This window comes from Dermacentor andersoni, chromosome 1 (genome assembly GCF_023375885.2).
Source record: "Dermacentor andersoni chromosome 1, qqDerAnde1_hic_scaffold, whole genome shotgun sequence".
Taxonomy (NCBI): Eukaryota; Metazoa; Arthropoda; class Arachnida; order Ixodida; family Ixodidae; genus Dermacentor; species Dermacentor andersoni.
The window spans coordinates 409,758,663-410,335,378 of record NC_092814.1 but is presented as its reverse complement, the minus strand read 5'-3'; the positions used below and the strand labels follow the sequence as shown (position 1 = coordinate 410,335,378).

Below are 576,716 nucleotides of genomic sequence, written 5' to 3'. Positions count from 1 at the left end.
AGCTGCCTGGGGGAAAGCGTTGGATATATTATTCAGTACTTTGCAACAGATGGAGCAGCGCGGACACGTACGTTACAATGCAAAGTACTAATGTATTAGGACGAGTGTTTGCGGCATATATTTTGGCTGTCTAATGTTAAGACCTAAAAAAGTAAATAGTATGATTTTGTGACAGTTATTGCTGGCATATGTAGAGTCACGTGAAATATGAGCTCCGACACAGTGCCCGTGATGGAACTGAACCCTGGACTACAGGGCTACATTGACACGCGAAATACTGGTTGAATTACTAGTAATCTGAAAGTGTTTAGCTCTGGAACTTTTCGTATGTCTGCGCCACTGTGCAGTCTTGGGGGCCGGCCCCTTTTACCACGCGCATTATATTTCAGCTAATAGTTGGAGCAACAGTACATTATTTTTGTACGGGTGAGTTTACTTTAGCGTCTCACCACTGTTCCAAAGTTATCGCTTAGTTCAAGACGCGCTTGCATGTATTTCAAGTACAGAGAATGTCGTCACGGGTTCAATAGCGAGAGTTCTCTAATCAGATTGCGCGCGTGAAGCGAATACTGGCGTATACATTCTCGTTCACATTTCAGCGCCCGCGATCGCGCTGCAATGTACGACCATTCCAATATGATGAACCGATGCCTTGATTCGTAGATCAGATTCAGAGGAAACACTATTTTGCGCACAGCCTGTGGAGCCATTTTCCGCGCAGCCATCAATTTTTGATGGTTTGCTGACGCATTCCAGGCCCTTCCTTTTAATGTGGAAGGCTTCCTTCAGCTCACGGGCATCGCTGTCTCGACTTCTGTCCAGAACAATAGTATCTCGTAGGCGACGCTTGCACCCGCACTCTTTGCAATGGATGGCCATCGTAATTATAGCAACTCTTGAAGATTGTAGCAAATTAAGGAATTATTCTAAAACACTTCCGTTTTGCACGGAAGCCTTAAACAATGCTAGCTGACCCTTCTTTACGTCTAGGTTTTTAGAAACAAGAATGTATTCTTTGTAGCTCTAACATGTTGTATTTCACATCGTTGTGCATTTGTGAAAATGCCTTGTGCATTAAATAGGCACCTCCACACTGAAGAATCCGGTTATTTTTTCTTCCTAAATTATTCATTTGGAAAAGAAGCCACGTTCACTTTAGTGCTACCGCATAAAATATAAAATATTCAATGCAATCTAAAATATGAAATTTTTGACCCGTGTTGATCTCTCGTGGAATCACCCATCTGTGATGGATGCCTTATTCCCATAGAGGGGATGAGGCCGTAGAATTCCTGCGTGACCCCTGTGCCCCGGAACTGGATGCAATCACTCACCAGATTTCTAACCCACCTGAGGAGTGGAAGAATCATCTCTTGTCGTTCTTTAACTGTATTTCGATAAATGGAGATGTACCGTCACCTCGGAAGTGGAATGGGTTGTACCAACACCTAAGCCTGGAAAGGACAGAATAGCCTAGAGCTCATATCGACCAGTTTCCCTAACGTCCTGCGTAGGGAAACTAATGGAAAAGTTTGTGTGTGTTAGGCTGGCATGGTGGCTTGATCATAAGCTTCTTCCAACGTGTATAACTGTCTTCTGGCAATGTCTGAGTGCGCAGGACGACATCCTTGATTTGACAAGCCACATCAAACATCAACAAAATAACGGATTCTCCAGACTTGCAACCTTCCTGGACGTATCGAAGGGCTACGACAGCGTCCTCCAGAGCTCTATAGTTTGTCGAATAGTGGCCATCGGAGTCATAGGCCATCTATTACGTTTCATAAGTACTTTAATCAGTGACCGGCAAATGAAGCAGAAACTGGGGTGGCACTGAGTACAGTGGGAATAACGTCATGAGGGCTATCAATGGGAAGTGTATTGTCGCATGCATTTAGTTTGTAGCGCGGAGGGACACAGAGAAACGTAGAACCAGACAGGATAAGCGCGATCATATTAAAAGATTAGGAGGAACTTGCATTAGTCAGGCATCAGCATCACAGTTAGACAGTAAATTTCAATATTTTCTCCGCACGTGCGTGCATCCCAAGTAGTGCGTTTTCTTGTTTAGCTTTTATGGCTTCCCCACTTTCGGATATGTTTATCTCATTACTACTATCCTTTAGATCATGTCCTTGCTTAGATTTTTGCAATAGCGCTCGTCCTCTCTGCTTCTAGTCTTCGTCTGTGTCCCTTCGTGCTATAAACTAAAGATATGTTACCCTACCAACTCGCCCTACAGTCTTAGCCCAGTCCTGGATAACAGCCTGGCTAGAAATGGCACGCTTCGACGTACTGCTCAACATAACGGCTATGGCCAGCCCGACAAAGGGAGATATACGTGACACTCTTCAAGCGGCCTCCAAACCAGCTAGTACTGCCTATATGGACTCGCTGATACGCGGCCCATGTCCGTATACGGCCCTGCATACCGATGTTGCTGCGCGATACGCGTCCCAATGCGCCGAAACCGAAACTGCCGAACCGCCATATATATATATATAAACAAACTCACCACGCATGCGCGAATGAAAAGAGAAAAGTATGTACAAGAGAAATGAAGTTCAGGATTGACATCGGAGGAGCCGTGCGGACGCGCCTTGTCGAAGCTCCCGCAGGCTCCCGTTCAGCGGGCTATTTGTGAATACGGGTTGCAAAGCTTTGTAACTGTGTTGGCGGTGCCCTTCGCGCGCGCAGCAGGGCGATATGTTTTCACCAGCGGACATGAAAGGTGCGTTGCGATGCCAATGCAATGCCCCGCAATGTGAGTGCGACGGATTTTGCCGTTCCGCCAACAATGAACCTGCTGGACCATTCCAGGCCGGTTGGCGCCCATACTGTGGACACAGCCCAGTACAACAGGCAAAAATTGGTGAGTGGCACTTCTGTTTTTGTTTTCTGTTTCTATGTCGTGAGGTTTACTTACGCGCATATAGGTGCAGTGCCACGCAGTATGGCTAACAAAAAGGGGGGGGGGGGGGGGCGGTGGCAGGTATACGTAGCTCCCTGTACACGACACAGGGCAAAGGAAATCCGCGTTCAGCAACTATATTAAATGCCATGTACGTAAATTTTACAACGCTACTCATTCGAAGCGCGCACAGGTGCGTCTTGAAGAAAAGTTTTGCAGGGTACATAATTTAGTGCGTAATTTACACTAATTACTCTCTAACCACGACACACATAATAATTTGACTATATTGTTACGGTAAAGGGCGCGAAGAAGTTGAATTGGACTAGACGAAGACGAAGTCTGGCAGTTGCCTGAACGCCATATACGCCAGTTGTAAATATCCGTTATTTTACACTGGTGGGCCTGCTTTCTTTCTGCAACATTTTGGTGGGAGGTGCGGGGTACAATAACGGAACTTCGCAGCGGACGTCATCTACCTGCCGCCACAATGGCAAATCAACCGACACAAGCGACAACGCCTCAGCAGCCTATGCCAACGGTTATCCTCACTCATCCGCGGGACCCAGGGACATTTTGTGGCACGGACAATGCCGACGTCGAGGACTGGCTTACGATGTACGAACGAGTGTGCAACAACAACAGGTGGGATCCAACAATGATGCTAGCAAACGTGATATTTTACCTAAGAGAAACTGCGAGGCAATGGTACGACACACACGAAGCTGACCTAACGAGCTGGGATGTCTGCAAAGAAAAAATGCGAGACCTTTTTGGCAGACCAGTCGATCGTCAGCTGGCGGCAAAAAGAGAACTTGCGTGTCGCGCTCAAACGTCCACAGAATCCTATGTCGTCTACGTACAGGATGTGCTGGCCCTCTGTCGCAAGGCTGATAACAACATGACCGAGGTAGACAAGACTGGTCATATATTGAACGGTATTGCAGACGTGCCTTCAATCTCCTGATGTGCAAGGATTGTGCCACTGTGGATGCAATTATAAAGGAGTGCCGGCGCTTCCAACAAGCGAAGGGCCGCCGCGTCGCTCAAACTTTCGACCGATTGCCCAATACCGCCGCGACATCTTTTTGCGAAGACCCGCCGCGCTTCGTTCAGCCCACAGGACCGGAAGAGATCACGCGCATCGTTCGCCGTGAGCTTGAGGCCATGGCTCCGGCTCCAGTTCGTCCCGACTGTCGGGAAAGCGTGCCCGCTATCTCCCTTATACAACCGGTCGTTCGGGAGCAAATAGCAAGTTTGGGCATTCCATCTCTCTGCTCGGTCCGCCATACATCGCTCCCAGACGCAAAGCTTTCCGCCCCCTCGTCGCAACCCAGCTGACTGGCGCATAGCAGATGATAAACCTATCTGTTTTAATTGTTCCGGTATTGGACACATCGCCCGTCATTGCCGCAACCATTGGTCGTCGCCCCCTCGGTGGTCCTCTCCGAGTCACTACCGCCAAGTACCAGACAATCGTACTTTCTCGCCCTATACGCCGACTAGGAACATCAACGCCGACAGTGCTCCACCAAGATCTAGCCGCTCCCCGTCTCCGCAAGGTCGTAGGTCCCGTTCGCCTCTCGTTCACCGCTCTTCGTCCCCTTCTGCAACCGGTCGCTTCGCTACGGGAAACTAGGCGGTGCAGCTCCCGGAGGTGAAGCTGCAACTCCGACGCGGCCCGCGAATCCTCTGTTGACCCTGACTACATGTGGAAACCTACTGGACATTGAAGTTGATGGCGTTCCTGTCAGATCTCTCGTTGACACAGGAGCGCAGCTTTCAGTTATGAGCGCTGCTCTCCGCCGAAGGCTCAAAAAGGTTCTGACGCCGGCCGTACCGCGCGCTGTGCGAGTCGCCGATGGGAGTACGTCACCGGTCCTTGGAATGTGCACAGCACGTGTGACCATTGGGGGCCATTATACCATTGTTATATTTATCGTCCTTGAACACTGTCCACACAACCTAATTCTCGGCCACTACTTCCTTTCGAAACACTCTGCCCAAAATGACTGCTCCGCAGCTGTTGTACAGTTGGATCTGCCGCTTCCTGCCGACGCAACAACTTGTGCTTCACACCGCTTATGTTCTGCTGAGTTTGTAAGGCTGTCTCCATAGGCGGCTACAAATGTCCTCCTGACGCCCTGTCCTTCCGTACCTGATGGCGAGTACGTCGTGTCGCCGCTTACTGACGTGGTTTTGTCGCGCAATATTGCCCTACTGAGCACCTTAATCCAGATCCGCGAAAACTGCACTCGCGTGCCCATCCTCAATTTTGGATTTTCGTCGCATGTGCTGCCACACGGTATCGCCATAGCGCACATCACTCCTTTGGATGAATTTGAGATTTCTTCTTTGACCTCTGAATCCTTCGTCAGTACCAACGGACCTTTGTCACCCACTCCTCCGTACTCGACGCCTGCGGACGATGTTTCTAAGATGATCGCCCCTGACCTTCCTTCCGAGCAAACAACAGCTCTTCGTCACCTCCTGTCATCTTATCGGGACATCTTTGATTTGGACGACTGTCCACTTGGCCAGACATCTGTTGTCACGCATCGCATGAACACCGGTGACGCCAGCCCAATTCATAGGCGGCCATATCGTGTCTCCGCAACAGAAAGGGCCTGTCATCCAGAAAGAAGTAGACAGGGTGATGGACAAGGACATCATTGAACCTTCCAGTAGCCCATGGGCATCACCCGTTGTCTTAGTAAAGAAAAAAGACAACTCGTGGCGCTTCTGCGTTGACTACCGTCACCTCAACAGGATAACAAAGAAGGATGTTTATCCCCTGCCAGCGCATTGATGATGCTCTTGACTGCCTTCACGGATCCCAATACTTTTCATCAATTGACCTCCGCTCCGGCTATTGGCAGATTAGCGTCGATGAGATGGACCGCGAGAAAACCGCTTTCGTCACACCGGACGGTCTGTACCAACTTAAGGTCATGCCGTTTGGATAAAGCAATGCGCCAGCTACATTCGAACACATGATGGACTCTTTCTCGCGCGGCTTGTAGTGGTCTACATGCCTCTGTTACCTCGACGATGTGATTGTGTTTTCGCCAAACTTTGAGAGCCACCTGAGGCGCCTCACAACCATACTCTCCGTGTTTCGCTGGGCTGGCCTTCAGTTAAACTCATGCAAGTGCTATTTCGGTCGCCGTGAAATTAACGTGCTCGGCCATCTCGTGAACGCCGCCGGAATCCAACCTGATCCACAGAAAGTTCACGCCGTGCGAAATTTTCCTGTACCTTGTTCAACAAACAATGTCCGTAGTTTTCTGGGCTTATGCTCTTATTTCCGGCGATTTGTGAAAAATTTTGCCGGCATCGCTCACCCTCTCACTGACCTTAAGAAAGACGTCTCTTTCTCTTGGGGACCACTGCAGGAGAAAGCCTTTTCTACCCTGATTGAGCGGCTTACAACATCCCCAATTCTCTCACACTTCGACCCGTCTGCGCCCACTGAAGTACGAACTGACGCGAGTGGTCATGGCATCAGCGCTGTCCTCGCTCAGCGTCAACAGGGCCAAGACCGTGTCATCGCTTACACTAGCCGCCTTCTTTGCACGCCCGAGCGAAATCATTCCATTACTGAGAGAGAATGTCTCGCGCTCGTATGGTCGGTCGCGAAACTCCGGCCGTACCTTTTCGGTCGGAGCTTCTGCGTCGTAACCGATCATCACGCCCTCTGCTGGCTCTCCTCTTTGAAGGAACCAACTGGACGACTTGCACGTTGGGCATTGCGTCTGCAGGAATATACATGTTTTATTATGTAGAAGTCAGGGCGCCTGCATAAAGACGCTGACTGCCTGTCCCGCAATCCCGTGGATCAACCGGACGATACCGATGCAGACTTGGACATGAGTGTTCTATCCATCTCCGGCTTCCTCCATATTGGCGACGAGCAGCGCAAGGATCCTGTTATTGGAACACTTATGGAACGCCGAAGCTCCTCGCCCAATAACCCGTCCCTCCGGATGTTCACCTTGCGCTATGGAACTTTATACCGTTGTAGCGTTCGTCCTGACGGGCCGGAGCTCCTCCTAGTCGTTCCCAAGCACCTTCGGCTAGCCGTGCACCAGCACCTTCACGACGCTCCTACTGCTGGACATCTTGGCATCACTCGTACATACGACCGCCTGTGGCGCCGCTTCTTTTGGCCCGGCATTTATCGCTCTGTGCGCCGTTATGTCGCTTCTTGCGACCTGTGTCAGCGCCGGAAGACGCCTGCCACGCCTGCCGCTGGTTTGCTTCAACCAATTGATATCCCCACAGAGCCTGTATTTCGTGTGGGCCTAGACCTCCTTGTCCCCTTTCCAATTTCTATCAAACGCAACGAATGGATTGCTGTAGCAACCGATTATGCCACGAGATATGCCATCGCACGAGCGCTACCAACCAGCTGCGCTACAGATGTCGCCGACTTCTTACTATACGACGTCATCCTGCACCATGGCGCCCCTCACCAGTTGCTGACGGATCGCGGCCGCTACTTTTTATCGAAAGTTGTCGATGACCTGCTCCGCTCCTGCTCTACAGAACACCAGATTGCTACAGCGTACCACCCTCAAACGAACGGCCTCACCGAGCGACTCAACCGCACGCTGACTGAAATGCTGGCCATGTACGTTTCCGACTATCACCGTGACTGGGACGTCGCTTTACCATACATCACTTTCGCATACAACTCGTCCCGTCACGACACTGCCGGATTTTCACCATTTTACATTTTGTATGGCCGCGACCCCACCTTGCCCTTTGACACGTTGCTACCTTCCGCAGTACAATCAACCAGCACTGGTTACGCTCGCGATGCTATCAACTTAGCCGCCCAGGCCCGAGATGTCGCCCGTCATCGCCTCACAGTCTCGCAAGCTTCTCAAAAGCGACGCTACGACCTTCGGCACCGAGACTACCATTTTTCACCTGGTTCCCTTGTCCTTCTCTGGACGCCTTCACGTCGCGTCGGCTTGTCGGAAAAGCTACTTTCCCGGTATTCTGGTCCGTACCAGACCTTACGCCAACTGTCCGACGTTACATACGAGATCGCCCCAGTCGTTCAGCCTTCAGTGCATCGCAACTGCACCAGCGATGTTCACGTCACCAGGCTTAAGCCCTATTTCCCCCCATTAAGTGAGGCTCTATAACTCCACCGGGAGGGTGATGTTACGGTGAAGGGAACGAAGAAGTTGAATTGGACTAGACGAAGACGAATTCTGGCAGTTGCCTGAACGCCATATAAATATACGTTATTTTACACTCGTGGGCCTGCTTTCTTCCTGCAACAATATTATATTCCACGTAAAAACCTAGAGCGAATTAAATTGTGTGTCAGCTTCGTGCGTATACATATAGTATTTCCTATGCATTAGGTTTTTAGCGGAATGCATTACCATTTGGCAGCCTATCTTATGATGTGTACTTTGTTTGCATCACATTTGTTTACCGGTTGACTCGCTTGTTTTGCGACCTAATTATGAATTGCCGGCGTATATACATTCTCAACAGTTGACATAACCCTGTATGCTTTGTAGGGACAACCCAGGACGTGTATTTCTCAGCACCCAGTGAGCTGCCAGAAGTGACTGAAACACAGGGCACCAGTAAGTAGACATCAGTTGCAATTTCACATTATCCAGTGGGCTGCTGGCTTGTACTGAGGTTGTTTTTTTTGTTTTTGTTTTTAATGAGGTGGTGATGACGTTCTAACGTGAATTTTCCCCAAAAAGGCTCGATCATGTCTCACAGAGGTATATATGATTGCCATTGTCTGCGAGGGACATGTGCTGATGTTCGTGAAGCATTTGTGTTAGGCAGTATAGTCATCCAATGAGTCAGATATCAACACTGTAATTTGCCAGTGCCAGCAAGTAGTTGTGAGAAACACGATATATTATGACGCTGTACTGATTTCATTAATTCGAAGAAAGGTTTTCCAGCACGAAAAAGGTTGCTATTCCAAGTAAACATGTCTTTTTCTCACAAGTTACATAACCAAACTGTGGATGTGTGAAATTCGTAACATATGAATGGACTTTAATTCATCCCTTAGGAATGCTTCTAAAAGAGACTAGAAATGGCATGTGACTACCTATCCAATCACCAGATCATACACATACAGTCAAAAGTGGTAGTTTCATGCAGTGCCGCACCCTATCCAACCTTTCCTTTCAGCAAAATTCGAACTAGTGGCTGTGTTTTCAGAAGGATAAGTGCACTTGACACTTCATATGTATGTGTGAATTCTGTTTTCTTTGTATGTTGGCTCACTGACACAAACAGTGCAAAAATCAGTTGTACCATGAGGCTGACGACGACTTCTGCTGCTAAGAATGCTGCACTTCATCTTTTATAGTACTGCATGGCATTTAAAGCAAAGCTAGCACATAAAATGACCAAGAAAACTAACCGCTGTTATAGCTTTTTTCCTCAAAAAAGCTTGTCCTTTATAGGCTGTGTTATTCTGACCTCTCCACTGATGTTTCAGTAGTATTGACCCTTCGTAAGAGAGATTGGGGGCAATTAATCATGTTAGTAGTTTAAATGGTGTTCTAATTATGTGCATTTGTTCCAACAAAGTTCTCTAGATTACGTTATTCTGCAGTGTACAGCTTACGAAAGCATCAGCTACTACTGAGTTGCTAAAATGCATATGCATTTCTCACTATGCAGGTGGCATTCAGCTGTACCACTGCAGTGCTGCGGAAATTGCCAGCACCAGCGCCGTTGCAACAGCTGTTTCACAGCATGTCGGTATGTGCTAAATTACAGTTAAGTTAGGATGGCCTCGTAATATGGACCACTGCTACTCTGTATTGTGACAGATCCACATGATATGTGATGTAGTGCGTACAGCGAAAATCTTTCAATGTTTGACTATGGTACATAGAAAGGCTCTCCTTTTCGTCTCTAGAGCAGGGGAAAAGAGCATGCAGGCACTCCTGAATGTACATACATTGCAAAACATGACACGCGCACACACACACACACACACACACACACACACACACACACATATATATATATATATACATACAATTAAAGGCAGGGACGTTCCATTTCTCATCTTAAATTGACATGTACCGCTCAAATACACAACACCGACCACAGGGCAGCACACGTAACGGATTTGATACACACGTTAATTCAACAGATTTGATACTTCAGGTGTGCTATCTTACACAAGGCGAAGGGAAAGGGGAGTAAGTCAGAAAAAAGAGTGGAGTGGTAAAGAAAGCAATCATGCCAAAAAGCATGAGAACCACCGTGCAGCCAGGATCACCAGCAGGTTATCTTAAAAGCACTCTGATAAAATTACATACAGGACATCCTTACGTATTCTTTGTTTCAATCAACCCAGATCACATGCAGCCATTACTGCAATCAAGTTCTTTCCTTATGTCATATGAGGGGGTGATATCGGCCGAAAAACTGTTTAGAGCTGAAAGATTATGTTCCAAGCTAGTCTCTTTTCCCGCTTTTTAATCATATTGTTATCAGCCGCTTATGTCAGGGACAAAAAGTAAGAGTACGAGCTGTTTCCTGATTCGCCATTCCACGCAACATGTCTTTCTGACTATATGTACATGCAGATGATCCATAGATGAAAAATATTCAGTACAACAGAATCTCGTTACAGGAGACACTTGGCTATAACAGACATTTGAAATTGGTTTGGTTGGTTTTTCGATGCTTGCCACGTTAAGAACACTGTATAAAGAGACACCTTTGTTACTAAGGATGACTTTTTAAGTATTCTTTACTATTTGGAAGGGACACAAACCACACACATTCACTTCGTGCACCTTGTGTGCTCCGGAAGGCGTAAAGATCACGGAATCCTCACACAAGTCAATTGCGCTTGTCTCGTTAAGCATGAACTAGAAAAGGAGGGCAACGAGGACAGTGCAGGGCAGAAAGTGTCGGCAGTTGAAGCTGACGAGCGTCTAAGAGCACCTCAAAGGTACTGCGAGCAACAAGGATGCTTGCAAAGTGAAGTGTATAACTTCCAGAAGTTGGGAAGAAAGCTAACACAATCTACAGTCACTAAAAAACTGTGAATTTCTTCTTTAAAGCGCCCCTAAACAACCGAGGTTGAAGTTTAGTTGCGGTGTTGCAGTTGTACATGATAAGGCAACGAACACGTAGCCACAAGAATTTTTTGAGACGGTGCAGTAATAGTGGAGTTACGTGTGTTTGATTATCGAAAAGTAGTCCCCGCTCATTTCACTCTTTCATCTGGTACGCGCCATCTAGATGGTGTCGTCTTTTCCTCGCCGAGTGCGCCTCCAAATGTTACGTGACAGGCCATCACCAATCAGATCTGTTGCTGCCGTGCTGGCCCATCGTCCTGCGAGGGGTGCCGCTAATGACCTCGCCAATACAATGGAACCGTGTGGTGACTCGCTGTGTTGAAGAGCCTCATAGGGAGACCCTTCTGTCAGCGTTTCTGTTCTTTGCCCCCATTGGCTGCCCACAATAGCATCGCGAGCAACGCGACGAGGAAGAGGGAGTGCGTGTAATTACTTGCAGACCTTACCGGCAGTCGTACACTGTCGTTCAACCAATCGACAGCACCAGAAGCTGGTGACATCATCAGAGATATCCTGGTGATGTCAGGACGAATTGAGGGGTGCAGGATAAGTCTGGAGAGGCGCACGCTGTCGTTTTCTTCATTTTGTGGCGCACCCGCGGTGCGTAGCACTGTGGCGTTTGGCATCGTCGATTGTGACGGCATTCTGATTTCGATGCGCATGTTTACTTGTAATGTTCAAAAAATGTCGAGAGGTGGTTTAGCGGCCCTTTAAGCCACCCTGAGCAATTATTCCTTCAGATATATCTAAACATACTTTAGTGTTGATGCATAAAAAAGTGATCTAGTCTGGCTCCTCAGTGTTCTAAAATTTTTGGTTTCAAGAGACATGTTTCCCGTGCCTCTTGAGTATCTCTTCTAATGAGGCTTTACTGTAATGTGCACACACAATTGTGTAACTCGTGCTGCAAGTATTATTCATTAAGCCTGGTCACTGACGTGCAAAGCTTGTGGTTAGGTTTCGATGTCCGTATTTTTAGAGCTATGTTTATTAATTCAGTCTGTTCTTATAGGTTATTCGATGCAGGAGACAATGCCTACGAAATTATTGGCCCTGATGACGAGAGCCGTCAAGGGGCAAGCGACATCTCTGTTGCAGAAGTGAGCCCGATACCACCTGAAGTTACCATGACAGGTGACGCGGCAGCAATAGATACAGAGACTGTCGTGTGTACTGCATCTGTAACAGTGTACGAGGCAAGCAGCAGCAGTGTCAGAAGGAACCGCACCAGGCCTGGTAGGTCAACATGTGCGCTATCACTGTGACTTTTTTGTTGTGTATACAACTCATTTGCTCAACATACAAAAGCTTTTTACCACGACTGTGTGCCAGTGTTCTTGTACAGCAAGTGCAAGACTACGTTTGGTGTTATAACACAGTACAAGCTGCACTTTAAAATATGCAAACATATTACTGTTGTTGCCTCCCCGGCCAGCCCACATAGCGACAACAAATTGGAACGCATGGTGAGACAGACCTCTCCCCCATTAGAAGATAGTAGAGACTGTCAGTGTTGTTGCTAGATTAACTTGTCTTTGTAGGCAACTAGAACGACAACACAGGTGTTATCAGATTGTTGTTGATGTTGTTAAAGAGGTAAAAATGAAGCTTGATGCAGCCGAAGTGCCAACTGATAATGAGCAAATCAAAAGCAACCACCTGAGAAAGTAACACTATCGAAATTTGGGTATTTATGTGCCGCGAACTCTGGTAAAGCTCACAGGGAATTTAAAGACTTATGTTGTGAAGTTAGCAGACCTCCTTCAAAATGTGCTAAGGCACCGAAACATTGTTTACTATGTAAGGAAGCCCTGCAGAATGCAGAGTGACTCTGGACTTAGTGACTTCTGGGATAGAACAAGGTTTTACTCACATCCAATTTTTAACAAACACAAAGAAAATATTCTCAACCTGTATTATGGTGACATAGAACTTGCCAACCCGATTGGTGCAAAAAGAGGCAAATTGGGCAAGCTCAGTGTATTTTATTTAACAACCTTAAAACATGCCACCTTCTCAGCATTCTAAACTGTCCAGCATCTTTTTGATGGGGGTTGGTTACACAGCTGAACTCATGTTTTTTTTTTTTTTTTTTACTCTAGGCGGTTCAAGTGGCCGTTGGACAAGCTCACCCTTTTGACAAGGACATGCTCATTCTGTTGCTACGAGCCTGACTAAACGAACGAAAAACGAACCCTCCAACTTGCTTGCCTTGCTACTTCCTAAATGAGAACATTGTAAATATCAAGTTAAGGCTCAGCTACAGAGGCTCTCTCCCTTTGTTTTGCTTTTTTGTATATGGCCAATTCCATAAATACAAATCTTATTAATAACTGATGCCGGAGAAATATATGTGCATCAGTATCCATGAGTGACATACCTGTACAATCTGTAGAAACATACGCCTTATTATATAACAGCAAACGGAAGTCCTCGTGAAAGTGACTATCTTGTGATATGACTCCCATCAGCCGCATCAGTTAGTCGCAAGGAGGTTGTGGGGAACAGAATCGCCAATGTAGTGGTGGCAAGTGACATTTTGTTGATGGTGGTGTGAGAGTGCGACTGGAGATCTCAACGGGGGTGCCTCAGTCAGTCTTACTGAAGTCGCGGGAATGCACCTCATAGTGGCCATCTTTGAAGCCCTCACTCTTGGTGTGGGCGGTAGTGTCTCCCATTTTGTTGGAGAATGTGCCAGATAGCACATGAGTGATGTACATCTGTTGCTCTTGGATCTAGGAGCATGGTTAAGGCTTGTTGAATCGGAGGTGCTGAAGCGTCGCCTCATTGCACTATTTCGTACCTGCGTCTGCTATTTGTGAATTGTGGCTGCAAACATTTATAAGCTCAAAGCGACTGTCGTAAGTCACTTTATGCTCTCTCTAGTTTCACCGAGACCAAGAAGTGACTCAAGGGAACACTCTTGAGTTCTCATTGGTGGCACACATAAGTGATGCATTCTCCCTAGACATGACCGAGCTCAATTAACTACATATTGTACAGGTGAAACCAGGGCATCAGTGCAGACACATTGTATTTGCCGCTGTATTGACATTCTTCAGGCACTTTGGCATAATCCATACTTCCAGGGTCTCAAATTTGCAACCATGCGATTTGAAATCAGGATATTGAGCTTTTGCAAAGCAAGAAAACTGTTGACACCTTCATCAATGCCGTTTAAGTAATACCCCTCCTTCTGTTTATAAGACGTGCCAGCAAGGATATTCTGCAGAGCTTCAAAACTGCCTTAATGTAAATCATGCAAGCTTCCTAGGTCAGCACACAGAACTCATAGCTGAACATGGTATGCCTCCTTTTGTAGTTCTTCAGTTAATCTTTAAAGATCACCCAACCAGTCAAACGACATCCTTACTTTTATCAAACCAGAGGAGTGCAGTTTTGGCAAGGTAAATAGACTACATTATCTAGCTGAGCTAAATGTTCCAGTGGTAATAATGGCTTACTCTGGTAGTGCTTGGGCCTGTCAATGACATCTGCATTCAACATTGCTTGAAAATTTTCATAGGTCTCTTGCGGCGTCCTGTCGGTTAGGCTTAATGAGAGGTTCAGTATTAGTAGGGTCTTCATTTCTATCTTATGCAACAACCATTTTTGTTACTTGATGTGGGTGGCCAGCTGAATGTTTCATCAGAAAGTAGATAAGGCTGGTCCATTCAGAGTGCAGCTTCACAAAAATGTTACAGGCAACAGGTTTATAGGTGAAAGGTGGTAATATTTGTGCAGTGTTAAAGAGGTAAAAGAGGAATGGGTTTGTTTATAGATGCAACTTTTTAATATTAGCATAAGACACACAGGCAGGCAATTGCTTATCTTATGCCACCATCCTTCACCATATCCTTAATCCACATAAGCAACCGCAGCTTAGCAACATTACTGTTTCAACTTGCATGTAATCCCAAGACATCACTAAAATTTCTTGAAGTGCTCAGTGTCGCTCTCTGGCTGCTACAGATGCTGTACATACCTGCCAAGCTGCTTACAGGGCTATTTGTGTAACAAAAAGTAAACGAGTGGTACTGTTTCATGTCAGATATGCAAATTAAGAACAGACAATAAAGTGAAAAGTGGTTGTATGCTAATTTTCATTGTGCCAGGCACCACCAAACTGCCTCTTGCTTCCTAGCAGGCTGATTTAGATTTAAACTGAATTACAAGGCTGAGTAAGCTTGGCTTCCTAAAACACTGGTGAATGTGTGTTCAAGTGGGGTCGGCAGAGTAGGATTCTCAGAGTATGAGTCTGAGTGAGCCCTAGAAATATATTTTGTGAGTGAGCTTCAAACTTATTTTGTCAGTCGACCTATGGGGTGGATACAGACAGTGTGTCTGTGTCTCATAGCATCAACAGTTAATAGTATAGTCAATACTGTTGATGCTTTTGTAAAATCTATTGTTTTATGCTTTCAGATCACTGTGGAGGCAGAGCTTCGATTCAAGAATAAAATGTCCAAAATGTTGGAGCGGCTACACATGGCAAAGGAGCTTGTGTCCAAAATGTGTGATCGTGAAATGGACTTTCCTGATATTGATGACTACCTGAGGGGCAAACATGCCAAACATGCACTGATAACGTTGGTAAGGCTTTCAGTTTTCTGTTATTCACATTTTTTCGTCCTGGACTTGCAAATAGGGTTGCAACCTTTGCCGGGAAAGAAACTGGCCCTTCGAAAGGAGGCGGCGGGGTATTTATACAGAAGGTTAAATTTACGCTGGAAAAATGACAAATCAACATACCGTATATGTTTACAAATACACAATGCTGAGCTAACCAACTACTAGGCTGGTTGGCATAAAAATACCAGCGAATGTGTGCACTAAGGCTGACAGGTTTTGGTTATTGCTCTGAACTAATGTGCTGCACTGAAAGTAATTGTACATGCTTAGCCCATAAAAAGCTCTTCTTTGTGTCTGACTCTACCAGACCAGTGACATCACATACACAAAGAATGTTTGTGTTGGCCGAAAAACCAGTCACTGACGGCCGGTCTTATGTGCCAACTGGCAACCGGCTCGCTATCAAACAACTGGCCAGACCGGTTGAAAATTGTGCAGGTGGCAACCCTAACTTGCAAGCATGCTTCAAAAGATATGTTGGGAAATCTTGTAGTATACAGAAGATGAGGTACTTATGCATTTTTAACAAAGCAATTTTTGTAACAGCCACTGGTATCAGAAAATGGGCCTGGGTAGTGTAGTACACAGAACATCAAGGTAAACTATGACATTTTATTCAGTGCACAGGAATGAAGCGAGAGTGCATCATTGCAACAAAAATTCGTGCCCGTTTTAGGGTTATAGTAGCTGCTGCTACTGATTTGTATGGAGAGATAGAGTCTGGCTAATTTTACATGGGAAACAGGAACTGAAGTGTCACAGTGATGTCGCAGTGAGTGATTACCAAAAACGTGTTGATGCACTCTTTGGTAATGCCATGTGCGACTGCCTTCCCTTCCATTTCTGGATGAGGATGTACAAGCTATTTTGGCAAGTGCAACAGACACAGCAACAAAACAAGAAAGGTCAGCACTTGACGATAACAATTCTGCTCCCCCTTGCCTGAGAAGGCAAGAGCAGCAGTGATGTTGCGCTTAGCATTGCAAAAAGGCGCAGCCAGTGCCCCTTAGTTTAGGTTTTCCGTGTGAAATTAGCAAACGTCATCACACCATACAAATTACCAACATCATTTTCTTGCTAATCTTAAAATGAATATAGATTTGCTGCCGTATGACGGGCTCCTATAATTGGACAATGTTCAGTTGTGTCTGTTATGGTTAGAAAGATGTCCGTGTGGTTACTTACTGTTCTAGTTGCAAAGCCAACTCATTCTACCGTGCCTCCAGCCATTGCTGAAGTAGTTTTGCAAAGAGATGTATATATCTCGAATCAAATTTCTTGATACACACTTTACATGTATTGCACCAAAATGCATGGCTTACCAGGACATACAGAACATGTCAATGAAATTCTAACGGCTGTCCTCTCAAACAAATGTCCATTAAATAAAGTTGTGGCTCAGTGTATAATAAAGTAACAAGTTTCATGTGTGTAGAGTATGCTCAATGCTCATTTGATATCTATTTCAGGAAGACTTTTCTGACAAACATGCAGTAGTTCCTGGTCCAAGTGTTTTCTGGTGATTGTCTACAAACGCAAGCTGTTGTGGGAGACCAGATGAGATTATTGAGATCCAGGATTCGTCCTTGGCAAAGACTCTCCTTTTGTGCCTCACGGTGTATTACATGAAAGACCGGACATATCCCTCTGCATATGAACAAACTCTGGGACTAGTTGAGAGTGTTGTACTCAAGGAAGAAAAATTTCCTCACTGCTGGGCAAACAGCAAGCTACTGAAAATTTTGCACACGCTATAATGGTGATGAATGGAACATTTGTGACATTCTTGGTCATTTTTTCATAGTGTTAAAGCATTGAACAATGTAGATAAGTATTTTTTTTTAATTTGGGGTGTATCATTGATTTATTTAAAGACACCTTCCTACAAAGGTGTCAAGCTAGAATCCAGTTTTAAAGATGACAGTTATGAGACAAGGACAGAAAAATTAGATGTAGTGCAGATGGCATAGGACAGAAGTGTGGTGAAAATCACACAGACACTGCTCCTGCATCACTGGCCACAATGAGCAGCGACTTGTAGGGCAAGAGAGTCAATTGAAAGGAACATTATGACATACTGTCATGCTCCCATGTGACCACTTTCCATGTTATTTTGCATGATACAGCTCGACCTCCAGAAACAACACTGCAACTTCTCTGTAAAAAAGCTCTCACAAAAAATATTCATAACACTATTAACACAGCACTTTCTTTTTTTGTGGGTTCGAGATTCCCGGATGTTCATTAATGCAAAAAGTGAGAAAAAAAACGTGTCGTACTTACACCTTTTTAACAAGTACGAGGGGGACAGAATTTTTCTACTCATGCATCTTCATCACACTATCAAGTTTTTAAGCGCCTTTTATAATTATTAGTACCAGTTCGTTATATCTTGGTACATTGTATGCATGTAGCAGCTGTACAATCAGGTCAGTTTCATCAGATGCCTTATCTGCAAGAGAGCCCTATATTCAAGAAATTTGAATTAAAATAGGTACGTTAGACGCAGTCTCTTAGCACATTACTGCGTGTGGTTTAAGCATTGCTCAATACTTTTGTGGATGGCAGTGTCAACTGGCACAGCACTGCGCTTTGCCACAGTCACATGTGTCTTCAATGCGGTGTTTACCAGTTGCGTTGATCTGTTTCTGTATGCATGAGCACGTTCTTAATTTATTTTTTTCAGCATTTTTGTGCTTTCACTAAGCTTGTATAAGGAAGGCAGTTACAAAATGTGTGTCCCTATAACGAACTTGCATACTGAAAAGATTTTGCGCCAAAAAACAACACACACAAAAAAGGCGACGACACCACGGGCGCTACTTCAACTGTTTAATGAGAGTGAAGGCACTCGACATATATAGCCCTCCACAACACCGCGATGCGTACAAGGCAACATGGAGTACAAGGTTTTATCAGAGTAGGCGCGACAGAAACTTCAGCTCAGCATCGTAAAGAAAAACCGATGGATCACTAACACAGTTCGGACCCGCTTTCTTGATGTAGAAGGCTTCCAATGTTACACGCGATGTCTGATGCCTGCCTCTACCCAAAATCCTCGCATCGCGGAACCGTGGAAAACAATCGCTGCAAGCCCTGCAGTGAGCCACAAGTCGCTCACCTTCATTATTCTTTATACCTTTTGCATGTTCCCAAAGTCGGTCGTTGACACAACGCCCCGTCTGTCCAATGTAGGATTTCCCGCAGGACACAGGAATGTCATATACGACATTTGTGGCACACTTTACGAAACGCTGGCCATGCTTCTTCTGGCAGCCAGGCATTTGGCTTTCGCAAGTTATGCGACGGCTTAGCTGGGCAAGCTTTTGGGGAGCGGAGAACACCACCGGTACATTATACCGGTTAGCCACTTTTTTCACATTATGCGTGACTATGGATGTATGGGACCACTATAGGCCACTCTTTTTTCTTCGGCTCTACCCTGCTTACTCCAGCCTTCAACTTCTTAAAAAGCGTTTCTGCCACAGGGACCAAGACCGACTCAGGGAAGCCAGCTGCACCGAGCCTGCCCAATTGGTTGTCAAAACTTGTTTGCATCTCATGGACACACGACTTCCGGAGCGATGACTCCAGGCAGAGGTTGGTGATGGCTCTTTTCACTACCTTTGAGTGGACCGAATTGTACGGCAAGAGCCCTTTTTGCGCACGAGGGGAGTAAGCCCAACAAATGTGCCCATCTGAAAACTTTAACTGTAAATCTAAAAACTGAAGCAAACCATTATCCAGTAGCTCATAAGTAAAACATAACCCTTTCCCCATGTTTCTAAAATCATCTAAAACACTGCTAACTGTAGCCTCATTCGAAACGGAACACTGCTTGTTTAAAACCACTAAAAAGTCGTCCATGTAACGAAACATTTTAAGGACTTTGTCATTAATAAAATGGTTAAAACGATCGTGTAGAGAGCGATCGATAGATGATAAAAAGATATTGCAAAGTATAGGGGCTATGCAAGAGCCTATGCATATGGCTTGCTTCTGCAGGTGACGTTGCTCATCAAACAAGATAAAAGTACTTCGGAGATAAAATTCTAAAAGGTCTAAAAAGTTATCGACAGTGATACCAGCAGCGTTTTTGAAAGCCACCGGGCCACTCTCGTCTATGCAATCTTTAACAGAGGAAAACAGGTCCGGATAGGGCACTGAATAAAAAAGGTCTTCTACATCAACAGAAAAGGCATAATCTATGTCATTCATTTTTTTGAAAAAAATGGGCTACTTCCCCTGAACTTTTTGTAAGAGTGGGATCAGGTATTACTAGGCTATTCAAACTTTTCTGAAGGAACTTACTCACGCAATGTTGCCAGGTACCAGCTTCACTCACAATGGTACGGAAGGACGCTTTGGGTTTATGCGTTTTAACGGAAAAGAAAACATTTAACGCCTCCCTCTTAGTTATATCTTTAGCTAGTCCTTGCAGATCTAGGCGCTTACAAAGTTCAATCGATTTGCTCTTAATTCTCGTTTGAGCTTTTTTCACAACCACGAAGTTTTTGTTCCCCGCCTGTGCTGCTTTCTCTCGATACGTGGTTCTAGGCAATACTACGAAGCCGCCTATCTTATCTGCTTGCAAAAGGCTGAGATCATTATCCTTGAAGAAATTAACTAGAAAATGGAAAGGGTCTTTAGAGCAGTTCTGTTCAGTCCGCGTGACACTCTTGGCAAGGCAGTTCACTCCGTCCAAAAGGCAGCGCTCCCGATCTTCTTGTGGGGCCTTTTTCGCCATAGCCCTGTTTAAGGCCATCAGTTCGTGGGGTGGGACCAATGGCTCAAATCCAAACTTAGGGCCTTTCTGAAGAACATTTGAAATGTTGGAGGGAATGGAGGCACTTCTATAACTGTAAGATTTCCACTTACACGGTCCTGCGCTTTTGGTTTTCCCATGGCTCTAAGGATGAATTTCAAATTCGAATTCCACCATATCTCAGTCAATTCACGCACAGCCTGAAAAAAGTGGCTAACCGGTATAATGTAGCGGTGGTTTTCTCCGCTCCTTAAAAGCTTGCCCAGCTAAGCCGTCGCATAACTTGCGAAAGCCAAATGCCTGGCTGTCAGAAGAAGCATGGCCAGCGTTTCGTAAAGTGTGCCACAAACGTCGTATATGACATTCCTCTGTCCTGCGGGAAATCCTACATCGGAGAGACGGGGCGTGGTGTCAACGACCGACTTAGGGAACATGCAAAAGGTATAAACAATAATGAAGGTGAGCGACTTGTGGATCACTGCAGGGCTTGCACCAATTGTTTTCCACGGTTCCGCGATGCGAGGATGTTGGGTAGAGGCAGGCATCAGACATCGCGTGAAACATTGGAAGCCTTCAACATCAAGAAAGCGGGTCCGAACTGTGTTAGTGATACATCGGTTTTTCTTTACGATGCTGAGCTGAAGTTTCTGTCGCGCCTACTGTGATAAAACCTCGTACTCCATGTTGCCTTGTACGCATGCGCGGTGTTGTGGAGGGCTATATACGTCGAGTGCTTTCGCCCTCATTAAACAGTTCAAGTAGCGCCCGTGGTGTCGTCGTCTTTCTTGTGTGTGTTGTTTTTTGGCGCAATATCTTTTCAGAATGCAAGATCACCAACTAGCCCAGCAGCTAACTCTTCTAAAGTATAACGAACTGTTCTGTTGAGCTTACATCTGCAAATAATAGTGTTCAGATGGCCGCACTTCTATGCAGGTACACCACTAGCTTTGTGTATGTTCTCATGTTTGTATAAAGCTTATATAAGCCAGTTGCAACATGTATGTCACTAAGCACTGTGATATTCTTGAAATACCTCCTTTGTTGGTTTTACACTTGTGAATTAGTACTGAGGCGGTGGTATTGCCATGTAGGCCCACTGCTAGATTTCTGTGTGTTCATGAGTTTGTATTAAGCTTTTACAAGGGAGTTGCAACCTGTACGTCACTAAGCGCTCTGGTATTTTTAAAGAACTGCTTTGCTGGTTTTACACCTGTGAGTAATAGTACTCGGGTGGCACTAGTCATGTGTAGGTACACAGGGACCATTTGTATATATTATGCTCATGTAAAGCAGTTACAAAGTGTATGTCACTAATCACTGTGATATTTGTTGAAGAATTGCTGTGATGGTTTTACATATGAGAATAATAGTAGTGAGGACACAGTGCTTGTGATGTATAGTTGAGTTTATACAGTGCCAAGACATGGGCTGTATGCTTACCAAAAGAAATGCATGCCATTATCGTTGTGATGATTATTACTGTTTGGATTTAAATAAACTGTAATAAAATTGTTTCCTGTATCAGTTGAGGTATGGCAATTTGTCATGCAACCAAACTGAGGACCTGAAATTGTGCCTACAAATAAACAGCTAATTTAAGAGTATACTGCTCATATTTTGCTAAACCAGTTTAGAAAATCATGTACTACAATGCTGGAAAAATGACAGAGCTGACTGGGATGTACAGAAAGAGTTCTGCACTAGCTGAAAGACTGCCCCACACAGGAGTTGGTAATGTTGCGTTTATTGGAGTAGAACAGAAAGTGCACTTCTATTAAAAATGCTACAGTCAGTGCAGAAACATAAGGCAGACGAGCAGATGTGGCACATTTATTTCAGGGCTCTCCATGCCTACTACTGCATTTCTAGTCTTCCTGTGCTCTGCGTATATGTCCCTGTTCAGCCGAGGTTTTTACATAAGCGGCTGATAACAATATGATAAAAAAGCAGGAAAAGAGACTAGCTTGGAACATAATCTTTCAGCTCTAAACAGTTTTTCGGGCCCACATCACACCCTCATATGACATAAGGAAACACCTTGATTGCAGTAATGGCTGCATGTGATCTAAGTTGATTAAAACAGAGTGGACTTGGTGGCACCGGCCAGACGACCATGCTTATTCTTGCTCTTTTCGTTGTGCAGATTGCGCTGTGGCCAAGCGGCCTCACCACCGGACAGGCCACACATATGCACGCAAACGGAACAATGCCAGTGGCTTCAGATGACAGAGCACGGGACAACAAATCTGCGCAGACTCCGATCACGATCGACGCCCTTCAACTACGCAGCGACCACGTCACGGATGCGGTCACGTCAACCTTATCAGGCACTCGGCAGTATATAAACCCGACCCATGACCCCATCCGCTTCAGTGGACTTGGTGGCACCGACCAGACGACCATGCTTATTCCTGCTCTTTTCGTTGTACAGGTCAGTAACTATTCTGTACCCTCTTTACGGGACAATGATGTAACGCTGACGGTGCTTCCAAGTCCACACTTTCTTGCTGTACTGATTGTTGAGTGCTATGATGTATTTAAGCTATTGTTACTAACATCGGGCGATGTCGAGCTTAACCCCGGTCCAACGTCAGACTCAGAATCGGATACTCGTCCTAATAACGACCTTCTGAAACAAATTCTGAAAGAACAATCTAAAACCAACAAAACGTTAAAAGAACTAGTAACTAACTTGAAGAAGGTTGAGCGAACAGTTGATAACATGGAAACTAGGCTTGCCGCAATTGAAAACGACATGGAACGACTGAAGTATTGCCAAGAGAGGTTGACCGAATGTGAAAATTATTATGACGCTAAGAAAAATCAAATCCAAGATCTGGCATTGAAATTGGACGATTTAGAAAATAGAAGTCGACGGAACAACTTGATTATTTACGGCGTAACGGAAAAACCTAACGAAGATATAGTTGCACTCGAAAAGATAGTGAGAGAAAACATTTTAAAAGAAACGCTAGGCATTGAAGTGAAAACCCTTGAAAGGACTCACAGGATAGGTACCCGCACAAGTAACCGAGACCGCCCGATCATCCTTAGATTGTTTGATTACGCCGAAAAAACCAAAATCTTATATTGCTGCTACAAACTGAAAGGCACACCATAAACTGTTTCCGAAGATTTTTCTAAGAGAGTAAAGGAAATGCGCACGCACTTGTGGCATTCAGAGGTAAATGAAAGGGCAAACGGAGCAAAAGTTAGGCTAACATTCGACAAACTGAGAATCGATGAAAAAGTGTATACTTGGGACCCAGTGAAGAATATTAGGACTGAATTACCGCAGAAAGCAAGTCTTTCAAAACAGCCCCTTTCCACTTCGACTTCGCTGAAATCCTCTCTTATCAATCTCACATTTTATTAATAACAGAAACATGGCTTAACCCTGGTGTACGTGATTCTGAAGTTATTCCTCCTTCATACAAACTGTTCCGTAACGACAGAGCATCAAGAGGCGGCGGTGTCGCGATAGCAATTAAAAATAATATAAAGTCCTTAGAACTTGATGGTATTCCCGACCATGAAAGTTTATGGTGCAAAATAGCATATTGTAACAAAAACATAACTGTAGGGGGCGTTTATCGGCCCCCAAATGCAGCTCCGGACTTCATCGATACCCGCCGCGGTTGCTCAGTGGCTATGGTGTTGGGCTGCTGAGCACGAGGTCGCGGGATCGAATCCCGGCCACGGCGGCCGCATTTCGATGGGGGCGAAATGCGAAAACACCCGTGTACTTAGATTTAGGTGCACGTTAAAGAACCCCAGGCGGTCGAAATTACCGGAGTCCTCCACTACGGCGTGCCTCATAATCAGAAAGTGGTTTTGGCACGTAAAACCCCATATATTATTATTATTCATCGATCAGATTCATGATTACCTTTCAAAACATACTAATTCTAGACCAAACTTTTTTTGCCGGGGATTTCAACCTTCCCGGAATATACTGGAACAACCGCTCGCATGACGGCCGTGATGTGGCAAGTTCAGAATCACTACTAGACGTTTTACTACTAGACTATTTACGTTTTCACTGAGCCAAATGGTAACTGATAAGACCCGTATCACTTCAACATCATCATCTTTACTTGACTTAGTTCTTATAAGTAATACATTAGAAGGATCTTCCATGTCCATCGAGAATGGCATTTCAGACCACAAAGCGCTTATTCTAACCTGTCCCATTTCAACGACGCGAAAATACAAAAAACCACAACCTACATACTTTAAGGATTACACACGCGCAAATGATCCTGCTGTACTACGTTTCCTAGAATTCCAATTTCATTCATTCAATGAACTAACAAATGTACAAGAACTTTGGACGCGTTTTATTTATTTATTTATTTATTTATTTATTTATTTATTTATTTATTTATTTAAGATACTTTCAGGGCCCGAAGGCATTACAGAAAGGAGTGGGTGAACATAACAAAACATTTGTGCAATATACAAAGACAGATTCAACGTGGCGTTTCATGAATGCTGGTTTTGAAGGTGTCGGTATCCAGGATGGCTGCAACGGTGGCGGTGGTGGGAAATATTGTTAGATTAGAAATATTGTTAAGTATTCTGAAAACACCTTCATTCCTAATAAAAAGAAACGCGTTAACCGAGAATACCCGTGGATAACACGTGAAATCATCCAACTAAATACAAAAATAAGACGACGGCGGAAAAAGGGAACCAAGTGCTCATTAGACGATCTTATCGGTACATTCAAACAAAGAATATCGGAAGCAAAAGCCCGTTTCTTTGACACTACATTACCTTCGTTCATGGCGCGTGACCCTCACAAATTCTGGCGATATTTGTCAGATGAACGAGAAAAAATAACGCAAATCAAAATCTCGGATCATGTTATTCAGGACCCTGAACACATTGCTAAAGAGATGAATAACTTCTTTCAGACAGTTTTTACGAAACATGCTACAAATGCAGCTTTAACACCTTACAATGTCAAAATACGAATGGAAGAATTAACTGTAAGTGAGGAGGGCATACTGTCTCTATTGCATAAGCTCGAGCTTAAAAAATCTACCGGCCCCGATCAGATTTCTAACTCATTCTTAAGTCGATACGCAAGTTGGACATCAAAGTATCTATTTAAAATATTCACTCTTTCTCTTCAAACATGAGTGCTACCGGACGATTGGCGCAAGGCTGCAATAATTCCAATACATAAATCGGGCTCGAAATTAGATTTAAATAACTACCGCCCAGTGTCATTAACAACCTCATGATGCAAAATAATGGAACACGTAATATTTAAGGCCATAATAACTCACCTAGAAACAAACGAACTCCTATATGCACAAAAACATGGGTTCAGATCAAGCCTGTCAACCATAACCCAACTAGCACAGTTAACTCATGACATAGCTAACGTACTTAATAATGATGGCCAATTAGATGCAGTTTTTTTAGACTTTTCTAAAGCGTTTCACGTAGTTCCGCACCAGGATTTAATCACAAAATTATCGGCTTTCGGTATTAGTAATAAAATAATATCCTGGATAAACAGTTTTCTAACCAATCGTAAACAGAGCGTTTCAATCGATAATAATCTATCACAACCACTCGATGTCTACTCCGGAGTACCTCAAGGATCAGTTCTGGCACCACTTTTGTTCTTGATGTACATTAATGACATCCAGTTTTGCGTTAAAAACTCAATTCAGATGCGCCTGTTTGCTGATGACTGTGTAGTGTACACAGTCGTACACAACCAGAAAGACCAGATAGAACTTCATAATTCACTTCAAACAACTTACTCTTGGTGCAACACTTGGGTCATGAAACTGAACACATCAAAAACACATTACATGTCTTTCACAAATAAGAAACTCCCGCTTAAATTTTCATATTCGATCGGAAGGTCAACAATCAACAAAAGCAACCAGGTAAAATACCTAGGCATTAAACTCACGCCTAACCTTAACTGGGAGCCTCATATTTCGACCATGTGTCAAAAAGCCATAGGCAAACTATCCTTTTTAAAAAGGAAACTGCGCGCAGCACCACCTCACCTCAAACTAAATGCGTACAAAACACTAATAAGACCATGCCTAGAATACGCTGATCTAATCTGGAGCCCTCATCAAAAATGCCTTATAAATAAAATAGAACGCATACATACAAAAATTAGCAACTAGGTTTGTATATTCGGACTACAAAAGGCAGTCCAGTATCTCAGGTCTGCTAGCAAGGGCAAACCTAAAACTCCTCTCGCAGAGAAGAGTAATTTCGCGACTAAAATTCATCTGTCAATTATACCATGGTCATTTCCAAATAGCACGTTCTCATTACCTCCAAGATCCTCCAAAACGCTCAACCAGACTAAATCACTCCAAAACAATCTATCTTCCCCCAAGTCGTGTTCACAAGCATTCCCTTTTTCCGTCGGCCATTTCCCAGTGGAACAAGTTAACTAACGATATTGTGTGTTCCAATAACATCGACTCTTTTATTAACTGCATTCAGTGTATTGACTTGTCATCATGATTTTTTTTCATTGCATCTCTGTACCACTCCTGCACGGGCCGTGAAGGGCCTGCAGTATATTCAAATAAAAAAAAAACAATACGTAAGGTTGTCCTGTATGTATTTTATCAGAGTGCTTTTTAGATGTCCTGCTGGTGATCTTGGCTGCACGATGCTTCTCATGATTTTTGGCATGATTGCTTTCTTTTCCACTCCACTCATTTTTCTGACTCTCTCACCTTTCCCTAATCCTTGTGTAAAATAGCACACCTGAAGTATCAAATCTGTCGAATTAACGTGCGTATCCAATCAGTTAACATGTGTGCTTCTGTGTGGTCGGTGTTGTATGTTTGTGCTGTACAAGTGAATTTAACATGAAAGATGGAACGTCCGTGTCTTTAGTTTCTTTGTATGTGTGTGTATATATATAAACATATATATATATATATGTGTGTGTGTGTGTGTGTGTGTGTGTGTGTGTGTGTGTGTGTGTGTGTGTGTGTGTGTCATGTTTTGAAATATATGTACATTCAGGTGTGCCTGCATGCTCTTCTCCCCTGCTCCAGTGACAAAAAGGAGAGCCTTTCTATGTACTATAGTAAAATATTGAAAGGTTTTAGCTGTACCCACTACATCACATATCATGTGGATCTGTCGCAATACAGAGTAGCAGTGGTCCATAATACTTGCCCATCCTAACATAACTGTAAATTAGCACATACCGACATGCTGTGAAACAGCTGCTGCAAAGCCGCTGATGCTGGCAATTTCCGCAGCACTGCAGTGGTACAGCTGAATGCCACCTGCATAGTGAGAAATGCATATGCATTTTAGCAACTCAGTAGTTGCTGACGCTTTCATAAGCTGTACACTGAACAATAAAGTAATCTAGACAATTTTGTTGGAACAAATGCATATAATTAGAAGACCATTTAAACACAAACACGATTAATTGCCCCAATCTCTGACTCACTAAGGGATAGTACTACGGAAGCACCAGTGGAGAGCTCAGAATAACACAGCCTATAAAGGACAAGCTTACTTTGAGGAAAACAGCTGTAACAGCGGTTAGTTTTCTTGATCATTTTATGTGCTAGCTTTGCTTCAAATTCCATGCAGTACTATAAAAGATGAAGTGCAGCATTTCTAGCAGCAGACATCGTCGTCAGCATCATGGTACAACTGATTTTTACACTGTTTGTGTCAGTGAGCCAACACATACAAGGAAAACCGAATTCGCACATACATATACAGTGTCAAGTGCACTTCTCCTTCTGAAAATACAGCCACCAGTTCGAACGCTGCTGAAAGGAAAGAGAGTGCGGCACTGCATGGAACTACCACTCATGACTGTATGTGCATGATATGTTGATTGGAGAGGTAGTCACATGCCATTTCTACTCTCTTTTAGAAGCATTACTAAAGGATGAATTAAAATCCATTCATATGTTACGAATTTCACACATCCACAGTTTGATTATATAACTTGCGAGAAAAAAAACACGTTTACCTGGAATAGCAACCCTTTTACTGCTGCAAAACCTTCCTTCGAATTAATGAAATAACTTTAGAGCTTCATAATATATCGTGTTTCTCGCCACTACTTGCTGGCACTGGCTAATTACAGTGTTGATATCTGACTCATTGGGTGACAATACTGCCTAATGCTTCACTAACACGAGCACATGTCCCTCGCAGAGAATGGCGACCATGTGTACCTCTGTGAGACATGATCGCGCCTTTTTGGTCAAAATTCACGTTAGAACATCACCGCCTCATTAAAAACAAAAACAAAAACACCCTTAGTACAAGCCAGCAGCCGACTGGGTAATGTGAAATTGCAACTGATGTTCACTTACTGGTGGCCTGTGTTTGAGCCACTTCTGGCAGTTCACTGGGCGCAGATAAATACACTTCCTGGGTTGTTCCTACAAAAGTTACGGAATTATGTCGACTGTTGAAAATGTATATACGCCGGCATTTCATAATTAAGTCGCAAAACAAGCGAGTAAACCAGTAAACAAATGTGATGTAAACAGAGTACACATCATAAGACAGGCTGTCAACTGGTAATGCATTCCGCGAAAGACCTAATGCATAGGAAAGACTATATGTGTACACACGAAGCTGACACATAATCTAATTCGCTGTAGGTTTTTCCGTACAATATAATATAGTCAAATTATTATGTGTCTCATGGTTAGAGCGTAATTAGTAAAAAACTAGATTATGTACCCTGCAATACATTTCTTCAAGACGCACCTTTGCGCGCTTCGAATAAGTAGCGATGTAAAATTTACGTACATGGCATTTAATATAGTTGCTGAACACGGATTTCCTTTGCCCTGTGTCGTGTACAGGGAGCTACATATACCTGCCCCCCCCCCCTTGTTTTAGCCATACTGTGTGGCACTGCACCTATACACGCGTCAGTAAACCTCACGACATAGAACTAGAAAAAAAAACAGAAGTGCCACTCATCAATTCGTGCCTGTTGTACTGGGCTGTGCCCACAGTATGGGCGCCAACTGGGCTGGAATGGTCCAGCAGGTTCATTGTTCGCGGAACGGCAAAATCCGTCGTACTCACATTGCGGGGCATTGCATTGGCCTCGCAACGCACCTTTCATGTCCGCTGGTGAAAACATATCGCCCTGCTGCGCGCGCGAAGGGCACCGCCAACACAGTTACAAAGCTTTGCAACCAGTTTGCACAAATAGTCCGCAGAACGGGAGCTTCGACAAGGCGCGTCCGCACGGCTCCTCCGATGTCAATCCGAAACTTCTCCTGGGGCCATTGCATTGGCCTCGCAACTCACCTTTCATGTCCACTGGTGAAAACATACCGCTCTGATGCGCGCGCGAAGGGCGCCGCCAACGCAGTTACAAAACTTTGCAACCGGTATGCACAAATACTCCGCAGAACGGGAGCTTCGACAAGGCGCGTCCGCACGGCTCATCCGATGTCAATTCGAAACTTCTCCTCTCTTGTATATATTCATCGCTTTTCATTCGCGCATGCGCGGTGAGTTTGTTTATATATGGCGCTTCGGCAGTTTCGGTTTCGGCGCATTCGGTCGCGTATCGCGCACAAACATCGGTGTGCGGGGCCGTATACGGACATGGGCCGCGTATCAGCGAGTACATATAGGCAGTACTACTTGGTTTGGAGGCCGCTTGAAGAGTGTCACGTATATCTCCCTTTGTCGGGCTGGCCATAGCCGTTATGTTAAGCAGTACGTCGAAGGCTGCCGTTTCTAGCCAGGCTGTTATCTAGGACCGGGCTAAGAGTGTAGTGTGCACCCATTGACTTATTCTTGATACGTCGGCAACAGAATGGGCGTAAGTCTGCGTGCCAGTTAGGGTAGTGTGTTTAAATATCGTGCGCGAAACTTGCTATGACGGTAAGCGGCGCTACTCCCTTTGTCATTGCTTAACGAGCGGTATTACTTTTTCGTGCCGATGTTCCTGGGCTGACATTATTTGGAGGTTAGCGATACAACGCTGACGGATGAGCAAATTTCTGTATCCTCCAGGAAAGCCGTACATCTCGAAGTGCCGGTAACACAGACAGTTTTAGCAGTAGTCCGCGTACTTGGCCACACAGATTCATTCCATTCCTCAATATGCCAGTCACTGTTTTTGCAGCAGACTACTGCACACGTTTTCAAGACACCACTCCGCAATTTGCTGCATGAATGGAGCACAGTGCGTCAGCTACAACTCAGTTGCATTTCCAACAGCTGATCGCACAGAAGCAAGATATACAAGCGGTAATGGTTTAGCATTCGTGCGCTGTCGCTGAGGCCACGTAAGGCGCCACCGAAAGCGCCATCTCATTTCTCTAGAACAAAGTGCTTCGCGAAAAGGGTCAATAGATTGAAGTCGCTACATCGGGAATGCCTCAGGACAGCTCTTGCTGTGTCAACGACAGCTGCTAGCAACAAGGTTTTGTACGAGTCACAGTCGTCCTCTGTCAGCCTCCTTGAGTTTCAACGTCTGCTCTTCAACTGTTCCGCCTCAGCGAGACTCAGCAGGAAGAGCGCTTCTCCAGAGACTTCGGAGGCGGACGGAACTTCGCGTCGTTGTAGCACTCAACACACTTTGTGAACTTGACCTGCAATTTACTAAGAAATTAGACCACCAGAAATCACCGAGGTCGTATGAGAGTGTGGAATGTGAACTTACCATTCCGCATATTCGCACCAAGCGCCTTGCACCTGTGGCCGAAGCAAACTCTTTCATGGTAGAACACCTCAGCAGAATGTGTGACAGTTATCTCCAGCTGTACACCGACGGCTCTGTTGACGTAGAGAATGGAGCTAGTGCAGCAGCATGCGTGATACCGACTCTCAGTGCCTCATGGGCTGCCCGGCTTGACCACGTCATGTCTTCCGGAGCATGCTAAAGTATCACCATTGCGGCAGCCTTGCAGAAACTGGATTCCTCTCAGCCTCAGCCTGCAGTTCTATTTTCAGGCAGCAAAGCCGCGCTGTAACTATTACTGCGCGGGATTTCCCTTGACAAGTACATTAAGCGTGCCTTACACACACTCACAAATAATTACAGAAAGTCTCATTTACTATCGTGTTCCAGTGGGTACCTTCCCATATCGGCGTAGCACGCAACAAGGTCAATGTCAGTCTGGTGCACAAACCGCTGCAGCTCAAGCCAACGAAGAAGATTCCCAAGGACGCAAAAGAGACAAGAAGGAGGCCATCTTAAGCCATTTCTATTCGTTGTGGTTTCCACCTCAACAACCTCGTGTGATTAAAGAACAGATGCCGCTATCTCATGTCGTATCCGTACAGGATCAGCGCAAACTCCAGCTTGGCGGTGCAAGACAGGACTTGGCCCATCATTGTCGCGTGTGCATTGTCAAACTATTGGTCACATTTGACAATGCATACAAAAGTGCCCTCTATTTGAAGCAGAACTTAAGGTATTAATAGATTAACTCGAGCGCAAGATGGCATTCACTCAAACGCGAGTGATATTTTGATCTCACGAGGGCATTGTATATATAGGAGATATGTGCTTCGGCTTGTCCTAAAATTTCTCCGTGATACATGGTTGGGAAGTGAATAGGGAGCCGTGTTGGTCGTCGTGGTTCGGAAAACGAGCAAGGTATTGGGCTTCGAGTCACCTTGTTTTTGATATCAGGTGTCGCTGGCTGGAAGTGTTTCAGGCCGAATAGTTGTTGAGCGGTGACCTTCAGGTGGAGCCGGCAACTTTTGCAACGCTAGGTCCGCTGTAGCAACACCCCTCCTCCTCCTTTGTTGATAATGAGAAGGGTGCTTTTCTCATACATGCGACACCATAGATGTCTGTAAGTTGTGCTTCAACGATTAGGCTAGTCAAGATGGTCACGCTTTTGAGGAATTAAGACCCTGTGTGGAAAGTTAGCACCGCGTGTGGATCTTGTGTTGCTCTTCCTGTGTCTGGTGCGCTACGTCTAGGGGCGTATTCATCATCAGGGGCGTATTCATACAACTTTTCGTTCGTAAATGCTGCCTCGCTCGCATGCGGCGACTAAGGTCCTTTAGCAGCGACGCTCCAACAACGCTCCCTCGCCTATTGTTAGAACACCGTCCGAGCAACTCGATAGCAACCTTGCTATCGCCGTGAATGCTTCGCCTTCAAGTGACAGTGCTTATTTTCTCGTTCGCAGGCAGTGCTTGGCATGGCGAACGGCGCAGACGATGGCAAAATGGATATCCAAACATGGCAGATGCCCTGCGTGCTTCTTTTATACATTTTGTCCTGTCGTCTGTGCATTTCGGCAAGTTGAAAGACATTCAACTAGCCCGGCTTCGTATTTTCGTACCTTTTGACATTTAGAGTATGCAGGTTAATAATGAACATGTTGCCATTGGCCAAGGTGCATAAACATCTGCGACAAGGTGATGCAGGATGAGCTTCAACTGGCAACTTGAAATGTGCAACATATACTAAGGCAAATGTTTCACACTGCAAAAAACAATAACACGAACATCTGGAACGCGTAGAGACGAGCGCGGGCAGGCTGAACCATTGACAAAAAAGCCCGAGTCCTTAGCCCAGCTTGACATTTCTTTGTTTTGTTCCATAAACAGCTGCTCGAAATTATAAAGCAACAAACAGGCATCCACTTGCTGTCGCACTTAGTTAATTAAAAAACTGTCTTATAGGCAAAGCTTGGTTCCATAGTCTTTGACGTCTTTTCCTTGTACCAAAAATAACATCGCCACCAAGTCAACTCTCTCCCCTGGCTTCATGCGCGATCAAACAGCAGCGCCTTGGCCTACTAGCGAATGAATTCGCCTGCTACTACCTTTCCATGTTCGGGCGGAACATTTTTAGCCGCACCTTCCTCTTTCCCGATTGGGTCATCGCGAAACAAACGTTACGACATGCTGGAGGGCTGTCTGGCGAATGGCTGAGAATAAGGCACTTATCCAAGAGGGCGGGTAGTTTCGAGGGCTGGCCCGTCTACATGAAACATTTTTCAAGGCCATCTGCCGTTTTAGCTCCCCGCAAGAGACGCAACTGCTTCGGGAACTCGTCTTTCTTTTTTCCTTTGTACAGACTACTTGAAGACGTACTCGTATGATTGAACAATGCTGTACGGCACATATACTATAGCAAGGCGTAGCCGTTTGTTAGGTGCAGCGGGCTTTACTGATATAGTTCTCGCTACCTGGAGCGTTGCTGCTCCTTTCTTTGAAGTCATTGCTCAGTCAAAAAGAAAGAAAGAAAAAAAGTTCTGGTAGAAGCTGGGGGCGCCCGCGAATAAATAATGTGACTATTTATCTAAGCCATAAGACTGCAGCTGAATTCTTGAAACCTTAGCTTATAGTTGCGACGCGTAACCGATCCGTGATAATCTCTGGTTGGCGAGTCGTCACCGACTGGCAGCGACGTGTGGCGAAACCGAGCGGCGCTGTTTCGTCGCGGTGGCCGCCGCGCGGGGCAAGGCGCCGCGAGTCACGAAGAATAATAATTTACGCAGAATTTCCTTCCTCAGTCCCCGGTCGTCGCCCCACTAAAGCTTCGAAAGGTGCTCATTAACCCCGAAGGCCTGCGGGCTGCTAACGTAACGAAGGAAGGAGAAACCGGCCGGAACATTGCACCGAAGGTTCACAAGAGTTATCTCCCCCGGCTGCAAGTGTCGCGCCGGCTTCGGTCAGCTCCCTCCACTGCAACCCACTGTTCCAGGCTGCGCCCGCCCTCCGCGCACATTGGCGCACGTCCGGAAGAAGAAAAGCGTGCCGCGCTCTTGCCAGGTGAGAGAGGAGACCAGACACGCCGCCCTCGTATCGCCAGGTCGGCGTGCACTGAACAAGACGACGACGCCTTGGACCCAAAGTGCTTGCGGTTCCAGGAACGAACCCTCATGCATTCGGTTATTCCCGCCACCGCTTCGCTTCCCTGCTGAGCGATGCGCACACGGCGACGGGTCTACAATTCCGCGCCGGGGCAGCGCGCTCGCCACCTGTGCGGTCGGGCTTGCCTATTCTGTGCAGCATAGCGCAGGTTGCCACGCTACCGACGCCGGTCGTGGACGCCGAACGAAGACTTTGTGGCCGCCGCTGTTTCATACTCCTCTCTCCAGAGTCTGTCAGTTTAGCGCAAAGAATGCAAATGCTAAGGTTGTGAGACCACCCGCCGTTGTCACGGGCAGTACCGTCTCACGAGCAGACGAAACGTGCGCCGGCAGGAATGTCGCTAGAGCCCTCTACGCAGTGCCACGTGACTACATTGCGTCATAAGCGCCATTCCCACGCACGTCTCCATTTCCGGCGCCAAAGCCAACGCGAGATTCACGCGCAACTTCGTGGAACCGGTCGTAGCTATACCGCTGACAGTGACCCCGATACGCACCGACCGCATAACCGAGAGAGCTTTCGTGCTACTCGTCACTCGAGATCAGGCAGGGCCCTCGACAAGCTTACTCTCTAAATACACGACAGGAGGCACTCCGCGCCAGTGGCCGCGTGGATTCTGTGGCTTTACATTCTGTAGCAGCGCAACTTGTCGTAACTGACATGCTCGCCAGCCCTTTGGCGAGCAGCCACGAATGCTTCCAAACCCAGGCTCAGAAGCTTTGGGCCGACGATTCTGCCCGCGGGCCACCATACACCGCTGACGCTTCGAAGGAACGCAACTGCGTGGGCAAGCGTCGTCTGCACGGCCCCGGAAATTCCGCGCAAGTTATCAGCCTCGACGCTTTGCGCGCCGAGTGACCTTCGCCGCTCCTTCCGAAAGGTGCACCGAGGGCGTGTTGCACAGTTGCGCTCGGACGATGCGCACCGGATGAGTCAGTGAGCAGAGCCCGGACTCACGACGCCGCAAGAATGCTTCGTAAGAACGGCTACACCAGCCAATCGCGGGACAACGATATGACATGGGCGCCCTCAAATGCCTAACCCGGCTTATGGAAGAAAACATTCTACGTTTGGCCCAAGGACCCGTATTCGCAAAGCTTTTCTGTCACAGCGCCTACCTCGAGCCGGACTCCCTCGTCGCGAGGCAACTCTCCACGGGTATAGGCTGTGGCTCGGAGTTCCGTTTGTGCAAGTCTGCACCACCCTCATCGGAATGACTCACAGTTATGCCTGTGTGCACCCTCAGTGGTTGCGCCGAGACTATCGACCATGTGTTCTGTTGCGGTTCTCAATTTGATGGTTATAGAAAACCGATTTAGCACGAATTGGCACAATTGGACGACAGGCTTTTAGCTACAATGTTCTAGAGCACAAAATGGGCCCTTCACGGGCGCACAGAGCTCGGAAAGCGCGATTGCGCTCTTTAATATGAATGGCCCTTGTTTGGTTGCTCTTGACCTTACTACTCCTTCCTCCCGTTCCTCTGTGTAAGAAAGCCAAGACACTTCTCTCGTTAACTTTCCACTCTTCATATTCTCTCGCGCTCTCTCTATCATAGTAACAGCTTCTTGTGACGAATTCAGTTTTGGGTTCGTGATAACAATTTTGTTATTACACCGACTGCTTCCGCTAATAATGTCTTAGCGATCGTAATTATGCTCCGTCTAACAAGACACGTATGATACGTTACAGCGATGTGTCTTAGCTCCTTTGCGCCATGCACGTCGTATAGCGCGTGTTAGAGCGGCGGTGAGCAGACGACCGAGATGAACACATCTCGAAGGGCATCTTGGTCCTGCAGCTTCCACAGTGCTGCAAATGACTTGTGAAATCTCATAGGCAGGTAGCGCCCCCTCTTGCGTGCTTCTTCTTAGGTATCACCATAGTGATGAGGAGCACTTGCTGCCTCTCCCAGGGCTAGCGTTACTACACATACGCGAACACCCAAGAAATAGAGCGTGAGGACAAGCGATGCCGTAGCTCATTTCGTAGAACATGTAAGTGGTGGGCTCGGCTCCCACCTACGGCAAGTTGTCTTCCCCCTCATTTCTTTTTTCATTACTATTCATACATTTCAATTAAACAACACTCATATTTGCCCTATGCTTTCCTTGTATATATTATATGTTGACTTAAATTGGTTGTTGCTAACCGGGTTTAAAGGGACTGACAACCAATTTTAATGGTACTCATTTTTTTTTAGTGCGATGGAAAGCTTACCGGTCAGAGTGTCTAATCATGAAGTGCTAACGTGGAATACGCCGTGAGACATTCTTATCATACTTTTCCATCTACAGTGAGGATGTCGTCGTTCATTGGAAACATGCTGAAAATGGTGATAGGTGAGCGCAGTAGCGACTATACGCCAGCATTAGTCAGAGGCAGACGACAGGTGCCACCGTAGCTGTGAGAAAGTAATATTTTGTTTAGCAAGTCGATGTTCCTGCGTTTCATGTTTTCCGAAGTGTTTAATTATTTCTGCGACAATATTTCGTGGTTTCCTGCCCGATTGCTTTGTTATTTAATCAGTCAAAACAAAATCAGTTTGATCGAAAACGAAACGACGATATTACACTGATGATTCTGGCAGCGGTTGTGGCAACAGGAACACACACTGACCAACGTTCTTTGCATCCGCAGGCTTGTGTCGTCGTCTTCCACTCCCAGTGACCAACGTCCCGCTATCTGCTTCCACGTGTGTCCCGGCCTACAGCAGCTGCGCCGTTCAAGAATCTTCGGTGCTATCAGAGCCAGCGTTGCGCTTGCGCCACCAGCCCACCGTGAGATGAGGATAAAAGGAGGCGCAGCGGTACCTTATTCTGGCAGCGGTTGTGGCAACAGGAACACACACTGACCAACGTTCTTTGCATCCGCAGGCTTGTGTCGTCGTCTTCCACTCCCCGTGACCAATGTCCCGCTATCTGCTTCCACGTGTGTCCCGGCCTACAGCAGCTGCGCCGTTCAAGAATCTTCGGTGCTATCGGAGCCAGCGTTGCGCTTGCGCCACCAGCCCACCGTGAGATGAGGATAAAAGGAGGCGCAGCGGTACCTTATTCTGGCAGCGGTTGTGGCAACAGGAACACACACTGACCAACGTTCTTTGCATCCGCAGGCTTGTGTCGTCGTCTTCCACTCCCCGTGACCAATGTCCCGCTATCTGCTTCCACGTGTGTCCCGGCCTACAGCAGCTGCGCCGTTCAAGAATCTTCGGTGCTATCAGAGCCAGCGTTGCGCTTGCGCCACCAGCCCACCGTGAGATGAGGATAAAAGGAGGCGCAGCGGTACCTTATTCTGGCAGCGGTTGTGGCAACAGGAACACACACTGACCAACGTTCTTTGCATCCGCAGGCTTGTGTCGTCGTCTTCCACTCCCCGTGACCAATGTCCCGCTATCTGCTTCCACGTGTGTCCCGGCCTACAGCAGCTGCGCCGTTCAAGAATCTTCGGTGCTATCGGAGCCAGCGTTGCGCTTGCGCCACCAGCCCACCGTGAGATGAGGATAAAAGGAGGCGCAGCGGTACCTTATTCTGGCAGCGGTTGTGGCAACAGGAACACACACTGACCAACGTTCTTTGCATCCGCAGGTTAGTCATATGCGTATGTATAGTTGCCATTTGTGATCCTAATATTGCTGCAGCCGCTGCCAAACATTGCTGCTGAACTTGTGTTAACTTTTACTGCCAAGTTTGCGTCGTCTCGTGCGGCCTTCCACGTCTGGTCGGTGAACAATGCCTACGAATGCGGAGCTCGCCAAAAGAATTGATGACATTGAATCCAAGCTTGAAACGTAAGCGAAAAACTTCTTGATGACATTTTTGGGAAATTTCTGCTGAGGGCGAGCAATTCGGGCATAGACGTCGTAGAACTTAAGAAAAGAAGTGATAGTTTGCAAACTAGCGTGGAATTTCTAAGCAAACTCGTCGAAAAGCTGAGTTCCGAAAACAGAGCTAAAAGCCGAAAACAAAGCTTTACAAGCCAACAACAACACTCTCACAAAGAAAGTTGGCGAACTGGAGCAATATTCTCGGTTAAACAACGTCGAGATTAAGGGCATTCCTTGCACACAAGGAGAGGACTGTGCGACAGTCATACAAACTATTGGCAACAAAATTGGTTTCCCAGTAACGGCCACTGACCTCGACGTTGTTCATCGTGTTCCTACTGAAACAGAACATAATAATATCATCGCTCGCTTCTGCTCGAGAACGAAGAAAGCTGAGTTCGTCGCGCAAGCACTGAACGCTAGACTCTGCCTGAGTGATATTGGCCTCGCAACAGCAAAAGAGAGAACCCTGTATTCGTTAATGAACATTTAACACTTGAAAACAAAGCTCTCTTTTCCAAAGCCTTGGGTCTGAAAAAAACCAAGAACTGGAGATTTCTGTGGACAGAAAGCTGTCAAATCAAGGTCCGGAAAACAATTGAAAGCCGCGTCTTTCGCATCGCAACCGAATCCGACCTTTCAGTGATAACCTAACTCTAATCCACCTTTGCGCCACGCCTGTCACCTAGGCAAGTCTCACAATTTCGTCCTATCTAACAGCTAACCAGTTAAACAATCTACTTTCAAATCATCAGCGATCTGTCTTGCACTTGAATGAGCGCAGTTTGCGCAAGCACTTCGATGAATTCTCTGATCTCGTTTCTTCATTCACCTTCCCATTTTCAGTCATCGGAGTATCTGAAACTTGGTTGAGCGACCACGGTAAACGCCTTTTCTGTTTTTCTAGTTTTGTTCCTGAATACTCCAATCGTCCGTTCAGCAACCATGGCGGCGTAGCGCTGTATATCTATTCAAATATTACTTACAAACGAAGGAATGATCTTGAACTTAATGTAACTAATTGTGAAGACGTTTGGATTGAACTTAAAAAGACTTCCTCAACATAGACAACAAAGACCTAATAATTGGTTGCATACATCGTTCACCCTCGTCATCAGCAATAGATTTCTGTACTGCTCTCCATAAAGTCATGGCACTGCTAGCAGATGATAACAAAAATGTAATAATTATAGGCGACATCAACATTAACCTCGCTGATAGTACGTTTACTACTGCTTTACATTATTCTGATTGTTTCTTTACATTTCTGATTGTTCAGTGATTGATTCTAATGTTTAATTAAGATACCAACACGATGTGCCAACCACCCCATAGATACATTAAATGGCCATGCATTATCGAATTTGGCATACCCACCAGACGCAGGTGTTATAATGACCGACATAACTGATCACTATCCTATATTTTTAAACTTTCACTACACTCATGGCTCCGAAAAAATCACGTACACGAAGCTTATACTAGACAAACAATCATTCCTTGACGCCGTGTCGAACCTTGACTGGTCCCCCATCTTTTCTACAAATGATCCACAAAAAGCATTTGCACTGTTTATCTCTATGCTTAAGTCATGTGTTGATCGCCATTCCGTTCAAGCTAAATGCAAAAAGAAGTACGCGTCGCCTCAAAATCCATGGATAACAGACAAGCTCTTAGCTTTAATGCGCCAAAAGGATAATCTTTAGAAGGAAACCAAACGACAACCATTTCACAAGAATTTAGCCAATCGGTACAAAAAGTTTTCTAACCAGCTTTCTGCCACATTGAAGAAAGCTAAAAAAACATGGTACGAAAGAAAAATTTTGGAATGCGGTAAAAACACAAAAAAGAAATGGGAAATTGCTAACTCGTTAAACAGGGCCTATAATCGCGAAGCTATAACAGAAATTGCATATCAGGGTGTGGTATACAAGACCGCCAAAAAAATAGCTGATCCGTTTGCTGATTTCTTTTTTAGCAGCGAGCTACAGTCACCTACGCATGACAATCTCGTGCCCCAGCGCCTGCCACATTCTTTCTTTTTATTTCCAACTACATCCCAGGAAGTTCTGAACGTTATAAACAACATGAAAATAACCGGCGCCGGCATCGATAAATTACACCCTTCCCATATAAAATTAATTGCACCCTTAATAAGTGATGTCCTTGCAGACATAATCAACTTCATGTTTAAATCAGGCAGTTTCCCACAAGAACTAAAACAAGGCAAGGTCACCCCAATTTTTAAGAAAGGTGACCGCTCTTTAATTTCCGATTATCGCCCCATCTGTGTATGACCTTTCTTTAGTAAGGTAATCGAAAAGCTAATAGAAAAACGTTTAACTAATTACCTTACAAAATTTAACATTCTCTCACCATTCCAATACGGCTTTCGCTCAGGTTACTCGACCGAACTGGCTCTCGTTGCTCTAACCGATCAACTAAAACTAGCTATCGATGAAGGGAATTATGCAGCGTCAGCATTTGTAGATTTAAGCAAAGCGTTTGAGAAAATAAACCACCGCACCTTATTTCGTAAGCTTGAATCATTGGGAATTACCGGCCCAGCACTCTTGTAACTACAAAATTACTTGACAGAATGCAGGTAAAAAAAAAAATTATGGGGTTTTACGTGCCAAAACCACTTTCTGATTATGAGGCACGTCGTAGTGAGGACTCCGGAAATTTCGACCACCTGGGGTTCTTCAACGTGCACCTAAATCTAAGTACACGGGTGTTTTCGCATTTCGCCCCCATCGAAATGCGGCCGTCGTGGCCGGGATTCGACCCCGCAACCTCGTGCTCAGCAGCCCAACACCATAGCCACTGAGCAACCATGGCGGGTCAATAAAAACCGATTCTCATTCTGATACACAGTTCAGCGTGTCGAAGTAGCCATGCGTGCGCCTTTGATTTCCGAAGCTTACAATAAAGCCCAAGTATATAATAATATACTACGTGCAATTTTAGGCAATAATTATACTGTACTTAATAACTGGACTTACTGGTTTTTGAGACTTTCTTTGCCAACCTAAAATTATAATTCCCACTTGAATCGCGCACAGCGTGCTGGATTATATCACTATTAATCACGGTCCTTTCATTTCTATAAACGCCTCACAACACATTCTGGCCAATTCTCAGTCCCTTTAAGACAGAGCGGTTCTAGCAGTGAGCTGAACACCATATTTGACTCTGTTAAAGAATTGCATTGATCTGCAATAAGGCGCGAGGGCCATCACATTCTACTTGCTTGATCTGGAGTCACTGTGTCTCTGGCGTCACTTGTTAATCGTTTTCTGCAAGCTAAACACGCATGCTGAAGGAAAGCAACAAACGTGGGCTAACCACACGCCTGTTCTAGCAAGTGACGTTGTTGTTGCCACTTATATGATTGATGCAATGAGAAACGGTTGCTAGGACTATCCGAAACTGTAATACATATGCCTTAACTCTGGGGTTGTAGTGTTGAAGACGAAGGTGCATAGTGTTCGAAAAGTCGCAATTTCGCCCGAAAGTATTGCACGAATTTCGCCAGAAAGAGGATTTCAGATGTATATTTAGTCGCCCGCTCGCTTCGTACACTGCTGCCGGACTGCACAGGAGACCAGAATTCCAGTTCTAATAAAGCCAGCCGGGGATCAGCAGCCAGCCTTCTGCGCCGACTCCGGGATATCTCATCCGGCGATCAATCGAGCTGTGACGAGGCGCCAGTTGCCGCTGCAATGCAGGCCATGCGTCCACGAAGAGCGGTTTCGCTGTAGATTCCCACCAAGGGGCACTTTTTGAATTTCCTCGTGCTTACCTGCACAGGATTGCAGATGTACATTTAGTCGCCCACTCTCTTCGTACACTAATGCCGGACTGCACAGGAGACTAGAATTCCAGTTCGTCTAAAGCCAGCCGGGGATCAGCTACCAGCCTTCTGCGCCGACTCCGCGATATCTCGTTCCGGCGACCAATCGAGATGTGACGAGGCGCCAGTTGCCGCTGCAATGCAGGCCATGCGTCCACGAAGAGCGGTTTCGCTGTAGATTCCCACCAAGGGGCACTTTTTGAATTTCCTCGTGCTTACCTGCACAGGATTGCAGATGTACATTTAGTCGCCCACTCTCTTCGTACACTAATGCCGGACTGCACAGGAGACTAGAATTCCAGTTCGTCTAAAGCCAGCCGGGGATCAGCTACCAGCCTTCTGCGCCGACTCCGCGATATCTCGTTCCGGCGACCAATCGAGATGTGACGAGGCGCCAGTTGCCGCTGCAATGCAGGCCATGCGTCCACGAAGAGCGGTTTCGCTGTAGATTCCCACCAAGGGGCACTTTTTGAATTTCCTCGTGCTTACCTGCACAGGATTGCAGATGTACATTTAGTCGCCCACTCTCTTCGTACACTAATGCCGGACTGCACAGGAGACTAGAATTCCAGTTCGTCTAAAGCCAGCCGGGGATCAGCTACCAGCCTTCTGCGCCGACTCCGCGATATCTCATCCGGCGACCAATCGAGATGTGACGAGGCACCAGTTGCCGCTGCAATGCAGGCCATGCGTCCACGAAGAGCAGTTTCGCTGTAGATTCCCACCAAGGGGTACTTTTTGAATTTCCTCGTGCTTACCTGCAGAGGGTTGCAGATGCACATTTAGTCGCCCACTCGCTTCCTAAACTGCTGCCGCACAGATCTGGAGACCACAATTCCAGTTCTTAAAAAGCCAGCCGGGGATCAGGAGCCAGCCTTCACCGCCGACTCCGGGTTATCTCGTTCCGGCGATCAATCGAGCTGTGACGATGCGCCAGCTGCCGGTGCAATGCAGGCCATGCGTCCACGAAGAGCGGTTTCGTTGTAGATTCCCGCCAAGGGCAGTTGAATTTCCTTGTGCTGACTTGCAGAGGATTGCAGATGTACATTTATTCGCCCACTCGCTTCGTACACTGTTGCCGGACTGCACAGGAGGCCAGAATTGCAGTTCTTAAGCCAGCCGGGGATCAGCTACCAGCCTTCTGCGCCGACTCCGGGATATCTCGTTCCGGCGATCAATCGAGCTGTGACGAGGCTCAGTTGCCGGTGCAATGCAGGCCATGCGTCCACGAAGAGCGGTTTCGCTGTAGATTCGCACGAAGGGGCACTTGTTCAATTTTCTCGTGATTACCTGCAGAGGATCGCAGATGTATATTTAGTCGCCCACTCGCTTCCTACACTGCTGCCGGACTTCACATGACGCCAGAATTCTAGTTCTTATAAAGCCAGTCGGGGATCAGCAGCCAGGCTTCTGCGCCGACTCCGGGATATCTCGTTCCATCGATCAATCGAGCTGTGACGAGGCGCCAGTTGCCGGTGCAATACAGGCCATGCGTCCACGAAGAGCGCTTTCGCTGTAGGTTCCCACGAAGAGGCACTTGTGGATTTTCGTCGTGCTTACCTGCAGAGGATTGCAGATGTATATTTAGTTGCCCACTCGCTTCGTAGACTGCTGCCGGACTGCACAGGAGACCGAAATTCCAGTTCTTATAAAGCCAGCCGGGGATCAGCAGCGAGCCTTCTGCGCCGACTCCGGGATGTCTCGTTCCAGCGATCAGTCGAGCTGTGACGATGCGGCAGCTGCCGCTGCAATTTAGGCCATGCGGCCACGAAGAGTGGCTTCGCTGTAGATTCGCACCAAGGGGCACTTGTTGAATTTCCTCGTGATTACTTGCAGAGGATCGGAGATGTATATTTAGTCGCCCACTCCCTTCGTACACTGCTGCCGGACTGCACAGGAGACCAAAATTCAATTTGTTATAAAGCCAGCCGGAAATCAGCAACCAGTCTTCTGCCCCGACTCCGGGATATCTCGTTCCGGCGATCAATCGAGCTTTGACGAGGCGCCAGTTGCCGGTGCAATGCAGGCCATGCGTCGGCGATGAGTGGTTTCGCTGTAGATTCCAACCAAGAGGCACTTCTTGAATTTCCTCGTGCTTACCTGCAGAGGACTGCAGATGCACATTTAGTGGCCCACTTTTTCGTACACTGCTGCCGGACTGCACAGGAGACCAGAATTCCAGTTCTTATAAAGCCAGCCGGGGATCAACAGCCAGGCTTCTGCAACGACTCCGGGATATCTCGTTCCGGCATTCAATCGAGCTGTGACGACGCGCCAGTTGCCGCTGCAATGCACGCCATGCGTCCACAAAGAGCGGGTTCGCTGTAGATTCCCACCAAGGCGCACTTGTGGAATTTCCTCGTGCTTACCTGCAGAGGATTGCAGATGCACATTTAGTCGCCCATTCGCTTCGTACACTGCTGCCGGACTTCACAGGACGCCAGAATTCTAGTTCTTATAAAGTCAGTCGGGGATCAGCAGCCAGGCTTCTGCGCCGACTCCGGGATATCTCGTTCCATCGATCAATCGAGCTGTGACGAGGCGCCAGTTGCCGGTGCAATACAGGCCATGCGTCCACGAAGAGCGGTTTCGCTGTAGGTTCCCACGAAGAGGCACTTGTGGATTTTCGTCGTGCTTACCTGCAGAGGATTGCAGATGTATATCTAGTTGCCCACTCGCTTCGTAGACTGCTGCCGGACTGCACAGAAGACCGAAATTCCAGTTCTTATAAAGCCAGCCGGGGATCAGCAGCGAGCCTTCTGCGCCGACTCCGGGATGTCTCGTTCCAGCGATCAGTCGAGCTTTGACGAGGCGCCAGTTGCCGGTGCAATGCAGGCCATGCGTCCACGAAGAGCGGTTTCGCTGTAGGTTCCCACGAAGAGGCACTTGTGGATTTTCGTCGTACTTACCTGCAGAGGATTGCAGATGTACTTTTAGCCGCCCACGCGCTTCGTACACTGCTGCCGGAGTGCGCTAAGCACCGGTAGCACAGGTCGTGCCAGCTTTTAGCACTCTATATGCTTCTTTCACCCTCCTAACTTATATATCTTATCCCATATTATATCCCATTTACTGCCCTCGAATTCTTCCAATAGCACTGCTAGACTGGCCTCACTAGATAACGTTGTAGCGTTAAACGTTGCCAGGTTCAGATTCCAATGGCGGCCTTTGCCATTATATATATATATATATATATATATATATATATATATATATATATATATATATATATATATATATATATATATATATATACGTAGGGAGAGAGTGAGCGAGAGAGATGGGGGGATTAGATCGTTTGCAGAAGTTTCGGTGACAAGAGATAGCCGGTACAACTATCCATAACATTTGAGAAACTTCATATACATGCACTTTATGTTATACACGACATTAACGATAAATCTGACAGCACGAAATAACATATACAAAACAAGTAAAGCTATACACAAGGCAATAAATTTACGCACCAATCTCTTAAACCAGTCATCATCTTTCTCTTGTTGCTTGCAAGACATAGATCATCAGGAATTTCATTAAACATTGCTGGTACATAGTAATTCCGCATCTTCTTACCGTAAATATTATAGACCCGTGGTTTAACAAAATTTACTCAATGTAACACGTTTTTTACAGGAGTTTTATATTCATTTGAATAATAATACCCCGTCAACACAACAAACTAAAACAGCTCAGGGGTCTGTAGAATGCCTAACTCATCGTATTTCTTTTTCATGTCAATCGAGTGTAGTTTGGTGCCGTAAGATATACTGTTCCCGATTCGTTGTAGTGTGACATGTAATGGTTGCTTCTTATATTTCGAGCTGTTTCCATATAATGTAATACCATATTTGAAAGAGGTTCCACTAATGCTGTGTAGATTACTCGTCTAAGGTGAAGCCGAGATTTCCCCCGAAGGTGATACAACACGGCCGCAATGGCCCTAATCTTTCTAAAGAGGTAAACGATGTGCTCGTTCCAAGTGAGATGTCCGTCGAAATAGATACCCAGATATTGAACTGTTCGCTCTATTTGCATGGCTTCGCAATCACATGGGTGAGAACGGGATGAGTGCAGGTTCAGTGGTTGGATTGAAGCAACTTTTTTGTGGGGTTTTTAAAACATATCAGTTTTGTTTTGTGAAGGTTTAAGAAAATAAAATTCTGCGAGAACCAATCAATTACTTCAGTTATATCTGCCTGAAACGTTTTAACGTAAGTCCAATAGTCAGTGACTTCAAGTGCGAGCGTTGTATCGTCAGCGTATGGAAGAATGTTTGACTTATTCTGCAATAGACCGAAATCAGACACATAAACGTTAAATAGCAGTGGGCAGAGTGTACTTCCTTGAGGTACATCGAAAGTAACATTCTTCAAATGTCCGTACGTAATATCAAGCTTGACACACTGCAACCTGTTCGTAAAATGACTGTTAAAACTTTTTTGAACGACCGCGAAAACCAAGTGAGCTTAATTTTTCGAGTAGTAACGCATGATCTATCGTGTCCAATGCCTTGGGTAAATCCAGGAATAGGGCTAGCACAACGTAATTATTTTCTTTTGCATTGTAAACATGATCAGAAAATTCTTCGAGAAGTGTTGTCGGATTTCTATTCTTTGTAAAGCCAAATTGCACAGCATTGTTCAAAGAGTGTTTTTCATATAATGCTTACATAACGTATGCAACATGCTTTTCCATAATATGTGCTATCGACGACAGTATTGCAATGGGCCTATAATTTATTAGGTCGCCTTTTTTGCCGTGTTTGTACACAGGCCTGACAACAGATATTTTAACTTCGTCAGGTATATCACCAGTTTCAAATATGCCGTTCAGTATGTTCAGAAGAACGTCTTTTAATACGCCAAAGTTCCTGTGCAAATCTTTGAGACGAATGCCATCATATCCTGGTGGCTTGAACTGTTTCATTCTGCAAATAATGCTCTATAGATCATCCGCTGATATGAGGGGCAGATGCGCTGTAAGCGCACATGCTCGTTTCGGTTGATATGGTACAGGACTACTGACTGTTATGGTTCGCAACTTTTCTGTTGTATTTAACAGCACATCATTAAATTTACCACAGAGCACCTTCACATTTTACTTTGGAAAATTCTTTGCTGTTTCATCAATGGAAGCCTTTTTCTGCCTACCCATTAGTTCATTCGCTATCTCCCACGTTTTGTTTCGGTCACATTTGTTCAGTGAAAACTGTCGCATGAAAAAGGATCTTTTCGCCTGTCACATTTTAGCCGTTACTTGATTCCGCAATGCGCGATATTCATCTCTTAGCGCTTTTTCTTCAGGTTGTTTCCTGCATTTCTGCCATGCCTTATCTTTCGCGCAGCACAACTCAGCTATTTCATGAGTTACCCATTTCTTATCTGGGCTTCTTATTTTGATATTAACAGATTTAGTTGACTGTTCATAGACATTGCGAAGGATTTCAACAGTTTTCTTGTATAAGCTGATATGATCCAAATGTAAAAGGGAACTGCAGTTAACGTTGTGAATTAATTGGTCTACTTTGTTATCTAAAACACCACCTCTAATAATGCATCCGTCAATTCTATGATCGCTAGACATAATTGCAACCGCTGCAAAGTTATGATGGGCTATTTTTTGCTTGATAATTCTGGTAACGTATTGCTGGTATTGCAAACGAATTATTATGTGGTCAATGCATGACTTTGTTATATTAGCCTCTAAGTGTTCTTCTCTTGTACATTCATTAATTGTGCTAACGAGTGCAAATTCTGCCAGCAAATTGAGGTAATTAGCGGTGACACTTTTTGTCTCTTTCATAATGTCTACGTTAAGATCCCCCGCAATAATGAAGTGCTTCTCATCCATGTACTTATAGAAAAAAGTATACAGCTCATCTAGAAATGCACTGGCATTCATATTCGGTGGCCTATATATTGCGGATAAAGTGTACTCTGTATTTTATTTCGAAATAGCCAGAGTGACCGTCTCTACATGAATAAAACTAACGTCAATTCTATTCGTCATCCACACATCTTTATGAACACCATAACACCACCTCCTTTACGACTTTCGCGGCACAGTGCATATTGAGAATACCCAGCCAAGATAAATGCACATTTTCTCGACGCATCTATAATAACTTCGGTTAAAATAATAACATCAAACGGAACCGCAGCAGTCTTGAGCTTCAATCCTAATTCATCACAGTATTTGTTCAAACTTCTGATATTAACATGTAGCAAACTAAGTTCGTGGTTCAATTGTGCTTCACTCTTAGCAGTTTCTACATGAATATTGCACTCACGAAATGAGTCAAAGGAGGCCATTACGCTAGTTTACCGAGGTCTCTTTCTGAGTTGATAGTAATTACCGATGCACCTTCACTTTTCCGGACAAGGATTCTCCCGTTGCTCACCCAGACAAATTTGCATCCTCAATCTTTTGCAAACTTCTTACATTCGGAAAGCAGCATTTTCTGAGCCCTTGTCAGGTTTTCATTGATGTAGATTTTGTCTGCCTGCAGTGCGCGCTTTTTCGCCAGCCACATATCCCTTGTGGCATGGTCCACAACGCGAACACTAATCGGCGCAATCTTATATTTATGTGCCTTGAGCAGATGCAATGCGGCGGCACCACAACGACAATGTCGTTTAGACACGTTTTGATTGCCTTACAGATGCTGCCGCTAATCGCCAGCGACGTATCAACCAGCAACGACAGTCCACTTCAGCCCGATTCATCATGGCTTCAAGCAGGCGATGGTGACATTCTCGGGATGAGCCAATGGAACCCTCCAGGCGGGAGCACGTCATCGACCGGCATCGAGCCTATAAGGCACAACCCGTACCTGACCGCCTTCAGTGGGAGCGGCGGCACCACAACGACAATGTCGTTTAGACACGTTTGGATTGCCTTACAGGTTCCTTACTACTCCTATGTTTCGCCGTTACGATCGAACTGTTTGTGACTTGTTGTGCTGCCGCTCCCTGTGAAGTGCCGTGATGTTTTGCATGCACTATGGTCGCACCTAGAACTCCTTTTGGCCGGGGACATAGAAAGCTACCCGGGCACTCCTATCGAAGAAATGCTTGAAAAAATTTTCGAAAAACAAACGCTACTAGAAGCACGGCTGACGCATACTGAAGGGAAACTTGATTTATTTGCCGAGCAAGGTGTGAAGTTGGCAAATATCGAGGCTATTGTTAAAAATCTCGAAAGCACTGTTCAGCGTCAACAACAAAAAATACGAGATATTGAAGACAGAGCCCGGCGTAACAATCTGATTGTGTTTGGTGTAAAGGAAAGTGTTAACGAGCCGCGAGAAGACTTAGAAGATAAGGTCATCAGGAACATATTTTTCACACTGCTTGGTGTCAACTCGACGTCTGTCGAACGAATTCACAGACTTGGTATAAGAAGGGATGACCATGATCGATCCGTTATTTTACGCCTGTACGACTACAAAGAAAAAATAGCTATCTGCAAAAACTGCAAGAAACTGAAAGGCACGAAGATAAGTATCGCTGACGACTACTCGTACGAAACGCTTCAAAAAAGAAAGTTGCCCTGGCAATCGGCTAAAACTGATAAAAATGAAGGATCTAAGGTAAGGCTTGTTCATGACAAGCTTTTCATTAACGACATCCCCTATACATGGGACGCCCAGTCTAACGGTAGGGTGAGGATGCGCAGTAACGCCGAAGCCGGCCCCCGTGGCCAAGACTGACAAAGAAAGGAGCATGAACTCAGGCTGATAAACGTAAATGCTCGCAGCATTGTGAAAAAGGTTGACGAACTTGAATGCGTGTCGCTATTACATGATCCACATATGTTAGCAATAACTGAAACGTGGCTGCATGAGGGTATCGCGGACGATGAAGTTTTTTCCCGGCGCATATAACGTGCTGCGTACAGATAGGGCGTCGAGAGGCGGAGGCGTTGCACTGTTAGATAAAAAATCACTTAGTTATGAAGTTCTGCTGTCAATTTATGCCCATGAAAGCGTATGGTGTAAGTTGTTTTTTTCACCATCTTGCGTTGGTGATCGGGGTAATTTATAGACCCCCCGGGAAGCCTTATTGAGTTTTTTTTTAGAAGATTGATCAGCATTTAACAACAATAACTGCAGATAGAAGTAAAGTTATTTTGATGGGTGATTTCAACTTACCGGGAGTAAATTGGGATGCAAGAATCCCTGGGACACTTGAGAGGCCACATGCGGAACTTATGCTGGAAATCATGGTGAAACATGGCTTGGTTCAAGTGGTCGAGAAACTTACGCGAAGTCAAGGAAATTCCAGCGCCCTTTTAGACCTCTTATTCTTGAAGTGTACGGTGAGGGGCTAGTTGGTATGACGTTATGCGAACAACGAAAAACTGCGCAAAAAAGAACAAGACAGAGAAATAACCACACGACACAGGCGCAGACACATTCTTATCAGAGAGTACCTTTGAATATAATATTGAAGTGGGGGAAGGAATCTCGGACCGTAAAATGGTCGTAGCCACTCTAAAAAATATAAAATGTTTAAATAAAAACCGGATAGCTCATGTCTATAATTTTAACCGAGCCGATGATACGGCAGTCTTGGATTATTTCGAATTGGCTTTAGACCGTATGCCGGAAGAAAATGATGTAGATGAATTATGGAGGTATTTTACAGAGGTGGTTACCAGTTCGTTATCTCTGTTTGTCCCAAAAAAGAGCTAAGCGTTTACATAAAAAGAATCCGTGGGTTTCTCGTGAGTTAATACATTTAAAACGTCAGCTACGTCGTGCGCGGCAACGAAAACCAAAAAATCCCGAGAGAATATCGGCCCTTAGCACTCAAGTTCGCCAGAAATGAAGAGCGTCTAAAACGTCTTTTTTCGCTACAACATTGACTAATTACTTTAAAACATCACCTCAAACATTTTGGCGATACGCTGCCAGATCAAAGCCTTCAATCAATGGAACAGTTGTAAATGATACCGTGTGCAACAATCCCCACACTATTGCCCAAGAACACTTTTTTCGGTTCTGTATTCAGCCGAAGAGATGAGAGTGCTGCAATAGATTTAGAATGCGAGGACCATACTAATGATAGCATTTTTATCTCTAAAGAAGGTATAGTTGACATGTTGCTAAAATTGAACGTAAAAAAGTCTCCTGGTCCTGACAAACTACCGAATGAGTATTTAAAGCGATACTGTGAATGGATTGCATGCTTCTTGGTTAAAATCTTTTCTCTGTCATTAAAAAATGGTTCATTACCAAGTCAATGGTTATTAGCGAGGATTTTGCCTGTTTATAAGGCTGGAGACAGGCTAGACATTAGGAACTACCGTCCGATTTCCATAACTTGTACGGCTTGCAAAATCTTAGAGCATATAATTAGTAAACAGCTAGTAGAATATATTGAAAACAATAACATTTTTTACAACAAACAACATGGTTTTCGAAGGCGTCTGTCAACTGTCACGCAATTATTTGAAGCAATACACAGTTTTTCAGAAGCCCTTAATTGTCGCGAACAAGTTGATGTCATCGCTCTGGATTTATCAAAGGCATTTGATAGGGTTAGCCATAGCAAGCTAATTGAAAAGCTTTATGGGTATAATGTAAATTCAAAAATTATTAAGTGAATTCAGGCTTACTTACACAACAGACAACAGTTTGTTGAAATAGATGGTGAGTGCTCCTCTTTCCTTCCTGTATCATCAGGTGTACCTCAGGGCTCGGTTTTGGGTCCAATTTTGTTCCTACGGTATATTAATGATACTCACGTACATCCTATGATTGACGTGCGGTTGTTTGCCGATAACTGCCTCTTGTTTTTCCGCGTTAAAAGTGTTTGTGATCAAGAACGACTAAATGATGCTTTATGTCGAATTTATAACTGGTGTGAAAAATGGCATATGCAAATCAGTTTTGATAAATCTGTTTGCATGACAGTTACGAATAAGAAAACTCCATTAATGTTTTCGTACGCTGTAAATAATATTGTAATTAAGCGTTCCACAAAGCTCAAATATCTTGGCGTAACAATCACTAGTAACCTCAACTGGAATGAACACGTCGAAAACATGTGGATCAGCCCAGCGCAAGCTCGGTTTGTTACGGCGTAAATTGAGAGATGCTGCACCAGATATTAAACTTAAGGCATACACTACCATTGTTAGACCAAATTTAGAGTATGCTTGTATAATTTGGGATCCTCATCAACAATACATAACAGATAAACTAGACCGCATTCAGCGAATGGCGGTTAGGTTTATTTTTTCTGATTACGACAAAACGCACTCGGTAACCACCATGCTCGCCAGGGCTGGTCTCACTACGTTGTCTGTGCGCAGAAAAATCGCGCGCCTTAAGTTTTTATATCAACTCTATCACAATAAGCTTAAACTGAATTCCAGTTTGTATTTGAAGCCTGCTGGAAGGGTTTCACCACGAACTAACCACAATTACGCTATAATGCCTTAAGTGCCAAGAGTTGATGTCTTTAAGAACTCTTTCATTGTCAAGACAATTGTTGAGTGGGATAACTTGAATTCTCGTGTGTTTCCGAGCAATAACATGGTTGACTCTTTCGAAGAAAACTTGACTGCGTTCATTGCGTGAACTTTGTGCTCTGTATTCCCACCCTGTCACAGCCCGGCAGGGCTCACAGTATTGGAAATAAAAAAAAATAAGTGCTTCCATCACCTGTCGCTCCGGCGACTGTATGTTCAGCTTTACGCTGAGGTCAGTCAGAACTTGGTAAAGGTCCTGATTAGGGGCTTCAGGTATCCCGTGTATTTCTACATTTCTGCTCCTTGTGCATTGTTCAGCGCTTTCGACACAGTCTTTCGACCTGGCAAGCTCTGTGTCCTTTTCAGTCAACTTCTATGTCAGTTCCCAAGTTTTTTTTTTAGTTTAGCTATTTCATTTTCCTGATCGGCAATCTTTGACAAGAGTTCCTCGTACTTGGAAGCAAGCAACTCCATTTACTTTTCAACTGCCTCTGTGATTGTGTTAATCTGTTTGTCAACTTTGCTTTCGAGGGTTGCCAGTCAGCTCAGTATTTCGGCAAGCTTCTGGCTCAAGCCTTTAATTAGAGTCACAGAGGCTGTGGTCCTTCTGTTTTGCCTTATCTCGTTGTCACTTTCACTATTTAATGCATCGTCATCAATTTCCGTTTCCTTGAGGTCATCACACTTCCAAGTTGATAATTCTCTAGGTCTAAGGCTTTTAAAAGCTGACTTAGTTTTTGCTGAGCACTTGCCTAAGTTGAAAGACTTTTCACATTTGCTACATGTTCAAGACGTCTGTCTCGTCCAATCCAACTTCTTCCTTCACTTCACCGTAAAATCACCCTCCCGACGGAGTAGCTCCGTCCCGGTGCAAGTTATGGAGCCTCACTTAATGAAGGGACATAGGGCTTCAGCCTGGCGACGTGAACAACATCGCTGGTGACGTTGGGAGGCACTGAAGGCTGACCGACTGTCTCGTATGTCACGTCGGACAGTTGGCGTAAGATCTGGTACGGACCAGAATAACGGCAAAGTAGTTGTTCCGACAGGCCGACGCGACGTGAAGGCGTCCAGAGGACAAGGGAACCAGGTGAAAAATGGGAGTCTCGGTGCCGAAGGTCGTAGCGTCGCTTTTGAGAATCTTGCGAGACTGTGAGGCGTTGACGGGCGATGTGTCCAATACCGGAAAAATGAAAGCAGATGGGTTTATCATCCGCTGTGCGCCAGTCAGCTGGGTTGCGACGGGGTGGCGGAAAGCTTTGCGTCTGGGAGTGAGCGGCCGGAGAAATCTGGTAGGTGTTTGTATGGCGGACCGAGCAGAGAGATGGAATGCCCAAACTTGCTATTTCCACCCGAACGACCGCTTGTATAAGGGAGATAGCGGTCACGCTTTCCCGACAGTCGGGACGAACTGGAGCCGGAGCCATGGTCTCAAGCTCACGGCGAACGATGCGCGTGATATCTTCCGGTCCTGTGGGCTGAACGAACCGAGGCGGGTCTTCGCAAGAAGATGTCGCGGCGGTATTGGGCAATCGGTCGAAAGTTTGAGCGACGCGGCGGCCCTTCGCTTGTTCGAAGCGCCGGCACTCCTTTACAATTGCATCCACAGTGGCACAATTCTTACACATCAGGAGATTGAAGGCATCGTCTGCAATACCTTTCAGTACGTGACCAATCTTGTCTGCCTCGGTCATGTTGTCATCAGCCTTGCGACAGAGGGCCAGCACATCCTGTGTGTACATGACATAGGATTCTGTGGACGTCTGAGCGCGGCACGCAAGTTCTTTTGCTGCCAGCTGACGACCGACAGGTCTGCCAAACAGGTCTCGCATTTTTTCTTTGCAGACATCCCAGCTCGTTAGGTCAGCTTCGTGTGTGTCGTACCATTGCTTCGCAGTTCCTCTTAGATAAAATATTACGTTTGCTAGCATCATTATTGGATCCCACCTGTTATTGTCGCACACTCTCTCGTACATCGTAAGCCAGTCCTCGACGTCGACGTTGTCCGTGCCACAAAATGTCCCTGGGTCCCGCGGATGAGTGAGGATGACCGTTGGCACAGGCTGCTGAGGCGTTGTCGCTTCTTTCGGTTGATTTGCCATTGTGGCGGCAGGTAGCTGACGTCCGCTGCGAAGTTCCGTGATTGTACCCCGCACCTTCCACCAAAATGTTGCAGCAAGAAAGCAGGCCCACGAGTGTAAAATAATGTGTATTTACAACTGAGGTTAATGGCGTTCAGGCAACTGCCAGACTTCGTCTTCCTCTCGTCCAATCCAACTTCTTTATTCCCTTCACCGTAATATATATATATATATATATATATATATTTAGAGAGAGAGAGAGAGAGTGATGGCGGGGATTAGATCGTCTGCAAAAGTTTCGTTGACAAGAGACAGCAGGTAGAACCATCGTTAACATTCGAGAAACTTCCGATACATGCGGGTGCTTCCCACGCTGAGCGATAACATTCACTAGATGGTGACACAAGTATCATCATCATCATCAGCCTGGTTGAGCCTGGTCGCCCACTGCAGGGCAAAGGCCTCTCCCATACTTCTCCAACAACTCCGGTCATGTACTAATTGTGGCCATGTCGTCCCTGCAAACTTCTTAATCTCAGCCGCCCACCTAACTTTCTGCCGCCCCCTGCTACACTTCCCTTCACTTGCAATCCAGTCCGTAACCCTTAATGACCATCGGTTATCTTCCCTCCTCATTACATGTCCTGCCCATGCCCATTTCTTTTTCTTGATTTCAACTAAGATGTCATTAACTCGTGTTTGTTCCCTCACCCAATCTTCTCTTTTCTTATCTCATAAAGTTACACCCATCATTCTTCTTTCCATAGCTCGTTGCGTCGTCCTCAATTTAAGTGGAACCCTTTTCGTAAGCCTCCAGGTTTCTGCCCCATAGGTGAGTACTGGTAACACACAGTTGTTATACACTTTTCTCTTGAGGGATAATGGCCACCTGCTGTTCATGATCTGAGAATGCGTGCCAAACGCACCCCAGCCCATTCTTATTCTTCTTAGTATTTCAGTCTCATGATCCGGATCCACGGTCACTAGCTGTCCTAAGTAGATGTATTCCCTTACCACTTCCAGTGCCTCGCTACCTATCGTAAACTGCTGTTCTCTTCCGGGACTGTTAAACATTCGTTTTCTGCAGATTAATTTTTAGAAACACCCTTCTGGTTTGCCTCTTCAGGTCAGTGAGCATGCATTGCAATAGGTCCCCTGAGTTACTAAGCAAGGCAATATCATCAGCGAATCGCAAGTTACTAAGGTATTCTCCATTAACTCTTATGCCCAATTCTTCCCAATATAGGTCTCTGAATACCTTCTGTAAACAAGCTGTGAATAGCATTGGAGAGATCGTATCTCCCTGCCTGACAACTTTCTTTACTGGAATTTTGTTGCTTTCTTTATGGAGGACTACGGTGACTGTGGAGCCGCTATAGATATCTTTCAGTATTTTTATCTACGGCTCGTCTACACCCTGATTCGGTAATGCCTCCATGACTGCTGAGGTTTCGACTGAATCAAACGCTTTCTCGTAATCCATGAAAGCTATATATAAGGGTTGGTTATATTCCGCACATTTCTCTATCACCTGATTGATGGTGTGAATATGGTCTATTGTTGAGTAGCCTTTACGGAATCCTGCCTGGTCCTTCGGTTGACAGAAGTCTAAGGTCTACCTGATTCTATTTGCGATTACCTTAGTAAATACTTTGTAGGGAACGGACAGTAAGCTGATAGGTCTATAATTTTTCAAGTCTTTGGCATCCCCTTTCTTATGGATTAGGATTATGCTAGCGTTCTTCCAAGATTCCGGTACGCTCGAAGTCATGAGGCATTTCGTGTACAGGGCGGCCAGTTTCTCTAGAATAATCTGCCCACCATCCTTCAACAAATCTGCTGTTACCTGATCCTCCCCAGCTGCCTTCCCCCTTTCCATAGCTCCCAAGGCTTTCTTTACTTCTTCCGGCGTTACTTGTGGGATTTCCAATTCCTCTAGACTATTCTCTCTTCCACTGTCGTCGTGGATGCCACTGGTACTGTATAAATCTCTATAGAACTCCTCAGCCACTTTAACTATCTCATCCATATTAGTAATGATATTGCCGGTTTTGTCTTTGTCTCTTAACGCATACATCTGATTCTTGCCTATTCCTAGTTTCTTCTATATATATATATATATATATATATATATATATATATATATATAGGGGAGAAAAAGAGAGAGAGGGAAATAGAGATGGCGGGGATTAGATCGTCTGCGCAAGTTTCGGTGACAAGAGACAGCAGGTAGAACCATCGTTAACATTCGAGAAACTTCGGATGCATGCGGGCGCATCTCGCGTTGACCGATAACATTCGGTAGACTATGAAACAAGTGTCAGTATATATATATATATATACGTACATATATAAGCAAAAGGATAGACAGTTGGGCGAGTTGGTACGGTAACATGGTCTTGGCTTGTAGCGCGAAGTGAACAGGGACACATAAAAGAGCAGACAGGACGTCCTGTCTGCTCCTTTCTGTGTCCGTGTTCACTTCGCGCAACAAGCCAAGACCATGTTATATATATATATATATATATATATATATATATATATATATATATATATATATATATATATATATATATATATATATATATATATATAGCGAGAGAGAGAGAGAGAGAGCAAGAGAAATCGGGGGGATTAGATCGTTTCCTGGTTGCCACCTCCCCCCCCCCCCCCGCAGCTTGATAAGTAGTTGGAAATAGTGTGTACCACTGGAACTATTCGGTTTACATCGCTTGTATTTTGCGGAAAAGACAATCAAGATACACGGACGATCAAGTGCGCAAATTCTCAACCATTTATTGTTCGCAAGCGCAAGTTAAATACAGAGTTGTTTGTTGTTTTAATTCGAACACTTTGTTTTAGTTTCGCAAAATTTACTCGAATCACGTTCCAAAGATGAATTATCTGCCCTGGCAGATAGCATTTGCAAGAGAAACCAAAGTGATCTCACTGTGCGCGAGCTGAATCTTTCGGCGCGGGCCTCGCGCAGGCATCGCGCGGGCAGGTCGCGCAAAGCCGGCACCTAGCGCAGGCCCGTGGCTCCGGGCCCGTGGCTATATGAACGGGCCGGGCTTGCAGCCACTGAAGGAACTTAGTCTATACATGCCCTAAAACGGTCGTTGCTCCGACGTTGTATTCTAAGACATTGTACTAAATCTACATGCTGTAACAATAAAACATTGCGAACAACTTTCCCTACAAAAGCACGTGTACAGCCAACCTGAAAAGGGCCGACAAACGCACAGTCTAGGTGAAAAAGATTTCCGCCAAGGTTTTTCATATTGCACAAGTGTACAGAGCACTTGTATACACGTTATGTTGTAAACCCCAATAATTATGCACACTAGTAAAAAATACGCGACAGTTTCACCACAAGGTTTCACCACCGGCAGCTATGACGAGCGTTGCACTCTCCTCGCACGCCGTTCGAACAATACACGGCCGCCACATGGCGCTTGCGCAGAACGCGAGGCTACACGGGTGCAGCACGCAGCAGGAACACATGCCGCGTCGCTACGATGCAGCGCGAGGAACGCTGACGTTACTAGCGTTCGCACCTGGATGGTGCACGAGGCAGACTGGTTGAACCTCTTGGCTGTGCACCACATTGTGGTAAGCGCACAGCTTCTCACGAGGAACGCTCACACCGCCGATGGCAGCTGTAGTAGCCAGCCCTGGCTCCTGCAGAGCCGACTGAGGGGATTCATTTCGTTGCACAGCACGGAACACGACGGAGCGCCGGCTTGGCGCGGCCTGGCTGAGCTTCGACGCGGGCTGCGCATGCACGTCGACACCGCAACATTTCGTGCGTGGCGCCCCTTCGGCGTCCTGATTGCTGTCGCAATGCTGCGGCTCTTGTGAGTAGTTCTTGCAGCAAAAAAGAAAATCTTAACCTGTATTAAGTGCAAAAGTACCTGAATGTTCAAACGCGCATATTGAAACTGGTGCACGAAAAAAACAATTGACGTGGAAGCTATCTATGCTTACTGCTGTGACCATAAAGCAACCGTCACTGTTGTGGAACAAATAAAGAAAGCCGCAAAATGACGCAAACGAAATAGAATAATAGTATCGAGAGTGATGGAATAGTGCAATCGCAAAGGGCGATAACAGCCAGACCGTATCAAGAGCACTCTTTAGAGTAATATTTTTTTTTTCTTTCGGGAAAACAAAGCTTGTTTTTAACAAGAAAGCCAGAAAGATGTTTAACATACTTTTTACACAAGGAAATCAAACAAAAAAAGGATGAGAACTCTTGGTTTCCTTCGCTAAGATAATTACCAGCCAGTTTTTCCAACATAAGTATCACTTTAGCTTTGGACAGAATACCTGGCATATATGCAGAACGCCTGCAGGTGTTCCAAGGTCCGACCCATATGTGTTCCATCAGTGGCGAAATGCGAAAACACCCGTGGGTGCTTAGATTTATGTCCACGTTATAGAATCCCAGATGGTCCAAATTATTCCGGAGTCCCCCATTATGGCATGCCTAATAATCAGATCCTGATTTTGGCAAGTTTAACCCCATAATTTAATTTAGGTTCCTCAGTGAACACGCCCGGCCCCGCGGCATCAAGCCGGAGCGCGGCCCAGGCCCGAAGGCTCAGGGCCGGGCCCGGCCCTGAGCCTTCAGGCATGCCAAAATTACTTTACGTGTTTGGGGCCGGGTCCAGGCTTTCGGGCAAGACCGGGCCCGTGCACTGCTCTAATACATTCATAAATTAAACTGATGGCATTAACCTCTTAGTTGCAAGCTTCATGGCACATTATGAGTGAGTGAGTGAGTGAGTGAGTGAGTGAGTGAGTGAGTGAGTGAGTGAGTGAGTGAGTGAGTGAGTGAGTGAGTGAGTGAGGGAAGAAACTTTATTGCAGGTCCGGCGAGGAGGCGAACTCGTCGCGCACCCGGCTAGTCCCACGTCGGGACCGGCAGGTCTAGCCCACCGGCCCGGTCGCGGGCATGCCGGACAGCCAGGATTTGCTTTTCCAGAGAGGGGCTACGCAGAAGCGAGTCCCACTCCTCCTTGATGAACTTGGGGTATGTCGACCCGCACTCCCAGAGCATGTGCGCTAGAGTGGAGGTCTGCCCGCAAGATGGGCAGGCGTCGTCGCGATACACGTCCGGGTAAGCCTCGTGGAGAACGGACAGACACGGATATGTGCTGGTCTGCAGAAGTCTAAGCGAAAGGGCTTGCGCCCTATTCAACTTGGGGTGAGGGGGTGGAAAGACTCTTCTAGACATGTAGAAGAATTTATTAATCTCGTTGTGAGTAGCGGGAGCGTCCCTGTGACCGTAGGGAGGAGGGGAGTCGGCGCTTCTTGCAGAGGAAGCGCGGTCGGTGAGGTCACGCGCAGCCTCGTGAGCAGACTCATTGAAGTTCGGGGGAGCACCCTCGACCGACACTACGTGAGCGGGAAACCAGTGGATTGAATGATGCGTGAGAGCATATGGACTCGAGCTGCTAAGAAGACGAGCAGCTTGCTTGGCGATGCAACCCTTCTGAAAAGCCCTAACTGCCGTTTTGGAATCGCTATATATCTCGGACCCACGACTGTCTAGCAGGGCGAGGGTAATGGCGGCTTCCTCGGCGACTCCGGGGTCTGAAGTGTGAATGGAGGCGCCATTGGAAATCTTGCCGCTGGAGTCGACCACAACGACGGCAAAAGTCTTCCCATCGCTGTACTCCGCGGCGTCGACGAAGCTTGCTCTAAGGCCTCGTTGCTTGATCTGTTTGAGGATGGCTGCTGCTCTGGCCTTGCGTCTGCCCTCTTTGTGGACGGGATGGGCGTTTCGGGGCACAGGGGCCACTTCGAACTTGTCTCGAATGCGCCTAGGGATCGGGGTACTGAACATCGGGAATCACGCAGGGTGGTAACCCAGCTCTTCGAAGATGCGTTTACCTGCTGCTGTGGTGCTCAGGAGAGTGAGTTGCGCGCGTTCTTGGGTTTCGGCAATCTCCTCGGCAATCCTCGGTATGGGTCCTGATTGGTAGCCCGAGAGCCCTCTTGACTACTTTGCGGATGAGAGCGTTGAGCTTGTCTCGCTCCGCTCTGAGCCATTTGTGCATAGAAATTGTGTACGTGAAGTGACATAGTACGAAGGCATTGATCAGCCTGAGGAGATTGTTTTCCTTCATTCCTCGGTGCCGGTTTGCTATTCTGCGAACGAGGTAGAAAGCGTTGTCCGTCTTTGCGATGATCTTGCGGAGAGCCGTTCCGTTCCCGCCGTTGAATTCGACAAACATGCCCAGGACCCGAATAACGTTGACCCTGGGTATCACCCCTCCCCCCCCCCCCCCGCGTCACAAGTGCGAAGACTGATGCTGCTTTCAGAGACTGGCTTCCAATCTTTGGGTCTGTCTCCCTTCTCTTTTCTGTAAAGCAGAAGCTTCGACTTGGCGGGGGAGCATCGAAGTCCGGTGGGGAGGAGATACTCCTCGATCACGTCGATCGCCTCCTGCATGAATTCTTCAACTCTGCCCTCGCAGCCGCCGGAGCACCATAAGATGATTATGAAGCACATATTTACGACAGAATTGAAGGAAATCGTCATAAAAGTCTAGTTACAGAGCTCTACGTTCAAAAATGGTCATGAATCGCAAAAGAAAGCTGGCATCAAATTATTAGTTCAATTTACGTAATCATGCATGCGGCTTGCCAGCGAGCCCTTCCCCCTGTGTTGTATTGGGTGGCGGAAAATAAAGCTTTGCCATACTGCGCGATGAAAGGGTCTGTCTCGTAGAAGCTGGAAGTTCATGGCAACCAGTATCCTGACCCGTACACCATTTCGGTGGGGAAGAATGACCCGGAGCGTTGGCCAAACGTTAGGTTTGGGGACATATACGTGTACCTCCTTCCCACACCTGGCTTGTACAGTGCCGAGGCGATGAAGTCCTACCGATCGCTTGTACGGCCTTGCCATGGAAGGGCATGTACACAAAGTGCTAATTTCCGACTTGAGTATGGAATACTGTTTCCTGAAAGCAGAAGTGACGCCGTCGCAGAGCACGACCGCCAAGCCCTGCGAGGCTCTTGTTTGTGGCAGCGTACACACGGCGCATTGCACGTGCATGGCTGCGCGAGTTGTCTTTTTGTTAAGATATTTTGCGTGCTATTTACGCTCAGTTATGAGCATTCATTCCTGTCTTCTCGATAAGTTTGCATCTGCAACGCGTACTGAGCCGTGTTGGCCTATCGCGTTCGCATCGATGAAGCTTTCCAGCAAGCTGGTGGTTCAGCTCCAGCGAATCAAGCAACATAAATTATAGTGCATGTGTTATGACCGGCAACTATGATTGTTGGATTACGTTGTAGCTCAGTGTGGTTTGAGCAATGCTGACAGCGAAAATAATCTGAAACTATCGCTATCACATTGCCACACGTGTGCGCTCGCGCCGTCGATAGGAAAGCAGCGACTGTGTGCAGGCACATAACGTCAACAGCGCGTTTGTTTTGGCTTGCCTATGTGAAAAGTGTAGGGCATTGCACGCATGCCTTCCTATAACATCGATTCTAAACCGTTAGTGAAGCTTTTAGAAAAGCCGGCAGTGATAATTCTGACATTTTTTTCTGTGGAGCGCAATTCGAATTTCCTATTTTCCTTTAGGCAAATTGTCATGGTTTTCTTTGTAAAAATTGCTATGAATGCACAATTTGTTGCTTCCTTGCAGACTTGGAGAAGTCTGCGCACATGTGGCAGCACAGCTTTTCAAGGTGAAGCTGCTCGTTTCGTCTGGGTTTGCGAGGTCCACGACACCCCCGCTTTGCGAGTGGAACAACACAATTCGAGAGAGTATAAGCCACTTTGTTGTTTGCTTTTTTTAGTCTTGAAGGAATTATTAACAAAATCAGCCCTTATGTTTGTAAGTGACAAAATAAGTACCGTTAAAACCGGAATATTCGTCGCACTTTTTTTCAAAATACCCTGCCAAAATGTCGACCCCCGTCTTATATACCGGTCATTTTTACCGGCTTATACCGGTTTCTTTCATTTTTTTAGATTTAAAGTTTCCTGTATTCCTTTTTTATCAGCAATGTTATGCACACGTGCACTAGCAGAAGTTCTTATAGGCACATCTGTCCATTTTATCACCATACAAAGTTCATGTCTGAAAACTAAACTCACATGTAAATCCTTAATATAATCTTTCCCCATAAAATTCAGATTGTCACACAATTGTCAATCCAGACAAAACAGTTGGTATCAGATCACCAAGAAAAAGCAGAAGTTCCCATTTCCCTACAGTTTCAATAATGTACCTTGAAGAAATTATATGTAGGACTATTTTCTCGCAGCACATTCCCACATGTGAATACAGTAGTGAACAAAAAGATATGTTTGGCATTTAGGCCCTGTGAGCTAATGTGCTCGGTGTTGGTGCTGCATTATGCCAGATCGATAGCCTAGGGCAATAGTCCTTGCAACATGCACTGCCATGTACGTTCTTCTCACCGCATAGCCTACCTGCCGTATGCATAATTTGCGTATTCCAAGAATGTATTACAAGAAAACCGTAGTATCAACCAGTAGCGAAAATATGTGACCGCTGGTGAGGTACATTTTAGTAATAGGTGGATAGGGTAGCTGAGCAAAAGGTTTGGCATGCTACTACACGGTTATTAGATAACAAGAGACAAATGGACTTGTGAAAAGAAAATAACGCACATGCATCGAGAAATCAACGCCGTGGCAAGTGGAGCTTTATGGCCCCATTAATAACCCAAACGCTATCCATCTCCGTGATGCGGCCAAAACGAGAGTTCGATAACATTTTGTTTATTGATGGTGCCATAAAATTCCTTTGTTGATACCGTGGTGCTCACTGCTGCCCTTTCCCTAGCTTTTGTGCCAGTGGATGCATGTGCATTTTCTTTTCTCTCGTCATTTGATCTCGTTATATATTAAACTTGAGTAGTATCATACCAAATATTTTGCTTGGCTATCCTATCCACATATCATGAAAATGTACCTCACAAGCGCTCACATATTTTCACTACTGGTTGACACTACAGTTTACTTATAATACATTCTTAGAATATGCAAACAATGCACACGGCAGGCGGGTTGTGAATAAAGTGCCATGGCAGTGCATATTGCAGGGACTAATGCCCTAGGCTAGCGATCTGGCAGACCACAGCACTAACATGCTGAGCACATAACATCACGTATCTTTTTTTTTACTACTGCATGCTAAACTGCTACAGGAAGCTCCTGTAATAGCTAAAAGTAGCATAGCAAAAAATTTTGGGAGATGACACTGTTGTCATGTTCGGCACACACCGCGTTTGGGATCTGCCATGTAATCAACAAGAGACTTCGTCTCTCTGTGTTTTTATGGTTATGCATTGTGTGGTAAAAATACAGATGTATACTCTGTCGTTGTGAAGTAACATTTTTTGCAAGTTTGAGCATCCGTTTCAGTGCTCTTGTGGTATTAGCACTGCTGTTACTTATATAGTCATCTTTACCTTTGTTATACTTCTCTGCAGTCATTTTGTTTGCTAAGTTTATAGCAGCAGTGATGTAACATTTCTTGTACAATTGCCCTGGTGGAGCCTACACGGCTCAGAGGCTTGAACATTGTGAAACACCTACACGGCAAGGTTTCCAAGGGAATGAACAGGAAGCGCAGTGCTGCACAAGCTCTAAAGGCAAAGTTTCCAGGATTTCTTGACTCGCTTTATTCTGTTCTTCCGAATGCAGATGTGTTTACAGCATTCTCAAAGTATGCCACACTTGGTGAAAAACAGACAGCGCTGATGAAAGCGATATTCCTGCTGAACTGCCGGAAAGCTTGTACGAAATGTATGGCAAGAAATGGGAAAACCTGGATCAATCTTCCAGAGATGAGAAAATTTAAAAAAAATTATGGGGTTTTACGTGCCAAAACCACTTTCTGATTATGAGGCACGCCGTAGTGGAGGACTCCGGAAATTTCGACCACCTGGGGTTCTTTAACGTGCACCTAAATCTAAGTACACGGGTGTTTTCGCATTCCGCCCCCATCGAAATGCGGCCGCCGTGGCCGGGATACGATGCCGCGACCTCGTGCTCAGCAGCGCAACACCATAGCCACTGAGCGACCACGGCGGGTATGAGAACATTGATCCATTATTGAAGATGCGGATAAGCCACAGCGATGTCGCGCAAATAGAAGAAAAAACAAGAATGCAAAGAAAGTGCCTGCCCTGGTTTCAGCAAAGATGTGGGTGGATAACGGGATCAGTCTTCAGCAAAGTTGTTAAATGTAAGAGCGAGAGTTCTGCAGCACGCCTAGCAGGCAACATTACCCACTCTACCCTAGTGCTCCATAAAACTCGTCACAGAAAGACTGTCGCTATGAAACATGAAATAGAGCATGAGGAGACTGCAAGGCAGCAGTATGTTCAGTACCAGAGGCAACACCACGTGGATTTTAAATGCAGAGACGCCGGCCTGTTCATTTGTGAGGAATTTCAGTTTATTGCAGCCAGTCCAGATGGCATTGTTGAGTGCAATTGCTGTGGCCGTGCAGTTCTTGGAATTAAATGCCCATACAAGTACAGAGATGTGCCCATTAATGAAATTAGTGAGAAAGGTTCCTACGTAGATGAAAATCATTGCCTGAAATATAACCACGAATGCATGTTTCAGGTTCAAGCTGAAACTGTCTTCTGCAAATGTAGATTATTGTGATTTTGTGTGTTGGTCGAAGAAAGGGTTCATCGTTGCGCGCATATTAAGAGACCATGATTTTCTTGCAAAACACATGTCAGTGCTGGAGACATTCTTGAGGCAGGCCTTGCTTCCTCAGATGCTGTCAAGGAAGAGCACTCAGAATGTGTAGCTTCCTGCAGATGTGGATTGCCCGAAGGATTTCCGATGTCCGAAATGAACACAAGTTTTGAAAAGTGACATTCAGCTGGGTCGAGATCTTGCAAGCGTCTCAATTTCCAAACCAGAGGCCAACATTCAAGGAGGCTGAGATACATAAGAGGCTGAATTGCAAGAATGTGGCAACTGCATCAGCAGCTCACCCGTTATGAAGAGAAAAGGCCCTTGTTAGGGCCACCCGAAATATTGCTGGCATGCATGAGATTCACGCACCCTTCTGTTTCCCTCTAATAAATCAACAGTGTTCAACAGCATGATTACAATGTGAATTTAAGAGAAATAGAAGGAAAACAACCGGAGTTTTGAGCACAGTGAGCACCAAAATTAGGGTTTCAAGGCACAGCCAAACTCTGTTTACATTCCAACAGGAAAAATTGCATGCTTCCTCTGTTTGCTCGCTTTCAAAAGCTTACAAAGTGCCTACTATATTGGAAAATTTTATAGGAGAATAAAACTAAAGAATACTTCCCATGAAATAAACTATGTTGTAGTTCCACAATTCTAAGAATTTGTGTTCCTTATAGCATGCCATCAGTTAATCCAGCTTAGTATACACATTAACAATTTCAAAAACAATTATGTCGCTATTAACAAATCCGTGTCTTGTTCTGTGGTCTGCTACCATATGTGCACTTTCTCTACATTATCCCTCCATGTCTGGTCCTCGGCGTTAGTGATACAAGTAAATTCTTTGCAGTATGTTAACAAAGCAATTTTCACTTTGACGAGCATCGGTGCAATGCAGTTTGTGCTCTTCTCAGACGCATGTATGGGACCATCCAAATGTTTCATTTGGGCTAGAAGGTGCATACTCGAATTAGGAAGGAACAGCGGCACCTACGACTATCCCTAGAGGGAGAAAGACACAGGACAAGCGCCAACTTCACCTATGTTTATTCACCGAAAAATCTGCAAATGTAAGGAAAATCACAGACATGCGCAAGGACCATAATGCATCTGCCAAACCGTTCAAGATAGGACATTTTGCTTTTGAAGAGGGTCACGGAAGTATCACTGACACAGTTTTTTCCTCTCTTCTTTATATGAAATTATTCCAAAACCTCACGTGCCTTTGTTTCTCTGCTTCTACCAAGAAAAAGAAGGAGGTGCGTATATTTCGCAACATTGCGCAACTTGCACTGAGTGTGACCGAGCGGCAGAGCATTCGCCACGGAACAATTCCTATACTGCAAGAAGTGTGAACCACGGTTCCGAGAGATAAAGATTCTTGGCAGAAGCAGAGAAACAAAGGCACGTGAGATTTTGGAAGCAATCCATATAAAGAAGAGAGGAAAATCTGTGTTAGTGATACTTCCGGGACCTTTTTTTTAATTCGAAAGCATGCCCTTAGGCATAATACAAAGGGTGTTAAAAGTACACGAACAGATTCGACTCGTGAAAAAAATCTAGGAGTGAACGATGATGTGGTCGTTGAATCCAACGTTCAAGGTCGGGTGGGCAGACAGGCCGAAGGCCTGTTGCCCGGAGGTGGCGGAGACGGCTTAGATGAAGTCCTAGGCACGTCCATAGTAGGTGTGTCACTGTCACATTTTGGATTTCTGTGTTACAAAATAGGCACGATGAGCCGTAAGGACCATGGTAATGCTGTGGCCAGAAAGCGGTAACAGACGGGGTGAGCGCGACCCTGTCACGTAGCCTCCTTAACGCAACCTCCTCTCGGCGGGTTAAACCACCAGGGAGGTCTGACCCACACGCAGGTATGAGAGCTCGTGTGGTACGTCGGAGGTTTTCCTTTTCCCGGATCAGTCGTCCATAGGCGTCTTCAGGAAAATGTGGAAGTGGGTATGTTGTAATCTGTGGGTGGGTTGCCATATCGGCTTCAAGGAGACCCGGCAGGGCTGCTCGAGGCACCCACTGGACGCGTATGAGGATATTCGTAGTGACAGCAAGATGGTGAATGCTATCTGAGAATAGAGTGGACCGACATATCCTACCTATGTCGTGGATGGCTTGAGTAGAGTCTGTGCGAATGATGAGTTGAGAGTATCGAGCTGCTTCAACAGTAGGAAGCAACGCGGCCAAGCCGTCTCGTATGGCAGCAAGCTCGGCAAGGTAGGCCGGTGGTGCAGGATCGGCAACATGCGAGCACGTCTGGCCTGCCTCTGGTATCAATGGACACTGTTACGTTTCGCCTACGACGCGCGGTATAGCCGGCGCGGATGCAACGGACGCCGGGGCTTCATTCAAAGCGGCGGACATTTTGGCCCGTTCAGCGCCGCCGATACGCCTCCCCGCCAAGCGCGTCCAGGCGTGTTTCAGTGCCACGTGTCTTCGTGTGTGCGTGTGTGTGTGTGTGCCCACGCTTGTCAAAGCGCGGCAGCCGGGGAGGGGAGCTCCCCAAGTGTGAAGCGAGGAGGTCTGACAGGCGCCGGCTTGGCGGATGCGTCACTACACTCGTCTTAACGTGTCTCTCAGCGTGTCCGTGGCGCTGTCACGTGCGCCAGTGACGAGGCGTTCCTTCTTGCCCTCAACTCCGAGAGTATAAGAGCAGCTGCTCCCGGACGCCGAGAGAGGCTCCGATTTCTTCTGTTGAGTAACGTGCACTCCCGTCTCTCCACTTCGGTCGACCTGACCGGCCGCTCTTTTGCGATGTTAGAATAAACAAGTTGTTCTGTTACCAGTCGACTCATGCTTTGCCGGGACCTTCGGATGCTTCCAGTTGTGCCCCAGGCCGCCAGTCCAACGCTACCCTCGGGGCTTGCGACCCATTTGCAATAACGGGCGTCAGCGCTGAGTTTCCAACAACTGTCTGCCAGCGGTGAGATCGCGACAACGGAGGCCAGCAGCGAAGGTATGCAGTTGACTGAATGTTGAGCAGCACAACGACCATCCGGGAGCAGTGCAACGAGCCCTGTGTGATGACTGGTTGCCTGCTGCGGAACGACTGCGCTGAATTCTTGGCTGCGAGGTTTGGTGAGTGCGGGACTTTCTTCTTCTGAGTTTTCCCAGGCTTTTGTTAGTGTCAGAAACAGAGCTGGTAATTGTGGTTGTCGTTGCTGCCGGGTTAGTTTGCGGCAAGACAATAGTAGGCAGTAGAGAAAGCAGCATTCAGAGCAGCCATGGATTTGAAGTCGTTGCGCAAACCGAAATTGCTGGAGGTTGCAAGAGAGTTGGGTCTGGATGTCTCAGACAAAGTCAGAAAACCAGAACTGCTAAGGGCTATTCTTGAGTTAGAAGCTGAGGATGACGAGCTGTCGGAATGCCTTGAGACCATTGAGGAGAGGGAGACGGCAAAAACACAGGAGCGCGAACTTAAAGAACAGAAAGAGAAAGATGAGCGCGAACGAAAAGAACAGAAAGAAAAAGAAGAGCGTGAACGTAAAGAACAGATAGAGCGAGAGCAACAAGAGAAAAAAGAAGAGCGCGACCGTCAACACGCTTTGGAAATGAAGCGTCTCGAGGTAGAGATGGAACGCGCTCGTAATGGAAGTCAGGCACACGGTGCAGGAGAACGAGTATTGTTCAACATGACTGACCTGATGCGGCCGTTTAAGCTTGGAGAGGACATTGGTTTGTTCCTGGTTAACTTTGAGCGAACGTGCGAGAAGCAGGGGTTCTCTCGGGAAACGTGGCCACAGCGCTTGCTCACTTTGTTACCCGGCGAGGCGGCCGACGTAGTCGCTCGCTTGAAGAGAGAGGAGGCAGAGGATTTCGACCAAGTGAAATCGAGTCTGCTAAAAAAGTACAGGCTGTCAGCGGAGGCTTTCCGTCGGAAGTTTCGGGAAAATGAGAAAGGCAGAAGTGAGTCGTATACAGAGTTTGCCTACAGGCTAATGTCAAACATGCAGGAGTGGCTCAAAGAAGAGAAAGCGTTTGGTGACCACGAGAAAGTTCTGCAGTGTTTCGGGCTGGAACAGTTTTATAGTCGGTTACCTGAGAACGTGCGGTACTGGGTCTTGGATAGGCCAGACGTTAGTACGGTGGCTAGAGCCGCTGAGCTAGCCGAGGAGTTTGTGACGCGTCGGGCTCGCGGAGCTAAGGACGGTCAAAAGGGTGAATTTGGCTCCAAGTTTTAGAGGCCGAAGTTCACGCCCATGAGAAAGCGGTTCGAGACGAGGCAAGCGCGCGTGTGTTATACGTGCCAGAAGCCGGGTCACTGTTCGGCGCAGTGTCCGACCGAACGTAAGGAGACGGCGGCAGCCGAAGCCGAACGCAGAAAGCGGTTCGAGATGAGGCAAGCGCGCGTGTGTTATACGTGCCAGAAGCCGGGTCACTTTTCGGCGCAGTGTCCAGAAACAAAAACAAAAGTCGTGTTTTTGTCATTATGCAGCACTGACGAGAACATGAAGCTTCTCGAGCCTTACATGCGAGACCTCCTCGTGAACGGGAAAGAGTGCCGAGTGCTTCGCGATTCCGCAGCTACAATGGATGTAGTTCACCCCTCTTACGTAGAACCCGATATGTTCACGGGCGAGTTCGCATGGATCAAGCAAGCCGTAGAAGCTCATAGCGTGTGTCTGCCCGTAGCAAAAGTGCTTATTGAAGGACCTTTCGGAGCACTTGAGACGGAGGCCGCAGTGTCATCTATGCTGCCCCCCCAGTACCCGTACCTATTTTCGAACAGGTCCGATCACCTCCTGCGCGAGAAGGGGCTTTTGTTTGGTGAGGCTAGCGTTCAGGCCTTAACCAGATCGAAGGTTCGGGAGCTCGCTGCAAAGGCGGTAGTTGCGGGGCCGACGTTGTCGAACGATGAGAAAGGGTCAGAGGCGCAGCAAGCTGATATTCAGAGCACGCCCGAACTGAATAAGATTGAGCCTGTAGCGTTAAAGGCACCAGATACTGGAGAGGAAATTCCCGATGCGGGAAAGTTAGAAGAGCTATCTGCAGATTTGCTCATCGCGCCTACGTCAGACGGACTAAATAGGTTGCTAAAAGTCAGCCGGTCGGCTTTGATAGCCGAGCAAAAGAAGGATGGCAGCCTAGAAAACATACGCTGCATTGTCAAGGAAGGTATCGCCAAGAAAAATGCTCGCTTTGTGGAAAGAGGTGGGGTCCTGTACCGGAAGTATCTAGACCGCAGGGGAGTGGAGTTCGATCAGCTGATCGTGCCTCAATGCTATCGTCAGGATCTGTTGCGCTTGTCGCATGGAGGTTCGTGGTCCGGACACCTAGGAGTTAACAAAACTAAGGACCGTCTCTTGCAAGAGTACTATTGGCCAGGGTGTTTTCGGGACGCAGACCACTTTGTGAAGACATGTGACACCTGTCAGCGGGTGGGCAAACCAGGGGACAAATCGAGGGCGCCGTTGAAGTTGGTACCTATCATTACGGAGCCTTTTAGACGGCTCGTTATTGATACAGTGGGACCTCTGCCGGTAACAACCACGGGGTACAGACACATTTTGACTGTGATCTGCCCAGCGACAAAGTTCCCTGAAGCAGTACCGCTTAAAGAACTCAGCTCAGTTGAGATAGCCAATGCACTACTGTCCATATTTGCGCAAGTTGGTTTTCCTGCGGAAATCCAGTCAGATCAGGGCACAGTGTTTACTAGCGCTTTGACGACAGCCTTTCTCGAAAGGTGTGGGGTAAAGCTGTTACACAGCTCAGTGTACCACCCACAGTCGAATTCCGTTGAGAAGCTCCACTCCGTCATGAAGCGCGTGTTGAGAGCATTGTGTTTTGAACAACAAACTGACTGGGAGCTGTGTCTGCCTGGGGTGATGTTTGCATTAAGGACCGCGCCGCATGCGGCTACGGGGTTTTCGCCAGCTGAGCTAGTGTACGGTCGCTCGCTGCGATCTCCGCTTCGCATGCTTCGAGACGGATCACTGCCCTCTCCAATGGCTGCAGACCATCTCTTCCACAAATGGCCGCCTCCTGCGCTGGAGCCTCGCTTTGCAACAATATTCCTTTGAGGTGCGTTACAAAAGGGGGAGTCTCAACGGTAACGCCGATGGCTTAAGCCGAAGCCCCTAACGTGGGAATAAGCCTCAGAGTTGTTTGTTACTGATGTTTTTCTTCCTGAGGCAGGATTTTTAACATATTGCTTTTGTTTAGTGTTTCAAAGTGATGACGTGCTTTCTAGTGCAATTTTCCAATTTGTGGACGCATTCTGAGTGCTTCTAAACTACTGTAAGGAACTAGGCAGTAGTATAAAAGGGGAAAAAGCCTGGCAGGGCTTAGTGAGGGTTGTGCCGTGCTTGCTGACTGAGCTGTTGAGTTTCGGCGTAGTTCTAACGCTTTCCGGGAACAAGAACAAAAATGTCAACTCTCCCGAAGTCACTTTGCAGTGTCCTGTGTGAACCTGAACGAGAGAACGAGGCCGTCTCTGCGCGCTGCGCTCAAGAAACGCCGAAGGACGCCCTACTTCGGTTATGAGCATCATCGAGCGACATCCCTCCGGACAGCGGATGCAGTCCCCTGACCATCGGGATCTCCTTCCCCCGGCGGGGCGGTCTGTTACGTTTCGCCTACGACGCGCGGTATAGCCGGCGCGGATGCAACGGACGCCGGGGCTTCATTCAAAGCGGCGGACATTTTGGCCCGTTCAGCGCCGCCGATACGCCTCCCCGCCAAGCGCGTCCAGGCGTGTTTCGGTGCCACGTGTCTTCGTGTGTGCGTGTGTGTGTGTGTGCCCACGCTTGTCAAAGCGCGGCAGCCGGGGAGAGGAGCTCCCCAAGTGTGAAGCGAGGAGGTCTGACAGGCGCCGGCTTGGCGGATGCGTCACTACACTCGTCTCAACGTGTCTCTCAGCGTGTCCGTGGCGCCGTCACGTGCGCCAGTGACGAGGCGTTCCTTCTTGCCCTCAACTCCGAGAGTATAAGAGCAGCTGCTCCCGGACGCCGAGAGAGGCTCCGATTTCTTCTGTTGAGTAACGTGCACTCCCGTCTCTCCACTTCGGTCGACCTGACCGGCCGCTCTTTTGCGATGTTAGAATAAACAAGTTGTTCTGTTACCAGTCGACTCATGCTTTGCCGGGACCTTCGGATGCTTCCAGTTGTGCCCCAGGCCGCCAGGCCAGCGCTACCCTCGGGGCTTGCGACCCATTTGCAATAACGGGCGTCAGCACTGAGACCCCAACAACACACGAGAGCTGTGTTAATCATGGTGCCATTAACACTGGCATTAGTGTATGCTACAAGAGTTGCATCGTCTTGATTATCATCGGTGCAACGAAGGCGGGCAACTTGGGCATTCGCCTGGCGAAGAACCGGGCTATACAGACGACGAAGAGGCTTATTGTCACTTAATTGTACCCTCTTCCCCGGAGCTACATCGGGTCTCGTAGATGCTGGATTGTCTACTTTGTGTCCCATGTACCGGGCCAGTGAAGCAGCCGAGCAGAAATTTGATGGCTTTAGGGCGCGCACGCATCGACGTTGGTGCACGAGTTCGTCGTTTGTGTTAAGTTGGGACTCGGCCTGTAGGTTTGGCAACGGAGTGAGACGTGGTAGTCCTGTTATGGCCCGCATGGCTTCGTTATTAATGGCTTCAAGGTGAGCCCATTGTGCCTTCGTGAGATGATGAAACTGGGCTTAGTAGACGAGTCGTGGTTGCAATACAAAACGGACAAGAAGGCGAGCTATGTTGGTGCTCGCTCCACCAGAATCCCATGTATCAACTGTATCATTTCTGCGGCCTGTTGCTTTGCATTCTTGACCCATGGTCCCCCAGATCCAGAGGAATCCATTTCAAGGCCGAGTACACGGAGAGTTGAAGCCTCGTGTAGTGGTTGCTGATCCAGAGTTAACTGAAGAGGCCGGAGTGCCAGTAGACGGCGCCCTTACTTGTTCGCTACTGACATGTACCTCGTCTTGTCCTTGGAAATTTCGAGCCCTATATGAGCACACCAGTTGTGCGTCACGTTTAGGGCCTCTTGGAGCGCTTGTTCTTGGTGGTAAATTTCACGATCAACTGACCAGACAGTGATGTCATCTGCGTATATTATGTACTGTGCATTATGTATCGTCGCTAGCTTCCAAGCTAGTGGAAGGAGAGCAATATGAAAAAGGACTGGTGTGAGCACAGATCCTTGTGGCTCACCCCGATGTGCGACGGACTGACCTGCTGCTTGGCCAGCCTGGCGAATGGAGAAGGTGCGAGCGCGCAGGAAGTCCTTGACGAATGTGCAGACACGGCTAGCGAACTGAAGCCAATGGAGAATTCCGACAATTGCTTCGTGACTCACATGGTCGTACGCTCTACGAATATCCATTGCCAGAATGGTGCGAATTCTTCGGGAGTGCCTCCGATGAGAACCATAGAAGATAGGTACGCAAGGCCGTCCTCTGCGCCTAGATGAGCACGGAACCCGATTTCGCCAGGATGATACCATGAGTACCGCTCGAGCCACCATGTAATACGTGTCGCGAGCATACGCTCCATCAGCTTGCCTAACGTTGAGGTTAGTGCTATTGGGCGCATATGAGCGACATTATCTTGGGGTTTTCCGGATTTGGGAATAGAGACCATTTCTGCATGCCGCCAAGAATCGAGGATGACTCCTATAGCCCAAGCTTCGTTTATGGCCCCCAACAGCACTCCGAGAACCTTGCCTTCCGTGTTTTTATAAAGTTCATACGGTATGCCATCCGGTCGTGGTGCCTTGCATGGCTTCGACAGGTCGATTGCCGCTAAAAATTCCGCCATAGTGAAGACAGCTTGTATACCCTCGAAGTCGGCGAGCGTAGACGGCGTGCCGGCGTCCGCGGGAACAATCTATGGAGTGCCCCTTCTGCCACACAACAATAATTGTCATCTGCCTTGATGCGTTTCCTTTGTTGAAAACGCCGCGCCCGCTACTCTCCTGTCGGGAATGCTATCACGCTGATAACGCGCATGCCGTTCGTTACTGGAAAGTACCGGGCTCGCAGCGTTAAAGAAAGGAAACACATCAAGGCAGATGACGATTATCGTTGTGTGGCAGAAGCGGCACTCTAAAGGGTGTAAACTTTTCTTAGAGTGAAGGCAGTTTTGAACAACGAAAGGAGGCGGTGCTGTCTCCAAAGCCACAAAAAAAGGTGTGGGCGACAGTTTCTGCGAATACAGCTGGTGTCTGGCCCGATGCTAACAGGGCGCAGGCTGCGGCTTCTGGACGGCGCCAACCACGTTCCATTACTCGGAAGGTGCGCCAAATAAAGACATTGGAAGACGAAGGTCCGAGAGCAGAGCACCAGTCTATCCAGCGGCCACGTTCTAAGCGGTGTTCATGGCGCCGAGCTACTGCAGTAAGGCGTTGGGCCTCTAACCGAAGGGTATTTGATGCAGGGTCACGTTCTGATGCAAGTTCTGCTTGGCGGCGCGACGCCCAGAGACGCAGAAGTTGGAAATTTCGAGCGGTTCGCGATTCATCAACCCACGATGTACGTGTTGCCTCAACTAATGCCGCCTTAAGACAATGGGACGAGTTCCGCATGGAGTTGGATACAGTGCTTTCTGATACCGTGCTGTATCGATCCCAGTTCACCACTCGACATAGTCGGAGGAGGCAGCCTGTTCCGCCCGAACAACAACAACAACAACAACAACAACAACAAGCAGCAGCAGCAGCAGCAGCAGCAGCAGCAGCAGCAGCAGCAGCAGCAGCAGCAGCAGCAGCAGCAGCAGCAGCAGCAGCAGCAGCAGCAGCAGCAGCAGCAGCAGCAGCAGCAGCAGCAGCAGCAGCAGCAGCAGCAGCAGCAGCAGCAGCAGCAGCAGCAGCAGCAGCAGCAGCAGCAGCAGCAGCAGCAGCAGCAGCAGCAGCAGCAGCAGCAGCAGCAGCAGCAGCAGCAGCAGCAGCAGCAGCAGCAGCAGCAGCAGCAGCAGCAGCAGCAGCAGCAGCAGCAGCAGCAGCAGCAGCAGCAGCAGCAGCAGCAGCAGCAGCAGCAGCAGCAGCAGCAGCAGCAGCAGCAGCAGCAGCAGCAGCAGCAGCAGCAGCAGCAGCAGCAGCAGCAGCAGCAGCAGCAGCAGCAGCAGCAGCAGCAGCAGCAGCAGCAGCAGCAGCAGCAGCAGCAGCAGCAGCAGCAGCAGCAGCAGCAGCAGCAGCAGCAGCAGCAGCAGCAGCAGCAGCAGCAGCAGCAGCAGCAGCAGCAGCAGCAGCAGCAGCAGCAGCAGCAGCAGCAGCAGCAGCAGCAGCAGCAGCAGCAGCAGCAGCAGCAGCAGCAGCAGCAGCAGCAGCAGCAGCAGCAGCAGCAGCAGCAGCAGCAGCAGCAGCAGCAGCAGCAGCAGCAGCAGCAGCAGCAGCAGCAGCAGCAGCAGCAGCAGCAGCAGCAGCAGCAGCAGCAGCAGCAGCAGCAGCAGCAGCAGCAGCAGCAGCAGCAGCAGCAGCAGCAGCAGCAGCAGCAGCAGCAGCAGCAGCAGCAGCAGCAGCAGCAGCAGCAGCAGCAGCAGCAGCAGCAGCAGCAGCAGCAGCAGCAGCAGCAGCAGCAGCAGCAGCAGCAGCAGCAGCAGCAGCAGCAGCAGCAGCAGCAGCAGCAGCAGCAGCAGCAGCAGCAGCAGCAGCAGCAGCAGCAGCAGCAGCAGCAGCAGCAGCAGCAGCAGCAGCAGCAGCAGCAGCAGCAGCAGCAGCAGCAGCAGCAGCAGCAGCAGCAGCAGCAGCAGCAGCAGCAGCAGCAGCAGCAGCAGCAGCAGCAGCAGCAGCAGCAGCAGCAGCAGCAGCAGCAGCAGCAGCAGCAGCAGCAGCAGCAGCAGCAGCAGCAGCAGCAGCAGCAGCAGCAGCAGCAGCAGCAGCAGCAGCAGCAGCAGCAGCAGCAGCAGCAGCAGCAGCAGCAGCAGCAGCAGCAGCAGCAGCAGCAGCAGCAGCAGCAGCAGCAGCAGCAGCAGCAGCAGCAGCAGCAGCAGCAGCAGCAGCAGCAGCAGCAGCAGCAGCAGCAGCAGCAGCAGCAGCAGCAGCAGCAGCAGCAGCAGCAGCAGCAGCAGCAGCAGCAGCAGCAGCAGCAGCAGCAGCAGCAGCAGCAGCAGCAGCAGCAGCAGCAGCAGCAGCAGCAGCAGCAGCAGCAGCAGCAGCAGCAGCAGCAGCAGCAGCAGCAGCAGCAGCAGCAGCAGCAGCAGCAGCAGCAGCAGCAGCAGCAGCAGCAGCAGCAGCAGCAGCAGCAGCAGCAGCAGCAGCAGCAGCAGCAGCAGCAGCAGCAGCAGCAGCAGCAGCAGCAGCAGCAGCAGCAGCAGCAGCAGCAGCAGCAGCAGCAGCAGCAGCAGCAGCAGCAGCAGCAGCAGCAGCAGCAGCAGCAGCAGCAGCAGCAGCAGCAGCAGCAGCAGCAGCAGCAGCAGCAGCAGCAGCAGCAGCAGCAGCAGCAGCAGCAGCAGCAGCAGCAGCAGCAGCAGCAGCAGCAGCAGCAGCAGCAGCAGCAGCAGCAGCAGCAGCAGCAGCAGCAGCAGCAGCAGCAGCAGCAGCAGCAGCAGCAGCAGCAGCAGCAGCAGCAGCAGCAGCAGCAGCAGCAGCAGCAGCAGCAGCAGCAGCAGCAGCAGCAGCAGCAGCAGCAGCAGCAGCAGCAGCAGCAGCAGCAGCAGCAGCAGCAGCAGCAGCAGCAGCAGCAGCAGCAGCAGCAGCAGCAGCAGCAGCAGCAGCAGCAGCAGCAGCAGCAGCAGCAGCAGCAGCAGCAGCAGCAGCAGCAGCAGCAGCAGCAGCAGCAGCAGCAGCAGCAGCAGCAGCAGCAGCAGCAGCAGCAGCAGCAGCAGCAGCAGCAGCAGCAGCAGCAGCAGCAGCAGCAGCAGCAGCAGCAGCAGCAGCAGCAGCAGCAGCAGCAGCAGCAGCAGCAGCAGCAGCAGCAGCAGCAGCAGCAGCAGCAGCAGCAGCAGCAGCAGCAGCAGCAGCAGCAGCAGCAGCAGCAGCAGCAGCAGCAGCAGCAGCAGCAGCAGCAGCAGCAGCAGCAGCAGCAGCAGCAGCAGCAGCAGCAGCAGCAGCAGCAGCAGCAGCAGCAGCAGCAGCAGCAGCAGCAGCAGCAGCAGCAGCAGCAGCAGCAGCAGCAGCAGCAGCAGCAGCAGCAGCAGCAGCAGCAGCAGCAGCAGCAGCAGCAGCAGCAGCAGCAGCAGCAGCAGCAGCAGCAGCAGCAGCAGCAGCAGCAGCAGCAGCAGCAGCAGCAGCAGCAGCAGCAGCAGCAGCAGCAGCAGCAGCAGCAGCAGCAGCAGCAGCAGCAGCAGCAGCAGCAGCAGCAGCAGCAGCAGCAGCAGCAGCAGCAGCAGCAGCAGCAGCAGCAGCAGCAGCAGCAGCAGCAGCAGCAGCAGCAGCAGCAGCAGCAGCAGCAGCAGCAGCAGCAGCAGCAGCAGCAGCAGCAGCAGCAGCAGCAGCAGCAGCAGCAGCAGCAGCAGCAGCAGCAGCAGCAGCAGCAGCAGCAGCAGCAGCAGCAGCAGCAGCAGCAGCAGCAGCAGCAGCAGCAGCAGCAGCAGCAGCAGCAGCAGCAGCAGCAGCAGCAGCAGCAGCAGCAGCAGCAGCAGCAGCAGCAGCAGCAGCAGCAGCAGCAGCAGCAGCAGCAGCAGCAGCAGCAGCAGCAGCAGCAGCAGCAGCAGCAGCAGCAGCAGCAGCAGCAGCAGCAGCAGCAGCAGCAGCAGCAGCAGCAGCAGCAGCAGCAGCAGCAGCAGCAGCAGCAGCAGCAGCAGCAGCAGCAGCAGCAGCAGCAGCAGCAGCAGCAGCAGCAGCAGCAGCAGCAGCAGCAGCAGCAGCAGCAGCAGCAGCAGCAGCAGCAGCAGCAGCAGCAGCAGCAGCAGCAGCAGCAGCAGCAGCAGCAGCAGCAGCAGCAGCAGCAGCAGCAGCAGCAGCAGCAGCAGCAGCAGCAGCAGCAGCAGCAGCAGCAGCAGCAGCAGCAGCAGCAGCAGCAGCAGCAGCAGCAGCAGCAGCAGCAGCAGCAGCAGCAGCAGCAGCAGCAGCAGCAGCAGCAGCAGCAGCAGCAGCAGCAGCAGCAGCAGCAGCAGCAGCAGCAGCAGGCGCCGCCGCCGCCGCCGCCGCCGCCTGGTTACGTCCACTGCAGGGCAAAGACCTCTCCCATACTTCTCCAACTACCCCGGTCATGGGCTTATTGTGACCATGTTGTCCCTGCAAACTTCTTAATCTCATACGTCCACCTAACTTTCTGCCGCCCCCTGCTACGCTTCCCTTCTCTTGGAATCCAGTCCGTGACCCTTAATGACCATCGGTTATCTTCCCTCCTCATTACATGTCCTGCCCATGCCCATTTCTTTTTCTTGATTTCAACTAAGATGTCATTAACTCGCGTTTGTTCCCTCATCCAATCTGCTCTTTTCTTATCCCTTAACGTTACACCCAACATTCTTCCTTCCATAGCTCGTTGCGTCGTCCTCAATTTAAGCAGAACCTTTTTCGTAGGCCTCCACGTTTCTGCCCCTAGGTCAGTACTGGTAAAACACAGCTGATATACACTTTTCTTTTGCGGGATAACGGCAACCTGCTCTTCATGATCTGAGAATGCCTGCCAAACGCACCCCAGCCCCTGCTTATTCTTCTGATTATTTCAGTCTCATGATCCGGATCCGCAGTCACTACCTGTCCTAAGTAGATGTATTCCTTTACCACTACCAGTGCCTCACTACCTATTGTAAACTGCTGTTCCCTTCCGAGACTGTTAAACATTACTTTAGTTTTCTGCAGATTATACCCACCCGCCTGCTTTGCCGATCCAAGTCAGTGAGCATGCATTGCAATTGGTCCCCTGAGTTACTAAGCAAGGCGATATCATCAGCGAATCGCAAGTTACTAAGTTATTCTCCATTAACTCTTATCTTCAATTCTTCCCAATCCAGGTCTCTGAATACCTCCTGTAAACACGCTGTGAATAGCATTGGAGAGATCGTATCTCCGTGCCTAATGCCCTACTTTATTGAGGTTTTGTTGCTTTCTTTATGGAGGACTACAGTGGCTGTGGAGCCGCTGTAGATATCTTTCAGTATTTTTACATACGGCTTGTCTACAACCTGATTCCGTAATGCCTACATGACTGCTGAGGTTTCGACTGAATCAAACGCTTTCTCGTAATCAATGAAAGCTATATATAAGGGTGGCCTGTCCGGAGCCAGGGATTCTTAGCACCCAGGCCGCCATTGGAATATGAACCTGGCAACGTTTAACGCTAAAACGTTATCTAGTGAGGCGAGTCTAGCAGTGCTATTGGAGGAATTAGAGGGCAGTAAATGGGATATAATAGGGCTCAGTGAAGTTAGGAGGCCAAAAGAAGCATATACAGCGCTAAAAAGCGGGCACGTCCTATGTTACCGGGGCTTAGCGTAGAGACGAGAACTAGGAGTCGGATTCCTCATTAATAAGAACATAGCTGGTAACATACAGGAATTCTATAGCATTAACGAGAGGGTGGCAGGTCTTGTTGTGAAACTTAATAAGATGTACAAAATGAAGGTTGTACAGGTCTATGCCCCTACATCCAGTCATGATGACCAAGAAGTCGAAAGCTTCTCTGAAGACCTCGAATCGGCGATGGGTAAAGTCAAAACAAAATACACTGTACTAATGGGCGACTTCAATGCCAAGGTAGGCAAGAAGCAGGCTGGAGACAAGGCAGTGGGGGAATATGGCATAGGCACTAGGAATAGCAGGGGATAATTATTAGTAGACTTTGCGGATAATGAATACCTTCTTCCGCAAGCGGGATAGCCGAAAGTGGACGTGGAGGAGCCCGAACGGCGAGACTAGAATTGAAGTAGACTTCATACTCTGCGCTAACCCTGGCATCATACAAGATGTGGACGTGCTCAGCAAGGTGCGCTGCAGTGACCATAGGATGGTAAGAACTCGAATTAGCCTAGACCTGAGGAGGGAACGAAAGCAACTGGTACATAAGAAGTAGATCAATGAGTTAGCGGTAAGAGGGAAAATAGAGGAATTCCAGATCAAGCTACAGAACAGGTATTCGGCTTTAACTCAGGAAGATGACCTTAGTGTTGAAGCAATGAACGACAATCCTGTGGGCATCATTAAGGAGTGTGCAATAGAAGTCGGTGGTAACTCCGTTAGACAGGATACCAGTAAGCTATCGCAGGACACGAAAGATCTGATCAAGAAACGCCAATGTATGAAAGCCTCTAACCCTACAGCTAGAATAGAACTGGCAGAACTTTCGAAGTTTAATCAACAAGCGTAAGACAGCTGACATAAGGAAGTATAATATGGATAGAATTGAACATGCTCTCAAGAACGGAGGAAGCCTAAAAGCAGTGAAGAAGAAACTAGGAATTGGCAAGAATCAGATGTATGCGTTAAGAGAGAAAACCGGTAATATCATTACTAATATGGATGAGATAGTTGAAGTGGCTGAGGAGTTCTATAGAGATTTATACAGTACCAGTGGCACCCACGACGATAATGGAAGAGAGAATATTCTAGAGGAATTCGAAATCCCGAAATCCCACAGGTAACACCGGAAGAAGTAAAGAATGCCTTGGGAGCTATGCAAAGGGGGAAGGCAGCTGGGGAGGATCAGGTAACAGCAGATTTGTTGAAGGATGGTGGGCAGATTGTTCTAGAGAAACTGGCCACCCTGTATACGCAATGCCTCATGACTTCGAACGTACCGGAATCTTGGAAAAACGCTAACATAATCCTAATCCATAAGAAAGAGGACGCCAAAGACTTGAAAAATTATAGACAAATCAGTTTACTGTCCGTTGCCTACAAAGTATTTACTAAGGTAATTGCAAATAGAATCAGGAACACCTTAGACTTCCGTTAACCAAAGGACCAGGCAGGATTCCGTAAAGGCTACTCAACAATAGACCATATTCACACTATCAATCAGGTGATAGAAAAATGTGCGGAATATAACCGACCTTTATATATAGCTTTCATTGATTACGAGAAAGGGTTTGATTCAGTCGAAACCTCAGCAGTCATGGAGGCATTGCGGAATCAGGGTGTAGACGAGCCGTATGTAAATATACTGAAAGATATCTATAGCGGCTCCACAGCCACCGTAGTCCTCCATAAAGAAAGCAAAAAAATTCCAATAAAGAAAGCCGTCAGGCAGGGAGATACGATCTCTCCGATGCTATTCACAACGTGTTTACAGGAGGTATTCAGAGACCTGGACTGGGAAGAATTGGGAATAAGAGTTAATGGAGAATACCTTAGTAACTTGCGATTCGTTGATGATATTGCCTTGCTTAGTAACTCAGGGGACCAACTGCAATGCGTGCTCACTGACCTGGAGAGGCAAAGACGTAGGGTGGGTCTAAAAATTAATCTGCAGAAAACTAAAGCAATGTTTCACAGTCTCGGAAGGGAACAGCAGTTTACGATAGGTAGTGGGGCACTGGAAGTGGTAAAGGAATACATCTACTTAGGACAGCTAGTGCCTGCGGATCCGGATCATGAGACTGAAATAATCTGAAGAATAAGCATGGGCTGGGGTGCGTTTGGCAGGCATTCTCAGATCATGAACAGCAGGTTACCATTATCCCTGAAGAGAAAAGTTTATAACAGCTGAGTCTTACCAGTACTCACGTACGCTGCAGAAACCTGGAGGCTTACGAAAAGGGTTCTACTTAAATTGAGGACGACGCAACGAGCTATGGAAAGAAGAATGATAGGTGTAACGTTAAGGGATAAGAAAAGAGCAGATTGGGTGAGGGAACAAACGCGAGTTAATGATATCTTAGTTGAAATCAAGAAAAATAAATGGGCATGGGCAGGACACGTAATCAGGAGGGAAGATAACCGCTGGTCATTAAGAGTTACGGAATGGATTCCAAGGGAAGGAAAGCGTAGCAGAGGGCGGCAGAAAGTTAGGTGGGCGGATGAGATTAAGAAGTTTGCAGGGGCAACATGGCCACAATTAGTACATGAACGGGGTAGTTGGAGAAGTATGGGAGAGGCCTTTGCCCTGCAGTGGGCATAACCAGGCTGATGATGATGATGATATATAAGGGTTGGCTATATTCTGCACATTTCTCTATCACCTGATTGATAGTGTGAATATGAACTATTGTTGAGTAGCCTTTACGAAATCCTGCCTGGTCCTTTGGTTGACAGAAGTCTAAGTTGTTGCTGATTCTATTTGCAGTTACCTTAGTAAATACTTTGTAGGCAACGGACAGTAAGCTGATCGGTTTATAATTTTTCAAGTCTTTGGCGTCCCCTTTCTTATCGATTAAGATTATGTTGACGTTCTTCCAAGATTCCGGTACGCTCGAAGTCATGAGGCATTGCGTATATACTGGGCGGCCAATTTTTCTAGAACAATCGGCCCACCATCCTTCAACCAATCTGCTGTTACCTGATCTTCCCCAGCTACCTTCCCCCTTTCCATAGCTCCCAAGGCTTTCTTCACTTCTTCCGGCGTTACTTGTGGGATGTCAAATTCCTCTAGACTATTCCCTCTTCCATTATCGTCGTGGGTACCACTGGTACTGTATAAATCTGTATAGAACTCCTCGGCCGCTTGAACTATCTCATCTTTATTAGTAATTATATTGCCGGTTTTGTCTGTTAACGCATACATCTGATTCTTGCCTATTCCTATTTTCTTCTTCACTGTTTTTAGGCTTCCACCGTTCCTGAGAGCATGTTCAATTCTATCTATATTGTAGTTCCTTATGTCAGCTGTCTTACACTTGTTGATTAACTTATAAAGTTCTGCCAGTTCTATTCTAGCTGTAGGGTTAGAGGCTTTCACACATTGGCGTTTCTTGATCAGATCTTTCGTCTCCTGCGATAGCTTACCGGCATCCTGTCTAACGAAGTTACCACCGCCTTCTATTGCAGACTCCTTAATGATGCCCATAATATTGTCGTTCATTGCTTCAACGCTAAGATCCTCTTCCTGAGTTGAAGCCGAATGAATACCTGTTCTGTAGCTTGATCCATAATTCCTCTATTTTCCCTCTTACCGCTAACTCATTGATCGGCTTCTTATGTACCAGTTTCTTCCGTTCCCTCATCATGTCTAGGCTAATTCGACTTCTTACCATTCTACGGTCACTGCAGCGCACTTTGCCGAGCACGTTCACATCTTGTATGATGCCAGGGTTAGCCCAGAGTATGAAGTCTATTTCATTTTTAGTCTCGCCATTCGGGCTCCTCCGCGCCCACTTTTGGCTATCCAGCTTGCGGAAGAAAGTATTCATTATCCGCATATTATTCTGTTCTGCAAACTCTACTAAAGACTCTCCCCTGCTATTCCTTGACCCTATGCCATATTCCGCCACTGACTTGTCGCCAGCCTGCTTCTTGCCTACCCTGGCATTTAAGTCGCCCATCAGCATAGTGTGTTTTGGCCTACGTATGGGGAGGGCTTAACGCCTGCTTTACCTCCGCCGCTGGTCGGCCCGGCATTGCACTATCTCCGGGATCGGCCCACGTATGGGGAGGTTTTTGCTTACTATGCCAACGACACGAAAATTTTTTTTCGGTATACAGCTTCGCTGTAAAAATTGTTGATGGAGGATAGATGGCGTTATACCCAAGATAGCACCAGCACTACTATATTATATCATATCCAGCTTTAGTGGACACGTACCAACTAGCACCCCAAGCGGCCCCGGCACGAAGCTAGCGCGTTTTCAATGGAACGAGCGCGTTTTTCGCGAATAACAAAAGCTGCAGGTCGATTATCGAAAAAGGCAGGTGACAGACGTGTTCTGGAAGACAATCCACACGAGCCAAATGCAGTGACCACGCTATGGCACATAAGAATTTTGTTCCCACAGCGATTAAAGATTTAGCAATGGAAGCCTATGGAAACGACGAAAATTTGTACTCGATTTTCGAGGCGAGAACTGTGCCTGTTATTAAACTACGGCGTCTATCGTAATACCCAGTGCAGCGTATGTAGTCCGGAGACTTAGCTTTCGATTGATGCCTATCCTGACTCTCCACACATGGCGTAACACTGTTCCCAAAAGCGTTTTTTGTAACACTGTCGTGAAAATTTACCTGGCATCTATAAAAAGATGAGCGTACCACTGGTCGGCGCCTCGGAAGACGTGGCCGAGTGGTAGAATCGCGCGCACCTTTAGCCCCGCTTCGCCGTGGCCGTGGTTCGATTCCCGCTTCGCACTTGTTTTTAAGCCGCATAGGGCCTAGTTTTATAGTCTGTCACTAGATGGCAGAAACACAAAACCCAACATTTGCTTTCGGTTCTGGTTTTTCAGCGGCGCAGTTTTTTTTTTTTAAGCCGCATAGGACTTAGCTTTATAATCTCCCACCAGATGGCAGAAACACAAAACTCATGATTTGCTTTCGGTTCTGGTTTTCCAGTGGTTCTCTTGAAATATTATGTTTTCTATTTTTCCTTCCTAAAACATAGCAGTGTCGTGTTCATTTGTTAAGTCATCGCATTTATGAAGATTTTATTCATTGGACATCATAACTAGAAGCTTGCGCATAGCTTTGTGCTATGCAAAAAAAAAAAAAACTTTCGTGCTTTGTAGCGTAGAACCTGGGAGAACAAAATGCTTATTCTTATTGCGTTCTTCTGGAAGGTCCGTTTTCTTCGACTTTCGCCTGTCCTTAATGACACATACTCCGAGCGAATCCGGTCCAGCTGGGTCACAATGCCACCCGTGGCCAGTGCCATTCCTATGCAACATTCGTGCGGAACAAAGGGTCTGCTAAGCTGAGTCGCTTGCCCAAACGTTAATTATTTCTAAAGATTCATCCAAAGAAGAAATGCACCAATTGGATTAATAGCTACTGTTAATGTGTTCCCTACAGCCAAGTGGTATGAATCCGTAGGTGGGGCCGTCAAAAAACCATTTGAATAAATGTCCCGTGCTGTGTCTGCCCCGGCCGCTCTACAGAGAAGCTAGCTTGGCTAGCCGTCAGTATTTAGGATCAACATATGGCGTCGTTCATTCGCTGCAGTTGCTTTTAATGCGCAGCATTCTTTGGCGAGTACCCCAGCAATTTGGTAGCAAAGTCGTGCAAAATCGTGTCTGTAACGCCAAAAAACTTAACGCATTTCCCACATGAATACATATGTCTTTATAAAAAGGTTTGGGGTGGCCAACTTGAAATTTATTTATTTATTTTATTTATTTATGATACCCTCAGGGCCAAAGGCATTACAGAGGGGAGTGGTGTTAATATACAAGTAAAACGTACAAGAAAAATACAATATTCGCTCATTATACAATGTTAGCTATATCATTGGAAAAATTACGTAAAATATTAGCACAATAACATGAAAAAAATCTTATTTATACATAGTTGTCTAGAAGATTTCGGAAGCGATGGTTATCAATGATAGATACAGCATCAGAAGGAAGGTGATTCCAATCGCGACTAGTCCTGGGCAAAAAGGAGTGAAAGAAATGCTTAGTGTTGCAAATGTCAATACCAACTTTGTGGCTGTGATCGATGCGATGAGATCGGTAATGAGGCCTAGAGATAAATTGGTCGCGCAAAACAGGATGATAGTACAACTTATGAAAAAGAGTTAGTCTGGAAATTTGGCGGCGCGCAGACAGGGATGGGAGAGCAAGATTAGACTTCATGGCAGTAATACTAGCAGTTCTATTGTAGTTGCACAAAATAAACCTAACGGAGTTATTTTGAACAAGTTCTAGTGCCGTTACAAGCTTGTCCTGACTTGGATCCTATATCGAGCATGCGTATTCCAGCTTGGAACGTATTAGTGTTTTATACAGCAATAGTTTAAGTGACGATGGCGCTCTAAGAAAGTTACGACGTAGGTAACCTAACATGCGGTTTGCGTTGCTAACTATATGTTCAATATGAATGTTCCAGGTTAAGTTAGTGGTAATGTGAATGCCAAGGTATTTGTACGAGATGACTGATTCTAATTGAACATTGTTAAGGTAAAAAGGAGATATGGAGGTCTTAGTGCGGGAAATGTGCATTGTTTTACATTTGCTAGTGTTAAGTTCCATGAGCCACGTTTTGGACCAAGTAGCAACCGCATCTAGATCGGACTGTAAGTGGGTAGTGTCATTAACAGTTCTTATTTCACGAAAGATAACACAGTCGTCAGCAAATAAAAGAACGTTAGATTTTAAGAGAGGCGCCAAGTCATTGATATAGATAAGAAACAAAAGCGGTCCAAGAACCGATCCCTGCGGAACGCCTGAAGAAACGTGACTAAAAGCCGAGCAGCACTGATTCGCGACAACAAACTGTGAACGATGTGTAAGAAAAAATTCAATCCATTTTAACAAACCAGTGTCTAAATTTAGTTGATTTAGTTTATGAAGCAGTAATCTATGTGAGACCTTGTCAAACGCTTTTGAAAAATCTAAGAATAAGCAAACGGCATGAGATGATCGATCTAAGATTTGGTGCAACGCGTGAGTGAAGCACATAAGTTGCGTTTCACATGAATATGTTTTGCGAAAGCCGTGTTGAGCCGCGCTAAAAAATGAGTTTGATTCCAGAAAGTTAACCAAGTTAGTGTAGATTACGTGTTCTAGTATTTTACAACAGTTACTGGTGAGAGAAATAGGGCGATAATTACAAGGAAAGTTTTTATTGCCTGATTTGAAGATTGGAATCACCTTTCCTATTTCCCATTTTTCGGGGAGCGTACCCGTGTCCAAGGATTGTTGGAATATTTTTGTTAATATAATAGAGCAGTAGGTACTGGTGTTTTTCAAAAATTTGGTGTTAATACCGTCGAAGCCGGGAGAGGACGAGTTGTTTAACCCGTAGATAAGCTTAGCGACACCAGATACGTCGATTCGTACTGAAGGCATAGCTACGTAATTGAACGCTTGTGTCAGGGGTAATTCATTTGAGGAAGCAGAGGAAAAATTCTGTACAAATGTTTGATTAAGAAGGGTCGCACAAAGATTGTTGGGTACGGGTTCGTCAGAAGAATCATGTAAGGTGATAGTGTCGTGTGGTGGAGGGTTAATGGTGCGCCAAAATTTCTTTACGTTAGAGGCTAGCATCGACGGAAGCACAGTAGATAAATAGTTTTCTCTGGCGTCTCTAATGGCTGCAAGATAAGCGTGAGATGCAGCCTTGTGCGCATCCCAACGTAAATTAGAAGGTGAGAGCCTGGCTGCGCGATAAAGACGTTTTTTCTTGTAGGATAGCCGTTTTAAATGAATGTTATACCATGGTGCCTGCGAATAGGTGGTGATGACTCGCTTTGGAATGTGTTTCGAATGCGTCCCAATTAGCGTGCACTGAATTATTGTCGAAGTTATGCAAGAAGATGTCTATGAATGCATGGAGTTCAGTATTGATTGCGTCAAAGTTTGCTCTGTTGTAGTCAAAAATAGTTTTGCGCTGTTTTGAGCGTTCTGGCGCGGTTGTTTCGATGTGAAAGTTTAGCAGTAGGTGGTCACTAATTCCAGGATAGCAAGTAACATCAGAGAGAAGATCAGGGGTAGTTGTTAGAATTAAGTCAAGTGTGTGGGGTGCAGTAGCGGATAATCTGGTTGGTTCAGAAACAGTTTGGGTTAACGAAAATGCAGAACATATATCCAAACATTCTTGTGATTCGGTTGAGTACGGAGTTAAAGTAGGAGGGTTCGTATTCCATATTATATTAGGGAAATTGAAATCCCCTAAAAGTATGACGGGTGACGTGGGAAACCGAGTGTAAATCGTGTTAAGGACGTCATGCAGTTCATTTAAAAAACAGGAAGCGGAAGAAGGGGGTCTATAGCACACGCCAAAAATGAGTTTACGATAGTCAATTTTTACTGATGCCCAGACGATTTCGAGGTATGTGCTAACTGATATGCTCGATGAAGGAATATAATTTAAAATCGCAAGTAGTACGCCCCCACCTCGAGACGTAGTGCGGTCGCATCGGTATATGTTAAAATGTGAGGCTTCATGAAAGATTTCACAATCTTGTACGTCAGGAAAGAGCCAAGTTTCCGTAAGAGCAACAATGTGCGCAGAGCAGGAATCTATCGCCGATGACAACGAATCATGTTTGTTGACGACGCTGCGTGCATTGGTGTACATGATAGACAGATTTGCGAATGGCCGTCCAGCACCCCTCTCGCCTTCCTAGGGCATAGCATTTGCAATGTTAGTGACGGGCTCATGCCGCTCAGTGCGTTCATTGGTTTTAATTTCTTCGATGCTATCCGTCAATGTGTTGTAAGTGTAGCGTTTCTTATTAACAATGACCTTATTGTAGCTGAGTAGAAAGGATGGGGGAACCAGGAAGGTTTTTGGCGAATTCGGTTAGTTTTTTTCGTATGACACGGGTGGCGGGCGAGAAATCTTCAGATACTGTTACATTTTTTGATTTCAACAGTTTGCGTGCGGAAAGTAGCTGTTCCTTGGTTTTAAAGTTCACAAGCTTCACAATAACGGGACGGCATTTGTTCGGTGATAGAGTGCCCAGACGATGCGCACGTTCAATTGAACCAGCTGGAAATGAATCTACGACTTTACTTAGTACTTCAATTAATTTTGTTTCCGTTTCTTGCCATGTTTCCTTCGCATCAGGCAAACCATAAAATATTAGGTTATTTCTTCGTGACCGATCTTCCATTTCGTCAACACGTGACTGCAAGAGGTTGTTCTGTACAGCCAGCAAGTCAGTAGTTGACTGTATATGTGTAATTTGTGCACCAGGGTCGTCTATTGTACAGGATTTCTTTTCCAGGGCGTCAAGTCTCGTTTGGATATCGGATACTTTGGCTTCAATATTTTTTTGTCCAGATTTAATGCTTTTTATGTCGGCTGCTAGTTCGGCTTGGAATTTTGTGCTCTGTAATGAACGTGTGTGAACATCCTTTAGCAAACGAAAAAGGGCACCCATTTGTTCAGCGGGGTTGTCTGGTAAAGATTCGATATCAAGAAGTGCATCTGCTCTAGTGGTGGGCCCAGGGTTAGACTCAATATCCCCGCAGCACAACAACAGTAACGCCATAGAAAAGCACTCCGACAAGGTTTCGCGCAAGACGTGTGGGCATGGGAACAGCAACAAACAGCGATTGTCGCTTTTTTTCGCATACAGGGAAAAGTAGGTACACACCTGCATGGCGAAAGTTTGACGATTAGGAGCGGTGCCGAAGGCGCTGCTCCCATGCCCACTGAAGGAAACGCTGGCGAGCCGGCTGCTTAAATCGTCCCCGGTGATTGATGCAGTTGTCCATTGCGCTGTTGGGCAGTAGACGAGTTGTACAATTGCAGGTCCATCATAGTCAACCGCGCAGCAGGTCGACGCAGCTGACATTTCGTCCGGCCGGCCAATCCAAGGGACCGTCATTGACAGCGGGGTGAAAAAGCTTGAGCAGTCACTGACCACAGCCGATAACCATGGCACGAAGAGCACCTGAATGACCTGCATGGCGAAAGTTTGACGATTATAGCGGTGCCGAAGGCGCTGCTCCCATGCCCACTCCCATGCCCATGCCCACACAATTGGAAGTGCCATCAGCATAAATTTGGGCGTGATACAGGGATGGGCCAAGTTGACTTTGGTAGTGATATGGGAGTGGCCCAACCTAAATTTGGGGTGAAATGGTAGTGAGCCAAGCTGAATTTTAGGCTGATATGGGGGTGGCCCAACCCAAATTTGAGGTGATATAGGGGTGGATAAGCCTAAGTTTGGGGGAATATGGTGGGTGGACCAGCCTGGATTTGGGGATGATACGGCGCTGGGAGAACCTAAATTTGGGGGGATATGGGGGTGGGCCATCCTAACCATGGGGATGATAAGGGGCTGGGCGAAGCGGAATCGGGGGTGATATAGGGATGGGCCAACTTTAATGTGGGAGTGATTTGCGGTGGGCCATCCTAAATTTGAGGTGATAGAAGGGTGGTCCAGGCTAAGTTTGGGGCTGATGTGGGGGTGGGCCAACCTAAATTTTGGGATGCCTCGACTCGAAATTTGGAGGACGATTTATGTAAATTAGGGGTGGCCCGATTGAAATTTGGGATTGGACCAACTTGAAGTTTAAGGCTGGGCGAAAAGAAAATCGGGCGTGGCCGACTTTAAGCTTGAGGGTGGGCCAATTTAAATTTCAGGGTGTGCTAAGTTGAAATTTGGGGGTGGGCCTACTTAACGTTTGGGGTAAGCCAATTGAAGTTTGGGGGCCTGTTTACGAATAGTTGGACAACACCAGTGGTGTTTCTGCATATCTTTCATCATCGCAAAGTACGTATATTAATAATTGTTACCTAATATCCCTCAAGGTGAGCTACCACTCGAGCCTTCCCAGCCCACTGAGCTAATAATGTCACAGGAGTGCTCTCATCGTGACGACTGCCACGTTTAATGTGGAGATCCACAAGAACAAATCGCAGACCGAGCTGACCATTTTCACACCAGTGTCATCGCTAACACTACTCGCTCGTGCTAGACGCAACACAAGCTTACAACGGTCATAATTCAACTTTCAATCGCACGCTAGTCGACACGTTCTCAGTGCACAATTTCGTCAATCATCTGGGTAGGAACCTTGCTGGATGTTTTACTATTATGTTGCGTCGTTTTTCACGAAAGCCTTCTCCCGCAAAGAGAATACATTTTTGAGATTGACGAGGCAAGCTAGTATATAACTCATACGAAGCAAATGTATAAAGGGTTATAGTGATTTTTCATTAAATATGTATAAGTAAATAAGATTTCAGAATGTATTGTTTCGACCGGGCATGACAAGGATTTCTTCCCGCCTGTCACAGTGCTTTGACCGACAACCTAATCATTTTGCTCAAACGTGTTGCCCCAATACTACATGTGCTGAATGTGCAAAAGTGCGGTGCGTGGCCACAGCTTCAAAGCCAGTCTATTTTCTGTACTGTTGGTGATATTGTAGTAATGTGGAGGTTTCCTCTTCATAAGAGCACAAAAAGAAAAAAAATATTACAGGTAGTAGCTAAGCGCAAATTACATTGGAAGATCAGAAACCAGCAATTATTTTTAATTTGCGGGTTGGTCTGCTCCGCTGGTAGATCGCTGTCCGATCACTTCAACGAATTTTGTTTGTGTGCAACTGCAGCAAAAGCAAAGATACTACCATTTCATTGCGAGGACCTTTATGCCCCCACACACACAAGGACACGAGATAATTGGCACTATCAGTTTATGAACTGATATTGTTTTGCTAATATCAGTGTAGCGTGGTGTCTGCGAACGGAGTATTTTCCTAGTATCAGTCCAGTGTTAGCAGTGAGAAGCAGTTCGGTCTACCATCCCCATGAGGGCATACTAGCCATTGTAGCGCTTTACTCTAGGACAAGTGCTAAAAACTTGGTGTGCTTTGTCCTTTCCGCAGGTCGTCCATCCATTCTATTATGGTGACCATCAACGTTGTGTCCGTCAGGCCTCCTCCTCATTTTAGCTTCACCATCGCGAGAGTGGACAGAGAAAGGAAGCTTTCTTCACAATCAGCCCCAGCGGGTTTCCACCAGTCGGAACTGCTGCAATTTGCATTCAGTGGCTGGGCATGCTAACTACATTCTTAGTTTCACAATAGCTAGAGCGCGCAGAAGAAGTAGAGCTTTGGTCGCTATCACTACCACGAACCCATGTCAATGCAGATATAAGTACGTGCAGGGGCTGGGCATGCTAACTTCTGCGCTACCACCTACCGCCACCACCTCAGATTTTCTAAGCATACCTGCTTCTTGTTTTCATCGCAGACGCAGGCAGGACAAACGCGGATAAGTGATTGGATTGGATTGGGAAAGCGTTTATTGAGCCTGCAGTAAAGCGCGAAGGCGCGAAGGCGCGCTTCGGACGTGGCCTACGTCGTTATCGTGGCAGGGGCTCTGCGAGGATCCCCGCTCGCCGTTGCCGGCTCGCCAGGCTCCGGCCTAGCCAGAGCCTCGATGACCTGCTGGACGGCCTGGAGTTGTTTTTGTAGGTCGTCGCTCCGCGTTGCTTCCTCAAGCTGCGGCGGTATACGTCCTGAGTTAGCTTCTCTTGGATATTTGGAGCAATCCCATAGCATATGCTCGAATGTGGCCGTCTCCCTGCAGCACGCTCTGCATTTGTCATGGGGTTGCGATTCTGGGTACATCCTATGCAATAGCGCCGGGCTTGGAAGCGTTCTCTTTTGTAGTTGCCTGAACAGCATGGCCTGCGACCTGCTCAGCCCTTGGCAGGGTGGCGGGAGAAGTCTGCAGGCTAGCTGAAAGCCTTGGTCAATTCGTTATAGCTGGTCATCCGGTCTTTGGTGCTTAACCACATCGGGCAGCCGTTGCCTTGGGCGCGGTCGGTTAGTCCTCGCGCTCGGGCGTGTGCCGTTTCGTTGAGATTGGAATGCTTCTCCGACGCTTGTCCTGAGTGCGCCGGGAACCACTTGATTCGAGTCCTCTTGTCGCGGTCTGCGTGTCGGAGCAGGACGCGTGCCGCCGTTGGGGCAATTCTTCCTTTGGCGTAGTTCCTCACCGCCTGTCTGGAGTCGCTGAGGCTCATGTGGCATTCTCGGTCTACGAAGGCCAGGGCGATGGCTATTTCTTCTGCTTCCTCCGCTTGCTTGCTCGATGTGCTGGCGGTCGCCCGCACGTTGCCTCCGGAGTCGACCACCGCGATCGCGAAGCCGTTGCTGCAGGCATATTCGGCTGCATCCACATATCTGGCGCCGGTGTCTTCCGCGTGCAGGTCCGTCAGTGCGTCAGTGTCCCTGGTTTCGCCGTCGATGACCTGATGTTTGATAAGTAAAAAATCTCAGTGCCCTCCCACTCTGTGAAGAAAGATGACCAGCAAAGCTGTGTATGCGGTCCCCTTAATGGCGAACTGCACCTCCGCAGTATGTCGGCCCCGCATTGCACTGTCTTGGGGATCGGCCCACGTATGGGTTGTGCTTAATGCCTGATTCACCTCCGCCGCAGGTCGGCCTGGCATGGCGTTACATTCGGGATCAGCCCACGTATGGGGAGAGCTGAACGCTTGCTTCACCTCCGCTACGGGTCAGGCCGGTATTACGCTATCTTCGGGATTTCGCTCTACACGCGGACGCGATAGTGGGGAAAGTAGCCCTTAAGAGGTACCTTTAGCTCTGGTGCTCCTATCTAAATACATGTAAAAGGAGAATTCGCTTTTCTCCACAACCACTGCATCAAAGTTTACAAGGTTTGTTGCACATTAAAGAAAAACTTAAAATCTAGTGACTGTTGGTTTAAAATTTTTGATTTAGGTCATCATTTGTTTATTCAAAATTGGCAAAAATCGCAAATTTTCAGGAAATAAAACCATCAAGTTTACAACTCTGTCTTACGGCAATAAAAACTGATATCACAATTCTGTACATTGCATCTAACAGCACATCTAAAGCGGACAAAATTTATATATTACGCATGAATTTAAAAACGTTTAGTAATGTGGAAATACAGCTTTTCTACAACCTTTGTTCACAACGTAACGACTTCACGTAAGATGTAAATCGGCATACTTGATTTGTCCGCTTTGAATTGTCTAAAGGATGCTGTTTACAGAACCGCGGTATCAGTTCTTGATGCGGAGTTATTAATTTTTAAATTTCGTGCTTCTGTATTTTTCGCACTTTCCAATTTTTGAAAATCTTTTGCCCAAATTCAAGCCATAAATGGAAATTCTGCTTCCAATAGTCACTAGAATTTACATTTCTCTCCCGAATCCAGCAAATTTCATTAAAATCGGCCCAGGGGTTATCTCAGAAAAGTGTTTCGGCGTTTTACATCTATTTGAATAGACCGCGTCGGAGTTGGGCCTGATACCAAGCTGTTCACTTTCGTTATCTTTCTTCCCTCGGCGGCAGAGCATTGTCTTGATGCCAGCGACGCGCTAAATCTGCACCATCATTCCGTCATGCATCGCTTCTGCGACCAAGCAAGCTTTCAGCGGCACACGTTCACTGCCGTATTGACACTAAAACTTTAATATGCTTGCCTTCGAGAAAGCAGCATGAATAAGAATGGAACGCGACTATGTGGCCATGGTGAACATGTTCACGGGGATAATTTATTGATGACAGCATCACAAAACGCTAGATGCGGTCAGGTTGACTTTACAGGTTTGGAAGGAATTACTGACGTGCTAGTTGCTTCATTATCACATAAAGAATAGCGCTTAAAGTTAGCGCAATTTGTGTGTGGTTCCTCCTTTGTGTCCCGTCGTGAAGTGCTGTTCTTTCTGTGACTTTACAGATGTTCTTTTTCTGCACCAGTTACGTCTTCCAAGAGCGTTTATTTGGAAAATTTGTGTTCGCATGGCTCTTACAGAAGCATGTTTAGGCGAATGTTTTTCGCTTTGCTGCATAATCTCGAGGACGGGCTCCAAACTGCTCATTTTCTTTAGCCACATAAGAACCTTTACTGAAAATTTAATTAACGTAGCTTTGTTAATTACGCAAACAACTTCTCAACTTACTCCGCATCTAGAGGTTACCAATCTGAACACTCGAATGATAAAATGATGTTAACATTGTTTGTATCGTTTCAATAGTTTTGTTTCGTGCAGTTAAATGCAGCCGGCATATTGATGGTGGTGTAGACTTCTTATAAAGTAAGTGTGAAAACTTGGACAGGTTATCTTGGCACAAATCAACTTCATGAGCTTAAGCACGTGGCCCAACCTTGCACGTCTGTCTTTACAACCGATTCTCATACATTATACAAGAAGCACCTCAGCGCTACGGTACATCCCACAAGGTGGGCGATAACATTGTGCGCGCTCCCGATTAGGTTTCTGAGCGTTGGTGGCATCAGGCTCTGTTTCCTGGCATCATAAGGAATAAAACCAGCTTCCTGGAGGAAAGAATTGGGTACATTTTCCGTACTTTGTAAAATATGGATCCGCATGGATATGTACGTTAGAAGGAAAAGTACTGAAATATTAAAATGAGGGTTTCGCTGGATGTATTTTAGCTGTCTGATGATAAGATCTTAAGAAAAAAATACTGTGATTTTGTGACAATTAATGCTGACGTGAAATATGAGCTCCGACACAGTACCCTTGGTGGAACTGGCCCCTGGACTACAGGGCTACATTGAACCATGATATGCTGGTTTGATAAATACCAGTAATTGGAAAGCGGTTCGCTCTTGAATTTTCTGTATGTCGGCGCCGCTGTGCAGTGTTGGGGGCCCTTTTTAAACCACAAGCACTATGTTTCAGCTAATATTGAAAGCAACTGCATTCTTTTTTATAGGGGGGGGGGGGGGGAGCTTTTTTTATCGTCTAACCACAGTTCCAAAGTTATGAGTTAGCTCAATATGCGCCTGCATGTGTTTCTAATATCCAGTATGTTGTCACAGATTCAATAGCGAAAGCGCGTTATCTTATCAGATTGCGCGCGTGAAGCGAATACTGGCGTACATTCTCCATCGCATTTGACGACCCGAGATTGCGCTGCGATGTACGAGCATTCCAATCTGACGAACCGACGCCTTGATCCGTAGATCGGGATCAGAGGAAGCACTTTGCGCGCAGCCATCGTTAAGTTTGAGTGTTATTTTCTTTTCCAGCGCAAGTTCACCTTATAATGAGTAACATTCGTGACTGACTCTTTTGGAAGTGTTTTGTTCTTGACATTACTGCAACGTGAGAGTATAGAGGTGCTCCATCTTCAATGAGTGAATACTGGGAAACAGACTAGGCCTTTTCTTGCGTCTGCGTTTACACATTTACCTCACCAACTTATTTTTCATAAATTGCTCTTTAATTTAGGGGGCTGTAAAGCACAGTAACCATTTATTAACAGGATGTTTTAATAACACAAAAAATTTAAATGCTTATTAGTAGGCTTTCACCTCATGGTAAGGAATTTCAATAAAGATATACTTATGATAGAAGCCTATCCGTTTGACAACGTTTCATCTGAGTTCCCCTTTGCAAGGTGATACAGACTTGCAGGTGGTTCGTGTCGGGGACCCTCGACATATGTGCAACCGCCAAACAAAGGGTTATTGCGAATGTTTCATTTCAGGAAGGCTTGTTACCCTCCTGTCTTTCATTCCCGTTCGCAAACACGCATAAGATGAAAGTGCCGCGTGAAGAGTGTCGTTAGTCCAAGCCAACGAGCTACCGTAACTCACCTCGCCTATATCACTGTCATTTAGGCTTAGAAAAGAAATATATGTATTTTAAATCGACGCATCACGAATCCGAAAAGAGCTGCCCGCGACCAGCCCAGCTAGGTTTCTTTCATTTGGTACTTCGTCGTAGCGGCTAATAGTAGCTCACGAAGCAGAGCACTGAGTGTGGATATGGCAGAGAAGGTGTTTTATATACTGTCTCGTCACCCACCGAAAATCCCCCGCCGTGCTACTGGCCATTCCTAGAAAATTGTATATGTGACGCCCAGCCATTTGCAACACAGCAACTTTGTTTTGCGATGGGAGAGTCCAGGTGAGAGACAGGGTGGTTATAAAGATAAAGACGCGCTATTTTCTGCAGTAACTTAGGAAGGCATGAATGAATGCCTTCATTTATTGAGAAAAATGAGGAGCAAGCATCAGTGGAAGCACGTCTCAGCAAATTGGGAAAGAAGCGGGGAAAAAAGAGGAAAAGCTGGGGCCAGTGTGGCAGGCGAAGTCGCAGCTTAGGGGCGAGAGAATATAAGCAAGAGTTGGCGAAACCAGTTGAATTCTAGTGTATATGTGTGATGTGCCGAGTAAATGATTGGAGTCACCCCCAAGCATCCGTCCTTTGCGGCAGTATAAGCTCCCGCCGTTCTTGGTAACAAACCTTTACTGAAAACCAATCTTCGCAATTACTTATTCATCAGCCATGCCTAGCCACGTATTCCTCAGTGGCAGGGTCTGTGGATTACAACTACGCTGTCCCGACAAGTTACGACCATAACGTGACGATTGCGGTTACGGATGCCATACTCATGACTCTTACTATACTACTACTATACTGCGCAAATTCTATAAACATGGGTTTACTGCACAAGTTAGTGAACAGACATTTTAGAACCGCGTTTTTCGCCTTACATACGCTCAACGCAAGCACCACTGCTGCAAGTTAGGGTGCGCGTCCCTTCAAGACAGAGACGAAAACGCAAAGAACGCGTTTGAAGACACGGTCTTGGGCCTCGTGCCAGACATATCCAAGCCAACAATATGTTAACAATCATGCCGTCTTTTCTCTGCAAAGAGGTTATGGAGTGACAGTCCAATCCACCACCTACAGGAGCGCATGAAGCCGCCGGGGGCCACATTGTTAGAGGAAAAGGAGTGCGGCCATAGTACGTGGCTGCGGTATACGCAACCTGTGCTTGCGGTTCTGCAATGAACAAATAAAATGAAACCTCTTTAGGAAGTATATCAGTCCGCCATTGTGTGTCGCTGTTGCCAAAAATAAAATGTCATGGTTGTGGGTGCCTTGTGTTCTGTGTACAATATGTTGCGAGAACTGTAAACAGTCGTTTCCTGTGTTCTTCATTCAGTAACCTGCCGCGTGCATCGGCACTGTGATGCCCTTTCGTCGATATGTGGTGCCGGCCCGTATTGACACAACATGACCTCGAAATATAGTATCATTATGCCATTTCTCAAAAAAAAAAATCACTATTTGTGTAAATGAGCGTTTTTGGTTTAAAACTAGAAAACAAGAAAAAAACATTTAACGGTAGGTCTCATTTTTGTCCGGCATTTCAGTTTTAGCTGAAAAGAGTCGGTGACAGCAAATTTACAATAAAGCTAAGGCGACCCACAATCTGCACGCAGCCACAAGCCTACATGCGCTCCAATAAGAATAACCTGCCAAAGAGTTAAGGTCATGTGTCAGCTGGCGGCTCAAGCAATCTTTACTTTTCTTTTCGTTTCTGCATCCGTTCTGCCTGCGTCTGCGGCAAAAACGTGAAGTGGGAAGGCAGATAAACAGAAATTGGTGGAGGCAGGTGGTAGCGTAATGGTTAGAGCGCCCATCTCCCAAATGCAAGATGGTGCATTTGGGAGATGGGCTCGAATCCCGGTGGTTTGTTTGTGAAGACAGCTTTCTGTGCTCTCTGGTGACTGCGAAGCTCAGAATGAGGAGGCAGGTTGACTAAAACGGTCGCCGTCAACGTAACAGAAAAAGCGGGCGTGCAAGGTCACACCTAAAGCCGAAAGCACATTCAGAGGAAATACCACTATGCTCTTGTCGACAAAAAAAAAACAAAAAAAAACATGATGAATAATGAGCGGTGTTGTTGAGCGAGGCTGTAGACGGATAATGTCACCATAGACAGGACCACGCTCCAATCCTGGTGCTCATTATACATTGACAGCGTGTCAACTAGCGTGTAATTGATATTTCATTTACGTCGTTGCGTGTTTGTGTTGTGTCTAGCAGGAGCGAGTAGTGTAAGAGATGACACTGGAGAGAAGGCGGTGAGCGAAGTCCGCGAAAAGTAATTGAGGATAGCCATATTGAACGTCGACGCCATGTTGAATAAAGCCTGCGACTTCACTTGCTCAGCCGCCAGAAAGGCTTGAGTGGTAGCATACCACGGGGCGTATTTGGTAACTACAGCGATAAACACACGCTTTGCGGAAGCAAACAGAGGAAAGGGACGTAGTGATTTGGGAGCCCTTTTCGAGCTGTGGCATAGTTTGAAAAATTAATGTGGCGAAGTATGACGCACGAAATAGCATATGCCAACCCAAGTGAATCAGCGTGGTCATACTTGCGCGACACGCCATGGTGGCCTGCCACCAGGACATCATGAAGTTGCAGCGATGAGAGTTTTCATTGGGTACTTGAGAACAAAAACGAGCACATGAGAGACGTCCGAGGGACATTTCTAGGGTACAAGAGCACATCGCCCCCCCCCCCCCCCCGGAAGGAAATAAAATATAAATCACGAATATAAGCTTACGAATAGGGACACCATAAGATCGAGCACTACGGCGCTTGTTGATCTTGTTTAGAATGACGTCAGCATTTCAGTCAGCGGTTATTTCTGAGAACATGAGTTGAAGGTCCGTTTATTTGCATCACAATGGCAGGCGTAATCAGGCAAACATTGACAGCATTTCATTAGAGAGTGCCTGTTTACTCTGTGGAGAATACGTATGACAATGACAACAAACACAGAAAGCTTTGCTTACATCGGTTCGCACATACATGGTATCCGCATAACTTTTTTACTGTTAATTTAAATACTTAAGAATGGCGCTCATTAACGCAATATTTCCATTCACAGTGAGCAAAAGCGGCTGTCGTATCCACAGTAGAATTGATGTAAATGGCTTTAATCCCATGGACATTATATCGTTGCCAACTTCCGTGGGATTGGAGTCGTCAAAATGGGATACACTTGACAGGGAAATCAGGAGGTTGATGAACGGCAAGAAGGCAGAAGCTTGCACAAGACCTCAGGAATATAAAATGACTTTTTGAGCAGCTTGGTCGGGGGCCACGCAATGGTTTCCACGTCTATTAAAAGTCCTCCAAAATGTGAACAGAGGCCGACAAAAATGCGGGAATTTAGGGAAAGGTGAAAGCGCTGGAAATTTCAGTACCGCATTAGCCTAAATATAAAAGATGACTTAAAAATAAGAAACCATAACGTTGACAGGGTGGCCAAATTTTGGCACAGATAAATTGGCTGTTTAAGCAGTTCAGCTGAAACGCAATGGTGCGAAATAAGGCGAGAATGTCGGCAAGTGTTGAACAAAGGTCAAGTAGGTCCTGTGGCCGACGCCAACGCTCGGCAGCTGTCAAGCGACTGCACGTATTAGCGAGATGCCTGGTCGTCAGTAGTTACAGTATGATTCGTGTCTGAAATATTGGACGCGGACTCCATCACATTGAATACAGTGCATTCTGCGGTGTCATTCTTCGACAGATGGTACCGATTCTCGCGCATTGAGGATGGGAACAAATTGTCTCACGTGCCGGCTGTCACCTTCCTCCTACTGCCAACATTCCTTCCCCTCCGTAGTTGCTTAGCTTTTATTGGGTTCGGCTGTTAATCACGAGGTCTCGGGATCGAATCCCAACTACGGCAGCCGTATTTCAAAGGGTGTGAAATGCGAAAACCCGCGTACTTAGGGTTAGGCGCACGTTAAAAAATCCCAAGTGGTCTAAATTATTCCCGAATCCTCCACTACGGCGTGCCTCAAAATGAAATCGTGGTTTTGGCAAGTAAAACCTCAAAATGTGTTATGTAACATTCGTTAAGGATGTCCTGGGCAGTCGCACAACTCTTGAATACAACTAAGTGTCAGCAGTTGTGCGCGAGGCCTCTGAGTATGTGGATAACCTTGATGGCGTTCGATAGCTGCTAGTCTACATTGCGGCTATATAATAAAGGCGGAATGGCAACATGGTAGAGAATGTGGAGAACATACAAATCCCGCATATCTTACTGCACAATAATTTTAAATAGCGTTCTTGCTTCACGCACGTGGATAACCGCCATAGGAGACTACATTGGAAACTAACTGCAAGTATACTGTATATGTCGTACCCAAGGGTGTACAGTCGCGGTCAAAAATACGCGGCCCACGGCTCCAGTCGGCGGAGCGGCCGCGAGCCGCACCGCGGCGCTCGCGTCGGCGCTGCGAGAGTTTGCGCTCTGACGACAGGTATCTCCCTCGCTCTCGGGCGGATACGTAACGGACGATACGTAACGGGCGGATACGTAACGGATACGGACGATACGTAGGGAGATACCTGTCGTCAGAGCGCAAACTCTCGCAGCGCCGACGCGAGCGCCGCGGTGCGGCTCGCGGCCGCTCCGCCGACTGGAGCCGTGGGCCGCGTATTTTTGACCGCGACTGTACCTGGCCTGGTGGCCAGTAAATGTGACGTAATATTGCAAGCAGCTTCGGCCATAGCATGCTAACGGACGAAGACACAGGCTGAAGTGACTAGCGCAAGAGTGGACAAGGACAAGCGCCCAGTTGGAAGTTTACGCTTATCCTTGTCGCCTCTTTAGTGTCCCGTGTCCCCTCTTGCGCTAGTCACTTTAGCATGGAATACCAACTAGCCCGGTCTCACACCCTGTGACGACACAGGGACAGTTTGCTCAACTCTTGTGTCGTGACTTCTGTGTCAAGATGAAAAACCAACATATCCATGTATGTGTCTTAATAGTTCGGCACATATAGATTTGCAGCTTCGGCGGTAGCCCATGAGTGCGCATTGCAAAGTCGCTAGTGAAATAATTGTGTGCACCTTAACGAATTTGATAGGGGAAAATCAAAATCCGCCCACGACGGCGTCTATAGTAGACACTTTGCGATGTTCGGACCTTAACAATGTGTGCCGACTGAAGAAAGGCTCCCCCAAGTGCTTCTGATGGTTAGGCTAGCTTCTTTACTCCGTAGAATGAAAAAAAAAAAAGGAAAAGAAAAAAACAACAAGAAAAAAAAAGAACCGCATCAAAAGCCCAGAATCAACCATTGCTCGTCGCGACTAAACGCTCTTAGGATGACGAGTAATTTCCAGGCGACGAGCGAATACGCTTTATCAAGAACACTGATAACGCCGGCGAGACAAGCATTGTGGCGAAGCTCAATGCGCAGGGATAGCTTTTATTATTTTTATTTTTGTTTGGTTGACGTCATCACGCGTCACCGCGGGAAGTTTGAAAAGTTTAAGGTGAGTACGCCACGTGGTGGCACTCACGCGAACTAAACCCTTGTGTCCAGAAAAGCTGGATACGCTGGCCACACGTGCCGCGAGACCCGCTTTGCGTCGTTGTAATAATCCTTGCCGTGAAAAAGTCTGATATTTTTTCAAAAGCAGAGAACACCGTCGGCTGGATCCGCCTGACGTCATTGTGAGGCTTACAAGGAAAACGTGTGTGTGTGTGTGCGCGCGCGTGTGTGTGTGCGCGTGCGTGCGTGCGTGTGCGTGTGTGTGTGTGTGTGTGTGTGTGTGTGTGTGTGTGTGTGTGTGTGTGTGTGTGTGTGAGAAAGAGAGAAAAAGAGAGAGACATGACAAAACCCACACATGACAAGAGTTCGTTTTTGAAACTTGCTCCTTCGTTTTTTTTACACATTACAATGAGACTCTCTTTGGCGTCTTTCGCGGTGGCTCGGGCCATTAAACAGCCAAAATTCAATGCTCCAATACCACATATAAAGCGTTTTGACGGTAACCGTGTGCAGGTCCTCAGGTTCGTAATATCGGCTTGTCTCAGCTCAAGTCGCATACTGTCGCAGGTGAAACGAAGACCAGCGCCTTACGATCCAGGATCCGAATTCACATTGGTTCGTAAGTTCCTCTCGGCGAGTTGCTTTCAGTAATATGTCCAGCATCGGAATTGGCTGTAATTTGGTCCTACGAACAATAATAGCGCCTGAGCATTTTATCAATACGGACCCAGTTCTGCATTTCGGTAAGTCATTCCGAATACACGCCCCTTGTTGAATGTCCGACTTTGGAATTACTGTGCGACTCGTAAATGCGAACAGGCAGCCGCGGGCCGGAAATATTTACTATATCTGCAGATATTTACTGCATAAAATTCTAAAAACAAACCCCGAGTATAAAAAGGGGGCATCCTGGCCTGACCGCACTTTCGACATCCCGTTCTGCCTTGGTTTCTATTGCCAGGTCGAACGTCCCACGCTTTTGTTGTTATGGTGAAGTCGTCCGTTTCGGCAGAAGGAGAGCCACGAGATCCGATCAGGATCTCTTCGGATTTCCCTTATCAACGAAAGGTTAGACAGATGACTGAGACATCGGGCGAGGGGGTCACGCGGAGCAGCGATTAATGAGAGATTGCAGCCAAGATGAGGGTGCCTCTAGCTGGAACGGAAGCCTCCCACCACATGCACACCGGGAGAAGGCGTCGTGTCGCTTCCGCTCTGGAAAAGCCTGTCCGCGTCCCCAAAAGGCCCGATGACACATCTAAGTTGAGAGCGAGGTCCTACAACGGTGACACATTCGAAAGCGGGCCAACCAGCTAGCGTATCCTCGTTTCCGCGACGGGGCTTTCCACCAGAAGTCGTCCCCGCACCGCACGTGCGTCTTCTGCCAGGCAGTAGGCGCCAGAGGAAGAGCTTTAATGGGCGGCGAGAGAGACCCGCTTTGCCCCAAGCCGCGACCCGACACAGTGATTCCACGCCTCGTCAGTGAGCGACTCCCTCCCGGCGTCCCACGCCTGGTTTCCCAACGCCGCCATTCAAATCGGACGCGCTGACCGCGGCGGACGCGACGGCAACGCGCGGCAGCTACGTAGCGCTGACATCCCGCGGCGTCGTCGCCAGAGTGGAGGAGGGAGATGGAAGCGGGCGTAACACTTCGGCAGCGCGTAAAAACCCCATTTCGTATCCGAGCCAAGTTCGAGGGCGTGGGGACATTTAGCTCTACGTCACCGATGGAGCGCGAGAGGCAGCGGCGGCGCGAAGTTGCGCCGAGAGAGCGAACGCAGCCCAGAAGAGAGTCAACTGAAAGGGTGGAAACCTGGGATAAACCGGTTCCGGAGACGCCTGGTGCACCGGTGAAAATTTGAAACCGTTGCCGGCCGCAGCGGCGAAGCCGACCTGCACGACTTTCGTTCGCGCGTGCTGCCTCTCCGGAGAACTCTCACCGCACTAGGGGCCAGCGGAGAGGAGGAGGTGCGAGGAGCGCCGGCGGCAAATTGCAAAAGAAAGAAGGGAGGTGAGGGCGTCGCGCGTGTGACTCAATCGGACCCAAGAAGCGCTGGCGAGAGAAGAGGCAACTGTGGTTCATTCACGGATATTCCTGCGTCGACGCGGTTTCTGGAAAAAACAGACGCGCGCGGGTTCGGTTCCGACGCTGCGAGAGAGAGGCGGGGGGGGGGGCACTGTCTAGGCGATGTCCACTGCTCGATCCCCTTTCCTGATCAGTCTCTACGTAAACGTCCGACGATAGCGCGTTGACACAAGCGAACACACACAGAGAACGCTCGTAACCGCGTGCGATGCCGCGCGTACAGCAGTCCCCCGCAGCAGGACGACGATCGACGGCGCGGTATTGCCCGTCATGACCTCAGCGTCGTCGACGACGCGTCGTCTTCCAGGACTGGCCCAGCATCCTCGCCGCCAGCTTCCGCAAAGACTTCGAGGGAGGCGTCGGTGCCTCGCGGCTCTTCAGAGTTACTCGGTCGATCGCGCTCACACGACGTCGGCGCGGCACCAGTTCCCAGCGCTTTGACCCGTCGTGTCCCATCACCCGCTTCTCGTACACCCGCTTTGGGCCCAGGAATAGGGGTCTTTTCGCACAACCCTCCCAAATCCTCGGCGCCAAGAGAGAAGAAGCTGGCGCCGGCCGCCTCTTCGACGCCAAGTCTGGACTCGCGTGGTGCAATCGCGCCGACCACCTCGGGAACCTCGGCCGGTCGTCGTCACAAGGAGGGCTCGCCGGGCCAGCTGAGCCTCGTGTCCGCGTCGCGCAGCAGGACCGCACTGAACCGATCCGCGGAGGACACCGTCGTGTGAAACTCACCTCGCAAAGCCTCGGCAGCTCGCGCGCTACTCGAACCGCAGGTGCGCCTTCGGATCTGCCCGTCGAGCCTGGAATGTCTCTACTGGTGGATTACGGCTGGATCTCATCCTCATTCTGCGAAGCGGCGGCGATGGACGACTGGTCGTACTACGAGGTAGGCACGCGCGATGCACTGCTGCGCGTCAAGCGGCTCGTTCCGAATATATCGCGCGAACAGACGGTTCCCCGAGGCCCACCGAGGGCAATTTCGGGCCAAAAGCAGGAGGGTGGCTTCCCTGGTTGACGCCAACGCTCATCGCGCCAAGTGCATCTCTCAGAGAAGCTTTCTGACATCTCTCCGGAAGTCTCCTTCATTTTGGAAATGGCTGTCTTTTGTGGGAATTCGTACAACGGCGACAGCTCGCGCCGAGCCCCTTCAGCTGTCGAAAGGCCCACGTGTGTAAATACATATGCGCGATCACGAACGCCTGCGCTCAACGGACGGATTCGGGAACGCGGCCGGCGTATTATGTTGCCCTTATATGCACGTTATTGCGACTGGATGGTTTGGAGTAACAAGCGTGCTGCAGTCACGCTCCTTGCTTCAACGCCGAGGTTTTTGACCAGCGAAACACTAAATCAGTTAATTTTAATTCTGCAGTGTTTTCTCTTTGTTTTTAATCTTTACGAATGTCATTTCCCTTTCCGAAATTTTATAACATTGTCCATTTGTTGAGTGTGAAAATTTTGCCCAACCATCTATACGACCCACCGCGCAGACAAAACTGAACGCGCATAAATACCCGCGGTTTGGTCGCTAGGCCTCGTTCACAGTTCAACCTGCTCGCATAGACTTAGGCCTTTTCCGAGTAAATTCCAGGGGTCGCCAGCAAAGAAAAAAAATTTCAGAGGTACAAAAGACGTTAATGCAAATCAATGGCCATATTAGAGGGGAAGAGTACAAATGCCACGAAATCCAATGCGCCAACTATCGCTGTGCTCAGCAGTGTTCCTGCAAGTGCATTTCGTGAGTTTGCAAACGCCGTACGATCGTGAATGCATCTTACACTGAAAACTACGGGGTTCTTCGTGCCACAACCACGATATATTTATGAGGGGGTGGGGGACTCGGGACTCATTTTGACCGTGCACATATTCTTTAATGCGCATCCAATTCCTGGTGCACCTGCATGCTTGCATTTCGCCCGAAATGGGCGCGCCGAAAACTCAAGCGCGAACATCGGCACGGTGTGCGTATATATATTTTGTCCTGTTTTCTTGTTCTCCTTTTTCACGAGGACAGTGAGTAAAAACACATCTTATTGTTGTAATTTCTGTGGTGGAAATTCATTTAGTAAATGCAGAAAGTTTCTCACAATCCGAAATGGTTTCACCTGCGTGGAATTTTTTCTTGCTGTTCTACCGGCCTCCAATTTGATCATTATACGTGTTATTCGACTTAACATGTGCACATGCTTTCGAGAAGGAAACGTGGGGAGAAATAAAATGTTGAGATCGTCGTGGATGTAGCTTTATTGCATTGTTTAGAAGGAATACAATGAAACACACCTTTTTTTCCATTGGTAATGGCGAAAATTGTCTATGTTGTTAGAGCTCACATTTATGATGTGCACACTTAGAACGAACAAAAATATTGGATATAACATTCAAGTTATTTCCTACATATGCTTGTAATAAAAGATGCCGCTGCAACAAAGCTGGCTTTTCATTTTATGAAAACAAAGCTTTTCAAGTTAATAACGAGGCATGCCATTATTTGCCGCTATGAAGTGTTTGGAAACAATCACAGGAATACAAAGACCCGGCAGAGCCTCGAGTCGCGAATTCCACTGCTCATTGCACTTGTTTCATTTCTTTTATTACGCCACAAAAATCAAGCGAAGCTTTTTTTAGAGAACACATGTCCATGCGCGGAAACTAAAATACAGCCCCCTTTTGTACTACAAACAGTAAACATAACATATAGACTACCCTTAGTATGATAATTAAGAAAGACAAACTGCTGACTCAGTGGCACAAACAAGATATAATTCAGCACAGACTGAAAGTAGAACTCGCTGGAAGAGGTTCCGACACTGGCCTGGTCGGATTTGCATCTTGTGGTGGGACAGTGGGAGCGAGGGCATAAAAGACACCTCGCTGCTTCGTATATGGGCACGTTCTTGTAGCGAAAGCACGCCTAGATCAACTCTAGATACACCATTGCAATAATGAAGAGCTGCACATTTCCAGGGAAATCAAATTGATGTTAGTCTCCGTGTTTGTTGATTGAAGAGTCCGGACTCAACATTGATGTTGATGAACAGAAACAGGGGGAACGCTTGGAGAAAATTTACGCTGTTCGAGCATTCCTACAAACTGGAACATAGCGGCACGCCGTTGGTTTTCCCCGCCAAAGGAAGGTCCATTTTACCTCACCACAAAGATTAAATCAACAGCCCTAGCACGTCACACACCTCGAGCCCAGTAACCCTGGGGCCTAATTCACAAAACGTTTGTTTCATCAGTGTCTTTCGCCATTGGCCGATCGCCTTAGCGAATAGATGTCAGCATAACGATTGGCTGTCACATTCTGTGACGAACAGTTTCATTGTAGGAGAACATTTCAGCCAATCCTGATGCTGGACATATCATTAGCGAAGCTGGCTGACCAACGGCGAAGAGCACTTACGAAAGACAAGCTTTGCCAATTTAGCGCCTAAACAAATTTGTGTCTCTATTTGAATTTCAAAGTTCGATTTTAATTTGCCGCTGGGTGCGCGCATATATTGGATGATCATTTCTATGTTTTCAGGATTTCTTTTTTTGTTTTTGTTTAAGTCACCTGTCGCAGATAACATAGGTCTAGTCTTTGAGCTGGATTATTCAGAGAGGAGTAAATTATTCGCACGAGAAATCGAAACACATCTTGAACTAACTAAAAATTCAAAAGTAACTTCAAAATAATTAACTTACGGCATATATTTCAATTCACGAATTGTGACCGGTGAGCTTGGAAGACGTATCCACTTGGAATGAATTTCCAGAGTGACACCCGTTAGGACATATGCGCCTGAAACACGCCGTAAAAGGCACTGTTTTTCCACTTACTTCTAAAAAGAAACGCTCTATTATGCATTTTTACTTAATCTCCTTCCTCTTATTATTTTGTTATGCTTGAGCATTCTGTGCTTTGTTTAGTTTTTTTAGCTCAGCCACTGTACAGCTGTCTTAGAATTATTTTTGAGTTGTTTTCATTGTACTCAACAGCTCACGGTTACATTAAGTATGGACAGTTGGGCTAGGTGGTTGTGATTGGCATTATCGAAGATCGTTCCAGCCCACAGTTGGTGGTGGTGGTGGTGGTGAATTGTAGCAACAGGCGGGTTTAGCCTGGCGAACAAGGCCGGCAATTGCTCCGCCTGAGCGTCTCGCACAATACCGCTGAAGGGTTTCACCTTATGTCCATCAAACCAGTCTCTCTTAAGAATTCGATGAGGAGACGTGAAGTTTCTTTGCGCGCTATAACTGATCCCTCGGGAAATATAAGGTGGTGCAGGCGCGCATGCAGAAGGTCCTTGTTTTGCAGATTCTTCAGGAGAGTGTCTCTTTCATCTTGGAATTTCTGGCAGGACCACAAAAAGTGCTCAATGTCTCCTGTCTCGTTGCATGCCGTACAGTTCGGAGAATTGATTCGCCCCGTTTTAAATAACCAGGCCGGTGTATTAGCAGATCCTGTCCTTATTCGATATAGAAGTGTGGCTTCCTCTCGGTGCAATCTCTTGGTTACGTAGGGCATATGCGGTGGAACCCAAAGCGACGCAAAGTGATTTCCAATGTCCGATTTTTGCACTTGATTACTCTTTGGAGCCTTGATTTTGGGAGGATGATAGAGCGCTGCGTATGCAAGCGCATCAGCTTTTTCGTTTCCTGAGATACCAATGTGGGAGAGAATCCACTGAAACTTTACTGTGAAGCCTTTGTTGTTGAGTTCTTTCACGATGGCTAGTGATTTGCGCAAATTAAAGACTTTGCCTCCACAGAATGTGGTTGTCCTTACGGACTCAAAGGCCGCATTACAACAAGTATACCGTGGTTTGCCATCCCTCAAGTTCCCACGCAGCGCACAGTTGAACACGGACGAGAAGGACAACACAAACGCCGCCCCGGCGTTTGTGTTGTCCTGCTCTTCTCGTCCGTGTTCAACCGTGCGCTGGAACGATGTTCGATAATGCCAATCACAACCGACTAGTCTAGGGGCCCTATAAGGTAAAACTATTCCAATTTGTTTTTATTCCAATCTCCTGACGTCAAATTTGCGTAAGCGCCGACTCTAGCATCCGCAGGGTGATCCGCAGGGTTGTCTGGACAGACCAATCAAACGCTCTCCTTGTTTATAGGAGGTCACTTCTGTTTGCTTTCAAAACGAATAGCATTGCCTACAGTGAACGGCTTGTCTTATCTAATTGGCTGACAAAAGGCGAGGAGCACGCTCAAGTGGAGAGAGTTTGGATGGGGCCGAGCCAGGGCACTGAAAATCGATAACCGGATGCAGAGGGTGGTGCCGGCGTCTGCGATTGGTCCGCTTGCCCTTACTTGGCTTGAGGTGGCTGGTCGAAAATCGCGGTGTCACGCAACGGAAGGTCAAGAATGCTGCTAAAACGGATCCTCGGCAAATAAGAGTTGGCAGAGCTAGGTCGTAAACTTGCCAAAAGTGCTTGAAAACGTTACACGGCCACGCAAAAAGGCTTATTGTACGCAAATAAACCCATGCTCTCCGGCAGGTGCGAGTAGCCAGTGCCTGCGCGATCTGCGGCAGCCATCTTTTATTCCTTTCGGAACAGGGCAGTCTGCGGCTATTCAGAAAAAAATTCTGTTTTGTTCGGCATATTAATGCATCTTTAAAACGTACACGTCACTTTGACGCGCTGAGTTTTCTTGGTTTTATGACGTAGCGTGACAGGCAGGTGAAGTGGGTGCAGCCCGAAAATTTTTGACCGACACCCGAGGGTTAATGCCGAAAAGGCGTCGAATCAGAAATAACTTTTTATTTCTTTTGTTCGCTCCAATCATGCATAATCAGTGTGTTCACGTCATATCAAATGGGGAGCTATCGCCGTTTTTCGTGACGTCGCGTGACAGACAGGCGAGATGGGAGTGGTTCAAAAAAGATTTTGACCAATCGCGGAGGGCTGATTGCAGAAGTGTAATAAAAAAGTTTGGAATAGCTTTACGTTATAGCGCCCCAGCTGTCCATACTTAGCGATATATTTTCTAGTACATTGGGCCCTGTCTCCCCTTCTCTTACGTGTGCAAACGCTTCCTCGACCCTTGTCGACGTTTTACCGGCGTTTGTGTTGTTCATCTCTTCTCGTCCGTGTTCAATTGTGCGCTGGAACGATGTTTCATAATGCCATTGTTACATTTCCCCCCTTACTTAATGCCCGACAGGGCCTGTAAGGTGTTTTACTAAATAAAAAATTTAAGCACAAAAGTAACTGAAACGCACCCATGTATTTCGTCCCATAATTTGGGAAATAATATGTCGAAACTGGTGTCCTCCTGGAAATTCATTTCAAGTGGATGCGTTTTGCAAAATCATTGGCTGCGATTCGTAAGTTACAATATGTGCCTTGAAGTAATTAATAAAGGAGCTAATTAGTGTTTTTTTTTTGTTATTTAGTTCAATATATGTTTTGTTGTTGTTTTTGTACTCGTAATGTCCGCCTCTTGGAGTATTCCGGCTCAAGGACAAGAATCGTGCTACCTACAGGCCACAGGCAATGTCGGAAAACCAAAAGCCGCGAATGAGGCATCAAACCAGACAAATTTTCCCATGACGTCCTCATGAATCCCCGCGACGCCAAACGCTGCAGCCGCTCTGCAACGTGCGAGACTTGTTTCTATACTCGCTCTGACGTCACGGAGTCAGCCGAATGGCCCGCGGTATTCTACTTGCTTTTCCGTTCACACTTTGTAAACCGAGGCGCGTCGCCGAGAGCTCTCGCCTTTCGAGTAGCACACTGGCCGAGAAACAAAAAAACCACGAAGCGGGAAATGTATCATGCAGCGGGGTACAGCAACAATTCGTTCGATTGTTCAAGTAATTCTGGGACGGCGACTACAAAAATACATTGCGGGCAGTGTTAGCAGTGCACATCTCTGTTTTATCGTGTTTTCGTCTTATGCTCTAGGTCGTTTTATATGCGTGGCTTAGGCATGGCTAAGTTCTGGTTTTCGCAGATTTCTTTTTTTCCAACTCCTGTTGGCCGAGCGGCAAATACACTGTGGCGCAGAATACGTCTATGATTACGCTCGCTTTTTTGTATTTATTTATTTCTGATGCGAGAAGTTAGAACACGCGGCACACTCACGGCGAATGCTACAGGAGTTCTGGAAAAATTTTATCATGCGAAATTTTGTCATGAAGTTGTTTAAATTTCGCAAACATACGTAAAAAATAGCAGTATTAAAATAATATTCGCCCGCTGCGATGTGGCTCAGTGCAAGGGCTGTTGTGGTGCCGAGACCGCTGGTTCGATCCCCGCCTGCAGCGGTTTGCATACGCGATGGGCGCCGAATGGTACAAAACGAACGTCCCTTATACACGACTAACACGACCCGGCTCATGCAGAGCCGATGTGTGACGCTTTTTTCGCTGAACAGGGGGACGAATTCACAAAGCTCGTAAGTTTTATTTGCCGGTCGTCGGGCTGCCTCCACTAACGTTATCATCAAGATTTAGTGTGGCATATGATCTTACGAACAACTAACACGGGCAAAGGAATATTTAGGGTTCGTGGCCCGGTCGTACCAATGTACTACGAGCGACATACGAAAGCACAAAATTAAACAATAACACAATTTGCGTTTCACTGTATGGTGGCATCGATACGCAACCAGCTACTGATGGAACGTCGCAGGGCACGATCATCGAAACGTGAACCGAACCATTCGTTCGCTTGGGGGGACGCTGCTCCGCATCTGCTCTTCGCGGTCGCGTTGGGCAGCGGTGCGTGCAGAATTAAAAGATAGCTTAGTCATATATAAGAGCGCCGGTGCTATGAGGGTATGTTTATTCCCTTGAAGTTACATGCACAGCAAACAGCTACTCGGCCAGGTAAATTATCTTGTTTTACCACAGAAAGAAGGCACACCGTCCGCAATGTTTTCACACTTGCATACTACAGGGCTCCGGACATTTTCGCCATATGTAACCCATAGCCGAATGTACCGGCAACGACAAAAACTGATAGGCTTGATCAGGCCTTTGTATTTCAAGCGTGTGCTGCTGCGTATATGTAGTGACTCGATGGCTGCAGCTCTGTGATGTGACAAGCCGTTGTTGACGTCACCGTGTTCTCCTCGGCGCGCAAAAGATGGGTCAATGTTCACAAAAAAAAAGCTCTTACGCTATGTAGGATTGTTCATCAGAGACAGCCAATTCCGATGCTGGAGGAATTATTAGCGAAGACGGCCAGCAAATGGCAAAGGGCACTTATCGAACCAACAGCTCTGTGAGTTGGGCCCCTCCGGTTAGTAAACAGCATTCCATCAAAGGGGCGAGCGACAGCTACAGCAGCTTGGCACTGCGACAGCGCGAGGCAGACAGGGGAAAGCTCAATTTATCGTGTACACAGTAAGCATTTGTGAGCGCATGCTGCTGCAGGTGCTCCCCGACGATCCGCCAAAGTCCCCGGGATATGCCGTTCTAAATGGCACGATCTTTGTCGTTAACGATTACGGTGGCCAAACACCATTGTCCATGCTTTGGCAAACGGTCAAAATCATGCGAGTAACGATCGCGGCTGCACGCTTCTGAACCTTCACTGCTTTGCTGAGCGAAAAGAGTCCACGCGCACCATTATGCGGCATGCATAGTATGCAACACCCGTCAGTGCGGTCTGGAGCGCGTAAGGTGTACACGTCTGCATATCGCAGCCGCAGTTGCTTCTATATGCACACAGAGTGATTCTGATGATCATGAGAATAAGGTGCCAATTGGGTAACAGCCCTACCGCTACTCGCGCGTAGCGCTTTTCTTTACCTTTGAGTAGCTAACAGAGACTTATAGCTCTTTTATTGCGATAGCAATTTCATGGACAAGCGCATTTCTGCCGTCGCCGTGCTGTTCCGTGTCCAAGGGCGACAACGCCGCGCGCCCGTAAGGGGAGATCGGGCGGCTCGTCCGCGCTGAAGCCAAGAAGGAGGAAGCCGCCGCGCGCGAGGCAACCAACGTTGCGAGCTTCCAGCTGCAATCCACCTTTTTCATGGCGCGACGGCGCATGCGCATTAGTCGCGTTTGAAAGGGTCGCGCGTGACGCCACCCGCCGGAAGGTCCCCCGAAAAAAGAAAAAAATAAGCCCTCAGACGCACGCCACTGGAAACACTCGTCGTGCCATGTACCGCTTTGAAACTCCACTGGCATCTCGACGTCGTTGCGGAGCCGAAAACGTACGCAGCGTAAGACTGCAACTCCACTTTAAAACATAAAGCGGCCAAGGCTTCGTCCAAGTGGTTCGGACTGCACTGTGAGCCAGGTAGTGGCCGCCTTTCATTGATAGCTGGCAAATTTAACGAAAAACCCGTGCGTTACATTTGGGTGACACTTAAAAAAAATCACGTTGCTAATCAAGTCTTCTTGCAGCGTCGGTCCTCATTTGCTGGTGGTGGCAGGGCGTGCCTGACTTGACGTACTCGTTTAAGACGTGGTAACACTGGGTCCATACGAGACTGACAATACGCTCACGTCAACGATTGACTGACTATTCAGTACAGTGCGTCCCTCAAAGCATTTGACGCAACCAACGCAACCGACGAGCGCGAGTTGTCGCACTGCGACGGGCCTTCTTGTCAACGGCACCGACAAAATCAGTCTGCCGGCCATCGTTCGACCGAGCCCTGCAGCTGCGCGATCGGCCATCGAACTGACAACGCGATGTAGCTACAGTGCCTTCGCTCGTTTATATAATTGCTCACCCTCAAAGTTAGTCCAAACATACCGTCGAAGTTGAAACGCACAAGCCGTGCACATCAAGTTTAAACTCCATGTGCAAACATTGGCACAATTGTGCCAATGGTGACCCTGTTCAAGGAACTCTGGCGCCGTAGTGTTCGTGCGCCCGATACTTGAACTGAAATGTAAGCAGTTAGGACGAAGGAAACTGATTTTATAGTTCAGTTATGTCCTTACCGATTTGAAATCAACTAAACTTCGTACGGCGCGTACACAATAAGCGGCAGGCGGCGACACAGCGCTGTGCCAACATCTGTACATCAACGTACCCGTAAACTGCTGGTCGCATTCGCTATTTAGATGGATGGGTCTGTATACTTGGTATGCTGACACATTTCTCCATTCCAGAGAGGTGCTGTTTACCTCTGCGTCGAACAAGAAACGAGGAACGGTGGAGTTGGTATACAGCAATAAACAACCGTCTCGATCAGTTATATCGACGGTGTCAGTGATGGTATCCGCGTTTTCGCGAAAGAACAACACGGCCTATAAATGAGCCCTTAATTTACGCGAGCACAGTTTTCTCTAATAATGTTTTATGGCACGCGCAAGCAGTAAATATGATGGAGTGAAAGAAAAGCGAGAACGAGAAATAAATTAACAGCCCGTTATATGTTATATGGATCACAGTTGCCGTGTTTAAGTGGTTCGGCCGCTCATGATGAGTCGTCTCGTGGTGGAACAACACGGCACATATGCGCAGATATGTATGTTTTGCTACGCGTTGACATTATTTTATGTCAGCGAGGCAGCTTTGCCTCAATATTTGACGCTAACAGCGATGTGCGTCTGCAGATATCCATGTAAACAAGTGCACCGCTTTCTAGAATATGCGAAATGTCAAAGTAAGACTTAAAAAGAATACAAAACTCGAGCTCGCAAGTGCAGAAATCGGCGACAACAAAGGGAGCTCAGCGTGCCTTTTTCGCGCACACTGTTTGTAGAACAGCGCACTCAGGCCTGCTCGCCCAGTAGTCATTGAGTGCTTCATGGCTTCAGGGAACGACATTCTGCCCCGGAGAAGCCATTAATAATGATTCGCGATCCACGAAACGCACAACTGATGCGCACTCAAGGTGGCCGCCGGTACGCAAATCAACCGGCGAAAGCCCCGGCACCCTTCCAAAACTTTTCCAGCGGCGTGTGGGTAGCACAGGAAAATGAAAAAAAGGCGAATTGCGCAATGTGGCGGCTGTGCGCGGTCGAGCTGCTGTATCTTGAGAGCGATATGCGTTGGCGGCAGAGTCTAGGTGCGTGGGTGGCTCGTAGCTTTGTGCGTGCTGTGTTCTCGGCGCTCAGTTTGCGTTGAAGCGACAGACAGAACGAATTTCCTAGGTGGCGCAAAATACATCTCTTGGACAGAAGAAAGGAAGACAATGAAGCGCCAACACTTCCTTCCTTTCTTCTGTCCATTTTCAAGAAATGTATTTTGCGCCAAAAAGTATACCTAGGAAATCTGAGCACCAACTTGCCCAAGAAGAAGTCCTTTTAGAAGACAGCACGAAGGTCACTTCGCTCACTGCTGCTACCACGTTTCCTCACGCTAGCGTTTCGACAGCGAGTGTCCGCGATCATGTACGATGTGTTCATGTTTGCTGTGCACGCTGTCACCATGCTTGTTAATTTAGTTAGCAAGCCAACGTTTACAAGTTTATACGGCCGATAAAAGCTTCTATCATTGCTTCGTAGGGATGCCTGCTAATTTGCTATCGCAACCGATGCTTCGCCTTTGGGGTGAAACAGCTACCTTTTTTTTACCCCACCCTGCACCAATGTCAATCGCCAGACAGTGGAAGGAAGAGCCCCTTATCGGAGCACGTGCCCTTTCGTTCAACATGGTTGCATGGCGATAAGCGCAAGTGTCGATAGGCTGCTCATTCGGCAGCGCAATCTCGAGAGAAAAGCTGTGTCGAAAGCCTCCAGAAGAAGCGAGTACAACAAGCCGCGTGCTGCTCTCGCTTTCAAGACATCAGGGAGCTGGCTGTCTTCTTACGGGCTGTTGAACAACGGTCGTCTCTTCACCCCGCATCTCCTCAGGTGTAAAAAGGTTGGTGCACAGGATTTCGCCAGTTACAAAAGAGGTGTATGAAACCATCGACGTCTTCGGTGTGGAATGTTGGGGCATTTCGTGCAGCTCTGTTGGAGGCTTCATTCACTTACAGTTACATCAACGCAGGAAGGCACCAATAGTAATACTAGAGATAATTTACGTTTTTCAGCGCACTGTAAAAGATGCTACAAGAGGCTTGCACCGTTCGACATGTAGACCAAATAGAAGATCCTGCAGTGACTGACTAGAATTTCTGGACACCGATACCTCCAATGTAACAACCTTCCTCGACAACTTTATGCGTCATTTGATACTCAAACGACGGCATAAATCTGCAAGCTCTGCTACAGCTGGCGAACACTATACTGCAAGGCTAATCCAAGCCGTTAGACAGTGTACAGCCATCCGACGGTGCAATTACACGTAGCGCGTGCGAAAAAAAAAGAAGGCTGGTTCCTTACACTCGATCCCCTATAATCCACTGCTCACGACCGGTCGACACTGGCGCAGACAAAACGCCGCTCGGACGCGGTAGTGATTGGAATCAGCACATTAGGCCAGCCCTGATGTGCGTCTATGCTAGCAGTTTTCCTAACCGCTGACTGTAGGCAGTAACTGCGTGCGAGTTGATCCACCCTGCAACGGCCGGCCACAAGAGGCTTGACCACCGAGCCTGTGCGTGCCGCCGCCGCTGCTCGTGACGCTGCGATTCGACGGCGCAGAGACGTTTCGTCACTGGCGATCTTGTGAATGTTCCACAGCCTCGTCCCGCATAATAGGCCGCACACGGTGGACGGACGCAGGGCGCACAAAACAGCAGAAAAGAAGCGCGAACAAAGCCACGCACGAGGTACACAAACAACAAAGACGGCAAAGTATCGACAGAGCAGTTTAACGGATGCTACTTGTGGCCACAGGAAAAACTATAGGCCGACTACCGGTTGCAATATTTATTTAGCTTATTGCGCAATGTTACTTTGTAAAGCCTGTAGACATTTACGCACAGCGTTAGGTTAACGCTACAATCATTCATTCGCGCTTCAGTTAACAAAACAAGAATGAAAACTTTTGTAGCCTTTCGTAAGTGACCCTTTCGTAAGTGCGCCTTAAGTGCAATTTCTGAAGCTCGTCCCGAACTTATACTTTTTCTGTACTTTGATAAGTGAATTTTTCGTCAAGTCTAGGGTAAATTTAAGGATCGTTCTTGAATGCGACGGTAAATCTCGTGTGTGTGCGCGACCAGTGAAACCTTCATGCCCTGAACCCTTCCCTGTTCTTTGCACTCGTTGTTGTCTAGTTACTAGAGGACAATAGGATCATCTGCTGACTTTAAAGGTAAAAGAAAATGAGACATCCAACCAATCGTAGCAATTGCTACAAAGGAAACCCATACGGGTTCCTCGAAAAACAAACCTCAGTATCTCACATTTTCCCCTTAATTAATTACTTCTCTCCACCTTGCGGGCTTCCGCAGAACAATTACGTTAAAGGTAAAAGCTTCAAAAATTATATGTGATATCAGTATTAGAAACAACTGGAAGCGCACTTATTATATTTGATGTCGAATAACTCAAACGCTTAAAGTACAGTGTGCACGTTTCCAGTGAGAGTTGCACAGCTGATATTTTCGTTATTTTACGAAGATTGAGGCACAACCCACTTCCCTGCGAGACCCTCGGGAACATTAAAATAATATTCAGTGGATTAGCATTTGAACACTTTTATTACGAATATATTACGCAGTGACTGAATGCGTGCGTTTGCTCTTGTGTTGCTTCCGTCATTATCAAATAGTTTTATGCCTAAGCATCAGATGTGATTATAGGTACGAGCTTTTCTAATTACCTCATTCAGAGCGGTAGGTTTCGCCAAGCTTCGACATTTTCTGCTCTATTTTCGCCGTCTTCGGAGACTGTCGGCCTCCTTTCATTGGACTGAGAGAGCTTCGCTCTAATTAAATTGAATGAGGACTTGGAGGATGGATCTCGTTCTGAAGATATGTGAACAATTATGACCTAGAGATCTTATTGTAAACTGAATTCCTGCTGTATCGTCTTATTTTGTGAACTTCCTTCAATATTGTAGACAGATCCGGATCATGTCGAGAGAGTAGTTGGTAGACAGGCAGAAACCCGGATAAACTCGCGTCGGCGAGTTTATCGCCAAAGTCAGCTTTCTTGTTAAATTACCTTACTGTAACTCATGAAATTGTCTTGAGAATATTTTTCTTTGTCGCGCTTAATAAAAAGTAATTCTATAAAAACGCACTTCATAACTTATGGCTTCGTAAACTTGGCTTGCAGCCATTGTGACTGTACCATGCCAAAGAAAAAGGAGCTGTCTGGCGCTCAAAAGCGCCATTTGGCAACAGCGAACAAAAAAAACACCTTAGCGACACTTCAGAAAAATGCCTAAGCTTACTAGCTATTTTGCCAGCGACAAGAGCCCGACCAGTGAGGCTAACGAAGGAGACCAAGCAGACCGGACGCTCAAGAAGACTGCTGCAAGCAGACGCAAGCGAGGCACTCTCGTCAATGGCTTTGAAGTCAACAGCCTCACCGAACACGTTCGAAGAACCACACTACGATGAAGCCTGTTTCTTAAGGAGGAGCTGCACGACCGAGACAGACCAGCCATTCCTTGGTGAGGGTCCTTGCATGTCTATGGATCCCGCTGACTGGTTTCCCCTGCACACAGCCACTGTAAGCTTTTGGGTGGCAAAAACCAAGGATGTGTGTGAAAATGCTATAAACATGCAAGGTGATTACTTTCACTCGAAGAGGTACTTTCAGCCAATGGACGCAGCAACGAAAGGCTGCCACCGCCACTTCAAGCAAGAAATGTTCTATGCTCACCGCACCAACGGCGAAGTCGTCTTGCGCGAATGGCTGCTGTCCCTCCAAAGGAACCGTATATTACTTTCCTTGTGCTCTGGTGTCGCCAAGAAAGGACCAATTTTCGGAGCCACATGGGTTCAGTCCATAGAACAAGGCATATGCGAAGACACACGAGGAAAGTGAGTGTCATAGGCAATGCGTGCTTGCAAACGACGTTCTCCTAGAGCCTCAGTCATTCGATCGCTTGAAGAGCACTGTTCGGGACGGCCAACTTATTGGGGAAATATCCTTCAGCGCGTAGTTGCTCTTGTTTCTGGCAGAACGAGGGCTCTCTCCCAGGGGATCTAACGATTTAATCGGGTCGGTAGGCTGTTAGGCAGCAGTGCATCTTGAGCACACAACTAAATATCTATCTGCTTCGCAGCTGATCGCATTCATCGCTGGATTTGCCGCCCGTGAAACAGTGGTGTGATGCCTACAGGATTGCGGAGCTACATCGCCCTAGCCTTGTATCGCTTATCGGACACCTACTTGGTTCCCTTGGCGCCTTCCCTACCACAAGAGGGCAGCAGGACAGCACGGATGGCTTAAAAGGCGGCGGGTCGAGGACAAGGATTGCAGTTAGGCAGCAGTGCAGCTTGAGGACACAACTAAATATCTATCTGCTTTGCAGCTGATCGCTATACGTTTTCGATTTCCTACCGCTCAAATTTATACACTGCTGCCGGACTGCACGAAACTGCATCTGAAACATTTATACTTTACAAGCGTGAAATAGTGTCAGTCCAGAACTCCCATGTCAAAAAAAGCTGTGGACAAATTGCATGTTGAAATAATTAATGAACTCAGAGAGATAAAAGAAAGTCTAGAAGATCTAAAAGAACTGAGACAGGAAATTAAGGACTTACGAGCATTGAAAGAAGTAATCCAGGCCATTGTAACAGAAAACAAGGTCCTTAAAGTGCAAAATGCTAAGCTTACGCGAAAACTAGAGGAGCTTGAAACGTACCAGTGTTCCAACAACTTTGAAATCAAGGGTGTTCCTTTTGATGCTGAGCCAATAACTATTATAAAGAATATTGGCGAACTTGTTGCAGAGGAAGTGCCAGATTCTGATATTGATACATGCATAAAGTACCGACAGCGAAACATAATGAACAAAAGATAATTGTTCGATTTCTGCACTGCATCAAGAGGAAATGTTTTCTTGCTAAATCACGAAAGGAAAAAAATTAATACCAGAATGCTTGGCTTTGATGAGAATCGTCCTATACTCATTAATGACCGTTTGACAACACAAGGTAAGCAGTTACTAAGTGCTGCGAAGCAAAGGAAAAATGAGGTTGGTTGGAAATATATCTGGCCCACTAGAGGGAAAGTAATGGCAAGGCGCAATGAAACATCTCCTATTCTGAATATTTTCAGCACTTAAGATATCAGCAAGATGATAACATAATATTTTATTTTATTTTGTGAGAAAAACTCTTATTGGGTGTAAGTTCAGATATGGCTTTAGTGGATAAATCTGTATAACATGATTACGTTTCATTTGGAAATATATCTGCGGGTTTACAAAAACCTATTTCAATCTTTCATTTGAACGTCCAAAGCACAAAAAATAAGCAAGATGAAATTGAAGAATTGCTCCAACATACCAATACCAATCCCGATGCATTAGAGCAAGCTCTTAGGCCAGTTGGTGCATAATGAACTTGAAAAAGGGGGTACCAGCGAAACACAAAGGACGCGCACACAAGGAAAAGGCGTTAGACACGGACGGACACTGGACTTTATACTGTACTTTATTGAAATTTACATTGCCACACATACCCTCCAACGCATGCGCACCTTCAACTCCTCCCAAGACATGTGCACAGATAACACCTCGATGATACATTACCATGTGAAAACAGCCGACGCATGCGCAACTTCTACTCCTCCCAAGACCTGTTCATGAAGGTCAGTTTTTTTATAAATCATATTTTACCTACTCGATAGGTAAGCACGTTCCTTGTTTGTTAAACACAAAACACGTATCACTGACACAAATTTCTTTCTCATTTCTCGTGCGCGTTTCTACATTTGTGTACTAAACGTAAACCACATTGTAGCGCAAAACTTGATGTGCTCCAGCAACGCTGGCAAGCCGGCGTCGCGCCTAGCAACGCCTAGCAAAGCCACTCGTGGCGAACGACTGAAGCCTGTTTCACATGATGCGATTTTCGTCGCACCGGAAGTGCGATTTCCGTCGTTTGCGATGAAAATCGCAGTCGCAGGGCCGACCCCCCGATTTTCGGCTGCGACCAACCGGTTGGTCGCACAGTCGCACCGTCGCACCGATCGCTGCGATTTTCCGTCGAAATTGCGCGGAGAGCTGTCAACGGAGCTATTTCGCCGGTTTGTTTTGGAAAATGGCGTCTCGCACGACAAGTGCAATGCGCGGAGACGTGGATCGTCGAATTCGGTACGTACGCGAAGGGAGAATAAAAAACTTGTACCGCAGATTGCATTCTCCGATTGCTATGCGTTTGTTCACACGCTACACAGCATATGAAGTGCATTTTCACGTTTGCTTCGTACGCCTTTGCGAGTTGTCAGTGCTAACAGGTGTTCGATCCCCAGCAGACGACGAGGTCGTCACAATTTTCTTTTGTTGAGTAGCATGCAAAAATCGCGCTTACGGAGCAGCTTGAATTATTGCAATCTCGGCAAGGACAAATGACAAGACAGCAAAGTACCCGAAGTTTCAACGTTGCGCTGAACGCGGTACCGTTCAGTTGCATTTTCTTGTCGGTTTTCAAGCATGAATTTCCCGATGCATCTTGAAAGCTTATCTTGCCTCTTATTAAATTTGACAGAGCAAAAGTGTAGGCTATCGTAATGAATTTGCTACGATAGCATTAAATCCGTGGCTTGAATAAAATATTACATGCACGTTAAGTTGCACCTCTTCTCTGGAGAATTTTTTTCTTGCACAGAAACCAATAAACATAGACTATGTTGCGGACTCTGTATCCTTACTGCATCTGTATGAACACTTGCTCTGCAAGGTAGTTAACTGTACAGCTAGTAGATTAATTAAATTGCTTGCTTTAGTGGCAAAGTGACAACGTACCCTTCTGCACAATTATGTAGAACTCGTGCAACAATGCGAAAAGCAGGCAAACGGCCTGTTCTTGTGGGGATAAAACAGTATAAAACGACACGCTGAAGAAAAGTTAATCAAAACTGTGCAGTGAAGTCAGCCAGTACAAGCAGTTCTTGCACGTTCACAGCTGATCAAGTGTGCAGAAACATTCATGCCTTACATGTTTCTAGTAAGTTTCTAATAAGTTTGTGATCACATATATTAGTGTGTAAACCCATATAACGATATCCGCTGCGATTACTATCTTTATAAGTAATGAAATACCATGCTACTTGCAAGAACATATCACCCGAGGATTTTAGAACAAATTTCTGCGTTTCAACTATACACAATATGTGGTTTATTCAATAAAAGACCAAAAACTGGGCTTTTTTGCAATGACAAACTTATTCCAAACTTTACTTACATACAGGGAAGAAAAAAATTATAGACAGAAATATTGTTCTTCAATTTCTTCACCTGCCACTGTGGCTATAGCAATTTGCTGCTAACACAAGGCGAGGGGTTGATTTGCCAGCCATGGAAGTCGCATTTCGATGGGAGTCGTAGGTGAGAAAAAAAGCTCTTGCACTTAGATTTAGTTCATCACCTTTTATTGAACCCTTACACTTCAAAATACTATTGCATAGGGGGGCATGCTTATGCAAAATCTAACACCAATAGAAAGCAAAGGGCAGAATTGTAAAACAACCATCTTTCGTAATAATTCGAGTGTGTAAATATTTATTGCATCAATATGCAATAGCACTGCACAACAGTTCAACAGCACTGCACAAATAAGCATGATGAGGTATAGCAAGTACTCTGTCAGGAAGCTGGTTCTACAGATGTATAAATGTCAAGGCATGAATGCTCATACTACGTCGCACACATAGCATAAAAAAAGTTTTTCAAGAGTTGTCCCTTCTGGCAGATATGAGTGGGCCATAAGCAGCAGAAACTTTATTGCAGGACATTGTGTAATGCCGCTTATGAAAGAATGAAGAGAGTGAAGAGGCTTTTAACAGCAGTACCTCATGCTGCTCTAATAAGAGGAACGATGAGCAAAAACATTTCTGGTAGAGCACTTAAACAGTAACTTTCTGAAAGACAGAAAATTCCAGGTGAGAGTTGGAGGTACATTAGGCCCACACACACCAACAACACGGGCATACTACAAGAAACACTACAGCCTATGGTGTATTACAGTCTATGGGAAAGCTATCTTGTACAGAAATCAAGAATGATGCAACAAGCCCTCGACAACACGGCAGACTTTCTTGGCCAGTCTGGTCTCACTTTCTGATAAGTCAGCTCATATCGACGTCGGAAGAAAAGAAAGACTAGAATCAAGAACTACCCCAGACTGCACATTGTGATCCACATAGCTGGAAAATATGCCCGCAAGTCAACATCCACAAATCCTCAGCTAGTGTAAGCCCATGACGGCAGAGCCAGCACGTGGGTGAAACAATTATGCAATGCCTGGACGCAACTTCCATACCTGGTGAAAAGAATAATCTCGAAATAATGGGGGTGGACGAGTGGATACTATAGAAAATCGCAGATGCTGTGCTTGTGTCCAAGGTATGGTACGGTATGAATTATCAGCAGCACACAAAAAAGACAAGTCATCGAATGCAGGCATCAGGTAGTAATAACAGGTCTTTCCAACTGTACCACGCTTGAAGACCTCTATGAGAAAGAGCTAACGAACAAGCACCTAGACAGAGTAGAGTTGCAGCCTGCAGCACAAATTCTTTGTCTCAAGAGCTCAGTAGGGATCGCCTGACACGCTGCAATGATCTTGTGAAGTCCTTCTACTTAGAGCGTAGAACCTTCCCCGGCCCACACAACAAACTATCCCGAGCGCAGGCTACAACTTTCCGCCTGCTACAAACCAATACTTACCCCTCGTTACAACTTTATAACAAGATCTACCCAGACCTTTACCCCAATCCCACGTGCCATATTTGCAAGACACAGCCAGCCACACTTCCACACATGCTTTGGGACTGTACACACCAATAACCCGACACTAACCCCACGACCCTCTCGTCGAGATGGCACGCTGCCCTGCGTAGCCCCAACCTTGACGACCAACTCTTGACGACCCAGCAGGCCTGCGAGGCGGCGAAGAGGCAACACCTCGACGTCCCCACGTGGGAGGCCTAGGCCCAGCCACCATCTCTTGCTGGTTTCAATAAAGTTTATTCAGTCAGTCAAGAGCTCAGAACCTCGTCCCAAGATACTATGCCAGCTAGCATATGAGATGCAGAGACGACTACCCCTCCCTTCAGAAACACAACCTCGGGAGTACCTGAACTTGAAACACAACAGGCCCATACCGTGGAATATGGGGGCAAACAATTAGGCCAGGAGACTATATGCAACTGCCAAACACACAGAGGAGGTTGCTAATCATGAAGATGCAAGCAAACATAAGGCACCTACAGTACACTGATCTGGCAATAGCAGTGTAACAGTAGTATGACACTACATAAACTTAAACCCCATATAAGTGAGTACCACTCCAGGTCATCCTACACCTACAAAAGCTGAACTGAAAGCAATCAAAGCAGCACTTGTAGTACAGATTACACCCTGCACAACACCCTGCATGGATTCACCAGAAACTGTCTGGGCCTGCACATCACACAAGATTGTCAGGAAAATCAGGAGATTGACACGCGACTTGCAAGCACATGCCAGAAATTAAATTACAGGATACATAGCCATGCAGATATTCCAGGACACAAGCGGGCTTATAAGCCCGACATATTAACTGAAAACTAGATGAGTTTGTGTGTATTCATTATTAACTAATGTGCAACAGATAGACAACAGACAAGAACGAAGCGCTCTGTGTGTTCACTTCGTTCCTGTCAATCGCATTTCTGTTGCACTATAGTTAATGAATTCATAAGGCTGCACAGGAGAAGAATGATACCTCTGCCCAAGAGCCCGATCTCACATCCAAATCCACGCGTGTGCACACACACACACACACACACACACACACACACACACACACACACACACGCACACACAATTGTTGCAAGAGTGCATAGCATGAAGCAGTATCAACGGGATGACACTAGATATGGATGAGGACTAACTTTCAACTGAGGTACATTTGTAAAAATGTGGCGAGCTATATAAATTACCAGAAAAAAAAGGACGATGAGCAAAACGAGAACAAGGTGAAAGCAGGAGCCAACGTTTCGACAAGTGGACTTGTCTTCTTCAAGGTCCACGTGTGGAAACGTTGGCTCCTACTTTCACCTTGTTCTCATGTTGCTCATCGTCTTGAATTTTCATCTGCTGCCTTCCCCGAGTTTTCCCCAGAAAAAGAAAGACATCTTTGAAGGATATATAAAGATTGGTGCTTGATGCAGCCAAACATAAATAAAAATGCTACAGAAAGAAAATAGAGAAAAATTCCAAGTGCAGGAAAAAATCATTACAATTGCCAATCCTGCATGCCGGCACCTTTCAAGAAACACTGCTGTTATTCCAATAGACAGACTGACAGCTTGCTTATGCAAGCACATTCTTCCAGTTTCATGCCATTGGGAAAAAAAAGAGTTTCCTGAAGGTAGCCACATGCACACTAGGTGATCACAATGTTTTTTTCCCCTGGACTTGTATATCTATATGTATTTTCTCCCTTTCCTGCTTTTATGTTTGGTTTCATCAAGCACTAGCCTTTATCAGGTTTTATTGCTGTACTACTTTGTGGTAACCTTTATAGATCACTGCATTTTCACAATAAACCTTTTAATTGGAAGTTAGCAAACCCTGTTCTTACTGCTTCACACTGTACATTCTTGCTACATTGGCCAAATTAAAGATTTTATAAGGTATCATGAGGGCCATTAAAGTGACTTGTTGCAGTCTAAAAATAAAAATGAATAGCCTGGCTGCAAATGGCTCCAGAGAACACATAGGACAAACAAGAAAACCGAGATGATCTAACAACCAAAAGTTTAATGTGCGCACCGAGTAAATGCTCGCTGACAAGCAATAGACTGAACATACACAAAAAGGAGAAGCAAAAATTCATGTGCGTTTCCCGACAGGAAATGCATCCATTTCCAACGGAGGCCGTGCTGACAAGATTAACCCAGCATTTTTAGATTTACAGCTTCCGTAATTTCTCTAGGCAGCCAATCTGCACAGAATGCTAGCTTCTTCCTCTACAATGCACGCTCAGATGTGGAGAGTGCATTGTAGAGGAAGGAGCTAGCATTCTGTGGAGATCGGCTGCCTAGAGAAATTATGGATGCTGTAGATGCAAATACACTGGGAGAATCTTGTGTCAGCATGGCCGCTGTTACACTTTCAGAGATGGATGCGTTTCCTGTTGGGATCTGTATGGACACACATCAGATCTCGCTTCTGCTTTTTGTGTAAATTCGATTTATTGCTTGTCGAACAGCATTTACTCGGCATGTTCAATAAACTTTCATTTGTTAATACACCTCATGATTGTCTTGGTCTCTAGCAGAAAGGCGTTCATTCTTTTTACAGTGAAGCTGTATATGCCTAGGTGAAACACTCATGGTCCGATCCCAAAAACCCTAGTGTAGGGGTATGAGCCATTGCATTCGTCCTCTCATGATGGACGGAGATATTTCTTGTTGGGTAGACACAGAAATGCTTATGCATTTCAAACATACATTATATCTGCGTATTATTGCAGGGAAGGGACACAGAGGGGGATGGGGTTAAGACAAGATCATGATGTCATTATTATCACAGCAAAGGTGTGGTGGGCCATTGGCTAGACAGATAGTGACGTCGTTTCTCTCTAGCAGCAGAGCGCGCGTGCAGTAGTCTCTCCGACTTCCCAATAGGTTCGAAAATGTGTCCCTGTGGTTAATTAAATTAAATGTGCAGCCCCAGTGTGTCACTTCGTAACTACAGTGCATAACTGAGTCATAAACGTTATGATTAACGCATTACAAAACACAAGTGCGTAACATAATTCAGAAAGACTTTGATGGACCCGCTGGATTAACACAATGAACCACTCATTGCACTTTCTATGATGGTGATCTTGCAAAGTGCAATGTGTGGAATTCCAAATAAACAATCTGATAAACCCAAGCCAAACATGTGCATAACCTCATTAAGAAACACAGACATAACCAATAATATAGACTTGAATAAACCATTGGAATTAACCCAGTGATAAACACCGGGGCAGCACATTTCAGCTTCGCTGGTTTACCGTCTCTACAGGGTGCATGGGCAGTAACTTTTTCTGTTATTGTTTCTTAAGTATTGTATAATGTTGTGCCAGTAAAACACGTTGGGCTAGTTGGTGCAATGTATTGGTACTGCTTTTTTGGCTGGTATTTTTCTTAATGTTGTGCCCTTCTTCCTTTTGTAACAACTTTTTTATTCCCCCTTGCATAATACTCCAACCTTGCAGCCTGCGAGGTATATAAATAAATAAGTACATAAGCACGTCATTCATTCATTTTGTTCGTGGAACAAAAACGCATTGATAAGCTTAGACATATAGTCATTGCTTCACACTTTCGAAATGAATAATTATAGCTTGCTATCGACACTGAAGCAGCCTTTCGACAGCAAGAAAAGGAATCAGTTTTTCCAGCTCTGAACATTGAATTGCAGGAAATGCAAGCAGGCATAAAATTCTGCCAATATAATCTGTTTAGGAATACCAAATTGGAGTAAACATTGAGGCTTGCATTTGTACTTTCTCTGGCTGAGCAATCTAGCTTGAAATGACTCCCATAAGCATGTCGTAACAATGTTGATCTAATACAGGTTAAATGCATGAATAGCTTAAGAAATCTGGATGATTGCTATAAATTACAGTAAAGAAACTATAATATCTAATAACATTAATAATATAATAATAATATTTATTTTCACAAAACAGGCTAACCGTGAGCGGCGTGCGAGGCTGAGCAGAAAGCTGAAACATTCTACGGCAAGTGCGCCTGCCGTGGGCCTACGATCCTGCATTACGAATAGCGCGTATTGATATGGTCTTCTTGTTAGAAGTTCCGAGTATACTACCAGCGTGAGACACGGGACAACAAAGTGGACGAGAAGCGTGTTTTTTTATAATGCTATGTTACAACGTACAGGTTTCTACAAAAGTGACAGTAACTGCTCGAAACATTTGATGCGTCGGCTTTTGCGCCTTTAGAAATATTTAGAGAGGGCTCCCTTATATATATTCGCAACGCAAGCACGGCGATGGACGAACCAGGCTAGCGCTAAGGTTGAATTTCACAACACAATTTTCATTCCACGTCGTAATCACACAGATCGTTTGAGGCTTCGTTCAGGGGCACACGCGGGCGTTCGGGTTGGTGCTTCTTGTTGCGTTTGGCGTAAGAATATGGCTAGGAGCAGGCACCACATATGCGCAATGACGGGCAATATACACGCATCATTTCTCCAGAAGCTGACGCCGAGCACGGGTAGCGCGAGGATCTTGTTGGGCTGACACGACAACTTCGTGGCAGCCGAATTCCGAATACTGCAATACGGAGAGGGTAGCTATATGAACTTGTCGATAGGTCATCTTGTAGATTGTTGTAGCGCAGGCAGAACGAAACGGTCATAGAATGTAGATAAGACAACACACAGCGCTGAACCATAGAATAAAGAATCGCTGAACCACCTGGGAACAGCTGTTTACGTGCGCGATGTCGCACTGAACTACAGAAACCGCCGTCGCGCACCCCAAGACAAATCTTAACTAACGTTTTTAAATTAGTAAACGTACATATTATTTGCTTCTAATCAAGATAAGTCAATAATATTATAGTGTAAACGTTTTATTCACTACAATAAAAGAATTATGCAGCGTGTGCCACGAAACCTGGCAGTAAGCAACCCTGTGCGTCGCACCAGTCGCATCGTTGAAATCGCAATCATGTGAAATGAGCCCTCTAAAAATCGCATTGCGACGCGTGCGACAGCACCGATTTTCGTCGTTGCAGTCGCAGCATGTGAAACAGCCTTGAAACGAACACGACTGGCAAGACGCGCTTCTCCGCAGGCGGGTGACAGTGCGCATGCGCAAGGAAACATCACGTGGCTAAGCAGTGAGGTGAAGCGCTCGTTCAGGGTCAGGAGCGGCGTAAGGACGCATGACGGTAGCTTCGGGGCTACCTTACGCTGAGGAAGCACTAAGGAAGCCTTCACTGAGGGCCCCTCAGAAGGAAGCTTTCAGAGTGACATAAGGTGGCCTCACCGCAATGAAGGCTTCCTTACTGAGGTTTAAGGAAGATTTCATTGTTTGGCCCCAAGTGTAGCACAAAGTGCAGCGAGCTCTGCAGCCGTCGATGTGGTCACGCAGGATGTTTTCAACTTCATTTCTGCAGATTTTGCCGGGAAGATGATGACTGCAGCAGCAGAGCTGTTGAGTTTTAGAGAAGCATCTATGCAGACACGCTGCCGGAATCTGTGCATTCTGTAAAGGTGTCCAAAGGTTTCTTGCTTTAGAGCTTGCAACAGCGCTCCAGATTTAGTGTGTGTGTGTGTGTGTGCTCCCCGAATTGTCAATTGTACTTGCGGCCTGTGCAGACACCACAGTGGTGCTGACAGTCACGTAGCAGGCATGAATTTTGTCGGCAAGTAGTAATGTCTTGCAATAATTTTGGCAAATCTTGAATGTGACCTCTCTGCTGGCAAGCAATGTGATGTGAGGGAAGCCGAGTTAGGTACCGAGGACACCAAGTATTAATATGGACTGCGATAGGATAATGTCCGGCAGCGGCCACTGTGGCAACTGAAGATGCATGCATTTCTCGGGAGACACGTTTTGAGGGCTTCGGCTTGCATACTCTGACGTCTCCGAATATTTGTCGCACAAGTATTTCCCAGTCAGTGCAATCTGTACCGAAGGAAGCCCAAAAACAGTGCGCTATATAACTGCAACATTGCTGGCACTGGAGCGCCGCAGGACTTCCCGCCGAGATGCGCGAGAAAACGAATGACAGTCTCGCTCATTTCCGGCTTTTCTCCTCTTTCTTCCCCCTGTTTCTTCTTAACATTCATTTCTGAAGATATATTTCTGCTTTCGCGTTTTTTTTTTATCTCACGCCCCGTCAATTTATGCAGCTCAGAGTTAACTGGCGCTGATTTTACGACGAAGCCGGAAAGATGCATTTCTCAGCAGTTGTCGTGCGGCGCGAGAGAGGGGCCGGCGTGCGGTGGCGTGCTCGGTATCCATTCTTGCCAACTCTTCAATTTTTTGAAAAGTTAACAAGCTTGCCTTGTTTTACCATTTTTACGAATTTTGTGTCAGACGTTACGAAAAATAAATTTAGTGGCGAAGATATTCGCTCGTCAATCTTTCAACATTCCGTTGGAAGTTTTCTGAACGCGAAAGGAAGCAATAGGGGTACCTTGATTTGGAGCTAGCTCATTGAGACATGTTGCGGAGGCAGGCAAAATAAGCGCCACAGCTGAAAAGTCATTGTGCGATAAGAGCAATGCGTTGCTTGTCAGACTTTGCTGATCCAAGTCTGCTGCTGTTTGTAAGTTCCGGGCAAGCTTTAAAGGAATGCATGCAACCCGCCGTGGTTGCTTAGTGGCTACTGTGTCGGGCTGCTGAGGATGAGGTCGCGGGATCGATTCCCGGCCATGGCGGCCGCATTTCGATGGGGGAGAAAGCCCCCGCGTGCTTAGATTTAGGTGCACGTTAACGAACCCCAGGTCGTCTAAATTTCCGGAGTCCCCCACTACGCCGTGCCTCATAATAATAAAGTGATTTTGGCACGTAAAACCGCATAATTTTTTTTTACTCCCTCCCCCCCCATTTCACCGCTTTCGCGTCTGCCTCCTCCCCCGTCCCCTCTCAGTATCGTTTCAGCGGGATTTTATGAAATTTAAAATTCACAGGTTTGCTGGGATGGGTATCAGCCATGCAGCAACGCAACCTGCGTCAAAGTCCCAATCTTTCTTTGTGTGTGCGCTTTGAAAGGTAATTAGGAATGCATTTAAATTAGGTCGCCTTGTGTATAAGTCACTCGAATGGCCGAAAAATTTCTGTGCGGTTTTTTTAGAGAGTAATGCGTGATTTTTGGTTCTGGCGTTACATTTTACCGGCTGCACATTGGAGGTTAGCTAGAAGTCAGTATGGCTGTGGCAATGGCAACTAGCAGAGCGGTTAGTGTCACATGTCCGTATCACCGGGGAGTCGGCGATGAATCATCCTGGAAGACCGCCGACAGACAGATCCCTAGTCACATCCGGAGGGTGTGACCAGTCGCTTATGAATACAGCTTCGCTGTCTACGCTGTCTCAGAGTGTCATCCGTCTATCTGCGAAGGGTTCTTTATAGCGACAGCAATTATTCAGAGGCCCGAGGTGCATTCGCTTCGTCGTCGTGTTTTCCCATTCGACGCCGCATGCGTGGCACCTGCGCAAGGGGTCTCCAGAGACGCGCAGGGCTGCAAGAAACAGCGAATCGCAGTGGTCGACGCTAAATACGCTCGATCGCTGAGAGCCGCATTCCATACCTTTCGCTGCTGGCGTGAGCGCACTGGGCAAGCACAGTTCCCGACCAGCCTGCCTGAGCGGCAGCAGACGTCCACCGGCTTCCCGTCGGTCTCGTGCCGAGCTGCGGCGCCTGCCCCCTCGCAGCGCTCATCGCGCCTGCAGCGGTTTGAGACGCAGCTGACGCTGTTCCTTCGGCGGAGCTTGCCTGCTGCCAGGGAGAACGCCGTCCGAAGAGCACAATGCTAAACATTGCTATCGCTGTTTCGCCGCCAAACCGAGCATGCTAAAAGTTGCCGAAACACGTGGAGCAGCCGAAAACTACAGCCTTCGGGTTGCAGTATTCACCTTTTACTGATCAAAACCGCCAAACCAAATCGTGTGAGGCCCACGACAAGAAACGTCACCAACTTGCTTGCTTGCTTGTGTCATATATGTAGCGTTAACCGCGGAGACATGCGCTTCTTTACCGGCAAGGGCGAGCTTATGTCTTCCAAGCAGCGACGTTTACATGCTTGTCACTTATTTCACAGAGATACATACATCGTGTAGAACTTGCATAACGTTCATTTTATCATGTAAACCTGGGTCCGTATTCGCACAAGACATTTACGCGAGAAACGTCCGAATAAGAGCAGATGCTAGCCAATCGTCATATTGGACGTAATGTTATCGAACGCGGCCCTGCCAAAGGCAGAAAACCACTTCCGAACATCAAGCTCGTCGAATTCTGTCTCTGCTTTAAAGTCGTACCATAAAACCCGTTCGTTTTAGAGAAGCAGAAATAGCTTCACGAGTATTTCTTATTTGTCCTCCATTGTGGTAGCACCCTATTTTATAGCCACCAAGCAGCGACCTGCTTTCATTCCAAGGAGCAAGTATCGCGAGAGGAGCTTAGCTCGTCGCCATACCTGAATCGCACCAGCGCTGCAATTCGATCGACATTTCCGAGTGGCGCGAATGGTGGGATCGGCCACGCACGCGCCGTCCCATTGAGTTCGCGTTTACGTCTGCGCCAACACAGTGTGTCTCCCTATAACCTTGCCAAACCCATGTTGCCAACTCATGCAATGCCTGGCAAGCGTGACAGTGCATAGCTGAAAGCTTGCACGGAGGCGGTGCGAAACCAACTGCAGACATTTTCCTTCGTTCATTGCCATTCGCCTTCGCTGATGATATGTCCAAAATCAGGATGGGATGAATTTTTTTTTCCTGTAAGGAATCGTACCGCAAGGTAGTTTTTGTAAATGCGCGGGTTGTGATTTTACTCGCCAGGTTTCCACACAACATATTTGCATCCTGCACTTCCGTGCATGGACAACAAAGTGGTGTGCGCATACATTCGAGGAACACTGAAGAGAAGCATCAGGTTGAGCTGGATAAGTAAGTTGCGACCAGGGGTGAAAAATAAAGAGTTGCTCTTCGGCAGCACTCGACTGACAAAGATTGCGCGCCGTTAGAACTGCAACCAAGGAGCGACTCGGCGGCAGCCTACCGGCACCTGCCTATCGCTGCATGGAAATGCGATTGCTGCCATTGACGTCTGCTCGCCACGTAAAGTAAGCCTCAGCGTACACCGACCGCCATCGATTAGCAGCGTCTCTAGTCGCGGAGCTGAAAAAGTGACCAGTGAAACGGTCGCCTTTCGACCGAAGCGACCATACGCGGCATTCGTGATCATTGCATCGAACTTGGCCGCGCCACTTGCTCGACTCGCCAGTGTGAACGCCGCCTTACCGTGAACCAGACGAAAGGCGGGTGGCCATATGCAGGTTGCCGCATAAGCTCACCATAACACCGCGGATTTTGCACAGCCTCTTCTCGCAACTATGATTTATCCAGAGAGAAGCATTACGGTACATCTTCAAGCAACCATAAAAGCAAATTCTCAGATGTTTTCTTCTCAAATTCTCAGCCTCGCTCATCTGCCCAAGTACACAAGATATTTTGAAATGTGTAACGTCACACTAATTTACGACGCTCCAGAGTGGGCGGGTGATTTAAATAACAGGAAGAATGGCATTAATTTTCTCCTTTGGAAATTAATCTTCTCCGTGCATAGTACGGACTTTTTAAAGGATACATTACCAGACTAAACTGATAAGCAAAAAACCTGCACGCTTTATGTATATAGACTCTGTATCACTAGAAGGATTCGTCGCCGTCCTTGTTTTCGCATACCATATATGCGCATACATGCGATTCGCTGATGATACTGCCTTGCTTAGTAACCCAGGGGACCAATTGCAATGCATGCTCACTGACCTGGAGAGGCAAAGCAGAAGAGTGTGTCAAAAAATTAATCTGCAGAAAACTAAAGTAATGTTTAACAGTCTCGGAAGATAACAGCAGTTTACGATAGGCAGCGAGGCACTGGAAGTGGTAAGGGAATACATCTACTTAGGACAAGTAGTGACTGCGGATCCGGATCATGAAAGTTAAATAATCAGAAGAATAAGAATGGGCTGGGGAGCGTTTGGCAGGCATTCTCAGATCATGAACAGAAGGTTGTCATTATCCCTCAAGAGAAAAGTGATAACAGTTGTGCCTTACCAGCACTCATCTACGGGGCAGAGGCTTACGAAAGGTGTCAGAAGTCTCTAGTCCCTTTTTGTGCCCTAAAATCCTAAATGTTATGGATTACCAACATGCCCAAACCTACGCTCTTTCAACTTACGAAAAGGGTTCTGCTTAAATTGGGGACGACACAACGAGCTATGGAAAAAATAATGATGGATGTAACGTTAAGGGATAAGAAGAGAGCAGATTGGGTGAGGGAACAAACGCGAGTTAATGGCATCTTAGTTGAAATCAAGAAAAAAGAAATGGGCATGGGCTCGACATGTAATGAGGAGGGAAGATAACTGATGGTCATTAAGGGTTACGGACTGGATAACAAGGGAAGGGAAGCGTAGTGGGGGGCGGCAGAAGGTTAGGTGGGCGGATGAGATTAAGAAATTTGCAGGGACAACATGGCCACAATTAGCACATGAGCGGGGTAGTTGGAGAAGTATTGGAGAGGCCTTTGCCCTGCAGGGGGCGTAACCAGGCTGCTGCTGATGCGTATATGCGCGTAATCTCTACGTGCACGGTGCATGAAGTTTTTATTCCAAGAAACCTTTACATATGCGCAGTCAAATTCACGTCATGGGAAGAGGCAATTTTAATTGAGAATTATTACGAATCTCACAATTACGTATTGTCGTGGTAGCTTAGCACTTTTCAAGGAAACTCAGGCATTAAGTTACAGTTCTCCATTGATTAACACGAAGACAACGTAAAAATGCGCGTGTGTCACATGAAACAATGTCCCGCTGCTTCACGTGCCATACTCCCGTGGAAAAAAAACAGAGAATTAGCTGCGCCTTCAAAGCCTCGTGAGCCAGCGAATGGCGCGGGCCAGACAGTCTCGTAAATGTTCATAAGGGTTCTGCGTTCATATTTGGAGTTGGTCTTCACTCAGCTAGGCTCTCCCCAAATTTCACATGTTACATTTGCTCTTATCTTCGCTCGTCTTTTTTTCTTTTTTATTGACCCTGCAAAAAGTTATTACATTATGGGGTTTTATGTGCCAAAACTACTTTCTGATTATGAGGCACGCCGTAGCGGGGGACTCCGCAAATTTCGACCACCTGGGGTTCTTTAACGTGCACCTAAATCTAAGTACACAGGTGTTTTCGCCCCCATCGAAATGCGGCCACCGTGGCCGGGATTAGATCCCGCGACCTCGTGCGCAGCAGCCCAACACCATAGCCACTGGGCAACCACGGCGGGTCCTGCAAAAAGTCATCATTATGTATATAAAATATAAAGGTTGCAGAAAACATGGTGTCAGAACGCCCCCTTCCATAATGACACATCTCTGACATCGCGCAAATGCCGCTTCCCGACGAAAAACGGCGAAATCAACGAGGTAGCTCAAACGATCTTGTTGTTTGCCGAGTTGGCTGCAACTTGGTGATACTATTTGTAGCGTGTATAAGACGCACCCACGCATACACAAAAGACTGCAGGTCGCGTTCGTGCAGTCTTCTGGGCCAGCATTCACAAAACGTTCTTACGCGCTAGAATGGTTCGTAAGAGGAAGCCGATCACGATGGCGGGCACATCATTGGTGAAGGCTTCGGTCGTGCCCCGGCTCGCAGCCCGCGAGACGCGTCGGGAACATCGCCGCCGGCGCACGCAGGCGTTCGAGGCCGCGCGCTCGACGCAGTGTCGAGGGCCGTCCTGTAGGCGGGGGCAGTTTTCTGCGGCAACGAAGAAAAAGCTACGGAGGCAAAGCCTTCACAAGCGAGAGAGAAGCGCTTCTGAGAAAAGTCCCACCTTCTCACGTTAGTTTAAGCTTGGCAAGACGTAAAGGTGCCATCTGCGACAGAAAGACAGAAATCCACCACTGAGCGTTAAATTTGACTCTCTGCATCAGCGCAAGCTCTTGGGCCAGTTGGTGCATGATGATGTTTACCGCATTCCGTTGGCTTGTGGTAAAGTATATATAGGCCAGACAGGTAGGTGTGTTAATAAGCGCTTGCAAGAACATAACCTATCCTTAAGCGGGCACTGGGCAAGCAATTTGGCAGTTCATTACCGCGGCTGCAATAGGTGCAAAAAAAGTGCGCCATTGTTCGGTCGTGTGACCATTTTAGGGAAGGGCACGACCAGATGCGAACGCGAAATCTTAGAAGCTTTTCACATTGGAAATGAGAAAGAAATTTGTGTCAGTGATACGTCCTTGTGTTTAACAAACAAGGAACGTGCTTACCTATCGGGTAGGTAAAATATGATTAATAAGAAACTGACATTCATGCACATGTCTTGGGAGGAGTTGAAGATGCGCATGCGTTGGAGGTTATGTGCGGCAGTGTAAATTTCAATAAAGTACACTTGAAAGTCCCGCGTCCGTCCGTGTCTAACGCCTTTTCCTTGTGTGCGCGCCCTTTGTGTTTCGCTGGTAGGCCCTTTTTCAAGTTTATTTCTCTGCTTTTCCTCTTGCGCGTTTTCGCAAATGTGAAACCTTCACGCCTGGAAGCTATATACCCTAATCCAGTATCTGTTCCAAGAAACGAAACACGCTGTGCCGGGCTACTTGGCGCGGTAAGATGTGCGCACAAGTCCCGCCTCCATACAGCGTACCCTTCATTGCCGCAGAGCTGTCCGTGAGCTCACGCAGAGCCCACGTACTGTACAGCTTCGCTGCAAACGTTTCTGATTTCATTGATTTCATAACTTCGTACAATAGTTTTTTTTTCTTTTCGAATCAAAACGGCGTAATGATTTAGCGGGCACACCAAGAAAAGGCTTCGCACAGCCTCAAACTATGCAACATTTTTGGAATGTAGACCACTTCAAGTCACTTCCGCAGGAGCTTTGCGTCACCGAATAGCTGACCATGGAGAAAGCTCTTCTGTACTTCGCCGCACAATTGAACTGTCCATACGCGTACTCTTACAAAAAATAGAGAGCAGCCTCACGCCAAAGCGTATTACACTGCGAGTTGATGTCCAAATAGAGCCACGTACACACCACAGAAAATGGGAAAGAGCACGAACGCATGCCGGTCATATCTCTCGACTGGCGTTCGATTGTTTGTGCCAGCAGAATTTACACGTATCAAACTGAGCAACAAAACAAGAAACTAGGTCATTCAAGGGTTACGATAACGCTGTCGTTTCGATACATAACAAACAACTCATGTCAGGGACGAGAAGTTATTCTTCGCTCAGTGGCACTAATACTAACGCAGTAATCGCCAAGTCTCGCAATATCGCGAGCCCCGCGGTAACTTCCCATGTCGGCCTAGCCTTACTTTTGCGCATGCAGTACATCATAAATCGCCGTTCCTAGACAATGGAAATCGAGCCGCTTGATCCCCATTCTGAAACCTGAAAAGTCTCCGCTTGAGCTCTCATCATATCGCCCGATTGCGCTTTCGAGCTGCGTCGGTAAAGTGTTGGAAACAATGATTCTTGCTCGCTTGGATGGTACCTAGAGCGATTCAACATCTATCCGAACTCCATGACGGGATTTCGTCGAGGTCGCTCGTCCATTGACAGCGTCATTGACATCGTAACCTGGGTCCAAAATCCAAAAAGCCTCAAGCGCCTATCAGTGGCACTTTTTCTAGATATAAAAGGAGCATACGACAACATCGCCCATGAGGCCATACTGAACTCACTTGAGGCTGTTGGAGTTGGTGGCCGGATGTATCAATGGATTCGGGACTATTTGACTGAGAGGTGCTTTTTCTTACAGACTGAAGACTTCGGAACTTCGGAACATTACATCTGCCGTAGTGTGCCGCAGGGTGGAGTGTTGAGCCCCATTCTATTCAACCTCGTCTTGGTAGGACTAGCGGAGTACCTACCGCGCTCAGTTCACGTCTCAATATACGCCGACGACATTTGCATCTGTGCTTCTGCCGTGACTCGTCCTCAGATACGAGCCAGGCTTCAGCGGGCGGCAACCATGATGGCATTTTATCTTCGAGAACAAGGCCTCAGCGTGTCTACTTAAAAGTGTGCATTGGTTGGCTTTACGCGCAAACAAATGTTATCGTATCCTGTTACAATCAATGGTCAAGCTGTATCCTATGCTAAGACACATCGCTTTCTGGGTGTAATTATTGACTGCAACCTTTCGTGGAGCCCTCACTGCGTCTATCTAAAGAAGAAATTAGTTGCCATTGCTCAGGTCTTTAAATTTGTCTGCGGGAAAAACTGGGGTACACCATTCCGTTCTATGATGCAGCTCTACAGGGTACTGTTCCTCGGACTCCTACGTTACAGTCTACCAGTGTTGTAAAATGCATGCAAGACGAACTTTCGCACTTTGGAGAGCATACAAGGTCAAGCCCTACACACGTGTTTAGGGCTGCCTCGGTGCACGTCAACAGCAGCAACAATTGCCATCGCTGGGGGCCATATGATCCAGACTCACGTAGCTGTCGACTCTCTCAGAGCGCACATTCGCCATGTATCAAGGATCCCCGGCCATCATTTGGCCTCCCTACCAGCCGAGAGACCTCAAGCGACCTTTCCAAGTGTAATTAACGCTCATCAAGAGTGCATACCGTCATATTTTACACCGGTGACGAAGCCTTCATCTCCCCTGTGGTGCCTACGACAGCCTCGAGTGAATTTTGTTATTCCTGGAATTACAAAAAAGTCCAATCATCAATCGCCGGCTCTGAAGCAACTTACGCTCCTATTACTGCACCAGACGTATCATGACCGCATAGATATATATACCGATGGTTCGACCTCACGTACCAGCTCAACTGCCGCATTCGTCGTCCCAGCCAAGAAGGTTACAGTTAAATTCAAATTGTCGCACACGACTACATCTACATCGGCAGAACTTGCAGCTCTCCGTGCCGCTATGATGTACATCACCGAAGAGCCAACAGAGAAATGAGTTGTATTTTGTGACGCTAAGGCAGCCCTTCACAGCATCAAGTTTGCATTACGTCACAGAACTTACAAACGGATAATATCTGACATCAGGGAAGTGCACCACCATGCTCTGGAAAGAGGGCACACCATTATATTTCAATGGATTCCTGCTCACTGTGGCATCGTCGGCAACAACCTATCTGGCAAGGCTGCCCGGTCTACCCACGAAGATACCCAGACGCGTTCAATAACTTTGGCGAGGTCGGACGCTGCCATGGAACTTCGCCTACATGCACGCAAAAAGTCGCTAGATCTCTGGAGTTCAAGTGCCTTGAACTGCTGATTATATAAACTGGACCCAACGCTACGGCTACAACTACCATCTAGCCTTTCCCGCGGCGAAGCAACCTTGCTGTACCGCTTGTGGCTGGGCGTAGCGTTCACGAACTCATACTGCTATCGTTTGGGAATGGCCGAGAGCCCGATGTGCGATTCCTGTGGGTGCGAGGAGACCATCGAGCACCTATTGTGTACCTGCCCCCGCTACGATGTACAACGCCGCTCTCTGCGGGAAACTTTACACCGACTGGACTTAAGACAGTTCACCGAGTCAAAGATACTCGGACCGTGGCCACACCCGTCACTGGCACGAAAGGCGAATCGTGCATTAATGCAATACTTGAAGTGCACCGGCTTAAGAGACCGTTTATAGTGTCCCTGTGCATAGTGTCCCGCCCACACGCTCTGAGTGCTCACTCTCTCCCTTTTTCCTCTTTCTATTCCCCTTTCCTCCACCCCCAGTGTAGGGTAGCAAACCGTATGCTCTTCTGGTTGACCTCCCTGCCTTTCCTGTCCTTGCTTTCTCTCTCTTTTAGAAAATAGGGTAGGCAAATGGCTCAGTGTTCATCCAGAAACTTAAAACTCTGCTTGAATTCTTGTGTACTCTCTTTCTGCGTATTTTTTCGTACGCCCGGCTTATACCATCCCCAGAAATTGGGAGCCCTACTTCTAAAACTCCCTCATGACCAAATATTGGCTTTCATCCGCAACCATTCCAGTGCTTGGCAAGGTTTCCTATCCTTGGCCCGCACTCGGGCGCAAAAAACTATGATGCTAGAATTGTTCGTAAGAACGAGTTCCAGCCAAACCTGATGCCGCCATCAGCGAAGGTAGCCCTTACACACAGTTTGTTAAATCGGCCCGTTTCTTTTGTAATCATCCACACGAACCAGTTATGTATTGAAGTGACTGCATATGCGAGGGGCGTTATTGCCACGAAGGGATTCAGCGATGACCGTCAGTTTAATCTGAGCCCACACTCAACCCGCTGCAGCAGGCCATCAACTCATGGTTCACTACTGAGCGACAATCGTCCGCGTCCAGGCTTGTTTGAAGCCTGTGCCACGAGAGCGTCATGTAAGCTGGGGCATCGTTATCCTGTAGCGACATGAATCTGTCCTCCAAATGCGGATCACTGCTCGGGCCAATGACTGCCATTTTTGTTTTGATGCCCTTCGGCTGTTCCGCGGAAAAAAAATCCGTTCAGAAGATACGCACGTTAATTTCTATGCCTATCATGTGCGCCTGTTCCACGCTTATGGTACCAATAATACTATGGTTTATAAACGCCCTTCGTACCTATGAATGGCTTCCTTTCTTGTTTCGCATTATTTTATTCGTGTATATATTTTGCCAGTACAAAGACAGCTGGGGATAGCTAGGCAAGTTGTTTAAGATTCACAGCGCGCTTGTCCTTTGTGCTTCCCTCTCTTTGTCTCCCCATCGCGCTCCAAGTAAGATGAAACAAGAAAACGCTAACTGAAAGTCGGCGTTTTGCCTAGCCCACACTAGGAAGCTGGAGACCAACTACCATTTCGCTATTTAGATACTCGTAAAACGCAGAAATGCTCTCACTATACAGCCACCGGGACGATTTCAATAAATTTCTTTTGATAGAAATAGTTATTTTATAGCAACTGCAGCATGCAAAGCTTTTACTTTAAAGTCAGCGTTTTGTCCAGCCCACACGAGGAAGCTGGAGACCAACTGGTGTGCTTATGACCAGCTGGTGTGCTTATTGGAATTTCTAAAGATTTCTTTGCTATACCTATCTCTGTTAACTCATTTCTTGAAAGCGTATTTGTGTCCCTGAAGCTTGGTTCCACTGACCTCATTGTTGGTGTTTTTTATCGCCCCCCGGACACGAATGCGACCTTCGAAGGTGAATTTCATCGCGTTGTTGTTGAAATACGCGGGAGGTTTCCAAATGCGGTTCTTATAATCTTCGGAGACTTCAACTATCCCAACATTTCTCAATTTTCTTAATTTCTTAATGCTTGCCTTGATTTTTCGTTGTGCCAGCTTATCGAAAAACCTACACGTCGCTCGAGCACATGCGCAAACATTCTTGACCTAATTTTAACTTCTCGACCTGACCTGTTTACTGACATAGCCCACCTCGATGGTCTTTCTGATCATGACATAATTACTGGAAGCTTAACTTGTTCATTTAACAAAAGGAGAGTTGCTGGAAAGTGTATAAGGTGCTATAAGCGAGGTAATTTTGATGCAATATGTCTCGAATTATACCATTTCACGGACCATATTTTAGACGCCTACTTGCCACGTTCCACTGAAGATAACTGGAACCTTTTTAAACATACTCTCTCAAACTTAATTGACAAATACATTGCAGTTATGACCATCAAAACAATTACGTCGACTTAATAATAAAAACAAGCGACTTTTCAGAATGGCAGACAAAAACAGATTATCGGCTTCGTGGTGTCGCTATAGAAAGTGTGACAAGGAATATCAACAGCTTTAAAAAACTACTCGTCGTCTCTTTTTCAGTCCTGATTTGTCATCTTTGCTAATAAATAACTCTCGGCGCTCTTGGCGCACAATAAGCCCCAGCAACCACCCCGATGTAACTCTGGCTAATACCAATGGTTCTCCTGTTACCGAATCCGAATGTGCTACGTTATTAAATGATTCATTCTCAACAGTTTTTACTCTTGAGGATATTACTAAATACCCTAATATTGATGTTGTTGCCGGTATTAATATGACTGAAATTATAATTGACGTCCTACAATGAGGTGACAGAATTCGCTGCGTGAAAGGTACTAGGGTGACAGAACAGAACTACAGTTTGTCGAGTTGACCAATGTTTTCTAAGTATGTGAATAAAAAGTTCATCGCACACCTCTGTTTTGTGAGGCAGGCTAAATGGCCTAAGGCACAGCCAAATGACAAAGGTCTCTATGTAAGCGAATGCATGCAATGTTCATAGAACGCAAGCTCGTCGGCATACGCTCGACACTCAAACAGGATATGCTCTACGGTTTCAATTAAGCCACATTTGTTGCAGTGTGGACTTGTCACTTGACCGAAGCGGTACCGTAAGCCGTCTCCATAAGTGGAGTTCAGGCGAAGACGATGATATAGTTTCCAAATGGCGAGGAATGCTGGATGGGAGTCTGGATCTGAGATTTGGGTCGATTGAGTAAAGGAAAGGGTGCTGTTGGGTCGGCAAGCTCCACAGCCGCTCCTTTTCTTCAGAAGCAAATCTTTTGGCTAGTTGGGAAGCATCAGATCGAGTGAAATAAATCCGCTTATTGTTTTGGTGTTGAAGACCTTTGCGTGCCGCTTCATCTGCTTTTTCGTTGGCCGGAATACCACAATGAGCGGGTATCCATTGAAATTTGTTACAGTGGCCTGATGCAATGGCCAAGTGATGTAAGTACGCAACGTTGAAAGAAACAAGCTGATGATTGGTTTTTTTAACACACTGCACAATGTTTGCAGTGCTTTTTTAGATTCAGTGAAAATCGCCCATTGATCAGGCGCTCGGTTCAATATATAGAGGACAACTTCTTTGATGCCGTGAAGGTCTGCTGTCGTTGAGGATGTCCTCCGCTGCAGCCGATATGAAAGCATTTGAGGACACATAAAGACCACAGGAGGAAGTCTCCTGAGTGCTTGAGGCACCAGTGTTGATGTGGGTGTGCTGAGTATATTTCTCGGCTAAGTAGAGGAGAGTGGTCTGCAGCAGCGCGGCCTGTGGCATGCGACTCTTTGTCCTATTTACACCGGGTACAAACTGGTTTATATCTAGAGGTGAAAGCGTCCGGCGAGGAAAAGTCGAAGGCAGTAATTTCTGTGGCTGAATAATCGGAGGAAGGTGCAAGATCTGCACAGCTTGGCCAAAGCTAGACTTACTGTGGGTTACGTGGGCGCGGTACATGAAGTGCTTCTTCCCTTGAAGCACATGCCGAAGATCGGTACTGATTGTTTTTGGGAAGCGGTGACATCTAGCGGTAAATATCCTTCTTCCGCTACTCTTCCCGAGGCTCAAGAGCCCTTCGGGAGGCCCAGGCAAATCCGCAGGCAGTTGTTCCGCACGGCTTCCAGAGTCCTCTTGTTGGCTGGTGATAATCTCTGAAGCACCGGTAGGCAAAATCGCAATGCGCCTTCAATACAGGCTTTTTCAAGTAGTACCATTGAGCGGCAGCTGCAGCCCCATCGTGTTACCGCAATGAATTTAAGAACTTCCGATGCTGCAGCAATCCTCGCACGTAGCTTTTTTACCTGAGGTGACCAAAAGAGATTTCTGGCTATCACGATTCCAAGGAATCGCTGAGACCGTACGTACGGCAGCGGTCATCCACCGAATAAGAGCGGATATTTCGTCATTTTCTTTCTTGTGAAAGCCATGGCTGTGTTTTTTTCTGGCGAGAGGTGAATAGCTCGGGGAGCCAAATACATGGATAGCTTCAGTAATGCCTTTTGAAGTCGTTGTTGGGTGATATAGCACGAACTTGATGCGCCCCAGATGCAGATATCAACGGCATAGATTGTGATGTGTGCTATTCGCGGCAGGTTTCTTGTTATGTGTATCAGGGTGAGATTGAATTGGAGCGGGCTGAGCACAGAACTCAGAGGTACGCCCTTCTCCACTGCGTAAGACTGTGTAGGTCCGTTCGAAGAACTCATAATTATTTTCTGCTCTGTTGAATACTTTTCTATCCACTTGTATAGCTTTCTTTCGAGCCCAAGGCTAGCCAAAGCTCCAAGAATAGCGTGGTGGAAAACAGAGTCAAAAACTGCCTTGATGTCAAGGAAAACGGCCGTCGTGATGCGCCTAGCGTGAATGTCCTATTCAAGTGAAGAGACGAGGGCGATGGCATTATCAATGGCAGACCTGTTTTGGCGGAAGTCGTTCATTTCTTGGGGAAACTTATTGTGGTTTTCAAGGAACCATGTAATACGTTTGTAGATCATCCGCTCCATAGGCTTGCCTACACAGCTCAGTAAGGCGATGGGCCGGAAAGACGCGTAGCTTGTTGGCTGCTTAAAAGGCTTCAGAATCGGCGCGATTTTTGCCAGCTTCTATTCAGTTGGGACCTCACCAGACATCCATGGAAGAATTATTAATATTCCACGAGTCGTAAGCGGGAGGTGCGCGGCAGCTTTGCGATGGCTTCATAGCTTATTTCGTCATGGCCCGGAGATGTGTGCCTGTTTTATTCAGCGACAGCAGTGGTAAGCTCTTGAATTGTGAAAGGCAGATCCAACGCTGGCATGCCGCCTGTGGGATGCCAGATAGTGCAGGAAATCGAAGGCCTTGAACCCGCTCATAGTAGTCTGCAGTATTCATCTGAGATTGATGGAATTTCGTTCATGCAGAGAGATTGCAGCAAAGGGGTGAAGCTGTTGGGGCGGCGTGCGCATACCCCTAAGGATCTGCCAAATTTTGGCTACAGGTTGACGCGCATCCAACGTGGAACAGAAGTCGCGCCATCTTTGCCGACTACGTTTATCCAGGTATCGCCGGATATGACGTTGTGTCCGTCGGCAGGCACGGAGGTCTTCAAAGCATTTCGTGCGTAACATTTTCCTTTCAGCTCGCCTGGGAATGGCACACAATCTTTCGAATTCCTCGTCATTTGCAGGTGAGTTTACTTTTTTAGTGGAAATTCGTATGCATTTCCTCAGACAATGAGCCATTGTCGTAATTCCTCGTCCTGGGTTGCAGCAGTAATTTCCCTGCCTGCAGCGTCCTTGTATGCATCCCAATGTGTACATTTTGTACGGAATTTTCTTGGTAACAACTGCATACAGACAGCTGATATAAGAATTGGGTAATGGTCACTCCCGCGTGTTTCCATGTCGGTAAACCAGGTAAAGTTGCGGGCAACTGAACTTGTTACGAAGTTCACGCCAATGCTGTTGGTAGTCGTCGGACCTCAGAGGTAGGTTATACTGCCGTCATTTAGAGGTTCAATTGAATAGTTTGAGAGAAGCTCTGCGAGCTTGGCTCCCCGTGCACATGTGTTTGAGCTGCCCCAAATTTCATTGTAAGCATTAGGGTCTCCACAAATAATATGTGGAGAAGGTGTCGTTTCAATCAATTTCACAAGTCTCGAAGCGTCGAATGGCCTGTCTAGCTCCAGGTATACTCCAATGAGAGTGTATTCTTGTTGGCCTATAAATTTTATGGCACACACATATTCATTGTCACTGTGAGGCGGAATATCAACCACGGAGGCCGGAATATCCTTGCGAAAGCCTACGAGTAATCTGCTGATGTCATCCTGTCGCTGTGAATGATGAAAATAGTACCTTTGCATTTGGAAATGTTCCTGGACGCGCGATTCAGAGATGACTTTGAAAGGGATGTCATACGCTCGCACCAGCTGCCGGAAATCAGAGTTTCGAGCGAAGGTCGTTCCGCTGAAATATGGTGCATGTGCGAGAAATATTGTGGCTCATCAGCTCAGGTGAGGCTCTCGTTACAGAAGCCATGATTGTTACTGTGAGGTAGTACGCCCCTGTGGAGCGTAAGATGCCGACACCAACGGCTCTATTGTAAGGACGGCTTCTACCTCTGGGAGACATCTTGGCGAGGGGTTGGTACGGATAAGAGCTTTGAGGGCTGTAAACAACATCGGAATCAGTAAGCGTGTGATGTCTTGTTCGGTGCTCCCGTGTTGCTGCCTTTCGTAGGTCATCCTGTCATGTTGTGGCGCCTGAGGCTGATGGCAGCAGTGGTCACTTGGTGGGTCTTGTGCGACACGTTGCGGTAGCTTCGAAGGAGGCAATGAAGCCGCGGGCTTCTCACGTTTATTTCTGACCGCATCAGCGTACGTGTTGCCAGATGTATTTTGGCTGTGTGGTGATTGTTCCTGGGAGTGGCTTGTCGTATGAAAACCACGTCGGGGTTAGCCGGTGGTTCATAACGCTTGGGTGGTGCCCTTGTACATGCTCCACCACGCGAGCAAATGTAGCAGCAATTTTTTTAACGCACCCTCCACATGAAGCAGGGCGTGGGCCACCGCAGTTGGCGCATTTAGGTTGGGCTCTCGAGGTGCATTCTTTATTGCCAGCACACACTTTGCAGTGCACTGGGCCGGTACAATCTCTCGATATGTGGCCATGCCTCTGGCATTTGTAACACTGTGTTGCTGCCCCGACGTATTCGGTGACAGGGTAACTGCAGAATCCAAGCCTAACTCGTTGAGGTAAAGGTGAATCTTTGGCGAATTCCAATATGACGGACCGACGACGTGTCTCTTTGACCTTGCCGCCATCTTCAGGGGTGTAAGTGGTAAGCCTCCTTGCTGTAACGACGCCTTGGTCGCGCAGATATTCTTGTACGTCTTCATTTGAGTAGCTGAGAGGTACATCGTGTACTTTGTCGTAGCTGGACGTGTATGAATATGGGACACGGGCTTTTACAGCAATGCCAGCTAGCTCAGTTACCGCGAGCAAACGGTTTGCGGCGAGGAGTGTTGGCACTGTGACCATCAGGCTGCCGTCCTTATTAAGGCGACGGCTGAGAACTTTCTCTTGAGCCGACGTTATAACCGCTGATGCCACGATGTTAGGGTTAACATTCCATAGGTTTCCTCCTAGGGTAGGTCTGAAGGTAACAGGGACACCAGCACCCTTTTTTTTTTCTTGTAGGATACGACCGTGAAGGATGCCTGGTACATCTCCTCTGCATTTTCGCCCGAAGGCTCTTATTCGCGTAGTCTCTTGTCCGCAGGACCCTGATCTGTCGCTGCTACTGCAGGGGCTGCAGGACTAGTAGTTGCCACCGCTGCCGTGGATACGGCGCAGAGCGCCTAGAGGGTCGCTTGATGTGCTTCTCCGGGTGCACGGGGACCTCCAGGTCGTCCCACGGCGTGTACAGAGCACACAAAATGTTTTAAAAGCTATCAGACGGAGAGAAAAACTGAAAATTAGAGACTGGTCTCAGAAAACCAATTCTCTAACACATCTTCGTCCAACAGACAATACTAGAACACCGTCTCCACCGATCATCGGCTCACAAGGCAGTAAAGGCACTTTTGTGCTTTCTGAGAACGTCTGGCTTCTGCGAGCGCCTTTTACTTTGTAGTGCTGTCCGTGCACGTCTTCCTATCCCCATCTCTCTCTTTCTAGTCATTTTCTCCCTTCCCCCAGCGCAGGGTAGCCAACCGGACTCTTGACTGGTTAACATACCTGTCTTCCTTCTCTGTCTCATGTCTTCATGATACTGCACTAAATATTGTCACGTGATAGTGACGGTCGAGGACACAGCAACAAAACTATGAATGGCGAAACTAAGTTTATTGGGCGAACCTGTGCGCACAAAAACAGGCTACACTCAAAGCGCAACGAAAGCGGCGAACACAGACGGCGATCTTCGAAAATCTGATCAGCGGGTCAAGCGCGTCGGCTTTTATACATCAGTCGTCGAATGCTCCAGAGTACCCACCCAGATTACTTCCTGCATGCGCCTTTTTGTCGATGACTGCATAATCTACCGTCCTATTCACACGACTGACGATCACTTGGCACTTCAAGCACCTCTTAACCTTATCGCTAATTGGTGTAACAAATGGCTCATGACACTAAACTTTACAAAGTGCGAGGTGACGTGCTTCAGCTGAAAATGTGCAAATTCTAAATTTTCGTATCATCTTAATAACACTATGCTTTCCCACACTTCATCATATAAGTACCTTGGTGTTGTTCTTACAGAAAATCTTTCATGGGCTCCGCACATCACTTCTACATGCGCCAAAGCATCCCGTTATCTTGGCTATCTACAATGCAACTTGCGAAATGCCCGCCAAACATTCGAAAACTCGCTTTCCAAACATTCATTTTGCCATAGTTAGAATTCACCTCCCCAATTTGGTCCCCTCATCAAAATTACCTAATAAATATGACGGAAATGATACAAAATAGAGCAGCCCGGCTCATATCCCGTAACCACGGCATAAACTCAAGCATTACGCAAATTAAACTAGACCTACTGTTGCCGCCATTAGATATCCGCCGCAACATCGCTCTTCTGTGCTTATTCCACAAATATATTTACACTGATAAACGAACCCGGTTACAACTGCAAATACCCCACTCTTTTTCACGCAGATTACATAATCAGTTCAGTTTCATGCGCATATACGGCAAAACAAATGCATTTAATTCATCTGCACTACCACGTGCCATTCGTATCTGGAATGACCTCCCTGATAACATAGCCTCCATATCTAATCCCGACACGTTCCGCTCTCAGTTACTCACGCTTTTCCCATTTAATACCGTTCACGAGTGAGCAATCTAGTGTATTTTATCGTGCATTTTTGCCATGTTGTATATCGTTTTCATAAACGGTATTCCTTTGCTCTGTTAACAGTAACAAGTGTTCGTTTGCCTGCAGATAATGCTTTGTATTCCTTGTGCCTTCAATATTGTGTAACACAGTAGTCTTTTTATAGCACTGTTCCTGTTGGAAATTTGTACTTTTTATACCTTTACTGTTTAATATGCCCCCCTTACTTTATGCCCTGCCATAGGGCCTGTAAAGTTCTCTTGAATAAAATTTTTAAAAATCACTGGGACCCGCGTGTCTTCCACAAAGTTGTACCCGATTCGCGTCCCGCATACAAGTAATCAGAGTACACTAGGTTCGGTCGCAGACAGCGGATGGAACCATCGATAACATTCCAGAAGCTTCCGATACATGCAAGCGCGTGCGATAACATTTGTTAGGCGGTGAAACGTGGTCGCCCCATAAACAAGTAGAATATCGTACACATGCAAAGGCGGGCATCGACTGTGTGCTTGTTCTTCCAGGTCGGCGCAGGCGGTCTGTCGTCGCAGTTCATCAAGGCTAGCCACGTCATCCAAAATCACAGAGCTTTTCGTTCGTGAGTGCTCTTTACCATTGATCGGCCGCGTTCGCTAATAGTATGTCCAGCATAAGGATTATTGCGCAAGAACAATTCTAGCGTAAGAGCTTTTTTGTGAATAAGGACCCAGATAGCCAAACTACTGGCGTTTTCGTTCATTCTTTTCCTTTCTTAAAACCAGCCCACGCCAATAGAACGCGTCGTACATGTCAAGTCATTTTTTCACTATTTCTTCTCTTCAAAGCTTGGTACGAGCCGCACTTCGGGCAAGTCTGGGCGGATACGGTATTTCTTTGACTGGAATACCACACCCGCGTTGGGCTGCAGTGGCGATGCCATCGCTATCACCTCAACCGTATAGCGGGTGCCCGAACACTGTCAAATAATCAACAAAAAATGCCGGAACTGCGTGAGAGAAGTTTGACGAGGCCCGTCGTCAAAGGGCCCTTCGTGGCCACGTGTGCTTTGTGTGCGCACATCGATGGCTCACCGTATAGCACGGCGTTTCTGCCCATTTGAACCTTCATACACGTTAGTGCCGCGTTAGTACACTACGCACTACATTCTACTTCGCCTTTCTGCGCTCTCTCTTCTCATCGCTCGTCCTGCGTTAGCGCATGGTTCCGCCAGTCACCAGCGTTTGTTCAGCGTCGTTGCTGGGCCTCCGTCGTATATCCCCACTGCGGGTCATGTGCCGGTCATGAAAAGTTGGGGGATCTCGCCAATCTTTCAGAGATCTTTCAGAGAGAAGGGGCCATTTATGAAATCGTCGTCGTAAAACGCCATTAATCGATGGCGCATATCCATCGTATGTGCATTTAGAAATGCTCGATTTTTGGACCAACAAAATTTCGCATTGGGGCAGACAATTTTTCGTTCGCAATGCAAAACATTATCTCCTTTTATAACCACGCGAATCAGCCCATAATGAAATAGTATTTCATTTAGATAACAGGCTGGCTTGAAACTGCCTAGATGACAAAATTTTCGTGTTTTTTTTTTTGTGAGCCTCGAAATTCTCTCAAGATGGAATACAAATCAGACTAGTTCAACAGATCGGCCTTCGCCTTTCTTTTAAAGTGAAGCTTTCTTCGGCTCTGGGATTCCGTTCGAGATCCACTGCCAGCGTGCGTACCCTGCCACCTTCTGACCTCCTCGCTTCCCTCCAGTTAATTTCCTTTCCCCTTATCCGCTGATAGCTTCAACACTAGTTAAGGATGGAACGTGTTTAAGGTCCGAAGTCGGCGCCCCTCGATGATTCGAGTGTATGGTGGCAGCGCGAAGAGCCGTTGTCCGATAAAGGGATGCTTTATTCAAACGCCGAGGCGAAAGTCCGAAACTCCGCTCTCTCCATACAGCCAAACATCACTTTTTAAGCCCTCGATTGCACAAAGGAGTCGCAAACCAGCCAATCACACATGCGAGTTCACATCATTGTAACCAATAGCACAACCACCTTCGTGCCGCACACGGCATTGGGGGAAACGTTGCCACTTTTTACAACACGCCAGGGGATAGGATTTCTCAAAGGCACGTGTCGTCTCCCTCTCCCCTACGTTAGGTTGCGAGTATCGGCCCTTAATCTCCTCCCCCTTCACCTGCAAGCGGCCGCCACTCAAGCTGCGAGAATGTTTCCATGAAACCACGGCTCATCGACTGCATGTCTGCCGGACAGTGAGCTGCCCTGCCAGTACTGAAAAAACTCTGTCTCCCGTGTAGCTGTGGGCCGGTTCCTTTGAAATCCAAACACCATAATTGGGACCCCATGGCGATCGCACACAAAAGCATCCATCGGCCGTAGCCGGCTACATGGTGGTACAGCTAACGCCGTTTTCACATTCTCAGAAGGCGCACGCGGATGCCAAACATTGACACTCAATTGAACCGGTTGGGCAGTGTCGCGTCACCCAGTTTTCTGTGACCGAGACGGTCGACGGGACATGTGAGAAGTGCATGGGCATTAGCGGTGGCAGTGACCTCAAGCACCCCCTTATCCTCACGCCCGTCTCCCCCGACGCTCCCCCTCAGCTCGGACCAAAAGGGTAGACCCTCGCGACAAAAGCTTAGACCCTTTTGTCCCGAGCGAGGGTGCAGACCTAGTGCCTCTTCTACGGTGCAGCCCCTAATTCGATTTTCCACGCGTGGGTGTTTCCCGCGTCCCCTCTTCGGGGAACCTACCTGCGTCATTCATCATCATCATCATCAGCCTGGTTACGCCCACTGCAGGGCAAAGGCCTCTCCCATACTTCTCCAACAACCCCGGTCATGTACTAATTGTGGCCATGTCGTCCCTGCAAACTTCTTAATCTCATCCGCCCACCTAACTTTCTGCCGCCCCCTGCTACGCTTCCCTTCCCTTGGAATCCAGTCAATAACCCTTAATGACCATCGGTTATCCTCCCTCCTCATTACATGTCCTGCCCATGCACATTTCTTTTTCATTATTTCATCTAAGATGTCATTAACTCACGTTTGTTCCCTCACCCAATCTGCTCTTTTCTTATCCCTTAACGTTACACCCATCATTCTTCTTTCCATAGCTCGTTGCGTCGTCCTCAATTTGAGCAGAACCCTTTTCGTAAGCCTCCATGTCTCGGCCCCGTAGGTGAGTACTGGTAAGAAACAGCTATTATACACTTTTCTCTTGAGGGATAATGGCAACCTGCTGTTCATGATCTGAGAATGCCTGCCAAATGCACTCCAGCCCATTCTTATTCTTCTGATTATTTCCGTCTCATGATCCGGATCTGCCGTCACTACCTGCCCTAAGTAGATGTATTCCCTTACCAGTTCCAGTGCCTCGCTACCTATTGTAAATTGCTGTTCTCTTCCAAGACTGTTAAACATTACTTTAGTTTTCTGCAGATTAATTTTTAGAAACACCCTTCTGGTTTGCCTCTCCAGGTCAGTGAGCATGCATTGCAGTTGGTCCCCTGAGTTACTAAGCAAGGCAATATCATCAGGGAATCGCAAGTTACTAAGGTATTCTCCATTAACTCTTATGCCCAATTCTTCCCAATATAGGTCTCTGAATACCTTCTGTAAACACGCTGTGAATAGCATTCGAGAGATCGTATCTCCCTGCCTGACAACTTTCTTTACTGGAATTTTGTTGCTTTCTTTATGGAGGACTACGGTGACTGTGGAGCCGCTATAGATATCTTTCAGTATTTTTATCTACGGCTCGTCTACACCCTGATTCGGTAATGCCTCCATGACTGCTGAGGTTTCGACTGAATCAAACGCTTTCTCTTAATCCATGAAAGCTATATATAAGGGTTGGTTATATTCCGCACATTTCTCTATCACCTGGTTGATGGTGTGAATATGGTCTATTGTTGAGTAGCCTTTACAGAATCCTGCCTGGTCCTTTGGTTGACAGAAGTCTAAGGTGTACCTGATTCTATTTACGATTACCTTAGTAAATACTTTGTAGGGAACGGACAGTAAGCTGATAGGTCTATAATTTTTCAAGTCTTTGGCATCCCCTTTCTTATGGATTAGGATTATGCTAGCGTTCTTCCAAGATTCCGGTACGCTCGAAGTCATGAGGCATTTCGTATACAGGGCGGCCAGTTTCTCTAGAATAATCTGCCCACCATCCTTCAACAAATCTGCTGTTACCTGATCCTCCCCAGCGGCCTTCCCCCTTTCCATAGCTCCCAAGGCTTTCTTTACTTCTTCCGACGTTACTTGTGGGATTTCGAATTCCTCTAGACTATTCTCTCTTCCATTATCGTCGTGGGTGCCACTGGTACTGTATAAATCTCTAAAGAATGCCTGAGCCACTTGAACTATCTCATCCATATTAGTAATGATATTGCCGGCTTTGTCTCTTAACGCATACATCTGATTCTTGCCAATTCCTAGTTTCTTCTTCACTGCTTTTAGGCTTCCTCCGTTCCTGAGAGCATGTTCAATTCTGTCCATATTATACTTCCTTATGTCAGCTGTCTTACGCTTGTTGATTAACTTTGAAAGAAGTTAAGCGTCATTAGTTTGCGGTTAATGGCCGATACAGCAGCGTATGAACTCGTCCTGCGCTTTGCTGCAGTCGCCTAAACTGAGACGCACAACAGCAAGGCCAACTCCCTAACCTCAAACTGACTCCTCCACCCTCAAGAGTGTTATTGGACATTCGATGTCCACGTAACATGATAACAAAAATTTTAAAAAACTTGCAAAAAAATTAAGTCAAGCCCTACCCGCACCCAGGACCAATCTCCATTGCACACAAAAAAAATAACCTCGTGTAATAATGCCGAAGAGAAACACATGACTAGGCTTATAATGCAGTAGACTTCACACTCGCATTGGTAAGCAAAAGTCTCGCCATCCTACAAAGGCAAAAACAATTATGACACACTCCGCGCTGCAATCAACAGTATTAATAAGTTCGCGTAGGCTTGACTCTTCTGACACAAGGCACATGAACAGGACGGTGTCCCATTTGTCATGTTGTATAGTGTCTCTCGCACACCGTGATTGTCCCAATACGCGAGTCCCACTCTGTGCGCCCCGAGGTCCCCCCGAGCACACTCAACAGGAGTGACGGGATCAGTGTCAGCTATAGCTTCAGCTCAGTCGATCGTACCGGCAAATGAATGTCTATTTCACACGCCACACAAGACATTTCGACATTATACAAAAAAATTCACCTGTCAGAGCTAATCTAAAACGACACTTAACACTTGTCTCCGAACATGCGAAACCAAATCCTGCACGGCGATTCGATATAGGCAAACTAATTCATCGCCAATGATCGAGTAATATACAAGTCTGAGTCAACATAACAGCCTACTGACTAAACAAATATATCACACATCCCGAATGATCATCCGAGACGCGAAAGTGCATCAGCAGCCTTGTTCAGCGCACCTTTGATGTAAACAATTTCTATGTCGTATTCTTTCGGACCGCCAATGCCCAACGCGTCAGCCTAGCACTGGAGGGAGCCGCGCGAGTCAGGAAAGTCAGCGGATCATGGTCGGTCATTACTTTGATCTTTGTGCCGAATAGCCATGCACCCAAAGACTCTAGCGCCCACACAATTGCAAACGCCTCCCGCTCAATTGTGGACCACTTTTGTTGCGACGGGCTCAACTTCTTACTAAGAAAAGCAACTGGTCACTCGGTTTCACCTACTTTTGGAGAGAGGCAAGCGCCAACTGCCATTTCCGATGCATCCATGGCCCAACAAAAACGTTTGCTGGGGTCTGGTGCTGTCAACCAAGGAATAGACACCAGGGCCTCTTTAACTCAGTCGAACGCAACTTGTGCCTCCGAGTTCCACGGCAGTGTGTTCGGAGCCCTTTTGCTTGTCAGCCTTGTCAGTGGCAAGACGAGTCTTGAATAGTTAGGCCCATAGTCTCGATAGTAGTTGAGAAGCCCGAGGACACTCCTCAGTTCACGTTTTGTCTTGGGTGGTCTCAGCTGCTGGATAGCGCGTACCTCCTCAGGGCCTCGAACATATACACCTGATCCCACTACGTGTCCGAGATACTTAACCTGTGGCTGGGCAAATTTGCATTTTACCGGGTTTACCGTGAGGCCTGCATCCTGAATTGCTCGTAATACTGCCCGCAAGTGGTGCATGTGGTCTTGCCATGTCTCAGAAAGTGTGGCTATGTCGTCAATGTATGCACAAGCATACTGACGATGATTGCTGAATAGCTCGTTGACTACTCGCTGGAATGTTGCCGCAGAATTGCGTAGTCCGTAAGGCATAACCTTCCATGCATACAAGCCGTTGGCTGTTGCGAACACTGTCAACGTTTGCGATTCTTTGTCAAGCGGTATTTGCCAATACCCGCGAGTCATATCAAAACTGATATGTACTTTTCTCTAGCTATAGAGTACAAGAGCTCAGTCACATTTCCCATGGAAAATTGGTCAGATTCTGAGACGGCGTTCAAGTCCCTGTAATCTACACATACGCTGATGAATCCGTCCTGTTTGGCCGCACACACCACAGGATGGGCAAACGCGCTCTGTACTGGGTAGATAAAGTCCCACGCCAGCAACTCTTGCATTTGCCTTTCCACTTCCGCCCTCAAGGCCATTGGTACCCTATACATATGTGGACGTGTCTGCTTAGAATCGGGTGATAATATAATTTTATGCTCATCAAACTTACTTCGACCAGGCCGGTCCGACATCACCTCTCTATACTCGTCCAGAATCACGCTGAGTTCTTGCCTCAGGCCAGGTATTAGGTCACTTGTCTGTGCAGCTACATGAATTTGGCCACACGGCTTGGTAGCGTGTGGTGTCCTCTCGATGTTCCCAAACTCTGCGTTGGCCTCGACTACCACACCTACATTACTGGCTCGCGCGTAATACTGTCGGAGCTTATTTGCATGGACCAGCCTCTCAGGACCCACAATATCCATTACAACGTAACTGTCGGTCTGCGTTCCCTCTTTCACGACTACGGGTCCTTGCCACTTCGGTTGCAGTTTGCTGACGCCCTCACTTTGCATGACGAGGACCTGATCCCCTGCTGAAAATTCTTTCCGAGTGGAGCGAAGGTTATACCTCTGTGTATAAAGTTTCTGTATTGCGCTGCTACGCTCATTTGCAACTTTTGAAGTCTTGCTCATCTATTCTCGGAGCTCCTTTAGATACACCACTGCTGGTTTTCTTAGCCCTATCGGAGGGGTCCACGCACCAGTCCACGATTTCCCAAGAATGCTGAGGGGCCCATGTGGTGCGCGACCATACATTAGTTCGAGTGGTGACTTCCCAGTGATGTGTGCCACTTCGCGATACGCCCACAGCAAGCAAGGTTCGTAGCGGTCCCAATCTCTTCCGTGCGTTCCGATTATGTGACGCAGCATACCTTTGAAAGTACCGTTCCAGCTTTCAACAATACCGTTACATTGCGGGTGGTCAGGCGTCTCGAACCTCATCTTTACGCCTAATCTATCCATCAGCTCTGTGGTTAATTTAGCGGTGAAATTTGTCCCTTGGTCGCTACATATCAGTTCTGGCGCTCCGCATCGACTGAACACGTCTATTAAAGCTTGACAAATTGCATTGGCTGTTAAAGCTCGCAGTGGAATCACTTCTGCCCATCGAGTACAAAGAACCACTACAGTTAAAGTATATTTATGACCCCGTGACGAAGCTGGCTCAAGGGGGCTATGCATTCAAGGTAAATTACCTCAAAAGGTGTCTGTTCAGGGGCGTTATGGGCACCCGATCAGTTTTCAGCTTACGCGCATGAACCTGACACCCATGACAACTCTGACAAGGGCGCTTCACATCAGACGCCAATGATGGCCAAAAGAAAGCCCCTTTAATGCGCTTTCTGTCTTTTTTTCTGAGAAGGGACCACCGCAAGGACTGTCGTTCGCTAACTGTAACACTTCGGCTCGGCGCGACTTTGGGACTACCAGCTTGAGGCGCTGTTTCCCATCTAATTTCTCCCTGTGATGGACACAGCAATGGACCATCGATTACCATGCTGTGCGATCCCTCTTTCGCCTGGCGCCAAGCATCGACCAGTGACTAATCTTCTTTCTGCTCTTTTGGGAAAGAACTTTTTGTGATTGGCCGAAGTTGCTCGCTGTCACCTATATTATCCGCCCCTACAGCATCCCGACTGTCCAATTGCAGCTGCTCCTCAACTGACGTGGAATTCGTAGCTCGCGACTCCAATGCTTGTGTGAAATGCGAAAACACCCGTGTACTTAGACAGGTGCACGTTAAAGAACCCCAGGTGGTCGAAATTTCCGCAGTCCTCCACTACGGCATGCCTCATAATCCGAAAGTGCTTTTGGCACGTAAAACCCCATAATATCGTTACGGTGAAGTGAAGGAAGAAGTTGGATTGGACTAGAGGAAGACGAAGTCTGCCAGTTGTCTGAACGCCATTAACCTCAGTTGTAAATATACATTATTTTACACTCGTGGGCCTGCTTTCTTCCTGCAACATTTTGGTGGAAGGTGCGGCGTACAAACACGGAACTTCGCAGCGGACGTCATCTACTTGTCGCCACAATGGCAAACCAACCGACGCAAGCGACAACGCCTCAGCAGCCCGTGCCAACGGTCATCCTCACTCATCCGCGGGACCCAGGGACATTTTGTGGCACGGACAAGGCTGACATCGAGGACTGGCTTACGATGTACGAGCGAGTGTGCGACAACAACAGGTGGGATCCAACAATCATGCTAGCAAACGTGATATTTTATCTAACAGGAACTCCGAAGCAATGGTACGACACACATGAAGCTGACCTAGCGAGCTGGGATGTCTGCATAGAAAAAATGCGAGACCTGTTTGGCAGACCTGTCGGTCGTCAGCTGGCAGCAAAAAAAGAACTTGCGTGCCGCGCTCAGACGTCCACAGAATCCTATGTCATGTACACACAGGATGTGCTGGCCCTCTGTCGCAAGGCTGATGACAACATGACCGAGGCAGACAAGATTGGTCACATACTGAAAGGTATTGCAGACGATGCCTTCAATCTCCTGATGTGTAAGGATTGTGCCACTGTGGATGCAAGTATAAAGGAGTGCCGGCGCTTCGAACAAGCGAAGGGCCGCCGTGTCGCTCAAACTTTCGACCGATTGCCCAATACCGCCGCGACATCTTTTTGCGAAGACCCGCCGCGCTTCGTTCAGCCCGCAGGACCGGAAGATATCACGCGCATCGTTCGCCGTGAGCTTGAGGCCATGGCTTCGGCTCCAGTTCGTCCCGACTGTCGGGAAAGCGTGCCCGCTATCTCCCTTATACAAGCGGTCGTTCGGGAGGAAATAGCAAGTTTGGGCATTCCATCTCTCTGCTCGGTCCGCCATACAAACACCTACCAGATTTCTCCGGCCGCTCGCTCCAAAACGCAAAGCTTTCCGCCACCCCGTCGCAACCCAGCTGCCTGTCGCACGGCGGATGATAAACCCATCTGCTTTTATTGTTCCGGTATTGGACACATCGGCCGTCATTGCCGCAACCACTGGTCGTCGCCTCCTCGGTGGTCGTCTCCGAGTCACTACCGCCAAGTACCAGACAATCGTACTTTCTCGCCCTATACGCCGACTAGGAACATCAACGCCGACAGTGCTCCACCAAGACCTAGCCGCTCCCCGTCTCCGCAAGGTCGTAGGTCCCGTTCGCCTCTCGTTCACCGCTCTTCTTCCCCTTCTGCAACCGGTCGCTTCGCTTCGGGAAACTAGGCGGTGCAGCACCCGGAGGTGAAGCTGCAACTCCGACGCAGCCCGCAAATCCTCTGTTGACCCTGCCTACATGTGGAAACCTACTGGACATTGAAGTTGATGGCGTTCCTGTTAGATCTCTCGTTGACACAGGAGCGCAGCTTTCAGTTATGAGCGCTGCTCTCCGCCGAAGGCTCAAAAAGGTTCTGACACCTGCCATACCGGGCACTGTGCGAGTCGCCGATGGGAGTACTTCACCTGTCCTTGGAATGTGCAAAGCACATGTGACCATTGGGGGCCATTATACCGTTGTTCTATTTATGGTGCTTGAACACTCTCCACACGACCTAATTCTCGACCTCGACTTCCTTTCGAAACACTCTGCCCAAATGGACTGCTCCGCAGGTGTTGTACAGTTGGATCTGCCGCTTCCTGCCGACGCAACAACTTGTGCTTCACAGCGCTTATGTTCTGCTGAGTTTGCAAGGCTGTCTCCACAGGCGGCTACAAATGTCCTCCTGACGCCCTGTCCTCCCGTACCTGATGGCGAGTACGTCGTGTCACCGCTTACTGACGTGGTTTTGTCGCGCAATACTGCCCTCCCGAGCACCTTAATCCGGATCCGCAAAAACTGCACTCGCGTGCCCATTCTCAATTTTGGATTTTCGTCGCATGTGCTGCCACACGGTATCGCCATAGCGCATATCACTCCTTTGGAAGAATTTGAGGTCTCTTCTTTGACCTCTGAATCTTTCCTCAGTACCAACGGACCTTTGTCACCCACTCCTCCGTACTCGACGCCTGCAGACGATGTTTCTAAGATGATCGCCCCTGACCTTCCTTCCGAGCAAACAACAGCTCTTCGTCACCTCCTGTCATCTTATCGGGACATCTTTGATTTGGACGACTGTCCACTTGGCCAGACATCTGTTGTCACGCATCGCATGAACACCGGTGACGCCAGCCGAATTCATAGGCGGCCATATCGTGTCTCCGCAACAGAAAGGGCCTGTCATCCAGAAAGAAGTAGACAGGATGATGGACAAGGACATCATTGAACCTTCCAGTAGCCCGTGGGCATCACCGGTTGTCGTAGTAAAGAAAAAGGACAACTCGTGGCGCTTCTGCGTTGACTACCGTCACCTCAACAGGATAACAAAGAAGGATGTTTATCCCCTGCCTCGCATTGATGACGCTCTTGGCTGCCTTCACGGATCCCAATACTTTTCATCAATTGATCTCCGCTCCGGCTATTGGCAGATTAGAGTCGATGAGATTGACCGAGAGAAAACCGCCTTCGTCACACCGGGCGGTCTGTACCAATTTAAAGTCATGCTCTTTGGATTACGCAATGCGCCAGCTACATTCGAGCGCATGATGGACTCTCTCTTGCACGGCTTGAAGTGGTCTATATGCCTCTGTTACCTCGACAATCTGATTGTGTTTTCGCCGAACTTAGAGAGCCATCTGCGGCGCCTCACAACCACATCTCCGTGTTCGGCAGGGCTGGCCTTCAGCTAAACTCCTCCAAGTGCCATTTCGGTCGCCGTGAAATTAACGTGCTCGGCCATCTCGTCAACGCCGCCGGAATCCAACCTGATCCACAGAAAGTTCACGCCGTGCGAAATTTTCCTGTACCTTGTTCAACAAACGGTGTCCGTAGTTTTCTGGGCTTATGCTCTTATTTCCGGCGATTTGTGAAAAATTTTGCCGACATCGCTCACCCTCTCAGTGACCCTCTTAAGAAAGACGTCTCTTTCTCTTGGGGACCGCTGCAGGAGAAAGCGTTCTCTACCCTGACTGAGCGGCTTACAACTTCCCCAATTCTCTCACACTTTGACACTTCTGCGCCCACTGAAGTACGAACTGACGCGAGTGGTCATGGCATCGGCGCTGTCCTTGCTCAGCGTCAACAGGGCCAAGACCGTGTCACCGCTTACGCTGGCCGCCTTCTTTCCACGCCCGTGCGAAATGACTCCATTACTGAGAGAGAATGTCTCACGCTCGTATGGGCGGTCGCGAAATTTCGGCCGTACCTTTTCGGTCGGAGCTTCTGCGTCGTAACCGATCATCACGCCCTCTGCTGGCTCTCCTCTTTGAAGGACCCAACTGGACGACTTGCACGTTGGGCCTTGCGCCTACAAGAATATACATTTTGTATTATGTATAAATCAGGGCGCCTGCATAAAGACGCTGACTGCCTGTCTCGCAATCCCGTGGATCAACCGGTCGATACCGATGCAGACTCGCACATCAGTGTTCTATTCCTCTCCGGCTTCCTCCATATTGGCGACGAGCAGCGCAAAGATCCTGTTCTTCGAACACTTACGAACGCCTAAGCTCCTCGCCCAATGACCCGTCCCTCCGGATGTTCACCTTGCGCGGTGGAACTTTATACCGTCGTAGCGTTCGTCCTCACGGCCCGGAGCTCCTCCTAGCCGTTCCCAAGCACTTTCGACTAGCCGTGCTCCAGCAACTTCACGACGCTCCTACTGCTGGACATCTGGGCATCACTCGTACATACGACCGCCTGCGGCGACGCTTCTTCTGGCCCGGCATTTATCGCTCTGTGCGCCGTTATGTCGCTTCTTGCGACCTGTGTCAGCGCCGGAAGACGCCTGCTATGCCTCCCGCTGGTTTGCTGCGACCTGTTGATCTCCCTATAGAGCCCTTCTTCCGTGTGGGCCTAGACCTCCTTGGCCCCTTTCCAATTTCCATCAAAGGAAACAAATGGATTGCTGTAGGAACCGATTATTCCACGAGATATGCCATCGCACGAGCGCTACCAACCAGCTGCGCTACAGATGTCGCCGACTTCTTACTATACGACGTCATCCTGCACCATGGCGCCCCTCACCAGTTGCTGACGGATCGCGGCCGCTACTTTCTATCGAAGGTCGTCGATGATCTGCTCCGCTGCTGTTCTACAGAACACCAGATTGCTACCGCGTACCACCCCCAAACGAACGGCCTCACCGAGCGACTCAACCGCACGCTAACTGAAATGCTGACCATGTACGTTTCCGACGATCCCCGCGACTGGGATGTCGGTTTACCATACATCACTTTCGCATACAACTCGTCCCGTCACGACACTGCCGGATTTTCACAATGTTACCTGTTGTATGGCCGCGACCCCGCCTTGCCCTTTGACACGTTGCTACCTTCCGCAGTATAATCACCCAGCACTGGTTTCGCTCGCGATGCTATTGACTTAGCCGCCCAGGCCCGAGAAGTCGCCCGTCATCGCCTCACAGTCTCGCAAGCTTCTCAAAAGCGACGCTACGACCTTCGGCACCGCGACTCCCATTTTTCACCTGGTTCCCTTGTCCTTCTCTGGACGCCTTCACGTCGCGTCGGCTTGTCGGAAAAACTACTTGCCCGTTATTCTGGTCCGTACCAAATCTTACTCCAACTGTCCGACGTGACATACGAGACAGTCGGCCAGCCTTCAGTGCCTCCCAACGTCACCAGCGATGTCGTTCACGTCGCCAGGCTGAAGCCCTATGTCCCCCCATTAAGTGAGGCTCTATAACTTGCACCGGGACGGAGCTACTCCACCGGGAGGGTGATGTTACGGTGAAGTGAAGGAAGAAGTTGGATTGGACTAGAGGAAGACGAAGTCTGCCAGTTGCCTGAACGCCATTAACCTCAGTTGTAAATATACATTATTTTACACTCGTGGGCGTGCTTTCTTCCTGCAACAATATATATCCAATGCTTGTGCGCTCTCTTCTCTCTCTCCTTCATCTTCTAATGAGCTGTTTGCGCCACTCAGTGTCATGTCGCCTGGCTCTCATTGCTCGATGGTTCCTCAAATGCGCGCTACACGGCATTAGCACTACGGGTAGAGCATCCGGTCGCCTGTTCTTGCTCTCTCATGGGGGAATGCTGTTCCGGTCCCATTTTCTTTGCTTTAAAGTCTATACCCCAATCACATTCCTGCAGATCATTCAGTAGCTCATGCCGGCAGTGACGAAGGCATTCGTAATCTTCCGGAGTGACTAAAACTGGCACGCTGGTAGTTAACTGATCAGTTACTGCGCAAAGCAATGGCACACGCTGAGTAGCGCTCCCCGACGAGCAGGGAAGACCGAGAGGCACATACATTAGGTGCGCGGTGACACCCTGTCAGTTAGCTTTATTCTGCCGCTGCTCTGACCCAAAATCTCAGCCGGTACCGCACTCGCTCTTATCACCGTGATATCTGCGCCTGAATCAATGCGCGCGATGCAGCGTTTGTCTCCCACTAAAATCTCGATTCTCGGGTCACCCGTCAGAGGGTTGTTCCCAAAGGCGGTGGTGTGGCAGGGCTCTTAACTGACTTCTCATTCTGCGGAGATACGCGCGAAACTTCAGCTTTCTTGCCAGTAGTGTCACGTGAAGCGTCACAATCTCTTTTAAAGTGACCCCGTTGTCCACATCCAAAGCACACCACAAAATTAGGGCTGAAGCTCCACCCTGCTGCCTGTTGAGCTTGCGGCCTATAATTATGATTTCCTGATGCAGTACCTCGGTAATTGCCTTGCCGGCTAATGTCCAGGCTTTCTTCGAAATTTGCGACTCACTCTGCTGTCTTTGGCTTTTCACCAGCCCTTTACTTCCTTCTGGGTGACCAGTGAGCGGAGATCACTTGGCATTCACTGCTTTAGCCTATCAGCTGTCAGCAATTCCTGCAGACTCTCAAACAACAGCACCTCTCTACTTCCGAGGCAGTTCGTGAACATTGTCTCCAGGCGTGCCGCATCTTGGTTTCAAGACACGTCTGCTTCCCTTTTGATTTCGAGAAACATTATGCGGTACTCAATTGGAGTCATCCGCAGTTCCTTCAACACTAGATTTTAGGTCTGAATAAGGCATTACATCAGCCTCCGATTGATTGGCAACGAATGTTCACATTTTCTCATTTAAAAATGGTAATGCAATAGTACCCTGTATTTGCTCAGGCACACTTAATGCCGCAAAAGAGCGTCCACGTTCTTGAACCAGGCGGGAATCATTCGCTCATTAGTGGGCATGGCGGCAAGGACTGCTTTCAACTTTTTCGCGTATTGTGCCATTCCGGTGTGCTGATTCCGGTTCCTCTGACGAGGCACGCGACGACCTCATCTTCTCCAGCTCTAGCTTGAGCTTTAACGCCTCTATATCAAGCATCTATTCGCTGGTGCGATCCGATTCGTTCACATTGTCACCTTCCATCGCGTTTCTATCTGAATCTACCATTCCCCAGCGTGTGCTTGAACGCAAGTGCATTCAATGAAAGGGACCTCGAGAGAGCACAAAATGAGCCTCACCTTGTCGTGATGCGTCGCCTGGTGCTGCTGTCAGCTGCATCAGTCTTGTCTCCCAGGCTCGTCATCACGTAGTCCTTCGGTGCTCCAAATGCACCGAAGGACTACGTCAGACTCCAGACCACCCCTGGCATTGCCTTGCTCAGTCGCGTCGACGTTCCTTGCTGCCTTGCTCCTGATGCAGAACAGCACCTCCTTTGTCGCTCAACGAAGTCCTTCGAATCTGCCCTCGTTCCTTGACGCGCAGCAGCTCGCGTCCCACTAAGCTCCTGTCTCGCAAATGTTGTCTGGCAGGCTCGTACGGGATGCCAGTACTGCTTCTCACAGCGTACAAGCAGGTCCAAGTTACAGCAAGCGTCGAGTCAGCTTCACCGGACTTAAGCACCTTCCTCGCTGCGAGCTGTCCGATCCTGTCGACTTCGCCAGTTAATTTCCTTTCACCATATCCTCTGGTAGCTTCAACACTAGTTAAGGAGGGAAGGTGTTTAAGGTCCGAAGTCGGCGCCCCTCGATGATTCGAGTGCGTGGTGGCAGCGCGAAGAGCCGTTGTCCGATAAAGGGGCGCTTTATTCAAACGCCGAGGCGTCCGTCCGAGTCCTAACCCGAAACTCCGCTCTCTCCACACAGCCAAACATCACTTTTTAAGCCCTCATTCGCACAAAGGAGTCGTAAACCAGCCAATCACACATGCGAGTTCACATCATTGTAACCAATAGCACAACCACCTTCGTGCCGCACACGGCATTGGTGGAAACGTTGGCACTTTTTACGACACGCCAGGGGATTGGATTTCTCAAAGGCACGTGTCATCTCCCTCTCCCCTACGTCAGGTTGCGAGTATCGGCCCTTGATGTCCTCCCCCTTTTCACCTGCAAGCGGCCGCCACGCAAGCTGCGAGAATGTTTCCATGAAACCACGGCTCATTGACTGCATGTCTGCCGGACAGTGGGCTGCCCTGCCAGTACTGAGAAAACTGTCTCCCGTGTAGCTGTGGGCCGGTTCACTTGAAATCCAAACACCATAATTGGGACCCCATGGCGATCGCACACAAAAGCATCCATCGGCCGTAGCCGGCTACATGGTGGTAAAGAAACCGTCGTTTTCACATTCTCAGAAGGCGCACGTGGATGCCAAACATTGACACTCAATTTAACCGGCTAGGCAGTGTCGCGTCACCCAGTTTTCCGTCACCGAGACGGTCGACGGGACATGTGGCAAGTGCATGGGCATTAGCGGTGGCGGTGACCTCAAGCACCCCCTTATCTTCACGCCCGTCTCCCCCCACGCTCCCCCTCAGCTCGGACCAAAAGGATAGACCCTCGGGACAAAAGGTTAGACCCTTTTGTCCCGAGCGAGGGTGCAGATCTAGTGCCTCTTCTACAGCGCAGCCACTAATCCGATTTCTTTCCACGCGTGGGTGTTTCCCGCGTCCTCTCTTCGCGGAACCCACCTGCGTCCTTTGTTTGCGCCGATACAGCAGCGTGTGAACTCGTCCTGCGCTTTGCTGCAGTCGCCTAAACTGGGCCGCACAACAACAGCAAGGCCAACTCCCTAACCTTAAACTGACTCCTCCCTTCAGCGTAGGATATTCAACACCCTTTGTCCAGCCCTTCTCATCTCTCTCTATATCTCTCTCTCTCTATCTCTCTCTCTCTCTTTATCGTAGTTTCGCCGTCAGTGTGCTCAGCTCCGGGAATTACGAACTGCGGCGGGAGAGTACGTTGCATTTCTTCAGCATCATGAGTGTTTGCTCGTTGCAATCTCTGACGTCATTCCTCATTTTCATTCAGTCGGCGCGACTACTGGAAATACGGTGGAAACGTATCGGCTTTACGCAAGTCTGTGGTTGCGCAAGAGCTTCGGCCTGCCCGTACTGAGCTCTGGCAGACCTCGCAATCCATACATTACACTTGCGCCCATTCGCAAGGGAGCGCGGTCTTTCCGGACGTTATACGGGGCCCGGATGAACCCCTGCTAACTCTCGAGGCTTAGACGCTATACGAACGCTGCGCAGCATATGGTCGACAAGGGCGTGGCGTTCGGGGGAGCGACACACCTGCTCCACCTGCGTCAGCGAACGTGCCTACGCGATCGACACTTGTATAGGTTTTTTTTTTTTTTTTGCAATGCAGGGTTTATTTGTGTAAGACCGAACAAGCTCGCTATATGCGGAGTGCCGCGACAGCGTCACACGCTGCTGAGAAAGTCTGCAGCTGCAGGAGGAACATTTCCTTTTTTTTTGCTTTCGTTAGTATTGTAAAACATACATGTCGAAAAGTTCGCGTCGTTTCATACATGCATCAGTTCATGCTGCCCGTCGGCATTTTTACCGTGCCCGCTGTAGAATGCGGCAAGCTCGTACAAGTTGGCGCAAGTGAACCAAGTTTCACAGGTTCACACACACACCCACGCACATCGAACACGCATGAGCGTATTACGCCTTCTTTTTGGGCCTTGTCTTTTGCGCAGCTGTACCCTTTTTAAAACACGTTTAATTTTTGCACACGCGGCTGAAATCGTTATTTACTGGGCGCTGCAGTCTGCGTGGTATAACAGCTTTCAACCGCATGCCGTTCCTCTCGTACGAGCATTGTTGCTGTGACGCAGAGTAGTTGCTACGCAGCTGTGACTCGTATAGGCCTCGAGCGCTGCTGTTTCAAATCAGACCTGCAGCGCCACTGCGGCGGCGGCTGGCGAAATGTCCCTGTTCCCTCCGCACAGCCTCGCCTAGCCGCAGCAGGTGGAGGATAGCCCCTAGCAGCGCAAGCGTGTGTACGCGGCGAAAACAGTCGACCTCTATCTACTGTTGCGTGTGCGGATGTCATAACAGCTACAAGAACACGGCCGGGAAACTGCTGAAGGTGCAGTTTTATCATTTTCCGTGGAAATCGTACGAGGCTGATCGGCGACAACGTTGGATCGAAGCGCGTCCTGTCTTCGCGCGTTTTCCATCGCTTTCTCTCAAGGTAATATTGACACATTGTTGGTTCCCTTGTTTTCTTTTATTATTTTTAGCCCGAATGGAGATTTCTGGCAACCAATGCAACGCAAGACAGTCATCTGCAGTGCTCACTTTGTCGGTAACAAATCGAGCACGATTGCCGGCCATCCCGCCTATGTGCCAACTGTGTTTCCGCCATGTTACAGAAGAAGTGATGCAGTACTCCAAATTATTGGGAGTGACACTTGCGCTGATGTACCACCCTCTGGCCACACACCAGTTGTAAGTGTTTGCTGGAAGCACTGTGTTGTGTCTGAATTCAAGCAGTGTTCCGAGGCATTTCATTTCATGCAGCAAAGATCATAAGTGGGCCTAATGGCATGGAACATGTATTCGATCGCGACTCCATTTAACTAATATCTCATTACTCAATTGTTCCTATCAACCAAGACATGATTCTTTTGCTTGAGATTAACGCAACATTTCAATGCGTTCAAGTTCTTTCCAAGCACTTAAAACAAAACTTGACGAGATGCTTTTCTACAACTTTTCACATGACCCAGACAGATGCAGATTTTAACGGAGGTGTTTGCACTGTGTTCCTCTCTGTGACAGCAGAAGGCGCCGCATCTACACAAGTTTGCCACACCAACATTGTTGAGAAAGGTGTACAAGCAAGTGCCTCTGTGAGATCGACAGCTATTGGACCGAACGAGCGCAGCTGTGCATTTCTTGGCTACGCATTTCTTGGCTCTTCATTTGTGCGGCGCATTTTCCTATGATTTCCGACGGACCGACAGCACTGTGTAGTTCTTCTCTCACGCAGTGAACGTGATTAGCGGCGTACAAGTCGCCACCACGAAGCAAACTACTTCGTTTGAAGTATTCCTGAACGTTTGCTATTCGTCCGTAGCCGCAAAACAGCAAGCGGGGCTCGTTTTGCGTTGCCATTTTCACGCGCCAACGTTCACCGCACACAACATGACACAACTTCGTGCTGCGCGCCGGGAAGGGAACAGGGACAAAATGGGCGATATGGCCGCATTGGCGCTGCGCACTTGGAGAGCGGTGGCGCCACCAACCGAGCGCACGAGGAGTATAATTTAATCTGCAGAGCGCTCGACGTGCAAGCGTAAGCTGCCATAGAGGAGCTAAGAAATCGACTCGATGCAGTCAGATCGCTGTGACTCGTCTCACCTCAAAGCTGCGGCAAGCGCAGTTATACTCGAGTCCTTAACTTCAAGACTTGAGAAATGAAATTACATTGGCGCGAGAACGTGTTGCTTACGGATGCAGTTGTCTTGTGCGTGGTTATTACGCGGGGCTGTTCGTAACCCGTCGCGGTCGCTCAATGACTATGTTTTTTTGCAGCTTTTTTTTTTCGGTCACTGCTCTCGCAAAGACGATGATAAACAGTGCGATTTCTTGCTCTTTGGTTACATAGTGACGAGGCTTATCTACGGATGGTGACAAAACGTTAATTCTTTCTGTGCAGCAATTATTATTTCTAGCAATCCTAGTGCTTTATAAGCAATAGCGATTCGACCATCGAAGGAACCGAGGAACCAAACACTAACCTAGAAATGCAAGCGCCAGGTACGCCAACTTTCATAATACATCGAGTTCTCGCAAATTTTTTGCCAGTGTCAGGTTTCGCGTGCTGCGTCATGCGGAAGATTAGGCCTCTCGGGCGTGACACATGGCGTCTCAGAAGCGCAACAAAAGAATGTCTCAGGGTAACTGATGTGTTTCCTCGCTCAGGTGCACAAAGTGTAAATCAGTTCCTTCTCTAGTAAAAGTTGAATTAAAATGGCTTAAGCGTGACTATGGGCGACACGCAGCTCGACTCAGCTATTGCCGGAAATGAAGCGTACTACGCATGTCTAAACGCATGAAGCGCCTAAAAACAAAAGCATTAAAAGGCGCGCTTTCTTGGCAGTTAAATCCTACTAAGGGCGTTCAGTGCGGCTCCTTAAAGCACATTTTCTCGCCTAATGCTGCTGGTGTTTCCCTTGTGACGTTCGTAAATCGCCGCAAAGCGTCGATCGACGCTACATGTTTCCGCGCCATCAAGTGTAAATCGGCATAGCACTTTCCTGCATCGCGGTGCCGTCAGGCCGTCGAAGCAAACAACTCAGCTCATTATAACGATAAAACATTGCTTATACGTTGCCCTCAGCGTGAGTCCACAGCGAGTTTTTTTTTTTTCCGTCACGGCTTCCGGTTACACCTTAACACATGCGTATGTCGGGCGTTCACACAAAGCAAACAGCTGAATCGTCACATTCACTCCCGAATCATTATAATGTTCACTGTCTCATTCGTCCGCCATTCACTGACGGCGCTAATATAGGCACGAGCAACATGGACGCATCCCCCACACATCCGTAGGCTTGCTAAGCCTCAGGTTCAAATTCTGGCCGCATTTCGATGGGGGCGAAATGCAAAAACTCCCCTGCACCGTGCATTGGGTGCACGTTAACGAACCCCAAGTGGTCAGCCCCACCACGGCATGCCTCATAACCAAATCATGGTTTTGGCAGGTAAACCCCCGCGTTAAATTAATTAATTTAAATTCCTGGAATACGATATCTACGCTTAGATGGCTGTTGGCTTTATCAGCTGGTATCTTTCACAGATTTAAACCCGTACCAAATTTTATTGCCATAGCAATTATATTTGTTATTAGAGGTTGGATTGCACATCACTTCGACGACACACACAGACGAGAAACACACAACCCAGAGCGCTAACAATAGTTTTATTCCCCAACCTCTAATATGCTATACCAGCACGCACAGTCCTTGGCAATTATATTTCGTTTATTTACCTTAAGAGGAAGCTTTAGCTCGGGTGCTCCTATCTAAACGCATGTAAAAGGAGAATTCGTTTTTCTCGGCAACCACTGTACCAAATTTGACGAGGTTTGTTGCATTCAAAAGAAAAACTTAAAATGTAGTGACTGTTGGTTTCGAATTCGTCAATTTTTATTAAAGATTGGCAAAAATGGATAATTTAAAAAAAACGAAACTATCTAGTTTACAACTCTCTAACTGAGCAATGAAAAATTATATCACCATTTTATGAATTGCATCTGATAGCACATCTAAAGCGGACAACATTGATATGTTACACATGAATATGAACAAATTTAGTAAGATGGAAATACAGATTTTGCAGAACCCTTGTAGCCAACGTAACAAATTCACGTAAGATGTAAAATGACATACCGAATTTGTGCGCTTTGAATGATCTTATGGATGCCGTTTACAGAACAGCGATATCTGTTTTTGATGCAGAGCTATTAATTTGTAAACTTTGTGCTTCTATTCTTTTCCAACTTTCGAATTTTTGAAAATCCTTTTAACAGGAGTAAAGCCCTAAAGTAAAATTCCACTTCCAACAGTCACTAGAGTTTAACTTTCCCTCTCTGATGCAACAAATTTCATTAAAATTGGTAAAGGGGTTATCTCAGAAAAACGTTTTTGCGCTTTACATGTATTTGAATAGGCCGCGTAGGAGTTGGGCCCGAGCTAAAGCTTCCTCTTAAAGACCCCACTAGGAGGTAATTATATAAGTATATAAAGAAGAAATAAAGCACTAAAATTTGCGACAACGGGTACTTAGCGAATGTTTGCCGTCGTCGTGGCCGTCGCCGTGAGGTTCTAGATATATTTAGGTATATGTATGTTGCTCGCCACGCCATGCTGTATGACATGCGGTATATGCGGGTTATATTGACACACCTTTTTGTCACTAAAGTTTCTCATACCATGGTCTTACATTCTTGACAAAATTATTCCTCAGAATTTTGAGAATGGCAGCCCACAAACAAAATATGTCATGAAACAAGAGGGCGACAGCGCATGTCTTTTAGCTTAAATCTCCTCGTAATTGAATACTAAGACTGCGTAACAATAACATAGCTGAAACGTAACACTGATCCGATTTTATTGGCGCGGCTGTGCACTACCTCCGGGATCGGCCCAGAAAAGAGGTTTGAAACATGCTCGATACGTGGCGATGAAGTCGCTGAGAAACACGTTGGCAGTAATCCATCAATGAAATTCTTCGATAGCAGGATTGAAGCAGAAGACCCCTAGCTCGTTTTTTACTTAGCTTACGTTTACTATAATTCATACCGCCACTACATCGACGACTTCTACACTAGGTGTATTATTCTAACGTGTTGCTATCGCATTCATTGTTTCGCCTTGAAAGAGCGTAGGTTAGGGCGTGTTGGTATTCCATAACTGAGGTCTTTAGCACACTAAAAGGGACGAAAGACAGTGGCAAGACGCGGACACAGCGCTCAGTTACCTCAGTTATTGTTTCGCCCTTATGGCGAAACTGTGTTTCTTTTTCATATTGTAGCGTATAATGTTGTCCGCTACTTGTTCCGCGCCGGAGAGATGAGGCGAGCACACAGAAGATCCGTAGACATTTCTTGATGTGATTTATTTGAACTTTAGTTAATCGAATATAAACATTTAGGCACTTGTACAATTAATAACTGCGACATCTCAGCAGCACTCGCTGCGACCTCGTCCCTTGGTGTCTCCGGCGCGAACTCTCCTGGGACCCTCGGGAGACGTCACAACATCCCGCCAGAGAGCCAACAGAACACCAATACCAACTCTTCGTTGACCAGAGCCAATCAGGCTACACAGATTCAAATCCTCACAGCCAATCATCGGCGGACTTCGCCGAGTTTGAACTTGATGACAGCCGCCTGCCTGAAAAATTATGACCCAAAAGAAAGTACAGAGGCACAGAAAACTACAGAGACATCCGTCGGGCTTTAGCCGAACTAGAAGGAAGAACTAGCGGCGTCTACAAAGAGAACGCGCACAAAAGAGTCGAGAAGCATCCGCAAACAGTTTGGGAAATTAGGAGACGCCGCTTCTGTCGCCAGTACAAAGGCGGGCGACAACGCGGTCGGCCGGCCGGACCCTCAGGCGGAGCGGGTGGTGCCGCGCGTGAGATTCCCCGAACTGGCCTCCCCACTCGTGGGCGAAAAGACATTTTGAGAGAAAAGCTATCAGGAAGGAAAGAACACGGCCACACAGCACAGGCGACGAAAAAACGTGAGAGACAGCTACGCGACAAAAGAAAGCCTTTCAATGAATTTAAGTCATGAAAAGTTTGTACTCCACTCATCGCCACGTTCTTTTTTTCCCTTTCGTTTGTATTTTTGCATAGAGCATTAGTACTAACAAAAGAGCAACTACCAAGGGCAAAGAAAGTGCCTGGCCAAACACAAGTGCTCGACCGCTGCGCCGTCATGCGGTGTGCGCCCGTGTCATGTGCTTTTTCGCCGAAGCGCCACGGCACACGCCCTAGGTCCTTCTAGGCACTTGTTTCTACGGGCTGTGCCTGGGCGCGCAGTCTGCTCGGCCCGCATTCGAAGAGTTTAGGCAATGAAAGTTTTAAATGTGTAAGCACTTGCATGCTTACCCAACGAGAAAACCATCCCTCCGTCCGTCCCGTAATAACGTCCTCTTTCGAGATAGCGCCCGCATCAGCGAGCGAATGTGCGTGCCTCTCGCTCCAACGCCAATGAAACGGTGACCACTCGGCGCTGCTCGCAGCACTCGCCTCACTCTTTCGCAGATCGCGTTCAAGTGACGGGCGTCTCTTCAACACCAAGCGGCGAGAACAGCGCGCAAGGCAGTCGCCACTCTGCGAGTATCGCTTTCAAGCTGCGACCAGCGCAGGAGCAGGAGGAAAAAACGTTATTTTGCAAAGGAATTTGGGACCTCCCAGGCCCCCTGGGCCCCCGCACGACCCACTGCACTCAAACGTTCATGTTTAACATGTCCATGACGCTGGCAGCCCGGTTGGCGGCGATCTTCTGCCTTGCCAGGTCCGTGGAGCGTAGTGAGGTCTCCCAGTCCTCCCAGGTTTGGAGTGGTAGCGGCCCGCCGGGGGGAGGAGATGCAGGCCAGAAGTACATGGGTGAGGTTTGTTTTCAGCGCATTGCACAGAGGGCAAGAAGGGGGTCGGTAGTGGGATAGGAGGGATGGAGTAGGTAGCGTGCGCGTTTGTGGGCATATTTGGCTCTCGGCACGAGCATTCGCGATGAAGTCAGCGACGGTACACGCACCCTCCCTCGAGAAACCCCCCATGAGGTCCGCCTGTGCCCGGTTTCTCGGCCCTCGGGCTAAAGAATCGGCGGCCTCGTTGCCAGGGTTTCCCGAGTGCGCGGGCACCCAGATGAGCTCAGCGCTGCGCGAGAAGGGAGGGTTCTGGGTCAGTATGTGGAAGGTGGCAGGGTCAACTCTGCCCCTAGCATAATTTAGCAGTGCAGTTTTAGAATCACTCAGGATGTAGGTAGCACTGGAGCTGCTGAGCGCTAGCGCTATAGCGATCTCTTCCGCTTCCTCTGAGTATGTTGTTTACCTTTCATGGGATCAATTAGATGTTTTAAAGTATGCAATGCTCGAGCGGTACTGAGATTGCCTCTGAGACCAACGCATATCTGCTGCCAATTCTGCCTACAAAGTTGTTGGCTATAATCCTGAATTTGTTTTGCGAGCTCAGATATCTTGTTTTGGAGCTTATTGCATTTTTCCTGAACGTATCGTTTTATGAGACTTTCATGTGCTTCTATCATATGGGCCAATTTTGAGTCCATAACTGGGACTTGTTGTTCTGGGCTATATTACTTGGTACACGCCGCTTGGTCCTCGAGGACCTGTGCTGTCCAGGTTCGCTCGTCCACCGGCCCAGTTTCTTGGATTGTTTCCCGTTGTTTTCTGAATTTATCCCAGTTTATTAGCTTATGCTTTATTTTTGTACGAGACGCTTGGGGACCTGAGACTTGAACTTCGATAATATAGTGGTCACTGCCTAAAGTAAGCGGTGCCGTACGAAGCCGCCGCCTGAGTACGTTCACGATGCATAATGGTTCGACGCGGATGGATAAGGCGCTAAAGAGCGATAACAGCTTATGATGATCCGAACATCATCAGCGCATCTGGCGCCGTCACCTACAGTACCTTTCTCGCGTCATCAATGCTCCTTGTGCCGCCGTCGGCACCAGTTCGTGTCGCCACTGCGCTAGTGTTAGTACTGGCCTAATCAAGTTACATAACACTGCTAATGACACCGGGCTGCGAGTGGAGGTGAGCGAGTGGCACAATGCCTACACATACCTATAGTCTCAAAAGAGTTTCTGCATGATTTTTTTGTTCCTGGAAGATGCGCGATAGTTTTATTATGCGTCGTGGGTGGCGCCTGCGCCTCGCTATTGTTTCGACTGGAAGAGAGATAGTGACCTCAAGAAGGACGTTTGATTGCAGCGATGATGTGGCTCCTGGTGCGAGAAACCCTCCATTCCCCACGATTATCTCAGTTTTTGTAGATCGAAGCGCCTCGCACACCACGACCAACTTCTTATCACATCCCTTTATCCCCTTATCCAGGCTGAAAAATTTCGTCCAGTTTTACTTCAGCTTCCGCACGCAGCTCTTATTTCGAAATAGCCTAGGCGGTGTGTTTTGAAAAACCTATTTTCGCTTAGTGAAATCTGGGTGAGCGGATAGTGCGCCTAGGCATAACATCTCCCTAGCCCCACCGAGGATCTAGAGCGCTGGCCGCGGTGGTTCGGGGAAAAAAGTACCCAGAAACGTGGTACACGCGAGTGGCTCATGGCGGCGCAGCGGTCGAGCTTGGGCTTGGGCGTAAACAGAAATAATATCATCACAGGGTAATATCATCAGCAATCTCAAAGGTACAGTAAAAGCAGCGGAAGAATTCTACACTGACCTGTACAGTACCCAGAGGAGCCACGATACCTCCAATGTCATCAGCAATCTCGAAGGTACAGTAAAAGCAGCGGAAGAATTCTACGCTGACCTGTACAGTAACCAGAGGAGCCACGATACCTCCATTTGAAGCAGTAATGATCAGGTTGCAGAGACTCCTCTAACTAGCGATGAGGTTAGAAAGGCCTTGCAAGACATGAAACAGGGAAAAGCGGCAGGAGAAGATCGAATAACGGTCTATTTAACCAAAGATGGAGGAGAGATAATGCTTCGAAACCGGCGGTTCTCTATAACAAGTGTCTAACTGGAAGAATGCAAACATTACTAATGCACAGAAAGGGAGACGTTAAATAAGTGAAAATTTACAGGCGCATTGGCTTACTCCCAGTAATATATAAAATATTCACGAAGATAATTTCCAATAGAATAAGGGCAACACTAGACTTTAGTCAACCAAGGGAACAGGCTGGCTTCAGGAAGAGAACTCTACAACTGATCACATCCATGTCGTTAATCAGGTAATTGAGAAATCCGCAGAGGACAATCAGCCTCTCTATATGGCTTTCATAGGTTACGAAAAGGCATTTTATTCTGTAGGTATACCAGCAGTCACAGAGGCATTGCGTAATCAAGGAGTACAGGCCGCTTACGTAACTATCTCGGAAAATATCTACAGATTCCACAGCTACCTTAATTCTGCGCAAGAAAAGTAGGAATATACCTATAAAGATAGAGGTCAGACAAGGAAACAATCTTTCCAACGCTATTCGGTCATTCCAGCGACGTAGGTGGCGCCACGCGACCCTCCGAAGCAGTCACCCGGTGATGGAAATCTGCGACGCACTTCGGCAGTTCGGTCTCGCGGTAGTCATGGACGCGCCGAACATCAAAAAAGGGAATAGTAATCGCACGTGCAGCATGCCGCAGTGCTCAAACCGTGCCTTAGCGAGTGTTCACTGCTAAGGTATCTTTAAAATGTACTTCAACACAAGTGTAACGACCTGAGGCACTGAAACTAGTTACGAAGCTCGTACTACATTTGCATGACCCTGAATTGCACACAGAGGTGATCCCACTTGTCTACAGCAATCGAGCCGAGATCTGCGTAAGGAAAAAAAACAAATTTTAGGGGAGGTACCGAGTTACGAAAAAACAACTCGAAACACAAGTGGAAAAATGTGAAACCCGTTCAGGCACAAGTACTTTGTCCTTATGCCCCAACCACTGGCACGCGTCGGAAAGCTTCGGTACGCGCCGAAGCGTCAAAAGCATCGGTCGGGAACACGGCGAAGCCTGACGACGCGCAGCGGTTATGTCTTCTGCCAATGCTAGAAGTTTGCCGACGCGAGGCGACGCTGCGCCGGCGTGCACCAATGAGAAGCTGCGACGCGTCGCAGGCGTCAAACAATCGGAGGCTGCGGAGCCTCCGGCTGCTATGCCTATGATGGCCGCCCGTGCGAAGGCGCCGGCACCAACGATCGTCCGAGTTCCTTGGACGTACGACGCGCGCGACAGTGTTCCTGAAAGACAGTGTTGTAATAGTAGCCCGACAACGGCACGACCGACCGACCGACGACCGTGGGTTGTGGCAGTGCGACGTGGATCCGAAGCGACTTCGAACGACGCCGACTAATCCAACTTGCCCACTGGGTTCCGCCGGGCTCAGTGCGATCGTCTGCTAAAACAGCCAACCGAATCACGATTGCCGCAACGTTTTTACTTGTTGTATGTGTATTTTCTTGTGCTCAAAACGAATGGAAACATGTTTACGAGCTCCGAAGTCTGGATAATCAGTACTCGCCTATCGCCGATGTTGTTTACGTTACGCGTAGGCCTAGCGCGTCCATCGAGTTCGTAACTGGCGAGTGAACGAACTCAGCTGAGAAACTCTGTCGAAGAAAATGAATTTTCAGATCCGTTTGGTGCTGCAGTGATTTAAAATATGGCACTCCGGACTTCGTGTGATGTGTGATGTGGTCAATGAACCGTGTGGAAGTTGGGTTGGTCAACCGCGGCGTGTTTCGTGTGGTGTCGGGTGACTCAGGTTTAACGGGCAAGCTCTGCGCTGTTTCCAGTGGCAAAGATAACTTCCGAAAGCGAAAGACACTAGTAGCCGAACTATGGGAAGTACTTACATAAACAGCCGTGCCGCCCGGTTCAGCTGACACTGCGCTCTTCTATTCGGCATGTGAGTCCAGCAGTTCAGTACCAGTTCACTGTACTTCTTCACTCACTTCTTTCAAGTGCATCCGTCTTTTGGGCTAGTTGTGGATAAATCGCTGGTGTAGCAATCAAGAACACTGACGCACTGAAGAATACGTGACAACGCAGTCATGTTTGAGTCAGTGTGTCGTTATACTTGAGCACTGCAAAAAGAAATTATCTGTTTGCAACGTGTGCCCCGTGTGCAGTGCATAGTAGAACCTGGATCATGCAAGACCTATGCATGTAGCAGCGTATACCACGATTGCTTCGACGCCCGCTTCAGAAGCAGCAAGTACTGAGTCAGTGAAACTGTAATTGATTTTTTATCTCACTTTTTGTTTATGGAACGTGTAGATGGTGTGAGTGCATTGTGGGGAAGGTGAAAAGGTGTCATCAGTGTTTTGTGCAATCGGTATGCTTAAACTGCTGGAATCTCTTCAGCTTCTTCTAAAGTGTTTCTTGCTGCGATACTATAAATTGTAGTCAGGACAAAGATCTACTCAAAACCAAGTTACTAATGCATCTGTCCAGAATGTGTTTGATTAACAAGTTAGCACTTCTACAACAACAATATGCCAATGCACAGCATATGTGCTTACAATAAATACATTCCGTAACGACTGTGCCTACAATATCAAACTTTGTAGTAGCACCGTAAAAAGTGCTGCCATGCGTATCAGTGAACGAAACTGCTGCACGTCCAACCTTCTTCCTTGGAGGCACCTCTATAAAGACTGTTCGGGCCCTTCCCATTCTGGGTGTAACATTTAGCTCTTCTCTCAACTTTTCCGCATATGTCACCAGCACTGTATGTAAGCACCGGCCCATTCTTGGGTTTATGTCCCCTGTCTCCCTTCCCTGATGACCTAAGTTTTTCCGAGCACTCTACACTTCTATCATTCTGTCACGACTTGAGTACTGCTCATCAGTATAGTTCCCGTACCAAACTCGCGACGCTAACAAACTTAAGCTTGTTCAGCGCCGGACAATACGCACCCTTTACTCCCGTCTTTTCGGTTGTCGCAAGCTCATGCCAGCCTACGAGGATTGCCTCAAACCCCTCAGGTAGCACACCCTGCAATACCAGCGCAAGATTGCCCTAGTCTATACTGCAGGGTGCTTGACGACTCTCTGGACAGCACTAATCTTTCTTTAGTTCGTCTGAACAAGTGGTCAGCACGGCCTGAGCCATCATCGCGCCTCTATGGCCCGACACCACAACTCCATGATTATACCTGGCATACAGAGCTTTCTCTCCACCCCCCTGGCGATTTGTGTTCTCCTTCCTTGGATCCAGACTGAATTGGCACTCCTGTGTGTTGTGCACCTGTCGAATGTGAGCGTGTGTGCCGTGCTGTGTTATTGAGCAAGTATGTGTGCACGTGGAGGGGAAGGAAGTGTCTTGTGCATCCTCGAAATTCCTGCTCTAGATGGCTGGTTATCAGATGCTCTAACATGCAGGCATCAGCCTTTTTTTTAGTCCAGAGTGCCAAGTTACCACTAAGATTATTATTATATTATTATTATTATTATTATTATTATTATTATTATTATTATTATTATTATTATTAGAATCATCACTACGACCACATTGATTGTGTTGAAGCCAGCGTGACACATAATCCAAAATATTTCTGGAGCTTTGTGGGCTCTCACTCTTCTAAAAAGAGTGCCAAAGATGTACGTCTTCTTCATGAAAATAGTGGTGTTGCCTCGAACACTGCTGATGCCTTTGCAGAACATTTCTGTTTGCTATATGGTGTGAAAAATGCTTCGAGTAACCTTCCTTCTCAGTCTGGCACAGTGTACGCTATCAGTCAATGAAAACCTTGTTTTCAAGTGTATTAAGTGCCTTAAACTTTCCCTTTCTTGTGGTGCTGATGGTATTTCCTCCGCAGAGCTTAAGACGCATGGAAGCATACTTGTTCCCTGTTCTCACAAGCATCTTCAATAGTTCCCTAAAGTCTGGTACCTTTTCTAGCACTCGAAAGGTAGTGTGTACATTGCCCATGCACAAATCAGGTGCTAGATGTGCAGTTACTAACTGCCGACCTATATCTATCCTCAGCAGTGCGTCAGGTGTTTGAATCGATATTGGATTCCTCACTTTCTGTTAGTGCTAAGAGCATTTTAATAAATGAACAGCATGACTTTGTGTGCCGACAACTTATAACTATTTGAGACTGTCAACAGTGTTCACCACTGCATCGACTTCCAAAAAGACATTTTTTCGGTCTTAAACTGGTGCAGAAACAATAAGTACTCTTAAATGCTTCCAATACTCTGGCATTAAGTTATATGCAGAAAACGCACCGTGTGAAATTTTGATACACCCTACGTGATGCTCCACTCCTTATGGTCGATGAAATGAAAGATCTTGATGTGTACTTCGACAAAATGGTAAGCTTTTCTTCACATAGATAATTACACAACATGCCTTTCACGCTCTTGGAATTGCATGCCGTATATAGCATGATTTTCACTCACCTATTGTGTTTCTGAAATTCTGCTGTGTGCCGCCAACTACTAAAGTATGCCTCTGTAGGAGGGGGTGCAACGAGCAAATCTAATTCTGACCTCATTGAACGCATCCGGAATAAATTGATATCTATCTTAAAGCACCACTTTTGCCATTCTGGCCACCACAGTTGAGCCTTCTCAAATACACTTCAACTCGCACCTCTAGATTCAAGACTTAATTAATCACATCTTTTGTTCCTGTATAAGGTGGTCCATGACATTATGCATTCCCTAAAGCTTCTTGATCATATGCATTTGTTCGTGCCGCAACAGTATACCAGGTAGTATTCCACATTCCCTGCCTGGCCTTATTGCAAGATTGTGCTGTATAAGACTGGACTGCAAAACATACTTCAGAGTTCATTTCCTGTGTTTTGTGTATCTGTAGATAATCACGTAGGATGAACTCCCTTTTACTTTTTCTCGTTTCCTCTTTTCCCTATTTGTTTCTCTATCTTGCATTTTTTTGTCTACGACATTAATGTTTTCTGTACATTTTGTCTCGCATAGTGCTCGTTAAGTGCACCAGCACAAAGGCTCTCTAGCTGTTACTGGGCACTACAATAAACATTTGAATGATTGATTACTATTGTAGTATAATCGTGCTTTTTAAGTATGTACTAGTATACTATTTCAGTGCAGTAGCTTTTGTGCAATTAAAAAAGGGCATGAATTAAGAAAGTGCAATAATAATATGCTATGTGCCTGATCATATGCATTGTTATTAATTTCTTCTGAGTTTTAATAATGGCTGGGTACTGTATCCAGTGTTGTGCAATAAAATAGTATGCCACAGCAATTATTGTGTGCCTCGCAGAACAAATTGAATATATCTTTCTCAGTCAAAACATCATAGCAGGCTGAAAACAATAAACTGCAATTTTTTGTTTGTGCTGACGAAGTGTAAAATTGTGAAAATAACCTGTTTATATATTTGTTATACTATGCAAATGAGCTGCTCCCAAACATTTGAATAAGCGCTTGAATAGTACGACTTGGCAAAGGGCAACGAAAGACCCCCATTAAAACCCTCCAATTCTCAAGCTTGTATTATCTGACGGTATGTCATTTCATTAATGTAAAGAAAGACAAACTTGACATGTGGAAACCAGTTACAATAGAACATGGTCCTTACACTGTGAAAATGTTTTGTAGCAATACACTCAATGTGAAGGTCTCCGGATGCGGTGGGGATGCATCGAAACAACCTAGAATAATAGAGGTGCCCCATGGGCTAGATTTTACAAAATCATGAAACGGGGGTAGACAAGCTACGAATTACACAAATCTTAGCTATTCTAGATTTTTTTTTGTGAGTGCTACAGGTGTTTCAATTCTTTTTTGCTGATTTTCTCAGAACCCACTTTTTCACGTTTCTTTCATGCGCCAACAAGCATAATTATATTGACGCGGATGCTTTATCTGTACCTGGTTACCGTATTTCACCGGCTAAAAAATGTTAAACGTTATCGCTAGGTGCAGGATGCGCCTGAACGTATCGGAAGTTTCGCGAATGTTATCGATGGTTCTGTCTGTTGTCGACGAACCCTGTTAATCTGATTGCATACGCGACACGAATTGTGTAGTAGTTTCTGGAAGGCACGCGGGCACCAGCGAATAGGCTGCAACTTTCGACGACTGATGTATGCAAACCAACGCGCTTGACCCGCAGATGAGATTTTCGACGATTGCCGACTTTGCTCGCCGCTATCGTTGCGATTGAGTCTGCACTATTTATTTACCGTCACTACTACGTGACAATATTTCCAACACAGATTCCTTCAGTGATACTTTGCACGCTTAATTCTTACATTCATTCATTCATTCACAAAACCTTTATTAGAGTCCTGAAGCCCGGTCTTTTCAGACCGAGGCGGGCCGCGTCCACGTCGGCACCGCCAGGCCGAGCCTTATGGCGTCATCGTGGACCCTCTGGACAGCCCGTAGTTGATCTTGATATGAAGAGCTTGATATCATCTTGTGCCAGTAAAGCCATTTTTCTTCGGGGTCGGTGAGAGCCGCGGGACCGCCCGCCAGCATGTGTCTGATGTCAATGATGCCATCGCACACGTTACATTCTTTCCTAATTTCTCTTTCGGGGTGAATTTTATTTATGAAATACGGAGTGGGGGGTACGTCCCGATTTGCAGTAAAGTCCATCACTCTCAGTCCATCTCAGTCCATCGAAGAGGACGATGACTGAGCCCGACGTCTTGATGCGCTTGGTGGCCAAAGCGAACGGGTTGCGCTCATGCACGATATTCCTTGTGACAGTGGACTGGGAATCCCTGATGTCGACTCGTCTAATCACCCCTTTGCACGTGGTGTGCGGGGCCGTCTCGTGCGCATTGACCTCGTACTCCGTTTCCACGATTTTGAAGGACTTGATTCTCACGTACCTTGCCGCATGGTCTGGTTCAGGCGTGCTCACCACCACGATATCTTGTGTGAAGTTGGGGCACACCATGTCGTCACTTGCTTGCTCTGCCGTTAGGCCTGAAGCCTCGATCACTGCAGTTCCAATAGCGGTGGTACTTACTTTGCTCAAATTTAGTCCTCCTCGTGGCCTGATTATAATCTTCCGATGCTCCTCGGGCAGTTGGGGCATCCTTGAGGCCTTGACTATACGATTCTTGATCGAGCCGGTGTTGGTGGCGGGTCCCTTGCTGCCGCCGGTAGCGGCGTCTCCGCCGGACGCTTGCGAGGTACTTGGCGTCGCGTTGGCCGCGCTGCTGCTCTTCTTTCCAGCACGGGATCGTCGTCCGGTAGCCACTTGTCAACCGAAATCTTCCTCGTTGCTGTCATCTTGCTCTTCTATACGGGAGTCTGCCATGTCCGCCTGGCACGTAGGCCGGCAAGGCCTAATGGGCCCTGCTCCTCGCTAGGGTGAGCTCCGCACGTAGTGGGATGAACAAAGAAAGTCCAATAAAATTGTCAAAAATTGGTTCACACCTCGGAACTTCGTATCAGACGAGTCTGGGCAACTTCACGAATCTGATGATGTGCTTGAAATCGTCGCACCTCGAAAAGTTCCAGCGGAACATCGAAAAAGACGGAGCCGATGTGAGAGACGTGCCTTCTCCGTGCTCATCTTCTTCTTTTTCTAATTCTTACATAGTTGGCTGTGCAATGAGGTACCAAAAATTAAATGGTACAACAGCTTTTGATATGATATGGCATCGTCGTGCAGATGTTTGCAAAGCGATCTTGCCGGCAGACGACGCGCGAGCGCTGATGTCGATATTTTGTGCACTATTCTTACTTAAAAAATAAAAACAAACTGTTGCAGCAGGCGTATATTCATTATTCAAACGTGTTTTTTATACCTAAGAGCGCATACAGATCACTAACTTATTGTTTAAAGCTTAGTTTACAGCAGGCTGTTTTAGGCCGGACTTTGACGGATGAAGACAAAATAGTCCAGCAACAGCGCGCCGCAGCCGAGGACCGGGCTTCCGTACAGTTACAGTAGATACAGTCATAGAGGAAGGAAACCGAGGAGAGGCCCTACCCCCTCCGCGCGCTAGGAGAAAAGTGTGGAGGAAATGACGTAGTAGGTTCTCCTTTGTTTTCCTGTGTTTTTTTTTTATTTATTTGCTGTAGTGGCCCCGCCTTTCGGGCCACAATGGCGGCTTTGTTATTGTTCTGTGCGCTCACACGTGCTGCTCCGTAGGTTTCGTACCGTGGCAAAGGCACCGTGCGGGCAGGTTTGCGTTGGGCTCCGTGTTTTGTTGCGCTGCGTTATCTGGACCGTGCTCTACCGGATGTTGCTGTGGCCAGGTAGGACAGGAGGAACGAAAGTTCGTGAAATGAAAGCGCATGCAACGCTGTACGCAATGTACCGCGCCACGGCAATGGCAACGGACGAAGGAATATCCGCGGGAAATTTTGCCCTCTATGACGGAATCATGTTAACGTGCTAACGATTGTTTAGTATCGCTGCGGAGCGCGCGCGTCCGAGTAGCCCGGCTGCGCACATCGCGGCGTGGTTTCGCGAGAAATGTAAACAAGAGAGGAGAACTGGCCCGATAGGCGGAGCAACGCCATGAGCAACGCCAACTTCCGGCTTCACTTTAGCTTCACGAAGAGTGACGTCAGGGCCTCTCCTGAGTTCCCTTCCTCCGTGGGTACAGTGTACTATTCTAGTACACTGTAGCTTCGGCGCACGTCAGAGCTTCTGTCCAGTGGTTGCGTGCCCTCTTCCTCCGACCAACGCGTGCCAGTGGTTCGGGCATTAGTCAAACAGCTACGCTCAATTTGAGTTCATTTGCTCCGCCGTACGCTGCTCGAGGCTCTAGACGAGCCTGATCAGTCCCGTACGTTGCGAGTTTCGTAAATTGTTGTATTCTACAGCCGTTATTTTTTTAAGTTTACATTTGCAAATGCACTAAAGTTTGTTTCTTACTTCACCGCATTAATTTGTTGAAAACAGGAGCGCTTGAAAAACAACGTCTGTTGCCGGTATGCGTTTACTCAGTGTTTGTGAAAACACAAATATATGGCTTCATGCCCGTGAGCATTTTCAAGGCTAGTAACGACATGCTGACCTTTGCCGAGCCTTCACGTACTGCGGCGTTAACACAGTGCAGCGGGCCCTTGATTGCACTCGACTGCAGGCAGAGCGATTCGACGCTGACCTCGGCGTCTCTAATGGAATAGTTGGGCTAGTTGGCTTGACATGATTTTCGCAAAGGAGAGCGCAGAGGCGTTGCGGAAAAAAGGAGACGTTAACAGGAAATACGCTCACTTGCAAATAAGTACATTTTCAGAATCAGAACAATTTCACACTATCTAAAAAGGATCGGGAAATAACACTGCGTTGACCTCGTCTTCAGAACTCCTCTCAAGCTTTCTAGGTTGTGCGCCCTTGCAAAATGGCCATAAGAACGAGACCTGTGAAAAGGAACACACAAAACCCCTCGCCTCCTGTGCCACTGAAGTTGTATATAAGATACCACTCGACTGTGGGAAAGTTTACATTGGGCAGGCGGGGCGCTGTCTAAGTGGCAGGCTGAGAGAACATTCTTCATCTTAAAAGGTCCTGAGCAACTCCGCGCACCTTCCTGCGCACTGCAGGGATTGCAGCTGTAAGCATCCTTTCCATAAAACCGAGATTATCAGCAGATCTAAAGGCAGACTCGAAAGGGAAATCCTCGAGGCTGGTCAGATTCACGCTGGCGCTAACCTTTGTAGTAGTGCCCCGTTAGTGCATCTCATGGATAAGGAATTGACGTTCCTCGCCCTTGGCTGAAGTTTCTACTCCACCTACTGCGTCACTCTCCCCCCGAAGGTTTTTTTGGAACGACTTCTGTCACGCCACTTGCACGTGCCATTGTAGCTATCACCTACACTATAGTTGTCATTATTGATGTAGTGCTGCATGCCCCTTTGTTAAGCGAATTTTATATATATAAAAAATAGGAACTTTTTTTTTACAATTTTTGATGACAGCGCATGAGCAATAACGTTTCTGGTGGTTTGTCTCTGCAAATATACTTTGTTGCAAGTGAGCGTCTTTTCTGTCCACGTCTCCTTTTACCCCAACGCTTGTGCGCTCCCCTTTGTAGACATCGTCGCTAATGGACTTGATGCCGCAGCATATGATGCGACCGGTGTTGAACATAGCTTCGCCTTCATTACACACCTGTGCGTCTCTTTAGGAGAGAAAGCATGGTTTGCAGCGAAACTGGAGGGCCTGACGTGCTTTGCTGCTCGATATGCACACGCTTGCGCGATCGACATATCCCCGTCTCGGCAGCCATTTTGGCCTACCGTCGCGCCGCCTATAGTCGCTGGAATGACCGAAATTCGGTCGTTCCAGCGACTATAGGCGCTATAGACTGCATGCTTGGAAGAAGTATTCAAGCTATTAAACTGGGAAGGCTTAGGAGTAAGGATCAACGGCGAATATCTCAGCAACCTTCGGTTTGCAGATGACATTGTCCTGTTCAGCAACACTGATTAGGAGAGAAAGCATGGTTTGCAGCGAAACTAGAGGGCCTGACGTGCTTTGCTGCTCGATATGCACACGCTTGCGCGATCGACATATCCCCGTCTCGGCAGCCATTTTGGCCTACCGTCGCGCCGCCTATAGTCGCTGGAATGACCGAAATTCGGTCGTTCCAGCGACTATAGGCGCTATAGACTGCATGCTTGGAAGAAGTATTCAAGCTATTAAACTGGGAAGGCTTAGGAGTAAGGATCAACGGCGAATATCTCAGCAACCTTCGGTTTGCAGATGACATTGTCCTGTTCAGCAACACTGATTAGGAGAGAAAGCATGGTTTGCAGCGAAACTAGAGGGCCTGACGTGCTTTGCTGCTCGATATGCACACGCTTGCGCGATCGACATATCCCCGTCTCGGCAGCCATTTTGGCCTACCGTCGCGCCGCCTATAGTCGCTGGAATGACCGAAATTCGGTCGTTCCAGCGACTATAGGCGCTATAGACTGCATGCTTGGAAGAAGTATTCAAGCTATTAAACTGGGAAGGCTTAGGAGTAAGGATCAACGGCGAATATCTCAGCAACCTTCGGTTTGCAGATGACATTGTCCTGTTCAGCAACACTGGAGACGAGTTACAACAAATGATTGTAGGCCTTAAAGGGCCCCTGAAACGGTTCGGACAAATTTTGTAGACGCGTAGGGTACAGCTAACGTTAATCATTCGCACCACAATTTATGTGAAACGTCTCATATTAAGAGAGCTACGGATCATTACAGGTTACCCTCCTCCATAGTCATGCATTTTCTCCTCAACTTGTTCGCCGAGTGATCGGGCCTAAGCCCCGCCTTCACTGGCTCTGCTTCATGATGGCACGTCGTGTCGTCGACTTCTGGTTCTCTAGGAGCGAGCGCGCAAAGCCTCTCCAAACTCTCCGCCAGCTGCTTGGTAGTCGACCCCAAGCGAGAGCTATCGATGCAGCGTGCGTTGCGAGCATTCTGTCGCAGCGCCGAACGTGTCTGGTATTCCGGTAACTTGAGGCTACCGGGCGTTTTGATGGAACGGTGGGGGCATAAACTCAAGCTGATGAAGGAACTTCAGCGCAGACGTACGTGTGCTGCCTGATCGGTCTCCACGGTCCAGCCACCCGTTGGCGCAGAGCTTAACCAGCCAAAGAAAGAGCTAATATTGCTCTAAACAGGTGTAAAACATTTTAAACATTTACAAAAACAACGTGTTAACGATTACACTCCTGCGAAAAATTTACACCAGCAGCAAAGAAGTATACATTTTGTAACTGCTACTGTGTTTGGTTGAGCTCTGTGCCACCAGGTGGCTGCACCATGCAGATCATTCACATTTGCGCTTCTGCTCCTTCCGTGAAACGACACGCAAGGGGACACGGCCAGGCCCTGTCCGCTTGCGCTTGCGTTTAATGTGACGGCCGCCAACGCGCAAATTCTGGCGCCTATCGGATAACGGCAGTCCGATGCGCTGCAGTCAGTCCGCTCGTCTGCTGCCTTGCAGAGGGACACGATGTCGCAGCTTGACATATTCCTAGTCGCTACGTTTGCAGTCCACAACGCAACAAAGTCGAATCATATTGCTCGCGAAAAGACTGAGACCGACACTGACCGCGGAGCTCTCTTCAAAATGGAGCACGTTGTAACACAAGCAGACGACGCTTGCTGTGTGCCGGAAGTGATTAAGTGTAATGAGATACTGTTCTTGTGCATTCTCTCTCTGTTACTTTCTTTTTATAGAAACAAATTAAGTAACATTCCCACTATTACGAACATCATTTGTTCACCATAAAGATGGAAAATTTATAGATGACGCGCCCTGGGCAACAATTCGGATAGCTCGTCCACATGACGTCAATTGGGTTATTTACGTCATATGGGTAAGGGCGGCTCAAAATTCCGCCGAGCAGTGTGTTGCGATCGACAGCGATGTACATTTTTAAAACCTTATAATAAATTGCTTGCTTTACGCGGAGTACTTAGATGCGTCAATTAGTGATCAGAAGGACCTACTCTAACGACTCAGTACGTTTGTAGAAAATCGGCAAAATCGTTTCAGGGTACCTTTAACAGAGAGAGTGTAAGAGTGGGGTTGAAGATTAATATGCAGAAGACAAAGATAATCATGAATAGCCGGGAAAGGAAACAAGAGTTCAGGATCACCAGTCAGAGAGTCTGTGAAGGAGTACGTTAACCTAGGTAAATTACTCACAGGGAACCCTGATCATGAGAAGGAAATTCACAGAATAATAAAAATGTGTTGGAGCGCATACGGCAGACATTGTCAGCTCCTGACTGGAAGCTTATCATTATCATTGAAAAGGAAGGTGTACAATGAGTGCATTTTACCGGTGCTGACTTATGGGGCAGAGACTTGGCGACTGACAAAGAAGCTTGAGAACAAGTGAAAGACCGCGCAAAGAGCGCCGAAACTAAGACTGCTAGGCATAACGTTAAGAGACAGAAAGAGAGCGCGTTTGGATCAGAGAGCAAACGGGTATTGGGGGCGAGCTCCACCACTGGAAAAGCTGGCGCCACCGTCGGCGTGACGTAGCATGAGGGATCACGTGGACACAGCGGCCGCGTCGGCTGCTTAGGAAGCGCCGAAGTGAGCTGAAAACGAAAGTTTAAAGTGCCAGCTGCGCTGCGGTTCTGATTAAATGGTGAGGCTTCACCGCCTTGGGTGTCTGCTTGACAACATCTGAAAGTGCTATAATAGGTAGTGGCTGCCTTTGGAGGCGTGCAGCATGGTAGGCTACTGCTCGGTGCCGCAGTGCCAGACGTACGCACCGGAGCCCGGTGTCAGCCTTATTCACACGTAGCCGCATGCAGACAAGGAGCTGCGTGAAGCTTGGCTCGCGAAACTTAGAACCGGCAGATACCCATCGGCTACAACACGGGTATGAAGCAAGCACAAATGCGAGGCAGATTTCTTGCTACGGCGCCGGGACTGCGATGTTCGGTGAGCAGCAGAAAACGCGCAGTGAGACGCTCGTCCGCGGCCGCTGCCCGGCTAATGTCATGACGGTTTGGTCTATGAACTTGTTGATGATAGATACTGTCACGTTCATTGGAACGTAAAGGGAGCGGTAAGACGCACATTAAAGAAAGGCACGGCATATGGTCATGTTTGCGTTATGAATTAATGCACTGGATTACGAAAAAGAAGAGGGAAATCGCATGCTGAGAAGACTGATACACATACAGTACGACGCAACTTGAGAAACAATATTGGAATGTCCAAGAATTTAGAAGACAAAAATAAGATTGAATCGTCGCGATGGTACATAACAGCCGCCGTAGGCGTCGAAGTCTCTATTATGAAATTATTTTTGAACAGCTCTGATAACGTCCACGCAACGATGGTCGCTTGTGTACTGTCAAAGGCTCATATGCCGCGGCTGGTGCGAAAGCTCACGGCACGGTGCGAAAACGCGCTCACAGCGAAAGCAAAACATTGTGCGCGGACATGCATGCAGACGCGCAGTCGGTCGCTGCGAAACCGTGCGACCGCTGGATTGAGGCTTCATTCTGTTATGCTCCATTTGGTTATACAGACAGCCCACCATAAGAACATATTTAACATAGTTTACTCTCAGCGTTTGCCTGCCTTTCACGCAAGAAGCCGGTTCGGGAGACTCCGTCGCGGCGACCGCGCGCAGTGGCGTTCACCGTACGCATTCGGTAAAGACGTCTGTAAACGATTCTGTGCTTTTTCAGTTTGCCCAAGATTATTATATCGACAGCCAAAACTCCCATCGTTTTCAGAGTACTTACATAAATGTCCAGGAGGGCTGCCGCGTGGTGTTTTTATTGAGCGCCGTAAGCGAAACCTATGAGTAGCACGCCGCGTGATCCCTCATACTACGCAAGGGAGGCGCTGCCGACAGATGGCGACTCCGCAAGTCCTCGCCCCCAGTAGCCGATATTCTAATTGACGTTAAGAGAAAAGAATGGAGCTGGGCAGGTCATGTAATGCGTAGGCTAGATAACCGGTGGACCATTAGGGTTACAGAATGGGTGCCGAGAGAAGGGAATCGCAGTCGAGGACGGCAGAAGACTAGGTGGGGCGATGAAATCAGTAAATTCGCGGGCGCTAATTGGAATCGGTTGGCGCAGGACAGGGGTAATCGGAGATTGCAGGGGGAGGCCTTCGTCCTGTACTGGACATAAAATAGGCTGATGATGATGACTCACTGATGACTCTTTCTGACTCACTATACGCTGTGGAAGCTGCAGGACTCCTTAGCCAATACGAAGGCCGAATGTCCCTCGGGTGGTGTTCATCTGCGCAGCGTCGTCTGGTTAGCGGCTGCTGAATTCGCGCTATATACGACGTGCATGCGCAAATGTCGAACAGGTCACGTACCGCTGTAGCGTATCATGTACCAAGCAAAAAGAAGACTATATAATCCTGCCATTAATCAGACAGTTATGAGCGGAACTATATTCCGCTGCGCGAGAATATTGCCTGTGTACTCCTCGTACCTTCGGCAACGCTGCAAACGACTTGAGATACGGTCGTAAACGCTGTAAGGCAAAATTTTAGGTGATGAAACGATCACTTACTTGGGCACGATATTTCGTAGCTGGCATAGCATTTTAGTCATTTAGCTTTGATTTTGTTTTCCGAGAAGCGCCCGGAAGCGGGAACCCGCGCGCGTGTGTACGTGTGTGTGCGTGCGTTTAATCAAGGAAGACCTTGCAGAAGAAGCTTGCTGAACCAGAAACGACAATCAAGCGTGAACATTAGCTTGTGGTTGCATCTTGGCCATCATCTCACTTTTCATTGCCTATACTGCTTAATTGGTCGCCAGCAGCCGGACCATTCATCAACTCATCTTGCGTGCGAACCGCGTTCTGCACGAGGGGACAGCGCCGCAACCACGCGCCGCCTCGGTACCGCAGCCTGCGGAGAAAGTCCTCCGCCTTAGCTAACATAAAAGCAATGTGCTAGCGCACGTACTAGCACAAGTAACTCGAAGCGCCTTCGTCTTGCGTGCACTTGGGCGCAGTGCGAATTAACGTATTTACGAGACACGGAATAATCTACGGAGGGAGCTCCCAATATAGACGCCTGCTCATAACGGCGATGCCGTTGTGAGGCTTGCTCTCTCGTCTCGCAACCTACCAACCGCAGAAGACACCTCCGCGAAGCGACCAAGTCGGTATACATCACGATTCAGTTACGAACGAAAAAAAGAAGAAAAAAAACCGCCCTTCACGGAAGTCAGTTCGTGGCTCCACGGTAAACGGAACGCGCCAATCTCCATGCGCGCGCCTCGCGCGGGCCTCTCTGTCCGCACACAAACAGCATTCGGGTTCTCGCGCAAATAAACGAGCGCAGATCCACCGGTGACGTCTGTGCTCGCGGCGCCCCGCTGGAAAATACCAGGCGGAAGCCACAGCAGCATCCCTCGCGGCGCCTATGGGAGGCTGACTCATATTACACGCTGCTGTGACTTCGGGGTGGAGGACGAGAAACGGACTCTTTCCGCAGACGAAGAAGAAACGAAAAACTCTGTACAATATCCACAGATAGTGGATGATAGCCTACATGTAGCTGTAAGGGCCGATTTACGCTCGAGCCGCCCATCGCCGCAAGCCGCTTGCGGTCGCGCGAAAAATTGCACGTATCCAGCACTTGTGCACAAATTACCATTTACACTGTGTGCACAACTTTACACATTGCAAAGCGAAATTTGTGCACGAGTGTTTGACACGTGCAATCTTTCACGCGACCGCACGCATGCGGTGCGGCTCGAGGCGGCTCGAGGGCCGATTTACGCCGGGGATGCTCAGAACATCCATCCGGAACGGACGGCGCCAGCGCTGCGTGTTCATATTTTGATAATCATTTTTTGTCGCAGTCAAATAAAAGACGTGCAAATGCTCGGCGGATGTTAAGATGCATCCCCGAAACTCACTTCATATGAGAGATGAATTATATGTGCACTCCTAGCGCATCTCAACGCCCATTTGACGGATTTATTAACCTGACAGCAAAGGTTTTGCAGACACCGAAGTAGTGGCGTAAAGCCGTTAAATTTGTTTTGAGCCACGCTGCCACATAACCAGAAATTATTCGGACGGAAAGCTCGGCTGAAAATAACGCCGTAGTAAAGGACATCGAATTGATTTAAACCAACTCGGATTCCAGGTGAACACATTTTCTTTTGCGGTTCGCATTCATAAAAAAGAGGCCGCGGCATCCGCGACCCAACGTCAAGCGCTTAGTTCCTCAGCCGCTGTTGTAGAAGAGAAGGCAAAAGAATACGTACGTTACATAGCCCAAAGCCAAAGAGCTTCTCTGTTCGGCATTTACCTTCTTTCGCGATAAACATTTGTCCCTTGTTCTTTCATTCTGTTTCGCGAACCCCCCGCAACTACATTTGCACAGTTTATTCTTGAATCTTTTTCATTTACATCATGAAGTGCTCCCGAACGTCAGGCTCATGTGCGAGTATGAGACACACCGACATCCTACATTTTATGAAAGGAATAAAACAGGTAGGAAAGACGCCAAGTAAAAGGGATCTCTGAAAAATTACACACAGTATGCCAAAACAGAAAAACAGTGCGAGTACATTCCATCCCAAGCAATGGAGACCTACAGCGGAATTATTATGCGCAAATGAATTCCTTAATTCGTTTCTTAACTATATAAAAAAAATTTGCTTTTTGAATGCACCTGAAAATGTTGGGCATTCAGATAAAAAAGACAAAGAAGGTTCAGCATACATATTGCACCAGCCAGCTAAAACAGTATAGCTAAATTTAAAGTGCAATTTATTTTTTCGTCGCGCTTCTCTTCGCTGATTAAGACCTTTAACGTAAAAAGTGCAGCCTTGTTAGGACAAAAACGCACAACTGCTGATGTGAAATCATCAGCATGTAATTTGCTGCCAATGGCATGCCAAATTTAAAGCTTTCACTAGAATCATGACATTAACTATGCTGTCGCTGCAAAGCTACTCCTTTGCTGAAGGATGTTGTAAATATATTCACTCAAGTTAAAAAGCAACTTGGAGGGATACAGCAATCCTCCCCTACCACAAATTTCTTGAATTTTGAGACTCTGCTACTGACACTAGAGTTCTGCAAAAAAAGAGGGCGGCAGTCCTTCGGACCAAGCACGCTGCAACCGGCCACAACCCACGGGGAACGCGCAGAACGCGTCGGTACAGCCCGTGCGACTGCAGCGCCGCCGCATACATCCGGAACCTGTCTACACTCCCAGCTTCAAAGCAGTGCGTGGCGCGTTCCGCCGTCTGAACGCACTGCCCCTATTCTAGTACACTGTAACCAAGCCTGTAGCATGCATCATAGAGTTTCGCACTATAACACTTACGGGGAAATCTGGCGCCACCGTCTGTGGGAGTTTCTTAAGGGGGCACCGTGCCGTCATGGGAATGACGGTATATGTGTCTGCGAGTATAGTGTACATTATTCTAGTACACTATATCTGCGAGGCTCGTGTTGGCTGGTGTTGTACGAGACTTCGTCTAAAACGTGGATATGGCTACACATATAACGCGTTCTCAAAGTAAAATCTTAATCAAATGTTTCCATTCACGCATATTACATCTTTACTCACCTACAATGCATGACCAATCGAAAAGCAAGAACAGACGAAAAACTGTTTCAAAGCGAGCGCGAACCTTGTCGTCTGTCCTCCAACTTTAGCAGCCCGCTGGTACTTTTTACGTAACATATAATCGTACACGCAATAACAAGTTCTCATAGTTAAACAAGACATGTTTTTGCGTAATAATAAAAGCGAAACAGCTTTTCACGTGCTGTTTCAGTAGAAAATGAATCATTGCGACAGACGGAACGGTGCTTGCCAAGCGCGTCTTCAAGGTGTCCTGCAGGTGCCGAATCTTATAACGGTTCGGTTGGGGAACCGTTCCTTTGGCCTCACCTGATTGGCCAAAATTTTGATTACGTCACAGGTCGTCAGAGGCAACGGGCGGTATCGCAATTTTTGAATACGTCACGCATCTGTCAATCATCTTCAAAACGAACCGGTCGTAGGAACCGGCGAAGGGGTAGTCCGCTTTGGGTTCCGTTGCTGTGGCTTGGCTATTGACTTGTGACCCTGGCCGCGCGCGCCGGTCGCGCGACCCCGGAGACACGCGGGGGTCGCGCGCGCGTGCGTTGGTTGCTTCGGAGGCTATTACTTGCCTTAGTCGTCTGCTTGGCGTTGCTCTTTCGGTGTCGACCACGGCTGGAAGTGCGATACGCGTTCGTCGACTTGACGGATAATTATTTGCACCGCCCTTGCTGGCTTTCCAAGGGCGCTATTCTGGACATTCCGCCATTTTCTTCGATGCGTGACGTAGGCGCGACGCAAGCAAAATGGCGCTGATGGACCCGTTTGGTTACGTAACGTGACGCCAACTTGACGTTTCGCCTAAGAAACCGAAATGAAGGCGCTGAATGTAGCGTTATCGGTAAAGCAAAACAGTTTTCCTCCACAGTAAAAATAAAGCAGCTATCTCAAAGCGTATGATTATTCCGTCAAAAACGCTTCTCGCTTCCGTCGTCTGCTGCGTACAAGCCGTCGTCTGCTTCAACAGCTAGGATGCGTGCCCCCGGAAAATGGCATAAGTCATCGCATGTTGGCGCCAACGCGCTTGTTTTCTTGCTTGAGACAACATACACGACCTACCAGTGGTGATGCGCGCACGTTCTAGGCCAAGTTAACGCTATCTCGTGAAACGCAAGTGACTCAGCCCGACTCGGCTGGCTGAGAAACGGCCGAATGTCACCGATAGCGTTGCGCGCGCCAGAGATATCCACTAGCGTAACGCAAGCGCCGGCGCTGCCATCTCTTGTTCATCTCGCTGGTTACTCGCACCGCGGGAGGAAACTTCAAGGCGCCGCGTTGCGTACATTTCTTTTTATAAACTAGAAAGAGGTCGTTGTCATAACTTTTGATTGTGCGAAAAGGCATTAATCTTGATTACAATACAAATGCAGCAGTGAAAAGTGGACAACATTGCCGAAAGTTGAGTTGAGTTGAGTTGTTGTAGGCTACTGGTGGGATTAGCCTTGCAGTTGCTGCCGGCAATTGCTCCACCGTAGCGACACTTAAAATAAGTAAATCACATAATCAGGCACAGACCTCACAAATACATATGGTCACTCCTCAGTTCACCATGTGGAGGCCAAATCTGTGTCCTGTAGGTAATTAAAAAGAAGGCGAGAGACCTCCTTCCTACACAACCGGTTCCCGCGCGGGAAAGCAATGCCAACACCACCCGAGAGCGATGCAAATACTATGAGCACGCGTAATGAGCAAAAGATTTTCGTGGCGCCAAACGATGGAGAAAATGTGGCGATACGCATTCCTCTCGCCTGCCATTGCATATGGCTGCTCATTAGCATAATTCGCGCGGCTCGTCGCAGCAAAAATTGTGGCGGAAAATCTCAGCAATGGCGGCCCGGCACAACGTCACGCATCGTCAAAATGACGTTTACGAAACAGCCCTTCCTGTGGCGCTCCTCACGATATATTCCTTCAGCCCACCTTCAGCCAATCAGCAAGCTGGCATGGCGCATATCTTGGATCGCCACCACATATACGCGCAATTGCAGATGCATTGCACTGGCTTCTGCACGCTACCGCTCACATTCTTTTTGAAGCGCTAACATCACAATATATCTGCCAAGGACCAAAAAAAAATGTATTAGTCCATAAAATTTGCAGCTCCACGTCACGTTTCGTCATCTTGATGAAAACGCAAAATGACATTTCGCAAAACTTCCGTTTCCCGGCACAAATTTCAAGGCACCTGAGCTCTCCACAGCCAATCAGAGAGTAAATGTTGTAGCTTCGACGGGGCGGCCGGACGAAAGGTTGGAAAGGTTTACGTTTCCGTGCTGGCGATAGCACGGGGAATTCGATCTCACCTTGCATATATCCCCTTGGCACTGGCTTTGAAGCGGAGGTCACGGGAAAGCTGACTCAGCCCTTCTACCGGCCAACACAGTAAGTGCGAGCGCAACTCTGTGGACAGTGTCGGCAGCAGAGATCTAGGTCATTCCGATGAATGCTTCACGTCCGACCGATGGATAATGGCGGCCGTGCAGCCGCCATGTGTGTCGAGAATAAAGCCCCTGTCTCTCCGAGAACGATGCCAATCCGAAGTCACAATATACCGGCATTCCTAGGGTGGCTTGCCACCCTAGCCACCCTAGGCTTCTAACCACCCTAGGCATTCCCATGCATACGGCATTCCCATGTAGTGAGAAACGCTATGGCATGCATGGTCGGACTCGACCCTCTCCTCCGCGCTCCCTTACGGCCTTCGCAACGCGACGGGAATACACGCAGCATTTTCTTGACGAGTAGCTCGATGGTTCGCCGCACGAGGTCGCTACCACCTCACCGTATCTAAAACCGTGTCTAGGGTGCCTCGATGCGCTGGCATCACACCCTAACCGTGTCCGCGGCGGGAAGGCACGCGCGGTTATATATCATTTTCTTGGGTAGCTCCTGTCCCGATTGGTGACTTTCTTCTGCATACAACGTTCGTCAGACTTGTCCGCTGATGCCAACGATATGTGTTGGCTTCCTCTCTGCAACCCTGGTCTCATTTTGTTGGCGCAGTTACCTCACCACTTCTGTGCTTGACGGCGGCGTCTGAAGCAGCATGCGTCGCCGATCCCTCACTTGCTGCCTATTGTGGGCCATCTTTTGCAACTGAATTTGTGAGCTTTCTCCGTGGGATAGTTGCAAGCGTGAAAGCGTTTTCTTCCTACTGCCTCAAACGCTATCACTGTAGCCGTGGTGAACTGTTGCGTGCCGTTTTGCGAATCGCAGCAGGGGAAGACGCCCGGCGTTTATTTTCACGAATTTCCTAACGATGCGGAACTGTGTTCTAAGTGGCGAAAAAACATTTGCCGTGAAAATCTCGTCATCAACGACAAGCCCGCATCAACTGTAATGTGTAGCAAACACTTCAATGAACGCGAGTATGTTACCAGATGCCGAATACGGAAGTTTCTTGCGGGAGCTGTACCGACCATTTTCGAGCTCTATTTGTCCTACATGGTGCCAGCTACAAAGAGACCGCGTAAGGATCCTGCATGTCGTGACCCCCGAGCTCCTGGAAATTCACCAAAGCGAAAAGCACGGTCACCGTTGCCTGCTCATGAAGATATTGGTGCCCGGGACGAGGCAACCGAGGAGAGAAAAAGTGCTTCAACACAAACCAACAGTAACGACGCTCACCGAGCTACTGGCTACCGTGTCATGATCAAAAGGCTTCGGGCTCAGGTTGCCTACAAAGGGGATCCTTTGTTCACCCTATTGCACGAACAGGACAAAAGTGGACTACACTATCCAAATCGCGTGTCCTTGGCACTTTTGGACAAAATTGTGGCTTTATTCGAAACAGCTGCGAAGCACCTTCCGCGAACGACAGTGCACAAGTGCTCTGCAACTTCTCGTTACACCATACATTGACCAATCGACCATCTTGAAGTGCCCGGAAGATGTCGGCATTGGTCAGACGAGGCGCACAGATGGTGTGATTGCTGACAAGTTTGTCCGACTACTTATAGTAAATTACACAAAGATGATAACGGAAAAAATGAGAAACCAGTTGCTTATGTACATAAGCCACCAAGAAAATATTTCATGGTTTAATGTACATGACGTGAAGGTTGTTTGTACCAAAATGTACAAGAGTGCACTGTATTGATCAGCAAATAAATACTTTGTACCTGTGAAATTTTTGTTAGTTGTAGCCTCGGAGTATCTGTACGTTTCTTATAATTGAAGTGCGTGCACTGAAATAATAATTTGCCCTAAGTAACGACATATGTATTCATTAATTGTGGGTGTTGGCTTAACCTTTCCAGCGTCGTCTGCTACAGGCTTACGGCTTGAAGCAGAAGCTGTAAGCCGTTTCATTCACATATGTAGCTATGACGTTGACTACTGGCACTGATTATAATGATTAAACTTAAACATTCGAGACAAGTTGGGTGTGGCAGCCGACGTTACACAGACGTTACTCGTATGCTGCCAGCCGAGGCGCATCTGTGAATGCGCTTTGCGGAGGCGGCAGCGGTTAGAGTTACTCTATACGCTACCAAAGGTTTGTAGCATATACAGTAACTCACGGAGGAAGGAAACTAAGGAGAGGCCCTACCCCCTCCGCGCGCTAGGAGAAAAGTGTGGCGGAAATGACGTATAGGTTCTCATTTCTTTTGCTGCTTTTTTATTTTTTTTTGCTGCATGGCCACGCCTTTTGGGCCACAATGGCGGCGCTGTTCTGATTTTTTGAGCGCGCACACGTGTTGCTCTGGTAGGTTTCCTGCCGTGGCAAAGGCGCTGTGTGGGCGGGTTTGCGTTAGTCACCGTGTCTTGTTGCGCTGTGTTACCTGCACCGTGCTCTGCCGGATGTTGCGCGAGCGCGCGCGCTCCGCGTGCGAAACCACGCGCAGCGCGGCGTGGTTTCGCGAAAGATGTAAACAAGAGAGGAGGGTGGCACAAAAGGCGGAGCATCGCCATGAGCAACGCCAACTTCCGGCTTCACTTTTGCTTCACAAAGAGTGACGTCAGGGCCTCTCCTTAGTTTCCTTCCTCCGTGCAGTAACTCTAGCAGCGGTGTGCTGACAGCGCCAACACAAAGCTGCGGCGGCCGGCGGCAGCATTCATCATTGCAAAGACCGTAAGGGAGCGCAGAGGAGCGAGTGAGTCTGGAGTTACTGTATAAGCTACCAAAAACCTTTCGTAGCATATGCAGTAACTCTAAAAGTGAGTCGAGCGCGGCCGTGGTGGCATGTGGCATGTTTCGCGTCCAAGCCTTGGGGTGGCGCCACCATCGAAACGACGACAGCGCACCACCGGCAGCGGTAATCGAAACGCCAGCTAAGCTTTTATTATATAAACTTTATTTGCAACGCATCAAACCAGCACGCACAGAAAAACATTTCTATTTGAAATTATAAACTTTTCGAAGCAAATTCAGCTTAACGCTGAAAATTTTTATAACGTGACTTCTCGAATGGTTAACTGCAAGAGAGAGAGAGAGAGAGCAGGCATTCTGGACGACGAACGACGAACAGTCGCGACAGAATTCGCCGTTGTGAAAGCTACGTGTTTCTGCTCAAACAGGAGGCACTCGCTCAAATCAAGTTGCTGTTTATAAATATTGTGAACGAATTGGCGTGACATGTTCAGCTACAAAATTGGAGGAACTTTAGCAACATACCAGCGTGCGACGGCTTTATGTGGTCGGATGTATTTCTTCATTCACCGGCGGACAGCTTGTGTTCACTAGAAATGTGTGGCGAGACTGTGCGTAGTATCTTTCTGCACATAAACAACTATGCACGTTACGCACCAGTATATCTTCTGAAACGCTATTCACGTGCTTTTTATTTCATGTAAACATCGATGATGTTATGATAAAGCTGTTTATTGGCAGTAAATTAGTGTGATTAGCGTCATGATTTCGCTCGGCCTATGCAGCAGTGCCAACCTTCTAAGGTAAATGCACAAGCTAATTCTGAGTCCTAAATAATAATATATTATATTGGGATACACCTGGCCAAAGCAAGCGGGCAGCGCAACAGCAATAGTAGAAGCAGACGACGCCGGCGTCGGTCGTCTGCTGTGCGGTACTCCTCACAAGCGTCATTGCGCTTTCGATACACATTTAACTTTCTAAGCAACTAGAAATTATTCAGACGTCGCCTGTAATTTTTAAATTTACATTGTAATTGAATAATATTCAAAACATTATCTATTATTAGTAAGCAAACATTTTTTCTGTATCAGTGCAGTAAGTAAGTAAGTGGCCCTGATCCCTTTTGACTCAGGGCAGGCGTTTGTCAACGTCACAGGAGATGTTGTAAGTACGAAAAGGAAAGAAAGTAAGGCGTAGAAAGTAAGGAGAGAAAGAACATAAAACAGTTTTGTCAGTCTGTGAGTCCGTCTGGTTGGTCCTGTTCGTTGTATTCTAGGCTCCAGTCGCCTTGGATTTCACCAAAGCCACGACAATCCAATCCGCCAGCCATGCCCGTTCAAGTCAGTGCGTCCCAGTTGGCATGCCAGCTGGCCTCTCCTCAGTTTCCTTCCTCCATGCACCATGGCCCCCATAGAGTTTCCTACAAAATTACTAGAGGGAACTCTGGCGCTGCAGTCGTTGTCCTACCATGGGAATGATGGGAAGTACATGGATTTGTCTGATCTTCGTGCTTGTGGATTCAGACGTTCTTGTGGCTTTGTATATTACGCTATATAAATCTTATTGTCGTATATTTCAGCGCAATCTATATTCTTCGAAGTGCGGAAGACGCCGGGAACGCGTACAATTGCTATTAATTGCAACGATTGAGCTTGTCTATGTGCCCAAATCGAAACGCGCCAAGCGTCTCAAAGCACTGGCATGCCCGCGATAAATTCATAAGTGCGTTTCATTCGCTTGTCGATACATGCATCCGTGGCTTAATGGTTTCAATATCAGGCTTCTATACTAGAGCCCCTGTGTTCGAATCCTGCCGTCGGGCAATTTTACTGATGTTTATTTAATTATTTATTACGCAATAAACTGATGAAAATGGCGAGTTTACAAAGTCACAAAGCCGTTTGAAGCCAAAAAGACGAAGTTTAGGCAAATCCATGTACTTCCCATAATTCCCATGCCGGGACAACCGCTCCCATTGTAGCTCACGTAGACACTAGCGCCAGAGTTCCCTCTAGTAATTTTGTAGGAAACTCTATGATGGCCCCAGCCATGTCCCAGCTGCGTCGCTGCCTCTATGGCTGCCTGGTCGGCCGTCTCTGTCGTAGCAGCCCGTGTAGCTGAGGTGGTCGGCATCAGCGGCCACTCGCTGTGACTGGGCGGCTCTAGCCGGGCGATGTCTGTCTGGGGGTTTCCTTCACATATTCGGCTCGCCTGTCCAGTCGTTCCCACTGTTTTAGCCGGATCTTCGTAGTCTCGGCTCGTGCAGTTCGGTCCTCCTCGGTGAGACCAGTCAGCGCCAGGCTCTCAGCCAGGGTGCACGATAGGGGATCTGCGGGAAGTCTCGGACATCGTTGTAGCACGTGGAGAAGGGTTTCTTCTGGTGCACCGCACAAGCGGCACGTCGGATCCACGCCGAATAGTTCGTGGCGGCGTTGGTTTGTGAGGAGAGCGCCAGTGCGGGCTTGAAACAGCAGGGCGCTGCCTCTATTCCCTCGGTAGACTGGTGATGGGCACGCTTCCGGCTTGTGGTGGTAATATACTGCCAGGCTTTGCTTTTTTGCCGCTGTCGTGCGCCAAATGATTTTTTCAGTATAATTTATTTCCTTGATGACTGCCTTGCGCCACTCTGCCTCTGTCTTAGTGTCGTGGTGTTTTGAATGTTCGCTGTATTTCGTGTCTAGGGACGTGTATTTCTGAATCCAAGCTGTCTTGATGTTTTTGTATCTTAGGTGTAGGTACATTCTGCGACTGTAATTTGTGTTCGCCATGAATTTGAGTCTGCCGGCATATTGTAATTTGGACCTCGCCTCCCTTGCCTCGTACGAGGACCAGCTCATTTTCCCGCTTACTGCTGCATTTGCAGTGGCTATGCTGCCTCCTAGCAGCCAACGGCCCAGTTCTGTTTGGTGACGCTCCAGGCATTTTATGGTTTCACTGGAGTAGACCAGCACATCGTCTGCGTATGTTGTCGCTGGTACTGCTACTCCCTTCCACAGTGTACGTCCGACAGTGTATGGGTTGTATGAATGTCTGGCCAAGTGCCAGATGCGGCCTTTGAGGCGATTAGATTTTTTTACTAATGCATTTTGATGCGGATCCAGAAAGTTTGGTTGGTCGCTGAGAGTTACGCCGAGGTATTTGTATTTCAATGTATTTTGATGAGGTTCCCTTGGAGGATGAATTCGTTGCTAGTGTTGCTTGTATTTATCCCCATCCACTGTGCTTTATCAGTGTTAAACCTTAGCTGGTCGTTTCCTGTAACTTGGGAGCAGATGTCGAGCTGGTGTTGGAGGTCAGCTGCTGATTCTGCTAGCTGCACAATATCGTCAGCGAATGCTAGACATGGAATTTTGGCGTATTCTTCTTGTTTGTTGGTTGTTGTCGTGGACAGGCGGAGGCCTGGTCCCTCATTGTCTAATGTTTGGAGTAGTTGTGTGATGTATATGTTGAATAATGTTGGGGACAACGGGCATCCTTGTTTCAGTCCTATCTTTCGCTCTACTTTCTTCGACCTTAGTTCTTGTAGTGTGTACACTGCTCTGCAATTCGTGTATAGGTTCTTGAGCAGGTCTATGCTTTTACAATCTAGTCCAATGCTCAGTAGTTTTTGCCAAAGCATCGAGTGGGGAACACCGTCATAGGCTCTTTCCATATCAAGGAAAGAGATATAACGTTGATTTTTCCTTGTTTCATCTCCATAGCTTGGGTGAGAGTGAATATATGGTCACCTGTCCTGCGGTTTAGTCTGAAGCCGTATTCAAATTCTGTGAATATGCTATTTGATTCACAGAACTTTTGTAGTCTTCTGTTGAGGATTGCGCTGAACTGCTTTTGTACATTGCTCAGTATAGATATCGTTTAGTTGTTCAATTGGTTTTCCTTTGCCTTTGTGTAGGAGGCTCACTTTTGCCTCTTTCTATGCTGGTGGGATTTGACCCGAATAAAGGATGCTGTTGAAGCAGTCTTGTAGTCCCTCTCTTGCTTTTGTCTTGAGTACTTTTAGGAATTCGTTGGGGATATCATCGGGGCCTACTGCTTTTTTAAGGTCGCTGATGCTTCGTTTCAGTTCTGTTGTGGATATTGGGTTCAGTATGCTATGCTATGTATGCTATGCAACTGCCGTTAGAATCCAGACGGCGCTAGCGTCGCCTGCGAAAATCATCGGCCCCATTATTTCCATGCGGCTCTATTGGAATGTAACGGGCTTGCTGTAACTACAGTGCAGACAGAAGCGTACGCGAAGGGTTGCTCGCAGCTTCCAGCGTTTGAAATGACCGCACCATTTTCATCACCAGCTCCCTTCAACATGCTACGAAAATTAATGGGCGTCTTGCGCTGGAGTTTGACGTATAGTAGCGGCGCCCGGTGGCGGCGCGCGAAACGTTATCTGGGCAGTACCGGCTTGGGTAGTATTGAGCCCTGGCTATGGGGAGGCACGTTTCTAGCCCGAGTTTTGCGTCGTTTCGTGCTTTTTTCTGCCCTGTTGCGAGTGCGAAAAAGCTCGTCACTTCTCACAGACTACGCCGACCACGTTGCGAGCTCGCCGCAGCCTATAGTTTAACGAAAACGGACTCTCCGTGAGACGTAATGCTGGAAGCAGAAGGAATCGGCGACGCCGATCGGGAGAGACCTAAGGTCTATTCGATTCAGCCAAGTTTCTCTGCACCTTCTGCACCTATTCACGGTGCACTGCACCTAGACCCTCGATTCCCCAAGGTGCAGCAGTGCACCCTGCACCCCCGTGCTCGATTGAACGGGGTGCAATGCAAGGTGCCGCCGCGGTGCACTGCACCCTTGAACCTTGCAGCGGGTGGGTGCAGCCCGGCACCCCCTGCACTTTTTCGTTTGAGGTGCCGTGCACATTTTTCTGAATCGAACAAACCTCTAGCTCAGCCTCGAAAAAGCGGCACCGTCGTTACTTCTGCGTTGTGGGCTGCCATAAACAAGAAGGCCTGAATCCCAACATCAGATTCTGCCGTTTTCCTTCAAGGCCTCACGAAGCGAAGCGTCGGGCGCGCTGGATAGCTGCAGTTCGTCGCGCTGGGTAAGCGAAACCTTGCGCCATGATGACTGCTTCACCTGTCTTGAATCTTGCTTGATTATCTGCGTTCTAAAATTCGTTCTTTTGCACCGACAGTCCCGACGGCAGACCGACATAGCAGCAGGCATGGCTGGTGATTCATGATTCGAGACCCGGCTACAGCGACAATTAACAATTCGACCGGTGCGAAGTGGTGAAGTGACCAGGCGATTGACACCGCGCTAAAACTTCGCCGCTTATTTCTTGAATAGCATACACGTATTCGGCGTTGCATAATTTATTGCCTTTACGCAGAGTGCCACCCCTGAACAAATCTTCGGCGCTCGACATTCTCTGCAAGCCATGGTACAACAAAACCGAAAGTGGCGGGTCCATATTGTAAACGTGCTTTCCAAAGCAGACGACCGAGCTTGGTACTACCCAGTTCAGGACAGAGGGCGCTTTTTAGCACCATTTTCGCAGCGCCCCCTGGGCAATGCAAGAGCCACGTAGCACGCCTACTAAAGTTTCTTTTTTTTTTTTCATGGCGCCAACTTTGAAGGAGATGCTTTCGCTAATTATACGGACGGACGGAAAAAACTTTATTGGAAAAAGGACCTGCGAGGTTGCCAGCCCGGGCTCAGGCCACCCGGGCATAGTGTGCGGTGAGGCATAGACTTTCCACCGCTGCCCGGGCCCGCTGGATAGCCCATAATTGGTCGTGTAGTTCTGAGCTAGTCAGAGGAGCGCTTAGCCATCGCTCCTCGAGAGGGTCCGGTTCTATCTTGTCCTCTACGTATACTGAACTGATCTGTATGCACTTCCACAAGATGTGTGCCATGTCTGCGTGTTCGTGTTTGTAGAGCTTGCAGCTTGCGTCTGGATATTGTGTTGAATTTATTCTGTTTAAGTGTGCTGGGTTTCGGAACGTTCTGGTTTGCAATCTTCTCCAATCTGTTTCTTGAGACCTGTCGAGTTGTTTGTGGGGTTGTGGGTATGCTTCGCTTTGTTTCGTGTAGTGGGTCAGTATGTCGTGGTACGTGACCAGTCTGTCCCTGTCGTCTTTTATCGCTCTTCGTCGTCGTCGCCTCCTCCCGTCTTCTCCATCGCCTCCGCCTCAGTCCTTCCCCCTTCCCCGGGGGTTGCGGGGTGTTGGGCCGTCACTGTTCGTGCCGCGGTGGGTTAGTTTTCGCGCGACTCGGTGGGCCTTCTCGTTGAGGTTGGGAGGGGCACTCATGGTGACTTCTCCCATATGTGCCGGGATCCATTTGAGGTATTTGGGTGTAATTGGGCCGTTCTTAATGTCTTCTGCTCTGTGGTTCAGGATTTTGGCCGCCTCGGTGGAGACACAGCCCTTTGTGAAATTCCTAATAGCCGTCTTGGAGTCGCTGATTATTGTTCTGTATTGTTGCCGACCGCTGATTATAGCCAATGCGATTGCCGTTTCTTCCGCTGCCTCCGACGATCTAGTCCTTACGGAGCCCGCAGTCACGGTCTTTCCTTTCGTGCATACGACCGCCATTGCGAAGAGGGAGTTACCTTTGTCAGCGCCGACACCACCATTGTCGTCCCTGTTTCGGGGGTACCGCGCGGCGTCTACGAAGAGCACCCCCTCCCGCGCGCCGAGGTTCTCTCGACATTGTGCACGGTGTGCATGTTCTTCGGGATATTTTCCGTGTTAATTGCGGCTCGGACGTCTGGGTGAATCTGCATCTTGGGGCCGTTCATTCCGTGGTAGTTTATGCCGATCTTTTCCATGATTTCTCTGCCCGCCTTGGTTCCGGAGAGTCTTTCGAGTTGCGCTATTCTCTGTGCTACTGCGATCTCCTCCAGCGTGTTATGCACCCCGAGTTGTAGTAACCTTTCGTTTCTTGTGTATTGGGGGAGACCCAGTGCTGTTCTGTACGCTTTTCTAATGAGCGCGTCGATCCTGTCTTTCTCGGCCTTGTTCCAGTGGACGAATGCCGCCACGTACGCGACGTGGCTGATCGCGAAGGCCTGAACGAGCCGTACGACGTTTCTTTCTTTAATGCCCCTCCTGTTGTTGGAGACTCTCTGTATTAGCCGAATGGCCGCCGTGACTTTCTTTTCCAGGCGTGTTATAGTTTCCGTGTTTGTTCCCCTGGCTTCGATCCAGAGACCCAGGACTCTAATCTTTTGGACCATGGGTATCTCCGTGCCTTTCCTCGTGGTTAATCTGATTCCCCTTTTGTGTAGTTCCGCTACGTCTCTGGACGGTTTGCCGAACCTCCTGGGGCGGTAGAGCAGCAATTCCGATTTTTCCGGCGAGCATTCAAGTCCGGTGCCCTCTAGATGATTTTCGATTGCCTCCACCGCACCTTGAAGTCTGTTCTCCATATCGCCCTCGCTTGCGTCTTTCGTGGTCCAAATCGTAATGTCGTCTGCATAAACGGTGTGATTAATGCCTTCTATTCGGTCCAGTTTTTCCGATAGTCCGATCATGACGAGGTTGAAGAGCATCGGTGACACGACGGACCCTTGCGGCGTGCCAGCGCTGCCCATATCCACCTGGATACTCTCCTCCTCGTCCAGTCTGATTCTGGCTGTGCTTCCCGTAAGGAAATTTCGGATAAAATTATACGTTCGTTCGCCCAGGCCGAGTTGCACGATTCTGTCGAGTATGGCCGTTTGCTTGACCCTGTCGAAGGCCTTCTTTAGATCAAGTCCAAGTATTGCCCTCAAGCTCCGCCCCGTGGTATCTATGACTTGCTCCTTTAGTTGTATCATGGCGTCTTGTGTAGAGAGCCCTCTTCTGAAGCCAAGCGTGTTGCTGTGGTACAGGTCGTTTGACTCCAGGTAGCCGTTAACTCTACTCAGGCAAGCGTGCTCCATCACTTCACCAACGCAGGAAGTGAGAGAGATCGGTCGCATGTTCTGTATTTCTAAGGGTTTACCCGGCTTCGGGATGAGGATCACATCGGACCTCTTCCATTCGTCGGGTATCCCGCCGTTCCGCCAGCACTCGTTGATGTAGTCTGTCAAGCGGCTCGTTGCCTGGTCGTCCAGATTCCGGAGCATCTTGTTGGTCACTTTGTCGGGGCCCGGAGCCGACTTGGTCTTGATGATCTGCAGGACCGCCTTGATTTCTTGCTGGGAGAAATCTCTGTCGAGGTCTTCGTTGGGAGAGCCCGAGTAGTTCCGGTGTTCAACGGCTGGAGGTCTCTCAAGGTAGAGCTTGACGATTTCATCACCCATTTCACGGATGTTTCCTTTGTACTTGTGTCTGAGCTTGGTCATTTCCGCTTTCGCCACTGTCTTCGTTCCCGACGGGTCGAGCAGGTGCTTGAGGATCTTCCACGTCTTGCCCGTGTTGATCTTGCCGTCCATGGCGTCGCATACCTCGTCCCAATCCTGATTGCATAACTGGGCGCAGTGTGCTTCGATGGTCTTGTTTAGTTCCGCGATTTTGCGCCTTAGATTTCTATTGTGTTTTTGCCCTTGCAGCCGTTTCTGGATGGATTTTTTGGCTTGTACGAGGTGCGCGAGCCTGCTGTCCATCCGCGGAGAGTGACCACCACCGTTGTCGTCGTTTTCATGTTCGCGTCGAGCCTCCCAGTCGTCCCACTCCATCTCGGTCGTGGCCTTTTCTACGTCTCGTAGCAGCTCTCCGTTCCATTCCTCTATGTTTCTTATCGGTCCCTGTTCTTTTTCTTCTCTGATTTTGCGGAATTTGTCCCAGTCTACTAGCCGGAACTTAGGTTTTATTCCCTTCGTGACGCGGGCCTCTCCTAGGGCTATGCTGAGTATCCTGTGATCGCTCCCCAGGTCCTCGAAGGTGTTCTCCCAGGTGATTCTCCCGGCTCTCCTGCGTAGCGTTAGGTCTGGTGTGGTGTCCCTATGGGGGCCCGCACCCACTATGGTGTGTGAGGCCGGCTCGTTGAGAAGGGTTAGGCCGGCCTTTTCTATGAGGTCGGCCATATTTTTTCCCTTCTTGGACGAGTGTCCATATCCCCACTGCGTGTGTGGAGCGTTGAAGTCCCCTCCGATGACGAGCCTGTTGTCACCGGCGATGGTCAACGTTTCGTTTATTAAATCTTCGAAATTGTGTGTTAGGCCCTTTTTGGACGGGCTGCTGTAGACGTTCAGGACGAAAGTGCTGCTCTTCTTCTTGCTGCGTGGCACGACTTCTATGAGGATGTGGCTAATGTCCGTAATGTTTCTCATAATTCTCGGGATCGCGACCAGTCCTTTTTTGACTAATGTGGTCACGACTATGTCCCTCCCCGTCCCTTTTGTGAGTTGTTTGTGGGTGGCATACCCGGCAATTTTGGCGTGGTCGAATGTTTCCTGGAGAATGATTACGTCGGGCTTTTGTCTTTTTGCGGTCAATTTAATGTGTTGTGTCATTGTTGCTTTTTTGTTTGAGAAGCTGCGGCAGTTCCACTGCCAGATGACGAGTCTTCCCTTTTTGGTGCCCGCCATCTTTACGAGAGCTTCTCCAGCTCTGCGAGCCGCCTGTCGTACTCTAGGGCCTGCGCCTTCCTCTGCTTCGCTGTCACTAATGCGCGCCGCCAGCATCTCGAACATTTTCTCCATTTTGTCAGAGAGTTTGTTGAGCATGTCCTCAAGGACGTCAGTTTTTTTTGTGCTAGGTCGGGGTCTCTTGACCTCCTGTACCGAAGCGACCTGTTCGTTGGTCTTGTTCTCCGGGATTTTACGCTTGGCGCCCAGTGGGTGTGCTACATCTGCTAACATATCCACTTCCTCCTCCATGGCTTCGGTGGATAGGGTGGAGACGGAGGCGAAGGCGGCTGACGGGGGCGACGATTGTGTCTGCATTTTGGTAAGTATTTCATTATAGTTTTCTGTATTTCGTCAGTTTTTTTGGCTGATTCGCTGTTTTGTTTTTTTGCCTTTTCTAGCTCCTGTCTGAGTAGCTGATTTTCCGTTCGATATTCCTTCACGCGTTCCTCTATGTGATCGTACCTGCCCCTATCGTTACTAGTATTGCCGGACCTTCCCGATTCGCGATTGGCCACTACGTCTGACCAGCTCACCTTTGCTGGTGTCGTCTGTTCTTGCTTCTTCCCCTTCGTGTCGGGCTTCGTCCCCCTCGAGGTGGATATGGACCCACTCCCGGTCCTGTCCCTGTTCCTGGACCTGGACCTCGAGGTCGGTCGTCCCCGCGCTCCCGGCCTAGACCTGGATCTGGATCTGTCCCTGGACCTCGAGATCGGTCGTCCCCGCGCTCCCGGCCTTGACATGGATCTGGATCTGGACCTGGAGCTGGACTTGGATCTGGGTGCGGGAGATGGTTGTGTGTGGTTGCTTTCCCCGCCGTCAGGGTCTTGTGAGCCGGCTACTCGCAAGAGTTCTTCCTCGTTTCTTCTCGCTGTCCATCTTCTTAGTTTTACCATGTACGGCGTCTTGTATTTAGCCCTGCAAGTCCGGTCCGCCGTGGGGTGAGCTTCTCCGCAGAGCCTGCATTTAGGTATGCATTCGTGGTCTTTGGCCGGGTTTTTGCTACCGCACGCTGGGCACAGCTTGTCGTCCGGTCTGGGGCACACATCGGGTCTGTGCCCGAGCCTGCCGCACTCTTTGCAAAAGTCTATTTGTTTCCGATAGAGGGATACTCTCATCATGATGCTGTTGAAGTGCGCCCACGCGGGGACCCTGTTGCCCTCGTACAGTAGTATCACGGTGGTCGTGCTGCCCAGTCTCTTGGCGTACGCCAGGGAAGGGTTCCTCACGTTCACTAGTGCGTGCAAGAGCTGGTCTTGTGTGTAACTGAGGGGAATGTTGCGGATTATCCCCTTGGCCATCTCTTCTGGTGCCGAGACGTACGCGTTGGTCGTGTGTTTCCTCCCGTTGATTGTTAGTTCCTTGATTTTGGCGACTTTAGTCGCCGTCGTCTCGTCAGGTGTGCTTACCACCAAGATGTTTTGCGTGTGGTTGGGGCAGATCGTGATGATTTCGTCGCTGCTCACTCCTGCTTCATTGCGTATCGCCTCGTCTAGGCTGGCGCTGCACGTGTTTCTGATGACTCTATCGTTGCGCAGTATTCAGAGCGCCCACGCGGGGGCGCTGGTTCTGGGTAAAGGCAGCGCAGCACAGCAGGCATAGTGTGGCGGATGGGGGGCTCCGTGGCGACGACGAAATCGCAAGTTTTTGTGCATGCTTTGAGCTTGCTTCTGTTCTTTTATTTGCTGGTTTTTTGCATTTAAATAGTAATTGGGGGGTTTTCCTTTTCTTTCCCTTTTTTGTCTCTCGTATTTCGGGTGCGTGGGTGTGCTTCGTGTAAATTTGTTTTGCAGGATGATTAGAGCGTCCTTTCGTGCCACGTGTTCCAACACGTGCAGCCGGGTGGGACGTTGAGTGTTTGTAGTCTTTAACTAGTAGCTTGGAAGTGGCAAGAGAAATAGCTATTAGCGGTTTTACTGTGCGTGTTTGGTAGAAAAGTGAGAGCGTGGCCGCGTGGTTGAGCGCGTGCGAGAGCGTGTCATACCTTCGGTCTCCGCGACATTGTTTATTTTTGAAACAGTGGTGACAGTTGCTTTGCGGCATTTTGTGGATTTGGATCCTGTGCGTATCGTTTTTTTCTAAAAGGCACGTGCTCTGCATTGATATAGTATTATAGTATTTGCAAAAAGCCGTGCTATACATGGCGAGAAAGCCGGTAAAGCAGGCAGTACGGGGGGGGGGGGTCCCTCAAGGCAGATGAGAATACGGGTGAGAATGGAGAGGGCGTCGAAACAACCGGCACACAATGTGATGTCGATACTAGGCTGCAGAAAATGGAGGCTTTCCAGGAAGAGCTTCTCAAACAGGTGCAAGAGCTCAAAAATGAGCTAAGCAGTGAGCCTGAGGCACCCAAGGTAGTTGAAAAAAGGCTTGAAGCAGCCGAGGAAAAGCTGAACAGGGCCGCCATTGTGAATGACAATGTGCGTGACAATGGAACGCAGACCCCCGACGCGACACGCGAGGGAGGGTCAGAGAAATACGTCGAACGCAGGCAGGGTGATGAAGGGTTAGCTGGAAAGAGCAGCACCTACCTTGAGGCCGCTACGCGGAAAACGCAGGAGCCCAGGGGACAATCCCCCTTGTCGAGTCCGAATCACGCGGAAAATGACAAAGGGGAGCAGAGAGAGGTAGGAGAAAGTGAAATGGTCATTATCGCTGGCGATTCAAACCTGGCTGCGTGCTCAAAAGCAATTGTGGAGAGGGTGAAAGGCGACAGAAGAGTGGCGGTAGGGACATTTCCAGGGCGCACACTTGGTTCTATCATGGAGCGAGCAAAAGAAAAGCTCGCGGAAAATGCCCACGTGCGCAACCTCGTCATAGTAGCAGGTGGGCTAAATGACGTCCTAAACAGGAAAGGGCCAGGACTAGCCCAGCGCTTGGCGAAGGGGGTGGACGACTTGCGTGAGCTATCCCCTCAGGTGCAGATCGTGGTGTGCACGGTACCGGAGGTGCCTGTGCGGGACAGTCACGTACAAAGAGCCGTAGTGGCTGCTAATGAGGCAATCTGGAAAATGAGCCGAGAGAAAGGCTTCGAGGTTGTCGAAGTAAACAGGGAAGTGAGAAGTTGTGGTGGTTTTAAACGAGACGGGATCCACTTCAATTACAGGTTAGCACGAGAAGTGGGCTGGCGACTTGGTGGTCGCGCTGTTGCTTTTTTAGGGGGCCCGCAGGCGCTCAGGAGGTCAGAGTAGATAGTATTGAAGAAGGTCCCCTAGGGGAACATCAGAAGAGCATCGCCGTCGATAATAGAAAAAGGAGGAAAACAAGAAAAAGAGCTCGCCATGCAATAGGCTACATAAACATGCAGGGCGGCAGAAGAAAGGAAAAGTGGGCAGAGATTGAGGAGCAGTTACACAGAGAACAAATAGGGGTGTATGCGGTTACAGAAACGCACCTTAGAGACTCAGAAGAGCCGCCAGTTATTGAGAATTATGTTTGGGAAGGGTGCAACAGAACTAAGTCGGAAAGAAAGGGAGGGGGAATCGGAATGCTCATCCATCAGGGAGCCAAATGGAAAAGAGTAAATTCACAATGTCAAGAGCATCTTTGGTTATCAGGTACAATGAGTGGGAAAGAAACTTGGCTGGGTGTTACGTATTTGTGGACCGGAAAAAATTGTACAGAGAAGAATAAAGAGTTAGTGGAATGCATAAGCGCTGATATTAAGGGTTTCGGGAGTGGTGCTGAAATTGTCCTATTAGGTGACATGAATGCCCACATACAGGATTTAGTGGCTATACCGACAATAACGGGAAGTCAATGCTGGACCTTTGTGAGCAACATAACCTCGTGATCGTGAATACAGGGCCTAAGTGTGAAGGACAGGTCACGTGGGCAGTGGGAAACCGGCAATCAACCATTGATTACTGTCTGATGACAGAAGGAATTCATGATAAGCTTAGAGAAATGGTCATCGATGAGGAAGGGTTTAACAGCATAGGGAGTGACCATAAACGCATCATTTTGAAAATGGGATATGTAGTTGGGAAAGAGAGCAAGGAGAGCAAAATGGCCAGTCCAAATTTGAACGCTGAACAAATTGCAAATACAATCACTAGAGTTGAGGAAGAACTTGGCAAATGGCCAAGTAAAGAGTGGGAATATGGTGAGCTTCTAAGTGTAATAACGACAGAAATACGGAAAGAGAAACAGCATGTTCGTTGGAAAGGAAAAAAGAAACCAAAAAGCTGGTGGAACAAGGAGATACGAGAAGCGATCGCCGAACGACAGAAAGCATCTCGAGAGCACAGGCAGGCAAAGAAGGCGCAGTTGTCACAGGATGAAGTAACTAGTAAATGGGAAATATACCGGGAGAAAAAGTCTATGGTTCAAATACTGGTGCAAGCAAAATTAAAAGGTGAAAGTGAACGTTGGTTGTCAGAAATACGTGAGAAAAAGAAGGCTACACCTAGAATATTTTGGAACCACATAAAATTATTAGGCAGGAAGTCAACAATACAACAACATATCCTAGACGAAGATGAAAGCAGACTGGAAGGAGAAGCGGCAATAAATTACATCCGAAAAATAACAGCCGAATCTTTCCAAGGCAATGACGAGGTTGTATTTGAGGAAAAAAAGAGCATAAAAGAGACCCAGGAAAAGGAGCTGGTTCTGACAAAATTAAACTGGGAGAAAGCGGAAGAGAAAATTCCTAAGCGCACAGCCACAGGGCTAGACGAGGTTCCCGTTAAGCTGATAAATGAACTAGGACCAAAAAGTAAGGAAGCTCTGGTGAAAGCAGTGGAAAAAACTTTAAAAGATAGACGGATACCAGACAGTTGGCGACAAAGTAGAATGAATTTAATTTATAAAGGTAAGGGGGAGAAAGACAGAATTCACTCGTATAGACCGTTGACCATTACATCGGTAATATACAGGCTAGCAATGCAGGCAATCAAATTAAAGCTTCAAGCATGGACAGAGAATAATGGCATTTTGGGAGAGCTTCAGAATGGCTTCAGAATAGGTAGGCGTTTGGACGATAACTTGTTTGTTCTTACTCAGTGTATTGAAATATCAAAAGCAGAAAGCAGACCGTTGTATGTGGCCTTTTTAGACATTACAGGAGCCTACGACAACGTAGACCGCAACATTTTGTGGGATATTCTGGAAGGGGAAGGCTTAGGTAACGATTGTATACAGCTTTTGAGAGAGATTTACCTAAAAAATACCGTTTGCATTGAATGGGAAGGGATGAGGAGCGCGGAGAAAGTTCATATCAACAAGGGACTGAGGCAAGGGTGCCCTTTATCCCCGCTGCTGTTTATGATGTACATGGTGAGGATGGAGAGGGCGCTGGAAGGAAGTAATATCGCGTTTAATATCTCATACAAACAGGCAGGTACAGTAATAGAGCAGCAACTCCCAGGTTTATTTTATGCGGACGACATTGTGTTGCTCGCTAACAAGCAAAGCGATTTGCAACGTCTGGCTAATATCTGTGGACAGGAAGGCAACAATTTAGGTTTGAAATTTAGTGTTAGAAAATCAGGTGTTATGGTATTCAATGAAAACAGTGAACAGACAGTGGAGATACAGGGCCAAGAAATACCTCGGGTAACAGAATATAAATACCTTGGTATATGGATAAACGAAGGCAATGGATATATGGAAACACAGGAAAAAACCATAACAGTCAAGGGGAAGAGAAATGCAGCCATAATGAAGCACAGAGCGCTATGGGGATACAATAGGTACGAGGTCCTCCGAGGTACGTGGAAAGGGGTAATGGTTCCAGGACTTTTGGAAATGCGGTTGTTTGCTTTAAATCAGGGGTACAATCAGGACTCGACGGGAACCAAAGGTCAGTGGGTCGCCTCGCATTGGGCGCTCACGGGAAGACTACAAATGAAGCTGTGCAGGGGGATATGGGCTGGACTAGTTTTGAAGTGAGGGAAGCTCGCAGTAAAATTGAGTATGAAGAACGGCTGAGGAATATGGAAGAAAGTAATTGGGCTGGGAGAGTGTTCAGGTATCTGTACAGGCAAAACATTGATTCACAGTGGAGGAAAAGAACTAGGAAGCTTACCAGCAAGTATGCGGCCTGTATGGTGAGGAACACAGCAAGAAAGGAGGTCAAGCGGAAAGTCAGAGAGGCTGAAATAATCTCATGGATGGCGGCAATGAAAAAGAAACCTGCCATGAGTAACTACTTAAGAGGAAAACACGAAATCAGGAAAGAAACCATTTATGATCAAAGGGAAGCTCATTACTTTTCGAAGCGAGATCGGCATGCCTTAGAACACGCGCCTATAAAGCGAGATATAAGAAGGAAGAAGAAGCATGTGCTTGCTGCACTAAAGCTAGGGAAACGACGGAGCATGTTTTATTAGAATGTGAAGACGTCTACCCAGCGGTCGATTTAGGTACCACTGGCCTCCTTGAAGCCCTTGGGTTCAGCGGGAGCAGTGGTAAAGCAAACAGGTCCGCAATAGACATTAGTAAGAGGCGATTGGAGGATTGGTGGAAGAAAAGTAGGGAAACGACAAAAGACGGAGACGTACAAAAGCACAATTCGCAATAGGGGATCAGAAAGTTTGGACGCGGTAGTTCATAGTGTTTTTTTTTTCTTTTTTCATTGGTTAACCTAGGTAGGATATTAGGTAGCATAGTAGCAAGAGCTTGGTGGCGCAACCCACCGCCCCGTTCCAAAGGGGACGCTCATAACATCCATCCATCCATCCATGTTCAGCCCGTCTCTCGGTCTTACGATTATGTTGATGTCGTCTCTGGTAGCCTGGGCATCTTGCTTGCTCGTAGAATCTTCTTCACTATGCTCTTCCCGCCTTTGCGCGTCGTGCTTCTCCAGCGGGTGCCTTGCTTGTCTGCCTCTTGGGTAGCATTCGCGCGGCCCTTTCTTTTGTGCGTAACTTCGATCCATCCATCCGCGTCGCCGTCCTCGGCTCGGCTCGCGCGATCATTTCTTTCTTCTCTCGACTTGGTATTCAGGGTTTCCCCCACTTCTGCCTCGTCTACCTCCATTTCGGAAGTGCTTCCGAACCTCTGGCTTACACTGCGACACCGTTTTCCGCCCTACCGGGGGCCGGTAGGCTTCCGCTATATAGGCCTAGTCGGCGTTAAGCTTAGCTGGGCTTCTCACTTCGAAAAATCTTCGAAAATGGTCGCTCACCCCGGGTCTCGGTGTCCCTGGGTTCGGGTCGATTTGCTCTATCCGATGGTGGTCGGTTTTCAGGTATTTGACTCGATAATTCAGCGGAAAACATGGGAAACCGGAAAACCCATGGGATGGCGCTCCTTAGATTTAAAAGCTATGCAATTGATGGTTAAATCGACCGGACAAGGATTTGGGAGCTGGAAACACGTTACAGACGTTGGGTTTTTGACGACGCCCAGAAGGTTAAAGAAAAATTTAAAGATACCAGTTTTTGTTTTACTACGTTGAACACCACCTACGTATGCAGAGCCGAAAATACATCATAGGCACGCCGTCAGCGACGACTTTATCAGAGAATCAAAATGCAATCTCAAAGGCCATATTTTGTGCACTACAAGCACCTAAAGTACCGTGAACTGTACCTGAAGTGATTACAAAATTATGTTGGAAAAGCTTGATAAACGTCACGGCCGCCATATCATTTAAAACGAAAGAACCACACATTTTTGGCATTTCTGGCTCACGTTCTGGCTCTGTCAGTTGCTTTCGGTGCTTGTGCTACAAAACATGGCCTTTGAGATTGGCATTTTTATTCTGAGGGTGCCGGATATCATGGCGGATATAGTGTTATCCAGTCACGGAGGAAGGAAACTCAGGAGAGGCCCTGACGTCACTCTTCGTGAAGCGAAAGTGAAGCCGGAAGTTGGCGTTGCTCATGGCGTTGCTCCGCCTATGGGCGTCTTGCGCTGGAGTTTGAGGTATAGTAGCGGCGCCTGGTGGCGGCTCGGGAAACGACATCTGGGTCGTACCAGCTTGGGTCGTATTGAGCCCTGGCTGTGGCGAAGCACGTTTCTAGGCCGAGTTTTGCGTCCATTCACACTTTTTTCTGCCCTGTTGCGAGTGCAAAAAGGCTCGCCACTTCTCACAGACCATGCCGACCACGCTGCGAGCTCGCCGCAGCCTATTTTAACAAAAACGGACTCTCCGTGTGCCGTGGGACGTAATGCTGGGAGCAGAAGGAATCGGTGACGCCGATCCGGAGAGACCTAGCCCAGCCTCGAAAAGGCGTCACCGTCATTACTTCTGCGTCGTGGGCTGCCATGAACAAGAAGGCCTGAATCCCAACATCAGATTCTACCGTTTTCCTTCAAGGCCTCACGAAGTGGAGCGTCGGGCGCGCTGCATAGCTGCAGTTCGTCGCGCTGAGTAAGCGAAACTTGCGCCATGCTGACTGCTTCGCCTGTCTTGAAGCTTGCTTGATTATCTGCGTTCTAAATTTCAGTCTTTTGCACCTACAGTCCCGGCAGCAGACCGACATAGCAGCAGGCATGGCTGGTAATTCACGATTCGAGACCCGGCCACAGCGACAATTAACAATTCGACCGATGCGAAGTGGTGAAGTGAGGTGTGTGCAAATGACCACAAATGGCCGGGCTGAAAATAGAATCAAGAACACCTTAGACTTCTGTCAACCAAAGGACCAGGCAGGATTCCGTAAAGGCTACTCAACAATAGATCATATTCACACTATCAATCAGGTGATAGAGAAATGTGCGGAATATAACCAACCATTATATATAGCTTTCATTGATTACGAGAAAGCGTTTGATTCAGTCGAAACCTCAGCAGTCATGGAGGCATTGCGGAATCAGGGTGTAGACGAGCCGTATGTAAAAATACTGAAAGATATCTATAGCGGCTCCACAGCCACTGTAGTCCTCCATAAAGAAAGCAACAAAATCCCAATAAAGAAATGCGTCAGGCAGGGAGATACGATCTCTCCAATGCTATTCACAGCGTGTTTACAGGACGTATTCAGAGACCTGGATTGGGAAGAATTGGGGATAAGAGTAAATGGAGAATACCTTAGTAACTTGCGCTTCGCTGATGATATTGCCTTGCTTAGTAACTCAGGGGACCAACTGCAATGCATGCTCACTGACCTGGAGAGGCAGAGCAGAAGGGTGGGACTAAAAATTAATCTGCAGAAAACTAAAGTAATGTTTAACAGTCTCGGAAGGGAACAGCAGTTTACGATAGGTAGCGAGGCACTGGAAGTGGTAAGAGAATACATCTACTTAGGACAGGTAGTGACTGCTGATCCGGATCATGAGAGTGAAATAATCAGAAGAATAAGAATGGGCTGGGGTGCGTTTGGCAGGCATTCGCAGATCATGAACAGCAGGTTGCCATTATCCCTCAAGAGAAAAGTGTATAACAGCTGTGTCCTACCAGTACTCACGTACGGGGCAGAAACCTGGAGGCTTACGAAAAGGGTTCTACTTAAATTGAGGACGACGCAACGAGCTATGGAAAGAAGAATGATAGGTGTAACGTTAAGGGATAAGAAAAGAGCAGATTGGGTGAGGGAACAAACGCGCGTTAATGACATCTTAGTTGAAATCAAGAAAAGGAAATGGGCATGGGCAGCACATGTAATGAGGAGGGAAGATAACCGATGGTCATTAATGGTTACGGATTGGATTCCGAGGGAAGGGAAGCGTAGCAGGGGGCGACAGAAAGGTAGGTGGGCAGATGAGATAAGGAAGTTTGGAGGGTCAACATGGCCACAATTAGTACATGACCGGGGCAGTTGGAGGAATATGGGAGAGGCCTTTGCCCTGCAGTGGGCGTAACCAGGCTGATGATGATGATGGCCGGGCTGATTCGGGGACAATTCACTACCCCACTACGAGCAGCACAGGTTAGAGAGTTAAATGTGCTCATACTTGACCTCAAGCCAGCATGTTGAGGCAACGCAGCAAGGTAGTATTGATTACAGCAGATCGGTGTTCGAGCGCTGTCATTAAAAGCTACATCAAGCGAGCAGCGCACGAGCTCGCGCTGCAGCTCGATTCGCACGTTCGTGCGAGCTCATATGCATTGCATCAGTTATTACCAGTTACTAAAAGGGACAGATGGCCGCTACGACAACGCAGGCATAACTACTTGTTTAGCGGCATGCAGTCAACAAAGATTGCGGGAGGCCTGCCGTTTCGCGGCATGTTGAAAGACCGCTGCCGTCGCGGCGCGTACGATCGTGCGCTCGAGCAGTTCGTACATTGCGGCGCGTACCGTCGTGTGCTCGAGCAGTTCCGTACACATGATATCTGCTTATCGCTGCTGTGAATTCATTTATAGCAAGCATCTCCTCGCGTTTGTGCGCCTGAATCTAGCAGCGTGCAAACCTTACCTGAAGTTCCACTTCGTACGCGACTCGCTTCACTTGCGATTGACACCGCGCTAAAACTTCGCCGCTTAATTCTTGAACGGCGTACAGGTATTCGGCACTGCATAATTTCTTGCCTTTATGCAGCGTGCCACCCCCGGAAAATATCTTCGGCGCCCGATATTCGCTGCAGGCCGTGATACAACACAACTGAAAGTGGCGGGTCCATATTGTAAACGTGCTTTCCGAAGCAGACGACCGAACTTGGTACGACCCATTTTAGGACAGAGGGCGCTTTTTAGCACCTTTTTCGCAGCGCCCCGTGCGCAATGCAAGAGCCCCATCGGGCCAGCTTTCCTCTCTTGTTTACATTTCTCGCGAAACCACGCCGCGCTGCGCGCAACCGTGCTGCTCGGACTGGCGCGCTCCGCAGCAATACTAAACAATCGTTAGCATGTTAGCATGATTCCGCCAAAGAGGGCAAAATTTCCCGTGGATATTCCTTCGTCCGTTGCCATTGCCGTGGCGCGGTACATTGCGCACAGCGTTGCATGCGCGTTCATTTCACGAACTTTATTTCCTCCTGTCCCACCTGGCCACAGCAACATCCGGTAGAGCACGGTCCAGATAACGCAGCGCAATAAAACACGGAGACCAACGCAAACCTACCCGCACGGTGCTCTTGCCACGGTACGAAACCTACGGAGCAACACGTGTGAGTGCACAGAACAATAACAAAACCGCCATTGTGGCCCGAAAGGCGGGGCCAGTACAGCAAAAAAAATAAAAAAAACAGCAAAACAAAGGAGAACCTACTACGTCATTTCCTCCACACTTTTCTCCTAGCGCACGGAGGCGGTAGGGCCTCTCCTCAATTTCCTTCCTGCATGTATCCAGCGCACCGTATCGTCATCATGATCACATTGGCGTCTGTGCCGTTTCCGCGATTCGCCTAGCAACGAAGTCGACTGGGCCGAGTGCACACAGAATGAAAACGCTGCTGAAAGTTTCGGATTGTTTCGAGTATTCTGTGGTAGCCTTCCTGGAATGGGCATCACAGCCGATCAATGTGAGGTGTTTTAAAGCATAGAGGGCACACGCCTTATAATCGCTGTGAGCGTATCGCAAGCCCACCACGCTATTCGGACGTTGCGTTATACGTCTGGGCTTGTTTGCTGAGTAGCGGACTACACGTGCAACGAACGCCATCAAGACCTGTGGTAAGACACGTTGATCAGTGTATCGGCGGAGTTTCGTATCTGGAAGAAGCTGATCCCACATTTTCGTGTTGTAGATTGTAGGACAGCTGCTTGTGCGCCTGCCAATTTGGTCGGTTCTTCCCTGAAACTACCGCACGCGTGAGAGCTGACGGCTTTTGCGGTATTATGCTGATTTGGTGCCTCTACAGATTATTCGCATGTGTGATTTTACAACGTAAGTAGTTTGCGGACGCCTTTTCTTAATGTGAACGCGCATATACCATTGCTTCGAGAGTCAGCCGACAGGTTTCAGTGCACGCTGCCTCCCGCGATGTTCGTCTGGAATCGCTCAACGAGTACTAGCAAATTTACTCAAAGTCTGAATTACCCATGTTGATTTGAAATAGTTAACTGCGATCGCTACTTTTACTTTTCGTATGTTGTGTCTGTTGATCGGTTTTATTTAAGACAAATCAATGTGCATTGTGGCATTGGCATGATGTCAAGATGAACTCAGCAGCAGCCTCTCAAGCTGTTAGGTACTACAGTTAAGCACTTGAGTGCGCGTGCATGCACGCGCGTGTTTGAAAATTTGTGGCTCACATGTTATTGCTTGCATTGCTCAACCATTTGCTTCCTTTGATTGCAGGATGACCCATACAGCACACCCCTAGGCAATGTGGCCTATCCAGTGAGTGGAGAGGAAGTTGCAGCAGCTTCATCATCTTCTGCTGAGCAAGAGCAACTTCGCTCTTTCCAAGACCTGTTGCTGCGCTCTTTCCAGCCGAATCAGCCTCAGCATCAAAACATCGGCATGCCTATCTGCACTAACTATGAAGAACAAAGTCTGCACATGGCTGGTATGTTGTGGCTAATCCAGTGGCATGTTGCGTTTTCCCATAACTTCTGGGCTGCTGGGTTTTTTTAGGGACTGTGGCGGATCTCTTAAGGTTAGTAGAATCCGGAAGATTGTAGCTCCTTGACAGTGTCTGAGACACATTCAAGCCCTCTTCACAAATTGTATAAATGTTAACCTGATCAGAGCAGCACTACTCTTTCTACTGGCAGCTGCCTCTCCTTACAGACATGAATGCAGTGACTGATGCATGGGTAAGCACTATCCTTGGTGTTACTTCATGACTTTCTTTTGCGTGACCTTGGCAAATGTCCTGTGGAAAGTCTCGTGGGTGGGGTGACTTTCTTACTCCACCCACAAGGGTGACTTTATAGTCAAGGGTGCCTTTATCCATGCTTGTTAGCATGCATCCTACAACCTTGCAAGGTTAATGTAACCTGCATAGCCTGATTGGCATTATCTGCATTTCTAGAAAACTGTCTTACGATTACTGTTTTGCTTTTTAGCATTCTTCAGTTGCAGCTGCCAAACCTCTTTAGCACCACTTTTGATGTGCATAAGCTTTAAAGGGCAACTCTGGCGATTTTTTGACCATGTCAAGATAATCGAATATTTAGGTTCCTGACCCCCCTGTCACACTTCTGAAAGTAGAATTGTTTCGCAACATTGAAAATAATTTTAAATAAGCAAGAAAAATGCAATAACGAAACCTAAATTTGATCGAGCAGCCGAACGAACCTCTTAATGCGACGTCACAAGAGGCACACCAGTTGAGGAAAGGGCGCAATGCATGCCAGTCTTGCCCACGGGACAAATGAAAATGGCCAAGAGCAGACGCTCAGCTGATTTGTGACCGCACCAGACCTTCAGGTGACAATGTCAGCTGCACCAGCTCTTCAGATCTGTCAAACAGTGACAGCTACGATTCCGACAAATTCAGTAGCCACGAATCGCTGTTTGCATTCGACCTGCCACCACGAGAGCCAACGCCCATTCACAGCATATCACACGGCAGCAGGAAGACCAAGGGTAGCCCTAACCACTGATCTTATACTTGCTGCTTGCTATTTTAAGTTTAAGTGTCTCACCCCTTCTCAGGGAAGCGCTTCATGTGCCCACTATAAGATGAGCACAACTTTTCGCATTTGTGTCCCACAAGAACGCCGCTGTCAGTCGCACTCACCGGCACTTCCCCAAATTAAATGTGACAAATGTACTGACCGGTGAATTTGTTAAAATCGGCAGGTACAGAGACTGCTCATGGTTCGCTTGAGATATATTGCTAGCTGCTCATCAGTGACATCAATTAATGTCAGAACATAGCAAAACATGCAGATTTTGTGCATGTAAGCACCATTGCATCACTCTGAGTCGCACTGATATGAGCAATCACACACCCTCAAAAACATTGAGCGAGAGAACATAGTACGGGAGCCTACTTATCATTATTCTTATTCTCTTCATGCTTACAATTAATGCGTTACCTAAATTAGGCATACATTAGAACATTGTGCGTGTGGTCGTTAATTTAGAGTATGCAAAGTTTTCTCGCGGCAACGCCAATGCCAGTATTGACACCATTGGTAGCTGAACGAGGCGGTTATTTATGCTGCTGTATTAAAGGGACCTACGCTTGCTGCCCATTCTGGATACAATGCAAACAGTGCACCTCGGAAGCTAAATAATGAGGCAGCATAACAATACGTGAAAATATACCCATGTATAGTCGCTTTCAATTTAGGGAAGTGCGGGCAAGTGCAACTGGCCGCTTTCGAGAATGCCAATGTACCAATGTTGATAGCGCTGCGTGCCATCGCTTCTAGCTTTTTGCAGGTGCACTGTATGAAATGAGAAATTAGGAATAGTTTTTTTGAAATCTGTATGGTCAAAATTGAACTACAAAAGCAGTTTTTTTTTCTTTCTAATAGCTTAATTAGCTTCGATCAGTCGTTAATGTCTGCCAGCAGTAGATGGAGAAACTTGGCTACTGTATAGACTTAACCTCGGCTGAATGCGATTGACATCGGCTAAAAGGGTGTTTGTGCAGATAGTGAGGGCTGAAGTTCGTGCAACCAACAATGCAGCATCACCTGCCCCCCGTCCACACAGAACTTTTTGTGGCAGCAACTTCTCACGCCAGACACTAGCTCACTCCTCGGCCCTGTCGTCTGCCATTCATTCCCAGCATGCTCTGCGTTTGCCACCTCTTACGGCATAATGCAATGTGGCCAATAGCCGAGGGGCAGGCAAGACTGGTGGTACAAGGGATTGAACAAAATTCATTTGTAAAATATCTATGCTACCCTCAAGCCTGATGTTTTCAAGAAATTATGGAAGCGTGCAGAAGAGTGCACTCAGAAAATGTCATTCAGATCCGTTTACCTTGGAAAAATCACCAGAGTTGTCCTTTAAGTATGGAGTGGCATGGGTGAAATGTGTCCACTACTCGTTGGTCTGAACCTTGGATGCCAGTGCTCACATACTCTTGCATGCCTAAAACAAGCTTGATTTCAGCTGGTGAGAAGTAATCTGGGCAACTAGTTAGAGACAGTGGGCACTCATGCTCGGAGGAGCTATTTCTGATAGTTTGGGGCTTGACAGGGTTTCTGTGCCATGACAGTGTTTCCATGCTTGTGTGGCAGTAAGTGCTTGTCATGTAACCACTATAGGTTCAATCATGATGAAGAAATTGCGTTCACTGACCAACTCAAGGTGAAAATAACACAGAGACATTTCGGGACGGGTCCCGAAACATCTCTGTGTTATTTTCACCTTGACTTGGTCAGTGACCGCAATTTCTTCTTCATCATGTTACCTGACCAGATGAACTTTCGTCCAACTCTTGACCACCAGGTTCAATCGCCTGATATTTAATACCGTTGTTATTTAGTGACCTTTCCTTTTCCTTTCATACTACAGAGTGAGCTCCTTTCTGGACTTTAAACCAGGTCAATCGAAAAAAAGATGTTAAATCAACCACTGTAATATTGTTGCTAATCAACTATTCTTTACTATGGCTTCCTTTTTCCTAACTTTGCTTTATGGCCAGAAAGGGAATGAGAATTTAAGAAGCAAGCTTGATTTTTCACAGAAAGAACAAGTCTTCATTTGAAAATGAATCCCACTTCCCAGTGCTGCATGTGTACATGTAATGTGGGATTCCGCACTTTTTTCCATTTCCATTTATTTACCCTAAAGGCCCAGCTTGGGCATTACATAGGGGGGAGAACAATTGATATACAAAGGTATAAGGCAATGTGCATGTAAGTTGAATATCCTTATATGAAGTCGTACATGCTATGGAACCGTTACATCACTTCTCATTCGACAACATCATACGCCAATAATTCTTGCATTATGCAAACATTAAATAATCTTACATCATCTGACATTTGAAGAAATGTAGGAAAAGATGTTAATGTTTCTAATTTCTGAATGTTTCATTAAGTGCTTGTTTGAATATAATATGGTCTGGTATTTCGGCTATATTACCTGGGAGATGATTCCATTTCGAAATGGCTAAGTGCAGACATGAAAACTGCACTAGTTTAGTATGTGCAAATGGTTGTTCGACCTTAAATTTGTGATCGATTCGTGGGAATTTACTTTTGGCTGTGTGCCTGAGAAAAGATATTCGGGTGATGAAAAAGCTGATGGAAGAGAGTTAACCGAGATATCTTTCTTCTAGTCTGCAATGGGATGAGTGCTAGGTCATGTTTTATTTTGGTGATGCTTGAATGTTGTGAATAGTTACCTGTAATAAATCGCGCTGCCTTGTTCTGTTTGGTGCGGGTTCCATATAAATGAGGCATACTCAAGCTTTGAACAAAGTACGGTGATGGAAGAAGCTTGGTATCACTATTAGCCTGACGAAGCGTTCGACGAATGAAGCCAAGAGATTTGCATGCAGCGGAAACAATACAACTCACATGATTATGCCTAGACAAAGTCGAAGAAAGATGAACACCTAGATATTTAAATGATTCTGCAGTTTCTAGAGCCTCACCATTAAGAAAGTATGTGTGTCTTGTAATTTCACGGCAAGTAGTAAATCTCATAAGTTTAGTTTTTGAGGTATTTGTTGTAGCGGGTGGCAGAGTGACGGAGCCGATCCAAGAGCACGTACCGCACTGTTTTATTTCAGTGACAGCGAACTATATATATATAGGCTGCTTGCCTATGACGTAACATAAAAAGAACGAATCATGTTTGACACGTGTGGCACAGCACTTCATATCACTTCTCCCTTTCTTTTAAAACTGCAGTCTTTGCACGGTACCCGCCGTGGTTGCTCAGTGGCTATGGTGTTGGGCTGCTGAGCACGAGGTCGCGGAATCGAATCCCGGCCACGGCGGCCGCATTTCGATGGGGGCGAAATGCGAAAACACCCGTGTACTTAGATTTAGGTGCACGTTAAAGAACCCCAGGTGGTCGAAATTTCCGGAGCCCTCCACTACGGCGTGCCTCATAATCAGAAAGTGGTTTTGGCACGTAAAACACCATAATTTAATTTTTTTTTTTTTATTTGCACGGGCCTTCATTGTCGGGTAGACCTCCGTAAGACCGGCGGACTTGGGGGACAGAGAGCCTGTTCGGCTGGGAGGGACGTTGGAGGTGTTGTCGAAGGAACAGGCGCAGCGCCAGTTGGTTCTGGATTGGCCAGGCTGCACCGGCCTTCTGGCGTGGACGTGGGTCGATTCTTGTTGTATGGGCTGGGTTGAAGCGAGTCGGGAGCCTCCGCCTTTGGGGTCACGGGTGGCACAGGCACGCGACGGAAAATTTGGTCGAAGTGACGTCTGGCTAGGCCATCTGGAGTGTCGACCGTTACAAGGCTTGAACCCTCTGTGCTCTTGACGATGCCTGGACGCCAACGCTTCCCTTGGCCAAAGTTGCGCACCCACACCTGGTCGCCGGACTGGAATCTGGGAGGCTGCGAGTAACTTCGAGGTAGAGAGGGGACGCAAGTATCCAAGCGCGAACGAATTTGTTAGTTCAGCAGCATCTCTGAAGGAGACTTGCCGCACGGTAGTGGGGTACGTCGATAGCCTAGGAGCACTCGCGCTAGTTTTGTTTCGAGATCGTTCACCATCGAGTGCTTAAGAAGGCCATCCTTTATTGTGCGGACCGCACGCTCTGCCAGACCATTAGATTGTGGGTGGTACGGCGCACTACGTAGACGAGTTATGTTGTTGACAGTCATGAATTGGGAAAACTGCTTACTTGCAAACTGAGGCCCGTTATCTGATACAACTGTTTGTGGCAAGCCAAAATGCGCAAACAATTCTCGAAGCCGCGCGATTGTGACTTCTGTGGTCGCCGACTTGACGGGAAGTGCCTCAATCCATTTAGTATGCGAGTCGACGACTATCAACAGCATGCGTCCCTCTATCGGTCCGGCGTAATCAATGTGAAGCCTTGACCATTTGGTGCCCGTTTCTGGCCAACAGATAGGAACCTGTCGATGGGGCATTGGCTGAGCTTGTACACATGAGATGCACGAACGTGCAAGGCTTTTGATCTCACCATCCAACCCAGGCCACCAGAACAGCGTCCGAGCCAGTCTTTTCATCGCAGATGCACCCTGGTGTGACCGATGTAGCTCAGCGAGCATGGAGACTCACGCTTTGCGGGGTACGACGATGCGATGACCCCAGTAAAGCAGGCCTTCTACGCTTGACAGCTCCAGTCTTCTGCAAAAATAAGGTTGAAGGTGATTGTGACAAGCGTTTAGGCCATCCATTCAGTACAAAGTGCTGCACAACGCTAAGGTTTTCATCTCCGTTCGTCAGCGCCCGTATGGCATCCGCTGGCACGAACGAGCTGTCAAGGGTCTCTGAAGACAACACGTATTCTGGTAAGGTGCCCGATCGACAAACGTCTGTTATCGGCACGGGCAAGCGGCTGAGTGCGTCCGTGTTGGCGTTTTCCTTGCCGGCCTTGTACTCTATGCGTAGCTATATTGGCTTAGAAACAGAGCCCATCTCTGAATACGTGCCGACGCCATTGGGGGCACAGTTTGATCTTCTCGTAGAAGTCCCACCAGTGGTTGGTGGTCCGTGACTAATACAAACTCGCGGCCCAGCAGGTAGTCTCGAAACTTTGTTACTCCGAATACCAGTGCGAGCGCTTCCTTCTCGAGCTGAGAATAATTCTTTTCGGCGTGTGTTAACGTGCGTGAACGGAAGGCAATGGGCTTATCCACTTTTCCAATTCGGTGCGAGATTACGGCACCTAAACCCGAAGGTGACGCATCGCATTCCAAGCGCACTGGTTGGTTGGGATCGAAATACGTCAGAACAGGCGAACTCAGAAGTGTTTGTTTAGCCTTGAGATACGAATTTTCCTGCGCCGTTCCCCAGTGCCATTTATGCTCTTTTTCAAGCAGAAGATACAACGGGGCCAGCATCGTTGACATGTGCGGCAAGAACCGGTGATAATAAGTCAACAGACCCAAAAACGAGCGCAGTTCGCTCACATTCGTAGGCCGTGGCGAGTCGCGTATTGCTGCTAAGTTCTTCTCAAGCGGATGCAAGCCGTCTTTGTCAATGCGATGGCCTAGGTAGACGATTGAGTCTTTGCGAAAATGGCATTTTTCGGCCTTCAGCTTGATACCATTCTCTTGAAGCCTGCGCAAAACGTCCCAAAGCACTGAGCCATTATCGTCTTGACGTTCCGCTATCAATACATCATCCAAATACACCTGCACGGCTGGAAGACCGGCCAGGACCGTTTCCATGCGCCGCTGAAAAATCGCGGCAGCCGAGGCAACTCCAAACGGAAGACGGTTATAGCAGAACAACCCCTTGTGAGTGTTTATCACGGCCAACTTCCTCGCCTCCTCATCCAATGGGAGTTGGTTAAATGCATCCTTAAGGCCCAGTGTTGTGAAAAATGATCCCCCACGTAGCGACGCGAAAATGTCTTCAATGTTTGGTAAAGGGTACTGCTCAGTTATGCATGCAGCATTGATTGTGGTTTTGAAATCGTCGCAGATGCGAAGGGAACCGTCTTTCTTCAGTACTGGTACGATTGGCGCCGCCCACTCAGAATGTGCTATGGGCGATAATATGCCTTGCTCTACTAAACGGTCCAGCTCAGTTTCCACTTTTTCACGAAGAGCATAAGGAATTGACCGCGCCTTGTGGAACTTCGGTTGGGCGCCTTCTCGAATGTGGAATTTCACGGGTGGCCCCTGAATGTTTCCCAGTCGTGGCTCAAAAAGGGCAGGAAACTTGGTCCTGAGGCTGTCGGGATCTGCTGACGTCGATTGAACCGTAGCGATAAACCCGGACGGCAAAAGCAAGAACGCTTGGATTAAGTCCCTTCCGCAAAGGCTGGGACCCGAGCAGCCTGTAACTATCAATGTGGCAGGTACAGTCTTCCCTGCGAAATGGGCTTCAAGGTGCAGTTCACCGACAATGGGTAGCTTGCTCAAGTAACAGCTGAGCGTGTGTTTGCATTTCGATAAGCGTGGCCAACTCAGACGGTGCTTTAGATACACCTCCTGCGGAATGAGAGAAAACGGTGATCCCGTGTCAATAATCATGTTCAAGGGCACGCCACCCCAGTGGATAACTCTGCGGAAAGCCTGGAGCAAAGATTTCTTTTCCCGTGATTCCTGCAATGTGAAGACTGATGAAATATCGCCTTCCTCCGTTTCGGATACAGCGCTCTCATAATGAACTGCGTTAGCGATGCCATCGCGCCTACGACCAGCCCGGAGCCCCGACTGGGAGCGGCATTTTCTTGCGAAATGACCAGTCTTCCGACAGCGAAAACACTGCTCCTTTTTGTGCGGACAGTCGCTTGCTTCGTGATCGTAGTTTCCGCAGCGTGCGCACTCAGTATGGCTTTGCTTGTCTTTGGTGAAGGTCTGATATCGGCGCGATTTACTCGCTACAGTGCACACCGCTGCCTCATTATCAGGTCGAGTCATGGCGCTTACTTCGAATGCAGCTGTCTCTGCTGCTATGGCAATCGTTTCAGCTTGGGCAAGTGTGAGCTCAGTTTTTTCAAGCAGCGTCTGCTGCACCGCCCGATTCCGGATGCCACAAACAATGCGGTCCCGTAACATACGGTCCAAACTGGTGCCGAAGTGACAATTATTCGCAAGCTTGCTTAGCTCAACAACATAGTCCCGGACAGATTCGCTTGTGGCCTGATCCCTTGTAAAGAACTTGTAACTTGCGGCAACCTCATTAGTCTTCGGCGCATAGTGGTTATTTAGGATGGTAAGTGCGTCCTTGTAACTCAAGCTATTTACTTTCTGGGGGGCACAGTGTCCAGCAAGAACGCCTACCGTCTTCGTTGACAGTGTCGAAACCAAAAGCGCCCTTTTCTTATCATCTGTCTTAATATCATTTGCTTCAAAAAATGCCTCCAGTCGAGTCAAGTAAATATCCCACTTATCTTGATTTTCGTCGAAACTTGGGGTACCGAGGTTCGTAGCCAGGGCCATGACCGCCAATGCTCCATAGACTCGATTGCTTTCAGTACCCAGCAGGACTCGCAGCGCTTCCGAGACGCCACTGTTCGTGGCGGGGGTTCCGCGGGGTGGTCACCCTCGTCGCCACTGTTGTAGCGGGTGGCAGAGTGACGGAGACGATCCAAGAGCACGTACCGCACTGTTTTATTTCAGTGACAGCGAACTATATATATAGGCTGCTTGCCTATGACGTAACATAAAAAGAACGAATCATGTTTGACACATGTGGCACAGCACTTCATATCAGAAAGATGAACACCTAGATATTTAAATGATTCTGCAGTTTCTAGAGCCTCACCATTAAGAAAGTATGTGTGTCTTGTAATTTCACGGCAAGTAGTAAATCTCATAAGTTTAGTTTTTGAGGTATTTATGCTCATTTGCCAGTCTGAGCACCATCTTTCATTCCTGTTCAAGTCATTTTGTAATTTATCACAGCCTTACATTTTAATGGCCGATACAGAACGCAGTCGTCGGCATATAACCTGATTTCCGATTCTATACCCTGATGAATATCATTTATATAAACTAAAAATAGAGTGGGTTCCAAAACGGAACCTTGAGGCACACCGGACTGAATAGGTTGAAATGACGAACGGACATTATTAATTATGACAGCTTGTCATCTGTTACTTAAATATTCCTTAATCCAGTTTATTAATTTTTCGTCAACTTTAATCAGCTTCATTTTATATATGAGGCAGTTATGAGCCACACGGTCAAAGGCTTTAGCAAAATCTCTAAATGTGGCGCCAGTATGTGTAAGTTCGTGAAGGTTAAGGTGAATGTCTGTAGTTAGTTCAAGAAGCTGGGATTCACATGACCGGCCTCATTGAAAACCATGCTGGTTTGCAAATAGACTGTGGTTGCTAGCCATGTACTGCATGATTTGGGAAGATAACACGTGTTAAAATAATTTGCATGCAACAAACGTAAGGGATATAGGTCTATAGCTTGTTAGCTTGTTTTTGTCGCCGGTTTTATATATTGGTATCACATGTGCCAATTTCCAGTCATATGGAATTTCGCCGGAGTCGAGAGACTGTTGAAACAATAGTGTAAGTATAAGAGTAGAATTGGGCTTTGTCATTTTTAGTAGCTTAGTACAAATACCATGAGGACCAGGACTAGAAAATGATGGCAAATGCTCAATAGCTTTTACAATACCGTCACGTGTCACAATAATACATTCCATAAATGGAGAACTATCAGAAAACTGTGTTGACATATCTCGGGACTTTTCGTCATTAAATACACTACAGTAAAAGCTCGTTAATTCACTACTCGTTAATTCGAAATTTCGGATAATTTGAATTAGTTGCCGCGGTCCGTCCTACAATGTATTGAAAGCAATGTGTAACACATCCCGCTAATTCACACTGAAATCCGCACCGCCACCGATAATTCGAACTCCGCATCATCGTGGATGGGGAGAGTGCTAGTGCACGGGAGCACGCTGGCGTCGCCGCGCGGGTCGCGCAGCTTTTGCTTTTTCGATCAGCGGCAAGGACGATAACGCCGCGCGCCATGTTCTTTGCGTGCGAGGGTGAGCCGGCGAACGCGGCTCAATCTCGCGTGCGCGAGAGGGGAAGGTGGGGAGGAGCGCGCCCTCTCTTGTCGCGCGCGAGGGAGGGACCGGGGGACGATCTTCGGCGGCTGCTGCTTACGGCGCCGCGGCCGCGCGGTCGCCGCATCTTGAAAGCGATCTGCGACGTGGCCAAATTGTGCGCCCGCGTGGGCCTCGTCTTGAAAGCGATCTGCGATGTTTGCAGAGTGAGCGTATTGCCGGTAGCTTCATATGCGATGTGCTTTCTACGTTTCGTTCACGTTAAAGCGAGGGCTGTACGAACGTCAATTCGCTCGCTGCTACTGCTGCGAGCCCTCACTCCAGCGTTTTTCAGCGAGTTTCCGCGGTCATCGAGCGAGATGCGTTCATGCTCACCTGTGCGCGCGTGACACAGTGCTGGTTAATTTAGTTAGTAAGCGAATGCTTACAAGTTTATACGGCCGATAAAACTATTATCCTTACTTCGTATAGCTATCTACTAATTTTCTAACGCAATCGGTGCTTCGCTTTTCGCGCGAGACGGAGACTTTTTTTTTTTTTTCTCCGGCCCAGTCAGCGCAACAAACGCGCGGATGGAGCAAGAGCCATATCGACGTCGGGCGCGTCGGACCGCGCTGGCCGCGTCCGGTTACGTTGGCTGCGCCAGAGCTTCGAAGTATAGACGTTGTTCACGCCAACGTGACGTAGCGTGTGCGCGCGTGCTCACGCCACGTCAGACTATATACGCGCCTTAACCGTGCGATTTTTTTCTGACTTTCATTAGTTCGAATTTTGTATAATTCGAATTTTCATAGCATCCCCGCGGAATTCGAATTAACGAGCTTTTACTGTACAAAAGAAAAGTTTAAACTGATCAGCAACATCCATGACATCAACTGCAGCACCAGACTCAGTGTCAAAAACAGGTAACTCTATTGTAGGTGCAGGAGAAATGACCGTCCAAAATTATTTTGGATCTGTTTTTAGAAATTGCGAAATATCCTGGTTGAAAAACTTATACAGTCGATCCCGGACATATCGAATTATTGCCTATATCGAACAGTTGAAAAATCCCCTTTGGAATCCCATGCAAAAGTAGCTATTGTTCGCGTATAAAGCACTCCCGTGCACCGGCATATCGATGTATTGAACTCCGTGCTGAGCAAGTACGGAGTTCTATACACAGTGCACTTGCACTGGTGCGCTTCTCCCATCATACCCCACCCCTGCAAGTGCACTTCTCCCATCGCATCCCACCCCCGCAAGTGCGCTTCTCCTCACGAAGCTCTCGCGATGTTCCCGCACGCGCGCCGCCTCGCACTCTGAGAAAGGGGCGTGTGGATAAAAGGCACGTGACGGGGAGCACTTCGAGTGCGATTGGGTGTGAAAGGGAAGCGGGAGGGAGAAACCACGCTGACTGCAGGTGCCCGTTTCCTGTGTTTTGGTTGGCTGACACCACTGGCGCAGCGAGATGAATGAGTTCAGTGCAGCTTGGGCTTGTGGTAGTGCGGCGACGCGGAGCAATGAGTCTTCCGATTCGCTTTGTTCCTTTTATTCACGAGGCCAACGCGAAGGCTTGAGACTCGTGTGTTGCAGTGTGTTTTTCTTTCCGCTTTTGGTACGTGTTCCAGAGCCATGGCTGCGAAAAAACGCAAAAATTTGGATTTTTCAACAATGGCTGACATCATTCGACGGGTGGAGGCTGGCGAGAAAAAGTCTTCGGTCGCTGCGGCGTTCGGAATTCCTCGCAACACCCTGAGTACGATCCTCAAGAACAACGCCGATGTTAAGCTCAAGGCAAGTGCAGTCCAGTCGCCCTGGAGCGTGTCGTGTGCGCGTCCCAACCTTTGACAGGTCGGGAAGGCATTGTACGCCTGGTTTTTGGAGACGCGTGCCATGAGCATGTCTTGACAGTGAAGACGATGACGCTGCATGCCTGGACAGCGAATTTCGCGAGCTCTCGGCATTCCCAGGCGCCATCCCAGGCAGCGCTACAGCACTCGATTTCGTTAGTGTTGACGACGACGTGCAAGCTGTAGCGGATCGCGCTGATGCGGAGATTGTGGCTGACATCATGGGTGAAGAGGACGCAGACTCGAGCAGCAGCGAAGGCTCCAACGAAGAGGACCAACCTCTATGCACTGCAGCTGATCTTGCATCAGCTTTCAGCGTCGTTCGCCGCTGTTGTGGCAACAATGGAAGGAGCTGGCCTTTCTCATTTGGACACTGTCAACAAGCTTGAGGACAGCTTAATGAATTTGATGGTGCAGAAGAAAAAGCAAGCAAAGGTCACAGATTTTTTTCTTCCGAAATAAAGTGCTCTGGTCATCGTGCTGTGTTTTTGTTTTCTTACGCGTCTTGGAGGTACAGATCGGTAAGTTCCCGTTAGTCACGACATCGTGAAACTGCCTTGAGATGTGTGGAGTTGTTAGAGAAGCTTTTGACATGCATATTTGGAATGCATATTTGACATGCATATTTGACATGCATATTTGACATGACATGCATATAGAATGCATATTTGACATGCAATATTTGGAATTATCGATATATTGAACTATTTCGCGAACCCCTTCAAGTTCGATATATCCGGGATCGACTGTATTTGGCAGCCTCAGTATGTAATGCACATTCTTTAGAAAACAATAAATATTCTGCCGTAGCTTCAACAGGTCTTGCGCTTCTTGCTTTTCGAAACAAACGTTTGTTTTTATTCAAATATCGCTTGATCTCTCGAGTAAACCATGACTTGTCTGCTGTTTCATAGATCCATTTTTATGGAATGTATCTCTCCCGTAGTCTTAACAACTCGTCATGAAAACGAATCCAGTTATCTTGCAACGAACAGTTTTCGTATGTTTGCATGAATGACAGGTAAAATTCAAAAAGCTCAGAGTTGAACCCTTCGGGAACTGCTTTAGAATAGTCATAAATCTTCTTTTCTTTTGTCGCGGTTTCTTCACGATTTGCGTTTTAAAGGTACAATGTATGACACGATGGTCAATGATATACTCTAGTATATCCACAGTAGCACGTTTGGGGTGTGTTGTTAGAAGCAGATCAAGAATAGCATTGTGCCGCGTAGGGATTTCGATAAGTTGAGACAACCGAAAATATTCTAAAAGGTCAACAAAATCTGCACAGTCACGTGTCTGGCGCATGCTAGGGGATTTTAAAGCAGACCACTCTATGCTTGAAAAGTTAAAATCACCGGCCAAAATTGTGGGAGAGTTATTATATTCGGATGGAACGGAGCCTAATACAGACTGCAGTTCCTCAGAAAAATCTTGTAGAAAGTCAGGTGGCCTATAGCATGCTCCAATAATCAAAGTTACAGCTGGTAAATAGCATGCAACCCAAATAGTTTCGAGAATGCTGTCAGTAGGAATGGGTTTTACCTTTATATGCTTTCTTACAGCTATTACAACACCGCCTCCTTTTCTATTCACATTTGCTAACTTCAGGAGTTAACCACGTTTCCGTTCCGATTATAACATCTGCATTACAAGTAGAATGAGGGAAGTAAGCTGAACTTGTTTGTTAAGGATGCTACGAAAGTTGGCGGAAATTAAAGAAAATGTAGGTGTCCCACTGTCTTTCTGCGCGTGGCGACTGCGTCATGGGTCTGCATTTCGCTGGACACATTCCACGACCCTCCCCTCGGAATGCTGGTACCGATATAATTTCCTGGCTATCTTTAGCTTATCGAAAGATAGCTTAAACCTTTCATCGGGTTGACAATTCGCTCGAGCAAAGTCGCGAAGCTGTTTGTGCACAAATTGTATTCGAGGTGAAAAGTCCTCATCTATTCTAACCTTTAATTTCAAATTTTTTAGCTTGTAGGAATTAGCCAGAATGCTGCATTTTGTCTTGTAGGCTAGAAACTTCACTGTTACTGACCGGTGCTGCCCTTGCCTGCAAGTGCGATGTGCACGTTCAGTATCCCTTACCTTGAGGCCAAGCTGATCTCTGCAGATGCTTTCAATGTCAACTTGAGAAGCCTCGTAGTCTTCTTTCTCTGCCTCGGGCAAGCCTTTGAATATCAAATTTTTTCTTCGCTTGCGATTGTTGATGTCATCAACGAGTTCAACTATGTTAGGTTCAGAATCCTGCCTATCAGAAAAGGATGAAAGGTCGCTCTTAATGTCATCGACACCTTTTTTTGACTTCGGATAATGCTGTGGCATTTCCCTAAGAATCATCTAGCAAAGCTTCCACTTTCGAAAGGTGTTTCTTAAGGTCAGTTATACCTGATAAATATTCCTTCATCTTACTGCTAATTTCCTTCTGAAATTTTTCACGCGCAGATTCGGCATCCTTTAGGGCATCAAGAACCTTGTCTATCTTGCCAGGGCCGGGATTGACTTCAATGTCACCGCAGCAGATTAGGAGATGAGCCGCAGAAAACATAAGAACAATCAGTCGCCCTCTCTGGCACCATGTAGCAAAGGAACCAGCAGCTGCATGAAAATGAAGCCTTTCACTACAGCTACACTGTAGTCGTTGGCTATGGCTACCTATTCGCGCTCGATATGTGACAATGTGAACACCCATACTATACACATATAATCATAGGCACTGGGTTTGGGATTTGCGGCATGCACTGAGGTATAGTTTACAACGCTATGAACCTGCACTCACCTATAAAAGGCAGAAGAACGATGTTTAGCGCTTTTCACAAACGCTGTAAATCCCAACGATGCACAATCCACAGGGCCCTTTTGTAGCTGATCGCCGGCGGCGGGTGCCGAATCAGGTATCACGTGAGCCAGAAGTCGACGCAAACGCCGTCCGTAGCGATCACAGTAGACAGCTGCGTCAATGCACCGTAGTTTACGATGCTCTGATCACAGCCACAGTACAAAGTTTGTGGCCCGAGATCCCAACAGGTTCAGCAGCGACGTCGACGGTATCGCTATAAAAGGCAGAAGAACGATGTTTAGTGCTTTTCACAAACGCCACAAATCCCCTTCTACATCAATTTGCAGCATTGCCTTTTTTGACCAACATGTGGTTTGACCAGTTCCAAGCAGCGGCCCTGAATTCCTTCTGCAAGGCTAGGGAATGTCACTTGCCAAGCTTGATATTTTGCTCGACTATATTTTGACACTATATAATTGTAGATAAGATATAATTATATCTGTTCAAGAATTCTTCACATATATGTCTGGCACCGTGAAAGCACCATTCATTGTACCTTTAATATCATGCTATATCTTGGGATTAGGACAACAGCAACAACTATACTAAGCAACAGCAATAAGCCATCTATCTGGTGATGAAACTGAAGGAAGCACAAGGGTAACAAGCTGGTTATTTGAGACGTTTCCTGTATGTGTGTGCGGGAGGGGGCACCTCAGAAGAAAAAAAAGGTTGGAAAACACCTGTCCGGTCATCTTTCTGTCTTGCTCTAAGGTGCATACTTTCATCTTTTCTTTGTTCCTAAACGCTAGAAATGTTTCCAATGTGTCATTTCCAACTAGCCCAACTTTCTGCTTTCGGAAATTTAACTGGATTTTGTAAACTGTATAACTAAATAAATATAGAATAGGAATAATTTGTGATAAGCTTCGCATTCTTTAAGAAAGAAAGTGAGAGTCTGGAACAAAGGATAACTTTGGTACCGTTGGAAGCTGACCGACGTCTGCATGACACCATGTAAAAGTTTCTCACTGGGCCTCTACTCGGGACATGCTTACATATTATTCATCAAGGTTTATGAGGGTATGCAGTAGAACATAACGAAATTGAAATGGGCGATGCACTTACTTCGTTGTATTCATTACCACAATTGTTTGCCCTCAAGGCCGACATTGGCCACTGGGAAAAGGTGGGGAGGTATCGTATTTACTCGCATAATGATCACATTTTCTTTGTAAAACAAATTGACGCAAATTCAGGGGTGCGATCCTTGTGCGGGTTAAATTTCCTGCGGAAAGAAACATTTTCTTTTTTCATCACGCGTTTGCTATGGGATGACAACGGGTCGACAAGCAGGCAGCTGCTGCTGCCAGTGCGGGACCCAAAACAAAAATGGTGGCTGGCAGAGCAAGCAGAATGTGCCGAACGCAATTATTTTTCTTCTCATGAGTACATTACGTGCATTGAAACAGTTTTTTCCGTATCAGTAATGAATAATATTGTTAATATCAGCAAGTTTGCGGCAATAACGTAGCCATGTCCACTTTGACGGGACAGAAACAGAGATAGGCGCGCTTAGCTGCCAGTGACATAGAAACACATGGCAGGCATGCTGCTGAAACTGCGGCATTTGTCTTCACTGCTATCCTAATACGATACGTTTCTGCTAAGGGTGGGTGAATATCTTAGCTGCATTATGAGCATCGGTGTATGAATAGGGTACACTTCTAACGTATCAGTGTAACCGTGGCCACTATCGTTGCCGCTTGCGATTTGTTACGTGCCCACAAGTGCAGATGAGCTGTTGACCAAAACCATTATGAAGCCTACAAATAATGAAACCGAGGCAAGTTTGGTTGTACCTTTTTTTTTTCATGGAAGTGCGGAAAGTGATGAAAGGAATGAAATGGGGCATCTGCTTAAGAATGTTGGGTGCGTGCAGACTGCTTGGTATGTCTTCAAGAGTCGTTCGCGTAGCATTTGACAGATGGTAAGCACGATCATCATTAGCTAGGCTTGGCACACAACATATCGCTGCGACAAGTTCAAGGTGCGATCATTACACGGGAAAGAAAAAAAAATCGAATCTTCACGAAATTCAGGGGTGCGATTATTACACGAGTGCGATCATTATGCGAGTAAATACAGTACTGTTAATAACCGAATAACCACTAGGTAAGCACATGCAGAAGCTGATGCAAAAACCTGCTGTGCACTACTGAAGGACTACAAAACATTTTCAGCTGGGTCTTCATCAGCGAGATGGCTGCTTTCTTCTATGCAGCTGTCTACGTTGATGCATCTTCGCCATTGTGATGCGTGCACAAGTAGTGACATAACAGGTCTCATAGCTTTACCTGATGTCATGCTTATAAACAATAAAAGAGCAGTTCTCTGGGCTGGCATTCAGCAACAGGTCTTGCACAAAATCTGAGGCTTGCAGCACTCCACAAAATGTGTTGACAAAGTGCTCAAGCTGAGTGATCGTGGAAATGATGAGTGGAGGTCGTATTTTGTCATGGTCCATTTCATTTTCCATTTTCACCTTGCGCGGCTGATGACAGCAGTAACAGCGGCCCAAGTTTGAGCTGATGACAAAGGGAGACAAAAAATGGAAAATGGATCGTTAAAAAGTACGATTCCAGCATTCAGAAAACCCATTTTCTGCACATGTGTAGCAGGTACTGCTTTCCCCACAGGCTTGTGTTTTATTTTGGCTTACAATAGTGCTACATTACCTTTGACCAACACATGCTGTATTGCAGATGAGTGTGGGAGTTGACGACGCTGGCAAAGTGCGGCACGAGGCAGCAGCAGTAGAGTGTGTGCTTGAATGCATGCTTAGACGCCTACTTTATTAACAGCGTAAATGGTACGGCGCACCAAGATCAGTGCAGAATAATCTGTAAGCTTTTATTCTGAACTAAAAAGAAGTTTGCTATATTCATTTAAAGGACATTTTTGCTTCATTAAGAAGTTTGTTCTTGCCTGACACAGAGATAAGAATGTGCTTGAATTTATAAAAGCCCAAGCTATCAAGCAGAATGGTGAAACTTAGGTTACCGCTGTGCCTGTCAATCTGCTTGACGAAGAGACAGCCTTTTTGGAAGGAGCAGTATGACAATTTGACCAGGAGTGGTGCGTGGTGTATAAATGTATGTTGAACTACGAAAGAGCGTGAAAGGTGAGGATGCAGAAGAGGCACACAACCACACATAGCACTGTCCTTCAGCATTCTCGTCTTTCGTGCTGTTCCCTAGTTCAAGATGTCCAGCCAACTAGCCGACACGTTCACTTTGTAAATCTATGAATTTCCCGAAAATCAATTGTTGAAGTTGCTGCATTGTGGTGTGTAGGTCTCCCTTATGTCCTTGTCTGCTTGCTCTAAAACGTTATCCAAGTCTGCATACCAACACACCCAATAGACAGCGATGCTACAGATTAAAAAGAGGTTTTAAATGCGTGGGCGTTTTAAATGCGTATGAGAGTTTCAAGGGTAATTACGACCTAGTGGTAAAATGGCTATGGTGATGTGCTGCTCAGCTCGAGGTCGCGGGTTTTATCCCAGCAGTGGTGGCCACATTTCAATGGAGGCAGAATGCAAAAATGCTCGTGTATTTAGGTATAAGCACACGTTAAAGAACCCGAGGTGATCAGAATTAAACTGGAATCCCCTGTTATGGTGCGCCTGATTGTATCAGGGTTTTGGCCCATAAGACCCCAGAATTAATTATTAAATTACGATTACTTTGTTATATCCATTATTTCATTGTAATGAGGTTTGACTATTGCAAATAAAGGTTACAAGGGAAATATGAATCGATTCTACTAGCATCAGATGCTAACTTCAGCACCCAAGGAAAAAAATGGTAAAAATGAAGTTACGTAAACATGGTGTGGTGAGCAGGGGAACGGCGTAGCTGGTGTGACTAGAGTTACAACAAACAGTGCCGATGAACGGGCGAGAAAGCCTCGGCTGCTAATTCTCTGCTAGCAGTTCGTACTCTTTTGTCTGCCTCCCCCATTTGCCTTCGCTGTTTGCCCTGGTTGCCTACACACCGACTGGCTGTCACAAGCTGCATGTCGTGCAGCACTTGTCTTATTGCCCGAGTGCAGGCGGTGTCCGGCTAGTGATCCTGGAGCAGCCTATGAAAGAGACGCGCTACCGTTACAAGAGTGAAAGTGGTTCACATGGGCCCCTCATCGGGGAGTCCAGCACGCAGCAGCGAAAGACCTACCCTACCGTAAAGGTGAGGCAGGTTGAGTCGGGGGAGTGAGCAGCTGCACCTTCACTTCCCTGTGTCAAGTATCTGAACCGTCTTTGGTGGCTTTTTAGAGGGGTGCTGAAAAAATTTCAGTCAGAATTAGTTGAAGGCTGGTGGAGCGTTCTTCAACACCTATCCTTGCAGTTTTTGCTGGCAGAAACGAGGTCCAGTGAATGCCCAGCGCTCATTCTTGAATTTGATGCTCAAACTTTCACAAAGGCGGTATTACTTCACAGATGTCATTGCGTTTTTGTGTACTTGGGCAAGGAAACCTTTGAGATAGCTTGCATGCATTAGAGGTATAGCCTAGTTGCAGAAAGCCAGGAAAGAAGCGCGAAATGCACAGACAATACTCCAGTGCTATGCTTTGCCATTTGCTTTACTGTCACGTGTTACCTTCATTTTCAGCTGGAGAACTACAATACACAGTTACCCCATCGCATCAAGGCCAGTCTGGTCACTGCCGAAGACACTGCCCGGCCCCATGTCCATCGTATCACCATGCGAGGCCGCGATGATGAAGACTGCTGTTTTGTTACGGTCCGCGAAAATGGCACAGCCATGTGAGTGCTTTCCTCATGTCACATGGGTGGCATGTTTAGGCACTTTTGAAAACATACATTTCAGGTGCCAAAAAGTGGCAAAGCTCAATTACAGGCTCAGAACAGACAGAAGTAGGCACCTTAACATTTTTATTTAATGGCAGCAAAATTGTAAAGGCAGATTGTTCATGGTTCTTGTACAAAGGGCAGTGCTCCATAAGGGGTTCATGAGCTGTGTCACATGTAGCTGGCAACATGAAGAACTACAGTGTGGGGGTCTGGTGATGTGTTTCAGCGCAGCAGTTGTTGGTGCCAAGGTTGGAAGTGCTATGCTTAATAATCGCAAGAAATGCTTATTGGAGCGAAAGCAGTTTTGTATCTAATGGAAGAAAACGTCCTTAATAAACACAAGCGAGAGCGATGTGCACCAGAAATGACAGTGATGCATTTGCAAATTGTGGGAATCACTGAAGGAGCTATCACTTCTGTGAGTTAGTTACAGGTGCCAGCTCATTGATGTGAATGCACATAATGGCAAACATTGAGCACTCATTTTCAAATGTGCCCTGCTAGATAATGGAAGCCAAAATTTTAGATCTGCTCATCTTTAATTGCTGCTTGTGAAGAAGAAACTGGGTTACGCTGCTGTACAATTTTTGCTCCTAGCTGGTTGATGGGCAAGCAAGGAACTTACTCAAATTCCCCTTGAGTTGGTTTCATTGGTTGGCAAACCGGTTTTAAAAGTGCACGCATAAAATAGTGGCAACTGTCTAAATTCCCCGCTTAAATGAACAGGAAAGAGAAATGTGAAATCAGTTGCGTGCATTCTTTCTAAGCTCTATTTACCGTGTTTACTTGCGTAATGATTGCACTCGCGCAATGATCGCACCCCTGAATTTTGCCGTTAAAATTCTATTTTTTTTTCTTTCCCGTGTAATGATCGCACCCTGAACTTGCCGCAGCAATATGTCGTGTGCCAAGCCAAGCTTATGATGATTGCGCTTACCATCTGTCGAATGTTACACGAACGACTCTTCAAGACATACCAAGCGGTCTGCATGCAGCAAACATTCTTAAGCAGATGCCCCATTTTGTCCCTTTCGTCACTTTCCGCACTTCCATGAAAAAAAAAAAAAAGCTACAACCAAACTTGCCTTGGCTTTATTATGGTTGTGGCCAACAACAATAACAAAAAAGACGCCTCTCGATTCCTCTCGTCTGCACTCGTGGGCACGCAACAAATCGTGAGCGGCAACGATAGTAGCCATGTTTACACTGATAAGTTAGAACTGTACCCTATTCATATGCCGACGCTTGTAACACAGCTAAGATATTTGCCCACCCTTAGCGGAAACGTGCCGTATTAGGATAGTAGTGAAGACAAATGCTGCAGTTTATGCAGCATGCCCGCCATGTGTTTCTATGTCACTGGCACCTAAGCGCGCCCATCTCTGTTTCTGTCCCCTCAAAGTGGACATGGCTACGTTATTGCCACAAACTTGCCGATATATTCGATATTATTTATTACTGATACGGAAAAAACTGTTTCAATGCACGTAATGTACTCACGAGACGAAAAAATCCTATTTGGCATATTCGCCTTGCTCCGCCGGCCACCATTTTTGTTTTGGTGTCCCGCACTGTTACAGCAGACATCGAGTTTCCTACAATAATTACTAAAGGGAACTCTGGTGGTAGTGTCTACGGGAGCTCCAATGGGAGCGGTTGTCCCAGCATGGGAATTATGGGAAGTACAGGGATTTGCCTAAATTTCGTTCTTCTGGCTTCAAACAGCTTTGTGACTTATAAGTAATTAAATAAACATTATTAAAATTGACCAACGGCAGGATTCGAACACAGCAACTCCAGCACAGAAGCCTGATATTGAAACCATCAAGCCACGGACGCATGTATCGACAAGCGATGTGAAACACCCTTATGAATTTATCGCAGGCATGCCAGTGCTATAGTGCCTTGAATATACTAGTATAATCTAGGCACTATACCACTGCCTTGCCATGCTTGGAACATTTCCATTTGGCCACCTCAACAAGCTCAATCGTTGCAGTTAGTCACAATTGTGCATGTTTACGGTGTCTTCTGCACTTCGAAGAGTATAGATGGCTCTGAAATTTATGACAATGAAGGCATATAAAGCGTAATATATAAAGCCTCAAGAACGTCGGAATCCACAAGCACAAAGATCAGACAAATCCATCCACTTCCCATGGTGGTATAACGACTGCAGCGCCAGAGTATATTGCAGGAAACTCTATGACAGCGGTAGCTGCCTGTTTGTTGACTTGTTGTCGTCCCGCAGCAAAAGTGGGACGAAAAAAAGAATTTTTCTTTTCGCGGAAAACTTTACGCGCATAATGATCACAGCCCTGAATTTGTCTCACTTTTTTTGACAAAAAAGCGTGACCATTATGCGAGCAAATACGGTGCATGTCATTGGTGCGAAAAATGTTGATAATTGCCTGGCAAAATGGGAGGCTTAACTTCACATGTTGAATTTCGCACTGGCGATGGCCCGTGGCATTTTTCAATGGCGATGGCCCGTGGCATGACTGCATCGTCACAGATTCTATTGTATTTTCAGGTATACTGAAAGAGGGTACAATGTTTGGCTAGTTAGTTCATGTTACGAAGTTTGAGAACAACACATGACTGAGGATAAAGACAAGACACCAAACAAGGGCTGACAAAGAACTTTGCTTTTTGTTTTGGCTGATGTCAAGTTATCTAAGCTCTAGGAAACTTCTCTAAGGCTACGTTCACGCTTGGGAAGCGGCAAGCAGGCGGAAAATATTTTCCGTGCATGTCCAAGATGTTCACGTTTGTTTCACCACTGCAGTAGAAACCACTGCCGCTTTCGCCCACATCCATCTAGCCTGCATACGTTAGTCCGCGTGGTGGCGCTGTTCATCGTACCATTTCAAGCGGTATGTCTCGAAAACTCCATAAGGTTATCAATAATACTCTGTCGTCAAAGCGGCCTAAGACTAAGCAAAAGCAGTTTACAGTCATTTGCTACGAACGAAGTGAATTCTACAAAAGCAGCACCAAATTCAATTCGAAGTGGGCAGGCAGGACCGCCACCATGTTTTACATAAACTACGTAACCCTTCAAAGACGGTAACGTTAAATCTGAAAAATAGCATGTTATATGCTATGGGTCACTTAGCGCCCCGTGCATGCACAGTGACCACCTGCCATTTTATAGCGTAAGCTAAACTAAAGCTTGCCTTACTATCACTTTAGCTTGGTTTAATATTTGCCTTTAGTGCCCTTTTAAGTATACCTGCTGCAGTGGGCAGCTGTATTGCGATGGGAGTGAAATGCATATGCTCATGTACTCGTATTTAGGTGCGCATTAAAAAATCCTGGATTGAAAATAATGCAGAGTCTCCTCCAGTACTGCATCTTTCATATCCCTTTTGTTTCGATTTTCAAGTAATTCAAACCGCAGTCCCTGTATGTTTTCACATTGAGTCTTTGCATACGTTCAAGCGTAGTGTTATGCTTCTTTATTGACGAACATCCAATTAGTGCCAACAGACCTTGTGAGAATCCGGGACATAATGAACTGACACAGAAAATTCAAGGTGGCATTGCCTCCTGTGTTTTGCTCTTGCATCAGCTCAGACTTTGTGAGCTCTTGGTAAAAGTGGCCTGAAGTTTTTGGAAGTGTAGCATATTAGTCTAGCATAACCGAATATTTCTCTTTAGTGTGTGTGTTCATATAATTCGTTATTAGTGCATAGTTAGCACTGCTTGTTCTAGCAAGTATTTATGTACATCGTTTAAATTTAACTTCAAAGTTGAACTGTAGCAAGTTATCTGTAGACATCAGAGGGGCAGTCAAGGAATGTTATTCTTGCATTATGGCAAATACTATTTATATAGGAGAATCAATTGTATCATCTTAGTAAACACTAATTGTCAAAAAGATTTGTGCTGGTAAAAAGTGCTTGTATGTACTTTTGACTTCTTGTAAAACAGTGTAAAAACCATTGTTACAACATGAGAAATTATTGTTACAACAAAGGGGCCCTGGACCACCCCTCGAGCTACATTGAAAAACACAGTCCGTGGATAGCATACGCTGCTGTGATCTCAGCTATGTTTTCCACTCATGCGCGACCCACAAGCGGAGTACGATGTCACCTTGTTCTCAAACACTCTCATTTCAACAGAAGCCTTCTCCTCAACTTTTTCCCCCGCAGGGGCGTCTGTGTCAGCAGGCGTTTGGTGTGTTGTGACACCACGTACCTGAGCACACGAGGGTCGGACCCTCCCGCGTGTAGTCATGCGCGGCTTAGCGGTGTCCGGGGAAAAGGGGATCCTGGGGTTTGAGCCGATGCCGGGTGTTCGGACCTTTAAGGCCCCCCGGCGAAGGCAACACACCCCTTTGGCCTCTGCTTCACGTAGACAGCACCCCCAGAATGACCCACCCAGAGGAAGTCGGTAGTTGCCTTTTCCTATCCTCCTCTCCAATCTGTCTTTCTCTCTAGCCTTTACATCTTTCCTATCTCCTACTCATTTCTTTATTACTTCTGATATTCCTGGCAGCAAGGGTTAACCTTGTGTGAGTAGCCAACCTAGGTTATATCATATTTGGTTATAGTGGTAGCGTACAGCTGGCGTTTGTCGGCCCTGTTTTTATAGGCCCTGCAGCATCCCCCTGTTGGGCTCCATGGTGGGTGGCTGGCGCTACTGCCGAAAAATACACTCTCACTTATGGCTAGTTCCTTCCCTCCACTACCTGATCGCTCCCTGAAAAGGGGGCGCACCGAAGAAATCTTAGAATTTTTTGGACGCCAAAAAGAAACTTTTCCGCGATTTCATGTCATCCATTCTGGAAAACAAGAAAAACAAGCATGAACAATCTCACCTTTTGTTTCGAAATCCCTAACTCAGGCACTTGGACCAGTTTATAAAGCATCAAAGATGGCTAGCGGTGCTCTCATTTTGGAACTCCGCAACAAAAAAACAACACGAGAAACTGTTTAACCTTGTATCATTTGGAGATGTCCCAGTGACAGTGACCCCGCACTGCACGATGAACACCACCGGTGGTGTAGTTTTAGATGATGATCGGATGTAGCTTACGGACGTTGAACTATTAGAAGGCTGGAGCAGTCAAAACGTAATCAATGTTAAGAGAATTCTGCTAAGGCGCGATGGAAAAGAGATTAAAACAAAACATCTAATTCTTACCTTTGGTTCAAGTGTGCTTCGTGAGAGTATTGAGACAGGATATGTGAAGATCCGGGTCAGACCATATGTCCCAAACCCTCTGAGATGTTTTAAATGCCAGCGATTTGGCCATAGCTCATCGAACTGCCGCGGCCGCCAAACGTGTGCAAAATGCAGTGCTCATGAGCACTCCGCTGAATCGTGTGAAAACACTCTGCACTGTGTGAACTGATGGGAAGCACGCCGCGTACTCGCGGTTGTGCCCATCCTGGAAAAAGAACAAGAAATTGTTACGATCAAAGTAAAGGAAAAATATAAGTTTCAAGGAGGCACGCAGGCGGGTATCCTACATGCCCAAGAACTCTTTTGCTGACGTGACGCGCCAGGGGGCAGCGACACAAAGGCTTCCGGCGGCTGGCCGACCCACAAGCAATGAGTCGGCAGTTACGCCAACTGCCCCCGCGGCGGTTGCAGCTAGCGCTGCTCTGCCAACCAAGCAGAGGGGACCATCGACCCCGAAGGTGGGCGCAGCCAAGGCTGCCTCAACTTCCCAGGTCCCTTCCAGCGCTGGTAACAGCCGGCGCAGCCAAATCCCTCAGGTAGCCCCATCGACCTCCGGGCTGGTGGGCGCAGGGGTCTTATCTTCCGAGGCAGTACTCTCTCAGAAAACTTCTCGCTCGCAAGAGCACGTGTCTGGCGCCTCACAAGAGGCAATGGACACTACACTTATCCTCACGGCACACCAAGCGCCTAAGGAGCGACGAGGCTCTCTCAAACGCTCCAGAAAGGACAAAACCCCCGTTACAGGGCCTCGAAAGAGTTCTGTAATCTAATCTCTGTAATCTCTGTAATTACTACTTCTGTTTCTGTACACACAGCACCTATTTACTTCCAATATGGATACACAAATTACTCAATGGAACGTCAGAGGTCTTCTTAGAAACCATGATGGTGTGCAAGAACTCATCCACAAACACGATCCAAAAGTGCTGTGTTTACTGGAAACACACCTAAAATTGAAGCACACAAACTTCCTCCTACAGTATGTTACGTTTTGCAGAGATTGCGATGATGCTGTCGCATCATCGGGCGGTGTTGCCATTGTTATTCATAAAAGCATAGCGTGTCAACGTTTGCAGCTACAAACGCCCCTTGAAGCAGTGGCGGTTCGAGTTGTTCTCCTAAACAAACTCATCACCATTTGTTCGCTTTACATACCCCCGCATCACCAATTAAACAAACATGAATTTAAGTCCTTTATAGATCAAGTGCCAGAACATTATGCTGTTCTTGGCGATTTCAATGCACACAGCAGCCTGTGGGGAGACTCTCGTATCGATGCGCGAGGTTGTCTTGTTGAACAGTTCCTTTTTTCGTCCGATGTGTGTCTGCTGAATAAGAAGGAACCCACATATCACTGTCTTACAAACAGAACCTTTCCTTCAATTGATCTTAGCCTAGTCTGTACTGCCTGAACTTGAATGAGAAGTTACCAACAATCCTTACGGGAGCGACCACTTCCCCATTCTGCCAAGAACATGTAAAGAGAACGAATATCCACCACAGGCTCCTAGTTGAAGATTGATACAGCTGATTGGGAGAAATTCGGAACTCTCACTAGTATCTCATGGGATGACATGTCCTTGTTAGGAATTGATGCTGCTGTGGAGTATTTTACAGCCTTCATAATAGATGCCGCATCTAAATGCATATCAGAAGTAAATGGCTTGGCATGCAAACGGCGTGGCCCGTGGTGGAACGACGAATGTAGGATCGCTCGTAAAAAAGCAGAACAAAGCGTGGGGATTGCTACGTGTCTCTCCCACTGCGGAGAATCTTATTAACTTTAAGAAAGTAAAGTCCCAGGGCAGGAGAACGTGCCGACAGGCCAGAAGAGAAAGTTGGCAGAAGTTTTTATCGGGCATCAACTCGTATGCAGGTGAGGCCAAAGTCTGGAACAAGGTAAATAGGATAAGATGGCGACAAACATATTCACTCCCCTTGGTAAATACACAGGGTGATACACTGCAAGATCAGGCAGACTCACTTGGGGAGCACTTTGAGCATGTGTTGAGCTCAATCCACTATTCCCAATCCTTTCTTAAACATAAAGAAATAGAAGAACGTAAGCCAATCATACGAAAATGCAGACAGAATGAACCGTATAACCATCCTTTCAGTATTGCTAAGTTGAGAGCTGCCTTGAACACATGCAAAAGCACTGCACCGGGACCTGACAGAGTCATGTATGACATGATCAGAAACATACATACTGACACACAAGTTACACTACTCACACTTTTCAACACTATTTGGGCTGCGGGATACCTCCCATCCACATGGAAAGAAGTGATTGTGGTTCCTGTTCTGAAGCAGGGAAAAGACCCTTCCTTGGCAGCAAGTTATCGTTCGATAGCTCTTACAAATTGTCTGTATAAGCTTTTTGAAAAAAAATGATTAATCGCAGACTCATACATTTCCTTGAACTCAACAATATGCTCAATCCCTATCAGTGTGGCTTCAGACAAGGGCAGTCAACAACCGATCATCTTGCGCGCATTGAAGGATAAATCTGCGATGCATTTGTACACAAACAGTATTTGCTCTCGATATTCCTCAATGTAGAGAAGGCATACGACACAACATGGCGTTATGGGATCTTGCGAGACTTGTCGGGAATAGGCATCTGTGGAAATATGTTGAAAATAATTTAAAGCTATTTGTCGAATCGTATCTTCTGCATGAAAATCGGCAACGTATTATCGCGACCTTTTATACAAGAAACTGGTGTACCCCAGGGAGGCGTACTCAGTTGCACACTCTTTATCGTTAAGATGAACACACTTTGTGCTTCTCTACAACCGGCCATTTTTTTATTCCATCTACGTGGACGATATACAAATAGGTGACAAATCGTGCAACGTTACAGTGTGCGAAAGACAGGTACAGCAGGGCTTAATTAAACAAGGTGTCCAAGTGGGCAGACCAAAATGGATTTAAAATCAACCCCCAAAAAAGCTCTTGTGTTCTCTTTACAAGAAAGAGAGGCCTGGTTCCTGATCCTTGTGTGGAACTGGGTGGACAACAAATTCCCTTCAACAAAGCACAAATTTCTAGGTGTTATACTTGACTCCAGGCTCACTTTTGTTTCACACATAAAATGTCTTAAAGCAAAATGTCTAAAAACTATGAATTTACTTAAAACCCGATCCCACGCAACACGGGGTAGTGACAGGAAGTGTTTACTGAATCTTTACAGGAGCCTAGTCCGATCACGGTTAGATTATGGTGCCGTAGTATATCACTCTGCAGCACCGAGCGCGATTAAGATGTTAGACCCCGTTCATCATCTGGGTATCCGCCTGGCCACTGGTGCATTTAGAACAAGCCCTGTCGAAAGTCTATATGTAGAGTTAGATGAGTGGTCACTCCATCTTCAGAGAACATACATCAGCGTCACCTATTTTCTCAAAGTGCGCTCTAATAAAGAACATCCGTGTTTCACTACCGTTAACGACTTGACATGTGAAACACTTTTTCATAATACACCCTCTATGAGACTTCCTTTGTCACTGCGTGCAAGAGAGATTAGCGAAGAAATGGATGCCCCAATTCTCGAACATCGCTTAATGCCTCCTGCTAAGCTACTACCGCCCTGGGAGTGGCAGGTGGTAGACTGTGATGTATCCTTTGTAGAGGTCACAAAGCACGCTCCTGACCTCGAAATTGCTATGCATTTCCGTGAACTTCAATCGAAGTACTGCTGTTCCGAATTCTACACAGATGCGTCAAAATCACATGCTGGTGTATCTTATGCTGCTGTTGGTCCCGCTTTTTCTAAATCTGATGTATTGAACCCCCTTAACGAGTATTTTCACTGCAGAAGCCTATGCTGTACTGTCTGCAGTAAAACATAAACAGGCGGCCACGCGAGACAGTCTCGCAGAAGCATCTGACGGCGTCGCGCGGACGTCCGCGCCAGCCGACGATCTCGAACCAAAGAGGACGCGCCTTGTCTCTCGGTGCCCGAGTAACCCCGCCGCGGCACGACAGTCGCGCCATCTCTCGCACCGCGCTTGTACCACTCCGACCGCCGCAGGCGCCAGGCCACGCGAGCCGTGCGGGAAAACAGCATATCAGGGGATGCGTGAGAGTCGCGCATCCCCACACGTTATACTCTGACATGGACCTCCTTGCATAGTAATCAGCGATCGTGGGCGACAGTTTACCGCGGACGTGGTTGAAGAAACCCTTTGTCTGTGTTCATGTAGCTTCCGCCATTCTACGCCCTACCCTCCACAAACTAATCGAGCGCACAAACAGAACGTTTGCCAACATGCTGTCCATGTACGTCGATTCAGCACACAAGAATTAGGACAGTATCTTGCCTTTCATTACTTCACTACCGCGAGACACGAGACCACTGGTTACTCACCATTTCTCCTTCTGTATGCTCGTCCGCCGTGCTACACCCTCGACACCATATTTCCCTACTTCGCTCATGACAACGAATCAATTGATGAGGTCCTATGTCGAGCAGAAGAAGCGTGACGCCTCGCTAGGCTACGCACCCTAGCATCGCAGGACCGGTCCAAGATACGCTATGACGGGCGTCACCGCCACGTTTACTTCGATCCTGGTGACCTTGTGTGGCTCTGGACGCCGTTGCGGAAGCATGGCTTGTGCCAGAAGTTTCTCGCCCACTACGTCGGCCCTTACGTTATTCTGGAGCGCCTCAGCGAAGTAAACTACCGCATTGCGCGTCTCACGAGCAGTGGACGACGCTCGGCCAAGGCTGAAGTGACACGTCGCGCGTCTGAGGCGTCACAACCCACGAGATGACTGACTCGCCCGGCGGGCTTCGTCTGCCAGCGGGGACATGTCACAAGCTGTCATGAACCACGCCTGCCGCGCAGACAACCAGATGAAAGAAAGAAGAGAACGACGTTAGCCAAGCTGCCGCGAGACCGCTCTTCAACAACCGCGCCTATCAACCAGATTCATCTGGTTCTGCATTAAACACCTCGTGTGTAACAATATGCTGGGTACCTGGCCATAGAGGCATCGAGGGTAATGTACTAGCTGACAAAATGGCCACATCACTCACATCACTAGCTATTAATCCTACGGCTACTGTCCCTGTCACAGATCTGCAGCCTTCCTTACGTAAGAAACTGCGAGACCGCTGGCAACAAATATGGGACACGTAAACAAATAATAAGCTCCACGTGATAAAGCCACAGTTAGGATTCTGGCCCTCTGCAACAAAATCATGCCGAACAGATGTCCTATTCTGTCGTCTCAGAATAGGACACACATTTGGTACCCATAGTTTTCTACTCACCGCAAATGACCCTCCAACCTGTGGTAGATGCAGGGAGAGGCTGACCGTTCTCCACGCCTTCCTGGAGTGTGGGGAAGCTGAACGTGAGAGAGACATATTTCCTTAGCATACCGGCAGCACATTCCTCTTCATCCTGTAATGTTTCTCGGTCCAGAACTGCTTCTTAATACAAACACAGTCCTAGGTTTCCTCAGAGATGTTGTCTTACATGTTGTTAGTCCCGTACATTCGTAGCGCTTCCTCTCTTCAGAGGATGCCGCTGCAATGGTCGTACTGTATAGCCTATGCCTCCAGGCCCTTGTGTTTCAAGGGCTCTGGTGAGGCAGTGGTGCTGAAGCAAATTTTGCAACTTTGATGGTCTGTATATCCTATAATTATTCCGCAATGCAGTGTAAGGCTTATAATACCCGTCATTAGTCATTGCCATAGTCTTATTGCACGTACACTTTATGCACTTTACAGCGACTATTTTTTAGGCCCCTCTACAGCCACGTCGCATCATCTTCACAGGAATCACCATTTCACCGCGAAATCACTAACAATGTCATGGCGCTCTTTGGCCATACCTGGCCCTTGTGGCACTAACCAACACACATTCATTCATTCATTCCTCAACCTTTTCGGAGCTGCCATATTTCTTCATACAACTGTTTCCCATGCATTGCTGCTATTGGCCAATAGCAGACATCAGTGAAGAGGCATCAGCTGACTATCATCTGCTCATTCTCCGCTGTCCCTACCCACGTAGGAATTAAACTTTAGTAACAGTGCTTATCGAGGTGTTGTAGTCGTCAGATGTCGCTGATTTCAATAAGTCTGGAACATTCAGCTAGCCTCGAACCACGTGAAACTTAAGCCCAGACCACATGAACGGATTGAGAGACTGTGAGGCCATGCCTCACAGTGAATAGCGGTTAGCTTCTACAAGGGATGCATGCCAGTGTGTGTTCACTCCCAGTCACTCCTAGCTAGGCGTGCTTCATATTGAGCTTTGTATTGAGCAAAGTGCGCACTCTGGATTTGCCTACTGTCTGTGCAGGACCAAGCCAGCCCTCGCCACGTAGCATGACCAGGCTCCCAATTGCGCGTAGGTACACATAGCTGTGCCTGCTGCTTAACGTAAATACCGTGGCCGCCAGCGATGAGCCTGCTCGCTGTAACACTGTAGGCTAGCTATTGCCACTCTATTGCCACAGATGCTCCTTCACAATGGAGGACATGAGGGCGAATGGGAAAGGTTAATACACTCTGCTCGAGGTATTTACGCTCGTGCTAGGTCTTTTTGAAAAATTATTTCAGTAACACAGTATAACCTCGTTGATACGTTCCCGTTACATACGTTTCTCCGGCACCAACGTTTGCAATCGAAAACAAGAAAATTACCCATTAGAGTTGCAAAAATTTTTTACCGGTTCATACGTTCCCGGAAAATGCGATTTTTCGGCACCAACGTTCTGTACGTCACCTAACACGATCGTGTGATATGTTTTCTGGCCACTAGATCACATGTAAACAAGAAAATGCGCAAGGCGCACACGATCAAGAAAAGTATATAGCCGCCTGTCTCAAGTAAAAATGACAGCGCACACAGTTTCTTATTCTGGTAGTAAATCTCTGTCTGGGTCGTCGTATGCTGCATTCACAGCTATCGCTGCCAAACCTATTACGATAAGCATCTTCACCTTTCTGTTTTGCAGCACGTGGTGTGTAATGCCATTGGTATACCGTACTGCACGCTTTTAGTAGGTGATAATCCAAACGCGCCACCGTTCCCTGCTATGGGTGGTGCGATGTGGGCATCACGTTTCGCTTCCGAGACATTCGGCATCACCCACCAGCTCGATTTCGTTTCGGTTTCCAGTCACCCTCTTAAAACACCACGCAATAGAAAAACAACAAAACGCACCTCAAGCGGTCCGAGCACCACCGGCTCTACGAATGTCAGTGTCTCATGCTGCAACGATCCGCGCGTTTCACATTACGTAGATGTCAACAATAATTGAGTCTGTCGAATTTTTTTAGTTACTTCGGGTCGTACGTTTTTTCTGTTGGCATGTTTCTCTCACCATTTTTTCCAGAATGTATGAACGAGGTTCTACTGTCCTGGAAGGTACTGCACTCATTCAGAGGGCTTTAAAGAGATGTGGTTCAGGGCCCCTTTGACTGTTTTGCTCAAGCTGTGTTTTTGCAGGGCGATGTTTTAGTCGAACTTTGCCAATCATCTCTTTGTCTCTAGAAAACCAGTGGCTCAAGCTGTTGCAATGGCTTTTTGACTATGCAGGTTCCCCAGCATGTCAATCGTGTTTCAACAGAAAAAGACAGTTGCTGATATCCTGTACAGGCGCAAGATTGAGAGCTTGCAGCCCTCTCAAGGTGCGGAATTGAATTTGATCATTGCTGCCAGGTTTTGTGGGCCATGAAGAAAAAATTGGGAATGTCTTCTTTTGATGTGATGTCATAGCAACAGCAGCTACTAGTGCTACAACAAAATATGCCAGAATAAAACTAATCTTGATTTCTGCATGTCTGGCTAATCACTACACAGCTGTCCATCACAGTTGCCCAACTCAAAAAGAATTTGTGTACAGGATTACATTAGCTCATTTCCATGACATCAAGATGGAGGTAAACTTCTTTCAATATCGGTGTTCCTGGGGAACACTTCTGGTGCACGGAGGCACAGAACTCGGGTGCAGTGCTGCTTTGTGGTTGGAAGTTTATACTAAATTCTTAGGTTGTCACTTAGTATAGGTTGGAAAAGAGCCATCTGCGATTGTTAAGGTTTTATCACACAATGTTTTGGGTGCGCCAGTTACACCATTAGTAAATATCAGTGCCTTGCTATTGGGACAATGCGGAGAGCCACACTGTTTGTTGTTAAAGTGGGTGCTGCCATATTTACTCATTTCTGACATGCCCTCAGTGCGATTTGCAGGGAATTTTCATGGTCAGAAAAAAAGAACATAAATGCAACTCTTACGACTTTAACGTGCAACTCCTGACTTGTGGAAATCCATTCCATGTCATGCTTACAAATGAGTGCATATTTTTGTACCAATATTGTTTATGTTGGCATCAGCCGGGAGTTCTTTGAGTGGATTGACCTAATTTCCCTGTGAATGCTGCTTTCTAGCAGAGCCAGAAAAAAATAAAATAAAAAGAGTGCAATGCGTCAACATCAAAATTCACCCACACTTCAGCTATTCAGGCTCTGCACAAGTAACTTGAATGTGAAAATCCAGTGTGAGGCTCACTACAGCTGCGCTTTATTGTTAAGCTTAGCATGGCAGCAAGTACCTTAAAAACCCACATATAATATGAGGTTTTTTTCCTATTCCAAATTCCAAGTTCCAAATTTTCGCCTCGTACTACATGCAGATCCAAACGAAAATTTCAGTCAGAAATTTGGGCTAGAAGTTTTGGTTTTGTTATTGCTGCGTGGCTATGGCTTGACTTCATTATTGCTGCGTGGCTACGGCTTGGCTTCCTTATTGCTGCGTGGCTACGGCTTGGTTACATTATTGCTGCATGACTACAGCATTGTTTCTTCATTGTTGAGTGTGCACCTTGGCAGTACGCGTGCAAACCGCGCTTCGCGAAGTGCATCTTTTTTATTCCGCATTGAAGGACCAAGATGTCTGGACCATGAAAACAGTACTCGGCTGCTTTCAAGAGAAAGGTTATTTTAGCCACACAGGACATCGGCAACAGTGCGGCTGGGAGGCAGTTTGGCGTCAACGAGGCAAGCATTCGCGGATGGCGTCAACAGAAGGAAGCGGAACGCGAAGAAGCTTTTGTGGCCCGAAGAGTGGACATTCCCGGAAATCAAACTCACCCTGACGGAGTTCGTACGCCAACAGGGAGCCATGCATCTAGCTGTGAGCGTGGAGCTTATGCAGGCAAAATCTAAGGAGCTTGCAAGAGAAAAAGGGCTACCGAGCTCAGTCTTCAAAGCGAGCAAGCACTGGATTTATCGCTACATGTGCCGTGCTGGTTTTTCCTTACGCCGCGGAACTTCGGTTTCACAAAAGCTGCCCAAATCGTTCGAAGAGCTGCTTGCGGCTTTCTAGCACCACATTATTTCGCTGCGCAAGTCCAAGAACTTCCAGCTAGGGCAAATCAGCAATGCTGACCAAATGCCGGTTTATCTGGACATACCATCGTCCCTCACCATGCACGAAAAGGTGTTTATGTCTGGTCCACTGGCAACGAGAAAATGCGAGTTACCGTCATGTTGTCGTGCACGGCAGACGGATGCAAGCTTCTGCCCTATGTCGTTTTCAAGCGCAAGACAGTGCCTAAAGGTGAGGAGCTGCCAAAAATGTGGCCATGAGGTGCCATGAGAAAGGCTGGATGAACGAGAATCTTGTGCTCAACTTGATAAAATCCGTGTGGTGTAGGCGGCCCGGCACACTGTTGTCATTCCCGTCCATCCTCTGCTGGATGCATTTCGTTGCCATTCAGCCGACTCAGTGAAGAGGCTGTTGCGTGAATCCGGCACTGAACTCGTCGTTATCTTGGGTGGGATGACGTCTCAGCTGCAGCCTTTAGATGTTTGCGTGAACAAGCTGTTCAAGGACGCGGTCAAGCGATGTTACGCAGATTGGATGCGCTAAGGTGAGCCTGCAGTGACGCCGACCGGGCGGCTGAAGCGGGCTTCTCCAGCAGCACCATGCAAGTGGATTGTGGACGCATGGGCCAGCATACCAGACGACCTTGTGAATCATACATTCAAGAAGTGCAGCATCTCGAACGTGCTCAATGGCACAGAGGATGACTACCTCTGGGTACTATCCGAAGAGAGTGCAGCTGAGGAAGACAGTGATTGAAGTTTGGAGTGCAATTTAAATAAATGTTTTGCTCGAGTTTTCCTAACTCGTATTATACGTGGCTAAAACTTTTTTTTTCCATTTCGTGTCCCAAAAATTTCACAATTTCTGGACACGGTATAGTTACAATGAGTATATATAGCAAAAATCACACTTATATCGAACAAAAATAGCAGCGACTCCCGATATATCGAACGTCAAGCGGCGGTAAAGTGTCCCCAGAAGTTGGCTTTCTCTTGCGGTGACGGGGAAACCCGGCGGCGCGGCTCCATCCAACCGATTGCCCTACCATGACCGCGCTGCCTTGGACGAGCCGGCGACATCCCCCTGCAAGAAAAAATGATCCTGGCTCGCCCGCAGCACTTCCTCAGACAGCTAATCAGAGGCTCTTGTGCCCTCGTCGTGCAAGATGGCGAAAGTGCGAGTTGTCGCGCTGCTTTTCTGGTTCATTGTGTGTGTGCCTTGTGGGCCTTCTCCCGCAGTGTCACCGTGATGGAGCGGCAGAGTTCGCCTTTCGTCGTGAAGCTTGAAATCATAAATCGGATCGAACGCGGTGAGAAGTCGGATGTCCTCCCAGCGTGCAAGATTCCAAGGAGCACTCTCGGCACGATCTTGAAGAATAAGGGGGAGATTTGTGCTAAAGTGGCCAAACTTGTGACCCGGTGCCCGTTGCGCCCGACGCGTGCGCACTGCCGTGTACGAGTGGTTCATCCGAAATTGCTTCAGCCGTGCCGGCTTTCGCATGCTTGGTGATGACTGTAAATTCTGATGACTGCGACGCAGCCGTTGCTGGTGTTGCTGAAGTTTGGAGCGAGCTGTCAGAATTTCCGGAAGCTGCTGACTAATCAACAGTGGACGGTTTGTGAGTGCAATGATGGTGTCGCGATCACAGGAGAGCTCGAAAGTGAAAACTACATTGCTGACATCGTACCGAGCACAAATGAAAGTGGGCACAATGAGGAAAGCAACGACGGTCCTTTGCCCACATCCCCCAAAGTGATTGGTGCGCTCGCACTAGTCAGGTGCTTCTGCACGAATGCGGACGGTTGCGGCCTCAGCTGCTCCGACTCCTTAGACAATTTGGAGAAGTGTGTCCGTCGCAGGTAGCGAAATTGCCTAAGCCAAAGAAAATGCAGGACTGTTTCATGTGAAACTAAGCTAGTTTCATCAATAAAGTGATTTTATAAATGGTATGTGCTTTTATGACATCCAATTATTTAGCAGGTTTATATCGAATTATGCTCTATATCGAACTGATAGGCGTTTTTTGCAGGTTCGATATAGCCGGTATCGGCTGTACATGCGGGTTCGTATTATACGTGGGTTTTTACGGTAAATGATGAAACCCGCCGTGGTTGCTTAGTGGCTATGGTGTTGGGCGACTAAGCACGAGGTCGCGGGATCGAATCCTGGCCACGGCGGCCACATTTCGATGTGGGTGAAATGCGAAAACACTCGTGTACTTAGATTTAGGTGCACGTTAAAGAAGCCCAGGTAGTCGAAATTTTCAGAGTTCTCCACTACGGCGTGCCTCATAATCAGAAAGTGGTTTTGGCACATAATACCCCATAATGTTTTAAACTAAAAGATGAATTCGCTGCTGCCTAGTGGCAAAAGGAGTTTAGTGCAAAAGGGAAAGTACTTTTACCAGTGGGGTGCCTTTGTTAGCGTGTGTTTTTCAGGGAGTGATAGCACAGTATTTTCATAAGCAGAAAACTCCCTGTGTAGAGCAGGCTGTATGCTGAATACGGTAGAAAGGGGCTAGTGCATCCCTGGTTTCGTATGACCGGGGTAGTTGGAGAAGTATGGGAGAGGCCTTTGCCCTGCAGTGGGCATAACCAGGCTGATGATGATGATGGTGGTTTCGTATTGCATTTTTCCAGAAAAATTTTTACCCACAAAAGTGCATTTTCCAGCAAGTAAATTTGGTACAGTAAAAGCTCGTTAATTCACAACTCGTTAATTCGAAATTTTGGATAATTTGAAGTAGCCGCCATGGTCCGTCCAGCAATGTATTGAAAGCAATATGTAACGCACCCGTTAATTCACACTGAAATCCACACCTCCATGGATAATTCCAACTCTGCGCCATCGTGGATGGGGAGAGTGCTAGTGAGTGTGAGCATGTTGGCGAGGAGCTTTGCTCTTTCCATCTGCGGCCACCTGTTGAAGGTCGGTTATCTCCCTCTCTCAAGGCCTTCAAGATAAAAATGCGGACGTGGCACCACATGTCTTTTATTTATTTATTTATTTATTTATTTATTTATTTATTTATTTATTTATTTCGTGCTGCCAGCCTGTTTTAGAGGCCCTAGGCAGGAGTGGGATATGCATAAAGGGTTTAACAACCTAACAACATGTGAAACACAAGAAAAAAAAAAGGTGGAAACAAGCAAAGCGTCATCTCGTTGCAATGCAAAAAAAGAAGAAACAACAATAAAAAAAAAGGAAGGAAGGAAGAAAGAAAGAAAGGAAGGAAGATATCAAAGAATTCTGCAATACAGCACATGTTTACACAATGGTTTATATACACAAAAATAGGGATGACCTTAACATGATATGATCTATATCACATAGTATATGGAATACGACAGATATTGTGGGAAACGTTTCGGGTCATAGATTAACGAGAGCGTGCACAAAGGATGATAAGGTTGAGCTTTGAAGAACGTTTTCAGGCAGGGCGTTGTAGTCGTGGATGGTTCGAGTGAAAAACGACTGCTTAAATAAAGTGGTATGATGCGAATACTCGTCTAACCTGAATGAATATGATGAACGCATTGGGCGCCGGCTACAAGGTGTAATATACAATTTCTTATCGAGTTTTACATGCTCCCGATGAATTAAATATAACATTTTGAGCCTCTCTCGATATCGCCTTACCTCTAGGGTTTACAGGTTCACCTCCTGTAAAAGAGCGCTAACTGATGTATGACGGTGGTAGGAATTAAAAATAAACCTGACTGATTCCCGCTGTATCATTTCAATAATATTGCTACGGAACAATATGTGCGATCACGAAAAGGCGAGCAGTGTGAAGACGACGACGACGATGAGAAGCTAGCGCGGGCTGTTGCCTCTTGGCCAAGCGCAGCGTATTTTCCTGTAAATATACTTGTACAAAGCTTTTCGTCTGCGTCTTCCTACGTAACACATCTGGTGGAGGTGGACGTTCCCTGTACCTCGTCACGGAGCTTCGCAGTGGACGGTACGTCGAGCCTTCCTTCATGGCTCCCGGTGACGACAACCGGACTCCCCCGGCTCCGACACCTGCTGCCACTTCGACGACCTACATCACTCTCCCCGCTCCCCGTGATCCTGGCGTATTCTCGGGCAAAGATGGGGAGGACGTCGATGACTGGATCAGCCTGTATGAACACGTCAGCCGCAATAACCGGTGGGACCCTACTATTATGCTCGCCAACGTAGTCTTTTACCTCGGTGGCACACCTAGAGTTTGGTATCGCACGCACGAAGATGAGCTCACCAGTTGGGATTCACTTAAGGCACAGCTTCGGGACTTGTTCGGCAACCCCTACAGTCACCAACTTGCCGCGCAGAAGGCGCTTTCCGGCTGTGTGCAGACGTCAACAGAGCTCTATGTCACGTACATTCAGGACGTCTTGGCTCTGTGCCGCAAAGTTGACACCCACATGACTGAGTCAGACAAGGTTGCCCACATCCTCAAAGGCATTGCCGATGACGCCTTCAACTTGCTCGTTTGCAACAACGTTGTGACGGTGGATGCTGTTATAAAAGAGTGCCGCCGCCTGGAACTCGCTAAAAGCCGACGTATTGACCAGCAGTTTGCCGGTCTGCCCAACACCCCAGCGACATCTTCCTGTGCCGACACTCCTCGTCCCAAGAACACTGCCGATGTTACCAGGATCGTCCGGCGTGAGATCGAGGCCGCCTATCCGGCTGCCTTCGACTCCAGTCCCACCAACACATCTGCAGTCACGGTCTCACTGATCCAGGCAGTTGTCCGCCAAGAGTTCGAAAACATGGGTCTTCACAACATCTGCTCGGCCCATCGTCCTGATACCCGCCCGGCTTCTTCACTTCCGCCCCGTCCCGCACCTTCTTACCCACCACGTTTCCATAACCCATCCGAATGGCGCACTGCTGACGACAAGCCCATTTGTTTCCACTGCCATCGAATCGGGCACATTTCTCGGCACTGTCGCAGTCGCTGGAGTTCCCCGACCCGGTCTACTTATACTGCCTACTCTCGCCCCCCAGGTGGCCCTTCTCGTCCCTATGCCGCACGCTCCGATAACGCCGCCGCTGATTCTCCTGCACCGAACCGCTCCTATTCTCGTTCGCCTTCGCCCCAACAACGACAATCTCGCTCTCCCCAGCCCCGTCGCTCCTATTCGCCGACTCCCTTCGGACGCCGCTCCCAGCCGGAAAACTAGACGATGCAGCGCCTCGAGGTGACGCTGCATTGCTCCCTACGCCGCCAAATCCTCTACTGACGTTGCCCACTCATCTGAACCTTCCTGACGTGCAAGTCGACGGTGTTTCTGTGTCTGCACTCTCAGACACTGGGGCGCATTTGTCCGTAATGAGCGCTGACCTTCGTAACCGGCTCAAGAAAATTATCACGCCCGCCACGACACCTGTTGTCCGTGTCGCCGATGGCGGAACAGCCCCCGTAATTGGTATGTGTGCCGCCCGCGTTTCCTTTGCCGATCGCTCAACAATCGTGCTATTCACAGTCATCGCCCACTGTCCCCATGACATCATCCTCGGCTTAGACTTCCTCTCCGCACATTCTGCCCTCATCGATTGTTCCGCCAGCACTCTCCGCCTTGACCTGCCTGTTCTGGATCCTGCTGAACCATACCCCAGTCACCTCAGTTCCGTCGACTTCGTTCGCTTGCCACCTTCGGCACTGACTTACGTTGACTGCGTGTCATCCCCACCAGTCCCCGACGGCCGGGATCATGGGATCACAGTACCTCATACAGTTTTATCTATTACGGCGAATTGCGTCTGCCTGCCAGTGGTCAACTTTGGCTTGACGACACAAGTGCTGCCACGCGGGATGTCTCTGGCTCAGCTTTGCTCAGCATCACTCAGTAGCATCCATTGCAGTAGACGACACTTCATCCGATGCTCCTCTACCATCGCAGTCGGCAGATTGTACCATCGCTGACTTACAGAAAATGATTGCGCCCGACTTGCCGTCTGAGCGCGCTCGTGAACTCTACCGCGTTCTGTTTTCCTACCACGATATTTTTTACTTGAACGATCGTCCTTTGGCTGGCCCAAACTACAGCTGTCAAACATCGCATTAATACCGGCGATGCCCCTCCTATTCATCGCCGCCCGTATCGAGTGTCACCAGCTGAGCGTCAAGTTATTCACGCAGAAGTTCGCAAAATGCTTGCCAAGAACATTATTGAACCATCATATAGTCCATGGACGTCACCTGTTGTACTGGTCAAAAAGAAGGATGGCTCATTGCACTTTTGCATGGACCATCGGCACCTTAACAGGGTTACCAAACAGGACGTTTATCCCCTACCTCGGATTGATGACGCCCTTGACTGCCTCTAGGGTGCTCGCTATTTCTCCTCTATTGACCTTCGCTTCGGCTACTGGCAGATTGCCGTGGACGATCTCGACCGCGAGAAGACTGCTTTTGTAACACCAGACGGTCTTTATCAATTCAAAGTCATGCCGTTCGGTCTATGTAACGCCCCTGCCACTTTTGAATGCATGATGGACTCCCTTCTTCACGGTTTCAAATGGTCCACGTGCCTGTGCTACTTGGATGACGTTATCATATTCTCCCCAACGTTCGCTACGTACCGTGAGCGCCTCTCAGCAGTCCTGGACGTTTTTCGTCGAGCCGGTCTGCAACTCAACGCATCGCAGTGTCAATTCGGCCGTCGCCAGATTACCGTCCTTGGACATCTCGTTGACGCGAACGGAGTGCAGCCGGACCCAGGCAAGATCCATGCTGTTACGCACTTCCCTGTTCCGAAGTGTGTCAAGGATGTGCGCAGCTTCATCGGCCTTTGTTCGTACTTCCGCCGTTTCGTGAGAAATTTCGCCGCCATAGCACGACCACTAACCGAGCTTTTGAAAAAAGACGCCCCTTTCCAGTGGGGCGATAACGAGGCCTCTGCATTCTCACATCTAATCGACATTCTCACAACGCCTCCCGTTCTGGCCCATTTCGATCCTTCTGCGCCTACCGAAGTCTGTACTGATGCCAGCGGTCACGGAATTGGCGCAGTACTGGCACAACGCCAGCATGGCCACGACCGTGTTATCGCTTACGCCAGCAGGCTCCTCTCACCCGCGGAGCGCAACTATTCCATCACTGAGCGTGAGTGTCTGGCCCTAGTTTGGGCGGTTGCGAAATTCCGCCCATACTTATATGGCCGACCCTTTTCCGTTGTCACAGACCATCACGCGCTTTGCTGGTTATGCTCACTGAAAGATCCTACAGGAAGACTTGGTCGCTGGGCCTTACACCTCCAAGAATATTCGTATACTGTCACCTATAAATCTGGCTGTCTACACAAGGATGCTGACTGCCTGTCTCGCTACCCGGTCGACGAGCCTGACGCCGCCGACAGTAGTAGCGCCAACGGGATATTCTCTGTGTCTGCCTTCGCTACCATCGCCGATGAGCAGTACTGAGACCTATCGCTGCGAGCACTTATCGAGCGTCTGCGCTCAACACCTACCGACGCATCCGTTCGCCGATATCTCCTCCAGGGCGGCATTCTGTATCGAAGGAACTTCCTCCCTAACGGCTCTGATCTTCTTGTCGTGCCAAAACAGCTACGACAGACTGTGCTCTTTGAGATGCATGACGCACCCACTGCAGGACATCTTGGGGTAACCCGCACGTACGACCGCATCCGCCGCCGCTTCTATTGGCCTGGTCTCGCTCGCTCCGTTCGACACTATGTTGCTGCCTGTGATCCCTGCCAGCGTCGGAAAACACCTCAGGTGCTACCTGCCGGTCATCTCCAGCCGATCATCGTCCCTGTAGAACCGTTCTTTCGTGTTGGATTAGACTTGCTCGGTCCCTTTCCCACGTCATCCTCTGGGAAGAAATGGGTAGCCGTCGCGACTGATTACGCCACCCGATACGCTATCACTCGGGCTCTCCCTACCAGTTGCGCCACTGACGTCGCGGACTTTCTCTTGCGTGACATTATCTTGCTTCATGGCGCCCCGCGACAGCTGCTTACTGACCGTGGTCGAAACTTCCTCTCGAAAGTTATCGCTGACATTGTGCGTTCCTGCTCCATTCAACACAAACTGACTACCTCATACCATCCTCAAACCAATGGCCTGACAGAGCGGTTAAACCGTACTCTTACCGATATGCTGTCCAAGTACGTTTCCAAAGACCACCACGACTGGGACATTGCCCTTCCTTACGTAACATTTGCGTACAATTCTTCCCGGCACGACACCGGCGGATTTTCTCCATTTTATCTACTGTACGGTCGCGAACCTACCTTGCCCCTAGACACGGCACTTCCTCCTGCTGCGATCTCAACAAGCGAGTATGCACGCGACACCATCGCCCTCGCCGACCATGCACGCCAGCTTGCCCGTGCTCGACTGATGGCCTCACAAGTCACTCAGCAGTGTCATTACAACGCCCGCCATCGTGACGTACAGTTTTCGCCTGGTGCGCTCGTGCTCCTGTGGTCGTCCTCCCGTCACGTCGGACTTTCAGAGAAGCTCCTTTCGCGATACACAGGGCCCTACCACGTGCTGCGCCAGGTGATGCCTGTGACTTACGAAATTGCTGCTGTGGGTTCAACCTCGTCCTCTCTTCTGGCATCAAGTGATGTCGTGCATGTCAGTAGGCTCAAGGCCTACTACACTGCTTCCGAGTCCGATCTTTAGTCGCTCCGGGATGGCGCTTTTGCAGCCGGGGGTAGTGCTACGGAACAATATGTGCGATCACGAAAAGGCGAGCAGTGCGAAGACGACGACGACGATGAGAAGCTAGCGCAGGCTGTTGCCTCTTGGCCAAGCGCAGCGTATTTTTTTGTAAATATACTTGTACATAGCTTTTCGTCTGAGTCTTCCTACGTAACAATATTTATGCTAGCTTGGGTGTAAGGCTCCCAGACAGGAGTAGCTGACTCTAACAATGGTCTGATGAAAGTTTTGTATGCTAATAATTTTATATTACTTGCAGATTTAGCCAAGGTCCTCCTGAGGTATCTGAGCTTCTTCATGGCTTTTTTTTTTTTAATGTGAGCTACATGGCTATTCCACCTAAGGTCCGACATAATTACTGAACCAAGGTATTTATATTGTGTAACAGAAGATAAGTTATGGCCATTAAGGCTGTATACAAAGGGTAACGGCTTCTTTTCGCTTGTAATGATCATTGATACTGTTTTTCTTAGGTTAAGGGGTGACGTGGGTCGAAAAACGGCGATTTTCATTAAAAAAGTCAGTTTTATGTTTTTGTCTGTTTCGGCAAGATTGATTCCTCCTCTTTGACATATAAAGAAATCCGAGCCGTAAATGATCGGGAAATTATAAATAAACTCGGTGAAAGCACTCGAGGTGGCAAGAAAAGGTGCAAATCTGCCCCATTTTCCAGCGTGTGATACGTCAAATCGCGGCGTTGCAAGCCATCGAGCTTGTGCAAGGCAGTAGGCCTACGCTTTTTCTCTCCGAGGTCGGCTTTGCCGCGTCACAATCTCCCTGGGAAGTAATAATAAAAACAACATTTCTCCGCCAAAACCAAGCACTTTTGCTGGATTTCTAAATCACGTGGTGTGATTCCGGCCACGCAATTGGCTGCTAGCGCGCGACACTTGTCTGCTCTTCCTGCGACGCGCAGCTCTCTCGACTTGTTCCCAGGCTTTCATGCATTTTTCTGTTCCTTGTTTCGATGGATCCCGTGAAGAAACGCGATTTTCGATGTCGAAACTATCGGTCGAAGCACAAGTTCAAGGGAACTCGCCACAAAGTCAAGCAAGGAAGATGTCCGCAGCAGCTAAGCCTAACCACGGTGACGGCGACACTTTCGATGGTTCAGAGCCAGCCGGCCGCTCAAGATTCGTTGACAGTGCAGATGAATTTGTCAGCGCATTGGAGAAAAAGTTGAGAATCTTCGACGATCAAGATAGGAGCGGCGAGGAGACAGCAAGCACCTTTATCTGCGAGATCGGTGTCGTGAACACACTGCTGAGCTTTAGTAGAGTAATTTGCTGGGCCAGTTGGTGCATGGTGAACATATAACGGTTTCCAGCAAGTACGGATGCGAGCACAACTAGTAGAAAACAGACAGGACAACGCTAGACTTGCAACTGAAGTTTATTGTGAATACATTCCACAAATCTCTACCACGCATGCGTATACACCCATGAGCAATAACAAGGTTTGTAGTCAAAAGATATACAGTCAAACACGGCTATATCGAACTCGCAAAAAAACGCCTGTCAGTTCGATATAGAGCATAATTCGATATAAGCCTGCTAAATAATTGGATGTCATAAAAGCACATACCATTTATAAAATCACTTTATTAACGAAACTAGCTTAGTTTTCTAGCATTTTCTTCTGCTTGGGCAATTCCGCTGCCTGCGACGCACGCACTTCCCCACGTTGTCTAAGGAGTCGGAGCAGCTGAGGCCGCAACCTTCCGCATTCGCGCAGAAGCGCCGGACTAATGCGAGTGCACCAATCACTTCGGAGGATGTGGGCAAAGGACCGTAGTTGCTTTCCTCAATGTGCCTACTTTCATTTGTGCTCGGTACGATGTCGGCGATGTAGTCTTCGTTTCCGGCCTCTACCGTGGTCGCGACAGCATCATCTGCACTCACCAACTCGTCCACCGTTGATTCGAATGTCCCGGAAATTTTGACAGCTCGCTCCAAACTTCGGCAACACCGGCAACGGCTTCGTCGCATTGATCAGAATTTACAGTCCTCACCGAGCACGCGGAAACCGGCACGTATGAAGAACCCCTCGTACACGGCCGTGCGTACGCGTCGGGCGCCATGGGCACCGGGTTGCGAGTCTGGCCACTTTAGCCCTAATCGTGCCGAGAGTGCTCCTCGGAATCTTGCACGCTGCGGGGACATCCAACTTCTCATCGCGTTCGACGCGATTTATGACTTCGAGCTTCACGACGAAAGGCGAATTCTGCCGCTTCATCACGGCAACACTGCGGGAGAAGGCCCACAAGGCGCAAACACGATAAACCAGAGAAGCAGCCAGACAACTCGCACTTTCACCATCTTGCACGAAGAGAGCACAAGAGCCTCTGATTGGCTGTCTGAGCAAGTGCTGTAGGCGGGCCAGGATCATTTTTTGCTGGGGAGTGTCGCTAGATAGTGATCTAAAGAAAGGAAGGACGCTTGATTCTGCAACCCGTCAGGGAGCACGGCGAAGCGTCGTCAGGGGAGAGGGGGTGGCAAGTGAAAGATGATAGAGAAAGAGGGAGGATGTGGCCTAATAGACTCCACTATGCGCGACAGGGGGAGTGTCGACGGCTCGCCCGAACAGCCCAAGGCAGCGCGGTCACGGTAGGGAGAGCGGTTGGATGGAGCCGCGCCGCCGGGTTTCCCCGCTACCGCGAGGGAAAGCCAACTTCTGGGGGCACTTTTCCGCCGCTTGACGTTCGATATATCGGGAGTCACTGCAATATTTGTTCGATGTAAGCGTAATTTTTGCTATATATACTCATTGTAACTATACCGTGACCAGAAATTGTTCGATATATAGAATAATTCGATGTAAACGGGTTCGATATAGTCGGGTTCGACTGTACACGTATGCAAAAGCCAATTCACACCCCTTCCCGACAATAGCAACAACACTTGATTAACATGATAAATTTAGAAATTGAAGTTTTTTATCGTTGATATGAACCGAAGGTTCACTCACACATGCATGCGCACCCAACTTTTTCATGTGGAACGCTTCGCTAATTTCTTTCCAGTTTACTGCGCTCTCTTCCCACTATCGATACACTATCAAAAACTGGTCGGCAATCGTGCTTTTTGCTATGCAAGGGTAAGTTCCCTCCTGTACCTGTAGGTAGCAAATAGCGATGCTCACGCTATTAATGCATTAAGACAGGTCATTAATGCAACGACCTGTCTGGCTGATATAGGACACTCCGCATGACAGAGGTATGCAATACACAACCGAAGATGCACACTTTTTGTGAAAAAGGTGGTGTGCTTTTTTTCACAGCCACTAGTCTCATCTTTCTTCTCTCCTGTGATGCCCGCATCCGCACGCTGGCACGTCCAGCGTGCGGACGGCGCGACCTTTTTATCCGTGAGTTGGCCAAAAAACGGAAAGGACTCCCGTCGTTTTTGGAGTTGTGTTGCAACAAAGCAGTGTGTACCATGTGCGTTATCTCGTGAACGTATTCGTCACGGTGTGCATCTCCGGCAGACAACGCTAACGGCGGAGCGCGCCCTTCGGCCAGCCCAAGGGAGAGTTTCGCCGTGAACCAATCAAGGCAGTGGTTGCAGCTCGCGGCATGCGCAATTGGAGCTGGACACTATCAACGCATCCAATTTTGTGCAGTTCTTGGTTTTCCAAAACCGCTGCACCATAAATCGTTCACCGCCATAACAAAGAAAGTGCACCTAGCTGCTACAAAAGCATTGGCTGATAACTTGTAGTTGGTTCGGAAAGTAACAGCACAGGAAGTTGGTCAGCATGGTGCTCACAAAGACTGAGGGAACAACATATGGTGCAGGTGAATTCTAAAGCTGTGCACTGGATCTAGATACCCTGGCCTGCATTATGTACAATTTTTATATAGATTTCAGTGCTACAACACGAATAAACAACTTTTATAACTTTCAATTGTGTTTTTCTCAGCTTCATATTTTTGGCCAAACATGACTTTTGTGCACGACATTTGATGTACTTATCGTGGTCTAATCAAGACCAAATTTGGTGTGCATATTCTTTAATATGTGTAGAATGCACTTATCTAGGTTTTAATGCTATCAGCTTATTTTTAAGAGTGGAAATGTTTAATAGACTTGGGTACCAGTCACTGAAAACGAAGCACCAGATATGAAATTCACTCGAAATGTTGCCTGTCAAGGGAATTGCATTATCTTGGTTATTGGCACTCAGTGAAGTGCTGAGGACAAGAAAAGCCATTTCGCACTGCTATATCATGCCAACTGCTAGGTCCAGTAGCTGCACAAACATGCACTGTTTCTCACTTATGCATGGCATAAGTGAGAAAAACAGATTTATATAAGGATATCTTAAAATTAAAAACAGATTTATAATAACAGACTATCTTAAAATTAAAAACAGATTTATAATAAGGATATCAAGCTATATAAGGGGTACAATTTTCATTTGCCTAGCATTAATACAGTTGCCGACTGTTTATTCGGACCTCACGGGGACTGCGGAAATGTACGAATAAACAGGTGGCCGAAAAAGCAGATTAAGAAAAAAAAATGAAATCGTTTATTTCCACGCACTTATTCAGGCTCGGCAGTAGGCTTGAAGAAATCGTGAATGCGCCGTTGCACGCTGTTTCGTTTACGCGCAATCAGATAAGCCTGAATCTCGGAGAGGGTTGTACGGTCACTATAGGCGGCTGAAGGCACAGTCACTGCTTGTGCACGCTTCGCATGCGACGGCAGCGCAGCACATGGTGCGTCATCTTCCCACTCGGAGTCATCGTCCGGCGTTGCTGCAGAAACCTGACGAATGATCTCGCCGTCATCGAGTTCTGCGCATGTCAGTACAGCAGCACCTGTGAAACTGTCAAATGAGACGGTGTCCGGAACCACTGCACAGGTGAACACTGTCGGCGTCAGTAGGGTGCACATCAGAAGGCAACAAATCCTAAGCTGCCGGCACCCGCTTGCCGGCATTCCCCAGCGCAGTCTGCGCGGTCACTGTCGGTGCCATTAGACACTTGATGCTATGTTTCCGTATGCCTCGTTGCTTCACCACAACCTCGACACAGCACACAAAGCAAACATCACCACGCCGTCACGCCGATACCAGTCACACAAACGAAAAATGTGGCCTACTCGCAGCGTCGCGCACGAAGAAACAAACAAATCAGCTGCTAGATTGCCTTGACATGGCTTACTAAGCTGAGACCGGAACTGCTGTAGCCACGAACCAGGCAGAAACGATGATGATGAGCGGGGATTTGCAGTAGCGCCACTTCGTTGTTTGAGAAGTATGGGAGAGGCCTTTGCCCTGCAGTGGGCGTAACCAGGCTGATGATGATGATGACACTTCATGGGGGCAGCAGGGAGGCTCCGTTCAAAACAAAAATGGCGTTCAGCAAGTTGAACCATGCACCGGTCAGAGTCGGTGCATGGTGCTTTCGATCGAGTTGGCTCAAGAAGTGTCCGAAAAATCCGACGAGAGGTTGCAAGGTGTCCGAACTTTCGGCAGTTGTTATACATTATGGTCTATGGGGAGAATGGCGGTGCAGCGAAGCAGACCGAATAATCGAGCGTGTCCGATTTTTTGGAGTCCGAAAAATCAGTCAGCGACTGTATTTAAAAAAAAAAAAGGTTTCTGAGGAGCGTCTCCCCTTAATGCTCATTTGCCACTCTAACCACCATGTCGCTATTCCTGATAAAGATTAATTTAGGATCGTCTGATCTGCCTCGCTGTGAATTTCATGATAAAGTACGCAGTCATCTGCAAACAGCCGAATTTTAACTGGTATATTATTCACTATATCATTGATAAAAACTAGAAAGAACAGAGGGCCCAAGACTGATCCCCGTGGGATTCCAGATTGCACATCGAATAAGTCTGATTTCACATCATCCACGGCTGTCTGTCGCCTGCCCGTAAGATACGCCTTAATCCAGTGAAGTAGTTGGTCGTTTTTGAGAATAGATTTCAACTTTGATAACAACTTTTGGTGGGACACACGGTGGAAGGCTTTCTCAAAATCGAAGAATACCATGTCAATTTGGCCTTGACTGCCTAGTGCTGCCGCAATTTTATGCCTTGTTTCTAATAGTTGTGTTCCGGTGGATTTACCACGACGGAAGCCATGGTGTCACGCGTCGCGGAGGCCATTACTTTCAATGAAGACTGAGATGTGCTTAAATATTCTGTGTTCTGTCAGTTTTGATGAAGTACAAAGTAGGGAGATAGGACGGTAAGAGGAGAGCAATGAATGGTCGTCTGATTTAGGGATGGATGGATGGATGGATGGATGCAAAACTTGAATGAAGGTCCTGAGGTACGCGATTCAGCGTGCTGCGGGCCGCTCACACGTTGGGACAATCAGGCCATGCCCGACCACTGCATCGTGGGCCATCTGGACAGCCCATAGTGTCGCTCCGCCATCAGGGCTCTTGATAGCGGAGAGCCACTTGTCCTCATTGATTTGTTCTGTGCCTCGTAACGAGGGGCGACGCCAGAGCTAGGTCTAGGCTAGGCTAGCGAAGTCATTGCAGTACCTGCAAGAACTAGTGGCATAGGTGTCGGGATAAAGCTTGTGGAATAAAGCCGGGCTGGGATACGAGCCTGTTTGCAATAATCTGAGGGTCAATGCCTGCGCTGTATTTAACTTCTTGTGTGGAAGGGGAAAGTCTCTCTTGCCGAGATAAAGTGCTGCATAATTTTTTTGTATGTGGTCGGTTGATCTTTGTTTTCCACCACTGCGGGCCGACGTTGGAGTTCTCCATGGTCGCGGAAAGCGAGACCTAGCACCTTGGAGTGGGCCAGCTCGTTGAGGTTTGTGGGGCCTCCCTTGATGGATCCCATGTGAGCGGGGAACCATGTGAGAGTGTGGGTGGCGATGCTTTTGCCGTCGAGGGTGCGACAGGCTTCCTTACACACGGTGCCAACGCTGAAGGCGCGGATGGCTGCCCTGGAGTCGCTGAAGATATTGGCATGTTTGTCGTCCAGGAGGACCAAGGCAATGGCTACTTGCTCAGCCCCACGCGACGACGTGCTTCGTACCGAAGCAGCGTTAACGGTCGAACCCCTGTGGTTGATCGATACTACCGTGAAATTGTTGCTGTTGCCATACTGGGCCATGTCAACGAAGCAGCTGCCGCCAGGGAGTTCTGTCACGCGGCGTAGGAGCGCCACCACCCTGGCCTTCCTTCTTTCTACATTGCGCTGGAGATGCATATCGTGCGGGGCTGGCGATATTTCAGCACAACGCGTTGGCGGGTTAGTTGGTGCGAATCCATGAATACTTTGTTTAGCGCAAAACAACAGACACAAGAAAGACGACAGGACAAGGCGTTATCCTGTCATCTTTCTTGTGTCTGTTGTTTTGTGCTAAACAAAGTATTCATGGCTGGCGATATGATGATGTTATCTTTCTGCTCTTTCGGAAGGCCCTGGTAGGCGTCTTCGACGGTGGCTGGGGGGACGACCATCTCTGTTAGGAGTCGTCTGCCCGCCCTGGTGCCGGAGAGTCTGAGAATCTGTGCCGTTTCTTGTGCTTCTGCAATTTCTTCCAGGGTATTAGAATACCCAACTGCAGGAGTCGGTCGGTGCGTGTGTAGTTTGGTAGTCCGAGCGAGCTCTTGGTATCCCCCTCCTTATCATGGCATTTAGCTTGTCTCGCTCGGCCCTCTTACAGATGTGCAGGGCCGCTACATACGTGAAATGGCATAACAAGAAAGCGTGGACTAGCCTTATCAGATACTCTTCGCTCAGGCCTCTCCTTCTGTTAGCTAACCGCTTGATTAGACCGATGACACTATCAGTCTTCTTCGCTAGTTTGTGAATGGTGATGCTATTTGTGCCCGCCCCTTCAAGTGTCATTCCCAAAATTCGAATGGACGCGACTTTGGGAATCGGATCTCCACGCTTGGTGTAGAGATTAATGTTGATTTCAGTGGGGGGTTTCCAGTTCTGTGGCTTGCGGCCCTTTCTAGTTGGGCTGTAGAGAAGGAGCTCCGATTTCTTTGGGGAGCACCGGAGTCCCGTGTCTGTTAGAAAGCGCTCTGTAGTGTCGACAGCTTCCTGGAGAGCGGCTTCGACTTGTCCGTCACTCCCACCCGCGTACCAGACAGTGATGTCATCCGCGTAGATCGTGTGACCGATGCCCTGGCCCTTGCCTAGGGATCTTGAGAGGTCGAGCATTGTGATGTTGAAGAGGAGCGGTGAGATGACTGACCCCTGGGTGCCTATTCTGCTCAGCTCCATTTTCTCCGATTCCAAATCTTCAGCCTTGAGGATGGCACATCGTTTGCTCAAGAAAGACCTGACGAAGGCATGGAAGGACGAGCCTAGGTCGAGTTTGGAGAGGGAGGCAAAAACGAACTCGTGACGGATGTTATCAAAGGCCTTCTCCAGGTCCAAACCAAGGCTGGCTCTCATGTCCCGAGTGCAGCGTTCCAGGATTTGGATCTTGATAAGCTTCACGGCGTCCTGGGTGGAGAGCCCTGGCCTGAAATCTGTCATGTTGTGTGGGAAAAGGTTGTTGGTCTCGATATTGTAACGTAGATTGAAGACGGAGTCTTACAAAATAGACACTTCGCTTTAATGGCGGGCCAGAAAAAGAGCGTGCAGCTTACGCGCTTCGTCGTCTTTCATGGCGCCGGCCTTTGCACGTGCCGTCCCGCGGTGCACGAGCCCCACATCATTGTGTCAATATACTTGGCAATTCTGTTATGGATGGCGTGCTCGGCCACCTTCCCTACACATGACGTCAGTGAGATGAGGCGGAGGTTGTCCAAGCTCGGCGGTTTACCGGGCTTTGGGATTAGTATGACCTTCGCCAACTTCCATTGTACTGGTACAGTTTATTTATTTATTTATTTATTTATTTATTTATGTATTTATTTACAGCACCCTCAGAGTAAGTATACATTATAGAGGGGAGAGGCAACATAAAGGAGGTAAAAATGATGTACAGAAAAGGCACAGTATAAGTAACAATGATAAATTATGCTTGCTCACTGATTTACACATCATAGACAAAAAATAATAGTGCTAGTTCACCATGGAAATCTCTTGATACACTTTTCAATAAAACAAATTGGGAATGATAGGTCAATACATACATAGTTAAGTTGCAAATATGGTACTTATACAATGAAAGACACATGATATATTGAACGCAAGTTTCATGATTTAAATAGAGTTAAGTAAAGCATTTCTAAACTGAACAGGATTACTTACACTAACAATGGATGCTGGCAGACCGTTCCATTCGTTGCATGTTTTGGGTAAATATGATTGCAAATGTGTCAGTGTGTTAGAGTGAGACACATGTACCTTATGCGTATGATCTCTACGTAAGGAGATGAAGGGCTGGATTAATCCATGCTGACCGGAGCGCTGCGTTCTGGTAGTAAATCTTATGAAATAAGCATAGGGGGGATTGTTTCTTGCCGGTTAACAGCGAAAGTAGGTTAAGTGTAGCCTTCATTTGTGTTACGCTTGCCGTATGATGGTAATTAGCTAGTATAAACCGAGTGGACCGATTCTGGACACTTTCAAGGCAGTTAATTAAGATGGCATGATGTGGGTCCCATACTGATGATGCATATTCCAACTGTGGATGGACATATGTCATGTATAACAAATGTTTGAGCGATAATGGTGCGAGCGAGAAGTTTCTGCGAAGATATCCAAGTGTGCGATTAGCTTTGCTTGTTATAAAGTCGATATGGTACTTCCAGGATAAGTTATAGGTTATATGGATGCCCAGATATTTGTTGTTTCTTGCGCTCTCTAAAGGAATGTTACCAAGTAAATAGGCAGGACAAGCTTCATTAGTACGAGATATTCGCGTCGATTTATATTTCTTGACGTTAAGCTGCATGCGCCATTTTATTGTCCAGTTATGCAGTGTGTTTAAATCGTCCTGAAGAGATGAAATATTAGCGTCATTAGTAATTTTACGATATATGACGCAGTCATCAGCAAAAAGACAAATTTTAGACGAAATGTTATCAGGTAAATTGTTAACGTGGATCAAAAACAACAGCGGTCCAAGCACAGACCCTTGTGGAACGCCAGATTTGATGGGTGTTAGAGTTGAATTAACTTCATTGGCGCTTATAAATTGCATGCAGTGTGTTAGAAATGCTTGTATCCAATTAATTACATTAGTATCAATGTTTAGTGCTCTGAGTTTACGTAGCAGTAATATGTGGAGTACTTTGTCAAAAGCTTTAGCAAAATCAAGAAATACACAGTCCGTAAGAAAGCCTGCGTCCAAGTTGGAATGCAAGTCGTTAGTAAAGCAAAGAAGCTGGGTGTCACAGGAGAATGTTTTACGAAAACCATGTTGGCTAGATGTAAAGAAGTTGTTAGATTCAAGATGATTGATTGCCTGAAAAAAAATTACGTGCTCCCTTATCTTACAGGGCACTAAGTCAACCTAATGGGCCTATAATTAAAAGGGTTATGCGTATCACCAGATTTATGATTTGGAATGATCTTAGCCGTTTTCCAATCTAAAGGCAATGTGCTGTTGTGAAGCGACTGAGAAAAAAGTAATTCTAAAATTATTGAGCAATACTCACTAGTACTGTGTAAAAATTTATTGTTAGCGCCATCAGCACCACATGACGATTTCAATTCTAATTCATTTATATTCGATTTAATACCATTACTATTAAATGCTATTGGATCCATATCATCATCATCATCATCAGCCTGGTTACGCCCACTGCAGGGCAAAGGCCTCTCCCATACTTCTCCAACTGTCCCGGTCATGTACTAATTGTGGCCATGTTGACCCTCCAAACTTCCTAATCTCATCTGCCCACCTAACTTTCTGTCGCCCCCTGCTACGCTTCCCTTCCCTCGGAATCCAGTCCGTAACCCTTAATGACCATCGGTTATCTTCCCTCCTCATTACATGTCCTGCCCATGCCCATTTCTTTTTCTTGATTTCAACTAAGATGTCATTAACGCGCGTTTGTTCCCTCACCCAATCTGCTCTTTTCTTATCCCTTAATGTTACACCTATCATTCTCCTTTCCATAGCTCGTTGCGTCGTCCTCAATTTAAGTAGAACCCTTTTCGTAAGCCTCCAGGTTTCTGCCCCGTACGTGAGTACTGGTAAGACACAGCTGTTATAAACTTTTCTCTTGAGGGATAATGGCAACCTGCTGTTCATGATCTCAGAATGCCTGCCAAACGCACCCCAGCCCATTCTTATTCTTCTGATTATTTCACTCTCATGATCCGGATCAGCAGTCACTACCTGTCCTAAGTAGATGTATTCCCTTACCACTTCCAGTGCCTCACTACCTATTGTAAACTGCTGTTCCCTTCCGAGACTGTTAAACATTACTTTAGTTTTCTGCAGATTAATTTTTAGACCCACCCTTCGGCTTTGCCTCTCCAGGTCAGTGAGCATGCATTGCAGTTGGTCCCCTGAGTTACTAAGCAAGGCAATATCATCAGCGAAGCGCAAGTTACTAAGGTATTCTCCATTTACTCTTATCCCCAGTTCTTCCCAATCCAGGTCTCTGAATACCTCCTGTAAACATGCTGTGAATAGCATTGGAGAGATCGTGTCTCCCTGCCTGACGCCTTTCTTTATAGGGATTTTGTTGCTTTCTTTATGGAGGACTACAGTGGCTGTGGAGCCGCTATAGATATCATTCAGTATTTTTACGTACGGCTCGTCTACACCCTGATTCCGCAATGCCTCCATGACTGCTGAGGTTTCGACTGAATCAAACGCTTTCTCATAATCAATGAAAGCTATATATAATGGTTGGTTATATTCCGCACATTTCTCTATCACCTGATTGATAGTGTGAATATGATCTATTGTTGAGTAGCCTTTACGGAATCCTGCCTGGTCCTTTGGTTGACGGAAGTCTAAGGTGTTCCTGATTCTATTTGCAATTACCTTAGTAAATACTTTGTAGGCAACGGACAGTAAGCTGATCGGTCTATAATTTTTCAAGTCCTTGGCGTCCCCTTTCTTATGGATTAGGATTATGTTAGCGTTCTTCCAAGATTCCGGTACGCTCGAGGTCATGAGGCATTGTGTATACAGGGTGGCCAGTTTTTCTAGAACAATCTGCCCACCATCCTTCAACAAATCTGCTGTTACCTGATCCTCCCCAGCTGCCTTCCCCCTTTGCATAGCTCCCAAGGCTTTCCTTACTTCTTCCGGCGTTACTTGTGGGATTTCGAAATCCTCTAGACTATTCTCTCTTCCATTATCATCGTGGGTTCCACTCGTACTGTATAAATCTCTATAGAACTCCTCAGCCACTTGAACTATCTCATCCATATTAGTAATGATATTGCCGGCTTTGTCTCTTAACGCATACATCTGATTCTTGCCAATTCCTAGTTTCTTCTTCTCTGCTTTTAGGCTTCCTCCGTTCCTGAGAGCTTGTTCAATTCTATCCATATTATACTTCCTTATGTCAGCTGTCTTACGCTTGTTGATTAACTTCGAAAGTTCTGCCAGTTCTATTCTAGCTGTAGGGTTAGAGGCTTCCATACATTGGCGTTTCTTGATCAGATCTTTCGTCTCCTGCGATAGCTTACTGGTATCCTGTCTAACAGAGTTACCGCCGACTTCTATTGCACACTCCTTAATAATGCCCACAAGATTGTCGTTCATTGCTTCAACACTAAGGTCCTCTTCCGGAGTTAAAGCCGAATACCTGTTCTGTAGCTTGATCTGGAATTCCTCTATTTTCCCTCTTACCGCTAACTCATTGATCGGCTTCTTATGTACCAGTTTCTTCCGTTCCCTCCTCAAGTCTAGAATAATTCGAGTTCTTACCATCCTGTGGTCACTGCAGCGCACCTTACCGAGCACGTCCACATCTTGTATGATGCCAGGGTTAGCGCAGAGTATGAAGTCTATTTCATTTCTAGTCTCGCCGTTCGGGCTCCTCCACGTCCACTTTCGGCTATCCCGCTTGCGGAAGAAGGTATTCATTATCCGCATATTATTCTGTTCCGCAAACTCTACTAATAACTCTCCCCTGCTATTCCTAGTGCCTATGCCGTATTCCCCACTGCCTTGTCTCCAGCCTGCTTCTTGCCTACCTTGGCATTGAAATCGCCCATCAGTATAGTGTATTTTGTTTTCACTCTACCCATCGCCGATTCCGCGTCTTCATAGAAGCTTTCGACTTCCTGGTCATCATGACTGGATGTAGGAGCGTAGACCTGTACAACCTTCATTTTGTACCTCTTATTAAGTTTCAGAACAAGACATGCCACCCTCTCGTTAATGCTATAGAATTCCTGTATGTTACCAGCTATATTCTTAATAATCAGGAATCCGACTCCTAGTTCTCGTCTCTCCGCTAAGCCCCGGTAGCACAGGACGTGCCCGCTTCTGAGCACTGTATATGCTTCTTTTGGCCTCCTAACTTCACGGAGCCCTATTATATCCCATTTACTGCCCTCTAATTCTTCCAATAGCACTGCTAGACTCGCCTCACTAGATAACGTTCTAGCCTTAAACGTTGCCAGGTTCATATTCCAATGGCGGCCTGTCCGGAGCCAGGGATCCATATGGGGGTATCTTTTGGGTCGTATTTCGGGATGAGTAGCATGCGAAAATGGTGAAAAGGCCTGTACGAACGTGTCATTTAGCACGTCAGTGCATGTGTGGTCGGCGATTGCTTTCCCAGGTAGTGAAATTAGAGTAACCTTTCTTGTGCTATCTCCTTTCGTAGAGCTCCAGAATGCCTTACTGTTAGTTTTCAGTAGCTTGGGAAGGGTAACGTTGTAGTAGGAAAACTTCGCAGACCGTAAAATTGGAAAGTACGTGGCGGCAGCGGATTTGTATGAGAACCAGTGTTCAGGATTTAGTGACCGTTTAGCGATACGAAATAGGCGTTTCTTTTTGTTACTTAGTCTGCTAAGGTGTCTGTTATACCACGGTGCGTTACTATTTGAATATATACATCGGACTGGAATATAACTATTTATTAGATCAGATACCTTTTCTTTAAAGAGGCGCCAATTAGTCTCGACAGAACGGATCAAGATGGTAGAGTAGAAACGTGTCAAGAAAGGAAGCAAGTCCGTTGTTTATTGCCGAGAAGTTAGCCTTTTATAATCTTTTATTTCCTTAAATCGTTTACGTTTTAGTGGTAGTGATATCGTGATTTTTGTAAAATGTTATGCATTGTGGTCGCTCAGGCCAGGTAAGTGCATTATTGGGGATATAATATCAGCTGATGATGTCAGCACAAGATCAAGTAATGATGACGTAGCGCCTGCTACACGTGTTGGAATAATGACCGTTTGTACTAAGGTAAAGTCAGAACAAATAGTGATAAACTGATTAGCCTCACTGGATGATGGGTTAGAGAAGGGACACGTGCTCGACCAATTTATGTTAGGAAAGTTAAAGTCACCCATAAGAATTATCTTTGCTCCGGGGAATCTTACTGTTAATTGATTTAGACAGTCATGCAGGTGATCACAAAACGAACTATTCGAGGGTGGCTGGTAGCAGACATCTAAGATAATTGTTTTGAAATTAATGGTTAAACAACACCTGATAGATTCAATTTCAGTGATTATCAGTACATTAAAGCACTCAACATTTTTATTAACAGCAGGCAATACACCGCCCCCTATTCTGTCAGTACGGTCATTCCGATACACAACGTATCTCTTACGGCAATGAAACAATCCTTCGTTTGTTCTTTTGTTAGTCAACCAAGTTTCAGTTGTCGCTATTATGTCAGCATCAGTGTCATCAACTAGGGAACACAATTCGTCCCTTTTATTAAATATACTGCGAATATTAGTGAATACAACAGAGGTAACATGTTTCGATGAAGTGCAAGCATCTCCCCTCGCGTTTCGCTATCACGAGTTCTGTAAGACACGACCTGAGCGCTGAATTAGAGGATCGGAATTTCTGTTTTGTGGCGTTATTTCGTAGACAACATCGTTATCTAGGTCATAGCTGTAACAGTTTTCTCCCATGAATAGCTTTTTTTAACGAAGCCTGTAGGGTGTATTTAGTCCCTTGCCATATTCCGTTAATTTCTTATATTTCGCGTTTCCTCACAGAAGTCTTCGCTCACCACAGTCAGGCTGTTTCCTTTTAGAACAGAACGCTTAGACAAAACTTGTTCTTTGGTTTTATAAGACGAAAACGGCTGCGATTTTTGTTGAGTGTAGCGACCAATCCTATGTGCACGCACTATGTGTTCGCAAGTTAAACTGAGTTTTAAAGTATTATTTATCAAATCTAGGGCTTTTCCCTCTGATTGTATTGAATTTTCTGTAGGAGTATCCGGTACACTGAAAAAAACCAGATTGTCGCGACTTGAGCGATCTTCCGCGTCATCAAGTCGTGCACGAAGCGTGTTCATATCGATTACTACACCCTCAATCTTGTCGCGCAATAAGCTGACATCCTGTTTCCATTCATCAAGGATGGTCGTCTGGCTTTCCACGTGCTGCAGTCTCTGATCGATGTCAGATATTGCATCTGAAACGTTTTTTTGCTGTTGTTTCAGCTCATGAATTATCTCAGACATAGAATTTTGTACACGTTCCATTCTAATAGATCTTTCATTAAGGTCCCTCACGGTTTTAAGTACACTAGAACCCCGCTGTTACGTTCCTCACTGCTACGTTTTCCCGGCTGCTATGTTGTTTTCATCCGGTCCCTGCATAGCTTCCATAGGATCCAGTGTATAAGGAACCCCGCTGTTACGTAGTAGCTGTGAAAACGTTCCCGCATGATGCGTCGCAACCCGAACCCGCCTGGGCTAAAGTAGGCAACACGCTCCAACCGCCATTTCGGCTTTTGACGAGCTTTGACCGGGCTTGGCCGGGCTTGGCTATGGAACTGGCTGCAAAAAGCCGCACGCCAGTTCGAGAGGCCGCCACTAGGTGGCCATTCGTGAAAAATGATCTCACTATCATCACTGTGATTACGGTCACCGCATGGTTTGTTGGACGGGTCGACTCACGGAGGAAACTCGGGAGAGGCCCTGACGTCACTCTTTGTGAAGCTATAGCTAGAGGGAAGCCGGAAGTTGGCGTTGCTCATGGCGTTGCTCCGCCTATCGGGCCAGCTCTCCTCTCTTGTTTACATTTCTCGCGAAACCACGCCGCGCTGCGCGCAACCGTGCTGCTCGGACGCGCGCGCTCCGCAGCAATACTAAACAATTGTTAGCACGTTAGCATGATTATGCCAAAGAGGGCAACATGTCCCGCGGATATTCCTTTGTCCGTTGCCATTGCCGTGGCGTGGTGACGACGAGGAGCACGAGCCGCATGATGCCGGCCCAGTTAAAAAAAACAATTGGACCCAATTGGAAAATTTCCACTTGTTTCCAATTGGTTCCATTTGTGTATTAGTACACAATTGGGCCACTTGGAACAATTGGGCCAATTGGTTGTATACCATTTGGATCAAATGGTGCAGTCGGCATAGGACCAATTGGTTGTTGCCAATTGGGTCACATGGTACAGTTGGCATAGAACCAATTGGGCTAATTGGCATGGAACCAAATGGTCCAAATGGAGCCGGTCGACGGGTCAAATGGTTTTGACTGTGCACAGCCTGCGCTGTGTGAATCTGGCAAACTAGCACAGCAATAAGGAACCACATCGTTACATGTTGCTCGGCAAGTTGGTTCATATATATTGTTATCTAATATGATGCAAAACAATATGAACAGCACAAAAAGCGAATCCCTTCATTAATGCTCTTTTCCATGCTTTTCTTGCTTCACATCATATCACCCAACAAGGAGCCACTACTTCTTTAAGATGATAACTACATGTGACAATGAGGCAACAAGTGAAAAGTGGGATTTAAAGATTTATTACTAAGAAAAATGCCATGCGGGATACTGTTCATGGTCCCTTTCCGGTCTAGTCGCGCCACAACCTGCAGAAATGGATAAAAAAGAACGACAGCATTGTGTATAGAATCCTGAAAAACCTGTTGCACTCAAAAGCTGGCAAGACAGGCAAGCTGATATTGGATAAAAAGGCACCTCAACTTTAATATTCAGCAATCCAACCAGGTTTAAGAGAGTCACAATTTGCGGTTTATGTAGCTAAGGTACAAGCAGCAAATGCAAGAAAATTGTTCTAATCAGTATACCTTTTCGCTGTTCTGTCAATGTCAGCAATGGTCTCCCCCACGTAGTGATTCATACGTTTCACCAGTGCTGTCACGACGCTCTCGGGGAAACCTTGCTTTTAAAAAAACGCTCATGCAATACACTTGAAACCTTTTTTGTCGAAATTAGTTCAGTGCATCATGCATATTTGCTATATTACACAAAAGCCAATGCATATATGTGTGCAATCATTTAACTCAAACGAGTGTGCGTGACCCGTGCACTCGTGTAGTGCAGTAATGCAAAATAATTACAAGAGCTTTGGAAACGCGGAAACTTACCTCCGATCTGCAAAATTCTGGCAAGGTAGTGGGCACACGTGCCGGCTGCGTCCGTCCACTTCACCATATAAAAAGCCGCCGAAAAGTCGTCATCAGGCTTGAAGTTCTTTGTCTGTCACTGGCACAATTGCCAAATGTTTGTCGATTTCGTACCGCACGTACGCGTGGGTGATCATAGTGCTGTCAGACGGTCGCACGAAGCACGCAAGGCGATCAGGACAAAGCGCAGAATGCAGTGCAGCACGCATGCACGAGTGTCAGCGACTGTTCTTGTTGCTCATAGAGTTCCTCATGTTGCTGCCATGGTTGCTGCACACACGAGCACATGTTGCTAATGTTGATGTCGATTGTGCTGTCCCGTTCGGTCGCCAAGGAAAAATGACGCTGAGACAAAATTTAATTCCCAGGAAGAATTATTTCATAGATGTGAAATATAAAATTTAAGCAATATTACTAAATTACAAATTGTTTTATGCCTAAAAGTTGTTTGAGTCGTGTGTTTAAGAAGCACAAAAAACAGTGCAAGTTTTTTTTTTATTGTTTAACATGATCAATAGACCGACCACTTTCTTTTACGGTCGTTAATTCCACATTTACTTGCCCTCCAAATGCCAAATAGTGTCTTCCAATCTCACGAATCCAATCTCAAATCTCGCGTCCAAATCTCAAAAGAGAAATCTCAAAAGGAAAAGAGAAATCTGCAAATCTTGTACACAAGAGACATTAACATTTTCTCACTTAAATTTTGTCCAAATGGTTTTGATAACTCCATTTGGACCATGTGGCAATTCAGATTTACCCAAACGGTCCTGCTGGAGACTCCATCTGGCCCAATTGGAAGTGAGGGTTTCCATATGAACCAATTGGCCGTTCTAACTGGTCCAAATGGTCCTGTTGGTGATAACACTTGGTCCAATTGGAAATTGCCGTTTCCAGTTGGACCCATTGATATTTCCAAATGGTTTCAATTGTTTTTTTCGACTGGGGGGGAGTTGCCAAATCCTAGCTTTGGAGAAGCCGTCGCGACTCTGGACCTCCTCCACAGGTACGTCGCACCTCACAGCGACGCTGACAGCAATGCGGCCTTCCAGGCTATTGAGAAACGTATGGTGATTTCTAGCGAGTGAAAGAAATGGCAAGCCACCATTCTAGACTTCTTTGTGGAAATAAATATTCTATAGTTGAAGCTGCACTTTTTTCATTCATTTTCGGAGCTTTCCTCACTGTTGTGTTTTCCCGGCTGTTACGTTTTTTTTCCTCGGTCCGGTGAAAAACGTATGAACGGGGTTCCACTGTACTTCAGCAGGACATTGTCCTTGGATGGGCCAGGATTGCTTTCCACGTCACCACACAGTTGTTTCAGCTCATGAATTGTCTCTGACATAGAATTTTGTACAGATTCCATTCTAATAGATCTTTCATTAAGGTCCCTCATGGTTTTAAGTACTTCAGCAAGCACATCGTCCTTGGATGGGCCAGGATTACTTTCCACGTCACCACACAGTGAAAGAAACAAGGCACAGAATGGGTCACTCAAGGCTTCTGGTCACGGAAGCACGACAATGAAGCGATTACTAGATTTAAAGCAAAGAAGTGGCAGTTTGGAAATGTAACTGACCTGCAGGGTGAAAAAAGACAAGTGTGAGCCTGTCATCCTGACGGTGCCTCCATGCCCTCTGACTGCCCAGAGTGTATTGCTTGGCTTTAAGCGTCCCGCTGCTGGCACTGTCGATGCTGTCGCGGTTGCGCAGTGGTGAGCCGAAGATACCAATGGGGTGGGGTGTTGTTGCAGATGTAGATTTGGTGACGGCTTTGATCCGGGCAATGTGTGGTGGGAACAGGTTCACCGAACTTGCCGGCCACTGAAGCATGCACAATACGCTCAGCACGCGAATCCAGTGGAACAGCACATCGAAAACCAGGGATGAAGGCAGCGAGTAACTGCAGGGTGAAAAAAGACAAGTGTGAGCCTGTCATCCTGATGTTGCCTCCGTGTCCTCTGGCCACATCATCATCATTCATCATCAGCCTGGTTACGTCCACTGCAGGGCAAAGGCCTCTCCCATACTCCTCCAACTACCCAGGTCATGTACTAATTGTGGCCATGTTGTCCCTGCAAACTTCTTATGTTGAATTCCAATGGTAGATCGCGAGCGCTCGGCCGGATCGCGTCGGAGCGCGTCGCTCCGACTGAGATCGCTCTCATGTGCGCACACCACATCTGCGAAGGGAATGCGTGCGCTCCCGCGGGGGCACTTAGTACAGGAAAATCAAGTGAGAGGGCGCTAGAATAGAGAAAGGAACAAGCGCTTGGAAGCACAACCCACCACCCCATTTCACTGTCCGTGTCAGAAGAATCATCACTCGACTTGGAAATTGAACTGTCCGAGTCGGAGCTGTCTAGGAGCGCGAACAAAATCGCACGGCGAAGCGGCGTCCACGTTTCCCATGTCGTCCATAGCTACCCACGACCGGAAACAGGCGACCGTGACAGGAAGCAGAGGCGGGTGAAGGAAATACGTCACGAGGACTTCCGGTCAAATCTGCCGATTTCGGGGGAGCAAACATTTTTGCTCCACGGAGCAATCCGGGATCAGTGGCTGGTCCCAATCTGCCATTGGAACATACAGCTCACGCTCCCATTCTGCCATTGGTATAGGATTGCTCCATACAGAGCAGAAAAACTTGATCTGGATCTGCCATTGGAATTCAACACTAATCTCATCCGTCCACTTAACTTTCTGCCGCCCCCTGCTACGCTTCCCTTCCCTTGGAATCCAGTCCGTAACCCTTAATGACCATCGGTTATCTTCCCTCCTCATTACATGTCCTGCCCATGCCCATTTCTTTTTCTGTCATTAACTCTCGTTTGTTCCCTCACCCAATCCGGTACAATTACCTCCTCCCAAATCCGATTTATCTCATCTGTGAGAAACTCGATCGACGCGTCCTCTAGGTTTCTGAGAGCCTTGTTGTTAATGTGATCCTGGCCGGGTGCTGACCTACCATTGAGCAGGGTGTCTACCCACCGGGAAAACTGGGAATTCTCAGGGATTTTGAGTAGTCTGGAAAAACACGGGGAAGACTCAGGGATTTGTGCCTCTATCAGGGAAAATTAGCGGTAATTTTGTTGAAAGGGTCGAAAGTCGCGGTAATGCTGGCTCGGGTAATAGACAGGAATCGTAATGAATCGTCTTTGACGCCCTGTCGTCGGTTGGAGGAGTTTCCAGTGTACAGTCAATGACCGACTTTCCGGATGCCCGATAATTTGGACGGCTTCGCGGCACCACCGCGTGCCCCATATAGTCAATGTATCGGAACGTCTAAAATTTCGGACGCAAGAACCCTTCGCCGTCCGATTTTCCGGACTTCTTGCCGTGACCGCAGGTCCGAAACGGCAATAATCAAAGCCACCACCGTTGCCGTTTGGATAACCCCGCCGCCGCAAACCGGCGCTCTCGCACGCAGTTCCGCTGGCAGTCGTAGCCACCACTGCGGCAACGCTAGACCTAGCTGCTTCATCGTTAGCTATTAAGCTTCTTGCCGTTGGGTGCCGTGTTTTTCTTGTGAAAGAATTCGCTGCTGTCAGCAATGGCACCTATTGCGCCTTTGTGGTCCTCGCAATTGGCTCCGAAGCTCGGAAAGCATAATGCGTTGGATAACACCGGTTCCTGAAAGTCAGCTTCGCCTTAGTACAGCAATGTTACGCGGTGAAGCATACGCAAACGTATTGCGGTGAAGCATTACAAGCGTCGGAAGGGGCAATTGTCACGGGTAACAATATGTATTCCTTAATTATACACGCGTGCATCCGCAATCTCCTGTTACAGTATGAGCACCGATATGCCGAATACGTGTACGTACAGGCCTTCAGAGCGTTTTCGAATGTGCCTGTGGTGGTTTCAGCCCTTAAAGGCAATGACATGCGTTTATTTTTTCCAACTGGCCGATTTTCCGGACGTTTTTGCGGCCTCTAGGGAGTACGAAAAATCGGACGTGGACTGTGCAACTGACCAAGAAGATGCTTCAAACGGTCCATGGGGCGAGCGAGTGGCGGAAGGAGGACAAGAACAGAAAGTACTTATGCATTGAGGAACGAGCGGGAAAGGAAGCGTGCTGCCGCCATTTTGAAGGAGCTTGAGCTCAAAAAAGAAAGTGTTGTCTGATGCCGGGATACAGGTGTCCATCATCCACACCAAAATAAACTCTTTAAAGCAGTGAAACACAACAATGAGGCGTCGTGTGCGGGCTGAGAGTGTCGGGACAGCTGAGGTTGACTTACGAGCTCTTGAGAGAGAATCCTAATTGTGACAAAGTTCGGGCCTCATACCACTGAGCTTGCTATCAATTGATAGAAATAGCTTGTATTCGAAAATATTTGCTTCTGTATGCATCTCCTTTTTATTCATATTTGAGGATGTCCGACTCGATTTGCAATTTTTTTCACTACATTTTATTTGCTGTGCATTTTACTAACCCCTCCTTTCAATTCTCTTTTTGAATAACATAAACACTACTCTTTAGTATTCAAACTGGATCAAGTCATTTTAAAAATTTTTTTTGATATGCTTACTAGAGAGTGACAGCATCAGGCGATGTGGTTATAGCCCGTCTTGACATAAAACATAGTTCTGCGTCACTCAGGGAATTTCGCAAAGGCACTCAGGGAAAACCTGGAAAACTCAGGGAATTTGGAAATGTCAACTTGGTAGACACCCTGATTGAGGTCGTGTAGGGCGTGGCGGATTTCACTGACTTTGAAAGGCTCGTCCAGCGCAGAGTTCGGCTTCCCTTTGTATACCGGGTATGCCGCCTCATCGGCCACAGTTTTGAGCGGCAGGTACTTCTTAGCTAGCATCTCCAGCACATCCTTTTTTTGAAGACGACTTCTTGGCTTTGTGGAGTGCTTTAGCGAGGACACTTCTCTGGTTTGACTTGGTGCCGGAGTCGTTGAGCAAGTGTTTGAGAAGATTCCACTTGCCTTCCGTGCGCATCTGCCTGTCGATTGAATTGCAAAATTCGTCCCATTGCTGCCTAGACAGGACTTGGCAGTGCTCGTCGATCTGCTTGTTGATCTCGGCTATGTTTTTTCTGAGCTTGCGATTCAAGCGTTGGCTTTTCCACCTCTCAAGAAGCAATTGCTTGGCCTCGAGAAGGTTTTCTAGCCTGCTATCCATTTTGTCTGTCTGTAGATCCGTCTCTATGGTTTTGGTGGTGAAGCAGACATCTTGCAGAATTAGTGCGCACCACTGGGCGAGACTCTCCGGCTTTTCTCCACGGGCGGCGCTGGCCTTGCAAACCTCATGGAATTTGTCCCAGTCAGGGACCGAGAAGGCCTTCTTTCTTTTCTGCTCCACTTGTAAACTGGTGGCCGTGATGTAATGATCGGTACCGAGGTCTATGAGCAGATTCGACCTCATGGCTGAGCCAGCGTTTTTAACAAAGGCGAGATCCGGGACAGACTCCCTGGTCGAGGAGGTGCCGCGTCTGGTGGGAAAGGCTGGGTTCATCAATAGAGGGAGTCCCGCATCTCCCACCTCCTGCCACAGGCTTCTGCCCTTCACCGTGTCGTGTGTGTAGTTCCACGCGTGAAAGGGGGCATTGAAATTGCCAGCCACAACCAGTGGAGAGTTTCCGGCGAGTTTCGTTGCCCTAGTGATGATGGTTTTGAAACGTCTGTGATCGCTCGGGCTGCTATATACGTTAAGTATAAAAATGCTGGAGATGTTGGATTGACTTGGGATGACTTCTACTAGGGAGGTCTCCGTCTTGCTAGGTCGGACCCCTAGATTATGTGCGACGAAAGTGAACTTGCTGCTGACTAATGTGCAGATTCCTCTGCCGTCCCCACGGAGAGCAAGAGCTTTGTATCCCTGGAGTGAAACCTGATCAGTCATCGTTTCTTGCAATAATATAACATGTGGCTTTTCTTTGTGAGTGCGAACAAACTGCTGCAGGGTGCATCCTTTATGGTGGAGTCCCCTGCAGTTCCACTGCCAAATCCTAAATTGGGTGTGTGGCCCCATCCTTGCTGTATAAAATGCCTTCCGGCGTTGCTACTAAGGTCTTGAAGGAGATGGTTCTATTAATCGGTCCGGGGATGTGCAGTGGCGGTGGCGTAGGTACCGACGCGCCATCCGGGAAGTAAACGGGACGTACGCGGGTCAACGTCCTGATGTCCTTTTCCTGCTCCTTGGACTCTATCTCTGGCTTTAGGGATGGGAATTATTTTTGCATGTTTCCAATCACGTGGGATTTCTGCACATGAAAGTGATTTATTATAAATAATGCAAAGATACATGGCGCATCATTCGGCGTATCTCACCAAAAACGCATTAGGCATTTCATCGACGCCTGGCGACTTCTTTATATCAAGATCAAGAAGCAAGGACATTACACCTGCTTCGTTTACGTCGAGATCACCGATGGGTGGAATATCATTTAAAACAGCTATGTGCGGTGTCTTTCCATCATCGTCGTGAACACAGAGCAAAAATACTTAAGTGCATTTGAAATTTTCAGTTTATCTGTCAGTATGAAACCATCCACACAAATATCAGACATGTGGTTTTTTCGGTGATAAGTACCGCCAGAACTTATCCAGGGATGACAGAAGAAAGTTTTTTAAGGGGGGGACGTGGCTTTGAAAATCAACTTCCTTATTTCTTGATTGATTTTAATGAAAATTGGCACAAATGTTTAGATTATCTCTCTGATTTTCAGAGCAATATCTTGAGAACATTTTGTTCAATTAAATTGAGCAGAATTTTTCTCCCTCTAACTTTCTGGAGAGCCTGGGGAACTTAAAGAACGTGTAGAAGGCTTGTTAAGTATTGACTGCATAGCCAAGTGCATGCTGAAGGTCGGGACATTCTTGCTTTTTTTTTTTTTTTCGCAACACAAATTTTTTGGTGTGCCATATTTTATGTTACCATCGCATCAAGCGCACTTTCAGGGCAGGCAAATAGCCATATCGTAATCTTACAAAGGGTCAAGATAAGAAAGCGAGAATGTCACGACCTGCACTGCAGCCCAAGGAACGTGACAATAAAAACGGAGTCAAAATATTGACACATGTACTTATATTTATCGGGCGACCACGTTCCGCCGCCTAACAAATCTTATCGTACAGCGCGGGACGCGCCTGCATGTATCCGAAGTTTCTGGAAAGTTATCGATGCTTCTATCCGCTGTCTGTTATCGCCGAACCTTGTGTTATCTGATTTCATCGCGTGATGCGAATGGTGTAGAACTTTGTGGAAGGCACGCGGGTCCCAACGGTCAGTCTGGAACATTCGATGACTGCTGTATGAAAGCCGACGCGCTGGACCCGCTGATCACATTTTCGCCGATCGCCGAGCGTGTTCGCCGCTACCGTTGTTCTTCGAGTGTAGCCTGTTTTTGAGGGCACAAGTTTGCCCAATAAAACGCTCGTTTCATTAATAACACTTTTGCTGCCTTTTTAACCGTCACTACCACGTGACATCTGGTGGAGGTGCTTGTGCGTTCATGTACTGAACGCCCCCGCAAAGCCGCGATCCAAGCCCGAAGCCCGATTACAAAACCAACATCGCCCAAGACGAGCGTGCTAGCCGCAGACTGCAAGGACTGCGCCCAGTGCACGGACTTCTACCCGAGTCGACAAAGAAGATTGTGGTCAAAACAACCCCAATGGCTGCCCCAGCGTCCCCCGTTATCCTACAACAACCTCGGGACCCACCAACCTTCCATGGAGCAGCGACTAAAGACCCGGAATCCTGGCTGGAAACCTACGAACCAATCGCGACTTTTAACAAGTGGGACTCTGACGACAAGCTGCGGCATGTATACTTTGTCTTAGAAGACGCCGCCAGAACGTGGTTTCAGAACCGGGAGTCGACCTTGACAACAGGGGACCTCTTCCGTAGCGGCTTCCTGCGCACATTTACGAGCGTCGTGCGCAAGGAAAGGGCCGAAGCCATGCTGGACGCCCGAGTGCAGCTACCTAACGAGAACGTTGCCATCTTCACGGAAGAAATGAACCGTCGGTTCCGCCACGCCGACCCGGATATGCTCGAGGAGAAGAAAGTCCGCCTTCTCGTGCGTGTTGTGAAGGAAGAACTTTTCGGTGCAATGATACGAAGCCCACCGAAGACCGTAGAAGAGTTTCTTTGCGAGGCCACCAGCATCGAGAAGACACTCGAAATGCGGAACCGGTAATTCAACCGCCGCACGAACTCTACCAACTACACAGCAATTCAATCGCTGGCCACCGACGATCTGCACGAGACTATCAGAGCGGTCGTACGGGAAGAGCTGCAGAAGTTGTACCCTAGGTCGCAGCCTCAAGTAGCCTCAATCGCCAAAATCGTCAAGGATGAGCTTGATCGATCCCTTGGAGTTCCTGAGGTGCAACCAGAATCACCGCAGCCCCAGCCGGAAGCGATGACCTACGCCGCTGTCGCCCGCCGCCAAGGCCACCGTGCACGACTGCGCCAGGGACCTTTAACACCACAATTCCGTCGTCCACCGCCGCCACCACCAGCACGCCCGCCCGTCGCCCAGTTGGGCGACGGGCGGGCGACGGCTTATCTTATCGACGGCAAATCTTATCGCACAGCGCATTCCGCGTTATGCGATAAGATTTGTTAGGCGGCGAAACGTGGTCGCCCGATAAATATAAATACACATGTCAATATGTTAAACGGTAACAAAGAAATCAGCTCCAGAAACTGAGCAGAAAGGCAGAAAAACAGTTTTGAGAAAACAGCTCTCAAAGTTTCACCTTCTCCTCAGTTCTCTAAAAAGCACCAAATTTGTAGTCTTTGGGGTGTTTTGTGATGTGGGGCTTGTACATGTGGCCTCGGGTCTGGTGCGCTCCCCCCCCCCCCCTTTTTTCTTTTTATTGGGCATTCTTTGCTGCTGCTGCTGCTCTACAAAGAGCATGGTGCCTAAATTTCAAACCAAGTGATGTGCAGAACTCTGTGGGGGCATGAATATAGTTCCACTGTACATTCAGGCAGCCTGTACCTGCAGGCTGCCCGATTGATAGCAATCTCCAGTACAATCAGTGAGGCATTTTTTTTTCTTTTGGTAGAATTGATCATGTTAGTGAATGAAGGCTCTGAGTGTCAGCAGCCTCCAAAGTCATCTTTACTTGACAATGGCTGTGGAATTTAGGATCAGAGAACCAGTGATAGATATGCAGCTGCTAGGTGCTTTCCAGATTTGTACTTTTGTATGATGCCTCAATCACTTCTGCAGCCAGGTGTCTGTGCCAGCCCAAGGGGCCTAGTGAACAGAGCTCATGATCAAGTTCTCTTTATGAAGGAGTCGAATGATATTGTTACGAGCTATCACACAGTCCAATGTGCCGACACGAGAAATGCCTAGACGCGGGCTCGAGGAGTCGACACTCGATGCACTTACTCGCACAGTCCGAGGTGCCGGTGCACAAAACACGAGGGTCCGAGAAGTTCGCGCGTGATGTGCTTGATTGCCGAGTCGGAGACTCCCTAGGTGTGAGATGCTTAGCCGCATCTCCGAGGATTGCGTGCGCAATGTGCTTCATCATTCAATTCTGAAACGAGTACTGAAAGGTTTAGCCGCATGTCCGAGAATTCCGCGCGTGAATCTTGGTCGCGTAATCCACGTCGCCGATGCTCGGAAAGCTTAGCCGCGAGTCTGGAATATCCACAAGCATAGGGATCGGCCACGCTACTGCGATGTTCGCGTAGCACCCGTTTTGATACGTCGAGATTACGGCGAGTTGAGGTGTCCAGACTCGCGAGGTGCAAAGAGCCGAGCAGACGACGCGAGCACCGGACCAATGGTGAACCACGCTAGAGTCCTGTGGCGGGCACGGCCAATCGCAGACTCCGGCAAGATCTTCAATCATTCGCTTTTTGTGCGCTTGTTTCTGTATGGAGGAGATAGCTGAAGCGGCAAATTTGAAGACGGAGAAATGCGCTTTCCAACGAGACCAAGATGGCGGCGCTCGGTCGCGCCGTTCCGGAGATATTATGGCTTGAAAAATGTTGTTTCTTAATTTCCGTGAGATTTTTCGCCACCTTGGCTGATAAAACGAATTTTTTTTAGCACTTCTAAGTGATTTACAGTGATGATATTTGTGTATCAGGTAGAAAAGGGGTTATAGAAACTGAAAATGTGATTTTCAAAAAATCAATTTTTTGGCAATTTTTCGCGATGCGAAAGCCGTGTCCCCCCTTAAAGCAACATCTTGATGATAGTCTTTAGCTTTCGAAATACCAGTTTTAAGCTGTAGACGCAGTTTGGTTAGCTTTTCGACATTAGCCTTTGAGGGTCGTGCTTTATGTTGCTTTTTACTTGCTTTAGTTTTCGCCCAAGTCGTACAAGGTCTCTTGTCATCCATGGATTTGTTTCACATACAACTTTCCGCTTTTGGGGCACAAAAGTGTCGATACAGTTGTGAACAAGTTTTTTAAAGAAACACCATAAATTGTCAACGGGCATAACGTGAGATTCTGTGAGAGATGCAAATTAATAAAATTTATTGTCTAAGGCATCAAGTATGTTGACATCGCTAGCGCGCGAGAAGTCAGGAATCGAGTACTGGTTTTTAGAGGGTTTTAATCTGAAATTTAACTCAAGTGTAAGGCATATCATTCTATGATCCGAAATTGCCTGGACACATGGATTACGATTGAGGACTTGGAGGTTTACAAGATAGAGATCTAATGTGGTTTGTGCGCGAGTCGGTTGTTTTACCAGTTGAGTCAAGGCATGGAAAAGAATGATGTCAGTTAAAGGCTCAGCTGCCGCGCAAAGGGCATCAGGGAAATCAGTTGACCAGTTCACTGACGGGACGTTGAAATCACCAGAAAGCAAAATATTCTTGCAATGTATGCCGGTTGTACACAAAAATTCATTCAGAGCATCGAAGAATGCGTCACAATATGGTGGGCGGTAAAAACCACCAATTATAAGATGGAAGTCATCCAAAAACACTTTCGCGATGACGCATTCAGTGCCGGCAATATCAGGTAACCTTCGTACTTTGTAAACAGTCTTGAAACAACAAAGCGACTCCGCCTCCGCAGGAATCTCGATCTTTCCTGTATATTTTGTGCCCTGGTGGTGTTATCTCGAAGTCCAGAATACCAGAGTGCAACCAAGTTTCAGTTATTATCATTACATGTGGCTCATGTGCTACTGCAATGCTTTGCAAGTCGGAAAGTTTGTTTACAATGCTGCAAGCATTTAGATTAAGGCAACAGAAGCTTTTTTGAGTGGCCGAAGAAGTTTACTGTTTCTTCCTAGATTTCTTGGTGGGTGCAAAAACGGGAACTCTTTTCACTTCAGTAGCGTCCCAGGCATACATTTCTCCGTTTATAACGATTTTGTCATGTACAAGCCTCACTTTATCGCTGCCCTTTCTGATATTTGCAGGGCTTTCCCATAGGTGCTTTCTTATTTGCCTAGTTTCTGCAGAAAAGTCTTCTGCAATGGAGATTTCTTTTCCTTTTAGCTTAGAGTAGTTTCTGAGTACTCTATCTTTTCACGGTGGTCAATTAGTTTTAACACAACTGGCCTATTTTTGTTTTGCTTCTTTTGTCCGATTTGGGGAATTCTTTTGACTGTGACACCTGTACCCTGAGCATATTCTCAAATATTTCGGAAACCACAGAATTTGTTAGTGATTGAAATGTTTCATCAGGACGTTCCGGTATACCGAACATGAGAAGATTATTGCGCCGCTCTTGTCCTCGAGGTCAATCAATTTACTTTGCATGATATTTATGGTTGTCTCAAGGCTAGAAATTTTGGCCAGAAGTTCTGCAAATGCTATTGTGGAATTTTCAACCTTGGATTTGATAGTGCCAAGTCTTGCTTGCATGGTTTTTTGACCATCAAGTATTTGACGCAACAGTTCCTCTGTGCTTCGCCCGGGGTTCGATTCTATGTCACCGTACAGCATGAGTAATGAAACGTCTTGCACAAGAGAACACAACCCGTTTAGACAAGTGGAGCATGTCAGCTAGGTTAAACAACGGTTGCTAGTTTTGATAGTCGAATAGCTCTTACTAACCTGCACAAAATACAGAAATAGGTTCATGCTTGTTGGGAAGCCGCTGACGTGCCCACTGAGGAAGCTGTCGTGCGTCCCACTTCTTATAGTCGTCGGCGCTGATGACGTCGAACTGGGGGGCGGATGCTCCTGGTCACAGCTGCTGCCGAGGTAACAAAGAAGCTCATCTGCGCAGGCTCCTGCAGTGGTGTCTGCCGATCCGATGGTGCCCTTTTCCGTTACTGTAGATGCACCAGTCATTCCAGCCGAGCCAAAAAGTGCAATCTGCACAAAATACAGAAATGGGTTCATGCTTGTTGGGGAGCCACTGACGTGCCCGCTTGTGTTTTCTTTTATCTTTCTTTTATTTATTGCGATAGCAATTATATGGACGCTCAAGTGCGTTTCTAGACACTCCAAGCGCATTTCTGCCGTCGGCGTGGGTGTCGGCCTCACCATGAGGTTTTGTATAAAGTCCAAGGGCAATAACACCGTCACCGCGCGCCCTGCGCTGTATGCGCAGGTGAAAGCTTGCGAGGGGAGCCGACGAACAGCTCAATCTCGCCCGTGCGAAAGGGACGAATGCGGAGAGGAAGTGCGCCGTCTTCTCTTGCGCGTGATGCACCCAACGTTGCAAGGCGCCAAGTGGGGGGGGGGGGGGGGGGACGTTTTCTGCTGTTGCAACTGCGCATGTGGCAGCTGCGCACGTTTGCGTGGTCGTATCTTGAGAGCAATGTGTGTTTGGGTAGAGTTGGGGGCAGAGTCTAGTTGCATTAGCGGCTCGTAGTTCTGTGTGTGCTGTGTGTTCTTGGCGCTCACTTTGCGTTGAAGCAATAGACAGCACAAACGTCCACTCGCTCGCTACTGTTGCCGCGTTTCCTCACACTGGCGTTTTGACAGCGAGTGTCTGAGGTCATCGGGTGTAATGTGTTCATGTTTGCTGTGCAAGCGAATGTTTACAAGTTGATACGGCTGATAAAAGTACTATCCTTACTTCATACGGCTGTCTACTAATTTGCTATCGTAATTGATGCTTCACCTTTCAGGTGAAACTGTGCCTTTTTCCCTTTCTTTTTCCATTTTACATCTTGGAAGTTATGCTCTTTCTTTATCTACGAGGTGTTCTGCCGAGAGCAGCACCAGGTAATGTCTGTAACACGGTGGCCATGATGTTTATCGGCGTTCGCAGTACCAAAAGCATAGCCATTAAGATTCGTGGCTATTACTCAAAGGAAAGTATCGCTGGGATACGTGTTTGGATGGCAGCGTGCAGCCAGTGCATCTACAAAAGTACAATGGAGACTGACGTTGCAGAAGATTGTGATGCGTTTTGAGCGTGCATTTTAGAGTGCAGCTCTTGTTCCTGCAGCATGCGTCGGTGCACATTGGTGTGCCAGCCGCAATGCCGTCCCCTCTAGAGTTCGACGCGCATGCCGTCGGCTGTTCTCTTCAGAGCAAGCGCAGAACGGATGGATGGATGTTATGAGCGTCTCCTTTGGAACGGGGCGGTGGGTTGCGCCACTGAGCTCTTGCTATTATACTGCTTAATGTCCTATCTAGGTTAAAGAAGAAAAAAAAAGAAAAAAACACACTATAAATTCCCATAACCAAACTTTGTTTTTGTATGTCTCAGTTTTTTGTCGTTTCCCTACTTCCACCAATCTTCCAATCACTCTATTGCGGACATGTATACTTTCCCCCTGCTCTTTCTGAATGCAGAACGATCCCTAACCTGTGCGCCGCTTTGAACGGCTGCCTGCGACCGTCAGCAAAGCGGCGTGGGCACCCTTTTTTTCTGCACCATGCATTGTGGGTCAGCGCAGTGAATGTGTAGATGGAGCAACAGCCATCTCGAGGTTGGGCATGTCAGACCGCGTCTGGTTACCTTGGCGGCGCCAGTGCTTCGAACTATGACGTTATTCTTGCCAACGGGACGTAGCGAGTGCGCGCACGCGCTCATGCTACGTCGGAATATATGCATGCCTAAACCGAGCGATTTCTTTCTTTGACTTTCATTAGTTCGAATTTTGTATAATTTGAATGTGCGTAGCATCCCCGCGGAATTCTAATTAACAAGCTTTTACTGTATACCCCATGCTGGTAGATATAGCCAGCATTGGTGGCCCAGGTTTCAGTATGTTATATATCTGTGCCATTGGCTTATCGATGTTGCCAGGTAGATTCACAGGTCATACTAGTTTAAAGGTGTTTGTCAGTGCAGTATTATCATGCCAAACAGAAATCTCACTTGCTTGCCATCGCTGGTCCTTTGCATGCCAATACATGAGGTCTAATGAGAGAGAGGAGAATGTGAAGGTTGTAACAAGAATCGCCAATAAATGGCTTCACACGTAGTATAATTGGGAGCACCTTCAGAACACAGCACAAGTTTGAAGCTTGATTTGTGAAACTTCAAATTAAGTGTTAAAAATTGTCATTGGCATAGAAGGTATTGCTTTGGCAGGTTTATGCAGTGAACTTGGAGAGCTCTCAAATGTATATAAATGAAGTACTCAATAAATGTTTTATGTGTCATATTAAATAGTGCAAATTGTCTTTGGTGATTGCTCATTTAAAAGAAAACATTATGCAGTGAAACCTCATTAAACCGTAGTTGGCCGGAGCTCGGAAAAAATACATACTAAACGGTAGTTCGGCTTAATCGGAATAGCATGAGATGATTGTCCACTTACCTGTCAAAAATGTAACTCAGAGAGAGTGCGATGAAAGGGCAAAAACATGCAGTATTTATTCACTTGGTGCGACAAAAGTGTTATTTTCATTTCATGCCACGGTGGCCTAGCAGCGACGACAGCGGCCTTAAACTCAAAGCTGCGAGCCAGCTTTTCAGCCAGCCCCCTCTTCTCGGCAAACACTCGCATGGCGGATTCCTCATTTCCGTTGCATATTTTCCATGCACGGACGTGGTAGCGCTGCAGAAGTCGTGGGGCACCTTTTTCATTCCGGGTGTCTGTTCACATCATGACAATTGCATTCATGAGGATGACGTAACGTGCAGCTTCAGCCACTGTCAGGCCTGAATCACTCGTGCTGTCGCTGTGTCGTCCTCATCGCTGTCGTTAGGCAACACTTCGGCAACATCAGAAGCAACGATGGCAAAAAGTCGGAACGCGTAGCCGACATGTTTTCGTGGTTGCAGCAGTGCTGCCAAGCAACTTCTTCGCATTGCAAATGCCGCACACCTTTGTCAACGGTAGATCCCTGTTGCGTGCCGATGCCGATTTCTTTGTGCCATGTTCGACAGCATGAGCGATGTCCAATTTTTCTTCTATGCTGAGTACCCGGTGTTTTTATCCAAGCTTCGGCATGATGCGAGTCCTAGCTTGCGCGACGCCACAACCACGGCCACAACGCTCTCTGGCACAGCGCTGAAATGATGTTGATGTGGCTTCACGTGCAAATGCACAGGGCGCTTGGAGGCCATTGTTCCGATTTCTCAGGCTTGTTGTTCTGCCAGGCCGCCCAATAGGGACGATTCACCGCCGTGATTGTGCGATGAAAAGTGGAAACACTACGTGTTAACCGTTATGCACGCAATAAGCTGGTGCGGCTTATGCGGATACAAAATGCATAATACATGGCCGCTGAGTTGAAGATTTGACTTTACTACTTTTTTAAAACGAAACTACTGTATAAGTGGGTACGGTTTAACGAGGTTTTACTGCAATTACAAAGTTTTAAAATTCATATATTCATCTAGCAAAGTTATGTATCATGCTGTCCTTGTAACTCTGATGGTGAATTCCAATGGCGAATTCGGAGCACTTCTGGTAGTAGTTTTTCTGCACCTTGAGGAGCAAGTATATTCCATTGGGAGTTCGAGAGTGCCTCGTGTATCTTTCATTGGCAGATTGGGAGCAGCTCCACCGCTAGATCCACTCCAGGGAGCAGCGCTTTCTACTCCACAAAAATTGACGGAGTCAATCAGAAGTCCCTTGGTGTCAGCCCACCCACAGCCAACGTACCGCTATGGCACGTGCGCCCGTGAATGTAAATTGCGGTCTCGGAAGAAATGAGTCGTGCCTCGCATCGTCGCCTTGCGCTGTTACTGCTTGTGATGATTCATCTAGGTCAGGTTCCGAATCTACCTGTGGCGACTGAAGCCACGAAGAAGCTTCGGAAGCTAGCGTATTCAAGCAAGCTTTCGACATTGTGTTTGGGCTGCCAGCCAAGAGAGTGAAAGTTGCACATTTCACCAATGACGTAGTTCGTATTCAGATAAAGAGGTGACGACGACTCCTTTCCGGTAGTTCGCATTTTAACAGCCATTACCTTTATTGATGAAATGCAGTTCCGAAGGCACTTCAGGCTGTCTCAATGTGTGGCCACAGAACTTATCTCAGGGTTCGCTGCGTGACTGGTGTTTCAACAATCACAACGGACGAGAGAAACAGACTTACATGCAGTGTGACTCCCATTAGAGTGCAAGAGGCTAAAAAGAAACACAAAACTTCTAAACACAACATGGAAAACGCCTAAAAAAACAAGAGGAATGCCTGGCACTTTCGGAAGCGGATGTGTGCTAACACCCCCTGCTCTGGCAGGAGTGCTTGTGTTTAATCGCAGATTTCATTCTGTTGCCCTTCGCCGTAGCAGAGTGCTTCGGCACAGAGTTCGTTGGCCATTCTGAATCTGCCATTGGAATTTACTATGAGAAACTCCAAGGGCCCCAGGGAGATACAGCAAGATGCAGCTCTGAGATACAGCTTACCACACTGTCTAGTTCATGTCATGTTCCGGCTTTAGCACTGTCATTGAAGCAGCCAACTATTCAATCTGTCTGACTTAACTGCTGTGTTAGGTCTCCTTACTCCATTGAACCTTGCCACACTGCTCAGCAAAAGCTCTTCTTGCTGATGCCGTGGATTTGAACCTTGGGGTAAGATATTTTTCCAGCGACTTCCTCTTCTAGTCTAGTCTCTTCTCAGCCTTTTTGGCCTCCTACCAGCCTTTACAAAGTGCAGGCAAACCTCTCCTTTAATCATGTTTATGCATTGCCTCTCACTGAATGTCACATTGTATCAATCGAATGGCTATGTGAAATCAAAACAAAAACAGTGCATGTGTTACTGAATTGTTTGAGCAAGAAGTGGACGTGTGGCTCATTACCACTTAGAGGCAAGCTCAAGTTGCCTGCTACAGAGTCAAACTAGATTTGTGCCTGGTTTTATACATGAACGATATGTTTAGACTCTCAGTAATGTGGAAAGTTGGGCTAGTTGGTGATTGATCATCATACCTTGCTGGTGAAGCCGTACTGACACGGACACAGAGAAGGCACACAAGACGACACTGGATTCCAAGGGAAGGGAAGCGTAACAGGGGGCGGTAGAAAGTTAGGTGGGCAGATGAGATTAAGAAGTTTGCAGAGACAACATGGCCACAATTAGTACATGACCGGGGTAGTTGGAGAAGTATGGGAGAAGCCTTTGCCCTGCAGTAAGCGTAACCAGGCTGATGATGATGATGATGATGATGATGATATGCGCAAGGCAACTTTGAATTTTATGGTCATTGATAATTATGATTAAAGAAATGTTTCCAGACTATGGTTGCTCTTTCATTGATGATTAATACCAAGCTTGCTGCACCTCTCCGCCAAGCGAAAGCAGCTGTGTAACTCCCTTTAACAGCTTCACTGCAAAGCTAGGAGGGAGCATGCCGCCAAACAGCCAGCCTTGCAAGCTAGCCTTCTCTGACAACGACACTCTTTTTCTGCGGGGCCTATCTGCTCGTTCGCTTCTTGGAAGTAGGCTCTTCATGGTTGCCAGACCTTCGAAGATGTTGGTTTGCGGCAGCTCTTAGGGATGCCCTCGTTATGATCAACTCTCGCCACCCATTTTCTGCTCTTTCTCCTGTACTCTGTGTGCTCAGTGGCGGAAAATTGCATCACTTGTTTAGGGCCTATTTCCCATGAGCCTTTCCTTTGTATTTTTTAAGACTAAGCTTCAAGGTTGTCACGTGACACTCGCTCCTTATCTTTTTCCTTCCTCCGTGCTTCTGCTGATCAAGTGCCATGCTACCATTGCAGAGGAACAACGGCAGCTTCAAACGGAAGCTAAGAGAGAAGCAGCCGAGCTTAATTTGAACCTGGTTCGCATCTGCTTCACAGCCGAGTGCTGTGAGGAGGGTGTCTGGAAACCGCTTTGCGTTGCCTACTCCAACCCAGTTGCAAACTCAAGTAAGACACCTGTCGTGCCTGCTAGCCTTTTCTTTCGGCACTTGCAACACATGAACTTAGCGCTGCATGCTACCTAGCCAGCTTTGTATGCAAAATTAGCCATCATGGTACACAATTTAACAGGGCCACCACAAGTTAACAAGCTAATCTCATTCTATAGAGTGTGTGCTACCTTTACAAACTTTTTATCTATGTTCATGTGTGCATGTATGTCCATGCATGTTTTCATGTATTTATTTTCTGTGAAACCTCGCTGTAATGAAGTTGAAGGAAGGTTAAAATTACTTTGTTGTAATCATTATTTGCCGTCACAACCAACATTGCCACTGTGAAGTGTGGGGGGGAGGGGGGTGTGACCACTGAGTTGGCGAAAGCCAATTCAACAGCCTGCCACATGCTGTAAAGGGAATGGCCACGAAAGCAGGGCCTATGTGCAAAAATATAGGACCGATTAGCCACTGGAAGTCACGCAGATTCACACATTTACACATGCAGTTAGGAACTTTCTGTTAATCTGAACGTGATTGCAGTAGTTGCCAGCTTCGACGGTTGTCAAAAACATTTATGCGTGATCTCATAACTTATCGCCGATTAGCCGTTCATATTAGCAACAGGCTTTCCACGATGGCTTATGGAAAGCCTATAATCAGTAGTGCTTCGAAAGGTCAGTCGTGTATCAGCGACTAAAGTTACAGTTTTTATCCGAATCAACTTGCATCTATTCACAGAGGCCACACGACACATGGGAAGCCGACAAACCGCCTCGCAACAAAAACAAGTATACGGGATGGTACAAACATTGTTCTCCACCGCCATCACCATCTTTACGACACAGCGTACGGAGGCATCTTGGTGCCGTTCACAAACGCATAGTCACTTGTTGAACTTCTAGAATTGTTACTGGGCGTAATACACATTTTGTTTAGTGCGGTAAAACAGATCGAAGCACATTGTCATTTGGAAGGCACATGAGAAATTTGCCATCACTTTTTGTCTTGTGCTTGGTGGTGCAAATTGTTCTAGCTCATTTGTAATTTTATGTCTCTCTTGTGCCCAGGTGCATATCTTTGTTATCATTAGCCTTCAAGATATTATTTAATTGTTTACAAAACTAAGTTCCTTGCCTACCAAAATAAATATGTTAGCAACATACCGTGCATGGTATACTGTCTGTGGGAAGGCAAGCTTAATTGGTTGCTGTTAATTTGTGTCTTGCTTCACTGTTGAGCAGCGCTTACTGATTGCACAATAATAGTAAGGTTTGCCAAATGCCTACAGATTACTGCGGTACTACTCCAAGTATTCCAGAAAGACTAATTTTTCTGCTCCGAAACTACTCCAAAATGCTGGTGGGGCTGCTCCAAAAAATTGCTCAAAATCCTAAATGGCTGGACCACCACTGTACACGCACCTATCCATCATGTCAATTCTTGTAGAGCTGCAAGCTCGACAGATCCCTTGAACACTGGTGCCCAAATAATGTCCCCCCGAGTAGTTCCTGTAGGAAACAAATTTTTGGGCCTGCTCATTGTGTTTTGCTCAAGCTGCTCATCAATGAGTGTGCCAACTTGCTTACAGACTGTTGTCCAGATGGTGCATATTTATTCTTTCTCACTGACCAGAGGCTGGAAAGCTCAGAATAACCAAAGTAAATCGCAACTCAGGATCATGCAAGGGTGGCGATGAGGTCTGGATTCTCTGTGAGAAGATCAACAAAAGTGAGTGTTCCACGTGGTCTTTGATTTTCAGTGTTTGCAGCCCACTCCAGTACTTCTGATGCATCATAAATTTAGTTGTACCATATGGCCTTTAGCTTTCGGCTTATCGCACTTCACTATGATGTGTTTGATGAGGCAGTGAGGTACTTAACTAGTTAAAGGTGCTATGGCACTGTACCAAGTTAAGGGGGGACACATCTTAGAGACCCAAAAAATCACGAAAAAAATGGGTTTCTTGAAATGGTATTTTCGTAATATACAAATACTGCCGCATATTCTGACCAAGTTCCTCGCGTCATGGATCAATATTTTAGCTGCAATATCAGTGTATGTAACCACTATGAGGTATATTTTGACAGAAAGAAGCATAAAAAGGCGGCTTTTTTCATGCCACTCCGTTGTTGAACGACAACGCCAGCTTGGTCGCGTTGGAAAGAACAACTACTCCTCTTCAATTTCCCGCCATATTTTCGTTCGTCCCCTTATTTGCTATGTAGAAATACCGCATCGAAAAAAAGTCCCAGCATGCGACCCCATTCGCCCATTCAGTGCAGGCGACTAAATAAAGTCCTGCAATTGGCTTAAGCAGCTGGCGTCGTCTGCTGCGGCGCGCGGACGCATTTGAAAAGTGAACCGTGATGCCATTTAGAAAGCCACTAGCGTAGCGTGTAGTGATGTCGGAAGTTTGCCACTCGAAACAAGTTTGGCAAGGAAAGAAAGCGAGCGCGCTACAACTTCGAAAAGTGCTCCGACCCTGCCGAAAAACACAGCGACGGCCACTCCCCGGCGGTTTCAAGCGACGGCTGCAACACGAAATGCAACGGCCCTGGCGAGAGCGAGCTAGGCCTAACGACATCGCCGGCCTATAATGATCGCAGGAGCAGCGTTCGGCACGACAGAAAGGTGGTCCAGCCAGCGGAATCGCTCCAACAGCAGGAGCAAGCAGGGGAAAACTTTCAACAACTGGCGGGAACTTCGGCAACGAAGCGGAAATTGGACATGTGTACAAGCATCAACGATGGTGCGGACAAGCTGGCGGAGATGGAGTGACGCTTTTATGTTAGCTGTGCGGAAGCAATAGGTGCTCTGCTCTCGCTTCTAAAGTTCAATCTCTGTGGCAGCTCCCTTACTTTTGACTCAGAGGAGCGAGAATACGGCCTTGCAGTCAAGCTTCTCGCCATTTGGGAAAACTGTAGCGGTGTTGTTTCCGAGTGAAGCTCACCCCGCATGAAAAACAGCAAAACAGTCCACCCCTTCATAGTGAACATTCTTGCTGCTGATGCAATGGTTAGCACTGAAAACTTGCTGCAATGAAAATCTCACACCGTGGCCTTCATAACAAAACGTGGCAAGGCTATCTCAAGCAGAAGCTGGCGCCGGCGGTGTCGTCTGCTGCCCAAGAGCTGATGGGCGCGTGTGCGCTATCAGTGAAGTCATTGTATAATGACTTGGAACTTGCGAACTCCGGGAATATAGTGGTGTCCTACGATGGCTCATGGATGACGCGCAGCTATTCATCACGCATCGGAGTGGGCACGGTCATTGAACTGTTCTCTGGACTTGTGCTAGACTACGTTGTCCTGAGCAACTTGTGTGTGCTGGGTGTGTGCGCAGCCCAAAACCTGGTGACATGGACTACCAAGATTGGAAGGCAAGCCATATGTGCCAAAAAAATACAGAGAAAAAAAAGCAGGGGAGATGAAAGTTGAAGCGGCGCTTATACTGTTCCAGAGGTCACTTCAGCTGCACAAACTGAGGTACAGCACAGTCTTCTCAGATGGTGATAGTCACACATTTCTTGCTCTTAGTCAAGTCAAAGTGTATGGCTTTGTGCCAGTCGAGTAGGAAGATTGCGTGAATCATGTCCAAAAAAGGATGGGGACTGCTTTGTGCACTCTCGTTGCCAAACACAAGTGCTCTGCTTCTGAAACACTTGGTGGCAAAGGAAAATTTATGGGTGACCTGATCACCAAACTCAGTGCCTACTATGGATGGGCATTAAAATCCAACAAAGGTGATATGAAGGCTATGCAAAAGGCTGTGATGGCAACATACCACCACATCATGTCAAGCGACAGGGTTTCAAACCACAGTCTTTGCCCATCTGGTCCAGACTCTTGGTGCCGTCAGAATGCTGCACAAGCAAAAAATGAGCCCATCCCAAAGCATCGATATAATTTGCCTGTCCATGTTTGTCAAGCCCTTCTACCTGTGTATGAGCGCCTCTGAGAAGAAAAATTGCTTCAAAGGGGCCAGCGCAGCATGACCCAAAACAATAATGAATGCTTGCGTTTCATGATTTGGGCATTGGCACTTAAGGAACAGTACACCTCGCTTTTTGCTGTTGAAGCTGCTGTGGCTGAGGCAGTGATGAAATTTAAGTCGGGGAATGAGAGAGCTTCATCTGCCATACTCCAGGAGCTTCATTTGAACACCGGGCTACCGAACAGCGTGAGAATGGCCGAGAAAGATAACCGGCGAGTAGCAGCATTAGCCTGCAAGCGTGCATCAGCAGAAAATCTGTGACAAGCCTTCAAAGAACACCATTTGGGCAGCTGTAGGCAGACAGATTACACCCCTGGTGGCTACTGACCATTTAGGTATGTGGATATATCAATAATTTTTGTTATATTTGACTAAAAATGAGCTTGTCTGTTTTTTTGTGTTTTCTCAAAACATGAATTTTTGAATATTTGCATCCTTCCGGTAGCGATTTCACAGTAATCGGGGCACCTAGAATTGTAATTTTTGTTGCAGTATTGAGCTACATGAAGAATGCACACAATGGTAGGACCAGATTTTTGTATCTCAGTTTTAATCGTTTTTTATTGTTCGTACATTAAACAGCCACTTTGAACCCATTTTGAACAGAAAGCTTTGATGTGCTGTATAATTGTTAGGAATTGTTATACAAAAAAAACTATTCCTACCATTGTGAAGCATATGGTTCCTAGTGCCCAACTATGTGCCTAAAGCAAGATTTTGATGAGTAGTTCTTGCTCCATTGTTCCCAGAAACAATGCTAATTAATCTTAGTTAACTTTAGAACTAAATGGCATATTTTAAAAACAATTGCATATTTGAAATCAGCATAAAACACTGAACACCACTGTGCAATTTCATTAAATTTGGTAAATGGGGTCTTAATGAAAATCAGAATACCCACTTCCCCCCCTTAAGTCATGTTGCTCCACTTTACTGCTTATTGAGTTTAAAAATTAATTTAAATAATGAAAGTTGCTATGCTGAAAAACAAAGATCTCTGAAAGGTGATGCAGTTAATGAGTACAGTAACCTAAACTAGTACCATTCATTTCAAAGCCAGTACGACTTAAATTGGGGCTGTACAGCAGTGCACAAAAGTAAACAAACCATAGTTCAGAAAAGTTATATTTTATCGGAAACCTATGGACATGCAGTTCTAAAGTTGGTTGCACTACGACCTTCTCATTTCCAACTTCAGGCTGCAGTTCTCAATTGCAGGATGCACATCTAGACATGAAACTTGACATTTTTGTTGACGCCGTTGTACCTACATTTATGCTTATGGCTGTACATACTTATAATCCATCTGTAATTTTTGTGGCTTTTAAAGGGCCCCTCGCTAGGTATGGCCAAACAAGCACAGTGCACACGCTGACAACTGTGTCTGCAAAGTATTACAGTGTTTCACGCAGCAGAAACAGCTGAAATTTCAAACCGAACACCGCGCATCCTATTTCTTGAAGAAGTGTTGCTCCCAGTCAGAGAGTTGAGGTAACACTCACAAGGTAAAGCGCAGTTCTAGCAATGTCACTCACCATGGCACGGCATAGAACTTCTAGCGTATAACTAAAATTTGCAGTGGGGCCTGGTCCCTTAAAACTTAATCATGCATTTAAAAGATCCTAGATTCAAGTAGTCTTCATGTACACATGCGGGCAATTCCACTGCGCACTTTTTATTCATTGCAGATAGGCCCAAACACTGCCGGCACATTAGAACCAGGTACCATACTGGCTTGGTGGTGGTTGTGTGTTGTTATTGTCTTCGGAAATTTGTGGCTGGGCGCATTTGTGCTTGTTTTTTGCCAGTTTTGTGTTTTGTTGTTACCCATTTTCTTCAGTGGGTGTAAGGTCTGATAGCAGATTGTGCTTATGCAGTAGAAATGTGCAAACAGTCACAGAAGCGGTGATAAGTTTCTTTTTTTTATATACAACGGTTCCTTAAAAAAAATACTTGATTTACTCAGGAGCAGCAATTCTAAACCTAAATTTTAGCATAGTGTCACGTGGTAGTGACGGTTGAGGACATAGTAAGGAAACTGTGAATAGCGAAACTAACTTTATTGGGCAAAACTGTGCCCAGAAAAACAGGCTACACTCAACGCTCAACGAAAACGGCGAACACAGTCGGCAGTTGGCAAAAATCTGATCAGCGGGTCAAGCGCGTCGGCTTTTATACAAAATCAGTCGTCGAATGTTTCAGAGATATCGCTGGGACCCGCATGCCTTCCACAAAGTTCTACATTATTCGCGTCGCGTACACATGCAATCAGATTACACAAGGTTCGGTCACAGACAGCAGATGGAAGCATCAATAACCATCTTGAAACTTTCGATACATGCAGGCGTGTCCTGTGCTCTGCGATAACATTTGTTAGGCGGTTAAACGTGTCGCCCAATAAAAACAAACAAGCACACGTGTCAGTAGCAAGAACAGGTCTTCATGACTGGAGCAAGCAAATGACATATTCTAGAGTTCCATGAATTGCACATGTATCTTCCGAGTCATGACGATGACCTTGCTGAATACGAAAAACAGCTGAGAGCATATCTCAAGCCTATCACAATTTGATTAGTGAAAGTTGTACAGTATAGTCTCGTTAATTCAAACTCCAAGGAGACTGGAACTTTATTCAAATAAAACGAAGTTCTAACTAAGGAGAGCACCTTAAATTTAACACCCAATCAATATTGTGGCACAGCACGCAAAACCAAAAACGTCTCTAGGCTCGCATTGAAAAAGTATTGTCTTTCCTGCATCAGTGCACAACAACACGTGGTCATAGAAGCCTAGGTTCCATGTAAAGTCCAAGTGCAATAAGATACACGCACAGTTTGCTGTGCAGCGGTGGCGTAAGAGTGCAGCGGAGGCGTAGAGGTAGAACACCGGCTCGCGTGCAAGAGGTCCGTGGTTCGAATCCCGGTGCCGCGCAATTTTCCACCGGATAAAAAAAAAAAAAATCCGCATGTTGATAAAATTGCATAAACAGGCCTGGAGTGTGGCCTGATCCTGGTGACCAGAACCGGTAACGCACTCCCTCACCAGAGCAGGATTGGCCACCCTGGTGCAGCACTTGGCCACAACCTCCTATATGAACACAACAATCAAACCCCGGCCCTCAGTCCCCAGCAGCTGCGAAGCAACTGACCACGGCGGCGGTCAGACCTGCGACGCTGCAGAGGGTGCTAAGAATCCCTGGCTCCGGACAGGCCGCCATTGGAATATGAACCTGGCAACGTTTAACGCTAGAACGTTATCTATTGAGGCAAGTCTAGCAGTGCTATTGGAAGAATTAGAGGGCAGTAAATGGGATATAATAGGGCTCAGTGAAGTTAGGAGGCCAAAAGAAGCATATACAGTGCTAAGAAGCGGGCACGTCCTGTGCTACCGGGGCTTAGCGGAGAGACGAGAACTAGGAGTTGGATTCCTGATTCATAAGAATATAGCTGGTAACATACAGGAATTCTATAGCATTAACGAGAGGGTGGCAGGTCTTGTAGTGAAACTTAATAAGAGGTACAAAATGAAGGTTGTACAGGCCTACGCTCCTACATCCAGTCATGATGACCAGGAAGTCGAAAGCTTCTATGAAGACGTGGAATCGGCGATGGGTAGAGTGAAAACAAAATACACTATACTAATGGGCGACTTTAATGCCAAGATAGGCAAGAAGCAGGCTGGAGACAAAGCAGTGGGGGAATATGGCATAGGCACTAGGAACAGCAGGGGAGAGTTATTAGTAGAGTTTGCGGAACAGAATAATATGCGTGTAATGAATACCTTCTTCCGCAAGCGGGATAGCCGAAAGTGGACGTGGAGGAGCCGAACGGCGAGACTAAAAATGAAATAGACTTCATACTCTGCGTCAACCCTGGCATCATACAAGATGTGGACGTGCTCGGTAAAGTGCGCTGCAGTGACCACAGGATGGTAAGAACCCGAATTAGCCTAGACCTGAGGAGGGAACGGAAGAAACTGGTACATAAGAAGCCGATCAATGAGTTAGCGGTAAGAGGGAAAATAGAGGAATTCCAGATCAAGCTACAGAACAGGTATTCGGCTTTAACTCAGGAAGAGGACCTTAGTGTTGAAGCAATGAACAACATTCTTGTGGGCATCATTAAGGAGTGTGCAATAGAAGTCGGCAGTAACTCTGTTAGACAGGATACCAGTAAGCTATCGCAGGAGACGAAAGATCTGATCAAGAAACGCCAATATATGAAAGCCTCTAACCTACAGCTTGAATAGAACTGGCAGAACTTTCGAAGTTAATCAACAAGCGTAAGACAGCCGACATAAGGAAGTATAATATGGGTAGAATTGAACAAGCTCTCAGGAACGGAGGAAGCCTAAAAGCAGTGAAGAAGAAAAATTGGCAAGAATCAGATGTATGCGTTAAGACACAAAGCCGGCAATGTCATTACTAATATGGATGAGATAGTTCAAATGGCTGAGGAGTTCTATAGAGATTTATACAGTACGAATGGCACCCATGATGATAATGGAAGAGAGAATAGTCTAGAGGAATTCGAAATCCCGCAAGTAACGCCGGAAGAAGTAAGGAAAGCCTTGGGAGCTATGCAAAGGGGGAAGGCAGCTGGGGAGGATAAGGTAACAGCAGATTTGTTAAAGGATGGTGGGCAGATTGTTCTAGAAAAACTGGCCACCCTGTATACACAATGCCTCATGACCTCGAGCGTACCGGAATCTTGGAAGAACGCTAACATAATCCTAATCCATAAGAAAGGGGACGCCAAAGACTTGAAAAATTATAGACCGATCAGCTTACTGTTCGTTGCCTACAAAGTATTTACTAAGGTTATTGAAAATAGAATCAGGAACACCTTAGACTTCCGTCAACCAAAGGACCAGGCAGGATTCTGTAAAGGCTACTCAACAATAGATCATATTCACACTATCAATCAGGTGATAGAGAAATGTGCGGAATATAACCAACCATTATATATAGCTTTCATTGATTACGAGAAAGCGTTTGATTCAGTCGAAACCTCAGCAGTCATGGAGGCATTGCGGAATCAGGGTGTAGACGAGCCGTATGTAAAAATACTGAAAGATATCTATAGCGGCTCCACAGCCACTGTAGTCCTCCATAAAGAAAGCAACAAAATCCCAATAAAGAAAGGCGTTAGGCAGGGAGATACGATCTCTCCAATGCTATTCACAGCGTGTTTACAGGAGGTATTCAGACTCTTGGATTGGGAAGAATTGGGGATAAGAGTAAATGGAGAATACCTTAGTAACTTGCGCTTCGCTGATGATATTGCCTTGCTTAGTAACTCAGGGGACCAACTGCAATGCATGCTCACTGACCTGGAGAGGCAGAGCAGAAGGGTGGGACTAAAAATTAATCTGCAGAAAACTAAAGTAATGTTTAACAGTCTCGGAAGGGAACAGCAGTTTGCGATAGGTAGCGAGGCACTGGAAGTGGTAAAGGAATACTACATCTACTTAGGACAGGTAGTGACTGCTGATCCGGATCATGAGAGTGAAATAATCAGAAGAATAAGAATGGGCTGGGGTGCATTTGGCAGGCATTCACAGATCATGAACAGCAGGTTGTCATTATCCCTCAAGAGAAAAGTGTATAACAGCTGTGTCTTACCAGTACTCACATACGGGGCAGAAACCTGCAGGCTTACGAAAAGGATTCTACTTAAATTGAGGACAACACAACGAGCTATGGAAAGAAGAATGATAAGTGTAACGTTAAGGGATAAGAAAAGAGCAGATTAGGTGAGGGAACAAACACGCGTTAATGACATCTTAGTTGAAATCAAGAAAAAGAAATGGGCATGGGCAGGACATGTAATGAGGAGGGAAGATAACCAATGGTCATTAAGAGGAAGCTTTAGCTCGGGTGCTCCTATCTAAATACATGTAAAAGGAGAATTCGTTTTTCTTGGCAACCACAGCACCAAATTTGACGGGATTTGTTGCATTTAAAAGAAAAACTTAAAATCTAGTGAATGTTGGTTTCGAATTTTCGATTTAGGTCGTCAATTTTTTATTAAAGATTGCCAAAAATCGCAAATTTTCAGAAAACGAAACTATCAAGTTTACAACTCTGTAACTCAGCAAGAATAGGTGATATCGCAATTCTGTGAATTGTACCTAATAGCACATCTAAAGCGGACAAATTTGACATCTTATACATGAATCTCAAAAAATTTATTAATGTGTAATTACAACTTTTGCAGAACCCTCGTAAACAGCGTAACAAACTCACGTAAGATGTAAAATGACATACAAAATTTGTCCGCTTTGAATGATCTAATGGATGCCGTTTACAGAACCGCGATATCTGTTCTTGATGCAGAGCTATTAGTTTGTAAACTTCCTGCTTCTATTTTTCTCAAACTTCTGAATTTTTGTAAATCTCTTTAAGAAAATTCAAGCCCTAAATCAAAATTCCGCTTCCAACAGTCACTAGAATTTAACTTTCTCTCTCAAAATCAACAAATTTCATTAAAATCGGTCCAGGGGTTATCTCAGAAAAACGTTTTTGCGTTTTTACATGTATTTGAATAGGCCGCGTCGGAGTTGTGCCCGAGCTAAAGCTTCCTCTTAAGGGTTACGGACTGGATTCCGAGGAAAGAGAAGCGTAGCAGGGGGCGACAGAAAGTTAGGTGGGCAGATGAGATTAGGAAGTTTGGAGGGTCAACATGGCCACAATTAGTACACGACCGGGGTAGTTGGAGAAGTTTGGGAGAGGCCTTTGCCCTGCAGTGGGCGTAACCAGGCTGATGATGATGATGATGACAGTTTGCTGTGGGTGCAAGGGAAAGCATGCGAGGGGATGAACTTGTGAGCCCTTCCGTTTGCCCAGCGTTGGAGATGGCGTGTCGAGCGCATGCTAGGAGGGTAGCTGAGCGTGTGATAACTGGATCAAGGGCACGCGATGGGGCTTCTTTGAAGCTAGATGGGAAAGGAGCCACTCTGCTTGCTCTTGTTCAGTCTCCCTGTCCATATTTCCTCGTAATTTTTATGGCACGCGACGTAGGAGAGTTGCGACGCATGGAACCTGTGGCTTTGGTTTGTCCAGAAAGTGGTCCATGGGGGCAAGAAATTTCTTTCGAAATAAATGCTGCACCGTTTTTGGAGTTGGAAGTCACAAGAGTTTTTCTCTAGTCAATTAAATAGGACTTTGCCTGCACCAACTGAGCCGTTCAATTGATCCATTAATTTGAATGAGCGGATTTCGAACTTTCGGGATTTCACTGCAGCTCTTAACCAAGCTGGCACGGCAGTAAGGCCTGTGAAACACACTGCTAAGTTACAGTTCGTAGAGCATTCTCTCACGGTTCTCTCGAAGATGTTAATTCTCAAGATGGGAAGTTCAGAAATTCAGCAAAGTGCGCTGCTGCCAGATATATATTTCATAAATATTGTACCTTTTATTCCTCAACTGAACTATGTAAACATGCTAAACTTCCACAGGAGTTACGAACCAAGCAGAAAGGGCTAAAGCTTTATTACCAAATTATTTGTGAGCTTTGTAATATGAACGCTGATGATTACGTTGAAAGCCATACAAATGAACCGTCAAGGCAGTGTAGCAGCATGCGTATACCACTCCAATATTGCGTGACTGTCTTAAATTTAGTCTCTTCCCCTGTGCAATTGCGAAATGGAACATGCTGCTGTTGTACAGGCCACGGCACTGAGTGCTTCTCTGGGTGGTCTTAATGAACATGTGCCACGTCCCACGTATGGAAAATGCCTAGCTGGTTGTTTGTGTTTGGTAGCTGTGCACAAGAGTATGTCCTCTGACCTGCATGTGTCACACTTGCCTGGCTGGTTATGTGTGTATCTATGTCTTTGTATCATTTCTCTCTTTTTGGTCTGCAACAAGATGTTATTTGTATCATTCATGTACCTTTTCTTTCTCTTCTTTCTTTCCGCTTCTTTCTCTCCGCCTCAGTAATAGCACTGACAGTGTCAGTAAATGAATGAACGAATCTAGACCGTCGCAGGGGACTGAGATCATGCCAAGGAAATTTACATTAAAAAAAAGATTGGTTGTAGTGCATATGGCAGGCATTGCCAAGTCATAGCAGGAATATTACTGCTATCCTTGAAAATAAAGTATGTAATTTGTTTATTTATTTATTTATTTATTTATTCAGTACCCACAGGCTCCAAAAGGCATTACAGTGGGGGGGAAGGTTTTACAGAACAGTTATGAACTTTCACGAAAGATTTTTTTTTTTACCCGACGTGAGAAAAAGACAGTAACAAAAGTTTAACAGAACTTACAGAATTTCCAAACGCGGTAAGTTATACATGGGCAATTCAATCTAAAGGTAAAAGAAATGGGCTAGTTGAGTCACTTCAACAGGGCAAAGAATACATTATTTGAGACGACGTTGCAATCATTGCATTCTATCAATACTAACATGTGGGGCCTAACTTAGAGGGTAACAATGCTTTAGAAGAAGCTAAGGTGTAACGAAAAATTATTGGTGTAACGTTAAACGACAGCAAGACAGCTGTATGGCTTCGACAGCAAATGAGGATAGCCAATATTCTAGTTAAGATTAAGAGAAAGAAATGAAAACGGGAGATGCAAACGGTGAGGACAAAGAAAAAAAACCACATGGTCAGCACTCGTCCTGTGTGGTTCTTTCTTTGTTCCTGTCGTTTGCGCTGCTTGCTACCATGAATCGACACCAACTTACTCAATCTTTCTTTTTTTTGAAAGAAATGGAGGCAAGCCATGTAATGCATAGGGCAGATAACTGGTGGTCTATTAGCGTTGCAGAATGGGTGCCAAGGGAAGAGAAACGCAGTCTTGGTGACAACAGGGAGCTAGGTGGTGTGATGAAATTAAGAAATTTGCAGCCATAGGATGGAATCGGCTGGCACAATACAGGGGTAATTGGAGATAACTGGGAGGGGCCTTCCTCCTGCAGTGGACATAGAAATAAGCCGAAGATGAGGATATTGCAGAGATACACATTCTTGTGCAGACAAGAAGAGCGTCAATGTATTTAATGATGATGCTTGGCCTCGGAGGGGTGTCTTGGGCTATCTTTCACATTTTCTGTGCCTGTGCAAATACATTCACCTCAACGGTAATATCATGCTGATTTTCATCGATCTACAGCATGACCTTCCCACCTACACTATAACCACATTGCTCATTCTGATAATCAGGGGTGGGCCATCTGTGCTAATTGCACAATTTTGATACTCGCATGAATTACCGTGCCAAATTGTCCCGAAAGCAGAAAAAAATGCCGAAATTGCCACATGCTGTATCAGAACAGCTTTGGCTGTGGTAACCTTCTCCGAAACATTGGAAGTTTGTAGCCCCTAAGATTGTTGGCACAGCGCAAGACATTATGCTGTTGATCTCAGAGGTCACGAAAAACCATGGCCTCTAAGGTGGGGCAGCACGAGCACACTTCCTGAAGGCCATTTTACTTGTACAGTAGAGCGCATTGTCACAGGCGCTCATCTCCCTCTGCGCAAGGTGCATGCCATCAAGGCCTGTTTGGAGCTAGGCAGGCAACGGCTTGTAGCACTTCTTTTGTCAACAGTATAAATTTATTTAACCCTTTGAGGGTCAATAACGTAAATATACGGTGCCATGAGCGCGTGCGGCAGTTTGGGTTTTGTTCCACGGGTGGTTTCGTCTTTTTGTGCTCGCAAAACTTATGGCCGTGTCGTTATAATTGCACAAAGGGCTGCCGCCTATTTCTTGCTCGTTTAGTGCTCACAGGGGTGAGCATAGGAAGGATGCCGCCTTGCATGCGTTTCCTTTTTTTTTTCTTTTTTTTTTGGGGGAGACTCGCGATATCTTATTGCATTTGGTAGTCGATTAGATGAAGATTAGCGGAAGTTTGTCATACGTTTTTCTTTTTTGACGGGCACACAACCACACAGTTTTCTTGAGTGTGCTCACCTATGCAGTTCGCTTACACTATGAATGTAAATATTAGTGTAAGAGCAGGAACACTTGAGACTTGCGAAATATTTTCGTGTGCGCATATTCTAAGCCTTGAACTATAACAGTGAAAAAAATTTTTAATTCTTATAAGTTTATTTCCTTTCTTTATTGTTGTTATTCATGAGTAAAGAGTACATATATACCAACGCAAAATATTTTTTTTTCTCACTTTACGGTCACCCTAGGAAAATTACGGTAAATTCTTTTCGAAATAGGTCCCTCAGAAGAATTGGAATCTGCAACAAAAAAAATCGACCCTGGGCGGTCACATATTGCGAAAAAAATCCACCCTCAAAGGGTTAAGGGCAGATTGTTAGCTGGGACGATATTAATAGTGCTGAAACTTGTTAATTTGACATGCAGGTGTACCGTATTTACACGATTATAAGCCCACCTATTTATGTAGATTTGAAAATCTAAAGTGGTGGGGGCTTACAATCGACTTACAAACAGACTTACAATCAAAGCCAAAACATGGCACCGCCAAAAAAGCGAGTGGAATATGAACCTGGCAACCTTTTAACGCTAGAACGTTATCTAGTGAGGCAAGTCTAGCAGAGCTATTGGAGGAAATAAAGGGCAGTAAATGGGACATAATAGGGCTCAGTGAAGTTAGGAAGCCAAAAGAAGCATATACAGTGCTAAAAAGCGGGCACGTCCTGTGCTACCGGGGCTTAACGTAGAGACGAGAACTAGGAGTCGGATTCCGGATTAATAAGAATATAGCTGGTAACATACAGGAATTCTATAGCATTAACGAGAGGGTGGCAGGTCTTGTGAAACTTAATAAGAGGTACAAAATGAAGGTTGTACAGGCCTACGCTCCTACATCCAGTCATGATGACCAGGAAGTCGAAAGCTTCTATGAAGACGTGGAATCGGCGATGGGTAGAGTGAAAACAAAATACACTATACTAATGGGCGACTTTAATGCCAAGATAGGCAAGAAGCAGGCTGGAGACAAGGCAGTGGGGGAATATGGCATAGGCACTAGGAACAGCAGGGGAGAGTTTTTAGTAGAGTTTGCGGAACAGAATAATATGCGTGTAATGAATACCTTCTTCCGCAAGCGGGATAGCCGAAAGTGGACGTGGAGGAGCCGAACGGCGAGACTAGAAATGAAATACAGTCGCCGACCGTTTATTCGGACCTCACGGGGACTGCGGAAATGTCCGAATAAACAGGTATCCGAAAAAGCGGATTAAGAAAAAAAAAATGAAATCCTTTATTTCCACGCACTTATTTGGGCTCGGCAGTAGGCTTGACGAAATCGTGAGTGCGCCGTTGCAAGCTGTTTCGTTTATGCGCCATCAGATAAGCCTGAATCTCGGAGAGGGTCGTACGCGGCTGAAAGCACAGTCACTACTTGTGCACGCTTTGCATGCGACGGCAGCGTCAGCACCTGTGAAACTGTCAAATGAGACGGTGTCCGGAATCGCAATGCAACCACTGCGCAGGTTTCGGCAGAACATTTTCCGCGTCAGTAGGGAGCACATCGGAAGGCGACAAATCTTAGGCCTGCCGGCACCCGCTTGCCGGCATTCCCCAGCGCACTCTGCGCGGGCACTGTCGGCGCCATGAGACACTTGACGCGATGTTTCCGTACACTGCGTTGGATCACCGAAACCTCGACACAGCACACGACGGACCACCGTGCCGACACCAGTCGCACAAACGAAAAACGTGGCCGGCTCCCAGCGTCGTGCACGAAAGAAACAAATCAGCTGCTGGATTGTCTTGACATGGCTTACTAAGCTGAAACCGGAACTGCTGTACGGCCACTCTATCGAACCAGGCAGAAACGATGATGATGAGCGGGGATTTCCAGTAGCGCCACTTCGTGGGACAGCAAGGAGGCTCCGTTCAAAACAAAAATGGCGTTCAGCAAGTCGAACTATGCGCCGGTCAAAGTCGGTGCATGATGCCCTCGATCGAGTTGGCTCAAGGAGTGTCCGAAAAATCAGACGAGAGGTTGCAAGGTGTCCGAAATTTCGGCAGTTGTTATACATTATGGTCTATGGGGAGAATGGCGGTGCCGTGAAGCTGACCGAATAATCGGGCATGTCCGAATTTTTGGAGTCCGGAAAATCGGTCGGCGACTGTAGTCCTTATACTTTGCACTAACCCTGGCATCATACAAGATGTAGACGTGCTCAGCAAGGTGCGCTGCAGTGACCATAGGATGGTAAGAACTCGAATTAGCCTAGACCTGAGGAGGGAACGGAAGAAACTGGTACATAAGAAGCCGATCAATGAGTTAGCGGTAAGAGGGAAAATAGAGGAATTCCAGATCAAGCTACAGAACAGGTATTCGGCTTTAACTCAGGAAGAGGACCTTAGTGTTGAAGCAATGAACAACATTCTTGTGGGCATCATTAAGGAGTGTGCAATAGAAGTCGGTGGTAACTCCGTTAGACAGGATACCAGTAAGCTATCCCAGGAGACGAAAGATCTGATCAAGAAACGCCAATGTATGAAAGCCTCTAACCCTACAGCTGGAATAGAACTGGCAGAACGTTCGAAGTTAATCAACAAGTGTAAGACAGCTGACATAAGAAAGTATAATATGGATAGAATTGAACATGCTCTCAGGGATGGAGGAAGCCTAAAAGCAGTGAAGAAGAAACTAGGAATTGGCAAGAATCAGATGTCTGCGTTAAGAGACAAAGCCGGCAATATCATTACTAATATGGATGAGATAGTTCAAGTGGCTGAGGAGTTCTATAGAGATTTATACAGTACCAATGGCACCCACAATGATATTGGAAGACAGAGTAGTCTAGAGGAATTCGACATCCCACAGGTAACGCCGGAAGAAGTAAAGAAAGCCTTGGGAACTATGCAAAGGGGGAAGGCAGCTGGGGAGGATCAGGTAACAGCAGATTTGTTGAAGGATGGTGGGCAGATTGTTCTAGAGAAACTGGCCACCATGTATACGCAATGCCTCATGACTTCGAGCGTACCGGAATCTTGGAAAAACGCTAACATAATCCTAATCCATAAGAAAGGGGACTCCAAAGACTTGAAAAATTATAGACCGATCAGCTTACTGTCCGTTGCCTACAAAGTATTTACTAAGGTAATTGCAAATAGAATCAGGAACACCTTAGACTTCCGTCAACCAAAGGACCAGGCAGGATTCCGTAAAGGCTACTCAACAATAGACCATATTCACACTTTCAATCAGGTGATAGAGAAATGTGCGGAATATAACCAACCCTTATAATAGCTTTCATTGATTATGAGAAAGCGTTTGATTCTGTCGAAACCTCAGCAGTCATGGAGGCATTACGGAATCAGGGTGTAGACGAGCCGTATGTAAAAGTTCTGAAAGATATCTATAGCGGCTCCACAGCCACCGTAGTCCTCCACAACGCAAGCAACAATATTCCCATAAAGAAAGGTGTCAGGCAGGGAGATACGATCTCTCCAATGCTATTCAAAGCGTGTTTACTGGAGGTATTCAGAGACCTGGATTGGGAAGAATTGGGGATAAAAGTTAATGGAGAATGCCTTAGTAACGTGATTCGCTGATGATATTGCCTTGCTTTGTAACTCAGGGGACCAATTGCAATGCATGCTCACTGACCTGGAGAGGCAAAGCAGAAGCGTGGGTCTAAAAATAATCTGCAGAAAACTTAAGTAATGTTTAACAGTCTGGGAAGTGAACAGCAATATACAATAGGTAGCGAGGCACTGGAAGTGGTAAGGGAATAAATCTACTTAGGGCAGGTAGTGACGGCGGATCCGGATCATGAGACTGAAATAATCAGAAGAATAAGAATGGGCTGGGGTGCGTTTGGCAGGCATTCTCAGATCATGAACAGCAGGTTGCCATTATCGCTCAAGAGAAAAGTGTATAATAGCTGTGCCTTACCAGTACTCACCTACGGGGCAGAAACCTGGAGGCTTATGAAAAGGTTCTACTTAAATTGAGGACGACGCAACGAGCTATGCAAAGAAGAATGATGGATGTAACGTTAACGGATAAGAAAAGAGCAGATTGGGTGAGGGAAGAAACGCGAGTTAATGAGATCTTAGTTGAAATCAAGAAAAAGAAGTGGGCATGGGCGGGACATGTAATGAGGTGTGAAGATAACCGATGGTCATGAAATGTTACGGACTGGATTCCAAGGGTAGGGAAGCATGCGATAGAGGCACAAATCCCTGAGTCTTCCCCGTGTTTTTCCAGACTACTCAAAATCCCTGAGAATTCCCAGTTTTCCCGGTGGGTAGACACCCTGCTCAATGGTAGGTCAGCACCCGGCCAGGATCACATTAACAACAAGGCTCTCAGAAACCTAGAGGACGCGTCGATCGAGTTTCTCACAGATGAGATAAATCGGATTTGGGAGGAGGTAATTGTACCGGATTGGGTGAGGGAACAAACGAGAGTTAATGACAGAAAAAGAAATGGGCATGGGCAGGACATGTATTGAGGAGGGAAGATAGCCGATGGTCATTAAGGGTTACGGACTGGATTCCAAGGGAAGGGAAGCGTAGCAGGGGGCGGCAGAAAGTTGGGTGGATGAGATTAAGAAGTTTGCAGGGACGGCATGGCCACAATTAGTACATGACCGGGGTTGTTGGAGAAGTATGGGAGAGGCCTTTGCCCTGCAGTGGGTGTAACCAGGCTGATGATGATGATGATGAACGAAATATCAGGGGAGCTACAACTTAATTACAATGTTATATGTGCTCTATGGCCTTACCCGTAGCTTTTCGCTATCCCGCGCATTTGTTCGCTTTTTGGAAGGGTTTTTCAACATTTTTGAGAGTTTTACAGTGAACACAACACTCATTGGGGGGGGGGGGGGATGTCGATAGTTGATGGAAGTGCTGCTGTTCCATTTGCGGCTGCACCCTCAGAAAGGCGGTGCTTGGGGGGAGTATCGATAGTTCATGGGAGAGCAGATACCGCTCACGTGTTTCTCTTTCCCTGTTTGACGCGTTCTACGTGACTGCTTGGCGCTGAGCCGTGCTCCAGCAAGGGCTGCAGAAAATAGCGTCAACCTTTCTTTTTCCCCTCAAGAACCACTTCTCTCTCTCTTTGACTTGACTGGTAGCTACGTGCTACTTCCATGCTTCTTCCGTCGTCACGAGTGCTCCAGGCCTTTTGGTGCTCGTTCACAGCAGTGTTCAAGAGGGCTGCCATCACGGAGGAAGGAAACTCAGGAGAGGCCCTGACATCACTCTTTGTAAAGCTAAAGTAAAGCCGGAAGTTGGCGTTGCTCATGGCGTTGCTCCGCCTATCGGGCGAGCTCTCCACTCTTGTTTACATTTCTCGCGAAACCACGCCGCGCTGCGCGCAACCGTGGTGCTCGGACGCGCGCGCTCCGCAGCAATACTATAAACACTTGTTAGCACGTTAGCATGATTCCGCCAATGAGGGCAATATTTCCCGCGGATATTCCTTCGTCCGTTGCCATTGCCGTGGTGCGATACATTGCGTACAGCGTTGCATGCGCGTTCATTTCACGAACTTTATTTCCTCCGGTCCCACCTGGCCACAGCAAAATCCGGGAGAGGACGGTCCAGCTAACGCAGCGCAACAAAACACAGAGACCTATGCGAACCTGCCCGCACAGCGCCTTTGCCACGGTACGAAACCTTTGGAGCAACACGTGTGAGCGCACAGAACCAAAACAAAGCCGCCATTGTGGCCCGAAAGGCGTGGCCGCCACGGCAAAGAAATAAAAAATCAGCAAAAAAGAGAACCTACTACGTCATTTCCTCCACACTTTTCTACTAGCGCCCGGAGGGGGTAGGGCCTCTCCTCAGTTTCCTTCCTCCATGGCTGCCATCCTTTACACCGAAGAAACAAATCACTGCACAGCGGGCTGCAAGTTCGATGTTTCTGAACGGGTGGTGCGAGAGTGGCGGCTGCAGCAAACCAAAATTTTCACCTGTGATGGCAAGCGAAGAATTTCCCATGGGCCGATGTCTGGACGCTTTCCGGAGCTGTAGGCCAAGCTTGCGGCGTATGTCGTTGAAATGCGTGATCGGTCCCTGCAGTGAAGTGCGACATGGTCGTGAAACAAGCCCAGATCTTAGCCTTTTAATAAGGACCAGCTCCGCCGCGAGTACGACGAGTGGCTGGCAGCAGAAGACTGCAAACTTACGCCAACCGGACCTGTCAAAAGAGCCTCCCTGACGGCTGCGTGTGAATGCGGTGGATGCGTTCAGCGTGGGCTGCTGTTCCACAATATGTCGTGGTGTGGTCGTTTGCCAAACGTGGAGTTTCGCTGGACGACGCGCTGTGGGAAGGATGAAGATTGCACCATTAGTGAGGACGAGTGGTTGTTATTGTTGCCTATCATGTGTGTGTCTCCTACCCCGGATGGGGGATTGGCCAAGAAATGGGTGAATTATTCCAAATTATTCCAGTGATCATGCCAGCTACCAATAAATTTTCGTTATCGAATGCACCCTCGGGTATGCTCTTCATTTTTTTCTCCGTCACACGCGATATGGGGGGGGGGGTCGATTTCAAGTCGACCTACAGTCGTGTAAATACGGTAGTTTAATATTGGCTGGCAAATGCGTTCGTCTTCATCCGAGCAGATGTGTTTTTCACTACCATGCGCACATCCCGATTTCTTTGTTGCCAGCGGGCTGGGCAGCAACCAATCGAAATAAAACTTTATTTTTTGCCAATTCAGTGAAAACTGTTCATTTCATTTCAAATCTAGAGCACAAAAAAGTAACTGTTCAAACCTGTTTCAATGATCTTGTGTTAGTTTTCATATCCTAAGAATAGTTATAGGAAAACAGCGTAAATTTGTATACTTGAAATGTGTTCCTGAGGTGCCTGGAAAGAAAGAAAGAAAAAAACATATAGGTGCTCATGCTGTTCTTCATTTCAGCACCTGAAGCACTTGTTTATTACAGTGATTATGTAGGTCTCCCACAACCAGAGAGCTATTTGATGGTCACTAGCTTGAAACGCTGGCCAGTGTACTGCTAATGTACCTGTCCCCCCCCCCCCCGACAAGCCACATTGAATACTGCAATAATGGTGTTGCCACCGACAGCGAGTCCGTGTGCTTAGGTATATCAGGTATCATGATTGCACCAGAAATGCAGGCAGGGCATGGATGAAAAGCTTCAGTGTAGTAATCTACTGAACCAGAAACGTTTTTCTTTTTTTACCATCTGGCTTTCATTTCGGAGTGAAAAATTGCATTCTGGTTCAGGACTGGCTCGTGCAAAACTTTTTTTTCTGGTTTTGATTGTACTGTGGCTTTGATATACTGCTGGACACTTCTCCAAAATCAGAACTCAGCTGCTCCAAATTATTCCAAAAATAGAAGCTTACCTGCACCAAAAGTTGCTTCAGGTTGACTTTAGGCTGTGCCACAGTCCAGATAAGTTGTTAAACCCTTTTTCCACTGATTGACAGCTGTGCAAGTGCCAGAAATGTTTTGACGGGGAAACACAAGTCAAATCTGCGTTTCTAGGCACACTACATTTCATATTGTCATCCTACTATTCTCTCGCATGCTTTACTCCCAATGTGCAGAGGACATACAGATCAAGTTCTTTGAAGAAAACGAGGAGACAAAGGAGAGGACCTGGGAGGCAGCAGCCACATTCCAGGAGTCAGATGTGCACTATCAGGTGAGAGTACTTACCCCCCCCCCCCCCCACACACATTTGGCTTTGTCAGACTTCTCATAGGCACTTGTAGTGCAACATGGTTGGCTCTTCTGCCCTGATTCATGGTCATAAACCTTAGAAGGAAAACAACAGAAAAAGCAGCATTGTTGCAGTCATTGTAAAAGGAACCCAGTGCAACTTTTGTGTCAAGGAAAAATCAGGGTGCCTACCAACCTGGAAAACCAGGAATTCTCAGGGATTTTGCATAGTCTGGAAATACTCTGGGAAAACTCGGGGAATTTCTTCTTCTAACAGGGAAAATGAACTGTAATTTTATTGAAAGGGAACGAAAGTCGCAGTAATGCTGGCTCGAGTAACAGAGAGGAATCATAACGAATCTTCTTTGATGCTGCATGCACTGGAGGAGTTGCCAGTGTACATTCAGTGACCAACTTTCCGGACACTTGATAATTCGGACGGCTTCATGGCACCACCACGCACCCCATAGAGTCAATGTATAAGAACGTCTTGAATTTCATACGAAAGAACCCTTCGCTGTCCGATTTTCCGGACTTTTTGCCGTGTGACCGCAGATCTGAAACAGCAATAATCAAAGCCACCACTACCGCCATTTTGATTACCTCGCCGCCTCAAACTGGCGCTCGCACGGAGATCCGCTGACAGCCACCACTGCGGCAACACTAGGTCTAGCCACTTCCACGTCCGCTATTAAGCTTCTTGCCGTTATGTGCCGTGTTTGTTATTGAAAGAATTCGCCGCTGTCAGCAATAGCACCGACTCCACCTTTGTGGTCCTCGTGATTGACTTCGAAGCTTGGAAAGCATGGCGAGTTTATTTATTTATTTATTTATTTATTTATTTTGTGTACCCTCAGGGCCAGGGGCATTAAAGAGGGGAGCGGTTATATCAAATACAGAACAAAAAAAAAAGTACAGTGCAGCGAAATGGCTAGTAGTACAGAAATAGATGGCTCTGGGTTGTACAATGTTATCTGAGTGTTCTTAGAGTGCTGGTTAAAAAAATGAAATACGGTGCATACAGTGCAGTAATACCGTGTTCAGGTAATACAAAACAATGATACAATTGGTAGTACAAAAACATGAATGAGGTGCTCCCGTTTATACAATGTTGTCTAATACTGCCATGAAGTGATTATGGTCAACAATAGTATTGGCTGAGGCGGTTAGGCAATTCCACTCAGCAGATGTACGCGGAAGGAATGAATGAGACATGACATTGGTTTGACATAATGAAATTCCAACTTTGTTATTGTGATCTAACCTTGATAAAATGTATTGAGGAGGGGAGATAAGTTCATCGCGAAGGGAAGGATGATGAAATATCTTATGAAAAAGTGAAAGTCTAAGGCCTTTACGGCGAGAGGCTAAAGATGGCAAATCAAGGTTTAATTTCATTACAGAAGTGCTGGCAGTTCGGTTATAATTAGAAAAAACGAAACGAACAGAGTTATCTTGTACCATTTCTAATGAGTGATTTAGGTTTTTCTGAAAGGGATCCCAAACTGCTGCGGCTACTCAAGCTTTGAGCGGACTAGTCACTTGTATAGCATTAATTTTAGGGATGACAGTTCCTTAGTCAAATTGCGTTTTAGGTATCCCAGCATGCGGTTAGCGTTTTTAATTACGTAAGAAGCGTGCGTGGGGACCACGAGAGGTTGCTAGTAATATGGATACCAAGATATTTGTAGTATGAAACAGGGTCTAAGGGGAGATTATTAACGCAGTAAGAAGGAAGCTGGTTAGGAGTTCTAGACACGTGCATAAATTAACATTTTTTTATATTTAATTCCATTGACCATGATTGGCACCAAGTAGAAATAGCGTTAAGGTCGGATTGAAGAGAAGATATGTCAGTGTCGCATATTATTTCCCTGGAGATTACACAATCATCGGCGAATAAATTAATGTTAGAGGAAACACAAGAGGGTAGATCATTTATGTAAATTAAGAAAAGGAGGGGACCAAGTACCGACCCTTGAGGTACGCCAGACTGTACTCTGCTTCGTTGCGAGTTTGAGTCATTAGCAAAGACAAACTGTGACTGGTTAGAAAGAAAGCACTCAAGCCATGCAAGCATTCTGGGGTCACTGTTAATTCGATGCAGCTTAAACATTAGAAGGTTATGGCACACTTTGTCAAACGCTTTCGAAAAGTCTAAAAATATACAGTCTGCAGTTGAAGAACAGTCAAGAATGACGTTTAGCTTATGCGTAAATAAAACTAGTTGTGTTTCACATGAATATGTCTTTCGGAAACCATGTCGCGATGGTGAAAAGAATGAATTAGTTTCAAGAAAGCTAGCAAGATTAGAGGCAAGTATATGTTCTAACATCTTACTTGGAATGGAAGTGAGTGAATGGAAGTGAGTAGCATGGCCGATCCCTATGCTTGTGGACGTTTCAGCCTCGCGGCTAAGCATTCCGAGCATCGGCGACGCAGAATCACGCGCGGAATCCTCGGACATGCGGCTAAGCCTTTCAGCACTGGGTGGTTCGGAATTCTTGACGAAGCACATCGCGCACGCAATCCTCGGACACGCGACTAAGTATTTCGCGTATAGGGTGTCTCCGACTTGGCGATCATGCACATCGCGTGCGAACTTCTCAGGCCCTCACCTAAGCATTTTGTGCATCGGCGCCTCCGACTGCGCGACTAAGTACATCGAACGTTGACTCCTCGAGCCCACGTCTAGGCATTTCGTGCGTCGGCACCTCGGACTGCGCAAATAAGCACATCGAAGGTCGACTCCGATTCCTCGAGCCCGCCACTAGGCATTTCGCGCACCGGCACCTCGGACTGCGCGGCTAGGTACTTCGTGCGTCAGCACCTCGAACTGCACGACTGCAGAGCACATCGCGCTTCGGCTCCTTGTATCTGCGGCTAGGCATTTCGCACGTTGGTACCTCATACCCGCAACTAAGCATATTGCGCGTTCACTCTATTATATTGTCACGATAGCTCGTAACAATATCTATCATACCACTCCTTCATAAAGAGAACCTGATCATGAGCTCTGTTCACTAGGCCCCTTGGGCTGGCACAGACACCTGGCTGCAGAAGTGATTGAGGCATCATACAAAAGTACAAATCTGGAAAGCACCTAGCAGCTGCATATCTATCACTGGCTCTCTGATCCTAAATTCCACAGCCATTGTCAAGTAAAGATGACTTTGGAGGCTGCTGACACTCAGAGCCTTCATTCACTAACATGATCAATTCTACCAAAAGAAAAAAAAAATGCCTCACTGATTGTACTGGAGATTGCTATCAATCGGGCAGCCTGCAGGTACAGGCTGCCTGAATGTACACTGGAACTATATTCATGCCCCCACGGAGTTCTGCAGGTCACTTGGTTTGAAACTTAGGCACCATGCTCTTTGTAGAGCAGCAGCAGCAGCAAAGAATGCCCTATAAAAAGAAAGGGGGGGGGGGGGGAAGCGCACCAGACCCGAGGCCACATGTACAAGCCCCACATCACAAAACACCGCAAAGACTACAAATTTGGTGCTTTTTAGAGAACTGAGGAGAAGGTAAAACTTTGAGAGCCGTTTTCTCAAAACTGTTTTTCTGCCTTTCTGCTCAGTTTCTGGAGCTGATTTCTTTGTTACCGTCTAACATATTCTGACGCCGTTTTTTTTTTTTTTTTGTAACGTTCCTTGGGCTACAGTGCAGGTCGAGACATTCTTGCTTTATCTTGACCCTTTGTAAGTTTGCGATATGGCTATTCGTCTACCCCGAAAGTGCGCTTGATGTGAAGGTAACATAAAATATGGCACTCCAAAAAATTTGTTGCGAAAAAAAAAAATGCAAGAATGTAACGACCTTCATCACGCATTTAGCTATGCAGTCAATACTTAACAAGCCTTCTATCACGTTCTTTAAGTTCCCCAGGCTCTCCTGAAAGTTAGAGGGCGAAAAATTCTGCTCAATAAAATTGGATAAAATGTTCTGAAGATATCACTTTAAAACTTTGATGGAAGCATTAGGGAGACATTCTAAACATTTGTGCCAATTTTCATCAAAATCCATGAAGAAATGAGGAAGTTGATTTTCAAAGCCACATCCCCCCTTAACAGCAACGCCATACCGAAACAATCTCCGACAATTTCACAGAGAACTTGTTGGCATGGAAGCAATATCAAAAATGGGTCGTCACTTTTCTTAGCATAAAGCGAAAAGTTTTTACACACCTGCAAAATAAAAAGGTGCGCTGTATGAGCCATGGTGCTTCAAATGCTGCTTCCTTGCCAACTAAACGGGCTGACGCTCGGACAGCCGCTTAAGTTGCCACTGCGATGTGACGACACAGTTGACGACAATATGGCGTGCGGAATACTGGGCGCAGCAGTTGTAGTGGGTGGATGTGGAGATAGTTGCCGGTCTGCTGGTAGACCTCGCTCTATTGTAGCAGTGGTTGCGAAGGGTCATACTCCGAATACGCTGTGCACGGGCACAGCAGCAGCAAGAACGCGAAGATCGCCTGCGAAATGGAAAGGTGCACTGTATGAGCCATGGTGCTCCAAATGCTGCTTCCGTGCCAACTCGAGTTGCATGATGCTGGTTCCCGAAAGTCAACTTCGCCTCAATATAGAAATGTTACGTGGTGAAACCAGGGTGTCTACCAACCGGGAAACCCGGGAATAGTCTGGAAATACTCAGGAAATTTGTGCTTCTATCAGGGAAAATTAGCTGTAATTTTATTGAATGGAAACGAAAGTCACAGCAATGCTGACGTGTAAGAGAGAGGGATCGTAATTAATCGTCTTTTGACGCCGTGTCGTCGGCTGGAGGAGTTTACAGTCAATGGCCGACTTTCTGGACGCCCGATGGCTCCACAGCACTATCACGTACCCCATAAGATCAATGTCTAGGAACGTCTGAAATTTCGGACGCAAGAGCCCTTTGCCGTACGATTTTTCAGACTTTTTGCCGTGACCGCAGGTCCAAAATGGCATTAATCAAAGCCACCACTGCCGCCGTTTTGATTACCTCGCCACCGTGGTAAGCGCTAGGCCTAGCTGCTTCAACGTTCGTTATAAAGCTTCTTGCCATTCGGCACCGTGTTTTTCATTGAAAGAATTCGCCGCTGTAAGCAGTGGCACTGACTCCGTCTTTGTGGTCCTCGCGATTGGCTTCGAAGCTCGGAAAGTACGGCACGTTGCACAATGCCGGTTCCCAAAAGTCAGCTTTGCCTCAATGCAAAAGTGTTACGCGGTGAAGCATAAGCGTGGGAAGGAGCAATTGTCACGGGACACAGTATCTGTTCCTTAATTATACACGCGTCCACCCAATCTCCTGTCACAGTACGGGCACCGATATGCCTAATAAGCATGCTGGTGGGCCTTTTCAGATGTGCCTGTGGTGAATTCAGCCTTTAATGGCAGTAAATGACATGCATTCATATTTAAGGACTGCCCGATTTTACGGACGTTTTTGCAGCCCTTAGGGAGTCCGAAAAATTGGACGTTGACTGTACAGCTGACGAAGAGGATGCTTCGAATGGTCCGTGGGGCGAACGCGCGGTAGGAGGAGGATGAGAACAGAAAAGACCTACGCATTGCGGAATGAACGGGAAAGGAAGCCTGCCGCCGCTTTTTTCAAGGAGCTTGAGCTCAAAAAACAAAGTGTGGGCTGACGCTGGAATGCAGGTGTTCCTTATCCAAACCGAAATAAACTCGGTAAATCAGTGAAATGCAACACTGAGGTGTTCTGCGTGGACTGAGAGTATGTCAGGAGAGTTGAGGTTGACACACCAGCTGTTGAGAGTCTTATTTGTGACAAAGTTCGGGCCTCACACCAATGAGCTTGCTATAAATTGATAAAAGTAGCTCATATCACCTTCAGTCACGGCTTGTACATTTGTAGACGCGACCTATTTTTGCCATTTCTGTGCAGTGGTAGCAAGGAATAGAGCATGAACGTTAAGCTTACGGCAAATTGAATGTTCTGTTAACCTAAATTACTTCCATTTTGCTTCTAAGTGCTATGTATCATTGCAGAGTATCGCTTTGGTGAAGGCACTACCATGTTTTATGTGACACTTGATGTGGGGCTTATCGGTAGCAACCTTGAAATATATATATATTTTTCTTTCTTGAAATGCTTGAGGCTAATGAATAAGTTGTGCGTGTAATTCGAGCGGGGGATTTAATCCTTCTTATGAAGAAGTGTAGCATAACGATTTTACAATATTCAAACATTTGAATATTGAGTTTTGAATATTGTTTGAAACAATATTCAAACTCTATAATTATAATGACACATCATAACATGCTCAAAGATTCATTCTATCACCTTGATTGCTTTCAGTGGAGTCTCAAGCACCACCTATGTTTCACACATATGTATCGACAGTCGATCATAATTCATGACGGAAGTGGATATTCGAAAACATTTGTTTATGTATGCATCTCGTTTTTATTCATATTTGAAAATGTTACACTCGATTTGCAGTGAGTTTTACCATTTTTTTTCAAAGTTATTTTATTAGCTGTGCATTTTACTAACCTCTCGCTACAGATTTTTTAAAATATAAAATAAATTATACTCCTTACTATTAAAACTGGATTAAGTCATTTCTTAGCATGCTTACTAGAGAGTGACAGCATCGGGCGACATAGTGTCAGCCTGTCTTGATGTAAAACAAAGTTCTGTGTCACTCAGGGAATTTTTCAAAGCCACTCAGGGAAAACCTGGAAAACTCAGGGAATTTGTAAATGTCAACTGGGTAGACACCCTGGAAACATACGCAAAGTATTGCAGTGAAGCATAACAAGCGTGGGAAGGAGCAATTGCCACGATAGACAGTATGTATTCCTTAATTATACACGCGTGCACCCGCCATCTCCTGTCACAGTACGAGCACCGATATGTCTAATAGGTGTACTGGCACACCTTCAGAGCTTTTTCAAAGGTGCCTGTGGCGATTTGAGCCCTTAAGGGCAGTAAAAGACGTGCATTCTTTTTTTTTTCGGACTGACCAATTTTTCGGACGTTTTCGCGGCCCCTAGGGAGTCAGAAAAATCGGACGTTGACTGTACAACTGTCCAAGAGGATGTTTCAAATAGTCCGTGTGGCGAATTCGCAGCGGAAAGAGGACAAGAACACAAGGGACCTACGCATTGAAGAATGAACGGGAAAGGAAGCGTGTGCCACTTCTTTAAAAGAGCTTGAGCTCAAAAAACAAAGTGTTGGTTGACACTGAGATGCAGGTGTTCCTCATACAATCAACCAAACCAAAATAAATGCTTTAAGGAGGGACACGGGTTTTAGAGACCAAAAAATCTCGAAAAAACGCAATATTTTTAAAATGGTATTTTTGGAATTTCCAGCTATTATTCTACCACTTCGCCAAATTTTGTGCATTCTCAATCAATATTTTACCCGTAATATAAATTTTTGGCACAAGTGTCGACTAAATATGAGCCAGAGTTCCTGTAAAAAAGTGCTTTTTCCATGGCACGTGATGGCCCCCGCAGTCGTTTAGTTGCTCCGACCCGTATATCATTTAAAAGAGCGGTCTCTCGTTTTCATTTTCCTGCAACCACCAGCTCCGTCCGCACATTGGCAGTGAAGAAATTCCGCCTCAAAAAGAAGACCCAATGCGTGCTGTAATTGGCCGACAAAGGCACGTGACCCTCAGCTAGCCATGCGATTGGCTAGACTGGCATCATCTGCGTCACTCCACGCCCACTGTGCACACTTCATGTGTGCCAATCAAGTTTCCCACGTTGACAGCGATGCCGACCTCAACTCCGAAGTTTGCTACGAAGTACAAATTTAAAAAATAAAAAGGAAGAGGAAGTCGGTGTACAACTTCGAGAAACAACACCCCGCCGCCCCTCTTCCCGATGACATCGATAACAGGCCTCTCCCACAGTCAAGCGACGCCGGAGATCCCGATGGCGTGTTAGGCCTAGTCCCCGAAGTGCTCCTGACAACGGCCACGTTTCATCAATGTTTTTGTACGACGCCACTATTCTGCAGTCACAATTTTTTCGCCGTATTGACAGTGAAGTTCAAGGAAAACTTCAAGCATTAGCGTCAATTCCTGCTACTGACCGAAAATTGGAGCTATTAGGTCACGTTGATGACACTGCTGCCGGGCCAAACGAGCTGGCTACGTCTGCCGAGTGTTCGTCTGCTGAAAACTTGCAGCGGGGGCTCAGAAGGCATCACCGTAGTGACACTAGCCAGATAGACTACATTCCTGGGGGCTACTAATGCAGTGGCACTTGTATATATTCAAATATTTTGTGGTGTTCTGTTATAAAAATAAGCTCATTTTGTTTTTTCAAGTTTTCTCAGAATCTCATTTTTGGTGTTTTTTAAACTTGCCGAAGCACTATCTTGGTCTTCAGGGCACGCATGTAGAACCATAATTTTAACAGTGGCATGTAGCAACATGTGTCTGCTACACAATGCTAGGAGCAGATCCTTTAATTTCGCTTTTGTAAATTTTAAGATCTGGCTACTAATTGGACCACATGATTGCCATGTCTGAAGATCGAACTTCAAATTGCTGTAAAATTGGTAGCTGCAATATAAAAAAAAAGACGTCCTACAGTTGTGTTGCTTACACTTTTTAGTATCCAGTCATATGTCTTTATAAACATTCTGGCTGATACTCGTCTTACTATTGTTCCGATAAAGAATAGGTGATTAATTTTAATTATATCTGGAACCGCTCGGTCACTTTAAGAAGTAATTATATTATTGAAATCAGCATGAGAAACTCTGTATGGGTGACAATTTTTATTACATTTAATAAAAAAATTTTTAAAAATAGTTTCTAAACACCTCTTCCTTGTTTAAAGCAGTGAAACGTAACACTGAGGCGTTGTGCGTGGGCTGAGAGTATGTGAGGACAGTTCAGGTTGACTTACCAGCTGTTGCTTTCAGTTGATAGAAATAGCTCATATTCGAAAATATTTGCTTCTGCATGCATCTCCTTTTTATTCATATATAGAGAATGTTCGACTCGATGTGCAATGGCTTTTACCATTTTTTTCAAAGACATTTTATTCGCTGTGGATTTGACTAACCCCTCCCATCTTTTCTCTTTTTCAATAAACACTACTCCTTACTCTTCAAACTGGATTAAGTTTCTTATTTCACGTGTTTACTAGAGGGTGGCAGCATCGGGTGACGTGGTGTCAGCCCTTCTTGACATAAAACAAAGCTCTGCGTCACTAAGGAAATTTTACAAAAGGGCAGTCGGGGAAAACCTGGAAAACTCAGGAAATTTGGAAATGTCAACTTGGTAGACATTGAAAAAATAGGAATATGCCTGTGTTGCATGGTTAGTTGTTACTTTTTTCAGCACTGCTGTCTGCTTAAAGGGACACTAAAGGCAAATACCAAATCAAAGGGGACTGTTTAAATACCATTCCAGAAACCTCGCAATGCTTGTTTCGCGCCAAGAAAAAGACTTAGTTTACAAGAAAATTGTATCTGAAGGGTCTGAATACCTTTTTCAAAATTCCAATCTCCCGCCACCCAACCAGGAGAGTGGTGACGTTGCATGCACCATCACCGCCCTTTGCTGCCGTCAGTGAGTAAAACGGTGCCCGACAGACGGTGGCACCGAGCCAAGACAGAGCTGCGGATTCATCGCTGCAGCTGCTTTTTGGTCAAGTGGCGTAGACCATTAGAGCATCCCGCGACATCACATGGAAGTTGAATTCTCTGTTACTGGCAGTTGGTGCGAGTTTCACGAGCCAGCAAATCCAGTGCAGCACTACGCGATCAGGAAAGTATTGAAAGGCAAAAGCGTGGGGGCATAGAGTCGAGTGAAAACGAAACCTTTAGACTGCCTGCGTCGTTTTCAATTTCAATGAGTTCTTTTTTCTAACCATGAAATGGAGCTGGGCAAGTAGCATTTTATTTGATCTTATAATACAACATGAGGGTGTTTTTTGCAATGAGTAGTTGAGTAGTAGTGACAGCATTTAACTGAGGAGTGCTTTCGTCATCGGGCAAGTGCTTGAATGTCTCGGGGGAGTCTCTAATGACGTCCTGCATTTACCTCGATTTCTCGATTATTAAGGCTCTGTTCACGATAATATTCACGCCTTAGAGATTCTCTAGCACTAATCTATCACTTTAGCTTGACTTAGTATTTGCCTTTAGTGTCCCTTTAAGCAAAGTGTGGCAATGTGGTCCTTGTGTAAGCTTATAGTAATGAACTCATTCATATGGCGAAGCAATTGTAATTTTCCTTGAAATCCTCGTGGAGACACACGCATGTAAAATTTCGTTCTAAGAAAGCAAACATTTTCTTACTAATGAATATAAGGAGCTGTTTTCTTAGTTCATAATGAAGATTTACTGTACATTTCCCGCTGATTAGGCTGAAATCTGGTGGTGTGCAGTGAAGCTAGTAACTCATCCGATGCAGCCGTTCCAAAACCATCACGAGCTGTCGGATACCTGGCCATGTGCCAAACTGCCCACATTCTACTGATGCATACCGCACTTTCCTGCATACAACATGCTGGACCTTGGTCGAAGGTTGTGTATTCCACCGTAATTAAATATGAACAACTGAATGTATGGCTTCAGTGCATGCTGTGCTTACTTAAAGGCCACCTCTCAGGCTTGGTGTAAAAACACAGCCTGCGGATAGCATATGCTGCTGTGAACATCTCAGCCAAATTTTGCAGTCATGAATGGTGCATGGAGCTCACAAGCAGAACGCAAAGTCACCTTTTTCTCAAACACTCTTTTCAACAGAAGCCTTCTCCTCAATCTTTTCAGGGCTGCCATATTTCATCATGTAACAGATTCCCATATGTGGCTGCAATTGGCCAATAGCTGACATCAGTCAAGAAGGCTGTTTGGATCAGTGCGCTTCTTCCTACTGTTACTGTGTATATTTATTGACCCAGTTTAATAAACAGGCTGAAGTAAGCGATAATCTGCTTTCGAATTTCATTAATAATTGCGTTCTGGAAGTATAACTATCATGCTATTGTCTTCTAATGCACGGCCGCACCCACCTGCATAGGCATGAAACTTTGACCACACTGCTTATCAATGTTGTAGCCATTGGGTCTCGCTAATTTCAATTATTCTGAACTTTCTAGTAGCCTACAACTACGTGAAACTTAAGGTCAGACCAGACGTGCTAGTTGTGCGCTTACTCCTAACGATCACTTGGTTTATCGGCATTTCTAGTCAGATTGCACAGATTTCAGCAGTTTTGGCGATGTTGTTCATCTCCAATTTTCAGCCACTACGACTGCATTGGGTGCTTTGGAGGACTTACAAACTAGAGCATCGTGTGAGATTTATATATAAAGCCACCAAGTAGGCTTGCATGGTTATTTACATGAAACAAGCTCTCACCTCTAGGTATGAAGGGTCATATCGGCCTGCTTTGAGCTTCCATACTTTTTGCCGTCAATATTACCAAGACCACGTCACATTTCTCGTCTTTATTGTTCTTTTGTGCTTGCTTTCTAAGTTGGACAGTGGCTCTTCTTCTTTGTTAGTAATTTGAAAAATGTACGAGTTGGTTAGTAAAGCAAAACATTTCAGTACGTTTCCTTTCTTTGGGCACAGACACCAAAAGGAATCAAAGTATGCCAAGAGCACTCCCGTTTTTATGACTGAAACACCACAGTTTACAAATTTCCTGCTGATAATGTAGAAAATGAAGGAACAGAAGCAGATGTTTCTAAATTATTGTTAAATGTTTTCATAAAGTGTATATACTGTTAGGTATGCATGTACGGCATATTTGATAAATAATGCTGTCAAATCCCTGAATAACGAATACTAGTTAAGGGATATTTCTGGCACAAATAAGTTATTCTTCCCCATTAGTGTACCATAAAACTTAATGGATTAAAATTATTACCTTAAGAAAGCTCGTAACGGGTGTGTCTTCACTTCACCAAAGTTTTTATTGAGCAAGCCTTGACATTAGTAAGCTGCCAGAAAAGAAAAAAAAAAAGTTAATACTTGAAAGCCCCTCCCGTGACTCATGATGCTAAGAAAATGTTAAAATGCAAATATCCAATGTCTTTGAACACCCCATGAATCCGATTGGCAACATCCATGCAACAGCAGACTGTATGGCCAACAGTCATCACCATTTTCATCACCAGGTGGGAACAGAACAAGCTTTCGCATAGATCATAATGACAGTGCGCTGTATTTGTTCTGAAAGTTCATTCAAAAGATACATTATTTTACGTGCTACGCTAGCAGCAGCAGCGTATCATGTGTTTCTCGTATTCTGGAGTTATTTCTGCGTAAGAAATTTGCAGAATCCGCTGGCATGCAATCGCTGCATTACTGTCACCCGGGGATCATCAAAGCTGGCTCCCACGTCATCATTTGCGAAGAAATGAGCCATGATGAAATCATGAGGATTGTCCACAGTTATTTTGCTTCATTGAATGATCAAGACACAGCCACAGAGCATTGCAGCAGCATCTCATGTAGTGAATGCCTTTGGTACAATCAGGAGTTTTGTCAGAAGCACGCATGTCACAATGGCTCGCCCGATAGAATGCAAAAGCTGTGTCACATGACTGCTTGTCAGCAAGTGCAAGCAAGCCAAAATAAGACTTTTGTAATCAAAACTCAATTTTTTGCTACAAAACCACATGCTTCATTGGTATTTGTAAATTTTGCGTTTACGAAGTTACACGACAAAATTTTTTATGAGACCTACCAGTTTTGTTGTGGCAGGATTTTACTGTATAGATATAAGGCTTTAGTTAAGTTTCTTCACTCCTCCAGGCATTTCAGGCAGATAATTTTTTAAAGAGCCTTTGTTGCCATCCGGCGACATTTTGCACTCGGAGAGGCCAACTTAGGAATGCAGTCAGATCTCGATATAACGAATCACGCGGGACCGCCGGAAATCGTTCGTTATCCACAAAAACATTGCTGTTGGCTCTCAGCTCGCACTGTTGCTATTTTCCATATATTACACCAGCACGCACCACAGAAGCACCGTATAATAAGAGTGACATGCGAATAGGAGACTCTGATGCTGAGAAAACTACTGAAAAAGGGCCATGTCACCTCCACAGCGCAATGTTTTTTGTTTGGTTGTTTTTTGCATTCTATGCCATAGACACTGCAACTGTCTCACTCAAGGCGAACACCTGAAGTATTCCAAAGCGCAAGCGTGCATAAACGACACCATCTGGAAAATGTGACTGTGTGGCATCCCCACGAGTACGGAGGTTACATTTCTCCACGTGTATAGCTCGTACAGCTGCTGAAAGAGGTATGGGCAGAAAGAAGGAAGAGACACACTTCCATTGCTAGGTGATGCTTGGCTGGGTAAAGAATGCACTCACGAATCCTGATGCAATAGATTTAAAAAAATTATCACACTTTTTTATTTAATTGAGCGCCATCTCACATTTCCTGAACCCATGCACCGCAGTGTCCGCGTCATGCACCATGTCGTCTGCTAGCCTACTGTTTCGGCTGCCGTGTAGGATACATGGAAATCTAAGAATTCTCAGATATCGGAATATTAGTTCATAGTACTGAGGCGTTGTTAACATGACATGGATCATTATTCTGAAAGGTTCGGTATTCTGAAGTTCGTAGTACTGAAATATTTTTACGCTGGAACCATAAGAAGTCAGCAGGGGAGTTCTCAAAAGTTTGCCATTGTGGTGTTTGTAGTAATGAGGTATCACTGTACATAGGTTTATTAGGACCAAGCAGCATACATCAACTGGTGGCAACCGATTATCAGCTCGCTCGCTTCCTCCCCTTTCTCATCTCTACACACTCTTTTAATCACTCGGTGCCGTACCTTTATTTTAGGTCCCCTTGCTCATATTCTACAAATTAGTTTTCTTTTTTTTTTTTTTTTTCAAAATAGGCGGGACCATCGACAATACACTGTGACTGCCCCCCCCCCCTTTTCTGGTCCAGTTTTTAGAACACAGAGACCAACGTCACCTGAACGAATGCCGCATGGCCCTCTTGCTCGAGATGCGCCTCAGTCCAGCTGGCCTGGCGTAATGGCATGCCCCGCGAACACATAAATTGCCCCGTGAGCCACTAACCTCATACGTGCCGCAGAATCGTACTCGCGCGTGACGTGGCCGCCAGGTTTCCCGTTACATACGTGTGCTCGATGGCATTAACTCCCATACCACCACGGGAATGCCGCCACCCACACCAGTGCCTGTGTCGGCCCGTAAGAAGGCGCCTATATGCCGCTGACTCAAGTGGATATATCTTGGGAACCGCAGTGGAAGTGCGCCATGCCCAGCGTCTTGAAAAGCAGCACAGTCCTAAGAACACAAGCAACCATTGGTTGCGAAGAAATAAACAACCTGTGCAAGTGTCATGCATGTTGCCCCTGGGTTCCAATGTGGTTGTGTTCAATGCATGCAAGGCTGATTATATCAGCCAACTTAACTGCTTTCCTCAACTTAGCTGCTTTACTCACTTTTTGAAAGCCCTCCTTTACCGGGGAAATAAATAATGGTTTTAAAATAAGCTGCTAACTTCTTAGTGCACCTCAATTGAGGTGAGTGAGATGCCTTTGAGTAAGATACAGTTGAACAAAGTGTTTGGGGCCTCCAAAAGCATTCATTATTTAGGTCACTTCGTTGTAAAGGTTGCATACAGCACAGCTCACAATATAACCGAGACAGAATTATTGCTTCTTTGTGCAGGTTATTTCGTCGCAAAGGCATTCGTTATACAGGCACTTGAGTATAATATGCAGGGTGTCTACCAACCGGGAAAACCGGGAAAACCGGGAATTCTCAGGGATATTGAGTAGTCTGGAAAAAGTCAGGGAGAACTCAGGGAATTTGGGCCTCTATCAGGGAAAATTAGCGGCAATATATTGAAAGGGTCGAAAGTCGCGGTAATGCTGGCTCGAGCAACAGAAAGGAGTCGTAATGAATCGTCTTTGACGCGCTGTCATCGGCTGGAGGAGTTGCCAGTGTGCAGTCAACGACCGACTTTCCCGGATTCCCGATAATTTGGACGGCTTCGCGCCACGGCCACGCAACCCATAGAGTCAACGTATCAGATCGTGTGAAATTTCGGACGCAAGAACTCTTCGCCGTCCGATTTTCCGGACGTTTTTCCGTGACCGCAGGTCCGAAACGGCAATAATCAAAGGCACCACCGCTGCCGTTTTCATTACTTCGCCACCTCGAACCGGCACTCTCGCACGCAGATCCGCTGGCAGCAGTTGCCACCACTGCGGCAACGCTAGGCCTAGCTCCTTCGACGTTCGCTATGAAGCTTCTTGCCATTGGGCGCCGAGTTTTTTTTTTGAAAGAATTAGCTGTTGTCAGCAATGGCACGGACTCCGCATTTGTGGCCCTCGCGATTGGCTTAGGAACATAGAAAACACGGTGCGTTGCATAATGCCGGTTTCCGAAAGTCAGCTTGGCCTGTGTACAGAAATGTTACATGGTGAAGCATACACAAAAGTATTGCAGTGAAGCATAACAAGCGTGGGAAGGGGCTATTGCCACGGAACACAGTATGCATTCCTTAATTATACACACGTGCACCCGGTATTTCCTGTCACAGTACGAGCGCCGATATGCCTAATATGTGTACCGACAGGCCTCCACAGCGTTTTCGAAAGTGCCTGTCGCTGTTTGAGCCCCTAAGGGCAGTAAATGACACGTATTTATTTTTTTTCCAACTGGCCTATTTTTCGAACGTTTTCCCGACCCCTAGGGAGTTCTAAAGATCGGTCGTGGTCTCTGCAACTGACCAAGATGCTTCAAATGGTCCTTGGGGCGAACGAGTGGCAGAAGGAGGACAAGAACAGAAATGATGTACGCATTGAGGAATAAACGGGAAAGGAAGCTTTCTACCGCCGTTTTGAAGAAGCTTGAGCTCAAAAAACAAAATTTTGGCTGATACCGAGATGCAGGTGTCCTTCATCCAAACCAGAATAAACTCTTTAAAGCAGTGAAACACAACACTCAGGCGTCGTGCGCGGGCTGAGAGTATGTCAGGACAGTTGAGGTTGACTTACGAGCGGTTGCGAGAGAATCTCAATGGTGACAGAGTTCGGGCCTCATACCACTGAGCTTGCTATCAGTTGATAGAAATAGCTCATATTAGAATATTTGCTTCTATGTGCATCTCCTTTTTATTCGTATTTGTGAATGTCCGACTTCATTTGCAATTTTTTTTCGAAGACACTTTATTTGCTGTGCATTTTACTAACCCCTGCCTTCTATTCTCTTTTTGAATAACGAACACTACTCCTTAGTATTCAAATTCGATTAAGTCGCTTTTTTTATTTTTTTCATGTGCTTAATAGAGAGTGACAGCATCAGGCGATATGGTTTCAGGCCGTCTTGACATAAAACATAGTTCTGCATCACTCAGGGGAATGGGCAAAGGCACTCAGGGAAAACCTGGAAAACTCAGGGAATTTGGAAATGTCAACTTGGTAGACACCCTGAATATGTTTTGAGGCAAGGAGCATTTCATAATACAGCTGCTAGTACTGTAGGAAACCATTTTGTCATATATTCGTGGGTGTAATTTTTCATGCTTCACATTGCACAATAACCTGCTTCTCCAGGGTGAAGCCATCAATCCAAGCATTATCATGTTGGGGACCATGTTTTATAGCTAGTGCAGTCTATGGAAAGCAGGTGCGGCCTTCTTTGAGTGCCACTGCCCAATACTGCAGGGCTTTTGCATGCTCACTATTGGTAGTGTAGTTGAACATGTTGAGGCAGCAGTGTAAACAACAAAAATGTGACAAGTATCATTGCATAGAACAAGCACTGTTCTACAGAAGCTGTACCGTAAGCCACTTCAAGCATTTTTGTTGTTTGCACTGTTCTTACAAGGGGTTCGGTTCTTACCTGACTGCCACACTTTCTCTCTTCAACAGGCATAATTTCTAATGGAGTGGGTTATTTCATTTGTTTCTTCCATAACATCACATCTTTGGTTAAGTTATGTTTGTAGTGTTTCTACTTCACATTGTCCTGCTTGTTGCCTTCCCAGGTGGCCATAGTCTTCAAGACGCCTCCATACCGCAACACCAACTTGCAGCACCAGGTGGCAGTCAAGTTTCAACTGATTCGCAAGTCGGACAATGACTGCAGCGAACCCTTTGAGTTCACCTATCTGCCATGTGGCCCTTCTGGTTAGTAGAGCAGTACTCCACAGGCTTCTTGTTTAGAAGGGGCTCTGCAAGACTACTTTATCAAAGTCATGAAAAGCATTTCCCATGAAAGGACAGAATTTTAGAAATTATTTGCAGCAAAAGTATTTCAATGCATTAATAGAACCAGATTTACCAGCAATCGAAGATCGCCATTCATCTCCATCGCAGTGCTCCTGCTCCTTCAATGGCTTGCACTGCAAGGCTACGGTGGAGCGGGGCAGTGCCCGCAATGGTCAGCCCACTTAACATCTTGGTGGCATGCAGTTTTAAACTTGCTTTTAAATGTTGATGTAGACGCCACTGCTTCCTTTTTGGCACTTGCGACACGCTAAACTCAGAAACTGTCCATGAACTTATGTTTGAGTTGATATAGAGTTTATATGGCTGCAGCGTTGAGTCCTATAGCTCTAGTTTAAAGGAATTGAGTAGACTTTTCTTTGTGGGCGACGCGTACTGCCATGCTCCAGTGGCCATGGGGGCTCCAATATGATGTCTTACGCTATGATGAGCCCTGCTTCACGACGGCACCTAAAGCAGGGTAACTGCTGACATGGGCTTCGATTCACATGTCGAGACAACTGTATATGTGATGGACATCACATTCACGCTGCGCGTCTACTTCTCATCAAGTGATATTTGCCCACAGCTCATGTAATACCCCTTACCGGTGAATTTGAGGAATAAAATAGTATAAATTATTTACCATGCTCAAAGAGTTTTGCAGGGCCCCTTTAAGCTTAAAGCTTTGCACAATCTGCTTTTTGAGAAATTGCAGGATCTTTTTTTTCGTTTCTCTCTTGTCAATGCCAACTAGCTCTGTGAAAGAACTGGAGCGCATGTCATGTCACCTAGCACGAGCTAGCACGTGTGCGCTTGTGCTAGCTTATTTTTGGCCAAAGACTTAGCTTTACATCACTCGCAAGAGCATGTCAGTTTCTCCCATTCTTGCCTCGTGGCGGCTAACGCTTTGAGATAATTTGTTATACTGCACTGCCTTCGGGATCGGCTCAGGTCGTAACAGAAAAGGGTGTAATGCTTCTTACCAGAGTAAATAATTGCCGTTAATGCTGTTGCCGTCATGCTATCGTTGTCATTTTGCTTTTGTCATCACATTCAGGCTCACGTCAAACACAACTGCTTGCTTTATGCAGACACCTTGGTCCATCTGCTAATTCTTCCAAGTTCCAAGTGGTGCTGTGTAGCCAGCTCAGCTACAGTAGACTCCCTTTAAGACGAACTCGAAGGACCATGAAAATTTGTTGGTCTTATCAGAAGAATAATTGGCAACATGACCAGGTGCATTCAGATATCTTACTTCAAAACAGTAAATGAAGTAGACTTAAAACGGAGGGAGGGACAATGACATAGAAAGCATTTATTTAGCTGAACTTAATAAAAAACTGTTTTCAAGTGGTACTCTTGCTTGGTTTCATCCAGTCCGTGATGGATGTTTGGCGCTTCTGTGCAAATCGGCGAGCAGCTACAAATAATGTCATTTCACCTAATGACCTCAAAAATCCTTCTGTGCATTCGTGCTGCCGGAAAAAGTTCACTAGGGAGCTAAAGCAGGCATCTGCCATGTCACAAGTCATCGGTGCTATCATCTGAGGTAGCGAAAGTACAAAGGAGCGCACGGTGAAGCGACATAATCTAGAGGAAAGTGTGACATTCAGCAAAGTGGGGAAGGAGAAACGAGGCAAAACATGGAGGAAGGAGGAAGGTAGGCGTAGGTGCGCTGGGTTAGCCTCCTCTGGCAGTGGCTACAGGTTTCGTTTGCGATACGGACGTACTGGGTTTGTCTCGTGATAACATCGTCCTCGCACACTGTACGCTGCGCGTGCGAGTGAAAGCGTGTGACAGCGAGCCTACGATAGCGGCTCAATCCCGTGTGCTCAAAGGAGGAAGGGGGGGCGCCATCTTCTGTCATGTCCATGGCACTGGGGAGGGGAGGGAAGTGGTGTTGTATTTCGGTCACGCGGGCTTTGTAGCTTGAATGCAATCTGCTTTGGGGGCACCGTCTAAGTGGGCTGAAGGCTCGTAGTTTTGCATGCACTGTATTCTCGCCGCTCAGTTTGCATTGAAGCGATAGACAGCGTGCAAAGGTGACTTCGCTCGCTGCTGCTGCGGCGATTCTTCATACCAGCATTTTGACAGTGGGCTTCCATGGTCATCGAGTGTGATATGTTCATGCTTGCCTGTGCGCACTGACACCATGCTTGGCAATGTAGTTAGTAAGCAAATCTTTACAAGGGAGTGTTCAACTCTGGTGGCTGCTGCGTATGGCGCGGCCGTGTGAGCCCCGTCTTGAATGAAATCTGCAATGCGGACAGTCTAGGTGCACCAAGGGCCAATAGTTTCATGTGCGCTATAGCACCCATATGCTTGCGCATCATCCGCATTCACAAAGTGAAACGTCACTGTCTCTTTGTTTCTTCATCTTGTTTTCGCCTCTGTCCACGGGCGATGCGCGCGCCCCCGGGCACGGCGTATCGAGGCACCCTGGCCTCCAGGATTTGTAGCGGTCACTTCAAATGTTCATCTTAACCAAAGCGCACATCTGAGGTGGTTCATCTTAAGGGGATTTTTTTACACCGAGTCTATGGAAAACCAAACAAACATTCCCATGTTGTTCGTTATATGCAAGAATTCGGCTTAACCGAGTTCGTCTTAACGAGCGTTCACTGTACAGTGCAGTCCACTTATAACGATACCACATATAACGATATATCGGTTATAACGATGGGTCGACATGAGATTGTCATTTTATGCATTAGGTCTATGGGGAAAAAAAGCATTTATAACGATAGGTTATTCACCGCATATCGGATATAACGATCAAAATTTTGCAGTCTGGACGGCGTTTTCAGTGCCAAATAATCGTAACGTTTCTGTTGCTTAGTTCCCTGAAACGAACGATGTCGAGACGAGGCGATGTTTACCTCCGTAAGTTCGTATCTGCCGCCATTACCGCGCAGCGCGTCTCGCCCCGCTCACGCACTGGAGAATAGCTGAGTAGGCGCAGCGCGCCACAAGATGGCGCTAGCTGCTTCATGCGCGTCGGCCACGGTCACTCCGAAAGAGAGAGAAAGAAAAAAAGAAGCGACAAGCAAAGCGGCGCGGTGGCGCCCGTCCCGCGTCTCTCTCGCGATAGCAGGCTGACGCCACCGAAGCAGCGTGCAACGAACGGTTCAACCCAGTTCGAAGATGGCGCCGACAAAGCGCAAAGCTGTGTCGCTTGACACGAAGATGGATATTTTGCAGGACTCTCGATGCGGCTTCAAGGTGAGCGCCCTCGTGAAGAAGTATGAGCTCGTCCAGTTAACGATACCAACCATCTTGAAAACCGGGAGCACCGCGATTGTGAAGGCAGGAGCTATCAGCGGCCATTCCGATCAGCGGAAAAGGGTTAGAGACCCTTTGTACGCCGATGTTGAAGAGGCGCTTTACCAGTGGTTCATCACCAATTGCTTCAAGAAGGCGGGCTTTGTGCGTAAGGACGAACTTCCCCAACCCGCTGAGACCGACCCGGTGGAAGTCGCTGACATAACCGAGCTCTGGGAGCTCGTTCCTACTGGTGACACAGGTGGTGTGTCGAAGGAAGAGTTTTTGACTGCAGACAGTGCTGCCTCGTTCTGCGAAGAGGTCACCGACGAGGCGATAGCCGAAGATGTGCTGTCTCGACAGACGGCAAAGTTGTGCGACGGTGGCGATGGCATTAGCGACAGTGACGAGATCGACAGTGGCTCCTTGACCCCGACCACGATGTCCACGCAAAGTGCACTGTCGTCGATTGACTCCTTAATTGATTTTATGCATGCTAAAGGATTGCCGCCAGTGTTCGCGCAGCAGCTGGAATCCATGCACACCGCGGTTGTGAAGCTGAAGCTGCCGCAAAAGCAAGTGCAGATTTCGGACTATTTCGGCGCGCCTAACCCTTGACATAATCATTGGCGCTAGAAATAAAGTTTGTTTTTCACGGCCTACTGTCTACATCATCTATTCTTTAGAGCAAGTAGCGAATTCGAGTTCAGAGCTGCAAAGGTATGTTCCGCGTTTAAAAAAAATTTTTTTTTTTTTTTATAACTGCAGTCCAGATATAGCGATCATCGGTTATAACGATCATATTTTTCGTCTTTCTCGATATCAATATAAGTGGACTATATATGCATACCACTTGCAAAGTGGTATGCATAATGTAGGTTCCTAGTCTGCTTTTCTTCTCTCTCTTCTGCCACCTCTAAGATCCCACAAGAACTGATTTCTTGCTTTGCACTACGGTAATGGCCTAAGGGAATTCCCATTTTTCTGTAAAAGAAATAATGTACAAAAGTGCTATATAAGTGACACTGCTGCCAGCCTCCAAGCCAGTTTTTCCCTAGCTCTGATGTAATTACAGAGATTTTGCTAGGTTTTTGCTAGCGCCATGTTAGTCTGTTGTCATATTTTCTGTACAACAATTTTTATGTAAAAGGATTACAGCGTTTTTTTCTAAACTCATTTAGAACATTTGAATTGGTAGTTATTTCAGATAAGGCTAAAGGATGTTTACTACACTAGTTGATGCATCTTCAGACTGTATAGACGTTTTACAATGAGAAGCCTGTGGCAACTCCTGGCACAGGCAGCAGGAGCTGCTACAGGCGAGCCACCATTGAATGCCTTATGAATTGAAAGCAAGCCGGTATCTGCCACCACCCGGCATTCCAGCAGCATTGTGCTGAGAAGCCGGGAATTGCGTAGGTACCATTTGCTTAAAATATGGAAGGACAGAGGGAAGACTTTCTCTGTCATGAACCAAAAGAACTTATAAAAATTTAATTCTGAGATTTCACTGAAGGACATGTTTCTGCCGCAGATGAAGACACGCACAAAAGGAAGAAACATAGATGACGGCATGGGTGGCATGGCACAGGCAGCATGTCTTCATTTTCGGCAAAAAACATGTCTTTCAACAAACACCAGCTAAGCCAACAAGCAGTTCTGTTGAAACTGAGATTTTATGTGCCAAAATCAACAGTATGATTATGAGGCACACTGAAGGGGATGGGGCTCTGGAATAATTTTGATTACCTAGGGTTCTTTAACGTGCACTCAATACACGGTAAACAAGAGTTTTTGCGCCACCATCGAAATGTGGCCGCCGTGGCCAGGATTTGATCCTACATGCTCAGGCTTAGCACCGCAATGCCAAAGCCACTACGCTACCATGGCAGGTTGCAAGAACCACAACAGAGACTTGAATGTGTGGGATGAGACTATGTGCAAGCTTCATCCGCCTATCCTGCACAAAACGTGCCTGTATTTATGACCGTCCTTCATGCACACATTTCCGCAAGGCGAGCGCAAGCTTTACTGCCAGCGCAGGATAGCCAATTGCCAGGAATTAGCGGCCACCAATAGCCAGCAATAACTGCTAGCCCAACACCATCTGCAGCAGCAGCCTGTCACTGCTGGCACAAAATATTACGAAATGTGATATTTGTGCCAGCCTAAGCATGTGAGTCAACGTTCTGTCCTCCTCATGCAAGCACGACTGACATACTTGAGCAACCTCACTTTCCATAACAGCGAAGTCAAACGTGCAGTAATAGGCGAGCGCCGCGCATTTTTTTTTCTGCGCCGCTCAACCAGTTACAACGTTTTTATCCATGCAAATACACTTTAATCTGCGCTATAAGTACCATATATGCCCGCGTAATGAACAATTTTTTTTTCCCAATATAGCGAACCAAAGTTGGGGGTGTGTATATTATGCGGGGTAAATTTCACAGAGACATTTTCGAAACAGCAAAAATTGAAAAGACAGTAATGATTTGGAACAGGCTGAAGATAACTTTGCAGTAAGAATACATGTATACCATTTGCAAAGCATAACTTGATTGTAAGCACCAGGCCTACCATTAAGGTCGTGTATCCTTATAGCAGTGGTGCAAAGGAAAACTGACCCACAACGTCTAAGTACTATGTTGTGCCCCTTCTTTTCATTTGCAGAAGAGCTATTGGCACGCAAGCGGCGCAAGCTTAGTCATCACTCCCCTGAAGAGATGTCCCCTTATTCAGGCATCATGGCTCCCCCTTCGAGCAGCAGCAGCACGGGCGGCCAGGCATTCCCAAATGAATTCGGCATGGCTACCTCTTACCCAGGTGACCCTACTGTGCAGGGAAGGAAGCAATATTTGAGCAGCGTAACAGTTCCCTATTCAAGTCGGCACATTGACTGTGCCCAGACAATGCTGAGCCTCGTAGAGGAGAGCTGAGGCTAGTGTTGTAGATTAGGAGTGGTATGACCGGCCTGCCTTGTTGTGGCCACTTGCATTTGAATATGCGCCAGCCTCTTAAGCCACTAAAAAAAAAAGAGCTGTCTCTTAGCCTGGCGACAAGTTTTCACCAGGCTTTCTCAGGTACAAAGTTGTCTCTGCTGTGAATGCAGGATCTAACCTTGGACTGTGATAAATCTTGTGAGGTGGTGAAATCTGATGCCTTTACGTGTACAAGGAGGACAATGAAGGGTAATGTATTAACCACATGAGCCCATTGTTTCGATGCTCAGGAGTCCTATGTCTCACATTTCTCAGTTTGCCAGCACATGCTGATGTGTCACTGTTGCAGTACTTGTCAACCTGCCATTTACACAAAAGCATTGTTTTTCAAATTTGCCGATTGTGCCGACTACAAATAAATCATATGCTGTCAGAAATCTTTTACTTCGCCGTCAGTTCAACACCAAGCTAGTGCAGTTGCATTCAATGCAAGTGGCTTTCACTCCTCCATTGCCATCAAAATGCACTGCTGGTGCGAAGGGCAGGCACACAGGTGTGTGTGTAGTAATTCCATTTGTTCTGAGACTTGTTCAGCTGCTCCTTTAATTAAGTTCAAAGATAATGTTTCACTATCTTGTTGAACACATAGCAAGGAGAGCTATCGGCAGCTCAACAAGCATGTAATTATGTCATTTCTTGGAATGCATGTTAACTTGTAAGCCGCATTGTCTCAATGACTTTGGCGTGTGCCATGCCTTGCACAAGCTTACACGCAGGCACTGTTTCTCCTTCTAGAGATTGTACATGTGACCTTATTCTCTGCAGCTGGTGCATTTCTGATGTGCTGGAGTGACCCAGGATTTCTAGATAGGGATCTCTTCAGGCAGGGTATTCTCGCATGCTTCCAGCTATGTGGCTTAGCTGCATTGCCGAGGGATTGTATGTACAATCGAACTTCGGTATATCGAACACCGCGGTGATTGCGAAATAGTTCGATATAGCCAGAATTTGATATTAAAATCGCATAATAAACGCATCAAAAGCTTCTGCAAATCAATCAATGAACCAAGGGCACGATCGGGAATATTGTTCAGAGTGCGTGGTTGATTGCGCCGCGCACAATTGGCCTAGGCCACGGTCAACTTCGTCAGCCGTGAGCGCGCGGTCGATTGCGCTGCACACAATTGACCTAGGCCACGACGACTTCGTCAGCCGTGAGCGTGCGGTCGATTGTGCTGCACACAATTGACCTAGGCCACGACGACTTCGTCAGCCGTGAGCGTGCGGTCGATTGCGCTGCACACAATTGACCTAGGCCACGACGACTTCGTCAGCCGTGAGCGTGCGGTCGATTGCGCTGCACACAATTGGCCTAGGCCACGCCGACTTCGTCGGCTGTGAGCGCGCGGTCGATTGCGCTGCACACAATTGACCTAGGCCACAGCAACTTCGTCAGCCGTGAGCGTGCGGTCGATGGTGCCACATGCAATTGACCTAGGCCACACCGACTTCTGCTGTGAGTGCGCGGTCTATTGCGCCGCACACAATTGACGTAGACCACGGCGACTTCGTCAGCCGCGTCCGCGCTCGATTGCGCCGCATGCAATTGACCTAGGCCATGCCCACTTCGTCGGCCGTGAGCACGTGGTCAATGGTGCCGCATGCAGTTGACCTAGGCCACTCTAACTTCGTCAGCTGTGAGCGCGCAGCCGATTGCGCCACACACAATTGACCTAGGCCATGGTCAACTTCATCAGCCATGACTGTGCGGTCGATTGCGCCGCATGCAATTAACCTAGGCCATGCTGACTTCGTCCGCCGGGAACACGCAGTCTATTGCGACACACACATATTGACCTAGGCCACGGCGACTTTGTCAGCTGTGAGCGTGCGGTCGATTGCACCGCACACAATTGACCTAGGCCACGCCTACTTCTTCACCCGTGAGCATGCGGTCGATTGCACCGCATGCAACTGACCTAGGCCACACCGACTTCTTCTGCTGTGAGCGCGCAGTCTGTTGCACCACACACAATTGATGTAGGTCACGGCGACTTCGTCAGCCGCGTGCGCGCTAGATTGCGCCGCATGCAATTTACCTAGGCCACGCCGACTTTGTCGGCCGTGAGCATGCAGTCGATGGCGCCGCATGCAGTGGACCTAGGCCACTCCAACTTCGTCAGCCGTGAGCGCGCAGCCGATTGCGCCACACACAATTGACCTAGGCTACGGTCAACTTCGTCAGCCATGACTGTGCGGTCAATTGCGCCGCATGCAATTGACCTAGGCCGCACTGACTTCGTTCACCAGGAACACGCAGTCAATTGCAACGCACACGTATCGACCTAGGCCACGGCGACTTTGTCAGCTGTGAGCGCACGGTCAATTGTGCCGCTCACAATTGACCTAGGCCACGCCTACTTTGTCAGCTGTGAGCGTGCGGTCGATTGCGTCACATGCAATTGACCTAGGCCACGCCAACTTCGCCCGACGTGAGTGCACGGTCGACGGCGCCGCATGCAATTGACCTAGGCCACGCCGACTTCGTCCGACATGAGTGCATGGTCTATGGCACCGCATGCAATTGACCTAGGCCACGCCGACTTCATCAGCCGTGAGCGCACGGTCGATTGCGCTGCATGCAATTGACCTAGGCCACGCCCACGTCGTCTGATGTGAGTGCACGGTCGATGGCGGCGCATGCAATTGACCTAGGCCACGCCGACTTCATCAGCCGTGTGGGTACGGTCGTTTGCGCTGCATGCAATTGACCTAGGCCACACCGACTTCATCAGCCGTGAGCGCACGGTCGATTGCGCCACATGCAATTGACCCAGGCCATGCCGACTTCGTCCGACGTGAGTGCACAGTCGATGGCGTCGCATGCAATTGACCTAGGCCACGCCGACTTCATCAGCCATGAGCGCACGGTCGATGGGGCCGCATGCAATTGACCTAGGCCCCGCAGACTTCATCAGCCGTGAGCGCACAGTCGATTGCGCCGCATGCAATTGACCTAGGCCACGCCGACTTCATCTGACGTGAGTGCATGGTCGATGGCGGTGCATGCAATTTACCTAGGCCACGCCGACTTCGTCGGCCGTGAGCGCACGGTCGATTGCGCCGCACGCAATTGACCTACGCCATGCCGGCTTTATCCTCCCTGAGCGCGCAGTTGATTGCACCACATGCAATTGACCTAGGTCATGCTGACTTCGTCAGCCGTGAGCGTGCGGTCGATTGCACCACATGCAATTGACCTAGGCCATGCCGACTTCATCAGCCGTAAGCGCACGGTCTATTGCGCCACATGCAATTGACCTAGGCCACGCTGACTTTACCAGCTGTGAGCGCACGGTCGATGGCGCCACATGCAATTGACCTAGGCCACGCAGACTTCACAGCCGTGAGTGCACAGTCAATTGCACCGCATGCAATTGACCTAGGCCACGCCGACTTCGTTTAACGTGAGTGCACGGTCGATGGCGTCGCATGCAATTGACCTAGGCCATGCTGACTTTATCAGCCATGAGCGCACGGTTGATTGCTCCGCATGCATTGACCTAGGCCACGCCGACTTCGTCGGCCGTGAGCGCACGGTCGATTGCGCCGCACGCAATTGACCTACGCCACGCCGACTTTGTCCACCCTGAGCGCGCAGTTGATTGCAACACATGCAATTGACCTAGGTCATGCTGACTTCATCAGCCGTGAGCGTGCAGTCGATTGCGCCGCATGCCTAGGCCGTGTTGACTTTATCAACCACATGATGTCGGCGCGGCCTAGGCTAATCGTGTGCGGCGCAACCGAATGCGTGCTCCAAACAGCAATCCCCGATTGCGCCCCAATTGTGCCGCAGTAAATACTCACTTGAAGCTTCACACAAACTATTTATTTGGCTGAAAGTACAGCAGCAGTGTAGCCTGCTTCTTATTTACAGCCGCGTGCTTAAATGGGGAGTCCTCAGCATAGTCTGAACAATCCACAAGCAAAAGGCTGGTACCCTCTATTGTGCCACAGTAGCGGTGTAAAACGGCCAAACCAGCTACAGCCCCAGTTGAAGTCAGGAGTGGGGCAACATCAGCGTTTGCGGGATCAACCTCGGCAGCGTCTTTGTTTGGTCGCTACTTCTGCTGCGATCTCCACATCCGTCAATCGAAGCATTAGGTATTAAGTGGCGTCTATGAATAAGCCCAGTGAGTGCACGCTGTCGCGCGTCTTTGTGGATGCAAACTGCCAGTCCTCATAAGGGGCAGCAGGCGCAGAGTCCGGCAAGTTCAGTGCATTGTTGACATTGTCGAACCAGCCAAGCTGCCGCACGCATACAAATGTGTGCGTTCAAATGGCGCCCTCGGCGGGATCGATGTGTGCAGCTATAGTGCGTAGCAGTTGGGAACAGCCCATCGCACCATCGCCATCTTCGAGGGTGTTGCAGGAAAGCTCACCACCTCTCAACAACGTGGTCTGTGGTGGCGGAGTTCGATATATCCATTTCACGTCCGACCCCGTTCGAAATAAAAAGTAAAAAATGCATGCGATTTTCCCGGTGACATAGAAAGTGTTCGATATACGAAAAAATTTTATACATCTGTGTTACGAACCACTGTCAAGGCAGTGGTGGGGCTTATGCTTAGTTACTGCACAAGTATCTGCCGACACATCTGCAGAAATGCTACTTCATTTCCACAGGTGCTTCCGCTTTGCAACAAGTTATTTGACTTGCCAGAATCAATAAAAATGATCATAACCGTAGTTATACGGAAGTGACTGTATGCATGTTTCTTGTGGCATGTGCTGTGCTACAGCCAAAAAAAAAAACCAATTTAATTGAATTCCCCTTTACTAAAATGAGACCTGTCATTGTTGTTTGATGATATGCTGGGAGGACTGTATCCTCTTTTATCTGTCACTGGGTCATTGGCAGCATTTTATAGCTTAAATGTTTTGTAGAGCTTAATGTAAAATTTTGTTAAGACAACTTGGCCAGTGTAAGACTAGAGTGAAGAGTACAAGTCATTTGTGAGCTGTCATAACTTGTAATTACGGGTGGCTTCCATTGTCTCCATGCACTTGATCTCTGGTATGTTTACACAGGCTTTTGTGTAGGGGGCCTGTGTTGTGGTTTGTCGTTTATTTATTGCCGCTTCATGGTGAAGCCTCATGGTTGTGTGATTTGAGGTTCGAGTATGTCATATCCTCGGACATTGGGGACTGTCACATGAAACAAAAGGTGTGTAGTTATAGTATGTTTACAAATGAAATATATCAGCTTCAAACACACACTGTTATAAGTGAGCAAGGCACATACAAGGCGCAGCTCATTTGTTTGATGATCTTTTGCAGGTTGGCTTGAAACATTTTCGACTTAGTTGCTGTTAATGCAGCCTTTCCATTCGTTTGTGCTTTTTTTGTGTGTGTTTCTTGAAAGGGCTTGCTTTAATTATTGGGAAATTGACATTGACACACTTGAAGTTATGTCATAATAATTGGCAAAGCAAATTTTTGCAGCTTGGCAGAAAATTCCACTGTAGGAAGCAAAGAGTTTCACAGTTCACGATAATGAAGTGAGAAACACTTGATTTTTATCATTTTACATAATTAAAAAAAACTTAATCAAAATTTAAAATGAGCGTGCACCGCACTCGCATCTGATTCAAAGGTTAGTCATGTTTGGGGTTCTGCGTTTTTGTCGATGCAGTCAGACCTGAAGAAACACTCAGTACCAAACTGTGGGAAAATGCAAGAGCGTCAAATTTTTGGAGTTCCATGAGCCCCTCCTTTATATCTTGTTGTCTAGTTTAGGCAAGCTGCTTAGCAACAGTGACACTTTTCATTTTTTTTGTGTGTGTATTGAAGCAATATTCCTCGTAAGGCTCATAAACATAGCAATATAAACAGCCTCGAAGCATAGATGCATAGTATGCTGGGAAGCAAAACAGATGCTGGAAATATGCTGCGAGGGCAAACATCCAACCTTCCCACCATTTTACTTTACACTTAAATGCTTCAAGATGTTTGCGACATATCTTAAATGTTACAGTTTTAATCGGTGCTTTTGATTTGTATGCACTACCTTCACGTATGTGCACGCAGCGCCTGAAGCCACACTGCAGTTCGGGAGTTGCCACATCACAGCTGCGTTAAAATTCCTTAAAGCATGCTAGCAGAGGTGTTGTGGCAAATTTTTTGGCCACACAGTGCCCGTGGATGTCATTAAGCTACAAAAAAAAAAAAATTTAATCTTTAACATTGCAGCAGAAAAGAAGCAAAGGGCATGTTTGTGCCAATTAAGGCTAATGCGCACAAAACAAGCACCGGGAGCCTGATTGGGTTGATAACGTACAAGTGACCATTCACTGCATCAATGTCGCTCTGTGTCACTCACATTCATGGAGCACGAGCGCCTTTGTAAATTCAAAAAGTTATTACTAATGGCTGAAAACGCATTAGATTACGAAGCATTTTTTTGACAAATCCTGGTTCGAATTGCTGTGTGCAAAGCAACCATCTAGCTATGCGAACGGAGCTGCAGGTCTGCTGCCGTGCCAGCATCACTTGGTCCTCACTGATACGCAGTACGCATAATTTCGTCTGGCATATGCCGGAATAGACTGAGCATGGTGCAAGAAGAAGGAAAAATATGCAGCCGTGCACACCGTAATGTTCAGCCAAAATTTCAAGTTGTGTTCGGGCATCGCACTTATGCGATAAGTAGGCGAGAACGAGAATTTTTCTTGAAATAACTGTCTGACAGCTTTATGTGTTGAAATACCAAGTATTTCTCCATCTAAATGTCTGGCACCATGACTGGACCGAAAATGTATTTGAGTTATCTGTTGATTCAAATTGTGGGAGATGGAATTATCGGGACTTCAGTGTATCTGGTAACAACTATAAATCGGGAATACAACGGTTTTTGTGCATCCTCTTAGGTCGGATTTACAAAAACTGCAAGGCAGCTTTAAAAAATGCTGCAGGAGTTAATCCAGAAAACAAAGCACTAGTGTAAAAATTACCATGACTTTGGGATGGTATAGATTTGGAGTGTCCTACCCCAAATAAGCTGCTACGAATTAAAAATATTCTGTTCCGTAATAAACATACTTATGCTAAAAAAATTGCTCCGAAAGCGGTTCCAGCAATCTCATCCCTGATAAGGTTACTTTTGGTGAGTGTGAACGCACTTAAGGGGTTAATTTAGGTATGTGTTGGACAGTTCAAATCACCGTTAATCCGAACATTAGGTACTTTAGTGTTGTATTTCAGTTGTATTTCATTCAAAAATATTTCAGCCAGTTGGTATTCAGCTTGTGATGCACACCTTATAAATTCACTGCAACACTTTCCCCAAGGAAATGCATATCCTCTTCCTGCCTTATGTTTTATTTAGAATAACATATTTATTTGCATTTCAAAACAACATGCTGTCATGCGACAGAAAATATTCGTATCTGGATTAAACAGAGCATCTCTTCTCTTGCTTTGTTTAGTCACCTTTGATGCAGCAGGTGCCATTTTGCTGATCAGTTAAAATTTTCAAGACACTTTTCGGTTTTTGCCATCACCATAGAGTATTTTGAGTAAATGCAGACAAGTAACGCTTGCTCTGGAAAAAAAAAATGTAGTTAAGAAACTTGAAGCCTTAAAAGGGACACTAAAGGCAAATATTGAATCAATGTAGCCATGTTACATAACTCTTCTAGCAAACTCACAGTGGTAGTTTTACACCAAGAGGTGACCTGCCACTGAAGGAGGTGCGCACACCGCCTGCAGTTTGAACTGCCTGTGACAAATGGGGCCACTCGGTGTTCTACACAGTGCCAGCTATTCTTGGAGGCTGTGCACTGGCTTGGTGCGACTGCTTACTTTCAGTAGCCACATGGGCCAGTTTGGTAATCCATGATCCAGCCTAGATGTAGTGCACAAAAAATTATTCGCAGATGTATCTGCCAATCCGAGCAACTCATACATCAAGGACAGCAAAGCTGTGTAAGGTAGTTCTCGTGCCCTTCGAATGTAAAACAGTGCTCCTTGGGGGCACAGGTCTTGACACCATCCTCGCAGATCCCCCAGGAGGGCCGGCGATGATGGGCTGAGGCCCCCCTAGATTAGCAGCAGGCAGAATCCCCGGGAAGCCCACGGATGCCGAAGCCGTCGACAATGAGACTCCGGTTGCGCGGGAACACGAACACTGAGGTACTTGGTATGCCACCCAAACTAAAATTTACCTTAACCAAAAGGCCCAGGTGCAATACCTGCAGAATGCTTGTCAATTTGGACCCCTCCTAGGTTACCTCCAAAGTGGAGCTGATTAAATGTGACATGAGAAACAAAAATTGGGAATTACTGGCTGGTGATGGGATAAGGCCCCCTAAATTAGCATGCCAGCAGGCATAATCCCCATATGTCCATGGATGCTGAATTCAATGGCAGTGAGATGCTGGCTGATGTGCTTGGTATGCCACCCAAGCGGAAATTTACATCAGCCAAAAGGCCCAGATGTGATACCTGCAGAATGCTTGTCAATTTGCGCCCACTCACCTTTGAAGTGGAGCCGATTAAACGGGACGTAAGAAACGAAAATTATCAACTCCTGCCTAAGATAAGCATACAAAGAAGCTTTCTATGTGAGTTAGGCATGCAAGGCGACTTTTACGATCATTGATAATTATGTTTCAAAACAAATATTCAAGACTCCGCACTTTGCGTTACTGGCGGTTATGATACTGAGCACGCCGTTGCTCAAAAACAACTGCAAAACTCTCCTGAACAGCTGCACTGTGAAAAACAAGGACAAAGGGAGCAATGTAATGCACACAACACTACGTGTTTCAATGTCTTTCCTTTTATCCTGGTTTTATGTCCACAGCCTACCCGAAACTCGGTTTGAGCCTGAGTGGGCCTGTACAAAGAGGGTGCCACAATTCTGCAAAATAGCATGGACAGAGCAATGTGTGGCATCAACGAGTTTTTGTGTAAAAAAAAAATCATATTCGCGGAACTGCATTTTTTTTACATGTACACTTTTTTTCCACGTTGAGGTGCAGTCTACCAATTAGACAAATGGGGCCTCTTACATCATGGCAGCTGGTACCATATTTTCATTGCTGGCACAAACTGTGATGTCGTTTTATTGTGATAACAATTATATGGACATAGTAGGCGTATTTTCGGCATTGGCTTCGCCATGAGGTTCTGTATAAAGTCCATGTGCAATAAAATCCAATTGCACACCGTACGCTGTGTGTGTGTGGGTGGTGTGTACCCAGTGTTGGAGGTGACATGATGAAGCACAAGCAAGGTGGTGGGAGGGTGCCCTGATCAGCTAGGCGTGTGCTGGGGTCTCTAGCCTCCTGCACCGTGTCTTGGAGGTCATCTGCAATGGGTACAAAGGCAGGACAAGCCGAGATGGCTAGTGGCTGTGTGTGCGCTGTCTTTACCTGTGCCTAGTGCCTGTAGGTTGCGTAATCTCAAGTTTTGTACACGTGTGGAATGGAGAGGTAACGGAAGCGTTTGCTCCTCTCTATTTGCGCTCTTCGTCACGCCAGCATTGTGGCAGCAAGTGTTCGTGGTCATCAAGTGAGATCCGTTCATGTTTGCCTGTGCACGTGTGACACCATGATTGCTAATGTAATTAGCAAGCAAATGTTTACTGCAATTTGTACGGCTGATAAAGCTTCGAACCTTGATTTGTGTACTTGTGTAATACTTTGCTGTCACTATCAATGCTTTGTCTTTTGGGCAAAATTGCGACTTTCCTAGCTTAACGAAGCTTCTGTAAAAGTGAGACTTTCATCATCATTGTGCATCGCTCTCTCACTTTAGCTCAGTTTGGTTGTTTGCCTTTTTAGGGTCTCGGTGTGAGCAAATTGGTATAGCTGTGATTTGTGGCAATGCTGTGGCAAACATGCGTTTGATAAACCACTGCTCTCTCTGTTATGATCACATCTGTCCATCTTCTTCCAACCTTCTGTTTCAATTTTGGAACAGGCAGTAGAGGACTGTTTTAGAAGAAGAAACATGACATCTATTTACATTTAAAAGGTCACTGAAAGCAACCACTGTTAGGGGATTAGCTGGCGCATATATCCTTTGGAAATGCCCTCACACTTGGTGCGAATACTGTGTTGGCAGACGTTTGCTCATTACATTGCATGCCTAGCTCCACTTCTGCCCTGTACAGTTTTCATGTGCCCTTATCACCTCAAGGAGTGCAGAGCCCCTTTCAACACCCCCAGGTTCCCCGGAGGCTTGCCTTTGATCTTATGCAATGTTGTGTCAATACCTTTCTTCATTACCTGCTGTTGTGATCTCTTTTGTAAAGTTCTTGTAGGTGATTAAACCTTCAGTGACGCGTGTGTGCTTTCGATGTTCATGTTTCCTGGTGACAATTGCCGATTTTCATTTGGCAGATCAATGTAACTGTTTAGGTTGCTGCAGCTTGCACTTAAGTTGCATGTTTAATTTCTCCAAAAGAGAAGTATGTGCCTGGCATATAGTTTTTATTGTACAAGCGTCCGCAAGATTAGCAAATATTTAGTTCAGACCTGTCTCACTTGCTGTGGCAAGAGACAAGAAGCAGCTTAAGCATTCATTTGGAAGATGTGAATCAATGTTGACTTATATCAATTGCAGTGTGGTAGTAAGTCAAGAGTGGCAACGCAGAGTAGGCTTGTAGTTCATGCAATAGCTCTCCTGACCATCAGAGAATGTTGATTTTGCATTGTGTGCTGTACATGGTACAGTGAACTGTCACTTGAGTGAACTTCAAGGGAATGAAGGAAATAGTGCACTTAACTGAAAGTTGACTAAACTGAATATTCACTAGACTGACATAAGAGATGGCATACAGAGTCAAAAGTTTGAAGTGCAATTCATGGAGCAAAAGACATGGCATCCATAGCGTTAGAAATGTGTGAAAAGGAATTTGTACATATCAACAAGTACAAGGTTCATAACAGTTATAATGCTGCCTCACTTAGAAAAAAAATCTGTAATCTTCTTCTGCACTTGTACTTTTAAAGCACAGGAAGTAACAAAACTGTCCAAAAAGTCAATGTTTTTGTACACTTCTGGCACAGCTTGCTGTTGAGCCACAAAGTCTCTGAACTTTGACCTTTGACCTTTGCCTTTGACCGTAGTCCAGACGCTGAAGGATTTCTAGCTTGCCCGAGAGAGACAGCTGCTTCCGTTTCGTCGCACTCATCTCGAAACTGGGCACGCGAATTGCCGTTGCTACTTAAAACTGGAAGGCTGAACGGAGCCGATGAAAAACACACCACGTGGGTCGTTTGTGTGCACATGCGGAACCGATGAGACTGGAAAGAGACGACGACCATGCCACGGCTAGCCGGTCGGAAAATAACCCACACCACGTGGTTTGTGGTGTGACAGATCGCCGCTTTGCTCTAGCGGCGTTGTAAGCGTCAGCGATGTTACTTTATTCATCGCCTCCGAGATTACATGCTTGCTTGTTTTGTGCGGGCAATCTCGGAGGCCATGCAAAATGATCGTAAAAATAAGCCTTGGTCCTCTGAGCGACTTCGTTAAACTGAAATATTGACTGTTCCAAAATTCGTTTAAGTGAAACATTTTTGCATAGAATCTATAAGAAAACTGCCGGGGATTTTTAAAAAGTTCGTTGTTCTGAAATATTCGATAAACCGACGTTTGTACAACTGAGAGTTTACTGTATTACCTGTATATCATCAGGTCATAAGTAAAAAAGAATTTCCTTTGTATGATATGCATGGTTGGATTTCTTCCCCCCTCTCTCTTTCTGAAATTAATTCTCTTTTCAGACACATTACTTGAAGCAAAACATTGCTTGCCTAAAGGGCCCCTAAACTTCCCACAGGTCGAAATTTAGCTGTTGAGTGGCAGTTGTGCACAAGTCTGCAACAAACATGTAGCCGCGAAGATTTTTCCAAGTGGTGCCGTAATAGCAGAGTTTGATGATCAAAATGTGGCCCCCATTCGTTTCGCTCTTCACTCGTTCATTGGCTGGTCTGCTCCTGGTGACATCACTAGATGCACCCTGGTGACGTCACGATGAGCGTTGGGGATACCGAAAAGGCCCAGAGAGGAGCATGGGAGTGTTTCTTGATTGTTTTGTGCACCTGCGGCGCAAAGCGCATTTGGCATCGTTTTGTGTGACAGCATTCTTAGCTCGATGTGTGGGCTTACTTGAAATGTTTAAAAAATATCGGAGGTGGTTTAGGGGCCCTTTAAAGCACAGAAGAGTTTGTATTTAGGGTTCAGTCTGGATGCATTCCTCCTTGTATCCAATCCATATCTATGTCTGATTGGCTAGGAGGTGTACAGGCCTTAATTGTGGAGCAGTGTCTCATAGAATTTCAGCAGAAACACCTTGTACCCATCATTCTTGTTCATGTTGGGCAGATGTTGTGATACCTGTGCATGTTTCACAGGCACCATTTTTGTAAGAGTGCACACTGTTCTAAATGATTGCTTGTGTGTATCAGGCAGAATGTTGTTGTAGACTCCATTTGTCATCTCTGCCACATTTAAAACTAACAGTAATAAAATAATTGTTCTATGTTACAGCATGTGTGCATGATATGCAAGCTGAAGTATTTACAAGTGTCTCTCACATCATCAGATTGTCTTTCCTTTACTTTTATCTCATTTAATACAATGCGATTCTTGTCAAACAGTAAGCAGGTTGCAAGTGGTCCAGAGAAAGCCGTCCACTCTATTTGTTAAATATCATGGCAAGACTGCTTTCTGCAACAACTATATTGAAAATGCAATGCGTTTTGAAAATAAATAATTTTCCCTTTCTCAAAGTTTTGTTTCTTGCCCTTGTGTAAGGAAAATATTTGTTGCTGCCTATATCTTGGTGTTGTTTCTAATGCATCCACTGTGCGACATCGGCACTAGAAGTAACTTTGCAAGAACACCCTGATGCTGGCCTTCTCGGATAATGCAGCAGCTCATGATGACCCCAACACACTCGTAGCTTAACACGCTCCAAGATTCATCTAACGTGGTGTAAACAAACTTTGGAGCAGCGTGCACTGAATGTGTCACACTAAATATCTATATTATGGCAGCAAAGCCTTCGCAGGCTCAAAAAACACGAGCTGACCGAGTTGGACTACCCACTCCTCCCCAGCGCAGCTAAAGCAATGCCATTTCGGTGGCAATGGAATCTGGCTCGTGTTACGAGTTTATCGAACTTCCATCTTGTTAGAAGGCAGAACTCCCGATGCATGGTTAATGTTGATGCAGCACTGACTGGAAGGTACAAAAGCACTGCTAGATTGGAGAGGCCCACCTGGCAAACAGGTGGTTTTGGCCACTTCATTGCCAGAAGAGACCTATCGTGCGGTGCTCTCACTGGCCGCAAGAAGCTGCCGAAAACTTTAGTACAGGACTTGACACCACACACTTTGAGCGTCCATGTGCTGTGCCTCTCATCAGCAGCCACATGCCCCTTTTGTAGCGTCCACAAACGTGTTTCACACGTGGAGGCTCGTTGCTGACCACAAGACTGCACACAAGCGTTGGGGCAGTCGAGCTGCACTTGTGTCTTAGGGCACCCGTCCGACGTCCTTTCGCAGTAGCTTAGGTTGTGCTCACGTGCTCCCACGGGCACTCCAAGGTGTTTTTAATGATAGCGAAAGACATGAGAATGCCTTGGAGAGCAAAATGCCTTGACTTTAAGCTATTGAGTGAAACTTGAAGGAAACAGCACAAAATAGGACGGAAGATGAGAATAAACTAGCACCGCACTGCTTCTCATCTTTGTCTCATTCATGCACTGCTTCGTTCAGGTTCCAGAATGTATCATCTGGCCCAATTCCTTATGCTTATCCACTGACTGAATTCAGTGTCTAATGCAACCAAACACCAGCCTGGTTGCTCAAGAAGTTTTAAAGAAGGCCAATGCTTTCTTTCACTCTATATACCTTTTGGTGAGAGTGTCTTTTGCAGAATAATATTTGAGGCCAAAAAAAGGAAGAAAAATGCTGGGGCTTTGCTGGGCGCATACTTATGGTGCATGCATCACACATCTGGGATCCTCCTCCATCTCCGAGCATTCAACACATCATGAGCATGCATTGAATATAAATAACTAAAGGGGCAAGGAGTGTGTAATCTGTGTGTGCGCATATTTAGGTGGCTCAGTGACGATGGCACTCTGCTGTTGTGCATGATGTCATGTGTTTGGCTGCTCACCATGGCAGCCATGTTCTGATGCAGTTAAGTTCATGTGCTGTGCTTTGGGTACACCTTGTGGAATATAATTTGAAAATTTGTAATAAATTCTGGGCTTTTACATGCCAAAACTATAATCTGGTTATGAGGCATGCTGTAGGGGGCACTTGAGATTTATTTTGAACACCTGGAATTCTTTAACATGCACCTAAATCTAAGCACACGAGAGTTTTTATTTTTTTTTTATTTCGCTCTCATTCAAATGTGGCTGCCACGGCTGGGATCGGACCCGTGAGCTCCAGCTCAGCAGCGTAATGCCACAGCCACTGCGCTACCATGGTGGGTCCTGGAAATTAATGCTGACTCTGCAATGACCTCATTGTGTTGATTCAGAATGCCAAACCCCACAGATTTCTTTCTTTTTTTTTTTTTCAATTGAAAACAGCTTGTGCATTGATCTCAGTTTGAATAGCGGCCAATAAAGACATTTCATTGATGAAAGGTTGTCCAGCCTGAGCCTGCATCATCACTGAATGGTGTGTTGCGCCTTGTATGTGCTTGTGTTACCATTTGGAGAGTGAGTTTTATTTCTGCCTGATGAGCAGCCACAGACCTCATGCCTGAACTGTGCATTCTGTGCTCGAGGCAGTGTGAAAGAACATTTTGCTGCGTCTTGTTTCACGTTGCCAAGGTGTTGCTCTTGCTGATTCTGTGGCATTGCGGTGAAAACAAAGTTCGCAAGGAATGGAGTTTGATTTGCAAGCAGTGAAGCTTCGTCATGGTTTTGACAGCACTAAGTGCACACCGGCTGCCAATGCCAACAATAGGGCACTTGACATTCCCAGCAATACACGCAGGCCTCTCTTTTGAGATTGTCCAGCCTGCTGATGATTTCCTGGTGCTCAAGGAGGCAATGTGAGGGGCAACTTCATTAGAACCATATTCGAAGAAAACATTCAAAGTTAGTGCATTGCAACTCTTAAGCTGTGGAGGGAGGATGGGGAGGAAGCTTGGAAACGGGGGCTTCTCACACTTTGGTGTGTGTGCAGCTGCAAGCTTTCAATAATCTATCGCAGAGCACAGCTTTGAAAGTAGCGAGCACAAACACATGTGGTGTGCAGCATCCTCCTGTCCAAACAGCGCTTGGCATTCAGCCAGGCATGGCCCCTGCTGCTTATTGTTTGTCACTTTGCAACCACTTGTTGTAACCATTGTACACGTGCAAGGGCCATAGGAAATGGTGGTTAAATGCAGCCGACGGAGGTTCATGCGGCATTTGCTCAAAAGTATATCTGCACATTTCTTCCTGCATTGGAAGCAGCACATGTTCGAGCTGTATGGAACAACCTAGCAGAACCAAGAGGGTGTACTGCCCACATGTGCCTAGCTGCTACTTTCGTATATGTGCGCCATGACACTGCGCTGACTGTCATGTTGCTTGGTACTTCCATGAGATTATCAAAAACTTTGAGGGCAGTACATACAAGAATGCATTGTGATCTAGCGCAAGAGATTTTTCACTAATGGAATGTGACACCAAAATTAGAATATTGGCATGAGCATTTGCTGGTAGCAGTGGCCATCTTTGCCTTGCAGTAACTCGAGTAAAAGTGCTTGCACCATGACTGATCTGGTAATGGAAGAAATGGCCATCGTTGAGGTGCGGGCAGTGTACTTGACATGCAAACCATGCTGCTTAATAGGAGATACTCGCGAACATGGTCACTGCCAGGACTTTGCAATCCCTTCGTATCTGCCGTCTGGGTTCGTTCTGCATCCACTATGTTGGCATCCTTTTGTGTGCGGAAGCTAAACTTTGTGTCTTGTATAGCAGCAACGCTACGAAGACTTGGAAAACTCATCTCACTGCTAACATTCACAACCACAAAATAGTGTCACCTTCAAAAGGAAAGTATAGGTATGTGTTGATGTAATTCAGTGTAACATTAAGTGTCGTATGACACAAACTATGACCCATGGAACAATTCTGCAACGCTGGCCACGCTCGTGAGCAGAACCACCGCCTCTCGACCAACACCGGTGTGGCCTGTGCTGAAGACACGGTTGGCCAGTTGCGCCCACTGCCACAGCAAGCATAATGCGAGGGTGCTTGACCAGTGCATAGTGCGCATAGAGCTTGGCAAGCTCACAGTGCATAACGATGTGTCAGAATTGGACCCTGGTGTCAAATAATCACAGCCGTTTCTCAGCTTTTGATTTGGCAGTGGTTGGCTTACGTAAGTCTTTGTGGCAGTAAGCTGTTATGTTTTTGTGTGGGAATCGGTACTAATTGTAAGATCTTGTCTGTCAACTTATAGAAGGTGAGCTGATTATTCCTTTAGAATAAAAACAGGAACAGCGCAACACAGGACGAGCGAGTAAACAGGACAGAGCACTGACTAGCAACCAAATGCTTTATTTGCAGAAGCAGCATATAAATACATCATGAAGGTGACATATTTGAAGGTGATGTATTTATATGCTGCTTCTGCAAATAAAGCATTTGGTTGCTAGTCAGCGCTCTGTCCTGTTTACTCGCTTGTCCTGTGTTGCGCTGTTCCTGTTTTTATTCTAAAGATGAACCAACCAGCCCCATTGAACACGCTGATTATTACTGTCAAAATGGCAAGGACGCCACTCCAGTAAAATTATTTAAAGATAACTTCTTCTTGCTCTCTCATACAAATTTGGTGGCCACAATGTAGCAGTTTCGGGAGCTGGCAAAAAAGTGATTTGCATTTTATTTCAAATTATTCCAGTTCATGCTGTTCATGTTTTATTGCGCATTATCCCTAATGCACACAGGAAAACTGGCTGGTTAAGATGCATAATTGAAAATATTGCGCCACTCAATGTGTATATGAACCAAATTGAGAGAAAAAAGGACAGATCACCATGAAGCTTAGGGCAGAAATACAGAAATAAATAAATAAACTGCTACCTGTAATAGTTAATGTTTTCTCATAGTCTAGACAGCTACAGTGCAGGCTGTAATCCACCGTTATTATTTATTATTTACATAAATGACCTAACTAACATTCCATTGACAGAGGAAATCATACTGTACGCTGATGACACTAATGTCTTTTTTTCCAGAGCAGACCTTCACGAACTAGAAGTTACCACAACCCATTGGTTACAAGAACTTAGCGAGTGGCTCTATCTAAATAAACTTGACTTAAATGCAAAAAAAACAAAATTTACAGTTTTTTATTCCCAGAATAAGCAAAGAGATTATGACGTAAAGCTTTTTTATTCTGGATCGCAACTTGAACATGTCTCAAGCCATTCGTTTCTGGGTGTTACATTTCACAAAAACCTAAGCTGGACAGAGCACATAAATAAGGTACGCACTAAAGTTGCACGATCTGTTGGCTTGCTACAACGGATCCGATGCTTTGTGCCTATCAGGCTTCTCATACAATTGTACTTTTCGTTTGTGCACTCGCATCTTAGCTACTGCCTCTTAGTATGGGGAAACGGTAATAAAACAGATATAGACAAATTGGCAGTTTTGCAACGGCGAGCTGTTCGGTTGCTGAACTTCTCGAAACAATACATAGGATCTTCTATACTAATGATGCGCTACAACATTCCTAATATTAAAGACTCTTACAAAACAAAGATCTGCATACGGCTATTTAAGGAGATCTCCAGCAACAGGGAACTATTTTCAACTCTTTACCTGAGTAGAGACACAGGATACAGCCTACGTCACACATCAATAGTAATAAAGAAACCAAGGACAAAATATGGCACGCAAACGATCGAATATGAAACCATTTCTTCATGCAATATGTACCCTAACATTGTTGACGAAGCTATAAATTCTAGAACAATTCACAAATTTAAACATGCAATGCAAAACATAATATTTTCTGATCTCAGTGTGTTTAACGAATGTTAATAAAGTTTCTTTGTTTAATGCCAATAGTAATGTTATTAATGTTCTATTCTGAATGTATAACTTTTGTTAATAACAGAACGTTCTTATTTTTCCTGTGCTGTATTTATTTAGTTACTTGCTATTTGACAAACGGTTGATACTTTTCATTGTGTTTTAAAATTTTGCTGTAAATAGTTCTGAAGTTTTGTGTCTTATTAGTTGTACTTTGTTATCAGTTGACTGCTACTCCTGCTGCTCCAGCGAGGTAAAGGCCTTAGTCAGGAGGATTACGCCCTCCTTTTGCCTTACCTTGCGGGCAAACCTTGTATTTATGTTGCCCAAATAAATAAAACAATGAAGAAAATGCTTGGTTTGAGTTGACGAATGGTATATAATTTAATTGGCAAAACTTTTTTACAAGGGCTTGTTTTATTTATTACAATGGTAATATGTTTGCTTCTGGTGAAAAAGGTAATTGAAAAGAGGAAATTTTGGTTGTGTGATGTAGGCCGTGCTTGTTTAAAATGTAGCCTCGAAGGCGAAAAAAAAAGTTTACGAGAAACAGTAATACAAGAAACCAGGGGTCACACTTGCTGGCTCTCGGCATCTGCCAGGCAATTCGTAGCACCTGAAGTCCTTGCGTTAGATAAACACAACGGTATGCAGCAGTTTGCTGGCACGCTCACATGTGGCAAAAGGTGAAGGATTCAGCATTAACACCATCATTTTAGAAAACTTGCGTATTTCTGTGCTGGAAACACACGTGGCAATTTATAGCAGTATCAAGACCAGACATGGGCACCCTCACAAGGGCCTTCCTCACTTCCACCTGCCCTCACCCTCGTGGTGAGGTGAAGATCGCCTTCGCAAAAATTGGTGGGGATGATGTGAGGGAGGACGAATGTTGTGAGGTGAAGGCAAGGGAGGGTGTAGTGACGATGTTAGGTTAAATGAGGAAAAGGCGATTCATATTGTTGAGGTGCTGCTCAATTTTTTACCGGATGAAAAAAAAAATCCGCGTGTTGATAAAATTGCATAAACGGGCCTGGAGTGTGGCCTGATCCCGGTGACCAGAACCGGTAACACACTCCCTCACCAGAGCAGGATTGGCCACAACCTCCTATATGAGCACAACAGGCAGGGAGATATGATCTCTCCAATGCTATTCACAGCGTGTTTACAGGAAGTATTCAGAGACCTGGATTGGGAAGAATTGGGGATAAAAGTTAAAGGAGAATACCTTAGTAACTTGCAATTCGCTGATGATATTGCCTTGCTTAGTAACTCAGGGGACCAATTGCAATGCATGCTCACTGACCTGGAGAGGCAAAGCAGAAGCGTGGGTCTAAAAATAATATGCAGAAAACTAAAGTAATGTTTAACAGTCTCGGAAGAGAACAGCTATATACAATAGGTAGCAAGGCACTGGAAGTGGTAAGGGAATAAACCTACTTAGGACAGGTAGTGACTGCTGATCCGGATCATGAGACGGAAATAATCAGAAGAATAAGAATGGGCTGGGGTGCGTTTGGCAGGCATTCTCAGATCATGAACAACAGGTTGCCATTATCCCTCAAGAGAAAAGTGTATAATAGCTGTGTCTTACCAGTACTCACCTATGGGGCAGAAACCTGGAGGCTTATGAAAAGGGTTCTACTTAAATTGAGGACGACGCAACGAGCTATGGAAAGAAGAATGATGTGTGTAACGTTAAGGGATAAGAAAAGAGCAGATTGGGTGAGGGAACAAACGCGAGTTAATGACATCTTAGTTGAAATCAAGCAAAAGAAATGGGCATGGGCAGGACATGTAATGAGGTGGGAAGATAAACGATGGTCATTAAATGTTACGGACTGGATTCCTTCATTAAAACTTCTTTCTGGGCGAGTTGGTGCATACTTGACATAAAAATTGTTACAGCGCAATCACATGCAACCACAAGTAAGTCCTGTCCTTCTTACTTGTGGTTGCATGTGATTGCGCTGTAACAATTTTTATGTCAAGGACTGGATTCCAAGGGAAGGGAAGCGTAGCAGGGGGCGGTAGAAAGTTAGGTGGGCGGATGAGATTAAGAAGTTTGCAGGGACGACACGGCCACAATTAGTACATGACTGGGGTTGTTGGAGAAGTATGGGAGAGGCCTTTACCCTGCAGTGGGCATAACCAGGCTGATGATGATTGTTGAAGTACGGAAAAGTAACTCAGGTCGTATGTGTGGTGGGTTTAAAGTCTCAAGTTTTTGAAGTGTGCAGGCAGGAAGTCTCTACCTCAGGTGTACGTCAAAGCTTACTTTTAACTGGAGTCATAAATGGCTGTTGATATCAGCTGTAACTAAACCTAATGAAAGCTGTAGCCATTGAATGCGAGAGTGGGAGGAATGATGGCGACTTTTTGGCGCCATCACTCACTCCTGACGGTGTCGCACACAAGCTGTTGTGTTTGTCTCGTTTCGCATAGTGCACAATTTTTCGTGCTTTGCACAAGAGCACCTGACGTATAAGTCAGTGCTACGCGGACGCTGAGTCAGACACAAGTGGACCACAGATCATTATCGCGCGCTGGAACATGGTAGAAAACAACATAGTTTCGTTGTCTGTATGTGCGCGACTGCACAACATGGGAACAAGCAGACGAAACAGAAGTACATTTCTCCTCCTACGGTGCGAAGTAAAATAAACATATGCAAACGTTCGGTTTGTGTGTTGTGGTGTTTCTCTAAACTTTAATTCGTCTATTGAAGCAACATATTACACAAATAACCGATGCTGCCTTGAATAATTCTCCAAATCATGTGTCACTATGAGCGATGTTGCAGGGCGTAGGCGCACTTGTGCGATATGCGTCAACTCTCTGGCTGGTAGCACAGTGCCTGCGAGGAGAAGGGCAAACGGCATTCATTTGGAAATTTCAGTTTTTTCCGTGGCATGTAGTGATGTAATACTCAGCAGACATGATTGTGAGCGAGTATTGTATGCACAGCGCTTGTCAGCTCAAAATGGCCAGACTTGGTGAGGTTTCGTATTTCTAGAAATTTAAAATAGCCATCGGATGATTTACCACTACGAAAACAAGAGCGAAACCTCTTAATAGTGTTAGGCGGCACTTGCACACGAACGCGATAACCGTGCAGTGAGAAAGACGAGGTTGTCAAGAAGCGCTGCGCTAGCTGCCAATCGGCTGCCAGCCGACTGTTTGATACCTCTGTATATATTCTGTGTATACTTTCTTACTTTCCTTTGTGTACTTGTAATCCCCGTATCAGTTTGGTGGAAACCTAAAGTGCACCCCCCCCCCCCCTCCCCACTCTCCCCCCAAAAATTCTTGACCATGCAACTGCATGGGCTGAGTAGAAATTTGGTGAGTGCGAGTCTGCGTGAGCCCATTTGTTTTGCCTACCTATGGTCAAGCACCTAAAAGCAAAGCAGTGTGGCACACTTTGACAATGGGAGTGTCACTAGACAATCAGTGTTGTAAACTAAAGCTCGCAGGTCAAGCAAATGGTGTATTTGAAATTGTAAAATATGGAAGGCGAGGGAAGGATGGTAGGCTTTACCCGCCCTGGGAGGGCAGGTAACGCTGTTTGTGCTAAGGGTGAGGGAGGATGGATTTTTTTTTATAGGTGAGGGCAAGGATGAGGGAGGGTGGTCAAATTTCTAAACATTAGGGTGAGGTGAGGATGGTACTTGCATCGTGAGGGTGAGGGAAGAAAACAAAAAATGAGGGCATTTGCCCAGCTGTAGTCATGACTACTAGCGCCAATGCGGGCAGAGCTACAGACACTGCGTTCCTGTCCACGCCTATGTGTTTTGGGACAACGTAACAGGCCCTTTATCGAGCTGCCGGGCCAGAACATACATAGTATGCAGCACACTGGAAGCACTAAGGTCCACAGATACTATGCAATTTGACGTAACCTTTACATACACAAGCTGTAATATGTGAAGTGGTTATTCTGTAGAAAGTGTTGCTTATCAAAAAGAACTCTGCAAGTAGAGCAGCACTTGCGTACTTTCCGCAGTGCTGCCTACCAAGTATGAAATGTGGTATAGCTCATCAATGAGTGCACCCAGACTGCCAGAGAACAATGCGTTGAGCGAGACCACTGTCATGATCAGTTTCACTATGCCACCGGCACTGCCGATAATGGCATCCCTTAGTAGACTGAATGGCAAGTATAGTTGGAAGTGCATGACTTTCACTGTTTTGTTCCCATCGCAAGTGACCCTGAAATGATTTTGGCAGTTTTGTACAAACATACTGAGTCATTAGGGTAGGTCCTTCTGATCATAAAGTGATGCATTTAAGCGCTCCGCATAAAGCGTGTAATGTATTTAATATTTTTAAAATGTGCATCGCTACCAATCGCAGCGGCACCGCTCCCCTGTGTTTTCAATCGCCACCTCCCAATTGACGTCAGTTGAGCGAGCTATCAGATTGGCTACCCAGGTTGCATCATCGATGCTTTTTCCAACTTTATGGCAAACAAATGTTGTTCATAATAGTTGGAACGTTGGTAAATTTGTTCCTATAAAAAGTAAGTAACAGAAAGAGAATACACAATGACAGTTTATCACAACACTCAAGCACTTCTGGCACACAGCAAGTACCATCCGCTTTTGTTACAATGTTCTCCATCTTGACGCGACCTGCGCAGTCAGTGATGGTCTCGAGCTTTCTTTTCACGAGTACCATGGATTGCCTTTGTTATGTTACGGCATGTTACGGCACAATGTCGAGCTGCAACATCGTGTCCCTTTGCGAGGCAATATGCAAGTGAGGTAGCTGCAGCGCATCGGGCTGTAGGTGTCCGATTGGTGCCAGCATTTAGGCATTTCTGGACGTCACTTCACACCGAAGGATTACTACCACAATAGAGAGATTTAGCATGTCTGGTATTTGGGTAAGCGCAAGCAGTCTGGGTGTTTTACCGGATGTGCGGATGTGCAAACATGAATGGCCTGCATGGTGCAGCCACCTGCTGGCACAGAGCTCAACCAGATAAACACAGTGCTAATATAGCAGTAATCAAGTGTATTCTACTTTGCTGCTGGTGTAAATTTTCAGCAAAAGCATAATTGTGAACACATTATCTTTTTAAAGGTATACAATGTTTTACACTTGGTTACAGTAATAGTAGCACTGTGTTTGGCTGCTTAAGCTCTGCGCCACCAGGTGGCTGCTCCGTGCAGGCCACTCAGGCCTCGTTTACGCTCCTTCGTCACAGTGGTAGTAGTATGGAGGGGATTTAGTTTACTCCTTTACCCACCCATCAAAATGCCCAGCTTGCCTGTGGGAACTGTAATACTGGATGGACTCGGTGCTGCGAAATAACGCTCGCAACACACACTCCTTGGATAGCTCTTGCAGGTGATCGATGGCCAGGCGGCTAGTGGGAGAGGCTTCGTGCACTGGCGCTCCAAGACAACCAGAAGACGACACGATGTCATATGATGCAGAGCCAGTGAAGGCGGAGCCCGATCACTCGGCGAATGAGTTGAGAAAAAGCATGGCTAGGGGGGAGGGTAACTTGTAATTGTCTGTAGTTCTTAATATGAGACACTTCACTTAAATTGTGGTGCTAATGTTCTACTGTAGCTGTACCCTACGTGTCTACAAAATTTGTCCAAACCGTCTCAGGGACCCTTTAAGCAGTTCACTGAAGGGGCACATGGGTTAAGATAAGAAGGAGAGGGCAAAGTTGTACAGCAAAGGCAAGGCTGAGGAGAGGCACCTGTGTCAAAAATGAAATTCTCAGGTAAAATTGCAGCACAACTATACACTGCATTCTCCTCAACATAGTATTGAGCCCAAGTTGGGTGGATTGTTGGCATCATAACCATGAAACTGACTGGACGGTTACACATGCACTCTTGAGTTTGGCAAGACTGCACTTCACATCTATGCTTCGTCTTGTTGCATTGTATATTTCAGTGCATGCAAAGCACACGCACCACATTATGAAAAAGAAAGAATAGTTGGCTTTCTGTGCAATATCACAACTACATCCAAGTCTCTTTTTGCCTCTTGCACATCTAATAATCTGAAATGAAAATAGTGAACAATATCCTGACTACAAGGATGTACAAGATGCAGCAGTGCATGCAGTACCTGATAGCAAGGCTAAGTGCTGGGTGAGTTGGTACACGGTCAACTAAGATGAAAACCAGTGAAAGAAATGCATACACAAGAAACTTGCATATTGTAACCAGCATCCTCTCCTGCATCGTCCTGTACACTCCTTGTTTCTTGCGTACGTGTTTCTTTCACTGGTTTTCATATTAGTTGAGTACGTGGGAGGTCACGTTAGTCTGCAGGAGCTGGAAAAGTTTTCTATAAAAAATAAAGAGCGCTTAGTCATTGTAGGAATATCCGAGTCACCACGAAGAACTGTGTACACAAGACTAATGTGCTGCCAGGGGCGGTGCTAGGATATTTCTGTGGGGAGGCATCAGAACAATAGAGTTTTCTACTAAAATTACTGGAAGGAACTAACATACTGCCAGAGGCAGTGCCAGTATATTGCTTTAGGGGGGGTGTCAGAACCATAGAGCTTTCTGCTAAAGTTACTATGTAGAAAGAACTTCTACGGCAGGTCCCACCAGATGTAAAATTACTAGCATATAAGTCACTTGTCAGGCCGAAACTGGAATACGCGTCAGCCATCTGGAACCCGCATCAAGCATATCTCACCGACGCATTAGAATCAGTTCAAAATCGTGCTGTTAGATTCATTCATACTTCAAACTCATACGACGTCAGCGTTTCGTCTCTGAAATCAGAATCCGGCTTGTCAATGCTTTCATGTCGACGTCGCATTTCCAGTCTGTCCCTGTACCACAAGTTCTTCTTTTCTTCCCTCAATCAAGAGCCTTACATCACAGTAGCAGCACGCGTATCTCATCGCACCAGCCATCCCCTTCAAGTGGCACGCCCACGTGCACGGACAACCACCTTCGCAGCCTCCTTTTTCTTCCGTACTGCCACAGACTGGAACGGCCTTCCCGCCAACATCGCTAATACCACTTGTCCATCTTCATTCACATAACTTGTAACCCACCACTTTGTTAAACAATTATTTCTGACAATGTTTTGCTATCCTCTAAAAACCCACCCCTTATGTAATGCCCCTACGGGGTACTTTTAAGGTAATAAACTGAACTGAACTGAATAATCACTAGAGTGAAGCTTGCTGTTTCAATAGTGCACATCCATCTGAATTTAATTCCACTCCTTGCCAGTTGAAACCCTTTGGCTTCCTGCTTCGACCCTTTGAAGAACAGCAGGACATAACGGTGAAATCTAAATACAATTTTCTGTGCAGCTATAGTTCCAAGTTTCATTAGAACACTCTTTTTGCATTTAATTCCATATTCATCAACAAGGTGGAATGGTTGCAGCGATTGTTTGCTCCAATTTTGCCAGGATTTGTTAAATACCTTGCCTTACTTCAAGCCACCATAATAAGTGGGGACTCTTTTGCACAAAATTTATTTATTGCACTACAGTGAAGGCAGAGAAAAAGCCCAAACCCGTTTCTCTGCATATTTGTTCACTGAAATTATTTGAAGGCATGCTTCCTCGACATCTGTGTGCTTTTATGATTGTGGTGAGGTTAGGCATCTGAATTTGCCCTCGCCCACTAATAGATTATTCATTTATAAGCCTCACACATACATCATAGTGTTATAGTATACGCATAGTGCACCGTCTATATAGGCGCCACTGATAGCCACCTAGTGGGCGCTTCCAACGGTACGCTCGGGAGCAGTAGGAGTCAATAACTCTTTGCAGCAAGGATGGTGAAGTTCGCTGCTGCGATTTCTCCTTTGTTCGGGCGCCAGACTGCTTCTTCTGTGGTGACAGCTGTAGGAAAGACGCTGGCCTCTGTGAGAGCGGGTATGAACACGATGTTACCGGTGTTTGGGACAACCTGGTCCACATATGTGCCAGGCGCGTCCCGTAGACAAATGCCAGGAACCCCATTTACACGAAGTGGAGCTAATGTTAACTAGCCGCTAAATTTTGTTAAGTAATGTGATGTCTCGGTAGTTTTTTTTTTTTTTAATTCTACCCTTGCCGTAATGCTGCTTTTGTATCTCAATAATAAGCACCCATCTTTAGTCCAGACTTATATCTCAAACAAATCCGCACAGTGCCGTTGTGATCTTTCTGCCGATGAACACATGTGGCATCGCCGAATAAGTGCACTCAAAGTCGCCTCAAGAAGAGTAATTGCGAATTTATTGATGGAAATGCGTACCCTAGTCAACGAAGTCACCAAACGCGTGGGTTAATAAGAGTGTGTGTTAGTGCTGTACCACCGGTGCAGTTCTGCCGCAGAGTCCGATGAACTGCTGTTCCCGCTGCAGTTTTTGCAATTTTAAATTCCCCAAGGGAGCAGCTTGGAAATGTACGAAGCTAAAGTCTGACCAACTTTTCAGTACTTTTTTTAGTGTCACTAGAGAGAGGTGCCACACGATATATTTAAAGGCAGAGCAGCGCCAGTCAAAGTAGATGAGCACTGGTGGCAAGGCCGGGTTCAGTCCTCTGCGGCGTAAGCATAGTAAGAAAGAATTCAGTTGAGTACAAAATTCACATGCAAAAAAGGACTATGCTGTGAAACAAACAAATCACTCGGCATGGTAAGTCTGCGCAGGCAGCATCGAGGTGTGATGACTTCCCAAACGTGACGCAAACTTTTCAGCGAAAAGGGAACAAAAATACTGTATGCATTAACTATTAGCAGTTTTCCTCTTGAACTACCTATTTTCTAAACACATTTCCCAAAAAACCACAATATCCAAGATGCCCTCCGGTGAAAAGAATAAAGCTGTTAAAGAAGCGCTGGCTTGGTATTATTCCGATAAGACTCGGCATGATTTTGATCCTTTACAAACGAGGCAAGGTGAAAACTTCGCACCTTAAAAAAAACAGTTATGCATGAAGCAGCTAGCAACAGTTCTACATGCACGAAGCCACGTATAAAACAGGTGCAATAACATGAAGTGCGTGATAGCTGGTGCGAGGATTTACCGGGCCGCATAAAACCAACAATTTCTGTTCTTGCAAGCTTCAGTATATTTAACATACAACACAATGCGCTCATGCAGTCGTGCTGCCTAACTAGCGCAATGCGGTAAAGAAGCAGCAAACGGCATTCAGAACTTAGTGAAATGCCTTTAAACCGCATGCTGCACTGCACACGAACATCATCGCTTAACCGTCTAAATATGATCGAGTAGAAAAAACACCGACATGACAAAGGAAAAGATGAGAACAAGAAATTTCCTGCTGAACGGCGGCGATCCGTTGCTACCGTTGCTCCCACTGATGACGCTTTGCGGGGAATCATTAGAACCGTATCGCCAGCATGTTTTTGCCGGTATTTGAGCCCCCCACCATGCAACAATTCTTCTTCGACATTCCTTGAAGCTTTGGTGGCCACCCCAAAGCTTCAAGGGTGTTGCTTATTTTGCTCTGAAAATGTGAATAAGACAGAGAAGCATGATCAACGACGAAGAAAACTACGAAGAAAACTACGACGCGCGGCTGGCTCCTTTCCCGAGTGTTCTGCGCAAGGCCGCCACCAGTACCGCATTGATCGGTGTGCTCTATGCGCATAGGAGAAATGCCTTGGAGACTCCATGGAGCATCCGATTTGTGAGAACTGTTGTGATAATGAGCTGGCCCTGGAAGATGCTGCAGTAAAAGGGGTGCTTAGTAAAATTAACAAAAACATGCAAAACATGCTGCTTGTATAGTGTGCTAGTGTACACACAGGCTGCTTCTGTAACAGGCAACCATGAGGAGTTAGAAGCAGGCAAGGAAGTCACGTAATGCTGTCCTTGAAGAAAATGGTCTATGTGGACAGTGGGACATATATGTCGCACTTTTTTCTCCGTATGGAATGCTTCTCAGCTTTCATATTCAACTTTTTGTGAATAATACCTGGTCAGGAATGCAATCATAATGCTTCAGACACAGAACGGTCCAATCTCTTGTGTCCATCAAAGGGTTAATCTGATTTCCAGAAGCTGCACTCGGCACATGAAGACACTGATGTTCGTTCATGTGTCACAGTAGGTCACAAGCCTCTTATGGACTCTTGATGCTCCAGCCGCCGTACAACCAGAAAAGTCGGTAAAAGGGAAAGGCATGTGGCAACATTACCTTGAAATTCTCACACCAAATATTGATCACATCATAGGCATATTGTCGCCAAAGTTCGGGCGGTAAATTCAAGGACGAAAGTGGGGCCCTTATTTAAAATGCGAAGTTTTTCTTTGTGAACCTTGTCGGGTTTCGTGGCCGTGGGTGCTGCTGTCTGGCTGTTCTCTTGTCGAATAGACCAACCAATCAGCGGAGTGCGCCTGTCGCATGTACTCCACTGATTACACCACGACCACATGGTACTCACCTCTGTGTGTCCATAAGAGGCGATTGGAAGATTGCTGGAAGTGGGGAAACAACAAAAAACGGAGATGTACAATAAGAAAGTTCACAATAGGGGGTCAGGAAATTTGATTAAGGGAATTCATCGTGGGGTTTTTATTTTTTAAATCTCAGTATAACATTAGGCAGTATAATAGCAAGAGCTTGGTGGCGCAACCCACCGCCCCATTCCAAAGGGGACGCTCATAACATCTATCCATCCATCCGTGGCAGCGCCGGCAGAAGCCGTGTGAGTGAAAGAAAAAAAAGAACCAGAAAGCTCACCTTTGCGCATCCATGGCTGCACAGTAATGAGGAAGTAAGTCCTTGTGAATAAAATGGATTTGAATTGCGCTATGTACGTATGTTCATGCTGCCTTTGAAACCATAATGCATTGAAGGCGTCCATCGTACTGGCTAGTACTAGTGCGCAACTGCACTTAACAAAAGCCTTGGTATAATTTGCACCCGCGCTTGCGTATGTGTCTGCATGCGTGTGTGTATTCATGCTTCGACTCTTTATGCACTCACACAAAGCTTCTCTGTATTAGATTCCAACTCGTTGGATCTGCTGCATTTTTCTTTTTCTCTAAGCCATATTTTTGTGCCTAGCAAGCACACTGAGGTTCAAAATCGTAATCTGCAATTTTGGTCTGACGCTTTATTGTTTTCCCACAGCGTCCTCCTTTAAAGCTGTTTTACAAGTTACCATGCCAAACTTATGAATGCATACCATCTGCTCTGGACGTGTACAGCTTAAAAATCAAAATTCAATACTGTTCAAGACACTGCACTATTATACAATGTGTTTCAGTGAAAATTATCAAAAAAAAAAATCCCAAGCGTGGCTGTACATTTCTGGAAATTGAGTGCAACCAGAGCACATTAATTAAATAAATAAGGGAAGCAATTAATGTATAGTAAATTTAGCATACGTGCTGCAGTTTTGAGATTGAATCCACTCGCAGTTAAAGGCACCCTGAACCACCCCTCGGGCTTGGTGAAAAAACGGAGTCCACAGACTGCATATGCTTCTGTGAACATCTCAGCCAAATTTTCCGCTCGTGCATGTTGCTTGGATCTCGCAAGTGGAGCACAAAGCCACCTTTTTCTCAAACACTCTCTTTTCAACAGAAGCCTGCTCCTCACTCTTTTCTGGACGCTTTATTTCATAGGGTAGCAGATTCCCTTACGTGGCTGCTATTGGCCAATAGCTGACATCAATCAAGAAGGATGTTTGGATCAGTGCGCTTCTTCCTACGGTTACTGTGTATATTTATTGACGCAGTTTAATAAACAGGCTGAAGTAAGTGAAAATTTGCTTTTTAATTTTGATAATTTCGCGATTCCAGAAAAAGCTATCCTCTGCTCATGCTTGGCCACAGCCACCCGCATAAGAATTAAACTCCCCTGCTTATCGGCGTTGTACCCGTCGGGTCTCATTAATTTTGACTAGTTTTTAACACTGGACTAGCTTCGAACCAGGCGAAACTTATGAATGTATACCAGCTGCTTGTCATGCATGCTACGTGTGTTGATGCTGGTGCGCTGCCTTCATGTCTGTTTGCAACGTGGTACAAGTGTTGCACTGAGCAAGAAGAATAAGGAGGTCCAAGGGGCTCAATTTTTTATTAAGTTGCAACCATACAATGAAAACGGACTATGAAGGAAATGAGAAAAAGGCCAATTTTCTCAACTGTCATTAAAAGCAGGCAGAGTACTGCAACCAGCCTCCTGGACATGCAAAGGACACAACTTGCTGCACAGTTAGCACCGGTCAGGGCATTGTTACTAGTGCTGACAGAGCCGGGATTCATATACCTCCTTGAAATCGTTGGAAAAACTTGAATTTAGAAAAACAGATCCAAGGGCCCTCAGAACTCCTTGAAGATAAGTGTACTTCTTGGATTCCTTGAAAACTAGGGTTGCGGGTGCCTTTTGAACATTCAGAGTAATAAACTTTTTCTAGGGCTTATTTTCTTTTAAACTTTCTATTGGGAAACAATTCTAGATATTTTCTTTTAAGAGTGTCACTGAAAAATTGCAATGCAGCATGTCTACAGCCACCAAAGGCAGGCTTGTTTTAATCACTGTTGCCATTGTGGAGCTAGACAAAGCCAGATCAAGTGACCAAGCTGTGTCACCATTTTGTTTTGCTAGTTGGTTCACACCGAAGCCATCATGGCTCCATTTTACAGCCCTAAGCTTTATAAAGGCCTGATGGAAAGTAAGTTTCAGCCATTCTACTTGAACATGACCTATATCTTCATCATCATCATCAGCCTGGTTACGCCCACTGCAGGGCACAGGCCTCTCCCATCCTTCTCCAACTACCCCGGTCATGTACTAATTGTGGCCATGTTGTCCCTGCAAACTTCTTAATCTCATCCGCCCACATAACTTTCTGCCGCCCCCTGCTACGCTTCCCATCGCTTGGAATCCAGTCCGTAACCCTTAATGACCATCGGTTATCTTCCCTCCTCAATACATGTCCTGCCCATGCCCATTTCTTTTTCTTGATTTCGACTAAGATGTCATTAACTTGCGTTTGTTCCCTCACCCAATCTGCTCTTTTCTTATCCCTTAACGTTACACCCATCATTGTTCTTTCCATAGCTCGTTGCGTCGTCCTCAATTTAAGTAGAACCCTGTTCGTAAGCCTCCAGGTTTCTGCCCCGTACATGAGTACTGGTAAGACACAGCTGTTATGGACTTTTCTCTTGAGGCATAATGGCAACCTGCTGTTCATGATCTGAGAATGCCTGCCAGCACCCCAGCCCATTCTTATTCTTCTGATTATTTCCGTCTCATGATCTGGATCCGTGGTCACTACCTGCCCTAGGTAGATGTATTCCCTTACCACTTCCAGTGCCTCGCTACCTATCGTAAACTGCTGTTCTCTTCCGAGACTGTTAAACATTACTTTAGTTTTCTACAGATTAATTTTTAGACCCACCCTTCTGCTTTGCCTCTCCAGGTCAGTGAGCATGCATTGCAGTTGGTCCCCTGAGTTACTAAGCAAGGCAATATCATCAGCGAATCGCAAGTTACTAAGGTATTCTCCATTGACTCTTATCGCCAATTCTTTCCAATACAGGTCTCTGAATACCTCCTGTAAACACGCGGTGAATAGCATTGGAGAGATCGTATCTCCCTGCCTGATGCCTTTCTTTATTGTGATTGTGTTGCTTTCTTTATGGAGGACTACGGTGGCTGTGGAGCCGCTATAGATATCTCTCAGTGTTTTTACATATAGCTCGTCTACACCCTGATTCCGTAATGCCTCCATGACTGCTGAGGTTTCGACTGACTCAAACGTTTTCTCGTAATCAATGAAAGCTATATATAAGGGTTGGTTATATTCCTCACATTTCTCTATCACCTGGTTGATAGTGTGAATATGGTCTATTGTTGAGTAGCCATTACGTAATCCTGCCTGGTCCTTTGGTTGACAGATGTCTAAGATGTTCCTGATTCTATTTGCGATTACCTTAGCAAATACTTTGTAGGCAACAGACAGTAAGCTGATTAGTCTGTAATTTTTCGAGTCTTCGGCGTCCACTTTCTTATGGATTAGGATTATGTTAGCGTTCTTCCATGATTCCGGTACGCTCGAAGTCATGAGGCATTGCGTATACAGGGTGGCCAGTTTTTCGAGAACAATCTGCCCACCATCCTTCAACAAATCTGCTGTTACCTGATCCTTCCCAGCTGCCTTCCCCCTTTGCATAGCTCCCAAATCTTTCTTTACTTCTTCCGGCGTTACTTGTGGGATTTCAAATTACTCTAGACCATTCTCTCTTCCATTATCGTCGTGGGTGCCACTGGTACTGTATCAATCTCTATAGAACTCCTCAGGCACTTGAACTATCTCATCCATATTAGTAATGATATTACCGGCTTTGTCTCTTAATGCATACATCTGATCCTTGGCTATTCCTAGTTTCTTCTTCATTGCTTTTAGACTTCCTCCGTTCCTGAGAGCATGTTCAATTCTATCCATATTATAATTTCTTATGTTGGCTGTATTATGCTTGTTGATTAATTTGGAAAGTTCTGCCAGTTCTATTCTAGCTGTAGGTGCCAGTTCTATTCTAGCTGTAGGGTTAGAGGCTTTTATACATTGGTGTTTCTTGATCAGATGAACACGCGGATTTTTTTTTTTAATCCGGTGGAAAAGTGCACAGCACCGGGATTCGAACCACGGTCCTCATGCACGCGAGGCGGATACTCTACCTCTACGCCACTGCTGCACCCTTATATCTTATATACCTATATATAGTGACCTATATCTTAATTTGGCTTAAGTCGGACACTACTAACCTTAATGCCGCAAGGTAATTGACATCATTACAATTAGAAAGTCAACTTGGAAAAGCAGCCTGAAAAGCTCGATGCATGTGTCCAACTCGGCAGCTGCTTAGCTGCAAGAAATTGTAGCTGAGCAGAAGGAGATTTCAATTTTTTTTCAGTGTATGTGTATAAATAAGGTTCGCTTACCCTTCCTTGAATTTTGGCCTTCAGCATCCTTAAAATCCATGAATTGTCCTTGAACGAGAAGAAAGGGAATTTATCAAGAGGCCAGATTTTCATTAATCATATCATGAGAAGCCAACAAACAAAGACACCAAGTACAACACAGGGGAAATTACTTGTATTTAATAATTGAAATAAAATTGAACATCCAAATATATGGAACATCCTTTCTGTCACAGGTGTCACGAGTATGTGATCTTTTTGGGTAAAGGCAACGGGTCAGTAAGCCCACACATGCTACCTGAAGGCATAAGTGTTTCCCTTTCTTCTGGTTCATTGCATAACAAGAGTCTCGAAACCGGCGACATTGATGCGTTCAGTTAGCACGTGTGGGTTTTTTGACCAATTGCCTTCACCCAAAAAGATCGCATACTCGTGTCGCCTGTAGCAGAAATCATGCATCCGCCACCAAGGTTTGTGAGTGGTGCGCAGGCTAACACTCTCAGGGTTAGTTGCAGTAGCAACACATAAATAACCCAGAAAGTGGATGGGATGACGGCGCCGCGGTAGAGCGTCGCACGCGTAATGCGAAGCCGTGGGATCGTTCCCCACTCGTGGCAGGCTGTTTCTTCATCCACTTTCAATTCCATTAATTTATAATTTCTTATTTCAGTTTGTAAGTACAAGCAATTTCCCCTGTGTTGTGCTTGGTGACCTTGTTTGTTGGCTTCTTATGATACGATTGAATTGTCCTTGAATTTTGAGTCAAATGGGCTGTACAAACCCTGTGTGTGTGGATGATGGCGATGGAATACACAACAAACAGGATTTTGAATATTGGTAACTCAGTTCTAATGACTTCGGTCAACAGGTAGACTTCTGTTTCACTGAGGCTGTGGCACACATTTCAGGCAGATAGTAAATTTTCCCATCAAGTCCCCTAAATTTTGTCCACTTAGGACATGTTTCACAGAAACACTATTTCACAGCTGGAACAGCCGTGCTGTTTGCACTGAGAAGTGAATTCACTGAGAAGTGAGTTCATCTGCAACAAATTAAAATTTTCACAATTTGCTACTCATCTGCTCTAAATGGTACCACTGTGTAGGCAAGTGTGTGGAATTGAATCCAAAATGCAAAATTGTCAAGGAAGTAGTTAATCATGTTGGTACATTGGTTTTATTTTGATAATATACCGACCACTGTGTGGGTTGTAAGCAGGTAGTTTTGACAATACTGTAATACTGCAGGCTATAGGTCAGCCTTGTCTTTGGCGTAGTCATTTGGTTGACACCTGGCGACATCTTGCCACCAAATTGTAACATGTACCCAGGTTTCTGCACAATTCTCATGCAGAGTAAAGTGGCTATAAAATGGCACCAAAGCTGCTGTTGCCACTACAGGATGCTGGTTTACTTTATATATATTATGATAGTAATAACTGTAGTTTTAACTACTGAATGTTAACTAACCTCCCATCAACATCCCTTAAGGTACCACTGTGACATCATTGGCACATGACTATTGGTTCTGTGCGAGGTGTGGTGATGCTTCTAGCCACCATATTTGCGGGTGTTGTTATGTGCCCAGATATTTGTACATTTATTCGCCCATTCATTTCATATGCTATTGTTCACTTGCCACCTCAGTTTTACTGCGAGATTTGGCCACTCAGCACAACAAAATGATAACAAAATGTAATTCAAGGAAAAATAATAGTCACAAGGTCATATTTTGTAGCAGCAATATTCCACTGATGCATTCTCACCTTTTAACTCACCTTTTAGCCAGAGAATGTATGACCTTTCTCTGAGCGAATCAAAGCAGGTGGGATGCTGCAGTTGCAAAGCGGCCCCATCAGCAAGGTCCCGCTTCACATTTGCATGCCCCATTTTTCTGTTGTTGCAAGAATTAATGATTCTGCATATGTGTATGGTTCGATGAGCCTGTGGTCTTGCTATGCGCATTCATCTATATGCACAACACCAGAGTCTGTTCTCATGTGTAGGTGTCTTCCTATGGGCTAGTGGTTCTTGCCAAAGATAGCGTGTCGAGAAAACAGTTGAGAAACAGATACGTTGGAAAACGGGAGCGAGCATGCTGATAAGGTATTGTAATAGACTATGTATCCTAAGGGGGGGGGGGGTCTTTATGCTGACATTCCGATAATCAGATCATTAAAATAATCAATGAGTCAAGTAATAAGATGCAGCATGCTTGTACACACTTCCATCAAGCTTGCATTTAGTAGCTAAATACACCAAGCACTTTGTTAGCTAAATATTTTGATTTTTTTTGCCTCCGGTCATTTAAGAGTACCTTGAGAAGCAGCAGGTATTCTGGCAGAAATTAAAGTCTTTGCTGCAAGACTGTGTTCTTTTCTCTATTTACAGGAACTTCAGCACCACTGAATGCTGTGTTAGGTACGTATGCAATGTTGGCATGCTTACACATATATTTTAAAAGAAATATAGCCCATGAGAAGTACTCAAAACACTGGTACATCATCAGATGCACACTGTATGTACCATCTTACATTTCACATATAACAGTGATGTGTGAAAGTTGACATAGAAATATGTTTTACTCTCCTGCAAAATGCTTGCTTCATTGTAGGTGTTTCGGTGAAGCATTATTACGGGGCTCGCTCTAGATCTGCTTAACCCTTAAGTTGGCACACAATTTCAAAAGAGCAGAATGCTAAGCCAGCAGCAATTTACTGGAACTAACCATTTACTGAGTTTGTCAGGAAAAATGTGAAGAAACAATCACTTGGTGACGGCTACTGCAAGCACTTGTAGGTAAGGGAGTGTGTACTGATTGCACTCTACTGATACACTCTAAATCACCTGAAGCATGATGTCCTATAGTGTTCTGCTGACAAAAACTGAAAATTTGGGCGAGTTTGTAAGACTTAGCACTTGACTTAAAGCACAATAGACAAGGACACAATAAGGAAAACCAGACAGGACGAGTTCTACACGAAACTAAAGTTTATTCTCAGAAAAACACGCCTATTTACCAGTTGACACAGCTGAAAAGCCAAGTACATCATTGCACAAGTGCCCTCCAAACCCTCAAAAAGTTTACAAAAGTTGTTAAAGTTATGTCAGACATGGCTATGCTAGGGCCGGATTAAGAAAAATGTGGGCCGTGGGCTAACGCGCATGCAGGCCCTCTTTCCCTATATTGACCCCCCCCCCCCCCCTGTCGCCCGCTACGCTACTGGAAATATGCCATGTTTCATTTTAATTCCACCAAATTAAAAACAATGATGTGAGATGAATGGGATTATTATTATTCATCATCATCATTTATTATCCCTTAAGGGCCCTGGATTGGGCATTACATAAGGGGGGGGGGGGGGTTAACAAGAGAAGTATTCACATGGTCATATAATTATAAAGTGAAATAAAAAGGTAGACAGGCAAAGTAACGTTATACATTGTTATGGAACCGTGGTTTGAGGCAAAGACGGAAAAAAAAAGACGAAAATAACACCCATGCAGTTGATCTCTGCATATGTTTGCAATTGAATAAAAAGGTTACAATACGATTCAATATAAAATTCAGTTCAATACAACGTTCAATTCAATACAAAATACAATTCAATACACATATATATACACACAAGTCAAAGCAGAAAATGTGACATATATGTTATGTCCCATCTTAGGGAAGAGCCACAAAGTGAAATACGCATTGGATATATGAGAAAAGCAGGAAATGTTTACCGATTACGAGATTATTTGGCAAAGTGAGCCGATATTGGCTGCCTGAATTTTGAGTTGTCACGTTCATTGACTAATGGTTCTGGAATCGAGTTCCATTCTTCAATCGCCAATGGTAAGAAGGACTTATTAAATGTGTTTGTTGAACCAGTTAGGCGTTGTACACTCATAGAATTGAAAAGACGACGTGATGTCCGTACAGGTGGCACTAGAAGGGAGGTTCTCAGGTCAGGGCGATTATAGTATAGATTTTGAAACAGGCATAGCCGTGAAATCTTCCTTCGATAAGCTAATGATTCAAGATTAATGGATGATTTAATGGCACTAATGCTAACCCGTCTATTATATTCGGAAACGATGAAGCGAGCCGCCCGATTCTGAATGCTTTCAAGTGATTCAATTAGATATTGCTGGTGAGGACTCCATATTGCGCTGGCATATTCAAGTTTCGGCCTAACGTACGACTCATAGGCGAGTTTTCTGATATAACGGGGGGATAAAGAAAGGGCACGCTTAATAAAACCAAGTGTTTTGGATGTCTCTGCCACTAATTTCGTGATGTGTTCAGACCAGTTGAGTTTGTCGGTGATAACACCACCTAAGTATCGGTACGATTCAACACGTGATATGGCAGTGGAGTTTAACGAGTATGAAAAGTTAAAGGTGGAAAGCTTTCGAGATACTTGCATGCTCTTGCATTTGGATATGTTTAGATTCATCAGCCAGGTGGTGCACCAAGTTTCTATTATATCAAGGTCTTTCTGGAGGAGTCTCTGGTCAGAGGTGGCAGTTATGCAACGATAAAGAACGCAATCGTCAGCGAAAAGGCGAATTGTGGAGGAGATATTTGCAGGAAGGTCGTTGATAGACTAAAAATAAGAGTGGTCCAAGGACAGAGCCTTGGGGTACGCCTGAAATGACTTTGGAGGTTTTGGAGCGATGGTTGCCGATAACAGTAAACTGGGTGCGGCCTGAGAGGAAACAAGAAATCCATGACAATATTAAGGGGTCTAGAGAGAGAGAGGAGAGTTTAGCCATAAGACGTTGATATGGAACCCGGTCAAAGGCCTTAGAGAAATCCAGGTAGATGATATCAGTTTGAAAAGATGAATCTAAGTTCAGGTGAAGGTCGGTAGTAAACTCGAAAAGCAGGGTATCGCACGAAAATCCAGAGCAGAATTCATGTTGTTTGGTAAAAAGGAAGGAGTTCCTGTCCAGGTGAGAGTGAACTTGTGAGTATATGATGTGTTCCAGCATTTTACAAGCAATACATGTTAATGAAATTGGTCAATAGTTTGATGGATCGGAGCGGTCACCAGCCTTGAAAACCGGGACAACCTTACTTAATGTCCAGTCATTTGGAATTGCTGAACTTGAAAGTGATTGACTAAAAATTATTTGTAATATCTGGCATGAAATATCTCTTGTACCTTTTAGTATCTTGGTAGTTATGTCATCCGGCCCGGGAGCGCTTGATGGCTTCAAGTTATCAATGAGTTTAGCTATGCCTTCGACTGAAATGGAAATTGCAGGCATCTGGCTGAAATTATGACTGGGATAGCTGGGTACGTTTAGCACTGGTTCCCGAGTAAAAACTGAAGAAAAGTGTTCATGACATCTGCGCAGTGATCTGCGGCGACGTGCGAGCCATCTTGGTCGTGCAAGATTATATTTTGAGGCGAGTTTCGGTTTGGCAACAGTATATTCCAGAACTTTTTAGGGTTATTCCGAATGATGTTATGCAAGTCTTTATGGAAAAATTTCTTCTTGGAATGCCTTAAAAGATTTGTATAACCTCGGAGGCATTCAAAGTACTTGTCCCATTTTGAAGCAGAGGCAGAATTTTTGGCAGCTCGGAAAAGTCGTTTTTTTTTCCTTAGCAACCGTCGAAGGCCGTTAGAAAACCAGTGCTTATCAGCATCTCCGCGAATACAGATCAGCGGGACATATGTTTCCATGAGCGAAAGTATTTTTTGCTTGTAAAGTAACCAGTTACTATTAACGGTTCGGTTGTGAGCAGTTTTACTAAAATGATAAAGAAACGCCTCCAGTTTAAGGTTAATTTGTGCATAGTCGGCTTTGTTATAGTCGCGAATATATTTTAAAGATGGCATGCGGGTGGAAATGGGAATAGCCAAATTAAAAAATAGTAGTTTGTGATCACTAAGGCCACTACTAGTACACGAGAGAGACTGACATAACTCAGGCTTTGAGACAAATACTAGATCAAGGATGTTGTTACCACGGGTTGGGATTCTAACAGACTGGAACAGGTGATAGAAAAATGTGCGGAACATATACAACCTTTATATATAGCTTTCATTGATTACGAAAAAGCGTTTGATTCAGTCGAAACCTCAGCAGTCATGGAGGCATTGCGGAATCAGTGTGTAGACGAGCCGTATGTAAAAATACTGAAAGATATCTATAGCGGCTCCACAGCTACCGTAGTCCTCCATAAAGAAAGCAACAAAATCCCAATAAAGAAGGGCGTCAGGCAGGGAGATATGATTGTGATGTTATTGGGGCCAGATCACTCCAGAAAAAGAGAAAAGCAGCACGCGAAAGCACAAACACACATCAGACTTGTATTGACGTACACGACACAGATAACGGCACACACACGTGATAATTTCCCAAAATGCCTCATAGGCGACATGCACTATATCTATGGATCGGTGGATTATGATTGGCCTACAGTTCCGGCGGAAGCGTGTGTCACGCTTGTCACGTGTGTCTGAGACCTCGTTGAACCGATGCTGGCCAGCGGGGTCGGACAACAGTGTCGGCCGGCCGGTCGGACAACTGGGTCGGACGGCCGGGTCGGACAGCTGGGTCGGACGGCTGGGTCGGACAGCCGGGTTGGACGGCCGGGTTGGACCACCTCACGGGGCTCAGGTAGTCGGCCGCAGTCACCGGGTCGCGTCCACAGCTGGCGGGGTAGCCCTGTGGCCGCTCACCCAAACGCTCGACCGCCCCGGTTCCGGACCGCCAGCCCTCCTGGACCAGTGCCCAGCGGAAGAGCGGGGCGAGGTAACTTCCCAGCGGGCGACAGTGTTGCTTCGGCTGTGGCGTATTGGCGCAGGCGGCGATTGCTCCTATGGGCCAGACGCCCAGCAAGGAAGCTGTTTTCCGTCGACCGCCGAACCTCGCGCACTGCTCACGCCACGGGCCACGGGCCACGCTCTCTCGCGCCACGCTTTTGAGGCGCCACTGCAGACGCTCCCAAATTGGTGTCAATGATGATGATGACTCTCTTGTGGGTATTTGCAAAGAGTCGCTGTCCTCTTCGCCCCCGCACGGCACACTGCCTTCCTATCCTGAGTTACACCCTTTCCTGAGTTAAACGACTTGCTCACTTTGGCAAAACTATGTTTCAGCGTGGGGTCTTTCCGCTGTTCTTTAATGAGTTGCCCTTTGGTTACGTCACGCAAGACAATTGTCGGAACGCACAAGGGACGAATCTTGCCTTGTTCTTGTTCTTCAGTTTTGGCTTCAGCCACGCTCGATACATGCTGAGGCTTCCTAGGCGCCTTAGTCAGCTTCCTTTCTATTGACGACGACTCCGCGTTGGGAGCAGCCGGATGCTTCCAGTCAGAGTCCGGATCGTATGGTCCTCTGACGCCTGGAAGGTTTCCCAGAATTACGTTGTAGAGGGGCTCGTCCATACATGCCACTGTTAACTTGCCTGTATAATATGGCGTGTTCACTTGTACGTCAGCTTCAGGCAGGTAACTTGTTGAGCCGTCCAGAAGAACAACGTGGCTCGTTCTTCCCGTCATATATATCTCTGGAACGAGTTCTCGTCTGACAATTGCGGTATTACAACCGGTGTCTCGTAATACACGAACACTTCTTCCCAGCAGTCGGCCTTCAACCACTGGCATCCCGTCGATGAGGAAAGTCACAGTAGTCCCAGGGTTCCTGTCGTCGCTGTCACTTGATCGGCGAGTCTTCTTTCCTGGACGCTTTGATTCTTTCACTGGACGAGTCCGAACTGGTTGAGATTGGTAGAGTGCACACGCAGAACTTGGTTTGTTGTCCCCCTACCGAGTTCGGCAATTTTCAGCTGTATGTCCCGTTCTGTCGCACAACTCACACTTCAGCATACGCTTAGGTGGGGTACGGCAGTCAGGAGCCAAATGTCCAAACCGGTGACAGAGGGTGCACATAAGTTGCGGTTTCCTGGGCGCTTCAATGTTTTTCCCACCAGAATCCTTTGTGTTATCGGGACCCTTTCCTAGGTTTGTCCAGTTCTGCGCTTCAAGAAAGCGATCCGTCAAGCTAGCAAGTTCGTCAAGGGATTTACACTCTCGCTCCTTCAAGAAAATGACTAGCTTTGGCTCACAACGCAGAAACTGTTCAGAGATCATGTGATCACGTAGACCTTCATATGTTTTAGGCACATTAGCCATCTCAATCCAATGGTCAAAATAGGCTGAAATTCTTGCTGCTAACCATCTTCCAGTTTCGCCCTCTACTGCTCGTGCCTTCCGAAACTTCTCTTGGTAGCTTTTAGCCGTGAATTGAAACCTCTGTAGCAAAGCTTTCTTTACCTTTGGGTAATCTAATGAATCGGCGGCAGTCATCCGACCGATCACAGTTAACGCTTCACCAGTGAGACACAGGCTCACAGCTAGAGCCCATTTTTCTTGTGGCCACTCTTGCCCTGTTGCTACGCGCTCAAATCGCTGTAAATACGCGTGCAAGTCATCGCGCTTCTCGTCGAACAAAGGAAGTAATTTCTGTGGATTGAGGGATGACGAGGAAGTGCTGGGCACAGTTAAAATTTCAGAAGCTGCTGCCGGCACATTCCGAGCTCCTTCCTGAAGCTGCAGCTTTAGTTGGAGGATCTCGCGCTGCCTCTCGTCAGCTTCCTTGACTGCCTCTCGCTCCACAGCTCTCTCGTCCCTTTGTTTTGCCTGTTCGGCTTCAATCCATCTGCGAAGTTCTGCGCCTGACCATCCTATTTGGAGTCCTATCGCCGTGATTTTCTCTAAATCCATGGTGCCGTCTACTAATGTGCATCTGCGCTCAAGCGAAACTGCCCCCTTTCACTGTATTTGCGAGTGAATCCTGGCAGGCTCGCCAGTTTGTGATGTTATTGGGGCCGGATCACTCCAGAAAAAGAGAAAAGCAGCACGCGAAAGCACAAACGCACATCAGACTTGTATTGACGTACACGACACAGATAACGGCACACACACGTGATAATTTCCCAAAATGCCTCATAGGCGACATGCACTATATCTATGGATCGGTGGATTATGATTGGCCTACAGTTCTGGTGGAAGTGTGTGTCACCGTGTCTGAGACCTCGTTGAACCGATGCTGGCCAGCGGGGTCGGACAACAGTGTCGGCCGGCCGGTCGGACAACTGGGTCGGACGGCCGGGTCGGACAGCTGGGTCGGACGGCTGGGTCGGACAGCCGGGTTGGACGGCCGGGTCGGACCACCTCGCGGGGCTCAGGTAGTCGGCTGCAGTCACCGGGTCGCGTCCACAGCTGGCGGGGTAGCCCTGTCGCCGCTCACCCGAACGCTCGACCGCCCCGGTTCCGGACCGCCAGCCCTCCTGGACCAGTGCCCAGCGGAAGAGCGGGGCGAGGTAACTTCCCAGCGGGCGACAGTATTGCTTCGGCTGTGGCATATTGGCGCAGGCGGCGATTGCTCCTATGGGCCAGATGCCCAACAAGGAAGCTGTTTTCCGTCGACCGCCGAACCTCGCGGCGCTGCTCACGCCACGGGCCACGGGCCACGCTCTCTCGCGCCATGCTTTTGAGGCGCCACTGCCGACGCTCCCAAATTGGTGTCAATGATGATGATGGCTCTCTTGCGGGTATTTGCAAAGAGTCGCTGTCCTCTTCGCGCCCGCACGGCGCACTGCCTTCCTATGTTTATGCTTTCCACTCCTGCGTACCATATATTATGACAACGATCTCTCCAATGCTATTCTCAGCGTGTTTACAGGAGGTATTCAGAGACCTGGATTGGGGAGAATTGGGGATAAGAGTTAATGGAGAATACCTTAGTAACTTGTGATTCGCTGATGATATTGCCTTGCTTAGTAACTCAGGGGACCAACTGCAATGCATGCTCACTGACCTGGAGAGGTAAAGCCGAAGCGTGGGTCTAAATATTATTCTGCAGAAAACTAAAGTAATGTTTAACAGTCTCGGAAGAGAACAGCAGCTTACGATAGATAGTGAGGCACTGGAAGTGGTAAGGGAATACATCTACTTAGGACAGGTAGTGACTGCGGATCCAAATCATGAGACTGAAATAATCGGAAGAATAAGAATGGGCTGGGGTGCGTTTCGCAGGCATTCTCAGATCATGAAGAAAAAAGTTTATAACAGCTGTGTCTTACCAGTACTCACGTACGGGGCAGAAACCTGGAGGCTTACGAAAAGGGTTCTACTTAAGTTGAGGACGACGCAACGAGCTATGGAAAGACGAATGATAGGTGTAACGTTAAGGGATAAGAAAAGAGCAGATTGGGTGAGGGAACAAACGCGAGTTAATGATATCTTAGTTGAAATCAAGAAAAAGAAATGGGCATGGGCAGGACACGTAATGAGGAGGCAAGATAACCGATGGTCATTAAGGGTTACGGACTGGATTCCAAGGGAAGGGAAGCGTAGCAGAGGGTGGCAGAAAGTTAGGTGGGCGGATGAGATTAAGAAGTTTGCAGGGGCAACATGGCCACAATTAGTACATGACCGGGGTAGTTGGAGAAGTATGGGAGAGGCCTTTGCCCTGCAGTGGGCGTAACCAGGCTGATGATGATGATGATGATGATGATGATGATGATTTGAAAATATTTTCGTTAAAGGTAAGACAAGCAATTACAACACCAAATAAATGTGGCACTATCAAAAAGAACAAAAATACAGTTCTTTATAAGCAGGCTAAATATCACAAGAAGAACAAACAAGAGAGTAATAACGAAGATTTGCATATCTTGAATTACACTTCCCAAGCGTTTCAATGGCAACGTGGAGGCTGGGAGGCGGCACAACGAAATTATTGCAACTATTCATGTATTTAAAATGGCATCTTTCTCTCCTTCGCTTTGGTGAAATCAGATATAGTCTGTTCGAAGGATAGATCGCAAAGGAGGTCGCTTTCAAGGGACATGATAGCAAGCGAGTTCACCGTGTCATCAAGGAGGCTCGAACGAAGGCAATTTTTTATTAGCGACAACTTGGAAAACGATTGTTCGGTTTCACAGTCTGCCACGGCTATGTTTAAGTACATTTGCAAAGCAATAGAAAGGTTCGGAAAAACACCAATAAGCTTTCTTTCGTGCAGCAACTTCATTATTCCCATGGCATTCGTGTCCTGGCACACAGAGTTGTGCAGAAAGTTCGCAAGCTGAACGATTTCAGCGAAAAATGCTGGGTCCAAATCATTTTTGTAGGTTTTCACCAACCTCTCAGCCTGCTGTCCCAGAGAGGCCTCGCTCCCAACTTCTATCAGCAATTTTAAGAATCCGAACCTTTCGCAGAGTTCAGTGTAGGCAACCTTTTGCAATCGCAAAGCAGAGCCTAGACTGTCAAGTACAACATTGTAGGTCTTTACGATAAACTTTTTTCTACCTTGTAGCGCACCATCACTTTTTCCGTCCAGGTGCTTACTCAAAATGTGCGTGCTCTCTCTTCGAAGGTATCAAAGAGAGGTTGCAAAGAATTAACAAAGCCTTCTAGAGAGCTCAGCAGGTCTACAGGAGTTGAAATGTCTAGGCCTGGTTTCTGAAGTACTATGCTCGTTTTGTCAGAGCACTCCAAGATTTCACTCCAGAAAATCATCATGAATGCAGTCTCTAGTTTTGTCATTTTCTTGAAGAGAAAGTGCGCTTGGTTCCTAGTGTCACCGTTTTCTTCCTTGTTCTTTGATATAGCTTGAAGGCCACACAAGACGGCATTGAAATGTTTCATAATTTTTCAGAAATTTCACATGATTATGCATGCCTTGATCATCTGGTCTCAGAGAGACTTTTCAAAACAAGCTGCTGGCCAGTTCCGCCCATGCTGTCCAAAACATACCTCCATCGCTTAGGTGAGGCAGCAAATAACACATACAGTCTATGAATTATAGTGAAAAATTTGACTTCCTCAAGGCAACTGTCAACACTATACGCGCCAACTAAGTTCAGTGAATGACCAGCACACGGGACGTAGACTGCCAAATCGTTCAGGTGTTTGATTTGAGCTTGCAGTCCATTGTATTTTCCTAACATATTACTCGCATTATCATAAGCTTGGCCCCTACAATCATCAATTGAGATGCCATTGATCATCAAGAGGGACATCACGGTACCGAAAAGTTACAAGCCGGTATCCGATTCAATTGGAACAAATCCAACAAAGCGTTCATACACTTTCCCATTTAAATAGTATTATAACCGCTGATCAACGTGAGTAAGGTCTGGAGTTGAATCAATAATTAAAGAGAAGTATTTTGCGCGCTTCACTTCGTCAACAAGACGTTCCTTGACAGCCTTTGCCATATGCTCGATGAATTCATCACAAATGATTTTGGACAGATATGATGGGTGACCTTTTCCTTTGTTCCCGTAGTGTTTGATGTGCTTCTCTAGAAATTGGGATCAAACTTGGCTATGGCCTCAAGCACTCCCATATAATTGCCATTTCTTGGTGAACCAAAAATATCCTCACTGCCCCTAAATGCTAGGTTGCGCTCAGCTAGAAGCTTAACTACGATGACTACGTGCTTCAACACCTCAGTCCAGTAAGTGGTCTCAGTGACAAGATGCTTAGCCAGCTCCTTGTTAATTGTGCTGCTCGAGTTAGAGCGGGCGAGCCATGCTGCCGCGTAGTTCCGGTGCTCGATGCTATTTTCATGTGCGCAAACCTTTTCTTCTGCTCTTTTCCAATCAGAAAAGCCGTGCGTGGTGAAAGCACTGGGGTTGCTTGAAATCGAAAATAGTTTGCACATGAAACAGTAAACGGAACCTTTTGACTCCGAGTACATTGACCAGTGTCGCTCGTACGCCTGCCCATTTACAGCCTTTCGCACGAAAAGGTGAGGTGACATATACCGTTTTTGAGTTTTGGATTGCCTTTCGGAAGACGGAAAATTTTCTGCCCGATTTTGAACATACAATGGCCCTTTCTCAAGGCATACATTCCGAAAGCTGTCAGTAATAACGTCCGGCCACTTAGCAGGGTCACTTCGGAGAATTTCGCAACGTACCTTTTGCAGCAGGGGTGTCTGTACTTCTGTGTTGCCTCAACGAGAAGCCGTCTCATTCGTCCTCTCGAAGCACACTTTGTGGGTGGGAACATGATTTTTTGAAGCCAAACTAACAGGAGACAAGTGAGTCGGTTCTTGGAGTGTTGTTTCCTGGTGCTTGTCAGTAGAAGGAGCCTCATCGGGGAGGTTTGGCACCTGTTGATCAGCAGTAGTAGAAATTGGGCGTGGCGGACCGGACACCTGGAGCTCTGTGGCAGGGGCCCAGCCGAGTCGCATATACGTTGCTGACTCAGCAACAGGACAGGGCTTGGTTAGTGTCGGTTGCCCAGAAATATGGACGACCGGGGTTCGCACCGTTTTCACAGGATCCAGACAACCAAGATGAGTCAAACCTTGCTTCTTGCCAGGAAACCGTGGTGATGGAGTTGGCAAGTCCTCCACAGAAGCACAGTCGGTACTCTTGGGAGTTTGACACGGACTCTGGGTAGAGCGATCATACTGCTCCGCGGAAGCTGCATTCAGTAGGTACTTTGTCATCTTTGGTAGCTTCTTTTCACGCTCTTCTCTTTCTAACTTTGCCTTTCGTTTAGACCCACCACTTTGATGCTTCCGACTGAGCATTTTCGCATGAATGGATGCTAATTGTTCCCCGGGCACTTCGTCAGTCCGACGTGACTGTCCCGATGACTAGTGCACGCTGTCTGGATGGTCCGTGGCTGGGCAGGAGTGGTGCGTCCCCCGGGAGCTCCTCAGCGGGTGGGCTTATGCAAGCTTAACCAGCGGCTTGGGGCTGAATCGCAGGCCGCGATCAACTTCCTTTTATAGACGCGCTGCGTCTGTCTGTCGCCAAAGCAGGCGTTCACATATGCATAGAGTTCCTTGTAGAAATTCTCTCCTCCTCCGTACAAACTCACTCCTCCCGTTCTGGTCTCGTCTTACTGTTGGCTAGGAGCAATCGTCGGTTCTGGGAGGTTCTCGATTTTTCTTTGGCCCCGTCGACGCCGGGCGCGAGAACGAAGGGGAGAGGGCGACTCCTAGCGCGGGCGAAGTTACGCGCCCTCCGTCGCCTCTGAGTCATCTCTTTCTACCTCTTTCCGGAAAGTTCGGTGGCCAGTCGGACCTACTTTTTACGTCGAGCACGCACTAAAATGCCCAGCCACTAGGCAGGAATGGGCCCTGGAGACAAGCTCCTTGTGTCTAGCTCTCTAACTTCCCCCTGCACTGTTCCACAACCCTTGCCCGAACAGTGAACATTCCATGCCCCACGGCACGCGGACAAAAGCATGTGTGACGTCTTCTATTCTTTCCTGTCTAGACTCTGCCATCAGACTCATCATCATCTGCTATCGGACTCATCCTCCCCCGCCCAAATTACCATCACGGTAAAGAAAAGTTGAATGGGGGGCACTGTTGGGTACTGCAGCACATCCTTTCTATGAGAAGGACAGTGGCGGAACTATTTGAGAGGTGGAGGGTGCCGTGGTGGTGACGAGGGGCAAGGGAGATTTAGGTCCTCATCCCACATTACATGCTTTAGGTGTTTACCCCTTGCCCCCTCATGTCGAGACAGTACTGTACAGGCGGACTGACAGGAAACCACGAAAACTCTTCCAAGCAAACGCACCTCGCTTCGTAAGAAAGAGGGCGCCACCGGGGTGGTCGGGGATTCCTGTTTTTTGCAGCTCGACAAGCTCTCCCCAAATGATCAGGCTAAACGCATGCTGTTACATTAGGCGGGGGGCCCCGTCTGCTCATTCTGGTTTTCTCGCTTCATACATGTCGCTCGAAGTTTCGTTGCCCACGGTTCCATACACTAAGCAGGTTAGAATAAATGGGCCCCCTTCTCCTACTGTCCGGGGATGAGGCCCTGGGCAGCAGCCCCCTTAACCCCCCCCCCCCCCCTTAATCCAGCGCTTGGCTATGCTCATAAAGACACTAAAAACCAAAAGCTCCAAAAGTGCAAGACTTATAGAAACTAGCTCTGGCTCAGACCTTTATCATGTGGGCACTGATAATGCTGGATTTGCAGCAAGAAACAACTTATCAAGGTATACTACTTGTGTGAAGGTTCATTGAGGGCTGGCTTACACACGTGGAATCATTTTTTAAATCTAGAAAGCCTCTACAACCTCCCTATTTATCCTATCTCAATGCCGGAAAAGGACTGAAGTGCCTTGCAGAATGGGTTCACATCCGCATTGTCGGCAGGGTACGGCAAAATCCTAATATGGTGACTCTTTGAGGAAGCTGTGATGTTCTCTAACTCTGATGTTTAGGCAGCACCCTGTCTGTCTTATGTGTTTTCATCCGCATAGAAAAGGAATGTAGTACACAACACTGCAGGCACCAGGAACAAAGGCCGTGTCACGTGGTACACTGAGCTTGTTTTAGCATTCCCTTCTTGCGCATGCACTTTAGAAGAGCTGGACAAATAGTGCCTAGCTTGTTACGTAGGTATTAGCAGTGAAAACAACATCAACATTATAGCAGGAGGCCACTTGTTTTAAGCGATGTAAAGGCTCACGAATGTACGATATTGCTGCATACTTATTTCTGTTCTCTACCCTTTCCTTTGTTGCACATTCCGCTCCTACCTTAATGGCCTTGAGGCACTTCAAACTGGCTGTTGTAATAACAGCTTCAGGGTACCCTGCTTTGTGAAGTTTTTTGACCTGACCATCCATGCTCTGTTGTTTTCTTTTAACAGGGTGGACAAATAGAGGACAATTAGGGAGGTTGTAGAGGCCTCCTACATACCCAAAAATGGTTCCATGTGTGTTAGCCTGCCCTTGATGAACCTTCGTATAAGAGAAGTAGCATATGTTGATAAGTCATTTTTCGCTGCAAATCCAACATTATTAGTGCCCATATGATAAAGGCCAGAGCCAGAGCTCATTTCTATGCCTTACACTTTCGGAGCTGTTGCTTTTCTGTGTTTTTTATGAGCCTCTGCCATGTCACAAATAACTTTTACAACTCTCGTAAACTTTATGGGTGGTTTGAAGTGTGCTTACACAATGGTATACATTGCTTTGGACTTGTGTCAACTGATCATCATCATCATCAACCTAGTTACGCCCACTGTAGGACAAAGGCCTCTCCCATACTTCTCCAACAACCCCGGTCATGTACAAATTGTGGCCATGTCGTCTCTGCAAACTTCTTAATCTCATCCGCCCACCTAACTTTCTGCCGCCCCCTGCTACGCTTCCCTTCCCTTGAAATCCAGTCCGTAACCCTTAATGACCATCGGTTTTGGTGTCATCGGTGTCAACTGATAAATAGGCATATTTTTCCGAGAATAAACATTAGTTTGAAGTAGCACTCGTCCTGTCTGGTTTTTCTTCTTGTGTCCTAGTTAATTGCGCTTTAAGTCAAATATGTTCTGCTGAGCTTGAAGGCTGACTGCAGTGAAATTTCACTTTGGCTAAATTTGTTATTTGTTTACCACTAAGCCAATCTGGACAAAGCTGTAGGGCTGGTAATTGCATATTTTTTTTATTAGCAGCCTTTAAAGAGCACCTAAGCACACGACATGTGCACCTGGTGGTTGTCGCTATTTATTTATTTACAAATACTGCAGGCCCTATTCGGGCCCAACCAGGAGTGGTTACATCATTGCTAGTAAACAAGACTAGGCTTGACTAGTCAAGAAGTCTTGACTAGACTAGGCTAGGCTGGTGTAAATCTCGGCACGACGCCTCCTAGATTTTTTACCGCGCCACAGTCTCTACCTTATCTCTAAGGTCATGCTGACAAGCCACATCCTCTAGGTCATGCATGACTTAGGCAAGCGATAGTGGCCTTTTTTTTCCCGCAGTTTCGGTATCAAGAATGGCTATTTTTTGCTTTTGTGACACTTGTCGTATTTCTAATGTCCAATTTTGCACAAAGGCTCCTTTACATCTACGCTATCTCAAACTAGGCTTTGTGCATCATCCAAAGTTTTGTTGCAGTAGACCTTTAAGTGTCAACTGTGGCAAGATGGAGCAGTCATGGTAGGCAGTGAAAACACTCGGCTCTCTTTGCTGAAAGCTGAACTGTTGGGCACAAATTGACACAGAAAGTATTGCCAGTGCATTCCCACATGTTTGCAACTGCCCAAGGGGCATGCGCTTTGTCACTGGAATGCAAACACTGTAAAGGTTCATCGATTTATGGCTACAGTGCAATGCATGATGGCTGAGTATGCTTGTAGCAGTCCTTTTCGGCAAACATAGACTAGCTCCTTGCTTGGCACCTGCTGTTCCAATTTATGCACAGGGATTTCTCTGTGAAGTCATTAAATCTTGTGACGTGCACTCCATGTGCGTAGGCTTCTGTGGAAAAGTCAGGTTGAGGGAAGGGCAGAGCCAATGATACCGCACATTATAATTCTCAGCTCCACCAAAAGAAATTGTTTGCTTATTTGTGCTTACAATGGGAACAAAAATAAAAGTGGGTTGATTTCTGGACTTGCACAGAACATCAGTAATGTGTATCTGTTATAAGAGAGGGAAAACATTACAAAGGTGTCTTTTTTTTTTGCTTTTTCTTACCTGTAAAAGTACACTACTTGAGTGTTAATTATAGTCAAGCAGAAGTTTAGTGATGTAGTCTATTTTATGAAGAATAATAACTGAAGAGAGTTTTAGAATGACTGGAGGGACGGCATGAAAACGGTGGCATGAACTTCTCACTTCAGCATGCCATTGGCCAGTGCTGTGGGGTGCACCTGAATTCATGGAGCTGCACTCGTGCATGCAGTCTCTGTCTGCTTCAACACTTTGTATGCGTGCAGTTTAAAAAGAAAAGTTCATTACTGTTCAAGACACTGCACCATTATACGGTGTGTGTCAGTGAACATTATCAAAAAAAATCCCAAGGGTGGCCGTACATTCCTGGAAACTGAGTGCAACCAGTGCACACTAATGAGATAAATAAGGGAAGCAATTAATGTACAGTAAATTTGGCATACATGGTGCAGTTGTGGGATTGCATCCACTCGCAGTTCAAGGGGCCCTGAACCACCCCTCGGGCTTGGTGAGAAAACAGTCCGCGGACTGCGTACGCTGCTGTGAACATCTCAGCCAAATTTTCCAGTCATGCATGGTGCATGGATCTCGCAAGTAGAGCACAAAGCCACCTTTTTCTCAAACACTCTCTTTTCAACAGAAGCCTGCTCCTCACTCTTTTCTGGACGCTTTATTTCATAGGGTGACAGATTTCAATGTGCGGCTGCTGTTGGCCAATAGCTGACATCAATCAAGAAGGATGCTTGGATCAATGCGCTTCCTCCTAGTGTTACTGTGTGTATTTATTGACTCAGTTTAATAAACAGGCTGAATTAAGCAAAAATCTGCTTTTGAATTTTGATAATAATTTTGCAATTCCAGAAACAACTGACTATCATCTGCTCGTGCTTGGCCGCAGCTGCCTGCATAGGAATCAAACTTTGGCCACCCTGCTTATTGGTGCCGTAGCCACCGGGTCTCGCTGATTTCGCCTAGCTTTTAACACTCCACTAGCTTCGAACCACGCGAAACATAAGGTCAGACCACACGCATGCTTGCCAGCGCGCGCTCTCTCCTGGTTAGATGCGTTGCCAGACTTTGTAATGCTCAGGCTATTGATAGTGCTTCAAAATGCGCAAGTTGTGTGTGTGTCAGTCAAGCTGGTGCAAGACAAAGCCAGTCCACATAGCACAGCCAGGAAGGAGCACGCACTGTGCACCAAGCAGCCGCTGCAGTTGCACCTCGCTGCACTGTAGCGTAAATACGCCGCAAGGTGATGCAATGCATCCACTGGCTGAGTGCACACCGGCTCGCCGAGGACAACCGCGTTTGGCATGTTTGGCTACGCTTGGCACATCGTCGGATATAGTGGCGTTTACATGAACATCCAAAATCAAATTTGAACTGCGTGCCACGTTCAGTAGGCAAACACTGGGCACGGGCTGGTGGGCGAGTTGGTTATGCATGATCACAGAGAAGGCGCCACATAAAACAACAGTCGAAGGAAGGAGACACGAGACAACCACGTCTCGTGTCTCCTTCCTTCGTCTGTTGTTTTATTTGGCGCCTTCTCTGTAATCAGTAGGCAAAGCATTGTGAGCACACCCTGCTCCGACGTAGCCACTGCAAATCATTGAAGAAGGACCGGAAGCACCACAAACAGTGTGTTTGATTGCCAATAACTCTGCTTCTGCTGAAAGCATTCAAGAACTTTTTGCGGCAATGTATTTCTGAAATATAGTCCAATTGAACTTGAAATGCCTTTCTCAACTTCGATAAAAGAGGGATTCAGGGCCCCTTTAAAGGTTTGCTAATTTAGATTCTGAGACTAGCAGCAGCTCTTAGATAGCCATCTCTGAAATATGTGACAAAATACAGTGCTAAGAATGTAGTGATCCTAGGGGCTCATTTTTTTTAGTCACAACCATAGCAAGTAGTAACCGACAGAGAAGCCATAGAAAACACAGGAGAAGTTAGTTGTTATGTTTAATTTAAATGTAGGAATAATGAAATGAAGGGAAATGAAAGTGGACACAGAGATAGCTTGCTGCATGGGCGGACCACATCCTCTGCATTGCGCACATGACGCTTCACCAGTTGAGCTACCGTGGCAGCCATGGGTGTTTACGTATGCGTACAGCATTATTTCTGGGGCTGTTGGCTAGCACCAGCATGGCATCGCATGTACATGAGCTAAGGAGCAGGCAATTGGCATCAGGGCTGCCACATTTGAGGCCTTCACTATGCAATAAGCAAGAAGAACAAGGGGATTTGAGGGGCTCAGTCTTATGGTCAAGAATTTTACAATCTTGGGATCTGTTCTGCACCCTTTTATTGTTTAGATATTGTCGAGCAAGAATGCCCTGGATGGTTGCAATTCAGCTGTGGTGAGCACGTGCCGCCACTTTCGGGGTGTTTTCGGGCAGGTACTCTCACACAGCAGTTCAGCGCAGTTTTTGGTAGTACGTATACTTGGCAGTTCAAATTTGGTACTCACAATTTATTTCGAAGCTTGTACAAGTAAAGTGCAAAAACCATACTTGTGCCCATTTAAGATATAAAATAGTAACAATCAGGCAAAGAATGATGCAAAAATATGGTTTCTTCCAGTCATGGCTATGTCAGACAGTGTGAATATGCATCCTTACTTTCTTGCATTTGGTAAATACCTAACGTAACAATTAAGTATATTCTTTATACAATGCCAAATGTGTAGCCCTTCGTGTAGTAAAGAACTTGTGAAGTTTACCACAGTCATGACATTGCTACTTGGGAATACTCGTCACTACATTAAGATGTTCACTGAGTTGCTTATGTGCCTTGATGGCATAATCTCGATGTCATCATTACTGCATTGCCTGCCACTACAGCAACTTTAAATTGACAGAGAGTGTGAGCGAGGGTCATGACATGTCACCATAGCTAGAAATACTGTACTGTTTGCCTAGTGAACGAGATAACAGTCATATAAATACATCATCAAAAGACGGTGTTACGTAAAAGAAAGTAGTTGCCAAAAAAACCAAGAGATGATCTTTCACTTAATGTTTAGTTCATTCATATGAATTGAGTACTTGAAAAATAGGAACTGAAAATTCTCAATCTGTAATGTAATCTACCAGTCTAGTCCTATTTATTTTTTTTTCCCAGTGTAAGATTTACTGTGGTATGCCAGGTGCAGACATTTGTGTGATGGCTGCTTACAGCATCATGCCATGTAGCTACAATGCAGCAGCCAGTCAAGAGGTTGAGTGCCAGGTGCATTCCCTTGGAGCATGTTTATGAGCTGTGCCATGCTGCAAGTTGGTTTATGTTGAGAGAGAGAGTTGAAATACCAACCTTCCTTATTGCGTACTGCCTTAATTTTTTTTTTCACTCATTTTTTTTTTCTTCAAAATGCTGCCGTGGTGCTTAAGGTAGCCCTCTCGTGCTTCCTATGTTTTGTGGCTTTCTTTCAAATGGGAAGCAATAAATAATAAAACAGAAGGCAGCATATCGTGTAAAGAATTGAATTTGACATTTTCACCCACTATTCAAAGCATTCTGGTAAGTATTCGAGCCAGAAACCTAAAATGACCAAGTCTGAGCCTGCCAAGTGCAGCACAGGATGTCATTTACTTGCCCGGGTCCACCATCATTGGTATTCGTTGGTAGCACCAGGGCTCAGTAGATTTCTGTAACAGTTGCATGTCCCTGGTGTTCATTGTCATGTGTGTCTATCGACTTGCACTTGGTACTTCTGTAGCCAGGACTAGTTCATTGAGCCATTTTGCCTTGTGCAGCAGCACTGCACCTAACTGAGAATCTGCTCCCTCATGTGCACAGGGGAGAACCTGGGGCTGCCAGAGAGTGAGGAAGCCTGGGAATTCGTGGTTAAAGACATGTACGAAAGTTTGAATCCTGACACAATAGAGCAACTGCTCCAGGAATTTGATTTCAGCCAAGGTAAATGAACCTGTTCCCGTCTTTTTGTATGTAGTGTAAGAAGAAAGTGTAAGTTAACTGGCTGGTTTGGTTAGACCTGGCCAACGAGTTTTATACTTCACCATTATCAATAGCCGAAACGACTGTTGCAGGGTGACAGTAATTGACAGCACTCATGGAGCAGCACATTTTACCACTAACGCATCAAAGCAAAACGCTTATATTGCAAACTGAAACATCAGAATTATGTGTAGTCACTCGGCTACAAACCTAAGATACAAACCTTATCTGAATTCACTTGCACCAGGAAGTAAGCGGGGTTTCAGGGGAGGTTGATGCCAAGCGTGCTGCCCACTAAGCTTTGGCAATTGATGCATTGACACATTCACAACTGAGTGCTACAGCATGCAAACAGACAATTCCTTACAGAGGACTTTTTGTCTAAATGAAGCTCCATCATTAGTAATTTTCACCATTAATGACACCCTACAGTAATGACACCTCAGAGTTGACTAAAAATTTATATATAGCAGATGTTAGCTGTGATAGGGCAACTGCAATGTTGTGTGAACTCACTCGCAGTTGTGCTATTTCTCACAATTTGTCGCTCCCTCACCCTCCTCTTCAAAGCAAAGAAACCTTCATAATGCCTACTGCTATACTGGCGACAGTTACTGTTGTATAGAGTCAAACACCTTTACAACAAAGTTCTCGGGACATCAAAAATCCTTCATTACACAGGTCACGTTGTTGTAAACATTGTTCACTGTACCACTCACGATAGAGCAGGCTAAGTACGTACTGTTGCGACTCAGGGTAGTGTTTAGGCCAGGAATCATCCAGGCACAGCAATGAGTACGTTTGGGAGTAGGAGTGAAAGAAAAGGGTTTATTTTACATTATTTACACTGGCTGCAGATATGGAGGCCCACTCCATGTGGGAGCACTTTAAATGTCTGAGCTCACTACATATCTGTGCACACATCAGGACACCTCAGAACACACCCACTGCACTAAAGGTATCCGCTTTTGAAGCAGTCGTCTTTCCTAGGTGGCTAGAATAGGGAATCTGAATGTGTCTCGGCCAGTCATAATCGTCGAATTGTTTGCAAAATCCTTCTCATGACATCACATTGTTCCGCCAGACTCTGCCTCTAATATTGCAAGATCGCCCCCGCATATGAGGTAACCGCGTGGCAATTTGGGAAACCCAAGTCGACGCAGTTCCCATGAAAGTGCTTGGCATTGGCCCCTTGCATCATTTAGTGGGCTCTCGGTGACAATCAGGTTGTTGGGGTCAGAGACTGGTCGTCGCGGTAATTACCGCATCCACAGAGGGCAGTGGTTGTTGTCGTCTTGAAGTTAGCTCATTTTGTTTGCATGTGATAGTTTATGTCAGGCCCCATCGCGATCTGGGCCGGTGCTAATGAAGGGTCTGCTTTGTGGGAAGCACCTAAGGAATGTTCGTTGCCATTTTGAGACACAACAGTATATTAAATAAAAGAAAACCTTTACCCAGCATGAATTCAAGAGAGTTAGTGAAATAGGTCGCTAATTTTTTGTGCACAATTAATTTGACAGAATGTGCAAGCGCAGCCAACCTATTTGCATCGAGGTTCACAGCATGTTCAGTGGCAAAAGACAGGAGCTACACAGGTAATGCTGCGAATGATTCGATAATGTTATTGACTGCTGTTCCATCAAAATTTATGGTTCATTTACAAGATTATCACTGTTGCCTTTGTAAACGTTCACATCCTTTCCAGCCTAGATGACTTTGAGATGTTGTCGGTCATCAGTTATGATGTCATCATCAAATGATGTCATATGACATCATCATGACGTCATCATCAAATGCGATGTATTCGCCAGCCATCACACCCACCGGTACTTTACAACAAGCAGTGTATGAGTCGAGCAATTCCTGAAGCAGGGCAGCAAGACCTCTGACATCAGCTTGTCAAGTGCATAGCTAGTGCTGCTGTTAGCAGTGGCACATAGCATGTCTCGATGACTAACGCAGAGAGCAGTGGTGGAACTGCTACGTGACGTTCATTGTAAAGCAACAAATCATCCACCGGGAACACCGAATCCTTTCGTTGTACAGCAAATTCATTGTAGTTGTCTTCATTGTAGAGCCATTCACAATGCATATGAAACATAGGAATTCAGCCTGGACATGGTCAGTCTTTCATTATACAGGTCATTTTGCTGTAGAGGCATTCGTTGTAAAGGCGTTCAACTTTAAACTGCTTCACATAGCTTGTACAAAGTGTTTATTTGTATGTTGTAGGCTGCTGAAACCAACGCCACGTTCTGTAGGTTCACGTTACGCAGGAGTATAATCAGAACGACTGACACCTGAGCAAGTTGGTATGAATCCATGGTGAAAAAAGAAAATCCAGCAGGACCCATCTCATGGTGAAGGTTAATGTGACTTGCGTTAAAGCAATGTAGTGACACACTGTATTGCCACCACAGACACACAAAGTGGCAGTCTCGCTGCCATACAATAGCACAGCATATCTTGTGGTAGTGGCTGCACCCCATTTGAAACTCCATCGTGTTCCCACTATCCTGGCTGCAGCACTGTTGCAGTGGCTCTCAGTCAAGCGGCCGTGCTCAAAGCGGAGGTGTCCATTGTGCTATCACTTTAGTGCATTTAGGGCAACACACACCTTGGCACTTCCATTCTGGGGTTTGGCCAAGAACGGGCACATCACATTCATGGTGTTGAAGTCGGGCACATACCCAGTTGCCCAAATTGTCTACTAGGTCCAACAGCAGCCAGCATCAAGCTGTCTATACGGCCACCTCCTATGTTGTCGGCTTCGCAAGACACCAGCACATACCAGGTGGCCCTAGCTATACACAACTTGGATCATTGGGTGAAAGAGGTTAGGTACAAACGGAAAACCCGGAAAGTGGGTCAGGTTCGCAAGAAATGCTAATATTGTCATTACATTGCGAAAATTAGGACGCAGATGCAAGAAGAGACTGAACAACACAAACGCTGACAATCAACTGGTTTATTGAAGAAATGCAAAGACATAGAAAATGTTCAAGGGACAAGTGGCCATGCACCAGTGACAGTTAAACAAAAAATGTCCCCCATGTTGCCTGCCAAACATCATCATCATCAGCCTGGTTATGCCCACTGCAGGGCAAAGGCCTCTCCCATACTTCTCCAACAACCCCGGTCTTGTCTGCCGAACAAACTATTGCCAAACTCTATTGCAAAACACTGTCAAGAATCAGTTGACAATTAGCGCTTGTGTTATTCAATCATCTCTTGTGTCTGTCTCCCAATTTTCAAGCTGCTTTTTACACCATGAATATATATGTTATGTAATGGATCCACTCAAATTATGAGTTGAATCAGCTCTTATTTATTATCATCTGCTTATTCTCTTATCAACCAAAATCAATTACAAAAATTTTTAAATATTGAACTACCTAAAATATTACAGAGCATGCTTGAAAATGTTTAATGCGTTTATTAGAAACAAGTTAACTCTTGCATACCTTTTTTTTTCTTCATGTATAGACGTAGGACAGGCCCCCAAAAAAGTACCCTAGAGATGAATCTTTAATGGTTCTGGTCCTGCAATGTACCACTGTCAACCATATGCCCAATAAATGGAGCTCACAAGCTTGTCACAAAACAAGAACAACTGGCTGCTATCACCACTGTTTATCAATACAACCTACTCTATTTATTCCAATCTAGGCCTATAGTTTTTTTCAAATAACCATATTTCAAACTCTAGGGTCGGCTTAGATTCGAGGATATTAAAAAATTTGCCAGTTTTTCATTGAAACTGCTAAATATGGTGCATAGCTAGCGCCATCTAGAAAAGTCAGTATCGCAGCCACTACTAGCCATGCCAGTAGCCAACCGTACACAAGCGAGGTCACCATTTTGACCTGTGTCGTGTCGGCTGTATCGGTATGCGGCGTGGTGTTATCGCGATGGCACCAAGCAGGAGATGCCGCTACAGCGCCGCTTTCAAGCGAAAAGTTATGATAGCCGCAGAGGCATCGTCGAACCTGGTTGGGACTTCGGGTGGGACTTCGGCGTCGACGCGAAAAACATCCGTCGTTGGAGGGGACAACGACAGCAGCTTTTTGCGTGCACCGCAACGAGGATGGCATTTAGCAGACCAAAGAAAGGCCATCACCATGAAGTGGAGACAGTTTTGGCTGACTTTGTTCGGACGTAGAGAGCAGCTGCCCTTCCAGTGACAACAGAAGTGCTCCAAGCGAAAGCTAGGGAACTTTCGAGGGAGCAAGGCCAACACCAAAGGATTTCAAAGTCAGCCGGGGCTGGCTTCAGAAATTCATGAAGCGCTTCGGCTTCAGCCTCCGACGCCGCACTTCAATCACCCAGAAGCTACTAAGCGATTTCGAAGAAAAGCTGATAGCTTTTCAGCGCTGCGTGCTGCGTAATCGGCAACGCCGACCAGACAGCTGTGTATTTTGATATGCCAATGGCATACACCGTACCTGAAAAGGGTGCCAAGGAGGTGAAGGTGCGCTCTGTGGGCTACGAGAAGCAGCGCGCAACTGTGATGCTGTGCTGCACAGCTGATGGACATAAACTCCCTCCTTATATGATATTTAAAAGGAAGACACTGCCTGCTCGAGAAACTGTCCCAAGAAATGTCATTGTGCGGGGAAATGAGAACGGGTGGATGACGGGTGCGATGGTGGAAGAGTAAAACTCTTGCTTGGGCTAGTTGGTTCATGCTTGAATTAGTAAAGGCAAGGCACGGAAGACCTGGACAAAAGATGAAACACAAACGACAGGACCGGCGCCAAACTAAGTTTATTTCCGCAACAAGCCTGTAGGTTAATCAAGCCGAATCACACACGAAACTTTAGAAGTAAAATACAGCAATCTATCGACCACTCAGGAATCATATCTGGCACAAAATATCAAATGAGCAAACAAGAACCACACATGGAGCAGCACTGGAAGCAATTCATTGAGCATAGTTTTTTCCAAGCCAACGGGGAGACAAAACAGGACATAAAAAGTACCGTCTACGCTTCACTATCAAACTATCCATAACATAACACACTTCAAACGCCTAAGGCCCAGTCAGTGATAAAACCTGCACGACTATGGGAATAATGACCAACGAATAACACGGAAAAAACACGAATAAAGGCGTCTAAGTACAGCGTCTGTGTCAAAACTAAAATCTCTAATAGTCACTCACCTAAAAAATTGATAAAATGTGTGACTGCGCGAGAAACGAACCACGTGACAAACAATGAAATAGACAGAACAGTTGAACGATAAAGGGTCTAAAGAACAGTGTCTGCGTAAAAAAAAAAGAGAAGAGAAAAAAATGCAACAAAAGCTTAAGAGCCACTAGAAAATCGTCAACAAAATAAAAATTATTTAAATAAAAGGAAGACAGACAGAAAAAAACCAAATGAAATCACTCTAACATGAGGCCTAAATGAAACCTTCTAAAAAAGTAGGTGCCGGTTCTGTCGTTTGTGTTTCATCTTGAGTCCTGGTCTTCTGCGCCTTGCCTTTACTAATGGTGGAAGAGTGGGTTAAGATTGTGTGGCGACAGCGTCCAGGAGCCTTTTTGACAAAGAACTCGCTCCTTGTCGTCTACTTACCGTGGGCACTTGACCGACAACGTGAAGGCTGCGCTCGCCCAAGCGAACACGGACCTCGCTGTCATACCGGCTGGCATGACGGGCCAGTTGCAGCCACTTGATGTCTGCATCAAACCTTTCAAGGATCGTCTGCGGAAATATTACACGGACTGGTTGACTGATGAAGACCGCATGCTAATTAATGGCAACGGGCCTCACCAAACGTGCATTGCTGTCGCAGCTGGCGGGCTGGGTAGCTGCAGCGTGGGATGACATCCCAGGTACTTTGATCGTGCGCGCCTTTAAAAAGTGCAGCATATCTAATGAGCTTGACGGTACCGAAGATAGTGCACTGTTTGAAGGTGACAGTGACAAGGAACACAGCGACGACGACGAGCTCTGCACGTTCAGATTCACTAAATGCTGTTTGTATTTTGTGAACGCTGTCCTCTCTTTTTTTGTTCGGCCTACATTCGAGGTAATATATATATTGTAGTGGGTAACATGCATGTGGCGCTGTGTGGACTGCCACCGCTGCGGCACGAGACCCGAGCTCGGGATGCTGATGCGAACAGCTAGGACTCACGATCAAGAGCCACTTGCGATCCCGCGTACGAGCTGCAATAAACCCCCTTTCATTTGGTGGAGCTGTGGGGTAAACCTCGGAAACTGGTACTCCGAAGCCGGACGCTACCGACTGCTGCGACCATGCCTGACGAAACCACCCAGGAAGATGCACCACAGCCTCTGGCGGTCATCGTTTCCGGTGTGTTGCGCCAGCGTGATCCTGCCATCATTAGCGGCACCGATGATCATGACGTGGAGGATTGGTTGTCACCTTACGAACGGGTGAGCCAGCATAACAAGTGGGACGACGTCACCAAGTTCCACAACGTGCTGTTTTGAACAGGACAAGATAAAACACATTATGAAAGGCATTGATGAGGACGCCTTTCAGATGTTGTTAGCGAAGGATCCGCGTACCGTGGCTGAAGTTATCAATTCGTGCCAAAGTTTTGACGAGCTACGGAAACAATGCATCTTAGCTCGGCGCCCACCGCCTACGGAAGATTCGTTAGCCGCATTCATTATTAATTAACCGGCGTCGCGAACCCCTGGTTCCGAAACCACGAACACGATTTCGCAACATGGAGCACATTCAAAATAAGTTTCGCAGAAGTGTTCGGGCGCCCCGCTGTGCGCAAGCTTCGCGCAGAACAACGCTTACGGGGGCGTGCGCAACATCACGGTGAAACTTTCACAAGTTACATCGAAGATGTCATTGACCTGCGTAAGCGCGTGAATCCGTCAATGTCAGAACAGGACAAGATAAAACACATTATGAAAGGCATTGATGAGGACGCCTTTCAGATGTTGTTAGCGAAGGATCCGCGTACCGTGGCCGAAGTTATCAATTTGTGCCAAAGTTTTGACGAGCTACGGAAACAACGCATCTTAGCTCGGCGCCCACCGCCTACGGAAGATTCGTTAGCCGCATTAATTATTGGCGACAACCACACAACTTTGCTGATGCAAATAAAAGAATTTGTGCGCGAGGAGGTCGCATGACAGCTCTCGATTTTGCCGATCACGGGGAAGCCTTCTCAATGTTTGGCTCCAGCGCTCCGACAGATAATTCAAGAGCAAGTGACCGAAGCTCTTCCGCCTCCGTGTCAGCCGGCTCCCGTGGCCGCGCCTTTGACGTATGCTACAGGGGTTCTCTCCTCCGCCTTCAGCACCTCGCCCACCGGTGTTCTCTCCTCCGCCTTCGCCTCGCCAGCCGGCGGATCCCTTTTTCAGTGCACAGCAGCAGGGTCCAAATCCTTGGCACACTGCTGACAAGCGCCCAATATGCTATGCCTGCGGTACCCCGGGTCATGTAGTGCACTTCTTCCACCGGCGCTTGCCGGCCTTCGTGGGCACCCCGCGACGACCCAGCTCCGACTTCCGACCTTTCCGTATGCCTTCACGACCACCACCAAAAGTCTACGCTGCTAATGACATACCGGCACCACAGTCACAGCTCTACGGCACTCGTCGCTCGCCTTCCCCTCGTCGGCGCTCACTCTCACCCATGCGTCGTAGACTCAGTGCCAGTACTACTGAGGCGGAAAACTGATTTCCGCAGTTCCTGAGGCACGAACTGCGTCATCGTCGGAACATCAAAGTCCTTGTTTTTCCCCTGCTAACGTTATTGAAGTGTCCGTTGATGGCATCAAATCCCTTGCGCTCGTCGATACAGGTGCTGCTGTATCCGTGATTAGTGAGAAGCTTTGTCATGCATTGCGGAAAGTGACCATGAAGCCTTCGGTTCCATTGCTTAGAACAGCCAGTGCGCAACAAGTACAGCCAGTCGCTATGTGTACTGCCAGGGTGCTGATTCGAGACATATTGTATTCGATTGATTTCTTTGTGTTAACTTGTTGCTCCCACGATGTCATTCTCGGTTGGGATTTTCTGTCGCGCCATCATGCCGTCGTTGACTGTGCACGTGCTGAGGTTCAGTTCTCCGTTCTGTGCGATTTGCCATCTCACGACTTTCAAGTTCAGGATCTTAGCAGGATCTGTGTAGCTTCAGATACTGACCTTCCTCCTCACAGTGCTGCATTTGTCCCTCTTTCATGCGCATCACTTGCCGAAGCGACGGTCATGTTTACACCCGCTGCCGTCTTCATTCGCCGCCAGCCTATATTGTTGCTTTTCGCCCTCCTCACGGTTCACCATGGTGCTGCAGAAATACTGATTTCAAACCCAAATTCGTACACTTTGGCTTTGCACTGTGGCGAGACTATTGGTACCGTCGAGTCTGTGGACGCTGACGCTATTGGGAATTTCCCTATGGCCGACGACGTAGATACTGCCAACGTAACAGCACTGACACCCCATGTGCCATCTAACAGAGTACCACAGGATGTTTTTTGTCGCTCCATTGCCGATGACCTCGAGCCGACACAACGTGAGCGACTAATTACTCTTTTAAATGATTTTCACGCCTCTTTTGACTGGAACCAAGCATCATTAGGCCGCACAAGTACTGTCTCTCACCACATTGATACGGGACATCACGCACCATTACGCCAGCGTCCGTACCGCGTGTCATCCACCGAGCGTCGTGTCATCGCCGAGCAAGTTGAAGACATGCTTGAAATTAAGTGGTGTTATTAAGCCATCCTGCAGCCCTTGGTCGTCTCCTGTAGTACTCATTAAGAAAAAAGATGGCTCGATTCGTTTCTGTGTGGACTATCGTCGCCTCAACAAGATTACACGAAAAGATGTCTATCCTCTACTGCGCATAGATGATGCCCTGGATTGTCTTCATGGTGCCGAATTCTTTTCTTTGGACTTGCGATCGGGCTATTGGCAAGTGCCATTGGATCCATTGGATCCATTGGCAAGTGCCAGTGGATGAATCCGACCGCTCGAAGACAGCTTTCATTACGCCTGATGGCCTGTATGAGTTTACAGTAATGCCATTCGGCCTCTGCAGTGCACCCGCGACATTCGAAAGGATGATAGACAATATTCTACGAGGCCTCAAATGGAAGACGTGCTTGTGTTATTTAGACGACGTGGTAGTTTTCTCCCCTGATTTCACCACTCACCTCTCTGGTCTACGCGAAGTCCTTACTTGCCTTGCCACCGCCGGCCTTCAACTTAGCTTGAAAAAGTGCCGCTTCGGCGCCCGCCAGCTGACCATACTTGGCCATGTCATTTCCAAAGACGGCGTCCTTCCCGACCCTGAGAAACTTCGTGCTGTCGCAGAATTTCCGCGGCTGATTACACTGAAAGAGCTCCGAAGTTTTATTGGCCTTTGCTCTTATTTTCAACGCTTTGTGCGCAATTTTGCCTGCATCATCGCTGCCCTGACGAAGCTCCTGGCTGGCCCAGGTGACCTTCGCGATTGGACTCCGGCATGTGACCAAGCCTTCACCACTTTGCGTCGTCTGCTTACCTCACCGCCTGTTCTACGCCACTATGACCCGACTGCACCGACCGAAGTTCATACGGACGCCAGTGGCGTTGGTCTTGGAGCCGTCCTTGCGCAACGCAAGCCTGGCTTTCTGTAATATGTGGTTGCATATGCGAGTCGTGCCCTTACGAAGGCAGAAACCAATTATTCCATCACAGAAAAAGAATGTTTGGCTATAGTTTGGGCGTTAAACAAATTTCGCCCTTACTTGTATGGCCATCCGTTCGATGTTGTGACAGACCACCACGCGCTCTGCTGGCTTGCGTCACTGAAAGACCTGTCAGGCCGTCTTGGACGTTGGGCTCTTCGGCTCCAAGAATTTGACATTCGCGTCATCTATCAATCCGGGCGCCAACATTCTGATGCCAATGCACTCTCCCGATCGCCCATGCGATCCGACGAAACGCCACCCTCACCCATAGAGTGCCTGGTTGCTACACTTGCTGTTACTGACATGCCGTCTGAACAGAGGAAAGATCCGTGGATTGTGTCTCTCATTGACATTCTTCACAGTTCTTCGACGGCTACATGCCCTCGAGCCCTTCGTTGCCAAGCCACCCATTTCGTGCTACGGGACGCCATCTTGTACCGCCGAAACTATCAGCCGGACGGTCGCAAATGGCTGCTAGTCATCCCTCGCCTTTTGCGCTCCGACATATGCACGTATTTCCACGCCGACCCACAACAAGCTCATGCTGGCGTCCTGAAAACCTACGAGCGGCTCCGCCAGCGCTACTACTGGCGCGGCATGTATTCTTATGTCCGCAAATACATTCGGTCATGTGTAGCCTGTCAGCGACGCAAGACATCTCCTGATACGACAGGTCCTCTGCAACCTTTACCGTGTCCTGCACGTCCTTTTGATCTGATTGGCATTGACCTTTATGGGCCTCTTCCATCCACTGCTAAAGGAAATCGTTGGATAATTGTCGCAGTAGACCACCTCACAAGATATGCCGAAACTGCTGCACTTGCTTCGGCTGCTGCTCGCGACGTCGCCGCATTCATGTTACGGCATTTCATCTTACGGCATGGCGCACTGCAAGAACTGCTCAGCGACCGAGGCCGTGTCTTCTTGTCCGAAGTTATTAATGAGCTACGCGCCACTTGCCGCACTATTCACCGCACCACTACGGCGTATCACCCACAGACTAACGGTCTAACGGAACGGTTCAACCGCACTCTTGGTGACATGCTCACCATGTATGTTGCATCTGATCATTCCAGTTGGGACGATGTCCTCCCTTTTGTGACGTACGCGTATAATACCGCCGTTCAGGCTACCACAGGCTTCTCCCCATTTTTCCTTCTTTATGGACGTGAACCATCCACTACCCTCGACACCATGCTACCATATCATCTGGATGCCTCTGAATTCACCCCTCTTTCCGAAGTTGCTCGCCATGCTGAAGGGTGTCGCCAACTGGCTCGCTCGTTCACGTCGGATACCCAAGGAATCCACAAAGATCGCCACGACAACGGGCAGCCCACACAGTCCTTCACCGTGGACTCTCATGTCTGGCTTCAGCTGCCCTTCCAATCTCCAGGCCTTAGCCCAAAGCTTGCTCCGAAACATCAGGGTCCGTACCGGATCGTCGCGTGTACATCGCCGGTCAATTATGTGGTCGAACCGGTGACGCCATCTTCGGACAAACGCCGCCGTAGCCGTGAGACAGTTCTCGTCAGTCGCCTGAAGCCGTACCACGACCCCCTTATCCTGTCCTCACCTTAGGTCGCCAGGATGGCTCCTCTTCGCCGCGGGGGCAATTGTAGTGGGTAACATGCATGTGGCGCTGTGCGGACTGCCACCGCTGCAGCGCGAGACCTGAGCTCGGGCTGCTGATGCGAACAGCTAGGGCTCGCGATCAAGAGCCACTTGCGATCCCGCGTACGAGCTGCAATAAACCCCCTTTCAATATATATTTATGTTTGCTTTGGACTTTAGGGGGTCGGCTTAGAATCGGGGTCAGCCTAGATTCGAGTAAATACGGTATATTAGCATTGTTATTCTTAAGATAGAAATTAACACGGCAAGCTGGGCGAGTTGGTGACTGAACATGTTCTATGGGTGGGCGGCACAACCCGGACGAAGGATGAGAGGAAGTACACAATACGAGCGCAGACTAACTGGTTTATTATTTCAAGCAACGGACTATAATATACAGAAAATGTAAACACATGTAAAGTGACGTTTACAAGGGTGTTAGCCTATCTTGCCATTCACAAAATCACTTTCTTTATCCTGCAGAGTGATAGAAGTCTGGCTGACGCATGTGCCTGAGTTCACATGCACGAAGTAGGCCTCTACAATCTCGCGGTTAATTTTATTCATATTTTTATACAGTATTTCCGTTTGTTCGAACATGTGTTTGCATGAGCAAACTCTACAATGCGCGGCCAGATTAGAACCTGTTTCATTCCTGATCTCACCTTGGTGCTCCCTAAAACGGATGTTAAAGCAGCGTGCCGTCTGCCCAAAGTCAGATCGATGTTCCTTGGCAGGAACATCGAGTGCTTCAGGTTTGTTGACGACTACCTGGTAGTTATCTGCTCTCAAAACAGTTCCAAAGATATTTGAGTTATTTTCGCAGCCTTTGATAAAGAAGGAATGGGTCTCAAATTTACTCGTGAATTGCCCAGTAATAATGAAATTCAGTTTTTGGATTTGCAGTTAAGATTAACAGTGCAACATATTTGTTGGCAGTATAACCCCAGGACAAGCAAACCAATTCTAAACTACGCCTCGGCACACTCAAAACGAGTGAAAAGAGGAATTGCTGTGACGTGTTTGGGTTCCGCACTTAGAAAGTCATGCCACCACCTCAGCAATCTGAGCTTTTTGCAACAACTCAATCGTCTAGAGAAAGCCGGTTTGCCTAAATCTATTATTGTGTCAATATGTGAAGGGCTAGTGAAGAAAATAAAAAAAGGGGAAGCACCCCAAACACAGATAGAAAAAGTTAAAAAGTACGCAGTCATCCCGTATGTACACCTGATGGGGCATAGATTAAAAAAGACATGCATGAAATATGGTGTTCAAGTAGTCTTTTCAGCAAAGAACTCCTTAAACAAGATTTGCAATCTTGTCAATAGACCTAAACAGGCGTCCAAAGCTACATGCCGCGTCAAACACTCGGGGCAGCTTGTGGCATGCTCGATGGAAATGGTCTACGTTATTCCACTTTCATGCGGCAAAATGTACTTTGGGCAGACGGGACGCTGCCTTAACATCCGCCTTAGGGAGCACCAAGGTGCGATCAGGAATGAAACAGGTTCTAATCTGGCCGCGCATTGTCGAGTTTGCTCATGTAAACCCATGTTTGAACAAACGGAAATACTGTATAAAAATATAAATCAAATTAACCACGAGATTGTAGAGGCCTACTTCATGCATGTGAACTCAGGCGCATGCATCAGCCAGACTTCTATCACTCTGCAGGATAAAGAAACTGATTTTTTTAAGGGAAAAATAGGCTAACACCCTTGTAAACGTCACTTTACATGTGTTTACATTTTCTGTATATTATAGTCCGTTGTTTGAAATAATAAACCAGTTGTTAGTCTGCGCTCGTATTGTGTACTTCCTCTCATCCTTCGTCCGGGTTGCACTGCCCACCCAGAGGAACATGTTCTTAAGATAGCATTTATTGCTGCATGTGATAAATGGTGAGAGGCAGGTGACAAAAGGCAGTTAAAGACCTGGCACAGTCTGGTAGTCAAATGCCTAAGAGCCACCGGTTTTTGCTGAAAATAAGAAATAAAAAAGTCCTTTTATTTCACTATGGCTATGTTTCAATATGTCTCAGTCTCACAGTAACATCCAGTGTGTGTGTGTGTGCGGGGGGGGGGGGGGGGAAGGGAGGGGCTTTTATGGATAAAGCCTAATCTGAAACAACCAACAAATATTTACAAACAATGCCCTTGCACCATTAAAAGCTGTAAATGGAAGGGAATGGTTGCCATCCACCTTAGAATGGTATGAAGCTACAAAGGAAATCTGTCGAGGAATCTCAGAAAGTTTCTTACTACTCACAGGTGAATGACAATTCTCTTTTGTGAACCTTCCTCCACCTTGCGAATTTCCACAGAACTGATTTGTGACAAAAGCTGTCAGTCCTAATTCTGAATACACTCAGGATATTGTAGTCATGAATGCATGACTGCATCAGTGTTGCCTGCCGATAGTGGCCAGTATACAGCAGCTTGAATATCGAATGGGAACTTGTTACTGGAATATGATAGGCATAACATGAAAATTATAGCAAAATGACAATATTGATTAGAGAGCAAATGTAGGTAGCAGATATTCCAATTGAGATTAAGAGGGAGAAATAGAGTTGGCAGATCATTTAATGCGTATAGTAGCAGATAGCCAGCGGTGTATTAGAGTAACAGAATGGGTGCCAAAGAAAGGGAGACACTCGAAGGTGGCAGAAAATGAGAGAGGCGAGATTAAGAAATTTGTAGGCCTGGGATGAAGTCATCTGACACAAGACTGTGTAGCTGGAGATCGGTGGGAGAGACATTCATCCTGTTTAAGTAGACCTAAAATCTACTACTACTACTACTACTACTACTACTATTTCCAAAATGTTAATGTGGGAAGAGCACTTGACAAAATTTATTTTACACTTTCATGCTTTACTAGATAGCTACCAACTCCACGATCATGGTATGAGGCCTTGATACCTTGAACATGCAATAAATTATGAATTACACTTTTGTCAACGAAAAGCCTTATTTAGCGCACAATTCACATGGAAGGAAAGAAGGGGACAGGGCAGAGTGCTCTTACCTGTCGCCTTCCTTCCTTCCGTATGAATTATGTGCTAAGTAAGGCTTTTCCTCGATGAAGCAATGTTTCACCAACCAACCCACGCAGCTACTTCTATGAATTATACCATCCTTTTTAATGCAACCAATTCAAAATACATGCCAAATGTAGCACTGCATCTTGGTGTAGGGTGTGTCTAAGATTCATGTCACAAAATATCAGTGGGTAGTACGTAGCCGTGCAATATTACTGTCAATGCAGTGGTTCAAGCTGCATTATGATTGTTTTGCTGAAAGAATTAGATGACATGTTGAAGTGAAACATGCTATTGGGTTGCAAAACAAGACAATAGAGGAAAGAAGCTGAAAAGGGCACTGTGCCTTCTGAGAAAAGTAGCAGCAGAGGACCAAGTTCATTTGATTAAAGGTGGAGAAACGTAGAGTGAGAGAGAAAAGAATATCCAGAGTGGTGTGTGTCTAGCTTTTGGCAATATGATTTTTGTGTGGCTTGTGGCCACTGCACTACACTGATTGATGTGCGTATCAGATGTTTCCGATACCACGTGATCACTACCTCTGTTTTTTTTGTTTTTTGTTTTTTTAACATCTAAAGGAACCCCTGTTAACACATTCTGTTCCAAAAAGGGGTGCTCCATTTGGCACATGTTTTGAATTCTCACATTGGAGGAAAATATAATTCATGATTTGGTGTGCATTTGAGGAATTGATGCATTCTGCTGTGGTTCAAGATATCTAACAAAGCAAAAAGAAAGCAAGATACCAAATTTTTATGTCAGTACTCCCTTAAGGGGTCACTGGAAGGGCTGTCACCAAAACAAGAACACACTATGTGTCATTCTAGAAGAGTTTATTGAGGATACAAACAGGATGCTTCTCTTTTTACTTGCATTTGCTTTTGCCACATCTAAAGTCCTTGTTTACAAGCCAGCCACATCTGCCCCTGTCTCCCAATTCTGACGTCTGCTTTACCCTGTTCTCTGTGCTGCTTGTTATGATGCGACAGCGGCACACATGAGCCTTCAGACATCTGAAGCTTCTTTAGACAGTGTAACAAGCATGTGACGCCCCCTCGGGCACAATCTTCGTTGGCCCACCAGGCTCAGTGGCCCGCCAGGCTCGGTAGGTAACATTGGTCACTGCACCGCAATAAACACCGACGAGCACAGCTGCTCGGCGGTCAGTCCGTTCATCACCACCACACTGCGGAGCGTCTGTCAGACGGAGGGTGCCTCGAGCACTCCCGCGTTCACGAACCCAGGCGGATCGTGACACTGCCGACGAGTACCCACGGATCGTTCCATGCCACCGTGAGCGGCGAAACACCGCCCCCCGTTGCTGCTGCAGCCATGCCGCTGTACGGAAGGCTCGAGCCGTTCGAGGGAGATGGGTCTGCCTGGCCAATTTACGTGGAACAAATCCACGTGTTCTTCCGGGCAAACGATACACCCGAGGCCAAACAGCGGCACATTTTCCTGACTAGCTGCGGGACCCCCGTCTTCAGTCACCTGCTCGACCTTCTCAAGCCAGCCACGCCGCACGTTAAGACCCCGGGTGAGCTGCTCGCCTTACTGCGCTCGCATTTTAACCCGGCACCGTCCACACTAATGGAGCGTTTCCGCTTCAACAACCGGAGCCACCGGGAAGGAGAGACCCTCGGGCAGTTCGTTGCTGCGCTACGAGGGTTAGCGAGTGCCTGCGTTTTCGGGGACCAGCTGGACTCGCTGCTCCGGGATCGTTTCGTCTGCATCATCAACAACACCGCCATGCAGACGCGACTCCTGGAGCTTCCTGACCCCTCGCTGTACGACGCCGTGAAGGCAGCGCTGGCAATGGAAGCTGCTGCCAAGGACGCCGGCGAGATCGCCTGTGCGACTGCCTCACCGTCGGTGGAAGCGGCGGTCAACACGTTGATGACAAAGGGCTGTACCTGCGGTCGCTGTGGTGGTGCCCACTCCACCTCACAGTGCCAATTCTCTCAAGCACAATGCTTCACGTGCGAGAAAACTGGGCACCTGGCACGTGTATGCAGAAGCAGGAGGACGAGCAGCAGCAGCAGCCTGGTTCAAGCCCAGGTACCACACAAGCCCACTGCTAGGGTAGCCATCGCAAGGTACGCGGCGGGGGCATGCGGCAGCAGGGTCGAGTTATTCCGTGGGCAGGCTCCACGTCATGGCCGAGGACCCGCCAATTTTCGACATGTGGCGCACAGGCCTTGTACTGTCGTCTGTGCCGCCATATATGCTGATCGTCGAAATCTGCCGGCACCCCATTTCCGTGGAGCTGGACACGGGCCAGCGTGTCGGTAATGGCCGGGAAACTGTTCAAGCGTACCGTCCCCGGCGTGTCCGTCGAGGCTTTGGGCGTGATGCTGAGCAACTACTCCGGGCATCTCTCCCAGGTCCAGGGTCAGGCACAGGTCAGCGTTCGCATTGGCGACAGTGAGGCAACCCTTCCCCTTTACTTAACCAAGGGGTCGTCGCCGACGCTGGTGGGCCGAAACTGGATTCATGCACTGGGCGTTTGTCTGCCAGAGTACCAGGAAGCCAGCCTGCATGCGTTGAAAGATGTCCCCAGCCTCCCGACCAAGTTCAAGTCCCTGTTCCAGCTAGGGGTGGGCACATTTGCTGGCAAGTCGGCTGGCATCTATGTACCTGAGGGAGCCCAGCCATGTTTTTCAAGCCTCGCCCACTGCCGTTTGTTCTAAAGGACGGGGTCACCCAGGAGCTGCAACGGTTACAGCGAGAGAGCATCCTGGTGCCCGTCAAGACTTCTGAATGGGTTGCTCCCATCGTACCAGTCCTCAAGCGAGACGGCAGTGTCAGGATCTGCGGGGTTTTCAAGGTTACTATCAACCCCGTCACTACCGTCAAGAAGTACCTGCTGCGCTGAATTGAAGATCTCTGGTCAGCGTTATCCGGTGGACAGAAGTTTGCCAAGCCCGACCTCAGAGATGCTTACCAGCAGCTGGTGCTCCAGGATGCCTCCCAGAAGTATGTCACAATATCGACAACTTTGGGGCTCTTCCAGTACATGCGCTTACCGTTTGGCGTGGCCTCAGCCCCAGCCATATTTCAGAGGTTGATGGACCACCTCTTCAGGGGCATGAGGCTCGTGGTGGTGTACTTAGATGACATCCTGGTTACTGGCAGGGATGACGGAGACAACCTGCAAAACCTGTACAACGTCCTGGCACGACTGCAGGACGCCGGCCTCAAGCTCAAGCTAGAAAAGTGCATTTTCCTTGCCCCCAGTGTTGAGTGCTTGGGACGTCATTTCCCAGGCTGGTCTAGCCCCGGCTCCCCGCAAAGTTGATGCTGTGCTCAAGGCGCCTAAGCCCCAGAACAAGAAGCTTCAGAGCTACATCAGCCTCATCATCTTATACAGGAGTTTTCTGCCGAACCTGTCGGAGCATCTACAGCCACTCCATCTTCTGCTTCAAGATAGTCAACAATGGGTCTGGAAGAAGGAGCAGGACCAGGCTTTCCAGCTCAGCAAGGAGCTAATCACCAAGGCTCCAGTGCTAGTACACTTCAATCCTGCCAAGCCTGTCATTCTGACCGTAGATGCGTCGCCATATGGCTTGGGAGCCGTCCTGGCACAAGGATGGCCAGGAACACCCTGTGTCGTTTGCTTCTTTTCGGCTTCATGCTGCAGAGCAATGCTACAGCCAGCTGGACAAGGAAGGGTTGGCCCTCATGCTTGGTGTCGAACGCTTCCACCAGTATCTGTGGGGCCAGAAGTTCGAGGAGGTCACGGACAACAAGTCGCTGTTGGGGCTGCTGCGGCCTGACAAGGCAGTTCCTGTGCAGGCATCGCCTCGAGTGGTACGCTGGGCCTTGAGGCTGGCGGCTTAGTTACCAGCTCGTTTACCATCCGGAAAAGGACCTGGGACCTGCTGACGCCCTGAGCCGCCTGCCCCTGTGTGAGGTGCCTGATGCCGTTCCAGAACTTGAGCAAGTGTTCATGCTGGAGCACGCGTACCCGGAAGTACTCTCCAGACCTGCGGTATCGCAAGCGACCAGCCGGGACCCAGTCCTGTCTCAGGTGGTCAAGGCAGTGTCCTGTGGGGATGAATTCATTCAGCAGGCCTATAGCCACAAGGCCGCCGAGCTGAGCTTGCAGCAGGGCTGCCTACTGTGGGGTTCCAGGGTGGTGATTCCACAAAGTCACCGGTCCAGGGTCCTGCAGTTGCTGCATGTGGGTCATACTGGCGTGGAAAAGACCAAGATGGTGGCCCAGTCCCATTTTTGGTGGCCTGGCCTGGACCAGGACATCGCTCACATAGTGCAGAGCTGCCAAATCTGCCAGGACCATCAGCGGGCCTCGCGTCATGTGGAAATCACCCCCTGGCCGTTCCCACAGAGACCCTGGTCCCACCTGCATGTGGATTTTGGGGGGCCCTTCAAAGGCCATTACTTCCTGGTAGTGGTGGACACCTTTTCGAAGTGGGTGGAGGTTCTGCCTGTCGCCACACCATCAGCAGGCGCGACCATTGCAGCGCTACGACAGGTCTTCGCCGCCCAGGGGTTGCCGGACATCATCATGTCCGACAGTGGTCCTGCTTTCGCCAGCACAGAGTACCTGGCCTGGCTGATGAAGAATGGAATCCGCCGGATGATGGTTCCGCTGTACCACCCTGCCTCAAACGGTGCAGCCGAGCGGGTGGTGCAAACCATCAAGGACAAGCTCAAGAAGAGCCAGACTGGGCATTTCCGGATGCAGATTGCCCGGATACTGTTCCAGTACCGGACCACGCCCCACAATGTCACTGGCCGTGCCCCCTATGAGCTCCTGCTGGGTCGGATGGTCAAGATACCCTTGGACATCTTGCATCCGGACCTCTAATCCACAGTGCTCCTGAAGCAGCTGAAGCAGAAGCTGGCTGCCGACCGAGGGTGCCGTTCCGAGCCTTTGCCGGAGTCGGGAGCTCCAGTTTTCACCAGGAACTTTCGTCCTGGCCCACCCTGGTCTGCCGGACAGCTCATCTGGTCTGCCGCCTCATCGCTGCTCATCCGTATGCCAGATGGGGCCACGGGGCACAGACATGCCGACCATGTTAGGCCTCGCCTCGGGACCTGGCCAGCACCCTTGACTGCCACTTCAGAGTTCCAGCTCACAAGAGGACTAGCGGTAGCACCAGTCGCTTCCACCAGAGCACCACCCACCTCTGCGACGGCAAGTATTGCCAGTGGTGCGGTGCCCATTGGGCCGGTGTCAAGTCCGGCACCACTGACAAGGCCGACCACTGCGAACCCTCCGGATGGAGCAAGGCTATCTCAGGCAGTACCCGGCGTTGCCACACCCGGCCCATCAACACTGGCGCCCAGGCGGAGTACTCGACGGCGGAGGCCACCGGACCGTTACTCGCCTGGGTAGCAGGCACCGTCGACCCAGCTAGGGCAGAGGCAGAGCCTCATACTTTGAACTTGGACGTTTGTTGTCAACAAACAAACTGGGCGTAAGGGGGTGTAAGAATCATGTGACGCCCCCTCGGGCACAATCTTTGTTGGCCCGCCAGGCTCGGTGGCCTGCGAAACTCGGTAGGCAATGTTGGTCACCGCACAGCAATAAACACCGACGAGCACAGCTTCTTGGCAGTCGGTCATCGTTCGTCACCACCACGCTGCGGAGCGTCTGTCTAATGGAGGGTGCCTCAAGCCCTCCTTCATTCACGAACCCGGGCTGATCAGTCCTTTGTGCCACTGTCAGGTGGATGGCAAATATTTCCCTTTAGACAGCACTGTTAGTATGGAAAAGTTTGTCATCCTACTTTGAGCTGCTGGTGCCTTGTTTTTAAACTACTATACTAGGCAAAGTCAGGTGAAGTTTGCTGAAGAATAACTCCCAGCTTGAATGCCGCCACATGTCTGGAAGTGGTTTGAACCAAGGCATAGTTGTCAGCAGGGTCACAATAAAAAGAGACAGAGAGAGTTTTACATCCCTCCCACTTTTATCCTTCATTCCTGCTGCTCCCCACATTCACCTCCAGTTCTTTCACTAATGCCATCTTCAGATGGTTGTTTTCAAGTGCTGTTAAGTGCTCCCAAAAGGCCAGTCTTCGTTCGGATGATCAAAAATGGCCGCTTCGACTACTTCAGATGGTCCTTTCCGATCGCCTGACTCAAAATCAAGAGTGCTGTGAAGCACTCTCAGCATCGCTGTCAGAGCAGCCAAGAAATCTAGTCAGTTTCCGGTCACGTGACCCCACACGTTCCTGTGGCTCTCGCTGTTTCCACTAGTGCACACGGGCAATATTTGTGCTACCTACCTTGACTTGTCGTTTGTCTTAATCATAAGTTGCTGTTTTTTTTTTGCCGGCAATGGTGGCAGCACTGGCTGCATTACCAATAGTTCCCCTCAACTTTCGCTTCCTTCTCTCAGTGCTCCAAAAAGCAGCCAACTGTTCATTTGCCTCGAAATACTTCCTACTTGGGCCCAGAGCGCCTCGGCAATTGGTATGCTCGGATTTGGAGGATCAAAGTTACCACCCAAAGATGCGATAAATGATTTCTCATCTTCCCTTTGGCTTGATCCCTCGCATTTGAGCACAACCATTCAACAGTGTGGCGGTTATGCTGCAAGTGGAATGTGCTTCATAATGTTCTGGTTTCTTCAACTCTCCATGGTCGTAGGTTTTACCCTTCAGGTGATAACACCCTCTGCAGTTGGTGCGTGGTAATTAAAGACACAAAAGTTGCCATAGAGAAGCTGCATTATCTTCATATTTTTCACTAGAGTGAAATGATGAAAAGTATAAAACAGTTATTTCTTCTAGCGAGCACGAGAGGTGTTGTTGGCTTGCACTTTGTGCTGAATGAAGTTATAAAAACGCATGACACTGAAGTTGGGATCACAGCAAACTGTGAAAATAATGGCATGTCTTGAAAGAAGACATTGTTATCATGAGGAAGTGCTCTGTACACTACAAATTTATTAAAGGGGCCCCCTGAAGCACTTTTTCAAGAAGTTGAGTAATGCATTTGAAGGTAAAATCGGATGTTTTAGAAATACTTTGCTGCAGAAAGTACTTCAGTGCATTGAGCAGAAACGAAATTATTGGCAATCAAACATACCCTTCGTGGCACTTCCACTCCTTCTTCAATGCCTTGCACTGCGAAGGCTATGGAGGAGCCGGGTGTGCCCACAACACTCCGCCTACTAAACGTCGCTTTGGTGTGCACTTCAAGTTTGATTTTGGATGTTAATGCAGACACCGCTACTTCCGATTTTGGTGCCTATGATGCACCAAACATAAGCCAAACGCGGTTGTCCTCTGCGAGCCACAGTGCGCTTAGCCAGTGGACTCAATGCAGCACCCCGTGATGGCCTGCCGCAGCTACATGCAACTGTAGTGCGTATGTGCAGCGTTTTCTTTGTCCCCGCAGGGGCGTTTGCGTCATCAGGCGTTTGGTGTGTTGCGACACCACGTACCCAAGCACACGAGGGTTGGACCCTCCTGCGTGTAGCCGTGCGCGGCTTAGCCGTGTCCGGGGAAAAGGGGATCCTGGGGGTTGAGCCAATGCCGGGTGTTTGGACCTTCACGGCCCCCCGGCAGAGGCAACACGCCTCTTTGGCCTCTGCTTCACGTAGACAGCACCCCCGGACTGACCCACCCGGGGGAAATCGGCAGTCGCCTCTTCCTGTCTCTCTCTCCTTAAATCTTCGTCTTTATCTCTCACTTTTTGATCTTTCCTGTCTTATTCTCTCTTCCATTTACTTCCTTTCTCTATGGCAGCAAGGGTTAACCTTGTGTGGCTATCCTACCTTGGGTACACCATATTTGGTTATAGTGACGGCGTACGGCTGGCGTCGTGCAGGCTTGAATACCAGCTCTGCCACGTCCCTTCGTTGGGCTCCGTGGTGGGCGGTCGGCGCTGTTGCCGAACACACACACTTTCCTATGGCAGCGCAAATCTCTGTTGTCCATGATCGGCGGCTGAAAAGATGCCGCATCGAAGTACCATTTCAATTCTCCTTTCGAAGCAACGCTCCATCTTTCCCCAAGTACTATGTAGTCCACAGCGAAACCAACATGCCAGTAAGAAAGCTATCTCCATTCCTTGTAGCCAAATGCCTGAAAGATAAAATCGGACCTACATACAAAGCTTCCAATATGTCTAGCGGGGACCTCCTCCTAGAACTGAATAATAAAGATCAAGCAGAGAAGCTCGCTGAACTTACCAGTATTGGCGACGCAACAGTGACAGTTTCAGCGCACAGAACATTTAATACAAGCAGGGGAGTAATATCTGACGAAGACTTTATTGGTTTAAGCGATGAGGAACTACTGGAGGGTTTCCAAGAACAAAATGTTACTAAAGTACAAAGAATAGTAATCCGCAGAAACGACCAAGAAATCCCCACCAAACATGTTATACTCACCTTCGGAACAAGCGTAATGCTTACCTCACTCGATGCAGGTTATGTCAAAGTCAATGTGAGACCATATATCCCGAACCTCAGACGGTGTTTCAAGTGCCAAAGGTATGGACATGCTTCATATGCATGCCGAGGACAAACAACTTGTGCTAAATGCAGCTCCAACGATCACCAATCTGAGAATTGCACCTCTTCACCACATTGTGTTAACTGCAAAGGAGATCATCCCGCTTACTCGAGGTCTTACCCTTGCTGGAAAAAAGAAAAAGTAATTGCACTAACTGTGAAAGAAAAAATCTCATTCTTTGAAGCCAGAAAGCGACTGTCATATCTTTCGCGACGTAGTTATGTTGATGTGACGAAGGTGGGGGCGTCGTCACAAAGACCTGAGGAGTCCTGTGAACCCACGCACAGTGGTCCCGTAGTGATGCCTCCCGCCCCCATGGTGGAAGCAGTCAGTACTGCTCCACCCTCTTCGAAGGCCCTGGAGACACCAGTCCCGCAGGGCCCTAAGATCAAGCGAACACCAAGGCCCGAGACACGTGTCTCGGCGCCAAACTCTTGGTGCTCCAGCGCCTCAGAGAGAGCGATGGAGGTCGACGCAAAAACCCCGGTGTCATCGACACTGAAGGAGAAGCGCTCTCTCGAGCGCTTAAAGAGGGACAAACTCCCAATAACCACCCAAAATAAGAAGGCGATAACCTAAGGGTTATCGCTCCATTGCATCTGCCTTCTTCAGATCCATGTCGCCTAACATCTTTCTTATCTCCTATTCACTCGTTAATATCACTTTTCCTTTCAATTTTATAATGGCTTTTATGATCCATTGGAATTGTAGAGGTCTCTTACATAACTTGGGTGACATCAAAGACATGTTAATAAACTTCTCTCCTGTGGCCCTGTGCTCACAGGAAACAAACCTAGGCGAAAAACACAAAAACATTTTAAAAGTTTTCACTGTTGTACGGCAGGACCGTACGCAGACGAACCGGCTGTCAGGTGGTGTAGCCATTTTTCTGCAGGGTGGTATTGCAGCTAGAGAAGTTCCTATTAACAGTCACATAGAAGCTGTTGCTGTCACCGTTTTAGCTCATAAAACTATCACAATTTGTTCAGTATACATTCCCCTGCATTCACACTTTACCATAAAAGATGTAGAGTTAATTTTAAACCAGCTAACTGAACCATTTTTAATAGGCGGTGATTTTAACGCATATAACACGTTGTGGGGTAGTAAAACAACTGACACCAGGGGTCAAACACTTGAAGATTTTATCCTAACAAATGATGTATGCATTTTAAACACCGGTGCGGCGACTTACTACTGCCCAAGCACAGGAGGGTTGAGTTGCCTAGATCTGGCACTGTGCTCTCCATCTCTTTTTGGCGATTTTCAGTGGAGTGTCATTGAGAACCCCTATGGTAGTGACCATATGCCTGCTATCATTAAAAGAGCATCTCCTTTTCCTATCATCCCACTGAGGCCACCCCGTTGGAAACTCCATCTAGCAGGCTGGCCTCTATTTACTGAAAAGGCCACCATGGGTAACATACCAGATGAGCTAACCATAGATGAAATGAATGATAAGATAACCGCCTGTATACTTGCTGCAGCAGCAGAAACAATCCCACAATCGTCTAGCTTCCTAAGAAAAAACCTAAAACCCTGGTGGACGAAGGAATGTACGCAAACAAAAAAACTACAAAACAAAGCGTGGGGTATCTTTCGGCGATATCCAACACAAGATAATCTACTCTCGTTCAAAAAAGCAATAGTGAAAGCCAGGTACACATGCAGACAAGTCGAAAGACAGTCCTGGAAAAATTATGTCTCGTCAATAAATAGCTCGATAACTTCCAAAAGATTGTGGGATCAGGTTCGTAAGTTTAGAGGCAACTACGCTCCTTACACGATACCCATACTTTCACCCCCAGACACACAAACAAATTTAGTAGAACAAGCAGTCATATTAGGGCAGCACTTTCATGATATATCAAGCTCAGTAAACTACTCTGCAGAATTTCTAAAACATAAGCAGTTAGCAGAAAAACTAAAGCTTCCGACCACAGGAAGTTCAGAAAGACTGTATAATGTCGCTTTAACACTTCCAGAAATCAACAGAGTACTTACTACTGGCAAAAAAACAGCACCCGGTCCGGACAGGGTACATTACGCAATGCTAGCTCACCTTTCCCCTAAAGCAATTGAGACCTTGCTTCGTTTCTTCAACATAATCTGGGAAACGGGAAAAATGCCCAAAGAATGGAAGAAAGCCATCATAATCCCTTTCTTGAAAGCTGGAAAACCTCCCACAACAGCAACCAGCTACAGACCCATAGCACTCACAAGTTGTCTTGCAAAGTCCTATGAAGCCATCATGAACATAAGATTAACATACGTCCTCGAAACAGAGAACCTGCTAGATAACCATCAGTGTGGATACAAGAAAGCTCTCCACAACAGATCACCTAGTCCAGCTAGAAGACGAGATACGTGCTGCGTTTCTGCACAAGCAAAACTGTCTCACTGTTTTCTTTGACCTAGAAAAGGCGTACGACACAACATGGAGGTTTGGTATTTTAAGGGACTTGGCAGATTTAGTAATCCGAGGTAGAATGCTCAAATGTCTAGCCGATTTCATGTCGAACCGAACATTCCAAGTGCGTTTAGGAACGGCGCTGTCACGTGTATTCACTCAAGAAAATGGTGTACCCCAAGGATGCATACTAAGCACAACATTGTGGTGAAAATGAACTCGGTCAATAAGGTAATTCCATCCTCTGTAATGCATTCATTATATGTGGATGATCTACAAATTGCGTGTCGTGCATCGAACCTGACATCCTGCAAACGGCAAATTCAAATTACATTAAACAAACTAACACAATGGGCGTCTGAAAACGGTTTTCGTTTCTCAAGTGAAAAAACTATTAGTGTTGTCTTTACACTAAATAGAGGCCTACAACCAGATCCCACCCTTATGCTACAAGAAGCCACACTACCAGTAAAACAAGAACACAAGTTTCTGGGTGTTCTGTTTGATAAAAAGTTGAACTTTCTCGCTCACATAAAGAGCCTTAAAATAAAAGCGAACAATGCACTTAACGTCCTCAAATTCCTGTCCCGGAAGCGCTGGGGCTCTGACTGTGAATGCCTGCTATGCATTTACCGCACTTTGGTGCGCAGCATATTAGATTATGGTAGCATCATATACGGTTCAGCCAGACAGTCTTACGTCCGACGACTTGATCCAGTTCATAACCTTGAACTACGACTGGCAACTGGTGCTTACAGAACATCGCCTGTCCAGAGTTTGTATGTTGACTGTAATGAACCTCCTTTACAGCAGCGCAGAGTGCTACCAACTCTTTCTTACGTACTCAGAATTCAGTCGTCACCACAACACATATGCTTCAACATTGTCACACAGTGTAACTCACGCTTACCCTATACAAACAAACCAAACATGATTAAGCCACTTGTCCTGCGATATAAGGAATATATTTGGGATTATAACATTCCTCGCGAAGTCCTCCAGGTTGAGAGAAAGCCACAGCATTTGCCCCCGTGGCGTGATTTCGCACCGTTATGTGATTGGACATTGACACATTTAAAGAAGAAAGACACCCCACACGAACACATTATACAAGAATTCCGCTTTCTACAGGACAAATATCAATATTACACGCAATTTTAAACTGATGGCTCTAAAACAAAAGAACACGTGGGTGTGTGGGCCATAACAGAACATTGGGAAAGAAGTATTCATTTGCCACAGCACGCCTCGGTCTACACAGCTGAAGTCTATGCAATATGGACTGTGGTTAAAAAAATCATCGCTGAAAAACTAGGAAACACGATCATATACACCGATTCACTAAGCACGTTAAAGGCTCTTCACATGAAATCCAAATGTAAACCCCTGTTAGGGGATATCTTAAACATGATAACAATAAACAAATACGGCAGGTCAATTAGGTTTTGCTGGGTACCAAGTCATGTTGGTATACCGGGTAACGAAGCAGTGGATAGGTGCGCATCAATGGCAGTGTATGAAAACATTAGAAATACAGCACTTCCATATAAAGACAGTATAAATGCGATTCTGAAGGCCTTGACGTCAAAATGGCAATACGATTGGGACAAATGTTTGAACAATAAGCTACATCTTATCAAACCTGTAATTTGCGAGTGGAAATCATGCAGACACCAGCAACGGTTCTACGAGGTGATCTTGTGTTGACTTCAAATTGGACACACACATCTGACACACAATTTCCTCCTCCGAAAAGAAAACCCGCCAACCTGCGAAAAATGCCATGAACCTCTCACAGTCATACTCATCCTAATAACATGTCCATACATCAACACACTGAGACGGAGGTTTTTACACAGCGTGTATAATTTGCACACTCCATTACACCCTGCCCTATTACTAGCAGATGACCCCCTAGTGCCATTTGCTCACCTGTTCGACGTTTTAGAAAAAAACTGGTTATTTACACCAACTTTAATGTAATGCAGGTTTACCTGCTCTAACGTTCATTCTGTCTTGCGTCTGGCGCAGCATGGCCTTAGTTGCCTTTGTGCCATTAAACCCAAACTAACCAAACCAAACCAACGTTTGCTGTGTGCATGATGGCTTGAGTGCGTGCTCGCACTCATATGCTCCAGTCTGACCATGCTATGTGGTGCGGACCTGTTGTGTGGTGTGGACCGACAGATACTAGCCACATTCCAACTTGTGCATTTTGAAGCACTATCAATGCGTCTGCCAAGGCATCTAACCAGGAGTGAGTGCACACTGGCAAGCGTGCATGTGGTCTGATCTCAAGTTTTGCGTGGTGCGAGGCCATTTGAGCATTATCGAAAGAGTTAGTCGAAATTAGTGATGCCCGACGACTTCTACACCGATAAGCAGGGCAGCCTAAGTTTAATTCCTACGCGTGCGGCCGTGGCCGAGCGTGAGCAGATGATAGAAACCTTCTTCCTGAAGTGCGTAATTATTATCAAAATTCAACAGCAGATTTTCGCTTACTTAAACGTAGTTATTTAACTTGATCAATAAACGTACACAAACAGTAGGAAGAAGTGCACTGATCCAAACACCTTTCTTGATTGATGTCAGCTATTGGCCAATAGCAGCGACATATGGGAATCTGCTATATTACGAAATAAAGCCTCCAGAAAAGAGTGAGGAGCAGGCTTTGGTTGAAAAGAGCGTGTTTGGGAGAAAAGTGATTTCACGCTCCGCTTGCAAGATCCACGCACCGTGCACGACTGCAAAACTTGGCTAAGATGTTCACCGCAGAGTATGCTACCTGCGGACTGTGTTTTTTCACCAAGCCCGAGGGGTCATTCAGGACTCTCTTAAAAATTGTATTTTCAACGTAGATATTTTACTCACTTTCACTGTTTGTTAACCTTGTCTAGGTTAGAACGACAGAAAGCTGAGCTAGTTGGTAAGGATTCATTATGCGAAATAGAAGTGAGGCGTGCACACAGGACACAAGAGTAGAGAAGTGGACAACAGGAACGCCGACTATCAACTGAAGGGAGCACTGAGGCGAAAAAAGAAAGAAGACACAAAACTCATCTGCGCATGCTCAGGAATGGTAACACCATGTGTCAATCGGTTACATGTGCCGGCCTACGAGAGAGATAACTGTTAAGGCACTTAATCTCTTCCTTATGCAAAGTAATCGAAGGCTGACTCACGCACGCACTTCCACTATTATAGATATGCCATGCCTCCACCATAAAACGCGTATCTTCATTCTTATGCCTGTACAATATTGCGCATTCGTCTAACTCTGGCGTGCAGTTACAATCTCGGCAATGTAGCGAAAGATTAGAAGGTGATCCACCATCCCTTGTCTAGGGATGTCTTTGGAAATTTGATGACAAGCTAATTGAATTGAATTGTTTATTAGTGTGCCCCAAAACAGCATACATGCCTTCTAATTTGGTGCACAATGAAAAGAAATAAGAAAGGGCACAAAATGAGGTTCAAAACGAAATACACTTAGCCTGAAGGTGTAATTCAATACTATTTTTAAAAATGGGTAATATTTCAGACATCTTCAACTCTTGTGACACTGACTTGAGAATGTGCTGCAGCATTACAGCTGTCATATCAGAAGAGAACAAAACTCTTGTGTACATTATAAGTCTGTGCAATAGTTATATCACACAAGAGCTCAGCAGTCATCGGTACAGAGGGGCACCAGGATTTTGTATTTCGCACATGCTTTTAGAGCATCTGCAAGAGCTCAGTGTACGCCAAGCCACAGCATAGGTGCATTGAAAACTAGACTTTTTCTGGCTGGTGGGTTTTATATATACCATATTTTCCCGTCTATAAGCCGCACCTTTGTATAAGTCGCACCCCCCTCAATACAGCAGTTTTTCACACAAAAAAAAAATTTGAGTCACACTGGTGTATGAGATGCACCTTTTCACTCGGTAAGCAATTGGAAAACTAATTGAGGATCAGGTAATAAGAAAATATCACGAAAATATGTGCTTGCAGTGGCCGCCACCTCTGCATGCATCCTGCGGTAGGCAGTGCTGACATCGTCATCATTTATTGTATCATATTGGGTGCATTTGGCAGGCATTCTCAGATCATGAACAGCAGGTTGCCATTATCCCTCACGAGAAAAGTGTATAACAGCTGTGTCTTACCAGTACTCACCTACGGGGCAGAAACCTGGAGGCTTACGAAAAGGGTTCTACTCAAATTGAGGGCGACGCAACGAGCTGTGGAAAGAAGAATGATAGGTGCAACGTTGAGGGATAAGAAAAGAGCAGATTGGGTGAGGGAACAAACGCGAGTTAATGACATCTTAGTTGAAATCAAGAAAAAGAAATGGGCATGGGCAGGACATGTAATGAGGAGGGAAGATAAACGATGGTCATTGTTACGGACTGGATTTCAAGGGAAGGGAAGCGTAGCAGGGGGCGGCAGAAAGTTAGGGGGGTGGATGAGATTAAGACGTTTGCATGGCCACAATTAGTACATGACCGGGGTAGTTAAAGAAGTATGGGAGAGGCCTTTGCCCTGCAGTGGGCGTAACCAGGCTGATGATGATGATTGTCCCATAAGGACCCCTTTCAGGGCATTACATAAGGGGGGGGGGGGCAAAAGCATCAATAAACACTATGGTCATTATTGTACAATGGTTAACTTATTTGTACAACAGTAAACAAAACTTAGTATACATGCTAGTAGACGATGGGCGAGAAAAATTAAAAACAAAACAAAGTACGAACTGGCAGTAGAAATGGCAACACAACAGGCAGTATAATACAGCGGTAAAAAAGACAGTTCGTACTTAAAAAGAGTAACAGCGTAGTAGTTGTAGGTTAAGGGTTTAAAAAATATGACAATAAGTTCCTAAATTTATTTGGATCCCCTTCATTTACTATACGGTTGGGTAGCGCATTCCACAATACAATAGCACTAGGTAAGAAAGAGTTGTTGAAGGCATTAGAGGAACCATGAAGACGTTGTAGTCTCAGGTTGTTAAGTAGACGCTTAGAAGAGCGGGTGGGTGGAAGTAGAAGAGTGTTCCTGAGATGTGGGAAATTATAATAGAGTTTGTGGAAAAGGGAAAGTTGTGAAATCTTCCTACAAAGTGTTAGACTAGGGATGCTGAGGGATGATTTAATGCCGCTTATACTTGTATGCCAGTCATAGTTTGAAGCGATAAAACGTGCTGCGCAATTCTGCACTGTTTCGAGGGAGTTGATGAGGTAAGTCTGGTGAGGGTTCCAAATGGGTGAGGCTTACTCAAGTTTAGTCTGAATGAATGTTTCATAGGCGAGCTTGCGTACGGGAACAGGAGACAGAAAAATCGATCTTTTGAGTAGGCCAAGTGATTTAGAACTGTCGTTTATAAGTTGAGTTATGTGTGCAGACCACGTAAGCTGATTAGTGAAAGTAACGCCTCGATTACGGTAAGAACCAACTTGAGAAAGAGCTGTGGATTTAAGAGAGTACCGGTGGTTAATCAATTCCCGCTTGCGAGTTACACACATGTACTTGCACTTGGAAACGTTGAGGGACATGAGCCAAAGAGAGCACCAATTTGCTATTTTGTTTAAGTCTTCCTGGAGTATTAGTTGGTCATTCATCATCATCATCAGCCTGGTTACACCCACTGTAGGGCAAAGGCCTCTCCCATACTTCTCCAACTACTCCGGTCATGTACTACTCCGGTCATTGTGGACATGTTGTCCCTGCAAACTCCTTAATCTCATCCACCCACCTAACTTTCTGCTGCCCCCTGCTACGCTTACCTTCCCTTGGAATCCAGTCCGTAACCCTTAATGACCATCGGTTATCTTCCCTCCTCATTACATGTCCTGCCCATGCCCATTTCTTTTTCTTGATTTCAACTACGATGTCATTAACTTGCGTTTGTTCCCTCACCCAATCTGCTCTTTTCTTATCCCTTAACGTTACACCCATCATTCTTCTTTCCATAGCTCGTTGTGCGTCCTCAATTTAAGTAAAACCAGTTTCATAACCCTCCAGGTTTCTGCCCCGTACGTGAGTACTGGTAAGACACAGCTGTTATAAACTTTTCTCTTGAGGGATAATGGCAACCTGCTGTTCATGATCTGAGAATGCCTGCCAAACGCACACCAGCCCATTCTTATTCTTCTGATTATTTCAGTCTCACGATCCGGATCCGCCGTCACTACCTGCCCTAAGTAGATGTATTCCCTTACCATTTCCAGTGCCTCGCTACCTATTGTAAATTGCTGTTCTCTTCCGAGACTGGTAAACATTACTTTAGTGTTCTGCAGGTTAATTTTTAGACCCACTCTTCTGCTTTGCCTCTCCAGGTCAGTGAGCATGCATTGCAATTGGTCCCCTGAGTTACTAAGTAAGGCAATATCATCAGCGAATCGCAAGTTACTAAGGTATTCTCCATTAACTTTTGTCCCCAATTCTTCCCAATCCAGGTCTCTGAATACTTCCTGTAAACACGCTGTGAATAGCATTAGAGAGATTGTATCTCCCTGCCTAACGCCTTTCTTTATCGGGATTTTCTTGCTTTCTCTATGGAGGATTACGGTGGCTGTGGAGCCGCTATAGATATATTTCAGTATTTGTACATACGGCTCGTGTACACCCTGATTCCCTGGTGCCTCCATGACTGATGAGGTTTCGACTGAATCAAACATTCAAAAGACTAGCGCAAAATAGCAGGGACACAGACAGAGAAGACGACAGGACGAGCGCTAATAATGATGACACACCAACTAGCCCAGCTTTCTGCCTTGATCGCTTTGAATCAAACACTTTCTTGTAATCAATGAAAGCTATATATAAGGGTTGGCTATATTCCGCACACTTCTCTATCACCTGATTGATTGTGTGAATATAGTCTATTGTTGAGTAGCCTTTATGGAATCCTGCCTGGTCCTTTGCTTGACAGAAGTCTAAGGTGTTCCTGATTTTATTTGCGATTACCTTAGTAAATACTTTGTAGGCAACAGACAGTAAACTGATCGGTCTATAATTTTTCAAGTCTTTGGCGTCCCCTTTCTTATGGATTAGGATTATGTTAGCGTTCTTCCAAGATTCCGGTACGCTCGACGTCATGAGGCATTGCGCATACAGGGTGGCCAGTTTTTCTAGAACAATCTGCCTACCATCCTTCAACAAATCTGCTGTTACCTGATCCTCCCCAACTGCCTTCACCCTTTGCATAGCTCCCAAGGCTTTCTTTACTTCTTCTGGCGTTACTTGTGGGATTTCAAATTCCTCTAGACTATTCTCTCTTCCATTATCGTCGTGGGTGCCACTGGTACTGTATAAATCTCTATAGAATTCCTCAGCCACTTGAACTATCTCATCCATATTAGTAATGATATTGCCGGCTTTGTCTCTTAACGCAGACATCTGATTCTTGCCAATTCCTAGTTTCTTCTGCACTGCTTTTAGGCTTCCTCCATCCCTGAGAGCATGTTCAATTCTATCCATATTATACTTTCTTATGTCAGCTGTCTTACACTTGTTGATTAACTTCGAAAGTTCTGCCAGTTCTATTCTAGCTGTAGGGTTAGAGGCTTTCATACATTAGCGTTTCTTGATGAGATCTTTCGTCTCCTGGGATAGCTTACTGGTATCCTGTCTAACGGAGTTACCACCGACTTCTATTGCACACTCCTTAATGATGCCCACAAGATTGTCGTTCATTGCTTCAACACTAAGGTCCTCTTCCGGAGTTAAAGCCGAATACCTGTTCTGTAGCTTGATCTGGAATTCCTCTATTTTTTCTCTTACCGCTAACTCATTGATCGGCTTCTTATGTACCAGTTTCTTCCGTTCCCTCCTCAAGTCTAAGCTAATTCGAGTTCTTACCATCCTATGGTCACTGCAGCGCACCTTGCCGAGCACGTCCACATCTTGTATGATGCCAGGGTCAGCGCAAAGTATAAAGTCTATTTCATTTCTAGTCTCGCCATTCGGGCTCCTCCACGTCAACTTTCAGCTGTGCCGCTTGCGGAAGAAGGTATTCATTATCTGCACATTATTCTGTTCTGCAATCTCTACTAATAACTCTCCCCCGCTATTCCTAGTGCCTATGCCATATTCCCCCACTGACTTGTCTCCAGCCTGCTTCTTGCCTACCTTGGCATTGAAGTCACCCATCAGTATAGTGCATTTTGTTTTGACTTTACCCATCGGCGATCCCACGTCTTCATAGAAGCTTTAGACTTTTTGGTCACCATGACTGGATGTAGGGGCGTAGACCATACTGTATGAGCTTCAATTTGTACCTCTTATTAAGTTTCACAACAAGACCTGCCACCCTCTCGTTAATGCTATAGAACACCTGTATGTTACCAGCTATATCCTTATTAATCAGGAATCCGACTCTTAGTTCTCGTCTCTCCGCTAAGCCCCGGTAGCACAGGACGTGCCCGCTTTTTAGCACTGTATATGCTTCTTTTGGCCTCCTAACTTCACTGAGCCCTATCATATCCCATTTACTGGCCTCTAATTCCTCCAATAGCACTGCTGGACTCGCCTCACTAGATAACGTTCTAGTGTCAAACGTTGCCAGGTTCAGATTCCAATGGCGGCCTGTTCGGACCCGGTATTCTTAGCACCCCTGCTGCATCACAGGTCTGACCGCCGCCGTGGTTCAGTTGCTTTGCAGCCGCTGGGGACTGAGGGCCGTGGTTTGATTGTTGTGTTCATATAGGAGGTTGTGGCCAAGTACTGCACCATGGTAGCCAATCTTGCTCTGGTGAGGGAGTGCATTACCGGTTCTGGTCACCGGGATCAGGCCACACTCCAGGCCTGTTTATGCAATTTTATCAACATGCAGATTTTTTTTGTTCTTTTAATCCGGTGGAAAATTGCACAGCACCGGGATTCGAACCACAGTCCTCTTGCACGCAAGGCGGATACTCTACCTCTACGCCACTGCTGCACCAGGGTGAGTAGTTCTCTACTACTCAACCTCAACTTAATATTTTCTTTAGTTTTTCAGATGCCAACCTATCATGGACTTATGTACAAAACTACAGCCTTTGCTGTAGTAAAAATGAGCTACGTTAGCTGTTTGTGACACAGATGGTGCTGAACATGTGTCTTTTATTGCGAGGTCAATTTTTGCTCACAAGCAAACATAAAGACAAATCACCAATAAATGCTCTACATCTTTGGCCCGAAACTGTCATGTGGCCTTTGTAATGTGGCAAGCAGAGTAACCGGCTGATGGCTATCCTTGCGCCCATGCCACAAGGACTCTGGAAGAGTGCCCCAGGTCATGGAGCTATGCAGCATCACCAAATCTGTTCCAGGGCCCCTGGGAGGGGCCACAATGGCTGCTATTCTATTATTAGTTTTATTTAGCAATACTGCCAATCTCATACGAGATCACACAATGAAGGACATGCACTGAAGTTCAGCATATAAGCAGGGTCCTTTTTTGGGGGGGCAAAATCCGATAATGCTCGATTTTCGCACTTAGAACAAAATTTATAAAAATCAAGTTAAACCCAATATCTTCCTGAATTTTGCCCTTTTGCAAAGAATAAATGGGTGTTGCAAGAGTAATGAAGGTAGTCAAGACATATCATATTTATTTCTATTATTAGTATTATTAAAAATTATTATTATATGAATATGGCAGATGCTTCTTTCTTGCTTAACACTGAAGTGAAAACAAGCATATATGAAAGTATACATACTTATTAATCAGTGTGAAAACAACGGAATACACAGAGTTAGAAGGATACATGACGAGTGCTGTATAAAGTATAATATACACAGTGCGTGCCAGCCTTCATTGAACAAAAGCTTGTAGCTTTTTAATAGTCGCATTTAAATCAATACTTCAATGGCAGATTAATAAAGGGAAAGTGAGACATCCACCCAAATGCAGCCAAGCACCACAAAGAAAACCCATATGGCCTCCTTGAAATGAAAGCTTCACATTTGAGGAAAAATTCGTCCTGGTCATGGACTCGAACCCTGGTCCTGGACTCAAACTCAGGACCACCACCTTTCCGCGGCAGCCGCTCCACCATCTGAGCTAACCAGGTGGCTAGCAGATGGCGGGCGAAGTCAAATTTACGTTTGGGTGGGCGTCTCACTTTCCCTTAATAATTACTTCTCTCCACCTTGCGGCTTTCTGCAGAACTATTACGTCAAACTCTTGCCCTCTGCTAGCCAGCTGCTTAGCTCAGATGGCAGAGCGGCCGCCCCAGAAAGGCGCTGGTCCCAGGTTCGAGTCCCAGACCAGGACGAACCCCTCTTCAACTGCGAAGCCCCTCTCTCAAGGAACCCATATGGGTCCTCCCTGCAGCACTCAGTGACGCTTTGGCTGGATGTCTCACTTTCTCTTTATTAATTACTCCACCTTGCGGGTTTCCGCAGAACTATTACGTCAATGACAGATTACATTGCATTTTCTGCACATCGCATAATGTAAACAGCCGTAATGCACTACGAAGCCAATTAGTGCAGCACTAACGTTGCTGGGCATTGCAAATGGTAGCCGTGACTTCAAGATGATGTTTGCCTAACTACTCTATGTTCAAAGAAGTGTGACTGATTTGTCTAGTTGGTGTTCCAGTATTTTTGTTGCAAGATAGTGTATTGGGAAAAAGCAAAATAAGACAACAGACAAGCATGAATAAGCTTGACAGGTCTCCCCCCTTCTCTGAGATGGACACAGAAATTCTCCCAAAGCATATATCTACATCAATAAGTGCTTGTAATATAAGGAAAAGCATCACATCTGCAGTGAAGCACGCCTTCGCGCATTGCATTTTGTACTTTCTTTCCTGTGTTAAAAAAGGGCACAGAACAATGTAAGGAAAGGTTTAACAAGCCCATGTGTCTTTGTTGTTTTTGTCAGTGTGGTTTCTTTAAACTGTGTTAAAAATGCCTGACAATAAGAATTTGTCGAGATAATAATATAGTTAGTCATTATGGCAGGATATACACTAATACAGAATGCAGTCATCAGTGAATAATCGAATTGATGAAGAATGCTGTTAGGGAGGTCATTTATAAAAATGAGAAACAAAAGAGGCCCGAGCACAGAGCCCTGTGGTACACCTGACAAGACTGGACTACTTGACGACTTGAGGTTATCGATGACAGTGTGCTGTGAGCGGTTTGTGAGAAAACATTCAATCTAGGACAGTACAAGTGGGTCAAGATTAAGGCGAGCAAGTTTCACAGTAAGACGTAGATGGGCGACACGATCAAATGCCTTGGCAAAGTCAAGATAGATAACATCGATTTGAAAACGGCAGTCAAGGTGGAGGTGAAGGTCTGTGGTGAATTCGAACAGTTGTGTTTCACATGAGTGGCCTCAGCTAAATCCATGTTGATTGGGAAAGAAAAAGAGTTCTTGTCTAGATGAGATGCAATGCAATGATGCTCTAGAATTTTACAAGGTATGCAGGTTAAGTAAATAGGTCGGTAATTACGTGGACTGGAACGGCTACCGGATTTGTGCATAGGTACAACACTGCTAATTTTCCAATCACTCAGAATAGTAGAAGAGGCAATAGATTGAGTGAAAATCAAATTCAAGAAGCGGCTAGACTGCGATTTGGTGCGCTTCAAAGCTTTTGCCATTATGCCGTCTGGGCCTGGCGCACTGGAAAGTTTAAGGTTATCAATTAAATTGGAGATTCCTTGAGTAGGTATAGTAGCAGCCGGCATTTCTGATTAGTCAGTAGGTGGCAACATAGGAATATCAGTAGGAGGGTCATTAGTGAAAACTGAGCAAAAATAAGAGTTCATGACATCGGGACGCTGATTCACTGAAACAGGAGACCCATCCGAGTTGATCAACGCGATACTTTGACAAGAAGTATGTTTAAGTGATAATGAGTTCCAGAATTTGCAAGGGTTGTCACGCAGAATTCTCAGCAAGTCCTGGTGGAAATATTTGCGTTTAGATTGCCTCAGCAAACTTGTGTAGTCCCGCAATACCGTAAAGTATTTTTCCCATTTTTGCAAATTGTTGTGTCGTTTGAGTTCGCAGAAAATGCGCTTCTTTTTTCTAGATAGTTTTTTAAGGTTGTTCGAATACCAGGGTCTGCCGGCATCCCTGCGAATAAGTACAAGAGGAACATGAGCATCAAGAAGAGACAAAAGTTTATGTTTATATAGTAACCAGTTTTGCTCAACTGTTCTGGAAGAGGGTGATTGATGGAAGTCTACAAAGAAAGATTCTAGCTGATTGTTAATTTCTGGAAAGTTTGCTTTATTGTAATCTTGGATGTATTTAATAGACGGCTGGTGTGTAGGAAGCTCTATAGCTATGTTAAAAAACAAAATGTTGTGATCGCTAACACCTTTAACATATTGTAAAGAATTAATTAGCTCATTATTGGTAGTAAGTACTAAATGAAGAATGTTAGTAATGCGAGTAGGTCTGGTAACTACTTGGCTAAGGTTGTACATAAGAACTGCTTCTAGGAAATCTTTAGACATGCGGGTTGAAGCAATACAGTTTTCCTAGTCAATATCCAGAAAGTTGAAGTTGCTGCATAGCACGAGATTAGCACGAGGAAAACGGGAGATTAGATTGGATATGATGGAATTAAGTTCGTTTGTAAATGAAATGTCGCAATGAGGGGGACGGTAACAAGAAATCAGTATGGTCGTGCTTGTCGGCAGTACTATCTTGAGGCAAAGGATCTCGTGGTGACTTTCAGTAGACAAGTGAGAAGAGACCAGCCATTGTTTGACAAATACCAAGATGCCCCCCGACAACCGGTCCTATCGTGCCTATAAACAGTATACGATGGGTTGTTCAGAAGTTCATGGTCCTCGATATCAGAGTTTAGCCATGACTCTGTGATAACAGCAGTGTCAGTGTCATCATCCGTTATGATCATTTCCAGTGTTTCTTTTTTTGGCATGAAGCTTCGAGCATTAGTTAGCGTAACTCACACCGTGTGAAATGTGGGGCTCCTTGATGGCGCATAGCTGGGTAGGGTAGAGTGGGAAAATGGAAGATTTGTAATTCGAGTTGATGGCTAGTTTGTTAGTTCTATGACTGAATCAGACTCGGCGTCATAGACAAACTGTTTGTCATCTATGATGAGCCTGTCAAAACGAATTTTAAATTGGGAGCCCATTTGTATACCAAACGAATATAACTTTTTCCGGGCTGCGTGCAAGCGCGCAGAGAAATCCTCACGAACTGCAAAAGAAGAGCCTTTAAGTTTGGAAGCTGCTTGAAGGATGGCGTTTTTATCTTTAAAACCTGCGAATTTGACGATGATGGGACGATTTTTGTTTTTCTGGAAGCGACCTAGTCTGTGTGCACACTCTAAATCGGCCATTGCAGTGGAAATGGTAAGCTTCTCGTATAAGAATGAGGTTATGTGCATTTCTGATTGTGCCCAGCTTTCATTGTTAGCATCAGGAATTCCCAAAAACAGCAGGTTAGAACGCCTCTGTCGGTTTTCCGTGTCGTCGCATTTTTCCGCCAGCGCTTTTAATTGGCAACCCAGATTAGCAATGCAGTCACTTGTGTCATCAAGAAGGCTGTGAGTGCAGTGATTGAACTTCATCAACTCATTCTTCTAAGATATCAACTCGAGCAGAAAGTCTGCTGATCGTAGCGTCAATGCTAGTTTGGGAAGTACGTATTAGTGCGAGTTCATTTAGCACGGTGCTTTGGGAGGATTCTAAACGAGATAGTGCTTTGGAAATAGATTCAAGTGAAGAAAGAGTGCCTGTGACGGGGCCGGGGTTCCATTCAACGTCGCCAGCCACTACTAGCAGAAAAGATACAACGTGAAAAGTAATAAACAGGAGCATAACAACTAGCATAATCGATTGCGTGCAAGCACCTTCCAACGTCTGGACAATAGTTTTCAGAAGTATTTTATTCTGATAGCATGAACAATGGTAGTGATAGCTTACATAACGGCGTTTAGTCAAAGCCATCGAAGTCATCCTCCTCCAAGTTGCTTACAAACAATGCAGCTATTTCAGGTTCCACTGGCACATCACTGTCATCTTCTGACTAACTGGTAGAGCACACTGGAGCCTTTGTGCCAGTCCGGAATCATTTTCGTGCCGACTTCCCTCCCTGCTGCTCAGTTTCTATGCTCCACTGCAAATTCAACTGCACTGTACCAGCTTAAATTTCGCGTCATAACTTTTCCAACTTTGCTTTGCATGTGGCATCATGGTTAGCAAGGATGTGACAACACACGCGCACAACAACAATGGCAACAAGTGCAGTGAATTGTAGTTGCTGTGCATGGCAGTAGGTGACATGCGGTGGAGCGTCATTTGATGCCTGCTCAATACAAAGGGCATGGCGATAGCATCCAATCCAATTTTGACTGTATATATGTTGTACCATTCTATGAGATGCACCAACAAAAAAAATTCAGAAAGGAAAGCGTGTGCGACTTATAGACTGGAAAATACGGTATGTCATGCTCACATGGCTTGAGAACCTAAGAGTGCAAAACACAGATTCAAAAATGGAGCTGAATGCCATAGGGCGATTTTTTTTTTAGATAGCATAATTATTCTTTAACACTAAGAGTTAGCTAGCCATGGTGAGTTGTTGCCACGGTCTTTTAGTGTTTAACTATTTTCTGACATAAGACTTCCACTTTTGGCAAGAGGAATTTGCCACTTGAGAGGCATAATATGTCAGCTAGCTCAGTTTCAGGGTTTCCTTTAATTTCTCATAACATTGCACCACTTTGCCACTTTGCCAGTGTCTACTCCTACCCTGGAATCAATCGTCATGGCCACCGATGGAAATGGGCTCGAGGCCTCCATGGGCAGACTCTCCTTGGGTGGCGAAGGAAACCGCAATGAAACAGAACCTGGATTTCAACACAGTAGCATGGCCTGTCCCTGTGGGAGCTCCAAAGAGGCTGTCATCAAGGTTGAAGACGAGTCAGCCCACAGTTCAGGGCATGACTCGTTTGATGGCTCAGTCAGTGTTTGCACCAGTAAGACAAGCAACAGGCTTGGAACTGCGATGTATGCAGTAATGTGCTGGATGACAAAAGAGCTCATGAGCAAGTGCTCAACAAAAACCCTGACCAGACTGGTTGCAGAAATGATTCCAATCTCTGACCTGCATGGCAACAAGTAAGTGATGCTCACAGAATCTAGCTAGTGTAGCTGGTTGGACACTCATAGGAGGAAATAACCTTCAAATAAAATAATGTGTGTGCGTGTGTGTGTGTTTATTGCAGATAGCAGGCTAAAGCCCTTGGGCTGTCAGTGCTTGTGTTTGTCTTTTCCTATTTGTTCCCTCTTCATGTGCTGTTATTTCATTCTTTGAATCTGGCTACCATGCATGACAGAGATGGGTGTGTAACATGAGCATGCATTGGGCATCCAGACCATAGAAAGCTGGTCTTATGCATTTATATGGTGTTAACACCTGCAAACTAGATGGAAATCAGTCAAGCTGCACCTAGTCACTCCTTCAGTCCCATCACTCTTCCCATTCATTAGAGGTAGAGCTAGGCATTATCAAAGTACATATATCTTAGATACCACCTTAGATACTTTTTGGGTATCTTGTATCTGTATCATGATACGTCAGGCAAGATCTGTATCTGCATATATATTTCTGATACATGAAAGAATGTATCTTGCATCTTAAGATACAAGGCTATCGCAACATCACCATTGGCCGAACTTCGCAAGCTGATACTGCTGCCACTAAGCTACCTGAATAAAACTAAAGGCGATGGAGCAGGCTCATGCGCTCGCGCTGTCTCAACAAAGCGCCTGACCACCTGCACGCAGCCGACCTTTTCTCTTGATTTTTTTGTGTCTAGTTGTGTCGCTGCCATGAAGCTTACTCGTAGCCACCACACTGTGGTGTGTATGCCAATGCATGCGGCGTCTTTCGTGCAAATTCTGATGCCGCTCTAGTGTTATTGAACTTTCTCTTGCTTTGTCACAAAGTTTAAAGAATGCAAAAATTGGGTTGCCTTAAAGGGCCCCTCACCAGGCCCCCATAGTAAATGTTTGGTTATACGCTGAAAGTTGTTACGTGTCCTCTGGGGAGCGTTCTGCCACAAAAAATTTTCAATTCTGCTCATTAATAGCCGAGATAGAAATATTTCAGTACCGCGAACCCTTGATTTCAGGAGGCGAGCTGCACTGCATAGCGAGACACTCTCTCCACTCGCGTCATTTAGCCTTCGCAAGCGAAATTCCTTTCCTGCATTCTCCCATATCGAACCTCGAGGATTGCGTGACGTATACGTCACGGGCCCCACCTTCATTCTTTTTTTCTCCTCACTTTTTGCTTTTTTTCGGCACTGCCCATGAGCTGTTGTGGTTGTCTGGTTTCGCACAGCGCATGATTTTGCACGCTGTGCACAAGGATCCTTGACTAGTGGTATAATTCAGTGTTACACGAATACTGAGGTAGAACAAGCAGATCGCAGAACATGGTCATGAGCTCGAACACGGTAGAAAATGGCATAGTTTCGGTACCTGCGCACATGACTGTACGATCATGCGAACAAGCAGATGAAGAGGAAGTACATCTCTCTTGCTTCGGTGCGAAGAAAAACAAAAAAACACACATTTGTGTGTTTTATTATTTCTCTAAACTTCAATTTGTCAATTCAAGCAGCAGATCTCACAAATAACAGATGGTGTCTTGAATAATTCTCCAAGTCACGTGTCACCACAAGCAATGTCACACTGCGGACCCAAGTACGTTGGCGCAGGGACGCTAGTACGTCACCATCCGGCTTGGAGCACAGCGGCCGCGAGGAGAAGGAAAAACGGCGTTCGGTTTGAAATTCAAGATCTTTCCGTGGCGCGTGGTGATGTAATACTTTGCAGACACAATTGTTAGTCCGCATTGTATACTCTGCGCTTGTCAGCTCAAAATGGCCAGACTTTGTTAAGGGCCCTTAAGTCTAGTGGTTTTCACACATCAGTGATTTGAAAGATCTGATGGTTGTAAGTTTGAATGTTGTGAACCAAAGCATGGATGGCGCTGCTTCCAGGAGACTTGTGTATAACACAGCCATTTTGTGTACGTGATTGTTACTCGCAAGCCCTAAAAGTGGGTTTTTGAACTACGTTACACGCATAAACAGTAATACGTTTATGGACAAGGTAAAGCTCCACATCAGTATTTGTGCCATCGTGCTGAGGCTTATTGACGTTCTTGTAATTAGATGGACACCCACTAGCTAGTCGGCAAGCAGAGCAGCAACTCCCAGCAATTACAAGAGTGACAAACAAAAACCATTGACAGTGCAGCGTATAAAGAGCTTTCATATTAAGCAGCAAAAGCTACCCCAATAAATTGTTTTGGAATGAAAATATTGTACTTTGAGCAAGAAAGACAAAAATTTTGAGATATTAACAGACATTTATCTCAAATGAAACAAGCTTGGTCGGAGTTATGAAATTTACAAGCAAACGTTTTTGTGCATGCATGTTTGTTGCTACTTTATATCGATCTATAATATGAAATTTGCTAATGTATCGAAGTATCTTAAGATACAAATGGAAAGTGTTGTGTCACATACAATAATTGCGGTAATATCTTGTATCTACATCTCAAATACTTGTGGCCTGAGTATCTTGTATTGTCCCATGATACAATTGCCAAGTATCTTTGTCCAGCCTTGGACGATATACACTCTAGTAATTGCAAGTGGAGGTTTATCTCCACTGGTGCATTTGTGTCTTTATGTACCAACATGTCGACTTTCCGTAGTTCAGTGTTGTGGATGGCATGTTATCTTGAATGCTATCCCTGACCCCAAATGCCCGTGTACATAACTTTATGAGACGAGGTGATGCAGACTGCCATGCTGGAATATGCAAGAATAAAATTTAAACCATTTGCTTGTGTTTAAAATAGTCCCTGTAAGCTTTCTTGCCTTTGTAATATAGACACCAGGGGCAACTTGCCACTGAACACTTATTTTTCATTGTTTCACTGTGTTGTTAAAGGGACTGACAACTGATTTTCAAGAATGTGTGGATATTTTTTAAGAATACAATGGAACCTGCTTATAACAATATTCAAGTGCCAAGGAAATTCCATTGTTATAACCGTTAATATTTATAACTGAGTTACACGAGAAAAAAAAAAATTTAGGGTACTGACATCCAATATTTTAATTAGACACAAAGAAGTAGATTCTAAACAACCTATAATCGCACGAGAACTTTTGTGTGTTCTACGGCAAAATAAACCACTTACTGCAATGTTTCCATAAATCTGGCTACTGAGTGCATGTCTATGCTCAAAGGAAAAAGAACGGCGGGTGCTGGGGAGAAAGAAACGCGAGCTGCCACACACACGCCGGCTAGCATGCTTGTGACACTCTGAGAGCGCGTTTCCCCCTCGTGTTTTGGAGCTGTGAAAGGGTGCTGTCGCTCGATTTTTTCTTTCTAGATTTTGTCTTCTTTCTTTGGGCCCCGTGGCCAGATTTAATTGCTCTAACCAATAATGCAGAATGGGCATATTGTATTAGGCTGTTTATTTTACCATAGAACAGACAAAGGTTCACAGCACTGAAGCTGCAGCTCATTGTTGTGTCCGATATATTGTTAAAACCAGTATTGTTATAAGTCAGTTCAACTGTATTTTTATCTAAAAACTTAGCTGATTATAGATGATGGCAACAATGAAAATAGAGAGTGAGGGTGATGGCAGTGTAACAAATATTGATGCCACTAGCACACTACAAAAATGGAGCAACTGGAAACTTCACCTATTTAGTGGCAAGGAATTAAATTTTTATGGAATTATGGAATTGCAGTGCTGGCATGCTTTTTCACATCATTAAACATGGTCCCCACGGTGTAGACGCAGCAACTCGTGCAGCAGCACTCATGCCATGCCGTGAGGATGTGAATTGTGCCACAGCATTCCGTTTGTTTGTGCAGAGGCAGCTTTCAGCAAAAGCTGTTTGCAGATGGCAGAGGCACATTTTGCTGTAAATACGCGTCCTGCAATCACTGCAGTTTTCAGTGGATGTGAAAACGGGTTCGCGCTATTCGAGTAGCGCACGCTAGTAGTGTGCCCTTGTGCCATCCACAAGCTTTGATAAACAGGCAGAGTTGAAGCTGAGAGTAAAAGGCAAGATTCAAGTAATGTTTGGTGGTGACACATAAAAAGAGATGTCGGAGCAACAGTGAATGAATACATGTAAAACAGGCTGCCTTGCCAGGCCCCTTAGTGTAACACTAGCAGCTTGTGTGTTTGTCCTTCTGTTTTGTGCCCACTAGTGAATCGCTGTTGCTTCACTGTCCTGTTGTAGGGCACCAGTTCTGCATTTCCACAGGCATTGTGGAACCCCGTGTGGCACGTGTGAAAAAAAACATGAAGCTGCTCTGGTGGTGTGCAGCTGCATAAAAACAACTTGCATATCTGCTGGCATCGGTGGTCCATAACATTTCACATAAGGCGCCCTTTTGTCATAATGTCAATAATACCCCTTATTTCTTTTTATTTATTTATTTTATTTATTTATTTATTGTTGCGATCATTGTGATAGCTATGTTTGCCAATATGTAGTTTTTACATTTAAGAGCTGCATCATTAGTACAGCTTTTCTCACATCAATGCCATCTTGACAGGGCCTCAATTTAATGGTAATTGATATGTAAATGACACAAGGGCAAAGAAGAAAGGTATGCTGGATGTAATAGTACCATACTTTCTGGATTATAAGTCGCACAAGTATATAAGCTACACCTATGCTAACCCAGCTGGCATAATGAAATGATGCACGCTTGTACACTCGCTGTGAAATTCGAAACTTACCCATTTCAGGGTTCTAAATTTTAGTAAACAAAATTTTCATTTAGCTGCAAATTCTAGCAGAGAAAAATCTTCACCTAACACTCTTCTTGGCGCAGTAAGCCAATATTTATTGCACTTCGTTTGAAGGCTTTGAAGGCCTTGTCCTCCAATACACTGTTAAAAAACTTGAGCTACTTCAGCTGGCAGCATCACTGGATAACCATCATTGTCCTCTGAACAACTTTTATGCGATGTTGTAGGCATGCCCCTGTCATTGCCCCTGCGGCATATTGCACTCAGGACGAATACGCAAATGATCACAACACGCCTGAACCAGCCTAATGACGTGCATGCAAAAAGCGAAGCAGCGATCGAAAGCTGGAAGCAATATAGTGAGAAACTCTATGCTGGAAGCACTGTGACTTCTCACACGGGCAACTGATAATGATAACGAAGTGGTGCTTTTTGTAACTGGTATATCTTGGGCACCGCAACATAACAGTAAATATTGGGGTACCCTTTAGTTAATGCATCAGTTTCGTGGGGTTACCCTTTTATTTAATAAAAACTGAACTGTAACAGCAAACTATAGCATGACTTTCAATCACTGAGGCACCTGTATCACGGAAGCTGGCGGCCTTCATCGCTGCCACTCGACTGCTGTCGTTGTGCTGCCCACACAGTGAGCTCTAGAAGCTAACATGTGTACCAGCAGTCACTCCACTCTTGACACAAGATTTCTTTCCGCCCAGTTTCCCTCCCCCCCAAAGAAAGGAAGAAAGAAAGACTGTACATATTGGGGTTGCACCATCACGCATGATTTTATGCATATATAAATTGCACCATTTTATAAAGCACACCGGCGAAGATTTAGTGAAAAAAAGTCGACTTATACGCCAGGAAATACGGTACCTTGCAGTGGTGCATTGGATGATCATGGCTCCATGTGCCCTCCTGCAGTGGGTAACCATCGTCCCAAAAGCAAGCAACCACAAGCAAGCTGCAGACATGTCTGAAACGTGTGATTTCTTTTGCTCTCACTTTCCCCTTTCACCACAGTGCCCTGCACCTGGCTGTGAGGCACTCGCCGCATTTACTCACTCTCCTTCTGAAGATGCTGGCAAACACAAAGTGCTGCGCATGTATCAACAAGCAAAATGATGGAGGCCAGGTGAGGCTTGGTTGTCACCACAGCAGCATGCGCGTATGTACTGGTATGTGAGAGTCCACTGTGGGCCACAAGAACAGGGCAGGCCCGAGAGGTGCACAGAGCACAACTTTTGTGGCCCGTCACTCTGGCAACCTTGGCCCTTTGATAGCTAAATTAAAGGGGTACCAACATATTTCTTAATTTTTGTTTTCCTTCATACTACGCTTTGCAGGATAGTATGAATCCTGTGGGAGGAGATCTATAAGCCAAACTGGTCATTTCCTTAATGAAAGGCTAAAATCAAATTATAATAATGTGCACAGAGCAGCTCGGATACTTATATAGGAATTCACTGCCGTGATTGTGGATGTACACCGAATTTCGATCGGTGTGAGGTGCTGAAAAAGCACCGATCACCACTTAGGCGAGAGAATATAGAGAGAATATATTAAAAATGGCAACCGTACGCAAGTAAACAATTACCGACCCATATCCTTGACGTCAGTTTGCTGCAAGGCCCTAGAACACGTTATTGCAAAACATATTACAGTAAAAGCTCGTTAATTCGAAATCGCTTAATTCGAACCGCCGGTTAATTCGAACTGATGCCCGGGTCCCTGCAAAGCCCTATGTATATCAATGGGCCGGAACGCCCGATAATTCGAACGTACCGGTACTCACGTCGGTTAATTCGAACTAGGAGCCGGCAGCCGACATTGCTTCTCGTAAATAGAAGTCGCCTCGTAACGAGTACAATGCATTGAAAATTTTTTTTTAATATGCACAGCGACGAGAATAAATAAGCCAGCGCGCATTTTTGCACGCACGAGGCGAGCCGCCAATTTCCTTGCTGGAGCCTCCGGCGTTGTTGTTGTTGCGACTGAGGGAAGGACGAAAAGGAAAGTGCACGGGCCTGCCGATTGGCTCAGGCCGAGCCATCACCGCTGCCGCGTGCAGATAGAGGAGAGTTCAAAGATAAGAGGAAAGAAAGAAAAGAAAAGACGCGCGTCGCAACAACCGCGTACGCCGCAGCGGACGCTGGCAGAAATAACAGATAAGCGGCCGAAGCCGCGCTCGCTCATCGCTCGCTGCACACCACTCTCCGGCGCATGCCGTAGCAGGTTTTCTCTGACGCGCGGGCGCCGCCGCCGCCGATGCTCCGGAGCAAGCCGTTTCAGGTTTTCGTTGCGCTGCGGCGGCTGCGATCGGTGGAATGCACGAGTAGTCTTTTCTTGTCGCATTTTGCATGAGCTTGCTCGTTATGCTTCGATCATTATTCTTTTGTTAATAAACATGTTTTTGAAGCATAAATAGTGTCATATTTCATCATTAAGCCTGACGCTCACGTGGGTACATTTACCATTAGTTCCAGGCGCATAAATTGATTGTATATCTTTATTTCCTTTGGTGTTTGGACTCGCATGATTTTAATACCCGCAATCGCCGACCTCAAAGAGTAGTAGTGCGTATTCCTCGATGACGATCCCAGATATGGCTATTTTGGCTTCGGCCCTAGCAGCCAAATGCAATGGCCATCTTTTTTTTTTTTTTTGCCGCCTGCTCGTTAATTCAAACTCCGCTTAATTCGAACAATTTTTCAGTCCCCCACGAGTTCGAATTAACGAGCTTTTACTGTATTAGTTTTCTTGACACTAACGAGTTACTTTGCACAATCCAGCACTGATTTAGGAGCGGTCTTTCTACGGTCACACAGTTAACAGAAACACTTCATGATTTCTACTTGAACATGGATGCACACCTACAAACGTAATAAGTGTTTATTTTAGGGAAGCTTCCAATAGGCTTTCTCACCATAAATTGCTTCTTAAGCTCGATAAAATAGGAATAGGTAAAGAAGTAATACAATGGATAGAGGCCTATTTATCTATGCGTCAACAGTCTGCAAGGATTGAGGATTGCATTTCAAATCCATTGCGTGTGTACTCTGGGGTTCCCCAAGGTTCTGTTTTGGGACCAATACTGTTCTTGTTGTTTGTTAATGATATCGGTGTGCTAGTTGAACCGCCTGTTAAAATGAAACTTTTTGCCGATGATTGTTTGATTTATTCCCCAATAGGTTGCGAAGGTGACCAAATTAATCTGAACAGAAGTTTACAGGCCTTAGACGAGTGGTGTTTAAAATGGGACATGGAAATAAACTATAGCAAAACAACATTTACGCATATTCGCTCAAGTAGGAGCGAACTTTCCTTCATATACCACATCGGAAACCATCCTCTGAATAATGCAGCATCTTTCAAATACTTAGGAGTCAGTATTATGCACACATTGCAATGGCATTCACACATTGATAATATATGTTCCAAGGCAAACCAAAAACTATACTTTTTAAAGAAAAAACTGGAATGCGCTACACGGGACGTGAAATTAACGGCCTACAAAACTTTTGTACGGCCAATCTTGGAGTACGCTTGTGTTGTGTGGTCCCCTCATCAGAAAGTCCTGAAAGCAAAAATAGAAAGAATACAAAGATTGGCAGTCCGTTTCATATGTGGAAAATACCGACGCATGGAGTCTGTTACAGCCTTGTTAAAATCTTGTGAACTAGAGCCTCTGGAGGAACGCAGACATAAGCATAGGCTAAAGTTTCTTTTTAAAATCATGAGTGGGCGAACAAAAATAACCAAGAATCTATATCTACAACCTCCAGGAAGGAGATGCGATCGTCTCAACAATAGCAGAGCTATTCAACCTTATCTAACACGTACTGATGCTTTTCGTTTCTCCTTTTTTCCTGACACAATTGAAATGTGGAACAGATTGCCTAATGCAATTGTGAGCAACGAGGGCTCTGCTGAATTTGAAAATGCGTTAGATACTTTATTTTGCGAGGATGTATACTGAATTTTTACTACGAGCATTTTTGTTGACTTTTCTTTGTATAACTACTGTTTTTTGCTCCTTTTTTTGCTCCTTTTTTTGCTCGTTGCTGTTAACTAACAAAAGCGCCAGTGAATTTATATGTTGCATAGAAAAAAAATTATGTATCGTGTATTCTTGACACATCACCCTCGCTGTAATGGCCCCAAGAACGGGGTTGAGAGTATCAAATAAATAAATAAATATTGGAGCTGATTTCATAGCAAGCGCTGGAAGCACGTGTGTTAGCACCCCATCCTTGTGCCTATGTTCACAGGAGATAAAATTTCTTGATCAGTTCAACTGTGCATGAAAGATTTCTGTTTTCAGTGACTAATGATGCTGCGGTCCTCTCTCGATGTGACGTTTTGCGACGTGTTTTGACAATATTGTCTGATGCTTTCTCGTGGCTGTATATTGAAAAATCGGGGACAACGAACTTCTCGCAGCTTCCGCATACGACATGCGAGGCTCTGGTGGCCGTACCTCGTGCTGTTGTGTCTCGCTTTGCTCCGGGACTTGTACTGCCTGCCTGGTTTCCTCCCGGACGACCTCAGCCAGAGCGAGTCGCGGTACTGATACCGGAGCCACCTGAAGCTTTTGAAGCTCTTCTCGGACAACAGACCTAATGAGCTCCGGCAAGGCGTCGGTATTGTCCAAGGGTATAGCGAGAGGGTCACACAAGAGGGTCGACACGTCGTGGTTTTACTGCCTTGTTCGCTGCTGCAGTGCCTTTTCCATTGATATGGCTTCAGCGAGAAATTCTGCAACGGTCTTTGGTGGGTTGCATATTAGGCCACCGAATAGTTCTTGCTTGACGCCGTGCATCAAGTTCCTGAGCTTCTATTCTTCCGGCATGGTCTGATCTGCGCGTCGGAAAAGTCGGCACATATCTTCGACAAACATTGCGACGCTTTTGTTCGGCCTCTGCACTCTTGCCTGAATTGCAGATTCAGCTCGCTCCTTGCGATCGAGGCTGGCGTATGTGCTGATTAGCTGCCATCGGAATTCGTCCCATGTCGATAGGGCCGCCTCACAAGTCTCAAACCATGTCCGCGCATAGTCCTCAAGGGCAAAGTAGGCGTTGCGTAGCTTGCGCTCTGGAGTCCAGCCGTTGAATTCTGCGACACGCTCAAAGTGATCGAACCAGTCCTCGACATCTTCGAAGGTGTCCCCATGGAAGGACGTAGGGATTCGCGGCTGATTAAGGACGACTTTGGGGTGTGCGGTTGAGGAAGAAGACGGAACGGATGTAATCATCCTTCTGACTCGATTGGGTAAAGACTCGTGTTCAGGTGGCAGACCTTGAAGTCAATGGCTTGTCCGTACGTGAACAGGAGTCAGCTTGACCGGACTTCGTACTGGTACGACTTGTAGACAGTGTTCGATCTGGGAGTGGTCGCATGTGCCCAGCACCTCCACCAGAAAAATGTAACGTAGATTGAAGCCGGGGTCTTACAAAATAGACGCTTCTCTTTAATGGCGGGCCAGAAAAAGAGCGTGCAGCCTACACGCTTCGTCTTTCATAGCACCGATCTTTGCATGCGCTGTCTCGTGGTGCGGGAGCCCCACAGTACTGTGTCAATATATTTCGGGCAATCTGCTAATATGTAAACCAGTTGGAAGTAAGCGCTCTATTCCAATTTTTGGCCACATCAGCTTCAGAGGACGTGGAAACACATCAGAGGACGTGGAAACGAAGGAAAAAGTGTTAGCGTGTCGAATTGAGAGTGAAGGAACGCTGTGTCCAAACTAAAGGAGGAAAAATTACTAGATAAATACCAGCGCAAAGATATTAGAGCTGCAGATCCACCCAAAGAAACTAATGTAACCCCTGCAGCACGTAGCTCCACCGACAGTCCTACACTATTCGCTATGCTAAATGTCAAGCTATAGGCAACAACACTTAGTTTGATGTCTTGGCGTATCCCCCCCCCCTTTTTTTCCCCTTTCCTTTCCTTTACTTCTTCCTTTTTTTTTTTGTGTTAGCCGGCGTGTCAGACGCCCTTGACACGCCGGCTAACGCGTGTGTGTTGACAAACCGAGGGGGGGGGGGGGAGGGGGGGTGCCCTGGCTTTGACTTGGACACAGCGTTCCTTCACTCTCAATTCGACACGCTAACACTTTTCACTTTTTCCTTCGTTTCCGCGTCCTCCCCGCCTCACACTCTCTCCCCTTTAGAAGAACCCCACCTATAAATACCGTGGCGAGGAAAGCATATGTCGCCTTGAAGAAGACAAGTCCACTTGTCGAAACGTTGGCTCCTGCATTCACCTTGTTCACGTTTTGCTCATCGTCTTGAATTTCCATCTCCCGCATTCCCCATCTTTTCCCTGAATCCTGGTGTAATTTTGGACTACTTGCAGTAAGTCGAACGCGAAGGCCATATCTATCAGTATTTCACAGTGATTATCATTTCGGTTTCGGGCTGTGAATGTTGACCAATCCACCTCGTGCAGGTTGAAATCACCTGATAGGATTATTTTGTCCCCAAGCCTGACTTGTGTGTCTAGATACTTTCTTAAGTTTTTGAGGATGCCAACATCAGAACCAGGAGGCCAGTAAGTAGCGCCTATAACATACCTGGTGTTGCCACAATACACTTTGCAAAAGACAGCTTCGACACCAGGCACATCAGGCATTTTTTTCATGCCTAAGGATTTGTTAAAAAGAACAGCAACCCCACCACCCTTATTCTCGCGGTCTTTTCTATGTACACTGTATCCAGCGGGCACAAATTCACTGTCATAAATGGACACATTTAGCCATGTTTCAGTGAGGATGGCTATATCAATGCTATGGGTCAACAACAATGCCTCTAGCTCAGTAGCCTTGTTAACGACACTTCTGCAGTTTACATTAAGTACTTTCAGTGACAGTGCGTCATGCTTTTGTCGTCAATTAGCTTTTTTTCTTAACTGATAGTGTGAACCAGTAGTTTAGTTCCACCCAAACATGACGTCATCCATGCTTAGTTTATCAAAAAAGAGTTTCACTTTGCATCCGTTTTTCCTTTCATCAGCTGATGTGCCCCACAATGTTTTCCTTATTTCTCTTATCCTGTAGGAAAAGTCTTCCGAAATCGACACCATACTTCCCTTAAGTTTGTTACAGTTCTTTAATACAGCTATCTTCTCTCGGTAGTCCAGAAACTTTAGAATAACAGGACGGCATTTATTTTTGGCCTTCTGCCCAATTCGATGACATCTTTCGATACCCGTGACTGTAACCTGTAGTGTGTCTTTGAAAATTTCATCTTTTACTTTTTTTAATAGACCATCTGCAGTTTCGCCACGTGGCTCTTCTATGCCTTATATAACCAGGTTTTTTTGGCGGCTTCTATTTTCTAGCTCATCTACCTTGCTCATCAGGGATACAATCTCTTTATTTAATCCTGTAACTGTTGCTTCTACTTCTTGAACTTTGGCGGTTAGCACCGTGAGGTTTTCTAGTTGTTTATCAACTTTGTATATGCACTCCGTTAGAGCAGAGATCTTCTTTTCTATCGCATCTTGAGTTGTCTGCATTTTTTCAATGCAGGAATGTGTTTTGGCTTGGCCCTCTAAGATTTTAGCCAACATTTCGCTATAACCGGGACCAGGGTTTGCCTCGACATCTCCACAAACAAGGAAATCAACGGGCAGTGAATAAATACATGTTAGCAAAGATTTTACACCCAGTGGGCAGGGCAGCAGCAGCAAATAACGATTACCGCTTCTGTAACAATATCCAGGTAGGTAACTACTAACCTGTATCACGAAGCAGAAAGAATTTCTAGGCGTGTTGCCCTTGCTGCTGCTGCAGTACCCACAGAAGATCCAGGTTCCTGGCGATGCTTTTGTAGCCTTCGGAGGGGTCACGTGATGAGTCGTCGCTCCTGTGAATCGCCACGCAGTCTCAGTGTGTGACTCGATGAACGGTGCACTTTCGGAGACCCGGCGGCTGTCGATGATCGTTGATGCAGGGTGCCTCATGATAAGCCAATCGACACGTGCGGCGTCTTGTGTTCCGTTGTGGACAGTCAGATGATTCCCGAGTAGAACAGCCGTAACCTGTATCACGAAGCAGAAAGAATTTCTAGGCATGTTGCCCTGGCTGCTGCCACAGTGCCCACTCTTTGGGCTGTATCTGCAGCTCACGGGGTCATCTGATGAAAAAAATAATCTTCAGATCTAGCAACTGAATAAAGTTATGTTTCGTCATTTCAAATGTAGCCCCTGGGAAAGGTTAGTGAACAATTTAAGACAATCAGCTACAGCATCGTCAGGGCAGATCTGGTGAGTTATTAAAGACTGTTAGATAGTTGTCAACATATCTATACACGTGAATAATTATTTTGCCAGTTCCACATTAACACGGTTGTCAAAGGACACTAAAAAATGTTGCATAGTATAGGGGCCAATGATGAACCAATGCAGATTCGTGTGCTTTGAAAATAAAAACCATTGTGACTAGTGGCAGTCAAATGCAGGTAAAATTCTAGCAAAGTTATAAAATTGTTGCATTTCATGCACACTATGTCCTGAAATTTTCATTCACCCACTTCATCGACTTTTCCACGAACAGCTCAAAGATACCTTCACGTGTCACTGAATAGTACAGTCCTGAATGTCATTTCACTGAGCACTGCAAAAAGTGTGCATGTGTATAATTATGTTTGCCAACACAACTTTTTTATTCAATGAAAGAAACTAAGACAGAACGTGAAAAAGAATAGCTGAATCGTATTATATAAGGAAAGCAAGTGATAAAGGTGCCAGCTGTCCGTATTTGACGATGCATGAAAAAGAAGTATAATGTCTTGCCAGGTATCCAGCCCTATTGGCCCTGAATTTTTTTTATTTAGGCAGAGATTTTTTTCGTTTGACATATTTAGTTGAGAAAGCTCTTAGAAGCAAAATACAAAACAAACATCAATTTTAAAATATTTAGTAAAGTGACGGATACGGTGTCAAATGATGCCACCAGGGCTCGAAGGTTGTGAATCAACAGGTGACGTATTCTAATTCACAATTCGCGCTGTGTTCTTGATATTCGTACGCCAAGCCCCTTGAAGCGATCTCCAGTTTCCTTTTCATCTAACACACAGGTTAGGCACATAATAATAATAATAATAATAATAATAATAATAATAATAATATATTTTATTCAATTCGTACAACGTGTTCCAGCCTGCATAAGCGTTGCCGCTTGTGTGCGGAGCTGGGCAGCCAGGTTAAGCACATGAAACAACAGTGAATAAATCATAGTACAAAAAGAAGAGAAATAAAATCAACCAAATACGCAGCACCTGCTTGTGCGACATAAGAACAAACAAAAACCAACAGTACAAATGATAGCAAATTTTCCACTGTGCAAACTTTCGTACACGAAATGAAAACATTAAGAACATGGCAAATAGTAAATTACCTCAATCTGTATTACCATTCAACCAAGGTTGAAGGAACTTCTTAAGGTCTTTTAATCCGGTAATGCTCGGGAGGGTTCATATTTTATTGAAGTAATAAGGAACATTGTAGGTGCGGGTTCTTTTGTCATAAGTGGTGAAGATGCAGGGTATGACATACTTTTCCAAATGACGGAGAGGCCGTACATTAATGTTGCAGATTTTAAAGGAGCTGTGAAATAAATGCTTGTACAATATGTCAAAGATAAATTGCTTGTGTACAGGTAGCATGTCAAAATGTTCCATACTGTCTCTGGCTGACTTATCGTGATAGTTGGTTCCGTAGGTGAGATTGGTAGCAATTCTGTGATCTATGCGGCTTAGTGTGTTTAATTTATATAAAGATGCGGTTCCGTAAATTGTTATTCCGTATCGTAATATAGACTCTCCCAATCCCTTATATACCGTTTTTCTACCTGATACATCACAAATAGATCGTAGAGCATATATGTAAACACACCCTAGGCGTAAGTGTTTGGCTAACTCTGCAATATGTACGTTCTGCGACAGTGTTTCGTCAAATGTGATACCAAGATATTTAAAATTGGATTTGTGTTCCAAAGGTGGGCATGAACAGCACGTACAGTTCCTCCCGTGAAGGTATATATGTGAGAATGTTCTAAGCACTTTATATGGGCTATGAAAACAAAGTAGGCAGGTTTTTGTAGTATTAGTAAAAATCTGATTAGCGTTTGATCATTCTATCAAAAGATGCACATCCTATTGTTGTCGGAGGCTTCTTCATATGTTTCACTTGGTATCGCCAGGGCAGTATCATCCGCGTATAAAAAGAGTTGTGAGTTCAGTGGAAGACGGGTCATGTCATTGACGTAAATATTAAATAACAAGTGTCCTAAAATTGAGCCCTGAGGAACACCTGTCGAAACGTTCAAAATTGAGCTGTATGATCCGCCTAGTTGGACACATTGGGCTCAATCAGCAAAATAACTTTTAAAGAGCAACATGTACCTCTGAAACCAATATTGTCAAGTTTATCTAGTAATAGATTGTGAATAATAGTAGCAAAGGCTTTTTACAAATCAATAAAAAGTGTAAGGACAATGTTATTGTTATCTATTTCTTTGCAGACTAGGTCATTAAAATTCTCTAGTAGGTTTACCTACTTTTACCTATGCGGAAACCATACTGGCCTGCATTTAGTAGATGGTACTTATCAAGAAATGATGTCATGCGAACAGGTATAATTTTCTACATGATACAAGTGAGGGAGGATGAAATTGCGATTGGCCTATAATTATTATAATCCTTTTTGGAGCCTTTCTTGCGCAATGGTCTTATTACGCTTATTTTCATGTACATGTAAATTTGCCCAGTTATTAAAGTTTTGTGGATAATGAAAAGTAATATATCATAGCCTGGTGATTTTGTTATTGGCATTGTTTTCAACACATCCCATGATTCCGGCTCAGTGACCGTAGGCATGTAAGCTGAATGAATGCTCGCAGCAACTGCAGTAGCGTTCGCCATTTTCCTTCCCTGCCGACACAAGAAAGTAACAGATTGAACTCAGTGGCCGATGCTACTTTGTTTTTATCTGGAAAGGCCTGTTCTAAAGTATCATCAATGTTTTTCTTGGATGGTTTTCCTATGGTGATTTGCACTAATTTCCAAGTTTCTTTTACATCCCTACTGCATGCCGAGAATTGATTTAGCTAGTACTAAGTGTGGCAGTTTGGGCGAGTTGGTATGTCATGACTTTTTTAGGCTTGTAGCGCAGCTCAGAAAGAGCAAGGAAGGGAACGGAGTGAGCACTCACTCTGTTCTCCCTTCCATTACCCTTTCCACCTTCCTTTTTGCTCTTTCTGAGCTGCGCTGCAAACCTAAAAAAGTTAGCTGGTACTGTTTTTTTGCCAGTCGTATTTTTGCGGTAATTTTATTTCGCAGTTGCCTGAATTCTTCTCTTAGTACAAAGTCAGGAGGGTGCTCGTTGCGCCTTCTTAAATATTTACTGTTGATGTAGGATAGCTCAATAATTTCCTTGTTTATCCAAGGACTTGCCTGATTTCGCCATTTCATCCTCACCTTAGTTTTCGAGTTATTGTAAATTGATTTTAGTTGCTATACAAGCAGTTCGTAAGCATATAGGTGATTGTGCAGCAAGAGGGAATTCCAGTCATACAACTTAATTAGTTTATCTACTTTTTCATTGTTAATTGCAAGCCTTTCTGCAGGTCTCTCCTGTGCCGCCATTTTACTGCCTTTTAATAACATAAGTGAAACAAAATAAGGATTAACAACTTTTTCTTTAATAATACAGCAGAACGTTTCCTATTGCCTTACGGTTGTACTGATATGGTCAATGCATGACTGTGTAAATTCCTAGAAGTTCTTCCATATAGCCCTGAATTTTATTCTCCAAGCCAAAACTGGACAACATTAAGTACTCACTTGCGCCTACCTTATTAGTTACTGAAATGTCAGTATTTAAATCTCCCACGAGAATCACACGTTTATTTACTCCATACCTTTTAAGGAATCTAGTGAGCTCCTCTAAAAAAACTGCAATATTCTTGCTAGGAGGCCAGTAAATTGCACAAACTAACAGTTCCTCTTCATTGTTTGAAAGGTAAAGTGCTATAACTTCCGCTTCATCAAATTCAGCTTTCAAGCATTCACAAAACCAGCAGTTTTTCACAAATACTAACACTCCTCCACCACATTTGCCCTCTCTGCACAAGGCATACAATTGATAGTGCTGTATATTATAAAGAGAGCAATCAAACTCACTGACATTGATCTCAGTAAATATTATCACCTCCAGAAAAGTTAAAACATTCTCCAAGTACATTTGTAACATGTTCCAATTCTTGTGAAGACTTCTCACATTCACATGGATAAGATCAAAACTTATGCAAGATTCAACTGACACGAATTCCCGGCGTATCTTCATCCATTCAGAAAATGAATGTACAATCTCAGTCATCACGTTATCTTGTGCAGGTCCGCTTCCTTCTCAACAAGAATAACAGGGGAACCTTCAATTTTCTTAACAAATGTACAACTGTTTCACACCAAAACGTATTTGTAGTGTTTTTGAGTTGCTAGGTGCTTTGCCATCCACCGAAGGCTAGAGGTGTCAGATTTTCATTGATGTAAATGTTCTCATGTTTCAGCGTGTTTTGTTTTGCAAGCCACTTTTCTCTTGTTTCTCTCTTGGTGAAACGGACTAGTATGGGAGCCTCAGAATCTGCTTTGCCTTTAATCCTGTGTACTGCTTCGATTTCCCCATTGCTGAGAATGGAGAGGTTGAGTCTCCCTGCAATTGAATTTATAACTGCTCTCAACTCTTCACTCTCATGACACTTGACCCCATGTATCTCCAAATTATTATGTCTTGAATAGGATTCCATCCTATTCACCTCCATTTCCAGTTGAGAAAGTCTAGTGTCCTTTGCTAGCAGTTGAGCTTCCATATCTGTAGTTTCTTTCTTTAGCTCTTTTACTTCTTGATTCTGGGTTTCAAGAGTTTCAAGCACTTCATCATACTTAGAAGAGAGCAAATTGAGGGATTCTTCTATGCTCTGTGTTGTTAATGTTTGCTCCTCAAGTTTTCCATTGGTGGTAAGTCGAGCCCACTTATAACGGCCCCACTTAAGATGAACGCTCGCTTATCACGAACAAGTCCGGCGAGACCGTCAAAATATACGTTTAGGCTATGGCGCTCGGTCTCAGCTACAACGAACGCCCGCGAGCCTAGCCGATCGGCTACAGCGAACGCCTTGGTGTCGCAGACCACTTTCCACGTGGCGAGATCTGCCGACCCTGTGCTGTGCACGCTCCGAGAATTGGCTTTTCCGCGGCGTCTCACCGGAGGCACGGAGGAGCGGCGATGCGGCGAGGGGATCGCCGCGATAATGAGAGAGAGAGAGAAAAAAAAATGCCGGCCCAGCACGCATCAGCAACGTGAACACACAAGTCGAAAGTGCCAGCTCATTCGCCACGGGACCCCACTCGCCATCGTCGACGTCAGGGCAGCGGCGAAGTTTTCCACCAATTGACAACGTAGCAGCCTCACACCTCACACGACTGCGGGACTGTCTTATTCTTACTTGTGGTTGTGCGAGCGTTGTCGGCGTTGTTTCCTACTGGTGTGCTCCCGTGCCTATCCGAGATGGCAGATTCGCCGGCGTCTACTTCGACAGTGAAGCGAAAAGCTTTGGACTTGGCCACGAAACTGTTGATCTTGAAAGACCTTTCCCAAGGCGCGAAAAACCACGAACTGGTGAAAAAGTATGGTTTGTCGAAATCGACAATATCCACGATACTAAAAGAGAAGGACAAAATCTACAAGAGTGCCGCCACGGACTCCGCGACGAGGAAGCGCCTACGGAAAGCCACATATGCAGACGTTGAAGACGCGCTTATAAAGTGGTTCCTTGATACTCGAGCACGCAATGTTCCCATCAGCGGGCCGCTGATGTTGTCCAAAGCAAAGGACTTAGCGTTCCTCCTGGACTTCCCAGATTTTTCTCCTGGCAATGGCTGGCTCCATCGCTTCAAGCTCCGCCACGGAATTATTTTCAAGACCATCAACGGCGAATCGGCATCGGTAAGCGACGAAGACATCAACACGTGGATGTCTAAAAACTTGGCCCGTGTATCAAGTTATGCTGAAAGGGATGTGTATAACGCCGATGAAATGGTGCTATTCTATCAAATGCTGCCTGGCAAAACGCACGCTATGAAGGGTGACAAATGTGCTGGCAGCAAGCACAGAAAAGTTCGCATAACTGTGCTTTTGTGCACCAACATGGATGGAAGCGATCGATGCTTGCCATTTGTCATTGGTAAATCAAAGAGGCCACGTTGCTTCCGCACATATGTACCAGTGCGTTACAGGCATAACAGCATGGCGAAGAAAGGGCGCAAAGTTTTTCTGATTCTTGACAACTGTACCACCCACCATGTCCAAGCTGTCTTAACGGCAGTTGAGTTGCTTTTTCTGCCGCCAAATGTAACTTCAAAAGCGCAACCGCTGGACATGGGTGTAATACGATCGTTTAAAGCGGCCTACAGGCGCCGTGTTGTGCAGCGGATGCTGATTGCAGTTGATCGCCCCGCTGCCAATGTGCCTCTGCAGGTCTCGCTGTACTCGGCGATAGAAATGATCAAAGCGGCGTGAATGAAAGTGACACCCGAATGCATCCGGAATTGTTTTCGCAAGGCCGGCTTCGCTGACGCACCTGAAGCAGGCATTGAAGACACCGAACAAAGCCAGCCTGACGACGACTTGTGGCGACGCGTTGTTGACGCTAACCTGGCCGGCTGCGATCTTGATTGGCAAGATTTTGTTGATGTAGACGACGCTGCTGAAGTTGCGGAGTCGTTTTGCGACGAGACCACCGTCCGGGAAGTGCGAGCATCAAGCGACGCCGAAGCATCGGACGATGACAAGGATCTGTCGGAGCCAGCACCCGTAAGTGTGACCACAGCAGTGAGCCATATTGAGGCACTTAGAAATCTTGTGTATTTTAAGGCCTTGGGTGACGAACACATCGCAGCTTTGAACAAGCTTGAAACCGCAGTCATTGGGTGTGCTCTGACGAGGCAGACAACGATCACCGATTTTTTTTCTCAATAAATTTTTGTTTTGATTGATGTCAATTTTTGTGTGTGGCCCACATACCACGAACTTCTGGACAGAACGAACGAATTCCGCGTGACGCTCGGGTTCGTTATAAGCGGGCTCAGTATCATATTTAGCCAGCTGCTCCTCCTGTTTTCTTTCGAGCTCATCAAAACGGCATAGCATAGTGTCTAGCTTCGACATGACGTGAACCAAAGAAGGTTTCTCACTGTCTGCCATTAAGTTCGTACGCTGAGAGCCAGCCCCGTCTCCAGCGTTCATCAATCATGTTTTGTGATTTGCACATGTGGGACATAACCAAGTATGGATTGTTTCTACTGACACGCTTTTTAGGTTAGTCTTTGTGACGCCATAACATTTGCCGGCATGATAACAGTTATCACATTCGCTGCAAAGAAGGCACTGGCTATCAGGTGCAATAGCTTTCAGGCATGCGAGGCAATCATCGTTAGACATAGTGAACACAATTTTGTGCTGTCCAACTTTGTGCAGTCTAGCGGAGCAGAATTTAAATTCAGACACAAGTAGTTAATGAGACGGTGCTGTCACCTACACAAGTGAAGAAAGAGCGTTATGCCATGCTCACATACTCCGCTGGACTGCGCTCGTTGACAATCGGTGTTGGCTTTTTAAGCGTAGTTGCCCAATATTGCTTGCCTGGATTGGCTGCACCCACAATGACGCACTCGCAGCATGGACTGTGTAGCCATGGGAGTTCACACTGAATCTTCTCCGGTATATCACGTCGATAAGGGCGCCGAAGATGGAAGCATCCAAAGCCAGGGAAGCGATAGTCAGGTGCCTTGGGTCTGACGGTTCCTACACAAGCGAAGAAAGAGCGTCATGCCGCGCTCAAGTACTCCGCTGGACTGCGCTCGTTGACAACCGACGTTGGCTTTTTAAGCATAGTCATCCGGTGTTGCCTGCCTGGGTGGCTGCCCCCACGTTGACGCACTCGCAGCATCGACTGTGTAGCCATGGGCGTTCGCACCAAATCTTCTCCGGTATATCACGTCGATAAGGGCGCCGAAGATGGAAGCATCGAAAGCCAGGGAAGCGACAGTCAGGTCCCTTGGGTCTGGCGGTTCCTACGCAAGCGAAGAAAGAGCGTTATGCCACACTCATGTACTCCGCCGGACTTATTGAACATGAGTTCAATAAGTCTCCTTTGTTTTTATTGCTAAATAATCGACATGCACTGGAGTGTCCTGTGGGGTTTTATTACATTTTGAAGTAAATAACAATCCCAAACAAGTAAATATTCTGAAAAACAACAGAAATGGCCACTATGTATCTAGAATAAACGCTTTGGGAAACATGAAAGAAAACAAATCGACTACTCGCAATTTCTATCAATCAGGTGATAGAAAAATGTGCGGAATATAACCAACCTTTATATATAGCTTTCATTGATTACGAGAAAGCGTTTGATTCAGTCGAAACCTCAGCAGTCATGGAGGCATTGCGTAATCAGGGTGTAGACGAGCCGTATGTAAAAATACTGAAAGATATCTATAGCGGCTCCACAGCCACCGTAGTCCTCCATAAAGAAAGCAACAAAATCCCAATAAAGAAAGGCGTCAGGCAGGGAGATACGATCTCTCTGATGCTATTCACAGCGTGTTTACAGGAGGTATTCAGAGACCTGGATTGGGAAGAATTGGGGATAAGAGTTAATGGAGAATACCTTAGTAACTTGCGATTCGCTGATGATATTGCCTTGCTTAGTAAGTCAGGGGACCAACTCTTGGAGGGGACCAACTGACCTGGAGAGGCAAAGCCGAAGGGTGGGTCTAAAAATTAATCTGCAGAAAACTAAAGTAATGTTTAACAGTCTCGGAAGGGAACAGCAGTTTACAATAGGTAGTGAGGCACTGGAAGTGGTAAGGGAATACATCTACTTAGGACAGGTAGTGACTGCGGATCCGGATCATGAGAGTGAAATAATCAGAAGAATAAGAATGGGCTGGGGTGCGTTTGGCAGGCATTCTCAGATCATGAACAGCAGGTTGCCATTATCCCTCAAGAGAAAAGTTTATAACAGCTGTGTCTTACCAGTACTCACGTACGGGGCAGAAACCTGGAGGCTTACGAAAAGGGTTCTGCTCAAATTGAGGACGACGCAACAAGCTATGGAAAGAAGAATGATTGGTATAACGTTAAGGGATAAGAAAAGAGCAGATTGGGTGAGGGAACAAATGCGAGTTAATGATATCTTAGTTGAAATCAAGAAAAAGAAATGGGCATGGGCAGGGCACGTATTGAGGAGGGAAGATAACCAATGGTCATTAAGAGTTACGGAATGGATTCCAAGGGAAGGAAAGCATAGCAGAGGGCGGCAGAAAGTTAGGTGGGCAGATGAGATTAAGAAGTTTGCTGGGACAACATGGCCACAATTAGTACATGACCGGGGTAGTTGGAGAAGTATGGGAGAGGCCTTTGCCCTGCAGTGGGCGTAACCAGGCTGATGATGACTCGCAATCTCGATTACACAACCATTGTGCCCTGGTAGCATCAAATTTGCACTCCACAAAATGAGCTATTATCCAAGTCTCGAAAACCACTTCACTTATTCACTTCACGTTTTTATTGTACAACAACATTACGAAGCCAGTTCCCCAAGTTGTTTGGCGCTGATGAGGTCCTAACGTGAAATGAACGGTGTTACTGCTACTATTTATTTTCTTGGTTAGATTTTTTCACAGAACAATGGCTGTCTTGCACCATTGAACCTAAATTTCTGGTGGCTGCTTCAAAACTATGCTGGCATCATGTTGAAAGCTTAACTTTTTCTATTTGCTTTTTTTTTCATGAATTCTGTGAAACTTTTTCTGTAATGTCGTCAATTGCCCCCACCAGGGCAGAAAGGGCTAGGCATGTGAACTGATTGACTTGTGCAATCTTTCATGGTAATTAGGCGTCCCTGATGTGAAGTCTGCATAAAATAGCTGGTCGTTTGAAATAATTAGTTGGAAGTCCAGTGCCCATCCTGTCACATGTGTTCTTTTCGTCTTCGTCCTTAGCACTGTTTTAAGAACGCTGTCAAGATGAACCAACTCGCCTAAATCAAGGCATTCTTTCAAAGTGTTCGCTGAGCACAATTTGTTTTCCCATATCCACATGTGCAAAGAAAATACAGAAGTATGCAGTGTCACATTAAATGGTTTGAGAAGTGAAGACAAAAGATTCTCTTTAATAACATATTAAACAATTAGCAATATCACCTGATACTTTTGTAGACCTAAAAGGACAAACAAATAATTAAAAACTTCAATGCACTTCGAACCAATTATTTTCCAGTACAAATATTCTCATTTTAGGTCTCAACTGCAATTGGCTTAAAGAAAAAGATATTAAATGCATGCATCATCAAGAATGAAAAAATTTCACATCCCTCTCCACATATTTCATCTCAATAGGAAATATTTGTAATATGACTGTAAAAATATGCTCCTATTGATGAACTCATTAAATGTTGTTGTAAGGCAAATGTGAGAAGAAACTGTCAAAATGCCTTTTGCTGAATGCTTCCCATTTTGTGCTTCCACTTTGCTGCCTCCTTTTTGAGACTTTCAAGGCGCTTACATGATGTTCAGAGGCTTCACTAAGTGAAAACTGTTATACAAATAGTTACATTGGTAAATTGAGGAAAATACATGATCTATTGAATGATTTAAGAAAAAGAAAAGCTCAAGTGCTCACTGAAAATTTATTGCCGTCACACTTTAATGCGTTTCTGTTCTTCATTGCTATTGCAGACTCCATTGCATGTGGCAGCACAGAGCGGGCGGCATGACTTAGTCATGATTCTGCTGGTAGGTAGTGCTGACCTTTCACTTGTGGACCGCCTAGGCCAAACTGCCTTGCACTGCGGGGTGCTGGGCTCTCTGCCCTTGAGGGTTCTCAGAGCCATGCTGTCCCAGCCACAGCTGCAGCCCAATGCAGCCGACAAACAAGGTGCGTATAAACCATAATAAGTTGCTACAGCTTGAGCAAATTAACAGCGGTTTTTGCATGGAAGAGATGACATGAGTGCTCATGCATGTCGCCTGCCTTTGCCCTGTTCAAAAGCACCATTTCTTTCATCACCCAAGTATGCATCTGTGGGTCCAAATTAACAGGGTTCTGAGCTTGGTGACTCCGCAATGAAAGAAGCCCGCAAATGCACGCAAAGTGCCTCAAGCGGCTAGTCGCGCGGCAATTTTTTGTGTATTCACAGGCTTCTTTCATGCTTCGAAAAACACTTCTGTGTTGTACATATTGCACAACAGCAAACTGTATCAGGAGTGTTTCATGTTTCTCTACAATTGTCTCATTGAGTCTTTTCATCTGATTATAATATTTAAGAAGTTGATGAATTAATTAAGACTAATTATGTAATCAGGCAGAATGCAGAAAATCTGAGTATCTTCAAGCAACGGCAAACAACATTGCCTTGGCTCTGTCCAGCTACATGGCATTTGCATATTTTTAAATCTTGGTGCATGATAGTTGAGGCACCCTGTATATATATTTCCTTTCTTTCCTTGCGGTTTGTGGTGTCAAGCATCCATATTTTTACCTTTGACCACGACAAATATTATGCTGCGTGATGGAGGACAAATGATACACCAAAGCAAACATTCCATTCCTTTGTGGATTTGCACTATTCATTTTTTATCGACTGCAAATGCATGCGTTGTACTCCAGAATGGGGTATGTATGGTATCTCCCATGTTTAGAAATCATTTGTCACCCATTTCTCTTCCATCACTTGGAACTTTTGGGATCGCACATGCGCACAACGCAAGTGCTGAGTTAGCAGCTGAGTAACTTTGATGGGTGCAGCCAGTTGAGCCTCGAACCTCTAGGACTGTCTTTCTCTACAACTTGCTGCCAAATTTCTCGTCTCCTCGTGCAACAGGCAAGACGGCCTTGCACCTTGCTGTGGAGAAGAGAGACTCGGCTGCCCTTGAGACACTGTGCCGAGCAGGCCTCAATGTCAATGCTGCTGTAGAGGGCACAGGAGACAGGCCTCTCCACTTGGCTGTCAGAGGAGATTTTGTGGAGGGCATCAACATTCTCATAAAACAGGTAACCAATGTTATTACTGCTGGCTGGGGCAGCGTGGACACACCCTATGTCAATGACATTCCATGTAGCAGTAGGTAGTGTCGAGCTTACTGTGGTCTAGGTTTCTAATTTGACTTGGATCGAGAAATCGTGTCCATCGTCTTCATAACAGTAAATATACACCACAGTAAATATAACTGAGTAGGGTACTGGTGAGTAGTAGGGTTTGGGCGAGTTGGTATCTATTATCCACGACTTTGTTTTCATCCCCCAGCCCAGAAGCTTGACATTATAGTAAACATTTTATGTGAATGCATGCCCTGGGAATGCTATTATATTTAGCATCTAGGTCCGGTTGCAAGGGCGCCAATGAAAAAAAAAATCTCCTTGTTTCCCTCCCGACACGGACCTGTGGCACAAATGGGAACCAGCCACTCTGCGGCTGTAGACTCTCTGCTTCACTTTTGACTTGAAACACATTCGCATCTGTGAAATAAATATTTGGTGCAGAAGACACTATTTGTGAAGACATATGCACAGGGAACAGAAATGTTGTGTTACTGTAACATCAGCAATCTAAGCTCAAAGCAGAAGCCATTCTGAGGATTTTTGAAGGCCTGCTGGCTCACTTTTGTCTAAACTAAAAGAGCAGCCTCATCCAGTGACATGGTATCGTCCACTGCCACAATAGCTGTTCGCAGTTACTGTCTAATAAGTGCTTTATGATGGCAAGTGTTCTGCCCTTTCGTGAAGCAGACAGGCCGTATGGCAAGCGTAGCTAGCACACTGCTCAAAGAGGTTTTAAATAAACTTTTCCTACCACACCTGAGTTGCCACTCAAGTAAATGAGCCAACTAATAAGCTTTGTCTCTTTCTTAGTCGTCAGCTTCATCTGATTTACTACAGTGTTCTTTATCCACCATGGTGGCTCAGTGGCTATGCCATTTTTTTTTCTTTTTTGTGAGCACAGGTGCACAAGTTCCGAAGCCCTCCACTTGGACGGTCTCTCATAGCCCTATTTTAGGACATTAAATACCATCAATGAATGAATGTAGAAAATTAATTTTTCCAGCTGAAAGGTAGAATTTCTACATGTAAGCCAAGCGTGCTGCTTATAATGAGCACATGCTCTTTACGTGCAGCTTCAACTTGTGCAAAGGAAGCTCATCGTGAGGCAGTACTTGGCTTGCGCCTGTGTGAGAGGCCTGTGCCATGTTATAATATTGTTATAATAAAGTTGGGGGGGAAAGAATTAGCCAACCGTCATGGCATGGCTTGACTGAGTGGAACTCTTTGTGCAAGCAATGCAACTTGGCAGGCCAGATCCTTTTTATTTTATTTATTTCAACATACTGCATCCCCGAAGGGCTATCAAAGGAGTGTGGAGTAAAAAATCGGAGATGGCAAAGAAGAAGGGAAAAAATCAATATAAAAAAAGATGCAATAAAACTTGGTGGCTAACAGTATACAAGAGGGCCAGTTAAAGCACTGTGCAGTTCTATAGTGTGGACAAAAAAAAGCTGTTTAAACACATTGGTTCACAGGTGAAAAGGAGATATATTGAACTCATGATGGTGTCTGGTGGATGTGATTTAGCTGCTGAGTAGAGGAAATGGTGGAGAGTTAATCAGAGTATGGAAAAGCTTCGACGATTCAATGTGATGACAAGAAGAGAGTGGCAAGTTGAAGATTGTGAAGATGGAAACTACGTGAAAAATACCTGTCGTTGCAATGATCAATGAAACGTACAGCTTTCTTCTGGATGGACTCAATTTTATCAATATCATATTTCTTGTGGTTTTCATATGACCGAGCCATACTCGAGTACCGGACGCACTACTGTTTTATAGGTAAGAACAAGTGTTTTATAAGCATTATGTTAAGAGGGACCAACCGTAAGGTGCTTTACAGGTATCCTAGCTTTCTAAGCGCGCATTTGCACATCTGTGCAATGTGAGGCAAATATAAGACCAAGGTATTTATGCTGAGGCACATTTTCTAGTGGAGGGCCATTAAATCAATAAGTGACAGAAGATGGAAGAAGACAGTAGATTAAGACAGAAGACAGAAATTACAGAAGAAATTATATGCCACATAGCACTGTGGAGTATAATTTAAACACAAATGCATTACACGGTAAATTATTTTGCCTAAAATTTCCATTGCATGTTGAGTCTGCAAACATGCTGAAATAACTGTGGGAGAGGTGCCTTTCCTGGTTAAAGATTTGCATTACTGCATAGCCTCGGCCATGCCACCACGGTGGATTGATGCCTTTCGAGTGGCACCATCTGTCTCTATGTGAACCTTTGGAGAAAGTTTCCTGACCGGAAGTATTGAAGGACCCTGGTGTTATTATCATGGTGCCTGCATCCATGGCACTATGTAGCAAGGCACTAGTATTCTAAACAAATGAGTATGGGTGCATTGCACATCCATAGTTGGTGTTATAACCATCTTTTTTGCAAAATGCGGGGGGGGGGCATTGAAGATACCCTCCTTCCCCTTCACACCCCACATTATATTCGTGGTTGCAATATATTGTCACATGGTAGTGACATATAAAGAACACAGTAGTGATACTGTGTACGATGAAACCAACCTTTATTGGGCGAACCTGTGCCCACAAAAACAGGCTACATTTAAAGAACGGTGACAACGGCGAACACAGTTAGCGATCGTCAAAATCTGATCAGCGGGTCAAGCACGTCGGCTTTTATACATCAGTCGTCGAATGTTCCAGAGTAATCGCTGGGACCCGCGTGCGTTCCACAAAGTTCTACACCATTCGCGCTGCACATACATGCAATCAAATTACACAAGTTTCGGCGACAACTGACAGCAGATAGAAGCATTGATAACATTCTAGAAACTTCCGATACATGTAGGCAGGCACGTCCTGCGCTGAGCGATAACATTTGTTAGGCAGTCAAACGTGGGCACCTGATAAAGATACACTAGTACACGTGCCAATATCCTTGCAAGCACAGAATTCCCAACAACATTGAGTTAGTCAGATGTCACGCACTGAAGGAAAACAATAGGAGGGGCTTGCCACAGGTGCTGTTCTCCAAGAGTCCTGCATACATGTCGTGCAAAACGCAGGCAAAAGAATAGGCACTATGCTTCTGTGGTTCTTTTCCAAACAGTGGCCATAGCAGACAGTTCACCACTACTATTTTTTTTTTCTTTAATGCTAGCCTAGGAGGTTATATACTTGAACTTCTGGAGTGGAGGTGGCTCTCCGAAAGCAAAGCCGGTCGCTGCCATTTTGCTAGGGGCAAGAAGCCTGAATCGGCATAGCCGCCGTAGCAAGCTGTGTTACGCATTCATCATGCTTATTAATTAACAATAATAATATTAATAAGCATTCGTCATGCTTGTTAATTGTGTGCAGTTGGAACAGTGTTTAACTGACTGTGGCATGCTATCCAAGGGCATTACAACATCTTAGTCGGTCATGGCTGCACCAATCACATAAAGTAGATGCCTCTGGTACAACATTCTGGCTGTAACATCAGCTCTCATTGTTTTCTCATGATTGGATGTTGTGCATACATACGTTTGGTTCAGTTGGGAATGGTTAGGAAGGTGCAAGTACTTGCACACATGAAATTTATGCATAAAGTAGTCACTGGCACATCACTGCTTGTGGTATTACTGTATTTACTCAATTCTAACACACCCTCAATTGTAATGCGCACCCGTTATCCATGTCACAAAAGAAAAAAAAAGGTGGATTGTAATGCGCATCCATTTGCCGTGACCTCAAAAAAGAAAAGTCTTTTACAGTACCGCGCACCTCATTCTTTCATACAGATATACAACTTTCTTTCATGTGGAAAAAACAAAAGATGTACTCCCAGTGCACTAAAGTTGCGATAAATAAAAGAAGTCGCAGTTTTGCCCGAAAGGCAAAATATTGATTACAATATGAAATTAGCATATTTATTCGATTCTAACGTGCACCCGTTTTCCGTGACCAAAATATAGAACAATTAAAACCTCAGTTGTAAACGCACCCGTTTTCTATGACTGAAAAAAAAAAAATAAAGAGTACAATACCACGCACCTCGTGCTTTGATATCGAAATACTATTTTCTCTCATTTGGAAAAAACAGATTTATTCCCAATACACTAACGTTGCGATGAATAAAAACACAAATGGAATAGGTGTACTTTGCCACCAAGGTTTTCACTTCGCCAATACGAGTCGCATGGGGCAATAGATATGACTCGTCGTCGCTATCAGACAACTCCTTATCGATATCAACAGACCAAAGCATTTCATCCACGGTGTCGTCCATGGCAGTAGGGATCGTGTACCATGCATCTATCCCCCATCCAGCAAAGTCCTGCAGCAAGGCATGCTTCATTTTATTGCCGGGCGTGAATTCATGCCAGCCACTGACAAGCCATTCAGTGTAGACCACCCGAATTCTATCTTTTACTGGCTTGTTCAAGCAAATATCGAGCGGCTGGAGCTGCGATGTCATGCCACCGGGTATCACGACAAGGTCGGTGTTGCATGTAGGCAGTGTCACGATCTACCCCGGGTCGTGAGCAAGGGAGGGCTTCTGGCACCCTCCGATTGACGGACGCTCCGCAGCGTGGTGGTGCTGAACGATGACTGACCGGCGAGCAGCCGTGCTCGTCGGTGTTTATTGTGGTGCGGTGACCAATGGTGCCTGCCGAGCTTTAGCAGGCCACCGAGCTTGGTGGGCGAACCAAGATTATGCCCGAGGGGGCGTCACATACTTGCTACACCCCCTTACCCCCAGTTTGTTTGTTAAATGAAAAACAAACGTCCATCTTCACACTATGAGGCTCTGCCTTCACCCTAGCAGGGTCGACGGTGCCTGTTATCCAGGCGAGTAAAGGTCTGGTGGCCTCCGCCGTCGAGTACCCCGCCTGGGCACCGGTGTTGACGGGTCGGGTGTGGCAACGCCGGGTGCTGCCTGGGCCAGCCTTGCTCCATCCGGAGGGTTCGTAGTGGTCGGCCTCGCGAGTGGTGCTGGGCTCGACACCGGTCCAACGGGTGCCGCACCACTGGCTATGGTTGCCGCCTCTGAGGTAGGTGGTGCTCTGCTGGGAGCGACTGGTGCTGCCGCTAGTCCTCCTGCGGGCTGGAACTCAGAAGTGGCAGTCGGGGGTGCTGGCCAGGTTCCGAGGCGAGGTCTGACATGGTCGGCGTGTCTGTGCCACATGGCCCCGTCTGGCATGCGCACGAGCAGCGATGAGGCGCTGGCAGGAGACACCACCTGTCCCGCAGACCAGGGTGGGCCAGGACGGAAGTTCCTGGCGAAAACTGGAGCTCCCGACTCTGGCAAAGGCCCGGGACGGCACCCTTGGTCAGCAGCCAGCTTCTGCTTCAGCTTCTGCGTCTCTGATTGGGCCTCGCAGCTTGCGCTTGCTGCAGGAGACCTCGCTCTTGAGCTGCCTGTTGTGGCTCTGCAGACTCGTTATAATGTGCCGCATCTCCCGGTTGATTGGCTGAGCCTGCTAGCTGAACACTGACGCCTCAAACTCAATGTGTAGATTCTTGTACTCTCGACGAATCTGCGCGATGTTGTCCTCAAGGCGGATGACCTCCGAGCGAAGCTTCTTCTGGACAACAGCTCCTCGCTTTCCATCTGCTCAATGTGGCGAAGGTGTGAGTTTTGGCTGTCGACAACAAGGAGCAACACTCGTCCAGCTGTGTCTTGAGTTGCATGCTCTCATTGTTCAGCACAGAGAACTGGCTCTGCAGCCACTTGTACTCGGCCGTGCTCACCACCAGGCTCTCGGGCAGCGACCGCAGCTCTATCCGCAGCCGCTCCACCGTCTTCAGGGCCTCCTTGTGGTCAAGCTGAAGCTGCTCCAGCTCCAGCAGCCGTGCCGATGCCAGCTCCCGCTGTTCCTCGAGCTGGCTCTGCAGGTCCCCCAAGTGCAGCAAGGCTGCTCCGCCACCACCGCCAGAGCCCCCAAAATCCACATGTAGGCGGGACCAGGGTCTCTGGGGGAACGGCCAGGGGATGCTTTCCACATTACGCGAGGCTCGCTGATGCCCCTGGTAGATTTGGCAGCTCTGCACCACATGCAGGCTGGCTTCCGGGTACTCTGGCAGACGAATGCCCAGTACATGAATCCAGTTTCGGCCCAGCAGCGTCGGTGACGACCCCTTCGTTAAGTAAAGGGGAAGGGTTGCCTTCCTGTCGCCAAAACGAACGCTGACCTGTGCCTGACCCTGGACCTGGGAGAGTTGCCCGGAGGAGCTGTGCAGCATCACGCCCGAAGCCTCGACGGACACACCGGGGAAGGTACGCTTGTAGAGCTTCCCGGCCATTACAGACACACTGGCCCCTGTGTTCAGCTCCATGGAAATGGGGTGCCCGCAGATTTCGACGGTCAGCATGTATGGCGGCACAGACGACGGTACAAACCCTGTGTGCCACATGTCGAAAATCAGCGGGTCCTCGGCCACGACGTGGAGCCTGGCCGAGGAAGAACTTGAGCTTGCTGCCGCATGCTTCCGCCGCGTACCCTTGCGGCGGCTACCCTGGCCGCGGGCTTGTGTTGTACCTGGGCTTGAATCAGGCTGCTGCTTGCTGTTCGTCCTCCCACTTCGGCATACACGTGCCAGGTGCCCAGGTTTCCCGCACGTAAAGCATTGTGCTTGAGAGAACTGGCACTGTGAAGGGGAGTGGGCACCACCACAGCGACCGCAGCTACTGCCCTTTGTCGCGAACTTGTTGACCGCCGCTTCCGCCGACGGTGAGCCAGTTGCACGGGAAATCTCGTCGGCGTCCTTGGCGACAGCTTCCATTGCCAGCGCTGCCTTCACGCCGTCGTCCAGCGACGGGTTGGGAAGCTCCAGGAGTCGCGTCTGCATGGCAGGGTTGTTGATTCCGCATACGAAACGGTCCCGGAGCAGCGAGTTCAGTTGGTCCCCGAAGGCGCAGGCACTCACTAACCCTCGTAGTGCAGCAACGAATTGCCCGAGGGCCTCTCCTTCCCATCGGCTCCGGTTGTTGAAGCAGAAACACTCCATTAGTGTGGACGGTGCTGGATTAAAATGCGAGCGCAGTATGGCAAGCAGCTCACCCAGCGTCTTAATGTGCGGCGTGGCTGGCTTGAGAAGGTCGAGCAAGAGGCTGAAGACGCGGGTCCCGCAGCTGGCCAGGAAAATGTCCCGCTGTTTGGCCTCGGGTGTGTCGTTTGCCCGGAAGAACACGTGGACTTGCTCCTCGTAAATTTGCCAGGCGGACCCATCTCTCTCGAACGGCTCGAGCCTTCTGTACAGCGGCATGGCGGCAGCAACGAGGGGCGGTGTTTCTCCGCTCGCGGCGGCGTGGGGCGCTCCGTAGGTACTCGTCGCCACCTTCTTCGCCGGTGTCACAAGGATCCCATCTTCGTCGCCAGCTTCTTCGCCAGTGTCACGAAGATCCCATCTTCGTCGCCAGGGTCACGAAGATCCCATCCTCGTCGCCAGTGTCACGATCCACCCCGGGTCGTGAGCAAGGGAGGGCTTCTGGCACCCTCCGATAAACGGACGCTCCGCAGCGTGGTGGTGCTGAACGATGACTGACCAGCGAGCAGCCGTGCTCGTCGGTGTTTATTGTGGTGCGGTGACAAATGGTGCCTGCGGAGCTTTAGCAGGCCACCGAGCTTGGCGGGCGAACCAAGATTATGCCCGAGGGGGCGTCACATACTTGCTACAGGCAGCTTGTCCTTGATGCACTGGTCAAGGTGGCACCTGAACGCATCGAGCACAAGCATCCCACGCAGACCCAAACTGCCGCCGGGTTCCTTCCGCCAAAGGTTATCAATCCAGTCAGCGACCAAGTCCGTGGTTATCCAACCTTTTTCATTTGCACGCACAATCACGCCACTCGGAAGCACGATTCATTTCGGGAACGTCTTCGGTCTGAAGATAAGATACGGGGACAGCTTGTTCCTATCCGCAGTGCAACGAAGCATTGCGGTGTCTCTAGTTTTTTTCGTGACCGGAAGACAAAATACACACTTGCTTCGCCTTCTTCTCTTCAACGGTTGTGGTGGTTGGTTCTGGGGTGGCAGGCATGTCAAAGTAGAGCGCTGTCTGATTGGCATTTCCAATCTGTCCGAAGTGGTAGCCATTTCTATGGCGCAACTTCAAAACATACCGCTGAAAACTGTGCAATTTCTCTTTATATTCTTTGGGCAATCTGTGGCATATCCCTGTCCGCCTTCGAAGAGAAAAGTGTTTTCATAAAATTTGATAGCCAGCACCTACTCGCTTTGAAGTCACTCCTCATTAGCCCTATCTGTAGGGCTAACTGCATCGCTCGTACCATGGTGTAAGATCAAGTGATCCGATGACGCAGGGACCACCAGGGAGAAACGCGTCTCACTAATGGTGGTGTTTCATGTCTGCACTGCAGCACGGCAGCACACGTAAGGAGGCTGAAAAGGCGGGAAATTTGAAAGGGTAAATAGTTACAGCTGCACGTAAAACGCATTGAAAGAAATAAAAACTTATTTATTTAGTGCATCTTTCATTCACTATAATCATTCAAGTTCTCAAGTTCCTCAGGTGCCGTAACAGACGATAATGTCTCCAATATTGCGGTCGCGTCGCTTGCTCTAGCAGATGGCTTTTGACAAAGCCTGGAAGCAGTCGTGGAAAAGCGGTGCGGGCAGACAATAAGTTATCTTTTTTGTGTTGCAATGTGTGCTTTACCGTTAAGCAATTAGTCATCCTTATTCTTGGTAGGCGCTTAATAATGGAAATAATTGAAAAGGATGAATAAGGAGAATCGCAAGAGAGGGAAGAAGAGCGTTGCCTGGCGGAGACGGATCGAACCGGACTATGGGCAAAAAGTGTTTCGTTCCAAACTGCAAGAGCAGATATGACTCTTATAAAGACAAAGTATCGATGTTCAGTGTCCCTAAAGAGAAGAGTCGACTGCAAGCATGTCGGGATGCCATACAGCGTGAAGACCAAGTCCTGCAACCAGGCGACTACGTGTGCGAGAAGCACTTCGACCCAGTGCATGTGACAAAAACATGGACGGCAATGCACAGTGGGGTTGTTTTAGCTAACATGACCCGAAGAGCTTCTTTAGCTATAATTGCTGTGCCGAGTAATTTTCCTGCTTCTTCACTCTTCACTTTCAAAGAACGGTGTTCCATGACAACTGACGCTTGCGGAGCACTTCCGAAAGAAGGAACAATAGGCAGAAAACACAAACGAAAAGGAAGAAACAGAAAGCAAAATGTAGTAAATCAGGAGTTACTGGAGTTGCCAGCTGAAGTGCTAGCAGAAGGCGGCCCGAACCAGATTAGCACTGCCAACACAGGACGCTCTCCAGTTGACAGCAAGTGCAGAGCGAAACCTGAAGGCAGTGAAGTACAAGAACCTTGCATGTGTCTTGCATGTGTCATGCAAGAGACAAGAGCTCAAGTAACTTCTCGGGTGGACAAGGAAACGTTAGCCATAGCAGCGCAGCAGTCTACAAGACCTCTAGAAATTCAAGACTTCAGTGCAGTGTCGCATGATGGTAACACCAACAGCATCACCTTCAATGTGCTCTTTGGAAATCCCTGTCTCGCCACGCTGCCTACAATATTCTGGTCCTGCAATAGCGTTCGCATGGCCGGTGTGAGAAGCTTAGTTTTTCTTCATCTTGAAAAGTTTCAACCGGAAGTTCCTGTGGGCCCAATGAGCCTGCTTTGATGTTTATGAAAAAGTACCTTGAAGTCAAAGACCAGATTAATGCCCGTGATTATTATGGGTAAAGCTATACCTCCAGAAAAACTTGGAATTACAGTGAAACCTCGTTAAACCGTAGTTGGCTGGAGCTCGGAAAAAGTACGTACTAAACGTTAGTACTGCTTAACCGAAATAGTATGAGATCGCCCACTTACCTGTCAAAAATGGAACTCGGAGAGAGTGCCATGAAAGGAGAAAAAACAAGCAGTATTTATTTACTTCGTGCAACAAACATGTTATTTCCGCTTGATGCCGCGGCAGCCTAGCAGCAACGACAGCGGCCTCAAACTTGCTGAAGCTGTGAGCCAGCTTTCCAGCCAGCCCCCTCTTTTTATTTATTTATTTTTATTTCATATACCTCACAGGCTCCAGAAGGAGTATTGCGTGAGGGGGGCGGTACAGATAACAATTGTGGAGCAAAAACATAGTTTTCGTTACATAAATATGAACCGAACGAGAATTAAATAACAAACAAAGAACGCGAAATATAAGAAGATAAAAAGCAAGGAAGGAAAATGAAGAGCAGTTAACTTTTCAGTATACAGTAAAGCAAACAACCTTAGAACAACTGCATCCATAAATAAATAACAATGAAATTAAAAGTAACAAAACTAAACGCTGTTTTTAGCTAAGTACTAGCCAAATATGCAGTGATATTTTTTTTGAAGGTTCATCATCATCATCAGCCTGGTTACGCCCACTGCAGGGCAAAGGCCTCTCCCATACTTCTCCAACTACCCCGGTCATGTACTAATTGTGGCCACGTTGCCCCTGCAAACTTAATCTCAACCGCCCACCGAACTTTCTGCCGCCCTCTGCTACGCTTCCCTTCCCTTGGAATCCATTCTGTAACTCTTAATGACCATCGGTTATCTTGCCTCCTCATTACGTGTCCTGCTCATATCTTTTTCTTGATTTCAACTAAGATATCATTAACTCACGTTTGTTCCCTCACCCAATCTGCTCTTTTCTTATCCCTTAATGTTACACCTATCATTCTTCTTTCCATAGCTCGTTGCGTCGTCCTCAATTTAAGTAGAACCCTTTTCGTAAGCCTCCAGGTTTCTGCCCCGTATGTGAGTACTGGTAAGACACAGCTGTTATAAACTTTTCTCTTGAGCGATAATGGCAACCTGCTGTTCATAATCTTAGAATGCCTGCCAAACGCACCCCAGCCCATTCTTATTCTTCTGATTATTTCAGTCTCATGATCCGGATCCGCAGTCACTACCTGTCCTAAGTAGATGCATTCCCTCACCACTTCCAGTGCCTCACTACCTATCGTAAACTGCTATTCCCTTCCGAGACTGTTAAACATTACTTTAGTTTTCTGCAGATTAATTTTTAGACCCACCCTTCGGCTTTGCCTCTCCAAGTCAGTGAGCATGCATTGCAGTTGGTCCCCTGAGTTACTAAGCAAGGCAATATCATCAGCGAATCGCAAGTTACTAAGGTATTCTCCATTAACTCTTATCCCCAATTCACCCCAATCCAGGTCTTTGAATACCTCCTGTAAACACGCTGTGAATAGCATTGGAGAGATCGTATCTCCCTGCCTGACGCCTTTCTTTATTGTGATTTTGTTGCTTTCTTTATGGAGGACTACGGTGGCTGTGGAGCCGCTGTAGATATCTTTCAGTATTTTTACATATGGCTCGTCTACACCCTGATTTCGCAATGCCTCCATGACTGCTGAGGTTTCGACTGAATCAAACGCTTCCTCGTAATCAGTGAAAGCTATATATAAAGGTTGGTTATATTCCGCACATTTTTCTATCACCTGATTGATAGCGTGAATATCGTCTATTGTTGAGTAGCCTTTACGGAATCCTGCCTGGTCCTTTGGTTGACAGAAGTCTAAGGTGTTCCTGATTCTATTTGCAATTACCTTAGTAATTACTTTGTAGGCAACGGACAGTAAACTGATCGGTCTATAATTTTTCAAGTCTTTGGAGTCCCCTTTCTTATGGATTAGGATTATGTTAGCGTTTTTCCAAGATTCCGGTAGGCTCGAAGTCATGAGACATTGCGTATACATGGTGGCCAGTTTCTCTAGAACAATCTGCCCACCATCCTTCAACAAATCTGCTGCTACCTGATCCTCCCCAGCTGCCTTCCCCCTTTGCATAGTTCCCAAGGCTTTCTTTACTTCTTCCGGCGTTACCTGTGGGATGTCGAATTCCTCTAGACTACTCTGTCTTCCAATATCATCGTGGGTGCCATTGGTACTGTATAAATCTCTATAGAACTCCTCAGCCACTTGAACTATCTCATCCATATTAGTAATGATATTGCCGGCTTTGTCTCTTAACGCAGACATCTGATTCTTGCCAATTCCTAGTTTCTTCTGCACTGCTTTTAGGCTTCCTCCATCCCTGAGAGCATGTTCAATTCTATCCATATTATACTTCCTTATGTCAGCTGTCTTACACTTGTTGATTAACTTCGAACGTTCTGCCAGTTCTATTCCAGCTGTAGGGTTAGAGGCTTTCATACATTAGCGTTTCTTGATGAGATCTTTCGTCTCCTGGGATAGCTTACTGGTATCCTGTCTAACGGAGTTACCACCGACTTCTATTGCACACTCCTTAATGATGCCCACAAGATTGTCGTTCATTGCTTCAACACTAAGGTCCTCTTCCTGAGTTAAAGCCGAATACCTGTTCTGTAGCTTGATCTGGAATTCCTCTATTTTCCCTCTTACTGCTAACTCATTGATCGGCTTCTTATGTACCAGCTGCTTCCGTTCCCTCCTCAGGTCTAGGCTAATTCGACGTCTTACCATCCTGTGGTCACTGCAGCGCACCTTGCCGAGCACGTCCACATCTTGTATGATGCCAGGGTTAGCGCAGAGTATGAAGTCTATTTCATTTCTAGTCTCGCCGTTCGGGCTCCTCCACGTCCACTTTCGGCTGTCCCGCTTGCGGAAGAAGGTCTTCATTATCTGCATATTATTCTGTTCCGCAAACTCTACTAATAACTCTCCCCTGCTATTCCTAGTGCCTATGCCATATTCCCCCACTGCCTTGTCTCCAGCCTGCTTCTTGCCTACATTGGCATTGAAGTCGCCCATCAGTATACTGTATTTTGTTTTCACTCTACCCATCGCCGATTCCACGTCTTCATAGAAGCTTTGGACTTCCTGGTCATCATGACTGGATGTAGGGGCGTAGACCTGTACAACCTTCATTTTGTACCTCTTATTAAGTTTCACAACAAGACCTGCCACCCTCTCGTTAATGCTATAGAATTCCTGTATGTTACCAGCTATATTCTTATTAATCAGGAATGCGACTCCTAGTACTCGTCTCTCCGCTAAGCCCTGGTAGCACAGGATGTGCCCGCTTTTCAGCACTGTATATGCTTCTTTTGGCCTCCTAATGGGTCGTTAATGTCAGCGATGTTATCAGGAAGACCATTCCACAGATCAATCGCACGTGGCAAAGCTGAGCAGTTGAATGCATTGGTGTGACCGAAGATGCGTTGGAAACTGAGATGATTATGCAGACGTCTAGATATGCGGGAGGGACGAACGAGTGGTAAAGTAGATGGGCGTACATTATGCATGATTTTGTGCAGAAGACAAAGTAATGCTATATTCCTGCGCGATTCCAAAAATGAAAGCGACTACAACTTGATGTTAGTTACGCTTGAAAATGGGCTATAATCTCTGGCAATGAAACGTGCTGCACGGTTTTGTATCGACTCCAGAAGATGGATTAGATATGCCTGATGAGGTGACCATATAGAAGCTGCGAATTCGAGCTGTGCTTGCACTAATGTTTGGTAGGCTATCTTTCTAGTGAGGGAAGGAGCACTGCGAAGGTTACGTTTTAAATATCCGGGAGTGCGCGATGCTTTAGCCGTTATTTTCTCAATGTGGAATGACCATGAAAGGCTAGGTGTTAGAATAATTCCAAGGTACTCTTCTCGGCAAACACTCGCATGGCAGATTCCTCATTGGAGTTGCATATTCTTCACAACGATAATGGAAGAGAGAATAGGTTAGAGGAATTTGAAATCCCACAAGTAACGCCGGAAGAAGTAAAGAAAGCCTTGGGAGCCATGCAAAGGGGGAAGGCAGCTGGGGAGGATCAGGTAACAGCAGATTTGTTTAAGGATGGTGGGCAGATTGTTCTAGAAAAACTGGCCAACCTTTATATGCAATGCCTCATAACTTCGAGCGTACCGGAATCTTCGAAGAACGCTAACATAATCCTAATCCATAAGAAAGGGGACGCCAAAGACTTGAAAAATTATAGACCGATCAGCTTACTGTCCGTTGCCTACAAAGTATTTACTAAGGTAATTGCAAATAGAATCAGGCACACCTTAGACATCCATCAACCAAAGGACCAAGCAGGATTCCGTAAAGGTTACACAACAATAGACCATACTCACACTATCAATCAGGTGATAGAGAAATCTGCGGGAATACAACCAACCCTTATATATAGCTTTCATTGATTACGAGAAAGCGTTTGATTCAGTCAAAAGCTCAGCAATCATGGAGGCATTACGGAATCAGGGTGTAGACGAGCCGTATGTAAAAATGCTGAAAGATATCTATAGCGGAATCACAGCCACCGTAGTCCTCCATAAAGATAGCAACAAAATCCCAATAAAGAAAGGCGTCAGGCAGGGAGATACGATCTCTCCAATGCTATTCACAGCGTGCTTACAGGAGGTATTCAGAGACCTGGATTGGGAAGAATTGGGGATAAGAGTTAATGGAGAATACCTTAGTAACTTGCGATTCGCTGATGATATTGTCTTGCTTAGTAACTCAGGCGACCAATTGCAATGCATGCTGACTGACCTGGAGAGGCAAAGCAGAAGAGTGGGTCTAAAAATTAATCTGCAGGAAACTAAAGTAATGCTTAACAGTCTCGGAAGAGAACAGCAATTTACAATAGGTAGCCAGGCACTGGAAGTGGTAAGGGAATACATCTACATAGGGCAGGTAGTGCCCACGGATCCAGATCATGAGACGGAAATAATCAGAAGAATAAGAATGGGCTGAGGTGCTGGCAGGCATTCTCAGATCATGAACAGCAGGTTGCCATTATGCCTCAAGAGAAAAGTCTATAACAGCTGTGTCTTACCAGTACTCACCTACGGGGCAGAAACATGGACGCTTACAAAAAGGGTTCTACTTAAATTGAGGACGACGCAACAAGCTACGGAAATAAGAATGATGGATGTAACCTTAAGGGATAAGAAAAGAGCAGATTGGGTGAGGGAACAAACACAAGTTAATGACATCTTAGTTGAAATCAAGAAAAAAAAATGGGCCATGGGCAGGACATATAATCAGGAGGGAATATAACCGATGGTCATTAAGGGTTACGGACTGGATTCCAAGCGATGGGAAGCGTAGCAGGGGGCGGCAGAAAGTTATGTGGGCGGATGAGATTAAGAAGTTTACAGGGACAACATGGCCACAATTAGTACATGACCGGGGTAGTTGGAGAAGTATGGGAGAGGCCTTTGCCCTGCAGTGGGCGTAACCAGGCTGCTGCTGCTGCTGATGATGATGATGATGCTGATGATGATGATGATGATTCTTCGTGCACAGGCACGGTAGCATTGCAGAAGTCGCGGGGCACCTTTTCATTGCGGGGTGCTGTTCTCGTCACGACAATTGCATTTATGAGGCTGACGTAACGTGCAGCTTCTGCCACTGTCGTGCCTGAATCGCCCATGCTGTCGCTTTCCACGTCGTCCTTATCACTATCGCTAGGCGACACTTCGGCAACAACAGTGGCAACGATGGTGAAAAGTCGGACCTTGTAGCCGACATCTCTTCGCGGCAGCGCTGCCAAGCAACTTCTTCGCATTCCAAATTTCACACACCGTAGTCAACAGTAAACCCATGTCATGTGCCAGCGCCGACTTTTCGCGTCACATTCGACAGCACGAACAATGTCTAATTTTTCTTCTATGCTGAGCACCCAGTGGCTTTTTTATCCGAGTTTCAGCATGATGCGAGTTCTCGCTTGCACGACGCCACAATGCCATAGAATAAAGAACCAACTGACAACGCTCTCTGGCAGAGTGCTGAAATGATCTTTTTTTGATGTTGATGTGGCTTCACGCACAAACGCACAGGGCGCTTCGAGGCTGTTGTGCCTATTTCTGAGGCTTGTTCACTCAATGCAGACGACGCACCGCCATGTTTGCGTGACGAAAAGTGGAGACACTACGTGTTAACCGATACGTACGCAATAAGCTGGTACGGTTTATGTGGATACAAAACACATTATGTTTAAGGGCCGCTGAATCAGGGATTTAACTTTACTACTTTTAAAACGAAACTACTGTTTAAGCGGGTACGGTTTAATGAGGTTTTACTGTATGAGTAAGCTGTCAATGCTAAGTGATTTGAACAGTGCCTTGTGCAGAATCGACAAGGTCAGTGTCTGCAAAGGTGGCCCTGGTAGACGTATATATATTTTCCCTGACGTATGCCCAAAGGATGCCTACGTCAATGTATCCGGCCACTGGAGGTACAGGGAATGTTCTATGTTCCAGTGTGAATGTTCCAGTTGTAATATAAGGATTTATTATAAGACGCAAGAGGCACAGGTCTAGTTGCACCGGCAGTACACGAACGCTGGTTGCATGCACAGTCGACACAAGAGCCGGCTTCTTCGTTCTCCTCTTCACTATATTGGCCCCCGGGAGAGAAGAGGAGCCATCCTGGCGACTTATGGCGTAGGTAGGATGAGGGGGTCATAGTATGCTTAAGTTGGTTGACGCAAACCGTGTCACACCCGCAATGTCTACGGTCGGGTGATGGCATCACAGGTTCTACAACGTAGGTGACAGCGGAGGTACGGTCTATGACGCGGTAGGGGCCATCCTAGCATGCAAGGAGTTTGGTTGAAAGGCCAGGGCTGTGAGGCGGGACCCACAACCAAACAAGGGAACCAGTCGGGAAAACTGGTGTAAGTGCGCCACTGTCATGCCGCAGCTTTTGGCGACCTTGAGCAGCGGTCGTAAGGGTTCGCGCGAGCTGCCTACAGTCCTCGGCGTATTTGGCGGCTTCAGACACAGGAGTGCATTCGGAAGCGTCGGGTCGGTTTGGGAACAGTGTATCTATAGTACACGAGGGCTCTCACCCATACAGCAGAAAAAAGGGCGAAAAGACAGTGGTAGCTTGGTGGCCTTATTATAGGCATACTTGACATACAGCAAAAGAGTGTCCCAGTTACTGTGGTCCGAGGCGACGTATATAGTCAACATGTCACCGAGTGTGTGGTTGAACCTCTCTGTCAAACCGTTCGTTTGTGGGTGGTAGGCCGTAGACTTGCGGTGAACGATGCTGCATGCAGCGAGAAGGGCTTGGATTACTTCGGACAGGAAGACACATCCCCTGTCGCTGAGCAGTTCGCGTGGTACACCATGTCGAAGAACGAAGTTCTGCAAGATGAAAAACGAAACTTCGCGTGCAGAGGCTGCCGGGAGTGCGGCCGTCTTGGCATAGCGTGTCAAGTGGTCAACACCTACAATTATCCATCTGTTACCCGATGAGCTGCAGGGAAGTGGCCCGTATAGGTCTATGCCGACGCGATCGAAGGGCCGAGCTGGACAGTGCAGCGGCTGTAGCTCACCAGGAGGCCACTGTGGAATTTTACGCCGTTGGCACGCCGTGCAAGCACGTATGTACTGGCGCACGAAGTGATACATGCTGTGCCAGTAGAAACGCTGCCTTAGCCAAGTATACGTTTTCAGAACACCGGCGTGACCATTATGAGGAGCAGCATGAAAATAAGTGCATATGTCAGAACGCATGTGTCTTGGTATCATAAGGAGCCATTTGCGACCATCAGGCAAATAATTTCTGCGGTAAAGGACGTTATCGTGTACAGCAAAGTGAGCGGCTTGGCGACGAAGTGTTCTAGAAGAGGGTGTGACAGATGGGTCGTGGAGGAAATTTAGCGTAGTTGAAAGCAGGGGATCCTTACACTGCTCGTCCGGCATATCAGCTACGCCAAGACAGCCGCACTCCCGGCAGCCTCTGCGCGCGAAGGCCGATACGGATGTGAAGAGCATAGACACTGAAGCCACATCAGAAGGTAGTGGTGATCGGGAAAGTGCATTGGCGTCAGAGTGCTTTTTGCCCGATCGGTAGACAATGCGGTTGTCATATTCTTGTAAGCGAAGTGCCCATCGGCCTAGGCGACCTGACGGATCCTTCAACGAGGACAACCAGCAAAGGGAATGGTGTTCAGTGACAATATCAAGAGGGCGACCATATAGGTATGGATGAAATTTGATGAGAGCCCAAATAATGGCCAAGCACTCTTTTTCTGTCACAGAGTAGTTGGCTTCTGCCTTGCTTAAAGTGCGACTCGCATATGCGACGACATAGTCATCATAGCTGTCTTTCCGTTGTGCAAGGACGGCACCAAGTCCAATGCCGCTGGCGTCCGTGTGTACTTCTGTAGGCGCTGTGGGATCGTAGTGTCGAAGAATCGGTGGCGAAGTAAGTAGGCGATGTAGTTGTTTGAAGGCTTCGTCACATGAAGTTGACCATGCGGAGATGCCATTGGTAGCGGTAAGCAAATTGGTCAGTGGTGCGATGATAGTCGCAAAATTGTGCACAAAATGCCGAAAGTAAGAGCAGAGCCCTATAAAGCTGCGGAGCGCCTTAAGAGTAGTGGGCATCAGAAACTCTGCGACAACGCGAAGCTTGGCAGGGTCAAGAAGCACACCGACCTTCGATACAACGTGTCCCAATATTATTAATTTGCGGGCAGCGAGACGGCACTTTTGGATGTTAAGTTGGAGGCCAGCAGAGGTGAGGCAGATCAGTATCTCACGCAAGCGAATGAGGTGCGTCGGGAAATTTGGCGAAAGCACCATAATATCATCAAGGTAGCACGGACATGTTTTCCACTTGTAGTTACGAAGGATGGTGTCCATCATGTGCTCGAAAGTAGCGGGCGCGTTGCAGAACCCAAATGGCATTACGGTAAATTCGTACAAGCCATCGGGCGTGATGAAAGCTGTCTTCTCACAGTCATCTTCTGCCATTGGCACTTGCCAATAGCCGGAGCGAAGATCCAAAGATGAGAAGTACTCCGTGTCTTGTAAGGAGTCGAGGGCGTCATCTATCCGAGGCAGCGGATAGACATCTTTACGAGTGATCTTATTGAGTCGACGGTAATCCACACAGAAGCGTATTGACCCATCCTTCTTGCATACTAATACCACAGGAGACGCCCAAGGACTGTGGGAAGGGCGAATGATGCCACGGTGCAGCATATTGTCAACTTGCTCGTTAATTATCTGTTGCTCGGCTGCCGACACACGGTATGGTCGCTGGCGTAAAGGAGGATGGGAACCAGTGTGGATGCTGTGAGTGACGGTTGCCGTTCGCCCAAGAGATGGTTGTTCACAATCAAACGACGAGCGAAAATTCTGAAGAAGCGCGAGGACTTGCTGGCGATATGGAGGCGGCAGATCAGCGTCTACGACAAAATCAAGAACGTCTGACGACGACGACGAGAATGATGATGATGACGTGCACACACGGGAGGAGTGAGGGCGTTGAGTTCATAACAGGCTGTGTCGTCTGAAGCATCGAGAATGTGAAGCGGGTCAAGGGGCTGGACACGACCTAGTGATTCGCCGCGCAGTAAGGTGACAGGGTAGTGAGACGGGTTACACACAAGCATAAAGGATAATCCAGATACAGTGGTGAGGACAGCAAACAGGAGAGGTAGGGCCTTGCGACGTAGAAAAATAGGCGACGGTGTAAAAAGTACTGTAGCGTTTGGCGCGGTAGAGCAAGAGACATACACAAGCACAGACATTTCGGGTGATATGTCCGTATCGGATGCAACGGTGAGCTTGGAGGCTTTGTCTTCAGAAGGGTCAAGCAGCGGGGCATCGGCAAGTGGGAAAAGCACCATTTCGGCCCGGGCACAGTCGATGATGGCACCATGGTGAGACAGGAAGTCCCAGCCGAGAATGATGTCATGTGAACATGAAGACAACACGATGAATTCAACAACATAGACAATGCCATCGATGACCACCCTTGCAGTACATTGAGCAAGCAGGGCTATAGGCTGTGCAGTCGCGGTGCGTAGAAGCATACCAGACAACAGCGTTGTGACCTCATGGAGGTTATGACAAAGCTTTTCGTCGATAACAGAAATTGCAGCTCCAGTATCAATAAGCGCAATTGCGGCGGTCCCTTCGACGAAAATGTCCAATAAATTGCGTGGCGACTGTGCAGGCCTTGTAGAAGTCGCGAAGCTTGCAGTTCGTGCCTGCAGAACTGCAGCAACTAGTTTCCCTCGCTAGGTGACTGGTGGAGACACAAGGGGGAAAGCGAGCGACTACGCGGTGATGGCGAACAATGGGTGCCAACAGGGCGTCGAGGAGGCGGCGAGAACTCTGGGTTGGGAAGCATCGCATGCCCGGTAATATCGTGGAAATAGCCATATCCAGACGTTGCGACAGCAGCGTTAGCAGGTGGCATGCGACAATGGCAGAAGCGCGCGACATGGCCGGCGACACCGCAAGCAAAGCATATGGGCCAGTTGTCGCGTGTGCGCCAAGGGGTCTGAACTGTCCTTCGAAACGGAATTGGAGGCGACGCGGGAGGAGGTGCAGCTTGAAGTCTCATTGGCGCAGGAAATGCGAACGTCGGCGGCGCAGGTCACGCGGAGTTGGAGCAAAGCGTGAGGCACAAGAGAGAGTCGCCAGGTGCAACAGCGCTGCGTGCAAGGGCCCTTTGTCGACGGAGCTCATCGAAGCTCTGGTGAAGAGCGACGACAGCATCAACAGAAGTGGGGTTTCGTGCCAAGAGCATTTTAAATGCGTCGTCCTCGATGCCCTTGAGGATGTGCTTCACCTTGCCCTCTTCACTCATGGTGGAATCGACGCAGGCGCAAATATCCACAACATCCTCTATGTAACTGGTGTAAGTCTCGCTGGGCTGTTGAGCGCGCTGGCGTAGGCGCTGTTCAGCACGGAGTTTTCGCAAAGCCGGGTGACCGAAGACTTCTGTGAATGCTGTTTTGAAAGCGGACCAGGTTTGTAGTTCCCGTTCATGGTTGTGGAACCAGAGGATCGCAACATCAGCCAGATAGAAGATGATGATGCGTAGCTTCGTCGGGTCATCCCACTTGTTGTGATCACTGACGCTCTCATAGGTAGAGAGCCAATCTTCTACGTCAGTCTCACCTAATCCGCTAAAAACAGGAGGGTCCCGCTGCCGCTGGACGGCGCTGCACATGATAGGAGCGGCGGATGCTCCAAACGGATTGTTGGGAACCACTTTCATGGTAGTGGCTGGAGCAGTTGTCAAAGTTCGGCTGCGAAGTTCCAGGGTGAGGTTGGGGAGTGCAGCACCTTCCACCAAATGTAATATGAGGATTTATTATAAGACGCAAGAGGCACAGTCTAGTTGCACCAGCAGTATGTGAACGCTGGTCGCGCGCACAGTCGACACAAGAGCCGTCTTCTTCGTCCTCCTATTCACTACACAGTGAATGTTCCAGTGAGAAAACTTGCAGTTGCTGTGAGAGGTTGCCGGATACACTTCACATTCACCACAAGAGGCTTCTTCGGAAGAAACAAGAGCGCAGGCCGTACCAGTGATTTCGCATACCATCTAGCCCTCAGCAAATGGCAGCCGTAAGGAGGGCAAGATATGCAGTGATGAAGTCAAAGAGCCGACTGATCAAGCGAACAAAAAGACTGAAAGAGGAATTAATGAAAGAACGGAGTAAATTGAGCGCAATGTCTGATGCAACAGTGGAAGAAAAACTTAGCAAACTTGACTTACCACCAGCTCGGCGAGTGCTCATGGAAGAGTGCTTCTCAGCAGCCAGAGCCACCACTAAAAGGAATCAGCGTTACACTGAATCATGGCTTATGATGTGCCTACTTCTCCACATTCCCAGTCCAACCTCCTACAAGTTCTTGCGAGAGAACGACATTCTGCCTCTTCCGAGCGTTTCGATAGTCAGGAAGTACATGAGCATGGTTCAAGTCAACTACGGATTTGACAAGAGAGTCTTTGCTGCATTTCAAAACAGGATGGCTACGAAGTTTTCATACCAGCATCATGGTATTCGTGTCTTTGACGAAATTCAGGTGCGGCAAGAGATGACTGTTCACTCAAGAACAATGACGTACTCTGGGTTCACTGACTTCGGCAAATGTTTGCCATGCCAACAACAACTAGCCGACCACGAACTTGTTTTTATGTTCCACTCTTTTGGGGATGCACACTCTCAGCCGGTCGCCATTTTTGCCAGTAAAGGCCCAACAAAAGGGACTGACCTCACTCGTCTGGTCATGGAAAGCAGTAATACTTTTAGACACGGGCAGGGGCATTTGTTGATGCTTTGGTCTGCGATGGCACTGCTACCAACCGTTGGATGTAGAAAGAGTACTCAGCGAGTGGCAAGTTGGAAAATCCCATCAATTATTTTATCCATCCTCTTGATGATGATCGCAAGGTGTTTGTCTTTGCAGATGCCCCACACTTGATCAAATGCATTAGAAACCGCCTGCACATGGAAAAAATTCTTCAAACTGCTGAAGACCGCACCTTCTGGGCTCACTATGACAAACTACTAATTGCAGACACCAGCACCCCAGGTTGTTTGCGCGTGTGTCCGAAGTTGTCATTTGCCCACCCGAACCCTACAAATGCCGAAAAAATGAGGGTGAAGCTGGCGACACAGATCTTCAGTTGAAGTGTGCCTGATGGCCTATAGTACTATTCTAAACAAGGTGTTTTTGAACTGGAAAATATCCAAGGAACGGTCAAGTTTACCATGAAGTTCAATGATGTGTTTGACGCGTGGCTCCACGTGGCTCGATTCTTGCGAAACAGAAGTGTCTGCAGGAAGAATCCCGAAAGAACGCTTTTTAATGGAATCAATGGCTGAGGAACTTTGAGTAACAGTTTTGTCTACAATAGAGTTGACAACCTACTTACTCTAAGTCTGGCACTTCAAGTATGTGCGGACATCTCGCTTCTACCAGGACATTTTGGAATGCTTTTTTGGCACTATTTGCCAAGCTGGGGCTCAGAACGATCATCCTTCTATGTCAACTTTTCTCCAGTTCTATTACATGTTGTCTCTTTACGGCCCGGTAAAGCCCCCAAAACCTGGCAACTGCAGTATTGCAGATGGCTGCGACAATTGTCTCCTCACGTTATCGGATCTCACAACAGCCTTCCGATACAATAACGGAGAGTCAAAGCTAGAAATGCTCAAGAAAAAACTTTACAAGAACGTAGATGATGAAGTGGAATGCGAGACCCTTTTTGACCATGTTTACTATTGTCAGAAGCAGTGGACTGTGTAGTCTACTACATAACTGGCTACATGTGCCGCAAGCTCTTAAAGAACACATCATGCGAACAATGCACCTGTGGGCTGGCAGTCTCACTTGTAAGGTCAGACCACCCTGAAGCTTCCCTTGTTAACTTGAAGACTAAAGGCAAGCTGATTCATCCCGCCATTCACATCTTTTGCATGCTGCAATCAGCAGAGTGCATCTTTCAGAAGGACACTGCAAAACATTCTGCATACTGCCTTACGATAAATGAATTGCTCAAGAAGCACTTTTCATTTCCATGCCCTCTGCACAAGGTCGATGTGGTTGCACATGCTTTGCACTACTATGTCTTATGAGGATGATTCAATACACCATGCAAAATACGATCCAATAGCGGCAAGTCGCACAATTTAAGAAAGTTGGCTAGCTCGTTTAAAACCCAGTTATGAAGAATTCCACAGGGATATGTGTATCCTACACCGATAAACTTCCTTTCTCTTGGTTTGCAAGTTGATTCCATATTGGTTTTCTGTTGCGTCGTGAATTTTTAATATAAAAAAACAAGAAAGCGCTCAACATCTCCTATCATGAACATTATAGTATTAAGGAGCATGCATACACTGATTCCATTGAAGGCTATAAATGCATAAAAGGCGCAACATAGTTCATATGAAACAAGCAGCCTTTGTACTTGTGCTTTATGAACTCTACTATTCACGAAGCCCGTTTGTGAAATGCACAATATTTAATTTTCGTTTGAGTCTACACAACAATGATGGTACAGCTCACTGAATTACGCGAAAACGCTTACATACACGCAGGAGCACATCGTACGCGGCACTCCCCAACACACTGCCTTCACAGGAGAAATGAAAACGCAGCATGACGACAGATAGCAACTCTTCATCTAAACGGAATTTGCAAATTGAATTGTCAGCTGCTCCAACAAAAATGTGGACTGTGAGCACTGCGTTAAGCCAAATATACATTTTCGATTTAAAAATGCAGCACGCGTTGCGGAGTTGTCAAATAACTCTATAAGCTTTCGGGAAATTAAGATAGTAACCTCAATATAAGAGCGTTAACACTTGCATGCACTCTAAAAAATGCAGGCTGAAACATGTGCGCTCGGGGCTTGTCAGCCTCCGGTGCCAGCCTCCTAGTCGCATGTGCCACCTGGCGGCCCCCCGATATTAGTGAGAAGCGCTGTGCGCTGCTGTCGGACCATCTGTTCTTCTTACACCGTGGCCCATACTTTGAGCAGATCGGTTGTCACAGGCCGCTGTGCCACTCGCTGCTCTTGCACGTATTCTGCGAGCAGCTCTTCTATTTCGGCGAAGCGGCCCTGCTTCAGTCCACTGCAACCCTTCCTTACTGCTTTGCTGGCGAAAATATTCTCTTTCTGTTTGCACGAGTCCCGCACGCAAGTTTCGGGAACTCCAAACGCCCATGATATGGCCCGATTTCCATCCATCTCCGCGCACATGATAACTTTCCTTTTAAATGCGGCATAATGGTGGACTCGGCGTGTCTATCAGCGCTGGATTAAGGGGGGGGGGCTAAGGAGGCTGCAGCCCAGGGCCTCACCCCGGACAGTAGGAGAAGGGGGCCCATTTATTCTAACCTGCTTAGTATATGGAACCATGGGCAATGGAACTTCGAGCAACATGTATGAAGTGAGAAAACCAGAACGAGCAGACGGGGCCCCCCGCCTAATGTAACAGCATGCGTTTAGCCTGATCATTTGGGGAGAGCTTGTTGAGCTGCGTTAAGAGACAAAGCCGGCAATATCATTACTAATATGGATGAGATAGTTCAAGTGGCTGAGGAGTTCTATAGAGATTTATACAGTACCAATGGCACCCACGACGATAATGGAAGAGAAAATAGTGTAGAGGAATTCGAAGTCCCAAAGGTAACGCCGGAAGAAGTAAAGAAAGCCTTGGGAGAAATGCAAAAGGGGAAGGCAGCTGGGGAGGATCAGGTAACAGCAGATTTGTTGAAGGATGGTGGGCAGATTGTTCTAGAGAAACTGGCCACCCTGTATACGCAATGCCTCATGACGTCGAGCGTACCGGAATCTTGGAAGAACGCTAACATAATCCTAATCCATAAGAAAGGGGACGCCAAAGACTCGAAAAATTACAGACTAATCAGCTTACTGTCTGTTGCCTACAAAGTATTTGCTAAGGTAATCGCAAATAGAATCAGGAACATCTTAGACATCTGTCAACCAAAGGACCAGGCAGGATTACGTAATGGCTACTCAACAATAGACCATATTCACACTATCAACCAGGTGATAGAGAAATGTGAGGAATATAACCAACCCTTATATATAGCTTTCATTGATTACGAGAAAACGTTTGAGTCAGTCGAAACCTCAGCAGTCATGGAGGCATTAAGGAATCAGGGTGTAGACGAGCCGTATGTAAAAATACTGAAAAATATCTATAGCGGCTCCACAGCCACCGTAGTCCTCCATAAAGAAAGCAACAAAATCCCAATAAAGAAAGGCGTCAGGCAGGGAGATACGATCTCTCCAATGCTATTCACAGCGTGTTTACAGGAGGTATTCAGAGACCTGGATTGGGAAAAATTGGGGATAAAAATTAATGGAGAATACCTTAGTAACTTGCGATTCGCTGATGATATTGCCTTGCTTAGTAACTCAGGGGACCAATTGCAATGCATGCTCACTGACCTGGAGAGGCAAAGCAGAAGAGTGGGTCTAAAAATTAATCTGCAGAAAACTAAAGTAATGTTTAACAGCCTCGGAAGGGAACAGCAGTTTACGATAGGTAGCGAGGCACTGGAAGTGGTAAGAGAATACATCTACTTAGGACAGGTAGTGACTGCTGATCCAGATCATGAGAGTGAAATAATCAGAAGAATAAGAATGGGCTGGGGTGCGTTTGGCAGGCATTCGCAGATCATGAACAGCAGGTTGCCATTATCCCTCAAGAGAAAAGTGTATAATAGCTGTGTCTTACCATTACTCACGTACGGGGCAGAAACCTGGAGGCTTACGAAAAGGGTTCTACTCAAATTGAGGACGACGCAACGAGCTATGGAAAGAAGAATGATAGGTGTAACGTTAAGGGATAAGAAAAGAGCAGATTGGGTGAGGGAACAAACGCGAGTTAATGACATCTTAGTTGAAATCAAGAAAAAGAAATGGGCATGGGCAGGACATGTAATGAGGAGGGAAGATAACCGATGGTCATTCAGGGTTACGGACTGGATCCCAAGGGAAGGGAAGCGTAGCAGAGGGCGGCAGAAAGTTAGGTGGGCGGATGAGATTAAGAAGTTTGCAGGGACGGCATGGCCGCAATTAGTACATGACCGGGGTTGTTGGAGAAGTATGGGAGAGGCCTTTGCCCTGCAGTGGGCGTAACCAGGCTGATGATGATGATGATGATGTTGAGCTGCAAAAACAGGAATTCCCAACCACCCCGACGGGGCCCTCTTTCCTACGAAGCGAGGTGCGTTTGCTTGGAAGAGTTTTTGTGGTTTCCTGTCAGTCCATCTTTCTAGTGCTGTCTGGAGAGGAGGGGCAAGGGGGAAACACCTAAAACATGTAATGTGAGATGAGGACCTAAATTTCCCTTGCCCCTCGTCACCACCACGCCACCCTCCACCTCTCAAATAGTTCCACCGCTGTCCTTCTCATAGAAAGGATGTGCTGCAGTACCCAACAGTGCCTCCCATTCGACTTTTCTTTACCGTGATGGTAATTTGGGCGGGGCAGGATGAGTCCGATAGCAGATGATGATGAGTCTGATGGCAGAGTCTAGGCAGGAAAGAAAAGAAGACGTCACAGGTGCTTTTGTCCGCGTGCCGTGGGGCATGGAATGTTCACTGTTTGGGCTAGGGTTGTGGAAGAGTAAAGGGGGAAGTTGGAGAGCTGGACACAAAGGCCTGTCTCCAGGGCCCATTGCTGCCTAGGGGCTGCGCACCCTCGCGCGCACTCGACGGAAAAAGTAGGTCAGACTGGCCGCTGAACTTTTCCGAAAGAAGTAGAAAAAGATGACTCAGAGGTGACGGAGGGCATGTAACTTCACCCGCGCTAGGAGTCGCCCTCTCCCCTTCGTTTTCGCGCTCGGCGTCGACGGGGCGAAAGAAAAATCGAGAACCTCCCAGAACAGACGATTGCGCCTAGTCAATAGGAAGACGAGATCGGAACAGGAGAATGATTGAGTTTGTACGGAGAAGGAGGGAATTTGTACAAGGAACTCTATACATATGTGAACACCTGCTTTGGCACTAGTAACAGACAGACGCGGCGCGCGTCTATAAAAGGAAGTTGATTGCGGGCTGTGATTCAGCCCTGAGCCGCTGGTTAAGCTTGCATAAGCCCACCCGCTGAGGAGCTCCCGGGGGACGCAGCACTCCTGCCCAGCCACGGACCATCCAGGCAGCGTGTGCTAGTCATCGGGACAGTCACGTCGGACTGACGAAGTGCCCGGGGAACAATTAGCATCCATTCATGCGAAAATGCTCGGTCGGAAGCATCAAAGTGGTGCGTCTGAACGAAAGGCAAAGTTAGAAAGAGAAGAGCGTGAAAAGAAGCTACGAAAGATGACAAAGTACCTACTGAATGCAGCTTCCGCGGAGCAGTATGATCGCTCTACCCAGAGTCTGTGTCAAACTCCCAATAGTACCGACTGTGCTTCTGTGGAGGACTTGCCAACTCCATCACCACGGTTTCCTGGCAAGAAGCAAGGTTTGACTCATCTTGGTTGTCTGGATCCTGTGAAAACGGTGCCAACCTTGGTCGTCTATATTTCTGAGCAACCGACACTAACCGAGCCCTGTCCTGTTCCAGAGTCAGCAACGTCTATGCTACTCGGCTGGGCCCCTGCCACAGAGCTCCAGGTGTCCGGTCCGCCACGCCCAATTTCTACTACTGCTGATCAACAGGTGCCAAACCTCCCCGATGAGGCTCCTTCTACTGACAAGCGCCAGGAAACAACACTCCAAGAACCGACTCACTTGTCTCCTGTTAGTTTGGCTTCAAAAAATCATGTTCCCACCCACAAAGTGTGCTTTGAGAGGACAAATGAGACGGCTTCTCGTTGTGGCAACACAGAAGTACAGGCACCCCTGCAAGAGGTACGTTGCGAGATTCTTCGAAGTGACCCTGCTAAGTGGCCGGACGTTCTTACTGACAGCTTTCGGAGTGTATGCTATGAGAAAGGGCCATTGTGTGTTCAAAATCGGGCAGAAAATTTTCAGTCTTCCGAAAGGCAATCCAAAACTCAAAAACGCTATATGTCACCTCATCTTTTCGTGCGAAAGGCTGTAAATGGGCAGGCGTACGAGCGACACTGGTTAATGTACTCGGAGTCCAAAGGTTCTATTTACTGTTTCATGTTATTTATTTATTTATTTACACAATACTGCAGGCAGCAATGCTGCCAAAGCAGGAGAGGGTTTACAAAAGATGCTTTGTCTACATATTTTCAAATGAAACATAAGAAGTGCATTCAACAACACATTCCGGTAAATGATTCCATTCTTCGCTCGTAAGTGGAAAAAATTGTTTCTGAAAGATTTTAGTTCGAGCAAAGTATGACCGATCTACTTTTAGAATGAAAAATATGCGACGACCTTTGTGGAGCATGGGTAATATATGTGGCATTTGTTAAACCTGTTTGATTATGAAACAATGAGTAAAAATTTCAGCCTGGCGATTTTACGGCGCACGTGGAGCGGATCCAGTCCAAGTTGGCCTAACATGCCAGAAACTGATGAAGATGTTTTGTAATCGGAGCAAATAAACCGTGCAGCCAGGCGCTGAATTCGTTCAAGTTTGTCAATTTTCTTATTAATGAACGGGTCCCACACTATGGAGGCATACTCGAGGACTGGGCGTACGAGGGAACGATAAGCCTGCAGCTTGACAGATGAAGGGGACTTTAGCTTTCTACGCAGAAAACAAAGTTTTTTGAAAGCTTTGTTGCATATGTTGTTAATATGGGTGTCCGATTTGAGGTTACTGTTAATTGTTATGCCTAAATATTTAACAGAGGTAATAGATTCAAGGTTCCGATTGCCAATGTGGTAAGTATAAAGTAGTGGTTTTCGTTTCAATGTTATTGTCATTGACACAGTTTTGGAAAAGTTTATTTGCATTCCTCTGTTGTCGCACCAGTCCGCAAGTTTACAAAGACTATTGTTAAGTGTATCCTGTCACGAAGAACTCCTTACAGTGGAATAAATGACACAATCATCAGCAAACAATTTCACCTTGACATTAGGATCCAAATTTTTAGCAATATCATTTACATAGATAAGAAACAGCAGGGGTCCCAACACTGACCCCTGAGGTACACCGGATAAAACAGGCAGGCTATTAGATTTCACACCATCGATTTCCACAAACTGAACACGATTAGCTAAATAAGCTTGAATCCAATGCACTATATTTTCTGGTAGTCCAAGTGATTTAAGAATTTCAATTAGATTTGCATGTGGCACACGGTCAAATGCCTTTGACAAGTCTAGGAAAATTGCGTCAATCTGCAGGCGGTCATCAATGGCACTGGCAAAGTCATGTACAATGGATAACAATTGAGTTGAGGTTGAAAACTTTCTACGAAAGCCATGCTGAAAAATCAACAAAAAAATTATTCGCTTCCAAGTGGTTAGATATGTGATTGGCGATAATATGCTCCAAGAGCTTACAACATGTGCTTATGAGGGAAATAGGTCTGTAATTGTTAGGAATAAGTTTATCACCTGATTTAAACACCGGGATTACTTTGGCCGTGAGCCAGTCTTTCAGTACTGAGCTCTGCTTAAGAGATGCACTAAAAATAATGTATAGGAATTCAGAAGTTAGCTCAGAGTGGCGTCGAAGAAAGTTGTTAGGCAAACCATCGGCTCCAGGCGATTTTTTTACGTCAATACCCAGCAACATAGTAAGAATTCCTTCACGACTAATTGAAATGTCAGGAATTGATTGAGATGTAGGTAGCGTATATGATTTATCATGGGCGCTGAGAACTGAAGGTCGAGTGAATGCTTTATAAAATGTGTCATTTAATTCATTGACGATATCATTAAGATTAGAATTTACGCTGTTGTTTATTCTTAGCTGCTGAACACTACGATTAGAGTCAGATAGGAAACGCCAAAACTTGTCTGGGGAGCTTTTTAGGAATGTAATCATAGTCTCATTATGAAATTTGTCACGGGCGTTACTTAGTTTGATGAGTAAAGCATCCCTTAAAGAGCGGAATTCGGTAGTCTGAGCTAGCTTATACTTGCGTTTATGCTTTATTCTACATTTGAGATGAATGATTTCACGAGTGATCCATGGATTATGACGTTTAGTTTTCTTTCTACGCATTGGTACGAATTTATCAGTACAATACTTAACAACAGAGTTAAACTTGTCCCAGAGAAGTATGACGTCATCATCGCGTTTTAATTCATCGAGGGAAAGGTGTAAGCAATCCAAGATAGATTCGTCATCAGCCGATAAAAAATCTAGAAAGGACTGCATGATGGGTGTAACTTGGACGCTTTTTTGTATTTCTAAGTCAACATGTACAAGTTTGTGGTCAGCTATACCTTCAGTTAAGACAACAGTAGGATTTTCCGACAAGCCTTTGATAAAAACAAGATCAAGAATTGATTGGGTGAGTTCTGTGACACGTGTGGGATGTAGTACAACCTGTTTAAGATCATGAAAGAACATGGTATCAAGAAGAACGTGTGTACTGTCAGCATCATGAGAGCCAGAGATTGATAACTGTTCCCAATCAACGTTAGGTAGATTGAAGTCACCGGCCATCAGAAATTTATGATTAGGTCAGAGCATGCGCTCTAGGTAGCCGGCAAGAGATTCCACGAATGACACTGGGCTTTTGGGAGGCCTGTACACAACACCGACTAAAATAGAAAAATCTCAACATTTAACGTCACACCAAATGCTTTCATGCTATGGTATGTTTGGAAGCTGGACACAATTTATTTCCCTTTTTGCGATCAAGGCAACGCCCCCTCCTCACCCAGTGCGGTCATGTCGAATTATTTTGTGGGATGGGGGAATTATTTTGGAGTCATTTATCTCCGGTGTCAACCAAGTTTCTGTGACTGCCAAAATGTGTGGGTCATAGAGGATGAGGATATCTTCTAATTGGGTTGACTTGTTGGCAAGACTTCTTGCATTAAGCAAAATAATATGAAGCATCTCTGTTTGCAATCGAGGACCAGCTCTAGGGAAATTAGTCTGAGGTAGCGTAACTGGCTGCAAGGTGGCCTCATCCCAAACGTAAACGCTATCGTCTACCCGAAGTTGCTCATAGTCCAGAGAAACTTTATGGCCTTTAGCTTTAAACTGTTTGCATGTTGCCATAGTTTAGAACGTTTCTTTAAAGTAGCCACACAAAAGTCGTGGCTAACAGAAATAGTTGAGCCTTTGAGTTTGAATGAATTATGTAGGATGGGCAATTTCTCATTGTAATCAAAGAAGTTCATTATGACTGGTCTATGTTTATCAGGCCGTTTTTTTCCTATTCTATACACCCTTTCTACGGTACTGACCGATAATCCCAGCTTTACGCGGAGTAGGTCTTCAGTAATCGCTTGCTCTAAAGTGCTCGGACTCTCGTAATCAGACTCAGGAAGGCCTAAAACAACTAAATTGCGGCGCCAACTTCTCGTCCAATCGTCCAATTTCTTTTGTTGCGCATTGATCACCTTCTTAAGAGAAGCAACTTCAGATTGCAATTGGCTGATTGCTTCGGTATGCTGCGCGAATACTTTTAGTGTATCATTTAATTCATTGAAACGTGCGCTCATCGATTTTTCGAGATCAGAATGCGACGTAGCTAGGTTATTAATAGATGCTTGTAAGGATGAGGACATGTCGGAAAGAAGAAGCTTAATCTCATCCCTAGAAGGTCCGGGATTTTGCTCAATATCACCAGCAAGCAACAGCAAAAGCACACTTCATGCATCATCAAGTAAAGAACGGCACTGTTCAGGGCACGGCAGGATGGGAATACCCCTGTCATCACTACGAAAGCAGCGACAGGAATAATAAGGACGAACCTGTACAAAGAACATAAGGCGGTTCATGGCTGCATCTGCGATGGTCTCGCCGTGCCCTCTGAAGGTGTGCTTGTGTTGCCCGGGTATCTGTACTGTCAGTGGTGGCGCTGAAGGTCGGGGCTGATGAGTAGATTGCGTGACCAAGCCACGGTTGATATCGGCAGCCACGTGGTCGACAAGAAGAATTCCGTCATCAACACTGCAAGATGAGTTGACCGATGGTGCGCACAGGATTGAAGTGGACAGCGTGACCTGTACAAAGATCATAACGCAGTTCATGGCTGCATCTGCGATGGTCTCGCCGTGCCCTCTGAAGGTGTGCTTGAGTTGCCTGGGTATCTGTACTGTCAGTAGTGGCGCTGAAGGTCGGGGCTGATGAGTAGATTGCGTGACCAAGCCACTGCTGATATCGGCAGCCACGTGGTCGACAAGAATTCCGTCATCAACACTGCAAGATGAGTTGACCAATGGTGCGTACAGGATTGAAGTGGACAGCATGACCTGTACAAAGAACATAAGGCGGTTCATGGCTGCATCTGCGATGGTCTCGCCGTGCCCTCTGAAGGTGTGCTTGTGTTGCCCGGGTATCTGTACTGTCAGTGGTGGCGCTGAAGGTCGGGGCTGATGAGTAGATTGCGTGACCAAGCCACGGTTGATATCGGCAGCCACGTGGTCGACAAGAAGAATTCCGTCATCAACACTGCAAGATGAGTTGACCGATGGTGCGCACAGGATTGAAGTGGACAGCGTGACCTGTACAAAGAACATAAGGCGGTTCATGGCTGCATCTGCGATGGTCTCGCCGTGCCCTCTGAAGGTGTGCTTGAGTTGCCCGGGTATCTGTACTGTCAGTGGTGGCGCTGAAGGTCGGGGCTGATGAGTAGATTGCGTGACCAAGCCACGGTTGATATCGGCAGCCACGTGGTCGACAAGAAGAATTCCGTCATCAACACTGCAAGATGAGTTGACCGATGGTGCGCACAGGATTGAAGTGGACAGCGTGACCTGTACAAAGAACATAAGGCGGTTCATGGCTGCATCTGCGATGGTCTCGCCGTGCCCTCTGAAGGTGTGCTTGAGTTGCCCAGGTATCTGTACTGTCAGTAGTGGCGCTGAAGGTCGGGGCTGATGAGTAGATTGCGTGACCAAGCCACTGCTGATATCGGCAGCCACGTGGTCGACAAGAAGAATTCCGTCATCAACACTGCAAGATGAGTTGACCGATGGTGCGCACAGGATTGAAGTGGACAGCGTGACCTGTACAAAGAACATAAGGCGGTTCATGGCTGCATCTGCGATGGTCTCGCCGTGCCCTCTGAAGGTGTGCTTGTGTTGCCCGGGTATCTGTACTGTCAGTGGTGGCGCTGAAGGTCGGGGCTGATGAGTAGATTGCGTGACCAAGCCACGGTTGATATCGGCAGCCACGTGGTCGACAAGAAGAATTCCGTCATCAACACTGCAAGATGAGTTGACCGATGGTGCGCACAGGATTGAAGTGGACAGCGTGACCTGTACAAAGATCATAACGCAGTTCATGGCTGCATCTGCGATGGTCTCGCCGTGCCCTCTGAAGGTGTGCTTGAGTTGCCTGGGTATCTGTACTGTCAGTAGTGGCGCTGAAGGTCGGGGCTGATGAGTAGATTGCGTGACCAAGCCACTGCTGATATCGGCAGCCACGTGGTCGACAAGAATTCCGTCATCAACACTGCAAGATGAGTTGACCAATGGTGCGTACAGGATTGAAGTGGACAGCATGACCTGTACAAAGAACATAAGGCGGTTCATGGCTGCATCTGCGATGGTCTCGCCGTGCCCTCTGAAGGTGTGCTTGTGTTGCCCGGGTATCTGTACTGTCAGTGGTGGCGCTGAAGGTCGGGGCTGATGAGTAGATTGCGTGACCAAGCCACGGTTGATATCGGCAGCCACGTGGTCGACAAGAAGAATTCCGTCATCAACACTGCAAGATGAGTTGACCGATGGTGCGCACAGGATTGAAGTGGACAGCGTGACCTGTACAAAGAACATAAGGCGGTTCATGGCTGCATCTGCGATGGTCTCGCCGTGCCCTCTGAAGGTGTGCTTGAGTTGCCCGGGTATCTGTACTGTCAGTGGTGGCGCTGAAGGTCGGGGCTGATGAGTAGATTGCGTGACCAAGCCACGGTTGATATCGGCAGCCACGTGGTCGACAAGAAGAATTCCGTCATCAACACTGCAAGATGAGTTGACCGATGGTGCGCACAGGATTGAAGTGGACAGCATGACCTGTACAAAGAACATAAGGCGGTTCATGGCTGCATCTGCGATGGTCTCGCCGTGCCCTCTGAAGGTGTGCTTGAGTTGCCCAGGTATCTGTACTGTCAGTAGTGGCGCTGAAGGTCGGGGCTGATGAGTAGATTGCGTGACCAAGCCACTGCTGATATCGGCAGCCACGTGGTCGACAAGAAGAATTCCGTCATCAACACTGCAAGATGAGTTGACCGATGGTGCGCACAGGATTGAAGTGGACAGCGTGACCTGTACAAAGAACATAAGGCGGTTCATGGCTGCATCTGCGATGGTCTCGCCGTGCCCTCTGAAGGTGTGCTTGTGTTGCCCGGGTATCTGTACTGTCAGTGGTGGCGCTGAAGGTCGGGGCTGATGAGTAGATTGCGTGACCAAGCCACGGTTGATATCGGCAGCCACGTGGTCGACAAGAAGAATTCCGTCATCAACACTGCAAGATGAGTTGACCGATGGTGCGCACAGGATTGAAGTGGACAGCGTGACCTGTACAAAGATCATAACGCAGTTCATGGCTGCATCTGCGATGGTCTCGCCGTGCCCTCTGAAGGTGTGCTTGAGTTGCCTGGGTATCTGTACTGTCAGTAGTGGCGCTGAAGGTCGGGGCTGATGAGTAGATTGCGTGACCAAGCCACTGCTGATATCGGCAGCCACGTGGTCGACAAGAATTCCGTCATCAACACTGCAAGATGAGTTGACCAATGGTGCGTACAGGATTGAAGTGGACAGCATGACCTGTACAAAGAACATAAGGCGGTTCATGGCTGCATCTGCGATGGTCTCGCCGTGCCCTCTGAAGGTGTGCTTGTGTTGCCCGGGTATCTGTACTGTCAGTGGTGGCGCTGAAGGTCGGGGCTGATGAGTAGATTGCGTGACCAAGCCACGGTTGATATCGGCAGCCACGTGGTCGACAAGAAGAATTCCGTCATCAACACTGCAAGATGAGTTGACCGATGGTGCGCACAGGATTGAAGTGGACAGCGTGACCTGTACAAAGAACATAAGGCGGTTCATGGCTGCATCTGCGATGGTCTCGCCGTGCCCTCTGAAGGTGTGCTTGAGTTGCCCGGGTATCTGTACTGTCAGTGGTGGCGCTGAAGGTCGGGGCTGATGAGTAGATTGCGTGACCAAGCCACGGTTGATATCGGCAGCCACGTGGTCGACAAGAAGAATTCCGTCATCAACACTGCAAGATGAGTTGACCGATGGTGCGCACAGGATTGAAGTGGACAGCGTGACCTGTACAAAGAACATAAGGCGGTTCATGGCTGCATCTGCGATGGTCTCGCCGTGCCCTCTGAAGGTGTGCTTGAGTTGCCCAGGTATCTGTACTGTCAGTAGTGGCGCTGAAGGTCGGGGCTGATGAGTAGATTGCGTGACCAAGCCACTGCTGATATCGGCAGCCACGTGGTCGACAAGAAGAATTCCGTCATCAACACTGCAAGATGAGTTGACCGATGGTGCGCACAGGATTGAAGTGGACAGCGTCACCTGTACAAAGAACATAAGGCGGTTCATGGCTGCATCTGCGATGGTCTCGCCGTGCCCTCTGAAGGTGTGCTTGAGTTGCCCGGGTATCTGTACTGTCAGTGGTGGCGCTGAAGGTCGGGGCTGATGAGTAGATTGCGTGACCAAGCCACGGTTGATATCGGCAGCCACGTGGTCGACAAGAAGAATTCCGTCATCAACACTGCAAGATGAGTTGACCGATGGTGCGCACAGGATTGAAGTGGACAGCGTGACCTGTACAAAGAACATAAGGCGGTTCATGGCTGCATCTGCGATGGTCTCGCCGTGCCCTCTGAAGGTGTGCTTGTGTTGCCCGGGTATCTGTACTGTCAGTGGTGGTGCTGAAGGTCGGGGCTGATGAGTAGATTGCGTGACCAAGCCACGGTTGATATCGGCAGCCACGTGGTCGACAAGAAGAATTCCGTCATCAACACTGCAAGATGAGTTGACCGATGGTGCGCACAGGATTGAAGTGGACAGCGTGACCTGTACAAAGAACATAAGGTGGTTCATGGCTGCATCTGCGATGGTCTCGCCGTGCCCTCTGAAGGTGTGCTTGAGTTGCCTGGGTATCTGTACTGTCAGTGGTGGCGCTGAAGGTCGGGGCTGATGAGTAGATTGCGTGACCAAGCCACGGTTGATATCGGCAGCCACGTGGTCGACAAGAAGAATTCCGTCATCAACACTGCAAGATGAGTTGACCGATGGTGCGCACAGGATTGAAGTGGACAGCGTGACCTGTACAAAGAACATAAGGCGGTTCATGGCTGCATCTGCGATGGTCTCGCCGTGCCCTCTGAAGGTGTGCTTGAGTTGCCTGGGTATCTGTACTGTCAGTGGTGGCGCTGAAGGTCGGGGCTGATGAGTAGATTGCGTGACCAAGCCACGGTTGATATCGGCAGCCACGTGGTCGACAAGAAGAATTCCGTCATCAACACTGCAAGATGAGTTGACCGATGGTGCGCACAGGATTGAAGTGGACAGCGTGACCTGTACAAAGAACATAAGGCGGTTCATGGCTGCATCTGCGATGGTCTCGCCGTGCCCTCTGAAGGTGTGCTTGAGTTGCCTGGGTATCTGTACTGTCAGTGGTGGCGCTGAAGGTCGGGGCTGATGAGTAGATTGCGTGACCAGGCCACGGTTGATATCGGCAGCCACGTGGTCTACAAGAATTCCGTCATCAACACTGCAAGATGAGTTGACCGATGGTGCGCACAGGATTGAAGTGGACAGTGTGACCTGTACAAAGAACATAAGGAGGTTCATGGCTGCATCTGTGATGGTCTCGCCGTGCCCTCTGATGTGCAAACTATTTTCAATTTCAAGCAACCCCAGTGCTTTCACCACGCACGGCTTTTCTGATTGGAAAAGTGCAGAAGAAAATCACTAGGGTTGAGGATTGGGCGAGTTGGTATTGCATTCTAGAACTGGTACAGCGCAATATGCTAGTCGCATGCAGCGGTGGCGTAGAGGTAGAACACCCGCCTCACGTGCAAGAGGTCCGTGGTTCGAATCCCGGTGCCGTGCAATATTCCACCGGATTAAAAAAAAAGACAATCTGCGTGTTGATAAAATTGCATAAGCACGCCTGGAGTGTGGCCTGATCCCGGTGACCTGAACCGGTAACGCACTCGCTCACCAGAGCAGGATTGGCCACCCTCTTGCAGTACTTGGCCACAACCTCCTATATGAACACAACAATCAAACCCCGGCCCTCAGTCCCCAGCAGCTGCGAAGCAACTGACCACGGCGGCGGTCAGACCTGCGACACTGCAGAGGGTGCTAAGAATCCCTGGCTCTGGACAGGCCGCCATTGGAATATGAACCTGGCAACGTTTAGCGTTATCTAGTGAGGTGAGTCTAGCAGTGCTATTGGAGGAATTAGAGGGCAGTAAATGGGATATAATAGGGCTCAGTGAAGTTAGGAGGCCAGAAGAAGCATATACAGTGCTAAAAAGTGGGCACGTCCTGTGCTACCAAGGCTTAGCGGAGAGACGAGAACTAGGAGTCGGATTTCTGATTAATAAGAATATAGCTGGTAACATACAGGAATTCTATAGCTTTAACCAGAGGGTGGCAGGTCTTCTGAAACCTAAGAGGTACAAAACAGGGTGTCTACCAACCGGGAAAACCGGGAATTCTCAGGGATTTTGAGTAGTCTGGAAAAAGTCAGGGAAAACTCAGGGAATTTGGGCCTCTATCAGGGAAAATTAGCGGCAATTTTACTGAAAGGGTCGAAAGTCGCGGTAATGCTGGCTCGAGTAGCAGACAGGAATCATAATGAATCGTCTTTGACGCCCTGTCGTCGGCAGGAGGAGTTGCCAGTGTACAGTCAACGAGCGACTTTCCGGATTCCCGATAACTTGGACGGCTTCGCGGCACCGCCACGTACCCCATAGAGTCAACGTATCAGAAAGTGTGAAATTTCCGACGCAAGAACTCTTTGCCGTCCGATTTTCCGGACGTTTTGCCGTGACCGCAGGTCCGAAACGGCAATAATCAAAGGCACCACCGCTGCCGTTTTGATTACTTCGCCACCTCGAACCGGCTCTCTCGCACGCAGATCCGCTAGCACCCGTTGCCACCACTGCGGCAACGCTAGGCCTAGCTGCTTCGACGTTCGCTATGAAGCTTCTTGCTGTTGGGTGCCGAGTTTTTTATTTAAAGAACTAGCTGCTGTCAGCAATGGCACGGACTCCACCTTAGTGGTCCTCGCGATTGGCTTAGAAACTTAGAAAACACGGTGCGCTGCATAATGCCGGTTCCTGAAAGTCAGCTTCGCCTCTGTACAGAAATGTTACTTGATAAAGCTTACGGAAAAGTATTGCAGTGAAGCATAACAAGCGTGGGAAGGGGCTATTGCCACGGAACACAGTATGTATTCCTTAATTATACACCCGGGCACCCGGTATTTCCTGTCAGAGTACGAGCACCGGTATGCCTAATATGTGTACCGACAGGCCTTCAGAGCGTTTTCGAACGTGCCTGTGGCGGTTTGAGCCCATAAGGGCAGTAAATTACACGCATTTATTTTTTTCCAACTGGCCGATTTTTCGGACGTTTTCGCGGCCCCTAGGGAGTTCGAAAAATCGGTCGTGGACTGTGCAATTGATCAAGATGCTTCAAATGGTCCTTGGGGCGAACGAGTGGCGGAAGGCGGACAAGAACAGAAGTGACCTACGTATTGAGGAATAAACGAGAAAAGATGTTTGCTGCCACCGTTTTGAAGGAGCTTGAGCTCAAAACATAAAGTTTTGGCTTATGCCGAGATGCAGGTGTCCCTCATCCAAACCAAAATAAACTGTTTAAAGCAGTGAAACACAACGCTCGGGCGTCGTGCGCGGGCTGAGAGTATGTTAGGACTGTTGAGGTTGACTTACGAGCTGTTGAGAGAGAATCTCAATTGTGACAGAGTTCGGGCCTCATCCCACCGAGGTTTCTATCAGTTGATAGAAATAGCTCATAATAGAAAATATTTGCTTCTATATGCATCTCCTTTTTATTCGTATTTGATAATGTCCGACCCCATTTGCAATTTGTTTCGAAGACACTTTGTTTGCTGTGCATTTTACTAACCCCTGCCTTCTATTCTGTTTTTGAATAACATAAACACTGCTCCTTAGTATTCAAATTGGATTAAGTCGCTTTTTTATTTTTTTCATGTGCTTACTAGAGAGTAACAGCATCAGGCGGTATGGTTTCAGTCCGTCTTGACATAAAACACAGTTCTGCATCACTCAGGGAAATTTGCAATGGCACTCAGGGAAAACCTGGAAAACTCAGGGAATTTGGAAATGTCAACTTGGTAGACACCCTGCAAAATGAAGGTTGTACAGGTCTACGCCTCTACATCCAGTCATGATAACCAGGAAGTCGAAAGCTTCTATGAAGACGTGGAATCGGTGATGGGTAGAGTGAAAACAAAATACACTATACTGATGGGCGACTTCAATGCCAAGGTAGGCAAGAAGCAGGCTGGAGACAAGGCAGTGGGGGAATATGGCATAGGCACTAGGAATAACAGGGGAGAGTTATTAGTAGAGTTTGCGGAATAGAATAATACCTTCTTCCGCAACTGGGATAGCCGAATGTGGACGTGGAGGAGCCCGAACGGCGAGACTAGAAATAAAATAGACCTCATACTCTGCTCTAACCCTGGCATCATACAAGATGTGGACGTGCTCGGCAAGGTGCGCTGCAGTGACCATAGGATGGTAAGAACTCGAATTAGCCTAGACCTGAGGAGGGAACGGAAGAAACTGGTACATAAGAAGCCGATCAATGAGTTAGCAGTAAGAGGGAAAACAAAGAAATTCCAGATCAAGCTACAGAACAGGTATTCGGCTTTAACTCAGGAAGAGGACCTTAGTGTTGAAGCAATGAACGACAATCTTGTGGACATCATTAATGAGTGTGAGTGTGCAATAGAAGTCGGTGGTAACTCCGTTAGACAGGATACCAGTAAGCTATCGCAGGAGACGAAAGATCTGATCAAGAAGCGCCAATGTATGAAAGCCTCTAACCCTACAGCTAGAATAGAACTGGCAGAACTTTCGAAGTTAATCAACAACGTAAGACAGCTGACATAAGGAAGTATAATAAGTATAACATGCTCTCAGGAATGGAGGAAGCCTAAAAGCAGTGAAGAAGAAACTAAGGATTGGCAAGAATCAGATGTATGCGTTCAGAGACAAAGCCGGCAATATCATTACTAATGTGGATGACATAGTTCAAGTGGCTGAGGAGTTCTATAGAGATTTATACAGTACCAGTGGCACCCACGACGATAATGGAAGAGAGAATAGTCTAGAGGAATTCAAAATCCCACAGGTAACGCCGGAAGAAGTAAAGAAAGCCTTGGGAGCTGTGCAAAGGGGGAAGGCAGCTGGGGAGGATCAGGTAACGGCAGATTTGTTGAAGGATGGCAGGCAGATTGTTCTAGAAAAACTGGCCACCCTGTATGCGCAATGCCTCATGACCTCGAGCATACCGGAATCTTGGAAGAACGCTAACATAATCCTAATCCATAAGAAAGGGGACGCCAAAGACTTGAAAAGTTATAGACTGATCAGCTTACTGTCAGTTGCCTACAAACTATTTACTAAGGTAATTGCAAATAGAATCAGGAACACCTTAGACTTCTGTCAAGCAAAGGACCAGGCAGAATTCCGTAAAGGCTATTCAACAATAGACTATATTTACACTATCAATCAGGTGATAGAGAAATGTGCGAAATATAACCAACCGTTATGTATAGCTTTCATTGATTACGAGAAAGCGTTTGATTCTGTCGAAACCTCAGCAGTCATGGAGGCATTACGGAATCAGGGTGTAGACGAGCCGTATGTAAAAATACTGAAAGATATCTATAGCGGCTCCACAGCCACTGTAGTCCTCCATAAAGAAAACAACAAAATCCCAATAAAGAAGGACGTCAGGCAGGGAGATACGATCTCTCCAATGCTATTCACAGCGTGTTTACAGGAGGTATTCAGAGACCTGGATTGGGAAGAATTGGGGATAAGAGTTCATGGAGAATACCTTAGTAACTTGCGATTCGCTGATAATATTGCCTTGCTTAGTAACTCAGGGGACCAATTGCAATGCATGCTCACTGACCTGGAGAGGCAAAGCAGAAGGGTGGGCCTAAAAAATAATCTGCAGAAAACTAAAGTAATGTTTAACAGTCTCGGAAGAGAACAGCAGTTTACGATAGGTAGCGAGGCACTGGAAGTGGTAAGAGAATACATCTACTTAAGGCAGGTAATGACCGCAGATCCGGATCATGAGACTGAAATAATGAGAAGAATACGAATGGGCTGGGGTGCATTTGGCAGGCATTCTCAGATCATGAACAGCAGGTTGTCATTATCCCTCAAGAGAAAAGTGTGTAATAGCTGTGTCTTACCAGTACTCACCTACGGGGCAGAAACCTGGAGGCTTACGAAAAGGGTTCTACTTAAATCGATGATGACACGAGCTATGGAAAGAAGAATGATGGGTGTAACGTTAAGGGATAAGAAAAGAGCAGATTGGGTGAGGGAACAAACACGAGTTAATGACATCTTAGTTGAAATCAAGAAAAAGAAATGGGCATGGGCAGGACATGTATTGAGGAGGGAAGATAGCCGATGGTCATTAAGGGTTACGGACTGGATTCCAAGGGAAGGGAAGCGTAGCAGGGGGCGGCAGAAAGTTGGGTGGATGAGATTAAGAAGTTTGCAGGGACGACATGGCCACAATCAGTACATGACCGGGGTTGTTGGAGAAGTATGGAAGAGGCTTTTGACCTGCAGTGGGCGTAACCAGGGTGATGATGATGAATATACATAGGAAGAAACAAGCCGAGCTGGCCAGATAAAGGAACAGAGCGCTGAAGAAAAAAAGGTTTGCGCACATGAAAATAGCGTCGAGCACCGGAACTACGTGGCAGCATGGCTCACCCGCTCTAACTCGAGCAGCACAATTGACAAAGAGCTGGTTAAGCATCTTGTCACTGGACAGAGGTGGACAGAGGTGGACAGAGGCTTACTGGACAGAGGTGTTGAAGTGTGTAGTCGTTGTAGTTAAGCTTCTAGCTGAGCACAACCTAGCGTTTAGGGGCAGTGAGGAGATTTTGGGTTCACCAAGAAATGGCCATTATATGGGAGTGCTTGAGGCCATTGGCAAGTTTGATCTATTTCTAGAGGAGCACATCAAACACTACGGGAACAAAGGAAAAGGTCACTCATCATATCTGTCAAAAACCATTTGTGATGAATTCATCGAGCATATGGCAAAGGCTGTCAAGGGACGTCTCGTGGACGAAGTGAAACGCGCAAAATACTTTTCTTTTATTGTTGATTCGACTTCAGACCTTACTCACGTTGATCAGCTGTCAGTCGTTTTATGATAATTTTTATATGGGAAAGTGTACAAATGCTTTGTTGGATTTGTTCCAATTGAACCGCATACCGGCTTGTACCTTTTCGATACCGTGATGTCCCTCTTGACGACCAGTGGCATCTCAATTGATGATTGTAGGGGCCAAGCTTATGATAATGCGAGTAATATGTCAGGAAAATACAAAGGACTGCAAGCTCAAATCAAACACCTGAACGAATTGGGAGTCTACGTCCCGTGTGCTGGTCATTCACTGAACTTAGTTGGCGCGTTTAATGTTGACAGTTGCCTTGAGGCAGTCAAATTTTTCACTGTAATTCAGAGACTGTATGTGTTCTTTGCTGCCTCACCTAAGCGATGGAGGTATTTAGTAAAGCAATGAAGGGGGCTAGTTGGTAAACGTTCATGGTTATATTGCTCTTAGCTTACAGTGACGATATTAGGGACGTACGCCCACGTCCTGTCCTTCACTTAATATCGTCACTGTAAACTAAGCGCAATATAACCATGAACGATGGAGGTATCTTTTGGACAGCATGGGTGGAACTGGCCAGCAGCTTGTTTTGAAAAGTCTCTCTGAGACCAGGTGGTCAAGACACGCTGAACCATGTAAGGCCATTCTGAAAAATTTCAATGCCGTCTTGTGTGGCCTTCAAGCTATATCGAAGAACGAGGAAGAAAACGGTGACATTAGGAACGAAGCGCACTCTCTCTTCAAGAAAATGACAAGACTAGAGACTGCATTCATGGCGATTTTCTGGAGTGAAATCTTGGAGTGCTTTGACAAAACGAGCGTAGTACTTCAGAAACCAGGCCTAGACATTTCAACTGCTGTAGACCTGCTGAGCTCTCTAGAAGGCTTTGTTAATTCTTTGCGACCTCTCTTTGATACCTTCGAAGAGAGAGCACGCACGCTAAGTACCAATCAATGTTGTCAGGATGAGGGCAAACGCATCGTTTTGACTAAGCACCCGGATGGAAAAAGCGATAGTGCGCTACAAGGTAGAAAAAAGTTTATCATAAAGACCTACAATGTTGTACTTGACAGTCTAGGCTCTGCTTTGCGATTGCAAAAGGCTGCCTACACTGAACTCTGCGAAAGGTTCAGATTCTTTAAATTGCTGACAGAAGTTGGGAGCGAGGCCTCTCTGGCACAGCAGGCTGAGAAGTTGGTGAAAACCTACAAAAATGATTTGGACCCAGCATTTTCCGCTGAAGTTGTTCAGTTTGCGAACTTTCTGCACAACTCTGTGTGCCAGGACACGAGTCCCCTGGGAATAATGAAGTTGCTGCATGAAAGAAAGCTTATTGATGTGTTTCCGAACCTTTCTATTGCTTTGCGACCGTACTTAAGCATACCCATGGCAGACTGTGAAACCGAACGATCGTTTTCCAAGTTGTCGCTGATAAAAAATCGCCTTCGTTCGAGCCTCCTTGACGACAAGGTGAACTCGCTTGCTATCATGTCCATTGAAAGTGACCTCCTCCGCGATCTGTCCTTCGAACAGACTATATCTGATTTCACCAAAGCGAAGGCGCGAAAGATGCTATTTTAAAATGCCATTTTAGATGCCATTTTTTTTCATGTTTGTGCTATACATGAATAGTTCCAATAAGTTCATTGTGTCGCCTCCCAGCCTCCACGTTGCCAGTGAAATGCTGAGCAGTGTAATTCAAGATATGCAAATCTTCGTTGTTCGTCTCTTGTTTGTTCTTCTTGTGATATTTAGCATAGTTATAAAGAACTGTATTTTTGTTGTTTTTGATAGTGCCACGTTTATTTTGCGTCGTCCTTGCTTGTCTTACCTTTAACGAAAATATTTTCAAATAATGTTTTGTAATTACAGTTGGTAATTTTCATCAGTATTCTAGTGCATTTTTATGGTGTTTGTATTGTCTTAAGTATTGTTTATATCTATTGCATATTTATAGAGTAACATGTATCACGATTAGTGCAGTCTGATGCTTGAATTTTAATAAAGAATGTTTTGGATACAATCATGCGTCTTCTTACGGGATTAAACTTAGTGATGGAAACAACGCCTAGCTTCAGAAGGATCGACATCTGAGCTGTGTTGTCTTTTCTACGTTCTTGTTCGTCTCGAGTGCACTAAACTTTTCCTTAAAGCCTAGCTTTTGCTGAAAACAGAATGCAGATTAATCACAAAGTGAACATATGTGTTGGTGTTTACAACAGCACGCGTTTCAAGCAAGTTTTGTTGTTTTCCTTATAATAATACAATAATAATAATAATCCTCTTGATCTCACTTGGTTCTTTTTAATTTGGCGGAATTAAAATAAACATGGCATATTTCCAGTAGCTAGCAGGTGACAGGGGGGGGGGTCAGTATAGGGAAAGGGAGCCTGCATGCGCATTAACCCAGGGCCCCCCATTTTTCTTAATCCGGCCCTGCGTGTCTTCACAGTCGGTGCTTCCATGCTGATTGAACAAACGCAGAAAACGGGAAGACAGGCGGTAGACTAGGGGCTCTATTCTGGACATTCCGCCATTTTCTTCGAGGCATGACGTAGATGCGATGCATTCAAAATGGCGCTGATGGCCCCATTTTGCTTTTGTAACATGACGTAAACTTGACGTTTTGCCTAAGAAACTGAAATGAAGGCACCGAACCTAACGTTCTTAGTAAAGCAAAACAGTTTTCCTCCTCAGTAAAAAATAAAGCAGCTAGCACAAATCCTACGATTACTCCGTTGAAAACGCTTCTTGCTTCCATCATCTGCTGTGTACGAGCTGTCTGCTTCATTAGCTAGGATGCGTGTACCCGGGAAACAGAATGAGTCATCATGCGTTGGCGCCACCGCGCTTGTTTTATATGTTTGTTTCACCATCCATCCATTGTTTTCTACCTTGAGTCAACACATGTGACCTACCAGTGGTGATGAGCGCATGTTCTAGGCCACATTATCGCTATCTCACGAAACACAAGTGACTCAGCCGGACTCAGCTGGCTGAGAAACAGACGAATATCAGTAGTGCCATTAGATGACACAGCCTAGAAGTACAAGAAAGGAGCCCAGTTGCCTCATGACACGTTTCTCAGCGTTGGCACGCACTGGCATGCCATGCATTTCGGATGCCTCATGCAGGCTTCACGGCAGCAGCTCTAGGTGGTGCAGAGTGCTGTTAGGGAAGCACAAAGGAGGAATCGCGCTGCACCACATGCCTCATACATAACTCGTCTTGATAGTGTCGATACCTTGTGTCGTTATATTGATTCAATGCATTATTTATTTATTTATTTATTTATTGTACCCTCAGGGCCGAAGCATTACAGAGGGGAGTAGCAAAAAGAAAACATTTCTGTGAAGAGATACACTTATACATGGAGATACATAATGTACCAATACAAATACAATACTCTAATTAACAAATCAAATCAATAGAAATCGCCAAACTACAAAACAATGTAAAATGACTAGATGATACAGGTAAGCACAAGCAAACAAAAAGAAGCAACGAAAAATAACATGAGGTAAAGAACTAATTAGTTACTGTTAGTTAAAGCATTTTTGAAACGTTGATGGTCTGTAATTTCTGCAGTAGTAGTAGGAAGCTGGTTCCACTCCTCACAAGTCCTGGGAAAAAATGAATACTGAAAACTACAAGTCCTACAAAAAGGAACGGCTACTTTATGGTGGTGGTCAATGTGTGATGATACATACTGGGGAGGAAAGATGAAATCATCGTGTAGTGAACGATGGTGCAATATGCGGTGAAAAAGACACAAGCAATGAATCTTACGGCGAGATGCTAGTGATGGTATTTCAAGGCTCGATTTCATATTAGTCACACTAGCGGTTCGAGCATAATTAGACATAATAAAACGTTCAGAGTTATTTTGAACCATTTCGAGTGAGTAGATTAGATTGTCATGGAAAGGGTCCCAAACAGAGGCGGCGTATTCCACCTTCGAGCGAATTAGTGTTTTATAAAGTAAAAGTTTAAGAGCCTGAGGAGCGCGTGAGAAATTCCGGCGAAGATATGCAAGTGTTTTGTTGGCGCTGGCAATTGTGGATTCAATGTGCTCATTCCAGGTTAGTTTCGAGGATATAGGGATGCCAAAATATCTATATGACGATACTACTTCCAAAGGAAAGTTATCAAGATGACATGAAACATTGTCGACAGTGATCATGAGATGGGTTCCTCTGAATTTTTTCAAATTAACGAGGATCAAACAGACAGGCTTTTACAGTACTGGTTTACTAATGTATTGTTTCCCCTGTTGGAAACATAATTGCAATGTTTCAGCATATTAAAGAGGCCCTGAAACACTTTTTCAACATAATAAGAAAATGTTGTTAATCTGTAGATGAGGCTCTTGTGAACACAGGAGCCAAATATTATTGCACTGCATGCAGCAGGGATATTACAGTCTCATGTCAAAAACAGAAAAATCACCTGCTCTCACCTTAGCAATGTCATCATTGCAAGCAGCGAAGCCCACCAACAGGTATTGACCGATGTTGTGATCATACTATTATCGCAAATTTTGAGTTAAATAAGTGAAGTGTACGTGCACGTCTGCAATCCCAGAAAAGACAGAAGAAGCCTGTCGCCTGTGCAGTGCCAGCCTGCGGGCATGACATAGCCGCGGCCTCCGAGACGGCAGCAGCAGCCCAGGGCAGAAACCGCTGTCACCACGGGGGCCCCGCGGCCGGCCTTCTCGCCGGGCAAGACACTCAGCTTTTGGGCGGGGCCTCCTTGCCATATCCCCTGTGTCGCTTCTAACGTGCTAGTAAAGACAAGAGAGAAGGCCACTCATCGATGCAATAACTACATCTAACTCCACTTGCACTTGAATTATTCAAAATAATTTTTGCAGCAGGATATTCATGAGGCGGCATTTTTTAATAGTGAGACCATTCTATGATTATTTAAAAGTTTTTCAATATAAAAAGTTGACTAGTGGATTCGTATTCGAAAACTTTCATTTCTACACACCTCTATTTGGAACACGTGAAGAAAGATTATAATGAATGCAGCTTTATTGGGAGTGATGTTGCAGGTTGTTGCTGCTTAATGCTGTAAGCAAAATTTTACTTGTCCTCTTAAGTGAAACAAGTTATGCTGCTGAAACAAATGGCAGTATCCTAACAAAACCATTTCTGACTTTCCCGTGTGATGTGAATGGGGAAAGTAACTGAGCCAATTTTGTTAGGCTAGTTGGTGCCTTTGATCAACTGTTCGTAATCCCCGACAAGAAAGGCCTAGGCAGTCGAGGAACATGTGCTGATCCTGTGCATTTATTATCCCCCAATTTTTGTTCTTTTGCAACACTTTGCAAATTATAGATTAGAGCAGGTTCTTTCTACTCAGGCAGGGAATAGTAGTGCAGTATGCAAATGTAAGTTCAACTACGTATGTATTTTTACTGAGTGATGGAGAGAGAGAGATCAGCATTATTTTACAGACAGCTTTTTCTCCAAGCGATGACAGAGGACAACACAAATAAACATAATCTAGCATGGTGAATGCAACCAGAAGAGGCACAAAAGGAACCGTTAAAAGCACACAAAAATAAATACATGTTCGGAGCACAAGGCAGCAGCACATGTGATGACAGACAATGTGATGACAATTATGTGATGACAATTATGCATGATAGATAACCCTGTTACTAAATAGCCCACTTACAGTAGCAAAGGCATTCCTGTAAAAAAACGTTCCTCCCAATTCACCGTTTTTGCAGAAAACGATCCAAGTGGCAGCGATCAACAGCTGTGGTATAGATGCGTTGAACCTTGCCCTGGACATGAAACGAGAGGCCATCGTGGAAATCTTGTGCTCACACAGAGAGGCAAGTAATCAGGAAATGGAACACGCTTGACCAATTTCATATAGAGCAGACAGAAACTAGAAAAGTTTGTAGAGGAAATTGAAAAATGTATACTGCTTATGCTCCCACCAAAGTGACAAACTTTTTGTGTGCCGTTGATTTTAGAGCATTCTTTTTCTATATATATCTCGAGTACTATGCTTGTGCCTGTGTAATGTCTGTATTTATACCCACTCCTCTAATAATTCCGCCCATGGGGTTGACAATATACCCAAAGAAAAACAAAAGAAAGAGCATTGGCAAACATAAAATGGTGACAAGTTCGTGCTGGTGCATTGGTTTGCAATGTTGGGTTGGCTTCTTTACAAAGCAAGCATTCTTGCAAAAGCAAGGTGTCAAAATCTGAAAGCACGTGTATTTGCTTTGCAGTAAGCAGGTTAAGTGTGCAAGCTTTTTGCTGTTGACAGAAAAATTTGGTGCTTTTATGGTCAGCTGGGTGTTTCACTTTTCCTGCTTCAGCAACTTTTTTCTTCTTCCTTGCCTTAAGAGCATCAGTTCTAAATGGTGTATTGACCGTTTTTACAATTGAAATAGTACATCAAGGACTGCAGGCTAGCCTGTCATGGTTGTCTGCTTAATGTCACCAATCAGCTCCATTTGTCTCTGCCCTTTACTGTGAAATATTGCATGTTTGCAACATAGCAAAAGGCATCAACAAAACAAGTCCTTGTGACATTTTAGCCCTTCTGTCACATTATTGCATTTCTTCCAATCTTGCACCATCACATACTCGCATCTACTCCACAGCAGTGAAAGCTAAGCGCAAACAAGCATGAAAGATGCCTCACAAACACACCCTCAGTGAGTCAGGTAAACATTGAACGTTGCAGGTTACTTTCTGGGCATATTGAAGCAAAATAAAGTATATTCAGTTGTTAGCAATATATATATATATATATATATATGTTTATTGAGTAGACGCTAAAAGCCTTTATTTTATGCTGTCCTTGGTGTCATTGTTTGTTGGCTTCTTATGATCCGACTATTAAAAATGGAACCCCTTAGTATCCTTTCTTCTTGTTTAATGTATGAGTAATTTGTTTGCATGGCAGGAAGTTGCTATGTTGAAATAATGCGCCCCAGGATGTCTTTTTGTCACAGAACAGGCAAAACAAATTCTAAGCACTTTTATGACCAAATAATACCATCTGATTACAAAGACATTGATTTGTACAGGAGTGATGATGAACCAGGCTATATGTTGTTTTGGAACTCAGACTTTTAGAGTCATAGAGTTGAAGATGTTTGTGAAAGCTGCTTTAAGTGAATTTGAGATTGAGTTGGGCCTTGCTACATCACTCTGTAATGCTGGAAAGCAGCAACTAGAAAAAAAAGGAGGAAAACCAAGCCATCATCATCATCAACAACAGCCTGGTTACGCCCACTGCAGGGCAAAGGCCTCTCCCATACTTCTCCAACTACCCCGGTCATGTACTAATTGTGGCCTAGTTGTCCCAGCAAACTTCTTAATCTCATCCGCCCACCTAACTTTCTTCCGCCCCCTGCTATGCTTCCCTTCCCTCGGAATCCAGTCCGTAACCCTTAATGACCATCGGTTATCTTCCCTCCTCATTACATGTCCTGCCCATGCCCATTTGTTTTTCTTGATTTCAACTAAGATGTCATTAACTCGTGCTTGTTCCCTCACCCAATCTGCTCTTTTCTTATCCCTTAACGTTACACCTACCATTCTTCTTTCCATAGCTCGTTGCGTCGTCCTCAATTTAAGTAGAACCCTTTTCGTAAGCCTCCAGGTTTCTGCCCCGTACGTGAGTACTGGTAAGATACAGCTGTTATACACTTTTCTCTTGAGGGATAATGGCAACCTGCTGTTCATGATCTGAGAATGCCTGCCCAACGCACCCCAGCCCATTCTTATTCTTCTTATTATTTCAGTCTCATGATCCGGATCCGCGGTCACTACCTGTCCTAGGTAGATGTATTCCCTTACCACTTCCAGTGCCTCGCTACCCTATCGTAAACTGCTGCTCTCTTCCGAGACTGTTAAACATTACTTTAGTTTTCTGCAGATTAATTTTTAGACCCACCCTTCTGCCTTGCCTCTCCAGGTCTGTGAGCATGCATTGCAGTGGGTCCCCTGAGTTACTAAGCAAGGAAATATCATCAGTGAATCACAAGTTACTAAGGTATTCTCCATTAACTCTTATCCCCAATTCTTCCCAATCCAGGTCTCTGAATACCTCCTGTAAACATGTAAGACCAAGCCATGAATCAGTTAATGAAGGTTGGTCACTGGTTGCCTCGGGGGCAAAAGCAGCAGTGGTGCAAGTTCTCCTGGATGCAAGGAATCTGAATGAGCTGCTGTTCAGAGTGTGGAAACTAATTTTGCTCTACAAACAAAAATAATTGTTTCCTCTTGGATTGCACTTACAAATAAGCATACATTTTTTCATGCGAAACTGGGTGCTTTCAAAGCAAAAGCAGCTTCGATTCAAACGTTCTGTACCTAATTGAGTGAGTTATTGCTTCAAGTGTCGAGCCCAGCTTTGTTCAACAAGATCAATTGCTTTCTCATGAATCACACTAACAAATTATATATTTTCCTAATGAGTCATCCTAAATAAAATTTTTATATAAACTGCATTTTCCTACTTTAAAAATTCACCTACATATGCATATTGTTGCAAATTTACAACAGACCTGTTTTTTGCAAAATAAATTATGTGCAACCTCAAAACAAGTTTTCTACTGCAGTGCGATGATTATTACAGTTGCCCAATTCACATGGAATAATATTATTAATAAATAAACATTGTGCTGTAAAGGGTTAAAGGCTTCTGCAAAAATCATAACAGTTTAGACTGATTAAGAATATTTCTTTAGTATTGCTTGAAAAAAGAGAACTGGCCATTTTCAGCCATTACATCATCTGTAAATGAAGTGGAATTTCTTTTTCTGGGGTGCTTTCAGTTTTAAAAAATGCTATTTATTTTACATGTACATCTTGCCTGCTATCACACAAGTCTCTAAAAACTCTCCTGTTGCCAATTTAGTATGTTACAATAGACGTCACATATGTAAAAGTCTTGTAAAACTTACTCCTTGACTGTCAGTAGTTCCATGTGAAGAATAGCAATTGTATCTGTATTGCATCCTGCTAAGCTATGCAGGTTTATAGAGAGAGTGCTGGCTTGTTTGCTTTTTTGCAGAGTCAGCCTGGTGGCAGGGATTCAGAAATATTTTCAACCAATGCTCGGACAGAACCAGGTATGAGCACAACTCAGATATGCTCACTTAGGACGAAAACTAAATTGCGTAATAATTTGGGAATTTTATGGGAAGTTTAATGTGTTCATTGAGGTAGTTGAGGCAACACCAGCTTGTTCGCGCATCTGTGTAACCATTGGCAAATGCTGTCGCAGGCACAGTGGCACATCCTAATTCGCTCTGGCCTGCAGAGCGATTTGGGTAAGCCCACCTGTGCCGCATGCAGTGTCGCCCACACTTGGGGTGTGTGGCCGCACTCCAGCATGTGGCCACTGTGCAATGTGGCTGCGCTGCTGGCACACGTGATGGCACTACAGCTGTGCTTGCACTGCTGTGCGTGAACGCCACTTGTGCATATTACTGCGCCCCCTACTGCACGGGATCTGAGAAAAAATGATGTTGGCTTGGCTTATGCTTCACAGGGGCTCTAGAACCAGGGAAAGGGGGTTGAGCACCCCGCAAGTTGCATTGAAGGGGGGTGCAGTATTCTTCCACAGCCCCAAGGTCCAAATCCCCCTCTAATACTATAGTAAATTAAGCCTTCGTTCCACAATAAAAAATGATCATCCAACCCCCTCGCCCCCCTACTCAAAATACATTTTCAGGGCATCTGCGCTGTTAGGATGAAAAGCTCCAGTGAACGCCTTGTGCACCTGCTGTGTGACTTGCCTACACTTCCAGATTTGGTGGCGACGTCTCGAGGAAATTTGGCTCTCCGAAAACTTTTGCCAACACAGAAATAACACCCGCAAAACCTGGGATACCATCAGGTCCTTTCTTCATCTGTCTTCACCAAACCACGCACTGAACCAACTTAATACAGGAACAAGGGTAGTAACGGAAGCAACTGATATCGCAAAGGAATTCAACACTTTTTTCTGTCCTACACATAATCATTCACTAGACAGTATACCACAGCTAGTACTCGGGCAAACCCCTTATACATTTTACTTGTTCCCTACATCACCCAAAGAAGTATCCGATTCACTCACTAGTTCACTAGTTCGATCGCTCCATTCGACGCTATGTTGCTGCCTGTGATCCCTGCCAGCGTCGGAAAACACCTCAGGTGCTACCTGCCGGTCATCTCCAGCCGATCACCGTCCCTGTAGAACCGTTCTTTCGTGTTGGATTAGACTTGCTCAGTCCCTTTCCCACGTCATCCTCTGGGAACAAATGGGTAGCCGTTGCGACTGATTACGCCACCCGATACGCTATCACTCGGGCTCTCCCTACCAGTTGCGCCACTGACGTCGCGGACTTTCTCTTGCCTGACATTATCTTGCTTCATGGCGCCCTGCGACAGCTGCTTACTGACCGTGGTCGAAACTTCCTCTCGAAAGTTATCGCTGACATTGTGCGTTCCTGCTCCATTCAACACAAACTGACTACCTCATACCATCCTCAAACCAATGGCCTGACAGAGCGGTTAAACCGTACTCTTACCGATATGCTGTCCAAGTACGTTTCCAAGGACCACCACGACTGGGACATTGCCCTTCCTTACGTCACATTTGCGTACAATTCTTCCTGGCACGACACTGCCAGATTTTCTCCATTTTATCTACTCTACGGTCGCGAACCGACCTTGCCCCTAGACACGGCACTTCCTCCTGCTGCGATCTCAACAAGCGAGTATGCGCGCGACGCCATCGCCCTCGCCGACCATGCACGCCAGCTTGCCCGTGCACGAGTGACGGCCTCAAAAGCCACTCAGCAGTGTCATTACAACGCCCGCCATCGTGACGTACAGTTTTCGCCTGGTGCGCTCGTGCTCCTGTGGTCGCTCTCCCGTCACGTGGGACTTTCAGAGAAGCTCCTTTCGCGATACACAGGGCCATACCGCGTGCTGCGCCAGGTTATGCCTGTGACTTACGAAATTGCTCCTGTGGGTTCAACCTCGTCCTCTCTTCTGGCATCAAGTGATGTCGTGCATGTCAGTAGGCTCAAGGCCTTCTACACTGCTTCCGAGTCCGATCTTTAGTCGCTCCGGGACGGCGCTTTTGCAGCCGGGGGTAGTGCTACCGAACAATATGTGCGATCACGAAAAGGCGAGCCGTGCGAAGACGACGACGACGATGAGAAGCTAGCGCGGGCTGTTGCCTCTTGGCCAAGCGCGGCGTATTTTCTTGTAAATATACTTGTACATAGCTTTTCCTCTGCGTCTTCCTACGTAACAATATTAACATAGGCTTTTTCTTCCTAAATTGGATTTTAAAACACCTCGTGTTTGGCGCAGCAGTGGCTTTTGCGCCACTAATCCACATTTAACTAACTACCTACACTTGGTAATACCAATAGAGAAGTTCAGGCTGAGCAGTGCTGATATAATCTCCACGTTCTGAACTGATATGAAGAGCACATAGACACATCTACCAATGCATTACCTACAAACTGTGAAAACATTTATAAAATTAAAAATAGCCATTCTCGGAGCAACTGTATTCAAATGTATTCAACGGCAAAGGCACTGTAATTCACGTTCTATACAGATATGCATTTTTTGGTAATTTGTTGAGCCAACACGTAAACATCACCATGAGCTGGCTCTGGAATCTAGTGGCAACATCACTATGCATCCTCTGTTTCACTTTCTGCCCTACTAGTTTTCTTCTGTTTGTGTTAAATGTCCTTTTAGCTATACACAGTACTTCGGACAAATGATCACCCCAACTTGCTGCATATTGTGCAGGTGCAACTGTAATTGCACTTGGCTTTTGTTTTGCAGAGAAATTCAACAAATTTAACCTCTGTTTCTGGGACGTGTGAGGAATTCCCAGAAAGTTTCAAGTGTCGCGGAACATGAGGAAGCCTATAGACGCTTCTTTTTTTTTTACGTCTGAAGGAATGGCAACAGTCGACATAAGTTTACTGTTTGACCAAAGGTCATGCAGTAGGACAGTCTTTCAGTGTCTGTTCTATCCTTGAGGTGCATTAATTGAGAATTTTAGTGCATTTGGTATTCCGGCAAGCGCGGGCAGTTTGCCGGTTGAGCGGGGGCGTAAACGCGAGTGGCCAGATTGGTGGCGCAGCTGGTGGCGAAAAGCTGAACCACACAAACATAAAGCTAATTACTATATTCTTCTTAGCTGCTGGTGTAAATTTTTGACATCGGCGTAATCGTGTTCACAATTACGCCGCTGCCAAAGATTTGCACCAGCAGCGAAGCAGGATATAGTGGATTACTGCAGTTATAGCTCTGTGTTTATCTGGTTGAACTCTACAGCACCAGGCAGCTGCACCGCTCTGTCTGCTCACGTTTACGCCCCCGCAAATCTGGCAATCCGCCCAAACCGCCCTCGTTTGCCGGAATAGCGGACAGGCTAAAGTCTCTAATACCATAAATGAATAGCTAACTGAACTCTAGGTTGAGTGGGCTTCAGCCAACCTTGAGTGTTGTTCTGCTCGGTGGGTCCATTGGTGATCACTGCTGCAGTGGTCATCATCAGATGCTAAATATTTTTTATGGCTCAGTATCTAGAGAGGTGTGCCTGTGGTGAGAAAAGCTGCGAGGTTAGGAATAAAACACAATATCCCTTCATGCCGTAATGTACTTCTATGTTGGGTGTTTAATTCTACAAGTACAAGATAGAGAGAGATAGTTTGTGCTAGGCAGGGGTATTGCTCTTTGCTGAATCACAGTGCAGAGGAAAGGAAAGCTATGGACACACATTTGCCTCTGGCAGGCATAGTGCAACTCCACTACTTTAGCTGCGTTGCTTGAGGAAGCTGACAGTACGCTGGGCCAATCTTCCTTCTCACCGACGGCCAAGGTGGATGACGTGCTTTTCTAACTGAGCAATGCTACCACTCGTGTTTTGTACACAGGTGCCCCAGAAATAGTGCTGCAGTAGCTTAATAGGCGAAGCACAGCCAGCGGAACGTGGAGATGTGGGTTGGCTCCCTACTTGCAACATGTTATCTTTTTGTCCACTTTCATTTTTCTCTACCTTATTATTTCTACATTACAATTAAACATAGCAATTAACCTATACTTTTGCTAGCTTCATTTTCTGTCTTTTCATATAGTTGTCACTATGTAACAAGAAATCAAGCCCCTTGGGTCCCTCATATTCTTATTGCTAGTTACATAATTATTATTTAAAATCTGGCTGGTGCATACAGGATGTCTCAAACTTAAACAAATAGTTGCACTGTACGCATGTTGAAAAATACGCAGGCAGTTTAGCTGGTAGTTATGTATGTGGCAGCCAGCGCCTTCAGTGTCAACAAGCCTTTTAGATATCTCGAAATCTAAAACTGAATGTTCAAGCATTATTTTACTATAAAAATGAACATGGTAAATGATGGAGAAAAATAATTATTGTTGATGTATCATCTGAGGAATATTAGGTTAGCGTGCATTAGTTAATTATCTTTCAAGAATATCAAAAAGCTCACACTTACCGTTATCAGGCTGAAAGCCAGAAAATATACAAAAATGAGACTCATTGCAATGCCTTCTTTAAGTTTTCACAACAGTGTCCCATGAAATTATGACAGCGTCCCCTCTTGTCTAATAAACTATTTATCAATAATGACTGATTAAATTGTTTTTCAGGACATTGAAATTTTGAGAATTGTCCTCCAAGAGAACCCAAATGCGGAAAAATGTTTTGAAATCCATGGCATCCATGACTGTCTACTTTATGTGTACTTTGGTTTTTGTATTGGTTGTCCCATTTGATACGGTATTTTTCATTGATTGCACCATGGATTATATAATCAAATTTTGCATTTCGCTATCCTCACAGTTCATTTGCCTAGTTATGTATCCAAACTATGTGAACTTGTCCATGTACCCCTCTCCCTGTAGTAATGCCACCATGGTGGTGCAGTTCTCCCATAAATATGAAATGAAATCTCACTGACGTACCAGCACTGCTGTATGGGCACAAAATTCAAGTAATGGAAGTTTTACCTTCTCTGCTAGCAATTTAAAATTTTGCACTGAAGGAATGAAAACACAGTTTGGAAGAATTCTTCACTCTTTAATATTTCCTTATAGCACCCCATTAACGTTACCACCCCTGCAACCTCTGCATATGTGCCGCAGATCAGCTAGTGTACATAGCTCGCAGTACGAGCTGTCATTTTATTGGGAGCTTTAGTGGCACAGAAGTGTTGTCGATTGTATCGTTTGGCACACACATTGCATGGTCGCAGAACGGGTGGAAGGTGGCAATGCGGCTAGTCTTCGTTCAAGAGTGGTGGAAGTGCTAGAGTCAGAAGAAAATGCCGCACGTGTCCTCAAACTACTGGAGGATGGCAAAGACACTGTTGTGGAAAAGATGATTGCCCTCCTAAAAGCTTCTGGGCTCGGTAATACCATCTATCGCAAGTATCTTCAGGTGAGTTGTTTTTCAGCATTCTTTACACAATTTCTTATTTGATTGATCAGACCAAGTCCCAATGAATGAATCACAGATAACTCTTGAAGAGAGGGTCACCTGGCTTTTCATTGTCATCACTGTAGTCAGCATGAGTGTGCACCACTTTTTCGAAATGTTTTGATTTTTGGCAGGGGCAGGATGAAAGCCGAAAAAGAAATACTTGAGGCATTCTATATCAGTATACAAGGAGAAGGAAAATGCATCAGTGTTCCGTCTATCTCTCTGAGCGATAAAGAGACAGCTTTTGTAAAAGTCTGAGTTTGAAGATGAATAGGGCAAAATGGTGTGCTCATCAATTTAAAAATTTTGTACCTTGCTAAGAGCGTTGCACATGCTTTGACAGTTTGATGTTCGAGGGCGATCCGTATTTCAAATATATGTCAGTTGCTAGTCCAGCGTTGTGGTGTCTCTTCTTTATGTCGTGTTTGCATTTCAATTTTTTCACTGGTTTTCTCGAGCGTAAGGTGTAATTAATTTTGCTTGAAAATTAATCTAAATGAAATGGTGTGCATTAGCATCACAAACAAAAGAGCACCTTTATGCTATACTTTCGAGCTACGAGATATTGAAATGAGACATACTAGTACTCAATTAAAGCACCTCGGTGTAACAGTTACTGACAACCTAAATGGGACTAAGCACACAGAAAACATGACTGGGTCTGCTCGGAAGAAATTTGGGGGGGCTGTTCTGTAAGTGTCCACCTAGTGGACATGTCCATTTCGTCTGCCGCTGAAGTGCTGATTGGCTGAAGGCACCTGGCTCGTTCTGACAAGTACCCCAGCCCAGCCAATCAGAGATTCAGCAGCACACGAAATGGACATGTCCACTAGGTGGACACTTGCAGAATACACCCACAGGTCTGTTAAAATGCAAATTAAAGGATACCACACCTTGCTACACCTGATGTCAAGGTAATGGCTTATGGTAATGCTGGTATAGTCTGGGACTCACATAGCTAAAAACACATTAACATACTCGAAAAAAGTAAAAAATTAGCCATCAGAAACATTTTCTCATGTTATGACAGAAATCGATCGGTAGCAACATTGATTCAAAGAACTTTTTTTTGTTTCATGGGAACAGCATCATCAGCTAGAGCAATATGACATCATGGATTTCTATCTGTATTCTTGTATTTGGGTCAATTTGGCACAGTAAAAGTTTTTGGACTTGCTTGTTTTTTGTTCATTAGCTCTTATTAATAATCGACTATGCCCAAGCAGACATTGTTGAAGTCTATGATACCACAGTTGCTGAAAACTTAAGGGTGACATAGCTACCCATCTTCCATATTTGAGTCGCCGTTTTCTTGCCTCCCCTCACGGCAACAGTGACAGAAAGATGCAGATTTCATTAGTATAATTTAGCTTAATATCCCTTTCAATCGCAAATTATAATACACAGTCAATAAACGTGTCACATTTATATCTTTACCACTGCACCAAATCTGTGCTGTCACATGTTTAACTATTTCCCCTACCATAAGGAAAATAGGCGTTTTTGTAGGTTACGCCAAACATTTTTTTTCTGAGGGAACTACTGCACTCAATATTTTATGTAATACATGAACAAAAAGCAGATTGAATGCACTTTTCATAGATAAAAGTTTTATTAACGAGATATATGCCATAAAAAAGATAAATTGCTGGAATCAAGATTATCATAAGAAGCCAACAAACACTGACACCAAGGACAACATAGGGGAAAAAACTTGTGCTTAATAAGTGAAATGAACGATAAATTAATGGAAATGAAAGTGGATAAAAAAACAACTTGCCACAGGTGGGGCACGATCCCACAACCTTCGCATTAACCTTAACCCCGTTTCTTCTGGAACCATGATGGTGGCATAAAATTGAACAAAGTTTATGAAGGCATGCTTGTAATCTACTAAGAAAAAGATGTAATAAAAATTATGATATATAGTTTATATAAAATGTATTGCCATCTAATATTCACTATAACCGAAAAAAATCAAAAAATTTCCTTGAAGCCACTACAAAAATTTAAGTGCCAGCACCAACAGTTTGGCGTGCCGGGCTTCGGATGCTTATGCTCCGGGCTGGCTTACGTCGTTCTCAGAGTCCGATGAAAAGGCAGCATCCTCGCTCGATCCATCGATAAAATCAGCCGCAGATGCTGCGAAATCGCGACATTTGCAATCTTTCGGAGCGTCTGCGCCGCTCCCGGAGGCAGCCATTTTTGCTATCTACTTTGATGATCGCGTAACTCAAAAGTGCGTTCAAAAATTAACATCTAGTTAATATAGTTAAAAATATAGTTCTCTCCTTCACGTCCTATGGCGCAGAGTGTACGTGAGGTCTCGAAAGCGGCGTTTCAAGCCATCGTTAGCGGCCTAACGGTGCCCAATGGGCGTGGTACAGAAAGAGTTAAGGCTTGCACAAAAAAAGTGTAGATGTTGTATTTGGCCTCTTTGTTTTCTTTCTTTAGGAACACGACGATGATGCCCTTCGAAGACTGTTCGTTGATGTCCTGGAGATCTCTCTCAACTAAGATGGCACAGTGCCACAACATTTCAGCAGCATTTCTACTTGCATATTTTGAATAAAGAACTGCTTTGTTCTTTAAACGAATGTTTTTTTTTTCACACCCTGTTGCTATCAGTGCAGAAGACCATGTGTACCGAGCCAAACACATGCGTGAGCATTTTACAAAATGGCACAGCCATTGCGCATGTCTGCGATGATTAAGAATAAGGTCGCACGACGTCATAACGGTATCTCCTAGCCACGCGCTAAGCCGCAAACACGCTTAGCGAGAAACTTGGAACTGCCTTGACAGGTGATTAGTATGGCTATTGCAAATTCCGAGTTATTTACAACTGCATTAAAGCAGCACCTGTCAACTCTGGGCCGTTTGTACCAGCATTAATGAAAATGCATACCCGCGTGTCCTGGAAGTCAGGTGTAAACCACCCACGCCATTTGCAGTGGTGGAAATTCTGGAGCACCATTATTTGCTACAGCACTTATCCTACAACCATATTGGTAATAAAATGGTAGAGCGTCCGCCTCATATGTGGGAGGTGCTGCCAGAAACTCACTGGCCTTTTCTAATGGGTAGAAATGTACCACAACCTGGTGCTCGGTTGTTTATATGGTTTCTTCACCACAGCTTCGATGCCCAGCATCCGCCACTGCTGTGAGAGGCAAACGAGTGCTCACGACAGGTACCTACCAGTAAAATAGGCACAAGTGCGCTCCCAGCCAGCTGAGAGTTCCACACGCTTGGAAGGACATAGTATGCACGTGACGTCACATCCGCTGCTGTCGTCTGCTTCCGCTACCTTCCGCCATCTTGGGGTACCTTATCAACAGGCGCGCGCATAGGCCTATTGGCCTCGAGCTCCACCACTGGAAAAGCTGGCACCACCGTCGGCGTGACGTGCTATTAGGGATCACGTGGACATAGCGCCCGCGTCGGCTGCTTCGGGAGCGCCGAAGGGAGCTGAAAACGAGAGTTTAAATTTCCTCGTACGCTGCGCTCCTCATTTAGTGGCGAGATATTTCCGCTTCGAGTGTCTCCTTTACAACGCTTGAAAGCACTACAATAGGTAGTGGCTGCCTTTGAAGGCGCGCAACATGGTAGGATACTGCTCGGTGCCGCAGTGCCGGACGTACGCAAAGGAGCCCGGTGTCAGCCTTATTCACACGTAGCCGCAGGACAAAAAGCTGCGTGAAGCTTGGCTCGCGAATCCTAAAACGGGCAAACAGTCATCGGCTACAGCTCGGGTATGCAGCAAGCACAGACCCGAGGAAGATTTCTGCTACGGCGCCGGGTCTGCGATGTTCGGAAAACGCGCACTGAGACGCTCGCCCGAGTCCGCTGCCCGACTGATGTCATGAGTCGATGACGGTTTGGTCTATGAACTTGTCGATGCTATAGATATTGGCAAGTTTACTGGAGTGAAAAGGGAGCGGTAAGAAGCACATTAAAAAAAGCATGGCATATGGTCATGTTTGTGTTGTGAATTAATGCACTGGATTACAAAAAAGAAGCAGCGGGAAATCGCACGCTGAGAACACCGATAAACATACAGTGCGACGCAACTCGAGAAATAATATTCAAACGTTCAAGAATTTAGAAGAAAAAAAAAAGATTGAGTCGTCGCAACGGCACATCACTGTCCCGGTAGGCGTCGGAGTCTCTACAATGAAATTCTTTTTTAACAGCTCTGATAGCGCCCACGCAACAATGGTTGCTTGTATACTGTCAAATGCTCATATTCTGCGGCCTAAAGCTCATGGTACGGTGCGAAAACGCGCACGCGGCGAAAGCGAGACAGTGCGCGGACAAACGTGCAGACGCGCAGTCGGTTGCTGCGAATCTGTGCGATCGCTGTATGGAGGCTTCATTCTATTACGCTCCATTTAGTTATACAAAGACTATAAAAGCATATTTCACATAGTTTGCTCTCAACGTTTACCTACCTTTCACGCAAGAAGCCGGTTCGGGAGACTCCATTGCGGCGACCGCGCGCAGTGGCGTTCACTATACGTATTCGGTAAAGCGATAGCGTCTGTAAACGATTCTGTGCTTTCAGTTTGCCCAAGATTATTATTTAGACAGTAAAAAACTTATCTCGTTTCGAAAGTACTTACAGAAATGTCCGGGAGAGCTCGCGCGTGGTGTTTTCAGTGAGCGCTGACTGCAAAACCTATGAGGAGCGCGCCGCGTGATCCTTCATACTACGCCAGCAAGGCGCTTCCGATAGATGGCGACTCCGTAACTCCTCGCCGCCAATAGGTTCCCCACCATGGCGCTGCCGTGAACCGGAAGTCGTGGAGTATCGTTGAATGACGTACGTGCATACTATGCGGCATGGGACCTCCAGACCCCTTTCCCATTGAGCCACATCTATCGCGCCGTTGTGGGCATCCTTGAGATTGCATCTGCGTGCCAGCAGCCGGAACAGCGCCCGAAGGGGGCCATGAACCCGCCTCTGGCAGCTCCGTGGTCTTCCGCAGACTGAATCCCCTACTTTAATCTGCATTATTAAAGGTGCTACAGCCATGCTACAAATGGAAGAAACTGTGCCAAGGACAGCTGCAGTAAACGCAGATGCCGGATATGCTAATGATGCATCTGTTATCACTATATGAGCAATTGACAGCAACCATAAAGATGATGAGTAGTAGTCGAACAAGGAACGTCGCTTGAAGCCAATGTTTCGACAAGGGGACTTATCTTCACAGGGTAGTAACTGCTTTCCTTAGCAGTGTTGACAGCAACTAAGGAACAGGTTGCAAGTGATATGTTTATTAACGATGCACTTTTGTATATGTTGATTCATATTCTGTCATTTATCTGTTGTTTCAGAGATAAAAGGTTAGTATGATTTATATTGGCTGCCAGTGAATTCATGCTTTATCACTACAGTCGCGATCTGAACGCTTTGCCCGCTCCATAGAACTATATGTGGGCGATAAAAATTTCGGAAGCTCTGCATTGTATTGCTGGATTTTTATGACATGATTCGTGTGCATCATGTCACAAGAAGGACAATTGTTAACAAAGTCATAATTATTCACAGTATTTTACAAGCAAACGTAAATGTATTACATACGTAATAGCCTTGTCCTCACTGCACATACACATTATTGGCTTTCTGTGGTTTATGCATGTTACGTTAACATATGCGAGTTTAAGTAAGAAATAGCGCTGTCACAACATCGCAGTACCTGTACATAGCTCCCGCTTGAGCGTAAATTGTCATGATGGCTACGCTCTCGCTAGAGACACTTGCCAGTAATTGTTGAAGTGAGCTTCCACCTAATCCAAGGTCACCTGGGACGCTACTTTTGAGCACGTAGCACGTTCGATTTCAAGATAGTTTGCCGATTCTGGCATACATAGACCTGTTGAGACGTGTTGGCACAGAAACGACAGGATGGTTGCTAATGGATCGTCTTGGATTAGACATGTTTGGCATGTGGCACCAGACAGCACCCTATCTTTTAATGTCTTTACATTTGCATTCTCATACATTAAACAAAGTCTGCAACACACACAATCAGTAGCGTCCTTGAAAGGTCTTGGCGTTTTGCGTAAGACGCCAATTGCTATTCTCAAACAAGCTGTCTATTGTCCTTATTCTTGTCATTGGTGAGGCAATTCAATGGATTTCCACGTGCCATTCTGATGCTGCGAAAAAATGGTTTGTCGACTTGGTGACCAATCGTAACTTTCAGTAGCCAACTTTCCATGAAAAGCAGGCACATTAGGCCTAACAACACAGCATGACCGTGACGAAAATTCATCTGTAGCCAGCATATGGTGGCGGGTGGCAAGCTATCGGGGAAGGTTACTGATTAGAACAGGTTCTAATCTGGCCGCGCATTGTAGAGTTTGCTCATGCAAACCCATGTTTGAACAAACGGAAATATTGTATAAAAATATGCATCAAATTAACCACGAGATTGTAGAGGCCTACTTCATGCATGTGAACTCAGGCGCATGCGTCAGCCAGACTTCTATCACTCTGCAGGATAAAGAAACTGATTTTGTGAATGGCAAGATAGGCTAACACCCTTGTAAACGTCACTTACACGTGTTTACATTTCCTGTATATTATAGTTCGTTGCTTGAAATAATAAACCAGTTGTTAGTCTGCGCTCGTATTGTGTACTTCCTCTCGTCCTTCGTCCGGGTTGCGCTGCCCACCCATAGGAACATGTTCAATCACCAACTCGCCCAGCTTGCCGTCTTAATTTAGAAGTGTTTTTTCAAGAAAGAAGCTCGTGAATACACGCAAAGTGCTGCGAATGGACAGTCGCGCAACAATTTTGTGTGCATTTGCAGGCTTCTTTCACGCTAGGAAAAACACTTTTATGTAGCACGTATTGGTCATATTTGAGAAGTTGATTAATTACCAAATACTAATTATTTAATCTGGCAAAATGACAAAAAAATGAGTATCTCCAAGCGTGGGCAAACAACATTACCTTGGTTCTGTCCAGCTACGTGGCATCTGCATATTTTCAATGTTTGGCTCAAGTTACGTGGGACACCCTGTATGCCACGCCAGCTACCAGCATTAAATATCTACATGCAATATGATACGTTTCCTCGTCCACCAGTTTCACTCATCTGAAAAGCGAAATCTACCCGTTTACTATGCATATAGCAATGAGCATGACAGATTTCACGAAACATATCAAGAAAAGCAAGCATTTGCGCCTGATCACTGTGCTTTGTCTTAAAAAAAAAACACAAGGACTAAAGTTGCAGCAATTAGACCACTCATGAAAACCTCGCATTATGGCACATGAAGCATCGATTTAACGGAAGCGATAGCTTAGTGCATGATATTTGCTGTCTGGAACGCGCAAAGTACACATAAACACACAGCCTCATTTAAAACATGGCGTCAAGCCCGCGTGCATCTTTTTAAGACAGCCGTCGTCTGCTAGCTACTTGCATATGTCTGAACAAATATCTGCTGACAGCTCTGAGAGACTGCAGAGTCTGTGACTTCTGGTAAAACGAATGCGATACTGGCTGCTCTCGGACTGGTGGGTGGGGCTTCCGAAGCTGATTGAGAAAATCAAATGCGGGACAGCAGTGCTAAGCAGTCCAGGACTGTCAAGGACTGATAATCGAAGAGGCCCACTAATGCTTTGTGTTCCTATCCTATGTAATGTCTTACTGATCAGCTCAAGCTGCATGGTAAAGAAGTCCCAAACATTGGCTATAGAGACAACCATCGTTCGACAACTGTTGATCTGTCCATAAAAGTGAGAATTCCGCGACAAACTTTTAAATGAAGTATGTAATATGATGATGAACTTGTTGCGTAAAACTTCATAAGTATACCTGACCTTTGACTCACTTTTGCATGTAAGTAAATATTACGAAATTGTCACTGTGAACCGTTGTCCCCGACTGCTGTACACTTGTGATAAAAAATTAACCGTATTTGAAAGTTTGTATAATTAGCCAGGAGAGCCGCACTTGCTTGATGGCTCATCATTTAATTTGGAAAAAAATTCAGCAGTGAGCAGTAATTGTATCACTAATGCCCTTGAACATCTTTTATAATTATTGATTTGTAAACACCTGTTGTCGAACAGCCTACTTACTGAAATTTTGAACACATTGTACACAATTATAGCATGCACTACACGAAATAAGATCTGTAATAGACCTTACCAAACACAATATTAGTGTGGCGGCAGGTCAAATGGCTCCTCAGCAATGCTTGCGTCCTTCCTGGGAGAACAAAAAATGACATTAGGCTTACACTGACAGCGCCAAACCACATAAGCTTAAGTTGCAAACAAGTGCCCTAGACCATAGGAAGTTCTAATTAGATATGGTCAACCTGCTTAACCATGTCACAGACATTGAATGACAGAATGTACTTTCATGGAGCCTCAACTCTATGAAATACATGCTAATACAAACATGCTAGTACACAGAACCAAATTGGATGTATGAAAATTCTCAGTAAACCTTTATTTCCTAGCAACCACAAGTCGCTCTTCGGGAAGTGCAACAAGTGAGTGTGTAACCTACACTAAGAAGGTGGAAAATTCGGGATCCTTTCTGGTGAATAACTAACCATATCTCTACCGGTACCCAGCAATACAAAGGTGAATTGTAAGTATTATATGGATTAAAGAAACAGTTCAGTGCTACCAAGCAAGTACAATAAATAAATTATCTCGAATTCATCTTCATGTCAGGCCAATCAAGTTAATTTTCTTTAGATCACATGAGAGAATGGTTAGAAAAACACATTGGAATCTGTCAACAATGTTGAAGCAATTTTATGACGGCCTGCAGATAGCAGTTGTGGAAATAAGACCTGGGGCAGGGGCAGAAAAGACAAAGAAGTGTGATAAAACAAAACGGGGCCTGTGCTGTGCAGCTACTAAATGCAGTTTTATTACAATTATGATGTGCAAAACAGCAGATGGAAGAGATGGAGACCCTTAGGTGGTATTTTGCAATGTTGTTACGAGAAATTGTTTCAAGGAGCGTGACTCCTCAACCCTTCGAGGGTCAATGACGTAAATTTACCGCACTGCGAAGTACAAGAATGGTCGATGCCGTGCCACAGTGCACTGTGGATATTTTATATATGAAAGACGTCCAGTAGAATATTACCCTGCACTTTTTCTGGCACATATATACGAAAAAAGGCGTTTAATGTGATCGAACTTTCAGTTTCAGCGTTAGAATATATATAAATGTTTTCTGGTTCGTATATGGGGCTATGATGTCCTGCCGCGCTCAATATGAGCTACAACGCGAATGCGCGAGGTAAACTGGTCGCGCGTTGTAGCTCGCACTGAGCGCATGTCCCATGCGCTCAGTGCCAATCGAGACAACCGCACGTCCGAAATAACGTCTACTTGTTAAAAACATATACCATAATGCATAAACGTAGATTTACACCTAATTGAGCATTTATAGTTAACGACATAAAGATGCGAATGGGCCCAACCACACACAGAGACACACGTAGCTTGAATGTCTGGTTGCTGGCGTAAGTTGGCCATTGTTGACAGTTCCAATCAGTCGGCCGAAGTGAACGGACGTGTCGTCGGCGCGCTCCGCAACCATCGAGACTACGCAACCTTCACCGACCGCCCTTGACCGCCCTTGCCCGGGCCGCTTTTGACGGGAGTCATATGGGAAGCGGCTTTCTCGCCGTTTCCCACCGACTGCCTTTTCTTCCCGGGATTTTTTCCCGCTCCCCGCGCCTCTACAGCTCTGAAGCAGTTCCAACGCGGCTGCCCCTGCCGGGGCCATAGCTGCCTTGGCGTGTTTTCTACACCATGAACCAAGAACGCCAAGCGACCAGCTCTTCCGAGGCCCATGTTCTAAACGGGCGTGCAAAGGGCCTTCGGCCAATTCACCGCTCTGTTTCCGTGGAGCATTTATCTACCGCAACGTCATTTTCCAACCAGCAGAAGACGCAATCGGCGACGGAGAACGCCGCCGCGTGTTCCTCGACAACAACGAAGACGCCCGAGGTGGATTCCGCGGGAGTGGCCGCCGATACCATCGTCGCCGATTTCCCCTCCCAACAACGAGTGGTAGACACTCCGACCGGGGAAAGGATGGAGGAGGATGCTACCCCGAACATTTACGACGACAAAGCTGACGCCGACACAGGTGGCTGTTGGAAGACAGTCATACATAAGCGACGCATCCGTCAAACGCACGCTAAGACGCAACCCTCCGAGAACATCTTGGGCATTCCGGACGCCTCCCAGCCTACCGTACGCAAGCGCAGTCGGAATCAGAACCTGCCTCAACTTCCTTTGCATGACGAAAAGATAATTCTGCGCCCCCACGGAGGACTTTGCCTCGATAAGTGGACGCGCCCAGAACTCGCCAGTGCCTTATGGAGTGCAGCCGGCTTGACCACCGACGATCGTCAGGACATCATATTCCGAATGCGACCTCAACAGAACTTGGTAATCATCAGCACACCCCAGTCACACGTAGCCGATGCATTGTACAAGGTGAGGGAGCTGAACCTTGGTCAGCGGGTCTATCCCATCACAACATATTTTGCGGCCCCAGACAACTCATGCAAGGTAATTGTTCCTGGTCTTTCGCCCGGTACAGCGTCTTCCAAGCTAGTGGATGAGCTTTTGGCTCCTGGAACTCAAATACTTCAAGCACGAATGATGGGTCAAACCAACGTTGCGTTGGTAACATTTGAAGGACTTAAAGTGCCTCGCTACGTGCGTTTCTATGGTGCAGAACTCCGCGGCTACCCCCATCGACCGCGCCAACTGGTCTGTAAGATATGTCACAAGCTCGGGCATTGGGCTGATTACTGTCCTACGCCGCACGTGGTCATTTGCGCGACGTGCGGGACTGACAACCCCATCCCGTCACATCCGCGCATTCCACACTGCAGATCCTGTGACGGGGCCCACCCTACAGCGGATCCAAACTTCCCGCGGCGTGCTAGGCAGACACTGAACAAAGCTTGGGTGCGGAAAGCTCTCGAGAAAGAGCGGCGTGAACTCCAACCCTACAACGACCCGACCACTACCACAGATATGGCGGAGACCCGAACGTCGCGCGCCCCAACGAAGCAGACCAGACAAGACTGGTTGGAGACCCGTTCCAGATCCCGTCACAAGTTCCGGACCCGCTCCAAGTCTCGGTCCCGATCCCGCGAGGCATCGGTGCGCCTCCCAGAGAAGCGCCCTCCTTCCCCATCTTCCCAACAACCTTACAAGAAGGCCCTGCAGACCAACGCCCTAGTCAAGGTGACCCTGGTCCCTTCAGGGGTGCAGCGGACCCCGGAGAAGAAAACAGCAATGGAGGCGCCTCGGGAGGTAGGTCGGGCGAGGGGCCCCCACAGCTCGCTCCGCCCCGTAAATCTCTCCCTACCCCTTCCACTATTACCAATTTGTTATGAAATCCCGATCCTCTAATAGAAATAGCCCGCCTACGTCGTGACATGGAGGCGCGCTGTGAGCGCCTGCAAAAACAAATGGACGCGCTGGTGGCAGACACGAGCACTAGTATGCAGGCGGCTCTGGATAGGATAGAACGCCAAATGGAGGCCCTTCAAATAGGGATTACGGAGCAAGTGAAATCATGTATAGAGGGCACTTTCGCACGCATGCAAGTTCCTGAGCTTAGCGGTAACTAAAGCGCGCTTTCCGACCAAGGCTCTCGGCCGCAAGCTTTAAATGTGGGCATCCGGCGCCCGCATCCCTATGCACGACCGCCTTCTTCCTCTCGCGATGATGATGGCGCCGCGTAACGCGGAACAACCAGTGGTGTGGCAGTGGAATTTTAGGGGATTCCGCCGAAAACGAGGTTCCCTACAGCAGTATAGCGCTCTAGAAAAGCAAATCCTGGCTGTCCGGCGGGCCCGCGACCGGGCCGGTGGGCTAGACCTGCCGGTCCCGACGTGGGACTAGCCAGGTGCGTGACGAGTTCGCGTCCTCGCCGGACCTGCAATAAAAGTTTCTTCACTCACTCACTCAGTATAACGCCACATCCACGAACCCTCCCGATGTCATCCTCTTACAGGAAGTCAATTGCACCCCTTCTTTATCCGGCTACAGCAGGCTCTCGGGTGTCTCTCCTCTTGTGGGAGCCTTAGTTTCGAAACATGTTACATGTCGGATGCATACCACTAACACTGACATTCCTCACCAAATATTGGAAATAATTACGCAAGGTAAACGCAGCAAGAGTCTGTTTATACTCAATGCATACAGTTCCCCCCGTTCGCGAACGCACTGTTTTCAGCGCCTACTAACAGAATTTGGTAGGTTTGGACGGGTTTGTGTGCTGGCCGGCGACTTTAATGCTCCGCATACTGCATGGGGTTACGTTAAATCGCAGGCTAAAGGGACCCGCTTATGGAATGCCATCTGTAACATGAGATACACACTGCTTACCGACCCAGAGCACCCCACTCGGATAGGCAACAGCGTATCTCGTGACACCTGCCCTGACCTTACCTTCGTGCGCAATACTGGCCCAGTCGTTGCGCACGGGCCTTTAGAGGAGCACCTTGGTAGTGACCACTACATGGTGGCGACCACCTTGTCATCACGGGGTGCGCGCAGGCCCGAGCGAAATGTGCGTATAACGGATTGGGCGAAATTCAGGGAACGTCGCCAGGACCCACCTGAGCGCCAAGGGTACGGACGCTGGCTTGACTCGCTCGCACAAGATCTAGAGGCCACCACGAGCACACTGCGCACCACAACCGAGACACCAGACATAGACCCGCATTTACTTCATCTTTGGAACGCCCGCAGAGGGTTGACACGACGATGGAAACGACAACGCCTCAACCGAAAACTTAGGAAACGTATAGATCAAATTACACGGGAATCTCAGGAGTATGCAGAGATCCTTACGAGGAATAACTGGCGAAGATATTGCGATCGCCTCTCAGGCACATTGAGCACAGCAAAAACGTGGTCGATTCTTCGCTCACTCACAGATCCCACCACAACAAATGGAAAAACATTTCAACAGCTGCACATCCTAATGCACGAGTACAGGGACGATGTCTCGACACTCCTCAGAGAGCTAGAGAAGCATTTCATACCCACAGGCCCGCCGCCGCAGTACCCTGACTATCCTTATGTAGGCGAGGAGAACGAATTGCTTCATGCAGACATCACATCTGACGAGGTGCGGGTGGTCCTACAAGACCTACGCCGCAACACGGCACCGGGAGCCGACCACATCCGATTCGCCACCCTTCGTAACCTCAGTGACGCGGATATTAACCGCCTCACCCATATTTTCAATGATTGCTGGCGCAAGGGCATTCTTTCCCAAGCATGGCGACACGCCAACATCACACTGATCCCCAAACCGGGCAAGCCTGTTAAGGTTGAAAACTTACGACCCATCTCCCTAACATCCTGCATTGGTAAGCTCATGCAGCATATACTCTTGCGGCGTCTGCAGCCCTTCCTCGAAGAAAAATAATTCTTTTCTAACTCTCAATTCGGATATCGTGCTCACCTGTCTGCCAAAGATGTGCTTTTACCATTGCGGGAGGAAGTCATAGGACCTCCGTCGTCCGCCCAAACGAGAGCACTCATCGCCTTAGACCTAAAAGGGGGATTCGATAATGTTGAACATGACCTAATCCTTCGCAATGTTGCACATTCACACTGTGGAATTCGTATGTACAACTATATCCGCTTATTTCTTCGAGATCGCACAGCCACCGTAGGAATTGGACCGCATCGATCCGGTACGATTCGCCTTGTAGGACGTGGGACACCCCAGGGCTCAGTTCTTTCCCCTACTCTATTCAATATCGCGCTCGCAGGGCTCCCCCGGCTACTCGACCAGACTTCGCATAGACGCAATGATTCGCAAAGTGACGAAGCTGGCCCATGGCCTCCCGAATTATACTTCCACACGCCGTCTCCTTAACTTAGGGACACATTTTTATTTATTTATTTACAAAATACTGCAGACCGTATCGGTCCAAGCATGAGAGGGTACATACATTTGTTAGTAAGCACTATGCCTTAGGATCAGCAACAATGGTGAAGTTACAATTTACATCCAGAAAATATAACAACAAAACTAAAGAAGGTTACAAAAAGAATTTGTGAGAGTACATGCCCCAAACACAGGTACATAGACAAAGAAGCACACTATGCACAGTTAATAAGTAATCATCATTTCTAACCATACATATACATATCTATATACAGGCTCTCAAGAAGAAGAAAGGAGAGGTGAGTCATGAGGCAGGGAATTCCAGTCGGATATTGTTTTAGGGAAAAATGAATGTTTGAAGAAATTCGTGCGGGCAAATGTTGGCTTGATGCTATGGCCATGTTTATGTCGTGAGGGTCTGGTTATGTCCCTTTCGAAGTAGTCCTGTGGCTGAATGCCTAGTTTTTGAAAATACAATAGAGTGAAAAAAGCGCAGCTGGGCAGCCTTTCTTCTTTCAGCCAATGGCTCAAGGGCTGCCTGATGTAACATGGCGGACGGAGAGTCCCTTCGCTTATACCGGTTATATATAAAGCTTACTGCTAATCTCTGAATTTTTTCTAGTTTACCTATGTTGATTGTGGTGTGTGGGTCCCATACTATGCTGGCGTATTCAAGAGTAGGTCTAACAATTGATTTGTAAGCTTGAAGTCTAAGTACGCTTGAAGAATTGCCTAATTTATGTTTTAAGAAACCTAGCTTTTTCCTTGCAGAGGAACAGATGTTGGAGATATGGGATGACCATTTAAGATCAGATGTTAAAGTCACGCCCAGGTATCTGTATTCTTCCACTTGACTAATTATGTTGTCCCCAATGCCATACGTAAATTTCATTTTGTTGACCTTATTCGTAGCACATACATAAACGGTTTTGTCATAATTAATTGTCATATCCCACTTGTTACACCAGTCTGCAAGGAGCTGCAAGTTCGAATTTAGGACAAGCTGATCGGATCCGGACAGGCCGCCATTGGAATATGAACCTGGCAACGTTTAACGCTAGAACGTTATCTAGTGAGGCGAGTCTAGCAGTGCTATTGGAGGAATTAGAGGGCAGTAAATGGGACATAATAGGGCTCAGTGAAGTTAGGAGGCCAAAAGAAGCATATACAGTGCTAAAAAGCGGGCACGTCCTGTGCTACCGGGGCTTAGCGGAAAGAAGAGAACTAGGAGTCGGATTCCTGATTAATAAGAATATAGCTGGTAACATACAGGAATTCTATAGCATTAACGAGAGGGTGGCAGGTCTTGTTGTTAAACTTAATAAGAGGTACAAAATGAAGATTGCCCCTACATCCAGTCATGATGACCAGGAAGTCGAAAGCTTCTATGAAGACGTGGAATCGGCGATGGGTAGAGTGAAAACTAAATACACTATACTAATGGGCGACTTTAATGCCAAGGTAGGCAAGAAGGAAGCTGGAGACAAGGCAGTGGGGGAATACGGCATAGGCACTAGGAATAGCAGGGGGGAGTTATTAGTAGAGTTTGCGGAACAGAATAATATGAGGATAATGAATACTTTCTTCCGCAAGCGGGATAGCCGAAAGTGGACGTGGAGGAGCCCGAACGGCGAGACTAGAAATGAAATAGACTTCATACTCTGCGCTAACCCTGGCATCATACAAGATGTGGACGTGCTCGGCAAGGTGCGCTGCAGTGACCACAGCATGGTAAGAACTCGAATTAGCCTAGACCTGAGGAGGGAACGGAAGAAACTGGTACATAAGAAGCCGATCAATGAGTTAGCGGTAAGAGGGAAAATAGAGGAATTCCAGATCAAGCTACAGAACAGGTATTCGGCTTTAACTCAGGAAGAGGACCTCAGTGTTGAAGCAATGAACGACAATCTTGTGGGCATCATTAAGAAGTGTGCAATGGAAGTCGGTGGTAACTCGGTTAGGCAGGATACCAGTAAACTATCGCAGGAGACGAAAGATCTGATCAAGAAACGTCAATGTATGAAAGCCTCTAACCCTACAGCTAGAATAGAACTGGCAGAACTTTCGAAGTTAATCAACAAGCATAAGACAGCTGACATAAGGAAGTATAATATGGATAGAATTGAACATGCTCTCAGGAACGGCGGAAGCCTAAAAACAGTGAAGAAGAAACTAGGAATTGGCAAGAATCAGATGTATGCGTTAAGAGACAAAGCCGGCATTATCATTACTAATATGGATGAGATAGTTCAAGTGGCTGAGGAGTTCTATAGAGATTTATGCAGTACGAATGGCACCCACGATGATAATGGAAGAGAGAATAGTCTACAGGAATTCGAAGTCCCAAAGGTAACGCCGGAAGAAGTAAAGAAAGCCTTGGGAGATATGCAAAGGGGGAAGGCAGCTGGGGAGGATCAGGTAACAGCAGATTTGTTGAAGGATGGTGGGCAGATTATTCTACAGAAACTGGCCACCCTGTATACGCAATGCCTCAGCACTTCGAGCGTACCGGAATCTTGGAAAAACACTAACATAATCCTAATCCATAAGAAAGGGGACGCCAAAGACTTGAAAAATAATTAGACCGATCAGTTTACTGTCCGTTGCCTATGAAGTATTTACTAAGGTAATTGCAAATAGAATCAGGAACACCTTAGACTTCTGTCAACCAAAGCACCAGGCAGGATTCCGTAAAGTCTACTCAACAATAGACCATATTCACACTATCAATCAGGTGATAGAAAAATGTGCGGAATATAACCAACCTTTATATATAGCTTTCATTGATTACGAGAAAGCGTTTGATTCAGTCAAAACCTCAGCAGTCATGGAGGCTTTGTGGAATCAGGGTGTAGACGAGCCGTATGTAAAAATACTGAAAGATATCTATAGCAGCTCCACAGCCACCGTAGTCCTCCATAAAGAAAGCAACAAAATCCTAATAAAGAAAGGCGTCAGGCAGGGAGATACGATCTCTCCAATGCTATTCACAGCGTGTTTTGAGACGAGGTATTCAGAGACCTGGATTGGGAAGAATTGGGGATAAAAATTAATGGAGAATACCTTAGTAACTTGCGATTCGCTGATGATATTGCCTTGCTTAGTAACTCAGGGGACCAATTGCGACGCATGCTCACTGACCTGGAGAGGTAAAGCAGAAGAGTGGGTCTAAAAATTAATCTGCAGAAAACTAAAGTAATGTTTAACAGTCTCGGAAGAGAACAGCAATTTACAATAGGCAGCGAGGCACTGGAAGTCGTAAGGGAATACATCTACTTAGGGCAGGTAGTGACGGCGGATCCGGATCATGAGACGGAAATAATAAGAAGAATAAGAATGGGCTGGGGTGCGTATGGCAGGCATTCTCAGATCATGAACAGCAGGTTGCCATTATGTCTCAAGAGAAAAGTGTATAATATCTGTGTCTTACCAGTACTCACCTACGGGGCAGAAGCCTGGAGGCTTACGAAAAGGGTTCTACTCAAATTGAGGATGACGCAACGAGCTATGGAAAGAAGAATGATAGGTGTAACGTTAAGGGATAAGAATAGAGCAGATTGGGTGAGGGAACAAACGCGAGTTAATGACATCTTAGTTGAAATCAAGAAAAAGAAATGGGCATGGGCAGGACATGTAATGAGGAGGGAAGATAACCGATGGTCATTAAGGGTTACGGACTGGATCCCAAGGGAAGGGAAGCGTAGCAGGAGGCGGCAGAAAGTTAGGTGGGCGGATGAGATTAAGAAGTTTGCAGGGACGGCATGGCCGCAATTAGTACATGACCGGGGTTGTTGAAGTATGGGAGAGGCCTTTGCCCTCCAGTGGGCGTAACCAGGCTGATGATGATGATGATGATGATCGGATACAGAATGAATGCTTTTGAAGACAATGCAGTCATTGGCGAATAACCTGGCCGACGTGCTTAGTTCCAGAATACCTAACAGGTCGTTAATATAAATATTAAATAAAACAGGCCCCAATACTGAGCCCTGAGGAACACCAGAGTGAACATCTAAGAAGCGGGAGCAGTTGCCATCAATTTCCACATATTGTTTTCTATTTTGTAAATATGACATAACCTAAGCGATGATACAGGAAGGGATACCTATTTCTTTCATTTTGGTTATTAATTTGGAGTGAGGAACCCTATCAAACGCCTTGCAGAAATCCATAAAAATTATATCTACCTGACCGCCACTGTCGAGAGTTTTTGTTAGATTATGTACGGTATCAATTAGTTGCGTAGTAGTGGAAAAACGCTGCCGGAAGCCATGTTGCCTGTTGTTAATTATTTTATTCGTGTCTAAAAAGCTGTTAAGGTATTTGAGTATAATAAGCTCTATTAGTTTGCAAGGAATAGAGGTGAGAGATATGGGGCGGTAATTTTTGATTTCCGATGGATTTCCTTTTTTTAATACGGGTACAACACGCGCAACTCGCCAGTCATGGAGTACGACGCCTGACTCTACAGATTTTTGAAAGATTACGACGAGAAATCTGGCCAGAATTTCTGCATATCTTTTTAAGAATGCTGCGGGCATGTTATCAGGGCCGGCTGATTTTTTTGGATCCAATCCCAATAGAAGTTCGGTAACACCTTCCAAAGAGATGGTAATGTTGCTTGCGCCATCACTAACAGACGTGTTATCAATCCTTGCATCAGGTCTGGAAAATACGCTTTGAAAATGGAGGTTGAACCTGTATGCCATTTCCTTTTTGTCCGTGACAACTTCCCCGTCAACCGTTACTTGGTATAACTTCTTATTGTCCTTATTCGAAATGTACTGCCAGAATTTTCGAGGATTTTCCGTTGCAAAACGACCAAGTGACTCCGAAAAATGTCTGTCTCTTGCTTTTTGCAGTCTATGCTTGAGGGAGGCGCTTAATTCTGTAATTAGTGACGCATCTTTATTCTTTTTCTTCCTGCAGCGCTTGATTTTCCCTTTTAATTGTATTAGTTCTCGGGTTAATCAAGGGTTTGTTCTCCCTAGTTTCTTTACTTTTTCCGGTACAAAGTTTCGTATGCAGTAATCGCAGAGGTACTTAAACCTCGACCACAACGCATTTACGTCGTCCTCACAAAACGATAAGAGGGCATTTTGCAGAAAGTGCATAATGCGTGGGTTGTCTGCCGCGTCAAAATGCTTTACAGTTTGTAATTTTGGCGTGGACGTTCCCAGTTGGCGTGGGAGCATGCAGTTAAAGTAGACTAGTTTGTGATCAGAAATGCCTTCGTAAACTTCAGTAATGCAATTTTTTATGCCTGCGGAACATAAAATGAGGTCTAGAATTGAGGAAGCTGAACTAGTTACGCGTGTAGGAGAGTGTACAGTCTGGACTAGATTATACGCCAACAATATATCAAGTAATACTTCCGAACTATGCACATCGGGGGGACTAAACTTCATGGTGGCCCAATCAATGTGGGGAAGATTAAAGTCACCTGCAATTATGATATTCTGATTTCAATACTTTTCTAGGTAATCATATAATTCCAGTAGATATACTGGTCCCGCCCCAGGAGGCCTATAGATACCAACAATAGTTATTTGGTTACCTGAGAACATCAGCATACACGAAACGCTTTCATGAAAGGTGGAAACATCGGGCAAAAGGACAGAAGACAATCCAGCCTTAACGAGAATCGGAATTCCGCCGCCCCTCGTGGCGCGGTCCTTTCTGTAGCATGTGTATAAAGGCGGTACGGCGCAGCTATCAGGAATGTCGGCATGAAGCCAAGTTTCAGATATAATCGCCACGTGTGGATCATAGAAGAGCAATAAGTGTTCGAGCCAGTCTTGCTTGTTGCACAAACTTTGCACATTCAAACATATTAATCGAAGTGATTTTTCCACAACGCGTGCGGTGGTATCTGTTCGTCAATCTTGGGACGTGTGGGCTGCTTTGTGCAGCAATACCCTGCAGTTGTTCTGCTCGTCCCACGCATAAATGTTACCAATTACATGCAGTTTGTTGTAGACGAGCTTTATTTTATCACCGGGGCGCTTATCGCTCTTATAGGATTGCCAAAGCAGTTTCCTTATTTTTACTGTTGCCTGCGAGTAGTCTTCAGATATTGACACTCCGAAATCTTTAGGTTTGTGGCCATTTGTAAGTACGGCTATTTTTTCGTTATAGTTGTAGAGCCGAAGAATAACAGGCCTTGGTTGATTATCGCATTTTTTGCCAATTCTGTGTGTACGTTCCAGAGAATCAATATTCACTCCTAGTTTGTCCTTGCAAACGTCTTGAAGAAGCTTTTTTTCTAGATCGGACCGGGTTTCACTAGCATTTTCCTTTATTCCGAAGACTACTAAGTTATTCCAGAGTCAAAAACATGGAAGGACTCTGGTTATTCCTACGGCTGCGGTCCTCAAAATCTATTAGTTGTTTTCCCTGTGCAGCCAGAACATTCTGCGAGTGCTGTACTGTTTCCTCGAGCTTAAGTATCTTTTCTTCGTTTGCCTTGGATATCGTGAGAACTTCGTCTAGTTTGGACAGCTTTTCGTTAATTTCAGCAAGGGTAGCGTCGCGCTTTGAATCGGCAAGTTTCAGACTCTAATTCTGCCAAGATTGTGCTAAGTGTTGGTTCATTATCACCGCGAGTTACGGGATTCGTTTCCACATCACCACATAAGAGAAGTAAGAACACAGACCAACAATCATCAAGAATGCTTATGCAAGTCCGAGGGCACGGCAGCATCACAAGACCGTAACAACTGGTACGTAAGCAATGGTATGAATTGTGAAAACTGACCTGCACAACGAGCCATGCAAAATGTGACATGTTCCGATGAACGCTGCCGTGCCCTCTGAGCCCATGGGGGTTGATTGCAGCCTTTATAGGGGGATCCGGTGACTTCACTGCCCTGTGGTTCCAGTGCAGTGAGACGCTGATTGGCTTGTCGTAGTCCAGATAACTGTCAGAAGAAGTTGCAGTTTCCCAAGCATTTCTTGATTGAAGGTTCCGCGGCGCCTGCTCTGTGGAAGCCGGGTGCGCAGAACATGGCAACGGCCGGGAAAGAAGGAGCACCTGCACAACGAGCCATGCAAAATGTGACATGTTCCGATGAACGCTGCCGTGCCCTAACACACTAGGCGAGCATAACATAACACACTAGGCGAGCTGCTAGAGGCACATTGCGTCAGCCATCGCCAGCGCCTCCTACTCACTCCTACTGGCCGCCATTTTCTCACACTGCTAGGATACTCTGTCCCACCCCTTGAGTCTGAAACCCGTCCAACGATCTTGTCGTCAGCGATACGCCAAGCACTAAGTATTCATCCATTGCCACGTAATATGCACCCCGAGCATGACAAAGGGCGGCGCAAAGCCCGTGTACGATACATTGGCCGCATGCTTGCAAACATCCCGGAAACACATACTTTATACACGGACACATCACGCACTCAAGAGGGCTATACCTCGGTAGTTTTGGATGGCACCGAATCCCTGAGAGACTCTGCTGCAATGCTGGAACAAATGCCGTTCACGGAGAAATTCTCGGTGTTGCTCTTGCAATTCGATACGCCATCCATGTTCCTCAGGAAGTGTATATATTGACGGACTCGCAACAGGCATGCCGGGCGTTCCTATCAGGACATGGCATCCCGAGAGCGGCGCACCAAATTCTCAAACAGATCCCGCAAAATACACCAACCACATCTCCCCGCATTCACTTACTCTGGACCCGTGGTCATACCTCGCTGCCAGGTAACGAACGCGCAAATGCGGTTGCCCGAGAAATTTCCCTCCGGGCGTCTCGGCGTGGTGAGGCGACTAGTTCAGATCCCTTGCTCCGTTACAAAGACATACTCCGTCATTATACACGCATTCGTCGCACCCACGCCGCACCACCACCGTGCTTCTCGCGGGAGGAAGCAGTGGCATTACGCCAGTTACAAACCACAGCTTTTCCAAATCTTGTCTCTCTCTCAATAAATTCTACCCACACTGTTATGCAATTCGTTGCCCTGGCTGTGGCAACTCGCCCACAATCTTCCACGTCACGATTGAGTGCACTGCAAACCTCTTTCCTCCCTTGCCAACTCTCCTTTCATCATCATCAGCCTTGTTATGCCCACTGCAGGGCAAAGGCCTCTCCCATACTTCTCCAACTACCCCGGTCATGTACTAATTGTGGCCATGTTGTCCCTGCAAACTTCTTAATCTCATCCGCCCACCTAACTTTATGCCGCCCTCTGCTACGCTTTCCTTCCCTTGGAATCCATTCCGTAACTCTTAATGACCATCGGTTATCTTCCCTCCTCATTACGTGTCCTGCCCATGCCCATTTCTTTTTATTGATTTCAACTAAGATATCATTACCTCGCGTTTGTTCCCTCACCCAATCTGCTCTTTTCTTATCCCTTAACGTTACACCTATCATTTTCTTACCTCGCGTTTGTTCCCTCACCCAATCTGCTCTTTTCTTATCCCTTAACGTTACACCTATCATTCTTCTTTCCATAGCTCGTTGCGTCGTCCTCAATTTAAGTGGAACCCTTTTCGTAAGCCTCCAGGTTTCTGCCCCGTACGTGAGTACTGGTAAGACACAGCTGTCATAAACTTTTCTCTTGAGGGATAATGGCAACCTGCTGTTCATGATCTGAGAATGCCTGCCAAACGCACCCCAGCCCATTCTTATTCTTCTGATTATTTCAGTCTCATGATCCGGATCCGCAGTCACTACCTGTTCTAAGTAGATGTATTCCCTTACCACTTCCAGTGCCTCACTACCTATTGTAAACTGCTGTTCCCTTCCGAGACTGTTAAACATTACTTTAGTTTTCTGCAGATTAATTTTTAGACCCACCCTTCGGCTTTGCCTCTCTAGGTCAGTGAGCATGCATTGCAGTTGGTCCCCTGAGTTACTAAGCAAGGCAATATCATCAGCGAATCGCAAGTTACTAAGGTACTCTCCATTTACTCTTATCCCCAATTCTTCCCAATCCAGGTCTCTGAATACCTCCTGTAAACACGCTGTGAATAGCATTGGAGAGATCGTATCTCCCTGCCTGACGCCTTTCTTTATTGGGATTTTGTTGCTTTCTTTATGGAGGACTACGGTGGCTGTGGAGCCGCTATAGATATCTTTCAGTATTTTTACATACGGCTCGTCTACACCCTGATTCCACAAAGCCTCCATGACTGCTGAGGTTTTGACTGAATCAAACGCTTTCTCGTAATCAATGAAAGCTATATATAGAGGTTGGTTATACTCCGCACATTTTTCTATCACCTGATTGATAGTGTGAATATGGTCTATTGTTGAGTAGACTTTACGGAATCCTGCCTGGTGCTTTGGTTGACGGAAGTCTAAGGTGTTCCTGATTCTATTTGCAATTACCTTAGTAAATACTTCATAGGCAACGGACAGTAAACTGATCGGTCTAATTATTTTTCAAGTCTTTGGCGTCCCCTTTCTTATGGATTAGGATTATGTTAGTGTTTTTCCAAGATTCCGGTACGCTCGAAGTGCTGAGGCATTGCGTATACAGGGTGGCCAGTTTCTCTAGAATAATCTGCCCACCATCCTTCAACAAATCTGCTGTTACCTGATCCTCCCCAGCTGCCTTCCCCCTTTGCATAGCTCCCAAGGCTATCATTTCTTCCGGTGTTACCTGTGGGATTTCGAATTCCTCTAGACTATTCTTTCTTCCATTATCGTCGTGGGTGCCACTGGTACTGTATAAATCTCTATAGAACTCCTCAGCCACTTGAACTATCTCATCCATATTAGTAATGATATTGCCGGCTTTGTCTCTTAACGCATACATCTGATTCTTGCCAATTCCTAGTTTCTTCTTCACTGCTTTTAGGCTTCCTCCGTTCCTGAGAGCATGTTCAATTCTATCCATATTATACTTCCTTATGTCAGCTGTCTTACGCTTGTTGATTAACTTCGAAAGTTCTGCGAGTTCTTTTCTAGCTGTAGGGTTCGAGGCTTTCATACATTGGCGTTACTTGATCAGATCTTTCGTCTCCTGCGATAGCTTACTGGTATCCTGTCTAACGGATTTACCACCGACTTCTATTGCACACTCCTTAATGATGCCCACAAGATTGTCGTTCATTGCTTCAATACTAAGGTCCTCTTTCTGAGTCAAACGCAGAATACCTGTTCTGTAGCTTGATCTCGAATTCCTCTATTTTCCCTCTTACCGCTAACTCATTGATCGACTTCTTATGTACCAGTTGCTTCCCTTCCCTTCTCAGGTCTAGGCTAATTTGAGTTCTTACCATCCTGTGGTCACTGCAGCGCACCTTGCTGAGCACGTCCACATCTTGTATGATGCCAGGGTTAGCGCAGAGTATGAAGTCTATTTCATTTCTAGTCTCGCCGTTCGGGCTCCTCCACGTCCACTTTCGGCTATCTCGCTTGCGGAAGAAGGTATTCATTATCCGCAAAATATTCTGTTCTGCAAACTCTACTAATAACTCTCCCCTGCTATTCCTAGAGCCTATGCCATATTCCCCCACTGCCTTGTCTCCAGCCTGCTTCTTGCCTACCCTGGCATTGCAGTTGCCCATCAGTATGCTGTATTTTGTTTTGACTTTACCCATCGCCGATTCCACGTCTTCATAGAAGCCTTCAAAGGAGACTTCTGTGAACTCTCCTTTACCCCCTACGCAATAAAGAGCTGTGGGACGATGCCCTCCGCAATGGACCTCCCGAGATCCTCCGAGCTGTGATACAACGGGCTCGAAACATCGCCGGAATCATCTTAGGGACGCTGGACTGAGGGTTCCTCCCACACTGCTCTCGCCATTCAAGTATTATTAATAAAGATGCTTTACTCTCTCTCTGGCCATTGTTGGTGTTTACGTTGTACAAGAACAACGTAATAATGATAATAATTATAAAATAACAATACTATAAAAGGAGGTGATATTTACGTGCTGCTACCAGTGTCGCCGGCTATAGGAGAGGTGCAGCGTGAGAGCACGTGAGCCACAGCAGAGGCGACACACGAGAGATATGCACTTAATATATTTGCACGAATATAGCGCGAGTTTTTCCTCGGAAATTTCCAACCTCGGAACGCACCTCGCATTATATTCGGGTTCGTGACATAAACATAACGTGTTCTATTTTTCCTTTACTTTATCTAGCGCTGAGATTCCACCGTGCCCAAGAGCGCACGAGCTGGGAGTTGCCACTGTGTATTTTGCGCCGCCTTTATTCTCCCCACTTTAAAAGGTTCTTAGTGCCGCATCAATGTGGTTACGGCGTATTACTCGAAACCTTGTGCAAGACGTTCGCCGGTCATGTGTAGGCGCGCCAAGCGAGCGGCCTTCGTCGCACACTGTGTGAAAGGCTTTGCCGTGTTCGATTCTATTGCGGGTATTTCTGAAGTGCTGCCTGTGGAATAATTTTTGTCGCATGGCGGGCAGAAACCGTTCTCGCCGACGGTGACAAAAAATTCAGCAGTAACAACGAGTAATTCTGCAGGCACTCGTCCTTCCACGGTATTTTGCGACGGCAGTTCGCAGTAACGAAGGATAAATTGCATCTTGCGAGCACCCGCTTTTATGGGTCGCTTCCTGTTTATATATATATATATATATATATATATATATATTTTCTGAGACCGAATGTTGTACGTTATATTCGTGTTCGCGTCATATACGTGCATATACGGTAAGTATTTAATTGGTTTCTGAGTGACATGTCACCCGTCACACGGGACCATGCACACAGTCCGACAGCCTGCCTCTGAGCCGATTCTTATATTTAAGAAGCTGCGTAGGTGCAGCTTTGTCTTGCAGAGGCCGCCAAATTTAATGTCTTGTCATCGGTCACAAGAAAAGCGAGCATAATAAAGTAACGTGTCACGAAAAGTCTTCACGAGTGGTTCAGGCAGCAGTTGAATAACACTGAAATTGAGCCTTCAGGCCATGCGTTTACACGTGCCAGTGCGTTCCGACAGGCTGTGCAGTGCTTTGAAGAAGAAGTGAGAGGCAGCATTTTTTGTGTTGATTTTGCGTAAAAAATGTTGACGGACGAATATATATAATGACGGAATATAGGCCAGCTATACAAAAGCGATGACGGTGGTTCATCACACGGGGAAAAACAGCAACCATCACATACAGACGTTAGTGGCAGTTCATCTGGCAGTTAGATCAGCTTCCGGCTAAAGGATGGTTCTGTGTTTTGTTCTGGACTGATCGAGCTCTAGTAATTGGAGCGAATTATGAAATCAGAATCAAATTTATTTTCGCCATATATGCGGGTGCGCATGGAACGACCACTATTTGAGAGCAAGAGTACGTGGAGACCAGTGTGCAAGTCGCAAGAAGACATATCGCGGAAGTATTACATTCCTTTACCAAAAAGCACAAGATTTCAATACTTTAAAACCGGATATGTTTGTAACACTATTGTATCGTTCATTATTGCTTTCTTTTTTGTAGGTAAACTATCGAGAGAATAACCATTTAACGGGGAACAATATCGAATCAAGTGGATATTGGGTTAGACAGTTCTCGTAATAGTAATAGTCGTAATAGCACAGCAGAAAGAGTCAAGCAATATTGTTCGCGAACGGCGTGTTAATTGTAAACGGCCTTGTCGCATCACAGCAGAAGTCGTCAGACGATATAAGCGCAGGTGACTCGCGGACTGTACAGTTCATGAAAACATTTCGGTTGGATGTTTTCACTGGGGAGTGTGAAAGAAGTGATAATACGAAGCCAAGAAATGTCAGAATCTGCAATTTTTGTAGCTATTGTGAATTCGTTTGAGAATAATTAAGGCTGCATGCTAATCAATGTCAGTCATACAGATGGAGCGTTTCTGCTGTCAACGTGTATTTCATTGGGAAGAACAAGAGTTCGAAGAAATTATTACAACCTTTGCACAATGAACTAATGAGAGTCAACAATCAAGCAGTTGAGAATTAATAAATTTATGGTACATCATGAGTGTTTTTTGAAGTTCCGTCTCCTGTGAGGCATATCTACCATTTTCATGCACGCACATATCGAACTACGTGGATATATAGACGCAATGCAATGAAGATGAATATTTATTAAAATTCAAATTAGTTATTTCTGCCTTGGTAAAGGTACAGACAGTGGAGTCGCAGAAAAAGCTGTCAGATACAACTTGACAAAGCCGTAGACCCCTTTCGCTTGGCAGCGTCTTCACAGCAAGACTTTTAAAACAAAGGTAATTGCACAGTGTAACAACAGTTACACAATAATGAGCAAGAACAAAAGGAAAGAAAGCAGGATTTTACAATATTTAAACAATATTCACAAAAAGGAAAACAGAACCTACATGGTAACAAACATAGCACCCAAACTACTGTTTGACGCATTGAAGAGGTCAAAATTATTATATATATATTAGCTATCACATGTTCGTATAGAGCTACAAATCCCTGCAAAATCTAGATCGCTGGTTTTCATTACACACACACACGCACAACACACGCACACACACACACACACACACCAAGAAGGAAACAGCGAAAAAAGAAAAAAAGATGAAGGACGCTTAAGCTTCGCCTTTAAGAGTGGAACGCGACAGCGTTCCTGTCGACCCGCCAAGGGGTGTAAGACAATGCGCAACGGCGCAGCGATCACTTACGAGACGCTCCGCATCGGACTTTGCACCCACCAATTGCGGTGAGCGCCAAGCAACGCAGCGTTCGGCGCGGCAACGAAACGTGCGCCTGAGTAAGCAGAACGAACCAAAGAACTCGGTGTCTCGGAGGGGGAAACGATCTACGCGAGCCAAACGTCGTAATCGGCACGAACAGCCGGGCCGCGACGCGCCTCGCACCGGTCCTCCCACAGCCCGTATGCGCTCAAACGAGACGAAGGCGAGAAGCGGGCGAGTGGCGCGCCACCTGTCAGGGCAGCGCCGTACATTGCGAGGAGGGGGTCTTCTGTGTTTGCCGCAAGATGGCTCTGCGTGTGCGGCAAGCGCAGAAGAAATGTAGTGGAAACGTAGTTCGCTACGCATTTAACTGCGACTTCTGTAATTTACAGGCTCATAATTACTGATATACACCGCAGTATAACTTTCTACGGCACGTTTCTAAGGCAACATCGGATTCACTAGAGGCGCTTTTGTCGCGCTTTGAACAATCGAACTCATGGCTACTCTGCCTCTGGACACGGACGCGTTCGGACGCAAGTTGTAGAGCTCTGCAGGAGCGGTTTCAGCCGCCGCGTCTGGCCCTGGTAACAGGTCTTCTGTCACCCCACCGGGGTATCGGTATGTACTACCGACTTTGCCATCAGGCGAAACTATGAAGGAGTGTTTGTTCTTACACTGTGACGTTGCCGGGAGACCATGCCGCCTCGAAGATTTCCGTGACCCGCTGCAAGAACTCGGTGTACTGAAAGACGTGACCGGTATTGGGCCCTTCCAAATGACGCATGTGTGGCTCATCAAGCTACGAACTACAGAGGTGAAGGAAGTGCTGGTTAAAGCGGGTGGCCTGGAGGTAAAAGGGCGCTTTTGCGTCGTCCATGACCCAGTGCAACAAGACATCACACTCAAAGTGCCCTGGGTTCCATTCCACGTTACCAGGGAAGCATTGAAGAAGGCTTTCGACCACTATGGCGAAGTGAAAGAAGTAAGACAAGAGGATTGGAAGGTGAGGATCTTCGAGCAAGCTGAGTCTACCACGCGTATTGTGCGGAGGACGCTCCGAGAGAACTTAACACCGGACGCTCTGCCCCGTTTGTTCAAGATCTTTGGTGGCTCTGTGCTGGTTGTCGTTCCGGGGAGAGCTCCGATTTGCCTGCGGTGTCGACGCAAAGGACACATTAGAAGAGACTGCAGAGTGCCAAGGTGTTCTGAGTGCCGGGAATTCGGCCATGAAGCACATGATTGCATACGTAAGTATGCAAGAGTTGCTGGCAGCACGCAACCTGACGACGAAGCTCTCGAATTGATGGAAGAGGAGGCAACGGAGAAACTGACAGCGTCCTTGGAAACGCCGATTGAACAGGTGGCAAGTGTCGCGAAAAAAGTGGCAACGCCATCCGCGTCGACACATGACGCCACAGCTGGAAGAAAGCAGAGAGAAAGAATAATGAACGAAGAAGAGGGGACACGGCCTGCGCCCGAAGAAACGGACCACGGGTGTAACGCGTATAACGTGGAGATGGACGCGGAGCCAGAGACGCCATATGAGACGCCGGTTGAGACGGTCACTGAGGAGCCAGCCCTACCTTCCAAGCGGCACCGAAGCGATGCTCCAGATGAAGAGACGCCGTCTGACAATGTTCAGCGCCTGGAGCCGCAGTGGATGGTGGTCCGGTCGACCCGGGCCAAGAAAGGGAAGTCCGCCCCAGCGCAACGGTCAGCGTCGCTCACCCGAGAAGGGCAGGCGACGCAGTGACCAACGCGACTGGCGTCGCGGGTGCCCGTTGAAGCTATCGTGCCGACAGGGACGCCCAGTTTGTGAGGGTTGATATTTGCTGGGGGCCTTATCGTTGTTTTACTCTTGCTATTTGAAATGGCTATGTCGTTAGCTCCATTGCCCGTGGGAACCCTCAACGTTAGAGGTCTCAGGGCGAGACGGCGGCAGCGTCAGCTCCGACGCGTAATGTTGGAAGAAGATTTAGATATATTGGCGATTCAAGAGACTAAAATAGAGAGTGAGAGTCAGACTGATGGTATGGTTGCACAGTTTAGTGAGCGCTATACTGTATGCGTTAGTCATGCTGTTGGCACAACGGCCGGTTGCTGTATGTTTAAGAAAGGTTTGGGTATAGTTGAGGAAACAGTTATAAGTTGTCAGAGTGGACGATTCGTGCTGTGCAATTTTGTATATTGCAACATAAAATACCGAATATTATGTGTGTACGCACCAACGAAAGTAAATGACCGGCTAAGTTTCTTTCAAGAAATATCACAGTATCTGAAAACAGACAGATGCTTGATAGTGTTAGGAGTTTTCAATTGCGTTTTGAGCTCGGACGATCGTTCGAGTGATGGATACTGGGCTAAGGGCGTTGTCTTTCTGAGGGGGGGCATTGGAAGAGCTCTGTTGGAAGACATAGCACATTACGCTAAAGGAGGCAATAATCGGCATCATACTCATTTTCAAGGCAATAGCCATGCAAGGTTAGACAGAGCTTATCTTTCGCAAGAAATCGCCACAATGTGTGATGATTACAAGGTGCTGAACATAGCATTTAGCGACCATTGTTTAGTAGCCTTCACGATAAGAAAAAAGATCACCGCAAAACCTAGAATGAAATGGGAAACATGGGAATTAAACGCGAAACTCTTAAAGGACGACCGATTTCTAGAGAGTGTATGCACAGAAATTGATAAAGCAAATAATTACTGTGAAAAAGGGTGGGGTGAGCGATGGGAGCGATTTAAAGAAGTCGTAAAAATGAATGCCATAGAACGAGCAGTAGAAATACGTTTTGAAGAGCGCCAAGAGGAAAATAACATTTAAAAATGCTTCAGGAATTTGTGGATGCTGAAACTGCAACGCCAGGCACCTTTATGGAAGAAATAAGGGAAACAAAGAATAAGATTGAGGCTATCGACACGAAAAATTACCGTGGCGCACTTATTCGCGCACGAATGGGAAAGATCTTGGCTGACGAAATGACAACAAAGCGTGCTTTGGGAACTGAGAAAAAGTATGCGAGGAGAAACGAAATAGTTGAGATTGAATACAAAGGGAAAATATCTAGAGATGCCGAAAGAAATCAATTATGCGTTTACGGAATATTACAGGGCGCTCTTCAAGTGTAGAATACCGAGTAAGACTGAGTATGAAAGCCATTTTCTAACCACTCTACCTAGGTTAGACGCCGAAGAAACAGATAGATTATCAGAAGATATCACAGCGAAGGAGATCGAAATGGCCATTGAAGACCTTAACCCTGGAAAATCGCCAGGACCTGATGGTTTAACAGCAGTTTTTTACAAAGTCTTTTGCTCCAAGATAGCCATCTTATTAGAACGTGTTTTTATGGAGGCGTATCAAAAAAGGTCATTTGCTACCGTCCTTTAAAAGGGCGTATGCAGACTTGATACCAAAAAGCGATGACGCAAATAAACTTAACAAAGTAACAGGCTACAGGCCAATTACGCTGACAAACGTACATTATAAAGTTTTAATGAAGATATTTGCGCGGAGACTACAAGGGGTTATCGGTGCTTTAGTAGGACCGCATCAGACCTGCGGGTAAGAGCGAGGTCTATATTTACTAATATCCATGTGGCTCGCAGCATTCTTGAAACTTGTGATGCAGATTTTAGGAAAGTCGCTATGTTACAAATTGATCTAGAAAAGGCGTTTGACAGAGTATATCCCAATCTCCTGTTTCCCAATTCTTGGTTATGTCGGTGTTGTATCACGGATAACAGAGGCAGTTAAAATGACATACAGTAATTGTACAACTAACCTCATTGTCAGCCATAAGCTAACTGAAAGGCTTGAAGTGAGTTCCTCTGTTCGTCAGGGGTGCCACCTGTCACCTCTTTTGTTCGCTATATATCTAGAGGCGCTCTGTAAAAGAATTATTGATAGTCCGGATGTGCGAAGATTCAGCCTAGAAGGGTGTGAGGTGCGTTTATTAGCTTACGCTGATGATGTTGTTGTTTTCTGTGAGGATAAGGAGAGTGTTCGAGCTACCATGACAATTATGCGTTACTTCTGTGACATGACGGACAGCAATATAAACCTGAATAAGTGTGTCGGCTTGTGGCACGGCTGGTGGCAAACAACGCCGCGTGTTTTTGAAGGTATGCAGTGGAAGCTCACGCCTGGGATTTATCTTGGTGTACTGTTAGGCACACATCGAGACACTAAAGACTTATGGAATGGCAAAGTGCAGGAATTAAAAGCTCAAAATGATAAGTGGGCCGCACGTGACCTCTCTATATTCGCACGTGCGGCTATCTGCAGAATCTTCTTGGTGAGCAAGCAGTGGGATCTCATGCAAGTCCTGAGCTGTTCCCGATTCAACTTCCACAGAAATTCCATAGAGTATTTGCTGTTTTTGTGTGGCAGTCCGAATATGAAAGAACAAGCTGGAACAACTTGTTTCGCAAGTTGGGTCAGGTGGTCTTGTCATTACCAAATTTATACTTAAAGCAACTGATTTCTAGATTTTTGTTCTTACGAGACACAACAAAACCTTTCTTGCGAACAGGTATTCAAGTCCGATTGAGCGATGTCTTACCTAACTTTGTTGTCTCGACGAGGGAGGGTGGGCGTTACGCAACGAGTAAATTTTTACGTGAGGTGGTCGTAGCATTCCGATTCTTAAACCACCACTTTTCCATAGAATATTTGGCTACAGTCAGTCGTAAGCGGATAAGCTCGGATTTAATAGATATTATGTGCCCAGAACCATTATATCGAATAATGTACCGCGAAGGCCAAGGGAAAGATGTGCTAAAACGTGTGAAACGAATGATTGTACCAGGGGGAGTGAAAACATTCTTTTTTAAACTACACACTAATACCTTGCCTGTGAAAACATGGTTAGAAGAAAGAGGGGACTACTTACCATGGGGAGCTAACTGTTTGATTTGTAAGAAACCAGAAACTATAGAACATGTTTTTCTAGACCATTGGAGTGCGGTCTTCTTTTGGGATATTATGCAAAGAACTATTGAAAAAAAATTGCCGTTAACAGCTCATGGTATTTGTTACCTAGCCACAGTGCAAGACAGTATACCTTATGGCATGTTCTTCTCGGCCTTCACAGTATCTGGAGAAACCGCATGGCTGTAAGGAATTGTGATATAAATGTGAGAACAGTAAACGCCTATTTTGCTGAAAATATCTGTAAACAACGGGAAGTGTTTCAGAAGTTAGCGTATGACGATGAACAGTTGTTATTGATGGATGCCCTTGCCAAAATGAAAGCTTTGTAATCTCAACCGCAAGCTCCAAGCGCAGTGGTGGGAAAGCGAATATTGTCAGGTAGTGGCAGCAGTGTGTATTGATGTATTTGTCGATTGTCTGGAAATAAAGAAAAAAAAATCGAACTCATGGCTGAGTGGTAGCGTCTCACACTCCGGAGACCCTGGTTCGATTCCCACCCAGCCCTTCTTGCAAGTTGTTCTTATTTATGGATTGCCTTCCAGGATTTTTCGCTCATGGCCAACGCCGACAACGATGACACAGGCTTTTCTGCGACACGAGCTCCTTAACGCTGTCGCGTTAAAAAAAGAAGAAAGGAAAAGTATGGGGAACCGCGGTCGCCTTGCGCCGTCGCATCTCCCTTTCCCAGAAGAAATGAAGAGGTTCTTGGAAAGCAGGGACGGGCGATTGTCAGCATCAGCTTCCACCAGCGAGGACGGGGCGAGGAAGCGAAGCGGGGCTTTGCTATTCGTCAGGCGCAACGCCGTCCGCTCGCGGGGCCCCAGTCAGCTAGGGTAGCAAGGGCGCGAGTTCCCGCCAAATGCTAGCCCTGGATGCCAGCTCGTTTCGCGTCTCGACAGCTTGGTAGACTAGTTGGTGCATTTCTATTATCATGGACTGCGCATATGAACGCAAACTACACGAGGTAACATTGAACAAGAGCTCAAGCCCTTTTTCCACGGAGTGGAGCCGCCGTGTCTCGCCGTTCAGGATATGCGTACTCGTAAGTGGCATTTTAATTTTATGTTGTGTAGTACATGACCGCCTTTGTCAAGTGAACAAAACTCGCTCTGTATTGCGCAAATGGTTTTGCAATGTATGATGAACTCCTTGTTCTTGTGTTGTTGTTTTTCTGGCAGGAAGAAAAAAAGAAGAGCTTTATATGAGAACGGATCAAGCGTTCGAGAATTGGGAGAAGAAAATGTGAGACGTACTTTCATATATACATTTTTAATGTTATTTTTTTCGTCTTGTAAGCGTGGCGTATTTTCCTTAAATTTTTTTCTTGGAAACATTGGAACGACACTGCTTAAATTGAAGCATGGTGTGCGAATGACATGCTACGCTCGGAACTGTTATCACCATAAGGGAAGAAATCAGGTAAGACGCTTGTTTGGTTGTCATTGCGGAAAAGTCATAATTAATTCGAAGTCGCTTTTGTTCCCACAGATGAAAAAAGAAAACTGTAAACACCCATTACTGTACGATATACGTCTGGTGCATTGCAGGTAAGAATGGATTGTGTGTGGCACTTTTCCGCATATCATCATCATCATAATCATCATCATCAGCCTGGTTACGCCCACTGCAGGGCGAAGGCCTCTCCCATACTTCTCCAACTACCCTGGTCATGTACTAATTGTGGCCATGTAGTCCCTGCAAACTTCTTTATCTCACCCGCCCACCTAACTTTCTGCCGCCCCCTGCTACGCTTCCCTTCCCTTGGAATCCAGTCCGTAACCGTTAATGACCATCGGTTATCTCCCCTCCTCATTACATGTCCTGCCCATGTCCATTTCTTTTTCTTTATTTCTACTAAGATATCATTAACTCGCGTTTGTTCCCTCACTCAATCTGCTCTTTTCTTATCCCTTAATATTACATCCATCATTCTTATTTCCATAGCTCGTTGCGTCGTCCTCAATTTAAGTAGAACCCTTTTCGTAAGCCTCCAGGTTTCTGCAACGTACGTGAGTACTGGTAAGACACAGCTATTACACACTTTTCTCTTGAGGGATAATGGCAACCTGCTGTTAATGATATGAGAATGCCTGCCAAACGCACCCCAGCCCATTCTTATTCTTCTGATTATTTCCGTCTCATGATCCGGATCCGCCGTCACTACCTGCCCTAAGTAGATGTATTCCCTTACCACTTCCAGTGCCTCGCTACCTATCGTAAACTGCTGTTCTCTTCTGATGCTGTTAAACAATACTTTAGTTTTCTGCAGATTAATCTTTAGACCTACCCTTCTGCTTTGCCTCTCCAGGTCAGTGAGCATGCATTGTAGTTGGTCCCCTGAGTTACTAAGCAAGGCAATATCATCAGTGAATCGCAAGTTACTAAGGTATTCTCCATTAACTCTTATCCCCAATTCTTCCCAATCCAGGTCTCTGAATACATCCTGTAAACACGCTGTGAATAGCATTGGAAAGATCGTATCTCCCTGCCTGACGCCTCTCTTTATTGGGATTTTGTTGCTTTCTTTATGGAGGACTACGGTGGCTGTGTAGCCGCTATAGATATCTTTCAGTATTTTTACATACGGCTCGTCTACACCCTGATTCCGCAATGACTCCATGACTGCTGAGGTTTGGACAGAATCAAACGCTTTCTCGTAATCCATGAAAGCTACATATAGGGGTTGGCTATATTCCGCACATTTCTCTTTCTCTATCTATAATTCCTCATATGGACTAAGAGTATATCTAGGAACATCAGACAAAAAAGCATGTACGTGAAACACTGTGGACAACCGATATGTAAGTTGTTCCTCAATTGTTCTGTTGCCACATGTTCATAGTTTACGTGTGAAACTTTCTCACTGCAGTCTCGACGTTGTGTGAATTTATATACTTTAATCTCGTGGCTCTTTGCGTGCTACTTTATTTGTGCAACCATGTGTTGTGCTATTCATTGATCGCGTTGCCTGGATGTATATTTATTGCAACAATATTCCGAGCCAGTCAGTAAATCGATCCTTCCTGTCCTCGTGTTTGCTTGGGCGGTTCTAAAGCGTGAATCACGTCGCAGAAGTTGAACGCACTAATTTTCACTGGAAGTGCACAGTATGTGTCTATACGTACATCTGAAACGACGAAATAATAGTTTTGTCTGTGGCTGTACCAGGATCAGGATTTCTTGCACACAAATGTGAAAAAGTCCATGAAATCAGCAGCAGGGTTCAAGGAGTTATTCATTATTATATTAGTTGTTTCTTCGTTTGTTTCAGTTTGTATGAGCACTGTAACTATCCAAGCTTCACTCTACGGGGACAGAGAAATACCGGTTGCTGTATCGTTCAGAGCCAAGAACATGGAACGGCTGAAAAAGAGACTCCCAGGCAGTATGCAAAACTTTCACAGCAGACCAGCACTGTCCTTTAGCTGTATCGTACTATTTCAGTGAACAAAAACTGCTTGCAAATTGTTAACACTGCTGCACGAAAACAAATAATGTATTTTATGATTGCAAAATAAAACCCTAAAAGAGAAAAGGTTACGTTCACGTGTTTCTTTTGTTGCGTGTTACGTATTTATACTAACGAGTACTGAGAGTAATTAGTGGCGTTTAATTATGTTTTACATATAAATTATACGCGCATGTCGCGTATAATTAATGTCAGCATGAGTTAAACGCCTCTAATAAACTGTATATCGTTGACCTAAAAACGTAACACGCAGCAAAAAAAGAAAAAAAACCTGATGTTTTTTTTTCATATAATAAATAATAAAGAAAAAAACGACCGCACCCAGCCGATGGCCAACGGCAAACCGGTGCTTACGAAATATTGGGTCGTAGTCGGCCCGCGTGCAGTGTGCAGTCGGCCACGTCGGCTACAGTGGTCGGGCCTAAGTCGTTTGCCGATGGTCGTTAGACGTGAGGCCAGTATCAATTTCCGAAGCCGGCCCCCCATCGGGTGCCGAAGTCGGGCCAACCGTTTTGCAGTCGGCCAGAGAGGTTGGGCCGAGTTTGTAACGGGGACTTTCTGTTGCTTGGCTGGGCACTGTGCAACGGTGAACGCTGTACGTTGTTGCGCGCTGGCTCGGCTGCTGAACCCGAGGATGGGTGCAATCCCAGCCGCGGCGGCCGTGTTTCGATGGAGGTGAAACACAAGGCGCCTGTATCTGTAGTGTGCGTCATCTTCAGTGCACGTTATAGAACCCCATATGGTAGAAATTATTCCAGAACCTTCCACTGTGCCATACCTCATTACCAATGTGTCGCTTTTGCCACTTAACCAATGTCACCAAGTCAGGAGCTGTGTTTGACGATTTGAGCGCACTGTGCAATTATTTTATGCCTAAGTAAACTGTCTTTATACAGCCTTGAGCACAATTTTCCTGATACCTTTGTAATCATATTAATTGCGTAGGTCAGATGTATGATGCACTCTTGCAGTACAGAGCAAGCAATTGGTTTCGGTAACCATGAACGTTAAAAGGTGGAGAATTCGTTTCAAATGTCTTAGGCGCATGCCTCATTCATGCACTAGCCGAAAATTGCCTTATAAGCTCACATATGATGTTACTGTAACTAAAAAAAATTATAGGGTTTTACGTGCCAAAACTAATTTCTGATTATGAGGCACGCCGTAGTGCAGGACTCCGGAAATTTCTACCACCTGGGGTTCTTTAACGTGCACTTAAATCTAAGTACACGGGTGTTTTCGCATTTCGCCCCCACCGACATGCGGCCGCCGTGGCGGGAATTCGATCCCGCGACCTCGTGCTCAGCAGCCCAACACCATAGACACTGAGCAACCACGGCGGGTATGTTACTGCAACTGGCAGCGCTGTGCATTGCGTTTCTCATAGCCCATGTACACCTCCCACGGGTTAAACACCACATACCATACCATACATAACAGTAAGCGCGGACGTTCACAGAATCAGCAAATGTCAAACGCCTAGTGTTGTGTACCGATTCTGGCCGCTGAGTTCAGCGGATGACGTATCTTCGTCAGTCAACCCTGGTGTTGAAGAGCGCCCTCTTCCGGCTCCAAGGGTCTATATATATCCCAGTTATCAAGTTCCCGTTCTGTGTTTGCTTCGTGACGGCAGTAAAAGGTTGTTGCCGATACGCCTTGTAGCGATGGTGCCTCGCGATATGACGCACGCAGCAACTTAACACTGGCAACGAGGATTGAATTGAATGAGACCGCCGCAATGGGAAGCTAGCTCCGTCCAGTTCACAATGATGGCCAGCACAAATGAGGGGCTCGAGCCTTTCGACATCACTCACCCTGAAGAGTGGGAGAACTATGCAGAACGTTTCCAGTTCTTCCTCGAGGCGCAGGACGTCACGGATGCGAGCAAGAAGAGATCGACATTCCTCAGCCGCTGCGGTCCCGCCACTGCTCAATTAGCCAGGGCGCTCGTGGCACCGGCCCAGCTGAATGATACACCGTTCGAAACAATCCTCGCCGTTCTGCGCGACCACCTAGTGCCAAAACCACCGGAGCTTGCCAGACAATATGAATCCCATCGCCGCGACCAGGCACCAAGTGAGTCAGCCGCCGCCTACCTCGCTGCTCTTCCAACGACGGCACAGCACTGCAACTAGAACGACCTCGACACTGTGCTACGGGATCGATTCGTGCTCGGACTGCAGAACGACACGGTGAAGCGGCGACTATATACTGTCGAAAAAAGAGGTGTTCCTCACCAGTGCTGTCGAGGAAGCAGTCGCCGCTGAGGCCATTGCCCGGGAAGCCAGCCTAGCCTCGTTTCAAACCACCAACACGCCGCGTTTCGAGCCCGTTCATCAAGGTACGACGACTGGCGATGATGGCGAGCAAGACACCGCCGAAGATGTTCTTCGGTTACGTGCGAGCCCCACTCAGCGACGCGACACCGAGAGATTGGTGGGCGGCCCCTGCTCCAGCTGTGGAGGCCCGCACGAACGCTGCCTGTGTCGGTTCCGTGGTGCCCAGTGCAGGGAATGTGAAAAAAAAACCGGGCAAATTGCTAATGTCTGCCAGTCCCGGAGGCAGCTTAGCCCACGTCGACATGCCAAAGAACCCGCCGTGGTTGCTCAGTGGCTATGGTGTTGGGCTGCTGAGCACGAGGTCGCGGGATCGAATCCCGGCCACGGCGGCCGCATTTCGATGAGGGCGAAATGCGAAAACACCCGTGTATTTAGGTGCAGGTTAAGGAACCCCAGGGGGTCGAAATTTCCGGAGTTCTTCACTACGGCGTGCCTCATAATCAGAAAGTGGTTTTGGCACGTAAAACCCCATAATTTAATTATTTTTTTGAAATGCCAAAGACAAAGCCCGGACGCAACAATTGAAGACCACTCCTCGCACAAACATTTCATGCTGCGACGACTTGGCAGTTACTGCTATCGACGAAGTGTCTAAACCCGCCAAGAGGAAGATACATGTGAGTAAAAATCGAAGGCACTCAATGTCAGATGGAGGTGGATTTGGGATAAACTTTTTGCGAGCCCCACTCAGCGACGGGACAGCGATAGATTGGTGGGTGGCCCCTGCGCCAGCTGCGGAGGCCCGCACGAACGCCGCCTGTGTCGGTTCCGTGGTGTCCAGTGCAGGGAATGTGAAAAAACCGGGCACATTGCTAAGGTCTGCCGGTCCCGAAGGCAGCTTAGCCGACGTCGAAATGCCAAAGACCAAGCGTGAACGCAACCATTCAAGACCACTCCTCGCATAAACATTTCATACTGCGATGACTTGTCACTTTCTGCTATCAACGAAGTGTCGAAACCCGCCAAGAGGAAGATACATGTGAGTGTAAAAATCGAAGGCACACAGTGTCAGATGGAGGTGGATTCGGGATCAACCTTTTCCATTATCTCCGACGCCACAGCCAGACGCATTTTTCCAAAGCGGCGTGTCCAAAACCTACAGCCACTTGATGTTATCATGAGGGACTATCAAGCCAACCGTATCGCTGTACGTGGAGTTGGTACCGTCCGAATGCAGTTCAAAGATTTTGACGGGCCATTGCGCCTGGTCATTGTCAAGGGCGAGCACCCAAGTCCTCTCGGGCTAGATTGGTTTCCGGCACTCGGTATCAATATCACGGGAGTGCAACACATCGATCAGCAACCATCCTCACTTGATAACGTATTCCGGGACTTTGCCTCTGTGTTCGATGGGACGTTGGGCTGCTAGAAGAAACCGCCCGTGCAGTTTGCACTTAACCCCGAGGTTGTGCCTATCCGCCTGAAAGCAAGAAGGGTTCCTTTCGCACTGCGACCAAAAATCGACGCCGAACTGGACAAACTGACACAACAAGGAATCCTAGAGCCGGTTGACCATGCTCGTTGGGAAACCCCTATTGTTACGCCACTGCGCAGACTACAAGTGCACCATCAACAAAGCCTTGCAGCAGCACTCATATCCGGTACCAGCTGTCAACAATCTGCTGGCATCCCTCTCTGGTGGAACTGTCTTTGCGAAGCTAGACTTAGCACAGGCCTACCAACAGCTCCCAGTGACTGATGAATCTGCAGAGGCGCAGACCATTGTGACGCATCGGGGTGCTTTCTGCGTTCAACGATAACAATTCGGTGTCAGCGTCGCACCTGGCATCTTCCAGAGTTTGATGGAAAACCTACTGCGCGGACTACCAGGCGTCATTCCATATTTTGATGTCCTCATTTCAGGTGCATCGCACCAGGAATTGCTTAGTCGCCTTCGAGAGGTCCTTCTGCGGTTCCAAGATGCAGGGCTTAAGGTCAAGAAGGAGAAATGCCAGCTAGGAGTGACTCAAGTGGAATTTTTGGGTTTCCGAGTCGATGCTGAGGGAATCCACCCCCACATTGGCCAAGACGCAAGCCATCCTTAATGCACCGCGGCCGTTGAACAGAGCCGAGCTGCAGGCCTTCCTGGGTGTTCTCGATTTCTATCATGCATTCCTTCCACCCAAGGCCACTGTCGCTGAACCCCTTGACCGTTTGCTGGACAAGAAGGTCCCCTGGCTGTGGGGAAACCTACAAAAAACTGCGTTCGACTATGTGAAGAAGCTACTGGCGCCCAACCAGGTGCTGACACACTTCAACGAGAAGAAGCCGGTAATCCTTTCCTGCGATGCGTCCCCGTACGGAATAGGAGCGGTGTTGAGTCGCAGAGCGCCGGATGACACGGAAGCACCAATCGCTTTTTATTCAAGAACCTTGTCCTCTACAGAGCGGAATTACGCCCAGATTGATAAGGAGGCACTCGCTGTGGTTGCCGGAGTAAAGAAGTTCCATGACTACGTATTCGGCCGCCCATTTGAGATCCATACAGACCACAAGCCGCTCATGGGGCTCTTTACATCCGACCAGCAAACGCCAGATTCCTTCACCGCGAATGTTGCGTTGGTCCATTTTTCTGAATGGATATCAGCATACTCTCCACCACCGACCAGGAAAACAGGCCACGCAGATGGTCTCAGCAGACTGCCCCAAGCGGACCAGTGCCAGGATGACCCTTCGCCAGCAGAGATCGTCATGCTTCTGGACGTACTTCTAGAATCTCCAGTCCATGCAGACGATGTGGCTAAGTACTCCGCCAAGGATGCTATCCTCTCCAGTGTCCTCAACTGGGTGTGGAAGGGGTGGCCAAGGTGCGCTCCGAGTTCCGAATTCACACCATTTGTGTCCAGGCAACATGAGCTGTCCGCCCACAAGGGATGCTTACTGTGGGGTGACCGTATGGTGATTCCACAGAAGTCGCGTTTCCAGGTCCTCGAAGCTCTGCATGTCGGACACCCCGGCATCGTAAGAATGAAAGCGCTTGCCGGCAGTTATGCCTGGTGGCCCGGCATGAATGCGGCCATTGAGGAATGGGTCCGGGATGCGTTTCTTTCCAGGAAACACGGCCCGAGACGCCTCGGGCAGCTGTGCACCCATGGGAGACAACCCGGACTCCATGGTCATGCCTGCGCATTTATTTCGCTGGTCCATTCTAAGGACAGACCTTCTTGATTGTGGTGGATTCTTATTCCAAATGGCTGGAGGTCATACTAATGTAGTCAATGACATCGAGTGCTGTAACCGCTACCTTACGAAGATTGTTCGCAACTCATGGCTTACCAGATACCCTTGTCTCAGACAATGGCCCGCAATTCACATCCATAGAATTTCGAGGGTTCCTGGATGCCAACCTCATCCGCCAAGTGACAGCTGCACCGTTCCATCCATCCACGAACGGGCCGGCTGAAAGGATGGTACGGACCACCAAAAAGGCATTATTTCGGATAATCCGAGGAAGCTGGGCACAGCGCCTGGCAGACTTGTAACAGCATGTTGGTGGATGTCTGATTTTTCTTTCATTAATTCATTCTCTCCACCTTGCGGGTTTCCGCAGAACAATTACGTCAAACTCTTGCCTTTGCTTGGAGTTGTTGACAAATTTGACTTCGTCCTACCATCTGCTAGCCAGCTGATTAGCTCAGATGGTAGAGCGGCTGCCCCGGAAACGCGGTGGTCCCGGGTTCATGTCCCGGACCAGGACGAATTTTTCTTCAACTGCGAGGCTTTTCTTTCGAGGAACCCGTATGGGTTTCCATTGTAGCAATTGCTACGAATGGGTGGATGTCTGATTTTCCTTTCATTAATTACTTCTCTCCACCTTGCTGGTTTCCGCAGAACTATTACGTCAAGCTCTTGCCTTTGCTTCGAGTTGTTGACAAATTCGACTTCGTCCTACCATCTGCTTGCCGCCTGGTTAGCTTAGATGGTAGAGCGGCTGCCACGGAGAGGCGGTGGTCCCGGGTTCGAGTCCCGGACCAGGACGCATTTTTTTTCAACTGCGAGGTTTTTCCTTCGAGGAACCCGTATGGGTTTCCTTTGTAGCAATTGCTACGAATGGGTGGATGTCTGAGTTTCCTTTCATTAATTACTTCTTTCCACCTTGCGGGCTTCCTCAGAACTATTACGTCAAACTCTTGCCTTTGCTTTGAGTTGTTGACAAATTCGACTTAGCCCTACCATCTGCTAGCCGCCTGGTTAGCTCAGATATCCCATTGGACCACGAATATTCTCTGGACATCCTGATTAGATCCGAACGTCCAAGTCCCGGTCAGGACGTCCAGTGGACAGCATGACGACATTAATTTCAGGATGTTCTATAAGGACATCCTTCCGACATCTACACGATTTAACTTCTGTGATCTAAACACAATTCCAAAACTTTAATCCTATGGATGTCTGAAGGATGTTTTCAACGGGATGTCCCATACCGGCCATATGTGGGACCAACACACACAGTCCAACGCGTACTACGTGATCATATCGCGGAATATTGTCTCTCACGGCTGCCTTCAGCCCACGCTCTTCCGAAAAGAGATGTCAGCCAGCAATGTGAAGTTGCTGCACTCAGAATCAAACTTCCACTGCAGACGATAAATGGAGAAGTTGAAATGAACGACCGAAACTGCACAAGCATATCGGGAGGAAAGGTCACAAAGCGACAGGCAGAACGCCGGAACGGCCGCGCATTACCACGTACCGCAAGGCGTAACCGGATCAATCGTGTCCAACGCTCTCCGAACATGTCGAGAAAGAAGAGTACGACAACCTCTGCAACGCCTGCAACTCCTGCCGTTGTACAGAGCAGTGACTGCCTCTACCCAGTCGAATCACCGCTGTCTGTTGCATGCACACACATGCTTTGCACTGATTTGCGCGTAGTCGGTCACATGACTTAACGCCGCCGCCTTACGGCTGTTACACATGCTGCGACTGCAACGACGAAAATCGGTGCTGTCGCACGCGTCGCAATGCGATTTTTTGAGGGCTCATTTCACATGATTGCGATTTCAACAATGCGACTGGTGCGACGCCCAGGGTTGCTTACTGCCAGGCTTCGTGGCACACGCTGCATAATTCTTTTACTGTAGTGAATAAAACGTTTACACTATAATATTATTGACTTCTCTTGATTAGAAGCAAATAATATGTACGTTTACTAATTTAAAAACGTTAGTTAAGATTTGTCTTGGGGTGCGCGACGGCGGTTTCTGTAGTTCAGTGCGACATCGCGCACGTAAACAGCTGTTCGCAGGTGGTTCAGCGCTGTGTGTTGTCTTATCTACATTCTATGACCGTTTCGTTCTGCCTGCGCTATAACAATCTACAAGATGACCTATCGACAAGTTCATATAGCTACCCTGACCGTATATGCAGTATTCGGAATTCGGCTGCCACGAAGTCGTCGTGTCAGCCCAACAAGATCCTCGCGCTACCCGTGCTCGGCGTCAGCTTCTGGAGAAATGATGCGTGTATATTTCCCGTCATTGCGCATATGTGGTGCCTGCTCCTAGCCATATTCTTACGCCAAACGCAACAAGAAGCACGAACCCGAACGCCCGCGTGTGCCCCTGAACGAAGCCTCAAACGATCTGTGTGATTACGACGTGGAATAAAAATCGTGTTGTGAAATTCAACCTTAGCGCTAGCCTGGTTCGTCCATCGCCGTGCTTGCGCTGCGAATATATATATGGGAGCCCTCTCTAAATATTTCTAAAGGCGCAAAAGCAAGCCGACGCATCAAATGTTTCGAGCAGTTACCGTCACTTTTGTAGAAACCTGTACGTTGTAACATAGCAGTCTAAAAGACACGCTTCTCGTCCACTTTGTTGTCCCCTGTCTCGCGCTGGTAGTATACTCGGAACTTCTAACAAGAAGACCATATCAATACGCGCTATTCGTAATGCAGGATCGTAGGCCCACGGCAGGCGCACTTGCCGTAGAATTTTTCAGCTTTCTGCTCAGCCTCGCACGCCTCTCACGGTTAGCCTGTTTTGTGGAAATAAATATTATTATTATATTATTAATGTTATTAGATATTATAGTTTCTTCACTGTAATATATAGCAATCATCCAGATTTCTTAAGCTAGTCATGCATTTAACCTGTATTAGATCAACATGGTTACGACATGCTTATGGGAGTCATTTCAAACTAGATTGCTCAGCCAGAGAAAGTACAAATGCAAGCCTCAATGTTTATTCCAATTTGGTATTCCTAAACAGATTATATTGGCAGAATTTTATGCCTGCTTGCATTTCCTGCAATTCAATGTTCAGAGCTGGAAAAACTGATTCCTTTTCTAGCTGTCGAAAGGCTGCTTCAATGTCGATAGCAAGCTATAATTATTCATTTCGAAAGTGTGAAGCAATGACTGTATGTCTAAGCTTATCAATGCGTTTTTGTTCCACGCACAAGATGAATGCATGACGTGCTTATGTACTTATTTATTTATATACCTCGCAGGCTGCAAGGTTGGAGTATTATGCAAGGGGGAATAAAAAAGTTGTTACAAAAGGAAGAAGGGCACAACATTAAGAAAAAAACCAGCAAAAAAAGCAGTACCAATACATTGCACCAACTAGCCCAACGTGTTTTACTGGCACAACATTATACAATACTTAACAAACAATAACAGAAAAAGTTGCTGCCCATGCACCCTGTAGAGACGGTGAACCAGCGAAGCTGAAATGTGCAGCCCCGGTGTTTATCACTGGGTTAATTCCAATGGTTTATTCAAGTCTTTCTATATTATTGGTTATGTCTGCGTTTCTTAATGAGGTTATGCACATGTTTGGCTTGGGTTTATCACATTCTTTATTTGGAATGCCACACATTGCACTTTGCAAGATCACCATCATAGAAAGTGCAATGGAGTGGTTTATTGTGTTAATCCAGCGGGTCCATCTAAGTCTTTCTGAATTATGTTACGCACTTGTGTTTTGTAATGCGTTAATCATAACGTTTATGACTCAGTTATGCACTGTAGTTACGAAGTGACACACTCGGGTTGCACATTTAATTTAATTAAACACAGGGACACATTTTCGAACCTATTGGGAAGTCGGAGAGACTGCTGCACGCGCGCTCTGCTGCTAGAGAAAAACGACGTCACTATCTGTCTAGCCAATGGCCCACCACACCTTTGCTGTGATAATAATGACATCATGATCTTGTCTTAACCCCATCCCCCTCTGTGTCCCTTCCCTGCAATAATACGCAGATATAATGTATGTTTGAAATGCATAAGCATTTCTATGTCTACCCAACAAGAAATATCTCCGTCCATCATGCAAGACGAATGCAATGGCTCATACCCCTACACTAGGGTTTTTGGGATCGGACCATGAGTGTTTTGCCTAGGCATATACAGCTTCACTGTAAAAAGAATGAACGCCTTTCTGCTAGAGACCAAGACAATCATGAGGTGTATTAACAAATGAAAGTTTATTGAACATGCCGAGTAAATGCTGTTCGACAAGCAATAAATCGAATTTACACAAAAAGCAGAAGCAAGATCTGATGTGTGTCCATACAGATCCCAACAGGAAACGCATCCATCTCTGAAAGTGTAACAGCGGCCATGCTGACACAAGATTCTCCCAGTGTATTTGCATCTACAGCATCCATAATTTCTCTAGGCAGCCGATTTGCACAGAATGCTAGCTTCTTCCTCTACAATGCACTCTCCACATCTGAGTGTGCATTGTAGAGGAAGAAGCTAGCATTCTGTGCAGATCGGCTGCCTAGAGAAATTACGGAAGCTGTAAATCTAAAAATGCTGGGTTAATCTTGTCAGCACGGCCTCCGTTAGAAATGGAGGCATTTCCTGTCAGGAAACGCACATGAATTTTTGCTTCTCCTTTTTGTGTATATTCAGTCTATTGCTTGTCAGCGAGCATTTACTCGGTGTGTACATTAAACTTTCGGTTGTTAGATCATCTCGGTTTTCTTGTTTGTCCTATGTGTTCTCTGGTGCCATTTGCAGCCAGGCTATTCATTTTTTTTAGACTGCAACAAGTCACTTTAATGGCCCTCATGATACCTTATAAAATCTTTTATTTGGCCTATGTAGCAAGACTGTACAGTGTGAAGCAGTAAGAACAGGGTACGTTAACTTCTAAATAAAAGGTTTATTGTGAAAATGCAGTGATCTATAAAGGTTACCACAAAGTAGTACAGCAATAAAACCTTATAAAGACTAGTGCTTGATGAAACCAAACATAAAAGCGGGAAAAGGAGAAAATACATATAGATATACAAGTCCAGGGGAAAGAAACATTGTGATCACCTAGTGTGCATGTGGCTACCTTCAGGAAACTCTTTTTTTTTCCAATGGCATGGAACTGGAAGAATGTGCTTGCATAAGCAAGCTGTCAGTCTGTCTATTGGAATAACAACAGTGTTTCTTGAAAGGTGCCGGCATGCAGGATTGGCAATTGTAATGATTTTTTCCTGCACTTGGAATTTTTCTCTATTTTCTTTCTGTAGCATATTTATTTATGTTTGGCTGCATCAAGCACCAATTTTTATCTATCCTTCAAAGATGTCTTTCTTTTTCTGGGGAACACTCGGGGAAGGCAGGAGATGGAAATTCAAGACGATGAGCAACATGAGAACAAGGTGAAAGTAGGAGCCAACGTTTCCACACGTGGACCTTGAAGAAGACAAGTCCACTTGTCGAAACGTTGGCTCCTGCTTTCACATTGTTCTCGTTTTGCTCATCGTCCTTTTTTTTTCTGGTAATTTATATAACTCGCCACATTTTTACAAATGAACCTCAGTTGAAAGTTAGTCCTCATCCATATCTAGTGTCATCCTGTTGATACTGCTTCATGCTATGCACTCTTGCAACATTTGTGTGTGTGTGTGTGTGTGTGTGTGTGTGTGTGCACACGCGTGGATTTGGATGTGAGATCGGGCCCTTGGGCAGAGGTATCATTCTTCTCCTGTGCAGCCTTATGAATTCATTAACTATAGTGCAACAGAAATGCGATGGACAGGAACAAAGTGAACACACAGAGCGCTTCGTTCTTGTCTGTTGTGTATCTGTTGCACTTTAGTTAATAATGAATACACACAAACTCGTCTAGTTTTCAGTTAATATGTCGGGCTTATAAGCCCGCTTGTGCCCTGGAATATCTGCATGGCTATGTATCCTGTAATTTAATTTCTGGTCATGTGCTTGCAAGTCGCGTGTCAATCTCCTGATTTTCCTGACAGTCTTGTGTGATGTGCAGGCCCAGACAGTTTATGGTGAATCCATACAGGGTGTTGTGCAGGGTGTAATCTGCACTACAAGTGCTGCTTTGATTGCTTTCAGTTCAGCTTTTGTAGGTGTAGGATGACCTGGAATGGTACTCACTTATATGGGGTTTAAGTTTATGTAGTGTCATACTACTGTTACACTGCTATTGCCAGATCAGTGTACTATATGTGCCTTATGTTTGCTTGCATCTTCATGATTAGCAACCTCCTCTGTGTGTTTGGCAGTTGCATACAGTCTCCTGGCCTAATTGTTTGCCCCCATATTCCACGGTATGGGCCTGTTATGTTTCAAGTTCAGGTACTCCCGAGGTTGTGTTTCTGAAGGGAGGGGTAGTCGTCTTTGCATCTCATATGCTAGCTGGCATAGTATCTTGGGACGAGGTTCTGAGCTCTTGAGACAAAGAAATTGTGCTGCAGGCTGCAACTCTACTCTGTCTAGGTGCTTGTTCGTTAGCTCTTTCTCATAGAGGTCTTCAAGCATGGTACAGTTGGAAAGACCTGTTATTACTACCCGATGCCAGTATTCGATGAGTTGTCTTTTTTGTGTGCTGCTGGTAATGCATACCGTACCACACCTTGGACACAAGCACAGCATCTGCGATTTTCTATAGTATCCACTCGTCCACCCCCATTATTTCGAGATTATTCTTTTCACCAGGTGTGGAAGTTACGCCCAGGCATTGCATAATTGTTTCACCCACGTGCTGGCTCTGCCATCATGGGCTTACACTAGCTGAGGATTTGTGGATGTTGACTTGCGGGCAAATTTGTCCAGCTATGTGGATCACAATGTGCAATCTGGGGTAGTTCTTGATTCTAGTATTTCTTTTGTTTTCCAACGTCGATATGAGCTGACTTATCAGAAAGCGAGAGGCCAGACTGGCCAAGAAAGTCTGCAGTGTTGTCGAGGGCTTGTTGCATCATTCTTGATTTCTGTATAAGATAGCTTTCCCATAGACTGTAATACACCATAGGCTGTAGTGTTTCTTGTAGTATGCCTGTGTTGTTGGTGTGTGTGGGCCTAATGTACCTCCAACTCTCACCTGGAATTTTCTGTCTTTCAGAAAGTTACTGTTTAAGTGCTCTACCAGAAATGTTTTTGCTCATCGTTCCTCTTATTAGAGCAGCATGAGCTACTGCTGTTAAAAGCCTCTTCACTCTCTTCATTCTTTCATAAGCGGTATTACACAATGTCCTGCAATAAAGTTTCTGCTGCTTATGGCCCACTCATATCTGCCAGAAGGGACAACTCTTGAAAAAGGTTTTTTTGTGCTATGTGTGCGACGTAGTATGAGCATTCATGCCTTGACATTTATACATCTGTAGAACCAGCTTCCTGACAGAGTACTTGCTATACCTGATCATGCTTATTTGTGCAGTGCTGTTGAACAATACATATTGATGCAATGAATATTTACACACTCGAATTATCACGAAAGATGGTTGTTTTACAATTCTGCCCTTTGCTTTCTAGTGGGGTTAGATTTTGCATAAGCATGCCCCCCTATGCAATAGTATTTTGAAGTGTAAGGGTTCAATAAAAGGTGAACTAAACCTAAGTGCAAGAGCTTTTTTTCTCACCTACGACTCCCATCGAAATGCGACTTCCATGGCTGGAAAATCAGCCCCTCGCCTTGTGTTAGCAGCAGATTGCTATAGCCACAGTGGCAGGTGAACAAATTGAAGAACAATATTTCTGTCTATAATTTTCTTTCTTCCCTATATGTAAGTAAAGTTTGGAATAAGCTTGTCATTGCAAAAAAAGCCCAGTTTGTGGTCTTTTATTGAATAAACAACATATTGTGTATAGTTGAAATGCAGAAATTTGTTCTAAAATCCTCGGGTGATATATGTTCTTGCAAGTAGCATGGTATTTCATTACTTATAAAGATAGTAATCGCAGCGGATATCGTTATATGGGTTTACACACTAATATATGTGATCACAAACTTATTAGAAACTTACTAGAAACATGTAAGGCATGAATGTTTCTGGACACTTGATCAGCTGTGAACATGCAAGAACTGCTTGTACTGGCTGACTTCACTGCACAGTTTTGATTTACTTTTCTTCAGCGTGTCGTTTTATACTGGTTTATCCCCACAAGAACAGGCCGTTTGCCTGCTTTTCGCATTGTTGCACGAGTTCTACATAATTGTGCAGGAGGGTACGTCGTCACTTTGCCAAAATAGCAAGCAATTTAATTAATCTACTAGCTGTACAGTTAATTACCTCGCAGAGCAAGTGTTCATACAGATGCAGTAAGGATACAAAGTCCGCAACGTAGTCAATGTTTATTGGTTTCTGTGCAAGAAAAAAAAATTCTCCGGAGAAGAGGTGCAACTTAACGTGCATGTAATATTTTATTCAAGCCACGGATTTAATGCTATCGTAGCAAATTCATTACGATAGCCTACACTTTTGCTCTGTCAAATTTAATAAGAGGCACGATAAGCTTTCAAGATGCATCGGGAAATTCATGTTTGAAAACCGACAAGAAAATGCAACTGAACGGTACCGCGTTCAGCGCAACGTTGAAACTTCGGGTACTTTGCTGTCTTGTCATTTGCCCTTGCCGAGGTTGAAATAATTTAAGCTGCTCCGTAAGCGCGATTTTACAAAAGAACATTGTGACGACCTCGTCGTCTGCTGGGGATCGAACACCTCCTTGCACTGACAACTCGCAAAGGCGTACGAAGCAAACGTGAAAATGCACTTCATTTGCTGTGTAGCGTGTCAACAAACGCATAGCAATCGGAGAATGCAATCTGCGGTACAAGTTTTTTTATTCTCCCTTCGCGTACGTACCGAATTCGGCGATCCACGTCTCCGCGCATTGCACTTGTCGTACGAGACGCCATTTTCCAAAACAAACCGGCGAAATAGCTCCGTTGACAGCTCTCCGCGCAATTTAGACGGAAAAGCGCAGCGATCGGTGCGACGGTGCGACTGTGCGACCAACCGGTTGGTCGCAGCCGAAAATCGGGGGGTCGGCACTGCGACTGCGATTTTCATCGCAAACGACGGAAATCGCACTTCCGGTGCGACGAAAATCGCATCATGTGAAACAGGCTTTATTTGATCTATTCACCCTTCTGTGTAAGCTCGGAATGCCTGAAGGTTGCTGGGTTCGTACGCTCTGCGCTCTCACACGCTCAGTTCGCGCGCTTTCACTGAACGTGGTGGTTGTGTCATTGTGTCATGTGCTCATGCGTTCCAGCGTGAGCGTTTGTCAGTTCCAGGTGAACGTTTTTGTCATGCGCTTTGGAGCTCCATTTCTGTGGCGCCTGTACGTCTTACGCCTATCAAGAGCTAAGTGACAGTTCATGAAGTCAACGTTTTTCTATTAGCAGCCCTGCAATCTTATCGACTAATGTGTCGTGTCTGCGCGTAATCGAATGACGGGCATTGTAGTACATCCCCATCATCGCAGCGACGGTAACGTAAATTGGCGATTGACCATTTGTACTTGCTGCACGTTAAGGCCAGCAACGCTGCTGAATTTTAATACGCCTTTTCTTAGGGCTGCTACAGTAAACTCTCAGTTGTACGAACGTCGGTTTATCGAATATTTCAGAATAACGAACTTTTTTAATATCCCCGGCAGTTTTCTTATAGATTCTTAGCAAAAATACTTCACTTAAACAAATTTCGGAACAGTCAATATTTCAGTTTAACGAACTCGCTCAGAGGACCAAGGCTTGCACTGCACTGCACTGCAGGCGCAACCGATGCCCGCCCTCATCAAACCGCCGCTCCAGCGGCAATGTAACATCGCTGGCGCTACAGCGCCCCTGTGGCAAAGCGGCGGCGTGGAAAACGAACGGCAACAAGGCATGGCCTCCGATATTGCCCGCACAAAACGAACAAGCATGTGATCTCGGAGGCCATGAACAAAGTAACATCGCTGGCGCTTACAACGCCGCCAGAGCAAAGCGGCGATCTGTCACACCACAAACCACGTGGTGTGTGTTTTTTTTGGCCGGCGCTGGGTGCACGCACGTGGCAGCAGACGACCCCAAGTGGGGTTCGCTGCTGCCACGCATGATGACGTCACAAAAAAAAGTTTAATATAAGAGACATGAAACGCTAATATTTTGGTTTTATTGTTAATTATACTGCGTTTAAATAGATAAGTCGTTTTACTTGACGCCGTGTTTTAAAATCGAAAATGACTGTCGGCGTTTACACGCGCGTGCACGCAGTGGGGAATCGCTGTGGTTCCTAGTGGGCGTGTTGTGCGTGCTTAGTACTGTGTAGGATCTGCTAGTACGAATAACGTTGCTGTTACGAAGATAGGCAAGCTTTCAAGGAACTGTACTGTATCCATGAAGTGGCACTACATATCGCCTGCTATCGATTGGGGGTTTCGAAGAGTCGTGGTGGCACTGCGCCACCGACTGCATGGTGCCGGCACAGATAATTCGTGTATTGCGGCGTGTGTTGCTCGTTTTAGTTGTGAGTGCGTCTTCTGATAAAACTGGATGCCATTTTGCGCTTAAACACTACGTAGAGACATTGCTCACGATCCACTGCTCGAAAATGCATAAGTCGCACACCAGTATGCATTGAAGGTCGATATAGCATGCATATATACGTTTCCTCGCTATCTTTCTGTAACCAAGGGACCTTGCAAAATAGGAAAGCATTTTGTCGATGAACAAATTTCAATCATGCATTTCGTGCCTCTTTGGGCACGCAGAATCCTAGTAATTCGGGCAAACCCACGGTCAGATACCGTGAGAATTGTGCACAAAATACAAGTACCATACGGGTAAGGAGTGGATGACACCACCATCATCCGTCTGTTTTCTGCGCAACTAATATGAATTGTGACCATTTGGCCCATATTTCAGTTCTGGTGTCAGCAAGTGTTCGTGACGAATTTTGAAGTGCGTGACATGTATACATCACAGTTGACTGCAGTGTAGGTTGCTATTAGGTTTTCGTGCACTGAGACAGAAAATTACTTGTAGAAGAGATACTGATGCGATGGCTTTTTCTTTTTTTTTTTTGGAATAGTGATTGTCATTATATAACATGAATGAGAATGCAATACCACTTCACTCTCTGCGCGTGTAAACGTAGTTTTAATATTTTCCGAGCGTGATATATATATGTCATCGTACCTTCTGTCGTAAATTATTTTCTGTGAATGATACCCATTCATCAGCCATGTCTTCATTAAATTTGCAGTATTTGGGGTTAATAAACATTTAACCCTTGAAAACAAGTCTTATTTGTTGTCCTTTCAACTTTACAACGTCGAATATTAGAACACAAATGCAAGAAAAGAGATATACACTGAGGTAGTGTTTGTCATCTTTCTTGTTTTTTTTATTGTTCTGCACAATGTTTTCTTAATTATCACGCAAGACCAACTAGCCGGTTCTCATAGAGCATGCTTAGCTGCAACGAAATATTTAAAAAAAAAGTTATTGAGCCCTTTGATGAACAACTTCTGCTATAAGAAAAAGAAAGGGGAAAGAAAGAAGGAAAATTTCATCTATAAAGTGACCTCTCTCAATGTAATTAGAAAGTAGGATTCAGGTACTGAATTAATTGCATCAAAATCATATTTTTCTGGTACACAAGCAAGTGTTCATTGCCAGACCTGTCTGTAATTCACATATTTCCTGCATGACATATACCACAATGACATGGTCACTCAGACAGTGTATGTGCATTAAATACAATGTTAAGGCTATTACACAGCAGTAAATATTAAGAATGACCTCTGTTATCATTATGTGGCACATTGTACTCATACTTCTAAAATGTGTAATCACTAATAAAGTTAAAAAATGGCCAGGCTTAGCTTGGTTAAGCCAAGAAAGCGTTGCATATTGTGTTGGGGCCCAGCTTTTCCTCCGGCTGTCGTGACGTCACGTCACGTGGTTGCGCTAAAGGTCAATGGTGGCTGCCCGGCCGCGCCCAAGGGCTGAACTGAGTGATTGCAATATGCAATGCATAAAACTCTAGTGTAGGGGTATGAGCCACCATAGTGGCTCATACCCCCAATGGTGGCTGCCCGGCCGCGCCCAAGGGCTCAACTGAGTGATTGCAACATGCAACGCATAAAAGAAAGAAAAGTGTAATCCACATCTGGCAGTGCTCCTAGTGATCTTAAAGGGGCCCTCAAACCATTTTCCAACGAATCATAGGATGGCCTCATTATTAAAGGACATATCAGGAATCTCTTGCCACAAAATTTGTTCAAATCCTTCACATATTAGTGGAGTTAACGCATCGATACATGGCTTTCTCTCTCTTTTCATCTCGGCTAGCAAGCTGGAAGCTACACAGAGAAGTAGCCTAGAGGAAAAAGCCGTGCCCTAAAGTTGAGTGTCTCAGTAGTGAAAGGGCTTGCTGTGGCACCCCATAGCGGCTGCCCTAGTCTATGCCATGCAAAATGCCACTATCCTCTTGTACACCACATGTAGACCGGCAGTGCAAAGAATAAATTATTTTCCTCTGTTTTTGAGGTGTCATACATGTATAGGTTTTAACTAAAAATAATCAGTAATGTATTTCTGAGAATGCTCTCGCAATCCCAAAATCAGCCAATATGAAGTGCTGGTGGGATCAGCCGCTTGCACTGACGTTGCTTGATGACAGTGCAAATGCAAGAGCAACCTATTTTTTGCTGTCTTTGACATGAGATTTTAAATTTCCTGCTGTGTGCAATGTTATAATACTTGGCTCACATTTTAACAACAGCCTTTACAACAGATTGGCAATATTTTTTTGCTATTGATACGGAACAGTTGTGTGGTTGCACTGAACAAGATGAAGACGACATCTTCCCGATTGATAAAGGGTCACCATCATAGGCTTATGTGTGAATATATTGTAAATAGCCTAATGCATCAGCTACACATAACACTATGTTTAAAAAGTCTCAAGACCCCATTAAATGATCACTTCATCTGGAAGTTTAAAGTCATCAATTGGAATGCGGCCAGCCCTAACAGTTTCAGGAGGATCCGATAAACATGAAAATTGTCTGCAAGATAATTAGATGCATTAATGTTAACAGAAAAAATAAAGAATTCGGGAAAAGCTGCAATGAGCAAGCCTGCTTGTTACTGGAAAGATCGCATATAAAAAAGACTGGGGAGCACTGTGCTAGCGGGCTTTCCATTTCTATGTATGAAAAAGAAATCGGAGTCCTCACGGCATACATCAAGTAATCAAATCCTTTTTTTTTCTCTTTCTAATAACGTGTCTGCCCATGTGCATATCATATACATATTTCATGACGACATTGTGGAATAAACAGCTTACATTGGTGCTTGTCCCATGTCTACCCTTTTATTTCATGCCATGCCTGCTTTTTGCATTCATAAATCACGTCATATATGCACAGATGTGTGCATACTTGGTCAGCATACAAGGCTTATATCATCTCGTTTTCTGTTTCTTTCATTCGGCACAGAGAGTGTTCGTGTATATATTGGCAAATATACCCGCTGAGATAGCGACTAATTCAACAGTAGCCTGCAATCAGCCACGTGAAACCCAGGAAAGCAGGCAAAGAAAGATTCTTTTTAAAAGTAAAAAAAAATAAAGTTCTAGCAGCATCAGTGCTTGAACTTAATAAAGCGGTCAAGCACATGCACTGTAGGAAGAGCAGATTATGAGTGAAAACATTTGCTTTATTTGATAAATCGAATGAACTAACATTTTTTTTGCATAGTTATTAGGTATACACTTTAATCTGTACAAAGCATCAAGCTTGAGATTGGTGAAAAATAAAAGTATTGTAAATGTAATCACTCTCTATTATGAATAGAACATTTAAACAATAAATTTGTACACCATCACAAGGTATTGAAATAACATAACTAATTCACATACACCAATGCCTGTCCTATAAAATTTTAATTGCTTGATGTTCGTAATTTGATTGTATTTAGAACCTTACAGTGGGCTTTTTATGTAGTAACCAGGCTCAACAGATCATTTTCATATTGATCATCAGCCTATTTTTATGTACACTGCACGACGAAGGCCTCTCGCACCAACCTCCAATTACCCCTATCTTGCGTTCGCTGATTCCAATTTGCGCTTGCCAATTTCCTTATTTCATCACCCCACCTAGTTTTATGCTGTCCTCAACTGTGCTTCACTGCCCTTGGCATCCAATCAGTAACTCTAATGCTCCACTGGTTACCTACTCTATGTATTACATGGCCGGCCCAGCTCTATTGCTTTCTCTGAATGCGAACTAAAATATTGGCTATCCCCCTTTGCTGTCTGATCCCGACCTCTCTCTTCCAATCTCTTAACGTTATGCCTAACATTTTTCATTCCACCTCTCTTTTCATGGTGCGTAAGTTGTTCTAGAGCTTCTCTTTAACCTCAAAGTTTGTCCCATATGTTAGCACCAATGCAATGCAATGATTGTACACTTTTCAATGGAAGTAGTAAGCTCCCAGTCAGGGTTTGGTAATGCCTGCTGTATGCACTCCAACCCATTTTTATTCTGTAAATTTCCTTCTCATGATCAGGGTCGCCTGTGAGTAATTGACCTGGATAAACGTACTCCTGTACAAACTCCAGAGGCTTACTGGCGATCAGGAATTCTTGTTCCCTTGCCAGGCTGTTGAACCCAACCTATCTTCTACCGATTAATCTTCAACCCCACTCTTACACTTTCTTGGTTATGTCTTCAATCATTGGTTGTAATTCATCTGTGGTGTTGCTGAACAGGACAATGTCTTCTGCAAGGGAAAGGTTGCCGATATATTTGCTGTTGATCCTCACTCCTAAGCCTTCCTAGTCTAATAGCTTGAATACTTCTTCTAACCATGCAGTGAATAGCACTGGAGATATTGCATCTCCTTGCCTGACCCCTTTCTTGATAGGTAACTTTCTACTTTTCTTCTGGAGAACGAAGGTAGCTGTTGAATATTTGTAGATATTTCCCAAGATATTCACATATGCCTCCTGTACTTCTTGATTACATAATGTCTCTATGACTGCTGGTGTCTCTACTGAATCAAATGCCTTTTCATAATCTATGAAAGCCATCTACAGGGGTTGATTATACTCTGCAGATTTCTTGATTACCTGATGGATGGCATGGATGTGATCCATTGTAGAATATCCCTTCCTGAAGCCAGCCTGTTCTCTTGGATCTCCATCCTAAGGATCTCCACAAATGATCCTGAAAAGTGCTCCATGTGAAACACCAAAAGATGTTCTATGGATGCACCAACTAGGCCTTTCTTTAGATGTCATTGGGACATTAGTCAGATGTTGAATCCTGGCATAGTCTTGATGTTAATAAGCACTTGTTTGTTGATGCTACAGTCCCTGTAGCTCTCCAGGCATGCAATGTGTCATAGAGTCACTGTGAAACTTTCAATGCTTTATTGCAACTGCTTATAATACAATGTGTCAATTAGTACCTCCAGCAAAAAATAATGAATCTATCCCTACTTTACAAACCCTAGACAATCTTCCAATAAAGATCTCTATTGGTCTCATATGAAATCCAATAGGAAAACCTACAAGTCCCATATGGCCAAGCGTACAGGTCCTATAAATATTCTTGCCGGTGCTGTGCCAGGGCAGTACAATGTTCTATAACACAAATAAAATGTGTGATAGTGATACAAGCAGTGATATGAACTTGTATTGGACAAATAAACTGCTTTATAGATCCCAATAGATGCAATAGAATTAGTGATCATAACATAAACTTGTATAGGTAGCAGTGCTCGGCAAGAAGCAAACCAAGCGGACGCGCCCAACATAGAGAATGGAGGCACGGAAGGTGTCGCTTTAATAAAGCAATTATATGCATTCCAAGCTGCATATTCGTTGTACTGTAGATGTTGGTACAATTTGTTGTTTCACTGTGTAATTTCCTAGAGATCAGAGCTGGCTGCTAGCAC

At 46.5% G+C, this 576,716-nt stretch overlaps 1 protein-coding gene and 1 long non-coding RNA gene across 8 annotated transcripts; one reads left to right on the top strand and one right to left on the bottom strand.

Annotated features, from left to right (window-relative positions):
* Positions 1–104,154: 104,154 nt before the first annotated feature.
* Positions 104,155–521,852, top strand: Rel (nuclear factor NF-kappa-B family member relish). 7 transcript variants are annotated; one of them, XM_050168417.3, is made up of 22 exons: positions 217,320–218,201; positions 218,276–218,415; positions 218,830–219,040; positions 237,825–237,958; positions 238,382–238,536; positions 251,343–251,434; positions 297,304–297,453; positions 299,076–299,171; positions 318,932–319,029; positions 336,042–336,183; positions 342,196–342,348; positions 377,835–377,864; positions 396,707–396,826; positions 430,961–431,032; positions 436,815–437,196; positions 442,910–443,021; positions 460,693–460,891; positions 461,838–462,007; positions 510,492–510,599; positions 513,809–513,866; positions 519,033–519,217; positions 521,714–521,852. In XM_050168417.3, the coding sequence occupies exons 3-22, from the start codon at positions 218,995–218,997 to the stop codon at positions 521,774–521,776; spliced, it is 2,565 nt and encodes an 854-aa protein (XP_050024374.1). In that variant the 5' UTR covers positions 217,320–218,201; positions 218,276–218,415; positions 218,830–218,994; the 3' UTR covers positions 521,777–521,852. The 7 variants fall into 7 exon arrangements, with proteins under 7 accessions (XP_050024371.1, XP_050024373.1, XP_054920966.1 ...); XM_050168414.3 differs by lacking the exons at positions 217,320–218,201; positions 218,276–218,415 and adding an exon at positions 104,155–104,703; XM_050168416.2 differs by lacking the exons at positions 217,320–218,201; positions 218,276–218,415; positions 342,196–342,348 and adding an exon at positions 104,155–104,703.
* On the bottom strand, positions 278,625–280,203 carry LOC129381812 (uncharacterized). Its single transcript, XR_008609948.2, has 2 exons — positions 279,224–280,203; positions 278,625–278,704 (listed from the first exon to the last, which is right to left on the bottom strand). It is a non-coding gene; the product is annotated as an uncharacterized lncRNA (long non-coding RNA).
* Positions 521,853–576,716: the final 54,864 nt, after the last annotated feature.

Coding starts and splice junctions, on each gene's coding strand:
- Rel (XM_050168414.3), top strand. CDS start 104,623: ATGTCTCTACTGGTGGATTACGGCTGGATCTCATCCTCATTCTGCGAA. Junction 251,435..297,303: donor GAGCTTGCAGCCCTCTCAAG/GTGCGGAATTGA, acceptor CTACCATTGCAG/AGGAACAACGGCAGCTTCAA. Junction 396,827..430,960: donor GGAATTTGATTTCAGCCAAG/GTAAATGAACCT, acceptor AAAATTGCACAG/CACCGGGATTCGAACCACAG.